This window comes from Sciurus vulgaris, assembly GCF_902686455.1.
Source record: "Sciurus vulgaris genome assembly, chromosome: 7".
NCBI lineage: Eukaryota > Metazoa > Chordata > Mammalia > Rodentia > Sciuridae > Sciurus > Sciurus vulgaris.
Genome location: NC_136467.1, coordinates 105,815,338 through 106,385,387, shown reverse-complemented (window position 1 = coordinate 106,385,387; position 570,050 = coordinate 105,815,338). Strand labels below are relative to the sequence as shown.

At 37.7% G+C, this 570,050-nt stretch overlaps 1 protein-coding gene, 2 long non-coding RNA genes and 1 pseudogene across 13 annotated transcripts; 1 reads left to right on the top strand and 3 right to left on the bottom strand.

The window, feature by feature from the left end:
- The first annotated feature begins 51,681 nt into the window (after positions 1-51,681).
- On the top strand, positions 51,682-58,090 carry LOC306665752 (small ribosomal subunit protein uS2B-like; annotated as a pseudogene). Its single transcript has 3 exons — positions 51,682-52,524; positions 56,761-56,992; positions 57,813-58,090. The product of its transcript is annotated as a small ribosomal subunit protein uS2B-like (transcript).
- A 9,704-nt stretch (positions 58,091-67,794) lies between these two features.
- On the bottom strand, positions 67,795-77,224 carry LOC306666166. Its single transcript, XR_013765222.1, has 3 exons — positions 77,110-77,224; positions 70,193-70,264; positions 67,795-68,058 (listed from the first exon to the last, which is right to left on the bottom strand). It is a non-coding gene; the product is annotated as an uncharacterized lncRNA (long non-coding RNA).
- A 12,150-nt stretch (positions 77,225-89,374) lies between these two features.
- Positions 89,375-537,966, bottom strand: PKHD1 (PKHD1 ciliary IPT domain containing fibrocystin/polyductin). 10 transcript variants are annotated; one of them, XM_079147498.1, is made up of 67 exons: positions 537,787-537,966; positions 535,895-536,022; positions 534,137-534,214; positions 533,355-533,499; positions 530,866-530,974; positions 527,313-527,370; positions 523,559-523,637; positions 522,244-522,318; positions 521,208-521,272; positions 520,667-520,706; positions 519,709-519,779; positions 512,759-512,860; positions 511,866-511,961; positions 509,381-509,522; positions 507,220-507,334; positions 505,356-505,634; positions 504,241-504,330; positions 504,050-504,140; positions 503,226-503,368; positions 501,766-501,896; positions 500,649-500,824; positions 497,755-497,893; positions 495,391-495,509; positions 492,915-493,099; positions 491,895-492,017; positions 491,206-491,311; positions 490,077-490,352; positions 482,110-482,240; positions 479,973-480,108; positions 475,220-475,415; positions 474,676-474,743; positions 471,419-473,026; positions 469,395-469,538; positions 463,839-464,058; positions 457,400-457,550; positions 412,747-412,903; positions 397,040-397,252; positions 368,490-368,700; positions 367,928-368,085; positions 365,197-365,388; positions 356,823-356,948; positions 354,411-354,467; positions 353,990-354,120; positions 343,975-344,087; positions 340,273-340,378; positions 334,150-334,284; positions 326,983-327,118; positions 324,548-324,794; positions 311,091-311,268; positions 309,472-309,667; positions 298,677-298,742; positions 285,851-285,979; positions 248,111-248,248; positions 234,177-234,290; positions 231,081-231,168; positions 214,760-214,914; positions 212,897-213,049; positions 205,489-206,364; positions 204,586-204,754; positions 202,406-202,563; positions 130,413-131,433; positions 121,726-121,861; positions 120,216-120,303; positions 112,524-112,631; positions 109,123-109,281; positions 104,987-105,109; positions 89,376-91,563 (listed from the first exon to the last, which is right to left on the bottom strand). In XM_079147498.1, exons 2-67 carry the CDS (start codon positions 535,947-535,949, stop codon positions 91,076-91,078), a joined length of 12,267 nt encoding a protein of 4,088 aa, XP_079003624.1. In that variant the 5' UTR covers positions 535,950-536,022; positions 537,787-537,966; the 3' UTR covers positions 89,376-91,075. The 10 variants fall into 10 exon arrangements, with proteins under 10 accessions (XP_079003626.1, XP_079003627.1, XP_079003624.1 ...); XM_079147500.1 differs by lacking the exon at positions 285,851-285,979 and having other exon boundaries at positions 89,375-91,563; XM_079147502.1 differs by lacking the exon at positions 205,489-206,364.
- Positions 430,402-448,205, bottom strand: LOC306665870. The gene is made up of 3 exons (XR_013765128.1): positions 432,081-448,205; positions 430,614-431,587; positions 430,402-430,533 (listed from the first exon to the last, which is right to left on the bottom strand). It is a non-coding gene; the product is annotated as an uncharacterized lncRNA (long non-coding RNA).
- Positions 537,967-570,050: the final 32,084 nt, after the last annotated feature.

The following is a 570,050-nucleotide window of genomic DNA, read 5'->3' as shown; positions in this document are numbered from 1 at the left end:
GAGTTTGCACCCTCTCAAGGCTGCTCTGTACAACTGTGCAGACTGTATAGTGGACTCCTCCAGGGCTCCTCAGCACTACTGTGTGAATGCTGCCACCAGAAGTATGCAGTTAGGCAATCTGAAGATGCTAGTCCCCGCGATGTCCCTTGTGTCATTAGGACCTACCTCATCTCTCTGTTATGTTTTCTTTTTCTTTTTTTTTTTTTTTTTTTTTTTTTTTTTTTTGCGGCAGTGCTGGGGATTGAACCCAGTGCCTTGTGCTTGCGAGGCAAGCACTCTACCAACTGAGCTATCTCCCCAGCCCTCATCTCTCTGTTATGTGGCAATCCTTCAAATACTTGGAGATAGTGATCATATTATCCCAAGTCTTCTCTTTTCCCAATTAAACATGAAAATTTTCATCAATCCAACTTCATATGGCATGTTTCCAAATTCTAAATTTGTTCATCCAATAAACATTTGTCGAGTTCCTACACTGTGCCAGCTGTTATGTCACGTTTTGTTGTACCCAGATTATTAAAGCACAGAATCTGACATCAAAGATCATCTATTCCACATCCCAATTTGTTGATATAACCTGTATATTCTGCCCAGAACAAAAAATCTGGTTAAAGAAGTCTACCTTGTGTCTAGTTTTCTTGACCGTGACAGTACACTGCCAACTTTGCTGAATACCAAAACTCTCATAACCCATGCTAAGACACATCTCCCTGCAGAGGCTTTTGCAATTTGGTTTGTAAAACTTTATGTTCCTGTTGAAGATTTTCTTGTAAGATTTAGTCTCTCACTCCCCAGTTATCAGCATTTTAATAATATTCAATGTATTCACTTTCATTCCAAATAATATGGCACTTAAATCATCAATTAAAGATGTTGGACAGAGCAGAGTCTAAGATGGAGGCCAACCACTGGGACCAATTCCTGTCCAGTAACCAGTACCCCTGGCTTCTGCTCTTTGCATCCTGATAAGTTACTCATACACACTTAGTGGTCCTCAAATTTGTCCATGAGTTTCACATGAGGTATTTTTCAAAGGTTTTGCTGAAACCCGATTTCTGTGTTAATTACATCTCCCCAATATTTGACCTGAGGAGCCCATCAGAAGAAGCGAAGAAGGCAGACTACTTGTTCTTGGTGTCCCACATTGGTTTTTAATGGTTGCTACTACATTCTCCAGGGATTATAAAGTCAGCCCTTTCATAAACAATCCTGATTATTTTTGAAGAGAGGAGTACTAGAATTAATGGCCTTCATAAGTTGTTTGCAAAATTGTTCCTTTATTCTCTCTTAAAAGTAAGCCTGGTAACTTCAGGTTTTCCATTCTTCTGGCACCTGTGTTGCTTTCTTGAGGTTTCCGAAAGATCAGGAATATAGATCAGTCATCTCTACTGTAAATCCTCTTTGCCAAGGTAGAGGCCAGAGTAGCACTCTCCCAAGCTGGCAGGAAACTTCTCTTGTCTCAGACAGGATGATCCTAATTAATAATAATCACAATAATATTGTGCTTTGCATTTTATCCAGGGACACCTGAACAGCAGACTGTTTCATGAACATTATTTAATTAAGTCTTATGACAATCCCAGGAGGGGAACTGGGAAGCTGAGAGATTGACTTAATCTCTGTGTAGGGAAGGAGACCTGTCAGGAGGAGCAAGGCAGAAGTGCAGGAGGAGACAAGCTGGGAGGTAAAGTAGAGGAGGCAGTGGATGGCAGGTGTGCGTTCAACCCTCTCCACCAACCACACATCTGGAAGAAATCCCTACACCTGAGTCCTTTTGAAATGCTCCTATGGAGTTCTGTTTGTTGCTCCAAAATAATAGCAGCATTCTATGTAATTTGATGTTCTCACTGTGATTTTAAATTTGTTGAAGAAAGTGCTCATTAAATATTTGTACTTCATCTTTTGCTCTCCCCATTTTCTCTCCTTGATCATCTCTGGAACTCAAATTTGTCATTCACAAGACTGCTGAACAAGAAAAGTCAATGATCGTATTCATCATCAGCGCTAAGCCCAGGACCCTAATCTGTCCCATGCCTCTGGTCTGAAGCCTCAAATTCTGGTCCAGGGAAAGCTACTCCAGAGCCATTGAGAGTTGTTCCACTGTTTCAAAGAAGAGCACATGCCACCAGGTGTACTTGTGGGTTACTGGCTGGTGCCTGTTCTATCCTGGAAAGCTGGACCTCAAAGACCCTCTAATCACCCCAGACCAAGAGAAAGTAACAGTCTAACCCCTTCTTTGTGATGTGAAACTCCATAACAAACAGCATCTGAGTGATACTTGATAATGACAATAACAAAAAATTGCAACTTAACTATACTTGAGTTAAATATAATTTGTAGAAACTGTTTTTGTTTATTGTGGGAACTTTTGCAGTAAAATTTTACCTCACGAGAAGAATTTGGAAATCTAAGTCATCTTCACTTAACATACTGCAGCACAATTGAGTTGTGATGAATTGAATGAAAATATATTTAATGGAATGCTTTTCCCCCTCAGAGCATACCCTCTCTCTCACACCTCACCTCCACCTAGTGCTCACTCTCTTTCCTGAGGAACCTCTTCACATGTATCGTCAGCTCTGGTTTTCTCTGTGGAGTCTACATCTCATACTTCCATCCCTCTGGACCAAATGATGCACAAGAAAAAAGCAGAAAAGGGATATCTGGTTCTAAGTATAACCAGGTTGAACAACTGATAATTCAGACTACTACGTGATATTGGTTGAATATAAATTTGGAATACCATTGCCTGCAATTTGTGGAAAACTGCCAAATTTTTCATTTTCCCCTTTCCAACAGAGAAAAAAGCGAATATAGTGGCCTTCGGTAGGTTCAGTGTATCTAGCACTACCTGCACCAAGTTCTGTGCTGTGAACGCCTCATACACATTTTCAAACACAAGGAGACAAGATGTGCATGCACAAGGGCATATTTAGATATGTACTCTCATTCCACACGTTTGCCATCAACACTAGCGGCTTTAGAAATGAGGAGATGAAATGCTATTTTTAGAGGAAAGACTGTTCTTTCATATGCATTTTTCAGAAAAAGTCCCAGCCTGCCACCCATTCAGGCCTCTAGGCATCCCAGTGCTGCTCTGCTCCAAAGCTTACTTCTATTCAAAGTCCACACTCTAAGATTAAGTGTGCCTCCCTGAGCCCCAGGAAAAAGATCCACCTGCATGGCTACTGAGTCATTCTCTGTGTCTTCCCTCCATGAGAGAAAGAATGAACCTAGGCTTTTCCAAACAGGCAGCCTAATTATATTTTTTAAAAGATGTTTTGCTGACATCTAGAGGCATTTGGGTAATAACACTTATTAATAATGATTCTTCTCACTTATAGGGCGTCTCACGTTGCATGATCCCTCAGCTCTTTACACACATTAATTAATTACGCATCACAGCACCCCTGTGAGGTAGAGTAGGTAAGCATTATTATGTGCAAAGGATTTATTGATTTTTCAAGGCAATATATAGCTGAGGCACAGAGGGAAAAACCATAGGAGCATGAATTAAAGTAGAAAAAAAAAAACAGATACAGTGAATGCAAAAGAAAACAAATAAAAGTAAGAATTACCCCCACTGTGCTCTTTAGAAAGGAATGATTACTTCACAAGATCGAGGGTCTGAACATTAACTAATATAGTTGTTAGCAACTTATGCAAAGGCAGAGGGAAGGAGTTTTCAAAGAAGTCCAAATCTTCATTTTGAAGCCCATTCACAGTGCTTCCCTGGGTGTCCCTGCAGCCTGGGCTTTCTGTTTTTGCACATTTTATTACATGGGTGGGGATGAAGGATGGTGTGGGCTCATAGGAAGCAGGGATGGAGAAACTAGAGCCAAGTTTCTATGCAAAAATATGCTTGGAGGCTGTGGAATTTAAACTATGCCACTGAGTACAGCTATATAAATTGACTGTCTTGGAATTCATCTAGTCTTGTTTTATGGTAGTGGTTCAGCTACAATTTTTTTAGGCAGTAACTATTCTAGGTTCTTATTTTAGGCATGGTTCTTATTTATTTTCATGGAGCTAAAACTTCTGGGGATTACTATTCCATTCTCAACTGAAAGGTAATATTCTACTTAAAAAGAAAGTATCATAAAATCACTAGCTTGCAGACACCAAGACATGATAAAAGACTGGAGAGATGCTTTATAGTCTTTCCTTAAGTTATTGTAATGCTTTCTTTTATGAGGATAACAATAAGTTGCTTTATAACAACTTATTTTGCTCAAAATTCTGATACCCATTGGGTTGGAAGAATTTAACAAGAAAGTAAAGTGAATATAAATGATCACAAAAGACACTTGGAGATGTGGAGGTGGCTTATCATCTGGAGGCAACATTGAAAAATAAAAGGTACAATATTGCCCCCCCCCATTCCCAAGCACTCCCATTCATCTCCACATTCCCAGACCTGTGAAAACCTAATTCTATCACCAGGAACGCTGCCACTGCCACACTGGGGCATCTTTGTTGAAAACTCTCAACCCATATGGAAAATTAGAGAAAGAATGCTGAGAAAGTTCTTTGAAGGACTTGAGAATTAAATCGGAGAATTGATCTCTGGGGGACCCTTCCTGATGATGTCCTTTCTTCTAATGTTGGTTGTTTGTTTATTTCTTTTCACTGGACCAAATTGACAGAAATTTATTACATTGGGAGTGATTTGCATAAAATATAATACTTTCTAAAGAGTCTGTCTATGACTGTTCGTCTGCTCATCAGAATAAAATAATTTGTTCAATTTTCCTTCCAACTGGTAGCTTGGCCCAGATGTGCAGGACACTGGGGAGTTTTGTTGAGGGTAGAGAGGAAGTGAGTCATTCTGAATTGTGGATCACTTTGGGAAGAGATGGGTTGGAAGGTCACATGATGTTGGGCATGAGTCTCCTGGGACTTGGAAGGAAGACCACAGGTTAGATGGAAAGAGATGTGCACCACAAGAGATGGGAAGGTACCACACACTACCATTGTTTTCAAAATGTTGGCTCAATGACTCAGAAGGAGAGAAGAAACTCTCCTCTTTCTTCTACTGCTCCTCTTTTCTGCCCTTTGTTTGACCCACTCTCCCGAGATACCACATCTTTGCTATAATTCAACCCTGCGCTGGGTTAAAGAAGTTTTAGGAGTTCACATAGGAACTCAAACACCATCAATCTTCTTGTTTTTCAGGAAAAATGTCTTTTTAGTTCCTAATCAAGGGATAAAAAGAGAATTTAGAAAACTACCCCTTTCCAAAATTGGTGACTGCTTCATCTTCAAACAAGTAGTGCTAAGAGAACCAAGCAATCACATATCAATCTATATGTCACTGGGTTTCTTTTCTTTGAACTTGGCTGAGTTTGTGGGCACTGCAATCTATACATTCCTTGATAGAAGAGAAGAATTTACTTTCAAGTTCTCTGTGTACTCTCTTCTCCTACAGATATGCAGCCACCTGTCTAAGATAGCAACAATTTATAACAGGTGAATATTAACAAATATGTATTTTATTCTTTTTATGGTTATGTGCCTCCTGGGTGAAGAGCAACCTGGATAGTTAAAACGCTTTCATGCGCTAGTAATATGTTCCCATTTGCAAAGAAGCTACTGATGGGAAGACACACACGTGTGGGGCCTAAAAATCAAGGGATTTACCAAAAGACTTTTATTCTTAGGACTTGTAGCCTTGGGGGGTCATTTGCAGTTCTGTGTTCTTTTATAAAAGTTTATTTCAATAAAATGTTTGGATTTAGTGGAATCTGAATGGTGGTTTAAAAGGACTTTTTGCTGTTTGACTTTATCTGCAGTTGTGGGATTATGCAGGGGACAAGTGGGCACGTGTCAGTGCTGAATGAAGAGATCAGCAAGGTTCCGCCCTCAACCCTGCTGTACCTTATCATATTTAGGGCCCCCAATTTGTTTTTATGAACATAACTTCACTCACCTAGCCCTGAGCAAGGACTAGTCTTAGTTCAAAAGATTGAGACATTCTTAGTGCATGTGTCTCTCTGTCTAAAGCCTTTAACTTCTTTTATCCCACATGAGTAAAAGCCATAGTTCTCACCAAGGCCACTGCGGTCCTACCTGGTCTTTTCCTCTCCACTCATTCACTCCACTCAAGCCTCCTTTTTATAACCCTTAACCACTCGAGAAATATTTGAGTCTGCTTCTACTGCGACTAAAAGATCTGACAACAACTTTAGAGGAGGAAAAGTTTATTAGGTATTCATGGTTTCAGAAGTCTCAGACCATAGAAAGCTGGCTCCACTTCTCTGGGCCCAAGATGAGGCCAAACATCATGGCAAAAGAGTGTGATGAAGGAAAGTAGCTCAGGACACGGTAATTGATCAGGAAGCAGAGAGAGCTCTGCTTGCCAAGAACAAAATATATATACCCCAAAAGTATGCCTCCACCAATGTCCTTCCTCCTCCAGTCACACCTTTCCTGCCTACAGTTACCACACATTTATTCTCTACCAGTCGACTAATGCACTAATTCGGTTAAGACTCTCATGACCCAATCATTTCACCTCTAAACTTTCATTCATTTGCCTCACACATGAGCTTTAGGGGGACACCTCACATCTAAACCATAACAAGATGCAGTCTTGCCTCTGGGCCTTTGCATTTGCTGTTTATTCTCGCATCCATTTCACTGGATATCTAAATGGCTCCCTCCTTCACTTCATTTCTTGATGTAAGTGTCACCTGAGGGAGCACTTCCCTGACTTTCATCTAATTTTTCAACACTACCTCCCCTTTTCAAAGACTGCATGCTTTCTATTTCACAGCCCTGATTTATTTTTCTTCTTGCATTCTTAAAAGCCTGATACCATCTATACTTTCTTCTTTATCATGGTTATCATTGGTATCCTCCAAGTAGAAAAAAAAAATTTATATATTCAGGAATTGTTGCTTTATTCACTGCTCTATCCTCAGGACCTAGAATAGTATCTGCCACTTGATAGTATTCAATAAAAATGTGTTGAACAAGTCTGGGAAAAAGGTTTATGTATCAAAGGTAGAAAAAAATTTTTAACAGAGATCCGAAGTGTTAATGTGGGAACTCTAGGCAGAAATTTTAAGCATAGGGAGAAGTTAACTTCCTTTAATGTGGCCAGTTGAACAAATTGAAATCACAGACCAAATTATACAATCAAGCCTTTAATGAAACTACCACAAATTCATTCAAGGCCACCCAGACGATTTCAAAAGCAATGTGGTAGAGTGTCTCTATTTCAGAGTGATAAATGCATGTTCAACTGCTAATGTTTCTTTCAGAAATCTTGTGTAGCTTCAGTGAAGCTAATTTATAAACGTTAACTACTATAGCTAATTTAACTCTCTAATTTTAGACATTTTGTTGAATTAAAATCTGCATTTTATTGGGTATCATTTTGTCTACTGCTAACATTAATATGCATTTTGTAATGTGGAACTACAAATGTTTTAAATACATATTTGTGCTTTCAGAAGCATTTGTGCTAACTAGATTTTTTTTTTTTTTGCTTTTGTATGTTTTAAAGGTTGTTCTGTCTGATCATACATATACCAGGCATAGTTTTACATACTTAAGGACTAAGTGGAAAAATTCAGGAAGGATATTAGATTTGAGGACCAGTAGGAATTCGATAAACTATTCCTATCATTCCTCTCTTCTTTTAGGAGTAGCCAAAGAATATGGTTTGGGGAAAGAGGCAGAGAATATGGTCAATCGACATCTACACATGACTTCTCAGACTAATGAGATTTGCATTGAGGAGGTCATATTGCCCCAAAATGCATCACTGGCAGATGGATTCAAGCTGATATAGCACAGCTATGTTTTCTAATCCTTTCCATAACCCATTTAAATTTCACTACTGCCCTATAACCCTGACTGTATTGATAATATGCTATGAATTTTCTCCCTTGTAAACTTCTCAAATTCAGGTCAGAACTTTTTTTTTATAATTCTCACCTTCTACTTCTCCTCAGGTACATCTTCTCTTTCTACTTTGAATAAAATGGTACAAAGTTTGTAAAAATAATTCTAATAAACAGACAAAATGTTCTTAATGTGAATATATGTGTGTACTTGCACATCTACTCCTAGGTGTGCAAGATATACTCACATCCTCCAAGATCAGCATGTCCTCAGATCAGAACTATTTCTGCAATTATTAAACTACCAACTTGTTCAGAAAGAGCTATACTTTGCACGACTTATTTCTCCAGTTGTGAGATTTCATGCATGTGTTTGATGCTTATTAGCAGAAAAGTCTTGTATTGTACCATTCATAGACACAAAATGTTGCATAAGTGTGGTTCTGTTATGTGCAGGAAAGCATAGTTCCTCATTTTGAAAATGCAATAGAATCAAAGAGAAACATCCCTCCTCCAATTTCTCTTAAGAATACTTGACATTTCCTTTGAGTTAATATCTACGAAGTAACTTTAAGTGATTAGCTCAAGTTTTAATAAAACTAAAGACTGTGTAAAAAAATTAACAAATAAAAGATATGTTGCTCGATACACTACTGGAAAACATCAGGGGTCATGGAGGGAGCGTAGGTTTTGGTCAGACCAGCATGTGTTTAAATATTAGTTCTACTACTTACAAGCTATGCATTATTGCTTATAAGTTAGCATTGAAACCACCCCTGGAAGTGAGTACTGCCATACCCATTTTATTGCAGAGAAAATAAAGGCTCAGAGTTTACAAAAGAAAATTATGTAAGTCAAGTTCATAACATGTGGCGAAAGTTTGACAAATTTCACTTCCTAAAAATTGCATTAGATACACTTTACCCTGACAGAGACTTTGCAATGTTCTCAGTGCTGTCAGGAAGCTTTATCTGCTTTCTTATTTAATTGCTACAACAATCCTATGATTTAAATATTATCTTCTTTTTGCATGTCGGGAAATGAAGGCTTAGGAGACACACACTCAGTCCTAACTGCCATGCTTGGGAAAGATTTTGGGAAAGACCATAGCATCAGAGCATTTGCCAACAAATATGTCACAGCACCAACACTGGGATTTAGTTTTTCTGATTTATTAATCCCAGACAAACCCAAACCATTAAGTACCCTTTACACTAGCAGGGGTAACAACATGTTGAGACTTCTTTTTAGATATTTAAAATAAAGCCCACATTTTCCTGAGCTACAATATTAAACGAGTCTCATTTTCTTTAGGAGAATTTGAGCAACTGGCATTTGTCTACATTTGGAAATTCATGATATGTAGTCAAGGATATTTTCCTCAATTTTGTCTTTCTTTAACTGGCAAAGAAATGAGATGTTTAGCCAAATAGAAATGACACATTTAGGCATCTTCGTTTGTTAAAATCAAACTATCTAGAAGATACCTCTGTTTGCTCAGGAACCATTGTCCATATCCCTGTTCAGATATGATCCTGGCCTAAAGCTCTGAAGCAATTCAGATATTCTTATACAACCAAATCAAAATGTTTGAAAAAGGATTGGAACAAATGATCATTGCTGCAGGAGGAATCATGGTCTCTTTTTGGTCAGGACTAGGGTATTGAAAATTAGACCTGAAAAGATCATGCAGACTAAAGAATTAGAAGCCATGCAATTCTGTGAGCATAATAGTAGCCCCATAGTTCTCAGAGTTCAGCACCAAGTTAAGGTACTTCCTTGTATGTGCACCATCAGGGCACAGAAGAGAATAAATTACTAAGGTAGAAATAAGTGACTAAGGGACTTTGATAAATGTAGACATGGGAAAGGAGTGATTTCTATCTCAGTTACCTACAAAACAGTTTGTTTCTGAAAGACATCACTGGGAATCAACACGTCTCTTATTGAAGTCGAAGGTAGATAGCTATAATGGTTTTATGATTTCTATAGTAGTTAACAGTTGCTAATGCTTTATTGCTAGCACAGTATTTTTCAAATTAACTATTGTTTTTGTGTCCCACAAGAGACCTGCAAGATATCAGGGGTTGTCTGCCCATTTCAAAGTTGAGGCCCCCCAAACTCAAAGTTAAATGAACCTGTGGGAAGGTTAAAGCAGCCACAGACATGATACGAGCATCACCTCCAATCTTTACAACAGCTCTTGAGAGGTCAGATTTATTGTTTCCATTTTACTGAGGAGGAAACAGAGAACTTAAGGGAACTGATGAAAAGCAAAACTGATGAGTAGTTCTGTCTGGTGCCACAACCGTGTCTTAACATGTTGTGTTCCCCAGGCCTGTCCTTTGCAGCTTCATCAGACACCAAACCCAACAGAACGTGGTCAGGTTCACAAGTGGGAATAGGTAATTTAAGGTACTTAGATGAGTATACAGTTGGGTTCCTAGAAGGGTGAAAAATGAGCAGAGACAAAGAATTAGCAGCTGCTCCCAATGAGCAATTTCTCATGGAGAACAATAAAGTGGAATCTCTCTGAAACACATGATAAATGTCCATAAAATTCGAAGGCATGAAGTAAAAAGATATACATCCCTTATAAAGCATGTCAGCAAGACCAAGAAGGCACATATGTCAGGGCAGCTTTGGACTCAGTCTCAGATGGCCAGTACATTATTTTGTGCTTCATGATTTCCTTTTACCAATATGTATAATTCAGGCCTTTTGTCAAATTTAAACAACAGGTGTTTATTGGGAGTTGACTGTGTGTAAAGCTTATAGGAATTAAAATTTAACCATTAAGAAAGCCTACCATGTTTTCCCCTTTCATCTCATCGATGATCTCCAATCACTTGAAAGCATATTTTGTCTCATTTTCCTGAAGTTTCCTTACATTTTAATGTAGAAACCATATGAAAACAGCACAAGCTTGTCAGAACACTTCTCCCACAAAACAGAATTGACTCTACATCCTCTCTACTTCCCCAGATACCTACCTATGTACCTTGTGTATTATATCATATTCTATCTATCTGTATTTCATGCTTGTGTATACACACGTGCCCATATGTGTGTATGTAAGATTGAGACTCATTAAAGATGATAATTGCCCCACAAAAAGTTTCACTTGGCAGATGATCCTTATGAGCCAAGAGGTTTAATTTTGTTGTACTAGTAAAGGAAGAGGCTGCACATGCATAAAGCATCCTGCACTATCTGGTTTCATGCCAGGTGGGCACTGCCTCCCACCACTCTCTTTCTTTCTCTTGTTCTTCCTCCTGTCCCAAGTCTCCTCCCTCTCCCTCTTTTTGCCTTTATTAGGGAATCTTTGTCCTGGAGCCAGAAGCAAGCCTCCAGGCAGTACCCTGTGTTCTAATAAAGCAGCCCCTTTGTCAACGGCGGCAATGATGACCTCTTTTGCAGCTGCCCCTGGTGTTGCATTTTGTAGCATTATTTAGCCTCTTTGGGCTCTGGTTAGTCCTATTTAACTTACTGCAGGGGTTCCCTGTTTGATCTCTAATTGATATAATTGACTGGGAATAATCGAGAAGGCTTTATAGATGTTTATTGATAGCTAATTTTCCTTCATCCATTGTTTAATTCGATAAGAGCATAACCTAATTTATTGTCACTCCAATAGGGATCCATTACCCTTTTGATAAATGCTTCTGGGGCCAACTTGTCAGTAACTGATTTCAAAGAGCTGTTAAGCCCACAGAGTCCATCATTAGTTAATGGCAGTTTAGAAAGCTAATGATGTTATAAATTACAATCAATAAGAACATGGAAATTACAGTGTTGAGCAAGATAATACTATGTTATTAAACCAACACTAAACCATACCTTTATTTACTATCGTGTGAAAGACTTCTAAATACACTTAGTGATATTCACGATTAACTGAGAAAGCTATGAATTAGGAAGAAAGTTGTGGGAATGAAGCAACTCGTACTTAGAAGCGTATTTCAGAAGAATAGAGGATTTATACTACATTCTTTGATAATAGAGGGAATTTGGGGGACGAAAATGCATGGAACTCTCATCTTACGCCTTTAATTTGATTCTGCTGAAGAAAACCAAAATACGCCATCCTAAAATACACCACAACTTGCAGGTATGTCATACTTTGTCTTTATTTCTCAAAAATCTGTGGAATTCTGGGAAATTGGTGCATAGGTTACTGCCACTGCTAAAATTTCTGCCCTTTGAATCCTTAAAACTGATTAAGTGATAAAGAAAGCATGTGCTAAATACAAGAAATAGATTCTGTTTCTTTGTGTGAGCTGTTTCTAAGTTTACATGAATTGTCCTTTTTCAATATGTAGTAATTTCTCTCTGAGGAAATATACAGTTTTCAATTAAATCACATTATTTGTGATTGATATGCTATTGATTTGAATCTAAGTAAAGGATTAAACACTCATTTCAAACAGTGCCAATATTGTAATAATTTAAAGCAATATTTTCTGGGGGAAGGGTAGGGTGTTATGGGTTCAGTTTGGAATAATGAAAAAGCTCTGGAGATGGATAGTGGGATGGTTGCACACCAATATGAATATACTTAATGCCAATGAATATTAAAAATGGATAAGATGGCAAATTTTATGAACATTTTTATCATAATAAAAACGTAATATTTTCTAAAACAATGTTAGACTTTTACATTAATACAATGGTTTGAATTTATTAAAAATAGTGAGAAACTAATTGTAGAAAATAAGTTTAGAGATTCTAATAAGTTTAGAAATAAGAAAACTTATTTTCTAAACTCTCTGTTTGCAGGGGTCTTAAAATGCAGGTTATCATATCTGTGTCCATTCACCTTTTCTCTTCATCTTGGATACTTCAGAGAACTTAGTAAGTACAGTACTGATTCTTCCTTTCACATTTTATTTTGAATCAGAGAAAATGAAGATCAAGCACTGTGGTCCTTGATGTAGTAGTAAATAGAATAATATCAATTCAATTGACAGTTTCCACTGAAAATCTTCGGAATTCATTCATTCATATTTATTCATTTGATAGACATGCATTGAGTGCTTATCATAAGTACAGTACTATAGCAGCCACTGTAGATAATGCAAAAATATTTTCCCAGGAGAGATGAAGTTCTGATTGGGGAAATAAAACATGAAGTTTAAGGAACTCTAGGAAAAATCAATGATATAAATGGTAAAACAGGATTATCCTGAGCAGAATATGATTATTTTCTGGAAAAAACTATCACCCTAGAGCTGTGCAAAGTTATTTGGTGCTTGGGTCTCGATTCCTTGATGAAGAGGGTGATACATAAAGAAGACATTAACGTGAGAGAATTCAGAGAGGGGAAGGAATGGAGCAAGGAGAAAGACCCACAAAGGTGAGGAGAGGGGAAAGGTTGCGGCATGTCCAGCAGATGGAAGGGCAGCAGGGATCCCAGTGGGTTCCACTGTCAGACCTGGTAACATCCACATCTCGGATGGTGAGTCCACAAAAGCAAGGGTGTTAGCTAGATAGAAAGGAAGGAACTTTCAAAGCCAGTCAGTGTGGAAGAATCAAAGTGGGACAAAGTATGGCATAGGGTAAAGGAAGAAAGTGTGTGATGCTACAGTGACTGTTAAGAGCCTTGGTTAACTGCAGAATATATACATAGATGTGTATACATATATACATACATGTATGATAAACATATACATGCTATATCTCATATATATCACATATATCACACATAAGGAAATATATGTCACATATAAGCCAGTGTCTCATACAAGCATATATCATATATATAAGCAATTATATACATACAAATACACACACATATATATGATATAACATATATATATATATTTTATATATAGTACTGCACTAAGAAAGTTAAAATGGACAAAAGTCAAACAAAATTATTGGTCCTAAACAATAAGATCAACATCTGAAGAAGGGTGTATGTAAAAACAACAAATATCATTCATGATTTGAAACATACTCCCTCTTTTACCCACTCGGTCACAAACCTAAGCTCAGGAGGGAAGTATTCTGTCTATCTTGTTTAGTGCGAGGTCCTCAGACCTTACATGTAATACACACTCTTAACTATGTTCGTTGAAAAATTTGTCTTGGAACAATACCAATTCAAAATGACTTCCACCCTATTTCTGTTTCTACAGGACTATATGATTCAATCGTCCATTCATTCATTCAATATGTACTCCACACTTCATGTGCACTAAATGAAAATGGTGAGAATGGTGAGAAAACCTGAGTCCGAGCCAGTCAGCTTTTCTTTAACAAATACTCGAGATAACCAAGGAAAAGTTTATTGGGCTCATGTTTCTAGAGGTGTCAATCCATGGTTAAGTGGCCCCTGTGTTGTTGGGCCTGTGGCAAGGCAGCACATTCTGGTAGGGAATGCATGCACCACGTCCAGCACTTCATGATCACCTCATGGATGTAAAAAAAGGATGAAAGAGGAAGAGACCAGAGTCTCATAGTACCCTTTAAAGTCATGCCCCCAATTACCTAAAACCTTCCACTTGGCTTCACCTCTTTAAGTTTCCAGCACTTTCCAATAGAACAAAGCTGAATTTTAAGCCCTTACCCCACGGGCTTTTAGGGAACAATCCAGATCTGAGCTATTTCAAAGTCCCTGCTGTAATGAAGAAGATATTCAAACTGGGAAGACAGATATTAGGGAAACAATAAAACAAAACATAATGACAAACTGTGTGGTAAGAATTATGAGAAAAGTACAAGAGTCTATGGGTGCACAATGAGATGTGAGTAACCTCAGGAACTGAGAAAAAGAAAAAAAAAAAAACCTGAATTTACTGTAAATCCTGAAAAGCAAGAGTATTTGCTTCTGTCTTTTGATAGCATTTAGTTTTGGGTTCTGTACCAATAGTTGGTCAATAGATATGTATGCAATGGAGTTGCTTCAAATGGATATGCTATGTATTTTACTCATTAATGAATGGAATTAAGGAGTATGGAATAAAGGAGTATGGAAGTTAGTTATTTCTTTTTTTATATTGGTTTATTTCCTTAATATCTCCATTTATAGGGATGAGGGAACTTTATCCAATGACCATGTGTGAACTGAGTCTACTTCATAGTGTATAATGCCTATCATCTCCATGCCTTTGATTTTCACTGCACCAGTGCATCAAAGAAACTTTTTCAACACGAGCATGAACATACTATTGTGCATATTTTGTGTCCCCTTCAGGGCTTACCATTGGGCCACCTCTCCTAGAGTCTTCATTCTATAGACAGATGGAGGAGTGTTGGGACCAGGAGAGCTTTCTCCCAATGATAGGTCTCTCCGCCCTCCCCAGGTCTCATCTCATCCCTACTCATTCATTGGTGGATTTGTGTTCATAGAAAGTATTTGTAATCTTGTAAAAATGGATTGCAAGGTTAGGGTGGGGATAAACAGCAGGGCAGATGAAAACTTTAAAAAATAAATGAACTATTCTATGTGCAGGCATGGGCCATTAACAGTAAGCAAGAGAAGCACCGTGCAAGTCCCAGGGAGGGAGGCATCTGAATAGAGGGTGCATCTGTCATCTGTGAGCCATCGCCTGCTCCTCTACTGTGCAGTCTTTGCTACTTTGAAGACACAGCAGAGGGGCTTGCAAGTCGAGGGAGTTGCTTGCAGATTGATTTCCTTGCTTCAATAGCTACTTGACATAGCAAAGTTTGGCTTCATTCCGTTTTCAAATTGAAAATTTATACAGAAATGAGAAAAACCACCACACCCAGCAATGAATTAATAATAGCTGCCAACTAGCTGGGAGAACCATTATATTCATAATGCTTCCCGATGCCGTTCTCATCGCCTGCGAAAGAGAATTTGTCCTTAAGCTGCTTATTTTCAAACTACATGTGAAGACAACAAATTGTATGGCATGTTTATCCAATAAGGCATAGCAAGGAAACTGAAGAATCAGATGGGAGGGAGTGAAAAGAAATAGAAATTTAACAGCTAGCCAGCCTGAAATAAAGCAGGCAAGATTAGGAGACACATGTACAATTCTCCACGGTCCCTAAAGTCTCTAGCGAAAAGGTAGAAATGAACTAATTTATTAGTAAAATCACATCAGAGGCAGTAATTTCATGTTAGTGAATTTACATGTAATAACATTAGGCTCCCAACCTCCATTTCACCAGTGTGGCCCTCTCCGATGATGAATGAGGTGCCTAAAGAAAGATGATAGTTTGATTGTTTTCACAGCAAACAGATCAGCATTTTAATTTCTTGCCTCTGTGTTTATTGCTTATTTGGCCCCTTGCTCGGCTTGTAAAAACTTGGCTAAATGGAAATGAATAAATGTAATTACTGCGGGTGACAGTGGTAATCTGTGTGGGTTTTTCATATTGGCTTTGCCAGCGTTAATCTAATCACTGGAGAATATGTGTCACCGCACAAATGCAGTGACAGAAAGCAGAGTTCTCAGTCAGTGCCAAATAGATACAGACTGGGAAGCCAGACAGACGGTTGTTCCCCTCTGCTGTAAGAGCAGAAGCTCCCAGAGTATGGTGAAAGGTGGGCATGTGCACAAAAGGATTTGCAGTTTAAGGGAACTCAAAGAAAGGTTTCCAGATGACCCTGAAGCCAATACAAATGGTGACCAGTGTTTTTCCCAGTGCAGCGATGAGGTGTCCCAGGGCACTGGGTAAATAAACACTGGAACTTTCCATTTCCCAGTACTGAATGGCTGGGAGGATTAGCTAATGAGTGCCTTTACCTTTCAAGGTTTTGTTTTCCATTTATAAAACAGGGATGGGACAAGTCCCATTGCTGGATTGTTTGTGTTGCAGGAGAAGCAGCAGGGGGTGAACCAAGCAATCAGTGTGGGGTGGGAAGGATGAAATGAGATAATGTATGTTAAAATGTCTTGCAAACTACAAAGCAAAGCTAAATGGAGCAGAAGAGAGTCCTCCAAACACTTTATTATATGTAAGACTTTTTTTTATCAAAGCAGCAGGGAAGCAAAGGATTATTCAGTAAATGGAAGTTGAATGACTGGCTAGCATTTTGGAAAGAAAAATAAATCAAGACCTGTAATTCTGAATATTGGTCAAATGGAATTCAAGATAGATAAAATAATAAAATATGACAATAAAATGTTAGAAATATCAGATGAGAAATTTAATATTCACTAGATTTGAGGGATTTGAGATAGGACCCTCTACACTAAAAAAATAGCAAAAGAGATCATGAAGGAAAAATAAACAAATTTAAAGTTTCAAACTTCTGCAGTCAAAATAAGGTAGCCCAAATAGGAAAGAAAATAGTTTCAGCAAATAAGGCAAATACTAATAACTATGCAATATGAAAAGCTTCCAAATATTTATTTTAAAAAGTAAAATAAAAAACCATAAGTAATTGACAGAAAGAAAATAGATAAAAAATGTCCAAAGAGAAATATTACTATAAATGTGTGAGGGGAAAAAAAGTGTTCTAGCTAGCTAAAAATCAAAGAAAAGCCATATCAGACAAATTAGCAAAAACAGGTAATGCCTGATGCTTTTGAGGGTGTGGCCAGACTGACATTTTCTAATGTCAGTGGAAGTCAATATAAACTATTTGGAAACCTTAGACAGAAGTTATCAAGTTTCAACCTAATGATTTTACCTCTGGGTACAGGTTAAAGGATATTTTTAAAGAAGGGACTATACTGCTGAAAACATAGAGTTGTGAAATATTAGCAATAAGCTGTGTAGCTATTACTTCACATATAAGCAATAAGCAAATTAGATACTTTTCCTGAACAAATTTTGTGGATAAAAATTATGAAGACTTTAAGAATGTTAGATTTCTAAGGGAGAAAAAAAATGTTCTGCAAAATTTTGCAATGCCCAAAGCACCTACTGGACTTACAAAATCTTGAAGGCCAATACTGGGTCACATGCATTTCCAAAGCAATCATTGGCAAAAAAATGAGGTGACTATGATGGAATAGGAACTATCATTTTGGCAAATGGATATTGGCAATAAAGGAATGTGACCATCAGATGGTATTCTTAGGAAAGGAACAGGTCTTAGGCATGTGGGCAAAGGAGAAGAGGGATGTGTTATATATGAATATGGATAGAAATTACATGTATTCAGAAAATCGAAGAATTATGGGGATGACCCTGATATCTTAAAAGAAATATCAAAAATGATCTTTTGTTCCAAATCTCACAAAAAGGCGGGGGTGGGGGGCGGTGAGAGGAGAAGGAAGAGAAGAAAACGAGATGGAGAAAGAAAAGAGTAACATTTTTAAAAGGAGAAAAAAAAATCTCTTGTACAGACCATCAATCTTGGAAAAAGAAACCCCTGGAATCTAACCCCTTCAATATGAAACAAAGACTTTTATCATCATACTTTCAACCTACAGATGGTATCAGGGATATAAGGCCTCAGGCAATCTGCTAGGAAGGTGGCTGAAAGGCTTAGAACTTTCTTGTGAAGACAAAAAAGCAAGGAAAAAAAACAAAGTGGAGCACTCTCGGAGGAAGGCAATACAAGGTCCAATCTGACCCAAAGTACAGTAGGTGGACCTGAACTCTTTTAAGGTGCAATGTGTGAATTGAACCATGATAAGAAACAAGGAGTCTGGAGATTTCATCCAGAAATCTCAACAAAAGAGCGTCTCTGCCCAAGAGAGTTAAACATTAAAAAAGCTCAAGGAATTCAAAGCCGTTAACTTCTGGAGAGGGAACATAAGAGACTTGGGCAGACATGTTGTTTGTAAAATGCCTCTTGTTTGCAGTTCATTTCCATTAGCCCACATCTCTTGAGGGCATCCTGATGAGCTTTAGGTAGGAAAGCAGTCTACATGTGGCAATTGCTGGAAGAAACAGGTCCAGGAATAGCATAAAGGGCTCCTATTTGCAGAGGTTAAGAAGCCATATTTCCTGAAAGAGAATTTACAGATATTTTTATAGAGTATCTACAAAAATTCCTTCCAGACCAAGGATATATATGCATTGAACTTCTGGAAATTGGATTTTCTGGTTCCTTAAGTCAGTGGTTTGGATTCTCATCTTCTCTGGGCATCACAAAGATGGTTTTCCTCCACTGATACCCAGGAAGCTGGAACCAGTGGTCCTAGGGGCAGAAATTTCAGAGCTCTCAGTTCACCACCCCCCACAGCCACCCAACTTCACTTCCAGTAAGAAGAAATAAAGTGGTTTCACTGCTTCTAGTTTTGAATGCAGAATTAAAGTACAAACCCAGTCCTCTCACTTGACAAAAAATAAAGAAGGGGAAAAGTTTCTTTTATGTTTCAGGAAATTATTACATTTTGGTGAAGTGCTTAGAGGTATAATATGAGCTGGATAATTTTCACAGCATTTGATGTAGCGAATGTTGTGGGGTTTTTCCATGACACATAATCAGTATTAAGCCAACATTTATAAAATAAAAAATGAAACCAAGTTTCTCACCAGGAAAATTGGTTTCCGTTCAACAAGATGTCCTACGGCATCCTTATAATTTTTAGGTTTCGATTCTCAGTATTCACTTTTACCACCATGGATGACAGAAAATAAAGAATTCTACGTGTCCCCTAAATGAAAGTGTACCAAAATATTAGGAGAATACCTGGCCCCAAGTCAATCAATATTTAATGATAAGCATTGATTTGAACCTTCTTCTATCCCTCTTTCAATGATTAAAAGAAAAAAAAAAGAACAGCTGTCATATTTCATTTTTCTTGTCCGAATAACTTTGTCAGCCACCTTTCTTCCTAATATTGTACTTAGCACAATAAAATTGATTTTGATGTGTTTGAGGAAAAATACATAAATTAATGCATTAATATTCTTTAAAATTAAGGCACTATGTGAAGTGAATGGTGAGAAATATAATTCCTGTTCTTCAATACCATGGAATTAAATAGGGAAACGAAAACACACATCCTTAATTAACAGACAAATATACAGAACATAACATTGATATTAACAAATTCATGAGACTGGGGCCTAGGAAGTGCACTTTATAAGCGCTGCACCAGCATTTGCATTTTCTTGCATTATAGCAATGTGCTATAAAGTTCTAAGGACTAGAAGTTCTCTAACAATAGAAGGGACAGATTACATTTAGTTAAAGGGATCAGGAAAGAGGAATTTGATTCTGAATAACAAACAGTAATTGGCAAAGGCAAGAAGAATATAGTATGAAAAACACTGAATGAAAAAGAAAGCCAACAAGCCAATGTGGTTTGGTAACATTAAGAACTTTTGTCAAAGAAGTTGGAAAGACCACTTAATAAAGGGCTCTTGAATACTTTGCCAAGATTCCTAGAGTCTCTCCAATTAAAATTTTTAAAAAGGTTAGGTAAATAGTCATAAATATACCAGTAAAGTATTGCTTAGTTTTAAGAAAACGTATTTCTGAGTTGTGAGAGGTGTGTGTGTGTGTGTGTGTGTGTGTGTGTGTGTGTGTAGTGATGATATTTTTTCACGATTTTTTCCCTAAATACTGTGCCAGCTTCAAAGAAAGCAAGTGTTAGAGTTAGAAATGATTTCTCCTGTGAAAGGGACCAATTAACACTTTACTTCCTATTTATCTTTCAAAGAAGCTAATGTATGTTTGAGGACACCTTGTTAGTCAAATGCATCTTTTCTCTTTCATGAAAGAGGAAAGGAGGCTGTTCTGACCTCGATCCCACTACTTCCATCCACTGGTTATTGAGAAAGGGGGAAATATCCAAAGTTTCAAATCCCACATAAACATATTCCCTTCCTGCTCTGCATGCGTATTACGAGGACAATTCTTGCCACTGCCTTTACCTGGGAAGGGGAAGCCTGTCATCAGCTGTTTCTCCATTCCTCCAGGTGCCTGCGGGTGGCAGCAGGAGAGTTAGAGCACATGCAGGTCTTTCAGTTACTCCTGGGCAGAGGGAAGGCGCCGTGGGATCCAGGTAACAGCACGAAATGCTGTCTGAAAGCTCTGGACCCTGGCTGGGAGTGCCTCCCTAATTCTGTGAAGGTTTTCTCCTCCAGGGGAAAAGTAGATCTAAGTATATAAAAGAGGAAAAGAGAAAGATCAAGAATGCAAGACACTGAACTGACAGAATGCAATGTTGAAGCCTAAAGAATACTTTAGGTTCTAAATTAATAGAATAATTTAAAATAGATCTTGCCTAGTGAAGTTCTAATAAGATGTATGGTCCAACAACAACAACAATAGCAAAATACATTTTGGAGAGTGAGGCTTATACCTCTGAGAATATTCCTGTGCAACTTTTGTCTCATATCAGCAAGAAGCACAAGAACACAAAATAACTCAAAGGATTTGGTATGGAAATAGATCTCCAAAACTGAAGTTTAAAAAAGAGGAAGTAAAGAATAAGGATGCTCAGGAACTGAAAGGAACCAGAGAAGACAGCGTTTGAAAGATGACAATAAGGTGGAAAAGAGGTGGTAGAGTCAGGTCATTTTTATTAATTAGTAAAACACACTTGAAGAATATCCAAAAATATAAGTAAAGAAACAGCTTCTTGGATTCTATTCTCTCTCCTCTGACTTTTATGCCATTTTTCCTGCCCTGGAACAAGTGGGCACTGCCATCTCCAAGTTCTCTCCTTCTACACTACCACTTTCTAAATTTCCTCATGGGATCCACCTCCACCTACTTGCAAACCTTCTGAACACAATTCTCACCCACAGTACCAGAAACATTGGGAGCAATTACTTCTCAGGAAAAGTTCTGCATGATTGTTTTTCAGAAATACTTTCTTCAAAGAAGGTTCACTATTAAACTTTTTAATTGAAACATGTTACCCCAAATATAAAATCTTGTATGTGATGAGAATGATCCTGTCCTTAGATTTTATCCTGCACTTCTTTCTGTACCTTTGCTCACTCACCTACATATTTTGAGTGAACTTGATTTTTCCTTTTCTCTTGAGGAAGACTGTCTTCCTTGACATAGTAGGGGTTTTTTTGTTTGTTTTTAAAAAAAAAGGTAATAGTGATTCATTGTATCATGCATCTTAAAATACTGTATCATTATTATATTATGCATATTTTTATGCAAATCAAATGAAATGATTAGAAAAATTACAGCTAATTGTGTTTAAATCTTACTGTAAGCCAGGCGAGGTCATAGTACTTTTCATCAAAATAAAGTTAGAGTGATAATTATTCTCACTTACAAATGTGGAAATTGAATCATAAGGAAGTCATATGGTTTGCACAAGATTATGCAACTAGAAAGTGGTGGAACAATAATTTTAATCCCTGAGTTCATAGTCCTGAATCCTAACAATTATTTTTTTTTTTTTTTTGGTGGGGGAGGCTTTTAAAACTTATAGTTGGGATATATGTGTTTAACACCCTAAGTATACAAATACCCCAAGCAATAAACACATGAAGCTTTGATTTAGGCACACTGAGCACTTTTTGTGCAGCCAACCAAAAGAGTTGTATAAAACAAACTTGCCCCATATCATCATAGAATATTTCATAATAGTCTAGAAGGACTAAGTGCTAATGGAGTAACTACAGAACTTGTAACATTTCTAAAGAAAAGAGGGACAATAAAACACTGTGTCCCTGATGGCTCCTTTCCTGTTCCTCAAAATCTAGACAAATTAAGGGAACAATGAGAGCAAGCCTGGGCCAGAAAGTCCAGACACATATACTTTGAAGGATACTGGCCTTGCCCTGTGCACTCTGGGAGCAAGGGCAAAGCAGTATTAACTGTAGAAAGGGATTTTCTTGCCTGTAGGCTGAGAGAGTTGCTCCTTGGGATGCTGTGTACACAAGCAAACTAGTGCTCATGTTGTTGCTTCTGAAACGACATGAGCATGAAACATAAAACCCCTCTGACTGAGGGACAGGTGCAGAATTGAGGGTACAGTGGAAAGAACAGGTCTAGTTGGCAGCCACTCGACCAAACACCGTGAGGGAGAGGAAGCACCTGGAGGGACGGAGGTGTGATTTGTTCAGCCTGTCACTGCTGAACTCTTCCCAGAGCAGTCACTGACCAGGTTTCCCCAGTAAACCGTATGCTCATACACCGTCTCCAGCCACTTTCATTGTCCTTTCTGCAACCTACCCCACTCCCCTGGCACAACTGACTTTCATATGGTACAACTAAAATAACTGAAGCTTTTTGAAGACCACATTATTTTTAGCAGCTTTGTTCTGGATGAATGACCTGGGTGTTTGTCGGATAGTTAAACACTGGAAAGAACACATTCCAAAAATCCCATGAATCTACAAGAAGGAAGCTCACTTGATACAGGGTGTGTCTGTGAGTTGATAGGGGTTCTCCTGCATGAAATGCCTCAGATAGGTTCACTGAGACAGGCTGGCTGTGGAGTTTCTTGGAATTAGAGCTGAGATTGGGTTGCTTTTGCAGTTTTCTGTTGTTTTGGACTGATCATTTCCTGCCCATCCCCACTGTCCAGCTATTGGTTTCTTTGCTTCATTGGAGGGGGTATGCAACAAATGACCCTGGGAATACATTCATATGTGTATTCCATGTCCACTGGCAATTGTGTCAAGCCTTCCTCCCTAAGGTTTCAATTACGGAAGTGAGTGTTAACTTTTCAAAGGCTTCAATTTAACATCTGCTCCTGCCAGGTTTATTTCATCTGGCCTGGGAGAAATAACATAAGTAACACTTCTCTGCTCTCCTGCTTTGCCTGTTGAGATGGGATATTAAACACAGAATGGTGGAAAAGAAGGAAACATACTAGAGTTCCTCAACTTTTACTGGATTAGGTCTTCAGAGATCAAAGAGTATTAACAGAGATTCATGCAGGTGATAGACAAGGGAACACCTGATGTCTCTTTTTCCCTTCTGATGGGTTAAGAATGTGGGTTATATTTCACTATGTAACTATCATTAGCCCCCTAGTTAAGGACTGTGCTATAAAGTCTACATGAATGAGGCTTGAGGCCAGAAATGAAACAATAACTAGGAATAATAAATACAAATATGGTGTGAAAAAGCAGAAGATATATGATCTTTCATGAATCCTTTTTCCCAGTTCTAGTAAATTCTGTAGGAAGTTTTAATATGCATCCATTAGAATACATGGCAGCAGCACTATGGATGTAAGACAGGCACAGAGAAGGGACACTTGCTGATTCTGCTGTCTAGACAAGGGCTTACATTGATTAGTTTTTATAAAAATAATGAAAGAAGAACTGGCCAATAAAAGCAGAATTAGTTAAAGAAGGGCTTCTGGATCCAAATGCAAGTTAAATGCCTGCAGGTCTAGAAAGAGAATGTGTTACTTGTTATTTGATTTTTTTGTTGTCATCCTTGTTCCTGCCCATAAGTAGTAGAGGAGAGTTGGATACATCCTTGGACTTGAGCTATCACGGTTTCCCACAAACACTGCTTCTCAAACTGTACTTTCCAGGACAACAGGAAGCTTCTAGGCCATCTCTTTCCCTTTGCTGGTGTATACCTGGAAGAGAAGTAGAAGTGGTAAATTAAGACAGGACAGCTGGCATTTTCTAGGAAATATACTAATTGAATCTTTTAAAAATTCTTCTTGTAAGAAAGAGTAAAATTTTTAGGTTAAGAAGAGATTTATGTTTTAAAGAAATGACCTTGTTCCTCTAGGTCTGGACTCATTCCCTGCAATAAAATGCCAAACCAAAAAAGTCAGAACTTATTGTGAAATTCATAATTCTCCATAAGGAGAGGCTCAATAATTGTTATTAGATGAGACGTGGTTTAAACAAATTGTTATAGTGGTTATAGTGAAAGTGTAAGCATAACCACAATGAGTTGACTCACAGTAGCTGTTTGAATGTATTGGTACTAGGTCCTCTGTCACCATATAAGACATCCATAAAAGAATTTGGTTCTAAGTAGGGATGCCATCTCCATAAATTAAAAAGCAACACTGTGGGAAGTTGCATTGTAAAATATGATGGATGAAATCAAAGTAATGACAACCATTGCTAGCAGCAATAATCTACCTAATAAATATCACTTATATAATGGGAGAGAACTTAATAAACTCAATGATGTTTTTTAAGGTTGATAACAAATATATAAAATTATAGTAAGTCAGGCATAGTGACACATATCTGTAATTCCAGCACTTAGGAGGGCTGAGGCAGAAGGATTATAAATCAAGGTCAACCTCAGGAACTGAGTGAGAACTTGTCTCAAAATAAAAAGTTTAACGAGCTAAGGACATAGCCCAGTGGTTCAATTCCCAGTACCTGGGGAGGAGAAAAAGGCAAATTCTCCTGATATTGAGTAAAATAACAAACGCATGAGGGGTACATGCCATTCAACAAAATGAGAGATAACTTATTCCAAGGTTAAAACATTTTCAAGATAATCTGGAAAATACTTTTAAGAACCAGAATGGAAAGGGAGTTCTTAAAGAACTTTAAGAAAATCCATATATTCTCTCAAAAATTTTAAGATTTACTTTCTAACAAAAGATACCTAAATTGAAAAGGCAATAAAATCCTTACACATAAAGAAAGGGTTAGTGTTCAGATCACATAAAGAATTCTTTCAAATAAGTTAAAATGGATAACAGCCAGTAATAGGCATTTCATTAAAACACAATTGAATGTAAGCATAGAAAAAGATATTCAATCTCATTAGTTAAAAGAGAGGTACAGGTTTAAAGCAATGCATGTAGGCTGGCATGAATGATGTGACTCTGCATCATGTACAATCAGAGAAATGAAAAGAAGTTGCACTCCATTTGTATACAATGAGCACACACACATCTACTGGCTGGAGATGGTTTATTTCTTAAGATGAGTGCTGGGTCTATGGTAGATATTATTTCTCATCCTATACATGAAAGCAATTGATAATTTATGTATGTGTGTTTTCTTATTGTTCTTATGTAGTGGAGTTTCAAATTTTATCTACGACATTGCTAGGACTGTGGTAAATTTGGTAAATATGGTAAACTGATTTGTAGGGGTTTCTGAGGAGCTTGTTAGAAGATAATGCAGCCTAAAACCAAGGGTCCAGGTATGTTATCATTATTACTGGGAATGATTAGAAAATGCAGATTAGTTTTCCAGAGGTCTGGATCTTCTGTTAGAGTAGGGAGTTAGGAGGAACCTTCTGGATATCCACATTCATCTCATCTAAACCTATAAGTGTTCTTGAAGGTGGGTATATTTTCTGCAGCTGGCCAAGTGGGCACCATTTGGGAAACGGTCTCATCCATTCCACTGGAGCTGGACTCAGTGGTGTAAATTTTCCTATGATTGGGAGACCTAAATTCTAATCCACAGTTTCAATATTCAGCTCATATTCTGTCCCTTTCCCTGGAATTTCTAAGTTTCTGCACTGCTAACAATTTGGGGTTAGATATTTGTTGTGGACACCTTCCTGTGCATTGCAGGATGTTTAGCTGACTCTGGCCTCTCTCTACAAGATGCTATTAGCACAACATTCCCCTGTCCATAAGTTGCAAAATCCAAATACCTCTCCAGACTTTGCCCAATGTCCCTCAGGTGGCAATGTTCCCTCTGTGTTAGTAACAATTCACCTACCAGACTGATTTTACTTATGTGTTATTGCATTATTAAACATGTTTATGGTAGTAAATTTCTGCAAACTTGTTTTATTCACTCTCTGACTCTAGAATCCACACTAAAATTGCCTGTACCCAGTGCTCATTAATGTCAACGGTCCAAGCAAATGTTCACAGCACACATCTAAATAAGGATAAGATATGGAAAGAAAGGAAATACCACCTCACATAATTTTTAGATGAGAGTTCTTTTCCTTTCTTTCTTTTAATTTTGATCTTGAAATCTTCAGGTCAAATAAATCCAATCAGTTGAAATTCCAAACAATATGAAGACAAAACTAAAGAAATAGAAATGGTAGCTGATCATAAAGAAGAATAAAATTAGGACATTTTCACATAAATGGATGGAGTTGGAGAATATCATGCTAAGTGAAATAAGTCAATCCCAAAAAACCAAAGGTCAAATGTTTTTCTGATAAGTGGATAATGATACATAACGGGGTGCGGTCAAGGGAAGAATGGAGGAACTTTGGATTGTTTAGAGGGTAATGAGGGCAGGGGAGGGAGCAGAGGAGAGGGGGAAGGAAAGATAGTGGACAACCAGAGAAATGAAAAGTTGTACTCCATTTGTGTACGATGAATCCAAATGCATTCTGCTGTCATGTATAACTATATAGCACAAACAGTTAAAAAAAAGAAATGGTGGCTGATACACATTAATTTAATAAACTGATATCTTTGTAGTTTCTTGATTATGACATACCAATTCCTGCATGTCATGGCATGAACTGACCCAAGATGTTTTTCAGTTTTTTAATTGCAAATTGGAAAATGTAACTCCATGATGCTAGAGGGGAATTTATCTGAAAGTTGAGAATTATCTGGAAATGCAGATATTAAATAATTAAATCTTCCATCTATAACAAAATGAGTGCCTACATAATACCTAGAACTATGATAGGTGTAGGTAGAAATGTATTAAAAAATAAGAATAATTTCAATATTGATTATGAAATAGCATTTAATCTATGGGTAGGAAAAATAGTGATGTGGCTGATTGTGTTATAGAGGAAAAACTGCCTTCTGGGGAATTTCAAGTATTTTGAAGCTTAGAGGAAAAGAGACTTTGAAATATCTTCATGATCTTACACACTGCATTTAATTAAGACTTGAGTATTGTCATGAAAAACAGAGGAAATACTACTCTTTTATCTAACCAACATGCCAACAGACCAACTTTTGTTCTACCAAAAGAATAATCCTAAGAAAGATATAAAGCATAGCAACAATAGTTTCATAGCAGTGGTTTCATCTGACATATCTTCAATATGTTTCATCTGTTTCTACTTTTTTAGTGTAAATGTGCACAGGCACACACACAATTTTCTACAGGAATGCAAAAGATAAACTAAGTTCCCTCCTTGAGGTTTTAAAAATAATACTAGTTATGTTTATATCAGGCATAAATGTGAACCAATGTAGTCACCCTGTTCATGAACATTTGACTGTGTGATACTTATTAAGACAAAGGTCTATCTACTTGACAAATCAGTAATTTTTTTATATAAACTTATTACTACCCCATGACCTAAGAAACAACCTTGAAAATTATGGTACTGTATATGAAGTAACAGTTTGAATAAATTGACATTCTATTTATCACAACATCTACAACATTTGAAAGATAATAACTATATTTGAGTCATATTATTTAGCACATATTATTTAGCCCAGAAAATGTTTGACAAGCAAAAGGAGTTCTCAAACATGCTGCCATTTCATAGGTATCAATAAGCGCAATATGGGAAACACTGAAAGGGAAGATCTGAAAGGAATTCCCCCCCAGAATGTTAGGAACAGCAAAGCCAACCAAAAATAACACAACTAGCAGCATCCTTAGAGATCTTCAGACATCAGTTTCCTTGTGTCCAATGTGGGGACAGAAATTATCTTTAGAAGGCAGATGTGAAAGCATGTGTCTGTAATCCCAGAGACTTAGGAGGCTAAGGCAGGAGAATCTCACATCCAAGGCTAGCCTGGGCAACATAGTGGACCCCGACTCAAACAAAATCGTTTTTAGAAAAGACAAAGCAGACATTAAGTAATCATTATTTTACAGAGGAAGTCTTATTCCTCTGGATTGTTTTAACCTATGCTACTCATTTGCTACTAAGATAGAAATCTATGTAAAATGCATTTTTTAAAGGAGTATGTGACTTTTCTTTCCCAATTAGATTAAAAATTTCTGGAAGACTTGTTTGTATCCCCAAATATCATTTTTATTGATCATGCTTCTGGCACATTCTAGTTATAATCTAGATAAAAACTGGATATCTTATGCTTTGAAATCTAAGTGAATTTGTCCCAAACACGAATCCTTTGCCCTATGGAAATCAAAACACTTCAGGAAGAGTTCTGTGATTTATTTGTGTGTTTCATTGTAACTCTCAAAGTCTTATGGCTTTTAAAATTTGGGGATTGTTTTGCTTGTGTATGTATGTGTACACAAGCACATGTGCTCACACATATACATAACATTCTGCACTATAACCATTTATTTTATATTTCAATATAATACAGTTTTTGTTTCTCTGTAATTGACTTATTTCATTTGACATGATGGCCTTCAAGTTGATTAATGTTGTTGCTTTTTCGAGATTGTATAGTATTCCTTTGTGTATATATACTTTATTTTCTTCCTATGTTAATCTATTGATGGACACTTTGATTCTTTATCTGTGATCATTTTGAATAACGAACAAGGGAGTGCAGGTGCCTTTTTAAAATTTGTTCTAATTGGTTATACATGGAAGAATACATTTTGACATACTGTACACAAATGGAGGATAACTTCTCATTCCTTAGGGTGTGCATGGTGCTGAGTCACTCCAGTAGTGTAATCATACATGTATATAGGGTAATAATGTCTGTCTCATTCTATCATCCTTCCTATCCCCAGCACCTCACCCTTCCCCTGAATCCCCACTGCATAATCCAAAGTTCCTTCACTCTTCCCTACCCAGCCCCCATTATGAATCAGCATCCACTTATCATAGGAAACATTCAACCTTTGATTTTTCAGGATTAGCTAATTTCACTTACCATGATATTCTCTAGTTCCATTTATCCACTGAAAATATCATAATTTCATTCCTCTTTAAGGCTGAGTAATATTCCATTGTGTATTTGTACCACATTCTCTTTATCCATTCATCTGTTGAAGGTCATCTAGGTTGGTTCCATAGTTTAGCTATTGTGAATTGAGCTGCTATAAACATTGATGTGGCTGCATCACTATAGTATGCTGATTTTAAGTCCTTTGGGTATAAACCGAGGAGTGGAAGGCTGGGTCAAATGGAGGTTCCATTCCAAGTGTTCTGAGGAATTTCCACACTTCTCTTCAGAGTGATCATAACAATTTGCAGTCCCACCGGCAATATATGAATGTAACTTTCCCCCCAGATCCTAGACAACACTTCTTATTGCTTGTATTCTTGATAATTGCCATTCTGACTGGAGTGAGTTGAAATCTCAGTGTAGTTTTGATTTGCATTTCTCTAATTGCAGGGATGATGAACATTTTTTCATATATTTGTTGACTGATTGTATTTCTTCTTCTGTGAAGTGTCTGTTCAGTTCCTTAGTCTATCTATTGATTGGGTTATTTGGTTTTTTGGTGTTTTTTTGAGTTCTTTATATATCCTGAAGATTAATGCTATATCTGAGGTGCATGTTGTAAGATTTTCTCCCATTCTATAGGCTCTCTCTTTATGTTCCTGATTGTTTCCTTTGTTGTCAAGAAACCTTTTAGTTTGAATCCACCCCATTTATTGATTCCTGATTTTTCTTCTTGTGCTTTAGGAGTCTTGTTAAAGAAGTGAGACCCTAAGCCAACATGATGAAGATCTGTGTCTTCTTTTTATTCTATTAGGTGCAGGGTCTCTGTTCTAGTGTCTGTGTCTTTGATCTACTTTGAGTTGATGTTTGTGCAGGTGTGAGATAGAGGTTTAATTTCTTTTTATTACATACAAATTTCCAGTTTTCCCAGCCCCATTTGTTAAATAGGCTATCTTTTCTCCAATGTTGTTGGCACCTTTGTCTGCTATGAGATAACCATATTTATGTAGGTTTGTCTGTGTCTTCTGTTTTGTGCCATTGGTCTACATGTCTATTTTGGTGCCAATACCATGCTGTTTTTTTACTATTAGGAAAACTACCCCATTCACAATAGCCTCAAAAAAATAAAATAACGTACTTGGGAATCAATCCAACAAAAGAGGTGAAAGAACTTTACAATGAAAACTACAGAACACTAAGAAGTTTAAGAAGATCTTAGAAGATAGAAAGATCTCCCATACTCTTGGATAGACAGAAAATAATATTGTCAATGTGTCCATGTTACCAAAAGTGTTATCCAGATTTAATGCAGGGTCCCAATGACGTTCTTCATAGAACTAAAAAGGGCAATCATGAAATTCGTTTGGAAAAATAAGAGACCCAGGGTAGCCAAAGCAATCCTTAGCAAGAAGAGTGAAGCAAAGGCATCCCAATACCAGACCTTAAGCTATACTACAGGTGTCTTTCTGACCTTCTGATTTCATTTCTTTGGATACATACCCAGAAGTAAGATTACTGAATCATTTGGTAACTTTATTTTTAATTCATTAGGAACCTCAAGGTTGTTTTCCAAAATGACTCTACTAATTACCATCCCCACCAGCAGTTTATCTGGGTTCCTTCTCTACACTTCACCAATATTTGTTATATTTTGTATTACTTATATGTGAAATCTGAAAACAGTCAAGCTCTTACAAGGAGACAGTAGAATGGTGCCTAGCAGGGAGGAGACTCAGAGGGGATGGGGGGCATGGGGAATGTGGAGATGTCTGTCAAAAGGGTCAAAAAGTCAGCTGGACAGGAGGAATAAGTTTTAGTGAGCACTTGCACACAACATACCAATCAGTTAAGAGAAAGGTATTCCATATTTTAAGATTGTATAATAATTTTATTTTGAAGGTTCTGAGATGATATTCTACTTGGCTTGATTTAAACCTTCTACAATGTCCGTAAAAAGATCACATTGCATCATGTAAACACACAATTATTAAGTGTAAATTAAAATCACAAAAAATTAAAATAAAAATCAAAATAACTTATTTCCACAAAATCCTCATGAAGATAATAGTTTTTTTGCAAGAGATGTGAGAGAAGAAATAGACAGAGGTCACAATTTGACCATGAATAACTCTAAGTGGAAAATCAGACATTGTTCTTATAATATCTTTTTGGCATCCTACACCTTAGGGATTTTATCTGGCCTGTCACCCTCACCTTCCCAGCTTTTATTCATTTGCAAACAAACTTGCTTTTTCCTCCTCCTTTCTCTTTTTCTGTAGAGGACCTGATTGGTTGCCTATTCAATGTGCATTCCCCTTTTACCCCTACCAACAGAGCCCCATGTTGGTTAGGTGTCTCCCCCTCCTCGGCATACCTGGACTTTAAGGAAAGCAGACCACATCCAGCACAGAGGTTGTCCTGAGCAGGGCTGTGTGTCCAGCATGAGTCTTGTGACCTAGGATAATCCCACCACTCCGAAAGGAAAGAATCTTGAAGGAGAGATGCTTCCTCCCTTGCTTCTAAGAAACAAGCTCCATGCTCCTGGACAGCTGTCTTGCCACCATGAAGAAACTTCAGCCATGAGCAGCTGGGCAAAACAAACAAGAAACCAGAAAGAGCCTGGGTCCTTCGAGACAGGACAGAGCCAATGCCTTCAGTAACCCAGCATCTGCACCAGCTGTTTCTGGGAATATAAGGTACTGCCTTTTAAGTCTATCTGAACCAGGTTCTCATCACTAAGTGGAAGTATCCTAATCAATTATAGTTCTCTTTTCAATTCCCCTTCCTCTCATTAATGAAAAGTTGTCTCTCTGTTTTACTTCATTTAACAGACCTTAGTGCCCATTCCTTGTCATTCAGTCCTGTGTGAATTTCTGTAAGCTTGGAGTTTCACCTGCTACCCCAAGTGGTTGATCAAGACATTTTTCTAAACAAAGATAGGTCCCAGGCTAAGAAAAATTCTGGAAACAGCTGTAAAGCACATGACATTTCCTCAGTATACGAATGTTAAATGTTATTTTTCCTAATCTCTGCCTGAGAGCTGATCGAGTTCTCAGCTTCCACATCAGGTGAAATTGATACCATCCCATAGCCTGCCACAGTATCCTGCTATCAGAGAGAAGAGGCCCTACACTTGCTGCCAGCTGTGTAGGAGGAAATCTAATGGAATCTCCTCATTCTCCCCTCTGCTGTCTTGCTCCATGAAGTGCAGACAGCCCGGATGCCAAGAAACTCTACTGAATACAGCCAGAGTGGGCTACCTGCTGCTGCACACACTCTGTTGGCTACTCAGGTCTCCTTCTGGATTGAAGGACCTGTTGCCCACCTAGAGGATTTCTGTTCACATTCAGTACATTCTTTCTGCCCTCCCCAAGTTCTGTCCTTCACTAAAGTGTGTGGCAGCATGAATTCATTGATGGGATGATTCAGAAAACAACGAACCAGTCCTTCATTTGAATTTGGCCAACTCTGCATGGACATCTGAGCTTCAGAACTCCCTGGAAATTAGCTGGGGCCACTGTGATGACTGTGCCTGACCCAGAGTAGGATTTTTCTTCTGTTGACCCTACTTCCTTCCCAACTTCCATTAGTGTTCATCTCATGGACACTCCCTAATAAATCATCTGTACAGAAACCTCCACTGCAGAGTCTGATTTCCCTCCTAGGGGAATCTGACTGGTACTTGGATCAGGGGTCTGAGAAAGCAGATGTTTGCATGGGCTTCTGAACCTGACTCACTTGCCAGCCAGTGGGCATTGAGTTTCCCATCACTGGTGGCATGGGGCAGTGGCACAATTGCTAAAGCTTTCTCCTGGGGAGAACTGTGTTGACTTCTGGTGGAAGGAAATGTTCTCGTGGGTGTAATGTGTCAGGTGCTTGAGGAATGCTGAGAAGACAGCAGTAATTAGAAGAACCATGGAATTGAACAGATTTTGCTAGGGATATTTGACTCTTTGGAAAACAAAGGAAAGGATTAATTAGAAATGAAAAGGTAAACATAAAGGATAAAAGACCTCCTTAGCAACATACAAACAGATGTCCATCTCTTACAGTTGAGAGACAGTTGCAAGAGCAAGGTGAGGAGCAGCTCAGAGTTTAGTCATAAGAATAGCAGAACTCCAAAACCCCCATAAGATATGCTATGTCACAGAGCTGATTAGGAAGTAGTGGGACTCCAAGGTTAATTATAGTGACATCCATCATGGATGTCAAATCAAAGCCACCTAAACTCCTCTAAACCAGTATTTAACTACTACACATTTAGCACCTGGGCCTGGATCATTCTCTGTCGTGGGAAGCTGTCCTGTGCATTATAGGATGTTTACCAGCATCCCTAGCATCTACCTACCAGATGCTAGTACCCAATAGCCTGTTCCTTAATTTATGACAATCAAAAATGTCTGCAGGCATTGTCAAATGCCTCTGGGGGAATACTAGGTTTGAAACCAATGGTATTAAACCCTTTGTACCAGAAGCATTGGCCTAATCCTGCTGCTAGAAATTAGTATTTCACCCTTGCATGAAGACAGCACAGGGATCCCTACTACTCAAAAAAAGAAATATCCCAATCAGGATGTACCCTCACATGCCTTCATGGTTTCCAAAACAGTGATTAAGTTTAAATCACAGTCTAAGCTGGGGAAATGCTGAACCTGCTAAGGGGAGTAAAGAATCACACTGAGAAGACACTATAGGACCTAGCTCTCAAGTACTGGCAGGACCTTGGAGAGTTCATATGATACTGGATCATAAGAATGCTGGATTAAAGCTGGAGGAACAGGAAGTGGAATAGCAGGAGTTTATTAGTAAGGGAACACTCTTTTAATACATAGGATTCCATATTTTGGCAAGGACCTCAGTCAGCAGTGCCAACATGCTGCTGCAATGGCTTATAAAAGCTTGAGAAAGTTACAGCTTTCAAACCATACATATAGAATGCAGTATAAATGCCATAATTTCCATAGCTGATGGTAGAAGAATGAATCAAAAGACTCCTAGAATTAAACTCCCTATAGTGGATATACTACATAATGCTTAATAACTCATTAGATGATCATGATCCCACAGGATAGTTCAAGGAATACTTCCTTTACTGAAATACTAAAAAATATGGTGCTGAGAGGGGCAATAATGTCAATAGAGATTTTGCAGTAAGAAAAGGAATATGCTACTTTAGAAGAGGGTTCGGTGATAGTAACAGGGATGACTAGCTACAGAATAAAGGCTATCAGCTGATGACACATCGCTATCAGACTTGGATTCCTTGACATGGTACAGAACATGGCCCCCGTTCACCTCATTAATGATGCCATGCTAATTAGACTGCACAAGAAATAGCACAAGCAGTGGTACACATGTACTGTGGGTGCAGAACATAAAGCCTGAGTATTACAAAATCCGTTTCAGCAAAAAGTTTGTGGATGCAGGGGTTTAAACTTGTAGGAACTTCTCATGTAAAGTTAAGTACAAAGTATTCTATTTCACAGTTGTCACTGTGGAAAATTAAAATGCCTGGCAGGCCTCTTTCAGTTTTGAGGCAATATGCTCTGTACCTGGAATACTTCTCAGCCTATACACTGGTGGCATGTTTTGAATGGGGCACTGAACAAGAATGACTGCTGACCCAGCAGGCCCTTTAATGTTGGAGTTTTATATGGTGAGAAAGATACATTGAGAACTTTAAAGGAACCCTACTGGAATCATAATATAGCTTCCTGAGGTTCTGAAACAAGGTCTACATTGAAAAGTCTAAACTGAGAATTATACATTTAAAAGTCAGCTCCTGGTATGTTACTGGATCCTAGTTAAGGAGGAACACATAGCCATAGAATACAAAGTGATCATGCATCCAGAATTGTCCAGGATGACCTGGGGTCTCTTAGAACCATTAGTTAATATAGCCATCCAGGCTAGCTGTAATCTATATTAATGTGATCGATACATCTAGGATCACACATAAGCAGAACCAAAGGGCCCAAGAGAGCTACCTGAGCATCAACCCTGACTCATGTGATCTCCCACATCAGACCTGCCCCTCAGCTTGCACTGTAGATGAATGGTTTATGTTCCCTATGACTAGCAGTCAGGAGGAAAAAAGAAAACAAAACGAGGTTCATTTGTGATAGGTTGGCTTGGTATATGGGCACCAGGTAACAGTGGGCATCCCCATACTACAACTACTCCCAGGAGTGGCCTTAATTGTCAATGTTGAGGGGAAATCCTCCTAAGGGATGGCACACCTCACCAACCACTTGGTGTGTGTTCCCAGGGAGCAGAGGCCTTGTCTGCCTCCTTCAATTCTGTACTGATCCTCAGTATCTAAAAGAAATACTGGCAAAGAAATACTTGATAAATATTTGTGAACTGAGTTTTTGGGGCACATACTCTTAACCAGGAACACAACAAATATTTGATGGCTAAGACTTTTATTGGTGTCATACCTGAATCAACATTTTGTGTAGACAGAACCTTGGAGATGTGCAGTCAGTAAAAAGGGGGGAAAAGCAATGGGTAGATCTTAAGTGTTTACCTGAAGAAATAGGTCATGAATGAATAGCCAAAATTGGGGAGTAAGCATAACTATGATATCCAGAGACAGAAACATGGGAAACAGGTATGTTACATGACACTATTTTCCATTCACATCTCCTTAATTTTAAAGGCTGGAATGTATTTTATTTTGAGCTAAGTGCATAAAATGTCCTTATACTTCTTTGAAGGAAAATTATTATTCCTAGTCATTATCCTAATACATTTTCTTGTTTGATTCAAGCATTTGTAGATGTCTGCTGGAATTAATTGATTCAACTTAATGAATGTGTATAAAAAGCAAGGTAATGTGTAATTTAAATCAGGTAGTAGACTGTGTACTGGTAAATTGGTTTACTTATGGTAATTGTGTGCAAAAGTTCATATGCCACCCACAGATTATGAAATAGATAATGAGAAACACATGGATGTAACCCTGGCCCTTGTAGAAATTCCATATGTGGACATGAGACTTAGATCAGCAATCACATTCCTTTCTATTTACTCATATTAAAAACTGATGGCCACATGGAAACCTGAACAAGGAAGTCTATGACAGCTTTGTTTATGATTGCCAGAACCTAGAAGCCATCAAGGTGCCCATCATTAGGTGAGTGCACACATAAACTGTGGTCCATCCAGACAATAATGAAGTGTTATTTAACCCTGAAAAGAAATAAGCTGTCAAGAAATGAAAAGACATGAATGAAACCTAAATGAATATTACTAGCTGAAAGAGACCCATCTTTAAAGACTATATACTGTATGACTCCAACTTTATGACATTCTGGAAAAGTCAAACTGATGAAGATAGTAAAATGATTAGTTGTTGCTAGAGATCAAGGGAGATGGGGGGATGAATATGTATAGAACAGAGAATTTTGAACAGTGAGAATACTCATTATGATACTTTAATAGGGGATACATATCATTATATATTTCTCCAAAACTATGCAATGTACAACACTAAAAGTGAATTCTAATGTCACTATGGGTTTGTGTGATTTTGATGTGTCTCTACGTTATCACTTGTAACATGTTCAACCATAGGCTATGTATGTGTTGGTGCAGAGGGTATGTGGTAATTTTCTGTATTTTCACTCAGTTTTGCTGTAAACCTAAAACTGCTCTAAGTATTAAGATGCATTTACAGAAGGAGGAGAAGGAGGGGGCAGAGACTTAAATAGTAGATTAATCTTTCTTATCTACTTACAGGACCATGTTCTTAATAAGTATATTTATTTACTTCTTTCTGTATTTATTTATTTATTTACTTACAAAGAGCATAAAGCAACTTGGTCTAGAGATGCAAGAACAAAAGTATTTTGTGCTAGGGACCCTCAGGGCTTATGAGCAGTATAACCAGCTCTGATTAGGACCTGGAACAGAAAGCAGAAAAATTGACTAAAATGCATGCAGTCATGCTCTTATTCTCTCTCTCTTAGACTACCCAAGTCCTAGTCTGTGGTTTTTAGTTTTTTTCTTCTCTTTTTCTTTCTTTCTTCCTTCTGTCCTTTTTTCCTCCCTCCCTCTCTCCCTCCCTCCCTCCCTCCCTTCCTTCCTTCTCTCTCTCTCTCTCTCTTTTTTTCTTTCTTTCTTTCTTTCTTCCCTTATTTCTACTTTCTTTCTTTCTCTCTCTTTCTTAACTAATATTCGAGGCCTACACTTGTGGTTGATTTTTCCATGTCTATTTTCATATGTTACCCTTTTCTTTGTTACTAATAGAGCAACTGTTTTGTTCAGTTACAATATTTTTAGTATTCAATTATAGTTTCCTAGAACCCTTTGCAACTATATGTTGACACAGTGAGATCATCATTCAGGTGAAAAAATATATGTAGAGATAGAAGTCATAGGTGGAAACATTAGAGAGCTCTTAATGGGCAAACTTCAGTGGTTTGGAACTTTTCTCTTTCTCTCCAGAATAGATACTATTCTTGGAGATGGAATAATTATTTGGTAGTCAAGAAGATAAAAGCCACACACTAAGGAGAGTGGAGCAGAACACAAAAAAAGATATGGGTACTTTGTCAGCCCAGGACTACCTACTTTGCACCTTTCATAATGTGAAAAATGTTTAAAACTTAACCCACAGTAGTTGGGTTTCTGTCATATATAGCCAACATAATCCTTAACTGGCACAACATTTACTTGATCTTTTATTATTGTCAAGTGAAACTTCTCTGTTTCTCTAGTTGCTGGAGAAAAGCAGACGCCCACATTATTTGCAGTTAATATCACCTCGATTTATGCTAACAGTACAGACTGAGTTAGAATTTCTCACATTCAAGATGAACTTTATTAAAGAAACAAATTTTGCTGGGTGGTTCAATTGACAATTTTTGAGATCAGATTAATTTATACACGTGTGACTGACAGGGCTCCATATCTGAAGGACTTCAAAGAAAAAGACATCATAAACAAAGAAGAACCAAGTAAACTACTATCACTTTATTTAGACACGATGAATTCTACCCCAGAATCTGACTCTTCTAATCACTTCTATTCTATTCATACAGATATGACTGACCCTGGTAACTTATGATCTCCTAATCAGAGAATACTCCTGCATAGGAAGAACCTTTTTGGAAAATGAGTTAAGATCAAATATGTGTATGAAAGGATCCTTGGATTACCATCTATATATTGGTTCTCTGTGTGTATGCGTGCAAGCCGATGTACATGAAATTAGTAGCTGAACTCAGGATATTGTCTATTCAGTATACCCTTCAGATGTATACTACACATATGCAAGGATTTGAAAATATAAGTGACATGAGGCACAGTATCTGCCCATTTATACTGACCTAGGAAGGCAAGCTATAGACAAGTAAGTAATTAATAGTGCTCAAGTACAGTTTTCTGTCTCAACCATATTATTTAGCTTGGAGTTCTTATGAGATCAGAGGAAAAGATGGTCCCTTGTTATTTTAAATTGTTTGAAATATGGTAGATTGACTTCTTCCCCAAATGTTAAGCAAATATTATAATTAGGCAAAGGAGAGTCAAATGTGACTTTTGTCCATTTGACTGCAGAGTGTGTGATATGACACATCTAGACATTTAAAGATAAACAAATGAATACCTCACCAAAATCTGTACAACACAGAGTGAAATGACATCTGATATTTTGCATCTATTTAGTGCCACCATGTTATGGGAGCATACACCTGACAATGTAAACTTGTTAACTCTCTATGAATGTGTAAAATAAAAAACTGTCATGTGTCAATTGCACTTTATAATATTGGAATCTTTTATAATTATTCTGTGAGATATATTTTCTATTAGACATGTTTAGGGAAACAGGGGCATTTATGCCTCATTTTACATATTTTAAAGGTGCATTTCTTTCAAGAATCTAAAGACAATGAACCTATGGTCATCATCTTTTTTATTAATCAAAACTTTTATAAAGATAATACCAGAATCAATGTCTTAAATGTATAATATTCCTCATAGTATTATATCTTTGTGCCATTCAGTCATATTTTACACATTCAGTAAATATTTATTAAGTACCTATTAAATACCAGGACAGTGCTGAGCACTAAGAATATGGTAGTGAGTATTACCCAAGCAAGAGTCCCTGAATTTATTGAACTTGCAGATTAACTGGGGAGACTGACATTAACTAAATAATTCCAAATGTGAAAAGTTATGAAACAAAATGTATTCAGACTATGCTAGAGGGACCAAAAGCTAGTCTTGTGACAGGGCAATGTCATTAAACATTTACACCTTCTCCCCACATATAAATCTGAAGTGCTGGGTTAGCAACCTTTGGACATTGTATCTGACCAGGATAAAACCAAAAAATGCTAAGTTTCAGGACCATTTCCATTTTAGGGAATGGTAACTTGGACCTGTGCCAATATCACACCAAAAATAAATAAGTAAGCAGTGGGACCTATCTATATGCAGCTGTATTGAAAACTATATTCCATATGTGACAACATATTATTAAAACAGCAAAATCATAGCTTCCATCTGCCTGTTGGGATGCACAGCGTCACTCTCTTCCCTGTAATGTTAGACTTTATTGCATTTGTCGGCAGCATATTCCATTTTAATATTTGATAAATAGATATGGGAGGAATTGTTTCAAGCTACAATCCTGTACTGCTTCAGCTGTTCACCTCCTTTCTGCAGCAAGCTCTCTATCCTCAAACTAATATCTCCCTAAAAAGAAAAATCAATTTAAAATGACTGTGAAAATGTGTTTATTTTTCTACCCTCAGGATTAAAAAGCTGAGAAATGATTAATAATAATTTGTCTGGAAAGATAATGTAGGCATTTTAGGGGGGTGGTGATTTTGCATCTTTAATTTTCATCAGTTCTAACATTTTATCATTAAAACTGCATGAATATATATAGAGAAAGATAAAAGAAAACGAGAGAGGTGGTAATACCTCATATCTCTTAGGCGGTATTTCCTATGTTTCAGATTTCTACATTGTCTGACCCCATTTCAGTCAATTTTCCATAGCCTGCCTGTCTCATATCCGCTGAGGGAACACACTAGTGCTGTGTTTATGCTAATTTTATGCTCTCTGAGTTGTGTCTGTTATTCAAAGCAGTTGAAGCAGTTATTGCCAGTAATCTTATTTCTGTGGGAGCCCCAGGGCAGACGAGGCCTCAAAATCAGGCCTGCAGACCGAGGCAAAGCCATCACAGCCTGCTGGTAAATGGCAGTTCTTTCCCTCCGAATCTGATATCAGTTACTTCGCAAACACAGTAATAAAATGAAACAAATCAGATTTTCAAGTAAATAAACCAGACTTCAGTGGGAAGCAACAATGGTCAGGGCAACAGGAGTTTAATAAGTGATACATAGGGGGAAACACAAAAGCGCCATGGCCTGCTCTTCTACTCTCTTTATTTTAAAGCAACCCCCAAAACTCAATACTGATGAAAGGTGTTTTAACCCAACAGCAAGAAACGGGGGGCGGGGGGGCTGCAGTTAAGTAAAACAAGCATCAAAATAAACGTGAACTTTCTCTTCCTGAAATCAGGCAACGATACTAAATATAGTATCATCCACTCCTAAAAAGTGTGCAGGGAGGCAGTATACACAAAGGATTCACAGAGAGAAATGGACTTGGTCATTTTTTTTTTTTAACCCAGAAAAGCTAACAGCCTTTCAGAAATCTTAGCAAAATGGAAACAAAGCTATCCAGTGTAATTTCTTGATGAAGCCACCTGTGTCCTACAGTAACATGAGGGAACATGGGGTTTGATGCTGCAAGACATGAACCCAGGTCTTCGTCACATTATTCTGTCGTGAGCTCATGAGCTCATTCATTTATGGCCACTTCTCCCTATTTACCAATAGGTTCTTGGTTCCATTGACTCTAAGGTATTTGCCCACTCTACTCTCTTCCACCGTATCACTCACTAATTTTAAACAATTAAAATGGCTGACCAATAATCCATAGTACAATGAGAAGTGTTCAAATCTAAGTGAGCAGTAGGACAGTTTTTCTAGAAATGAAACATATCTTTTATGAATTCAGAACCAGTGTGATATTGATAAACATATTTTTTCTTTAATCTGTAGTATCGTAAACCAGTCCTGTCCAACAGCTAACGGATTCATGGATTCACTCTTTTGACAAATATTTAAGTCTTCTTCATGCCGGGCACTCTGATCACAGCTGAGCTACTCCAGGGGAGAGATTGCACAATATTGGCACTGCTTATTTGCCTAACTGCTATGAGTAAGGGATGCAGAAGACACTGTAGGAACACATTGATGTACTGATGGGTGCAGATGGAATTCTTGAGAAGGTGATTTCCTGAGTTGAATTTTGTTAAGAAAAATAGAAACTTACAGTCAGGAAGAAAGATGAAAGCATTTTCTGGTAGATAAATCATTTGGAGACTATTAAGGAACTCAGTCTGACTGGGACAGGGTTCAAGGAAGGGGTGAGGAAAAGTCCAGGGAATCGGAAGTAAGCCAGACCTGGTGCATAACATTATGAAGTTCTCAATGCTTGTGCACTATAGGGTTTTACAGAGTACTGACAGAATGAGCACTTGGTTTTATAAAGATCTTGTTTCCAAGTAGTGTCAAAGATTGAAGGGGAAACAAGGGCATTAGATGAAAATAGAGAAAATAGTGGTAAACAGAAGAAGGATATTGAGTGGGGCTTGATGGCAGTGTGCCTGTAATTCCAGATACCCCAGAGAACAAGGAAGGAGGATCAGGAGTTTGAGGCCAAACTGGGTAACAAATAGCAAGACTCTCTCCAGAAAAGGTGGCGGGAGAGGGGATATGACTTGCAATGGAATCAGAGAATAGAGGTAATTGAAAGAACCGGTTGATGAAATATTTGTGACAAAGATGTCTAGTTTACCATGGCATATTGACTACATCATTTTATCTTTGCTTATTCCAGTAAGAACATTAAGATGACAGAAAAGGGAAGACAATATTTAAGCTCCCACCCAAAGAAAGACAACAGAAAAGAAGAAAATAACAGGAAAAATGTCTACAAAACGTTTCAGTGGAAAGTAGATGTATATGTATATAATCAAATTAGCAGAGAAAAGAAGCCAACTTCTTTAGGATACCAGCTAAATGACTTCCTGCTACAGAGCCCTAGAAAGGCATCAGTATCCCTGAAATGTATCAGGTATGCTTGCTTAAAAACGGCAACAGGTTGAGATATTTTAAGGAGCAGTTAGACTTTTAAATTCTTTCCCAATTCCAAGAAAAGAGAGAAAGCTCAGTCTCCACAGAGACTGAGTCAAAAAGTTGAGATTTAGGCTACAGGTCGTTGAAATAAAAAACTACATCCCAGATGCTGAGAATTTCTTAGCACTCTTTCCCTGTATGGCTCCAAGAAAAGTAGTAGCTATGAAATCACAGGTAGAACAGTAGCAATTTTTTTTTTAAAGGAAACTGACGTCATTCACTAGAAAAAGCTTACAGAGTATAATATGTTGGTATCTCTAATATAACAGTAAAATCCCAGACTGATCAACTACAGTGAGCCCTACCGAGTTCATTCAGGCACGTAAAGCTTTCAGTTACTTTTTTTTTTTTTTTGCCTCATTTTAAATATAAATATAAAACCACAGATAGATGGAATTTGAAGACAGATCTCTAGCATACCAAAAAAATTAGAAAATAAATAAACACCGCTTGAAGGAAAGCAAGGTGAAGAAAAATGTGTGTATATGTTTCTACATATGGATCTAGAAATTGATATTCTAGGAAAGTTAAAGGGAGGAGTTATGCCTTCCTGAAATAAGAACGGGTATTATGAGGAAGAACATTCTAAGAATAAAAAAGGGTCCTAGAAATTAAAAATACATAAGCAGAATGTGTACAATAAACAGAAAAATAGAAAGGTTAAATAGTAGAATAGAGGAATCAAAAGCAAAAAAAAAAAGGCATGATTTTTTTTTCTTTTATTTTTTTTAATTGTAAACAAATGGGATACATGTTGTTTCTCTGTTTCTACAAGGCATAAAGGCATACCATTTGTGTAATCATAAATTTACATAGAGTAATGTTGTTTGATTCATTCTGTTATTTTTTCCCTTACCCCCACCCCTCCCACCCCTCTTTACCCTCTATACAGTACTTCCTTCCTCCATACTTGCCCCCCTCCCTAACCCTCACTCTAACCCTAACACTAACCCTTCCCTCTCCCCCATTATGTGTCATCCTCCACTTATTAACGATATCATTCGTCCTTTGGCTTTTTGAGATTGGCTTATCTCACTTAGCATGATATTCTCCAATTTCATCCATTTGCCTGCAAATGCCATAATTTTATCATTCTTTATGGCTGAGTAATATTCCATTGTGTATATATATATATATATATATATATATATATATATACACAGTTTCTTTATCCATTCATCAATTGAAGGGCATCTAGGTTGGTTCCACAGTCTGGCTATTGTGAATTGAGCAGCTATGAACATTGATGTGGCTGTGTCTCTGTAGTATGCTGATTTTAAGTCCTTTGGGTATAGGCCAAGGAGTGGGATAGCTGGGTCAAATGGAGGGTCCATTCCAAGTTTTCTAAGGAATCTCCACACTGCTTTCCAGAGTGGCTGCACTAATTTGCAGCCCCACCAGCAATGTATGAGTGTACCTTTCTCCCCACATCCTCGCCAACACCTGTTGTTGCTTGTATTCTTGATAATGGCCATTCTAATTGGGGTGAGATGGAATCTTAGGGTGGTTTTGATTTGCATTTCTCTTATTACTAGAGATGTTGAACATTTTTCCATATGTTTGTTGATTGCTTGTAGATCTTCTTCTGTGAAGTGTCTATTCATTTCCTTAGCCCATTTGTCAACTGGATTATTTGAATTCTTGGAGTAGAGTTTTTTGAGTTCTTTATAGATTCTGGAGATTAGTGCTCTATCTGAAGTATGATTGGCAAAGATATTCTCCCACTCTGTAGGCTCTTTCTTCGCATTGCTGATAGTTTCCTTTGCTGAGAGAAAGCTTTTTAGTTTGAATCTATCCCAGTGGTTGATTCTAGCTTTTATTTCTTGTGCTATGGGAGTCCTGTTAAGGAAGTCTGATCCTAGACCAACAAGGTGAAGATTTGGACCTACTTTTTCTTCTATAATCTGCAGGGTCTCTGGTCTGATTCCGAGGTCCTTAATCCATTTTGAGTTTAGTTTCATGCATGGTGAGAGATATGGGTTTAGTTTCATTCTGTTGCATATGGATTTCCAATTCTCCCAGCACCATTTGTTGAAGAGGCTATCTTTTCTCCATTGCATATTTTTGGCACCTTTGTCTAGTATGAGAAAATTGTATTTATTTGGGTTTGTGTCCGTGTCCTCTATTCTGTACCATTGATCTACCTTTCTATTTTGGTACCAATAACATGCCGTTTTTGTTACTATTGCTTTGTAGTAGAGTTGAAGATCTGGTATTGCAATACCCCCTGTTTCACTCTTCCTGCTAAGGATTGCTTTAGCTATTCTGGGTTTCTTATTCTTCCAGATGAATTTCATAATTGCTTGCTCTATTTCTGTAAGGTACACAATTGGGATTTTAATTGGAATTGCATTGAATTTGTATAGCACTTTAGGTAGTATGGCCATTTTGACAATAGTAATTCTTCCTATCCAAGAACATGGAAGATCTTTCCATCTTCTAAGGTGTTCTTTAATTTCTTTCTTTAGTGTTGTATAGTTCTCATTGTAGAGGTCTTTCACCTCTTTTGTGAGATTGATTCCCAAGTATTTTATTTTTTTCGAGGCTATTGTGAATGGGGTAGTTTTGCTAATTTCTCTTTCTGAAGATTCATCACTTATGTATAAAAATGCGTTGGATTTATGTGCATTGATCTTGTAACCTGCTACTTTACTGAATTCACTTATGAGTTCTAAGAGTTTTCTGGTGGAATTTCCAGGTTCCTCTAAATATATAATCATGTCATCAGGGAACAGGGATAGTTTGAGTTCTTCTTTTCCAATTCGTATCCCTTTAATTTCTTTGGTTTGTCTAATTGCTCTGGCCAGAGTCTCAAGAACGATGTTGAACAGAAGTGGTGAAAGAGGGCATCCCTGCCTTGTTCCAGTTTTTAGGGGAAATGCTTTCAGTTTTTCACCATTTAGAATGATATTAGCCATGGGCTTAGCATAAATGGCCTTTACAATGTTAAGGAATGTTCCCACTATCCCTAGGAATTTCTTTTAGATGCTATTTAGCAAATGGAAGTACCAAAAACAAATAATGGCAAAATAAAGGAAAAAATCATGTTTTAGTCATTTTTTCATGAGTGTTACCAAAATATCTGATAAGAACAACTTAGAAGAGGAAAAGCTCATTTTGAGCTCATGGTTTCAGAGGTTTCAGTCCATGTTCCACTGACTCCTTTGCTCTGTGCCTGAGGGGAGACAATATCATGGCAGAAGAGCAAAGCGCAAGAAAGCAGCTCATCTCATGACAGCTGGGAAGCAGGGAGGGAGTAAGGGGCCAGGGACAAGATATAATCTCTAAGGCCACACCCCCAGTGACCTACTTCCTCTAGCCGTGCCTACTTACCTTCAGTTGCCACCCATTAGACAATGCAAATTAATGACCCACCAAATGAATTAATCCAGCAAATGGACCCTACTGCATTGACTAAGCTTTTCAGTGCCCACCTTATATCCAAATCATAACATCATCAAAGAACTAATTCAAGAAAATTAATCAGACCTGACATTCATGTTTCCACATTGTGTCTAGCAAAATTAGTGGAGAAAAAAGATATATAATAATAAATTTGTGTAACATTGATGAACAAATTATTATTATTATTTTTGTTACTGAGGATAGAATGCAGGACAGCTTTACCACTAAGCTACATTCCCACTCCTTTTTATCTTTTATTTTTATTTTGAGTCAGGGTCTCACTAAGTTATTGAGGGTCTCACTAACATACTGAGGCTGGCTTCAAACTTGTGATCCTCTTTGCCTTCAGCCTCTAGAGTTGCTAGAATTATTAGCATGTACCACCATGCCTAGCCATCAAAGAAATTATTTTTAAAAGCTCCTAAAGAGAAAAAAAAAATTAGAATTCAAATAGTATCAACTTCTATATGCTAACAATAAAAGTTAGACGGCAGTAGTTCATCTACTTTAAAATCCTGTGAAAAAGTGATTTCTGATCTATTTTTTACTGAAATTATACATTGTGAGTACAGAATAAACAGATTTTCAGATATCCGAGATTTCAGAAACTGACTTTGCAGCATGCTCTTGTAAACCGATTGGAGAGTGTACTCCCCACCAGGACTGAACCAAGAAAGTAAAAGAGATGGAATCTAAGGAACAGGCTAACCAAAGGAGAGAGGAGAAAAGTATCATTGTTCCAGGTTAACAGCGTAGATGTGTCCTAAGGATCAGGGGTGTGTAGATTCAGACAGTAACTAATTCAAATTAGATGAAGGGGCAAAGAACTTCAGAAAGTGTGGTTCCAAAGAAATATGGAAATAGAAAATATCTGATATTCGACTATAATGAAGGTACTTTCTGGTTTTATTGGAAAGTTTACATCTGAATTAGTGACGGGAGCATAGAAAATGAAGCAAATAAAAAAGGCGATTATTAACTTTTATATAAATAATAATAGTACAACAAATGTTTATTATAAGCTAGAAAAATAATAGTGTCACTGTTGGTTTGAATAAAGGAAGTAGTATAACTATAGCTAATTATTAAGCTCCATTATAATGTTTATTATGTACCAAGCACTCCGCTGTTCATTCGTCCTCACAGTAATTCTATGAAGTAGTACATCTGCTGGCCTCCTTTCATAGCAGAAAACAACTGGGTGAAATGCCTTACCCAAAATCACAATGCCAGTAAAGGAAAAGAGTTGAGACTTAGGCCAACAATGTGCAGAGTGAAAGACTGTGCTCCCAATCACCTAATGGCTGTACTTCTTGTCCTGTTTTTCTGTCTCCTTACTTCTCCAAATCTGATGAGACCACAGACTCTGTTTCTAAATATCTTCATCACAGTATGGATAACATACCTGAGCTAAGTGTTTAGTCACCTGGTGACTCCTGTCTCCATGTCCCCCACCTCTCACTCGGATCTCTTGAATATTGAATTTATGTCTGAACTGGGCTCTGGTGTATCAGGCTGACCTTAAACTGCATAGTTAGCATGGTTTATGTTTCTCCTTACATCTGTGAAGGAAGGCAGACGAGTGTATTCAATGTTTGATTTCTGCATTTTCTCTCATTCTCTCACATAAGTTTAAAGAAGATAATTTTTTCTACATAACTTAATATGAATATACAATCAAATAATAGGGTCAATTATAATTTTCTCCAGGAACTGTATATAGCAATGGATGACAAAATTATCTATGATTTGGGAATTAGAATTTGAACAAACATAGGGAAGTATTTAAGAGACCAGTCACTGGCCCAGTTTGGTTAATGACAGTGAAAAATCTTTTCATGTGCTTATTTACCATCCCTTTTTCCTTTTTTTATTGAAATGCTTAATGACATTCTTTACATAAATTAGAGGATTTTTTTGTTTATTGTGGCACTTTTAGAAATATCTATTATTCTTTGAATATGAATTCTTTGCTGGATATGTGACTTGCAAATTCCTTTATCAGTCTGTAGTTTGTCTTTTAATTTTGTTAGTAGAGTCATGCACCAGGCATTTATTTACAGATCTGATGAAGTTCAGTTTATCAATGTTATTGTGTGGGTTGTGATTTTGGTGTCAATGTCTGAACAGTTTTCCTCTAACCTAAGTCAAGAAGATTTTCTCCTAAGTTGGTTCCAAATGTATTATTTCAATCTTTTACATTTATAACTATGATCAATTTATAGTTAAATTTTTTTGTCTTGGGTGAGCTCTATGTCAAAGTGGCCATACTGTGTCAACATAATTTGTTGATTCTTTTAAAAAATTTATTTATTTTTATTATATGTGTATATATAGTATACAGTATGATGTTTTAATACACACACACACACACACACATAATTAAAGAAAACTATAGCCAAGCAAATTAATATATAAATGTCCTCACATATTTAACTTTGTGAGGATGGGGAGAAGCACCTGGAATCTAATCTCTTGGCAAATTTTCAGTATACGACACCATATTATTAACTACTGTCATCGGGCTGTACATTTGATCTGTATACTTGTTTATCTCACATAACTGTAAAATTGTACCCTTTGACCAGCATCTGTCCCTCCTATCCAGCTCCCCTGGTAACTGCCACACTATTGTTCCTGTGTATTCAAGCTATTACAGATTCCACATATAAGAGCAGCATTATTCTTTCTGTGTCTCACTTATAACACATGGCATAAGGTCTTCCTTTTCATTCATTTTCTTCTCACAAAACACATTATCTCCTTAATTTTTTAAGGCTGAATATATTCCATTGTAAATGTGAACCTTAATTTTTTTATATCTTCATCCATTGATGAATACATCAGTTGTTTCTAAAATTTGATTATCATGAAATATAGTGCAATGAATACAGGAGTACAGATATCTCTATGAAGGTCTAGTTTCATTTCCTTTAGATGCATACCTCTAAGAGGGTATATACAAGAGGGATGGTTCATTCTTCATAGAAACAGAAAAAGCAATCATGAAATTCACTTAGAAAAATAAGAGGTCAAGAATAGTCAAAGCAATTCTTAACAAGAAAAGTGAAGCTGGGGTCATCACAATACTAGACCTCAAATTATACTGCAGAGCCATAGTAACAAAAATGGCATGGTATTGACACTAAAATGGACAAGAAGACCAATGGAACAGAAGAGAGGACACAGAGAAAAACCCACATAAATACAGTTATCTCATACTATACAAAGGCCAACATAAACATACTTTGGAGAAAAGATAGCCTCTTCAACAAATAGAGATGGGAAAACTATAAATCCATATGTAGCAGGATACCCTTTAACCTCTATCTCACCCTGCGCCAAACTCAAAGACCTAGGCATTAGACCAGAAACCCTACACCTATTAGAAGAAAATGTAGGCCCAACATTCCAGTATGTCGACTCTGGAACTGACTTCCTCAACAAGACTCCTAAAGCACAAGAAGTAAAATCAAGTATCAATAAATGAGATGGTACCAAACAGAAAAGCTTCTTCACAGCAAAGGAAACAATCAAGAATGAGAAGAGAGAGCCTACAGAATGTAAGAAAATCTTTGACCCTGCACCTCAGAAAGAGCACTAATCTCCAGGATATATAAAGAACTCAAAAACTTCATACCGCCCCCACAAACAAATAACCCAATAGACAAAGAAACTGAACAGACATTTCACAAAAGAAGAAATCTGAATGGCCAACAAGTATATGAAAAGATGTTCAACATCTCTAGCAATTAAAGAAATGCAAATTAAAACTACAATGAGTTTCATCTCACTCCAGTCAGAATGGGTGTAGAGAAAAGGGTACACTCATAAATTGCTGGTAGGATGGAAAATTGGTGCAACAACTCTGGAAAGCAGTATGGAGACTTCTAAGAGAAGTTGGAAGGTAACCACCATTTGATCAACTCCTCAGTATATCACCAAAGGACTTTAAATCGGCATACTAGAGTGACACAGTCACATCAATGTAACAGCAGCCCAATTCACAATAGCTAAGTTATGAAACCAATCTAAGTACCCTTCAACAGATAAATAGATAAAGAAAATATCTATATACACAGTGGAATATTACTCAACTATAAAAATGGCTTTATGACTTTTGCAGGTAAATGGATGGATGTGGAGATTATTATTCTAAGCAAAATAAGCCAATCCCTCCCAAACCAAAGGTTGAATGTTCTCTCTGATATGTGGATGCTAACACACAACAAGGCAGTTGGATAGAAGTTCAATAGATTAAACAAAGGGTTAGGAAGGTAAGGGAGTGGGGACAGGAATAAGAAAGACAGGAGAATGAATCTGACTTAATCTGCCTCTGTACATATATGAATAAAACACAGTGAATCTCCACATCATGTGTAACCACAAGACTGGGATTCTAATTGGAATAACATGTACTCCATATTTTTATAAATATCTCAAAATATATTCAACTGTCATGTATATAAATAAATAAATAAATTTCAGAAAATAAAACTCAGGAATTTCTGGATCATGTAGTAATTCTAGTTTTAATATTTTGATGAATCTCCATAATGGCCTACCAATGGTACATAAAGGTTTCCTTTCTCTACATTCTTGCAAACTTATTATCTTTTGTATCCTCAGTAATAGTAATCCTCCTAGATGTTAGGTGATATCTCATTGGAGTTTTGATTTATATTTTCCTGGTGTTGAGTACCTTTTCATATATGTCCACACACTTTTTCATAAACCTCATATCTGTTTTTTGTCTTTGGAAGGATATTTATTCAGGACCTTTGTCTATTTTTCTGTTTGTTTTTGTGTTTGTCTTTAGTTGTTGCTACTTACCTGTGTGAGTTTTTTATGTATATTTGATACTAACCCTTATCAAATAAATAGATTGCAGATATTTTCTTCCAATATGCAGACTACCATTTTATTTTGTTGATTACTTCCTTTTCTTGGTAGAAGTTTTTAGTTGGGCATAGTCCCACTTGTTTATTTTTTATTTTGTTACCTGGGTTTTGATGTGAAAAACAAAACCAAAACCAAAACAAAATTTATTGACCAAGTCTAATCTTCAGGGTTCTTTTTCCTGTTTTCTTCCAGGATTTTTATGTTTTCAGGTTTTATGCAACAAATGCTTTGTTTTCTTTCAAATTGATTTTGTACATTTTATAAGATAAAGGTCTAATTTTTTTTTTTGCATGTGGATATTCACTTTCTCCAATACCATTTATTAAAGAGTTCATTCTTTCCCTGTTGCATATTTTCAGTGCCCTTCTTGAAAATCAGTCAACCATATATACCTTGGTTTATATCTGGGTTCTTTATTGTGTCCCATAGGTCTATGATTCTGTGTTTGGACCAGTACCATACTGTTTTGATTATTATTGTTTTATAATACAATTTGATATCAGGAACTTTGATACCTCCAACTTTGTTCTTCTTTCTCAAAATTTCTTTAGGCTATTTGGATTACATATGATTCCATGTAAATTTTAGAATTGTAGGAACAATTCTCAAACATAAGCTGAGAAATTATACAGTTAAAACCTTTCCAGGCCTGTTGGCACTACCCTGGGAGGGGTCCATACAACATTGCTCTTCATTCCTGTTGTAACTTAAAGGGAAACTGTCACAATGTCTGGAACCCTTGATGTCCTGCAAATGAAGAAGGAGGATGTCCTCAAATTCCTTGAAGCAGGAATCCACTTAGGTGACACAGACCTTGATTTCCAGATGGAACAATATATCTGCAAAAGGAAAAGTGATAGCATATACCTCATAAATCTGAAGAGGACCTGGGAGAAGCTTCTGCCGGCAGCTCTTGCCATTGTTGCCATTGAAAACCCTACTGATGTCAGTGTCCTATCCTCTAGGAATACTGGTCAGCAGGCTGTGCTGAAGTTTGCTGCTGCCACCGAAACCACTCCTATTGCTGGACGCTTCACTCCTTCACTAACCAGATCCAGGCAGCCTTCTGGGAGCCACATCTTCTGGAGGTGAACCCAGGGCTGACCACCAACTTACAGAAGCATCTTATGTCAACTGCCTACCATTGCTCTGTGTAACACAGACTCTCCTCTGTGCTATGTGGACATTGCCATTCCATACAACAATAAGGGAGCTCATTCTGTGGGTCTGATATGGTGGATTCTGGTCAGAGAAGTTCTGCGCATGTGTGGCACCATTTCCCATGAACACCCATGGGAGGTCATGCCTGATCTCTACTTCTACAGAGATCCTGAAGAGATTGAAAAGGAAGAGCAGGCTGCTGCTGAAAAAGCTGTGACCAAGGAGGAATTTCAGGGTGAATGGACTGCTCCAGATCCTGAGTTCACTGCCACTCACCTGAGGTTGCAGACCGGTCTGAAGGTGTGCAGTGCCCTCTGTGCCTATCCAGCAGTTCCCTACTGAAGACGGAGTGCCCAGTCAGCCACTGAAGACTGGTCTGCAGCTCTCACTGCTCAGGCAACTGAGAGGGTAGGAATAACCACCAAGTGGCCTTGAGCTGTTCTGCAGACAGTTATTAGGCAAAATGGAAATAAGGTACGGAAAATAAACACCAGTTTCTTGGGGAAAAAAAAAACCTTTCCAGGGAAAACAGAGACCTTGATATTTTTACCTGTTTAGTTAGTTTGCTTAACTCAAAAGAGAAGCACCAGAAAGTTCTTACACATCTATTTAAAATTGTTTCTTTGTTCTTTGGCTACAGAAGACTGGAAAATGTAGAGCTCCATCCAGTCTCAGAGCTACACAATTTATGAACCAGTCCCTCCAGTGGGAGCTTTATGTCGGGGTCTGTATGTACAGCCCAAACCCTTCATTCCTCATGCAGAAGCTGGAAGCTCAAGGTTCCATCCCAATTGTAGGGGATTGTGACTAATGTAGGCTTTATGTAGTGTGTCTCAACTTCTCCTACTGAATGGAAGGTAGCTATCCATTCAGTGCATCTGCTTGAGGAAGGAAAGGCAGGAGGTTCTTTTTCTGCCATCTTGTTGACCTCAAGGACTCTATTCTTTGTTGATTGATTTTCATTTGTATTTCTGTAGAAGCAGAAGAATTGTTCAATTAGTCTGTGTTTTTGCTAGAGTAATTAGTTCACTCATTCTATGTGTATTGAACTATTTATAATTTGTTCTTTTCCCCTTTATAACATGATATGAGACAATAAATAAAAAACCATACAATAAATACAATCTATAATGATATCCTTTTACACTTGATATTGCTATTTTGTGTCTTTTCTATTTTTTATTTGTTCTTTTTACTTCTATGTGACACTAAAATATGTTTTAATGTATTATACATACTTGGATTGAAACTTCCTATTCTTCTGGTTGTGCATGATGTGGAATTACATTCATCATTTATTCATATATGAACATAGGAAAATACTGTCTGATTCATTCTACCATCTTTCCTACTCCCATTTCCCCTCCCTTCCCTCCATTCCCCTCTATCTATCTCAAAGTACTTCTATTCTTCCCTTCCCTCCCCTTATAGTGAGTTAGTACCTGCATATCAGAGAGAAAATTTGGCCTTTGTTTTTTGAGATTGGCTTACTTCACTTAGCATGATAGACTCAGTTCCATCCATTTACCAACAAATACCATAATTTAATTTCTCTTCATGGCTGAGTAATATTCCAGTATGTATATATACCACAGTTTCTTTATTCATTCAGTGGTCAAAGGGCACCCAGGCTGGTTCCATAGTTTACCTATTGTGAATTGAGCTGCTACAAATATTGATGTGGCAGAATAATTACAGTATGCTGAATTTAAGTCCTTGAGGTATATACTGATGAGTAGGATAACTGGGTCAAATGGTGGTTCCATTCCAAGTTTTCTAAGGAATCTCCAAACTGCTTTCCAGAGTGGTTGCACCAATTTGCAGTCCTACCTGTAATATATTAGTGTATCTTTTTCCCCAAATCCTCACCAACATTTATTGTTATTTGTATTCTTGGTAATTGCCATTCCGACAGGAGTAAATGAAATTTTAGTGTAGTTTTGATTTGCATTTCTCTAATTGCTAGAGCTGTTTGTTAGAAGTTTATCAGTTATATTGATCTTTTAAAGAAATCAGTTTTTGCTTTCATGGATTTTATCTATTTTTAATATTTTCCATTTTATTTCCCTTTGTTCTTCTTCTTATTTCTTTCTTTATATTTGATTCGGGCTTATTTTCTTATTTTTCTGCATTCTTAAGATGAAAGTCTAGATTACTTTTCCTTATCTAATACATACATTTAGTTCTATGAATTTCTCTATAAGCTCTGTATTATGTATATGTCAGAAATTTCAATAAGCTTTATTTTTCAGGTTTATTCAATTCAAAATATTGTATGATTTTCTTTGAGACTCCCCTTTTTAGGCCTATGGATTATTTAGAAGTATGTTATTTAATGCCCACATGTTTGGAGTTTTTCTTTTTATTCCAAAAGTGTATGTCTACATATTCCAGGGTTTATATCAGTGATCACATTTTAAATTACTTCAATACTTCTAAAATTGTTAAAATGTGTTTTTTGCTCCCTCTAGGTGATTCTCACATATGCACTAGAAAAAGAATGAGTGTTATGCAGTCTGTTGAGCCATGTTCTATAACTGTCAGACACAATCAGCTGATGGAAATGCTAAGGTCTATATCTTTGCCAGTTTTCTCTTGATAAGTTATGTTACTGAGAGAAGAGTTCTATTTTCAAATGTAGTGGTGTCTCTATTTCTTCTTTCACTTTTGTCAGTTTTTCTTTGTACATTTAAAATTATTTTTTGTAAGGTGCATACCCATTTAGAACTGTTACTTTTTCCTGAAGAATGAACCCTTTTATCAATATGTAATATCCCCTTTGGATAATTTTCTCTGCTTTGAAATATAGAGTATTGGATATTAAGATAGTCATTCTGGCTTTATTTTACTTTACTATTTTTTTTTTCAGTGCTGAGAACTGAATTCAAGGAATCACATAGGTTAGGCAAATGTTCTACCATTGGGTTATATCCCCAACTCCAGTTTTCATTTGATTAAAGTTTGCATTGTATATCTTTTCACATTTTTTTTTTATTAACTGAATTTATATTTAAGTTTGTTTGCTCTAGAGAGACATAGCCTGATCAAGATCTACTCGTTTTTTAATGTTTTCCTCTTTATTTGAAGATTATGTCAGTTCTATTGACCTATCTTCAACTTTGGCTGGCAAATTTGCCATCTCCATTCTGCTACTGAGACCATCAAGTAAATTTTTATTTTACTTATTTATTTTTTCAAAAATTTTAGTTTGGTTCTTCCTTTTAATCTGTATTATTTGCTGATAATTCTAATGTTAGTATTTAATTCACATGTTTACCATTATTCATTTGAATATTTTATAAGTTCCTTTAGTCTATGAAGTAATTAAAATACTGTGTCATCCTGCCTTGGTATCTCTTGATTGTTTTCTCATGCAAGTTATAATTTTTTTCTGAAAAATGAATAATTTTTATTGTAACCTGAACATTTTTAATTTTACAATACCAGTTTTGAGAGTTGTATAAATCTGATGCAGTGTGTTGATATTTCTATTTTAGTAGCACTTGAATGGATTAGATTCAGAATAATCTATCTTCTGTGAGACGCGCTACCTATGCCAATTCTGTTACCAATGTTTTACATTGCTATTTAGAATAGTATCATACATATACCAGTCTTAGATCTGGGAAGTTTTACTTCCTATCTCAGTTCTCAAAATCTTTGTTATGCTAGTTAGAATCAGATCCAGCACATGCAGGTTGGAGTTGTTGAACAACTTTATAACTCTGCTTCTCTAAGCTCTCTTCTATTTCCATCTCCCTGTATTTTCTAGTTCCATAGGTCTCCTTTTTTGTCTTTGATCCTCACAGACACTATTCACTTTTCATGATTGTATCATTCCTGCTGCCAATCTACAGGAGGCAACACAGGGAAAAAACCACACAATCATTCATTGAATGGTTATAATAAATAATTATATAGAACCTGTTAAATGAAGTTATTTTGTCTCAATTTCTTCTAAGAAATTAATCTGATAGACGTAAGATACTAAATTAAGTATGAAGCACTTATTCACATGCAAGCCTTCTAAATGAAATGTGCCATATTCAATTTTATAATCCTTGAACTCTTTTAACAGGAATACCATGCAAAACTTCATGAAAAAGTCAAAGAATAAGTGGAGATGTATGAGAAGTTTTCTTTATAAAAATTTAAATTCGTAAGAGCACATTTAGAGAAAGATGGGGCAGCTGACAATGAAAGTAACTTCTCTGTGACCCCTCAAAGAACTTGAACTATATATCCTTTAGGATAACCTGGAGGATAAGTACCTACTTCATTCCTGGAAGAACTAAAGTGGTGTGTGTCAACATTAGGATCGTTTGACATTGCAAAGTTTAACAAATCAAGATACACATTTACACTGAAAAGGGAGCTAAACCACGGCCATGACAGGCTGCATTTAGGGCATGAAAGATTTCAGGCCTAGATAGCTGATTCCAGGAAGGCTACTAGATTAGGACTGGTCTTTGGCAAACAACCAATCGGGAGCTAACAAGCCAATGTCTAACATTCCGAACCATATATGTCAATATGTTAAGACCTGGGTACCCTAAGCCAATGGAAACATGCCAAACCTCACATGTTGGACTATCAGCCAACTGTGTACTTTGCTTTGTTCAAATTTCCTGCTCTACTGTGGAGCTCATAAAAATCCCACTGAATGGAGACTCGGGACTCTCAGACAGTACCGGCTGTGTCAGTGAACGCTGTGAGTCCGAGCTCGAGCTTGCAGTAAAGACCCTTTTCCTTTTGCATCGGAGACGGCTCCCTGGGGGTCTTTGGGGATTCGCGATCTGGGCACAACAGTTGGGGGCTTGTCCGGGATCCCCCAAGACCCCTGGGACTCCCGAACTGGAGGGTCTATCACCAGCTGGTAAGTGTGTCTGTGTCTTTGTGTGTGTGGTGCCTTTTTCCCTGAAGAACTTGAAACTGGTCAGGTCCCTGTAGAGGCCTTTTGTATTAGAGTTGGCAGAGGACCTAGGTGGACGCGCTGGAGGGCCGCCAACGGAGGGTCTTGGAAGACGTTCCAGGCCCTCCTAAAGGGAATGTAAGTCACCCTGAAGAACTTGAAATTGGTCAAGTTCCTGTAGGATTTGAAACGGGTCGTGGGTCACTCCCGCGTTACCACGTGAGGCCGTCAGTTTACTTTTGGTTCTGTTTTAGGTCGACCTCTGGCATTTTTCTGTCCTTCTTTTGTCTTTTTGTTTTCTTAAGTCTTTTGTTTGTGACTATTTTTTGACTGACGACATGGGACAAACTCAGATGACTCCCTTGACTCTGGTGACTGATCATTTTAAGGATGCTGGCGCTCGTAACCTCAGTGTGGACATAAAGAAAGGAAAACGAAGGATTCTTTGCAGATCCGAATGGCCCACTTTTGGAGTAGGTTGGCTGCCTGAGGGAACCTTTGATGTTTGGAAGATCAGAAGTGTAAAAGCAAGGGTCTTTCTCAGAGGACCCAAAGGGCACCCAGAACAAATCCCCTACATTTTGGTCTAGGAGGATCTTGTCGAAAATCCACCTCCCTGGTTAAAACCATTTATTCCAGCAGGAAAGATTCTGGCACTAAAGACACAATCTGTGGAGGAAGATGGCCCCAAACGTAAACCCTCTGCTCCTGCGCATTCTTCGTGTTCTATTTTTCAGGGAGGCATGGAGGTAGAAGTCATCTTTCCTCCCCTATATCAACTTAGGGTTCCAGCACCCCCTGAAAACCAGCCCCACTCGGATGGCTCAGCTGCGGCCACCCAACAGGTCGCAGGACCAGCAGCCGGTACCTGAGCAAGGAGCCACGGGGCAGGCTCCCCTGCTGCTCAAGGACCAGCAGATTCAACGGTCCTTCGTCTCAGGGCCATGGGGCCCCCTGATGAGGAGGGAAAACAGCAGTACCATTATTGGCCCTTTGCCACCAGTGATCTCTATAATTGGAGGTCCCAAAATGCCCGATTTTCTGACAGTCCTAAAGATTTAATTAGTCTTTTAGATACCGTCTTGTTCACCCATCAGCCGACCTGGGACGACTGTCAGCAACTCCTCCAGGTCTTTTTCACAACAGAGGAAAGGGAGCGTATCCAGACGGAAGCCTGGAAATTGGTTCCAGGAGACAATGGGCAACCGACCACCAACCTAGACACCATCAATGCTGTTTTTCCTCTGTCTCGTCCCACCTGGGACTTCAATACAACCGAAGGTAAGGAGAGGCTCCGGGTCTACCGCCAGACTCTAATGGCGGGTCTCAAGGAGGCTTCATGAAAGCCCACCAATTTGGCCAAGGTAGGTGATGTGCAGCAAGGTAGAGAAGAGAGTCCAGCTGCCTTTTTAGAAAGACTTATGGAGGCTTTTAGGCAATACACTCCTATGAACCCAGAAGCCCCTGAAACGAGGGCTGCGGTGATCATGGCATTCATTAACCAGGCAGCCCCAGATATCAAAAGGAAACTGCAGAAGATTGACAGACTAGGAGAAAAGAGTATACAGGACTTGATGGCGGCGGTGGAGAGGGCTTACAATAACCGGAAGACACCGGAAGAAAGACAGACTCAGATGATAGCAGAAGAAAGAAATGTTAGGGCAACTGAAAATGCCAGGCAGGCCCGCAACATGGCTAAAAACTTACTTGCGGCTATTGCAGAATCTCCTGGAGAAAAGAGGAAACAACTAAGGCAGTTAGCAGCTGGGCAAGACAAGGACCAATTCAGGCCTAGAGTGCAGAAAGACCAATGTGCCTACTGCAAGAAGATAGGACACTGGGCACGGGAATGTCCCAGTAAGGCAGGGAGAAAAACCCAAGATCTTGAAGGTAAACGCAAGGTGCTGGTGACGGAATCTGGGGACATCAGCGACTGGGGGGACAGGGTTCGATTCCCCTCCCTGAACCCAGGGTCACCCTTAAAGTGGAGGGGACTCCATCAACTTTCTGGTGGACACAGAGGCCCAAAACTCAGTATTATTACAACCTCAAGGCAAATTGTCCACCAGGACTTCTTGGGTACAAAGGGCCACTGGGATGAACAAATACTCATGGACTACCCGAAGAACAGTGGACTTAGGCATGGGCTGGGTATCCCACTCGTTCATGGTGATCCCAGAATGCCCATCCCCACTCCTGGGGCGAGACCTGCTCACCAAGATGGGGGCCCAAATTAGTTTTGGGCCTAAGGGAACATCAGTCTTAGATTCATCTGGACAACCCATTCGGGTACTTACGATTAGTTTAGAGGATGAGTACTGGTTGCATCAGGTCCCTGAGCCACCCAGTGATAACATGGACTATTGGCTCAGAGCCATTCCTCAATCTTGGGCAGAAACAGGGGGAACAGATCTGGCAGATCATCGCCCACCCCTCTATATTGAATTGAAACCGGGAGCTGAACCTGCCGGAGTCCGCCAATATCCAATGACAAGGGAAGCCAAACTGGGAATCACACCTCACATCAGGTGCCTGCTGGAGGCAGGAATCCTGAGACCATGTCAGTCAGCCTGGAACTCCTCCCTGTTGCCCGTCGGCAAGCCCTATTCAAATGATTACAGACCAGTACAGGACCTGAGAGAAGTTAACAAGAGAATAATGGATGTGTACCTGACGGTCCCCAACCCGTACACCCTCCTCAACTCCCTCCCTCCTAACTAACCAACAATGGTATACAGTGCTAGATCTTAAAGATGCCTTTTTCAGCCTACCATTGGCTCCCAAAAGCCAAGACATCTTTGCCTTTGAATGGAGTGACCCTGACAAGGGAATCAGTGGACAATTGACCTGGACCAGACTGCCACAAGGCTTCAAAAACTCTCCCACCATCTTTGACGAGGCACTCCATGAGGATCTTGGTGAGTTTCACACCAACCACCCTCAGATCATTCTTCTGCAGTATGTGGATGACCTCCTCATAGCTGCAGAGGACTGCAAGACTTGCATGCAGGGCACACGAGATCTACTCCAGACGTTGGGGTGTCTTGGTTACCGAGCATCAGCTAAAAAGGCACAAATCTGCAGACAGGAGGTGAGTTACTTAGGCTATATGTTAAGGGATGATCAGAGATGGCTGACAAACGCCAGAAAGGAGACAGTTCTCAAGATCCCCAGACCACAAACTGTCCGACAGGTTCGTGAATTCCTGGGGTCTGCTGGGGTCTGTAGGCTGTGGATCCCCGGGTTTGCGGAGCTAGCCAAACCCCTCTATGAGGCCACTAGAAATCAGGATCTCTCTTGGTCAGAAGAGATGGAGGCTGCCTTCACAAAAATTAAGGATGCCCTCCTTTCGAATCCAGCCCTTGGGCTCCCGGATGTGACCAAACCCTTCCATTTGTATGTGGATGAGTGGAAAGGAATAGCTAAAGGAGTTTTGACCCAATACTTGGGGACTTGGCGAAGACCAGTGGCATATCTATCAAAGAAACTAGATTGCGTGGCGGCCAGTTGGCCACCTTGCCTACGCATGATAGCGGCCGCTGCATAGTCAAAGATGCCGATAAATTATCGAAGGGACAGGAACTTTCTGTGACCACCCCCCACGCCATCAACGGGGTACTCAGACAGCTGCCTGATCGGTGGATCAGCAATGCCCACCTGACTCATTATCAGAGCTTATTGTTGAACCCTTCTAGGATTAAGTTCCAGATACCCTCGGCACTGAACCCCGCTACCCTGCTGCCAGACCCTGACCTTGACACCCCCCCTTCATGAATGCATGGAGATCTTGGCCCAAGTCCATGGGTCTCGCGTGGACTTGAAGGACCAGCCACTGGCAGACGCTGAGGACATCTGGTACACCCATGGGAGCAGCTTCGTACAGAATGGACAGAGGTATGCGGGGGCAGCAGTGGTGTCCGAGACAGAGGTGATTTGGGCTGAGCCCTTGCCAGCAGGGACTTCCGCCCAGTGTGCTGAACTAATCACCTTGACTAAAGCCCTGACTATGACAAAAGGGCGAAAGTTAACAGTCTACACAGAGCCACTATGCGTTTGCTACGGCACAAGTCCACGGGGCCATATACAAAGAGAGAGGACTACTAACAGCTGAAGGAAAAGCAATTAAAAACAAAAAGAAATCCTTGCTCTACTGGCTGCCCTATGGCTGCTTAAAAAGCTGGCCATAGCACACTGCCCTGGTCACCAAAGAGACACCACCCCGGTAGCCAGGGGCAATAATCTGGCAGACCGGATGGCTAGGCTGGTGGCTCTGCCAACAAGTCAAGCCCTCAGTGTTGCCCTAGTGGATCCTGGGCCAGCCAGCCTACCGAAAACTCCCCGATATACCAAGGAGGACTTAGAGTGGATCAGACAGCAGCCCACTACTCAATGCGTACACAGGTGGTAGAAGGCCGCGGACTGCAGCGTAATCCTCCCTGAGGACATGGGGAACAAAGTTTTAACCAGGATGCATCGGACCACACACATGGGCACCAGAAAAACGCAAGACCTGATTAGGCATGCAAAGATCTGAATCAAGGATGCCAATGCCAAAATTGAGAACTTCGCGGTGGACTGTAAGGCCTGTCAACTGACAAATGCGTCCAACACCTCTGCAAACCCAGGATCCCAATTATAAGGGAGCAAACGAGGAGTGTACTGGGAGGTAGACTTTACTGAGGTAAAGCTGGGCCGCTACGAGTGTAAGTACCTATTAGTTTTTATAGACACCTTTTCAGGATGGGCCGAAGCGTTCCCTACCAAGCACGAAACAGCTCAGATAGTGGCAACAAAAAAAAAAAAAAAAAAAAAAAAAAAACTGTTGGAGGAGATTATGCCAAGGTACGGCTTTCCCACTATGATTGGATCTGACAATGGGCCTGCCTTTGTATCCAAGGTAATACAGGGTTTAGCATCAGTTTTTGGGGATAATTGGAAATTACATTGTGCATACAGACCCCAGAGTTCAGGACAGGTAGAGAGAATGAATAGAACTCTAAAAGAGACCCTAACTAAATTGACCATGGAGACTGGCGGGGACTGGGTGGCTCTCCTTCCTTATGCCCTTTATAGGGTCCGTAACTCCCCTTATAAGCTGGGCCTGGCCCCCTTTGAAATCATGTTTGGAATACCCCGTCCCATTGTACCACAACTCCAGGCAGAATTAATAACTGAAATTAATGATCATGAACTTTTGTCTTCCCTCCTTGGTCTCCAGCAGGCCCACCAAGAAGTTTGGCCAAAGTTGAGGGCCTTATATGAGACGGGGCCCCCACCTGAACCCCATTGCTATCAACCAGGCGACTGGGTCTATGTACGGCGCCACCGGCAGGGGACTCTCAAACCTCACTGGAAGGGACCGTACGTGACCATCTTAACCACGCCAACTGCCCTCAAGGTAGATGGGCTCGCCACCTGGGTCCATTATACACACGTGAGACCAGCAGACCCATTCGCTGCCAAGGACGACTTCCTGTGAACATGGAAAGTAACCCGCCACAAGGACAACCCTCTCAAACTAAAGTTGCAACGAGCAGGAGGTCAATGATTTTTCTCCTAATCCTACTCCAAGCTCACAAAAAACGAGGGAACAGCGAGAGGGATGGTTTGAGTCATGTTTAACTCATCTCCTTGGCTAACTACCCTAGTTTCAACGCTTCTGGGCCCTTTGATTATTTTACTAATGTTGCTTACCTTCGGTCCCCATATCCTTAATAGATTGGTCAATTTCATGAAGGACCGCTTAAATACAATTCAACATATGGTGCTTAGAACTCAATATGGGCCAATACAGGAGACAGAAACTGAACTTTCAACCCAGGATCCATGATTGGCTCTCCTAAGTACAAGAGAAAGGGGGAAATGAAAAGGGGGCTAAACCGCGGCCATGACAGGCTGCATTTAGGGCATGAAAGATTTCAGGCCTAGGTAGCCGATTCTAGGAAGGCTACTAGATTAGGACTGGCCTTTGGCAAACAACCAATCGGGAGCTAACAAGCCAATGCCTAACATTCCAAACCATATATGTCAATATGTTAAGACCTGGGTACCCTAAGCCAATGGAAACATGCCAAACCTCACATGTTGGAATATCAGCCAACTGTGTACTTTGCTTTGTTCAAATTTCCTGCTCTACTGTGGAGCTCATAAAAATTCCACTGAATCGAGAGTCGGGACTCTCAGCCAGTACCTGCTGCGTCAGTGAACGCTGTGAGTCCGAGCTCGAGCTTGCAGTAAAGACCCTTTTCCTTTTGCATCGGAGACGGCTCCCTGGGGGTCTTTGGGGATTCGCGATCTGGGCACAACAATACTTCCTGTGCACCAGTTGTTGGACAAATGGGAGAGAGAGCCACATTGGAATACTTAAGTTCTATTCTCCCAAGTGTTGGGGGCTATGCCACGTGGACTACGCGAAGATGGCGCCTGGCAACCAGCCAGAAGTTGTTTTGATCACATCGCTGGTGAGGAAGTCGGTTAACGTAGACACACCCAAGTGCTTTATCATTGGCCGTAATCAAATGGGTGCACGCACACAGCGCGTGCACATGTGTTCCCGAGTGCTCCTGCTCGTGCCTGTTTGACCTTTACCGTGTTTGGACAGCTAGCTCCTCGCCTGATCCTGGCTTAACTAGCGTTGGCTCTACCCTTCACCTCCTGGAGGGAATATAAGCCGGCTCTCCTCGAGCACCCGGGTTCCGGGTTCCTGAATCATCAATAAACCCCTTCAAATTCAAGAATCTCCCTGCCCATTTGTCTCCCGTGCCAAAATGACTCCGCTGGAGGGTGTCTCCCAAGGGTGCTTAGAGTTTTACAGGGATTGTAGTGTAGTATGAGCTATGGAAAATTGTTCACTAAATGTGGAGCAGGGAATCACAAGGAATATATTGTCAATGTGAAGGTAAATTTAGAAATTTTCTAAAGCAGTTGAATTCAGGGATCCTGAAAGGTTCCATTGTCAAGAATTGTGGCATCTGAATTGTCCTCTTTTGTAAGCCAATGAGTTAGCTTTCCACAATTTCATAGATGCAGGTAAGACTCCTGAATCAGAAACCCCATAATTCATGCTTATGTATATTGTATATTATACAAAAAAAATTGGCTAAGATGATATATTTAGTGTTCTCATTATAAAAAAATGATAAAAATATAAGGTAATGCTTATGTTAAATAGCTTAACTTGGTCATTTCACAATGTATAAATATATCAAAACATCATGCTGTACATCATAATATACACATTTTTTCTTGTCAATTAGAAATAAATAGTAGAAAGGGGAAAAAAGAAAGTTAAACTAAGTTACCCAAGGTTGAGGAGTTGGTAAATGGTGAAAACCGACACCCCAACACCTGACTCTAGAGCTTCCTTTTCTATCTACTAAGTTGATTTATCACACATTATATTCTAATGATTTTTTGAAAATCGCCACTAAGTGAGTGAATAAATAGAAGGCTTCTTTTTATTAGTGCATATTGATCATATAGAATAGTGTGTTTCATTGTATCATATTCATACATGTATATAACATATTTTGATCATTTCTACCCATTACCAACCATTACTTTCCTTCTTTGTGATTTGGATACATTAATCTATTTAGATTTTTTCCCCTTATATTTAATACAGGCACATTATATTGGGAAGAATTCTTAAGTTCCTTATAATTCTCTAAATCCTTATGTTGTGAATCTACGAAAGCAAATTATTACAGTTTGAATCTGATATGTCCCACAAAAGCTCGTGTGTTGAAAGCATGGTCCCCAAGCAGCAAGGTACAGAAGTGGGGAATCTTAGGAAAAAATTGGATCATGCAGACTTTAACCTCATCAGTGGAGTAATCCATTTGATGGACTAACTCATTGATAACTATGTGGAATTCAGGGAGGAGGAACCTACTTGGAGGAAGTAGGTCATGAGGGTGGTATGTCCAACCCCCTACCTCCCATCTGCCATGAACTAAGCAATTTTCTTCTGTCACAACTTTCTGCTGTATTTCTGCTTCACCTCAGGCCCAGTGTAATGGACTGAATCCTCTGAAATAATGAATCAAAATAGATCTTTCCTTCTATAAGTTGTTCTTGTCAGGTACTTTGGACGCTGTGACAAAAGTTGACTAACAGAAATCAAGACACATGTGATCTCAAAATTTTCTGGGTGAAAGGAGTGCAATACAATTACATATATACAATAAGGACAGAGAAAGTGTGCTGCTACATGGATGGAGAGTATATATGCATCATATCTTCAAATGAGGAGGTTGGTACACTTTCAAAAAAGAGTGAAATATGGTTTCATTGAGATATGATTTTGTCCCAAATGGAGATCATTTTGGAAATACATGTGGATAATAAAATCCATGACATTTTCCTCAAGAAATATATTTGGGATCATGTGGGAGTTGAGCACACAAATCAAAAGAATGAACATGAGAATTGAATAGGCCTGAGGTTCAGCAGTTTTGAGCAAGCTACAAGTACATCTGTGGTCTGACTTTCTCTCTAGAATTAAATGGATCATCTTTATGCCATTCACTTCAGGAGAGAGCATCTTAAGAATAATTTTAGTTCTCTTTAACCAAATATTTGGTGCCTTGGAAAACTGATGGTCGTAAGCCAAAAGACCCACAAATACTACTTTCCTTATTCAAATGTCCTATTATATTAGGCAAATCACCTTATACCTCTAAATATTGATAAAAGAAAAAATGCCATCAATAATGATAGCAATAAAATACCTTAAATTTTATAGCATAAGATTAATAATAGATACTGTTATCTGTTAAGTGAGTTTGATTTTCATAGTGGATTCATTTGGATACTGAGATTTATGAAGTTTTTATAAATCATTACTATAATGATTTCTCTTTCTAGAACATAAAACAATCCTGTACTTTTTAATAACATTCTCTTAAGTTGATTTATATGGCACTGTATACTTAATAAAGATTTGTGCAATCCTAAGAAAGTATAAGCCATCTTTGTAGCCCACTGAAAAGGCAGCAATGTGACTATTAGGCAACACCAGCATCAAAATTTTTTTTGTATTAGTCAACTTTTCATCATTGTGAGCAAAAGACCTGACAAGAACTACTTAAAGGAAGAAAAGTTTATTTGGGACTCATGGTTTCAGACATCTCAGTCCATTATTTACCGACTCAATCCAATGCTCTGAGCTCAAGTTACATCGTGGCAGAAGGCATAGCAGAGAAGTTTCTCATGGCAGTTGGGAAGGAGGAAGAGAGAGAGAGAAGAGAAGAGAAGAGAAGAGAAGAGAAGAGAAGAGAAGAGAAGAGAAGAGAAGAGAAGAGAAGAGAAGAGAAGAGAAGAGAAGAGAAGAGAAGAGAAGAGAAGAGGAGTGAGAAAATCCAGGGACAAAATACATAATCCCCAAGGTATGTCCTCTTTGATCCACTTGCTCCAGCCATGCCCCATCTGCCTACAGTTACCATTCAACAATCCAATACATGGATTAATCCACTAATTAATTATTATTCATCACTAATTAGGTGATGACTCTCATAGTCTAATAATTTTATCTCCTGAATTAGCATAGGAGCTTTAGGAGAACCCCTCCAAAACATAACATTTGCTCTGGTCTCAAAAGTTCATGTAACACTGCAAAATGCACTTAGTTCATTTCCAAGAGTACATGCAGTTTTAAAAATTTCAATATTGCCAAAAAGTCCAAATGAAAAGTCTCATCTGGGATTCAAGGCAAATTCTTGGCTGTGAGTTCCTGTAGAGATCAAAAGCAAGCTGTATATGTTCAATATATAATGGCACAGAATAAACATTCCCATTCCAAAAGGGAGAAATAGGGGTATAGAATGAAGGGCATTAATTGCAACTCTTAATTCCTGGGGTCTCCACTGAAGCTTTGGCATCTTCTCACAGCTCCATGCATCACCCTTCTCATGGGATGCTTTCAGGGATTCAAAAACTGTTACATTCTGTCTGACCTCCTAGACCTTCTTTTGAAATCTTGGTGGAAGCGTCCATAATCCCTGAACTCCAGTGTACTGCTTTGCTGCATTATCAGCACTTTGTGGACAATGCCAAGATTGCATCCAGCTTGAGTAGTAGCCCAGGCCTTGGTTGCAGTGACCTCTGAGTGCCTGTATTACTGAGCATGTTGAAATGAATCCTGGGGAAACAACATCCTAGGTACCCCTGTGCAAGAAGGGTGCCCCACATAGTCTCTGAAATACTTAAATAAATTTTCACTTTTATATCCTTGAGACTGTGATGGATGTGGTCTTACTAATTCCTGAGAGGCCCTGGAAGCATCTTTCCTATTTTCTGTATGCAAATTACTTACTCTTTCTTTAGTGGAAGAATCACTTCAACAATCATATCTTCTTTTACCTGAATATTTTCTGACTAAACTTCAGGGTTTTAAAATCCTTCTCTCCTTTCTGCCCCAGTAAACTTGGCTAAAAGATACCAGCAATATCCATACCATCACCTGAATCCTATGCTGCCTTGAAATTTCCTCCATAATAATAATTAGTCTTTCACATTTAAATTTGGTCTCACTGAAAGTCTCAGGACATGGACAAAATGTAAATGTGTTCTTTGCCAGCTCTATTCCAATTACAAATAGAGTTCTCATTTCTCTCTGAAATCTCATGAACATAGTCTTTACTGTCTGCATTCCTTTCAGCATTCTGGCTTTCCAAATTCCCACCAAAATTGCCCATCAAGCTTTCCTTATAGCACTCTAAGTTTTATCTATTCTGCATCTCCGATATTTTCCATATTCATCCTGCAAATCATTTCCCAAACCTTCTGAACCACATGATCATTCATCACAGCAATGACTCCATTTTCTAGTACCAATTTCTGTGTTAGACAGCTTTTCATCACTGTTGCCAAAAGACCTGACACAAACAACTTAGCATAAGAAAAGTTTATTTTCTTTCACAGTTCCAGATACCTCAATCCGTAGTTGGCCAACTCCATAATTATGGGCCCGAAGTGGGACAGGACATGATGGCAGAAGGGCATGGTGGAGGAAAGCTGTTTCATGATAGCTGGGAAGGAGAAAAAGAGAGCATGTGAGCCAGAAACAAATTATATAATTCACAAGCCATGCACCCAGCAATCCACTTCTTTCAGTCATGACCCACCTGCTTACAGTTATCACTCAGTCATTCATTCAAATGATTAACCCATCAATCCATTTCCCACACTAATAGTGAAGCTTTTGAGAACACATCATAGCCAATCCACAACATTTTGTGGCTAAGATATTTGTCTTTTAGTTAACTCTTAGCTTATTCATCTGAAAAATGGGATCAAACTATTTGTCATATTCTTCTCTTTGGAAAATATTCTTATCGTTTTAACCTATTATTGATATTTTTACAATTACCGAAATGAGGTATTTTTAAGAAAACTATATACTTGTCAATTTTCTCTTATCTTGTATATTCTGTTTTAGGAACCCAGGTTTTTCAGTATTTATATAAACATTTAGAAATAGTAACAAGAAAAAAATTTCATTGGGGCAATCTAATTATCACCAACAACTGTAACCTGTTGCACTCAATGCTGAGACAACAATATAGAGCACTTTAACCACATGTTCCAACATTTTAAAAGCTTCTTTTATCTTTTCTTCTGACTCAAAAAGAATTTAGATTAAAAGTCTTATGTAAGATACAACTGTTTTTCCTATTGCATAGAATACATCCATCTCCAGCTAGCTTCAACACATGAATTTTGAGACTCCTCACCTCTCAAAAAACAAATTTCATCTCCTAGATATAAATATGTCAGATATGTTTTACTCTGTGGCTTCTATTTCTCTCTCTACTATACATCAATTTTAAGAGGTCATCCTTGTAGGCTATCTTACTTTTTCAACTAAATTGGCATGGTATTTCCTGTAAGAATGGTTGTTTGTGCACCAAATACAATCAATGAAAAATTCAGATCTGAGCTGAAGGTTTGTTTTATTTGAAAATCACAATTTATTTGATAATTATAATTTTAAATAGCAAGTTGTCCCAGTTCAATTACATGGTCTGAATTAGACACATATATGTAATTTGCATTGTTTCTTAAAGCAATTATTTCATGAAGTAAGAGAAATTTCTAATAAAATGGAAATCAAGCTCTATTTCATTCTTCAATTGTAAGGGATTGTCTTTGCTCCTTAACTATGACCTCTTGTTGCATCTGAGAAGAAGAACATCAAAACCTCAAAGTTTCATACAAAAGTAGAAAATATCTGAAAGATCCATATTATGAATGATGCTTGATTGTCTGAGTTTTCTAAGCTGGGGACATAACTCAGAGATGTAATGTTTGCCTAGCATGTGAAAGACCCTGGGATCCTTCCCCAGCACCATAAAGAGAGAGAAATAAAGACAGGGAAAGAGAGAGAAGAGAGAGAAAAAGAGATATATGGGGACTGGATTTCTTTGTTCATATAATAAGAAGGGGAAAGTAGAAACATTAGAAAATGAAGGAACGGTCTGTCCACAGATTGCTTCTTATAAATAATGCAAATTGCATATAAAAACATAAGAAATCTTATTTTTCTTTGTTTTAGTTAAATAAATTGTGATTTCCTTTTCTGGCAGCCTATGCATGGAAGGACCTCAATGACTTGCTTTATAGAATTTAAGAATTGCTATTCCTCCTCCTTTTCTAATAACCTTTTCAAGAGTCTGATTGTGAAAGTTTTTTTATTTGGTGTGGCTTTTCCTTTACCTCCTTACTTCCTTAAAATAAAGATTTTTGCCTTTCCTAAATAAAATAAAAAGGAAAACAGGTATTATTGATTTTTTTTTTTCAAAAGGAAACCCTAAATAATGTGTGTTCAAACATTCTTCCTCTCACATTGAAGCTTGGGAAGAATTTAGTGCTAAATAAATGCTGCCTCAAACCAAGCAAGATAAAACATAAATCATTGCATTAAAACCTCTAACAAGTCTATCTGCTTTTTGAAATGACTGGGAGATGAAAGCGAGGAGTCTCATTTAAGAAGGCCCAGCGGATCAGTTCTGCATTTATATAGCTGTTATCAAAAGCAATTCATTTGGAGATCAAATAGACTGACAGATAGGACAAGCAGGGGATCACCACTGCCTTCGGGCAGCCCAAAGCCAGGACAGCTTCCCAGCACCATCACTAATATTGGGTCTAGTCAGTGCTCACGTTTATTATACTTCCATCCTCTGCAGGCTGCACACTAACTTGTACTTCTTCCATCCATTCCTGGCCAGGCAACTGTTGGGAGAGCAGGAATAAGAATAGTGTTCTCCCAAGTATAAAATTCTTTTGTCGTACTCTGATGAACAGATCATGTTCATCTTAACTTTGGACAAGGTTGACAAAGAAGAGGAAAGAAAACAGGAAATGGGGAATATTCTCAAGGGATCAGGGGCTCCATGACCTTTTAGGATTGGCATGCTCCCCAAGTCTTGTAAAGAGTGAAGACTGTGCTCAATACCCACAGCTAACTCGCCTACAGGGTAGATGGAAGGAGGGAAACACATCAGCATGAGGGAACTTGTACAGGTGAGCATTCCCAGAGTTAACATCAGGAGATATATTATTCAATGCAGAAGCTAGGGTTTCTGATCCTCACTTAAACAGAACTTACTGAATTTTTAAAAATCTCATTTAAAGGTAACATGTTACATTGCTGAAATTCAGAATAATACAAAAACAAAATGTGAAAGGTGCAAATAATACCATCTTTCTCGGGTATCTCCTGTCAACTGGTACAAATAGCAAATATAAAAGTGAATATAAATACACCATTTATAATGCAGTGTGCTTCCTCATTCTTCTGGTTTTACATGATGTAGAATCCCACCAGTTGTATAGTTATATATGTACATAGGGTAACAATGTCTGATTAATTCTACTGTCCTTCCTGCCCCTCTGCCCCTTCCCTCCCTTCCCTTCACTCACCTCTACCTAAAGTAACTCTATTTTTCCTCAGCCTCCCATTATATACCTGTATCAAAATGTATTCTACTGTCATGTATAACTAATTAAAAGAAATAAAAAAATTATTTTTTAAGAAAGTAGGAAACCAGATTGAACAAACACAAACTCCAACACATGACAAGTCAATGCAAAGGAATGAATATTGAAAGTTTAGAGTTGTATAAAATAGACATCCTGAACAAGTTCATGACAGGATAAATAAATAAGAACCAGAAAGATATAGACTGAAGTTTAGAATTTAGTATTTGGTATATAAATTTATATAATGTAAGGGGAAGAAAAGAAACAAAGTTATAATTGACTCTAAGATGATGAATTTTAAAAAAGAAAAGCCAAATAATACAATAAAGAAATAAGTAATAATTATGGTTCCTGATGTAAATAGATTAAAATTTTTGTGATATATCCAACTCATTGGTAAATGTCTCGAGATTAAAACTGAGTGAAAAAATTCAGTGAGTAATTATTTCTGCCACACACTCAGGCCATTTTACCTGTGTCTTATTACCTTCACAAATACTATCATTTTATATAGTATAATCTCCATTTTCAAGATAAAAGTACTTATTTAGAAAGGGTACAGAGATGCTTAATAGTAATAAAGGATTTAAGACCACAGGGAAAAAACTGATATAAATATGCACAAATTTAGGTGATATCATTATTGATTTTCATGCTACATGTATGACTTATTATTAAAAATAATACCACTATTATATGAAAGCATAATTTTTAATGAATACATCTTTAATTATATGAATAGACCAAATTGATTTAATCATTCCTGTCCATTGCAACTAGTTACAACTAGTAAGTAACTATGCTCTTCCAGGCACAGCTAGAAGTTCACTCAATATATTATAGACTCAAAATTTTCCCCAATCCCTATTATCTACTTTGTCCACAAATAAGCACAAGACTACCAAAAATAAAGACTAGATTTTCCAGCTCTCTTGAAGCTAGGTACACACCTGTGACTAAGTTCTACCAATGGTATATAAATTTATATGCAACATGAGCAGCTGCAAGGAATTTTCCTTAGAGAGAACTGGTGCATATGATGTTAGCCCCATGATCAAGGTCTCTCCCTCCATTTATTCTCCCAAAGCAAAGATACTGCCATTGTAAAACTTAGAATTATGCTTGTGGGATGTAGGTGTTGTGAGTAAAACATGAATATTATCTAGAATATTTATTTATTAATGTATAAGGAATTACTACATTAAAGTGACCAGCTCATCTTGATTTGTCAAGAACTTTTGGGGGTTTTCTGAGTTTAATTATGGAAATTCCGTGTGCTAGTAAACCTTCAAATCTCAGTAAATCAGGACAGGTAGCCTAAATACAAATGTGCTCCCAGAAAAAGTCAATTCAAAAATATTTTGATTCACTTAGAATGAGCAAATTAAAAATAGGTTAAGCATTGATCCTTTCTGGAAAAGATTGCAAAAGAACAGAGGAAAAAAAGCAAAAATAGACAAACATTATTATGTCTAACTAAAAATTTTCACAACAGCATTGGAGATAATCAATAGAACAAAGAGTCAGCCTATACAATTGGAGAAATCATTTGCAAACTTTTATCTGATAAGGGACTACTATCCATAATAAGGAACTCAAAAGACTCAATTGCAAAACAAATCATAATGTAATTAATAATGGGCAAATTACATAGATATTATTTTAAAGTAGATATACAAGTGGCAAAAAAATGTGAAAGTACACTCAATATCACTAATCATCAGGAATATGCAAATCGAACACAAGATATCATCTTGCCCAACTAGAATGGTTATAACCAAAGAGAAAAAATAAATGCTGGCAAGGAGATGAAGAAAGAGGAACTTTTCTACACTGTTCAACGAATGTAAATTAGTACAGTTTTTAAGAAAAACAATATGGAGATTTCCTTAAAAATCTAAAAATGTAAGTACTTATGATTCATATATCCACAGAAAATTAAGTCAGCATATCAAAGAGATAAATCCATTCATAAACTCACTCTCATGTTCATTGCAGCAGTATTCCCAATAGCCAAAACAAGGTATAGAGTCAATTCAAGATGTTCATCAACAGGTACACAATGGGATATTTTTAGTCATATTAAAAAAATAGTCATGCCATTTGTAACAACATGGATGGAACTAGAGGACATTATGTTAAGTGAAATAAGCCAGGCGTAGAAAAGAAAATACCATATATTCTCACTCATACATAGAAGCTAAAATCATTGAGTTTAGAAAACTAGAATGTAGATAGTGGTCACTATGGGCTAGGAATAGAAGGAGAAAAGAGATGTAAAGGGAAGTTTTATATTGAGTTCTAAAATAGAGGTGTGTAAGAGGAGTAAGGGCTAAGGTTCTACGGTACAGCAAGGTGACAATGGTTCACAATGAAATATTGTATATTGTATGAAGAACTAGAAAAACTATTTATGGATTCTCAACACAAAGAAGTAATAAATGTTTAAGAAGAGGGAACTACTAATTTGATCATTGCACATTGTAGACATGGATCAAATTAACACATTTTACCCATACATATGTAGAAGTATTTTGCATTAATTAAAATCAATAAATAAAAGAGGGAGATGCTTAATGCAGAAATGAAAAATAGACTTAAGGGGAATAATACGGTAAATGAAATATGCTCAGACTTTCTCACATGGATGTTGCATAATTTGAATGTTAAAATTCCTATTGATAACCTATGATGGTTTGTTTAATATTTTAATTATGCAAAAGTGCTTCCTCTTGAAAAATAACTGCTAAGAACTAGAAAAATTGTGCTAAAATTCATTTGGACAAATAAGAGACCCAGAAGAGACAAAGCAGTCCTGAGCAAGAAGAGCAATTTTGGAGGCATCACAATCTCAAATTACTCAATCTAGAGTAATACTATAGAGCTATAGTAACAAAAACATCATGCTATTAAGAAAAAAAGCACACATGAAGACCAGTGGAATAGAATAAAGGACACAGAGATAAATTCACATAGATACAGTCGTCTAATATTCAACAAAGTTGCCAAAAACATACACTGGAGAAAAGACAGACTCTAACAAATGATACTGAGAAAAGTGGATATCTATATGTGAAAGAATGAAACTTGATCCCTATCTCTCATTCTGTACAAAAGCCAACTCAAAGTGGAACAAAGATCTAGAAATTAGACCAGAAACTCAGCAACTACTAGAAGATAATATATACTCAACACCAACATACTGACACAGGTACCAACTTGCTTTCCAACAAGACCCCTATCCTAAAATGCAAGAAATAAAACCAAAAATCAATAACTTCTATTGCATCAAATTAAAATACTTCTACACAATTAAGAAAACCATTAAGAGTATAAAAATGCATCCTACAGAATGGGAAAATATCTTTACCACCTGCCTTTTGGATAAGGGAGAAGTATCCAAAATATATAAAGAACTCAAAAACTTAACACCAAAAAAAAGGTCAATTAATAAACGGGCAAAAGAACTAGAGATTCTTCTCAAAAAAAGCAATACGAATAGTAATAGAAAACATGAAAAAATATTCAACATCTCTAGCAATCTGGGAAAAGCAAATCAAAACTACATTGAGGGACTGGGGTTGTGGCTCAGTGATAGAGCACTCACCTAGGTATTGTGTCCATCGACTAAAAATATTAATACTGCATTGAGATTTCATCTCACTCCACTCAGAATGTCAATTATCAAGAATACAAACAATAATAAATGTTGATGAGGATGTGGGGGAAAATGTACACTCATACATTGTTGATAGGAGTAAAAATTATTGCAACCACTCTGGAAAGCAGTATGGAGATTTCTCAAAAAACTAGGAATGGAACCACCATATGACCCAGCTATCCGACTCCTGAGTGTATATCTCAAAGATGTAAAATCAGGATACTATAGGGTATATGGATGCAGTCACATCAAGTCACAAAAAACAAGCTATGGAACTAGCCTAAGGTGCCTGTCAATGATAAATGGATAAAGAAAATGTACTTTATGTACAAATTCAACCATAAAGAAGAATGAAATTATGGCATTTGCTGGTGAATGATGGAACAAAAGAACATCATGCTAAATGAAATAAGCCAGACTCAGAAAATCAAGGGTCAAATGTTTTCTCTCATATGACAAAGCTAGACAAAAGTAAGGGGAAGAAAAAGACAAAAGAAAATGGGGAGGGGGTAGGAATTCCATGAAATAGAAGAGAGATCAGTGCAGTAAAGGAAGTGTAATGAGGGGAAAGAAGGAAGCATGGGAAAAGGGAAAAACTTTGGAATGCATCTAATTGAAGTTTCCTATGAACATATATGAATAAACCAACTAAATTTCACCTTTATGTATATACATAGTGCACTAATTAAAAACATACAAATAAATAGAAGAAAGATCGCTAGAGGAAATGGAACAGGACCAGGGGTGAGGGGAAGAAAAGAGGAGGTACTGGGGACTGAATTGGAGTAAATTATATCTCATGCTTTTATAATTATTTCAAAATGAACTCCAATGTAATGCATCTCAATAACAAATAAAACACACTGCTAAATTTTAACTTAATGGAAGCGTCCATATTATCTTCATATTTCTAGCAAAATATCTTTGAAGTGACTATTTTTAATAATATTTCAAATTTTCCCAAATAAAATAGATTAAATTACTTTCTTTTCAAACAAACAGTAGTATTCATTTAGATTTTAATTTAAATTAATATAGTGAAACATGGGTAAATAGAGTGTGTGTTTTAAATTATACTGGTATTTTAAATGCTTAACTTAATTTTTGGTTAAATTTTATTTTTAAATCAATGTGCAATTAAAATGTGCTGCTTTCTTTGAAGTTAATCGTGTTTTAAAGCCCCAAATTTAGATCTTTCTCTATGCACAGACACCACCTGTCAAACCACAAACAAGTCAACAATTGTACATGTACATCTAAAATGAAGCATTTCTATTTCTAATACTATTTCGAGTCAGTGTATCAGATTTAAGATCTTTATTATTTCTGAGTCAGGACAGCATGTGGATAAATGTCCTAATGTTCCAGCTTTCAAAAACTGTTACCATTTGTTCTATGGATATGCATCCCTGCACAGCTACCAGACAAGACTGCACAAGACACAGCTAAATACAATTCCACTTCCCATTCCCTTTTCTCTCTCCTTTGCCCCCAAATCTTTCCTCTTCTCTTTTCTGCTCCCTCCTTCAAATGTTCATTTTGAAGATATACTTTTCACCAGGATTAATACAGGGTTTGCATTTAAAATTTTCATTTACTAAACAGGAAAATATTTTACTAGAAGGGAATGGTATTAAGGAGAAATGATTTTCCGTGTGCCCTGAGGCCCAGCATAGACAGGATTTGATTTGCTATGTTCGGCTGGAATCTGGATTGATACGCAGAGATGAGAGGGGGTGTTTAATAAAATTTACATTTCATTTTCTCACTTGACACCAGTCTCCTGTCACTCATGGAGCAGATGGGAATGCTGCAAATAACTTTTGTCAGAATCTAGTTGGGGAAACAGACTGAGAAATGAGAAGTCAGAGAGGAGGAAAAAGAAGAGGCAATAATTTAGCTTGTTTTTGTCTTGTGAGTTCAGCGATGGAGACAAAACCACTGAGGCTAGAGGACCTGATAGTTGGCTCTCTTCACAATGGAAGGAGCTGGTGTGCCAGTGGGAAACCTGGTGAAGCCCTGGGAAGTGATACCATCCAGCTGCTCACAGGGAGGGGAATCTGTGGATTTAATGGGGGAGTTTAAGCCTATGGGGGCCTAAAAGTGACTCATGCAGCCAAAAAAGAAATCAAGAGACAGGAGCAGAGACAGTAGGAGAGGACCAACTCCCTTCTTTCAGTGAAACCACTGTATTTATATTAGTTTTCTATGATCACAAATGGTGCCTTAAATCAACACCCATTTATTCAATCATTATTCTTTAAGTAAGAAAACTTATAAGTAAAACTGGATTTTCTCCTTAGGGTCCACAAGGTTGAAATCAAGATGAGAGCCAGGCTGGGCTTTTATCTGGAGCTTCTGGGGAAGAGTTGGCTATCACACACATTCAGGCTGTTGGCAGAACTATTTTCCTTGCATAGACAGAACTGCAGACCTTGGGTTCATAGTGATTGTCTTCTGGGTACCTCTCAACTCCCAGAGGCCATGTGTATCCTTTGCCAGGTGAACTCCTTCATCTTTAAAGCAGCAGTGATGCACAGAATCCTTTCTACTTTGGGAATAACTCTAACTTCTCCTCTACCACCCATAAGAGAATACAGTTAGAGAAATGGTGAAGTCAAAGTGAAGTCCTCTGGGACACAGCATCTTAGACAAAAATGCATATTGACTAGATCTGAAAGCACTATTGGCTGAAGTGCCATTTATCTTTGACCCAAGTTTCATTTGACCTATGTGGACAAGAAAGAATTTAGAGATTATTTACCCCATGATCTTCTGGTATATAAATTAGACTAGAAAAGGAGAATTTAACCATGCCTTAAATTTTTAAGTAGAGGGGGATGCTGAAATATTTATATTTACTGACAATTTTTCCAAACCATCAGAATTTTTTCCTAATGCGTTATCTCTTCTATTACAGGGAGTATCCTTCTACCTGTCCCAGTGTAAGTTGAAACCACTTCTACCACCTTTTAAATATGATCTCAAGTGTTTAAAATGGTTATTAATTATTCATTCAGTCTTTTACTTCCTGTATTCAAGAGCAATAATTCATTCATTGAAGCATACATGAACCAGGATGAGGAATTCTTCTAGTCATACATACAAAGTTTCCCCTACCTGAAATGGCCCCTATGTATTTAAATCCTACCCATTCTCTTACATACTTCTTAAGTTCCCCTTCACTATGAAGACTTCCTCCCTTCCCTTATTAAATATCATTACCCTTTCTTTGCAATTAGGATTTCCTAATATACAAAAGATTAAACAATACAGAGGATCTCTTAGAGAAATTGTATGTATTTGTAGAAAATTATCAAAGTGCTTAAGTTAAAATAGCAGAAAAAAATATACTAGGGATTTTCCATCATCCCTAGACAGGTAAAAAAGAAAACTCACTTTGTTTTCTGATCTCTCTTATAAGGCACTAAAGTCAGAAAATACTGTGGAATGTTTCCATAATTTTGCAAAGTAAAGATTGTAGTCAAAATATTCTATATGAAGCCAAATAGATTTTGTGCGTGGAAGCGACTTTCCATGACAAAAGAGCATCAGAAAACATACAGCCCTCATGCCTTCCTTGCAAAAATTACTAGATGTACTTCAACATATTCAGATAAAATGAAGGTAATGACTCGTACATGGATAAAAGGTCCATGAGATAAAAGTTCATCTCTGAACATAGAAGCAAATTGAGCATAAAGATACATCTAAATAGTTTTTAAGCATTTGCTTCTAACATAAAATGCAAACAATAACAACATGTTGAAAGAAGAAATATGTTAAAGATTAATTTAGCATCACTGTTAATAAAATCTGCTGTTAAAATTATTGCTCCTACTTGTCAATAAGAAATTAGATGCATAAGACAGAATTGAGGCAGGAGTATAAAAGTATATCTAAAAATTATATTAAGTTTATGTATTAGAAACAATAATAGTATGCATTCCAAGTTGGCCAATCTTTTAAACAATAGAAAGGATAGAAACTAATAGCCTGTTCCCATATAGAAAATGTGAGTGTGCATTGAAGGAGTTATTCTAGTTAATTCAGACTGCTTTAACAGAATACCACAGCCTGGGAGGTTTAACAACAAACATTTATTTCTCACAGTTTTGAAGGCTGGATCGCCCAATAACTAGGTGGCAGCAGATTCAGTTCTTGGTGAGGTCTCTTCTTCAGGCTTGTAGATGGCCAGCTTCTTATTGTGCCTTCACATGGTCAGGAGTGAAGGGAAGATAGAGAGACCTCACAAGTCTTCCTCTTTTATAAGGGAATTAATCTCATCATGAATGCCCAGCCTCCTAACCTAATCTAATCCTAATTACCTTTTAAATGTCTTACCCCCAAACACCATCATATTAAAAATTAGGATTGCAACAGGAATTTGGGGAGGGCAGAAACATGCACTCCATAGCAGGATTGAGTACTTCCACTCCTGTGTGAATATCCAAACAAAAGAATATGGATTTTGGATCATAGACCAACTGTGAACTTTCACCCTATTGCTTACTAAGAAAACATAGTCTGTGACATATGAAGAAATCAAGGAGAGGAGAAAAAGCTAAGAGGATAGCGTTGTCTGGAAAAGAGTGAGAGAAAGGCTGGGTTACAGGCTCCTGAGTAGTCATGCAAGGTGAGGAGGAGAATCGTTCTTCAGAACTGGCAGTCTGGTGATCAGCACTGAAGCAGCTTCTGCTCCATGGAGGAGCCCAGTGATGCACTAAAGTGATTGTTTAGTGAACAGAAAACAAGAAAATAATGAAATGTATGAACTAGAGTCTTTCAGAGGACTGCTGGAATGAAAATATTTTCTTTTTCTATTCATCCATTGATGGACAATTACGCTGGTTTCGTAGTTTGGCTGTTGTGAACTGTTCTATAAACATGAGTGTGCATGTATCACTATAGTGTGATGACTTATTCTTTAGGATAAATATCAAGAAGTGGTACACCTGGGTCATATGGTGGTTTCATTCCTAGTCTTTTGGGGAACTTTTATACCAATTTCCATAGTGGTTGTGCTAATTTACAGTCCTACCAACAATGTAAAAGTGTTCTTTTTCCTTCACGTTCTGTCCAGCATTCATTATTGTTTGTAGTTTTTGAAGTTGTAGATGGACATAATACCTTTATTTTATTTATTTATTTTTATGTGGTGCTAAAGATTGAACCTAGTGCCTCACATGTGCTAGAAAAGTTCTTTACCACTGAGCTACAACTCCAGGCCCAGTTGTTTGTAATTCTTGATGACTACCATTTTAATTGGTATAAGATAAAATCTCAGTGTAGTCATTATTTGCATTTCCTTAAGTGCTAATGATGCTGAACATTTTTTTCATACATTTTCTGGCCATTCGTATTTTTTTCTTTTGAAAAGGATCTGTTTAATCCATTAGCCCATTTATCAGTTGGGTTATTTGTTGTTTTGGTGTTAAACTTTTTGAGTTCTTTATATATTCTAGATATTAATTCTGTCAGAAAGTAGTCAGAAAAGATCTCCCATTCTGTAGGTTCTCTCTTCACATTCTTAATCATTTCCTTTGCTGAGCAGGGATTATTTAATTTTTTGAAAATTTAAAAAATTTTCAATCATTTCTTTTTCAAGGACACCCATTATGTACAAACTGAAGTCCACAGCCTGGTGATTTAGGTCTCTATCACAAGAGTTTTAATCACTAGAACCTCCCTAATGAGTATGTAGCAATAGTGGCTAACAAGAGTCAGCCCTTTGTTTTCAGGGTTATCCCACTTGTTTTACTTTAGAGTAAGTCTGGTGGATCTGGACTAGTAGAAGCAGGTAGTGTGGTACTGACTGAAGGAGGGATGTGTGTTATTGGGTGAGTGCTTCTCAACACCAAGGGGATCATGTTGGGTTCAGATTTGACCTAGAATGAGCATCTGCCTCCCCAGTGTTTCTTCCATGTGAGAAATAGGAAGATTCTTCTTTTACACCTGAATTTTTTTGAAAGACACTAAGGCCATTGTCATGTACACTTTTTTCTTATGGTCTTTCAAACAGAATCAAAGGTGGTGGTACCATATCTAACATGCCTGGGACACTGGGCTAGGAAAGTAGATTCAGCCACACTCTAACCACTATCAACCACAGCACATCCTTTTTATCTGTACACTTTCCTTACTTTTCCTTTTGTTCTTCCTTGGCCTCCTGATTCATTCATTTTTCACTACATTCTTTTCCAAATCTTCTGTATAAGACTCTCTTCTCCTTCAAGGACTAAGAGCATTTCCTGTAAGCATTTCATATCTCTATCATGACTGCCAACCTCTAGTCAATCATCACTTGAAGAAAATATTTTTAAATCATTCCTAATAGTAATATATGTATAGAAATATAGAAGTACAGAAGAATAGAAATTTCAAAGAAAAGTAAACTCATAATTCCTACTCCATTACCCAGAGATGACTCATTTTTTACAAAATCCTTCTGACTATCTCTCCATAATTTTTCTATTCATGAACAAACTATAGGTAAAAGCTTATTATATACATTATTTAGCAATTCTTTTTTTAGTATAATAGTATAACTTGAATAATTTCTACAGGGGTCCTTCTACTAAATGGATGTACTACTAAATTAGGAAAAATTTAAAAGTCAAGCAGACACGTTCCAAATAAATTTCCAATTTGCCTTGGACCATTAACAGAGTTATTATAAATATTTCTTCATCAATAAAATTGAGAGAGGAGTGAGCACTTCCCACCAGTTCTTAAAGGAAATAAACTCTCTATTCCTTTGTTACATGTACTAACTTTGAAATAAAAAATGATAGTAATAATAAATGAGATCATTTTGAGACTGAAATAAAAGATGATATAGAAATAATTCTTCAACTTTCAGCAATTTTAGAATGTGCTGCAAATGCATTAAATGAATCCATTGTCTCAAATCAGACCAGACTGATGGACAGAATCTCTTTTCTTACATTGTTCCAAGCAAAGAGATTCTCAGCTATTTTTAGTAAATTTTTAAAACCTAATGATTACAAGTGTTAAAAAATATTTACAAATACCCAAATATCTGTATTCTACCACTTAGACCTCACTTAACTTCACAAAAATGTTGTGTTGATTTTTAAAAATTGTATTCTGAAAGAGTGATTTGCTTCTTAAACATGCCTATAATTGGTAACAGTGCTCTAACATAGGTTGAAATAAACTGTTTTCCATTTAATCATGTTTAATTCCTTCTGCTTATAGTTTTTTTTTTCAAAATTGACACTTAAAGCATTAAAAATCCTAGAAGCAAAAGATGGAATAAATGCATGAATTTTAAATGATAGAATTAATTGAAATTCTTTACTGTTATTGACATGTACAATTTTATAGAAGCTTGGCTGAATAATATTTGCATGTAATTTACATTCGACTCCATACTCATTTTTGCATATAGTTTGCATGCATTTTAATGTATAGTAATTTCATACATTTGAAATCTGACTGCTAGATGGAAGATACTCATTCAACTGAATAATCTTTGAAAGGGATGGGCCCTGAGAGAGCTCAGGGTATCTTGGCTTTTGGCAAGTTCATTGGGCAATATTATGGTCAAATATGCTGCAGGACACACCTTGATCAGATTGGTTTAGTTTCTTATTCTGGGAGAGAAATTTGTCTAATACCATCCTAAATACAATCTTAAAAGTATGGGAAAACCGTCCAAACTACCCTAGCTTCTTTCATACTTCCCTCTCAGTCTTGATATTCATAAATATTTATGAACATTTTTGTATTGATTTGAGAAATAAAAATTATATATGTATTTCATGTACAACATGATGTTTTAAAATATGTATACACTGTGGAATGGCTCAAGTTGTCTCTAATTTAACACATGCATCACCACACATTTATTTTTTTGTCTTATAGCACAACTATTATTTAATTACTATGCTCACTTTTTAATCAAAATAATAATGTACTTCATCTTAAAATTCTAATAGTAAAGCAAGACATAGAGAAAACCTAGGTAATCCCCTGGACAAATTTTCCCACTTTCCATAAGCAACTGCTTTGAATACTTTCAGCTGTTTCTTTGGACATTTTTGTTCATGTTGCAAAATAACATATTTATTCTGCTTTTTGTTTAGTAATAGTTAACATTATTGGTTGCCATGGATGATTAGAATGTATTTATTTTACATACACACCTACTCCACGTATGCTTTTCCTCCTCTTCCTTTATATTTCCTAACAATTTCCTTATTCTCCTTCAACTTTTTAAAAAATTTTTACAGTTTTTTTTCTATTTGTTCTAACTAGTAATACATGACAGTAGAATGCATTTTGACATATCATATTTACCATTTTTTTTAGTAAAAACCCTTAAAATACACTGTTAAAACATTTTTAAATTCCCTTAAGTTTTCATATATTCATTCTCTTGGGAAGAAGGAATCCATCATGTGTTGAAAGTCAGAAATGGGCAGCAAAAAGAGATTCTTTAAAATAACACAGTAAGAAGTCATTTTTCAATAATTTATTTGGATAAAAGGTGTAGCTTTTCATAGTTACAAAAGTTAATGGTCTAAATCAGTTTGGGGTTGACCTACAATGGTACACTATTGACTCATCTCCAGAAATGAATAAACTAAGAGCTTACTTCTTTGCTTCCACTGATTGTTCATTTATCCCATTTTTATTGTTGTTTTTAGATAAACATGACAATAGAGTATAATATTCATATTATACACACTAAAGTACAAGCCGTTCCAAGTAGGATCCCATTCTTTTGGTTGTCCATCATGTTCTTCCAATTTTTGAAGAGAAAAATAGAGAACTATGTTAGCTAAGGGTTGGAGGACTGTTTCTACACTGTGAAATTCCATGCCATATACTATAGCTCTGAATACTACTCTGTATGCTTCTGGCTGCTGTTCATCTCAAAATAGTCAATTCCCACCTCAGGGATCCCAGACTTTGCTGTGGTAGAATTAATAGGTTAATTATAGTTCTTCTTAGAAAGAGAGATAGGATGAAACTTGCCTTCCAGAACAATTAGTCTTGTGGCACATGGGGGATTGATAGGGAGATAGTAAAGATTAGAAAAAGGGGTAGAAAAACAGATCTGGTAGCTGACTGGGAATGACCAACAAGGAGGAGTCATGGTTGACTTCCAGATTTCTGAGTGCAGCGATGTCACTCATTGAGTTAGGAAAAGCCTAAGGAGGAGCAGGTTTTAGGACTGTGTTAATATATTGGCTGTGAGATAACCTATTGGAAGTCCTCATTAGGCAGCTAACTATGTGATATAGAGAAAGATAGTTGAAATTTGAAGTAATGAAGACAGTCACTGGAGTGAAAGGCAAATGTGTGGCTGAACCTCAGTTCTCAGTAGGTAGTGCAAGGATTAAGACTGCTGCCATTTGATAATCCTTAAAAACCTTATGAAATGTTTTTTGCCCAAGAAGATTGCAGTTCTTTGAGAACCCAGTGTAGGCACTAGAGTTTACAATGGTATCCATGAACCAGGAATTTACAAAATTGAGACAGATAGTTATGGTGAGGACCAATAAAAGCTGAGAAAGGATGTTCTGCCGAAGTCAGTGACTTGAGTTTCTTATATTCATCATGTTGTTTATTCTTATTTTTTAATCCACTTAGCCAGGTTGTCTTTTAATTGAAGAGTTAAAAGCTATTATATTCACTAATTATTGAAATTCATATGCTTGTTTTGTCATTTGGTTGATTCGTTCTGTTTTTTAAAATATTCTTACTTTCATATTCATCTTAGAAGTTTGATGGTTTACTATAATTAATATGTTTGATCATTGCCTATTTTCATTTACTTGGATTTCTTCTTTTACAAGTTGTTATGATTTGGATGTGAGGTGTCCCCCAAAAGCTGACATGTGAGACAATAAAAGAAGGTTCAGAAGAGAAATGATGGATATTGAGAGTCTTAACCTAATCAGCAAATTAATTCCCTGATGGGATTAACTGAGTGGTAACTGGAGGTAGTTAGGGTGTGGCTGGCGGTGGTTGGAATTGGAGCATGGCTTTAGGATATATATAGATCATATATATATATATATTTGTATCTGGCAAGTGTTGTCTCTCTCTGCTTCCTGATCTCATATGAGCTGCTTCCCTCTTCCACATACCCTGCCATGATGTTCAGTCTCACCTCAAGTCCCAAGAAATGGAACCCCTTCTATTGGACTAAAACCTCTGAAACAGTGAGCCCTCTAATAAACCTTTTCTCCTCTACAGCTGTGCTGGTCAGGTCCTTTAGTCACAGCAGCAATAAAACTGATTAAAATACAACTACTCATGATAGTGAAATTCCCTGTGGTATGTTTATATGTGCATATAACATGATTTTTAAAGAGTTCATTCTGCCTTACCTCTCCTTTCCCAACCTTCCACTCTGCCTCCTGATCTCCCTCTTCTATACTACTGATCTTCCTTATATCTTCTGATATCTTATTCTGCCCCCTTCCTTTCCTTTATTTTACTCTTGCTTCTACAAATGAGAGAACACATTGGTACTTTGAGTTTCTGAGTCTGGCTTATTTCACTTAATATGATGTTCTCCATTTCCATCCATTTACCAGCATATGCCATAATTTAATTCTTCTTTATGACTGAGTAGAACATCATTGTGTACATATACCACAATTTCTTAGTCCATTCATCTACTGATGGGTATCTGGGTTAATTCAATAAATTAGCTATTATGAATTGTGCTACTATAAACATTGAAGTAATAGTATTACTATAAGTATTCTGATTTTTGTTCTTTGGGGAATATACCAAGAAGTGGATTTGCTGCATCATATGGTATTTCCATCCCTAGTTTTTTGAGGAATCTACCTACTGCTTTCCAGACTGGTTTTACCAGTCTGCAGTCCTACCACCAATGTACAAGTTGTACCTTTTTCCCCACATCCATGCCAGCATTTATTATTTTTTTGTACTCTTGACTATTGCTATTCTGATTGAAGTAAAATAAAATCTTAGTGTAATTTTGATTGCATTTCACTGATTGCTAGAGATGTTGAACATTTTCTTCAAGTATTTGTTGGCCATTTGTGCTTCCTCTTTTGAGAAGCTTCTGTTTAGTTCTTTTGCCATTCATTGATTTATTTTTTTTCTTTTTGGTGTTAAGTTTTTTGAGTTCTTTATATATTTTGGATATTAATCCACTGTTGGTGGAGTAGCTGGCAAAATTTTTCTCCCATTCTGTAGGCTATCTTTTCATGTTCTTGTAGAGAACCTTTTTAGTCTGATGGCATTCTACTTATTGATTCTTCATTTTATTTCTTGAGTTTTAAGGTCTGGTTTAGGAAATCAACACCACCTATATTGATAGAGTATTGTGTCTTTGTTTTCTTCTAAAAGTTGCAAGGTATCTGGCCCAATTCCTATGTCTTTGATTCATTTCAATTTGACTTTTGTGCAGGGTGCAAGATAGGAATATAGTTTCATTTTTCTACATATAGCTATTTCATTTTCCCAGCACCATTTTTTAAAAAAGCTCTTTTTTCCAGCAGATATTTTTGGCACCTTGGTCAAGTATCAGATGACTATAGGTAGGCGTATTTGCCTCTGTATCTTCTATTCAGTTCCACTGGTCTTCATGTCTTTTAACAGTATCCCAGAGATCTTTCATGGTCCCTTCATTGTTTCTTATTTTTCTTTATTACTATCAGAATGTAATATATATTAGAGTTGCCTTCAAACTCTAATATTATTTATCTAGCTAGATCTAATCTGTGTTGAAGCTTTCAACCGAGTTTTTTTTTGTTTTGTTTTTGTTTTTGTTTTTGTTTTTTTCAATTTGACTTGTTGATTTCTTTGGTTATTTTTCAAAGTTTCTCTTTACTGAATTGCTCATTCATATCCTGCATTATCTTCTTGAATTCATTCAATATTCTTTCTGTATTCTCTTGGATTTCACTGAGATATTTTAAAGCATTCCTTTGAATTCTTTGTCCAGCATTTTACCTACTTCGATATCTTTTAAATCTATTACTATGGCATTTTGAAACATAGAAGGTGATATTACCATGTTTTTACATAGGCCTAGTGTATCTATGTTAAGACATGTGCATCTGTTGGGATGAACCACTCTTAAACTTTTATGTGGTATTCTTCATGGTATATGACTTTCTTCTGCTAATGTGACTTGTGATATTAGTTCATCATGTAATGCTGAGTTTATATCCAATTGGGCTCTATGGTATAATTTCTCTGTAGCTTCTTTGTAGTGGTTCTTGGCTTTGGACATAGAGCATACTGTATTGGAATATGAAAGGTCCACTGTCTCTGCAAGTCTTGAGAGTAGGAACACTTGGTACTTCAGGAGGATATGTTGTAGGCAGCAAAATATGTGGATGTGTCCTCTCTGGTTATTCCTACTATGGGAGTGGTATCCCTTATTAGGAGTCGGGGATTTCCGAAGTCACCATTGATAGACATTCTGTTTGAACATGAATCTGATGTGTGTTTCTGATGTCTTGTTGAAAGGTCTGAACTCTTGTTTTCTGATTTGTGACTTGTGCAGATGTAGGTGATTTATGGGGAGGGAAATGGAATCATATATTCCCCTGTCTGGCCCTCCCCTTCAAGTTTTTCACCACTATGCAATCAGACCACAGGCAGCTGCAATCTATGTAGAGGTCCCACATAGATGCAGTGTTGGGAACTGAGATTTTTTTCTCCCTGTAGTTATTGTGGAGGTATCTGCCCTGGAGCTGGCCCCAACCTCCCACTAGCTATGCTCACCAAAGAGGGTTTGACAGTGGGGAGCTTATGTTCCTTTTTCTGAGAAAGACGGTCTTTAAGTGAATATTATCATTAAGTAAAATTTTAAGTGAAACTGGATTATGGCTGGAGATAGGCTTACTTCCTATCTGTGGAGTTGGGAGTATGGGAGTATAACTCAAGACTAAGCACCTGCTTTATGTGCATGAAGCCCTGGGCTCAATGCCCAGTGAGAGAGAGAGAGAGAGAGAGAGCCAGAGAAAGAGAGAAGAAGGAGGAGGAGGAGGAGGAGGAGGAGGGGAGAGGAGAAGAGAAAATTTAAAAGAATAAAGCTGCCATGAGCATTCATGTATAAGTTTTTAGGTGGATACATTTTCTCTTAGATATACTTAAGTGTGGAATTGCTGGGTCATATGGTAAATATAAATTTCACTTTCTAGGAAACTGCCAAATTGTTTCCCAAAGTGATGATAAAATTTTATACTCCCATCTGATGTTCAAGAATTCCAGTTGCTCCACATACTCAACAACATTTGGTCTTGTCAGTTTTTTAAATTTTTATTTCCTTTTATTTTTAGCTTCTCTAGTGGACATATAATGTTGCCATATTATGTTTTTTGCATTTCTCTGATGATTATGATATTGAGCATCTTTTTGCATACTTATTGGCCACTCTGATATCTTCTTTCATGCAGTATCCATTCAAATGTTTAAGTTTTTTGTAAGGTTTTGACTGCTGGTTTGAAAAAAAACTGAGTGGTTTGTGTTCTTATATTTGATATATAAGAATTCTTTATATGTTCTGATTAAAGTTCTTTGCAGATAAAATAATTGATAGAATAATTAAGAAAAAAAGGAGAACAAATGGGAAAACAAAAATATAAAAATAAGAAAGGGAAAAATCAAATAAAAAATGAAATAAAATAAAATTAAGAAAGTAAAATAAAAATATATTAAAAATTAAAAGTAAAAACAGTAATAAAAGATAAAGAATAGAGAAAAAAATGAGTCAAAAATTTCTCCTAGGCAAGGTGTTTGCAGACTCAAGCAAAGGCAACTGATAGCAGGCCATGACAATCTAATCTCTCTGGGTCTTCTAAATTTAGACTCTGCCATATATGGTGGGGATGGGGGTAGTTCCTTAAAGCTACAACTTATGGAAATTCTTCCCAGTTCTCACCAAACTACTTGGGGTAGAATGCAGGCTGTCAGGCGTTTCTTGCCCAGTAGGTTAAGGCAGAGCCTTGGCTATACCAGGGGCATATTCTCTCTGGAGGATTTCAGTCGATGCACCCAGGGAAAGGGCCAGTGCTGGGACTGTGACAGGTGAATATCTCAATGATGCCTTCAGGGTATGTTTCTGCTCTGGAGGTTTTCAGTCTGTGCCTTGAGGGTGTGGTAAATGTCAAAATTTCAGAGATTAGAAGAAGAAATTGAACCACTGAGTTCTGTGCTAGAGAAGGGGTTGTGGGAACACAGCAGTAGACCACCCTCGAGCCCCTTGTCTTCAGTTCTGGCCCCCACATGAAACCACATGTGACTGGTGTCCCAGGCAGAGGGTGGGTTCACAACACCACTGATTCCAGAGGACATTGCCCTCCACTCCTGTCCTTGTCACAGCCTGCATTCCCCACAGCATAAAATCCTCAGCAGGTTTGTGTCAGAGGCACCCTCCAAGCTGAGAATGTCTTATGTAGCCACCACCTTCTCAGTCAATGCAGCGAGGTGTTGGGCACCCTGAGATATGATTATGCCAGGTTTTCTGAACATAAGAGCAGTGAAGTCTCAGACAATAGGCCCCTTCTCAAGATGGCTCCTGGCTATAGGACTCTGAGATGCAGTGAAATGTCAGGCTAGTTTGTTGTGCAGACTCCAGGTTACTTGCTCAGTTAAGCTGTTTGTCTGCAGGTGTAACCTTCTGCATTGTGCTGTGACTCTATCTTTCACTTTCACCCCTTTGGAGGACAGAGTCAACTCTCTTTTCCCAACCAATATGCCAAGTACTAGGTACTGCGGTATTTTTGCTTCTCTTGCTTTGTTATTCTCCCTACTCTCTGATTTTCAGCTGAATACATTTTCTCTTCTGTCAGTTTCCTGTGGTCACACACAGGCACTTACCACCTCAAGCAGTTCACAATGTTCTTTATTTTTCCCACTGAGTACCAGACTAGTGCTGGGTGTCTCTATTCAGCCATCTTCCCAACTCTCAATTTTGTTATGTTCTTAAACCCTGTTGCCTTTCAAAACATATCTACAGGAAGGATATATCCTGCAGGTGAGGAGCTTATATCTACAGAGTAAATCCTACAGGCCAGCTTGCACTTCAGTATCCTTCTTTTTTTATTATGTTTTTAATTTTACAGACTGTATTTTGATTCATTGTACACAAATACGGTACATATTTTCGTTTCTATGGTTGTGCACGATGTAGATTCCTACCATTCGTGTAATCAAACATGTACATAGGGTAATGATGTCTGTCCCATTCCACCATTTTTCATACCCCACTCCCTCTTGTTTCCATAGCCCTCAGCCTCTCAGATATTGGCAAATCCTACTTTAAATTTTGTGAATATCTTAGAACAATTCCATTTGGAATTTCTCATTTCTGCTGCCTTTGCTTTGCACTCTTGGAGCGCACGCCCTTCTGGATACAGAACCAAGGACACGTTCTGATTGCTTGAAGGATCCTCCAGTTTGAGGAGAGATGGGCCCTATACAAATGTATGAATTAGGAGAAATGGCCTTTTTATCCTTACTCGATTTATCAATGCTTTTGCTTTGGTCTCCCTCAGACCCCTAGCACAGTTAGAAAGGCTGCACCTGATGTAATCTCTCCTCCCTTATGTTGGACAGTTTTATGTATTTCTTCTCCAAAATAGCAGCTCTTTGATAAAGAAGTTAGCTGAGAATCCACTTGGACACTTGGTTTTCTCTGGTCCTCCAATACATTGTCTTCCATTTGTAAATTTCACTCAGCTACTAAAGAAGAGAAAAATATAGCTATGACTCATTGACAATTTCCTTTCCCAGATTTAATATTTTCACATCTTTGCTCTTGAGTAAAATCTCAGCAAGGCACTTGAAAATACCAATTTTTGAGTGTAAATACTCATGAGATGCAAACATATGAATGTACTACTACTCTGGGTTCCCAATAATGATTGAATTTAAACTATGAAATAGCCCACTTGTGAAAACTCAGGCAGTTGCCTGTGGTTGGAAGGTAAGCTCTGATACAAGAGGAAGCAGGATGTTTTCCTGTCTTCTAATGTTCATACAGGGAAAAGGAATGTTTTTCTGTAATATTGCAAAACTAACTCTTGAAGACTAGACCTATCCATGATTCTTTCCACAAGAGGAGCCCAAAATACTGTGGATGATCATACCAGGAGAATCTTCATAACAATTCCTACTAGTATTAGTATTAATACAATTATTAAGTTGGTGAACTAGGAGCACAGATGGCTTAAGTTATATACAAGTAAAAACTTAACAAGTGTTTAAGAATCTATTATTTACCCAGCATTAGAGAATGATCAGTGATAGACGCAAAAGATATATCAAATACTGTTTCAGTCCACAGGCATTTTAAAGCTCAAAATGGGATTCGCAGTCCAATTCCTCCTACCTACTTGGGAACACGAGTCAGGCCCTACCTCTCCTGTTTATCATCCAGAAGCATTTGGAACAGTCTGCCTTTCAGCCCAAACACCCTCACCATTCTCCGACCACAGCTGTTCCTGAACAGTTTCTGGTTGTGTGGAATGAAAGCAGAATGTCTCAGTGGCACCACAGAAGGCTTTCTTCTCTTGGGAAAGCCCCAAGCTGCTACTTCTCTTGGTCAGCTGACTCTGTCCCTGACTCTGCTGACTGTCTTGTCTGAGGTCTGGGCACAGCAGCAGCAGTCGATCTTGGCCTGCCAGCTGGTATCGGAGCAACTGCTCCTGGGCTGCCTTCCAGTTCCCAGTCTCCTGCAGGTACATCTGCGGAGAAGGAGAACCTGGCCTCTGGGATGCGACACTGGTAATATTGGGAGCAGACACAGCAGCCTCTTCCTCTGGACCAGCGTGGCGGCTCACCTTCCTTCTGGATACTCCATCCAGGGAATGGTTGGGGAGTTGGTTCAGCCTGCCCAGCATGACCTTCATTCTCATATCTGTGAAAAGAGAAGTAGGGGAAGAAATCATTTTGTTTCCAATCAGCTGATAACGCATTTTGAATATTTAGGAATTCTTGACAATATATTGCCAACTAATTAAAGACTGAATTATAACTGATGATCAGTTTCCAGATACCTTTACAAATATTTATTTCCTAAAAAAAAAAGAACTGTGTCCTACACCCAAGTTGTGATGAATACTAACCATTCAATAAAAGTTTGATAATATTTCTTTCCAAGAAAGCACTTTTATGATGTTATTAAATAAACAGGAATTTTAAGTGTAAGCACAGGGCTTTAATTTGAGATAAAAAACATAGGCAGGTCTAACTATTGAACAATCCACACTTGCATCAAAAAATGTGAACTTGAAAAACCCAGTCTTAGCTAATATTTTGACTTGTAGGCCAAATTTACAATTTAAATATCTTTGATTTTATAAAAATGAATTAAACATAGGTAGAGATAATCTACATATGTAAATAAACATTTATCTATATGAGCATGTGTGTGTTTATGTAATAGTAGAAGGAGAGAAGGTGCACTGTAATTGAATCATGAAGTTAGTGAAGTTAGTGTTCCACTCAAGTTCCCCTTCTGCTGGTTGACTGTGTGACTTTTATTTTAGCACTTGGTCTTTCATGGCATCAATTATAAAATTTCACATTATTATCAGTTTTTACTTAATTTACTAAAGTTTATTTCATTTTCACAATCTAGGTTACTATTTTCTTTCATTGTCATTTCATGTGTACTTCATTTTTTCCTATTAAACATAATTAAAAATCAACTCAGAAGACTGACCACCTGATGTTCTAGGCATTTTGTTCTAATCTGACCCAATTCTTGGAAGCATGCTATTATGTTAGCATTTAATACTGTGATCATGCCACACACATGTAAGCGAGTTAACTAACTTCTCACATTACTGGAGCAGTAATGATGATGAACTGAGAGTACATAGAATTTTATCGATGCCCTAGTCAGAATGACCAGAACAGTTGTTTGTTATTAAATATATAAAACATAACTCCCAAAACCTATGTAACATAGCAGCTAGTAACATAGGCTTAGAATCAAATAAATGTGGTTACAGTTCCTGCTTGGTCCTTTACTTGCTGAATAAATCTGTAAATTGTATTTTATCACACTGTGCTTCAAATCGATCATCTTGGAAACAGAAACTGCTAGTATCTATCTTATGGAATTATTTGAAGGTTAAATCAGAGGAAGTGTGCTAAGTACTGCCCAATCAATAATGTCAAGAGAGAGCCTACAGATTGGGAGAAAATCTTTGCCACATGCACCTCAGACAGAGTACTAATCTCCAGGATAAAGAAAGAACTCAAAAAACTTAACACTAACAAAACAAATAACCCAATCAATAAAGAGCTAAGGAACTGAATAGACACTTCACAGAAGAGATATATAATTGATCAACAAATATATGAAAAATGTTCATCATCTCTAGCAATTAGAGAAATACATATCAAAACTACTCTAAGATTTCATCTCACTGCAGTCAGAATGGCAATTATCAAGAATCCAAGCAATAAGAAGTGTGGCAAGGATGTGAGGGAAAAGGTACATTCATACATTGTTGGTGGGACTGCAAATTGGTGCAATCACTCTGGGAAGCAGTACAGAGACACCTGAGAAAACTTGGAATGGAACCACAATTTGACCCAGCTATTCACTTCTCCGTTTATATATACTCAAAGGACTTAAAATCAGCATACTACAGTGACGCAGTCACATCAATATTTATAGTAGCTCAATTCACAATAGCTAAACTATGGAACCAGCCTGGGTGCCCTTCAACAGATGAATGGATAAAGAAAATGTGGTACATGTACACAATAGACTATTACTCAGCCTTAAGGAAGAGTGAAATTATGGCATTTGCAGGAAAATGGATGGAACTAGAGAATGGCATGCTAAGTGAAATAAGCCAATTCCAAAAACCAAAGGCCAAATGTTTTCTTTGATAAACGAATGCTGATCCATTGGGGGGAGGGATGGTAGGGAAGAATGAAGAAACTTTGGATTGTGCAGAGGGGAGTGAGGAGAGGGGTAGGGAGCTGGGAATGGGAAGGACAGTAGAATGAGCAGATATTATTACCCTATGTACATGTATGATTACACTACTGGTGTGACTCAGCACCATGTACAGTCAAAGGAATGAGAAGTTATGCTCCATTCATGTACAATGTGTCAAAATGCATTCTACTGTTATGTATAACCAATTAGAACAAATAAAAAATTAATTAAAACTAAAACTAAAAAAAAAGTTGCAATTTGGAACTTACAAATATGCAATATGTAAGGATTATTATATGGTTTAGATGTGAGGTGCCCCCCAAAAGCTCATGTGTGAGACAGTGCAAGAACATTCATGGTGAAATGGTTAGATTATGAAAACTTTAACCTAGCCAGTGGATTAATCCACTTGAATGAATTCATTGGTAGCATCTATAGGCAGATTGGGTGTGACTGGTGGAAGTAAATCACAGGGGAGCATGCCTTTAGTTTTTATATTTGGTCTCTGGCACCTCACTTTTGTTCTCTCTTCTTCTTGGTTGTCATGAACTGAGCAGCTTTCCTCCACACCCTTCCACCATGATGTTCTGCCTAAGCTCAGACTCAGAGCTATGGATTTGACTCACCATGGACTGAATCTCTGAAACCATGAGCCAAAACAAATATTTCCTCATCTAAGTTGTTCTTGTTAGGTATACCAATCACAGCAATTCAAAGGTGACTAAAATAACTATTAATATAAAGGCCATAATCATTATAGTAACCATCAAATTGCTAAGGTTTAAGTAATACTGCCAAGTACTGATTTCAATATTTAATATTTGCTCATTCTTTTAATTCTCATAGCCAACCCAAGAAACCAATGCTAGTATTGTCCTTGCTTTATAGAGGGATAAATGATAGTACAGCAGGACATGGTGGCACACACCTATAGTTCTAACTACTCAGGAGACTGAGGTGGGAGGATCATTCAGCTCAGGAGTTAAAGGTCAGCCTGGGAAACATATTTAGACTTATCTCACAAAAGTCAAAAGTACAGATGGTAGGGTTACTTGTCATATTTTTAAAGCTTCCAAGTATTTACATGGAATTCAGACCTAGACTCACATGGCCATGCATTAATCACTTAATTATTAAATGATTCTACAACTATCATTTTTAAGCCTGTCTACAAGTTACTTCAATAAAAAGTTCCTTAAATTAATAGTCCTATCACTATCTTTGTCTCACAGAGAGAGTAACCTAATTTCACTAATTCATATTAAAATATACCAACAAGCAACCCCAATAAGATAGTCCTTAGATGTTTAACCTTGGGCTTTTTTTGGCCTACAAAACTTACTTCAATAATTGAAAGTATCATTTATATAGTAAGTATACCAAATAACACACGTTGAGCACTACATTATGTGTATAATTTAGCCCTGAAAATAACCCTCTGCAGTGAGTCATATTATTATCTGCCATTTATTTATTTATTTATTATTTATTTATTTGTACCAGGGATTGAGCCCAGGGGTACTCAACTACTAAGCCATATCTCCAGCCCTTTTTTGTATTTTTATTTAGAGACAGGTTCTCACTAAGTTGCTGAGGCTGGCTTCAAACTCAAGATCCTCCTGTCTCAATCTTCTGAGCCACTGGGATTATAGTTGTGTGCCAGTGTGCTTGGCTATTATCTACTCTTCAGAATAAAGATAAGTAAGGGACAGAGTGACTAAGTACCTTCCCAAGATCATAGGTAAATCAGGGGCAGATCTTGTTTATAGAATTCAAGATTTTTTGTTCCAGAGTCTGGGCTGTAAGCACCATAGAATAATGTTTAAAGTCCTAAACAGCAATGGAGAATTAAGAGGAGTGTTTGGTTGAATATATGCATAGTATTATTCATGTGCCTTATGATGAATAAAAAACACTGAGATCTGTCTTAAAACCTTGGGAAGCAGGCAGTAACAAGGTCATTGACATCTACTATCTCTACTGTTCTTGCATTGCACCACTAATTTCATTAACTACATTTTTATACACAATGTAGATGCTAACTTATTAACCTGTGTCTTATACTCCTTTCAGTTTATCGAGAGCTGTCTTGGCTTGTGTCAAGGAACAGTAATGCTGTCTACATTAGAGTATAAAAAAACCCATGTTAAGAGTACCAATTTTCTAATTTAGTTTAATCTAACAGTGGATGATGGGTAGAAAATGAGGCAATGAGATGAAAATATGAGAAAGTATAGTTCTTTTTATTTTTTGATTTTTATTTTTTGCTTTGATTTGAGACCAGGTCTCACTAAATTGTGTAGGCTGGCCTCAAATTTACCATTATCATACTTCAGCCTCCCAAATAACTGGAATTACAGGTGTGTGACTTCTAAAGTGCTTTTTATTTGGAACAGTAAATGAGACAAAGTAACCAGGTTGTTCATATTGTTTCCACAATGCTTGTATTAATATCCTGATAAGTCCATATTACTCATATCTCCCCTTTCACTTTCCACAGTACTTTTGCCCTCCATTTATCTACCTCTGCTACCTGACTATGAAATGATTCTCTTGCTTAGAGTTGTGAGAACTTTCCAGTTACTCTAGTTTTCCTATGGGATCTGCATCTTCTTCCAGAACTGTTTCTTGACAGCTCAACTCCATTGATTTATGCCTCAAAACTTGTTGACTGGAATTTCTCATTTGACCTGTGCTGCTGCTTCTATTATTGGTCACCTTTCTTTGTGTGAGAGTCTCATCTTCCTCTTAGGACTTTGAGTGCCTTTAGGGAAGGAGATGCTTTGTGCTATCAACCCTGTTCCCTCATTATGTCCAGTTCTATGCCAAGCATTGGGCTTGGTATCATCTCCATAATTACTGCTCTCAACAGGAGGAAAAGGCATAGTTTATCAGGATCAGCAAATAACCAAAGAACAAGAATAATAAATTGTCAGGTAGAAGCAAACTTAAAAAAGGAAAAGAAGCTTTGAATTTTAATCCCTTGGTAAAACCAATAGCACTTTGTATAAGATGAATCAAATGCTACAAGTCATCTATTTTTGCTCCATTGAAAATATTGTTATTCTGTTTTTCAGAGACCTTCATTGGAAATATTTCCCCCCTTTCTTCAAGTCTGTATCTATTCATAAAAGACGAATGCAAGCCTAGCTTTCTCTTGCAGACCCCAAAACATTTAAAAGTCTCCCATAAATTATTTACATGGAAGCTCCAATCAGCAACATACCTGACAGACTCCCCAGCTGAAATGAAAGTTCACTGTGTAAAGGTGCCCAGGGAGGCTGGCCACCTCCCACTGTGAGGTTATAGACAGAACTAAGTCAGCACACATTACATGTCAGTGCCGACATCAGAAGGAATCAGCTCCTTTGATCTAGGACCTCCACAGGAAGCTTAGATCTCAGACAAATTAGATAAAAAATGAATTTATAGCAGATATGTGTCCTAAGGCATTCAGTTGAATGTTTGGGTTTTAGGGAAGGAAGGATAGTGAGTATCAAAACATATGAATTAACATGCCTTCTTCCCATCTCTGCCTAGTCGTTGAGTTCCCATTAGAAAGGAAAGAAGGGATTTGAAATTGCCTGTACCCATGCTTCATAGAGTCCCATTGGTGGGTATGATCAAGTTTTAGGTAGAATGGGACAAAATATGGGGTACATATATCCTTTCTCTACAAAACGAAGGCCTTACTGGTTTGGGTTGCTTTCCAGGTGTACTTAACAGTTGGCTGGAATTTTTCCAGCTCTCCTTAATGTCCTATGGCTTCTAAAACTTTCAAGAGTAGTGAATATACACTATGCGCCCAGTTTTTAAGATTTCTGTGGGTGCTACTCTTTTTTGCAATGAGAGCATTAACAATGAATGACCCCTCTTTCTCTACCTTCCACCACGGTGCTCATATTTTTCTCAGGCTAACTCCATGTGTGGTGTTCAGAATTAGAAGACTTGGAGATTCAGTAAGTGGTCTCAAAATAGTTGACAATTTTTGAGTCTAAACAGAGCAGTGGAGGAGGACATGAAAAATGGTGGAATGAGAAAGGCATCATTACCCTGTGTACATGTATGATTACATGAATGGTAGGAATCTACACTGTGCACAAGCATAGACACAAAAAGATGTACCCCATTTGTGTACAATGAATCAAAATGCAGCCTGTAAAAAATAAAAAAAGTCACATGACTAAAAAAATGTATTCTATTATTTATTGATAAAGCAAAAGTCTTGCCCACATATTAGAAAATACATATGTAGTAATTAGTAAGTAATATTACCAGTGTTCTGTCTAGACTATTTTTCCCTTAAGTGGAAAGTTATCATTTATTTTAATAAACAATGCATTGTCAACAAAAAAGTTATAAAAATTAGAGAAAATAAAGGGAAGGAAAACATACTGTTAGTCGCCCACATTGTGTCATGAGTGATCTCTGTTCCATTGATTTTTCTGTTGCTCTAGCAATGAATGTATTTTAGTAAACCTAACTCAGCTCATTTACGCTTCTGGAATTTACTTTAGTATATTCTTGGAGTGAGAATCTAGATTGATAATTACTCTAAATAGTCATTATTTAGCTCCATGTATAGACTGCTTTATTTTATTTTTTCTGTTAGCATGTATTACATTTTTATAGCTAACATACAAATATTTATTATGCATAATGTATGATTATAACATGTAGTTATACATATACATAATGCATCTATGTACATAATGTGATACAACACAATATTATGGGCACCCTAAAACACCACACACACACACACACACACACACACACAGGGGAAATTCTTATTTCCATTAGAATGCCCATGTATTCTTGTATCAGTATCACATGTTATTAATAGTAACATAAATATTACTTCTCTGTTAAAGTACACATTCCCATTGCCATAAAATCAATTTATTTTAGAAAATTTGCTTTGTACCATTTATCCATACTTTCTGATGAACTTTATATTCATCTTTTGCCATTCTACACTGTGCAAAATCATTGAAACTGCATTAAAAGCAAGTTAATTTATAATTAATTGAGACCCCTGCAATATTAGTCAATCTAAACACAAACATATCATAATTCCTTATATATTAATGCCTTCTCTTTAAAATACTCAGTAAAACACAACATATTGTTATATACCTCCAACACATCTCTCATTAATATTTTTCCCTAGATGTCATATCCCTTGGCCACTATTGTATATTTTATCACATTTTGTAACTATATACTCCTGGTTTCTTGTATTAATCCATTTATGTTACTATAATGAAAAACCTGAGGCAGAATAACTTTATAAGGAAAAGAGGTTTATTTAGCATTTATAAAATATTACTTTTTATACATTGACATTATATTATAGTCAAGTTAATTATAAACTATAGCAGTTAATGGTTGACTTTTTTGAGTTACCCTTAAACAATTATATCATCGGCAAACTATCTCCAACAATGTCCTTTTAATTTTATCTCTGCCTACATTCCTTAGCATTACAAAATGTGTCAATTATAAGAATGAATTGTGTTTTGTCCTCATCTGAGTAGCAAGTACTCTAATATTCCATTGTTAAACATAATATTTCATAGTGTTGAAACACTTATTTAGAAGACTTCTGTTTTAGTCATCTTCTTCACTGCTGCAACTAAAAGACTTGACCAGAACAATCATAGAAGGGAAAAGTTTATTTGAGGACTCATGGTTTCAGGGGTCTCAGTCCATAGAGAGCTGGTCCCATTCCTCAGGATTTGAGGTGAGGTTGAACAACATGACAGAAGAATATGGTAGAGGGAAGTGGCTAACATGATGATCAGAAAGCAGAGAGAGGAGCTAAACTCAGCTTGCCAAATATATACCCCAAAGGCTTATCCCCAGTGATCCACCTCTTCCAGGCACACCCTACCCAACCTTCAGTTACCACTCAGTTAATCCCTACCAGGGGATTAATTTGCTGATTGGGTTAAGGATATTGTAACCCAGTCATTTCACCTGTAAATTGTTCTTGCACTTCCTCACATATGAGCTTTTGGGAGACACCTCACATCCAAACCATAGCCGTTTATTTATCTTTTCTTATGGAATAAGTGCTAAATTTTTCACGGTTTTAAAATATGGATGTTTTTATCTTTTTTCTTATGTGATATAGACATGCTATTCGTTAATTAATTCCAAACATATTTCTACTTTTCTGGGAGCTTGGGAAATGTGTCAGCTGTTGTCTCTTTCATGCTTCTAAACATCTTGAGGCCATCTCTCTTCTCTTCACCCCCTGACATTCTTTTAGGTTTATACTCACAAAAGACAAGTTCATAGACAGTCCTTTTTATTTCACATTCATGAAGCATATCAAATATAGTTAATAGCCTCTAACCTGGTAGAGATAAGGAGTCCCTGAAGTTGATTTTCATAGTCACACGTGTATAAAGGCAAGCCTTTTTTACATATCAAGTTTTCAAATCCAACATTGGGTGTGTGGATTCCACAAATAAAAGTGGTGAGTGGCCAGACAAAGATCAGTGCAAGATTTGGAGAAGGATGCACTGAGATCTGCAAAGATAGAGGATTGGCAAGAAAGTTGAAAGAGGAAGCCAGAGTAGCCAGTAGAAAGCACTGCAGGAAGCACCATTGGTAACACCTCAGTGATGTGCAGTCTTTATCCTATTGTCGCTTATGGACATTATCCTATTCTTGATCTGTTATTAAAGAAAGTGAGAATAATTTCTTTTCTAGCAGTTTCTAACAACTGCTGGAATTCAAGCATCTTTGGAAAGGCGAATGGAAAGAAGGGAGAATAATTTGATCTTTGTCTTCATCACTTACTCAATAAAACTTATTAGTGGTTAATTAGTATGGTTTAGATGTGAGGAGTCCCCCAAACCCATGTTTGAAACAATGCCAGGATATTCAGAGGTGAAAAGATTGGGTTATAAGAACAATTAATGTAATCAGTGTATTAATCCTCTGATAGGGATTAACTGGGTGGTAACTGTAGGTAGATAGGCAGGTCCTTGGGGGTGTACCTTTGGGGCTTATATTTTTTCCTGGTAAAAGGGGTGCTTTCTCTTCTCTCTCTCTCTCTCCTTCCTGGTATGGTGTCCTGAGCCACTTTTCCTCTGCCACCCTCTTTCATCATGATGTTCTCTCTCACCTCAGGCCCCAAAGAATGGAATCAGCTATCTATGGACAAAGACCTCTGAAACCATGAGTCCCTAAATAACCTTTGTCTCTTCTTATTGTTCTTGTCAGAATTTTTGGTCATAATGTAAAAACCTGTCAAAAACAATAAGTCCCTATAGTAAAGAACTTCTGGGGTTAAAAAAGGTACAGAATTTGTCCCAAAGGATAGGATGAATACAAACGATCACATTACATATAAAGTGTTATGTAAAGAAGGGAGAGTTCTAGGAGTTGAGAGATGGGGACTACTCCTTCTAGATAAGAGACTTTATAAAAAAGTATTTGATCTGGACTTGGGGGAAATGGGAAACTGTGGCTATGTGGATATATGAGAGAAGAACATTTTGAAATGGTGAGACCTGAGTTGCACATGGGGAATAGAGTCCCGGAGGGAAAAGGGAAAGAGGAGGAGACACCTGCCAGCAATGTGGTTAATGTGACTGGTTGAAAGACACATCTTAAGATGTGAAGCAACAAAGGAGAAAGGGGAAAATAAGGACAATGAAGAAGTGGACATGATGGAGGCTGACAAGCAAGAAAGGGACAGGATGGGAAAGGGCAAACTAGGAATTCTAGATCTGTAACTCTGGAGTGTCTTGACTGGGAGATTTGGGTATCACTGACCCAGTTAAAGGAACCAAGGAACAGTTGAGAAAAAGTTGTGTGATATTGAACTTTGACAGGGCAAAACAGAACTCTTTCCCTGGCATTTCTGTGAACCAGTTTCTGCACAATGGACAATCACACTCTCAGTAAACAGGCTTTGAAACAGTGTGATATGATTTATGACTCAGAAATTTAAACATTCATGTCAGGAAAATAATATTCTTGCCTTTCTCACTCCCTCCCATATTTCAGTTCTTCCAATAGATATTATTGCAGTTGCTTCACATTTGTTTGTTGCATGAACTTGTTCTCCTGTTGTCCCCCAAATACTATTCCTGTGTACTGACCATATTAGAAATTCATAAAGGACAATGAACCAGGTATCATTCATTGCAACTATACAGACAAGAATTTGTTGTGTACTAGGTAAATATTATTTTATATTTATGGGGAGATGAAATCTAAAATTGTACTTATAAACATTTCGGCAGATTCTCACCTAAATGTCACAAAGATGAGTAATAGTTTTTTCCAGGGTTTTTCATCCTTGGTACTAGTGACATTCTGAGTCAGACAATTTGTGTTGGAGGAGGCACAATACATGATGTTTATAGTATCCCCCTGACCACTACTCACTATCAATAATATTCTGGTCCTCCCAGGAAATGACAAGAAGAATGTCCCCAGTCATTGCAAATGTCCTCTGGAGGTAGGGTGACCAACAGTCCCAATGTGTCCACTACTGAGGGAATTTCTCAGACACAAGGTTTAAACTTTAAAACCGAGGCAGTGCTTTTGAAGACTAGGTTGAGTTAGTCACCGTACCTGGAGGGCAGAATTGCTGTGGTTGAGATCATCTGACCTATGATAACAGAGAGTCATCTGTTAAAGATGACTTACATAAAGAGAATTTATCTTTATGTAAGATAAATTCCCAAGACCAATAGTTTTGGTCTATATATAGACATATATTTTGATTTGTTGAGCCCAATGAAGAAAATGTTTGTTAAAGTGGAAGGAATTGATTGGGAAAGCTTTTTTTTTTTTAAGTTATCTGAGCCAGTGATTCAATACTGAGGCAATTTTAACAGATGAAGGCAAGCAGTCCAACTGGAAGAAACTGTGCAAGGAAGTGAGAAGGAAGAAGGGAGAAAAGTTCCAGGATAAGTGTCAACAGGAGAAAAGAGGGTAAAACCCAAAATGAGGTCAGAAAGATAGAATGGAGACAAGACTTGAAGATTTCGAGTTTTGAATAAGAAGAAAATTCAACAATAAATAACACAGATGTTAATGTTTACAATATGCTAGGAATTGCTCTGTGCTCATTACTGATATTAACCCACTTAATATTGCAAGCAGCATTATTACAGCATTTTTATCAATGAGAAAACTGAAGGGAAAAGAGGTTGTCTCACTTGAGGACACAAAGTCAGTCAAAGGAAGTCAAATTTAAACCTAATCTGTCCAACTCTGGGTTTCATGCCCTGTCTTGTCACATTCTCCTGCTTCTGCAACTGACAGTGGGAATCCATTAAATCTATAAGTAGCAGAGCAACATGAACAGACATGAATTTTGAAAGATGGCTTTGACAACTCTTTGTATCAAAAACACTGAACAGTACAGTATGAGGAATAAATACTTTACTACCTGATTTCTCTACAGCAACTCTCTAGGACCCCTATTACATTCTTGAAATTTTGGGGAAAGGTATTATCACAATAAACTTACAATCTAAATTTAGTAGCAACAGTTCCTTCAGCTAAATAATTTCAAATGCAGTGGTAATGCTCAGTAATGGCAAAGAACCAAGTAGCACGAGAGCCAATCACTTTAAGAACAAACCTCAAAAGTTTAAAAGCCCAGAGGGAAAAGGAAAACTAAAATGTTGTAGAAATAGGGGAATGAAACCGAATTCATTTCAAGCTAGCAATAATTAGGTAGATGATAAAATGTAGGAGATGCCATATCATTTGCTTTGGAAAAAAATGGTCTTAAGATTTGGAAAAAGCTTAGGTGATAAAGCAACAAATTCACCGTGATCCCTGGTGGAGGGAGGGTTGGATAACACATCTTTTTATTTTTGTGGATTTCCTAATTACTCTCTTTGATTCTCTCATCTCTTCAATCTTAACTCTTCCCAAGAAGCCCTATGTTTGTCTCAGTCCTGATAATTTATTAATAAGCCACCACATAAATTATCCTTACTCAAGCACCCAGGTATGTGGACTGTTTAATGTGGTTAATTTAAGTGAGACAATTGAAAGTCATGTCGATGGCCACATTAGATGAGAAGAGAGAGCAGCAGTGCTCCACAGCTGCATGCCAAGGGCTAGGTTCAGATGCTGTTTCAAACACCTGCCTTATGTTTACATGCAATAATATGGACAGGAGTCTTCTCCATTAATAAGAAAGACAAGAAGACAAAATTAAAATGTTCTTCAATGGCACCTATAAAGAACCTGTTCTCTCTCTCTGTCTCCATTTTCTTCACCCCACTCATACCTCATCCCACACCTCCTACTTCCTTTTGTTGGTATGTCCAGGAGATGTCTGCTAATGTTTTATGTTTATGTTCCAATGCTAATGGAAATGTTTTTTGAACGTCTTATTTCATCCATGGGTAGACACAAAAATGCAAACTAACAAACGTGTACATGCACACACACACACACACACACATACACACACACACACACACACACACACCAGTGCACACACAAAATAGAGCTCACTCAACTATTTAGAGGCCAAACACTGGGCTGCTCTATTTTGGTTAAACATGATCTCAGTAAGATTGGTATTCCTTTTCAAGCAGAAAATATGATAATTGACTCTCACTTGGAAAAAAGAGACATACCCTTCCTTTTAGAGTATGTTCTAAAATGTTTCAGACCCATGGAAATCATATGAATATTTTTCATACACCATAGCCATACTTGGCAAAGCCACCTTGTGTCCTGGACTCCATATTCCTATTATATGCATCCATAATAGGACAAGGGCAGAGCACTGATCCGAGGTAAATGCTTATCTTTGTTTGGCACCAATTTTAATGGCAATTTAACAACATAACAAGTAAAATCGTCTGGCATAATGCAAAATGTAAGCAAATAATGCATTTTGCTAAAAAAATACAACTAAATGACAAAGAAGGGTTTAGCAAAGCTGACATATTTCTTGAGGGTTCCATATTCAATCTAATTTGCATAGTAGGTATTTGGCAACTACACTCTCTGCTTTCCTAAATTCAATAATGTTGCCAAATTGGCAGCTTTGTAATAGCTGAGGGAAAGATTATATGCCTATACCCTGGTTTCCACTTTTCTTGTGTAACAACTCAAATGTTAAACCAATAATCTTCTACTAAGAAAAAATATATCAACATCAATTCAAATAATTGGTTACTAGCTGAGAAAATCAGCTGAACTTGTACCTTCTTACACTGGGTTATACTTTCCTTGAAGAAAAAAGTAACAAAAAACTAAAGAAAGAGATTTAAATAGAATTGCTTTGGAAACTGACTTTCACAGTGAGTGAGGATGAACCCAGAGTTCGTCCATAGTGGGTCTCTCCTGTGGAGTTGCTGCCATTGTCTAAGCTCACCTTCTCCTGACAAAGTATCTTCTTTTTCTTTCTCATTTTGTGATTGATGGCACTTGGATGAGACTTGGATATGGTTCTTCTGATCATTAGTCTGGGATTTAGGTACCTCTTCAGGTTTCATTTCTGTTTTAACAAAAACATTTGTTTTTTTCAGATTAAAAGAACATTTTTATGTATAAGGCCTTTTCCTTTAAGCCTCCTCCAAGCATCCTTGTGAAATGCATGCAATAGAATGTATATAATATATACAGAACTTAAGAAATAATGGATTCCATGTACCAACCACCAGTTTTGCAATACAAAACTGTACTGAACAATTAAAATGTGACTAACTCAAATTGAGATCTGCCCTAAGTATAAAATGCACACCTGATTTTGAAAAAAGAAAGTAAAATGTCCTGTGCTGGGGTGTATTCTGATTTTTTTCCTTTCATTACACATTGAAATAATATTTTGACTATATGATGATGAATGACAACTAGAAAATTATTTTGTGTTTCACATTTATGAATCATGTCGTATTTCTATTAGACAGAGCTAGTAATTAATAGAATGCTACTAACTTTTTTAATCTTTTGATTTGAAGTAAGTATAGATTCTAAGGAAGTTGCCAATAAATGTACAGGGAGGATGAATGAATTTTCACTCAGCCTTCTCCAATGTGAAAAACCTTTTGGATATTGGTTGGGTGTCCCCAGTATATTCATGAGTAAAGGGTTGGTTCACAGAATGACACAGTTGGGAAGTAATCCCTTAGGAGATGGGGCTTAGTCAGAGGCTCTAGGTCACTAGGGATATGACCTCAAAGGAGACTCTAGGACCTAGACTCTCTCTCTTACTCTGCACCCCGAACATAAGCTAAATATTTGTTACTATAGGCACTCCCTCAAAAATGTACTTCTGTTATTTTTTGCAGAGGCCAAACCAATGGGATCACCTGATCTTGGATTTTGAACTTCCCAAAGTGTAAGCTAAATAAACTTTTTCACTTTATAAGTTAGTTGTCTCAGGGATTTCATTGTAATAATGTAAAACTGATTGACATAGTATCAACATTAGGAAATGGACATTGGTACAATCCACAGAATTCAAGCAGATGCATGCTTTTGTCTGAAAAATTTGTATCCTATGTCCATCCATGTCTGAAGACATACTTCATTTTCTATTGATTTATTTAATAAATGTAATCATCAAAAACATGATTACATTTTCATGCCAGATGCTGTTCTTGGAACTATGAAAACTATGAGGAGTGAGAAGTACCTGATACATGCTTTCATAGAGTTTTTGTTCTAGTGTGGATGGCAGAGGATAAACAAATACATTTGTAATATAATGTCAAGAAATACCATGTTGTGAAAAGGAGACTGTTATGGGGGAGAAAGTAAACGTTTAGGGATAGGTGTGATCAGGAAAGACGTACCCTGAGATGAAATCACAGTAAAACAAAACAAAAACCAGTAGCAACAAAGAAAATGGCTGCCTGTGTCTCAAAGAATATCTCTGATGAAACAATAAAAAATTTAATTCTATTAAAAATATAATAGTGATTTTCTAAAGGGAAAACAATTTTACAGGTGAACAATTGAAATAATTTTTCAAGCTGAACATGCTGATATTTTTGTGGAACACCATTTCTACTTACAGAACTAGAAAGGATGATTGAGGACAAACGTTATTTGCACTTGGGTATTTGGAAGGTTTCCTTTTTAAAAATGAAGGAATTGAGCTGGTAAGAAAGAAAGAACTTACAGCTTTTTTCATCATTGAAAAAATCAAACTTTCATGGGAAACTTAGAGCTCTTAAGAATCTACATAAATTTTCATGAATTTCATAGATTCGTAAATCTTATATATTAATATTAACAATTGTGATTTTTTTAATTGTAGAAGGAAATATTTCAACATTTAGCAGATCCGCAAAACTCAGTGAAAAAGTATCTATCAAATGACCAAGGGATAATGCTTTAAAAATCAAGGGTAAATTCTCTATTTAAAGTACAAGGTAGATTAGTAGATGGGCATGTAACAGTGAAACTGAGATATGGACCTTTAAGTAACCAATCTTGTCAAAGAATATTCACAATTATCTGTAAAACCTAATAAGTTAATTTCCCTTTTTCTACTCTATATCTGTGTTATACTGCCATTTTCTTGATACACTTCAGCATAAACCAATACATTGCAACAGACTGAATGCAGAAGCTGCTAGAAGATTCCAGCTGACTCTCATTAAGGAAGAAATTAAAGAGGTTTGTAAAACAGTCACTTTTTTGTTCATGATATCTTTTCTGAAAATACAGATTTTTGAAATAAGTGTTAATTGTTTACATACAATGCCTATATTATTGTTATTTCAAAATAAATTAACAAACCAATTTTAAGTGTTCTGTTTTAACTCATAATTTGAAAATACTAATGGATAGAAAACCCACACAGACAAAAAAGTTCTTTAGGTTCTCAATAATTGTTGATAGTATAATGAGGTCCTCAGACAAAAATGTTACAAACTCTAACATAGAACATACAGATGAATTGGAGAATTCTTTTTTATGAGGAAGTTGGAATGCAGTACATTTCTCTGATTCTAAAGTAATGAAATGCTAATTTTAGAAATAAAAGTATAGGAAATGAAGTGTAGAACATAAAAAAGGAAAGTTACTCCTATAGAGCTAACTGCTGTGAATTTTTTTTTTGTTGTTGATTTTCTATTTCTTTATACCTTTTAAAACTAGTTAGAAATGTGTCCAGTCAGAACAATGTGGAGATTTAATACAAGGAACTGAGCACACCAATACTGAAAGTTTTAAAGAACAAAAGGGACTAAGGTAACAGATACCAGTAACTGCAAGAATAAGCTGGGGTTGAAGGAACAAAGGAGAGGAGATAGGTCTGCAGAACTAAATGAGAGGTCCTCAAATGACTAGTAGGTTTGGATAGTAAATGGAGACTGATAATTAAATCACCTTCTTCATAGGATCACTTAAAGAAAAAAAATAGGGAAATTGCTTACAAAGCAGAAAGTGCCCCCCCACACACACACACATCAGGGTGGGGTAGATGATTTGATTTAAAACCTCAACAAAATAAAAAGACTGCAGTTTAACAAATCACAGACAACACAGGCAGAACCAGGCAGCTTGCCCACCCAAATCACCAGGACAGAGAGAGAGGCAGGGCCACCTGGCCCATGTGCAGTTCAGATAGTGTCTGATAAGTACGTGGCCCTTCCTGAGGGTCCCTCAGAAATTCAAGCACAGCGAACAGTGGTGGTAGGACTATACCGTTTCCTCTTTCCTTCCTTCTTTGTGCTTTATTTCTTTGCCTGTTGCCATTTTGACTTTTTTAATTCATTCTTGCTTATAACTTTGATCTTATAATAAATACCTCCTAGTATGGTTAAGTGTTGTTTGGTTCATGTGATGGTCTGGGGCATGAGGTTTGGTTAGTATGAAGAATTTACTAATGCCCTATCTGCCTCTCTTTCTTCTTCTAAGAACCAGGAAGAGAGATAGAAAGAAGCTGTTTCAGCAATGCTTTTTCCCTCAGTGACTCAGCTTAAAAAATAAAAAAGAAAAGATATTTTGCTCATGAGAAAATATTCAAGGACATATTTAATTTCTTTGTTTCTGGAGAAAAATGCCCAGCACTTATTTCCCTGTTTTGAAGGAGAAAAGGATGTGTCCCCCTGATTCTTTAGCTCACATTCTGCAGGGTCAGTTGGCAGTGGAGCATAATGTTTCAGGGAAAGGGATGTGGAGGTTGTGTAACCTTGGATAAGTTATTTGCCCTTTCTATGCCTCATTCTCCACATCTATACTATAAGCAAAATATTTATCACCTGCATAATTGAGTTGTGAGGATTAATAATTTATCTATAGTACTTAGAGCCTGGTACATAGTGAGTATTCAAAGAACATGAGCTTTTATTATTATTGCCAGTACTATTTAAGATTTGGCAATCTTTGTCCCTTTATGTTAATTGAACAATTTGATTCCATATAGTTATATCTATTGCAAAGCATATAAACATTTCTCTTTAAAGGAATAAAAAAATTTAACCTCTTATACAAGATTTTTTTCTAAATATTTTAATTCCTACCCCTTCCAAAACAAAAAAAAAAAAATTCATATACTTCTCTTTTTATTTTTCTTAAGCCAACAGCACACCAGACAGCTCAGGGCCAGCCAGGAGACCACAGAGCACAGGGAAGCAGATATCATGATGGTTGACCTCTCCTTTCCAGTCACAGGCAAAACTGCAAATGGTCTAGATCGAGCTGTGAAATTGGCTCCTGTTTAAAAAAAAAAGTTCCAGAATATATTCAAATGGCAATACAATAATGAAAACTCGTGGAAAAGATTTGCTTATGATAGTGCCTGACACTTAGTGGGTACTAAATAAATATTTATTAAATTAAAATGTATAATAACTGAATCAACAATAAATCCAAGAGTTATATTTCTGAAGAATTATACAGTACCACGAATAATTCATACACCTTCCTTTCAACACAGGCAGAACTTGTATAATTCTATTCAATTTTTCCAATTCTCTCATTTTATTCTCAGACATACCTCCCCAATGAACACAAAATTATAGATTTATTCATTCTTCTACTAATGAGGGCAAAAACATGTTCTCAGTTCCAGAATGCATAGAACTACTTTCTATGACATATATATCTACTTAAAATATGGAAGGTAACACATTAAAATAGAGGCACAGAAACTCCTAATACCAAGAGACTTTCTCAAGTTCAGAAGAATTCTATTATTTAGAAAAATGAGAGTAGAATAACGGCAGACAGAGCCAATTTGGCTATGTATGATGGGGCAAGATAAGAAAGTACATCTCTCTAAGAATGTACCTGAAGCCCTAAAACCCCTGCCCTTTTGTAGACTGAAATATTTGACTTTCATCCAATTATTATTTATGAAGCAAGGTACAAAATAATACAGAAAATAAATTGACCCATGCACACAAAAACTACGTACAAATATTTATAGTAGTTCTATGCATAATTACCTAAACCCAAAAATAACCCAAATGTCCTTCGGTAGGGGAAAAAATAAACAACAAAGGGGACCTTAGCATGGAGGTACAACCTGTAATACCAGAGACTTAGGAGGCTGAGGCAGGAGGCTCTTGAGTTTAAAGCCAGCTTCAGCAACTTAGCAGAGGCCCTAAGAAACACAGTAAGACTCTGAGTCTAATAAAATATAAAAATGGGCTGGGGATAAGCACCCCTGGGTTCAAACCCTGGTATATAAAAAAATAAAAAAATCCAAAGGGGAAAGGGATAAAAACCCCTTATCTATTGGCAGTCCCAGGAGGTTCAGAAGCCTTAAGTAAGCTGGATTCATAATGTATAAGAAAGTATTATGAATGGGGATTCTGTTTACACATTTTAATATCTATTTAATTGTTCCTCTACCTAAGAAATTTTTAAAAATGATTGCAAGTTTTCTGTTTGATTCACATATAAATGAATAACCATATGAATCAATGCTCATCAAACCTATCATTACAATATGTATAATCAAGAAAGTGAGAGATTGCACTCCATTTATGTATGATGTATCAAAATGTATAAATGCATTCTATTTTCATATATAACAAATTAGAACAAATAAAAAATTAATTTAAAAACTATTATTTTTGAAGACTATTAGAAATAAAAAGTTCATTAATTGGCCTGAATGTGTGAATGAAGTATGCTTTCCAAGCATTCTAGCACTGCAAATTGATACATTTGGAAACAAGCAATTATTCTTGGGATCTGTATCATTAATCAGCATGATGTCAATTAGAGGTCCCTGAAGTGCAGGCCATTTAATGTTTTCCCTTTTCTTTTTACCTCCATCTATTCTTTTCTAATTTAAACTTCTGTAAAATCTCTTTCTTACAGAGCCTCAATTTATACACTTGGTCTTGAAAATTGTGAAGAATAATTTAGGGAAAAAACTTTTAAGACAAACCCTTAGTTATTCTACTTTACAAGGAGGAATAAATATTAAGATTTATTGTGTACAGGAGGAAACTAAAAGTAGTAATGTATCAAACGGGAATGCCAAGGTCAGCTTGGTATCACAGGTGGTACTGATAAGTTTCTGTCTACAATACATCTTACCTTTAGTTTTATAACCTATTCCTTACAATAACCTTGATGATGCATTTGGTTAGTCTTAGATAACCACTAAGGAAATTAAAGGACAGAAGTCTTTTAAATGTCATAATAAAATAGACCAAATACCTAGCCCTGCCTGTCTGACCCTTTAAAACATCCATTAATTCATGCTCAAGATAAAATTCCTGATGTTCCATGTTCAAGTACACTGAATGTGTCTCTCCTTGCACCTGTGCTCACATTAGTACACTTCAAAAATATTAAAAAGAATAGCTGTCCTACAAAATTATGCATAATAGTATTGCATGACCTCAAAAAACAGTTAAGTTTTGTTAAGAAAAGTGATCCAAAACTTGGAATTAATGATTTTAAACCTTACTAATATCATACTGGCATTTATTTCCAAACAGGCTCATCAAAAGTTTATCAAAATCTCTAGAGCATACATTTGTGTGACCTAAAATTAATTAACTAATTTATTTATTGATTTATGTATTAAAATAGGGTCTTGTCTCATTGCCCAAACTGGTCTTGAACTCCTGGACTCAAGTGACTCTCCTGCCTCAGCCTCCTACGCAGCTGGAATTTCAGGCACATAGTAACATTTATCGTTAATTAGAGTTTTGACTTGTTGATTTATAGAATATTGATGAGCTGTGAATGAATTTTGTCCATAAAGATGCAAATGATATGTTGGCATGTAACCTCAGAGAATATGGCTTTATTACCCTGTATTCAATTTGACAAACTTATTTCAGCATTTCTCTTTTGGCTATATGATGCTATACCTCAAATGCTCTTTAAAATAGTTTTGCCATCCTCCTGGTTCCTTCATTAATGAGTTAAATAACTAGTTGACAAGCGCTCATTATATATTTTCACAAGAGATGCTTTGAATACTTCAAAAGGGAAATTTCTTCAAGTGTTTTATCAAGGAAAATTGGGTCATAAAACATTTTATTCACACCTTCTACCTGTACTTCTGCAATCCCAGGAAGTTAATAGTCTCTATCATGGTTTTCCAGATGGAAGTGTATGAGGAAAGTGGGACCCAAAGAAAAGATTTCATAATATTCAATATCTCAAGACTGTCTCTCTTATAAATTAAAATTTCTAATACTGAACTGAGTGTCATAGAAATAAGACAGGAAATAAGTAGAACACACAGAGTAAATTTTCACATCTAGAGGAAAATATACACTTGGATTCTTGCTCACCAAGGAGCCTCCCGAGGTTTAAATTTCTATGTGAGCTCTTTCTTCTCATAGTTAATGATACAGCCAAGTAAATTTTTTTCTAAACTATTATGACTTCTTACTCACGAAAGGAGTTATTCCCATTATAAGGGAGAAGGGATTACTTTTTCAAAGGAAACAGATAATAAAAGCACACTGTGCTGAAATTACCTGGAGGGGAAGTAACATTAAAAATAAAGTGCCAGTTTGACCCAGAGATCAAGACTGCCAAGTTGGAGAAGCTCACATAACCATCTTGTGTTTCTGCCTGGGTACACCCTATAAACAAACACAAAACAAAATGTAGCTATTAGTTATCTGTTCAAGAGCAATGTCTTCAAGTCTTCTCTGAGGATAAGAAATTGGACAATAAAGGAAAATGCTTAAAAAATTAGAGAAGTTACCAAACACATCAAGTTTAGAAAAGTCTTAAAACCAAATATTTCAAAATAGAATAAAAACAGATTACATATGTTGAAAGCTTAATATGCTAAACACTGCTTTATACACATCATTGTACATAAACTATTTGACAAATCTGTAAAATATGCTATTGCCAATATTCTGGAGATTAAAAAGTAGGTGCATGAAATTTACTTGATTCTGGGATTATGGCCCAAATATTCCTGATTTCAAACTTTGTATTCTTAACCATTACTATATGTTGACATTTTATTATTAGAAGTCTATCAAGGAGAAAACTCTATTATCTTTCCAGAGGGTCAATATTTTTTTTGGTATTTATGTGGTAGCAGAGTTAAGCCAATAGATCAGAATAACAGCTTTTCAGTAAATCATGACTGACATAGGTATTCTGCTCTAGCAACTTAAATTGCCTGGGCCTTGGTTTCCCTGAATTAAATATAAACAAGAAAGTTCACACTTTCTAACAATAAACCATCCATTTATAAAATTAAAAGAGGCAACTTAATTCAGGATCACATTGCCAACACCATAAATTGTTTTTGGACTCTACTACCCCTAAATTACTTTGCTAATTAACAGCTGCTACACTTCACTCTGGAAATGTCACTATGATTGTTATGGTGGACAGAGTTTGAGAGTGGTGTGGAAGTTTATAAATTGATTTGAGATCTCTAAGGCTGAAAGGTATCATAAAGATATAACATGCTTAGTGTTACATTTTTCAATTCAATTGCTCAATCCTTTTTGTGAAAACAGTGTCTTTCCTCATCAATTTTGCAGAGCTAACTAAAACTTTTTGGGGAAACATCTTTTCTTTCATCTCTTGAGAGTCCCAAAATAAATAAAATGCCCAGAAAAATGGAAATAAATAAGCCAAGACACAAATAAATGATAGGCGCCCAAGATAAATGCAGTTTATACTCTTTAAAACCTATATGCATCAAAATTATGGTCAATAAACTCTTGCAAACAATGAACTGCAGAGTACAGATGTTCAACATGAAATCATTTGCTGCAGTTTTTCCTTTGACAAACGTCCTTATTGTTCCCATCTTTGGAAGAATACAAAGCAGCATTTAATCGAAATGTGTCCGTCGAGCACAGTGAGTCTGCCTCATAGAACAGCCGCCAAACTGCCTAATGGAAAGTACTTTAGCTCCAAATGGGTTTGCTTTTGCGTTAAATACCAGCTTGCCTTAAAGATCTCCACAAAGATTCCCTTATATATCTATGATATTCTCAGATTTGAAGCATATGTGCCCAAAAGCTGAAGCAGTTGCTGCCAAGTACAGTACATTACTCCAGGGTTCATCATATCTTTGGAATAGCTATTATAAAATATACAAATGCCATTGACAGGCTCCCTGATCAAGCTGGTATAAACAAGGCACTGGCTGGATGAAGTGGGGTGCTGGGCTGGAAGCAATATTGAAATTGATTACATGGCTACCACAGAACATTACCTGAATGAGTTTTTGCAGACTATATGGGTTCTAAAATACCTTTGCAACCTAAACCATCTCCACAACTAATTCACTGTCCCCTTCTGCTATACACGCTAGCAAACTATTGTATAATTAATGTTGAAGTGTTATCTTTAGAAATACAACATACTTTTTTTCTGCCACTAGGATCTATAATAAAATGTCAAAGGATCTGGAGGATCTTTAAATAATTATCTTTGAGTATATAAATCCACTTTTTGGGGTAAAAACATCTTTTTTATTAAGGAAGATCTCCTTAGAAAAAAGAATGTGAAATTAAATTTCAGAATAAAAGATTTAGATTAGACATATAAATATGGTTTTGCAATTGCTGTTTTGTTTTTCTTCAGGAAACACTTAGAACAAGTTAGATAATCCATCCCAAATGGTTTTGGTACTATTCTTTATGAAGTTAAAGAGAAATATTTCATGATGGCTTCAAGAGAAACTTTCAATCATATGAAATAGGGTGCTTTCTGTGAGATGAGCATTCTAAAAATGAAGACATACACATGATTTCTTCCCTACTTTATGTCACACATAAAAATGTGTGCATAGAAAAAAACCCTCAGTCATTCCTCATACTCTCCCATTGGATCTTCTAAAAAGGAAAATGGGGATGCTACTGATCCAGGTGGGCCAATTGGCTTCCATGTGGTTTGGTATTAATGGAATGTAACAGCAAATAGCTTCATGTCTCTTTCCTTTTGCATGGCTCCAAAAGAATCCTAAGCTGGTCAGTAAGATAATTGAGGGAACATTATTGAAAGATGGGATGGAATAAGAGAAAATATGGAATCTGTGTAAGGAATAGTATAGGAAAAGGTGGGGTATGGGTAAGGTACTGAATATGGGCAACGTGTGGGTTATGGAAGGCATGAAGAATAAATGAGGTGTGGACTCTGATGAAGTATGAAGTGTGGGCAAAACATGAAGTATTGGTAAGGGAGTGAAGTATGAGTAAGGAATGTAATATGGGGAAGGCACAGAGCGTGAGTAAGACCTAGATATGGTTAAATTATGGAATAGAGGATAGAAGCAGGTAAATTTCAACAGTCACATTAGAATATCTGTTGTATTACTGGAACATGAAAAAAGCTGAAAATTAACATTTTGATGCTGATGTATTATGGTCAAAAAGGAACTTACTGTTATATCCTAAGCATTCTTTTTACTGTAACACCAACACAACAAAATAGCCTTGAATAGTGAGCAGAAAGATAGGATCAAAATGGACAGCTTAAAACTGTCTCATAATGTGGTTTTGAGTGTTTGATTTTTCACACTGGTCAGACTTAGATGCCTTTACTCATTACCTTGCTTTCCTGATGATGTGCCTTGTTGTTCCTGGAAATTTGCACAGAGACTATTTGGTACTCTCATTTCTCCTTCAGACTTTACTACTTGGGTTAAAAAAAAAAAAAAAAAAAAAAAGACTCAAAGCAAAAAGCAATGAGTCTGTACTATGGGTGCTATTTTTACCAACATGAACAAAAACAAGTTGTGTAATTCTGAAAAGTCTATGGGGATATTCACATCAAACACACAGCATTCCCTGAACTGTACAAAAAGAAACTGGGGAGGATTCTAAGACTTTGGAAGTTTAGAAGAAAATTATTTTTATGGGCAGACTGAAGGGATTTGGTTTCCTAATAAGTAGGTAGATAAAATAGAGAATTTACAGGCCATAATAATTGAAAGGCAACTTGAAAAGAGATGGTAGGAAAATAGTTCTAACAAGAAAACAACAAGCTTTAAACAGCAAGAGTTTTGAAGCTATGAAATGTTTAATCACAAGATGTGATTGCCTTCTCAAGAGAGTTTTCAAGAGATAGTTCTGTTCTCTGGAGTTGATGAGGTGTAGCCTTGCAGAAAACGAAATGGGGATGCTAAACAACCTGAGATCCGAGACTGAATCATGAAGCCTATGTGAAGGAGAATTCATTACCTTCAAAACTTCATCATAACAACTTCATATATTCTTTTTTAGGAGATACATAGCAAAAAATGAAAGAACAATACCCTGAAGAGAGTTAGATGTTCCACTCAAGATAATCCTAATTGTTTTAGGCCAAAAATATATGTAGCTAGTAGATGAGACAAGATTTAGCCCTTCTGTGATAGACTTACTCCTGTTCATTTTAGCATTTTATGTACTTTATGGAAGTCATGTAAAGGAACTTAGACACATAGGTCCCATAGAGCAAGAAATAAATGTAGAGTTTCAGCCAATTCTTGGAAATGAATAATTTTGTAGGTGAGTTGATGTTTAGACTGGTAGATCAGTCATTTCTATGTTTGGAAAAACAATATTCCAGGCAACACAGAAACAACAGAAATGTCCATGAATTAGGTAAGAAATCTGAGATGTCAATAATCTGAGTATACAATAATAAATTTGTATAAGATAGGGGTATTAGACCATTTATATAAATGTATATTACCTTGCATATATATGTGCCATACCAATTTAAAATTGCCATTGATTCATTGGTCTGAAACCTCCTTCCAACATATTACTGACAAATCTCAAAGGGCACATTATTACCATGACAACAGTAATGTTACATAAATAGCCAGTGCTTAAAACCATATGTCTAGAAAGAATGATTTGTAAAAGTTGACAATATTCCCTGCTTTTTCCCTATGTAAATATCGTGGTATTAATATAAGATTATACTTAAAACTTTTTTTGGTTTTCGTTGTTGTTTTAACATGACTGACAGATTACCTCTTTAACATGCATATTCTAAAAACATTTATTATTTTTAAGTAACAATGTAGCTAATATTTAGAAAGGATTTATAATCTGAAACAGCAATAGAAATGTTTAGTTCAGAGACTTGATTGGGATTGAACTGGCTCTTGGTCTAAATGTTTCAACAGCTCTGAATACAAACAGACAAGATAAATTCATTTAGATCACCCAATAAAGGTTTTTTTCCAAGGAGGACTATCTGGGATAAATGTGTGGATGAGGATGACTGCCTTTCTTTCTAGAAATATTTTCCATGACCTACCTTAAAAATTGTTTTAATCAGTTTGAATTTGTGGAATATTTTATGAATTTACTCATTGAAACTATGTAGAATAGTGAAAGGGACTTAGGGGTTCACTTTTCAGATGGTTAAAATCTCTGGTCTTCTGTTTAACTATATAAGATGGCTTTAGAAAGTTCCACTGAACCATCCTGTTCCTGATTGTATACAGTTGATCTAAAATGAATTTTTCCTCACCTAAGGGCAAAGCCTTAGAATTAAACTGTGATTGTGCATGAGTGGGATTTCCTCAAATGAGATAAAAAGCACAGAATCCTACCTGTAGCCAGATAAAATGTCAAGGCCTCTGTGCAGAGAGGAAGTTCCCCTATATGGGGAGTTTGAAACTTTCAGTCAAAACCTGTGTTGGGAGCTGAAAACTTTGCATGAAATAGAGAAGGCTCATAGTAGCAACAGTGATTAAGAATTTGGAGTAGGCCACCAAAGAATGATAAAATTATGGCATTTGCAGGCAAATGGATGAAATTGGAGAATATCATGCTAAGTGAGATAAGCCAATCTCAAAAAACCAAAGGACGAATGATCTCTCTGATAAGCGGATGATGACATATAATGGGGGGGTGGGAGGGGTTAGCGTGAGGGTTAGGGTTAGGTTTAGGGTTAGGGTTAAGGAGGGTGGCAAGAATGGAGGAAGGAAGGACTATATAGAGGGAAGAGAGGGGTGGGAGGGGTGGGGGGGAGGAAAAAGTAATAGAATGAATCAAACAACATTACCCTATGTAAATTTATGATTACATAAATGGTATGCCTTTACTCCATGTACAAACAGAGAAACCACATGTATCCCATTTGTTTATAATAAAAAAAAAAAAGAATTTGGAGTAGGTTGAAGCAAGACAGCCCTTTTCACACTTTGGAACACAAACTGTTAACAACTGTAAGCAGGAAATTCTTTTTCTTTTTGCCTTAAAATTTGAACCATTGTACAAAAACACCTTTATCTAATTTGACCCAACAAATGGGTCAGACTGACTTTTTTGGGTTTCTCCTCTAACCTTTCCCATTTCAGTAAATAACACCAATATCCAACTAATATATCTGGGTCAAAACATAGATTCATCCTTACATCTTTATTTCCTTTACTTCCATTACAGTCTTGTTGATTCTACTGATAAAGGACGCTCTGAGTCAATGTTTAGTTTGTGTTTGTTTGCTTGTTTTTATGTGTTTTTTGAAAATTTCCATTGTTTTTCTTGCCTGGTCTTTTCCAGTGAATGTCCCCCTAGATTAGTAGGTTCATACTTGTTCTCCAACCCACCTTCTAGCTTGGGAATCAAAATATAGAAGTCACAGGTTGCTGCAGGTCTGCTTAGAAGCCTTGGCGGCTTGGTATCTCACTGAGGGTACAGTCCAAACTCCCCACTGTGGTCTCCAGCACCTTGGTGGTCTGACTCCAGTCTACCACTCTATCTCCCATAGTTACTAGACTTCTTTGCCTTCTTTTTCGAATATATTTTCCTGGAAATACTTTCTTTTAAAAAATTATTTCTAACTGGTGCATATTATTACACAGAATGGTGGTTTTTCATTGTGGCATATTGCTACATGAATACAACAGTATTTGATCAGTTTCGTTCCCCAGTGTTTTCCCTGACCCTTCCTCCTCTCTCCCCTGATCCTTTTCCTCCACCTTTTGGTCTGCCTCCTGAAAATAGTTCTGTGGATAACACTTGTGCCAATTTAAAACATTAAAATGCAATAATTGAACTGTTTTGTAATTCAGGAAGGTGTTCTTTTTAAGCTCTGAAACAAAGACTAAACAAGTGGCATAGAAATAATCCTTGGAATTCTGAGTTCCTCATCTGTGACAGATTTCTAGGGCATACCTGCAAGCACATTCTTATATCTTTGGATAAGTTGTAGTGAGATATTTTTGTGTAAAATATGGTCAAGAATTCAAAATTAAGTATTATTTTTTCCCACAAAAAAAAAAATTACATATGTTTCTTTCTTGTGAACCCAGCCCTAAAATGTACATTCCTGTTCCTCTCTGGAGAATATATAATATAATTTGGGGCAGGGACAAGACTCAGGAATCTTCATTCTAAGTAAGCCCCTTTTCAATTTCATATACACACGTTTTAAGTAAAGGAGATGGAACTGGCATAGTGATAGAATTGAACAAAAGGCAAGAGCAGGCACAAGACAAAAGATAGAGGGGAGAAAATGAACTCTGAGGGTCAGATGCTTTCCCACTTATCAATGACTTATTCTTTATAACACTGAGAACCAGTGTTTCTGTTTCTCCATAGAAACTGCATTGAACCTGGTGAATTCCCTTCTATGCCAGCCCAGGATATTGTACCAAACCAGTATGTGTCATCGAGTATGTAGTTTGTAAAAGAACTGGGGTTTGAAACCAAGTCAAAGACCACACACCCTTTCCTTTACACCGTAGTGAGGATAAGTGAATGATGCCATGAAGTCCTAATGGGAGCTGCTGTGGTTTGGCTGTAGTTTGAGTGTGACAAACAAGTGTTCATGTGTTTAAACTTAATATTGCTTGTGAGAGTATAAGAGGGCGAATATTTAATCTGGCAATGGTATTTAGAGTTTGAAATCTTTGGGAGGTGATTAGCATTAGATAAATAACCAGGGTAGAGTGGCCACAAATGAATACTGGTGGCCTTATAAAATGAGACCAAACAGACATGTACCTACATACACTCCCACCTCATGCCATTTGACCCTGTGTGCTACCTTGGGCCTCTGCCAGCAAGAAAGCCATCACCAGATGCAGATTCTTGAAACTCCAGAACTTTGAGCCAAATAAACCTCTCTATAAAATTTCCAGCTTCAGGTATTTTGTGATAGTAACAAAACAGAGACTAAGATAATGCAAATGTTTTTCTGTGCAAAGTAATAATAGATATTTGAAAGTCACTGATACCAACCTTTTAGCACTGGATCTGATGTCCCTTCTAGGGAAGCTGAAATGGTCCAAGGCTCTGAGGGGAGCCCTAAGGACTCCACTCTTCTATTCTGAAAATGGAGAGTGGGTAGAAAAAGTTGGTTTAGAAGAGTATTCTGTGAAGTTATCTAAAAAATAATAGGATTCAGACTGAAACTTTTATTAAGTATATGTTCATTAGAAATAAGGGAAGAAAAATAATAAATGCTTGCTTTCTCATATTAAGAAGATATCAATAATAGTTACTGGAAGAGGAGAAAGGAGATTATTATGGGAAAATTTGAAGCAGGACAATAAAGAGGAGAAAGGACAGATACGTTTATAAAGAGGAGAGTGCCATTATGAATTTAAGATTAATAAGAAAAGAAAGGTTAAGAGAAGAGGGAAAAAGGGAGTGGGAAAGTGCTAGCCTAGATCAAAGTTGACAGATTCCAGGTATGGACTTTAACCCTGTGTGTCAAAGGATGCACTTGTAAAGAGGAGAAAACTGATCCAGTAATCATATTTCATTTTCCTCCTAAGTTTTATAAAGAGAGAGAAGATAAAATACAAGCAAAGACCATGGAGTCTGAAAATGGAATTATGTAGAGAAGCTTCTTGTTAATGATTTACTGAACCACGTGAGAGAGATAACTCAAAAAATAACATAAAACAGTAATATAAGTGTGATGTCATAAGTTTTTACTATGAGAAGACCTCTTTAGATATAGATATTCTTCTTTAAGAAGATGTTATTATTTAGATATAAGTGTCTTCACAAAGCTTATGTGTGAGACAATGCAAGAAGATTCAGATGCTAAGTGATTAGATTATGAGAGTTTCAACTTAATCAGTGGATTAATTCACTGATAGATTATCTGAGTGGTAATAGGCAGGTGGGAAGTTGCTAGGAGGAGGTGGGTCACTAGTGGAGTGTCTTTGGGGTTCATATTTTGTCCCTGGTCAATGAACATCTCTCTGCTCCTGGATGCCATGTCCTCAGCTGTTTTTCTCCTCTACACCCTTCCAACATGATGTTCTGCCTCACCTCAAGCCCAGAGCTATGGAGTTAGCCAACCATGGTCTGAACCTCTGAAACCATGAGCCAAAATGCATACTGCTCTGAGCTGCCTGTGAACTGAGACCTCTGAAACTGTGAGTACCAAATGAACTTTTCGTCCTCTAAAATTGTTCCTGTCAAGTTTTTTGGTTACAGAAATGAAAACGCTGACTAAAAAGGAAGAGTAGAGTTCAGAGAAGATATAAGCGACCTACTTCAAGAATTTTCTTGGGGAAGAAAAGTAACAGAATTTCCTTTTTATCCTTAATAAAATTCTGAACATCCATAGAAAATGGAAGAAAGGCAGGCTGTGACTTGGAAGAAAAATGACAAAAACAGTGAGAAAGTCTAAGCAGAAATTTAAAAATTCACACTTGATTACTCTGTAAATGTGTTATCAATGATGACAAGCCTAAAACATGTTATATAAAGTCCATTACCTGTGAAAAGTTACCTGTTTGTCCAGAAATACAAGCTGTGGCTGCACTGGCAGTTCTTTTCCCACTTCTCCATCTGAAGGCTGGACTAGTACTGAAAGAGCATCAGGCCGAGTGTATATCCAGCTCTCAGTTTTGAAACTGCTTGTGTTTCTAGCAGATATAAAAATAGAATGCATCCATAGGATTACAAATGTCATTTCAATAACTATTTTCCATAAGACATTATTACCAGTTAAAATATTTTATATTTTCCCTTGTTGCTAGAAAATCAAGATACTATGTAGTGTCTAAATATACATTGATATATGGATTATGTTTATTTGATAAGTTTACTTAGGCATAATAAAAAGTGAACTGGGTGGGATGGGGGAGAAGCACACATTATGCACTTCTATTCTTGTCACCATGTATTAAGTTCAGCAAAAATTAAAACCTCAGTAAAGAAAACTATTAGACTTGATTATTTAGGGGCAGGTATAAATTGAATAGCAGGTTATTTAACCAGCTCTCTGAGGAAATACCCTGATTCTGTGGGGGGAAAAATACTCTGGTATGTAGTGTGTTCCAATTTCTGTGGTGTAAACACTCTCCTGCCATAGCTGATTCCTAGATAACCAAGATAATGTCAGTGAACAGAGTTGGAAAGAGACAGCCAAAGAAAACTCCAATAGACCAGCAATTTACACATTTAATCTTCACAAACACCATTTTACGTTTATATTCTCCAAGTGTGTAGGCATTAAGAAGATCCAAGACCTATGGCATTAATGGATTAATTTGTTTAGACAGCAAGAAGCATATGAGGAGTATACTGACTCTAAGGGATATTTACTGAGCAAAAGCTGCACCAGCTATTAAAAACTTTTCATGTATAAACTCATTGCATTTTAAAAAATGACACTATGATATAGGTGTTTTTATTTATATATGTGGAATAAGAGATTCAAATAACTTATGTAACTTGTTAAAGGTCTTAGTAGCTGTTGACCAAGGTCTTGAGTGATAAAGCAGTGAGCTATATCACTTCTCAACTTGTTCAAGCATATTAATTACTGATGTGATTTAGCAAATAATAGTTAACATAATCTGTGATACCTTAAAACATCTTTACCCAGAATTGAATATGTTGAATGACCAAGCTAGCTTTATTAAAAGAACACTAAACACTTACATTCCATTAAACCTGTTGTGTTTTAAATCATAGACATGTGACAGATATTTGGCAGTTCAATGGAGATATATAGATACTACATGTCATATATAACATATGTATTCCACAAACACAGAGCCTCCTTTGTTGAGTTGTCTTAAAATTTGCCTAGACCAAGTCTAATAAGCCTTTTATTTTAAGTAGCTTACCCTTTCCCCTCATTAGATATTTGCAAATCACTTATTCTGTTGCCCAACTTCTTCCCTTTCCCTGTGTGAGGAGGAAAATATAAAGTATTTATTGTCTCGGAGGTTACATGTTAGGTAAAGGTGAAGATTAGTCTTGGAAGAGGTAATACTGGAAAAGCAAACACCATTGTGATCCATTGATCACAAGATAGGAAATAACTCCCCTCTGCCCTGGAAACCCTAGGACACACATTTGTGGTCATAAGAATTACCTTTGGTCACCTACCAGCTAAAGTTCTGGCCTCTGTGCTGGAATCACTCCCCAGTAATTCAAAGGACATTAGCCCAGTCTTCATTTATTAATTTCCTTAGCCTGAGTGGCTATCGGTTCTTTCCCTTTTTTTTTTTTTTTAAGGGAATAATTTAAACCATATTTTTAAAATCTATGCCATTAATTCTATCCTTCCATGGGTCCCAGGTTGTTGGAAAATTTTAACATTGTTACAGATCCTATTTCTCTCCTAACCTAGTCTTATAAAGGTTTCCTGATGAGGGACCGGGTGCAGGCAAGCAGTCTGGGTTAAAGAAACTGAAAGACCCATTAAAGATTCTGACATAAGTACATCGACGTCTGGAGAGGAAGTGATGGGGAACAACTGGCTGAACACTGCAGAAAGGCCCATCCCTGACACATTTCAAAGTTTATTGTGAGCAAACATCTCTTATTAAATGTAAACAGCATCTCACTGGAGGTCAGAGATTTGCTGCTGCAGCATATCCCAAGGTAATACCACTTTAAGCTCCACATAAACTCTTAAGCAGTTTCTATCCTAAAACCTGACCGTAGGTGGTACAGTTTTTTACGATATGTTATAATAGTGCAATAAATCTGTTAGCTTAAAATCGAATCTCCGTGGCCTTTTAGAGAAATCATCATTAAATGCAGGGTCCTGTTAATGATGCCATCCAAGTGAAATTGTTTAATCTGCTAAGGGGGTGAAAGGTCACCAAATGAATTTTTTATAATACATCAACTTGACACGCAATAGGGAAAACTGTAATAGATAAAAGCAAAGGAAAAGGGCACTGTCTTCTTCTGATAGGTCAATAGCAGCCAAGAGAGTCACTCATCCACTTTCCTTTCACGATGGGGCTCCTTTTGCATTTAATATGGACACCCAATTAATACCTCAGCACCACAGACAACCTCATTTTAGGTGACTTATAGCAATTTCTCCCCCTTCCCTGAAATGAAAGTGATCACAATACATCATAGCATTGTGCGAATTAACGTTAATTGATTCAAGTTACCAAGCAATGATGGGCCACTTATATAATCTAGGCGTTATTGGGTGCTAGAAGGGATGGAGGGAAGATTAGATTCCAGTGTCCGTTGCTGTGACGACGGGAGTCACCTGATGCCTTGTTAGACAGTTGTAAGGTTCTATTGCTGGCCCCAGTGGGGTCGTCAGTAAACTGGAGTGATGTCCAAACATCATTACACGCTGCTCCAATATTAAAGCAAAGGGATTAGCAACTTATTGCAAGCAACCTGGATTTGTCATTGTGCTGTCGTTATCCAATTTCCAACTGCTAATGTGACTGTAGCCTGCAGGCAGAAGGACCTACAGCCAAACTTTAAAAAATGGGGGAGGAAAGTTCCCTCCATCCCTTCCAGTTTTAACTACTATTTAATAGCTTCCAATATCCACTCAGGTATGTGAAAGAATTTTTTTTCTCTCCAATGCTTAAGTGCAGAATAAATGAAAGAGATCAAGAGAATTAAAAAAATTCCCAGTTCAGAGATCACCAGTATTCATTCTAATTTTTGCTTTTAAATCTGCTCCATCTGAAATGTTTACCCTGAGGAGGACAGGATTATTTCTATTTGCATGGCAAACCCAGCAAACAGATAAATCCTATTGGTGAAAACTAGCTCTAGTCAAGACCAAATGTGGTGGCATGAAGGTGGAGGACCAGAAGAGGAAGCCTCCCTCTTCAGCCTTCTCTTTGAAGCTACTGGTCAGGTTCCTTGAAAGAACCTATTTTAATTAAATGATTCAGGGTGTCCTGAGAATTTTTGTTCTCTTATGCTAAAATAGATTAGAGAAGGCAGAATAATCTATCTGTACCATGAGGAGACTTGGATTCTATAGGAGTTTAGATGATTCTATACCCTGGGGGTAAAAAGTAAGTCTTCTACTCAACTGTGCTTCACAAACATGTGAGTCCTCCTGTTATGTACATTGTTCAAGGCACTATGAGATATGGGAAGATAAATAAAACAGCTTAACCTCTGTCCCTCAGGGATACTCTTCTATATAGTTTGTAAGATAAGAATAACTTTCCTGGCTGTCCTTTTGAAATGACGCATACCATTTTACTTACATTTCATGAGCCTCATTCTCCGTATTATACCCAGTCAGACTTCCTTAGATGCTGTCAACTCCCAGGAGGGAAGATATATCTTATGATCTGACAGCTTCCTTTGGGCACTATGGTGAAGTGGTTTCAAGCCTGGCACATTGTAGGCACCCAATATATTTCACTATAATAATCCTGTCAGTTCAGTGCCAATCATGTTCTTCATCTATTCTTAAGTCATTGTTGCCTCTGGAAAGCCACCACCCATCCTGGTTTGGCCAATTTCAACTTCTGAGCACAGCTTAAGCAGTGTGCTTACTGCTCTGCTATAGTGTTTTTGATTAAACTCTTGTGATTCCCTTAAATTGCTTATTTAAAACTGAAATTTGAGGTACTGTTGGTGTAAACTGCACTGCGTTAGGAATATATAAAAACATAGAATAAACATGCTATATCCTCAAAAAATGTCAATTGAAACATTAAGTAAAGGAAACAGAACTGAAATATTTTAATTGGTAAGTGATCTGAAATGTTTTCTAATTAACCTAACAAATATATCATCTAGAATGGAAAATCTTACTGAATTTTTAAAGATCTTACAAAAATATTCAAAATTTCTTGTGTATGTTGGGGGACTATAGTAGTCATATTCTGGCCAGGGAAAACAGAAACCACTCAAGGTCTTTCTAAGGAAGAGATTTAATATAAGGTATTATTTACATAGGCCTATCAGAATAATAAAGATGGCAAGAAGATTATGTTTCACTATTTGTCATAAATGTCAAATGATCACTTATTGTGAATGAAAATGTATTAGGAACTCTTGGGAAAACAGCAGTAAGCTGAAACTTTGACTATTGAATAAATATAAAGATGCAAATATACTCAAGTTAGTATTATGGAAAACTATACCAGTGGTTAAGCTGGCTCATATTCAATTGCTGATTTTTTGTAAGAAAGATTGAATGAGGTTTAATATATTCTTGTGAAATAGCTGAATAAATGTTGTTTTACCTCTCTACTAAATAAAAAATATCTAGATTTTCATAGAAGTCAAATAATGGTTTGAATGTAATAGCTGTTCGAATAATGTTTGGGGAATAAGAAAACAACCAAATTGTAGGGTTTTGTGAATCTATTGCATTTACCTACAACTTTACCATGTGTGCATAAAAATCTTAACTTCTTTGATTTTTAGACAGTGTGATTCGGTTTTGGAATTAGAACTGCATGTATATGAGGGCAGGGAATTCCCGGATGCAGACATGTCAGCAACAGCAAGAGATTACAATTAACATACTGTTCACAAGGAAAATAGAGAATAAAAGATGTAAACTGCAGAACAAGAATCAGAGATTTAGTGTTCTGAGACCATTTAGTATAAGAACAATAGTCCCCAAGGGCATTATTGCAGAAACAGTGCTGTGAAATAAATGATAGTTTTAATGATAACCATGAATCATCAATAAAAGTGTGAATGTTCTGTGTTATTTCCCATTTAATAAGACTGGATGTTATGTAATCTTTTATTTTTTAAGTTTTAGACTTTTTAAAATGCAAGTAATTAAAGGAACAATTTTTAATTGTATAGAAAACCTGCTTACATAGAACATAAATCCACAAATATGATATATTATTACAAAAATTTTGCCATTCACCTAACTCAACAAAATAGTGAATTTACACTCCAGGGAAAAGAAGATATAGCATTAAAACACTCTGCTGTGATAAGGTTGTGACTTTGCAATGAGGAACAGGCAACACAAGATTATCTTCCAGGACAAAGGTTCTACCAATATTGAAATATTATCCTCTTCTGGTGCATCTTCTGCCTTGCATACTTTAAACAACTGTTTCCTAGAAAGGAGACAGGGAGTTTGCAGAAATAAAAATGTGAACTGACATCAGTTATCTGGCATCACCTGTTGACTCTCCGAGTTTTCCTCTGTTCCAAGGCAACTTATAGGGCACTCCTTATGTAGAACAGGGGAACTTAAAAAGTCACTGGTGTGATAAATACACACACACACACACACACACACACACACACACAGATGTAAACTCCCACATTGTCATGATCCCCTTCATCACAACTGTTTTCTAGATCTAGATTCATGGTAATATCACAATCAAAGAACTTTATGGTTTGCCGCACAACAGAATACCCCAAATTTAGTGACTTGGAATTACACCAGTGTATTATTCCCCAGGGAATGGGTGAGAATCTAGACAGGCTCAGTTAAGTTTGGTGCACATAAAGAGGCTCTCTCAGGAAGAATCCAGTTACAAACCCATTCTGGATAATGGGTAATATATATATATATATATATATATATTATATATATATAGATATATATTGATATTGATATATATTGATATATCCAGAATAGGTATTATTAATATATAATATAAATATATTGATATATATTGATATATCCAGAATAGGTATTATTAATATATAATATAAATATATTATATATGTTACATATGTATCAATATATATTTCAATATATTATCTATATATGTGTATGATAAAGAATATTATTTTGAGATTTTTTTCATAGTATGAAAAAGAAGAGAGGCATGAGAGAGAAAGGGAGGAAGAGAGAAGAGAAAGAAATGAAGGACATTCAAAAGAACATTCAAAAGCCAAGTTTCCACTGAAAGGAAAGTAAGCCATATAAAATGTGTCCTCACAGAATTCCTGATAAAAGAGTCTATGGAAATAAAATCCTAGGGGGGAACTCCCAGTTTAAAAATGGAAGATTGAACATGTACTTATTTCTTCCCTCTTGAAAAACTCCACTGAAATTATCTAAAGAATAAAAATGAGTAAAAACTAGTGTAAAGAAAAAGAAATAAAGAGTACACAGCTAAGGAAATAACAAATGACAGCAGAGGTCCACAAAGTTTTGGAAGTTGGAAAATAGGTGCACAGAATCTTAAAGCCAGATGTGTTTAGAGGAGGATGAAGACCAGAGGACACCTCACTATGTGCTGGTAACTTTAAAAGTAGACTGAAACTCCAATTCTCTTCCACAAAACCAAAGTTGGTAACTTCATGAAAGTACGCAGCACATTTCTGGAAATGCAGCAGTCCGATATGGCTTCATTTTTTAAAATTTACAAAGCCCCATTAGATTAACAAGAATGAATCTCTGGAGAACAGACATCGTGCTTTTCCAGGAAAGACTGGTCGCTGGACTCATTTCTACTGTCTCAAGGTCAATTCATTAGCTTGCCAATGGCTCTCCAGTGAGTTGAATGGAAGTCCCCACTGACGCTGATCAAAGCTGAAGGAAACAAAGCTGGCCTTGGGGCCTGCTAAGGGCTGGAAGGACTGTATTTGCCATCTCTGGCAACTCCTAAGAGTTGAGAAACCTTGTTAATTCTCATTCAATTGCATAGGACATGGGTTTCTCATTCTGCAAAGATTTGTTCAGATATGATTAAAAAGCACACTTTCCTTATCTTTAGAAGATTTACTTTTAGAATTATGTCTAGAAAATCTCTCTTAAAACACTAGAGAAATAGAAATGGAGGATATAACACATTCCAACAGAAAATAAATGCTACAACTATCACATTCAGTAGTTTCTTATTAAATTAAAAATATCTGTGTCCAAAGTGAAATCATGAAGACTATGATGAATGGTGGGTGAGAAGTAAAAGTGATCTTTTTGTCTGATGCTGTCTCAATTCCTCCTGATGGAATGATATGCCCCACTCTATGTGGGTATGTACCTGATAGGTGTCAGACCCAATCTCTGCAGGAATTTCTCAGATGTATCTTGATTGTTCTACTCATTGAATTTTCTCTCTTTCTCATTAAGGGTTGAATATTCACTGAGTAGTTTTATACAACATAAAAATCAGTCATTTTGGAATGATGATCCATTAGGAAAGTTCAGAACTGTAATTCTAAGTAAAATCAAACAATGGGCTAAATGAGTACACATATATATTTATAGTAACTCAGTGAGACCTAAATGAAATTATGGTAAAGGAAAGAAAAAAATTAAGCATAAGCTAAGATGCATTACCCATAAATTTTTTCAGATTCCTAATATACCATGTACAATCAAATAACATCACTAATAAGGTAAACGTTTGGTGGCTGGCAAAAATATCCAAGATTTATTAGCTTGAGCAAATATGAACTACAACTACTTAATTCTAAGCTAACAATTTCCAAAGCCCTTCAAATAGACCAGATCCAGAAAAGAAAAACTGTGGGCTTTCTTGTCACTGAAACAGAACACTGCTCTCTATCTTAAAGACAGGAAAAACACAGCACAAAAAAACTAAGAATCATTTGGAGAGGTCACTGTGCATAAAAAGGCAATTAACGTATTAGTTGAATATGCCTTGAGTGTAAAGGAGTCTTTTGGTTCTACTTTTTGTTCAATTCTAGTGAACCCCGCACACATAGAAGATGGTTGTTTACAAACAACTAATATCCACTAAATATTAATTTCTTATTAGTACTACCAAATAATGATAAAAGTAGCACAGAATATGTTTTTCATTTTAGCAACCCTCTTGCTTGAATTCATTACATGTATAAGTAAGTGAACAAATTGAAAACAAGTTGCTTTAGAAAAAAACATTGTTTTATACATTTCACTTTAAGATACCAAAATACAATGTCTTTCAATACCTAGAAAATAGAACAATCATGAAAAACGTGGGTTTAATAATGAATTTAAAAATTGATAATTTAAATCTTTAAATGACTTTTTGAGTTTCTATTCTCTTCTCAAAAAAACAGCCAGATTATGTGATTCAGTGTAAATAGGTTAAAATTTGCAATGTATGTCAATGTGAACTTGAGAAATGAGCCTTTAGGGAAGGTACTAGACAGTGAAATTGATCAAATATATTGTTATGTATGCACAAATATGCTACAATGAAATGCACTTATCTATAATTAATAAGTATCAATAAAAATGATTTAAAAATCAGTCCTAATTCTGATATTATTATAGTTAGTACTTACCCATAGCCAGTGACTGTCCCTTTTGACTGAGTCACTAGTAATGCCCCAAAAGTCATATTTAGAACATTCTCCAGTACTCCAATCTGTTGAGCAGTGATGACTTGGCGAGCCAACTTCTGTAATTTGCTGCTTGATAAGGATGGGATCAGTTCAGTGCTCCTTACTGTTGGCAGATCACCAATTTCAATGACAATCACTTTTGAGATAGTTTCCATAGTGGTTGGTGGTAAGGCTATGTATGAGTTCATTTCCATCATGAGAGGTTTACGCTGACCGACTCTTTTGTAATGACTGGCACAGGTCACAGTGGGGCAATTGCGCTTTCTTTTGGCTCTACTGTCAGCAATGGTCTTTAAGGTTCCTTCATTGCCTGGCATTTCATGAATAAATCTGATTTGGTTTTGGTCAATCTTTAGGAAATTAGTTAGTCTTTCAAGCATCACTGTTTCCCAGCCTTTTTCTAGGACTGAAAATACCATGGTGAAGGCCAAATAAATGGAAAGCCCTGTGTGTATTTCAATGGGCTCCTCTCCTTGTAGGACAACATACAAGAGGTTATCCATGATGTTGAAATAGTTGGCACCAATAGGCTCATCCAGCAATGAAGAAGCTGATTGCACTAGGCTAGGTGGAATAAAATTTTCCCCTAAGAAAATGCGGGGTCTCTGGAGCTCATGGTAGAATATAGCCAAGAGAAACTTGGAGGTACTTTTGTTCCCCAATAGGTAAAAGCGTAAAACTGGAGGAGTCTGATCTGCAAAGCAGACCTTGGTGATTTGCCTGGTGGGTAAAATGGAATAGAAAGTAGATACAGGCCTAGGGATAGAGCAGAGGTTTTCAGCATTTACCCTGCTAAATACATCAACAAAACCACTAGTAACAGATACAACTGGATATAAATTCTGAATTGCCCAAGTGACATCAACATTTTCAAGAATTAGGATTACTTGGTCAGTCTGTTTGCAGATAAAGCCTTGTATCAATGATCGGTACATACATTTCTGTTCTTCTCTATATGTACCTATAAAACAAAGAAAAATAAGTGACAAATGAGTATGATCATTCAAAGATGATTTGTCATCCATCACTCTCATCATCTGTAACTTCCTGAAATATATGTTGAACATCTAAGTGTGCTGGATGTTGAGAGTACAAAGAAAGTGAAAAAAATATGAAAAGATACATGCCTTACATAATAGTTGTTCAACGTATTTTAATTATGCTACATGATATATGCAATTAAAAGTTGGGAAGAATAATAACTAAGTGTTAAAAGAGTTGAATCAGTAAAAGACTTAAGTTAGAAATAATCACTAAATGATTTGGAGGGAAAAGCATCTTTTTCCCACTCTCACATATGTAATACAACAGAGAATATGTCATCAAAACTGCATGGATGTTTCTCCCCACACTAACCAATTCTCCATCAGATTCCAATTGGATGCCATACATCTTAAATTTAGTATGATACTGTTATTATCATCAGACCCCACAGGTTAAGGGTTCAATCTCACAAAATCACCCCCACCTCACACACCACACACTTCAGATGCTAATCACAAGTCCCAGGTGTGACTTGTGCTTCTAACCAACCAGTTGTAAATCTGGGTTCCCTTACTCTGTCCTTGGGATCAATTAATTTGTTAGAAGGGCTCAGAGCTCAGGGAAACACATTATTTATATTAACTAATTTATCATTCAAATGGACCTCTAAAAGGAAGAGATGCATAGGACAAAATTCCTGGGAAGGGGCACAAAAACCTCATGCCCTCTCCAGGAATGCTACCCAACTGGCACCTCCATGTGTTTAACCATCCAGAGGCTCCCCAAACCCTGTCCTTTTGAAATTTCATGGAGGCTTCAATATGAAGGCAGAATTGATTAAATCATTAGCCATTGGTGCTCAATTCAACCTTCAGTTCCTCTCCCTTCCTTGGTTCTAAAGAAGTGGGGCTAAAAATTCCAACCCTCTAATCACATGGTGGGATCCCCTGGCCACCAGCCACCAGCCACCAACCCGAGGCTATCAGGTGTCCAACAAAACTCACTTCTGTAGGACAAATGATGCTCCTATCACCCAGGAAATTCAAAGAATTTAAAAGCTCTGGTGTGCAGATCCTATCACACAGAAAATAAGAAAAGTCTTGGGAGTTTTGGGTTAGGAACCACAAATATTAGTACAAAATTTTTCTTATCATCCATATCCAAAGAGGTTCTAGGACCTATAACTTGGTCACAGAGACCAATATATGTAAACGATACTTATGATACCACAAAATCACATCTCCATAATGGAAAAAGTGTAAGGAAGAAACAGTCATAATAGTCAAGTAAATGGACAAAGAGGTGAATTAAGGGGATTGGAAAAGAGAATTTATGGAGTTATGTTAACATGGAAAATATAAAATGACCAGATTGTGAAAGAGTTCAGATGTCAAACTTCAGAATTTTTCTTATACTTTCTTTTCCCCCAAATATAGAGAACAAAGAAATACATTAAGAGAAAAAGAAGAAAATGGTAATTTGGGAGAATTGTTGGCATTAAATAGAGCAGAAGTTGAAGATGGTCAGGTTAATATAAAATATTTTAAGAAATATCATTATTCATTATTCCCATCATTCCTAATTCCCCTATGAACCTATAAAATTCTTACTCTGAATTCCCAAAGATATTTTGTCTTCCAAGAAAGATTTCCTTTACTTTAAAATCAATATTAACAAAATTCTTTTGCATTGTTTTCTAGATAGAGTAAATTTGCCTTAGTGTAAGTTTTTCAAAGTAATCTAAAGAATGAAAAAAAGAATCAAAATATTACTAGTATAGGAAACACTGCTTTTGAACATAAGCTAGAATTTTCCATATCTTCCTCCCATATGTATTATTACAAATCTCTATTAACGTTGTCAATGACATGACTAGATTTAATCACCAAAATGTTGCCTTGGAAATAAGGAACATGCTTTTCTTTTCCCTTGAAAATAATAGCAAAAACAATGATGGTAGAAAAAAATAACAATAGAAATTATAAAATATTTCAAATTGAATAATGAAAATTTTAACATAACAAAATAAGTTGAATGTGGTTAAAGTATTACTTCTAGGGAAAGTTATAGTGTTCAGTATTTACATAAGAAAGAACTGTTTAAGAGAAATGATCTATGGTACACTTGAAAAATTTGAAAAAATCATCTAAAATACATGTTCATAATATTATCTTGCATACTTATATATGAGCAGGATAACATACTATGAAAAGTCACACATCTTCATAACTCATTGGAGTTTTGTGTGAGTTGGATTATAAGATCTAGAAAGTGAAGTAAGGATGTGAATAGATATTCACTGGGGTTTCGTGTATATGTTTAACCAGAAAATAGGAAGATTTTGTTACCTCATAACCTCTCTCTTTGATAATAAAGACCTAGTTACCTTATTGTCACTAGTAAGCATGGTGCTGGGACTAGGGATTTAAGGCCAGGCACAGAGGGTTTTTCAAATATGTGTTAACTATTTGCTTGCTTAAGCTTAACCAGTTATTTTCCTGACTTCAAAAAGGAATGAGTGCAATGACAATTGCATGCATTGCTCCCATCCTAATTTCTCCCCCCCCCTTTTATTCTCTTAAACCTCTGTGTATGAACATCTTCTGTGAAAGGACTAAAGCATTCTGATTTCTCCAACATTCAGTTGAACATTTACCACTATGACCTTCACTAAATTGATGATTAGTGCCTGTGGCAGTCTATTTTCTATTGCTAATAACACAATACCATGGACTGGGTAAATTATTAAGAAAAGAGTTTTATTTTGGCTCATAGTTCTGGTGAAAAGTCTGGGAACCACTTCTGAGGATGGTGTCTTGCTGGCAGAGTCCAGAGAAAGGCAGTGCTGGCATCACATGGTGAAAGAGATGGAGCATGTGTGAGTCCTCTAGTATCTCTTTTTATAAAGGCACCCTAATTCAATCATCCTAATCACCACTCAAAGGCCTCAACTCTAAACAACATGGTTGTATTAAGTTTCCACCTCCGTAATACCTCACAATGAGGATTAAATTTCAACATAAACTTCTAGAAGAGACAACCCATATTCAAACCATTACTTAAGCACAAAATTTTCAACAAACATTGGTTATAAAATATTCTCCCCACGCTTTCCTCCCACAAAATCAAGGACACACCCATTTTGAGCCAATGTAAGTGTAAAGAACAATTAAATTCATTCTTGGTTTTGATATTCCTGACAAAAGAATTGTTTTGCTATCCTAGGAATAACATTATGCAAAAGTCCTGTAATGAATAACAAATTAACTATGTTTAAGGCTGTCCAGGCTTGTGAAAGACATGGTATTCCTCTAGTCCTATGTGCCTCTCAGTAGTCAGAGCTGAAGTTTCTTTGACCACAGTATGAGAATAATGATGGAAAGTGACTTCCTCAACTTCTTCATAAAGAAGATGAAACTACCCATGAGTAGTATTTACACACTGGGGAGTGAGGGGAGGTTATAGTGAACACATCACTGTAGTTAACTAGAGAAGCTTCATTTTATAAAGGAAGAAAAAACAGACAAAACCAATACATAGTCCCACCAAACAATTACACGGTCATCTGTGGTAATAGCCTACTTCTAGCAGGAACTTCTATGAGCTTTGACAATAAGGATTCAATCAAAGAAAATACTCGACATGGGTTGAAAAGTCAGTTTTTTTAATAAATAATTAAGTCTTGAATGTTATTGGGGCAAACCAGTTTGATATTCAAGATGAAATTGTGAAAAGCAGTTAATACATAACTCAGAGCTTCCTAAAAGTGTACCAGGTGAAAAAAAGATGGATGGTTGTATTTAGATGCAAGATAAAATTCTACAGATAAAGAACCCAACAAAAGAGACTGTGGTGGGAAAGTAGATGATTGACAGAGTAAGCTTCTTGACAGGCTAAAGAAGAACAGAGTCCAGAGCCCTTTCAAAAGCAAGTGGGATTGCATAGGTTGAAAGACTCCATCTCCATGGAGCAGATAGGAGAGAGAGTGAATGTATGAGGTTGAAGGCACCTTCGTCTGCAGGGAGACCTGCAACAAATCAAGGTATTAGCTGAAAGTCAAGAGTTAGAAGTGAAGCAAAGTGTTGGGGGGTTGAAAACTAGGGGCAGAAGGTTGGATGGAAAATTCATGGTTTGAGAAAATGGTATAAAATAGTCATTATGGAAGAGGCATGAACTCAGTCTATTACACGAAGGAATCAATCTATAAATGCAGAAAAAACTTGGATTTGTATAAATGTTCAGAATTGTTTAAAATGTAGGAGATTAAACTTTTTTTCTCGTATATAAGCTGTAATATTCAAATAAATTTTCAGGGGCTAGCATTTTTGGCACTGTCACTTCAACACTACATCTCCTTCACCTCTTGCTTCATTCTTGCACCTTAAGACGTATTCATATCATGTTGTGACCTAGAGTCTTGTTCCTGTGTGCCACAGCACTGGGTAAGACAACACAGATATTCAGTAGTAATTTCATATAAAAGCAATTGTGAACCATAAAAATAACACCCTATTAAACCCAGATCAAACGTGTATCTAAGTCGACTTCTCCCTTAGCCAGATTAAAAAAATGCTATGGTCAGTCCATTGTTACCTAACACTTTAGCACTTATGATGAAGGGGAATCTAGGATTGAAAGAGAGTATAAACTTAACTAACTTAAGCTAAAATATCTTAACTTTAAAGTTTTTTACAAAAACATAGATTCATGCAAACACATTGCTAGGACTCCTTTAGGATTTTTGAAAGGGATTCGTGTAAATGAAGACCCTGAAACCTAAATTGCATCATCTTCACAGCAAGTTGGTCTGTTTTGTGTGAAATGTGAGCCATTGCCTTCGACAGCCTAGTGAAGCATGGACAAGTAGGATGACAAGTTTGCTCAGGGCTGGGGTTATGCCCAGCAATTAAGAAGAAAAGATAAAGGGTCACAGTATTAAAAGTATTTATGAAAGAACTAAAAGGAAGCGTAGATCATTTTAGCTGCTTAAGAAGGGAAATGAAAGGGTGAGTGCTTACATATGTGAGAAAAACATACATCTAACTGGGTTAAAGAACAAATAAAGGACTTTTAAACAAGTAAGCTAGAAAGACATGAGTTATAGTCTGAAAGCAGGATACCTGAGTTCTTGATTTTGAAGGTCAGCAGTGATGACAATTTCAATACTATCACTGTTTCTGTGAGTTATAAATGCTGTGAAGAGAAACAGTCTCCCTGATGAAAACAAAACAAAAAAAAATGATAATCTTTATTAAAAGCCTTCTCTGTGTCAGTTATTCTTCTAGAGAGGACCAAAAGATGAGTAGAGCAATGAGAGTCAGAATATACAAACAAAATTATCATACCATATAATAGAAAGACAAATCTCAAACTCACCATCTATAGGGACCAGTTTAGTGAGCCACCCCATTAACAGCAGCAACCAGTACAAGAATGGTAAATAATAACCCCTGAATATCTAGTACTTGTTTAATAACTGCAAATTGCCCTAATTTTCCTAATAATTTACTGTTTTTTCCCCAGCTTCCAACTTAGTTAATTCTAACAAAATATGCATCCTGAACCAGTCATACCAGATGCCCTATTTAATTGGCTCACCTACAGCTTCCCAGATCAACAGCCTCCTTTCAGGGTGCACCTGAAGCCCTCTCTCTTCTCCACCATAAAGCCTTCTCTCTGTACCTTTGAGTATTTGTGAAGATAAGTGATGGTGACCAACTCCCTTGTTATAGCAAGTTCAGGATAAAATGCTTGCGTTTGTTCTCCTTTGAATGATCTTGTTTATTTCCAAAGCAGTCAAGGTTTCAGCCAAATTATCCACCTTGATATGAATCATAACAGAGTTAGAGTCAAGAAGAAAACAGTGATCCTGTCCCTATGAACAGGGAATAAAGAGGAAGTCCTACTATGTGAACATAAGTCATGGGAAGTAGAGAGTACAGGTGGCAAACCAGATGGCGGCAGCTTTGGAGATGCAGGGGTTTTACCTAACAGGTAAAGCTCACAGCTGTGAACATCAAAGGAAACTCAAGGTCTGACGCTGTGACTTAAAGAGGTTTTAAAGGGAGTGGCATCTTTATAATAAGAAAGTTAGGTTCCAGCAGAAGCAAAAGGGTGAAAAAAAAAATGCTCTTTGAAGTTAAAGAAGATTGTGCTCATTCCAGCTTCAAAATTCCATGCAGCACTGGGATCAAATTTTGGAAGAAGGAAGTAAAATGTTAGATAGGGTCCTGAACATATCAGGAAAGAGATGTGCATTCTGGAGATGGTAGGAAGAGGGTGACAGAGTGTTCAGAAAAGCACACTGCATCCTTACATTAAGGGTGGTATAGAAACGATGGAATTTCAGAGGGAATCTGAGGGCTCATGCAGTTTTTGTTCATGGGGAGCTATGAGTTACTGGTTAAGCAGTTTTATATGAAAGGATGGTGGTCACCCCAAGGTCTTTTCAGCCAATATAGAATGGTTGCTTAGCAGAAATATCTAACAGGAAGTCCATAGACTAATGGTGTGGAACCTGGAATGGGCACAGAATGGGACAGGCACAGGAGAAATCTTGATTGCATAACAAGAAGCCCACACAGCACGAGGTTAGTAGATCTTTCCTGCCTCCCTGCCTTCTTTCCTTGCTTCTTTCTTACTCTTCTTTCCTAAACCCTCTTATCTAAAACCTCTTGATAGCAAGTTTAATGATTCTTAGTTCATAGATTTTTTTAAAAATTGAGTCATAGTGATTCTGACCCAACATACTATTTAGTAGTAATAATGAGGTAGAGGAGGAAGGAAAAAAACATGTTTCTAAACTTATTTCTACATATACCTATGGCAAAATGAAATGTAATCTAAGAAATTTCCCTTTGGATTGCATTTAGACATGAGGTTCTAGTGTGATGACTGACACTGTGAGAGAGGGCTACAATCATTAGGGCTTTTCCGTACCATATATTAAGGAGCACACATGGAAAGAACTTTGGTTACTGCCAAAATCACATATTTGGCGAGAGCTCATTTTTTTTCTATATTATTATTTGGCTTTTTAAATAAATATGTAAAAGGAGTATTAAGGTATAGCCACAAATATAAGAAGGTTGACAGTACAAAAATGATCATCAAGTAATCTTTATAATTCAGTTTTGCAGCCTAACTTGGAATCCTATTCTTCATAAATTATACCAGGACTTCTATTTTTATTTATTATTGACTATTGTTTTCATTTTATTTCTCCAAGACTTACCAATGATTAGGCTATGGGGCATTTTGTTTATCAGTATCTTACCATTCATTCTCCAATGTTATCTCTAGAGTTAATCAACCTTAGTGTTTCAAATTTTGGCAGGGGGCAAAACTAATGCACATGTAAGCAGTCCATTGGTGTTGAACTTCATTCGGCAGAGAGCACACATAGTGACTACTTAGGTACTCTTAAGAGACACTGCACACAGAGCCAGGCAGCCTCACAGTTCAGTTCTCCAGCCCTAGCTGGTACGAGCTCATGGTGACAGTCTCCTGTCATTTCTAACTTGTGTTTTGTTTTTCCTTCCTGCAGATTTCTTTCCCTCCTGCTTTTCTCGGTTGGAAAAGGTTTAGTTTTGAGTAATGATTATCTTTCTCACTTGTTTTTGTCGTATCTTTTCCCACTTTGCCAAATGGCCTTATCTGCCAGTCACAATTTTTGTGGTCTGCAATTCTGATCACTTTTAAATGAAACCCATGCTGGCTTTGGTAATCATAATGTCATTTACAATTTACCACTAAACACATTTATTCAGTTAGTAGCACACTGGAGAAAGAGAACTCCATATGAACTCACCGTGAAAGGCCTAATCTGATTATTTCCTCATGAAAATCCAGGCAGGGGTGCTTGTAAGAGGGGCTGAGGGAAGAAGGAGAAAAAGCAAGGTCTGACCACAGCTGACTCTGATAATCAATGTGAACAGATAAGTGATCCAGCCTGTCAGAGCAGCCGCCCCGTCACCCCAGGGCATTCTTCTCAAAAAGGCAAGAGTGGACAGCACTTAATGAATGCTGAGTGACCAGTGAGCATTGGCTTGGCATATGCTATTGCATTCAAGATGGACAAGAGCAGTGATAAAGTCCAGAAGCTCTCCTCTAATGGGGGAAATTAGATGAAGCAGGTTGTATTTGTGTGTGCATGTGTGCACATGAGCACTCACTCTGGTACACTTCACTTTCTAAAAACATTCTGGACATGAAATATGCTCAGTCCACCTTTCCCTAGACTGGAAACCAAAGACCTAAAAAAACCAAGAAAGGAGATGAGCTAGATGTGTCTGGAGGAGGAGGAAGGAGAACAGGGGTGTGTGTGAGTGTGTTTGTACTGTACACTCAGGTTGCTTCCAGGGTTCTAGCAAATATTAACTTTGTGTCAATATTTGTCCTTCCTGTCGTGAAATGAGGATTTTCCACCTCATTTCACATTTGAAAAGAAAATATGCCAAAGGGGTCGTCTTTGCTAGGGAAAAAATTAAAAGAAAAGAAAAAAGAAAGAAACTACTTCTATTTTTTATTTAGAAAAATGGATCAGAAGGAAAGAAAAAACGTCTTTTTAAAATAAATGTTTTGACTCAAAGGCACATAGAATCCTTCCATCTTCCCATTTTCAACAAAAGAGAAAAATTTATATGTTTAAAATTGAATGAAATACATCAACATTAATGATTTTTTTTCCTCAAGGTTAACACCACCATTTCCCTCAATAATATTTCTTTTAGCTATTTGGTGATTCATTTCACAATTTGTGGTACAGTAAAATATATGAGATTTTGACAAAAGCAAAACATCTGATCATTTTCTTACTTTCGAGAAATAAAATCATTTACAATTCTTTTCTGTCAAACAACATTTACACCTCATTATTTCTAATTTAACAAATACAAATAGGCACAGAACAAATAAAATGAAGACAGGTTGAATTTATCCCATCTATAGATGTTGTGACAGATCCTCAGGCTGTGAGGAGTGACACTCTGAAATCTCAAAGCTGTGCTTCTCAGTACACCAAGTGAGTCAAAGAGATCTTCAGAAGAATTATTTTAAAAAACATGTTTTGGTCATATTAGTAATGATAGAGTAAAACAGCCTACATTTTCGAAATGAGGAAAGCTGACTAAAAATTATATTCTCAACAACTTCCAAAATAATAGGTAGAAGTTATATTTGTAAAGTAAAAGTAACTGGAAGTGATGCTCTTATGCATAATAGATTCAATGCAGATGACAGGAAGCACAACTTTGTTAAAGTCTGGAATTAGAGGTCTTCAAAGTCTATTGAGTGACCATAGTATGAAATCTGTAGTTATTACAAGTGATATTCAGGTTTACTCACATTCATAAATATAGAGTGTTAACTGCATATATATATATAGTTATTATATGTAATCTAAGTGTGATTATAATAGTAATTATTGTAAGTCATTTGCGAAATATAAGTTCAGTAGGTTGAAAAAGTACAAAATGTATTCAAATTTTTAACTCCTGGATCTTCAAAATAAATGCATTTCTAGATTGGTTTTCACAATTTGTTACACAGTGGCACTTGAGTAGTCAGTCACCTCTGGCACCATTCTCAGCAAGGACAATCACTCTAATACCTAGTGACAGTTCAGTAAAGTGTCTTTCAATGCTCTGGGGTCCTGAAACACCCACATGAGAAGACAGTTCTAACAGACTAAAGATGATGTGCAGTTAACCGGAAGTTGCTGAATGGGGGGTGCACACATCTACAGGTACGAAAGGGGCTGGTAGCCTCAGAAGCTACAGATAATAGCATCTGTCCCAACACTGTGCACAATCTTATCAAAGTTCTGTACTTAGCTCTGTTTTCCATGGGGACACATTTCCATGTGAATCTAAGAGAAATGGAAAACCACATAAAATCAGCCATTTCATCAAGTGCAAGGTGTCAGGACTCCTTCCTTCACTAAGTTCTCATGGGTGTTTCTGAATATTTGCTATCTTTTAATAAAAGTGTTAGTTTAAGAAAAATGTTGATCAGGAAATAAAAGTAAGTAATGAATGATAAGGAGGAATGAGTGGCAGATTGGGTCATATATGTAGATAACAGACTTTCTTCTGACTTATCCATTTTCAATTTGGGTTTTATGTTTCTAAATTAAAATAAGTCCTTACTTTTCTTGATGAAAGACCAGTGAAACAAATTCCAGGGAATATTTTATATATTTTTCACTATGTTGAAATGTCATCATTAATATACTATTAGAAATAAATGTCTTTGAAAGCGCTATTGTATTTTTTTTTATTTTGTTGTGATATAATTTTACCTGCAAATAACAGTGAATTTGGTCTCACTCATGATTTTTATTCTTTGACTACTACAATGAAACCAGCTGAGACAAATGCAAGTTCAGGAAATACAGCTTAGTGAGCAAAAGATCATTTTAGAGTTGGAGAGATTTGCACTGCATTCTGCCTCTGCTGCTTTCTAGTTGCAAAACCTTGGGCAAGTTATTTGTCCTCTCTCTGACTTAGTTTTCTCACTTGTCAAAGGCATTAAGAACTGTACCCAGTTCATAGGCTGATGGAGAAGGTTAAATGGGAGGATACACGCACAAAGTCCACAGCAAACCTGTCAATACCTATAAATGGACCACCTACCATAATCAGAAAAGGAGTAATTTTAAAGCAATTTCATGCTTTTTTTTTTTTTTTTTTTTTTGCCATTTTTGGTTCTTTCCTCATCTTGAGCAACCAGTATTTACCTCACGGTGTGGAACAGCATGTATATGTGTTGCAAGCATTGTCATGAATGTTGACAAAAGAGGCAAGTTACAGGTGAAAAACATAAGAATCTATGTTTTAGAAAACATAGGGAAAAGAGAAACACGTGTGTGCATATATATGTGTATGCACGCACGTGCATGTGTGTCTATAAGTGGAGCACTTATATTATTTCATTTATGAAAAAAACTTGTAAAATCCAAGACGATTTTTCCCTTTCATCTCTTCTTCACTTTTCCCTTCATTCCTTTTGCAGTACTCTCCGCCCACCCCACCCTTTCTCTCCACCTCCTATTTCTCTTTTGCTGCAAACCTTGCCTGCCAACTTTAAACAAAGCAATGTTCATGGGTTTGTTTAAAGGCAGGAGAGCCAACAGCATTCTTTACAAATAAGATCCCTGGCACACTCTTTCCCCAGAATGATAAACTTATCACCTCTCCAGCCCTCGTTTTGAAGCAGTGGCAGTAATTTCTGCTGGATGCCAAAACTGAAATGGATGTGACTGTGCCACGGCCTGCTCTGAGCTGTGGCTATAATGAGATTTGAATGGGAAGCCCCGGACACAATAAATCTGCGCCATATGTGACCATTTCCTGTGTCAGTTCCTTTCTCATAACCAGTGGAGACTTTTTTTCCCCCTCTCATGACCCCACACCATGACTCTGAAATCTTTCATGGCTGCTTATGGGCCTCAGGCTTTTTACAGCAGTTGTATAAATAAATGAATTTGACAGCAAACATCATAACAGTTAGCAGTAATGTGTGTTCGCCACAAGTGCCTATACCACTCACTGGAGAAATGGCAGAGGAAACAGCTTGTTTTGTTACCTAAACAAAAGTAGTTTCATTTGACAAGTGGTGAAAGAATTAGTCAAATTAACTTGAAATCCACTAGGACTATTTTTGCCAACTCTCCCTGCCAGGGAAATGTTCCCAGCTCCTCAGTGACCATGACTCACGGGAGATAAATTTCTTCCCTTTATTCTGAGATAAAGATCTGGGCTGGGAATACAAAGCCTCTGCCTGATATTTTATATTAATCTTCTTTGCAAGTCAAGACTGTCATGTATGGGAACTCAGGTACAGCAAACAGTTTCCAGGGAAGCTTGTGGCAGAAAAGCCAAGCCGGATATTTCAGGTAAAGAGCAAGAGAAGTGTCGGTAATGACCCAACTCCCTGATTACCTGTTGACAGCAAACTGAAGCTTTTGAGTTCTTCTTTCCTTTCACATTGACTTTATTCAAGAACAAAAATGTGTATACCAAAATTGCCTAAGTAAAAGGAATTACCAGTTGGGTGAGGTGGCACACGCCTGTATCCCCAAATGACAGGAACGCTGAGGCAGAAGGATTACAAGTTCAAGGCCAGCCTGGGCAACTGAGTAAGACCTTATCTCAAAAGAAAAAAAAATTAATAAACTTAAAAAGGAGTTGGGGATGTAGCTCAGTGGTAGAGCACCCCTGATTTCAATCCCTAGTACTTCAAAAAAAGGAGGGGTTAACATTTTCTCTTTCTTAATAGTTTGAGTAAAATGAAGTTGCCAATATTCAGTGAACTTCTGATTAATTTAAATAAGCACAAAAGGAGCCTAGATTCTGCTCAGTTGTACACATTGGTTGTTTGTAAGATCTTAAATATATGCCCTACCACTGGCATCTGAATGCCATGCCCTTTGACCCTGCTGAGAGGATGATATAGCACAGTGGTTACTCTCATGACTTTGGGTCTATGGACTGTGGGGCAAACTGTCTACATTTAAATCTTGACTTTGTTACTTACTTTCTTTGTGACTTTAGTCAAGTAAACTTAACCTCACTGTGCCTCAGTTTCCTCTTTTACAAAGAGGGAAGCTTAAAGATGTGATATTGTTTTGGTCTGTTTCTGTTGCTATAATACCCCAAACTGGGTGTTTTATAAAGAAAAGAGGTTCATTTAGCTCACAGTGATGGAGGCTGGAAGTTCAAGATTGAATGGCTACAACTGCTCTGTTGCTAATGAAGGTCCCATGATACTCCACATGTGGCAGAAAAATGGAAGGGCAGGTTTGTAAAAAGAGAGGTGGGAACAAAGACAGCCACATGCCCTATAATATAACTAACACACTCTTTCAGGAACTACATTGTTCTTTTCATAAAGCTGAAGCCCCCATGACCCAAACACCTCTTGAAAGATATCTCCTCTCTACTCAATACCGTTACATTGACAGACAAATACCAACATGAGTTTTAGAATGAACAAACCATATCCAAAACATAGCAGGTAACACACTCATAATGTAGATGTGGCAAATGTATTTTAAAAGACTCAGAATAGTTCCTGTCACAAAAAAAAAAAAAAAAACTGTTATTATACCAAACAAAGACTTGGAAAATAGTATCTCTAGCAATATTAGATCTCTTTTCTGTGACAACTTGACACTGGCAATGAAATTTAAAATTTTGGGGGGAAAAAATCATAATAGTACCTTCATTTAAACCAATGACAATTTAAAGGTGTAGTACAACACTACTTGAATCAAAGACATCATCTAGACCCCAGCATAATTTTAGATGAAGGTTATTTTCATTCTTTTTAAGGTGGTACTCTTTGCCATGACTCTAGAGTCTTCTCGGAGTCAACAGAAATATCACTGGTTAAGGGGACAAATGTCAAGATCTCCCATTAACTAATGAATTATAATTCACATATGTGTTCTGATCTCTGCTTTTGCTTTAACTTTTTTATTATGAAAACTGGCTCACAAAGTGTATTTCTTACATGAGCATATATAAAAAAGTACCTTAAAATTTTGGCAGGCATGGATTAGAATCAATATGAACGGATATTTCCACTCATAGAGATATACACAGATATTCCTACTATCATCGTTTTGACTAACAACAAATCCACTTGGATATAATTTTTCCCATAGCTAGTTAAATAATGGGTAAAATTAGAAATACTAATGAGTTGGGCTATGCAAAGATAAATGAAATATTAAAATTTGACTCAGTGCCATGCCAACAAATCTTATTCAAAAGAGTCCCAACTAAAGGTAAAGAGATATGTGAATTTAATAAAACTATGACGGACCTGGATGGGACAAAATATACAGTTAAATGAGTTGGTTGTGATTGGGAGATGGAGGCCTGCTAGAAAATTAGATGCAGAAGTGGCATCCTTGTGGCAGGACAGGTTTAAGTACAACTCTATTTACAGTAAAATCAACTGCAAGTTCCACCTTATCATTGCTCCCCGGGTATAAGCTACTCTGCAACATCTAAGAAACTTAGATATTGGTTTGTGAGAAAAGAACTTTTTCCCTGAAACAATTTCACTGTGTGGACTGTTATCTGATAAATGCCTCACTTGCTACTTCCAAAGCCTTTCCTAAGTCCTGCTTCTAGGATGTTTGACTTACCTTAAGATTTCCAAAGGTGAAGATTTATGACTCCAGATATCTACCTCAGAGAGCCACCAATGCTGAATAAACACAGGATGAACAGTGTCATCTCTGATTGGCCAGCCACTTCTGCTGCCTTTTAACTAGCAAGTTAATACTGTCGCCTTATAAAGTCTACTCTTATCAGTTAAAGGAATAGCATAAAGAAATAGAAGAATTTTATAAGACTAAGTCTTTAACCAAGCATGTGGGTCCATGAAAATAACTGCTCAACCATTTCTTCATTATTTCCCGTGTGTGTGTGTGTGTGTGTGTGTGTGTGTGTGTGTGTGTGTGAATACATATAAGCCCAATCTAACTTCAGGAAGTGACAGACTTGTACTTCCCTCTTAAGGTTGAACAGGATCATTAATCAGTCATTAACTGCTGAGCAGAGCTACGAAGTTTTCCTTTTGGGCCATATAATTTAATTGAAAGGGTTGGCAAACTACAGGCCACAAGCCAAATCCGGCCTACTGGTTATTGTTGTCTATAAAGGTTTACTGGAACACAACCATCGCCATTTGTGGGTGTATCTTCTCATGGCTGCTCTGGACTACAACAGGAAAAGCTGGAGAGCTGAGTAACTGCAACATAAACTGTTTGTCTACAAAGTTGAAAATAGGTACTACCTGATCTTTTACAGAAAGTGTTTGTGAACTTCTGTTCTACAAGTTTAAGTTGTCTCTGACGCAGAGACCAGCAAAGTAGGAAGTAGAGGCTGATCTCTTACCCTGGATCCCTGCCAACCATAGACATAGAAAAGCAAGCCAGAAATAGAAATTTGCTACTGTACTCTATTGAGGTTTGCAGGTTGTTAATTATGGCATCCTAAATCCTAACCTAGCCTACCCTAGTGGATGGAGTTTATATGCTATATTGTGATGTACCTTTTTTTCTGAGCATATGTAGTACATTCTGCATTATGAAAGGGAGCAAAGAGTCTAAGAGATTTTTTTCCTCTTTTTTCTTTTTCTTTTTTTATCATCAGGAAACCTAGCATGAAGAAAGATTGTGTTTAAGTCCTCATTCAACATTTGGACTGAAACTTTTCCCTCTCTAAACACAAATTTCCCTTACAGGATTCATCCCAATATGTGCTTCATTTAATATCTGAGAATCAAGCTTTTCTGTCGAAACTCTTTGAAAGACTATTTCTATGAATCTCTGCAAATTTGCCTTCTTTGCTGTTGTGTTTATAAAGATGAAATTTCCCACAGGGCAGTGGTGAACTCCTGTAATTCCAGCGGCTTGGGAGGCTGAGGCAGGAGGATTGCAGGTTCAAAGTCAGCCTTGGCAAGGCCCCAAGCAACTTAGCAAGACCCTGGCTAAAAGAACAAAAAAGGGCTGGGGATGTTGCTCACTGGTTAAGCACCTATGGGGTCAATCTCTGGTACTAAAGAAAAGAAAAGGAAAGGAAGGGAAGGGAAGGGAGGGGAGGGGAGGGGAGGGAAGGAAATTTTCCTTAATACAGTACATCCAAAAATTATTGAAGTAATCAGAGGGAGATATTTTCATAAGCCCAGAATTGGCATGCTAAAGTCTTTCAGAATGAGTTCTCACATTTGGGCTTCGACAGTTTAAATATGGGAGAAACATGCATACAGATGGCTGCATTTGCTCATTTTGCTATGTAAGATCTTTCCTTTTGAAGGAAAAATAAACAGATCTGTTTTCTGGCAGAACATGGTCCTTCAACCTCACAGAAGGGCCAGTTAAGTAACAGACTGCAGCTGATGCTGCTCTTTGGAAACAGAGAAATGGAGACATGAGAGCCTCATGCTTTGTGCTCCTGGTAGAAGACAAAGCCAAGGAGAATCTTGCCAAGAGAAGTGCTGTGATCTGATGAACAGAGACACGTCTACAGTGTGAATTCCAACTTAGTTTCTTCATACTCCTTGTGACCTTTGACAACTGACAGGTCATTGTCCACCTCAGTTTCCTTATCATGTACACAGAGCAATCTGTTTAGATACCTATCTAGCATGAGGAGATTGCGTAACAATTAATTGTACAGATATGTGAGAAACGTGGTGGGAGGAAAGTGGATGGAAAGAGGAGGCCATCATCACCAAGCAGTCTACTCACTAAGGGTAATAAGTAGGCATCAGGAGGGAGAATGGTTGGAAACATGGGAAAATCAACCAGAAGCTGCTTAGTCAGTTCTACAAATCAGCCATCAGGATTCTTACAAATCTCCCTGTTAGAATTCTTACCAATCGGGTGCTGGGCCAGGGGACTGCAAGCAAGTTATTCCCAAGTTATCTTTTAATTTTTATGACTCTTCCTGAAACCTGGTACATCACATCTGAGCAAGATATATGTTTTAAAGACAATTCAAAAATCAATTTTGAGCAACAAAACATAGCCAGATTACAGAGATGCACCATTGGCACTGAATATTTAGAGACAGAATAATTTATTTCTAACAAAGGATTTAGACAAATTATAAAGCAAAACAGTAATGGGAATTGTAAGAACAGTACTAAAAGATTTATCTACAGATACTAATCAAACAATAAACATAATATGCAATCTCAAAATGGAAGAGAATATTTAAGCAAAATTTTTGTTATACTCAACCACTAATAAGAGTGAAAAATAATAAGCATCTGTGTACTATGGTCATATAGGACTACTTCAAGATGCTCTCTTCAATTTTTATGAAACCTGATATAGACTCAAGAAATCAATAGTCACCATGGACATTATCTTCTAACCTTAGATATTTTATAAATTCTCGGTGACAGGGAAGGGAAAACAGAAAAGAATGTCATTTTCTAGCCTCACCACTATATAGTTTTGATATTTTAAAAACATTATTTTAACACTATTTTCGAGCATTTGCCATTATTCTGACAGTGAGCTAGATTTTGGGAATGTGGTGGTTAAAAATAAAGGAGAGACACCATACTTGCCTTCAGGAAGGAAGCTTAATTAAAGTCACATTTATAGAAAAAAATTTGCCTTTGCTTTTTGCAACATTAAGCTCAGGAACAATTTGAGGGCAGACATCAGCCTTGCTCATCTTAGCACTCAAAGATTTCCCGTACATTCACTCCAGTACCTGATGCACACAGCAAAGGGAATAAACACCAAAATTTCCTGAGTGTATGCTATGTGACAGGTACTGTGAGAGTTATCAAAACATGAGTCATATTTTACTTAATTATCACAACTTACTGAGAGGTATGTTCTTTTGTAAATTTTTTTATTTTTTTATTTTTACAGATTGAGTTTTGATTCATTGTACACAAATGGGATACATCGTTTCATTTCTAAAGTTGTACATGATGTAGATTCATACCCTAAGAGGTATGTTCTTATTGCTTCCATTTTCCAAATGAAAATGTTGGACTTCCCAGGTGCAGTGGCACATGCCTGTAAGCCCAGCAACTCTGGAGGCAGAGGCAGGAGGATCAGGAGTTCAAAAGCCAGCCTCAGCAACCTAGTGAGGCCCTAAGCAACTTAGTGAGACCCTGTCTTTAAACAAAATATAAAAAGGACTGGGTATGTGGCTCAGTATTTAACTCCCCCTGTGTTTAATCCTGATACAAAGGAAAAAAAAAAAAAAAAAAAAGCACTGGACTTCAAGGACCCCAAGATGTCAAACTTAGAAGTTAGAAGCAGCCTAGCTCCCTGAGTCACCACCAGGATGACAGCTGCCAGGAAAACCACTTCACCTTCCCCAGCCAGAGATGTTAGTGAAAGAGTTTTTCTTTCATTAAACTACGGAGATGTGGGGATTATTTGTTAGCTGGAGTTAATAACCCTAGCTCATACATTATGCCTGTTTTATGTGAATAAATGAAGTAAAATTTTTAAAGTGAATAAGTATAGAAAGACAAAGATCAAATACTGCCAAGGTGCCCTTTAGTTGAGCAGCGATGCTAAGAGGCAAAGATAGGTGTCCTGACTTTCTGACCGAGGCTACCTCTACCATTTAAGGAGGCTCCAAGAGCATCTGCAGGGCATTATCACCCTCACTCTGTGTCCTTGGAAGTTCATTATAAAGTGGCTACAGATGAGCTTTGCCCTTCTAGGCGTTCTCTACTTGGCGACCTGCTCAAAACTAATTTGAGAGCCCTTAGAGACTGCTAAGGATTCAGAGCTTCATTAAGGTCTCAAGCGCTCGAGCAGCGTATTGCACACCAAGAAACCAGCTTAGAAGCTACGAGCAGCTCATTTGAACTTAAAAAACAACTTGGTAAAAGGGCAAGAGCATATTTGTAGTTCCTAAGGGACAGTTCATGTGCTTTCCATTGGACCTGCTCTGTGTCAAAGGCCAATTTCCATCCATTATAATATACTAAGTTAGTTATATGAATATTTTGTTTAGAAAAATTCGCACACTGAGTCAAGAGCAAAATTGGACCATATCCATCACTGGGGAGTTGATCATTCCACCAACTACAAAATTCTTTTTGCTCAAATGCAAGGCTGATTTCCCCTGAAATACAGGATTTTCCAGATAAAACCAGCCACTGGTCTTTCAAGAATGGTTTTCGAGGTTAATAGGAGCTGCCTCCTGGGAAAATACTGCACCCCATAATGCATTTGGCTGAATCATTGGTGTCATTCAAATGGATAGGGGTAAGAGTGGGAGAATTCCTTCCTGTCCTCTGAGACGATCATTTTATACCCCAAAGCTTCAACCTCGTTTTTCTTAACTTAGGGCATAATTACAATGTTATTATTGGTCATAAAATTAACCAGATTTTCCTCTCTTTTCTTTTCCTCTTCATCATTTGACTCCCTGACCTTCCTCAGTAGAGAAGTCTATGGGCTGATTACACGCTAAGTGCACAAGTATTTCCTTTTATTTGTCTTAAATTTTCCCACTATTAATTTCATTGAAAGCATACTTGTTCTCATATTATAAAACAGGGTAAAGAAAAAAGAAGAAAGAATTTTTTACTGTTTTGAAACTGAAAATATATGTTTGCATCTCCCAATGCTTCTATGACTGTTCACTTTTGTTATCTCCCACCCAGGAGTCCTAACTGCATTTACACTGACCTGTGCATAGTTGGACTTTTAACTGAAGGCCCTTTCCCAATTACTTCCCTGTATTTCATTTTACTATCTTCCCAAGCAAGCTATTCTTGTTCATCAACAAGAGTTGATGTCTTCCAGTGACAGTGACCTCAGTGTTGTCCTAGGAACTATTACCAGGTCATGTTAGGACCTGGCAGGAAAAGTGTTCAAGGGGAAATCAATGGCAGGTGAAACAGTGGCTTGGAATGATGACTGTGATATGGTTTCAGATCCTGACTTGCAACTGCATAGTTGGGTGTCTATTTATTTAAGCATGATGAGACTCAATTTAGTCATCTGTAAAATGAAAAATAAAAAGAAGGTACTATCTTTTATGTTGTTGTTATTAACACAGGAATGTCATTAGCAGGAGTTAACATTATTAGTTTAGATATTAGGAGTAGAGGTGTCCCTCAGTGGTAGAACACTTACCTAGTATGTGTGAGGCCCTGGGTTTAATCCCTGGCACTGCATATGCAAACAAAAGTATACATATGTTGAAAGGTTTTGGTGGTATGGTGTGAGGGCTGGCAGATATGTCAGACGCTGAACAAAACTCACTATCAAGAGAACATGGCTGAACTTCCTATAAAGACATCCTGCCCCAATAGCACTTCTGTAAAACTTTTGATGTTGCTGCCTTACCCAGAATTCCATGGAAGTTCCATTCACCCATCCACATCCAATACTCCCTAAGCTTCTAAAAAGATTTTTCCAAAGCTCTTTCTGTGCTGATTGCTGGCTGAAAGAATTCATTCTATAATTTACTTTCAAATCAACAGTGTTGTCATAGATGGATGGCAGGTTTGGCTAACCCCATCTAAATTCGACTTGGTCTGAATGTAGAATGGCACTCCTGATTCAGGATGAAAAAATTTATGAATCATTGAGTCATGCTCCCCAGGTAAAGAAGAATGATTGCCCTTCTGATTTGTATGTTCAATGGATTATACTTTATGATCTTTAAAACCACACCAAATGCTTTGTCAGGGACCAGGGCACTTTACTTGTGACCTGCATCTTCTGCTACTTCCTTTCCCAGTCACTTTGCTCAGTCCACTCTGACCTCCTGGCTGCTTCTCAAACACTTCGGGTATGTATCCCACTGTGGGCCCCCGCCAAGGCAGATTTCTCTGTTCTTCTCCCAGATGTCCAAGTGACTCACTCCTTCTTCTACTTGACTTGAATGTCTCCTTCTTAGCAAGGTCAACTCTGATCAGTCTGTGTATGCACATATGTTATGACCTCCTATACTGCTCTACATTTTTTTCTTTTGTTCAGAGTACTTACGACTTGCTAACATTAGCTAACATATTTATTATGTGTAATACTTGGTCTTTCTCTCCTCAACAAGGGAAGCTCCATGAGGGCAGGGGTCTTCAACTAGTTTCCACAATTGGGAACCCCAATTACTGCCTAGAAAAATAGCAGGCACACAACAGATCATCAGTAAATATATATTAAATTGAATAAGCTTAACACATCCATTTCTTTCCACTAATAATGCCCATATTTTTCTGCTTTGCTCAGTCAGTCTGAAAGTTAAGATGAATCTATGATCTACTTGTTCATAGCTAACCTTCTTTTATGCATGGAAATAGATACTACTGTTTCCAGTACCCCACTCTGACAAACAGAGAAATGAATGAAACATAAGCTAAGATAATCACTAAGTTAGGCTTATCAATTTATTGAGATTACCTGAAAAAAAGAGTAACTGAAGATGAAGACTAGGGAATGATTTCAACAAGAACTGGAAGATAAAAGGAGAAAAAGAAAACTTTACATTTGCTTGGAACCTTTTAATATCTTAGACAATAATTTGAATTTCTGTTATGGTACATTAATAATAAATCTTTTTATGTTACAGACATATACATTATATATGGATATTAGCAAAACAATGAAAAATAGTACCTTTATTTCTATTTTACAAATGACTAAACTGAAGTTCTTATTGGTTAAATAAACATGGACACCCAGCTGTGGGGTTGCAAGTCAGGATGTAAAACTGTCGCAGCCACCATCATTTCATGCTCTTGGCTACCATTTCAGCAGCCATCATTTGCCTTTCACAACAACAGTGAAAAAACAGTATAAGGAGTGATAGTTACATATGCTGAAGAGAAATGCAATTTTCATACAGTTTATTTAGAACTTGACTCAAACTACAATGAATTAACCAACACTAGGGGCCTCCTGACACCTGTAACCAATGTTCTGGCTGTGATATGCTGTTCTGTGTGTTGTCGATAAAAATTCTCACACAACAAATAGGTTCATGAATGAATACACCAGTTAAGGTTTAACACTACAATCTTCAAAGTGATCTTGAAATTATTTTCATATTTTCAAACCATGTGCATTAATAATTGAAACATTTCAAATTAGAATATAGAAAGAATGACTAAACTCTCAGACTGCACTCCACAAATAGTATTGCCTTGAGGTCTATCCATTTGAATTAACCAAAAAATACCACTAATTAACTAGACTTAAGCAAGGGCTGGTGCTAGGCAATGTGACCTTTCTATGTCACATGTCACCTGGATTACACTTTCTCTCTGATGTACATGTCATTGGTCACAGTAGGTTTCTAGGATTTGACACCATGAATTTATTTGATGAAGTGTGCAGGAAGAGATCAGTTTGTTAATTTCTAAGCACAATCCTGAGCCATATTATACTATAATGATGTTGCCTTCACTGGGCATATCAAGAGTTGGTTGTTTCAAGGACAAAATGATATGGTTTATTAAACACAACCCCATATTTGGGACAAGAAGACCTGAGTTCTACCAGCAGTTTTGCTAAAATTCACTGTTTTTAAACAAGTTGCCTTAGCTCTTATAGTGTCAGACTCACCATTTGAAAAATGAGATTAAGTAAGTTATCATTGAGATTCCTTTCAACCCTCACCACCAAAAGGATTTTACCTCTACTACATCACCAAGCTAGTACACATTCTTGTGGCCAGACCCTGGTCTTTTCATTTCTCAGGATCCCTCCATCTCCAGCATCCTAAACAAAATCCGTCTCGTCAAACAAACCTCTTGGGTTTTGTGTCTCTGTGTTTATGTTCTTATTGTGTCCGTTCCTTGACTCCAATGACTTTGATCTTCATTCTCTTGGTCTCTCTCTGCTCCTTTCTTGATGGTTACTTCCTTCTTCATCCCTCCCCTGGCCTTTCCATCAGTATTCCCAGCCCCACCAACCTCTCATCCTGCCTTTGACCATGTCTTCATTAAAAGTCTCCTGCACTTGACAAAGCTGTGCATCTAATCCTTTTCCTTGGAAAGTTTAAGAATTCTGTAGACAATCACATAATTACACACACACACACACATACACACACACAAAACACAAATTGCTTTGAGGACACCAAAACTACAGATTCCCTTTGACTTATGATGGAGTTATGTCCTTATAAGCCTATTGTAACTTCAAAATATCACAAGTCGAAAATGCATTTAACATACCTCATCTACTGAACTGCACAGCTTAGCAACACAGCATGCTGTCCAGCACTGATCCTTTCCACTCCTGACTGGAAGCTGTGGCTCCCTGCAGCAACCTACCCTCACAAGAGAGTATCCTATTGCACATCACTAGCCTGGGAAAAGATCAAAATTCAAAGTGCAGATCCAATGGAATGCACACGGATTTTGCACTAAGAAAACATTGAAAAATTATAAGTGGAACCACTATAAATTGGGGATTATCTGCACTTTATTCTCATCTCAATTTCTTATTCACAAACCACACCACAAACAAACAAACAAACAACACTTGAGAACACTAGAGATTATTGACACTTTCTCCTTATGACCTTCCATGTCTAGAGTGATCACATAATTTATTGTCTAACCTACACACTTGGGGATGTGAGTGTTCTTGTTGTCATTCTGGGACAGCATGTACACCCTTGGACTGTGCTGGGTGGAGCAGATGTATAGTCACATCACTTCTGACTTATAGAAGGCAATGCACAGCCCACTGTCTCTGAAGAGATGTCCTCACTCACAGCTTTCCTACTGGCAATAATTTCTTGGCTTCTTCCAATAGCACTGACTCTGGAGGACTGGAATTCTGCTAGAAACTTTGAATAACAACAAGCTCAAAGAAAACAAGCTAGCCAAAATTTTAAACATAAAATGAAGAATAAAAGAACAAGTTTTAAGGTTCTAAGTCTATTATAACCAACGGCAAGTAGATGAAGCTGAAGAAAAATGGACTTAAAAGTATTTAGTAATATTTCTTTAAATCAGCAGGATTTAAAGAACAGAGACCTCACTTCTTAGATTCTTTTCTATAAAACCCGCAGTTTAATCTCATTGAAAACACTCATCTTGTTAAATAAACATTATCTAATGAACAAAGGATTTTCACAAAATCCTTTCATATCTTGTTATTCTGAAGTATAAATTAAAGCTTTTAACTTGTATTTATAATGCAACCTCAATCTCAACCTTTTAGCCCCTCACCATAGTATTTAATCCTGTTATTTCTGAAACATGAAGACCAAATTGCCAAAAGAAAATGGAGGAAAGTGAGAAGGGAAAGAAGAAGGGGGACAGGGAGGAAGAAAAGGAAAAACCTTAAAGTCCAGAGGTCTGTTAAGTTGGTGGTATTCAAGACCAATCAGTTCATCTAAGCTGTTTTTAAGGTGCATTTTTAGAGCTGTGCAGCTTAAAGCAATGCTGCATGCACTGAGTCTCAGAAATTGACACTCTTGCCATGCTGAGAACATTTTCTTCAAAGGTTTTGAAAATGAAAACTGATGACTATCCCCTATCATTGATTTAAAATAATAACAACATGAGTATATGCAACTATGTTTAGGAAGCATATCAATTATAAATCTCCTGGTTTTGTAAAGGCAATAAGATGGATAAAAAAATTCTTGATGCAACAATGAAATTCTAGAATGAAAATCTTAATCACTTTCCTGCCTTATTTTCTTGTATCTGTTGTACACCTGGATGTGAAGAGCAGAAGTAAGACAGCAAAAGCCCAAAGTGAAATTATGAAGTAGAAACGGTTTGCCTTTGATGGTCCTTTTGGTTCTTGAAGAAACTTTGCCCATTTGGGGGGCTGAAAAAACAACAACAACAAAACTACCCTCTCTTCCTTTGAAGAAAGAATCTTATTTGAATTTCAATGAAAACGTGTTTAATAAGCTAGCAGCCCCGGTTTGCCTTTACAAGTTTGAACTTTTAAAATGTCTCTGGTTGTGGATTTAAAAGGAATTATAAGCACCAACTTTCAAGCCATGCTGTGAATTTTAGAAAGGAGTCTTTCCTGTGTCTATAAACCCATTAACACTTAAAATGCTAGTGTGAAATCAGTTCTACTTTAAGCATTTGGCAACAATGGGTAGACACAAAGTCACTGGAAAATGGTAACTGGTCTGTGGACATTATATGCATCATTGATCCCCTGAAGAGAAGGAAATGGGGCAGAAGCTTCTAGAAGATTACTCTTTAGGACAGCAAAGCAAGATTCATGACTGCCATCATGAACACCACCCAATTAAGCAAATTCTGTCCAAACATCCAGAAAGGGATTCTCTATAGTCCTAAACCAAGATCTAAGATACTCGACCCTTTCTCCTTTGTACTGTTTCTGGAATGACCCATGTTATAATCTTCTCCTGGTCCAAAGCTCTTATCCTATTATTTCCCATCTCAATACAATGAGTTTAAAGATTCAGAATTCAGAGGGAGAGGAACAAAACAACTGGATTTAATGCTCCCAAACCTTCACATTTAGTCATACAGCAGTTAATGAAAGGATTCCTGTACTAGAAGACTGGCAGTGAAACCCAAGAGTCCTACATAGCCCTGGAGAACTGTGGGTAGGAGCAAGAGAGCCCTGCCCATGGGCATGAGCTCCAGAAATGTCATGTTTTCTATCGTGGGAGATGAGGAAAAGCTGATGAACAACCCTTAAAAATTAACTCTAACGGAGAAGAGAGGAAAACAATATTCAGTCTCAGGTTAAAAATGATACTAGTAATAGTCCTTTTAATGAGCTGCTTTGCATGTGTGCCTAATGAAACACACTGTGAAATAATTGTAACACATATCATGAGATTTGGTTTAGATTAACATTTATTTGCAATTTGCTTGATTACAATAATGAATACTTTTCCCCTATGCCCTGAGTCTGTATTGAGAAGTTGCTTGTGAAAATCTTGTCAATACAGAATCTGCACCTACTATGTTTATTAAGGATCTGTGCTCAGTACTGAAACATTCTTTCCACTCTAGAGCATCCCTACCTCAACACTTCTGACATACTCAACTGGGTCACACTTGGCTGCAGTGAGCTGCCCAGTGTATTACAAGACATTTGGCCCATTCCTGAGCTCTATCTACCACATGTCAATAAACACACCCAGCCCAGTTGTGGCAACCACAGATGCCTCCAGGCATGGCCCAATGCCCCCTTTGGAGGGCAAAAGTTATCCTAGTCACTACTGTAGAAAGATTCTTCACAAGCCCTTAAGCCTAAGGCTCATATGGCCTGTTTGCCTGCTTACCAATTTAAAACTTCAACTAGAACTCTGCTTATAAACAATAACAACTACTACAGTATTCTCATTTAGCAGGTTACCTAAATTCAGACTGTGGTCATTTGCAAAAAGGTTTGTCTCCTACCACATTTTTTTTTTTCCTGATTCTACAAAATCCTCATTAAGACTTTGAAAATCCTTAATAAATTACTGTCACCCTAAAATAATACTTATACCACATTGACCTAGGAGCAAGGAAGGCAGAAGTATCCCATCATATTAACCAATTAAACTGTCCCACTCTTAGAAATCAAAGCAATGTATGAGAAGAATATAGAAGAACTTTATAAAGATTTATCAATTATCAATTATTTAGAAACAACCTTGAGACCACTAAACAGCCCTGTAAAGCTACATTATGAATATGAAGAGGCTGATTTTCTTTTTCTTTTTAATAAAATAGAGACTTCTAGAAGTGTAAAAGCTATTAGAGTCAATGGAATTTTTATCTTGTAGCCTGGTTGTAGAGTATAAAAATCAAATCCTTGAAAATTAGACCAAGTGTATCACAATATTCCTTATCATTTGTGAGTTAATCAATTTCATCAAATGGTTAAAAACAAAAATATATTTAAAAATATAAAATAACTTAGCTGAGCTATATTATTTATCTTCTGCCCAGATTTTTCACCTACCGCTCAACAATGACAATCAACACTATGTGAAACACTGGTCAAATACTTTATAAGAAAGAGTTAAATGTCCCTCAAAAGCATCAGATAATTACCTAAGCCAGAAGCAAGATGTTAGACTAGGCAAACTAATGATCTGATCTAGGATGGTAATTCCCATGGTTCCTAAGGAGCACAAGCATCAATCATTTAATAAATATGTGGTTTCCATTGGACTCCAGAGTAGGAGAAAAAAAATCTCAGCAGTGAGAAAATTGCCCAAGTTTTCCTGGTATATCAATATGTATGTCCCTTAGAGCAAGTCTATTTCTAAGATAACACATTTCTAATCTTTCTTTCAAATGCTATTATATTAATTAATGCCAGAGTAAGTACCAGGGGGGAAAATCCAAATAACTGGACAATAAAGTGATAGAGATTTAAATAAGATCCACAACTCGGCTTTTTGAACAAGTATATGCAAGTTTCCTTTTGATCATAACTGTTTTATTTTATTTTAAAAAATTATAATATTTCTGACTTTTTTCAGTTTTCCACCTCTCAGATAACTGTGCATGGCTTCCAAAATCCATGGTCTCAGTTATGCGGTGCAAAGAAGACACATCAGCCTGAAGTCTGGCTTAGATGGTTAAACAATTACTGAATGCTCATAAACTGAGAGATTTTTTGTTTAAGTGTCATATGGTAGATTTTTTTTCTTTTAGTGTACAGTTCTATGGAGTTCAACAAATGTATAGATTCATGTAACTACACCCCAAGTCAGGACATAAAACAATTCCCTCACCTCCCAAAATCCCCTTGCATCACCCCTCGGAATACCATATTTCACTCCAAAATTGTCACAGGTTTTATGCCAAAGAATAATTTTTTTGTGCAAAAGGGTGGGGGGCAACCATTATGTGAAGCCTTTTTTCTAAAGTGCTGGTATTACTTAAAAATTCTTCATTTATTACTAAACTATATTTGGTGCAAGATTAGAATGCACAGAGTTTTCAAGAACGTACAAAGGTGATGATTACACAGTGAAATATGGTGATAGCTCCATCGTGCCATAACCTCTGGCAACCACAAATCGTTTTACTATTACTGTATCTTTACCTTTTCCAGAATGTGATGTAACTGGAATCACACCAATGTGTAGCCTTTTTATATTGTACTCTCTCACTTTGCATGTCTTTGAGAATTATCCAATTTTGCACATGTATCAAGAGCTTGTTCCTTTTCACTTTGGAATACTGGTGAACTGTGCAAACACAGTTTATCAATACTTGATGAGGGGCACACAGTTCGATTCCAGTTTTTGACTGTCATAAAATGAAACTGCTGTAGACATTCATCTACAGCCTTCTCCTTGAACATAATTTTCCATTTTTCTTCTGTAAATGATCTGGAGTATAATTTCTTGGGCATAGGTTATATACATACATATGTATATATACACATATTTATACATATATATACATATATATAATTTCATATATATACATATATATATATATATATATATATATATATAACTTCATGAGAGATTTCCAAAACCCTTTGCCAGAGTTAATGTACAGTTTTGCACTCCTATCAGTAAGGCGTAAGAGTTCTAGTTGCTCTACTCCCTCACCAGCACTTAGTACTCTAGACCAACAATTTTAACCCAAGAATGCTAGAATGACTTGATTAGAACAGATGTCTGTCAACTGCTGTAAGATAGGACACACTTATTATAAAGCAGTTACCAACCCAACTGGGAAATAGCATTATTTTATTTCACAATAAGTTGTTTTGCAAAAGATCCTTTAATATCAAAAATTTGAACGAATAAAGTGTTTATTCAGTTCTAAAAGATCCTCTAAAATTGTATTATATATTTTGTTAAAAGGAGTTGTAATGGACACGAACTATGTGGTTAATACTTTTCATATCTCTGTTAATCATAAAATTGTGCCCCATGTTTTAGAGACTTTTATCAAGGACCATAGCCATGTTCATTAAATCTGGAGAGTGATAGTATTCTGAGAATAGTAGTGAATAGGACACATTGGGTCGTTGTCCTCATGAGGCACAGTGTGTGTGTGTGTGTGTTTTCAAATGATAGTGATCAATTACATGAGAATTTATTCATTCCATGTATAGGCTTAGGGTATATTACCTGCAGCTGTTTTCAGGAGAACTTGGCATTGTCTTGATCAATTCCAAGTACTCATTCATTCAGAGCATAAATAAAAAATCATAATGGTATTTTAATTCTGATTTCATAGAAAACAATGAAATTTTCAGATGTTTCTGAGAAATTAGTACAAATTAGAAATGAAATAAAATATACAAATTTTAATAACTGAACAAAAACCCTCACTTCCAAGATTCTAGAAAAATTGTTCCAGAAGGCAGACAGAAGGAAAACTATGAAAAATACTAAAAATATCAAAAATTTTGATAAATGGAAAGAGCTCCACTCTGACTTCTTTCTCTGAAAACTCACTCTTGTTCAGATTTCTAGCTTTCTAGCTTCTCAGCTCCCTATTAAGGCTTATACCAGGGTTCCCCTGCTGTCATTCCTTGGGATAGATGCTTTACTGCCCCTAGAGCCTATCTGCAGATGCCCAGTGGAAAGCCAGAGACTGTTAAAGACTGGATCTGTCCCCATCTCAGGATCCCAATCCATTGCATCCATCCCTCATCTCTGTCACTCAGAAGGGAAATCTGATATAAATAGCTCGTTTGTGATACACTAAGGAGGGGGTAATAGGCCATCATCCTTCTATGCTTGTGCACTTAACATTGCTTCCTTTGGTAAAAGGCAGCCCATTACCTGAAAGCCCTGTGAAATTTGCAAGGAATTGAAAACCTCATGCTTATACAAAAGGCTGAGTCAGTTCCTGGGAGTTAAGCAAGTAACTCAAGAATTCAACTGCTAACAAGCTTCTTCAGAAATGAAGCTGCCTGAACATAATCAGTTCACCCTAATTGAATGCATACAGTTTTATTACATAACTGATGGTTTTAAACCTCCAGACAATTAGTTTGTCGAACAGAGGTTAAATTCTTGACTGGTTTGCTCAAGCTAAATTTAGGCAGGATTTACAACACAACTTGCCTCATCCAGGCAGCCGAATATGCACATTGTCTTTAAAAAGTGAGATTAGTTTAGACATCCCTGTAACCAAAAGGAAAAAGAAAAGTTTCATTAAGATATTAGTCTTAAATACCCAAGACTTTAACTCTGTGTTATATTTTACCCTCTGAAATTTCCTTTGTTATATAGTTAGCTGAATTTTTTATGGTTAGTATTACTGGTAAGGATGCATTTGAAATTATTAAGATAAAACTAAGCAAAAATCAGATTATTTGTCCTAGATAATAATCTAAAGGAACCCCTTAAGCTGGATTCACAGCCCGTCAGTCATTCATAGATTTCACCAACTTCTTTTTTCCTTTTGCTTTTTGTTTGTTTTTGTGGTTCTGAGGATAGAACCAGGGTCTTGCACATGCTTGGCAAGCACTCCACCAACTGAGTGATAGACACCCCAGACCATATTTCACCAACTTCTAATACTCGGCAAAGATTAAAGTCTGTCTGAAGTTTCCACCATTAATTTCTGAGCATATTTCTTATAGTCCAACAAAGTCATTTAAAATAATCTTCATTTTAAATAGTTTTGTTTACATTGCATTTTCAAGATTTCATTAATTAAAATTCTGGAGGGATAAAGCAGTCTTTTTCCTAAAACTACTCAGCTAAAGAAATAAACAAACTTGCCAGTTTTTATTAAGCATCTATTATGCATTCCATCTTATGCTAAAAAAAATTGGATATAAAAAAAAGGATTAGACAAGCCGTGCCTGAGGGTGCCACCTGCAATTCCAGGCATGTGGGGCTGAGACAGAAAGGTTGCATATTCAAGGTCAGTCTGGGCAACTTAGAGGCAGACTATCTCAAAAGGAAATAAAATGAACTGGGGATGTGTCTCAGGGGCAGAGCACTTGCCTAGCACACATGACACTGGATTCAATCCCCAATAGCAAAAAATGAAAAAAAAAAAAAAAAAAAAAAAAAAAAAAAACAGACTAGTTATAGATGTTACATAAAATTCATGATTTTAAAATCCAAGTTAGTATTAAAATATTGTATAAGGGAAATTTTTACATACTAATTAGTTCTTCAAATCAATATGAATTTATATGAGTATTTTATAGAGCAAGAATCAACAAACCTTTCCTCTAAGTGACCAGATGGTATTTTAGGTTTTGTGGATCAAGAGGCAAAATCAAGGATATTATGTACAAACATGTATAGTAAAAAAAGAAAATTTCCACCATTTTTTATTTATGGAATTTAAAACTTATATCAGATTTCTCATATCTCAGTGTAATCAGCAGATTTGTTATATATTTATCTTATAGGAACTCAAGAAAAAATAGAGAATTCAAATGTACCAAATTTTTTCTGGGACTGAAAACCCCAAAACTCCATTTTTCTTTCTCCCCCCCCCTCCCCCCCCCCATACTTGAGTTCAACTAAATGGTGTTAAATTTTCCAGGAATCTGTGCTGGGTAAAGACACAAAGACAAATAGATCCCTGCTCTCAAATTGCTAAAATCCCAAAGAAGAAAAACAAAGAACAAACATTGCATGAAATATGTACAATGATTAATGTGTATACATGGTGCTCCATAAACATTTGATAAAGTGCTAGGTTACATAGATACATGTCTTCTGTATGCACTGTTGAAGGTTTTTCTAAATACTTATAATTCTTCCCTGGTTCTTGGATTACTTAATTTAAGAATGGCTGTGTTGCTACTGCATGACTGTTCAGATACGTCTTCATTATACAGATGTATAGCACTGGGTATTCCAGGTGATTTTGACTATATCAGAAGGCACAATGAGGACATAGTAAAGACATATTTTATTTATGTTTTACTACAACAATCACAATTTATTTTCTTTTTTCTTGACAATTAAGATTCTGATAATTTGAGGGTCCCAGTTAATGGGATATTTTTCCCCTAGCATTTTCAAGAATTAAAACAGATTGACAAGTACAAATAAACAAAACCCGATATTATTCAAAGTAATCTTTTTAAATTCTTTTTTAAAATTATATGTTTATTTTTCTATTTTTTACAGGCTGCATTTTGAGTCATTGACACAAATGGGGTACATCATTTCATTTCTATGGTTGTGCACGATGTAGATTCATACCATTCATGTAATCATACATGTAACATAGGGTAATGATATCTGTCTCAGTCCATGATTTTTCGTACTCCCCTGCCCTCATATCCTTCTACATAATCTAAAGTTCCTCCATTCTTCTCTCACTCCCCACCCCACCTCCATTATATATCATCCTCCACTTATCAGGGAAAACATTCGGCCTTTGATTTTTTGGGATTGGCTTATTTCACTTAACATGATATTCTCCAACTCCAACCATTTACCTTCAAATGCCATAGTTTTATTCTTCTTTATGGCTGAATAATATTCCATTGTGTATATATATATATATATATCACAATTTCTTTATCCACTCATCAATTGAAGGACATCTAGGTTGGTTGCACAACCTAGCTATTGTGAATTGAGCTGCTATGAACATTGATGTGACTGTGTTACTGTAGTATACTAATTTTAAGTTCTCTGGGTATAAACTGAGGAGTGGAATAACTGGGTCAAAAGGTGGGTCCAATTCCAAGTTTTCTGTGGATTCTCCACACTGCTTTCCAGAGTGGCTGCACCAATTTGCAACTCCACCACAATGTAAAAGTGTGCCTTTTTCCCCACATCCATGCCAACATCTATTATTGTTTGTGTTCTTGATAATAGCCATTCTAATTAGAATAAGATAAAATCTTAAGAGTTGTTTTAATTTACATTTCTCTAATTACTAGAGATGTTGAACACTTTTTCATATATTTATTAATTGCCTACATGTCTTCTGTAAAGTGTTGTCCAGTTCCTTGGCCCATTTATTGTTTGGGTTCTGTGTATTTTTGGTGTAAATTTTTGTAAGTTCTTTATGAATTTTGGAGATAAGTGCTCTATCTGAAGTGCATGTGGAAAAGATTTTCTCCCACTCTGTATGTAGGTTCTTTTTTCACATTATTGATTGTATCCTTTGCTGAAAAAAGGCTTTTTAGTTTGAGTTCATCCCATTTATTGTTTCTTGCTTTGATTTCTTGGGTTTTGGAAGTCTTGTGAGGAAGTGTGATTCTAAGCCAACATAATGAAGATTCGGGCCTACTTTATCGTCTATTTGGTGCAGGGTCTCTAGTCTAATTCCTAAGTCCTTGATCCATTTTGAGTTTTGTGCCGGGTGAGAGATAGAGGCTTAATTTCATTTTACTGCATATGAATTTCTAGTTTTCCCAGCGCCATTTGTTGAACAGGCTATTTTATCTCCATTGCGTGTTTTTGGCTCCTTTGTCTAATATGAAGTGACTGTATTTATGTGGGTTCATCTCTGTGTCTTCTATTCTGTACCATTGGTCTGCTTGTCTATTTTGGTGCCAATACCATGCCATTTTTGTTACTATGGCTCTGTAGTATAATTGAAGGTCTGGTATTGTGATATGTCCTGCTTCATTTTTTCTGCTCAGGATTGTTTTGGCTATTCGAGGTCTCTTATTCTTCCAGACGAAGTTCATGATTGCTTTGTCCATTTCTATGAGGAATGTCATTGAGATTTTAATTGGAATTGCATTGAATCTGTATAGCACCATTGGTGGAATGACCATTTTGAAAATGTTAATTCTGCCTACCCAAGAACATGGGAGATCTTTACATCTTCTAAGGTTTTCTTCAATTTCTTTCTTTAGTGTTCTGTAGTTTTCATTGTAGAGGTCTTTCTCCTCTTTTATTAGATTGATTCCCAAGTATTTTTTTTTTGTTGTTGTTGTTGTTTTTTGTTTTTGAGGCTATTGTGAATGGAGTGGTTTTCCTAATTTCTCTTTCAAGGATTCATCCCTTATGAATAGAAATGCATTAGATTTATGAGTATTGATTTTATATCCTACTACTTTCCTGAATTCATTTATGAGTTCTAGAAGTTTTCAGGTAGAGGTTTTTGGATCCTCTAAATATAGAATCATGTCATTGGCAAATAGTGACAGCTTGAGTTCTTCTTTTCCTATTTGTATCCCTTTAATTTCTTTGGTCTGTCTATTTGCTCTGGCTAGTGTTTAAAGGATGATGTTGAACAGAAGTGGTGAAAGAGGGCATCCCTGCCTTGTTCCAGTTTTTAGAGGGAATGCTTTCAGTTTTTCTCTATTAAGAATGATGTTGGCTGTGGGCTTAGCATAGATAGCCTTTACAATATTGGGGTATATTCCTACTCTTGCAATTTTTTTCTAGTGGCTTAAGCATGAAGGGGCGCTGTATATCATCAAACACTTTCTCAGCATCTATTGAAATGATCATATGATTCTTAACTTTAAGTCTATTGATGTGATGAATTACATTTATTGATTTCTGGATGTTGAGCCAACCTTGCATCCCTGGGATAAACCTACTTGATCAAGGTGCACTATCTTTTTAATATATTTTTGTATGTGATTTACCAGTATTTTGTAAGGATCTTTACATCTATGTTCATAAGGAATATTGGTCTAAAGTTTTCTTTCCTTGATGAGTCTTTGTCTGGTTTTGGTATCAGAGTTATACTAGCCTCATAGAATGAGTTTGGAAGGGTTCCCTCCTTTTCTATATCCTGAAATATTTTGAGGAGTACTAGTAATAGTTCTTCTTTAAAGGTCTTATAGAATTCGACTGAGAATCCATCTGGTCCTGGGCTTTTCTTGGTTGGTGGGCTTTTGATGGCTTCTTCTACTTCAGTGCTTTAAAATGATCTGTTTAGATTGTTTACGTCTTCCTGATTCAGTTTGGGAGGATTATATGTTTCTAAAAATTTGTCAATGTCTTTGACGTTTTCTATTTTGTTGGAGTATAGTTTTCAAAGTAGCTTCTAATTTTGTTGTGTATTTCAGTGGTGTCTGTTGTGATTTTTCCTTTTTCATCATGAATTCTAGTAATTTGAGTTTTCTCTCTCCTTCGCTTCGTTGGTGTGGCTAAGGGTTTATCAATTTTGTTTACTTTTTCGAAGATCCAACTTTTTGTTTTGACAAGTACAACAAATAAGCAATACCCCATATTATTCAATGTAATCTTAAGCCAGAATAAAGATAGAATATAACTCTAATATTATTATTAATGTTTTTGTTTTTCTACAGAGGGCACCATGTAATAAGCAAATAAATACCAAAGCCACACTTTTTTATATGAATTTAAAAAGAAACCCCACTCTCAGTTTTCTCCCTACCAAGGAGCTCTGTGTGAACTATGACCTAAAATACAGCACCATGCCTGACTTATGGACTACAAAGAAATTTGGACCCATTTTTCTTTGGCTATGAATCAGATAATGACCACAGCATCTCCCTGTTTCATACCAAAAGGTTGCAGATGTCTACCTTTTTTTGTTTTAATTCCTGGAAAGTTCAACTGGCAATAAATACACATACAAGTAAAGATGCTGTACTATTTCTGAGGCAATGCAGGCTGTTTACATCTCTGCTTGATACCTTCTCAAAAGGTTGTTTCTACCTCACTGTCACACCAGCCATGCCAACACTGAAGGGAAGCAGTAATCAGATGAGAAAGACCACATCCGAATTAGTGACTACTAATTTGGAAGACTGGGTAAAAGGTGGACTGTTGAAGACAGGGCAATTGCAAACAGCCAGAATGGAGATGTTGGGTAAATAGGTTGTTGAATATTTAGGTCTGGGGCTGGGGTGTTAGTCAGGGTAGAGTTGAGAGTTGAGAGTCCAGCACAGATCTGTGAGTCAAAGGTCAGGGCATTAATAAGATTCAGAGAGGAAAGAGGAGAAGGAAAAGGTGGTTAATGACAAGAACTCAGAGAACACTAACATTTAAGATAAGGGTATAAGAGGATTCAAGTGGAGAACCTGAGAAAGAGGGAAAGGCTGGGCTAGTTTTGGCTCCCAAATTTCTCTTTTAAAAAAGAAATTTGATCAGGTCAAAGAAATATTTGAAGATTTGTGTGTGTGGTACTACATATAAGAATTGAGCAAACTCAATTGTCCATATCAAAGGCCAGGAGGGCTGCTGATAGACATGTCCCCAGCCTAGTCCACCTTTCAGTTACCCTAGTACTGATATAGAAGAAGAAACAGGAGATTGCAGTGCCTTAGAAATTAGAGGAGGAGGTGGAATTTTAGAAACAGGAGGTGGACTCAGTGTCAAATTCCCCAAAGATCACATAAATAAGGGCAAAATCATTTAGCTGATTTGGCAATAGTTAATATTTTACAGTGCAGTTTCAGTGGAGTAATGAGGAAGAAACCACAGAGCAGTGAGAAGAGATTGAGAAGCAAGGAAGAGTCTACAAAGGCAATTACTCTTTGAAAAATTTGCCTATGAAGAGATGACAGTTGTGACAGTAGCCCCAAGGGATGTCAGGTCAAAGAGTCACAAAAGTAGTTTGAGACCCAAGTAGAAACTCTGTCTTGGAGCTACTCCTCAGAGCCTGATGTTATACACCTGCAAAGCCAGCAGCACAAACCGAGGCTACCCTTCTCTGGGAAATGTCTCTCCCATAGGGTCCCATTTCCATCTAAAAGTCCACTATGAAAGACTCATTTAGTTGGGCCTTAAAGGCTTTTTACTGGCAGCAGTTTTCTATTAAAGTGCAAATATCCAAGTAACAACTGGAAATGAGACGAGGACTGGTGCTTGAAGTTGAAAGGGAAAGTGAGATGGCAAATACAAAAAAAAAAAAAATATATATATATATATATATTCCTTATTACCTGATTCATGGTTTTGCCTGAGCTGGCCCTAAATTCAATCATTAGTGATAATAAAAAATGATGTGTTCAGATATGGTCAGAAAAGGAGAGTTCTGATTAATTACTGATATTGACCAGTTGAAGTTACCATTTATGCTTTATACACAGAAAGGCATCATACACAGACTTTCAATTTCTAAGAATAAAAAATTCAACTTAAATTTAATACTAACATGGATTCAAATTAAATCTATTAAGGTGATACAGGAGGCAGTTACAAATGTTAAATGCCCCAGGGCTACACTTACAGGAATCAATTGTAATTTTCCCCTAGAATTTACAATAACAGAAGGATGGAAGTGGGGAAATCTTAGTCTCATAGTGATTCCTAGGTGACTTTCCTCCCTGGAAATTTCTTCAGCAATTGAAACAACTCTCTGGTGACTATGCTTGTAGTATTTGCTATGATTCCATCTCAATTCTTTTTCTTCTCCTCATAGGCCTACATATATTGCAGGCAGCTCAGTCACAATTTATGGATGCCCAATCTCTGCGTGCCTCCTTGTGCATGTGAACAACTGGAAATAATGCCTCAACCTATCAGAGACACTGCACCTTCTAGAGGGTACTTCCTTTCTACTTAAAATTGAGCATACTTTCCCATTCCTCTCAAAGACAACTTTACAGACACCATCTCTAATTTTTACCTCACTGCAGAATCAGTTCATGGTAGGAAACTGGTGTCATGACTGGTAAAGTAAGGGAGATAAAAAGGGGAAACAGGAGAAAGAGCAGGTGGAAGAAGAGCCAATGAACATGAGAAACAATTATCTACCCAATCAATCACTCATAGTCTCTGTCCCACTGCCACGCCTATCCATTCCTGCTTTTTCCTATAGTCCAATCCCAGGTAAAACTCTTATAATGAAATGTCTGGCTTTGGGGAATATACTTGCATCTGGCAAGTGGAGATCTCTCTTTGTTTCCTGTTGATTATCATGTGAGCTGCTTCCCTCCTTCACACTCTTCCACCATGATGCTCAGCCTTACCTGGAGCCCTGAGGAATGGAGCTGGCTGCATATGGACTGAGAACTCAAATCGTGAACTCTCAAATAAACTTTTCCTCCTCTAAAAAAAAAAAAGTGTGATGCTTCTCTAAAATACAAATGCTTTAGATAGCCAAGGAGGGACCATATCTTTTGTATGTGTATGTGATTTTCCTTTGTCTAAAATAACATTTGAGCTGAGACCCTGACTTGTGGATTCGAACTATGATGGAGTTGCTATACGTTGAAACTTCAAAATTATCACAAGGTACCAGAGAATTCAAGTGGCAATGAAGCATCATAAAGAATGTAAAAATAGTATTTTGACTTATAGATTCTTACCTTTTTTTCATGGTACTTACTAAAACATGTTCACTTAAAAGAATTGTTGAATCTATCGTAGCTATTGTCAACAGGCATATTTCCAATATCAGTAAACAGGAAATGATCATCACTGTGATACTCTGATTAGTTTTTTGATATCAAAAGGGGGAGGATGATTTCAAACTAAAATGTTTGAGAATCACCCTAATAAAGAATATTGAACTGAATGTAATTAAAAAAAAAAAGACCAACATTTTGCTTGATCTTTCTGCTTTTTTTTTTTTTTTATTGCCTCATTTAAGATGTTTCTATTTCTATTTAAGGTCATTATAGCTCAAAGGATGACTTTCTGTAAAAGAGAATAAGAAATCAATATGATGCAGACATGCCAGGAAACAAGTGAGCAGAGCACAGGCTGTAGAGCAACCCTGGCCAGCCTCTCCGCAAACTTGCCTGTGCTCTGAATCCACATCCTTCCAATTTTTAGGTCTACTGACTTGTCCTCATGAGTTTTAAAATATAGTCAAGATCTCCCTAATCTTAGTAAATTCTTTCCCCATTCCTACATCAACCCCAGTTACCATCTTGTTTCCCTTAATTCCAAACATTCTGTACTTGCTAGACTTCCTAAGAAAAGGCTTTACTCTCGGCATTTCTGTGTACTCCTACTCCCCAACCCATTGCTCTGACTTCCAGCCTTACCACCTTTCTGAAACTGCTTATATCGATATCACCAATGAAGTTCATTACTAGATTCAGTGATCTCTTCTCAATGCTTACTGTGTTTCCCTAGTTGTAGCATTTGACACTATCATCTAACCCACCTTGAAATATTTTCATTTCTGGAATTTAGTGACCTTACAATTGCCCTATTTTCCTCCTACACATCTATGTACTCCTATAAACAATGAATATTTTAAGATCCTCCTTGCCCAGCCACTCCTTCAGCACGGGGCAGAGATTCTTCTCAACCTATAGATAATTTTCTTCCATCCCTTGGTCTTGGTTGCCATATATTGAAGGTTTCTCAAATTTTTGGCTTCTAGTGTGAACTACGTACTTAGCTGTATATCTGACTTCTGTTGGGTGACGTTGTTTGAATGTCCAGCATATCCCTCACGTTCAGTGTAAAACTGAATTCTTCTCCAAACCTGTTCCTTCTCTAAAGTTCTACATCAGTACATGGCACCACCAACCACTCAGCTATTTAAGGAACAACATGGAAGATATCCTTGCCTCTTCTGTCTTCATGATTCCCTAAACCCAATCAGTCACTAGTCCAGCCAGTTTCACTCCAGAAACCTCATATGAATCCATGTATTTCTCCTATCATCATCCCAGACTGTGCTGCCTCATTTTCTCCTGCTTCCTTTTACTGTCTGGATTTTCTACATCCTCTCTTGTCCCCATCCAAGTTACTCTCCACTGGAAATTCAGAACATAATTTTTTAAATGTAGATATGATCATAATATTTCCTCATTTAAAATCCTCTGTGAAACCATCACTGCTCTTAAGATGAAGTCAAAATGCTTAACATGGATTATTGGATAATCTGAGAATTTATCATCCACATCCCAACATGATGTTCTGTTCTCCAGCCAGGTTGAATGTTATATATAGCTCTTCAAGCCCAAAACAGTAACCTTTAAGACCTAAAATATTTACTATCTGACACATTCCAGAAAAGTCTGCTAACCACTGCCTTAGATCATAAGCTTAGTTTCCTCCACTATGTGTCCCTTGATGTTCTCAAATTTCCCAGTTTTAACATTCTTGCTTTATATTACAATTAGCTTCTTTTTATGTCTCATTTTCACACTGGATTCTAAACTCTCTAGTTACCATGTCCATTATCATACTGTATCCCAAGTGTGTAGTATAGTAGTCTTGGCAAATATTTGTTTAATTAACCAAAATGAACATGAAAATAAATAACGTCTTCCACATTGCTGGGGTCCACACATAGGTCCTAGGAGTACTTCTGCAGATACAAGACTAGGACTATTATTTATCCCCATTTTCTCAGGACAATGATTACTTATGCATGCTTTTCCAGAAAAATTATTAAAGTTCCTTCTTTCCTTCTCCAAAGTATCCTACACTCACTGATGTAGAAATGATAGTGACCTTTGTATAAAAAGGCAGAACTTTTCTGTTGGGAGAAGAATCATTGTAACAAGTAGTGTTCAAAATCCAGAAATCTTACCAGTAAAATATTGCATTTATGGAACATCAAGAAAAAAATATACTTTGCTGACCTGGAAATGAGTTTATTATTTTTAACATGGTCATTATGTGAAAACACATGGAAAATAACCAAATTATTGGAAATCAATCTGTCTTGAGTTTGGAATAGTAAGTGTATTTATAATTAATGAAAATCTTTGTGGTAAGTTATTTATTTGTGTGCACAATGTACAATCATTAGGCATGACTGGGAAATCAACTATTCTGGATAATAATTGTTTGCAAATGACAAGTTATTTGGGGATACAGAATTTAGGAATTGAAATTGCATCTGACTCAATGCCCTTATTTTATGAATATGGATGTGGAAGATCAGGAAAATAAATGTTGCTACAGTATGTAAGATTCCTTCAGCATCAGCAACATTAAACACACAATAATCAAATATCAACATACAATGGAGAAAAGATAGCCTCTTCAACAAATGGTGCTGGGAAAACTGGAAATTCATATGCAGCAAAATGAAACAGACACTCTAACTCTCACCTTGTAAAAACTCAACTCAAAATGGATCAAGGACCTCTGAATTAGACTAGATACCCTGCACCTAACAGAAGAAAAAGTAGGTCCAAATCTTCATCATGTTGGCTTAGGACCAGACTTCCTGAACATGACTCCCAAAGCACAAGAAATCAAAGCAGGAATCAACAATTGGTATAGATTCAAACAAAAAAGCTTTTTTTCAGCAAAGGAAGCAATCAACTATGTGAAGAGAGAGCCTACAGAGTGGGAGAAAATCTTTTCCACATGCACCTCAGTTAGACCACTAATGTCCAGAATCTTAAAGAACTCAATGAACTTTACACCAAGAATACAAATAACCCAATCAATAAATGGGCTAAGGAAACAAGCAGACACTTCACAGAAGAAGATTTATAAGCAATCAAAAGATATATGAAAAAATGTTCAGTATCTCCAGTAATAAGAGAAATGCAAATCAAACTACCCTAAGATCTCATCTCACCCCAATTAGAAGGTCTATTATCAATAATACAAGCAACGATAGGTGTTGGCGAGGATGTGGGGGAAAAGGTACACTCATACATTGCTGGTGGGGTTGCAAATTGGTGCAGCCACTCTGGAAAGCAGTGTGGAGATTCCTTAGAAAACTTGGAATGGAACCACCATTTGACCCAGTTCTCCCACTCCTAGGCCTATACCCAAAGGACTTAAAACCAGCATACTACAGTGATGCAGCTACATCAGTGTTTATAGTAGCTCAGTTCACAATAGCTAGATTGTGGAATCAACCTAGATTCCCTTCAATTAATGAATGGATAAAGAAATTGTCACATATATACACAATGGAATATTATTCAGCCATAAAGAAGGATAAAATGATGGCATTGACAGGTAAATGGTTGGAGTTGGAGACTATCATGCTAAGTGAAATAAGCCAATCCCAAAAAACCAAAGGCTAAATGATTTCTCTAATAAGTGGATAATGATACAAAACTGTTGGTAGAGGCGGGGGGAGGCAAGAATGGAGGAAGGATGGATTGTATAGAGGAAAATGAGGGGTGGGAGGGCGATGGGGGAAGGAAAAATAGTAGAATGAGACAAAAACCCTATTTACATGTGTGATTATGCAAAAGATGTGACTCTACTTCGTGTATAACCAGAAAAATGATAGTTGTATGACATTTGTGTACAATGAATCAAAATTTTAAAAATTTAAATAATCAATATCATATTTATATTTTATTTCTTTTTAAAATGATTCAGAAATCACTTTGGAATTTTTATGCTTTACTTATCGTACAGAAATTTATATTCCACTTTAGACATACATGAATATAACCTATCCAATAGAAAATACAAATCCTATATATTTTAAAAATTCCTTTTCACTTCTTCTCTAAAGACCGCCTTGCCTGAGGTCTAGGTCTCCGAGGTCTGAGGTCTTGTCCAAACTCATCAAATGCACATCTGACGCTATCAATAACAATGATAGAACTGACCATGTATGATGTGCAGGCACTGAGCTTATGTAACTCTTCTACTCATCACAATCAAATGAAGGAAGTGTTGCCAATTTAGAAATTTTAAAATGAGAAAACTAGTGCCAGGAGCAAATACACTGAGCGGTAATACACAGCTGACAAATGACATAGGTGAGGTTTAAGTCAGACCTTTCCAAGTTGACTCTGAACTATAATAACCATTTCCTTTGGTGGCATTAGCCACCCCCATGTGCTACTTCAGTTCCTCTCAGTCTCATCTCTTACGCCTGTCAGTTGTGGCTCCTGGTTCCATACAGGAGAAGGTTAACTGTGACTTGCTTCTGCCCTGGGGCCTCTCTGATGCTGCTGCATGAGGTGAACCACTTAGCATTCATGCATGTGTAACCAAGATACCTCGGGTCTAGCACAGACATCAATCCATTTCTCCTCCTTTTGCTCATGAGCAGTTTTGAAATACCTTTTATAAGGGTCTTCAGAGAGCTTCACAAGACCAGTGCTTCTTGAAGGCATCCTGGGCTGCTTCCCCCACTTCGTTTCACTAAGGCTGTCCCTCATTCCTATTCCCTGGGACCACCTCCCAAATAAATAACCTATGTGCAAGGCTTTGTCTTGGACTTTGCTTTTGGTGGCATTCAGGATAAGAAGAAGCCATTTCCTCCACCATCTGAAATCATCTTGTCTCTATCCCTCAGCTTTATAGAACTAATATTCAATAGCTAACAAATTTTATCTGAAGAGGAAATCCCCTGTCTCGGATGGACCTGACTTCTTCATTTCCTGTGAATAGCAGAGCTATCTGCATCTGTAGGGTCTCAGGACCATGTTGAGAATATTTGTCTACCTCTGCTGGAAGCCCTTCTGATTAGTCAGGCTCCTTGAGTTGGAAACATAAGGATTTATAATGAAAAAGAATCACACAGTAAAAACAGAAAGAATGAAAAGAAAACAAACCAATAAAGAACCTATCCTATCATAACATTGGAGGTTCTGGTATTTGCTGGCTTTGGAGGGAGTTCAAAATAAATGAAAGAAATGTGTATTTTATTAAATGCTAATATTTAGAAGATGTGGGGGGGGGAGAAGAAAGATAAATGCTTCCAATCATATTTGCAAATATGAGGCATCTTCTGTGCCCTCCAAAACTGGTTACATGTTTTCCCCTCATTCGAGTAACCTACTCAGATTTGGGAGTAATGCCTGGGACTGATAAGAAAAATGTACTCAGAATAGGAAAGCTGCACGTGCATCTCACCAACAGAGATGGGCACCACACTGTGCTCTCAGCCTAGACCGTAATGCAATAATGAGTTCTCTCTAGCCAAGTTGCAGCTGCCCACCGACTTCCTCCACAGGAAAAGCCTATTGCTTCTGCCCCCACATAGACGAGCCTATAATAAACTCTATCCTTCCTTGCAACATCTGCTATTGTTAACATGATCTCTGCTTGCCTTGAAGTATAAATAGGCCCCAAATTTCAAGAGTTCAGAATACAGTGAACCGTAACAGCATAGCTTCTTCCTTTTCTTTTTTGGTAGGAGCCTCATTCCTCTCTTGGGTTTTGAAATTCATTTCAAGAACAACAATAAAATAAAGTGGAGAGGAAGATTTGAGAGGGTCAGGAGTACTGGAGGAGGTCAGAAACAAACAGTTCTCCTTGGTTTTGTTTTTAGTGTATTTGCTGTAATTCATGTTGACCATGAATTTGAGCCGTTTTCTGTATATGTTTCTCCACACTAATGCTAAGAACTTATCATCAGTCAAGAAAAGCTCATTTACTATTAATTATCCCTTATTTAGTACTCAATGTGCTTTACACTATTTGAACATAGTAACTTTGCTATTTTGCTTGAGCAAAACACTTCCTATTCTGAATGATTCATGTACTTCAAGAAGAGAAAACCAGGTGATAATCAGTCTTTTCCTCTCTTATAGAGTACTAGCAAAGACCAAAGTGTCAGACTGAGCCCTGCCCTCTGACAGACTGAGAGCTGCCACCAGGCAAACTGGTTTCACCTCTCTGAATCTCAGTGTACTCAACAAAATGATGAATAATATGCATACTGACTTTGCAGTACTGTTAATGAATGGAATGATGCAGGTGATGTATTTGATAGGTATGCTTAACTAGTAGTAAATGATAGTCACTTTCTAGAGGTGTGATTGAATTTTCTAGTCTGACTGACACAGACAGTTTCTGGTCCAGGTATCTGAAACTAGATAGAAGGAATAAGTTCCACATGAATATCCAGCAGAGGGGTTAAAACAGATAAAAGGCTTAGAAGAAAGCCTAGCAGGGGGTTGAAGTTTATAGCTCAGTGACAGAGCAGAGCACTTTTCTCTCATGCAAGGAGCCCTGAGTTCAATTCCCAGCACTGAAAAAAAAAAAAAATCCTAACAGTTTGTAAACACTTTATAAATGTTAGCTATTCATCACCATATTAATAATGCACAATTAATTATCCTTATTATTGCTATCAATTTAATGTATGAACCAGACTCAGCAGGTTCAAGGAGGATATTTAGTATTTCTAAATAATTGTCATTTAAACTCATGCTGTCTCATGACTTTTCTCAGATCCTGAATGAAACTCTAGGAAGATGATTTAACTTTTTCAATTACTTTCAAATATGAAAAATCTCAAACCAATCTAGTGTAAAAGGATCTTCTGAAAGATCCTTTCAAAACTTCTTACTCTCCTCTGACTAAGACAATCTCAGTGACAGGGAAAATTCTGGTTGATTTTGCACCATTTTCCTTGGTCCCTCCTCCTCCACTTACCTTGAGGACTCTGGTTCTCCAGGTTTCAGCTTGGAGTCTGGAGTTGGGAGAGGGAGCACAATACAGGATGAAAAAGATCATTCTTTACTAAGAATGTTTATAATACAGCATCGATGCCTGGAATGGACCTTCTGTTGGTTCAACAGATATTTAACCGTGGGATCTGCACTTACCCTCCTGGCATGGGACATGCCTGTTCCTATTGGCCATTTTAAGACTTCTTTATTAACCTCTTGTGTCCAATGTATATATCTCACTTAAGGTTACCTCACACTCTTGGGTGGGTCTCTGTCAACATGATCCATGACACAATTCCCTAACAGGCCCATAGTTAGTCTAGTTGGCCAGGTATCATTGCTCAGCAAGCTGAATATGGAACTTTCTTCAGCATAAGTTGCTTCAAACAGTCTCTTACCTGGGAGTCTTCTGAGTACTAGACAACAATCCCTCTCTATCTATAAATTTCTGCTTTGAAGACCAACTTATTTAGTGTGAAATATGAGGGCAGGCACTATGTTCCACCCCCTATGAGAAGAGATGGAAAATTCATAACACACTGAAATTGTCTACAACTGATCTTCACCACAGTCTTCTCACATGTCCAGTGAATTCTCACCCCCTCATATATCCTAGAGAGATAGGATGGGCCAAATAAACAGAGACCACACTAAGTCTTAGCTACTTCCTCTACAAGCCCAAAAAAGATAGATGGTCTTAGTCTGCACTGTTCAACATAGTAGCCACTCACTACGTGTGGCTATGTAAATTTAAATTTTAATTATTCAAAACAAAATGAACAAAAAAATGAAGTTTCCCAGTTTCATTAGTCACCTTTTAAGTGCTCAGTTCCTACACATGGCTATCAGTTACTGTATTAGCACATAGAAATTTTTCATCATTGCAGAAAATTATAGGGAAAGGGTAAGCACTCTGAAACCTTACTTTAGGAGGTAAATGTTTTCTCATCTGTTATTTTGTTATTAGGGCTTACAGACTCTGCTGAAGTTACAATAGAAGATGAAGAATCACATTTGCCAGTTTGTTACATAATCAGTAAGCAGATTTTTGACATCTGGATTTTGGATAAGGATATGTCAAAGCACATGAATATAAGACCATTTTTAAATACACAGAAAAAAATGGAAATGATTAATTAAAATTCTTATGATTGAACCTCAAGTCTAAAAATAAAAAAAAAAAAAACACTCCATTACAATAACCATTTCCATCCTTCCTAACTGTATGATGGAACACAGAATAGCATCCACCAAAACTGTTGATCCTCTAGGTTTTATAGTTGTATAAGCCATGTGAATTTTCATTCATTTTTCTAAAAGCAATCCTGAAGAACAGGCAGAACCATTATTAGAAAGCCTGCCCATGTTACAGAGGAGGGAATGAGCTCAGAGAGCATAAATGACCTCCCAATGACAGAGCCAGTAACTAGGAAAGTCAAGAAAGGTAAAGCTCCTTCCACCTCACTATGCTTCTTCCTGAAAGGCAGGACGAATCCAAAAAACAAATTCTTACCAAACAGAAAAATCTGGAATTCAGAATTGAACCACTCTCAAAGATCATCACAATTTTGATTTATCAATTATGTATATTCTCCCAGATGCCTAGAATGCTCAGAATTAAAATTAAAGTCTACTTTGTTAACAGGATTTTGAGAAACACCTGGTCTGATGAAGGCCATGAAAGATATACACTGAACTAAGTTTTGTTTTTGTTGAGCACAATTCCACTTTGCCTGTCTATGTCTTGTTGTTTATTCAACAATAGTAACAGAGTTAATGCCAACCCTAGGGGGGATATGGAGAGAAATGTGTCATCTAATAACAACACACAAATCAGGGTGATGCATGTTGCTGGCCCATTCTTTTTTTTTTTTTTTAACCATACTTAAAGAAAAGTAAGAAGAAATAAAGGGGAATGAGAGATGTCAAATTCAATACCTAGCTCTGGGAAGGTACAGGAAAAGGAATCCAATTAGAAGCAGAAAGTCCAATATTGACTTCAATTGTCTTTTTAAACTCTGAAAAGTTGTAGTTCTAGAGGTGGATGGTGGGTATGTGCATGTTCATTATGCTTATCTTCATAACATAAAGGTGGAATTCCTCAAAATCAAATAAATATTTGAAAATAAGAGAGCAAATTTAGCAAAGCCCCTTTCTGCCGGAATACAGATTATTTTTATAGGTCCTGTGATCTCAAGTTATTTGTTGAAAAAGAAGTGTTTTATCATATAAGGCCAACAGAAGGCTAAAACCTGATGTTCTCTGAATAAGGCTTTGCCCAGATATGCTAACAAAAGAGAGGGGTGAGATTGAAATGATTTTCTTTTCACTTAGCTTGACCACATTCTTCCTGTAAGTCACCACTATACTCCTGATCTAGATAAAGGAGCTGAGAAGCGGAAGATCAAATTATCTCTGTTTGCCAAAGACATGATCCTATATTTAGAAGACTCAAAAAACTTCTAGAACTCAAATGAATTCAGTAAAGTAGCAAGATGCAAAAACAACACCCAAAATCAATCATGTTCCTATACACCTATGATGAATCAGCTGAAAGAGAAATTAAGAAAATTATCCCATTCAGGAGAGCCTCAAAAAAAAAAAAAAATTGAGAATCAATGAAACCAAAGAGGTGAGATACCTCTACAATTGAAACTATATAACATTAAAGAAATTGATGAAGACCTTAGAAGATGGAAAGATCTACCATGTTCTTGGAAAGGCAGAATTAATTACTGTCAATATGGCCATGCTACCAAGAGCACTATAGAGATTCAATGCAATTCCCATAAAAATTCCAATGACATTCTTCATAGAAATAGAAAAAGCAGTCTTGAAATTTATTTGGAAAAAGAAGAGACCCAGAATAACCAAAGCAATCCTTAGCAGAAAAGAAAAGCAGGAGGCAGCACAATGTCAGACCTCAAATTATACTACAGAGCTATAGTAACAAAAATGGCATGTGTTGGAACCAAAGCTGGCATAGAAGACCAATAGAATAGAAGACCTCAAGACAAATCCACATAAATAGTTATCTCATACTACAAAAAGGCACCAAAAAAATACAAACATTCCAATCAATATATGGGCAAGGGAACTAAACAGACACTGCTCATAAGAAGAAATATGAATGATTAACAAATATATGAAAAAAAAGTTCAACATATCTAGCAACTAGAGAAATGCAAATTAAAACTACACTGAGATTTCATCTCACTTCAAACAGAATGACAATTATCAAGAATACAAGTAACTATAAATGTTGGCAAGGATGTGGAGAAAAGAGTACATTACATTCATACATTGCTGGTGGGATTGCAAATTGGTGCAACCACTTTGTAAAGCAGTATGGAGATTTCTCAAAAACTAGGAATGGAACCAGCATTTGACTCAAGTTATCCCACTTCTCAGTATCCAAAAAATTTAAAATCAGCATACTATAGTGAAGCAAGTGCATCAATGTTTAAAGGAGTGCAATTCACATTAGGCTATGGAGCCAACCTTTCAAAAGATGTGGTATATATACACAAAACAGTATTAGCCAGGCCTAAAGAATAATGACTTTATGGCATTTACTGGTAAACAGATGAATCTGGAGGCTATCATGCTAAGTGAAATAAGTCAGTCTCAAAAAAGTCAAATGTTGAATGTTTTCTCTGATATGTGGACACTAATCCAAAACAGGGGAATAGTTATTTAAGAAAAAAAGAATAGAAGAATGATCAGTGGAGTAGATAAAGGGGAACGAAGAGAAGGAAGAAGGGATAGGATAAGGAAAGACAGTGGAATGAATCTGATGTAACTTTCCTATGTACGTATATGACTAGACCACAGTAAATCTCACCATTGTGTACATCCACAAGAAATTAATTTAAAATATAACTATGAGCAAGAATGGAGGAAGGAGGGACTTATAGAAGGATAAGAGGGGTTGGGGGGAAGAAAAAATAATAATAACAGAATGAAGCAAAAACTATTACCCTAGGTAAATGTATGATTACACAAATGGTACGCCTGTACTTCATGTACAAACAGAGAAACAAGATGTATCCCATTTGTTTACAATAAAAATGAATTTAAAAAAGATATCAATAAAAAATATAACTATGAGTAAATGGCAGAAAAATCAATAGAGAAAAGGAAACAGGGACTTGGGGGAAATGAGGGAAAGGGAAGGTACTGGGGATTGAATTAAAACAAAATATATTCTATGATTTTATAATTATGTTAAAATAGAACCTACCATCTAAAAAGAATGAATAAAAACACCCATCACCAACTTCAGAAAGGATCATGTAAATATGTGCAAATGCACAAAAAATAATGCAACAACTTGGGTTTATTGAGAGGCAGAGGCACAAGGCAGGGGAGCCCATTCTCACCTCAGCTGAAGAAAAGCAGCACAAAGCACCTACCTGCTCAGCTGGGTCTTGAGTAGGGCTGACTGTGAAGTTATTCCTGGGCTGCCCTGCATGTCTTCTCTTCCTCCTCCTCCTGGTTATGGATCCTGACCTCTCCCACAGAGATCTATAACTGAGATCTGATCAATCATATTTCTCTATTATTTTGGATCCAGCGATTGATATGGTAGCAGCCAAATAAGAATTATCCATATTAACTCAGTTCTGATATATAGACTCTGAGAAAAAAAATTTCACCTGGGATTACTAAACTGGGGTAACTGAGTCTATTCCCCCTCTTCCTTACCACCACTGTATATAAGAAAAGCCCTTTGGCAGCAGAAGAAAATGAGGCCAAGAGTCATGAGCAGCAGAGATAAGCAGAAAAGAAAAAAGAGAGAAGCCAACAGCATTGAATATTTGGTCCCACTTCCTGGTAGTCCCCACAGACTTGGTTCTTCTAATTCTTCAATTTCGTTAGGGTTTTCGGTGTTCTTCCCAGAGGCACAAGCCAAATATTGATCTGTTGCTTAAAGTTATTATGGTCGTGACTCACTTCCTTTCCCTGATTAATAATTTGAGTAAGGGATCTCCTGATAGGCAGGGCAAGGAAGGAGATTCTGGGATGAGAGAAGAGGGACACAGCCTTGAAAGCATGCAGTACCACTGCAGAAGAAAGCAGCCTGGGTTCAGAGGACTGGTGTCTGTCAAGAAACAAGGACAGCAGTATAGGCAAAAGCCAGACTGAGACCAGGAGAGAAAAGACTTTTTATTTATTTATTTACTTATTTATTTATTTACTTATTTATTTATTTATTTTTGACTCTCACTTCAAGTACCTACCACCTGCCTCAGTGCAAAAGGTCTTACACTTAGCAAGGTAATCCAGCAGAGAAAACTTAAATAAACCTTGGCTAAATAGTTATTTTCTAATGGTTAAAATTTCTGCTTCATTTCAGAGCATTAACATTTTAATAGTGGCCTGTGGTAGACAAAAATTCTTTACTATACCCCAAGGATCCCCCTTTTACGCTGGGATTTAAGGCCTGAAGGCAAGTGGGTTGAACAGACCTTGCAGGAGGAAAAGGAATCGCTCCCAAGCTTCCTTCAAATCTTGCCATCCCAGTGAGCCACAGTGTACTTGGCCTGCTAGCAAGCCCTGCTCCCTCCCTAAACCACTCTTCCACAGTATGCACCACATTCACCTGACAGTGTGCAGCATTCTGCTTTCTCTCCAAATTATACCCACCCCTATTCTGTGATCACTACTGCAGGGAAATATCTTCTTTGTGCTTCAACTGAATCACAAAATACTGCTACTGATGTTCGTAGCCTATAAATGTGGAGCTAGTCACTGTTTCCTAAGAGTTAAATGTTTTAGAGGATACATACAAGTAAAAAATCCCTTTCAGATTATCTACAAGAAGTTTAAGCAATAAGGTTATTCCTGGTGGGATCTGACGTTGAGCACAGAGAGAAGATTATATTGCTACACTATGTCGCAATCATTAAATAACATTTATTATCTGCCATCGGATCTATAGACAAATAGAGATGGTCTCAATGAAAGTGATTTATGATATTTCCTGCTTTTTCACATAAAATGGGAACAACTATAAATGGAGACATAATCAAATAAAAAGGCATGGAAACGGCATTTAAAGTTGATAATGCAGTTCCACATGATGATAGATGCAAGCATCCTGCATCGAGACAAAAGCAAATACAAATTCAATGATCATGTGTTTGCAGTTTATTTTCTATTTATGTTGTGAGAAATTATCATTTAACAACTTATAATATGGCAGGGGGGTTCTACTGTTTGTATTTAAGCTGTTCCAAATGTTTCACTGCCTTATTTAAGTCAGTACATGGTCCTTACAGGCTTATGAAAACTCTGTGCTAACTAGAATGACCACAAGCTACTATATTGACATGACAGCTTCATAGAAATATACAAAGAACAGCCAATTAAGCTCTTACATGGATCAGACTTCAATGAATGTCAGATGTTAAAGTTTTAAAAACAGGTAACACAGGGTAATAGAAAATGTGCCACAATAGGAGTTAGACTAGGTTTTAGGCAATATTTTTTATAGCTCAAATAAGAAAATCAAATTTAGAGCAATTGTTAACATTTGGGGCTGGATAATCTTCTGTTGTTGGGGGCTATATTGCACATAGTAGGATGTTTAATAGCCTCCCTGTTCTCCACCTGTTGGGTCCCCAGAACACTCCCTTTAGTTGTGACAGACAAAACCATCTTCAAATATTGCTCAGTGTCACCTAGGGACAAAGTTAACTTTAATCACTGCCTCCCCTCCATTAAGAACCACTGACCTAGGGCTGGGGAGATAGCTCAGTCAGTAGAGTGCTTGCCTTGCAAACACAGGGCCCTGGATCCCCAGCACCGAAAAAACAAAAACAAAAACAAAAAAAGAACCAATGACCTAAAGAATTCTTATGGGAATCAAATGAAAAAACTATGTCACTGTTTTTATGTTGTAAGTTACCTTACAAATAATATTTCCTTACATAATAATAGAATATTTTTCCAATCTTTTAATTGGACAAATTATATTTTTTAAATGGCATTCTTTCCTTTAGCAAAAACTTAGTTATGTTTTTGGCCAGGTGTGGTGACTTTGGCCACATGTATCAAGAACGCGATCTTGCAGCTCTTCAAGAACAAGATCATTCTTTACTCACACTTGTATTCCCAGAGCCTAATACAGTTCCTGATATACACAGCTTGTCTCCCTGACTCTTCTGAAAGAAACAGAAAGTCTTAAAAGAGATTTTACTATGTATATTTTAAGAGTGCTTTAACTTCAATGATTCTCATGAATGACATGTATTTGGCATTTCCAACACTAGGAAAGCTCTCCCATGTGGGTGCATGGTTGAGGGGGTCATTGTTAATGGAAGATCCTTAGTCGATTCTACTATCAATTAGATTTTTATCTTATGTTAAAGATTTCAATAATTTTAAGAAAGTTAACAGATTTCCACCAGAATAATTCACAATGCCGTTATGGATCTCTGAGATCAAACTACTGACTCATTCCTCTCTTATCCACTTTCCAAACTTCTTTCTTCCCAAGTTTTAAAAAATGCCAAGTAAATTACATCAATCTCTGCTGAGAGGAGAACAGAACTCTATCATTTTAAAATGTCCCACAAGACTCCTTAGGACCTGGCTTCCCTCCAGTTGCTCATTCTCATCACAGGCTGCTCATTTGCCTTCCATTCTCGGTCACTCCCTCACCCTTCTCTCCTCCAGTGGGTAAGCTTTGATCACCTGGGGTTTCCTCAAAAATTGCTCATTGCTCAGAAGAGCACACATTTCCCTCCACACATTTCCTGGCCAGCTCCAACTCCATGCTGGTCTCAGCTTACACTTCTATGAGCACTGACCACCCTCCCACTGGCCACCCCAACCCGTGTTCTTAACTATGATGCAATTATGGCTCACCTGTTTTTTTTCTTTACAGCATTCATAATAGTTACAATCATATGTATTTGTGTGTGTGTGTGTGTGTGTGTGTGTGTGTAATTTGTGTCTTATGGTTTACTTTCCCTAATAGAATGTTAGGACAAGGATTATGTCATTTTGTACACCTACTATATAGCACACAGTAAGTGCTCAATAAATATCTGTTGAATCAATGATTTAATAAGTGAATTAATGTGTGTATTTTAACATGAATTTCCTAAAGGAAAAGCTCTAGAAGTAAAGATAGCCATTTTATACTAGAAAAGAGAAAATTTCCAGATAAGGAATGTATTTGAAGGTCAGCAAGGTCAAGAAGGACCAATCCCTCAAAGTACAGTGTATCTGCACCTCTTTCTTCCATCAGTAAGCAAGACTGGCCCAGCATCTCTTCTCTCTAAATGGCCCCCGCCCCATCTTCATTGAGGGTTATTGTTTTCCTTAAAGCAGCTCAGAACTAAGCAGGTAAGCATGCAGTGAGAACTTTGGTTCCCACAGTGGGTAGTCCTACCTTTGTGCCCTCTTCTATGACAAATAGGAAAGTTCTGTGTCACTCATCTGCTTGCAAACACCTTCAAACAAAGGCTTTCCTGACTTAAAATGTCATACATTTCCCAAAGTTCTTGATTTAATTTGTTTTCTTTCCCTTTTCTTTACCAATCTCACTTATATTGTTCCATCTCACTTATTATATTGTTCCACATACCATTTCATTCCAGATAAATTTCAGTTTTAACTCAAGCTCCAATTTATTTACCAACCTCCAGTCCCAGAAGTTCCAACCACCTGCTGAATATCTCACTGGCTCCTCTTCCATATGGTGGGCACTCCAAACTCAATCAAGGTAAAGTTTAAGCAATCCTCCACTTCTTTCTCATTTCCCCAGATCTGCTTTTATAACCTCCCTTCCCTGAAATAACCTATCTATGGACAATGAAGTCACTGTGGATTTCCACTCCACAGTTCCCAAAAGTCAGGAGTAAGCAAACCCTTTTATTTCCTCTTATTTCTTTGATCTGTTCCATCTTCTCCACCCTGATTGTCATCAATCTCCTCCAAGTCAAAGCATTTCCTCCAAATCTAAACAACTGGAACAGTGTTGTAGTAAGTCATTCCACTTGGTCCATGTTCCACCTCATTTTTCATTCTGCTTCCCAGTGCCTGACTAATCTTCCTACAGGCTATGCTCTGTAGCCTAGGTTTCTACAGGCTACTCTTCTATTCTGAAATCTTCAGGCCTTCTCCATGGTTACTGAAATAAATGCAAGTGCTTTTAGTACCTTGGTCTGACAGTGAAGTCTCTCCATCAATATGACTCCACTCTGTCTTTCTGCTCAACATGTTTGCCATACTGCATCCAAAGGAAAAACCCCATACTTTGTTGTTTATTCATGCCTAAACTCAGTATGAAAAGCCTTTCCTTCTTCTGCCAAAATCTCACCAATCTGTGCCAATAAATGCTCTTGGACTATGGTTTATATATTTATGCATAGTTACATTGATGTATATTTGAGTCAACTACTTGGACTAAACCTCCTACTAAATTGTTATCTTAAAGTTAAAACAGAATCTTAACTTATATGTAAATTCTCTACAGAGCTTATATACAGGAATGTATTAGGGTTCTCTAGAGGAACAGAATCAACAGGGAGTATGATTGTAGAAAGGGGATTTATTAGGTTGGCTTACACAACCAGAAGCTGGATAGTCCATAATGACCGTCTGCAGCTGGAGAACTAGAAGAACCAGCAGCTGCGCAGTCTAAGATGCAGAAGTCCCAGAACAAGAAAGATCAACAGTGCTACCTTAGTCTGACACCAGGGCTTCTGAAAACTACCTGGAGAATCACTGGCAGAGTCTGCTTTGGAAGAGTGAAGAAGATAGAGTCCAATATCCTCAGATGATCAAAGCAGCAATCAAGAACCTGTTCAAGAAGAGTGGAGCTTGCATCTGCATCTGCTTCCTTGTTCTTCCAACTTTTATTCCATCCTATTGAGTGCTGCTGGCCGCCCACATGTAGAAAGGGGCTCCACTTCAGTTCACTATCCCACATGCCAATAATTCCTAGACATGCCCTCATTGACACACCCAGAGGCCTCTTAATCGTCAACATCTCTTAATCCAATCAAGTTGACAATTCAAATTAACCATTACAAGGAATGATCATATGCATTAACAACTAAAGCATGAACACTAAATTCAGAAAGACCTGGATACAATTTCTGGTTTTACCACTTCATATATAATCTTTAGCAAAGTCCTAAAACTCTGCGATCCTAAGTTTCTTCATATTTAGAATGACAGTGCAATTCCAGAGTTTCCAACCACTTGCTGAATATCTCAGTGGCTCCTTTTCCATGTGGTGAAATAATACGGAAGATATTACAATAACTTTCTAAGTTATTGAAAAGATATATAAAGCACTAACAGTGTCTGGCATGTGAAAGGCACTGGGTAAGTGGGAGCTACTGTAATAGTAGTAACTATTATTAGATGGTAATAGAGAAGGAGACATATTGATTAAGTTAAAATAAAATTCACACAGTACTTTCCAGCCCTCCAGGAGGTTATAATCTGATCAGGGGAAGAAGTCACTATCATATGTTATTGTTATTAACCATTTTAAGGAAAATGTAAAGTGAATGAGTGACATCACTGGTAAATTCCAAGGTTGTATAGCATGGAGATTTCCTTCCTCCTTGGGGTGAAGAGGTGTGTCTCCTGAAGGGCAGGCAGCCTCCACAAACTCCCCTGCCACATGGAACACCCACAGGAATGGGCCTTCTCTGATGAGTAAAGGGTTACTCATTTTGTTTTTTCTTTAAAAGAAATAAAATGAAACTCATTTTAAATGAGCCATTAATCATTTATTTACTTCACTAATTACTTTACTGATTTCTTTTTTAATTACCTCTTTATTAAAGGCATGCTAAAACAGGGACTAAAAATCTGGTCTGAATCACCTTCAACCTTTCAGTCAAGATTGAGTATAAAAAGTCTGGTTGGAAAGGTTACATGATCTTCAAGGAGTCATCCTGTCCTGAGACCTTCTTAAGATTAACAGTAATGTAAGATATGTGGATATGTTCTCTACAGGAAGCACGTAGGAAAGAGTAAGGTGATGAGCCCCACTTTGAAACAATTCAGTGAGTTCATATGGTAGGTCTACATAGCTTCCTCTCCATGTCATAAACAGAAAACCCTCTGCTAGTGCTCCACCTCCTGCACCATCTATCCCCCAGCATGAACAATCCAGTTTGGAAAGTGGAATATGAGGAATCTGGTCTTTCTAATTACCAGATAGTACAATATAGATAAATCAATGTCAGATTTTATACCCATAAACCTATTGACTATTGGAGAACAATTCAGGTTATGTGGAACAATTTTGAAAGAAATGGGAAAATTAATTCCTAAGAATTTCAAAGAGTGATGACATTATTTCTAACTCTCAAACTGGAAGTTAGAATATTACTGGTTGCTTAAAAATAATCAAAGGCAAGACAGCATTTTTGATGGGTTGTATGCATGTGGGATCAAGTGATTTAGGATATTTTTTTCATCTTTCTTCTTCATCACTCTCTAGAGGCAAAATACTCTAAATCACCAAATCTCATATATATATATATATATATGATATTATATATACATACACACAGACACATATGTATACATATATACATATACATATATATATGCATAGCCATATACACACATATATACGTATATATACATACACACAGACACACACACACGCATACATATATACATATACATATATATGTGCATAGCCATACACACACATATATACGTACACACACACACACACACACACACACACACACACACACATGTATGTGTATTTTCTGTGTGTTTGATCTTGGTATCCTGGAATCACTGCGTACTCTAGTCTGAATTATGGCACTAGATATCCATTTCCTAATCACAGTACCTATGAATGTTATCTATATGGCAAAAGAGACTTTGTGGATATGTTTAAGTTAAGGATATGAAGATGGGGAAGGTATACTGGATAAATTATCCAGGTGGGTTCTAAATGTAGCCATGAGTATCCTAATGAGAAGGTGGCTAAGGAAGTTTTGACTATAGAAAAGAAGAAGGCAATGTGATCAAAGGGACAGAAATCAGAATGTTGTAATAACCATGCTAATCACAAAGGGCAAGCTGGATATAGCTAAATATTCCAATCATGAAGCGAAGAAAATGAAGATAACCCCCAGGTGTACTACTGTAGGGACAAAAAGACCAGAAAGAAGAAATACTACAGGAGCACTTTGCATGCCCCATGGCTCAGCTCTTCTTGGTTGGGCCCTTTATGGAAAAGTTAGAGTGGATCCAGAAATAAGGGGAAGTACTTCAAAACTAGCTAGGCTGCTGTAAAACAGCTGGGCTTCTTGTGACTCACATGTGCTCCTGCTGTGGAAGGGCCCCCTCCCCTGGCAGGTGAAGGGGTCAGATGACATGACTGGCTGCCCCACTAGTGGTTATTCAGCACACCAGTTTGGAGGATGTATACCCAATCATCTGAACTCGGCATCTGGATCTTTTTTAAGCAGGACTAAACAGTTGCTTCTTGTTTCAAAAAAACTTTTGTTTCTGTTGCTATTTTCAGGTCCAAGGAAAATGAAAAACCATGTGAATGCACAGCAATTGAAACCTTGCCCCTGTTTTGGAAGAGATGTAACTTAGGGTTTCCTTAAAAGGAGTTTTTAACCATGTACCCCATTATGTTCACATTTCATTGGAATAAGGAGGAAAAGAGAAAGAAAAGAGGAAATACAAAGAAGAAGGAAAAAAAAATAAAAGTATGGGGGCAAGAAAGTCCAAGAAAGAAAGAAAGAGACCATAGGGTGCTTGTGCGTGACTCTCTTTCATATGGAATTAATGGTGGTTTAATGGGGTATGAAAGGATGTTTTACTGGAAACAATGAGGAACAATTGTCTAGCTCACGTTTCATTTCACAGGTCATTATTGCATTAAGAAGTAAATCGACCAAGTCCGGTAAATAACATTCTGCGTATTGCCGAGAGCTTCAAACCAACAATTTTAGCCATCACAAACTAATATCTCTGTCATTTTAACCCTTGAAGGGTTGTGCTAGGGGGCTAAACAATTACAGCCTTCACCCAATTCTAGCAGGTGAGCATAATTCATTGCCCCTCTAGTCCCTTCTTTTGCAAAACCCAAGAGGCCATATTTTAGCATTGTTGTTTTGTTGATGAGCCAGCCTTAGCCAAATGCAGCTCTGGTGGCCTTGAAAAACAACCCCCATTTTAGTGAGTGCTGCAGGCATCTTTAAACAGACTGCTTCCTTTGCAAAATTAATTGCTGCAAAAAGCAGTGCTCCCTCATCTAAGCTTTTGCAAGCTCATACTCAGCTGTTTGGGCGGGCCATAGATGTGCCTGAGAGATCCCGGGAAAATGAGCTTTTTTCCTTTATTATAGAAGTTCACATTTGTGTCACCAAGCATCATCAGGCACTGGACATCCAGAAGTTCCTTAATGCTCAAATTCTGGTTCCATTAACTCAGGAACAATTGGAGGATGAGGTAAATGCTGGCAGTAGCATAGTAAAAAAACATCAAAGATGGTTTATAGTAAACAATCATATTTAAAATATAAGTAGTAAAATACATATTTAAAATGTATTTCAAAATAAAATATTTTCTTGCTTCAACTTGTGACAAAAAATAGACAAAATGAGGTTAATATTCATAGTGTTACATACTCATGTCAAGGTCAACCAGGTTGTACTGATAATTTCTTCCATTAAAGCTTGATATTTACCCTGCAGAATAAATACGGAGTTATACACATTTCCATAATACTTTTGAAACAAGATAAATGAAGTCTACCTTCTTTCCTGAAAGAAAAAAACTTGCAAACATAACATCAGTATTCCAATTTCTTATTTCTTACTCCACCTTGCACAACTTAAATTAAGGCCTTAGAAGAACTACAGCATGTCCCCCATAAAATGCCCTAATCCTGAATACGTGAATATGGCAAAGGGACTATGCAGCTGTGATTAAAGATCTTAATGTGGGGAGGTTTTCATACAATTGGAGCATTTGGAAGTAGAGAACTTTCTCTGGATGGTATCAGAGAGTTGTAGAAGAGAAAACAAGAGATTCATACATGCAAGTTCACTCTTGCCTGCTTCGAAGAGCAAAGGAGTCACAGACAAGGAGTACAGGCACCCTAAAAACTGAGCATAAACCACAGCCCACATGGAGCAAGGAATTGGGTCCTCAGTCTTACAACTACATGGAATTGAATCTGACCAAGAACCTGAGTGAGACTGAAAGTGAATTCATGCCCAGAAACAGAAGAAAGTTTTTCCAGACAGCTCTGGGACAACTAAAATCAGTCAAGTTCACCATACTTTTGACCTACTGAACTGTGAGACAATAGAAGGGAATTGTTTCAAGACATTAAAGTATTATTAATTTGCTATAGCAACAGTAGAAAACTAATACCAGAACCAATAAAGGTAGTGATGTTCAAACGTTCAAAGTCACCATCCCAAGCAGAGCCATGATAAAAGGTAGCAGCAAAGGCAATGGAATAGTAGTCACTAAGAGTTACTTCATGCTTATCCCATGCCAGGATGGAGCTAAGGTCTTTATATGCAATCTTTCTTTAAAGCTATCATGTTGTAGGTTCTGCCCCTTTGCCTATAAGATGGTCAAACACAAAGACAGAATAGAACTCAGATGTATAGATAGATTAGTTTCCACATGGGCAAGGCATAAGGAAAGTTGCATCCTACCAACATCACCCAAAAGGGAAGAGATTATTACCCATAACCACATTTTAAAAATTAGCTTCAAGTCCATTTCTTCATGGCAATTACTTTCAGAAAGTTACATTCAATTTTTATTAATATGTCTCCTGTGAGGGAACAAAGCAAATTGGAATTGGGTCCCACTGGGAGTCCTTAATTCCATAGCAGAAAGATTGGCTGCTAGGTCTACGAAAATTTCTTTTCTTCTGTTTCCCTTTTGCTGGCATGCTATACATAGCATCCCACTCATTTCTCAGGATTTCCATTGGTCATATAAATGAGCGTAGTATCACTATACTTATTAAAATAATAAGTAGTACATGCACATGACTTTTTAAAGAATGGCAACTTCCCAGTCTTTCCCTCTGAGAAATGGTACAAAAGATCAGGATAGCAGAGGGGTAAGAGGCAGGGGATCTTTTCATTTCCAATGTATACGTTTTACTGTTTCATTTATTCATTCAATGAAAAAATCTGTAGGATAATTTCTTAAAAGTGGAGTCACTGAGACAGAAATATAGGCCTTCAGATGGTGAATAGATGCCAAAATGCAAAAACAAGTAATATTTGAAAACAACATTTAAGAATTGTTTACCCACACTTTCCTCAGCACTGAGAATTATCACTTTTTATTTATTGGCAATCTGATTGTTAAAACAATAACGCTTTTAATTATAGTAGCAGTGGCCATTGTTGTCTTTACAGTAGTGGTAGACATTTTATTGAAGTTTTCTCTTTTAATCCTTAAAGAATCATACGAGCATGTAGTACTAATATCTCTGCTTCCTAAATGAGGAAACCGAGACTTAAAGAAGATAAGGGACTTCCCTGGAGTTGCACATGTAGTGAGTAAATCCAATTCCTGCAACTGTACCCAGTGCAACAGTTTTACTCTGCTTTGAAAGAAATTGGATTATTTGTTTGTTGACATTTGTATTTATTTTTCTCTATGAAATGCTTTTGGGAATTTTTCCATGTTTTCTCAAAAGTTTTGTTGCTTTCGCTCTTAAATTTTAGTAAAAATTCATATATATATGTATATATATATATGTATTCTTATATACATACATATGTATATTTATATAAGGAAATTATTCCCTAGTCATATTGGTTACAATCCTTTCCTAGTTTTTAGTTTCATTCTAGAAATTATTTACTTTATAGAAGTTTTTAATTTTATATAATGTTTTTCAAATCATCCTCTATTTTCTTGATTTTAATTCATAAAAGGAAATATTTTCATCATTTTTTGATTATGAAACCTCATCAATATTTGTCACAGACAAAATTCTCAATGCATTTGGATTCATTTCTTTGGTTTTGTTGTGTTGTGTTGTGCATGGGGATTGAACCCAAAGGCACTTAACCACTGAGTCACACTCCTAACCCTTTTTCTTTTATATTTTGAGACAGGGTCTCACTAAATTGCTTAGAGCCTCACTAAGTTGCTGAAGCTGATTTTGAACCTGCAATCCTCCTGCCTCAGCCTCCTGAGCCAAAAGCCACTCACCCACTTACTTCTGATTTTTAAAAATTATAGTGGGATGAGACAGACATCATTACCCTATGTACAAGCATGATTACATAAGTGGTATGAATCTACATTGCACACAACCATAGAAAGGAAAAGATGTACCCCATTTGTGTACAATGAATCAAAATGCAGTCTACAAACATAAAATAATTAAAAATTATTTTATCAACATTTCTATTTCTAGCATATTTTTAATTATTGTACTTAAAACATCACAAACTAAGACCAGTTTTCGCACCTAGTGTGAATGTAAATACAAATATAAATATATAAATAAATAAGCATATAAGTAAACACTGAAACTAGATCAAAGACTCTTTCAGCTGTAATTCTAAATACTGGGGAGGTTGAGATAGTAGGATCACAAGTTCAAGACCAGTCTGGACAATTAGTGAGATCCCTATCTCAAAATAAAAATTTTAAAAAGGTCTAGCATATACATTAGTGGTTTCACATACTGTGTATATTAAAATATTAAAGGTTCTAAACTCTAGGATTAAATTAAAAATACTTTTTAATACTGTGTTTTCTAGTATTTCTCACAGAATACTTGTTGAGTCTACATATTTCATTCCTTGCAATTAGTGAACTTCAGAATACATTTTGGGAAATATTGCTTTATATTAATTCATTAGTCTTGCAGGAAGACATGTCAGTTGGAAAGAAATTATAAGATTTTAGCATCTTTGATTTGGATGGTTCCTTGAAGTTCAATAGATTCTATTCCCCATTCAGTGCATAGGTGACCTCTACCTTTATTTTCTCAGAAAGTTCACATACTTACAAGGCTGCCTGGTGTATTTTGAATGAGTTTAATTGATAATTTTTTAAAAATTAATTGGATAAAGAATTTTCAAAATTTATTTGATCATGGACCATATTTTTCACAATCTTCTGATTTAATGGGGAATATTCTTGGAAAATGCTAATATAAATTATGCATTAATTAAGTCATGCAATGTACTTTGTGGAAGAGTTGACTGTCACACTAGAATTCTTGACTTTTCACTCATTTATTTACTCATTCAGTAAACATTTACTGAGTATGTACTATGCTCCAGAAATTGTACTAAAAATTCAAAAATGTTTGCCTTCAGAGTTGTTTTAGTCAACTTTTTCACCACTGTGACCAAAAGACCTGAAAAGAACAATTAAAGGAAGAAAAGTTAATTCTGGCTCACAATTTCAGAGGTCCCAGTCCATAAATATCCAAATCTATAACTCTGGGCCCAAGATGAGTCAAGACGTCTTGGTGGAAGGGCATGGCCGGAGAATGCTGCTCAGAACATGGTACCAGGAAGCAGAAAGAGAGCTGTGTTCACCAGAACAAAATATAAACCCCAAAAACAAATCCTCAGTGATCTATCTCCTGTAGACACTCCCTACCTGCCTACCACCTAGTTAATCCTTATCAGTGGGTTAATCCTCTGAATAGGTTACACCTCATACTTTAACCATTTCACCTCTGAAAAATTCTTGCTTTGTCTTACATATGAGTTTTGGGGGAACACCTCATATCTATACTATAATATTGGTACTTGTCTAGTGAAAAGGCAGACCTGTACAACAGTGGCAGTAGGACTTGAGAAGTACGGTAATGGAGTTAGCGACAGGCAAAGAAGGGTCATTGAGAGCAGGATATCCACACCATGGGGGAAAGGCAGTGAACATTTCACGGGAAAGGTGTTACTTGGCACCACAGAGTACAGACCTGCATCTGCTGTTTCTGAACGCAATGCCTTTACTTGCCTTTTCCACACGTGCCTTTTCAGTCTTCACCCATAGAACTCGTTGCAAATTCCACTTTCTCCCTAGTGCCTTTGTCTACACCACCAACTACATATGATTTCCACAGTGTATTTTGTGCTGATTTTGGATCAACTATATTCCTCCATTTCAAGGCCTATCATGCCTCCCACCATGTGTAAGGGCAGGAATTGTCTCTTGATGGTCCTTCTTGGATGCCCTAAAAGTGCATGGCACCTTGCTCTCACTGAGTACTCAGTAGACACTGTCTAAATTTGGCAGGGTGTGTGTGTGTGGCGGGGGGACTACCTCATTCCTTGAGGGAAAAGGGGAAGCTACGGTAAAATTGCCACAATAAAATTTTGACCTCATGACCAAAGTTACTTCTCTGTAACTACTTCATTGTCATCAAACAACCTCCAGTGGTTAGAGCTGTCAAAATTTGCTTTGTCTTAGATGCAACATAGTCCTTTAATTTTGTACATAAAGAAATGATCATCTGTAAATATAAACTTGTATTGAATATAAATAACAAACTGAATGAGACATTTTGTGATTATTACACTGCCTTTCAAAAAATGCTAAAGGAATTGATAGTTACATTTTAATATTTGCTATCAAATACAGTAGAAATATGTGAATTATTTAGTTAAACATATCTCTGAACAGAGTTGCACCAGATGATTTAGACCACATGGTAATTATCTAGAAGTGGTTATGAGCCCAAGTTTGGAGTCAAATACAGTTTTAAATTTTGTTCTGCACATTCTAGCTGTATAACCATGAAAAATTAGCTAATATCTCTGAAACCTTATTTCCTCAAATGCTTAAAGGGAAAAATAATCCTTATATGTTAAGGTTGTTGTAAGGATAAATGAGAATGTTTATGAACTACTGAGCATAATGACTGGCACATGGAGTATACTGGATAAATGGTAATGATCATTATTACTAGTTTGGGTGGATGATTGCTGGAATAATTACTCAGTCCCAGTAAGCTTTGTACTTGTTGACGGAGCTTCATGAAAACACTGATAGATTTAAGACAGCTAACAAAGAATATAGAGAAAGAAGGAAGGAAACTTGGATGGTAGACATTGGATAGAATATAGCACAGTCTTAAGAACACACTTCAGTCCTGAGTCATTTGTTAATTAGTCATTTGGATAAAGTACCTATGGTCTCCATATCAGTTTCCACATCTAAAAAATGGAGGCAGTAAGAGAGTCTCTCATAGGATAGATCCTGTTAATGACATTAAGTGAGATAATTTATGTAAAGGTCTCAGCAGTGAACCAAGAATACAGTCAATTTTTAAGTGTTAATTATTGTTAATGGCAGATTTGAAGAGTAAGACAATCACAGTAATAAAATGTCCAGACTGAGGAAAGGTAAAGGAAATTGTCCCCATGGATCACATGGCTTTTCATGTCATCCTTTAAAAATTGCATGTGAAAATCATGCTACCACTCAGCATGGACTACTCCAAAAAGCCATCAGTTATTGCTACGCCACTCACTGCCTGGAGACCAGGCAAGTCCTGGGAGAGTGAGAAAATGAGGGGAAGGAAAGTTGCTCTTCGGGTCTTACAAAGTATCACTAGAAGCCTTATCCTCTGCTTGGGATAAAAATCCCTTGCAGCCACATATCCCAAAGAGTCTAATATTTTCTGAGACTTCACTGTGCCTTTATATTTTAATACCCTGACATCTGGAATCCTAAAAGTCTAATGTTTAACCATAAATATCTGCTGAGATTAAAGAGCTATATACCAAGTTTCAATCTTTGGGGCCTATAATTGCTTGGGAAAAGAGAATGGTATTTCCCCCTCTAGCTAGAAGAAAAAGACCTCTGCAAGCACAGATATTGGCAGACAAATTTTCTAACAACCGTTTCCTCTCTCCATTCTGTCCTCTCATTTTCTCCCGCCCTCTCCATTCTCTCATTTTATAATAGTGTCTTGCTGTCACTCTCAGGACAAATGGGAAGAAATAGAAGCCTAGGAAGCTTAAAGAAAAGACACATTTCAAGATCTAGCAACAGAGAGTTGAGGAACTGCTCTCCACCCTGCCTGTTAAGCACTGAGCGACGTCTCTGGTTCCTACAGTCCTCCCTTTATTCAGTTAGAAGTCACTTCATCATGATGTGGGCTGACAGTCAAAGGCCAACTTTATTTTCTTTTTTATCAGCCTAATCTTTTATTTTTGACTTGAGACACAAGTCACTCTTAAGCTCTCACCATGGTTTATAACTTTCTTGAGAAGTGTCCAAGAAGTAACACAATTTGATAGATGTTTTCACCCTCTGGGTAAAGAATGGGAAACTCACACCTGCCCTGAAGGTGGATTTGGTCAAGAAAGTGCTGCTCGAATAACCCTAATTTGATGGGAATAACGTCAAAGAGACTGTGGGAAAAGCTTATCATGAATTTAGTTTTTTAAAAATAATGATTCAACATGGACTTTAAAAATAAACAATATCAAACACATTTTTATTCGGTGATTTGTGATGAAAGTGACATTTTGAGGGCATTTGGCTCACCTCAGTACTAGAAGATATCTGTGAAAAAGTACAGGTTTAACACATTATTTTTATTCCAAGACGTAATCTAGATTGCAAACATTCCTGTGTCTTTTAAATTTTTTTCCCTTTCACAAATCTATCCAGTGTGTATATATGTAAATGTTTATGTCTGTTAGTATTTGATATGGAGAACTAATTCTTGATTACTCATGAGATATTGAAACTGCTCCTCTTTTTAAATTAGAAAATATTGTCTTCTTAATACACTGTCTATGTCCTTCAAAGGGAATATGTAAGTCTATGGCAGCAATTTTAAATATAACACAGCAGAATCACTTGCAGAGACATAGGATGGGGGGGTAAACACAAAGGGCTGGAATTCACACAACCCTACTGAGTCAAAATTCTCACACACACAAATGAACACTCAATGCCCAGATGAATCTGATGATAAGCCAGCCTTGGGAACCCCTGTCCTGATCAGATCACGAAGAAATATTGGGGGTTTTAGTTTTGTTTTACATTTTCTATTGAAGACAGAAATTAATGTAAATTCATACATGTAAGCTATCATACAAACTAGACATGTGAAATGTAAGCCCCACGTTTTGCATTTTGTTTATTAGATGGAACAGACTCTATCAAATGCTATGTTTCCACCTTTTGATGCATAATCCCTTTCTACCTCATTGTGGGAAAGTACTGTTTTTTTCTTTTCCTTTTTCTTTTTTCTTTTTTTTTTTTTTTTGTTTTTTGTTTTCAGTACTGGGGAATGAACCCATGGCCTCACACATGCTGGGCAAGAACTCTACATTGAGCTACATCCTCAGCTCAAATTGCTATGCTTCTCAATGATAACTTTCTACAATTATGTTTTTGTTAAGCAATCACCAAGAGCCTGTGGGCCAGTACAGATTGGTGGGGCACTCGTACGGGACAGCACCACTAGAAGACCCTCTTGTCTCAGCCTACACCACTCCCTGAGTGCATTGCCTGCTTGGAGCTTGTTCCCATCCACTGGGCAGTCACTCCACAGCAGCCAGTAGGACTTTGCAGAGAATTGATAGAACCCTATCACTTCCTTCCTGAACTTTCAACACAATCCACAGAAATAGAGAATAAAACAGTGGTTACCAGGGAAAAGGGGTAGAAGGGAAAGGACATGAGCAGATGTAGAACAGTGAACAAACTTGCAGATATGTAAGGAGAATAAGTCTAGAGAATGTACCATATGAGTGCTACCATTTAATAATATTGTATTATAATCAAGATTTTTATTAAGAGTCAATTTTAGGTGCTCTTGCCACCAAAAAAATGTGAATATCTGAGATGATGAATATGCTAATTTGCTTGACTACAGCAAACTTTTCTCTGTGCATATCAAAACATCATAGTGTACAACTTACACATACATAATAAAATTAAATAATTACATTTTAACAAATTGCATACCTGTTAATCTGGCCTATAAAGGAGCTTGATCCTGTCTACCTGCAACTATTTCTCTCATTAACTACATGCCACTCACACTGATCTCCTTTCCAGCCACCCCTCAGACATGCTAAGACCATTTTTGTCTCAGAATCCCTGCTCTGGCTGGTCCTCTTCCCTGGGAATCTCCTCCCTCTGCTCAGAGTAGTGACTTCTCACTCCTCCTTCCATTTTTAATTGAAATGTACCTCTCTTTCAAATATCTACTTCCACACCCGCCCCAGACACAATTTTACTTCTCTAGTCTAAGACACTATTTAGTTTTCTTCATCCCTCTTATCTCTACTATTTTTCATGTATAAGTTCTATAAAAATAGGGATACCATCCTGGTCATTATATGGTTTCCATATAGAAAGATGCCTGTAGATAGTAGTTAGACAAAAACACATTTGTGAAATGAAGGAGAATGTCAAACTCAGCACCTAGCACACAAAAGTTGCTCAAGTAACACTAGATTCTATTTAACCTCCCTCCTACCTTCTTCAGCGTGTCTGAGAAATTGGTGAATGCTATCAAAACTAAAGCTATGACTTCTTTCAGTCCCCTTGCACCAGCAGGAGTCCTCCCCATGTATGAACCAATCTGTGAGGTGATGCCATCCACTTTCGGAGGGGATAGACAAGAGATGAGTAAGAAGTCAGAATGCAAAGCCCTGATATAAATATTCATCTAAGTGAGATATTAATTTCAAGGCTTTGTTTTCTCCAAGTGATTCTGGATTTACAGATCATCAGATGTTTCCATAATCAAAAGAAATTCTTTACAGAATAAAATGCAAGTAGTTTGCAAAGGATTACCTGTTTGGGATTAGCTGTCTTGCACTCTATTACCATGCGTATTTTAAAGTTGGCTGCAAATGCAAAGTTACAGATAAGTATAAAGCAAAATTAACAGTTCACTTTTTCCCCTGGCTACACACTCTGCACTCCACAGATAGCAAAACACTGGCACAGTGTTCCTACTAGCTGATCTACATGGATGGTTTTTGCTCCTGATGCCTGACAATATGCTTGGGACTGAGTTAGTACAACTTAAATGGGCAAATAAAATCTGTTGTTTCAAAAAAAAAAAAAATCTGTTGTTTCTAAATTCAAAGTAAACCTCAAAGAACAATGGATTCCAAATGGATTTGAGATATTTGTTAATAAAAGAGATAAAAGACATAAGGATATGACAAGCCCAATGGCATTAGGAGTAAACTGAGCCTCAGTTCTAGTGGTTTCCACTTCCACCGGAGTCACATTTCTTTCTCTGATTGACAGAAGACCCGGAACTGCTGTCTTAAAAATACAAAATAGAATTCCCTTAAAATTAAATTTTTGCTTTTCCCATCTAATAGACTGTGGACAGGAACTAGAAAGTATCTAAGAAAGAATAGTTTAAAAATATAAATATCTTGCCTTAGTGAAGAAAGGAGTTACTCATATTTTGGAAATCAAAGGAAAATACTACAAATCTATTAGTACCTAGAAGGCACCATTGACTCAATGTTGTCTCCTTTGTTGAAAGAGGACATGGATTATTTTCCTAGTACAGCAAACAGCAGATTCCACCTTGGGAGTCCTTCAGTTGGCACCTATAGCAACCTCATTTTGCAGCTTTATATATACACTCAGCCAGTCACATATATGCACATACGAGTCCACACCATGATAGTAAATGTCAGGTTATATTATATCACCTTCCAGAGTTCTATTATTGATTCATGTTTCATAGCCACAGCAGAGAGCTGAGAAAAATCTAACGCACCAGCCTTGCAAACAACAACAACAGCATATTTGTGCCTAAACAACGCATTTCATATCATGGTAAGCAACCCCCTAAAGTTCATAAAAATGTTCTTATGATTTAAACATGGAGCACTGGATTTATATTTGAGTCCTATTTATAACAGATGTTTTCAATGCCACACCCATGTTTTTGGCACTCACCTTTGCACACCAAAGAGTGCTACTGCAAAAACCTATGACTTCCTTCTAAGAAAAAAAAAATTATTTTCTGGCTGCAGGAAAGAGTACACGTGGCCTGTGGTAAGAGAAAGCCCAGTGGCTGGAGAGTCCATATGCCCCGAAGCATCTCTCATTCTGTGGCAAGAAGGGATGTAACTTGTAAGTGCATCATTAGCTTCCTCACAGTTTGGTTGGGACCATGTGGGGCCCTGGAGTTCCCAGCAGAGTTGGGCTTCAGCTTACACAGTGTTAGCTAGTTTGATAATGCATCCTTTATTGGCTTTATTTCCCAGTCTCACTTCCCACTTCCCTACTGAAGTTTTCTGGGATTAGCCCCATAAACCACTTGATTCTAAGTTTTACATATGAAATAAGGCAATATCTTCTGTCCTTTTTCTTTTCTCTTAGGATGAAATTTAATTTTCATTAAATATTACACAACCCATATCCCTTGTTATTAATTACACAGAAATGTGTCCCTTACCAAATAACAAGTCCAGAAAAGTCCCACAATCCATGGGCTTACTTTAAAGCACAGGGATGGTATAAACACTGATGAAAATGGAATGATTCTTGAAATGAATAGAAAATCTTACTAGAGAAAGATTTGAGTAGATCTAGCAGTAAATGGAAGAGTAGCTGCCTATTATCTTTTTCTTTTCAACTCTCCACATATTTTTTCTTTCTCTCTTTCCCGCTCTCTTCTCTCTCTGTCTCTCTCATATATATACATATATATGTAATATACACATGTGTATATGTATATATATATATATATATATATCTGAATTTCATTCTTCTGTGCAAAAAAATGTATTTGCTGGTTATATTCACCAATATAACCAATATATTGAAATGAATATTTACTTAACCTTTCCACATGCTCAACATGACTTTAAAACCTATAGTCTGCACAGCATGTCACTCTATTGAAAAGATAAGTCTTTAATATACAGAAAGATGCAAAATGAATATAAAAAAGTATAACTGTTCAAACATAGAATTTTATGGAAAGAAGTATATACCAATATACTAAAAGTCAAATTTTATACCATCACAGTAGTTTAGATGGAAGAAAGATGCAGTCAAGTAAAAAGATACCTAAAATGGTCTGCATTATGAGCGTCCTATTAGAGATAAATTTATAAGCCAATGACCTGAAGGCCTTAATTTCTTCTGGATGCTCTTGAATGGTTTGAAACAAATACTACTAACATTCTTCCTGGTTATCCATATCCAACCATTTGATGAGCCAGTCAACCAATATTTGTTGGGTATCCTCCCAAATACACATCAGTAAGCCAGACAAAATCCTAACCCTCATCAAGTGTGTGTTTTAAAGGGGCAAATCAACAAGTAATCTATTATATTTGCAATATACTGTCAGGAAATGATACTCTGACAAAATCAATATAGCTATAATAGAGCTGGATAATAATAAACAAAAACTTTGTCTAGATGAGTGGTTGTGGGTGGCTTCTCTGAAGTGTCATTATTTGAAAAAAGGGAGGGAATCAGTTCTCAAAGAAGTGATAAGGAGATATTCCATGCAGAAGAAATAGCCAGTACAAATGCCCTGAGCTAGGGATAAGTGTTTCATATCAAAGGTAAAATTAAGAAGACCATGATAGGTAAGCAAAGAGGGAGCCATGGGGGATGAGAGAAAGAGCAGACTGGAGCCAAATACCCCAACTCTCCTCGCAATGTAATTTGGATTTAATTCTGATTTCATTTTGTGTGGATGAAAAGCCACTGGAAAGTGAAAAAAGATCACTCTGGCTATTGTGTGAAGATTAGACTATGGACTAGTGATATTAACTGAAAGTTATCACCATTGAATGAATGATATTTCCATCTGGGTCCTGTGGAGAAAAATTAGGGAAAAGTAGGAAAAAGTTCTGAGAATATAGTCCCAGGACAGGCATATATTCAGAACTTAAAAAGGAGATGAGAGACCAGAAAAGAAACCTTTAAAAAAATTAACAGAGAAAGCAGGAAAAATTCTTTAGATTTGCCTGCATTAGGTTCCAGATGAATTCAAATGGGAATTCAGAGTGGAATTGTAGTGGAAATAAAAACACAGCGGTCTTTCCAGGGACCCAAGTATAAAAAATGATATGCAAAGCAACTCTGGTTGTATTAGAAAGAAGAAGGAGTTCTGAGCACAGTGCAGTTTAAGGGACACTTGCAGAAAAGGGAGACAAACCTCATGGTGTCTATTGTACCAGCTGTCCAGAGTGAGAAACTTTAAGTCCTGGTAGAAGAGAAAGGTGGGCTCAAAATCTGAAAATCCTGTGCAGTAGATTCTGTTTCCACTAGACCACACAGCCAAACTAGCTCCTTCACACACATGCTAGCTCTACCACTGTCATGCTGTGCAGACACAACTGACCTGCGTTGTAGAAGGATCCAGTCCATTCTGCCTCCGTTTTAGGAAATACAGAAACTGGTGGAGGCAGACCTAGGGCTCCCCCATCCATATCCTTGAAGAGATATTTTCTTGGACTGTTACAATCTGATTCAGGGCAGATCACTCTTTCCAAATCTTTCCTATGAAGAAAGATAAAAAAGCAGCTCTCATTTCATGATAGGCAGCAAGAAGAAAACATTGGGTAGTGCTAAACTTGGGTAAAATAAATTCAACAGAATTGTATTATTAATAATATGTTAAGTAGGTATGGAATAAAACTCCATAGAAAATAAGTTATTTTCCAGTTACCTAGTCAAGAAGAAAGAGAATTTTATTAAACAAATATTCCGAATATCTGGTTATCTAATCTCTATATAAATTACTGAATTTCTAAGAAGCAAGGTACAATATATGTTTCTAACTCTAATATCTACTGAACACTATAATAATTTCTTCATAGAACTTTGGAGTTTGAAGTATGTTAGGATTAGCTCTGTAAATACAATTATATTTAAACTACATACAAACAGTAAAAATAGATATTCTCATTCAAGGATCTATTGGAAACTACTGCTGACAGGTTGGAGAAAGCAATAGTGATATAGATAGATACAATCCCTACACTTTTAGGATTCATTTATGTAGGGTATAAAAATAAATAATAGGTCTACTTATAACACTGAATTACAAATCATCTATTTTACTTATCTAGTATATTTAGGTGCCAATAGTAAAAACGTTAAATATTTATTGTATGTCAGCAATGTGTTGGTATTAGCACAAAGAATGAAGTGTCATGTAGTGTTGTGGTTTGAATGATACTGCTTCTCCAAAATTCATGTTGAAACTTAATCCCTGTGCAACTGTATTGAGAGGTATGGCCTTTGGAGTATGATTAAGTCATGAGGATAGAGTTCTCATGAATGGGATTAGCACCCTAATGAAAGGGCTCAATGTTAAAGAGAGTGCTCTTTGCCCTTTTGTCCACTCTGCCACGGGAGGATATCACATTCCTCCCCTCAGAAGGATGAAGCAGACAGCATCCTTCACATGACACCAATTATGTTGGTGCCTTGATCTTATACTCTCCAAATCCAAGAACTGTAAGAAATTAATTTCTTATCTTTACAAATCATCTAGTCTATGATGTTTTGTTAAAGACACACAAACTGACTAAGACATGCAGCATTACAATTACTGCAATCCATATCATGAGAAATGAACAGAAGAAAAATTGAATAATAGAAGGAAAAATGATTATATATCATATAATAGAAGAATATATAATAGAAGGAAAAATGATTATGTATCAGTTAGGTACCTAACTGCTTAGGTACCTAAAATGATTAAAAAATGAGCATTGAAAAAAATAGACTAGTATTAAGCCAAATGCATAAACTTTCTAATTAGTGTGGTTTCTTTGGATTATTTTCTTACAATTAAAGGACTTTCCCCAGTGTTGTGGGAAAGCATAAGTAAGCCATACTCCCAATTCCTAATTTTTTCATTCTTTCTTAAGACAAAAGGTTTCCCTAATTTTCATATTCTTGCAAAAACTTTCAGATCCTTTGTCCATGAACAGTAGTACCACCGAGTTGGAATGTGAGTATTTGACTATGTCTCGTCATTCAGCTCAAGGATTTTGGGGAGTAGACAGAATCTCCTTCTAAATGCTTGTGTCTGCACAATAGCTCTCAAGATCTCTGCCACCTCATAACCAGGGTCTCTTTCTGAAGACCACTAACACTTCATGAAAGAGTGAAGAATAGAGCCAATTTGTTTCTAGTGATTTTGAAAATATTTCAAAAACATCTCTCTAATTAAGACAAAACTATAAAATCATATCAATAAATAGTTCACTCCTTCACTTCTACCTCTTTTGTCAGTCAAAGGAAGTGCCATGGCTTAACCCAGACTCTGGGTTAAGTGGAAGAAAACAGTCTCTGCCTAGTTGTGAGTGATTTTTCAAAAATCATGCAGGAAATGACAAGAATACAGGAGGAGTAAAGAATTGAGGCCATTAAATCAGTGTACCATTCCATTCCAGGGAGAGTTATTTCTAGATCTTTGCTGATTTCATTCTTTCTTAAAAATATCTGGGGATTTGAAGAATTGCCAAATACTTCAAAAACATAACGTATTCTCAATAATAAAAGTGGTACCTGTGGTGTAAAAGAGGAAAGTAAAACTTGTTCTTGTCTTTCATCCTTAGCATTCTGGTCCTTTCTGCAATTATTGGGTGCATGATTCCAGGGTTCTCTGCATTTGGCAGAATACAGATGTCCAGGTCATCACTAGAGCAACTCTTTACAAAATTAGAGAAGGTGACACCTGAAAAAAATTTTTAAATATACCAAAATATTATATCACGTAAGCCATCAATCACAAATATAGATTACACAATGGCATATTCCCATAATAATGGATATCCCAGAGTCAATTTAAGCTACGAAGGATAGGTTCAGGAGTTTCCATAAATTCTGATATAAAATATCTATAATTTTCAACACATGGAAATTGTATAAAGAACAAAAGAGTAGCCTAACACATTAAAGTCTTGAGAATAATACCTTTTATCAAAGACTTGATCAAAATCCATTCATCTTACAATAAAACTAACTGCCAGGTAAACTAAGTGAATGGGGGGTGAGCACATTAATCCAAAAATTATCTGATAGAAGAGGAACTGCACAAATTGTAGTACAAATATGATTTTATCCTTAGCTGCTCAACCTTCTACTAGTAACATTACATGAGACATAATTCCTGCATCCCAGTTTGCTCACTTATAAAACAGGATAAATTGCACCTAGTAAAAGAGTTGTCAAATAATCAAGTTAGGTAATTGCAATGAAATATCTCCAACATGTATAAACCAATTAACTGGAATAACTCACTGTCACTGTAAACCACATTGTGGCTATAAAAACAGCAGCCTATCAATTGGACATAAGCACTAGACTACACTGTACCGTTCTGTTGATACAATTTCAGAATGCTATTTAAAAGTCTCTGCACTCATGTATGAAACCCTCAGATTACCTGGATAAGTCTAAACATCCTACCTTCAAGTTTCATGACTCCTGAAACTGAATGGCCATTCCTCACTTTGTGCCATGGCTCCAAAGGCCACTGGTTCGGTTCTGAGGTGAACACAGGCCACAGAATACCAACTCGGCCTCCTCTAGGGTTGGGAGGTGCTCGATCTGTTGGTGTCACATTGGCAGAGTAAGGCTTCATTCTGTCCTGAATGCAGTCAAAAGAGGAGCTGGTGGCCACAATGGCTGAATTCCTAAGCACAATCTGCACATTTTTGATGGAGCTCTGTGGAACCGGGATCACAAACACTGCTGCCAGAAGACCAACAGTATTGTCTACCAGAGTGATATTCTCTATCTCCACGCTATTCTCTACGTGTACCATCACACCATAGTCAAAGTTCTTGAAAGACAGGAAGCCAGAGATACAGGTACGGTTGTCTGGTCCACTTTCCTTATACAGATGAAGGCCATGAAGGCTTGAGTGGGCCACGTTGCCAGACCAAAGCACTTCAGAGGAGCACCTGTGTCCTTGTATGTGAAAGCCAAGTCTCTCTGATCCTGCCACAACGTTGCCATGGAGGTTGATATCCTTCGCCCGGTTCACTTTGATTCCTGCCACCCAAACGGAAGACCACACTGACTGTGTCATCAGAACTACAAGGTTATTAGTGAGAGAATAGGCTTGACCCTCCAAATCAATGCCATGGCCAGCTGCGCCAAACACTATATTGTCATTTAAAATTAGTCCATGACTCCCAGATGCATGAATGCCCCCACCACAGCTCTGGTGTATAGTAGAAGATATTATCCAGGATCCTGCTGATACACTAGTGAACTCGATGGACGAATACGATGGTGAACCAAAATTCTGAATTTCCACATTTAGAAGTTGAAGGACACCTACAAACAAAACACAGGTCATCAGGCCTCTTTCCCATAAAAATGCAGAAGAAAGGTGCACTACAGAGCATCAGGACATGCGATTTTTAAAATTAGCAGTTGTAAAGCACTACACCAGCACTACATTTCACACCATTGATTCTCACTAACAAAATACATATCACTGGGAATATCGAATTAATTCCTGAAAAGATTCCATGTGCAGTTTGAAGAGTCTGGTGTAGGATGAGGAGAGATGAGAGGAAATATAGGGAAAAGGGAGAGGTTTTGGATATAGGGATAACTGGTTTAAAGATTCTGTGCATTTGTGGAGGGCTCGGTCAAGGTCCTGGATAAGAATGAAGGGAATGTGTCTTCCTGGTCTCTCACCTGAGTCAAGTCTCCCTGTCTTGTGAGCCCAGGTAAAAAAGACCATAGCCATCTCCACAAAAACACTGTGTATATGAATATAAAGAAAAACTCTATAAAACACTCCAAACATTTCTTAAGAGAAGTACAAGTGCAAACTTTACTTGTGCCCAATTGATATCCAGAAATCTATAAACATACTACTTGATGGAAATATGACAGAAGCCATAACACACTTTCAAAATCATTTAAAAGACCCTGTGGAATCTTTTCTGTTTGCTTATCCTAGTCACACTTTATTTCCTGTTTCACCTTCATAATAATAAGATTTTCTACAGCTTTTTTATCAGGAGAAGATAGTAAATTATTTAGTCTCATTGAGGATTTTATTTGTACTGTTTGAAGGAGATATTGTTACCATGGAAAAATATTCAGCCAGCACATTGATTTTAAAATATAATGAACATTAATAAGTCAGTGTATATATTCCTGGTAAAATAGGTAATAACATGATGACAGGTGAATTAATATAAATTCATAATAAAATGAATTAATAACTATAATACCTAACACTAATGTAAAGTTCATTATGTGCTAGGCCCTATTCTGATTCATGTATATATCAAATCTTAATTTCCAAAAATATCCTATGAAGTAGGTATAGTCATTATACCCATTTTGCTGATAAGGAAACAGAAGGAAACAAGCTAGGAGTGGGAATTGGGCATTTTCTGCTCACATGAAGCTGTACTGCTAACCTATGCAGCACCCTAACCAGAGTGGGAGTTGTGAGGTACCAAGGAACCAAATCTGAAGTGGATTCAGGTAACAGGCTATAGCTATATGCCAAAAATGCATCACACATTCCTTGCTAGTTAGGGCACACCTTGGGCACTCATTCCTTTCTTTGGTTTTTGATTTTTTGAGGTACCGACAAAGGTAAAGTAGAAAGTTATTTCTTCCATTAAAAATGAGGACACCATGCATTTAAAGTTTCAATTTCACTGTTTTAGTAATTGTATTTAAAGCTCAAATGTAGTCCACTTCTTCACTTCTCCACTGCCTTTTTCACAGATGAAAAGTTAGAACCCTTGAAAATCAGCTTCTGTGAAGAAGTAAGCCCTGTGGGAAGGGCACAAAGTGACAGACGTGCAGGTCTCCTTGTGACCAGACAACAGGATTCCAGCATTTCTCAACTGATACTGCTTGAAGAGGAACCAGTAGACTTTATGGAAACGTTCACAATGATAAAACATCCGAAAGACACTTATTGGGTGTTGCCTTGGCACAACGGGCATCAAATGCAAGAGTGAGTCGATGCACAAATAGCTTGCTTTCTATTACAGATGGTAGCTCTAGTGTCTCAGTCAAGACTTCATATCAGTATTATTTTAATTATTTTATGTCTTTTACTTGCATGATTATAATTCACAGTTTTAAATGGTTCAAGACCTTTTTACCTGCATGCAGAGTAACCAATGACTAAAAATTAATCAGTACTTAAAATATCTTGAGCAATTATTAATTAATACTTTAAATATCTTGAGCAATTTTATGAACAATTAAGCAACAATGTATTCCTAAGTACTTTCCAACTTTTCCTTTGAAAATCACAAAAACTTTCTAGTTAAATGTTATTGGTCAAAAGGAGGAGAGTGATGTAGCACTCTGATATTAAGGTAGGAATTGTCCTGGTCTGCTTTTCAGCCCTATAACCATTCAACACCTATAGGTGACATCCCTGCTGATCCCACCTGATGCAGGCTCTGGTGTATTTAGGGGTAGACTGGGGTGGGGGTAATAAAAGAAAAAAAGAAAAGGAAATGAGAGCTATTTTTCCCCATTTTTTAATATTAGAACATGATACATAAGAGTTGGCTTCATTCTGACAAATTCATACATGCAAGGACTTTTTATGTTTATTTTTATTTTTTAAATTGAGATTCATTGTACACAAAAGGGGTACAACTTTCATTTCTCTAGTTGTACACAAAGTAGAGTCACACCATTTGTGCAATCATACTTGTACAAAGGGTAATGATGTTTGTCTCATTCTATTATCTTTCCTTCCCCACCCCTCATTTTCCTCCATATACAATCAATCCTTCCTCCATTCTTGCCTCTCCTCACTCCTACCAACAGTTTTGTATCATCATCCACTTATCAGAGAAATCATTCAGGCTTTGGTTTTTTGTGATTGGCTTATTTCACTTAGCATGATATTCTCCAACTCTAACCATTTACCTGCAAATGCCATAGTTTTATTTTCTTTATGGCTGAATAATATTCCATTGTATATGTATACCACAGTTTCTTTATCCATTCATCAATTGAAGGGCGTCTAGGTTGGTTGGTTCCACAATCTACCTATTATGAATTGAGCTGCTATAAACATTGATGTAGCTGCATCACTGTAGCATGCTGATTTTAAGTCCTTTGGGTATAGACCAAGGAGTGGGATAACTGGGTCAAATGGTGGTTCCATTCCAAGTTTTCTAAGGAATCTCAATGCTGCTTTCCAGAGTGCACCAATTTGTAACCCCACCAGCAATTTATGAGTGTACTGTTTTCCCCACACCCTCACCAACACCGATTGTTGCTTGTATTCTTGATAATAGACATTCTAATTGGGGTGAGATGAAATCTTAGAGTAGTTTGATTTGCATTTCTCTTATTACTGGAGATGCTGAACATTTTTTCATATATCTTTTGATTGCTTGTAGATCTTCTTCAGTGAAGTGTCTGCTCATTTCCTTAGCTCATTTATTGATTGGGTTATTTGTATTCTTGGTGTAAAGTTTTTTGAGTTCTTTACAGATTCTGGAGACTAGTGCTCTATCTGAAGTGTGTGTGGCAAAGATTTTCTCCCACTCTGTAGGCTCTTTCTTCACATTGTTGATTGTTTTCTTTGCCAAGAAAAAGATTTTTAGTTTGAGTGTATCCCAATTATTGATTCCTGCTTTGATTTTTTGTGCTTTGGGAGTCATGTTAAGGAAGTCTTGTCCTAAGCCAACATGATGAAGATTTGGACCTACTTTTTATTCTATTAGGTGAGGGTTCTCATCTAATTTTGAGGTCTCTGATCCATTTTGAGTTGAGTTTTGTATAAGGCAAGAGTTAGGGGTTCTGTTTCATTTTGCTGCATATGAATTTCCAGTTTTCCCAGCACCATTTGTTGAAGAGGCTGTCTTTTCTCCATTGTATATTTTTGGCACCTTTGTCTAGTATGAGGTAACTGTTTTTATGTGGGTTTGTTTCTGTGTCCTCCATTGGTCTGCCTATTTTGGTGCCAATACCATGCTGTTTTTTTTTTTGTTTGTTTGTTTTTTTTTTTTTTTTTTTTTTTACTATTGCTCTGTAGTATAGTTGAAGGCCTAGTATTGTGACACCACCTCATGCAAGGAATTTGATTTCAATCTCCCACAACCCCTTTTCTTCCCTCCCCCATTCTCCTCCCTCTACTCTACTGATCTTCTTTTTGCTTCTTTCTTTCTTTATTTTTAATTGGTACTTTCTACATATGCATAAAGGTAACATTTCCTTTGGCACATTTATACATGTATATAGCATGATTTTGTTAGATCCGTTCCACATTTCCTCCCCTCTCCCATCCTTCCTCCCTTCCTCTTGTTCTCTACTTTCTACTTCACTGATTTTCCTCAGTATATATTTATACTTTATCCCTAGTACCACTTGCCTTCTTTCCTTTTTTTCTCTTTTTCTGCTTTAGCTTCCACATATGAGAGATAACATTTGAACCTCGATTTTCCAAGTCTGGCTTATTTCACCTAGCATGATGTTCTCTATTTCCCTCTTTTAAATTTTTTAGCTTGAGACAAGATCTCACTAAGTTGCTTAGTGCCTTGCTAAGTTGCTGAGGCTGGATTTGAACTTGCAATGCTCCTACTTCAACCTCCAAGTGCCTGGGATAATAGGTGTGTGCCACCATGCCTGGCCATATGCCAAGTGTTCTTGATCCACTCATCCACTAATAGGCATCTTGGCTGATTCCATAATTTGGTTACTGTGATTTGTGATGCTATAAACATTTAAGTGACTATATCACTACAGTATACTGATTTTGGTTCTTTGGGATCAATGCCAAGGAATGGGATAGCTGAATCATAAAGTGGTTCCATTCCTAGTTTTTTAAGGAATCTCTCTATATTGCTTTCCAGACTGGTTGTAAGAATTTTCAGTCTCCCAACAATGTATGTGTGTACCTTTTCCCCCACATCCTCACCGGCATTTATTATTATTATTTGTGTTCTTGATAACTGCCATTCTGATTAAACTGAGGTGAAATTTCAATGCAGTTTGATTTTTATTTCCCTGATCAGCAAGGGTTGCATTGTAATCTGGAACAGAAATGGCCAGTGGTGAAAAAGCTGGTGAAATATAAAAAAATCTCTTGAGTTTGATTAATATTAATGTGCCAAAGTTGATTTCTTAGTTTTCACAAAGGTACCAGTGTTGTATCAGATATTAACTGTAGAGAAAACTAGGTGAAAGACATATAGGGATTCTTCATATTATCTTCATAACTTTGTTAAATCCAAAATTATTACAGAATTAAGTTCTTATTTAATGAGGACTTCAGAGCAAGGTTTGACTCTGCCATTTACTAATTAAATGATTTTTCTTACTTATTCTTCATTAATTTTATCCATTCATATATAATAAGTACCTAATACATTGCAGTCACCATATTAGGATAGCAGAAATGAAAGGCCCAAACTTACCCTCAAGGAGTTCCCAAACTCATGAAGGAGTTATACAGATAAATAGGAAATTAAATTACAGACTGTTTTCTACTATAGAAAGATAACATCTTTCTCTCACAAAAATATTAGGATTAAATCAGACAAAATTTCCTCTGTGTGAAAACCAGCAAGCTTCCTAGTAGCATTTAACATAGTTTCTTTTTCTCTACCCTTGAGGATAATTTAGAAAACCCTAGATGAGTGAAGTCAGAGGTTTAGATCTGTCTTGATGCTGATGCTGGTTTGGCTCTTGCTTTATCATGCTCAGCTAAGAATCGGTCTTCTCTCCTGTCACAGGACCATGCTCCAGCTTGAACTATAGTCTCAGTTAACTGAGAGCCTATCTTGATGTCCATGTCCTGACTCTCCATATTCATCAACAGCAAAACAGTCTCATTTTCACATGACCAGAACCCAGCTTTCTTCTCAGTCTTCTAGAGCAGGATTTCTCATCCTCAACATTACTGATATTTGACCCAGATATTGCTTTCTTGTAGGTCTGTGCATTGGAGGATATTGTAGGATATACCTACTTGATGCTGGAGGTGCCCAAGTTGTGACAAATAAAACTGATCCCAGATACTGCCAATTGTCTTCTAGGGAATAAAAATGACATCTGGCAAGAGCTTATGGAGCTAGAACTTGTGGAGAGAGAACTTGTTCTATGGACCAGAAATCTTGAACCTGTAATTTAGGGTTCAAACATTGCCTTTTGCCAAATCGGTGACCAACAGAAGGTCCTATGATGAATATATTTGGAAAGTGGTTAGATCCTTTATTCCAGACCTTCTCTGAGCCTTTATCATATTCCTGTACACAGTGACTTTCCAAGATAGAACCATAGAAATAGACTTTCCCAAACTATTTGATCAGGAAGCAACTTTGAAATAATGTTTAAGGAGCACGAGTTTAAGAAATGAGGTCCTAATCAAACAATTTTGCAGCATATCAAAGGGACTAAAGCTTGAATAAAAAAAGATTGAATTAATCCTTAAAGCAGTGGAGAATATGGAAATCATTTTTATTTAAATTTAAGCCATTAATTTATAGCATGAGCTGATGTCTGCCATCAGATATAGCATGCTACTGGGAACAAGTAATAGAAATTCAGGAAAGAGATAAAATTCAAATGGTCATTAAATCATCTATAATTTCAAAGCAGAGGAAATTTCACATCTGCCGAAGATTTTTTTTGAGGTAAAAGTGTGCATATGTGCTGATCTCTGGTATATTATTTTAACATCATACTGAAAATCAAGCACAGATTAGGACAGGAAAGTCATAGCTTTTTGGAGGACAAAGGAACCATCTAATTTGAACATTCTGTATTATAAGTGAAAATTCTCACAGTTGGAATTTCTAACTATCTCAGATAAATAGGCCACAAGTGGTAATGTTTAGCAAATTGAAATTTCATTTACCTGAAAATTCTTCCCTGCTAGACTTCCTGAAGGACCCCACAAGTAGTCTCCCCTTACACGATGTGTCAGCCTGAATTCGTATATTTCGGGTCAATAGTCCAACCTCAGCAGCCAAATGAATGTGTCGGCCATCTTCCATGACATGGACACTTCCTGGGGCAAAAGGAGTTGGGGGAAAAAACCTTTAAAAACCTATTTTGGAAATGGCTAGCTGGGGACCCAGTGCATCTCACAAATGAAAATACTTCTTTTCCCTCAGAAAGCCTACCAACATTAAGGTCTACTTTTCCTCAGGCATTCTTCACAAATGTCAGCTGAGAAATGAAAAATCTGTTCACTTGTCTCTCTTTGGGATCAGAGTGAATGTTTGAGCAAGAATTCATCTCTTCTCAATAACTGTGGGGACCAGGACAGGCCACTGGTACAGAGAAATCAGAGCAGACCTGTCCAATTAGTCAGGTTCCCAACTTCCTTCCTTAAATGGCCACTGTGAGATGGCAGCATTTGGCTGTACATCATCCGCAGACTTCTTTCAGGAGAATAAGGAATCCCAGATCAGCCCAAGCAGTGGCAGAGCACAAGCTGCAATGTATCAGAGTAAAGTAAAAAGGGAAGCAGCACCAAGCAGCACCCTCTCACGGTGGGTCTCCAGTTTTCCATTGCCTGAATAGGCTCCCAGAGCGTGTGATGGAGGGATGGAAGTGACCTACTGGCCTGTCTCATGGCCTCCATTGCCATTTCACTTTGGCTCATAGGAGCAAAGATTACTGATGATTCTTTTCACTCTGCTACAGGAAGGAAGGAAGGAAGGAAGGAAGGAAGGAAGGAAGGAAGGAAGGAAGGAGGGAGGGAGGGAGGGAGGGAGGGAGGGAGGGAGGGAGGGAGGGAGGGAGGGAAGGAAGGAAGGAAGGAAGGAAGGAGGAAGGAAGGAAGGAAGGAAGGAGGGAAGGAAGGAGGGAAGGAAGGAAGGGAAGGAAGGAAGGGAAGGAATCCCAGCTGCTTGGGAGGCTGAGGCTCAAGACCAACCTGCCAACCTGGGCACCGGAGTGAGACCTTCATCTCACCCAAAACAAACAAACAAGTACACAGACAGAGAGAGACAGAGAGACAGAGAGAGAGAATTCATCCTTGAATTTGTGATTTAGAAGTAGTTTTAAACAGTGCTGGTAGAAACATGTACTTCCCTCTTAGGTATCCAATACAAAAAAAATATTCTCTAACCTCTTTATTTGCATGTTTTGACACTAATTAGCTGTATCTCCTGAGCTGGATTTATTTAATGAAACAGGAAGATTATGCTCATTTATTATTTATGTACAGTGTATTTGTATCATGTATAGCATATAAAAATATTCAGTATTTTTACAAAAAAAATTGGAGTTTTTCTCCTTTTTCCAGTCGTAGTTGTAGTAGCAGTCAATACAAAATATGCGTGGTGTCAGGAAGGAGACAATCCTTAGCATGGAAAAGGAAATCATTGTTTACAATAATTAGTGTATTATAAGATATTATGTGCCAGGAAATTAACTGGAAACAGTGTCTGTGACTTTTACTCTGGCTTAGCCACAAAACTGCTCAGTGACCTTCAACAAGATTCTCAATGCTTCTACTCTCAGACTCGTCATTATGAATTAAAGAAAAAAAAAAAAAAACAAACAACTCCCTGACATCTAAGTATTCATTAATAATTAGGCAATATAGTTAATGAAGAAATAAAGACAAAGTCTTTTGGGATAATTCCAGAACAGCAATAAAGGCATATCCTCCCTCTGAATGGCAAACAGATGCAATATCCATAGGTAAGTGTCTGAACGTTTTTTCCTGGCACATGTACTTCCTTCAACCAACGAATTAGTACCTTACCAATGTGGCGGTATTTGAGGCGTTCATGGATCCTAACATGATGACCCTTGACTTCTTTCACAGTGAGGAGCTCTGCTTCGTGAGGCTCATAAGAAGAGGAGCTAAGGACCAATTTGTCATGGGGTTGCCAGTCCACTGCATCTTCCACTATAATTCTGTAACAGCATAAAGATGTTGTCAATTATATCAATATTGCAACACAGACCAGCTAATTTCAGAGAGAGCAAAGAAAATCCTGCAAATGACAAATCCCTCAGAGAAGCTGAAAAGGAAACAAGAAGACAAGACAAGGAAAAGGGCATTTGTGAAAATTACAATTCTCATGGAGTCCAAATTCTGACTTGTTAATATATACATTACAGGAATGCAAACATATTCCATAATCATGAAGTTCAAGGCAAAGGGATAAGAAATAGTATGCATTCCAGAGCACAGTGTGTGCATCTTTCCATGGTCTTTTATAATAATAATCTTCCTTATTGATTGGGAAACAGATTGAATGACAAAGGTATTTCTCAACTTTTCTGAAGAACTGTATTGCATTTTTGGACAATCTATCATCATGCATTAAGCCTTGAATCTCCATGACCAGACAGATACAAGTGTGAGTCTTAAAGGTATCAGTTACTAGCTCTGTGACCATGATCAGTCTGTCACACTGCCAAACTTCCTGGTGAATACGACTACTTTATTCTCTTACAGTTTTTACCAATTCTAACACTAAATTTGTTTTAATGTACTGCCTCTTTAGCTAATGACCAAATCTTAGCAAGCTTTAGACCTAGATGCTTTCCTATCAATGAATGCTCATTCAGGCACAGTGTACCCATGCAAGCCATTTAATCATGCAAAATATACACTGACAGAACCACTTCTCTGTACCAGACACTATAGAGATCCTACAGACACAAGAGTAAAGAAAATATATGTCACGTGTATTTAAAATAATAACTTAGAGATTTTTTTCAGTAGACATTCTACTGTAGGGATGGAGGATTAGCTAACCATTTATGTGCCAATAGTATCAGTCTCTTATGAACCAAAGATTGCAATTCATTCAAATCTGAGCACCTTAAGTTAGATAAAAAGGTAAAATGATAGTACTGCAAGTTCATGCTGTTGTAATGAACAAAGGGCCTTGCTTCTGTTCCTGATTTTCTATGATTTCTAAGGAAACTCAGTTACAGAATACTAAAAAGAATACTAGCTTTTAAAGGCAATGAAAACATGATTCAAGATATAGCAAAACTGAAATTAGGTAACTGAATGGAGTCACAGATTGAGTTGGTACAAAGGAAAACTCCTGATCAAGTCCAAAGTTATTTAAACTTCATAACATCTGATTCTTAGTTCTTCACCTGTTAAATTGTAAGGGAAACCCATAGTACTCTCACATTTCATAATGATATCATGGTAATCCATGAAATAATTAAAAAAAATCTTTGGTAAATACAGTGGATACTATGTAGTCATTTTAAAAGTACATTACTATAGGGGTTTACAGAATCACAAAGAAATTTGCTCATGCTACATTGATTTTAAAAGGCAGGATATAAAATAACATGTCCCATTTTTAAAAATAAACATGAGGCACGCATACCAAATAGAAAAGAGGAAAAATAGTGTTAAAATATTAGCCCACCTATGGACGGTGAATTTATTAATGATTTTTACTAAAATCTAAATTTTATAACTTAGCAGGTAGAACATTATAGCAAGAAAAAATACTTAAAATCACACACACCAAAGTCAACTAATGGTATAACAAAAATCAGTCTTTTCTCTCATGATCTGTAATAAGTAATCTTTTTATTATTATTTATGCTGTTGAATAAAGCTCTTCAGATAACAGATCACCATAGTAGTGTAAAAACATCCTTATAATTGAGATTAAATTCCCACGTGGAACAGAGAGAGTTTTTAGAGCAGCATATAAGGGAGGATACATGTCCTTATACATATGTCAAAATTCATAGAATATACAATTCCAAGTGAACCCCTATGTAAACTTGAAAAAAAAATAGTCACTAACTCCTTTACATAAGTCCTCTATACCAGTCAGAGAAGTGATTTGCTCTCCCTTTTAGTTCACTCATTCTTAAAAACCTACTTTGTTTCAAGAAGTCTTCCCTGAGAGTCTGAATGCCCAGCTTTTCCTGTACCACCAAAAAGTTGACATAATACTAGTACCTTGTAAATGATCTTGTTCTTATTTCTTGTGTGACACAATTCAACTTTAGTATTGTTAATGTTCATGAAAAGATGACCATCTAGTTGTGCATACCCCATAGTATCTAATAATGCACTGGGAAAATAGTAAATGGAATTATTAAAATTATTAGTACAAACTTTAAATTAAAAACATGAATGAACTTAATCTGTTCCATGAAGGTATCAAAACCTTATAAGTTCATGGAAATTTATTTCTCCTCTATATACCTGGAGCTTTGGAATTCTGTGGCTATAAGAACAATACACAGGTGTTAAAGGAGCATAGCCCCTCCCATTTCTATGTATCCATATAGTAACAGTGGTATTTCAGAGAAAACTCTGGTCCCAGTATCAATAGCCTAGGTAGTAAAACTAGCTAAATCAGTTTTCCTTTAATTTCAATAGTCACTATTACTAGTCCCAGTCTTCTGCCTTTTTGGTTACACTTCAGTCATTTCAAGAAATGATAACTTGAAAAACCAGTTGTACTTTATGCTTCTGATTAATTCTAGTGAGAGTCCTATAGCTATAGAGAAGAGGAAAAACTTGCCTGTTCTGAGCAAAACATACTTAAAACAATAAACAAACAAAAATTAAAAGATTCATTTGAAAAATAATTGGACCTAAATGGGAACCATATGAAAAGAGAGAGGAAACTATGAATAATCACTTAGGAAGTCTCCTGAAAGATAACTTTTTAGAAATATCAACAAAATATCAGCAGTTTCCTTTATTTTGGCATTAATATTTGACCTAGTTCTGGGAAAATATAATGCTTATTAGTCAAAAATATAATATGTATTTAGTTACAGAGAACAAAAAGTATATGCAAATTTGATTTAAGAGTTCTTACAACCATGTATAAAACATTCATAAATAAACACCTGCAGTTTAAAATTTAAACTAAACTCTGGGAGATCTAAATGATAATAGCTACGTTTGACCCCAGGTTCAGGGTATAGCAATCCAAAAATACTTTCCCCCAAGAAGTAACAATGTCCACAGACTTCTGAAATCTATTAACACTGAATCTTTTTATTTTCTAATGCTAGCTTAATTTTTTTTTTGTCAGTAATATTGCAAAGTGCATTAGACTATGCTGAGTATTAAAGAAATTGAATCCTACAATGATGTTAAAATGATCTCAACAACAATAACAGATATAGTGGATATCAATTACATGTCTACCTGACCTCCTTCCTCCCTCATTACAGGAAGTCCATCACACCTCTTCTGAGAACTGCTCCTTTCAGCCACTGAATTACTTAAGTGGTTCTAGAGAGAGCTGTAGATTAAAGTCACATAAAGCTCTCACCAGGGCTAGAAATGTTTACTAAAATCTCTCCTCTGAACTCTTGAATGAAACCAAGGAGAGAGTAACATCTTCTCTGGTAGTAAAGCTGAAAAAATGCCTACAGCTCTGAGTTTGCTTACAGCCTCCAAGAGTGGGGAACACTTCTGTTCAGTAAAAGAACTGAGGCTGAAATAGAAAAGCACAGAAGTGAAGAAGGGGGGAGTGAAGGTAGTAGAATCCCCACATGGATTAAGAAGAGTTCATTTCACTTTCACCTCCAACTAAAATAATCCTGATTTCTGCAGTAGCTACCCAGTCTTGGGGCTTACTTTGTGCCAGAAACTGGGCTAAGAATTTCATATACGCTAATTCCCTTAATCCTTACAATTATAATATTAGGTAGGTATTCTTGCTATCATAGAAAAAGAAAACTGGCCAGAGAGAATAAATGTCTACAGTTAGACATTTAGTTCATTGCACAATTATTTTACTTTGCCTGACCGCAAAGTTCAAACTCTTTGTTAATGTCAAATACTATTTCCAACCTACTTTCCAATGCCCAGCATGGAGAGAGTAGGTCATTTGAAGTAAAGACGGAGTAGGCTGTTGGACCAGAGGTAAACATCTTTTTTTGAAGGTTGCACACGTGGTCCTGATTTTCCAATAAGTGAATAAAGCTACTAACTCTGATTTATTTTTATGTTGTTTTCTTTTTGAGAGGAAGAATCCCACTAAGTTAGTCAGGCTGGCCTCAAACTTGGGATCCTTCTGCCCCTCAGTCTTTTGAGTAACTGGGATTTATAGACAAACACCATTGCACCAGCCCTGACTCTATATTCTAATACTTGAATTGGCTTGTTATAATAAAGTTTTGAGTCATAAGCAAAATAAGTTGTGATCACTTTTTAAATCCAATTCAAGAAAAGACATTTTTATTTATTGGATAATATGCTGCTGAGCCAGGAGCTTCAATAAGTTTTGATTTCTAGAAAAGACACACAATTTCAATGTAACAGGCATTTGTTGGATACCTTCAGTATGTTCTGCTCTGTACCAGATGCTAAGTGGTATACCAAATCAATAAAAATATATTTTCCTTTCCTATAGAAGTTACTTGGAGGAACAGGACATATATACCTTAAGCAGATTACTGTCCAAGTTTAGAAAGCATATTATGATTAAAATTAGTAATCATAAAGTCAAAACCACATTATAGTGGTTTTAATGGAAGGAAATATGTGCCCAAGAGGAGACTGATAACTTTATGATGAATGTGATGGAATTTTTAAGGACAAGCAAGACTTGTACAGATAAACAAGAGACAGGAGGGTACTGCATCTGATACCTTTATTTTATTTATTAAGTATTTGGAGAGCCAATACTAAAGTTGTTATAGAAAGTCAAGTGTGCAGTACTTAAGTGATAAATGTAATTCACAGAATGTATCACTAATTTGATACAGGAGCTAATGGAAGCGATATTATTGATATGATGCTCAATAAAGGGAAAGATCCAGGGGAAGGGGTGAGGTATCAAACGACTTAATTTGCTCTTCAGTTCAGAGTAATTTCCAGACTAAATTCATAAATCACTTGAGGCACCTCACACCTGTTAGAATGGTTATTATAGAAAAGATGGAAGATAACAAGTAGTGGTGAGGACCCAGAGAAAAGGGAAATTTGTACACTGTGGGAATGTGAATTAGTACAGTCATTGTGGAAAACAGTATGGCGGCTCCTTAACAAACTCAGAGTAGAACTGCCACATGATCCAGCAGACTACTTCTGAGTATGTATCCAAAGGAAATGAAATCAGTATGCACAAGAGACATCTGCACTCTCACAGTTAGAGCAGCTTATCCAAAACAGTCAAGAAATGCAAACAGCCTAAGTGCTCAACAATTGATGAGTGAATAAAGAAAATGTGGTGCACATACACAAAGGAGGGCTAGTCAGTCTTAAAAAAGAAGGGAACTCCATCATTTTCAACAACAAGGATTAATCCAGATGACATTATAGAAGTGAAATAAGTAAAGTACAGAATGACAAATACCTCCTGATCCCACTTGTATGTGGAATCTTGGTATTCGAACTCATGGATGCAGGGAATAGAAAGGTTATTACCAAGGGCTGGTGGTTGGAGAACTGGGGTGATGCTTATCAAAGAAGACATTTCAGTTAGAGGGGAAAAATAAGTTCAAAAGATTTGTTGTATATCACATTCTTGAAAATTGCTAAGAAAATATACTTTAACTGTTCACATAAAAAAAGTAAGTATATGAAATACTGTACGTGTTAATTAGCTCAATTTAGCTATTCTGCAATGTACACATATTTCAAAACATGATTTCATACATGATAAATACATGTAATTTTAAACTTGTAGGTTAAAATAAATTTAAATAAAATAAATAAGCATATCACTTGAGAGACAAAGCATTACAGGACAAAGATACTAGTTAATGCCTTATATACTTCCTTTCTTTAATGGTAAATATGATAGGGGAAACATTTCAACAACCAGGCAAAGGCAATAACTTACCAAATAGGACTTCTATAGTTCAGGAAATAATAGCAAGAATCAACTAATAGGATAGCATAAATTTAAAAACTTCTGTACTGCAAAGCAAATTACAATGTGAAAAGACAGCCTACAGAAAAGGAGACAATCCTTGCCAGCTACTCTTGCGACAGAGGATTAAGATTCAAAATTCAATAAATGTTAACACACACACACACACACACACACACACACACAGAGAAAAAAAAATTCAACAATTTGGCAAATGAACCAAAAATTCTCAAGAGAAGTTCAAACAGCCAACAATTATATGAAAAAAATTTTTTTCAACATCTTTTGTGTCAGGGAAATGCAAATTAAAACTATAGTGTGATTCTATCTCACTCTAATCAGAATGGCAGCCATCAAGAATACAAATAATAAAGGTTGGTAAGGATATGGGGGAAAGGAACTCTTATACACTATTGGTTGGAATGTAGATTAGTACAGCCTCGATGGAAATCAATACAGAGATTCCATAAAAAATGAAAAATAGAACTACCATATGATCCAGCTATACCACTCTTTGATATTTATACAAAAGAATAAAAGTCAGCATACTTTAGAGATACACGCATACCCTTATTTGTCAAAGTAAATTCATAATAGCCAAGTTTTAGAATCAGCCTAGATGTCCATCAACAAAAGAAAGGGTAAAGAAAATGTGTTGTTATATACACAATGGAGCTTTATTCAGCCATAAAGAATAAAATCATGTCACTTGCAGAATGAAAATAGAGGGCAGCATATTATGCAAAATAAACCAGACTCAAAAAGAAAAGACCCTTGTTTTCTCTTATTTGTGGAAGCTCGAGGGAGAAAAAGGGCAGGGGAGCGACAACATCATAAAAATAAAAGGGAGACTAACAGGGTAATAGAAAGGGACCAGGTGAAAGGAAGAGGGGAAAACAGAGTAAAATTCATCAAATTATGTTATATGCATGTACCAATATGCCACAATGAAACTCACCATTCTGCATAATTAATATGCACCAAAAAACGATATTACCACAAAAAGCTACAGGTAATAAGGGGAAAAAGAGAAATTTAGCAGAAGGTTCTCCATAAACCTGTTCTTCTCCCTGTTTTCCTGAAGGTGACACTGCTCCTCACCCAGTTACTCAGGTAAAAAAGGTTTACCGTATGTTTTGACATTTTCTCCAAAATTCAATCATCAGCAAACCATGTGCCTGTCTCCAACATATTTAATCACTTCTTTCCTCCTCCATCACTACCCCCCTATCTAGGCCTCTATCTGCTCTCACCTGAAAAACTGCTGTTATTTCAATGTCGTAGCAGTCAACTTTTGCATAGCTTAAATCAGATTCAAGCACAAGTCTGTTTGTTTAAAAATCTTCCAAATGTCAGAATAAAATCTAAATATTTTCATAAGATTAATTGACAAAGTCACCATTTAATCTCAAAGAACACATGGTTACCCAAATATGCACCAATGAAACAAGTACATAACTAGAACAACAGATAAAAAGCAAGTTTTTATTTCTATATAATTGGTCTTGATTTATTTACTGTACATGAAAAAATCAACAATTTTGCTCATTTGTCTCCCCAAAAATCAACCTCAACAAGCTGTAATAAGAGTAATTTAGAGATAAATTTGTAAATAACAGGACAAAAGAAGACAATTTTTCTTTAAAATATTTTGCTAAGTTTACTTTGTTGGTGCTGCAAAAAAAAAAAATGAATAAGTTTATAACTAACATGAAATTTTTATTCTGAAGTTTCCACACAAATATTATTTATAAAATAAATTATATGGAAATAAATTCAGATATATAATTCTGTTGGCAGAAATTTATAAAGGAGTTCAAATAAAATGTGATCTAACTCAATATATTAGGCTTATTAAACTGACAGCATAAAGAAGATTGTAGGATAATACTTAAAGAAATGACTTGAAGAGGGTCTTTATTTCAGTCAATACTGTGCCAATATTATCTTGCCAGATCTGCTAATGTTATGTGACTATGTAAAATGTTGTTATCAAGGAATACTGAGAAAAGGGTATATAGAGAAATTACTATTTTTACAACTTCCTGTGTCTTAAATTTAAAAAAAAAAATTAAAGAAAAAATATGCATAAACCAGTATGCTATGATAATTATATATCATTTATATAATCTCATAAAAGTAGTCCTCCAGATGCCTGATATTAAGAAATTTCACTTTTAATATTTATAATATGGAGAACACAAGCAATGGAATCAGACAAACTCGGATAAAAATTCATCCATAGGAACTTCTAGCTTTATGAACCTGGAAAATTTATTTAATTTCTCTATCCCAGTTTTCATATCCATAAAATGCAGATAATATCTTACTTATAGCACTCAGATATTTGAATGAGATAATGTTTGTAAAATGCTTAGCAGAGACCTGACATAAAGCAAACCTACATGATAAGAACTCAATAAATGGTAGCTAGTTAATAACTATGGATAGTTTTAATTAATAAAATTGAATTTCTTTCAAAATAGCCTGTAGCTCAGACTCTGAATGAGGTTTTTAACACATTCTATGAGAAAAATCCATTCACATGGCTCCTGCCAAATTCCAACTTGCTAACCTTTTAATTATAATTAAAGTTTCTTATTGATCCCCATTAGAAATGCCTACTTCATAGATTCTTCCAGGGTTCAGAAAGGCACATCACTCTCAGCATGACCATGTCTGAATTCATAATTTTCCCCCCAATACTCAGTCCTCTTCTGGTGAATGATACCAGCACCCATCCACACAGAGATACAGGAAAACCCCTCACATCTGATGTGTCAGTGACAGTCAATTCCAGTTGTCAGCTTGACTGGATTAAGGGCTACCTAGAAAGCTGGTACAGCATTATTTCTGATTGTGTGTGTAAAGTTGTTTCTAGAGGAGACTGCTGAGTGAGTCAATGGACTGATAGGAAAAGACCTGCCTTCAGTGTGAGTGGGTACCATTCAATTGGTAGGAGATAGGATAAAATCAAAAGGAAGAAAAAGATGGATTTTTTTCTTTCTCTTGAGGTTAGAATATTCTTGTCCTACCCTTGACATCAGAACTCTAGGTTATTTAGTCTTTGAACTCTAACATTTATACCAGTAGCCCTACAGGTTATCAAAACTGTAGTGTTGGACTGAGACATACACAAGTATTCCAGATTCTGAGGCTTTCTGATGACCCAACTTACCAGCCTTCTTGGTTCTCCAGTTTGCAGATGACATCTGTGGAACTTCTTGGTCTTCATGATTGTGTGAGCCAATTCTTCTAATAAACCCCCATTCATATATATATATATATATATATATATATATATATATATATACACACACACTCTATATACTCTATACTCTATTGTGTCTGCCTCTCTGGAGAGCCCTGACTAATACAGTATCTTATATATTTTATATTCTATAAATCTTCCAACTTCTCTCCATGGCCCACAGTTTCCAGCCATCACTTACTTGCTCTTACTTTGGACTCCTAATTGGCATCTCAGGATTACCTTAGACCTCTCCTATGATCCACTTGTACCTACAAATATAATTATAGGGAATACTTCCCACCCACACTGCCTCCTTAAATTATGACAGCTTCACAGTGCTCTTAGGTTAAAAACTAAACCTCTTGATATTACCAACCAATATGACCCTGACCCCCAATGACCATTTGAAACCCTATCATGCTCAGTCAGCCCTCCACATCAAACATGCTGGCACTCTCTCCACTCTCCCTTCTTACCACAGAATCATTTCTCAGACCTCTGCTTCTCCACATCTCCTTTGCTGATTCCTCTACTCAACTTCCAAAAAGTCAGGGTGACCCCAATCTTATTCTTAAGCTCCAAATTCCTCCTCTATCTCTATCTTCTTGATTACTGGTATAACCTACTTCCAGGAGGACTTCCTTCTATTTTTCCTAACTTCAAAGTTAAGAATCTAATTGCTTTTTTGACATTTCTGCCTGCTGTCTCCAACTTAGCATGTACCTGCCACCTTCCACTGGGACAAACCTGTCCCTCCCATCCAGTCTTCTCATCTCCATGCATGTTTCTGTCATCCACCAGGTTGCACAGTCAAAATACCCGTAGCACACTTCCCTCACCTCAACATTCAGTCATTAGTATATCTATCTCTTCCTCCTATATTCACTGCCTCCTCCACTTTCCTAGCCACCATGATTTCTGTCCTCAATTGGTCTCATGACACTGAATCCAAGCCTTTGTTCTGGAACAGCAGGAAAATGGAAGTGAGGGCGGACCCAGATGGAGATCCCAGGAAAGAAAGTTCAGATTCAAGGGCTAACCAATAGTGTTGGTACTCTTCCAAGACCTGATGAGCATAAATTTGGACCAACAGTGTTAGCCCAAGAGCGATATAAGCCCCTAGACTTGTAGACTACAGCTGCAACCTGCTATCAGTTTCCCTCTCACCCTGCTAGAGTTCTGTCTCTTGTCTTCTCATGTGAATAAGTCCTACTCTTTTCACTCTTGCCTTCTATTATTGTCTGTGAATTTTATTCTTTGAGTTTACAAGACAAAAACCCAGAAGGAAATTGGCAGTGAGCTGCTGGGGTCTGCTACAACACTGGAGGGCACAGCCTCCCACTAAAAGATGCAGTGCACCACCGGATGGAAGTGGAGGAGAATTCGGCTTTGCTGGCTGTGACCCTGGAGCTGATAATGGCAGGCATCCCCTGCTGTAATGAGCTGCTAACACTAAAACAGGTATTCTCAGCTGTAAAGAGATGTAGCTTACTCAGACCCCAACCACCAGCAGAAGGGGAGAATGAAGTTTCATCTCAAACACAATTTCAACACCCCAAATTGACTCTTTTCACCTCAACCTATCCTCTATAAAACCAGAGCTGTTTCTTAACTACAAATTAGATTCCACTATTCCACTGCATAAAAGCATGCAGAAATTTTCCCTTTGACATCTCATACCCAAACAAAATCCCATGTAACTGGGCACTTACCATATCATACAACTCTACCCTCTGCTCACTCTGTTCTGATAATGACCTCTTTCCTGAACCCTCCACCACACACAGGCCACTGTGGGAGAATACTGTATGTCTCTCTTCATGGTGCATTCTCTCTCTCTCTCTCTTTTTTTTTTTTTTTTTTCTTCTTTTTTTTAAGACAGACATCACGGTGCATTCTTCTCACATTACACAGTTGGTTTTTCTATTGTCTATCAGGACTTAGCTCCAATTTCCCTTCCCCAGAGAAACATTCCCTGCCCATTCAAACCAAAACGTTACCCCGTCACATTCCCCACCCCAGCCATCTTCAATCATACCACCCCACTGATTTCCTTATTAGCACATTTTATTATTTGCAACTATGTCTGCTTTCCTATGTTTGCTTGTTTGTTCTTTCTTTCCCCACTGAGATGTCAACTCCTGGAAGACAGCAATCCCTACACTTTGCCTTCCTATCTCTAGTGCTGAAACCAGACCTGGCATATAGCAAGTGTTTCTCAGATATTGGCTGAGTGTTGACAGCTGCTGCTATCCAGAGCCCTTCTTCTACACACACCCCACCTTGCCTAAAGCCCCTGGGTCTTTCAATTTCCATCTCTGAAATCACTTTTCAGGAAAGCCTTCTGTGAATGCCCTCCCTTCCTTGAGTTTTTCTATGCACATATTCTTGGGATCCTATCAACCTCTCCTTTCACATAATTGCACATTTATTTGATTAATGTCCAAGGATGGAGTTCTTGTCAGTCTTTACTTGCTATTATAACTCCAGACCATAGCTTAATGTTTGACACTGGATTATGCATCCATGAAAACCATGTTGAGCAAATAAAAAGTTTGAAAAAACAACAGAAGCAATACCTATTCTATGAAAAAAAAAATTGCATAGAGAAAACCACATCAAAGCAATCACTACCTATCATCTCACCACGAGGGAGCCTTTCTGTACTGCATGTCCTTCTAGATATTTCCCTATCCAAATACATGCATACAAAGATATTTTATTTACAAAATTAGGCTAACAAGTAGCATTAGTTCTGACTGAATCCCTTTATTTTCTCCACTTTGTCAACTCAAAATCTACTCTTTATCATCTCTGCCAATTTAAAACTTTAAAATTGTATTTCATTACTATTCTAATTAACATTTATTTCATTTCTAGTAGAGAAGAATTTTTTTCTGTGTGGATTAGTCAGATATATGGATTCTTTTATGGCTCACATATTCAAACCTTGAGAGATTATGTTTCTGGTGCGCACTTTTTAAATTATTTTCTGGGGTTCTAAATATATTAGAAAGCATTATTCTTCCATCTGTATTGTTGTGTGTTACAAATGTTTTCTAGTTTATAATTTGCTCTTACATTTTATAATTGACATGCAGAAATACTAATTTATGTTGTCAAATCTATTATTTATTATTGTTATGGTAGTTCCTTTACTTGCTATGTTTGAAAAGTCCTCCCTAGTTTAAGTTACATAATATTTACTTAACTTCATGGTTTTAAAAAATTTTTACTTTTTTAAATCCATCTCTAGTTTATTTTAGAGTAAGGCATAAAGTGAAAATCTAATTTTATATTTTCCCTAGCATTTATCAAATATTCCAGCATGTTTTCAACTAAATTGCTAATTTATTCAATTTATAAGTAATACAGTAATATGTGCCTGAGTATATTTCTAGACATTCTTTTTTGTTTGGGTGCTAAGAACACATTACTTTCCTCACACTGAAAGCATATATTAAAAAACAAACTGCTAATGTTTGGCAATTTTCAAATGTTTATTATCTCAAATAACTGAGAATTTAGTGAGTAGATTCTAATGCATATATTTGGTTTTTGATTAAAGTTGCATCAGATTTGCAACTTTTTCAAAATTTTTAAAATTTTGAATCTTTCAGTTTCTATTGTGCCTCACAATTTCTTTATCTCATTATATGCCTCTTAATAGTGTCAGAGTTTCCCTTTTATTGGTCCTGTAAGTTTTCTTAAGTTTCCTTCTAGATATTTTAAATTGAATTTAAAATTCAATTTAAAATTTAAAATTTTATTGTTCATATATTAAAAGGCTATTGGTATGTGCTTTCTAAATGCACTTAATATGTTTTCAGATGGTTCTTTAGTTTTCTAGGACAATATATATTATAATTCATACAAAAAGTAGTTTGGATTCTTGTCAGTAGTTAAATCTAATCCATTTTCTTGTCTAAATACAGTGGCTAAAACCTTAATAAGTTTGCCACTGCCTTCACCTTGCATTGATTGATTTCATTATACTAATTAGTGGTTTTGTTTCTGGTTTCTCACATTGACAGCTCCGCTTCTTTATTTTTTGTTTTCTCATTCAATCATGAAGCATCTAACGCGCTGTCAAGTTCGATCACATCTCACATGTAGTACTCTTATTATTGGTTATTTCCCAAGTATTCTGCTAGTGAAGGTTTGATGTCCTCTTTGATAAAAATGTTATTTACCTTTATTTTTATTTTGCACGAAATTCAGGTTGTTTGTTTGTATGTTGGTTTAGTCTCCATGTTCTTTATATATTGTGATCATACCCTGTTAGCATTAAAATTTATCAAGGTTTTGGGCTGGGGAGATAGCTCAGTTGGTAGAGTGCTTGCCCTGGGTTCAATCCCCAGCACCACAAAAAAAAAAAAAATTATCAAAGTTTTAAATATAAATTTATAATGTAGTTTAAAAATTTTTATATTTAAATGAGATTGGCTTTATGCTAGTCATATTATTCACATTTCAAAATAAATGTGAAAGGGGTAAATGACTTAGATGACTATTTTTGTTTGTTTGTTTTTGTTGTTGTTGTTGGTAGCAGGGATTGAACCCAGGAGAGTTTAACCACTGAGCCCTTTTTTTTTAAATTTTTTATTTGATACAGAGTCTCCATAAGTTGCTTAGGGCCTCACTAAATTGCTAATGCTATTTTTGAATTTGTGATCCTCCTCCCTCAGCCTCCTGAGTCTCTGGGATTACAGATGTGGGCTTATGTGACCAGCTCTATTTTGGTTTCTGTCAATTTCCTTTTATATTTCTTAGAGACTTCATTGACATATATTTATATCATATAATCTTGTATAAAGCTTTCCTGTTAATATCTCACTATAAATTGAAGTCTGCTAATGTAAAGTGTACTTATTTGAACAATGTTGACTTTTTTTTTGATGTTTTACCTTTTGTTGATAATTTTGAGAACTTACTGTTTTAAAAATTAAATGATTTGTTTTTATCCAATATTTAAATGTTTTATGCTTGGTTTTAAATTTTCCTCTGGTTAAAAAAAATATAACATTTTGACTGTTTAGCTCACATTTTTCCTATATTGGGTAATTTTAACAAATATGTTATTTCTACAATAGGAAGATTTATTCTTACTTTCTTCTGTTTTATAGATCTTTCAGTTGTTTTGTTTCTTACCATTTCAATTTCTTCTCTTCCTACTTATTTATGTTTTCTCTTTATCTCCTGATCCCTTTGGTGATTCAGAAGGTATTTGTTTTAGTCAGCTTGTTCATTGCCACAATGAACCAAGAGACCAATTTGGTCAATTGGTCTAATCCACAAGAACAGTTAGGGAGAAAAAGTTTATTTGGAGTTGTAGCGGTCTCAATTCATAGACAGTTGGCTCCATTCCTGGGGGTAGGAGGTGACCGAGAATATCCTGCCAGAAGTGTGTGGTGGTAAAGCATTTCAGAACATGGAACCAGAAAGCAGAGTGAGAGAGAGCTCTGCTCAGTGAGGACAAAAAATATACCCCAAAGGCACGCCCTCAGGGACTCACCTCCTCCAGCCACATCCTATTTCTCTACACTTACCACCCATTTAAGCCCTATGGGGGATTAATGCAATGATTAGGTTAAGGCTCACATAATCCAATCATTTTACCTCTAAGCTTTCTTGCATTGTCTCAAACATGAGCTTTTGGAGGATACCTCACTTCTAAACCATAACAGGATATATTTATTTTGAATTCTGCTAGAACTAGTTAACTTGTTTTTAACTTCCTATAGCACTCTTATCTGCCATCTCTACCCTCCTTCCCAAGGCTATCATCCCAGATTTTATCTGAGAATTTTGAAATGTAATAGCCAATTTATGGTTCATCATTGTTAGCCTATATTACACCATCAAGCACTTATCTAGGTGTGATTGTAAACATATTTTGTAGACGTAGTTAACACAGTCAGTTATCTCCAGTAATGTCAGTGATCCTTACCAGTCAGTCAGAAGACCTTACAAATATAAAAAACTGACATTTCCCTGAAGAAGAAGAAATGCTGCCTCAGCCTCAACACAGCCACATTGGTTCTTGCTTAGAACTTTGCAAATTGCCAACCTCAGGTGTCAAATTTATCAGTGTGTGTACATGCACAGTGGTTCCATGTCTTATATAAACAGAATCTCGACTTCTTGGCTGACACATTAACTGTTTCTTTCATAAGAACAATTATTAGAATGTGTCTTGTTTTGAGGGTTACAGTGCATCATATTTACACTATTATATTTAAATTATTTCAGTATTTATCATATTTCATAGTATTCTTGAATTTTATTCCCATCTCTGAATTTTATTTTATTTTAATAAGTTTAAGTTATTGATGGGCCTTTATTTTATTTATTTATGTTCCATGCTGGGAATCAAACCCAGAGCCTCACACATGCTAGACAAGGGCTTCACCACTGAGCCACAACCTCAAGTCCCTGAACTTTAAATGCAGGTTAATCTCTTGTCTTAGTGCTTTTCTGATCTCTATCCATTACCTTTTCTTTTTGTCATTTTGAGCTCCTGATTTGCCTTCTGACTCTTAGTAGATCTGCCTCAGTGTGTTCCTCACATCACCAGTTTAAGGCAGTGGTGATTGCTCTTTATATTGCATCATGAAATTTCATACTATTCTTTACTCTTATTTATTCTCACTCATCTCTGTCTATATCTTAAACTGCTAACTTTTCAACTCTATTGTATTCTCAACTCAAACTTCATCCCATGGATCACATTTTCAAAAAAATTTTGTTGACAATAGCAATTGTGCATTATCTGGAATTCATTATCCATGAATATGCTCCTCCTCCATTTTTTGCAAGATCCATTCTCCTAATTATAATAGAGCTTTTTTCAAGAGGCTTCTAACCCTTTATTTTGCCATTTAATTCAACTACAACACTGAATCTAAAATTCAATTCAATATGGTAACAAAACCTCCAGCAGACAAAAACTAAAGCAAAAAATAAAAATCTCTAATTTAATCACTCTTTACCTTTCATTTCCTGAGGCAATATCTGCTCCAAGATGTGTCCATGATTTCTTAGGATAAACACTGTGAAGCTGAACTTTCCCATAAACCCCTGAAAAGTGAAAGAAACAACACATGGATGAGAAAACCCTTCAGAGTCATTAAGGTCAGGTAAGTAAAACTCATTTTAGAAGCTATTGTGCAAAATATGTGATACAGAATCTATATTTAAAGGTGCCCATCTGATCAGAAAATAGAATATTTTAGTTCTCTGTTTTACAGTATGTCAAATATACCTCACATGTCTGTGATATGTATCTTTCAAAACTAATAAAAGAAGTGAATGTTATAGCACTTCATAATGATCTAGAGTCTTGAACACAGACTGCTGAAATGGCTAACTAGTTAAATTTGGAGAGATACTCCTTTCCACCATTAAAGAACTTAAAACCATTTGCAATTCTGTTGGAAGTTAACTGGTTTTGATGTTTTAAGTTATACGCTAGATCCTCCAAGTGGCAAGGCTAATTTTATTTCCTGAGGATAGGGTTTTGGTACTATTAGCTTTGTTTTCAGTGGTTAGACTTGATATTTTGTCTTATAACAGACATCGAGGGAGAGATCTCTAGGCTCCTTAGTTTCAAACTATAATTTATTTCAATCTCACAAATTAAAGTCTTAAAGGCACGTGCTTGATGTACCCTCATTTTATTCAGGTCTTTCCTCTTACATGTTTCATTGCTACTTTCAGTCATATTGAGCATAGTTACTAATATTCTAATGACCTAAAAACGTTGTGACCATGAACTCCAGAAGTTAAAAGAAAAAAATTATAACCATGTACTCCCAACACATGTATGCTTACTTAGAAAAACTTAGATAACATTTATTATTTAAATAAACATACATATATATAAACATATTCATAAGCATATTTGACTAGAAGCTTTCATATTTTGTTTCTGCACCCAAATGGATTGTCTGCACACAATGTACCCCATTTTGTTGTAAGCCACTAATATAAAATTTAATTTTAGATTTTTAAATAAGTTTAAATTCTTAAAAATCTAAAAATTTTACAATATTCAGCAGAAACACGCATGAATAAAGGCAAATACCAATAAGATATACTTTGGCTTGTCATCCATTTTAGTCCAAAAAATAAAATCTCCATTTTAGACCCTAATCAACTGTTATTATCAACATTTGTAATTTTTTCCATATTCTAACTCAGAAAAAAATTAGGAGACAAAATTTAAATAAAAGTTAATGATCCAGACACAGTGGTACACACCTGAATCCCAGTGTTTCAAGAAGCTAAGGTAGGAGGATACCAAATTTGAGATCAGTCTCAATTACTTAATGAGGCCCTAAACAACTTAGTGAGACCCTATATCAAAAATATATATTAAAAAAGAACTGGGGATGTGGGTAAGTGGTTATGTGACCCTGTCAATACCCAGTACCAGAAAAAAAAAAAAAAAAAGAATTAATAGATATAAAAATAATCCCACATTCAGGATATATTCTTGAACCAACCTTTCATAATATAATTTCATGAGTATATTTCTCATAATATCATGTAATTAAAAAAAATCTTTCTTCTAACTTAGATCAAGTAAACTAGGCACAGAAAAATTCTGAAGTAATGTACAGAGATTTCCAACAACAACATTTATAACAAAAAGCAGTTCTTGTCCTTAAATTTGAATTATCCAGAAAATTCAATTGACCAGAAAAGCAGATTTCTTGGTCATTTCCAATCATCAAAGGTTTACTGTAAAATGACATCATTTCATAGTTGTTTCAAGGAGATTATAAAGGATTTCAAAGGATTAAAATCTTTCATTTACTTAGGACACCATAAAAATTTAAGCATGCAGTGAAACAAATATTTCATTCTTTATTTCAATTTAGTATCACAGAAAACTAAAAAACACTGATTTGACTATATGGCTGTAAAAGGGATCAGGACACACATGCATGTGTACTCCTAACCAAAAGTTTGATACAATGGGATCACTCCACAGAACAGAGATCAAACGTTCTCATTAGGATCCTTCTAGCTTGTCAACTGGGAGAAGCCCAAATATTATTCAACTTCAAGCTATTGAAAAAATAAAATAAATAGATAATATGCATGAAAATCCTTGATAACTATAAAACACTATAAAGTATTATAAAGCAATGGTTAGATGTTTGGGAACTAAGTTAACAAGTGCCATGCTATCCTAATATTTATGTCTCATAGTGTTCAGAATCTTCACATAGAATTGTCTTTTCTCTTTTGCCCCAAGATTAGCAGACTCCATTGAAAACATCCAACACAACACTGCTGTAGAAGAAGAGCCAATGAAATCAGTATCCGGGCCGATGACAGAAACACATTTAAACTGTGTGACACCATAATACAAACATAATGAAAGAATATAAACTGAATTCAACTGTTCAATAAGTGGAGGGATAGGAAATAATTAAAAGGAATACAGTGTTGGAAAGTATGGGAGACACATAGTTATCCTTACTTACTTATAAAATTAGTAATGCCTACAGAGAAAATGAAAAATATTTGAAATTTGATGAATATTCTCCTATCCCTTAAGAATGAGTTGTTTTGAAGTTCTTACCTGGTGGTTATGCAAGGCCAGACCCAGTTTCTATGCTCTATACAGAACAATTTTAAAATAGGACATGGTACTATGGCAATGTCAAATGAAGAAACTGTGGATAATAAATGTCTCTTAGTGACCTGTGTATCTATAAGTTTTTAAATATACCAACAATCACAAAGTACTTATTGTTGATAACATACATTAGTCCATACTTTGATGTTTGACCAATGTGTACATAATTCTAAATTCTGACACTATAAAGTTGTGGCTGTGTGGTCTTCTGCAGATTGTTCACAACAGTCTTAGTTTTGACATCTGTAAATTAAGTGCTATTCACAGAACTGGTAAGTGAAATAATATATATGAATCATCTAGAAGAGTATATGGAATTTAGTAGATGTTCTTTGAATGTCACTTCTCTGTCAGACACACACACACACACACACATACACACACTCACATACACACAAATAATTCACTTTTAATAAAAACTATTTTATACTCTTACCAATTGTTCCTGGATCAATGCGAATTCCACTGTAACGATCACAAAAGATTCCTTCTGAGGCTCTAAGGTGAATCAGTAGCTTTTGTTCTTTTTCTAATGGATTTTCTAAGGTGCCTGTTTAACAAAGAAAAGTATATTGTTCAAAGTAATTTGAAATTGAGACAGGATGCAAAGTTGCTGCTGCAAAGTTTAGAGAGAAGAACCAACAGTCACAGGTGGAATAAGAACAAGGAAAGAAAAGAGTACAAGTGAACTCCTCTGGATTATTGTTCAGCAAATATTCACCATTCTTCTCCCTTAGTTCAGAGTACACTTTCCTGATCTACTAATAGTTAGCCCCATCCTATGGCTAATGAAATTTGGGTAGAATTGATAGTGGATCAGTTCTTAGTTGATGTTTATAGAGACTTGACTGTCAGGTTTTCATCAGAACTCTTGCAATGAATGTCCTTTTCTGCCAGGAAAGGAGAATTCCTTCAATAGCCTCTCATATACAGAACCATATACAGAATAAATCTGAATAGAACATGCAAGCTGGCGCCAAGGACAACCAAGTCGTACATAAATATTTTTCTTTTACAAACCACTGAGATTTGGAGGTTACTTATTATACACCATTATTGTAGCAAAATCAGGCTGACCCATTGTCTATGGCTGTGTCATTTGCAAATCCCTGGATATGCAATTTAGTATTTAATCCTCACAATAAACCTGACAAGGATGATTCTTGCCCAATTTTAAATTTTCATACATAAGTAGGCTCATCGGTTGAGGGACTAGGTTAAATGTAGGCAACTACATTTGAACAAAGATCTGTTTGCCTTGTGTTTTGTTAAATAAGTGTTATTTTTATGAATTCTTTCAGTAGCATAACAACACGCAAAGGCATGAGACTATAATACTCAGACAACAGATGAGAGTTTCTTCTGACCCAAGTCTACTGATGCAAACAGTGGTGTTTGGTCACTTTTATAGTATGAAGTTGTTCAGGGAATTTGCTGAAGTGGTACTAGCAAATAAGGACCTATATAGTATAAACTATTTTGAAAATATATCTTAGAGTACAGAAAATATCAAAAAGAGTTGGTTACTTAAGACATAACTGGTAGAAAGGTAGTCCCCAAACTCTACAGTGAATCAAACAAGTTCCAAAACTATCTGCTATCCAACAAGACTATCCAGTTTAGAAGTTTCCAGAAAACATAATCAAAATTGAGGTTGCCAGATACCATATGAATAATTGTTAAACTTAAAATTATCTAGTTTTCCTTTGATTAGTGTTTTTTCAGACAACATAAAATCATTGTCCCCACTGGCATTTCATCTATAACTGGTTAGACAAAAGATTCAAGGTGAGGTTAAAACCTGCTAAATGCCCATCTGTACACTGCAGGCTTCTCAGTCTCTACTCTGAAAGGAACTTTTGATAGCAAGGATCAGGAGGGCAAGTGAATGAACTTCAAGTCAGTTTACTAGAAAGCAAGGATTAGAGCCCACCACCTGCATATTTCCAATAGGACACTAAGGTACACTGCTGCTCTGTGTAGGTAATGCCAATCCCCATTTGAAAAACAAGTGTATCTTCTCAGCTCAAACAAAGATGTGCTAGAGCAGGAAGAAGGGGCACAGGGGAGGAGGAGAATGCTAAGGAAATGTGTATGGCACAGCTCTTATCTTGCGGTTATAAGTCTGTCCAGTAAGCTGTTTTCCAACTGTGATTTCATTTATTTCACGGAGGGTAGTTTAAAGTCTCAGGGAAAAAAAAAAAAAATGGCCTAGCACTAAACAGATACCAGAGAGAAAAAGTAGGACAGTTTTTGCCCTAGAGAAATATATGCAGAGTCCCACAAAAAGAGTTCAGCGTTTCTCTAAAATCAGAGATTAAATCAATTATGCAACCCAAAACTGCAGCACATGTGGAGTTTCGCAGAAAGCCTGGGCAAAATTAGTCAGCCTGCCATGATCCTTTGGTATCCGAAGTGACCAGAGTTTGGATTTTTTGTTGTTCATGTGGGGGAAGGGAGGGGCAGAGGATAGAGACTAGGCAGAATTGAGGCAAGGCTAAGAGAAAACAATATAAGCTATTCTAACATCAAAACACACTGCTTCTTGAATTTGTAAAAGCTTGGCAAATGGAAAACTTTAAAGGCTGAGATCCTCGTTGTATTTTCACATCTAGCAAAGAAAGATAAGGGACTTTCTTCATCATAGACTTTGCCTCTAAATAAGAGTAGCCACCTCTAAGAGAAGATGCTCCAGATAAGACAGTCTGTCCTTAGTTTACCTATGTAAAGCTCCTCCCTGCTACCACAAACTATAGCAAGAAACATGTAAAATCTGGAGGAATTTATATACGCATAATGGAAGGGAAAAGAATTGTCACTGCCTGCAAAGCCATTCCAGATGTTTTCACAAGCATGATTTCATTTCATTCTCGCAGGCTTTTGATGAATATGGTAGAGGTTCTCATGAGGAAACTGAGGCAAAGAGAGGTTAAGTAACTTGTCAGAAATTACATAGCTATTAGGTGGTGAAGTTCTAGGACGTATGAATTTAGAGGAATAAAAGAGAAATAAAGTAAAGTTGCTATTACTTAGCATGATGGTGGGCAACGGAGAGGAAACAGAATAGGTTCCAGATGCTAAAATCACCTGGGGAGGTGGAAGAAAATAAGTTCTGGTATATGAAAGATAACCATTAAAATGATTTGGGGAATATGGTACAAATGGATTCTATGAACTTCAAAAGGTAAGAGAAAGGGGAAAGGACCTTTTATTATTTTATTAACTAAACCTCTTTGATGGAATCAAGTAAAATCCAAGTTTACACATAAGTCCACTCTATCAACACGACTTCCCACACCTTGTACTTGGCCAGCCCATACTGGATTACTTACCAATCTCTCAGCTTTCTCTGTGCACATGAGAGCCTTCAGTCTTTTTTTTTTTTTTCACCCTCATTCTTCCTAACACTCAATCTCCCTTCAACACTTGGGTACCCTCTAATTGATTTCTAAAAGTTTTCTATGGACTTGACTTGGATGCCTCCTTTTGTGCATGAAAATGTCTGTGTTCCCTTGGTGCAGTAATTCTACTTCAAGAAATTTGTCCTAAAGAGCTAGTATGGACAAAATTTAATGCCCAAATTCTTTGCTGCAATGTTATTTTTATAAATAAACACAAATATTTTAAAATGCTTTGAAATAGCAAACAACTAGAAATGTCTCAGATCATGTGGAACCCCTTTCTGTATCCCCTGGCTTCCTCACAAGCTCAATAGCTGACTCCCAAGCCCTAATGTTCCACCTGCTCCCTTGCCTCTGCCCTCTGTGCCTGGAACACCACCACTCCCCTTTGAAGCGTGGCTCCTATTTATTGTCAAACACAATTCAGATAGCACCTCTCTTTGGACATTTCTTTGTCAACTAAGTCTGGGTTAAGTGGCCCTATCCAGCTGTCCCAGTATGCCATGTTTTACCTCAAGAGTTCAAAAACTGCCTTTTACCTGTCTCCTTTACTTGGTGAGCTAAGAAAATGAACAGTGTGTTGTCTGCAGAATTCGTTTGTAAATATTTTATACAGAAATTGTGAGCTAGTTAATTTTTACCATTTCTCCACCAGGAAACAATTAGAAATAAACACAAAACCCCTGTAGAAGTGAAAAAAAAAAAACCTCATTTCACAATTTTAACTTGTCTATACTTAATATCGTAGCTTCAAAATGCACAAACTAAGCAAAATTTGAGAGAACTGCAAGGAAGATAGATTTATCTATAACAACAGTGGAAAAGTCAACACACCTGACTCAAAGAATAAATAAAATAAGGTTACAGCACTTTTGAAAAATATAGTGCTTGAATAATAAGCAGAGATGAAAAAAATAAACCAACAAAGAATGTACATTCTTTTCAAGCATTCAGACATTTGTAAGAACTGATTACATGATGACATTAAGCAAGTTTAACAGACTTTAAAGGATCAGAATTATATAACTTATGCTTTCTGACTGTAGTTCAATCAAAATGTACAATTCATAATGAAAAGTAAGAGTCATATGAAAGGAAAGATTTTCCAGTTATCTGAAGATACCATGAGGACAATGGAAAAGCAAGACAAAGAGTGAGAACATTCATTTTCAATATGTATAGTCGAAAAAAGTTCAATCTGAAAATTATAAATGACTTCAATAGGTTAATAAAAAATAGATTGTCCTTAAAAAGAGTAATTATTTCATAAGATCTTCCAAAATGGAAAATGAATTTATAAAAATTATTTGATTACATTAAATGAACAAGAATTTATTAAGTGATTATTATGTTCCAAGGACACTCATCAGGAAGTTTCATTGATTAAAAAAAAAAAAAGATTGATCTCCAGCACCTCAAAAAAAAAAAAAAAAAAAAAAACTCATCCAAATTATAAATCTATCTTCTGAATACGTTTTCAAGTGCTATTCACTGAATTGAAAATAGCAGGGCTGGGGATATAGCTCAATTGGTAGAGTGCTTGCCCTGCAAGCACAAGACCCTGGGTTCAATCCCCAGCACTACAAAAAAAAAAAAAGAAAGAGCAAATTATGTTTTAAAATAATTTGTATTTGTATCTGAATTAATCTTGAAATTCCATAAATATAATGATGGAACATGAACTATAGATTAGGAAACCAACACTCAAATCATGAGTATTTTTCTCATGTGCTGCTCTATTTTCCTCCACAGTAGACTCCAGGATGGTCCTACTATCAGATCCTAGACAAGGATCTGAACCAATTAATTTATGATGCATATTATTTTCTGAACTAACTTTTAATTCCCAGTGTATATTTGCCCCAGTTATTACTGACACACTCTTTTCCAGAAAATAAATGGATGGTGGAAGGAGCTTGCAGCCCATGAAGTAAGAAATGACAAATGTTTGAAAAGAGAGACATGTTTATCCTGGTTTGAATATCACACAATGTATATATGTATCAAAACATCACAGAGTACCCCATAAATATGTATAATTTTATATATTTTAAGAGAATTTTAAACATTTAAAAATAACTGGTTAAAAGAACCAATAGTCACTATCATATAATTAAGTCTAACCCCTCACAGAGTGACTTTGTTCAGGGTGACAAATTTTTTTATCATCCATGATGCCTCTGAATTTATCAACAATTGATAAAATATTAAAATAAATATGCAAATGTATTATTCATTCACTACTTGCAAAATACATAAATCTTCATACATGAGGTTTATCAGATTAATTCATTTCTATATGCCTGAGAATTCCAATGATAAAGCAGGAACAATAATATCATCCATTTCTTATACAGTTTAAATGATTTAGTGCATCTCAACAGTGCAAGGCACAGTGTCTAAATACAAAACATGCCTTTAAAAATGTTGACTCATAGTAATAATAGTAAAAACAGTAGAGGTAAAAATAAAAATATGACATTTATTTCAAAGTTACATTTAAATTTGGAAATTAAGAAAAATAAAGCAAGCTCTTCTTAGCAATTAATGTCTACCTTGTAAAGTGCAAGACACTGAACATTTCAGAGGCACAAATACTAAGTGATCATTCATTTGACCAACCTAAGGAACTGTAAGGAACACAAAGAATATTCCTCTCAAATTCATTAAATCTTACAAGAGTTTTCTAATCTCCCCCCCCAAAAAACACATCATTCACTTATTCAACTGTTTTTTTTTATTTTGTTTTCACAAATTAATTAAATAATATTTAGTGATTCATTTTGTGATTGTTTTTATAATTAAATAAAAATTTATAATTTCTAGGAAAGTTTACGTTACTATTATTTAATGACTTACTATGTGATTTTTAAAATAATTAAAATAGAAATGGATAGATCTTTAAGAAAGTTTATGTTACTATTATAGAGGTTTATGAGTTAGAAGTACAGTTTAGGAAATACTGATATTGACAACATTAAAATCCTAAACATGATTACTGAAAACGTATGTGGTAGATCAGAAGACTCTGTTTGTATTAATGTTTTGCTTAACAATACATACAAAAAATTCAAGGGTAATGTGATCTTTATGAAAGAATAATATCCATCAAAAAATAGAGATCTTTCTGTTTCACCTCATTTTGAAATACACATTATGTGTTAGATGTCAGTTTCATTAAATGTGTTCTGAGAACAGAAATGGTATTTTATTTCTGTACTTGTAAAAGACAAAGAATTAAGTATAATATTTAAAAGTCACATCCTTTTGATGTTACATTTTTGGTTTATTGGCCTATTATTAGTTTGATTAGAAAACTGTCAATGTAAATAAACTGATTCGTTGACTGATAATCCTCATTAATTTACAAACCATCTGTTACATCTATGTAAAAATTATATTTATAGCTTAAGTGTATATTTGTATTGTTTTCTAGTAAGATCTAAACTTGAAAGAGGACATTTATTAATATTTCTTTAACCTAATATATTGTTTTTTAACAAACATCACGCACAAGGTTCTCTGACTGCTCAATGGTATTGTGGCTTTAGGCTGGAGGATACGTTTTAATCTAAACTTTTCTCAGGTTTGTCTTCTTCTTATTACTTAATCATCCAATGAGCCTTACAGAACTGTCAGTTTGGAAGGCAATAAACTGTGTATGGATTTTTCTTCTTTAGGATTGAGAAACCCCAATCATGGAAGCAATGAATGAAACTTCCAAGGACCTTGTACTTCATTTCCTGACAATCAAAGTCATGTGCTAATGATGACCTTAGGCTCCTGGCTACGAATGTGAGACAGAGCTGACAAATAACCATCACTGGCTCTGAAAAACAAAATGTGACAAGTTTTAGAAGCCCAAGTTCCTCGTATAATTACTGGACAATGAGGCAGTTCATCACATGACCTGGCTGTGACGGGCCAAAGAAACAATGAACTGCTGTGTCCCAGTTACACTGATGTGTAGAGTATGCCTTGCTGACCTAGCGATCACTGAGGATCTGCTAAGTTTTAAATATCACCAGAATAGTCATTACACAAATTTATTTGTATAAAACAAATACATCATACAAATAAATTATACAAAATTATACAAATATGATTATACAAATTTATGATTTACTATCTACCCAGTGCTACTATATAATACATTTATTTAATATTACTATTTTAATAATAAATTATACAATAATAAATTATATTATGCAATAATAATTATTATACAGGCTGGGCACAGTGATCCACACCTGTAATCCCAGTGACTGGGGAGGTTGAAGCAGGAGAATCGCGAGTTCAAAGCCAGCCTCAGCAAAAGCGAGGCACTTAGCAAGTCAGTGAGACCGTCTCTAAATAAAATACAAAATAGTTCAATTCCCAGTACCCCCCAAAGTAGTACAATTATACAAATTTATTATTGATGGTTATCCTCTCTGAAATCTTTCTATAAACTATTGTGAGATTATTTTTCATATGCAATTCTGAAAGTACAAGACAGCAACAGTCTTCCATGAGCTGAACATTTAGGTGAAAAATATGCTAACATCACTGATACCTTTGATAACAAGAAAGATGTGTGAAGGCATAGGAACAGCATTTTAACTAGGAAGAAGCATGACTGAGAGAGATGGGTTCAGATGGCTCTTTGTGAAAAATAAATGCAAACACTTAAAACACTCAACACATAAAGAACTCAAAAAACTCTACACGAAGAATACAAATAACCCAATCAACAAATGGGCTAAGGATATGAACAGACACTTCACAGAAGAAGATCTACAAGCAATCAACAAACATATGAAAAAATGTTCAACATCTCTAGTAATAAGAGAAATGCAAATCAAAACTATACTAAGATTCCATCTCACCCCAGTTAGAATGGCGATTTTCAAGAATACAAGCAACAATAGGTGTTGGTGAGGATGTGGGGAAAAAGATACACTCATACATTGCTGGTGGGGCTGTAAATTAGTGCAGCCACTCTGGAAAGCAGTGTGGAGATTCCTTAGAAAACTTGGAATGGACCCACCATTTGACCCAGCTATCCCACTCCTTGGCCTATACCCAAAGGACTTAAAATCAGCATACTACAGAGATTCAACCACATCGATGTTCATAGCTGCTCAATTCACAATAGCCAGACTGTGGAACCAACCTAGAAGTCCTTCAATTGATGAATGGATAAAGAAACCGAATGTGTATATATATATATATATATATATATATATATATATATATATACAATGGAATATTACTCAGCCATAAAGAATGATAAAATTATGGCATTTGCAGGCAAATGGATGAAATTGGAGAATATCATGCTAAGTGAGATAAGCCAATCTCAAAAATCCAAAAGGCGAATGATCTCACTGATAAGCGGATGATGACACAAAATGGGGGGTGGGAAGGGGCAAGAATGGAGGAAGGAGGGACTGTATAGAGGAAAAAGAGAGGGGGGAGGGGTGGGGGAAGGAAAAAATAACAGAATGAATCAAACATCATTACCCTATGTAAATATATGACTATGCAAATGATATGCTGTTACTCCATGTACAAACAGAAATAACATGTATCCCATTTGTTTACAATAAAAATAAATTAAAATTAAAAAAAAAACACTCAACACACTAATTTTATTGATCTGATTTCGAGTCAGGCATTTTTCATCTGTCCTAAACAGACTGTAAAAATTGAATTTGGATTTGTATGAAATCACCAAACTTTTTGATGTGATTTTACACTTGCTTTGTTCCTTTCATATAGGAAATAAATTATTACAGTCATGTAAACATTAACACTATAATTCCTTCTTCACAGATGCAGACATTTAAGTATGATGTGTTGCAAGAAAAAAGTACTGAGCTGAAAATAGAACCAGATATCTCCATGCATTTCTGTGTGTGCTAATTAGTCATACATACATTATCAGAAGCCTATTAAGCAGAAGGGACTAGGATTTTCTAAAATCCTAGATTTCTGAAGACGTCTATCATTTAAGGGAAAGGACATTTATGAATACATACCACTTTACAGCCATAAAATGACAACATGAATAAGTAGAATGGACCCGAAAAAAGGGCATACTGAAATTTAATGAATGGTGACAGGAAAAGCTTCATAGTAAAGGTAGTTCTTGTGGGGAGCTTGAAGGCTGAGCAATAAAGGGAGCTAAAGCAGTCTGTCTTGGTCTTGTTCTTTACACCAAATATAAGACTATGAAACAAATAAGCAGCCCTTCAGAATCTCAGTTTATATATATATATAGTTTGTATATATACGTATGTATGTATATTAAGAAATAGCAATTATCAGCACAAATTGGATCACTTTTTCTATTATGCTTTAGAAAACAGCACTGTATACTTTGAAATCCAGCCTACATCCTGAAGTTCATGATACTCAGATATCCATTACTGTGCATCACCATCTACAGCAAGAGTGGCCCGTCACAGCCTCACCAACATTGAAAGCACATTCCTGCCTCAGGAATTTTGCACTAACTTTTCCTCCTGTCTGAAGCTCTTTGTCCAAATGTTTTTCAGGTCTAGTCCCTTCCTGTCTTTGGGGTCTGAGGTCAGCTCCACGCTTCGGAAAGGCCTTTTACTAAGTAACCTGTGGTGGACAACGTCCAACCTAGACCTCTGTTGAAATTATCCCCCTACTTAGTTTTCCTCTGAAGCATGTATAGCTATTTTTCCCATTTATTTATTTTTCCCCAACAAAAGAATGCCAACAGGAATCTCATCTGTCTTGATCAATGGTGAACATTCCAGTCCCAGGAACACTTCTGTCACTGAGCTGGCATTCAATGAGAGAGAAAGAAAGGTTGAAGGAGAGGAGAAAGGAACAGACACTTATAAATGAAAGTGAAAAGTCACTACATCAGAGGAGTTATCTCCCTAATATCCCACTTATTTTCTCCTATTTCTTCTTATAAAAATGTAAGTTAGTTATTTATGAAAGAAACTCTGTATAGGTTTGATGAGTGAGGTTTGTCACTCAATATGGACAACGGTTCATTTTCAATGATGATATGTAGATGTCAGTTACACGAAAAAATAAGCGAAAAATGAAGTTGTTAAAGAATAGAGAAATTATATTGCACTTATTAAGAGTTACTACCTCTTAAGAAATATGTTGTTATTTGCTTCCCATGAAAAGTAACATTTGTGTCAAGATTATATTTAATCAGTCGTTATAAAAAACAAAAAGCCAGAACAAGATGGACAATTTTTTTCTCCTACTTTGTCCCCTTTGCTGAATCTCATTCTATTGAGCAGTCCTTCATTCCTATGAATTTCCTCATTTGTTTCAAGATGAGATTCCATTGTCACTTCATTTCCTTTCCACCAATATAGCATAAGCGTTGCATTGTGTGTGTGTTTGTGTGTGTGTGTGTATGTGTGTTTTCCTTTCTCCTTCTTGAGCTCAGATCAGATTCCCTTACCATCCTTAAAAGTCTGGCACTCTTTAGGTCATTTTCCTTCTCTATCCCCAAATTCTGTTTGATTTATTTATTCTTATCTTTGATTTTGAAATCAGGCTCATGATTCTACATGTATTTATACACCTTCAGCACAGACTTCTCTCTTAGGTTCCTTTTTCGTAAATCTGTTTTCTCTTTAGAGGTTGCACCTTGCCTATTCCATTGAAATCTAAGCTTGAGATGTATGAGTTTATTTATTTAACCTACCACTGCACAGGGCTTACTATGTGCCAATGGTGTTCAAGCACTTGAATAAATATTAGCTCATTTAATTTTCATAAAAATCTTTGAAATAAGATTACTATTTTTCCATTTTAGAGATAAGGAAACTGATACAACTAGTTCTTGATAATTGTCCAGGGTCACTAAACTAACAAGTGGTGAAAAGGGGATTCATTCCTTGCAAATTCACTGACAAGAATCTCCCGGTCCAGAGCCTAGGATGTATCTTAAACAGCACATCAAAATGGTCACTAGATTCTAGTGATTTTTTTTTTCTCAAATTTTCCTAATTTGTTCCTTCCTACTTAACTCCAGTACCTTAGATACAATCAGACAGTTTTATAATTTGTTTTTTGTTTTTCACTGTTTCTTCCAAAATAACTCCACACTGCTAAGACCAAAACCGAGTCACACCATTTCCCTGTGTAGTAATCCAGTGATTACCCATGGCATGGTTTAAATGGCCAAGAGCCTTCATCTACTACCATCATTCCACATAAAGCTTACATGCAGGCACATGCCTCCTCTACCAGTATAATGATAGTTCATAAATATATGTCTTCAGCAATCTTCCTGAATCTTTAAACCCTCTCCAGTTCAACAGATTGTTGATTGTTGAACTTGTCCACGATTGCTTTGACTTGTTTTTCTCCATTGTTTTATTTAGACACCTTTTGAAAGCAAGGGTTCATGATTTCTATTTCTATATACTCAACATCTCCCGTGGTCTTGGCACAAGGTAGGTTCTGAATAGGAATGATAAATGAAAGAATGGACACAGGAGTGAAGTGCTTTAAGCTTATCTAAAGTGCTCTATCAGACTAATGAGACACGCACTGAACAGAAAGAACTAAATTGAGCCTGGCATTTGTGATACAGCTGTAGCCCTCTGAGCAAAGCTTTGATCTTGAATTTCCTTCTAACTCCAGAATTCTATGATTTTACTCTACTAAAAGTCAATTGGCACCTTTTGCCAGCTCCACTTGCCTTAAAAGCAGGACCACCAAGAAATAGGATTCCATACTGTGGGGACTTGGATCAAATGGCATCAGATAGCAGATACATTCTGGCAGCACTCTGTGCCAATGTCCACATCTATTAAGTTTGTTTACTAACTAGTCACATTATCTATTTCATGTTGGGATTTCTTTAGGGTGTGGTAAAATTGGACAGATGGGTTGAAAGTCTTCCTTCAGGCATAACACACATAGGATTGGGCAGATGGGTTCCAATAATCAACCTTTAGGCCTGGAACACATGGATGATGTGCAGAGAAAAAGAATACACCATTATTTAGTGATGGGTAAAAATAAAGTTGAACATGAAGAAACTTAAAAATAAGATTTGGAATTTATAAGGCAAAACTGGAAATTGACATAGTATAACTTCTCTTCAAAGGTGCAGATATTCAGCACATAAGTTATACACTGTGGTAATTCCAGAAACACTAAAAATAACTTTCAAAAGACTAACTTTAGCGATAGAAAATACCAACCTGAAAGAAGTTCTCTAGTAACAAAAGCAGGGCCCAGTTTTATGAAATATTTCTCTCAGTGAATTAGATGAGGGTTTGGTAAGAATACTAAACAGATGGGCAAATACTACTAATTTGGGAGGAAAAGTTCAGAATCCGAAAGTATTTCCTCCCTGTGGAAAGATGAACTGAAATAATCAAGGTAAGTGGCAAGTAAAAAGTCTTAGATTCTCTGAAACCAAGGGAAAATAATTCCTACAAGAGAGTCACCATGTGGAGATATGTATTTTGACCTCACACAGAAAAAAAGAGTGGGAATTAGGGTTGACAACCCAGCTGGCAGGTCTGAGGGCCTGGCTTGGCTGAAGCAAGTCGGGTTAATCATTGGCTGTCATAAGAGAACTGTGTCTGTCATGGTAGCTGGAAGGGGACTGTGCTGGAATGCGTCTGTCTTCATCTCCCTTTCCACACTCTGTCCTTCCCTGCCCGGCTCGGGGTCCCAGGATGCTGCTGGTCTCTATCAACTGCATCAGTGAATTCTCTCCTGCTCAAGAAGAGACATCCTCCTCATTTTTTCAGGAATGTTCTTACAGTGATTTAAGTTATGTACAGATAGTTAGGCCAAGAATGCTCTCCCACCAGAAAATCTAAAATGTAGGTGATACTAAACAATGACATCTAAAGATTTCCTTCCCATCAAAGATTTCTTTCTTTGGGATAGGTTTTTTTTTTTTTTTTTTTTTTTTCCTGAGAACTTTCTTTTAATCTTCTTTTAGAGGTAAAAATAGAATGTCTTTATATATTCAAGGGTAGTTCCTTTGGGGTCAGCATATAACTATTCAGCATTTGTACTTACGATTACAGTAGTTCCAAGTATATAATCTCTTGATAGCAACTCATGGTTTGTTTGTTTATTATTTTTTAAACTAAGTAGCCAATCTATTGAATATACCACTCCTCATTCAATTTTCCCTGGCTGAGACATCAGCAACAGGCCTCAATTCCTAACTGGAGGACCTTAATCTCCTAGCATCTCCTGAGTTATCTGGCCCCCTCCACTAGATTTCCAGGTAGACACAGAATTAAAAAAAAAAAAAAAAAAAAAAGAGATGTTAATCACTGAGGGTGATCATATACATTTCTGGCTTTCTCCTCATCACCTGCCTAATATTGACCCAAGTCTTCTTTCAAAGCATCCTATACAACCAAGCAAACAGCAATGCTTCCTTGAGAGGGGTGAGAGGTCACCTTGCATTTGATCGATTTTCCTTCTTTTCTCTCTCACTTTTCTTTTCCCTTCATTCTCACACTTCTGGGATTATCTGCCCCCAATCAAGTCTTAGCACATAAGGTTGGTTTTCTGAAGTTCAGTTTTCTGAAGGAATTATGTTGAAAGGATGATTGAAATTTTATTGTACAGTAGTTCATTAGAGGCTCTCAATTCCATCAATGATATTTTCTGAAAGAGTGAGCCACATAAATTGTAATACAAATAACTAACAGAGGAACTGATCTGTAACCTGGAGGAGGCAAAAAGCACTCCAAATGAGCAGCAGCATAGAGACTCTAGGTCAGACCCATGGACTGATTATAGAGGGTGGATATAAGAAAATGACCGACAGAAGTCACCTCTGTCCATGTCCACAGTTCTATTAGCAAACTCACCCCTTGCCTTAGCCCTTCGCAGCTTTGGTTAAGCCACTGCTTGGTGCCACCATCCATTTCCAAGAGCCTTTCTCACCAAGCCTAATTCCCAGGCTGCTGCCCATCCCTGTGCTTTTACTCACCGACTTTCAACTCCCCTCCTAGGATGACCAGGCATGCCACGCTCAGCACATTGCTTCTGTCCACAGGGAACTCTAAAGTACCCAGCACATAGAGGCCTCTGAGGAAGGGAAGATCGATATCCACAAGAACAGTCCGGTCTGCAAAAGAAAAAGAAATTAGACACAGACCTAAGGCAAGCATCACCTTCTTTCTTCCAGTGATTTTTTTGTGAGGTTCCCCTGGCAATTCAGGAGCTGTTTACATTGCGACTTATGCCAGGACAGGTGCAGCATCTGAAAGAACAGAGTTTGCCAGAGGCCAGGCCTTATTGAAAGGATAGGCAGGGAGCCATGAATAGTAAATGCTGCCATTGCCTAACACAACAAGTGTTGTGGCTGAAAGGCATTGTTCATGTCCCAAACAGCTGCCCAAGCCTTCACTTCAGTTGTGAACACACAGATCAAGTGAGTTCCCTGCCCTTCATGCCTGTCCCTTTACTTTGGTCTCTAGTTTCAGGGAGACATAGATCAGTAGATATGTCCTGGACCTCATAAGGCAAAAGAATGGGATGTAAATCCTAGCTCAACTACTTACTAAAGTGTAGACCAATAACTTTGTCCCTTTATACCTCAGTTATCTTGTCTGTGAAATGGGCATAATAATACAAAATCTTCATTCCTAGAAATTTTGTGAGGATCAAATGAGTTAATGGATCTAAAGTACTTAGATACTCCTAGCAAGTCATTTGCAATTCTCTAATTACCACTGTGTAAGGTAATATATGCAGTGCATGCTTAGCAAGTACTTGATGAAATCATTATTTGTTCTGTTGTCCATTTGCTTGGTATGCTTATAGAGCTCACGGACAACTTAAAACCATTTTTCTTCATCTCCCCTTTCATAAAATCTTTTCCCATAAAACTTCAGAAGAAATCACCATGGATTTTGTCTGAAATGAACAATAAAGTAATATATGAATAAAACATTCTCATTTAAAGTAGTAAATATTTCATGTATGCCAAAGTATTAAGCGTTACTTTCTAAAGCTTACTAGTAATTCAGCAAGAATTAAAGATATCAAAATAAATGTTTCTGCTTAAATTTCAAGTACCATAATCACTGACACATGTAAAGATTTTTAAAGAGTTCTTTTGTTAACATAATCTCATTTCTCAGTCCAGGAAACAATGCACCCTGCTGTTCTTAAGGACCTGTCCAAGCAAATTAACTTGCTATGCATTGTCTTTCTTAGCCCTTGCCTGCTTTTCAAGTTATACACTCGTGTGGCAGAGACTATAGGGCCATAAACCAATCATTCCTGTTTCTTCTTGGTTCACAGTTAGACTCCAGTCTAATAGACTCTCTAGTCTCTAACTAGCCTAACTAGTTTCCAGCCTCTTTTGAAGTTAGATGAAGCTATGCAACCCAGTTGTATTCATTGAATGAAGGCAGAGTTGGTATGACATCTCCAGGCCTAGTCCATGGGTCCTGTATGTTCTCTCTTCCTCCTTTGTTCCTCAGTTGGACAAGAAGTCCAGCATCATCTGCATGGTTCACTCATCCTGCAGGAAACAATGCAAGTTTTTTCTCTGATAATTAGACATTGCCAGTCTCCTTGATCGCTCCAGCACTCCCTCTGGGGAAACAACCTCTCTCTCACACTCCAGTAACCTGACACACTCCACATACTTATATCACGGCATTAGAATGCATTATTCAAATTACTCACATACATTATTGTGTATAAGGTGGTATACATTTCAATTCCTTTATGTTTTAGAGGAAAAGACTTTTAAAAAAATCCCTCATGCTTATTGTAATGTGGAAATTAAAAATAGTAAATAATTGTTGCCTCAATTCTCTGAGTTTAGGTCCCTCAATTCTTTGAGTTTAGTTCCCTACATACCTTAAATTCAAGAGTTCATTACTGACTGGTAAAAAATGAATGATTAGGCTAAACAAATAAAAATAAATATATATCTCAGTCCCATCTCTGGTACATTTCAAAACATTCTAATTGAAAGTAAAATATCAAGAAAATGTTCTAAGTTTAGCATGTATTTTATGGGTTCATAAATTTAAGATAAAGATTATTCCAAGCAAATAACTTTTAGAACCAGAGTTCTATACAAATGGCCTTTATTCTGAAATCTAGCCCATTTTACCAATGTTTGGCTATTGAACTTAAAGAAAAAAAATAATAAAAGTAATTCCGTAAGTTCTTTCTCTCACCCACAAAGTTCTCTCTCTCTCTCTCTCTCTCTCTCTCTCTCTCTCTCTCTCTCTCTCTCTCTCTCACACACACACACACACACACACACACACACACACATGATGGTGGGAACTTTGAACATAATTTCCTTCTAAAATATAAGTTTAATTTTCCCTTTGAACTCTATCACATATCCCTCTTAGAAGAAAATTTTCCTTTTAATTGTTCTACCCACTCCAAATTTACCAAGAAATTTCCCAAGAGTCTGCACAGATTAACTGCACAAGAACAGGAACCATAGCTGTCATTTTCACATTTATTTTCTCAGTATCCAGAACAATATCTAGCATACAGTTGGTTCTCAAAAATAAAACACAACAACAACAACATACACACACACATACACTCATGAAAATCCAATAGCTACCAGAGGAAAAGGACAGCATAAAGACAGGAGCAGAAACTTTGTTCTAATTTCTTTGATGACACACTTCAGGCTAAAATTTCCTAGATTCATCTCTCTAACTTTTCTTTGTTTTTCTTTTCCTTCCTCATGGTATGTCAAGTCTTGTCAAGCACTGGGAATTCAAATAGGTATTTCCCAGCATCAGATAAAGATGATATATAAACAAAATAAATCTAACATGTGTTAGACTAGAAATGAAACTACACCCTTAAATTATATGGAGGTTGATCCTACCTTCATTCCCAGCTACTTCAAATTGGAAAGTCTATCAATGCGCCTATGTTAACACAATTCTGCTAAAACAAAATAAATATATGTTAATATATAAAAAGATTTTTATAAGGGGGTTTTCCTTGCATCATCATTAGCAGAGATCACAGTGGTACAAGCAGAAGAATTCACACCAAAACAGCCTCCTCCAGGGCAGACCAGCTGCAGGCCAATTAACCACTTCTGAGCTGCAGTAAAAGCTCATGGAGGCTTTTTCTTTCTGTTCTAGATGTGAGTTGGTGTCAACAAACCACTTTCTCCAGAAGTAACATTCTTTTGGTGAAATTACTCAAGACTTTCCAGAGCACTCAACCTGAAATAGTTATTTATACAAGCCACCAAGTAAACATGAATGACTGACCACCTCTAATTTAACTGTTGCCCAGTACTTTCTACCTTCTCCTGCCTTGGCCTCGTCTATTCCATCCTGCTCTGTCAGTGACCAATCTATCCTACTTGAGAGAATGAGCACTGGCATATGGAGGGAACCATCTGGAATTTCTGTTGCTCAATGGGAGGCTGATGGGGGAGCTGATCTGGAAAGAGGTTCCAAAAAGAATTAATGAGTTCCAGATGTAATTAAAGACTGTTTTCCCCCCAAAGGGGCTCAGGACCAGCCATGGGGTGGTGCCTCTTGGTTCCGAATTACACCCTCCTACCACTTGTTCATCCATCAAGCACTAAACACCCACCATCTTTATCCTAGTATCTATCACCAGGCAATGTTTTATTGTATTTCTGAAAGTATTCTACTTTGACAATTAAAAATAAAGCTTTAGAAACAATATCTGGAAACTTAACACTAAGGAGAGTCCCCACGTCTCCCTATGTACCAAATGAAACAGCAAGAGAAAGAACAACAAAGATCCAGTCTTTTATAAATACATTAGCCACTGTCAAAACCAGAAAACCTGAGCCAATCATAAGACAGATGTCTCTGACAGAAGTTCTTGGGCTCCTTTTGTATCAAGAATTATTTAACTACAACTATGATAGTTACAAAGCATTCCATATAATTTCAATGCTAGATTTAAACTCATTTTTTTTTCCCCCAGCAAAGTTCAAAATCAAGGTCATTCATGGGTAGCATTCCAAGGTTCTGACACTTGTCTAAAACTGACAGAAATGAGATAAAGGGCAAAGGGCATAGATCCTCGGAATAATGATGGGGTCACATGAACAAGCATAATTTAGGGGAGGCAGGCCCACTGTATAGTATTCACTGTAGAAGGCCCATAACTTAGGTGGTTCCCAGTACAACTCTGCCATTGTCAGGAACGCAGCCTGCACCAACTCTGCATGTCCTCGAGAGTTCTAAGGGAGAGCAATGGCATGCAAAATCAGAGCAGGCCACACAAGGGCCATTTGTAGGCTGTTGTTTTCCTGCACCTTCCATAATTAGCAGGTTTGCTTCTGCATTCAGTTTTAGCTACAAAATAGTTTCCTCTAAATATGCGAACCAAGGGAAAAGTAAATTTTAATACCATTTGCATCAGTATTCAGTGCTTTAGCCTTCCTTCTGAAAAGGCTAAGAAAACAGGGTTTATAGTTCAAAAATGGTTACTCGAAATACTTTATACCTACACAGTGATTGGTGGTGTTTCCTTTCCTTTGTGGTATTGTTAACTCTGCGGCAATCTAATCGTTTATTCAAATAGTCTATCATAATTTATGAAGATGACTGATACACCCAAGAAAAGTACTCCTAAAAGAGTGGAAGCTCTCAGACATAAATAATTTCACAAGGATGAAAGGTTAATATGATTGAAAATTAGTGTCAAGTAGACTAATTTACTGAAACGATGGTATTTGGTTCTCAATAGTTCCTTGTAGAAAAAGCTGAACAAAAACATGCTAGAAGATAAAGACATGTTCCTTCTATAACTAAACTCTTCAAGGAGCTGCAAACTTTAGTTTGACTTCTTCATCAAATCCATGCAGGTGGTTTCTTTATTCTACTCTGCCTATCTTTTCTTTTCTTTTCTTTTTTTTAAACTGGTCTTAAAAATAAGCAGAAGAGGCAGCTTTCAAAGTGCCCAAAGGCACATGATTCAAGTCTGAGAGCCAATTTCCTAACAACTTCATGAAAAACCATCTGCTCACCTGGGGTGTGTGTGTGTGTGTGTGTGTGTGTGTGTGTGTGTGTGTGTGAGAGAGAGAGAGAGAGAGAGAGAGAGAGAGACAGACAGACAGACAGAGAGCAAGAGAAGAAGAAGAAAAGGAGAACTGGAGGAGGAGAAAACAGCCCTTATTCCTCCCACATGGGAAGAGACCCATTTAAATTTCATATAATAAATCTTCATCCCACTCCCCACATTTACTCTCTGTATCTCAGTCACATAGAGACATGCATAATTCCCACAGTAGAATCAACACTTTAAATTATGATATTTTAATTGATCAATAAAATGCTTAACATACAATGTTTATTTCTTTCTCTAGCCTACACCATCTGTTCTTCAAAAATATTTTGAATCTATTTAATAGGAAGGTTTTTTTTTAAATAAAATTACCCACTGTATCAGATCAATCCTCCAGATCCCAAATTCTGAAAGGAAAAGTGCTAGAAAGTGCTTCTGCTTTCATAAAGGTAGAAAGGAATCTACGTTCTCTCCTCCTACCTTGCTCTGTTTTTTCTCAGGAGATGTGGTCATGCTGCAGAACTCTCCATAGGGCCTGGAAAATTCCGAGGGGCTTGATTTGGCTTTGGCATTTGAAGTAGGGTGCGCAGTGCTCTGCTTGCTCAAATAATCTAGTTTCACAAAAATCCCTAGACCCTACAATCCTTGAAAGACCTAAAAATGAAGAGCATTCACTTCAATAAATTTGAGGTCAGATGTTAAACTACAGTTTGGCTTTGTTCACATAATCCTATTACCCCTGTTCTTTGTTAATGAATCCAGGTTGACCTAAGGTTTGAGGTTACGATTCCTCTTCAGCCCTAATAGTGAATATTAATATGTTCACATACTTGGGAAGGCAGACCGTAGCAGTGCTCAGGTGAGCAAATTGTAAGTTTTTTGCAAGTTGCAGTTTGTGTTCAAGCTAAAGCAGACATCACACTTACTTCCTATGTGGGTTTTTATTTAGATTTGTCTCCTTAGGAAATACATTGAGACCAACTTCAAATAAATTAAAGGATTTTCACACTTTAAACCTGAAGAAAAAAATATGAAGCTCTACAAAATAAGTGATTTACTCTTGAAAAAATCTCTACAGAAATTTTCTATGTAGCAAACAATGTATTCAAGGAGTTTACTCCCCCCACCAGCTCCTTTTTGAAAGTAAATCCTCTTCTTTTTTCTCTACTTAACACTAGAGTGGGCAAAACATCCAGAAAACTCTTGAGGTTCTTTACTTTTCTTTTCTTCAATGTTATTATTTTTCTCAAGTTTTTAACTATTTCTTCTAAGTAAATTTTATTAAATTCCTGATACGAACATTCCATTTGTTTCTTAAGATTATATATATTATTTATAAATGAATAGCTGATACTTGAGAGAGATTAGACTATAATACCTGATGAATAAATACTAACTGAATACATTTTAATATCATCTCAAAATTTATAATTTCTGAGCAAGCCAGTCTATATATTATGCTAAGTTAATAATGTGCTTATATTCTACATACACACAAAATAATTTCTAAACAAGCTTTTATTATTTTCAATTTTTCCATACTTTCCATATTTTTGGAATGCCCATTACCTTTAAGAGGTTTTATTGAGTGTGTCTGTGATTATGTAAATTCTCTATATTCAATGCAAAGAGTTCTTGCTTGGGACTTTCAAAATTAATTCTTTTCCCCTTGACTTAAAATACTATCCCAGTGATCCTGAAGGTTCCTAGAATTCTTATGCATATTTCTAAGTATTCCAATAATAATATCCAGAATCTACAACTTCTGCCAAAAGTCCCAGTACTCTAAAATATCTTCATACTGTCTGGCAAAGATACTGAAATCCCTGTCATTAGAGTAAATCCTTCTTTTTAAGCCAAGGTCATTAGAAGTTCCCCAGAGGAGAACAATATATAAAGAATAGCTTTATTAATGACCAACAAATTTGTTCATTCATCCATTTATTCATCTAGCAAATATTATCAAGTGCTTTGTCAGATACTATAATATACACACAAAAAAATCCATAAACAAAATAAGACTTCCATTTCACATAGAGAAGTAACTAGTTTTACAAAACTGATCAGGTAAGTTTTGGTGGAAGGAAGAAATAGAAGTATTTGCTTCTGATGTAATAATCAAAATAATCACAGTGCCAAAATAACCATTGCAAAGTCCAGGAAATGTTTCAAAGCAAGAAGGACTATATCTGTTCCTCCTTTCCTTCTAGTGCTCATCCACCTCTGAGATATCTGGTTTGCTCGTAATGCCCTACTGTACGGAATCCCACTGGCGGTCTTTCTACCCACACCCCATACATATCCAGAGTCTGAGTAGTTTCATATTCCAATGGTTGTGTCTGCATTCCCTCAGGCTCTACTCATTGATACATGCCTATGGTAGAGAAATAATCTGTGAGCTCAACAGTAAAGATTAGGTGAAATAACACACACAAATTATTCCAGTGCCTGACATGTAAGAGGCATTCAGTCACTAGCTATCCCCTTTCATGTCAAGTATACATGTTTGAGTGCTCACTCTGAACCTATCACTAACCCATTGTGTGAACCAAAGAAACCAGATATTAGCTCTCATGAAACCTAATATTTTGTGAAGGAAAGTGACATTAAAACACAATCACAAAGATAATTACATTGGCACAAACAGTGCAAATTGCTAAGAAGGGAAATGCATAATGCTATGAGAATAATAGTGAGAATTCAAGAATAAAAGAACCAAGAGCTAGAGGGGTTGAGTCACACCCAAGCAAGTAGAGAGGACACAGTATATAGAAGTGAGGAGCGGGAAGGAGCTCCATGCATTCGAAAGGACAGGCAGCTAGAGTGACTAGACAGCAGAATCTGGAGAGCAGTGAGAGCAAAGGCTGGACAGGCACATGAAAGAGCAGACTGGCAGAACTCTGCAGCTGTATAAGCATTATAAACTATCCTGAGAATAATGGCAAACCACCAACAGGTTTCAAGCAAGGAAATCACATAGCCAATTTGTATTTTTCAAAGATGTCTCTGCCCACAAAGTAGGGAATGGAGTAAATGAGAGTAAGTATAGCAAGAGAGTAATTAAGAGGCATTCTCGTGGTTCTCCCAGAGGTGATAACACATAGGTTAGGGTGGATAGAGAAGAGATTGCAAAACTGCATATTGAGTACTGTTCAGAAATCAAAATAGCCAAGGTGGGTTGAAGTGTCAAGAAAACTGAGCAATCAGTAATGGCAAGAGATGTCGTGTGCTGATGCGAGAAAGCTGGAGGAAGGAGAAGGTGCGAGTGGAACTGGGGAGGCAGACTTGGGTCGGGAGAGGATTGCAGTAGGTTACTTTAGCTTCTGAACCTTGAAGTCATCCCAGCAGAGATTTCAAGCTGATAGTCGGGCATATGGGTCTGATGCTTGAAAAAAGAACGTGTCCATAGTTTCAAATACTGTCAGTAACTTCACAACTATCAGATATATGTCCTTCGAAATCACCAAAGGAGCAAAATCAAAATGAGGAGAGAAGAATTAGGGTCCAGAAATAGATGAGGATTCCAGGGAATTTGTTCAGTCATATGGAATATTTTATGCAAGCAAATGTGGGTACACTGTTAGGAAGTCTCCTGTAGAAAGGTTAAGACTGCAGATGAGGGAGAGAAGGAGACAACCACAGGACTGAAGGACATGGAAAAGAACAACAGTTCCGTAAGATGCAGAGAGCACCAGGTGAGACTCTGAGAGCAGGTGGACAGCTCTCTCTACTACAACAGGAGGAAAGAAGGAGAAACCAGGGAACATGTAATCCATGCATACTTAACTCCTTTCACGAGGACCCTTGGAACTGGTACAAGGAGTAAACATGAAAATATCTGCAATGACCTGAGAAATTGGAAAAGTTTCAGTTCACTTCTAAGGCATATAATCTAAACATTAGACTCTACCTGCCCAACCCCAATTAGAGTAAATTCATATATCTGGGTATTTTGACCAAATGCAATTAATGAGAACTAAGACATAAGTGGAGTGATGGCTATACAAACACATAAAGTAGGGCTGGTGTTGTAGTTCAGTGGTACAGTGTTTGCCTAGCATGTGTGAGGCACTAGGTTAGATACTCAGCACCACATAAAAATAAAAAATAAGATAAAGAATTGTGTCCAACTACAACTAAAAAAAACTTTAAAATAAAAAATAAACACATGAAATAGCATAATTAGTAAATATGTCTATATACCTACATATCACACTATACACATACTTTATGTATGGGATCTTTTTAGCTATTCATCCATTCACAAATAGAAATTGACCACATGCTACAACCATATGCAAAGTGAAGGAAGGGATTGTATGATTCCATTTATATAAAATGTTTAGAATAAACAAAAGAGAAAATATATGTAGGAGTGGTTGCCTGGGGCTGGGAGAGATGAGGGAATTAGAGTGTTACAGCTAAGGGGTGCAGAGTATCTTTTGAGAATAATGAAAGGTTTTAAAATGGATTGTGGTGATGGGTGCACAACTCTGTAAATAAGCTGAAAGCCATGACCTGTGTGCTTTAAATAGATGAAATGAATGGTACGTGAATTATCCCTCAGTTTAAAAATGAAGAGCTACTTTATGTACTAATATAAAAGAGTCTTCAAATAGTGTACCTTTCAAAGCAAAATGCACAAGTCCATTGTGTTAGTTATGTAAAGGAAGGTGATAAAAAAAATGTATAATTTTCTTTTGAATTTTTTGTAAGTTTAGCATAGAATACCTCTGGAGGGAATCCCAAGGAATAAGTAACATTGCTATTTCTAGGAAATAAAGCAGGGTGACAGGAAGACAAAACTGAAGAAAAATATTCAAGAAGTATTCTTTCATGCCTTTGAATTTTGAGCAAGGAATATACATTGTCTTTTTTAAAAGAATCAGAAACAAAGTGAAATTAAAAGTTGAAACTAGTTAGATTTGTATTTACTACCAGTAAAATTTTAGACCTGCATATGTATTACAGTATGCCTTTATATGTGTATGATTCTTTACTTGAATTCTCTTCTATCCTTGCAATTTTCTCCCACTGCCAGCAATACCTTCTTTTTTAAAATTTTGATTCATTGCACACAAATGGGGTACAACTTTTATTTCTCTAGTTTTACACAAATAGAGTCACACCATTTGTGCAATCATACATCTACATAGGATAACAGTATTTGTCTTATTCTATTATTCTTCCTTTCCCCCATACCCACTCCACCCCTCATTTTCCTCTATACAATCCATCCTTCCTCCATTCTTGCCTACCCCCAACCCAACCAACAGTTATGTATTATCATTCACTTATCAGAGAAATCATTCAGCCTTCAGTTTTTTGGGATTGGTTTATTTCACTTAGCATGATATTCTCCAACTCCAACCATTTACCTTCAAATGCCATAATTTTATTCTTCTTTATGGCTGAATAATATTCCATTATATATATATACCACAATTTCTTTATCCACTCATCAATTGAAGGGCATCTAGGTTGGTTGCACAACCTAGCTATTGTGAATTGAGCTGCTATAAACATTGATGTAGCTGTATCACTGTAGTATGCTGGTTTTAATTCCTTTGGGTATAGGCCAAGGTGTGGGATACCTGGGTCAAATGGTGGTTCCATTCTAAGTTTTCTAAGGAATCTCCATACTGCTTTCCAGAGTGGCTGCACCAATTTGCAACCCCACCAGCAATGTATGAGTGTACCTGTTCCCCCACATCCTTGCCAACATCTATTGTTGCTTGTATCCTTGATAATAGACATTCTAATTTGGGTAAGATGAAATCTAGGGTAGTTTGATTTGCATTTCTCTTATTACTAGAGATAATGAACATTTTTTCATGTATCTGTTGATTGCTTGTAAATCTTCTGTGAAGGTGTCTATTCATTTCCTTAGCTCACTTATTGATCGGGTTATTTGTATTCTTGTTATAAAGTTTATTGAGTTCTTTACAGATTCTGGACATTACTGCTCTAACTGAGGTGCATGTGGAAAAGATTTTCTCCCACTCTCTAGGCTCTCTCTTCACATTGTTGATTGTTTCCTTTGCTGAGAAAAAGCTTTTTAGTTTGAATCTATACCAATTATTGATTCTTGCTTTTATATCTTGTGCTTTGGGAGTCATGTTAAGGAAGTCTGGTCCTAAGCCGGTATGATGAAGATTTGGACCTACTTTTTCTTCTATTAGGTGCAGGGTCTCTGGTCTAATTACAAGGTCCTGCATCCCTTCTGAGTTGAGTTTTGTGCAGGGTGAGAGATAGAAGTTTTGTTTCATTTTGCTGCATATGGATTTCTAGTTTTCCCAGCACCATTTTTGAAGAGGCTATTTTTCTCCATTGTATGTTTTTGGCACCTTTGTCTAGTATGAAGTAATTGTATTTATGTGGGTGAGTCTCTGTGTCCTCTGTTCTGTACCATTGGTCTACCTATTTTGGTGCCAATACCATGCTGTTTTCATTATGATTGCTCTGTAGTATGGTTGAAGGTCTGTTATTGTGATACACCTGCTTCCCTCTTCCTGCTAAGGATTGCTTTAGCTATTTTGGGTCTCTTATTCTGCAAATGAATTTCATGGTTGTATTCTCTATTTCTATGAGATATGTCATTAGGATTTTAATTAGAACTGCATTGAATTTGTATAGTGCTTTTGGTATTATGGCCATTTTGACAATATTGATTCTGCCTATCTAAGGACTTGGGAGATCTTTCCATTATCTAAGGTTTTCTTTAATTTCTTTCTTTTGTGTTCTGTTGTTCTCATTGTAGAGGTCTTTCACCTCTTTTGTTAGTTTGATTCCCAAGTATTTTGTTTTTTCTGAGGCTGTTGTGAATGGAGTAGTTTTTCTAATTTCTCTTTCAGAGGATTCATCACTTATGAATAAAAATGTATTAGAGCGCTCTCTCCTCCTCACTCTCCCTTGCTTCTCCTCTCTCTCTCTCTCTCTCTCTCTTTCTCTCTCTTTCTCACCCTGCAGGCAGATACTCTGCCTGTTCGATTAATAAATACTCGTGTGAAAAAAAATGCATTAGATTTATGAGTGTTGATTTTATATTTTGCTAATTTACTGAATTAATTTATGAGTTCTAGAAGTTTTCTGGTGGATTTTTTTTTTTTTTTGGCTCTTCTAAATATAGAATCATGTTATTGGCAAATAGTGATAGTTTGAGTTCTTCTTTTCCTATTTGTATCCCTTTGATTTCTATCTAATTGCTCTGCCTAGAGTTTCAAGGAGGATGTTGAATAGAAGTGGTAAAAGAGGGCATCCCTGCCTTGTTCCTGTTTTTAGGGGGAATGCTTTCAATTTTTTCTCATTGAGAATGATGTTGCCTTGGGCTTAGCACAGATAGCCTTTACAATGTTGAGGTGTGTTCCTACTATCTCTATTTTTCCTACTGTTTTGACCATGAAGTTGTGCTATATTTTATCAAATGCTTTTTCTGCATCTATTGAAATAATCACGATTCTTAACTTTAAGTCTGTTGATTTGGTTAATTACATTTATTGATTTCTGAATGTTAAATCAACCTTGCATCCCTGGGATGAAACCCACTTGATCATGGTTCATTATCTTTTAAGTATGGTTTTGTATGCAATTTGCTAAAATTTTGTTAAGAATTTTTGCATCTATGTTCATTAGAGATATTGGTCTGAAATTTTCTTTCCTCAATGTGTCTTTGTCAGGTTTTGGTATTAGGTTGATATTATTCTCATAGAATGAGTTTGGAAGGGTTCCCTTGTTTTCTATTTCATGGAATACTTTGAGGAGTATTGGAATGAGTTCTTCTTTGAAGGTCTTGTAGAACTCAGCAGAGAATCCATCTGGTCCTGGACTTTTCTTGGTTGGTAAGCTTTTGATGACTTCTATTTCATTGCTTGAAATTGACCTATTTAAATTGTGTATGTTGTCCAGATTCAGTTTGAGTGGATCATATGTCTCTAGAAACCTGTTGATGTCTTTGATATTTTGTTTTGTTGGCATATAGATTTGCAAAATAGCTTCTAATTATGCTTTGTATTTCAATAGTGTCTGTGGTGATATTTCCTTTTTCATCACGAATTTTAGCAATTTGCGTTTTCTCTCTCTCTTTGTTAGTGTGGTTAAAGGTTTATCAATTTTGTTTATTTTTTTCAAAGAACCAACTTTTTGTTTTGTCAATTTTTTGAATTGTTTCTTTTGTTTCAATTTCATTGATTTCAGCTCTGATTTTAATTATTTTCTGTCTTCTACTACTTTTGATGTTAGGATCTGTTCTTTTTCTAGGGCCGTAATGTTTGGTCTTCTATTTGTTGACTTTTTCTTCTTTTATTGAATGTACTACATGCAATGGATTTTTCTCTTAGTATTGCTTTCATAATGTCCCAGAGATTTTGATATATTGTATCGTTCGTTGTTCTCCTTTACCTCCAAGAATTCTTTTTTATCTCTCTCCTCTCCCCTGGTGTCTTCTGTTATCCACGCATCATTCAATAGTGTATTATTTAGTCTCCAGGTGTTGGAGTAGTTTCTGGTTTTTTTTTTTTTAATTTTATCATTGATTTCTAATTTTATTCCATTATGATCTGATAGAATGCAAGGTAGTATCTCTATTTTTTTTGTATTTGCTAAGAGTAGCTTTTTAGCATAACATGTGGTCTATTTTAGTGAAGGATCCATGTTCTGCTGAGAAGAAAGTGTATTTGCTCATTGATGGATGGAATATTCCATATATGTTTATTAAGTCTAAATTATTAATTGTTATTGAGTTCTATGGTTTCTCATTCAATTTTGTTTAGAAGATTTGTCCAATGCACAGAGGTGTGCTAACGTCACCTAGTATTATTGTATTGTGGTCTATTTGGTTCCTGGAACTAAGAAGGATTTTTTAATGTACATGATGTGCCATTGTTGGGGCATAAATATTTATGATTGTTGTCTTGCTGATTTACACCTTCCTTAAACAGTATGAAATGTCCTTCTTATCCCTTCTGACTAACTTTGGATTGAAGTCCACTTTATCTGATATGAGAATGGAAACCCCTGCTTTTTAACTGAGTCTGTGTGCATGGTATTTTTTTTTTTCCGCTCCTTACCTTTAGTCTGTGGGTATCTTTTTCTATGAGATGAGTCTCTTGAAGGCAGTTATCATTGGGTCTTTCTTTTTAAATCCACTCTCTCAGTCTATGTCTTTTGATTGATGAGTTTAGGCCATTAACATTCAGGGTTATTACTGAGATACGACTTGTATTCCTGGTCATGTTGGCTTATTTTTTTTTTTTTTTTTAACTTCACTGGTTTCTCCTTTATCTGGCTATTCCTTTACAGTAGTTCCTCCCTGGATGACTTACATTGTTGTGTTCATTTCTTCCATATGGAATATTTTGCTGAGAATGTTTCTGTAGTGCAGGCTTTATATTTGTGAATTCTTTTAGCTTTTATTTATCATGGAAGGATTGTATTTCATCATCAAATCTGAAGGTAAGTTTTGCTGGGTATAAGATTCTTGGTTGGCATCCATTTTTTTTCAGAACTTGAAATATGTTGTTCGAGGCCCTTTTAGCTTTTAGGGCCTGGGCTGAGAAATTTGCTGATATTTTTTATTGGTTTCCCCCTATAGGTAATTTGATGCTTTTCTCTTGCAGCCTTTTTTTTAAAGTTCATCCTTATTCTGTATATTACGTATTTTCATTATAATGTGCCTTTATGTGGATCTGTTGTAATTTTGTACATTTGGTGTTCTGTAAGCCTCTTGTATTTGATTTTACATTTCATTCTTCAGATTTGGGAAATTTTCTGAAATTATTTCATTGAATAAATTATTCATTCCTTTGGTTTGTATCTCTGTGCCTTCCTCAATACTAATGATTCTTAAATTTGGTCTTTTCATGATATCCCATAATTCTTGGATGATCCATTCATGATTTCTTACCATCTCTGTTTGATCAGCTTTGTTTTCAAGATTAAATATTTTGTCTTCATTGTCTGAGGTTTTGTCTTCCAAGTGATCCAGCCTGTTGGTTATGCTTACTAATGAGTTTTTAATTTGGTTTAATGTCTCCTTCATTTCAAGGATTTCTGTTTGGTTTTATTTCAGAATCTCTATCTCTTTGTTGAAATTATCTTTTGCTTCTTGCATTTGCATTTGCTCTTTTAAATGTTTGTTGGTGCTATCATTAATCGCCTGCATTTGCTGTCTTATCTCTTGCTTCTCAGCTCATTTTAATTACATACATTTTGACTCTCTTTCTGACATTTCTTCTGCCATGCTGTCATTGGATTCTATTTATATAACATCTAGGTTTGTTTGGGTCACTTTCTTCCCTTGTTTTCTTACGTTGCTTGTGTGTCTTCCCCTCTAGCAGTGGGAATCTGAGGCATTGCAGTTTCCCCCCTATAAACTTATAGTGTCCTGCAGTTTTCCAATACCTCACCTTGAAGTGAGAAATCAATATTAGCAGAACACAATACAAGCAATATGCATCCTTAATCCAAATAGTCCCTATTAAGATATTAACCATATTGTCTTAGTAAACAGAGATGATGAGTTCCATTATTATCTACAGTATAACCAATAGGTTTGGCAAATAAGGACCACAATTTCTAATGGTGACAAAGAGGATGGGGAGGGGTGCAGGATGTAATGTCAATGAGATAAGAAGTGAGACTATAGAGGTATTATTTTGTGGGACTAGTGAAAACAGAATTAAAAGAAATTGATTGTTAGCATGAGAAAAGGGAGAAAGAGTCTCCAAGGAAACAGATGGATAGGATAAAAATAGAGAAAGTGAGAAAAATATTAATAAAAGAAAGTAAAAGTAGGAATAATAGTTGGTATAGTAGGAATAATCTTAATAATACTACTAATTTTAAAAACTCTACAATAAAACTATACTGTACTATTCAAACCTCCAGGTCTTCAGTAGCCTGATGCTTGAGAGGAACTTGATAATGCAGTGTCCCAAGAAGGGTGCTGCCCCACTAGGGATGGTGACCTCCAGGTTGGGAATAATCCATGCTAGGGGGGCAGAGACGACCCCATGTGTTCATATATGGTCAGCCACAGCATGGGCATTAGACCACAGGCTGGAGCATGGGCGCTGGAGACAGCAGGTACTGGGCCAGGTCTCAGGGTGTGGAAGATTTGTGCAGGCACTGGGACAGGTGACTGGACTGGGTCTTGGTGCCATCAATACCTTCTTACTGAACACAACTTTATTTTATGTTGCATTTCTAACTTTTCTTAGTGTACATTTTATTTCCACCTTTGCCATTTTTACATTTGGATATGTGTGAATGCTTCACACTGTTGAGCATCTGTGAAACCAGGAAAAGTTTGGCCTCTCCCCCTGGAATTGGGGTCCAGTACAAAATTTAATTCATTCTGACTTCAGCTATTACTTGCTACATCAATATTAGGACAAGAGCAGACTACTACCTTGCATGCATTATACTGCTTTCTGAAAAGTTTTCCTTATCTCAGCTTGCTCACCCATAATCACTGGAGACAATTTCCTGAAATAAGGATTCATGGGAAGACAGACAAGTCATTTTAAAACACAGAACCAGAGAACTCTGAGAGAGATTCTGAACAGTCAATAATCAATCCAACTATTCCAAGAAACAATACCTGAAATAAAGCAAATGCATAAAAATAGAACAAAAGGGGAAATTTAGCTGTAGCACATTCTCAGGCATAATTTGGAAACATGAATATGAAGAGAATACAAAATATGATCTCCTATAATTCCTTTCAATTTCTTTAAGTTTAATATAGGACTTTTAGTTCATCTTGCATGGTATAGCTTGATATTATAACACAAATTTTAACATGTGGGTAGACAACTATTCCAATAAGATTGATTGAAATTAGTATTTCCCACTGTTTTTTGAATGCCATCTTACTTACCAAGTAAATTCTCATATATCCACAGGTCTGCTTCTGAACTTGCTTTGTTTATTTACTTCCATCTCTGTCTCCTCTTATAAGAATTTGGTTGTTAACCATTACCTAGAGCGAGCCCCCCCAAAGCAATCTCTTCAAAAACTCTTGCCAGTTGGAGTATCTTCACTTTCATCTGAAATATTAGAATCAATGTCTTACTTCTTTTTTTTAAATTAAGTTTCATTGTTAAAGAGGCCTCTGCAGATCTCAGATATAGGAGGCTATAGGTGATGTATTGGGAATCAACTGGCATAGAAATTTTACCTACTAATACAATAGGCATTAACATTTTTATTGTGTATATTGCTTGTGAAAGTAAAAAAACTGGAGAAAAAACAAGTTTTTATTACAAGATAGTAGTAGTTCAATGAATTACATTTTCATTCTAGGATACTATGCCATCATTTAAAAGACTGTGGTAGATTTTTCCTTACTATTAAGATAGTATTTCAATTGTTCAATATTTTTAGAAGTCATGTATGAATAGCATATTTTTTTTTCCATTGATGACTACTCAGCACAGCATATAAGAGCTCTGGATCCAGAGGACTGTGTTTAAATTTTATTTCTCTACCATTTAGCTAGGAGCTTCATATTTCAGCTTCTAATATCTGATAAAGAGTGGTAAGTGCCTCATAAGGTGGCTAAGAGAATTCCAACATTAATTAATCTAAGATGCTTAGGATATAATTGGCATAGAAAAGTAATATTTTAAAAGCAATACATTATATAAATAAATACACACATTAAAGGAACATCACAGACCCAGTTAATAACAGCAGTTATTCAAGAGATGGCAAGAAGAAAAGGTTAAAATATTCTTGGATATTTTGCTTTGTATATCTTATTATTGATTACTTTGTTCAGAAAACAATTGATGCACTATTTTATATTTTTTTAAGTAATAAAATCACCAAAGTTCAAGGATGCATAAGGATGCTTCCAAGTAGGGAAGTGTAAGGATGTCCAATAGTTATACTGAGTTTGATATCTGAAAGCAACAAAAGAAATATCGAGCCTTCCCTCTGGTACATAACAACAGAAATGGCCATGCGGATAGGGCAGCAGGAATGAAACATGCCCACTTTCTGACTGTCGGACCCCAGGACTGCTACTAAGCATCTAAGCCAGGCTTTTTCAGAAGTGTGGTCCAGGGATGCCCTGCTTCAGTACCACTTGCAGAATTGATTCAAAATGTACATCACTAATATTTTTAAACCATCTCAGTTGATTCTGATGCATGCTAAAGTTGAAGAGCTTCTGCTTCGAATCTTGCTTTCCATGTTGATAAAATATGTGCTAATGTCTCACCATCTTATAAAGCTTCAGGGAGATTAAAAATATTTAATGCAGTGCATGACACATTAAAAAACCAAGCTCATATTATGATCTCTTTGTAATAATGGATCTATTATTAATTGTGGTACCTCTTGTATCAGAATACTCTACTAAATACTATTACTAAAGGAAGGGTCTTAGTCCCTTTTTGGCTAAAAAAAATGATATTTGAATACCACTACAATTCCTGCATCATTTCTTACTGATAATATTTTATGGTCTTCTGATTTTAACCTATTCCTTCAACAGCTATTATTCAAGTAACCTACGTTCCTGAAGAAAGTAAATGCAGCTCTTGGCTCTGACATCCTGGTGTGATCCTTATTAGTGCAGGTGACTGTGTTTGCCTGCAATGGGAGATGGTGAATCAGGATGTGAAAAGAGAAGATACTGGGATAGGAGAGCTTATAAAAATTGTGGTCAAAGTTTTCCTTTCTAGTCAAGGCTTAGACAAAGTATGGTATAGCAACAACAACGCTATCAATAAAATCTTGTTTCTAGGAACCAACCAGCCTCTCCCTACTCTTTGTTACCTGAAAATCATGGGCAGAGAGCTACATGAGTCTTTCGTTCCAGTCTCCTTTTCCTTTTTTGGGGGAAAAAGCCCACATTTCTCACACAGCTTAAGGGAAGAGACTCATAACCATACTTAATGTATAAAAGCTGTGATTTCCATACAAACTGCCGCTTTCCCAGAAAAATGTAAAAGCCCTCTTTAGCAGTTTAAAATCCTTTAACTATTTCCTTCCTTCTCCACTTGAACTATTTCAGCCAGTTTGCTCTGCCTAAAGCCTTCCCTCAAGTGGTACTTACTGATGAATAAGATAATTTAAGAAGTAAATGAAGTTTTTTTGATTCATTCAGATTGTCAAGATAGCCTTAAATACAGACCAAGTACACATGCCAGGAGCCTAAAACAGTTACTCCCCTCTGAAATTTTCTTAGTCACAGATAATTTCCTCACCAGGACTAAGATTTAGGCCTCAGCTATTTTCCAAAAAGCAAAACTTGGGCCCCTTGGCAGTAGCCAGTGTCATAACTCTAAACCACATCATTTTCTCATTTATACTCTTATAGTTTCACCAAAGAAGAAAGCAAACAGAAACAGGTGCATCCACACTATGCAAATGAAAAAAGGTAACCTCTGAAACTATTGCGCAGCAAACAGAAGATCCACAAGCTGCTCACTAGCTAAAACCACAGGAGGTGTGTCAACTGCCTAGATGCTAAGCCACAGGAGGCCTGCAGGCTGGGATGGCAGTAAATCCCCAGAGAGCTCTAAACTCCTGATTGGCAAGCCACACTAGGCCCATCAGTTCCTCAGGTGCTGAGCCACAGGAGGCCCATCAACTGCTCAGGTGGAAGATGTGAGGAGGAGGGAGGATGCAAGCTGTGTTCAGGAGCTTGAATGAAAGGCCACCAACTCACCAGGGGTGAAAGGAAATGAGAGTCTCCTACTGGGAATACTAGAGTCTCAGAGAACTCCATTAAGAAAAGGAATGAACCCACTTTCTCTAGCACAGAGCATCCTCCAACCTCCAAGGGAAATACACTTCTCACCAAAAGCAAGTGTCTGGCCCAGAGATTCTAAATACATTCCCTGTTGATTATGTTCAGACCAGGTTCTACAAAGGACCACCAGGTCTCCCAGACAAGATCAGCACCCCTTCTCACTCGCTAAGGTCTGTAGGGACTGACCTTCTCTACCCATTCCTTGTTTGCCAAAATTCTAAATGTAACAGTGACAAGTCTCCTTGCATTTCCAAAACCCCTAGAAATACTTTGGCTGGGACTGATTAGTCAGTATTTGCATCTTGCTCTTTTAAGTACTCACTCTAGCATTTATTCAGTTCATGGCACATGCCAAATCCTGTAGTATGCATTGGAGATAAAAAAAAAAAAAAAAAAAATCTAATAAGGATGTCTCTGTTCTCAAGGTGACATAAAAGTAAATAATAATTATAGCAAAAGAGACGGGCATGGTGGTACACGCCTGTAATCCCAGTGGCTTGGGAAGCTAAGCCAGGAGGATGGAGAGTTCAAAGCCATCTTCAGCACCTTAGTGAGGATCTAAGCAACTTAGTGAAACCTTGTCTCTAAATAAAACATAAAAAGGGCTTGAAATGTAGTTCATTGGTTAAGTGACTGTGGCTTCAATCCCTGGTACTCGATAATAATAATAATAAGAAGAAGGATTACAGAACAAGGATCTATGACAGGTCCAAGGTGGTATAGGAATGCAGGAAAGAAAATTAAGCAAAATGGAAAATCAAGGACACTTTCTAGAAGAGATGCTAAGTTGAGTATAAAAATAAAAAAAAAAAAGGAGTAAGGCAGAAGATGGTCAGGGCTGGGAGAGGTGAAGAAGAAAAAGAGAGGCAGAGAGAAGAGCAAGTATAAATAAGTGGGCAGGAGACACAGTCTGCTCTATTCAAGAGCAGAGCAGAAAGTAGGTGATCATGACTGACTGTGTGTGTCCCCTGTGTGACACACACAGGGAAGTGGTGGTCAATGAAACAAGAGTGCCAAAAAACTGTGGCCGAAATGAGCAAGTTTGAAATTCATCCTAAAAGTTTTAGGATAGTCCCCCAAATACTGCACGGTATTGATAAACAAGACTGAAGCTCAGTATGCTTTTGACAATTAGGTTTTTCAGATTTTTATAAGGGTTAACCTGTTTTCAACTAAAAAAAAAAAAAAGGAGAAAAAAAAAAATTTTTTTTTTAATTCATACTCTGACCTAAGCTCAGGTTCCTAAGGTCAATTTGCTAAATTTATATTTTCTTTGCATTTTAAAATCTGATATACAACCACAAGGATGTACCATATATAGTACATATTCGCTACCACATATTTTTAAGGGGAATTCTTACTGTAGTAAACACTGATATGGTTTTAAAACTCAAATAAATACTAAATATTCCTTCTCTGGAAGAGCAAAAATTTTTTGAGGTTTAATATATTTTATTGTCATACTTTGATTTACTTGTTTCTTATTAAGTCAGACAAAATAAAAAATTGTCAAATATTCCATTCCTATATGCCAAATAATGCCATCTTTACTGCCCTACAAAACATTTTAAGACAAACTTTAATACATTGACAAAAGGGACTTAAAAACTGATCATAAAAATTGGGTGGATTTTCCACAAGTTATGAGCATCCCAAATCAAAAGATAGTGCTGAGTTCTCCTGAGTACAGAAACGTTTTAACACAACATATGTTAAAATTTTAAAATATATACAGTCCCTGAGCTCAAGAACCTGTGCATTATTTCTCTCTGGAAGAGTAAAAAAATAACCATATGTTCTCAGCATTATTTATAAATGTACTGATAAATCAATAATTACACACATACCATAATATCCATGTAGTAAATAGTATCTATATGATAAAACATATATGAAGAGAAGCTTTTCAAAGGACAGGATGAAAATAAAAGTTATAATATTTTCTATCTGCTCTTCAGCAAGTTCTCTTTCAAACCATCTTGTATATACTTGGCATTACACAGTTAACACAGGCCGGGCCTACCTCCCCTACATTTTGTATATTTGCATGTTGACATCAGCATGCTATTCAATAATCCAAATCAGTCAAATGAAGAAAAAAAGACTTGGAAAGTAATCAAGAACACTGATGAAGTAACGTGCCTAAGCCCATGTGGTAGTCTATGCCGTCCGTAAAAGTTGAGGCAGGGCTGTAGATTTAGCTCAGTGATAGACTGTGTGCCTTGCATGCAGGAGGCCCTGAGGTTGAGCCCCAGCACCGTGCATGCACAAAAAATAAAAAGCAGGTTGAGGCAATAGATCTCGACTGGAAGGAAAATCACTCCTGCTCCTCAGCTCACTGGTGTCAACATGAGGGACAAGGACAATGCAAATTAAAAAATAAGTTGTTCTTCATCCCCTTTCTAGTGCAAGAAAAGCAACTGAGTCAGGAGGTCAGAGGCAGGAAATTTCCATTGAGGGGCCAGGGCAGTCATGGGGCTTCCAGGGTAACCTCTGTTCTGGAAGTTCTTCCCATGTTACCAAAATGCTAGGATCTCAGAAATTTGTTTTTCCGGGGGAAATTTTTTCAGTCCATGTCTACTTTACCCCAGAGGGGTCAGAAATCTGTGAACCACTCTATATCAGAGTACTGTGTCTCTATTCCCTTGACAAAGGGGATCTTGCTAAACTTAAATCCTATTTATAAAACTTATACCTTCTTAGGATCATGTCCATTTCCCTCTCTCATGGGGTTTAGTAAGAAAAATTGCCAGTGCAGTGAGGATGGGAATTACCAATGCTAGAACCAGTGGAAGGAAATTCTGCTCTCGACACACTCTCCTCTGCATCTTTCAAGAAGAAAGGGGTTTCACACACCTGTCCTGGAGCTGTGCTGACCACAGAAGCACGAAGATGTCTAAAGTGTGCTGGAAGACAGCAGAGAGATGGGCTGTTTGCACTGCCCAGTTCAGCCAGGCCAGGCAGACCACAGAACGCGCATCAACACCGCCTCACAGATTCTCCCACATTGGCTTTGTGGACACCACCTCTCCTCACTTACCACTATCTGAGAAATGTAATCAGATGGGTTAGTAGTGTACTGACGCTGAACCAGGCAAAACAGATGGCTTCAGACCATATCTGAAGAATGAAGCTAAACATGAAGATGAACGCCCCACTCATCTTGTTAATCAAGTACCACAAATATCCAAATCTGGGCGCATGCTTCCAAGAAGCATTTATTCTACCTCTTTTACAATCTACTCTAATGCTGGCTTTCTTTTTGTAAATTCTTTTAGCTTTTGTTTATCATGGAAGGATTGTATTTCATCATCAAATTTGAAGGTAAGTTTTGCTGGGTATAAGATTCTTGGTTGGCATCCATTTTCTTTCAGGGCTTGAAAAATGTTGTTCCAGGCCCTTCTAGCTTTTAGGGTCTGGATTGAAAAATCTGCTGATATCTGTATTGGTTTCCCCCTGAATGTAATTTGGTTCTTTTCTCTCACAGCCTTTAAAATTCTGTCTTTATTTTGTATGTTAGGTATTTTCATTATAATGTGCCTTGGTGTGGGTCTGTTGTACTTTTGTGTATTTGGAGTCCTATAAGCCTCTTGAACTTGATTTTCCACTTCATTCTTCAGATTTGGGAAATTTTCTGATATTATTTCATTGAATAGATTGTTCATTCCTTTGGTTTGTTTCTCTAAGCCTCTCTCAATCCCAATAATTCTTAAATTTGGCCTTTTCCTGATATCCCATAGTTCTTGGAGATTCTGTTCATGATTTCTTACCATCTTCTCTGTTTGGTCAACTTTGTTTTCAAGGTTAAATATTTTGTCTTCAATATCTGAGGTTCTGTCTTCCAGGTGTTCTATCCTATTGGTTGTGCTTTCTATGGAGTTCTTAATTTGGTTTATTGTTTCCTTCATTTCAAGGATTTCTGTTTTTTTTTTTTTCAATATCTCTAACTCTTTATTGAAATGATCTTTTGCTTCCTGTATTTGCTCTTTTAACTCTCGATTGGTGTGATCATTCAATGCCTGCATTTGCTCTTTCATCTCATCGTTTGCTTCCCTGATCATTTTAATTATGTACATTCTGAACTCCCTTTCTGTCATTTCTTCTGCCATGCTGTCATTGGGTTTTATTGATGTAACATCTAGATTTGTTTGGGGTATTTTCTTCCCTTGTTTTCTCATATTGTTCAGGTATCAATGGACCGCTGAGATATTGCAGATTTCCTCTATTGTCTTATAATGTCCCTGAAGATTTCTAGTATATCCCCTCTTAGCCTTCAGTAGGCTGAAGTCTTGGAGGAAGTTGATAATGCAGTGCTCCACAAGGAAGCTGCCTCTCTAGGGGTGGTGGCCTTCAGGTGGGGTATATTCCCTGCTAGTGGGCAGAGATGCCTCCATTTGTTGACCAATGGTCATCCAAAGGGGAACTAGGCCACAGGCTGAGACAAGGCCTGTTTGGGCCTGTGTCTCTGGTTTTACCGTCCTTGTGGGAAAACTTCATCTGGTGGGGAAGAATCACCTGGTGGGGAGGTCTCGCTGGTCAGTTTCTGTCCTAGAGGTTCCCCTCAATCCACAACTACCACCTGGTCTGGGCTGCCTTCCTCTGCAACATTCCCAGGGGCCTGGACCTACCTCTTGGGCCTGGGAGTCTCACCCTTCGCAGAAGAGTCTCCTTAGACTGCCTCTCCTCAGAGAATCTGCCCGCAGTCCTGGAAACTTCGCTCCGCCCCTCAGCTTGTCTCTGTGCGCCTCTTCCACGAAGAAGCTGCCTAGGTCCTGGGACCCTGCTCTGCACCTAATTGCCTGGCTATGCGGCCCCTCCTCTTAGCTGCCACCTGGAGCCCCGTACAGTCACTCCGAGTCCCAGCGACCTGCCGCACTCCTCTTCCTCCGGGCAGCCACCCAGTGTTCCGGTGCGGTCGCTAGGAGTCCAAGCAACTCACTGCACACCTCCTCCTCCCAACAACCACCCGTAGCCCTGGTGCAGTCACTCCAAGTCCAAGTGACCCGCCGTGCTCCTCCTCCTCCGGGCAGCCCCCCGGGTGTTCAGGAGTGGTCGCTCTGAGTCCAAACAACTCGCCACACAGCTCCTCCTCTGGGCAGCCACCCATAGTCCTGATGCGGCCTCTCCAAGTCCAAGTGACCCACCACGCTCCTCCTCCTCCTCTGGGCAGCCCCCCCGGTGTTCAGGAGCGGTTGCTCTGAGTCCAAACAAGTCACTGCACAGCTCCTCCTCTGGGCAGCCACCTGGAGCCCCGGTGGTTTGCTCCGAGTCCCAGCGTCATTCTGAGCGGCCTCCTCTACAATGCTCCCCATTGTTCGAGTTCACTGCTCCAGCGGGAGGAGGGGTGTCTTGTTGGGCAACTCTACTTCACAAAGTTACCTGCATTCCAGGACTACCACCCCATCTGGGACCTCCCCAATGGGAGAGACTCACCCGGTGGCTTTGAGTTGGTCCCAAGTCTCTCAATATCTCCTCTTCTTGAATCCTGAGTCCTAGAGCAACATGAAATGCAGCCACCCTCTAGTCCGCCATCTTGAAAAACACAATATACTCTAAAGTGGTATTATCTATACACACACCTGGACCCTTTAAGTCATAGCCTTTGAAAAGCTGTGTTCATTTCTCCTTCATGTTATATAGGAGCAGGGTAGTGAACTCAAGAGACTCAAGGAATCCTGAGGTCAAGACTTGGCTCTGTACTATTTTTATGATTTCTGAGCTCTTTCTTGAGCATGCTGCTTTGAACCCATTTTCTTCAGCTCTGAAATGAAAGAAAACTGGCAGAGGGAACTCGTTCCTTCTCGGTATTTATTCTTTCCTTCCTTAGTGATGAAAATTGCAATTTTTAGCTGAATACACCATCACCTAGATGAAAGATTTTATTTCCCAATTCTCTTTTCCAAGGGCATATAGGCATCTGGCTAAATTTAGGCCAAAAAGATGTAAACAGAAGAGTCATGTGAAATTTAGAGGAAGAATCCATTCTTCAGTTATGTGGAAAGGGGTTGGAATGGCTGGAGCTCCAGCAGGCATATTGGAATGCAGGGTAACTTTGGGAATGGGAGCAACAAATGGTAGGGTGAGAAGATAAAGAGTTCAATACTCTGACAACAAAAAAGAGATTATTTTTAGGTAAGGGAGGTAAGATTATGTGTGAGAGTACATTGTACTCTGTTCCCTGAAACCCTGGCATGACAATCTGCTTTGTGATGAGGGTTACAAAGTCAAAAGTATTTGAGAAACAGCACGTACTATTTCTCCTTCTGGAAGTTACATAACCCATGTGATCATATAAAAAGCTTTGATCTGGGTGTGGTGGTATATGCCGGTAGTCCCAGCAGCTTGGGAGACTGAGGCAGGAGAATAGCAAGTTCAAAGTCAGCCTCAGCAATTTAGTGAGGCCCTAAGTAACTCAGCAAGACCCTGTCTCTAAATAAAATATTTAAAAAGGCTAGGGATGTGGTTAAGTACCTCTAGATTCAATTTCCCAATAACCCCCCCAAAAAAAGACTTTGAAAAAAACTAGATACAAAGAAATTTATCTCTGTGCACTTTCCCAAATTCATTTGTCTTATTTGTTTTTTCCCATGTGATGCTGATAAGGAACTAGTTTTATGGGAAACACTTTGAGAAATGCTGGGTAAATTTATTATTAAAGCTAATTAACACTAAATGGCTGGTTTTAGCCTTACAATGTGGATCGTAGTGGAGTCATTTCTATTCCAATCCAGATCCCCATGGTGTATGGTTTCATCGCTCTGAAAGTTTCCTATACCAATGTGTTAGTTTTATTGTTTACATTTATATGTGTGATTACATTTCTGTCAGTACCACCAGGAAGAGAGACTCAGGTAGGTCCTGCAACTCTTTTGCTTACTATTTTATTCCGAAAATGAGGAAAAGTCTCTGGCACATAATAAGGGATATGCTCACTCAATGGGGCTTCAAAAAGCACATGATTTCCTGAATGAGGCTTTAATACCATACACATTATGCAAATGCTTGTGATGAAACAAGTGTGAATCAATTTTAAAGAAGAACAATGCTCATTTCAAAGAGATTTTAATCTGCTGTTTCCTTTGGATAGCATGTGGGCCAACAATACTACCAGTGCCCATGTGTAATCCTATTGAACCAAATATTAGATTCCCCTTCTAAGGAAACAGTAACACACATAAATTCTGTGGAACATTGACCTATGAATAAAATTGGGAACTTATAATGTGTTTGCAGATGAAAGGAAGAAAACTTCAGAATTGTCAGTATGACCCACTTTGGGCCTCCACTGACCTGGGTATCTAAGCAGATCACTTAGATGACTAAGAATTACCATAGCCTACTGGTTGGGGCTCACTGGACTTGTCAACCAGTGTGGGAAACATGGGCTTTCCAAATGATTTTGGATTCCCATAGCCTAAACACGAACATCCCAATAACAAGTGAGACACCCAGAGAGAAAAGGTCTACTAAGGCAAGAGTCTTTGTGACCTAGACTTTGAGCTCCCAGAACTTCACTCCTACATTCTGTAAAGCAAGTCACAAAAGTCAGTCCAGATATAGAAAAAGAAGAATGAGCTTCCACTTCTCCACAAGAGCCACAACATGTATTTAAACAAAGGGACATTTATAGCACTCCTTTTTGAAGAATATCTGCAATGATGACATTGAAGTTATGACAGTTATTAGAACCAGTCCTAGATATTGCTATTCAGTCTTCATAAAGAAACATACTATTAATGGGCTGGGGAGATAGCTCAGTTGGTAAAAAAAAAAAAAAAAAAAAGAAAAAGAAACATTATTATATCACAAATTTTATTTTTAATATTTTGATAGCTGTATCAATATAACAGGTTTCTTTTGTAATCCTAACTGGTTCATTTTAGGGATCATAAACATTATTCTGAGACTAGATCTAGCTTTGCCGGACTCCTAAAGGGAACTAGGACACAAAAACATTAAGATACCCTGGGTAGTGTAATACTGCATGAACCCAAGGGTTGACAGAGAGCCACCTATGTGATTTCTGCCCTTTCTGGCCCATCTGTACCTGAAATGCTTAGTTGCTTGACCAAATTCTTATCTTTAAACTTCTGCATATGAGGAAACTCTAAAAGCCCCCTCAAGGGAGAATAATCAACTCAAGAAATGGCAACTATACCTAAACCAATAATAGGGAAATCATGAATTATTTAATTCTACATTCCAAAAATATCTGCATGGAAAACAGACCATAAAGTAAAGAGAAAAAGAAATAATTCAATTAGAGCAAGTGAATAAAGCCCTGCTCTACATTAAAAACCTCCATGGGCAGTGTTTCTTGCTTGGCTCACACTTCCCCAACCCTAACCAGGAGGGTAAAATACATATGCAATCACTCAGGTCTACTTCTCTTGTTAGAAAGGCCTGTGTCTCAAGGAATATTAATTCCATGAGGCAAAGTTCTGTAGGAATAAAACTGGATAAAATATAACTTATGTATTTAAGCCAAGGAAAATTTTCACTAGCCCTTAGCAAACCTGTTGCAATGCAAATCATAGAAAATGGCATTGGTATGACTTTAAAGGTGTTTTCTTCCAAGGGAGACCTACAAATCACAGTTGATCTCCAAATTTCCAGGTTTTAACACTAAGAGTTCTGTGTTCTAGGAAATCCCTCAGTCCTGGGGGAAGCAGGGCCAACAACTTATTAATGATTTTAGAGACTAACATCACAAAATGAATATCAAAATCTGTGGATGCTATGCTCAGGATTCTAGAATTGAAAGAAATTAACCAACGTGCTTTTATAGACTAATGCTGTCTGTTTTGAATAATAAGAATTTAATCTTTACCTCCAGAATTGAACCATTATAAGCATTACACATGATCCCTAAATCATCCTAAAAATATTTCTCATGCTATTTTATATTTTTGTACCACTATACCCCTTTAAAAAATCCCAATAGTATCTTATAAAACATAGCATATTCTATTTTCCCACTTGAATGGGCTATGCAAATTAACCAGTTTGACCTGAACCTATCACATTAGCCTATGAATTTTTAACACTTTGGCAGCATTCTAACCAGAGAGTGACCAAAGACCAAGGACAACCTGGATGCCACCCTGGAAGTCTCCTGTCCCATCATGGAATGATTGCTTTAATTTTAGTGAAGACATGGTTGATCCTTGAAGACATCAACCCAAACCAAATGTGTGCAACTATCAAGACAAGCAAGAGAAGTTGCTTTAAATTTTGCATTTGATTTGTAGAAGCCACCAGACAGTATGTAATTTATTCTTAGTTGATTCCCTAATAACCATCCTCCTAGCCTTCCTTATGTCCATCATCTTGGTATGCTCATTTCTTGCCCTCTGCTGTCCTGGTTCTCCTTCTAACTCTATTATTGCTCCTTCTCTAATAAATTTTCCTATCATTTAAGTTAGAATTTCCTCCAAGATCTTATCCTCTACCACCGTCTTATATTTCTCTGCAATGGTCCTCATGTTGGTTCTAATCCTTGTTCAATCCCTAAGGGTTCTTTGTCAACGTTTCTGAGGGTTACCAAATCTCAACCCAGATTCCCCATTGGCTTTCCTCCCAAATTCCTGGTCCACATTTCCTGTTACTATCTAAGCATCTGCACATGAAATTTAGCATTCATCTATAATGAACGTTATTATTCACCCTACTACACCTATTCCTTTCCTACATCCTCTATTTATTTTGATGGCACACTTAGCTAGTTACCTGCATGTAAAAGTTCTGATCGTACTTAGATGCATCTTCCTTTACACTGCACAGTTGATAAATTGCCAATTCTGTTTTCCTATCAAATTTATGCTGCATAATATTTTTACATGGTAACCACCACTGCATTTACCATTACCATGAAGTTTGTCATTTGTATTGAAAAGTCCAAATATACTTCAAAATTCTGAGGAGGCTAATACATGGTCCCATGAAGAATTAGTTGCAAAATGCAGATGGAATTCTGTAGAGGTTATACAGGAGAAAGAAGTTACTATAACAGCAAAAAAAAAAAAAAAAAAAAAAAAAAAATCATGCCTATTGTAAGTGAATAAATGCATCATGGTTGTTTAACAGGCATAGCTGTTAGGTTACACTCAGACAGGGACACAGGTGCTCAGTAGGCCCAGACCTCTGGCAGACTGAAGCAGGAGAATGTGAAATTGTACAAGCAATGAATCTCTAAATAAGACTAGGTACAAAAATAAATCTGGGCCTCTTAAATACCTCATACATACCAAAATTTATATCTCTACACCCACCTAAATTAGTATCTATGTGTCCTGGGGAAGTATGTCCCCTCCTAAAATAACTATAATTTATGATACTAAGACTAACAGACTTTGATAATGAGTATGTTTCTCAGATGAGTGAGAACAGGAAAGGTTTTGGAAAAAAAAGATCACTCAATTAGAGTAAAACTCTAATTAGTTCCAGCAAGTTAGCAAGTCATAAAAAGTGTCAGGGGCTACATGACTTTGGATCCCAAGAGAAGATTCTAAGTGGGTTCTAATTAGCCCAGAAACAAACACTGTGATTGAGTCAAGCATAGATTGACAATTCAAGATTAGAGAAAAAGTGCTAACCTATCTCAACATATTTACATTTTTATGTTCCTTTGTCACTTATAGGAAATAAAGATAGCTGCTACTGCTTTAATTGAAATTTCCTTTTTATGAGGAAAGTACATATACCCACAATTTTTTTAAAATTCCATCTTTTGGATGTCCTCCCTAGAAAGGGCACCATGTCACATGCCTTAGTCAGGAAGTTAGAGGCTAGTGCTCTTACTTAGAGAAGCCATGGAATCATGTTCATTGCATTCTAGAAGCAACTCCCAGTCTCAGTGCTGTGTTTCACAAACGCAGTCTTATATGACAGACACAAATCTAAAACAGACAAATATCTGTATTCCCCCTCCTAAATTTTAGGAGGTAGATTGCAGTACCAGGTTAGAAACAAGTAGACTGAAATACTAAGTCTTAGTACAAAGCATCATATAATTTGGAGAATAATATTAACATATTATTCACTATTTATAAAACACTTGCATTATTTTAGCTTTAACTTGGATCAGACAGATACTAAATTTTCTACCAGATCAATAATTTTGTTATCTACATTTAACATATATATTGATATTTACCTAATACAAGTAAATCCACCACAAAATACAAATAAGTTGCTAATCATTATGTTCATTGAAGTGTTGTTCTTACATTACTTTTAAATAGTGATTTTCTGTAGTATATTTCTTAATGATTGGATATATGAAAAGTCAACTTACATTTATTCAAAAAAAAGAAAAAGAAAAAGAAAATCTGCCTAGAGATGTCTATGGAAACATCTGTTTGATGAAGGTTAAAATCCTCACTTTTCCTTCCTATTCTTAGGAACAGAGGACGTGGTCTCAGCATCCTTTGTCATGTAGCAAGATTCACTAAATCTCTGTTCTCTTCTAAGAAACTGACAAAAATAAAGGAGGACTATACAATTACTAAAGATCCTTTCATCTTCAGTTTCAGATTTTCTTTTTGTTTATTTTATTTGATAATAATGCTGATTAAAGCTTCTGTGTCAAAAGTACCTCTTTAAAAATCATGTGTTTATTATTTTCCCTATAAAATCTCAAAGAATAGCTTTCTAGTTCATGTTCTATAATAAGGTCAAAGAAAAGTTTGAGTGTTTTCTTTTTTAATCTTTAACTTCTGCGCTGAAATAAAGTGCTCAAAATGCTTTCCTCTATCCGCCACCCTTTGTGCTACCACACCTCTCTCTTCTGAGAAGAGGTTCCTGGTCTTGAATGCTAAAATTTGACCACAAGTCACAGCCCACACACTGATTCCCTTCTAAAGTGAGCAATCCTAAATCAAGGGTCAAATTATATTTGGAAGGTTGAAGAATAGCACTTACAGAGAAGAAACCATGCAGCAACACTAGGCACTATAAGTGATAAAAATTAGGAAACTGAAATCCTTTGACCAATCTGTCTCCTGGTATTCTGTAACTTCTAATTCTCACAAGCCAACAGAATCTAAATAAGTTCTGCCTAGATGTGTCAAACAGCACACATTTAGCAGACTCTAAAATACCTTTTATATTAAGTAAGATACATCTGCTCTTAATTACATGCATGCACATATACTCACACATATAAACACATACACAGTGGTAGATTAAGGACAGCTGTAAAGTCTTTGCCATTCCTCTCAGTTAGAAATGGAGACTAATCTTCCTTGCCTGATCCCAGGCTGATCTTGGTGCCTTGCTTGACCAACAGAATGTGAGGACCATGATATTCTGAGGCCACTAAGGCTGGCTCCAGAAGGCATACAGTTTCTACCTAGTTCTCTTGGGGTACTCCCTCTTAAGCTACTCTTTCTTGGAACTAGCTTCCATGTTGTAAGGAAGCACAAGTAGCTCCACAGGGAAACCGATAAGGACAGGAACTGAGGATGTTGAGTTGATTTCCCTGGATAAATTCCCAGCCAAGAACCAGCCTCAATAGCTGGCCACATGATTGAGACATCTTTGATCATGCAGCCAAGTTTAACCTTTAGTAATCCTCAGTCCAGCATGGTCTAACTGCAATGATTGGAAGAAACCAAATAAGAACACTCAACCCTGACCCTCCCTCCAAATTATGAGCAAAATAAAATGGGTGTTTTAAGCATTCCGGCTTCTTGGCAGCTTGCCAGGTAATGATAGCATTCCAGAACATCCACATTCCAATTGTCACCATTCAGATACCATGCATCATAGAAAGGATGCCAATAATTCAAGCATAAATTTCTTCCCCTCCCATTTGCTAATAATTCAGAATAAGTGGATGGTGAGTTATAGTTTCCTGTCCCATACAAATAGCACAAAGCCAATATTACAAGAATAATTCCAGCTAAAGAAACAACACCAATGTTTATAATGTTTAGATTCTAATTGGTGTTGCAGACCCAAATCTCTATGTATGTGCAATTCATCTTAAATTAAATATAGTCACAGATAATTAGAAGGCAAACCAAGACAATAATTCTTTAATTGCAGTATTTTATAGAAATTCCTCCCCTCAAATATTGTCTCCTAGTTTATGATCATCTTGCCTCAAATCACCAAGCTCTTATAATTCCTTGCAATTAAACAAGGAAATGCATTAAATATTGCCATCTTTGATGATCAAATAACTTTGATGAGCCTCTCTTGCCATTTAAAGTACCCAAGTATTGAAAATCAGAACAAACAAAAGGACCATTATAAAAGAAAAACAGCACTCTCTCATTCATCTTTGCAAATAAGAACAGTTCAAAGTAATACAGAGAATAAAACAGTAAATTTGACCACAATACACGCATCAAAAAAAAAAAAAAAAAAAAAAAAAAAACCCCACCAGATGCTGGAGGCTACATGATATCATCTCTGTACCCTTCAAAACAGAATCCTATCATTTGGAATCATAACACATTTTCCTTCCTCCGTTAAGCCTGCCCTGCGCAAAAGGTGTCATCCTTCCAAGGCTGAGACTCCTTCACAGGAAACCCCAGAAACATCTTACATAAATCCTCTCAGGTAAGTTCAAGAAAAAGCATGGAGAAAAGCAGCTGGAGAGATCATTTTACCAACTGACTCTGTATGTTAAAACGCTTTCCTACCACTTGAGAATTCTAGAGTGCATTGGTCCAACCACCAACTATTTAGAAGGCAAAGACAGCCAGATGTACTTATTTATATGAGGCAAAGTTATCATAAACTAAACTTCAAGAGCTATTTGTTCATGATAAGTTCAGCTTACTCCATATAATATCACAGAGAAAAATGAATAGCCCTTTCAAAATCCAATGTCTATAAAGACAGAACACCTTGAAGGAAAATGGTACCATACTTAAAGAATTGATATCTTTTATTAGTACAGTAAAGTCCTATTTTTATGGAATAGTGGGTCTGAGGTCATTCCATAAAATTGATTTCCCAGAAAATGAAAATAGGCAATTTACCCTGAGAATTTTATTGAAAAATTATGCTATTCCATTTGAATAATGATGGGAATGTTCTACACGTTTCCTTTATTAATGAATTAAAATACACAAAACACCATAAAATTATATTAGAGGTTCAAAAGTATCACTTAAATCTTCTTTACCAGTCACTTTCATTTTGTAAAATCAGCAGTTCCATTAAAATCGTATTATGTAAAAATGGGTTTTTACTGTAATAATAGTTATTACCTATTTAGCTTCCAAGGATGTTGTGAAAATTAAATAATAAGCCATTGGAAAGCAAATACAAAGTGTCGCTAATACCAGAGGCCAAGAGGGGCAGCCAAATGGAAAAACCAAGGAAAAGAGCACCTGATACGTTACAAATCACAGCTCTCATCTATAATTCCATTACCACCATACACTACACAGTGATCATGAACACCAATGCCATCTCACTTAATCTTCTTAACATAATGACATATGAATTATAGCCCTCATGTTATACATGAGGGTCAGAAAGGTTTCCACTAATATTACACAGTTGGTAAACATCAGAACCAAATGTGAACCCAGGTTTATCCTGACAGCTGAATCCTCAATATCCCCACGTGCCTCATAACTGCATCTCACGTCCTTAACCCATCTTTCAAAATGTTTCAAATGCTTCTTCCTCCATAAAACCTCACCCAAGACAGTTTGATTCTAAACCAGTTCTGTGTTTATCATAGCTATGTTGTATTATTGTGCGTTATGTGCTTTGCTGACCCTGTTAAGTCACCAGCTATCTGAGGTCATGGCTATACCTTACTGTCTTTGGGACCGAGATCCTGAGAACTTGGTGCTGCACCTCCAACACTGGGAATATTCAGTACGTATTTGTTAAACTAAATAGGAAAGGACTGTTAATTTGAATTACATTTGCTGAGATGCAAAGCAAGTGCTTTTTCCAATGTTTGTTTGCATTGGATACATATTTGAAAGTTTCTCTAGATTTTTCAAGAGTGTATGATAAAATTAAATTCCTTAAATACAGCATCTGACATACAATGGACAATAGAAAACAGCTAGATAGAAGGGGTATGGGGGTAGGAGGTATTGCAGAGTGAAACAGAAATTATTACCTCATGTACATATATGACTGCATGATTGATATTATCCTACAATATGTGTAATCAGAAAAATGAGAAATTATACTCCACTTATGTATGATTTATCAAAATGCATAAATGCATTCTACTGTCATGGAGAAGTAGTTAGAACAAATTTTAAAAATTTTAAATGATAAATCATAGTATTGCGTTTTTGTTTTTGTTTTCAGTACTAGTTAAGGGAAGAATGCGACTAGCAAACAGAGAAATATAAATTCAGGATAATATGTAGACTGATTTGAAATCAGTGCAGGTAAAGGGAGTAATTTTTTAAAAAAAAAGTACAATCAAGAGATAGAGCTCTGAATCAAACTCTCTGATTTCCTCCTCCAGCTTCTTTACTTGCTGACTAGGTAAAAGTTGAGCAGGTTACTTAACCTGTGTTCCAAATTCTTTATCTGCAAAACTGTGGAAAATGAGAACTTCTTATAAAGTAGGTATGAGGACTGCATGAGAAAATCAAGGTAGAACACTGAGCACGCCGAGCATTCAAATCACACTTGCCACCGTCGTTGTCATAAACATCACTTCATAATTTTTAGAAATCTGATCAAAGGATAAGACATTATTTCCCACAGATTCATAAAGTGTAATCATTGTATTGTCAAATCCTGAGATTCATTTTGTGATTGCATGAGGGCCAGTATCCTTGAACTCAGGCACATCACCCAAGCTCCGCTTTGAATGGATCAGACTCAGGTGAATAAACGTGATTTATACAGGGTGGGAATGAAGGAAACAAGCACAGCCAGGAAAAGGTGAAGGGTTGAGAGAGAGGCAGGAGGAGGACCTAGGCCCAATCCAGAGCAGATCAAAGTATCAGGAGGCATTTGCCAAAAGTCAAAAGGGAAAAAAATCCACAGCAACTGCTGCACAAGGCTCAAAACCCAGCAGCAGCATGATAGATTCAAATGCTGCCCAGAAGCAGGTCATTTGCTGGCTTTAGAAGAGAGATTCTGTGGGAAGAGGAGAGAGCAACGGGCAAAAGGGTCTCATTCTACGTCCCGGGTCTCTTGTCACTCACCTGTCTTTCCACTTGAAAGCTACGAATAATGAACATACCGTGTGCATTTAAGAGACACTGCCTCTCTTGCTCTCCCAGTAGCGCTGAAGGGCTGCGAAGGTAGCTCACAATTCCAGTGCCCACCCGTCCCCTCCCTTTTTCCTTCAGCATAGATTTGTGCTCTTTAAGAGCAGCTTCATGGAGACAGAATTCAGACCCATTTTCTGAGTTAACCATGAACAAAGGGACAGAGGACAAAAGAGAACACCAGGGGCTCCTGGGAGCCAGGGCACAGTGGGCACATCAAGTGTAGTGCCAGGCAGGATGGCCGAGATGGCTCATGGCTCAGCATAAAGGCCCCAGAGGACACTAAGAGCTTGGCAACCTTCAAAAGCTTCTCTTGCTTCCTGCATGGGGAGGGAGAAACAGCTTGCTTAGTGGGGAAAACCATAGCCCAGGGCGAATCTGCTGGCTAGATTCATCAAAGCGATGGCTGAGACAGAACAGATTTTCCTTTTCGATATAGGATGACTCACAAGCTTGTTTATTCAAAAAGTTACATCCTCCATTGAAGAGAGGTGGATGATAGGGAAGCTGAATGACAATAATTCAAGTTTGTATTGGACAGTCTACTCCCTCCTGTTCCACATCCCCAATGCCCAGAAAGTGACCAGTGTATTTTGTTTTATTCTGCCTTCATTCTACCATTGCAAATAAACAACATAACTATTTCGTTTTATTTTACCTTCAGTCCTTTTAGAAAGACAAAGTACTTTATTGCTTCAGAATAAAGACTTGGAATCAGACTGCTTGAGTTCAAATCCCTCACTCTGCTGCATCACAAGCTGTGTGACCTTGAATAGGTTACTTAACTGCCCTGGGCCTCTGTATCTCTGTTTGAAGAAATGCAAATTGTAATATTATCTCCCTTACAAGATCTTGGTAAGGGTTAATTCAGTACACAGAGAACGGTTTCTGGTACATTATTAGTGCTCAGGGTTTGACATTATTATTACTTCACAGATGGCCAAATGTTCTTCCATTACTTATCTTCTTTTAATTCCTATTACCTTAAGAGGTTCAAATTAAACCATAAATGAAATTAGGTCTTTTGGAGGAAATATAATTATTCTATGAAAAACATTTCCTTCTCAGGCTCAGAGATTTTCTGGAACTATCCTGAGCTTTCTTTTAAGGAAAAAGAATGTTCTAAATCAGGGTGTGTGTTTCTGTTTGTCTTAGGAATTGTCTTTCTCCCGTACCTGTGTATGTGGGAGACAGGAACAATAGAGGCAATGGAGGAACACATGAATGTATGGATAGATGAACAGATAGTTTTCTATTTTATTCATCTATTTATTCCCGAATAATTCTGAGAAGTCATGAGTCCTGTATGTAAAAATTCACAAAGGCAAAAAATGAGGAGGCATATATAAGTTCTTCTCTTCCATTCCTCCTTGTGCCTTCAGACTTACGACTATTGGAAGCTGTAAATTTGTCCTCTGACATATTAGTGAGTGATCCAACTAGCAAATTAGCCTCTTCTTTTGCATGATGATCATTTGTTCTACTTTTAATACACATAATCCAGGCTATCCGTTCTCGATTTCACTGGACAGTGGGACTCGTCTCATATCAACTCAAAGAGGACTGTAAACAGTGGTTATTCATTCCTACTTTCTTTGCTGTGTTGTAAACCATAAGTAAAACATAAACCCCTATCAGGTTGACTTGGCTCAGTCTGTCTGTAATTAATCTCATGGGCCATCTCACTCACTGGGTAAAATGAGAACGTCATCCCCAGGGCCTGGTGTGGCATGGTTGTATCCTCCCCAGTCCTCTTCAATGTCTTGCCATGTTTCAGGAACTGACCATTTTAAAGCTGATTCCGGTGCAGAGGTGGAAGCTAGAAAATGAAGGAAAAAAACACAGGTAACTATGAAAATCCGATTCACTACAAAACTTCCAAATTCTATCCTTATTTTAGGAATCCGGGGGTATTTTCACTTCCCAAAGTAGCTGCTCTATAAAACTTTATAAGATTCTTTTAATTTGTTCTTTTTAGTTATACATGACAGTACAGTATATTTTGATATATGTATGTGAACATTGAGTACATCTTATTTCAATTAGGGTCCCATTCTTTTGGTTGTTGTGATGTGTCAACTCACTATGTTTTATTCATATATGAACATAAAAAAGTTATTCATTGTTCTCTCTCTTTTCTGTTCCAATTTCCCCACTTCCCATCATTCCCTTTTGTCTAATCCACTAAACTTCTACCCCTCCCCCAACATTGTGTGTTACCATCCACATATCAGAGAGAACATTCAAGCTTTGTTTTTTGGGGGAATAGTTTATTTCACTTAGGACAAGAGATCCATCCATTTTCTGGCTAATGTCATAATTTCATTTTTTATGGCTGAGTAATATTCCATTGTGTATACATATCCCACATTTTCTTTATCTGTTCATCTGTTGAAGGTCATCTAGGCTGGTTCCATAGCTTAACTATTGTGACCTGAGCTGCTATAAAGATTGTTGTGTCTACATCCCTGTAGCATGCTCATTTTAAGTCCTTTGGGTACATACCAAGGAATGGGATAACTGGGTTAATCCATTCCAAGTTTTCTGAAGAATCTCCATACTGCTTTCCAAAGTGGTTGCACCAATTAGCATTCCCACCACCAATGTATGAGTGTACTCTTTTCCCCACATCCTCACCAACATTCAGTGTTATTGTATTTTCTTGACAGTTGCCATTTTGATTGGAGTGAGATGAAATCTCAATGTAGTTTTAATTTGAATTTCCCTAATTGCTAGAGATGTTGAACATTTTTTCATATATTTATTGATCAGTTTTATTTCCTCCTCTGTGAAGAAATGTGAAGTGTCTGTTCAGTTCCTTTGCCCACTTATTGATTAGGTTATTTGGGGGTTTTTTTGGTGTTAAGTTTTTGGAGTGCTTTATGTATCCTGCAGATTAATGCTCTGAGGTGCATGTGGCAAAGATTTTCTCCCACTCTGTAGGCTCTCTCCTCACATTCTTGGTTTTTTTCCTTTGCTTTGAAGAAGTTTTTGAATTTGATACCACTCCATTTATTGATTCTTCATTTTACTTCTTGCACTTTAGGAGTCTCGTTGAGGAATTTGGCTCCTAAGCTGACATGATGGGGTTTGGGGCCTCCTTTTTCTTCTAGTTGATGTAGCGTTTCTGGTCTAATGCCTAGGTCTTTGATTCACTTTGAGTTGAGTTTTGTTCATGGTAAGAGGTAGGGGTTCACATTCTGCTGCAGTTTTCCCAGCACCATTTGTTGAAGACACTCTTTTCTCCAATGTATGTTTATGGCACCTTTGTCTAGTATGAGATATTTGTATTTATTTGGGCTTATCTCTGTGTCTTCTATTCTGTTCCCTGGGTCTTCTTACCTGCTTTGGTGCCAATACCATGCTGTTTTTATTACTATAGCTCTGTAGTATAGTTTGAGGTCTGGTATTGTGATGTCTCCTGTGTCACTTTTCTCATTAAGGATTACTTTGGCTATTCTGGCTGGGTCTCTTTTTTTACCAAAAGAATTTCATGACTGGGTCTCTTTTGTTCCCAAAAGAATTTCATGACTGCTTTTTCTATTTCTATGAAGAACATCATTGGAATTTTTAATAGGAATTGTATTAAATCTGTATAGCACTTTTGGTAGTATGGTCATTTGCAATATTAATTCTGCCTATCCAAGAACATGGGAGATCTTTCCATCTTCTAAGGTCTTCTTTAATTTCTTTCTTTAGTGTTCCATAGTTTTTCATTGTAGAGGTCTTTCATGTCTTTTTTTAGATTGAGTCCTGGGGTTTTGTTGTTGTTGTTATTTTGATGCTATTGTGAATGGGATAGTTTTCCTAATTTCTCTTTCAGCTAATTCATCATTGGAATATAGAAACACCATGGATTTATGGGTGTTAATTTTATATCCGGCTACTTTGTTAAATTTATGAGTTCCAGAAATTTTCTGGTGGAGATTTTCAGGTCTCCTAAGTACAGGATCATGTCGTGGATAAATAGGGATACTTTGAGCTCTACTTTTCCTATTTGTGTCCCTTTAATTTCCTTTTTTTTTTTTTTTTTTTTTTGCTTAAGTTCTCTGGCCAGAGTTTCAAGGACTATGTTGAACAGAATCACTAAAAGGGAGCATCCATGTCTTGTTCCATTTTTTAGAGGGAATGCTGCTTTCGGTTTTTCTACATTTAGAGTGATGGTGGCCTTGGGTTCAGCATATATGGCTTTTACATTAATGAGGTATTTTTCTACTATCCCTGGTTTTTCTAGTGTTTTGAACATGAATCGATGCTGTATTTCATCATATGCTTTTTCTGGATCTCTTGAGATGATCATTTGATTCTTGCCCATATGTCTATTGATGTCATGAATTACATTCACTGATTTCTGTACGTTGAAGCAACCATGGGCACAATATCTTTATTTTATTTATTTTTTATGTGGTGCTGAGAATCAAACCCTGTGCCTCACACACACTGGGCAAGTGCTCTACGACTGAGCCCCCAATTTTTAGTGTGTTTTTCTTTGCAATTTGCCAGAGTTTTATTAAAAATTTTTGCATTCCTGTTCATCAGGGATATTGATACTTTATAAAATTCTATAAAAACATTTGTCACCTTAGAAAGTAATTACTCAATCCTTTGCCTCCATTTCTGGGAAAAATATATTCCAATCTTTTTAAACATTTTTATTTTGCTTTATTATAAATATTACATGTGCTTATCACAGATTATTTGGAAAATGCCAATAATGAAAAGATAATAATTACCTATAATGTCACCTCATAGTGATGACTGCCAGAGTTTCTAGTATAGATATATAGTTGAATGACAGCATATCAATTTTTGTTTAGCCATTTTTCCTTTGCATTTTCTAATGTCTTTAAAACTCCTTGTGAACATAGTTTTAGTAGTTACATAATATCCTATCATATAAAAATCCGTAATGTGCCAGGTGCAGTGGTGCACACCTGTAATCCCAGCATCTTGAGACTGAGACAGAAGGATCACAAGTTTGAAGCCAGCCTCAGCAACTTAGTGAGACCCTATCTCAAAATTTAAAAACAATTAAAAGGACTGGGGATGTAGCTCAGTGGCAGAGCACTCCTGGGTTTAAACCCCAATGCAAAAAGAAAAAAAAATCCATAATTCACTTAATCACTGTTGTCTGACAATTAGGCTCTTTCCACTTTCCTTTTAATTGTAATTAATGTGGTATAATTTATCTCTCTGTGAATCTGCCGACAATCCTGATAATCTTCATGGAAAAATTCCTTAGTACATGCCTGAGCCAGTATGTTCTCCTCATGGCTTTTAATATATGTCAGTGGCAGGATAGAGATCCAGGCACTTCTCAGGCAGTAATTTACACACAGATCATATGTCCTGGCTGTTTCTCATTGATTCTGCCTCTGATGACAAAATGACATTTCAACCATTCCGTTGGCATCCCTATCAAAGAATCCAAATGTGAATGTAAAAATTTCCAACAGAGACTTCCAATATCACACCATGTACAACAACACACTGAACTGTATCCACTTGTTCTTTTCTGGGATGTGATCATTAGGACAGAGTACAAGGGACAGAAAGACTGTTTGCAAAAGGAAAGATGAAAAGGCCTCCTCTTTTGATGGGTGGAGGGAATCCCACCTGTTATGGCCTAAATTTGCAAGTATACATAACGAGCACCCTTTTTATTAGAACTGCCCAAAAAGGGTAAGGATACAAAAAGGAATAAAATACCCCCTTTGCTGCTGAGAAGCTAATAATGTCTTATCATTAAATATTGGGAGAATCAACACATGCATACACACTGAGGTGTTCTCTTTAATAGTGCCTCACAAAGGAAGGAAGCAAGACTTGACCAGAAGAATCTTCCTGAAGGAGCTATTAGTAACTGAGCAATATTTCAAAGGACTTAGAAGCTGTACAGGTAGCCAGGCATGGTGGCACACACCTGTAATTCCAGCTACTCAGGAGGCTGAGGCAGGAAGTTCAAGGCCAATCTGTGCAATTTAGCAAGACTATGTCTCAAAAAAAACCAAAGGGATATAGCTCAGGAGCAGAACATTTGCCTAGCATGTGCGAAGCCCTGTTCAATCCCCAGAACTGCAGGAAATAAAGAAAAAAGAAGTTGTACGGGTAAAAAAGAGGTCGTGGTAAAGGTATGGGAAAGGGGTTGCACCATAGTTGGAGGGGTGCACATAAGCAAAGACAAGAAATGAGAGATCAAGTCAGGCAACTATAGAGGCCCAGTGTTGCTAAACCACAGAACTAGCAGGAGGTAAATGCTGAAGCTGAAGAAAAGATCAGAGGTCAGAGTGCAAAGGGTAATGAAGTCCAGGAGACCAAGAATTTCCAGACCATTAAAATAGAAGTTGATGAACTGTATCAACTTCGATATGAATTGTCCATATAGTGTCTGGAATATGTATGAGGTCTCCGGGGAGAAAAATATAGCAAGCAGTGTATAAACCGGAATCAGAAAGATGGGAGAGAGCTTTGAGTTAGGAAGAGAGAGATTTTTGGCATCATCTACCCAGACCGGTGTGTTTTATCTCTGAGCATGATTATGGTTGCTCCAGAGGATTGCAAAGCAAAAGGAGAAAAATGCCTATTGTCAGAAACATAAGGAACATTCAGTTATTATTTTCTGCCAGCACCCAATTCTCCAGTAGCCATAGTCTAATTAGAACATCAGGATAAGTTAAAAATATGGAGACTGTGGCCAAGCAGAAATCATAGGCAATATAATTACCACAAAGTACACCATGAACCATGGTAAAATGTCTTGGCCTCACTCTGAAAGAGGTTTTTGGGGTTTTTTTGGTTTTGTTTTGTTTTGTTTTAATTTCATTTTTGTTCTGTGTTCTGCATTTCCTAATCTCCAGATGTTAAAAAAATTGAACAAAATTCTAAACATGGGAACAGTATTTACATATACAATACAAACATTTTAATTTTTATTTGTTTTTGGGTTTTAGCATCAGAACCATTCTCAGTCTAGAATGATTTAACAAGATTTCCATCTTATTTCTGTACTCCAAAACAGTTTAATTGACATTAACTGACCTAAATGTTAATATTTCAAATATTCCATAAATATTTGGAAGAGAACTCATTTATAAAACTAGTTAAGACTAATAAACTTTGTATTGTAAGTCTTTATGTTAGATTTTTCATTATTATTAGACTTTTAAGGTATTCTTTGTATTTTGCATCAATTTTCATAATATATATCTTCCTAGAATATTTTCCATTTATTAAAATAATTAACTCATTATGCTTTTTAAGGGTTTTTAAATTGTCTATCTGTGACTAAAAAGGAATAAAGAAAGTAATAACTCTTTTCTCAGACCCTGACTTGTGTATTTGTCTTTTGCTTTCAATTCATTTTTCATTATTACTATTTTATTTGGTTTATTGATATTTACTATTATTCTTATATTTTCTCTCTTAATTGAATCATGTATACATGTGTTTATTTTTAAGCTTTCTTTTTTATTAATTTTTTTGTTCTAATTAGTTATGCATGACAGCACAATGCATTTATACATTTTGATAAATCATACATAAGTAGAGTGTAATTTTTAATTTTTCTGATTGTACATTTTGTAGGATCACATCAGTCATGCATTCACATAAGTACATGAGTTAATGTCTGTTTCACTCTACTATTCTTCCTACCCCCATACCCCTCTCTCCCTTCATTCCCCTGTACCTAATATAAAGTAACTCTATTCTTCCCTAGCGCCACCCCCTTTATTGTGAATTAGCATCTGCATATCAGAGGAAACATTTGGCCTTTGTTTTCTGGGGATTGGTTTATTTCACTTAGCATGATATTCTCCAACTCCATCCATTTACCAGCAAATGCCATAATTTCATTCTTCTTTAAAGCCGAGTAATATTCCAGTGTGTGGTGTGTGTGTGTGTGTGTGTGTGTGTGTGTGTGTGTGTGTGTGTATGTATGTATGTGTGTGTATATATATAATATATATATATATATATATATCACATTTTCTTTATCTATTCATCTGTTGAAGGACACCTAGGTTGATTCCGTAGTTTAGCTATCATGAGGTGAGCTGGTATAAACATTAATGTGACTAAGTCACTGCAGTATACCAATTTTAGGTCCTTTGGCTATAAACCGAGGAGTGGGATAATTGGGTCAAATGGTGGTTTCATTCCAAGTTTTCTGAGGAATCTCCATACTGCTTTCCAGAGTGGCTGCACCAATTTACAACTCCACCAGCATTGTATGAGTGTACCTTTTTCCCCATGTCCTCGCCAACCTTTATTGTTTGTATTCTTGATAATTGCCATTCAGATTGCAGTGAGATGAAATCTTAAAGTAGTTTTGATTTGCATTTATCTAATTGCTACAAATGTTGAACATTTTTTTCATATATTTGTTGATCAATTGTATTTCTTATTCTGTGAAATGTCTGTGCAAATCCTCAGACCATTTATTGATTGAGTTATTTGGTTTTTTGGTGTTTTTTGAGTTCTTTATATATCCTAGAGTTTAATGCTTTATCTGAGGTGCACGTGGTAAAGCTCTTCTCCCATTATGTAGGCTTTCTCTTCACATTATTGATTCTTTCTTTTGCTGAGAAGAAGCATTTTAGTTTGAATTCATCCCATTTATTAATTCTTGATTTTACTTCTTGTGCTTCAGGGGTCTTGTTAATGAAGTCAGATCCTAGGCCAACATGGTGAAGATTTGGGCCTATTTTTTCTTCTAGTAGGTACAGGATCTCTGTTCTAGTGCCTAAGTCTTTGATCCACTTTGAATAGAGTTTCATACAGGGTGAGAGACAAAGGTCGAATTTCATTTTGCTACATGTGGCTTTCCATTTTTCCCAGCACCATTCGTTGAACAGGCTATCCTATCCTTTCTCCAGTGAATGTTTTTGGCACCTTTGTCTAGTATGAGTTAACTGTATTTATGAGGGTTTGTCTCTGTGTCCTCTATTTTGTGCCATTGGTCTACGTGTCTGTTTTGGTGCCAATACCATGCTGTGTTTGTTACTATAGCTCTGTAGTAGTTTGAGATCTGTTATTGTGATGCCTCCTGCTGCACTTTTCTTGCTAAGAATTTCTTTGACTATTTTGGGTCTCTTATTTTTCCAAATGAATTTCATGACTGCTTTTCTCTAGTTCTATGAAGAATGTCATTGGGATTTTAATAGAAATTGCATTAAATTTGTGTAATGCTTTTGGTAGTATGGCCATTTTGACAATATTAATTCTACCTATCCAGGAGAATGAGAGGTCTTTCCATCTTCTAAGATTTTCTTCAATTTCTTTCTTTAGTGTTCTGTAGTTCTCATTGTAGAGGTTTTTCACCTCTTTTGTTAGATTGATTCCCAAGATTTTTTTTTTTTTTTTTTTGAGGATACTGTGAATGGAATTTTCTTAAGATCTCTTGCAGTGGATTCATCGCTTGTGTAGAGAAATGTATTTGATTTTATGGATATTGATTTCATACCCTACTACTTTGCTGAATTTGTTTAGAAGTGCCAGAAATTTTATGGTGGAGATTTTTGGGTCTTCTAAATATAGGATCATGTTATGGGCAAATTGAGATACTTTGAGTTCTTCTTTTTCTATTTCTTTCTTTCTTTTTTTTTTTTTTCCTTTTTTTTTTTTTTTTTTTTTGTCAAATTGCTCTGGTTAGAATTTCAAGGACAATGTTGAATAAAAGTGGTGAAAGAGGGCATCCTTGTCTTGTCCAAGTTGTGGAGGGAATGCTTCCAATTTTTCTACCTTTAGAATGACGTTGGCCTTGGGTTTAGCATATATGGCTTTATGATATTGAGCTGTGTTCCTACTATCCCTAGTTTTTCTAGTGTTTTGAACATGAAGGGGTGCTGTATTTTGTCAAATGCTTTCTCTGCATCTATTGAGATCATATGATTCTTGATTTTACATCTGTTGATATGATGAATTATGTTTATTGATTTCCATATGTTGAGCCAACCCTGCATCCCTGAGATTAACCCCAATTGATCATGGTGTACTATTGTTTTAATATGTTTTTGCATGTGATTTGTCAGAATTTTGGTGAGAATTTTTGTTCTATGTTCATCAGGGATACTGGTCTGAAGTTCTCTTTCCTTGATGTATCTTCATCTGGCTTTGGACATGAGCCTCATAAAATGAGTTTGGAAGGGTTCCCTCCTTTTCTGTTTCATGAAATAATATGAGAAGGATTAATGTTAATTCTTCTTGGACAGTCTGATAGAACTCTGCTGAGAATCCATCTGGTCCTGGACTTTTCTTATTTGGTAGGCTTTTGATGGCATTTTCTATTTCATTACTTGAAATTGTGGTATTTAAATCATATATGACCTCCTGATTCAGTTTAGGTAGGTCATATGTCTCTATAAATTTGTTGATGTCTTCAATATTTTCTATTTTATTGGAATATAAATTTTCAAAATAGTTTCTAATTATCTTCTGCACTTAGTTGTGTCCATTGTGATATTTCCTTTTACATCATGTATTTTAGTAATTTGGGTTTTCTGTCTTTTTCTCTTCATTATTGTGGCTAGGGGTTTATCATTTCTGTTGATTTTTTCCAAAGAAACAACTTTTTGTTTAGTCAATTGTTTCTTTGTTTCAGTTTAATTGATTTCAGCTCTGATTTAAATTATTTCCTGTCTTCTACTATTTCTGGTGTTGATAGAAAGAGGTTTTTAAATGTTTTATGAACATCTACCCTCTAATGCCTTCCTAAATCTTCTCCAAGTTTTCCCTTTTTCTCAGTGTTACAACTGAATATCCAAGTGGGAATCTGATAAGAGAAACTCCTGGGGTGGCCACTAACTAGCACCACAAGGGTCAGACAGGATGGTTCTGATGCATTTTTAGTGATATTTTAAAGAAGCAATGGCTAGGTTCTTTGAAATTCCATGCCAAGTCTCAAATATCCTTTGTTACTTCAGTTTTATATCCCAGATGGTGGAACAAACCCTCCTCACTTTTGCTATTTTTACTCAAGTTTATAGGAAGGATGAAACTATTTTTAATTGAACAAACCTGTTCTTCAGGTAGCTATTTTAACCAGAGAATGTTAAGTACAAATTTGACCATGTTACATACCATTCTGCCTCAAGATTAAAACATCCTTGTTGGATAACTAGGTTTCTAAAAAGTCAATACCATGCTTCAACCTCATATGACTATTTTTGATATTGAATGCTAGAGAGAGAAAAAGAAGCCAATAAGAGCTAAAGAAGCATTAATCAGAGATACAGTGCTTATCTTTCCTTAGATGCCTAAGAAAGAGCAAGTCCAGAGGGCAGAAGTGATCTTGTTAACAGAAAAGTTCTGGTTAGAGAGGGGATTAGAAATGACCATTAAATTTAGCATCAGGGCTTGGGTGATTAAGACAAGAGTGGTCCCATGGAATGGGGGAGGAGGAAACCATATTGCAGGGAACTGTGGAATGCACTGGAGGTAAGGAAGGAATGATATTAGGTCAGATCATCCCACAAGCTCACTGAAGATTTTAGACTCTCAGTCTCCAGTTAGAGTTTTCAATCTCTGATCAATTAGACTTATTTTGAAACTGAAGTCTACAAACTTTGGTCGGGACCAACATTTATAATGAAGTCTCACTCTCCTTCCCCATAAAAGTTTGTCACTCAAAAGCAGCCAAATTGGAGATGGTCTCAAGCTTGGCATGGGAGTCAAATATTGCCAACCATGCCTTCACTTGCCCCACTTTTTGTGGCTCTGCATCAAAGGGATGCTAGCCTTTTGAGAAGCTTGCAGAAGAGATATCAACTAAGGAGGATTTATTTTCCACAATTATTTTGGCAAAGGGTGTTTGTATTTTAATTGGGAGGCATTGAACAGAAGGAACTAGCAAACAAAAAACAACCAGATAGGACAGAGTCGTTAACTGATGGGTAAAGTTCAGAAGATTCTGGAAAGGATAGATTGACTATAAACAAGAAAGGGGCTGCCTGATTCTCAGAGACCAGAGGAAAGAAAACAAACTTAGGTCTATGGGAAAGGGTTGGCAAACTTTAGGAAGAGACTTATGATGTTTTCATGTGCTTGTGGACATTATTTGTAATTAGCCTTCCCTGACATGACAATGTGGTGGAGGTACAGGCTCTTCAGAAATATCTTCCATCATCCCCCAAAGTGAAGAGGGAATTGCTTCACTCATCCTCTTTTCTCCTGTCTTTTATGTAGTACTGGGAACACTGAGAGGAAACCAGTAAAGCTATCATGTTAGAGAAGCACCAAAGACCTACATTAGGCTCTTTGAAAACATGGATATCATCTTAAGTCAAATTACCATCTGTTCTCATCCCAAACCCACTAAGCTTTCATACAGCAGCTTACACCACCACCACCATCTTCTCTGCCTCTTCCTGACATTGGCCAATATGTACCCTAGTTTCTGCTGCCCCTGAATTTTCTTGTCCTCAATGTCCTCACAATGACAGCAAATTTTGTACACAGAAGATGTCCTCAATTGATTGAGTGAACTGAAAGGCTTTCTCTGCAAAATATTTCTCCCAAATATTTCATTTGTATTATATACCTACATTAAATAATTTAAAGGGTTGACATATAGAACTGCATTATTTATTCCATTTTTGTTTGTGGCAAAGGGTTGTTGATAGTGCAATAATTTTATTGTTTCGCATAGAACCCTTCCTTCACTAAACAAAATTTATTACCATATTTAAATTTTGGCAATAGCACATATAATTCCCACACCATATGAATTCCTACACCATGTGAATAGCACATATATTCCTACACCATAGGAATCAGGCAGTGTCTTGGAACCACATAATTTGAATTTTTTTCCTTATGAATGATAATATGCTAGTTCTAATTAAACTAGAACTTAAGTTTAATTCATAAATTAGTATGTGTCCAAAAAAAATAATTCAAACACATCAGAGACTACATGGTATAGCAAAAAGAACACTGGACTGAGGTGGGCCATGTGAGTTCTTACTAGACTCAACCACTGACTAAGATGTGACTAGGGAAACTGTTTAATTTCCAAACTTCCATATTCCCTGTATAGTAAAACATACTGAATGGAAATGCCTATAGGGTCCCTTTCCTTGTTAAAATTCTACTACTTGGGCTAGGGGGATAATTCCATGGGAGACAGCTTGCCTGGCATGCATGAGACCCTGGGTTTAATCCCCAGTACCTTAAAAAAATAAAAACCTACTCTATGAAGCATCAGCTTCATATTTACCCAGTGTGTTGCCTTTGACAAAGCGAAACATCTCCCAGTTAAACTTATCCCTTTCTGAAAAGCCTCAGATGCTGTCCACCCAAGCTGTCCTTCCCCAGAGTCCTTAATACAGAAGTCGTCATAGGAGGTACTACATGACATGCCACCCTGACTACAGCTGGCTAAACCAGAAAAAGTCACCCATAGGGAGTCTGGTGTTCTCATGAGCACTGTCCAACATATGGCCTCTTCAAAGTAGGGGCTCAGCCAATCCATTAAATCTCTTAGGAAATTTGAATACAGAACTTCCAGAGAGATAAGAGTTATAGGGTACTTTCCCCCTGGTAACAGTTATCTTAAGGAAATTAGTCACTTGTTTTATATCCATCTGCAAGTGACAATAAGACCCCATAAGTCAAAGACAATTCCATCTTTTCCATCTTTGAATCCCCCATACCTCATACAGAGGCATTCAACAAACAGGACATTTTGAGTCAGCTAAAGGAAAAGAGAGATTAAAAACAGAGGGCATAGAGAATAAAGTACAATAGAGGCTCAGAAAATGTTATGAAAACAATCTTGATTTATACCCTTCACAGTCCAAAAACATGGACTAGAAACCATTAGTTCTTTTAGTTCATAGTTTTAGTCCAGAATCTATGCCTTATTAATTTAAATAAAGGAATTAGATCATTTTCTGAATAACATATGGGCTCTGTTCTGACATAGCACAAAATGACACTGAAAATCAAAGGAAAACTCCACCTTTGAAAAGATTTATCCCTCCTGCAAATGAAGTGTTAAACTGACTCAGGGTAGACAAAAACAAACCATGAAATACATTAGACGGTAGTTATAAGACATCCAAATTGTGAGAATTTGGCTTTTTTGAGTTAGAAAGATTTCACAGAACCATCTGACTTTGGGCGGGGGGAGTTGTTTACCCTTATTTCCTGAAATTACCAGGAACAATTAAAGTTTAGAGATATCCTGAATTTTTCTTTCCATTTGGAGGGGGCCTAATGGCCCATCTGCAGATCTGGAGTCCTGTGTGCACATATGGTCCATAATTTATGAAATGTGCTTATTTACATGTTTTAATTCTTACTTTCCATTGTTTTGACAAATAAATGCACTCTTATATCTTTCTTTGACATGCAGACACATATTTTAGTTATAGGGTAATACAATAGAGAGTTGTCAGGCACAAACACACTAGGGCTGATACTTCTTGATTATAAATACACTGAGGAGGAATTTGTGGAACTACCGGGGACATGCTTCTGTATCAGGCCCTTCCATTCAGTGAGTTGATACTCACCTGAGATAGTTGGGGGCACATTTTCTTTCACCAGGAGAATCACTTGAACTTGACCTTCACCAGCAACTGAATATAAAAAGCCATAACATGGATGTCACACAAGGATCATCTTAATATCAAAAAAATTCATTTGTGAAAACGATAGCTTTATATATGCTTCCCAGTCTAACTAAATTTTCAAAATAAAAAAAAAAATGAAGTCCTCGTTAGTTAACCTAACAATTGATTTCTAACATTTGATTTTGATTGCTTTAATTTGATTTAGCTTAATTACAATGAGTTTCTCCAAGAGAACTGGCATATAAATAGTCAAGGGATGGGGGGACCTTTAGCCATATGCTCCTAGGAGCCAATGGTGTTCAGCAGGTCTTTTCCCCATATCCTATTTTCTTTCCATCACTTTGTAGGCTCACTTTTCAGAATTCATGTGTTTTTTGCCAATATAATTCAGATCACCCATGAAATGTATTTGCTTTACCTTTATCCAAACAAATTGCCCTTTTAATGAAGGTTTTTCCCCCACCCCCTTTCTCCGCCCATCTTCCAAACCAACTGAGCACATTTAAAAGACCTGGGGTTCATTAATTTTAAGTGTTCAATAAATTAGTGGAAATAATCAAAAGGCCTGATTCTTTCTGATAATGACAATTTGATGTCAGTATAAACCAGTAGATTAAGCTGGGAACATATGCTCCTTTGCCAAGAGAGGCTGCTATAATTAAATAGTGAATGCATCTACAAGGTGCTCTCACGCCTGATTAATTAGTAATCAGGTGCACGAACTCCATTTTTCTGGTAACACCTTGTCTCTTATTGGTTAATTACCTTTCTGCCTTATCAGATGTCAGGTTAGCCAGCAACGCCCACCAATGGAGGACCCAATGCTGAGCCAGGCTGCAGCCTCAGGGTCTTGGTCAAACCCCTGCTCTCCATTTTTATTTCCCTGGGACCCTAAACCCTTTCTTCCATCACAGATGGGATAGACCAGAAATCATTCTTTTTAACAACAAAGCATGAGCTTCAGAACATTATAAGGAACATAATCTCTAAAGAGATTAATGATGAGAACTCTCCAATTCTTGTATTCTTATTTTGATCATTTTCTAATTTAATTTTTTTTCAATTATAAAATGCATGAGTCTTGACTTCTCTTTATACTGTCACATCTTAGGACCAGGCACAATGACAACATGCTCTTGATGTGTTCCATTTTTATCACCACTTCCAAGACTTTGCTTATATTGTTCCTTTATCTTCTTGCATATTTTACTCAACTTGGTAACATTAAAAAAATAATAATAAAGCCACCAGTCAACCATCTCATCTCTTTTTATCTGTAAGTTCTGACACATCCACTTCTGTGTACACTGATCTATAGGTTCTCTAAAGTTGAAAAGCACTTCTAATTCCATACTATGACATTTATCCCAAATTTTTCTCAACTCAATTGCTAGTTATTGATTAACAATTATTAATTTAGTATTGCATCAATAATTAGCTTTGTCTCCACAGTTTGTTTCATTTTGCGGTGCTGGAAAACAAACCCAGTGTCTTGCACATGCTTGGCAGGTATTCCCTCTGAGTTAAACCCACTGCCTCCAACTATTTGAGAGAGGGATTTTTCTTATCCATGTTATGACCATAGAGAGTGCTGGTAAAGCAGAGACTTCATTTTCATGGGCCAATTTAGAAATTTCAAGTTTACAAGGCTCTATTGTGAGTACCCAGTACTTAAGGGACAATTTAAACACATTGTGCTTACTCCCCTAGAGGCAAAAGGCAAAAGAAAAAAAAAACAATTAGGATTCACTGAAAGAAAAGACAATAATAGACAAGATGGCATCGGAACACGTGCAAAGACAGTAACAATGGAATGCCTTTCTTCAAGATGAAGGGATTAAATATTGCCATAGAATCAAACTCTTAAGGAAGGCAAATTAAAAAGAAGTCCAGGAAAACATTCGGAAAGAGAAATCAGTTCATTTAAAGATGTTATAAAAACCACTCTTGTTTAATGGTTTCTACGCAACGTAGATTTCAGTATGTCTGCACCCTCTTCTTTACAACAGTGCCAGAGGTAAGGGAAGTAATAACAGTTTTTACAATGATTTATTCAACCTAAAATAAGTAAAATTATACCTATAAGAGAACGTTTGGGGGAAGGAAAGATTCACGACATTGTTTTCTCCCACCAGATACATGAAAAAATTAAAACAGAGGGAAAAGAACCAATGTATCCAAAATCCCTTGAGTGAGAAGGAATCCAGCAAGCATCCATACATTGTAGTTCTCATTATGCTGACGACGCCTGGGACCGAGGGAGCACATCCTCCACACATCTAATGTCCACCAGAGACTGTTCCATCTGTCTTCTGGTTCCATTATTCCCTACCCAGGTGCGTTCTTGGCAAACTGAGGCTTCCTGGTGCAAGACCTGACAGGTGTGTAGCTGTCGCTGCACCCTGTGAATGGCTTCTGCACTGAGCAGCCACTGATTTTCTAGTCTCTACATGTGCATAAACGGCCTCCACCTCCAGGAGGACCCCTTCCTCAAAGAGACATTGGAAAACTAAAAATCATATTGGAAATCTACTGTTCACGCATTAAAGTTAAGTGTCTGAATGCCATGAAGCACTTTCAGTATCAGAGAAGACAGAGAAGTTATCAAAAGTAGGAAAAATTGGCAGAGTCTCACATCCCATAGCACTGCTCTCCGTGTGCCTCTGGGGCTGGTTCTGAGCAGGTGAATGCAGGTCACAAGAGGAAATCTTCCCAAAGACCATTTCCAGATGTGAGTAACAATGGAGCGTGGCAAGGAAAATGTGGAAGGGTCCCTATGTTGGGGATGATAGCCTAGATTTGAATACTGGCCCTTCCTCTTCGTGGATAGGGACAACTGAGAGGTTAGTTACACAATTCATTAGGAAATGGGAAAATCATACAAGTTTCCTTCTAGAGTTGTTGATTAAAAAAAAGAGTGACATATTCCATGGAACATGCTTGGTACAGGGCCTGGCACATAGTGAACAATAAACATTAGCTATTATCGACACTACCATTATGGTATGCACGTTATGCTAGGCGCCAGTTAACAAGGCTCAAGAAATATGCTTTTACATTTTTCGCTCTTTTTACAGCTGCACCTAATCATGATGAGCTGCACCATTACGGAGTTGTAAGCAACATAACGAGATCTGCTAGTGTGCTAAGTGTTTTGACTCTAAAAGACTGTAAATGTGAAGTGTCATTTCCAATTTGAATAAATACAAAGAGGAATGAAAATCATTTAAGAATAAAGGTACTGACTTGGGAAAAGTTGTAAAGCTTTCCACAAGCCATGCCATTGTACGCGTGCTTTCTGGATGTTTCGGATTTCTGACTTTGTATTCATAATATGAGAATGGTTAATCTTTCCCGTTTGTAAATGAAGCCCCGTTGTAGTTGATCCTTCCCAGATTGTAAGAACTGGTCCTCCAAAAGAAGAAAAGCATTCGGCTCAATAATTGCCAGAGTCTTCTGATGAATGCTATGTGATCTAAGCTTGCTATAAACACAGCCGTGTATGAGGAAGAGAAAAATGTGCCAAGAAATGGCCCCTGTTGAGAGGAAGGGGAATTACCCAAGTAGATGCAATTACCCAAGTAGTTGAAGTGCATTCAAGTGCCTACAGGGTGAGGTGCTGTTGCTGGTAAATTGTGTCTCCTCTAGGTCAGGTCTAATACTCTTGAAATTTTGGAGGGAGAAATGAGTACCTGATTTAAAAAGAAAATGCACTGCACGTGGCACCTTAGTAAGCCACACACTCCTTCCCTATTTTACTCTTCCATTCATATCCCCAGTCTCACTTTGACATTTCAGTTTATTCACCTTTTAGAACTCCTCATTCATTCCACATTAATCCAATATAGATCAGTCACAGACTACACAACGAAAACACAGAATAGCAACTGCAGCTGATGTCTGCAAATTGTACCCAATCCCACCCTGGTTCATGGCTTCTCTTTCTGCTTCTGCCTGCAGTTGACCCTGACACCAGCTTTGACTTCCTGACATGGCTGTTAGATCTGATCCCCTCTCATCTTAGCTTGCTATGTCTACTACCTCCACCTCTTCTCCTCAAAACTGCAGCACACACCTTCATACTCCTGCTGTTTGTCTTGTCCTGCTGAGTGAACTTGACCTCATTCCCCAGAAGTTTACCGTTTTTATTTAGCTGCAGAAAAGGCTTGCTTGTCAATTGGTCCCTGGGCAGCTTGAGTCACAGGACCAACACTTCTGTTATGAATTCAGCCTGATAGAGACGACCATGGAAATCACTGTGGCCCCCACAACACATGATCTTTTAAAGACCTTCATGGCAATACTATATGAAAATCCTGTGATCACCTTAGAGTCTTCTATTAATCCTAATAGCATTCATTCATGAAAGAGTGTAATTTTTTAAGTGTAAAAGAATTTGATCGAGATGCAGACAGATATATCTGAATTAACCACAGTCCTGAGAGCTAGCTCAATTAAACCTTCTTAATTAACTCAGAGAACAATAACAATTGTGGCTCTGACTCAGAGGGATGTTTACCACACTTGTATGGGGACATTTGTGACATCCTGAGTTTCCTGCAGACTTACGGAACCACAAACTCCAGGGAGGGGCCTAGGAACAAGCATTCTGCTTGTTTGTCCTTGGGATGAATTTCAAAAACACTGATTTAAGGAATTATGCAGCTTCTCTTGTAGCACACTCTCCAATACATGGCATGTTCACAAGAGCAAGCATTCTTAACAAGTGATGAGAAAGACCCTGATAGAAGAGATGCTTGTATTAATAATAACCACCTTTTATGAATTCAACCAAACACTTACAGACCACATTATATTTCCCAAATATAAAGCATGTAGTGATCATCTTGATGGCATAAAAAGTTTTATTTTAGTGGCTATGAGTTTTAATGTACTTAGAAAACACAACTAGCCCATTAAACCCATGCTTATATGGATAATATTGAATAAGAAGTTGGGTTTTAAAAATAAGGCAGTTAGGAATTAGTTTATGAAAACTTATTAGATATATGATAGTAAAGGAGGCAGAAGAATGCCACAAAAGTATAACAACGGTGTCCAAATATCTAAAGTCTGGGAAGCAGAGTGTTACCTAGTAAGTATGGGATTTTCCTGTAAAAGGAAGAAGGTGTGGCTTTCAAGGGTGGGTACACAAGCTTAGTTTTTTTTTTTTTAAAGTAACATAATAATAAAAGCAATAGTCCCAGAGTCAAAAAATCTGAGTTTGAATACTGGTCACACCACCTATAACCTGTGTGAATTAAGGTTGTCCACTTGGTATAGCAGAGACTTAGTTCCCTAACCTGAATGATTCCCAAAAAGTCCATTGAATTCTGACTTCTAAGTTTTTCTCCCTTGTTCCCTCTCTCTCCTCTCCCTCTCTTCCTTCCTTCCTTTCTTCTTCCCTCTCTATCTTTTTCTTTTGGAGAAGTTGCCTCTAACCAAGAGGCAAACTCCCTTTTCACATCCCCACTTCCTGTTCCATTATCTATATTTTCACTGCAAAGGTTAGTACATTTCCCTCAAGTCAATCCTCTACATTACTGGTAAAGGTCCTTGGGGATCTTGGGGAATGAGTTTTCTATAAGAATGTAAATTAATTTATTAACTAGAATGCTATAGATTGCCTTAGAGGGCTTCAGCATGGGAATGGCTGCAGAGTTGCAAAAGATTATGATTCCACTCTGCCTACAAAATCCTCCCAAGAGCTCAGTAGAGCCAGTTGACTCCCGCCTCCTCCTTAGATCCTAACAGAATTCCTTCTCAAGGAATCACAGGGGGTCTTCCAGACACCCTGAAGAACAGAGGAGTCCAGGCATCAGCCAGCGCCAGCACTGCTTTGGAGAACAGGCAACCTGGACAGCAGCCACAATCATGAGCCTGGCCTCCAACTCAGGAAAGCTTCCTTAATTTCAGATCCCCAAGTTAGCAGCACATTTTCTGATTTCTCTGCTTGGATGTGACTTGAGCTCTTCAAAGCAACTTGGCACACACAATGAAATCCATCTGTCCTCCTGTCCACCGTGCTCTCACCCTGTAGAGCACAGCCCCGGCTCCTCGACACACAGCCAGCCTTTATCTTGGTGAGGGGGACATTTGGACACGTGGCTTGGCCAGCCTGCCAAGAGAGAGCTTTTTCAGTCCGATCAGAAGAAGGTAGTGCAGCGGGAGCCTCTGAGCCTCACAGGCAGACCTACTCAGCTGCTGCCTCACACAATATCCCCATTTCCGCCACATCTCTGCTGCCTGAGTGGGGGCTGTGTGAACTCAGGAGGGCAACTGTGAATGGTGCAGCATCTGATATGAATTTATCACCGGCTGCTGGTTGGGTGGGGGATAAAGCAAAGGGAAGGGGCCCTGAGTATTTAATGCACCCTGCCACAACCCAACAGTTTGCCCTAAAGAGCCTTTTACCAATATAAAAGGAGAGGGTCAAAAGTAAGTTGACCCCTGACAGAATGTACAATTATTAGAAGAGGGCTGTGTACGAGCAGCTGCTGGAACCCCACTGGCTCCACATCGGGCTTCCAAGAGTCAGAATATGAATAATCAACTCAAGATTGTTTCTCCACCCCTCGCAACCGCACCCCCAACCCTCAACCTTCACCTCCTGTTTTGGACAAGTCCTATTATATTTCTACAGGAAGAAGCACAGCCCTCCCCAGCAGCTGCAATAATTGTGCTCCTATTGTGATAAAGACCTCCTCCTGGTCACCCCCCTACAAGTGTCCATTGTGAGTGGAGAGTCAGTGATTATACGCTCCGCCTGATGCTTTGGGGGACCCAGCTGCCTAAGTGCTGACACACGAGTGTGGGGAAGGCCGGGGAGGGGGCCGGTGGAGGTGGAAGCAAGAGGTGGGGGGAATTCACGTCTGTGAGATGGGACTCTGACATACCAGACCTTTTGCATAAGTCAAGCCCAGAACAAATGAGGCTTTATCAGGCCCTAGTGATGAGGGGGTCTCATCTCCCTTTGAAGTGGAGCTGAGCATGGGGCCTAGCAGCTTTTCCTCCTTTGGACCAAGCAAACATCCTTCTTTTGATATGCTACATGCTCATTATCTCTGCCCCATTTAATGATTTTTGATTGAAGGGTGGCGGCTGAGATGCCGAGAGGATCGTTAGAGAGGCTCCATGCAGCCAAGTCCATAAGAAAGGCTTTCCTTGTGTCTGGGCCTAAATTTGGAATTTCTTAACAGTGTGCGCTTGTTCTTAGAGGCAGATAAGGGCTGAGCGTGAAATTCTTAATTAAGCAATAAATAGAGAGTGGGGTGTCAGCAGATGTAGCCAGTAGCCATGGCAACAGGAATCACATGAGCAAGAGAGCTGAGACTAGAGGGAGGCCTCGGGCCTGGGCCTGACTGACAGCTGAAGAATCCTACAAAGCTTGTAAACCAGATTAATTAGCTGACTAATTATTTCATAGCGTTAATGTAACTAAAAAATAAAAATAGTTCACCATGAACTGAAACATCCCTGGAAAAAGCAGCAGGGAAAGAGGCAGTAAGAACTGGTTCTGTGAGGCAGAGGCATGAGCTGCCAGTAAGTGAAACTGCGAGGAGGAAAACAGGCTTGCTGGATTTGACTCCCAACTTTGTCAGTGAGGAAGAACACTTTTCTACAGTCACACCCGTTCTCAACCATGGCAGAGACGTAGTAGTGGGGACCAGCTCTTCTTAATAGTTTATCATATCAAATATTGCTGGGTCCTAACACAACCATAGCCCAGAGGCTCTTCAACTTGTGGCTTCTTGTAAGCAGCTCCTCAGGCAAAAATGTTAGTAGCTTTGGGAAGACAATCCGAACCAAACTCCTTAAAAGATATTTTTCAAAAGAATAAAGTTATCTTATTCTTCAGATAACAATTGCTTAAATGGTATTCAAGTCCGATCGTGGAAACAATATACTGTGCATGTCATATGATCATGGACCTCAACTGCCTAAAAAAATCTAGTTAAAAAAAGAAAAAAGAACTTATCACATGGGGAAAAAGAAAAAAAAAATAATAGTCTACTGAGAAAAATATTAGTAAAGTAACATGGCATGCTTATCATACTCTAATATATTTGAGCATTTAATACTATATTTTTAAGACAAGTAAGTACTCTTGACGTCATGGTATAAATAAAGCTAGTAAGGCATGGAACAATTGTAATGCTATGCCCTAAGTGAAACAGTCAGTCAGTCACTGATTAAAACTATAAGTTTCAAGCACTGACCATGAGCTTTTCGAAAACCCAGCAATCCATAAGGATGTCTGTTGAACAAAGACAAAACTTAAAACATACATGCAGCACTTTTTTCTTTGTCACTGGGGATCAATGAAAAGTTTTCTTCCACAACCCCGCCTAGCACCAACCTCCCCATCCCCTTTGGTTAGTGATCAATGATTATTTAGTGGGCAGCACACTCTAGTGGAGGGATCCATAGCCAGGAGCTAGAATGCCTGGGTTCTGATCTTTGCCATTCTCTGCTGGGTCTAAGATTAATCAGGTAGCTTCAATCACATGTGAAGCAGCCCAATGGGGGGAAATGTAGATAATTGTGACTTTGTAAAAACTTCCTATCCTGAGGCATGTATAGTGAGGTTGCAAGCAAACAAAAGAGTGTTCACTTAGAAAATGTTTGAAATGCAGCCATCGGTGAAGCAGCTCTAGGCATGAAACACCATCCAAAGAAGGAGCAGTGCCACCACCCCCAGAAACCTGACCTGGAACCAAGGCGCCTGAAAGAGGTTGAGGAGTTCCCCACAATGAAATGACACTTCTGTCAGTACAATTCGTCCCGTGTGTTTGCATCCTAGCACATGCCCATGTAGATGGCGATGTCTTGGCCTAAGGTCTCTTCTTTGATTAAGTAGATTTTATGCAAATTATCCCAGTCCAAATCTTAGAGTTACAAAGCTCGAAAAAAAAAAAAAAAAATTAGGCGAAAGTAGCACTCCAATCAACATATCAAATGTGTGGACCAGAACTGGGAATCTATTTCCTGGGGGTTTGTTGGGATACTGGCTATAGTAACTATCTCTCTGGCACATGGCACTGGGGAATGCTGACAGGTCTGCAGAAAGCAAGTGCCCTAACACCACCCCGCTACAGATGCTATAAATTTACACAGAGAATATCCAAAGTTACAGCCAAATCCACACAACCCACTGTAGCTGCAGGGGCACCACCATGGAGAAGCAGTGCACGTCTCAGATCCTCCTGAGTCCTCGATCCTCACTGGGCCAGCCCAGAGATAGAGAAGTGGCTCTATCACTCATCTGTGCCACACACTCAGAGGATGAAGGAAGCAACACTCACCATGAGAGCTACTACTGGAAATCCTCTTCAAGGAGCAAGTATTACCAGGTTTAAGACACTCTCAACCAACCTTCTGTGACTCCCATAAGGGTAGATACTTTAGGATGTTTTTATACAAATATTTTTTGAATGAAGACTACCTAGTGAACTATATTAACAGTTATCTATGTCATATGTACACACATACACAGATGTACACCTGCACATCAGTGTATATGTACACAGGCACAGACACTTAACACAGATGTGCATGTATACCAAAGAGGTGAACATAAAGTATAACAGCACAACTTGCCATTAATTCAATTGCTAATGCTATCAAAGGGGAAGATAATCTGTGGCTGCATCATTTGTTTTTCTTTGTGTCATAAATATTTGGCTTATGTGAGCATTCAAATTAGCTTGCAGTTCATGAACAAAACCTGACCAAGCAGGTTTTAGAAGTGTGCTAAGTACCAGAAAGAGAGCAATTAAAATTGATTTTTTTCCAAGAATCCATATCAAGTGAATAGTTATAAAGTTAATGGCAACTATTTGCTCTTACTTAATGACTATATTCAGCTCCTGTGGTAAAACAGTGTCTGCAATCTCTGTCCATCCTGAGTTTTTATAGTGTTAGGTTACATTAATAGATGGATTAAATTAGATATAAAATGTGAAAGGTACAATTCAGTGTAAAGAAAACATGTGACAGTCCAATTGGAAAAAAAAAAAAAAAACTTAAAACAGGGAAAGCACAAGACTCTCCTCTCTGTTGCAATTAAAAGGGAACAGTCTATGTCAGACCCTTTTATGACATGGGCAGGCACAGGTGGGAGAGACAAGGGGTTCTGGACAACTGCCAAGCTCTCTAAGCGCTTAGGAAAAGTCTGGCTTGTGGCAGAGTCTGAGACTTGCCATACTGATAAGGTCCCCTGAATTTGACCAGGATTTATTAAGAGCAATTTATAACAAAATCATCATTCTAGAGATATGCTTTTTCAGATTTTCTTTCTTACAGAACACTTTAAGAAGTGGTCTCACAGTGAACTGATTAGGTTGGTACAAGTGGACACCATGGTTCTCAGAGTAACCAGTGCTGACACTGGAATGGAAAAAGAATGAGAGATAAACTCCAGGAAGTCAAAAGGAGGGGACAATCCTGATGTTAACACTGGGATTCTGTGTAACATGAATAATAAGAAAGGAAGTTCTTTGAGAGAGATCAGAACTTAGAGAGAAAAAGAACCTGTTCTGTGTCCCCTGTCTATTAAGTCATGGAATTGGAATTTAAACCCAGGCAATCTGACTTGAGAGCCCACTCATTCGATTATAAATTTTTAGCTGTTCCCTTCAGTATTTCACTTCACAGCACATATGTTTGAAATTCAAAAATAAATGATGGTTTCTGACTCAATGACCTCAAAATTCAACCCCAGTTGAACACTTACCCAGATATGTGAGTTGCCTTGATTGTCTGTTGAAGAACCAGTCACAGCCTTGGTCCTGCCCAGGTGATGGTAGAGATGGAAGAGATTGACCCACCCGACTCCCACATCTTACAAGAATGTCAAGCTGAAGTGGCATGTCTGTGTGCACCAGCAGTAGGTAATTCCCAGGAGCAAAGTTGTCAAATGTTGCTTCATACTTGAAGTGAGAAAAATATCAAAATGGCAATCATTTAGTAAGAACTCTCTCACCCCACCTCCCAAAAAACAATCAAGAGCTAAGAACACATATGAAGTAGTTTAGAAATAGGAGAGTTTAGAAACAGCTTTTCTTGTGGGAGCTGAGCCTACTTAATTCTATTCCATAAGAAGTTCAAAACTACGATAAAAAGTTCATACCTCCAAATCATAGGACAGGAAGACTGAAAGAAGCCATAAGTTTCTTCTTTTTTAACAACCTCAGTTAACAAAGGAGAAAACCCTGGCTCAGACCAGTGAATTGGCTTGTCTCAGGTCAAACATCTAGAAGAGACAGGGACCCATCTAGAATCCCCTCCCAGTCTTTCTCACAACTTGAAGAGGCAGGCAATGACAGAAGTGGCACACATTCAAAACCACAATAGCTAGCTAGCACTGTTGGAGCGGTCTCCACACCCTCAGTCAGCAGTCATTAGAGTCATCCAATTCTCAAAAGACCCCTCTGTGACTGTTACTCTTATGCTCTCATTTTCTAGTGGAGGAAACTGAGGCCAGAAGAGGTTCAGTAACTTGCTTTGTTTCACAAAACAGGAGAGAACTGAGTTGGGGTATACACCCAGGATGCCTACCTCCAGAGTCACACATCCTGCCACCTTCACTTTATGAAAAATCCCCAGAATGTTCTCATGGGAACCCAAAAGAAGGAAAGAGAGGTGCATATCCTTGCTGAGGACAGTGGTGAGAGGATCAGGAGATTCTGTTCAGAATTCCCCACAACCGTAGTACATCTATAACAGCTTCTGTCTCCCTGAGTTCACCTCCCATGACTGGGGAGATGTATATGAGACAGAAAGAACTGTGTTAAAGAAAGAAAATAAACTTGAAGAATTCACTGGATTACTTGTTTTCCAAAATATGCCCACTTTCCAAGTTGCTATCCCTCTTTGCTCCCCTAGACCTTTGACTCCTTTCGCTCAACCCAGCAAGCGGACTGAGACCTCCACTTGTAAAGTTAACCTTTGACCACAAGGTGGCAGTATGAAATGTACAAATGCCTTCTTAAGACATTTTCTCTGGCTACCAACAACTGGGGTATAAATACTGCTTGGTTTTTAACTTGAAATTTTTAAAAATGCAATTCTAGAGAATAATTTAAGGTTGTTTTCATTGATTTAGTAAATCATATCTTTCAAGCAGAGCCATTCTGCATTTAAGATGGGATTTAAGCAGATTCTGAAATGTTCAAGTTAACAAACCAACCAAACCTCATATTCAAGTTATATTCACCTAGCAAAACTGTAGCTTCAGTTTCTTCTCCAGCATCAGATGACACTAATATTTGCAACTCATTTACTGCACAGCAGGATTTATAAGAATCACATATTGGAGATGGGATATACCAGTGAATGGGTCCCTGGGGTTACCTGAAAAGATCTGTTGATCCAAGGATTCTCAAATTGCAATGAGTAGGTCTCTTGATCCAGAAGCAGAGCCATCCAGCCATAATGGTTAGACAATGTGTCATATACATAATTGACAGTGGTTGTCTTATTTCTGCTGTCCGTCAGGTTTAAATCATAAGAAATATCGGGAGAATTAACCCTAGGGTAATTTGAAAAAAGAAAAAAAAAATGAACTCCAAGATTATTTGTCCATTCTGGATCTAATTTATTTCCTGTCCATCAATTATAATCATATTTTATTCTCTCCTGTGTATCTTAGGCCCATCATTTGAGGGTCTGTACAGGTTTTAGTAGTTATCGTGTAGATCAAAACAGTCCAGTGGAAATTGGCATTGGATCACTTCCAAATTACCCTGGCCTGGCAGACAATTGGTAACACTCAGATCTGAGGCCACTAATAAATGTCATGTCACCATAGTGAGTTCACATGGGCCAGAATTATATACTTTTATCAAAGAAATGTCTACAGTTGGAATTTTCCCATATATCAAGTTTATTAACAGCAGAAAACACATTATTTTGGGTAATTAAGTATTTCTATGGGGTGCAATGATAGAAACCCAGGACTTGATGTGCCTAGACTCTTAGATGCCCTCTCCAACTGGCCAGCAAGTAGCCTTCAGTAGCCTTCCCTAGAAGGAAGAGGTAATCTGGTGCCTGTTACGTGGGCTGGCCTAACGTTCAGTGCTCACTGCTGGGACACCACTTCTATGTTCTTGAGTTTGCTTTTTCAAAATATAGATTACACAATCCTTAAGGTAAAGAGGTTTCTTCTGCCTTTTGTACCTGCTGTGCAGCCTTGGGTCCCACAGAACCTGACATCCAAATCATGAATGAAGAACACATGACAAGATCTTCTAAAAGCAAACAGTGCCATTCTAATTTATGTAAAGGGTTTCAAGAACTGTATTTTAGTAAATGGGGGAACTGATGCAGAGTATTGCAGAAATATGTAAATGGCATAAGACAGAACTAGAAATTTATGATCCAACATCCCCCATGTTGTTCTACTCAGTCCATTTCAGAAAGTGATTTTTAAGACTTTATTAGAACATAAATAGATTTAGTCACATGCTAAGTCTCTAAAAGTGAGTCAAAGTGGACCTAAAAAATAAAACAAAAGTAAAAACAAAAAAAAATCAATACATGTTATGACTCTTTTCCCCTTTGGCTTAGTTTTCAGTGAATCTTTGTGGCATTTTGCTACAGGCAGATAATAAATTCTCAAAGTAGAGGAAAATGAGAAGGAAGATGTTGGGTTTTCACAGAGAAGTGGGACATGTGGAGGTATAAAGCCAATTTATAATACAGTGACATATTATGAAAAGGGAACTTTGTTTTGGAAGGAGGGATCTTGCTTTGGTCCAAGTTGCCCTTGAATTCTTAGGCAAGCACTTCTGCCTAAGCCTCCTGGGTAGGGGTGTTCTACCACATCCAGCTAAAAAGGGGAATTTATTAATGTTAAACGCTTTAGCAAGTTGGAGTCCTATAGATATGTTAGAAAGGTAGTTTTACACAAAGAAGTGTATATGAACTTGGGCAAATGACTAACTCTGTTTAAGTTTTGGTTTCCTTTCTTTTCAAATGGAGACAAGGATAGTGCACATAAACTTCATATAAGTACAGTGAAACTTTAAAAGAACACCTACATAAAGCACTCATCCATCCCCATGGCCAACAACACCTACCTGCAACTCACTTGAAGGTTTGCCATTCTTTTTTATTGGTGGGGGTGGTACTGGAGGTTGAACTCAGGGGCACTTGGCCATTGAGCCAAATCCCCAGCCCTATTTTGTATTTTATTTAGAGACAGGGTCCCACTGAGTTGCTTAGTGCCTTGCTTTTGCTAAGATTGGCTTTGAACTTGCAATCCTCCTGCCTCAGCCTCCTGAGCTGCTGGGATTAGAGGTGTGCTCCTCAGAGCTCGGCTATGATTTGCCATTCTTCACAATTTACTTGTATGTCTAGAAGTCTGTCCATGATATTTGGTCATTTAGAACATTCCCCAAAACTTTCATGTTACACAGTACTGGCCCTGGCAATGTAGCACTTGATGGCAACTGAGATACACACACACACACACATTTACAGCTGGTGAGAGTAAATGTGTTTGTTTCATTGGTTAATAAAATAAAAAAAACTACTGGTGGGAACAATTTGGAAATAAAAAATTTTCTATGCAGCACTAAGGGTACCTTTAGAAATCTTGCGGGAGGGCATAATTTCTTCTTCTCTTTGGGTGAGAACTCATATCCTCCTTTTTCATTAGCATTTAAAGTGGAACAACTGAACAATCCTTAGCTCATAGTCTTAGCCCAGGATGGACACGTAGGGCATCTGGTCTAACTTCCAGCTCATTGCATGCCTTGCCTCCATGGCACTTTACACTGTCCCTGCTTCCAGTTCTGGGATGTTCACATCCTCCAACAGAAAGCCATCCCATTTATAGAACTTATTTCTAAATTGTAAAGTTTAGAAAACATTTAGAATACTAAATTGTGTTTCTTGTATTTTCTAGCTATTTGTCCTCAATCACCCTGGCTATCTCTTCTCCTGAAATGAAACCTTCAGTCCCAGGATTTACCCAGTGAATATATTTATTAAATAAAAATAGAATTTTTGAAAATAAATACAAACAAATGTTATAGGAAGAGATAGTAAGAACAAAGAAATCAAAGAGGTAGACAAGTTGGCGGCACTAGGTACCAAGGTCAATACTTAGGATGGGATGGGATTCCCCATCATCCTGAGAATGAGTCCAAGTGTTTCAGGTTATGAAAGTGTATCCTTTTGGCTTCCACAGAGATGTATGGACTCCCAATAAAGAATTATAAGACCTAAATTCAGGAGAAACTAATCAATAAGTCAGAATTTCCAATTAATTTCAGTAATAAATAAAACCATCTTTCACATGGAAGTTCAATAAGTATTTGTTAAATGAAGAAATAAGTGTGAAGTGTACCTGGACATTCAATTGGCTACTAAGTGACATTTCTCCCCAATAGAGAAGTCCAGCCAGCCAACTGCATGGGTGTCAGAAAATTCCTAGTGAACTTATTCATCAAAGGAGATAAGCAATTAATCTTAATTTATATATAGTCAACCCCATATCTACAGAATTTTGTCATGAGGACTTAAACATTATATTTAGTGGTCAGAAAACCTCTTTGGGTCATGGACAAATCATATGATACGCACTAGTTTAGTTAGTCCTGGTTTAGGAAAATGCTATGATTTCCTTAATAACTCATATTTATTCTATCCTAATCAAATGCTCACAATTAAACCACTTTGGAAAATAATTTCATATGTCCAATGACCTCTGAGCTTTTATTGCTCTGCTGCTACCCAAAGGGAACCCTGCTTCTATTGCCTCAATGCCTGAGTACTTTGGTGTCACAGTCTCATAGACCATTTTGTCATGTGCAATCCTGTGAAGTGCTATCTTTTGGATGGTTTTCAAGGAGTTGTTTCAACCAGGTATCATTGAGATGGAAGTCCTCCCTGTATCCCAGAAAGTGATGGTAGGTGGCAATCTTGGCCTCCAGCTTGACCTTGATGTTCAGTAGGGCCTTGTACCCCTAGACTTTGTCCGATCGCACTTCAGATGTAGCAGGACCTGTTAAGTTACTCCCTCTGCATAGTGTAACTGGCTTCCACATCCCTCAGGCTATTTTCCAAGCTGAATTTTGGATATCACACTGAGTTACGGTTAATCTCCAAGGACTGGGCTATGCTTCTCAGTTCTGTGAACTTCATCCCAGGAACTCTGATCTCTAGGGATTACCACTCTCCTCATTCTGCTGGAACCAGTATTTGTTTCACTCTTCTCAGTTCTTCTGAGCCAGCAAATCATGGGGGTTCAGATGTCCACCACAATCTTGCTTAGGTCCTGAGATTTGGGGATATTCACCTCCTCTGTCAACCCATACTAGACTTGTAGATCTTTCACTTCTTCCTTGTTCTTCTTCATAATCGGCAGCTCCTTCTCAAGAACATCAACTTTTATCTCCAGTGGCAGTTAAGTGATATTGATGTTGTCAGTGAACTTGGGAAACCCAAGGGTGTCACTCTTCACAGACAGGCATATAATTTGCTCCAATTCACTCTTGGTCATAAAGCCATCATCAGCAAGATAAGCATTGTCAATCGGCACAACAATTTGGGCATTGTCCAGTGAGCCTGCAGAGATCTGAATCCTCGTCTCCTTCATGGTCTTGAAGTAATGTCCCCAGTTTCTGATCTAAGGCCCCCTCCTTTCAGGTATTCCTGAATTCTGAATTCGGGTTTTTAGCTCCAATTATTAGTCTTCAGGCTCCTAATGGAGGACAGTTGGTCATTCGGTCTTATATGATCTTCACACTCTGGATTCTGCCCATTCCCATGCAATTCCCAGCCAATCCCACAACCATGTTCCTGGGCCCCAGAAACACTGAAAGCTGGTGGAATGGGAAACCGAGAACTGGGAACCTGAGCTTCCAGAGCCTGCACTGCTGCCAACTGTGCTGCTGGTCAGTCAGACTAGGTGGTTGCATGACTAATCATAGCCTGCAAAGATGGTTGGTACAGAAGGTGCTGGGGCAGGTGGTAAAGCCCCATGGACATGACGGTCACAGCCCAGTACTCAGGTTTGGGACACTAAAAAATAGTTCTATTTTAACTATCTACAAAAGAAGTTCAAATATAGCCATCTGTTGCCATTCAATTCCTCCTACCTCGATAGGCTACATTTTACCATTCTGTGCTTAGCAATCCCCCACACCTCCTTGATAGTTAGGAAACTGTTACTTCAATATATATCAATACCATCAATTAAGTAGATACTTTCAGAAATGCCTGTATTGTGGCCCCAAGAATCTCCCTACCTGGTCACCTTAGCTGGACATAATTATTTCTCAAATTTTTACCAGCACCATTCTCACTAATCAATTTTTTAGGTATTACTTCTTCTGATTCATTTTTTATAAATTGGTATTTCAGTTTTTGAAAGAAGCATTTCAAGACTCCGGTTTCTAAAGGCCCTTATGAACGTGTCCTCCTCTTTTAATATTGTCAAACCATTCAATGATAGCATTTAGTTAATTACTATCAAACAATTAAATCACAGCATTTAAGTTCTACTTGTCTTTGGGCCTTTATACATTCCTTTTGAGGTTCTGCTCCTTCCAATCAGCACCAATAACATGATGCTGGCCCCTTGGTCAACCAGAGAGGCACCACAGCACACTGTGATCCTAAGTTACACTTTCCTCTTCCCTCCTCACACCAGACACATTCTCTCAAAGTCCTGATCTTATCAAACCACCACCATCTATCTTCAACCAAGGTTTATTCAGGAGACAAATTCACAGGCAATCGAGCAGCACCAGTTTTGATCAGAGATTAGCAAACATCCCTCCATCACAGCTGGTGATATGATCATATGGCACACTCCAAAGAGTAGATCAAAATGTAAAATACCCATCTCCTGGTAAACAAGATGCCTCACATTGACCGTTACCAGGGGCCAACTATTAAAAGTCACATCAGCTCTTATCCTTCTAGGCCAAATGCCAGCAATGACAGTAGTGGGCTCTTCTGAAGAGCACCAAAAGAACATCAAGAGTCAAAGAACACCATGAAGAGAATTTACCAACCATAATTACTACAATTTTCACTTGCCCTAAATAGCCACCAATTTCCCTGTGCCCTAAATAGCCACCAATCTCCCTCTCTTTACTGTTAATGAAGCAAAGGAGCACAAAAGTATTTCTAATTTGGAGGAGCCAAGGGAGTCTGCATGGGCCATTAGCAGCAGAGAGCTTCATTACTAGGCAAAGAAGTCTCTCCCTGAACTTCTCATGGCTTTATGTGCAAGAAATCAGGAGGCAACCAGTCCATTTTAAATGTTAACCCTTACTTCTGCATAAGCATCAGCTCCTGTATACAATTGAAAAGACAAAAGGACTGTAAGCCTAACATGCTTTTCTTTTCCATGGGGTTCTTTAATTTTTTTAAAGAAAAAAATCTCCTTTTAATTAAGGGATAAATGTTCTGTTAGAAATATGACTCTATCTCTTGATAAAACTTCCCAAAGTACCAATTTACCATACGAGTTACTTAAACAGTTACATAATTTAGTGCCCATGTGCTGTGCAGAACTGTTGAATGTATACTGCCCACAAAGGATTTGTTAAGCAATCAACAATACCAATGAGAAGTAATATTAACTCCCTGGTTTGTGTTTACCATTAGCTTACTTTTCCTGAGGGTCCATAGCTCTGTGTATTACAAAAACACTGCATTGAGCTCTAAATGTTCTTGATTCAGAACAATTGTGAAATAAACTCTTTATAATTACACATCTCCTAAGCTATACACATCATAATAGCTAGCCTCAAATGGTGCTGCAAGCAACTTCTGGATATTTGTGTTTACTGCTGTTTCTCTTGTCTTTACTATACAAAAAGGACAAAAATTGAAAATATGAGCATAGTCAACAAGTTTTTATTGATGGGCTTTGTATGAGCAGCCTTTAAAAATACACTAAGCTTAGTCCCTGTTATTATCTTATCTGCTGTCTTACCACTATTCAGTAATGTTTCATGCCTATCAGTAAGGATTTTTCTCCACATAAACTGACTGACTCAGAAACATCTAAGTATCCTTCCTTCTGAGTAAGGTAACAAACCTAAAGAAAAGAAAAGAAAAGAAAAGAAAAGAAAAGAAAAGAAAAGAAAAGAAAAAAACACAACATTAGGTCCTTTTCCCAAAATTTTAAAAAATTCTTAAGTTATCAGAAAAAATAGAACTAGTATCCAGAAAGTCAAGTCATATGACTTAATAATTCTTGTGCTGCTGGTGGGTACACCCACCCATTCATCTTCCATGACTTTTTAAATGTATTCTTCTATTTTTGTTGAGAGTTGGCTACAGCAATAATTGATTGTAGAGGACCCCAAGAACCAACCTGGCACAACTCTAAGGTAGTATCTATTTACAACTGAATTATCTGCCATCATATTTGTACACTACTTATTGTTCATACTATGTTAAACCATGAAGAAAAGCAAAGAGAATCCCATCATCCTACTTTAGATGATCCTTCATACAGGATGGCATCTCTTGTCTTGTCTGCTGTGTCTAGCTGGAAAGACTTCCTCAGTGCAGAATACCATGACCACAGCTATGTGACCAGAAGGTAGACAAGTCCTTCTCAGGGATACTGGAAAACAACTATATGCAACAGGTAGGAAGTTATACTAATACACCTGTCTTCCATTCTTCCATTCCTCATATATCTATCTATCTATCTATATGCATATATTATATGTATATAAAATACATGCATATATATATATATATATATATATAATATACACACACCTGATGCTGGGGTAGAACTGGTTGCCATCAGCTCATGAGAATCTATTCTTAGCTTCTCTTCCCAACCCCATTTGTCAGTGTAATGTTGCAGCTCCAAATAAAGTAAATGAGAATATATTCAGTGTAGAATTATGTAAATACTACAAACCAGGTCTTTTTTTTTTCTGGAGAGCCAGTTGTTAAACATTTGCTAGCATACACTGTATTCTTTTATTATTCATGAAACTTATTAATCTACTTTATTGGTATAGCACAGTTTGGGTTTTTTACAATTTTTAGATTACTTTCTATTTTACTTCTGTAACCTCCACTGGAGGATAATACATCTTGAAATTTCCCTATCTTACAGGATTTTTTCCTTTTTTGTTTTTGTTTTTCAAGGACCAAAAAGATACCATTAGTGATGCTATGCCTATTTATCCCTAGGAAGGAGAGTTAGGTGATTATTAGACGAAAAGCTAGGCCAAAATTTCCATTTGAACTCTTCTTTACTTTTGCATTCACAGAGGCAGGGGGTGCCTCATACTTTGAACACTGACACATTAAGTGCAGTTGCATAGGTAAAAACTGAACGCAAGCACTACAGGAGAGGATATTAAGCAAGATCTAAGAATCAAGGTGATCAACAAGAACATTAACCTTTTCTTTTCCAGAAATAGGAAGAAAGAAACAGAAGGCACTAGGGTGCAAAGAATTAAAGACTAAGTACTACATGACGCTGGATTTTATGAATACCTGAGAGGTTTTGCTCAACTGGCATAATGCCATGTGATTATTGGAAATGATTTGCTTATTTGCAAGAACTGGATTAAGTTACATTTGAGCAAATTTAATTTCCTTGCCAGGCATTTGTTTCTCAGAAACATAAATATCTACAGTATTTTATTCAAGTAGTAATTTACCTATGTGTTCCTCTATATGTAACAAATGTGAAATAGAGATTTTTTTAGAGGTCACTTTTATTGAGCACCTACTATCTAACAGACAATGACCCTTGTGAGATACATGCTATTATGCCCATTTTACTGATATGAGATTAGAAGCAGAAACAGGTGAAGGCACTTGTCCAAAGAAATACACATAGAAATAAGTGGAGCTGTGATTTATACCTGCAGATAATTCCTAATTACATCTCCATTCCTTAGCTTTTGAAGAATAATTTCAAATAAATGCCTATGTCCTGACCATATTTAATTCTCAGTCCACAAAAACTCAGAAGGATTGGTTGGTCAACTTTTTTGCAAACTTCTGATTTCCATTACACTCAATCCAGTCAAAAACTGGAAGACAGAATCAAGGTCTGATTTATTGATTTCTGAATAAGTCTATGAAAACTGAAAAAGCTAAAGAGGTCTCTAGAACTCTAGATGATAATTGTGAGTGTTGAGTTCTCATTCTCCCCTGTTACAATTCCCTGTACTGATACTACCAGTGCAAGAAAACAATTACAAATGTAGGCAAACTGCTTATTAAGAGGCAGTGGGTGAAGTTCCCCTACAGAAGGAGTTGGCTAAAATAAATCCTCTCCTCAACTGATAACTTAGGAAAGCAAAAGTCTAGAGAACATTAGGAAAGGGCACTAAGTGTTAGATGCGTCTAGGAATTTTAGAAATAAAGACCAAGAATAGCACTTTAATCCCTGGGTCTTCTGAAGCAAAGTTAAATGTCAGGGACACCTTGTGAACATGTTCTAAGAGACAACTGAGCAATAATGACACCAGAGGAAGATTCTGAGGAGTTTCCAATTTTTTATTAATATTAATTTATGTAAAATTAATTTCAAACCACTGTGTGTTCAACATGGTATTGGCATCATAAGACAAATAAATAAACATTCTTTACCATCTACAAGGAAAGACAGCCAACTTGCAAATATATGTAGGGGCTATGAGTATTGATCAGAGAAAATCTCAAGAGCTAACACACAGCAGGGAGACCAAAATCTACACAGGATGCTCAAGGAAACTTTCCAGAGAAAACACCGTCCATGCTGAATTCACAGAAGATGAACCTTATAAATTGAAAGGGGCAAAGAAGTTGAAAGCAGCTGAAGAATGAAGGGAACATAAACAGAGTCTTGAGAGATGATACTGGAACCATAGCAGGAAGCAGGTCATAAAAGGCCCAGGAGACACTGAAAATGGTGACTTTCCTTGGGAGGTACTAGAGTTTCAAGCAAGGGAATGAACAGGTGAGAAGTAATGGTAGCCTGGACTAAAGAGCCAATTTGTAAAGGAGAGAAGCAGAAATACTCAGGAGGGATTTTATTTTTTAAATAAAATGGACCTGATAGATGATTAATGTGAGAAATTAGGTAAGAAGATGAGTTGAGGGTGATTCCATGTTTCTGGTTTAAATAAGTATTTATCTCAGTGGGATTCTAAACACCCAAGGAGAGACAACAGATCTATGGTATAAGATCATAAATTCCAAGTTGGAAACTGAGTTTGAAATGACTATTAAGTATACTAGTGCAAATACTCAAAGTATGGCTATTCAGTGGGGATTCAAGAAACCCATAAAAGCAATAATGAACAAGTCAGAGGTACTAGCTGCATTTACAAAGTAAAAAGAAGCAGTGAAATTACTTTTAGTAACATATTAACCTAATATATCCAAAATATCATTTCAGTATAACCAATATGAGCAAATTACTGAAATATTTTATTTTTTTTTCATACTAAGGTTCAAGAATTTGATGTTTAACTTCCCTTACAGCACACCTCAATTCAGACTAGCCATATATCAGATGCTCAGCAGCTGTACATTTCTAGTGGCAATAATACTGGACAGTGCAGACTCTAAGGGTAGCAGAAAAATGGGTCCAGAGTGTACTCTAATTGGATTGGAGGAAATAATTGGTAATTATCAGTGGATCTTAACTGAGGTTGTGAAAATAACCAAGACTGGCTGGGATGGGTATACGGCTGAGAGAAAACAAAAGCTCACAGGACCCTAAAGAAAACCAGCATTTAACAGAGACAGGAACTTACAAAGGACATCTAGAAACAGCACATAAAAAGCTATCAATAATATTATCCTCATTCTGTGCAACTATTTTTATGCAGAATAAATCATTTATCTAAATTTTGGGATTGATGAACCCAAGAACTATGTAAGGCATGTCACCCTAGGGGAGCTCTGGACAAAAATGTTCACTGACATCCTTTTTTGAAATAAGGTCCTGGCAGTTGCCTCTTCAGGAAGAATGAAGTTCACAGAGGGAGACTGGTAGGAACAGAAGCCAGAGAAGGAACATGACCCAGAATACTGAAAACAAAAACATGTTCTTAGAACAGGTAGAGAGAGACCAACCTAAGTGGCAAGCATGCAGATCAAGCATGTTGTCACTTTAACAAAACATAAACTTGTCTCTGCCTTGTACAGGGGAGCAGTTTATTCTTCACCCAAATATTAAATATTATGGCCAACTTCAAATATTTATATGCTTCTGTTAACTCAGCTGCTTAGTGTTGAGTCATGGGAATCTATAAAATGGAAAATATCACAAAGGTGGGCACTCATCAGATTAAAACAAGGCAGTGAGGGACAGGAAAACAGAAGGTCACTAAAGTCAAAGAAGTTATAGTAAAACAGACCAGAGAGGAGATGGAACAAGGAAGAAATCACACTCCAAGCACTTAGGGGAGGCAGCACCTTGTTTATGCAGCCATGTAAGGCCTCGCTTTTGCCCTCTGGCTGAGGGAGGGGGTTAAGAGTTAAAAGTGAAGACAGCAGGGCACTTGTGCCATATCAGATCTCCATCAACATGCAACCCCAAAAGATCATGACTGTGAGAGCTTTGTAAATCAACTCTTAGGGTGCTTGCCCCAGGGCAAATAGCACAACAAATTAATCCTTTCTCCATGAAATGCAGCAAAGTTTGTATCTACACTGAATTCAAATTGCTCATTAGCTCTGACATGTTCCTAATGAGGTTATAATGCTCTGGGACAAAGATCAAGCCACTGAGCACAAATAGCTAGGGATAGAATCATAGAAGGATAAAATTAGAAGGACCTTAGAGCAGTGCTACCCAAACTTGTGGTATAAATCACCTGGGCACTCTGATTCAGAATGTACAAAGTCTAGTCTGAGATTCTGAATTTCTGAGGGGCACCCTGGAGATGGTGATGCTGGTGAGCCTCTGGAATACAATTTAAGCAAGGCCTGCAAGCTCATCCAATCCAGGTGCCTTTCCCTAGAGGTGAGGACACAAGGGCCGAGATTGACAATCAAGCACACCGAGACTGCCCTACGGCTAATTTGAGATTGTTGGGTATTTGTCCATAGACCTGTGGGTCAACCTGAAATTTTTAAATAGAAGCATTGTGCATAGAGGGTGACCAGTCATCCTGGTTTTCATGGTACTAAAGAGGCTCCCAGGACATGGAATTTTTCTATTTTAAAACAGGAAATTCCAAGAAAACCAGGATGAATTTTTCACCTGATTCCTGACCTGGTTGATCCTTGAGTGGTGACAGTGTGACCTGTTGCCAAGACAAGGACCTAGGTTTCCTGCCCTGAAAATCTCAATTAGCAGATTCTCAGACAAGGTTAGGGGTCTGCAGAACCTTAGCATATTGACAAGTGCTACTTCAAGAGAGAACCTAAGAAGTTCCCAAAGTAAAGCATAAAGGGGATTGTCGTGAATACGTAGAAATAAATATCATGCTAGCATAAAATGTTCCTCTTGACTACCAAAATCTATTTTATTTTCCTCATTAAAAAAAAATACAGGAAATTAATCACTAACTTTCATAAATTTCAGACACGCATTAAAGTCATCTTTGGTAAAAACTCTAATAACAATAAAAATTAACCTAGCCCTAAGGGGGGGAAAAAAAAGTCATGCTCTACACAATCAAGAGCAGAAATAAAAATATATCCTTTCGAAAAACAAAACGTGAAAAAGAAAGAGTTCTCATGAAAGTAGAGAGGAAACCTTCAGAGTAGAGGAAGGGGAGCGGGTGGGGGAGGTACTGTTATGTGCATGTATGACTATAACACAAAAACCCACTATTCTGTATAATTAATATGCACCAATAAATAAATTATTTTAAAAACTATATCCCCCCATTACTGTCATATAATTCACTGGAAATGAGCCTATTGATGTTAGGTAGAATAATGAAGAGTATGGAAAGCAAAAGTGACTTTCCAATGTTATCAGTATATTACTGAGACTTCCAAAACAGAATGACAAGATACTGATTCCATATGTATTCAAAATGCAGAGTTAGTGCAATCCTGACCACAATTATTCTCACTCTCTGGAGCTTACCTATTCAAATAAGATGCCAATGTGGTCTGACTGAATTACTTGACTTAATATTCATGGAGTCAGGACACTTAAAATAAAGGAAGGAAATAAGTGTGGCTAAATATATACAATGCATTTGAAATAGGTAAAAGAGAGAACCCTAGACACTCAGCAATCATTACCTGGAAATTAAAGAGGGCAGAAGCAATCCTATTATGCATTATAAACAGCCCAGCTGCTGACTTAATGGTACTTTGAGTAGTATAACCAAGGAGTCCTTGCTTCAATATTAATAGGAAAGGTATTGTACGAATCCAATAGTTCATGAAATTAACAAGGAAAATGAACTGGAAGCAACTTTGCAAGTAATAGGAGGCATCAGCCATGCTTCCCTGGAGCACAGTGAATACTTAAAGAGAGCTTGGAGAGAGTGCATGTATATAAATGAGAATGGACATTATTGGAATATTCTTAATAATACTTTTAATTTGAATATATTTCAGATTCTCCGTCAGTTGCAGATCTTTTAAAGAAGAAGTTATTATCTCAAAATGTTGACAAGAAGTCATGGGTATGAGATCTTGCCCAAAGATATTGATGGTTGCCATTTAAATCAGGCTAAAACTGCCAGAAACTCATGGGCGAAGGTATCACAGTTATTCCTATTTCACTTTTATAGAACTAAATGCTTCAAATAGTCAGAAAACCATTTCCTTATACGAACCTCAAAAACCCAAATGACATACACATGCTCACTGGAAAGCTAAAATGTATATTTAATTCTACTTACAAACCAATGGACATGCGGTGAAACAGAACACCTTCCCCACAGACACTGCCAGGGACAATCTGACTGAACCTTGCACTGACCAAACAAGAAGTGGAAAGAGTTTCCATAGAAGCAAGAATGTGACTTCTATTTCTCCCTGACAGAGAACCATCCATGTCTTCCAAAACTGCTGCATGAGGAAATGGAAATGCTACTAAGTTTGAAGAGTTTGTAAACTTCAACTGGTTGGTCCTCACAGTAAATCCACCTGCAAATTAAAAGACAGAAATACTGTTACATAATGGCATGAGACAATTATCACAAATGACAACTAAATTCACCAGGTTTCATCTCAATGTTTTAAGCTGAATACTTATACAGTTTTATAATTCACCACTTGTTCATTCAAGAAAAAAAATACCATGAGTGTTCACTGAATGACAGGCTATGTGTGCTTGAGATACTGGGGGAACAAGAACAGCACTGACCCAGCTATCATGCTGCCTGTACTTTAGGGCAATGGTTCACTACCAGGGTGGTTTTTCTCACCAGGGCACAGTTGGCACCATTTGGAACTGTTTTTGACCATCACAACTGGAGGGTTGGCAGTGCTACTAGCAATTAGTGAGTAGAACCCAGGAATACTTGCAAAACTTCCTGTAATGTACAAGATTCTCCAAAGGAAAAAAAACCTATCTGTCCCAAAATACCAATAATACCAAGAGTGCGAAACTCTGGTATAATGGGAAATAGAGACAGAGAACATTAGTTTATCAAATACTAAATACTAAAGATGCAATACTCCAGTCTTTTAATCTTTCAGCTTCTGTTCCTCTCCGGTGACTCTGACACTATCAGCAATACTTTTAACTGTGAAGTTTGTACTTTAAACATTTACCATCAAAAGCAACATTCAATTAGTCATTTGGGTAAATAGTAACACACTTTCAAAGTATCAGCTGCAGGGCTACACTTTTTAGTGCTTTCCCTAATATCACCACCATGTGATTCTTTGGTACTGCCAGCCCAGTTGCCCAGGAAGAAGCAGCGATCGTTTCATTCACACATCCCTATCACCTAAAAAGAAAAATTGAGTATTTGAGTATACACTTTCCAGTACATATGGTGCTGTACTATAACATACACATTATAAGATATTTTAAAAAGGAAATAAAAATAAGATACAAATAGAGACTAATATTTCCATTCTGCATATGAGTAGAGTACATGCAGTGAATTCAGCTATGCCGGAAAGACTCCACAATTCTACCTCTTGAATCTCTGTAGTTCACCTAGTACCACAACCACATGACACTTTAGTCATGTTGGAGTTTTTTGATTCCCCAAGCACACACTTGTCTTGAGAATCTCTATTTTTGCATATGCTAATTTTAATACCTAGGCATTTCCTCCTGCCTACTTCCCCTTGCAAACTTTTATTTACCTTTCAAAACCCTACTCAAAAGTCACTTCCAAGTGACTCAAAAGTCACTTTCAAAACCCTACTCAAAAGTCACTACCTTACCTCTCCCTGGGCTCCTTCGCTGACTGTGTTGTTTCTCTAATATTGTATTTATCACTCTCTGTACAATGATGGAAAATGTTATTTGTTTCAGTATCTTATGAATGATATGAAACACTAAAGTTACTAAAGAACTGTAGAATTATGATTTAAAGTATTTGCCATAAGGCATTTTTTATTTATACAATTTATTTTTATAATTTTAAACTCAGATGCCTCTCAAATAAGAACAATTTTTGGTTCTGCCTATGTAGGAAAAAAAAAAAAAGTCAAGTAGAGACTTGCTGATTATTCATTTAATTAAAAAAAAAACAAACAATTATCTAAATTGGTGATTTAAACCACAAGAGCATATTTACTCGAATTACTTCATTTGGCTATTTATAATGATCAGATAAACTAGATTGCTCTCTACCTCCTTCCACTCATGAGTCCTCCAAGGTATTTCTTACCACCTCTGAGATGTGGATAGCAAGTAAGCAAGAATGCCTATGGCTCTCTTTGTGTATACATCAAGCACTTGAACTGGCTCCTTCAGGAGTGGTTGTATGCAGGTAGTTTATGCCCATGTGTTCATTCATTCATGTTATCAATGAACTATACACTATGCACGAGGTACCAGGCTATCCACTATGTACTAGTAATAAAATATTAAGCAAGTGAATCTTTATGAAGCTTAGCATTCAGTTGAGATACAGCAACAAACTGATAGAATCTGGTGCACATCATAACAGGAAGAGGTTGGGGAACGACAGAAACCACATGGGAATACTGGGCTTCCTTCAGGAGTTCTTTTAAGAAACTTGAGCAACAGTTTCTACTGATGTAATCTTGGAACTGAAAGAAATATGACCTACAAAGGCTTTGCCACTATTTATCATATTTACTTGAATGCTGGCCATATTTATCATGTGTCCTGTCTTTTCAAACTTACCCTGTCCTTGGGAACAGCCTGAACAGGTTCTGATGGCCACACAGTTGATGAGATCAAAATTAACAAAGGATGTGTTGGAAACCAGCAATTCCCATCTTTTGGGAGTTTTAATCCCAGCTGACATACAAAGACTTCCCTGTGGTTTTTTTTTTTTTTTTTTTTTTTAAGAAAAGAAAAAAAACAAAAGCAAAGAAAGAAAAAGTCACATGAATTATGAATTATAGTAATAATGTGTAAATAAAAATAACTAAAAGAATAAAAGGCAAACTACATTCTGGGAAAAAATACTTGTAAATCACACATAAGACAGAGGACTTGGATCCAGATGATAAAAAGAACCTGCATAATTCAATAGTAAGAAAATGGAAAACTTATTAAAAACCAATTAATTAATCAATTAATCAATCAACTAATCAATTAATTTAAAAGACACTTTCCTAAATAAAGTGGCAATATAAGCACATGAAAAAAAGTTTTCCATAATATTCATTATGGAAATGCAAATTAAGATCAAAATAAAATACACTACACACTCATTAGAATGACCGACTAAAAATGGGTGCCAATGACCAGGAACAACTAAAATGCATCCATTACTGGCCGAATGTAAAATGGGACAGCTTCTGTGGAAAAACAGTTTGGCAGTTTCTTATAAAGTTACACACATTCTTATAAGACCCAACAATTTCACTCCTAGGTGTTTACCTTAGAGAAATGAAAACTAGCATTGATATAAAATCCTTACATAAATGGATGATTCTACTTGTAACCACCCAAACTGAAGAACAACTCAAATGCCAGTGTGGAAGCAGAGCCCTAGAGCTCAGGGTCAAGTTTTCTTCCTTCTGGGTCCATGTCTCTGTCTTTTGAACTCAACAATGAAATTCCTAGACAAGGATGACTGAGTGTAGGCATGGGATTTTTTGATGAACAGAAACAGGAACATAACTCCTACATTGCAAGAAGGAATCTGGTATCAAGTTTTCTGTCTCTGAGGGTGCAAGTTTAGGGGTTATGTAGTACTTGGATAACTGCTATTGGTCCAAACTTATGCTTTTTAGGGCTTGAAAGAAGTACCAATGCTATTTGTTCAAATCTATGCAAATTAGCGTTTGGAACCATTGGTCAACTCTCCTATCTGGACTTCCTTTCAGGTCTGCCCACTTTCATTTTCTCCAGGTAGCAGGGGGTTGAAGTCATGGGACAGTCTGCCCTTGCAGGTTCTGGGCTACATTACTACATGGACCAGGCTTCTGCAGCAGGCGGTCACATAGTGCCCAGGTTTGATCGCAGAAGAGTGACAGGCCAGTGAGCCTTGGCTCACAGCGTCTCAGGACCACCTCGAGGGCACGGCAGGCTACAGGCAGGCATACATCATGCTTGCCACTTGAGTTCCAACCTGCCTAGGCTGCTATTCCTCCACTCTGCTGCCACTTCTCAGCAGAAACCAGTGACTTGGCAGAGAGTCATGTCAATTCATACAGTTTTTGAAAAGGCAAAGTCAGTCACAGGAAGTAGATTAGTGATTGCCAGGAGTTAGATGTGAGAAAAGGATGTGGCTACAAAGACAGTGCTCCACAAAGTTCAGATTGATGTAACTGACTTGCTACATCTTGACTGTGGTGGTCATGGTCACCTATATCTATAGGTGTTTAAAATTCTGAGACTCGTACATCAAAAACGTTAGGTTTGTCACAGTCGATATAGAAAAATACTTTCACAAAATGTCAGATTCAGTATATGCTCAACTACCCTTGAAGAAATGCATGACTTTCAAATATAAATTCTAGATTTGTTTTTCAAGTCTATCGTTGCTTAAATAAAAGTTTAAAATGAAAAAGAAAATGTTTGAAGTGAAAAAAAAAAAAAAAAAAAAAAACTGCTTCTAAGTTTTCCCATGAAAAAACTTCAACAAACCCCATTCAGTTAAGTTGTTAGGTACTTGCGTGCTGTTCCATCCACTGTTAAAAAGAGTTACAGGTTTGAGAATCACTACAGTTTTTATAAAAGCTTCCGACGTGAAAAACACTGACAAAAATAAACATTGAGGAAAAACAAACACCAAATGGAGACAAAACTACTATAGAGAGCAGAGGAAAATTTAAACACCATTGTTAATAACTTAAGAAAAAGACGTATAACCGTGAAACAAACAAAAATTCCCAAAAGGAATTCTTTAAAAAAAAAAAAAATGAAAGTAGGAGAGCAGAAGTGAGAAATTGAATAGAAAAAATAAGGAAATATCCTAAAAAGCAGGACAAAGAGACAAAAAGATGGAAAATCAGGATAAGATTAGGAAGGCAATCTATATATCCAAGTATCCAAATAATAATATTTTAAGTTAAAAAAAAACATACAGGAGATAATTATCAAGAAAAAAATTGAACAAAACTTCCTAAAAAGGAAGGGTAAAAATTTCCAGTCTGAAAAGTTCCACTCAGTACTTAACATAGAACAAAGAGCCACACCAAGGCACATGGTATTGATGTAAAACACTGGAACAAGGATAAGGTTTCAAAAACTCCCAAGGAGAAAAAACATAAGTGGTTACATATAAAATACCCAGAATCTGAGTGTTATGGTTTGGATGTGAGGTGTCCCTCCAAAGCTCACATGTGAGACAATGCAAGAATATTCAGAGGATAAATGATTGGCTTGTGAGAGTAATCTAATCAGTGAATTAATCCCCTGATAGGGATTAACTGAGGGGTAACTGAAGGTGGGTAGGGTGTGGCTGGAGGAGGTGAGTCCCTGGGGGCATGGCTTTGGGTTATATATTTTGTATCTGGCCAGGGGAGTCTCTCTCTTTGCTCTCTCATCCTTATGTGAGCAGCTTCCCTCCGCCACACTGTTCCACCAAGATGTGCTGCCTCACCTGGAGTCCCAATAAATGCAACCAGCTGTCCATGGACTGAGACCTCTGAAACCACGAGACATCTAAAAAACCTTTCCTCCTGTACAATTGCTCTGGTTGGGTCTTTAAGTCACAGCAGTGGAAAAGCTGACTAAAACACTGAGCATCTTAAAATTATCATCCTCAAGGCTAGAAACTAGAAGAAACAGTGTTTGCCCTCAAAAATTTTAGGCAAAGTTAACTCTAATCTAATATTCTATAGCAACAAAATACCAATAAGGGGTTTTCTATAGATGGCTCAAAACTTTCACCTTCCAAACTTCCCTTTCCTCTGGAAAGTTACTACAGGCCATGCTCTAATGAAATGAGGAATTAAACTAGAAAGAAGTAAGGAAGAGGTGGAACCAAAGTTCCAACACTATAGAAACATGGAGGAAATCCCCAGAGCATGGTAAGGAGAGATTCCAAAGACATGAGGAAACCTTCTCGGGTTCTGTTGGTGCAAGTGCAAACCATCAGGATGGCTATCTGGCACTATCCAGATAGATGAAGGGGAAATCTACAACTGACACTTTTACAACTTTACTTATTTTCCACAGAAATGTATGCACATGAGCACCAAAAGACATGTAGAAGTATGTTGTAATAAGATAGCAAAATTTAAAAAAAATCAAATATCCATCAATAGTAACATATCTTTAAAAACTTGTGGTTTAGTCATAAAATGAAATAGTATGTAATGATTGGAATAATAAATTATTGCAACACACAAAGACATAGTTAAATCTCACAGACATATTATTGTGCCAAAGAGGCCAGGTGGAATAGAGTTACATGCTCTATGATTCCATTGACACAAAATTTAAAAGAAGGAAAAGTTAATCTATATCAATGTGAGTCTGAATAACACTTCCCTTGGACTGTAGAGTTATGAGTAGGGTTTGGAGGGGGACAGGAGGGTCCTCAGAGGAACCCAGAATGACTATTTCTTCATCTGGGTGGTATTTACATGGTTGGTTTGCTTTATAAAAATTCACTGATTTCTTCCCTGTGGTTTATGCAATTTTCTCCACAAATATTACATGTTCACAAAACATGTATTTTTAAAAAAGTAGAATAGGTACCAGGGAAAAGTAACAAAGAGGATGAAAGGCTAAAGAACAAAGCTGAGCAGTTGAAGGTCCTTGAAATGCACAGGTAACATTCATGCATGCTATTTTAATTTAGGCGTCATTAAGACAAGCAAGCATGTTAAAAAGTTAAGGCCAAGAGCAAAGATAATCAAAACAGAACAAATAATTTTCAAATGAGAAACTATTAAAGAGATACAATACAATGCAAGACAAATCAAGTTAGAAAAGTAGGAAAGAGAAAGAAAACTGATTGCAAACTGGAAGCACAGAATAAGATGGTAGGAAAAAAAAATGCAAATATATGAGAGACATCAGCATGAGGATGGTAATTGAAACCACAAGAGAAAATGAGATTTCTCCCAGGGAGAGCAAGCAAGAAGGGGCCCTACAACAGACTTTAGAGAAACAAAAAGATGAAAGGTCTAAATTGAGGAAGACAGATCCACAACTGAAAATGCAAAGTAACCTCCAGGGAAGAAGGAGGAAGAAAGAAGCAGTCCCATCAGCATCTGCCTGATAAGATATTTTTAAAAGTACCATCTTCTGCTCATATTAATTATAATAGCAACAGAAAGACAATCACCCTGAAGATAACTTCAAAAGGAGGGTGACCATTGCTTAAATCCAAATCAGGGTATTTCTGAGGCTGAAAGGGGATGCTAATTAGAATGCCAGGGCAGAGGGTATCAACAAACTGCCCAACCAGCTGAGCTGTGTAGCAATGCCACAGTGCATCTCTTTCATGTCTATTAAAATGATTCTATCCACCTCTATATAGATTGGGTGTAAGAGTACCAAATAAATCCCTTCCAATGATAAAATAATAAAATGTTCTTCTAGAAACTAATAAGTATTTGAGGACATGAATCCCTGATAATTACATGCTAAAACTTAAATGTGGGTGAGAGGTCTACAAGTGGAAGGGCCAAATCCTCTGAAAATCTTAATTCCCAAAGGCATGTCAGGCATGAGAGATAGAGGCTGAAATCATAGTTCTACAACCAGAGAGAGGTCAGGTGCTTTCTCTCTCTCTCTTCAAATGGCTGATACCTGGTAATAAAGGAATTCCCAAAATAAATTTGAGAAATGTGTTAATTAATGATTAATGGATTTTTTTATTTGTTTTAATCCAAGAATTTCTCAGAGTCTGTATTTCTTTTTCTTTTTTTAAATGAAGTTTATTATGTGTCTTTAAGGTTTACCACATAATGTTATAGGATATATGCAGATTATAAAATGGTTATTATAATGAAGCAAATACTACATTATCTCATATAGTTATTATTTTTTATAAGATCAACTAATATCAATTTATTATTAAAAATTGCCAATTCAATTTTATTAACTAGAGTCCTTATATTGTACATTAGGTTTTATTTGAGATTTTGGGGAACAGACAATATGGAAAGCAGCATAGTATAGACATAATTAACCTTTAAAGAATCTCCTTTCCCAGACACACTCTTGGGGCTAGCCTCTCCTAGAAAATGCTTCAGAGAATATTGGTGTAGGCACTAATATGTGTTCATGGCAAAGCCATTTTCCATATGTAATCAAGAGAATTGGATCAGAGATTGGGAAGATATCAAAGTGGTCCTGGATCTGAAATACTAGGCATGGATCTTGAGTTGTATTTTGACTTCCCAAAGCCCCATTTCTTTACCTATAAATTGAGAAGTTCTACCTAGATGTTTTAGTAACACTGAGCCCTGAAATTGCATAGCTTTAAAAATTGGATGACTATCCAGTACCTAGATTTCTTTAGGACAAAACAGTTTAACACTGTATCAGAAGACTCTTGTCCTGCACTTGTTAAAAGAGTCTAAAAAACCCTCAGCTGCACTACTTGCCTAGTGAGTTGTTCCCCAGGCATGTGATTATTTGTGATTATCTCATGATAAGCCCTCTTTTATCATAATTTATATCTTAATTTATGTCACTCTCCCTTTAATTATGATGTCTATTTAACATCAATTAAGATACTCAGCAGCATTAATTTACCAGGACAGTTATCCAATTTGATGGGTGTTTTGTTTTTAGCATCTACTCTAAGGTTATTCTGGGAAGTTCAAGGGCCTTTGATCTACCAGCAATAGAAAATGTAAATCTGAGAGTCATTCTCTCTTGGAAACTACAGTCTGAAAAGACTCATCCCTTGAGGTGGTGATTCTGTGGGAGGAAAGGAAGAAACATTAGGTACCTGCCTCCAGAAAGGATGGTTCAAAGGAGATCAAACTAAGGAAAACTGTGAACTGAATATAGAAAAATGTAACTCAGTAAGAAAATGGTGTTTTAAATCACACTGTTTCTATGTAGAGCTATGAAATAATTTCCAGTGGAAGCATAGATCAGTAATTGTCATTTAAATTTCAAACAAACAACATATTCAACAACAAACTGAAGATAAAGTTCTTTCCATGGTTCCCAAGAATGCTGGAGTCCTCTTCCATCTATGATTTTTCTGACAATGTGATTGCTAGTATGCAGCTTTCTCTTTTAGAAGCAAGAATATAGGAGATCCACTAAAGGACTAAAGCCAAAGAGATGACTGGTAATCTGCATTTCTTTAAGGAGAACTTGGGACTCCTCTCTTGGGAAGTATACTTTGTCTCATATACATTCTGACTCCCTGACCACTCAATGAAGGAGAAGTCATCTATAGTCTAATTTTTATGTAGAACCCACTCTTAAGCAAGAGCTAAGGAACACATACAGAATCTTGTACTATAACAAACTGTAAATTTATATTATTTGATTCGGTATCTTTTGGGTGGGCATCTTAAATGGAGTAAGGACGCTATTAATAAAATGTTAAACCACAGAACAGGGAGACAACATGGAATTATGTTATTCCATAATCCTTGTGAGATGAGACAAAATTAAATTATTAGGTTCAATATTGAAATCAATAGTAAACCTGAATTGTAATCAAAGAAGAATCCTTCAAGCTATTGTGTTACAATTTATATGGAGTCAACACTCAAACCCTGAGTTTCAGTGTATAATTTAATCTTATCAATATCATCACTATTACAAGTGAAAAGTTTCTCTAGTTTTTACCAGTCAAATATAAGATCCACTAAAGAACACTATTAAAATTACACATCTTGGATCAGAGAGCCCCATACATATGATTCATTTTTATGGACAACCTATAAACAACCACACTAAGGCACTTACCTTGTGGCTAAAATGACCAAGTAATAAGCTATCAGTAACTGAAGTGTTTGCATCACTTTCCAAGATGTCAATTCCAAAGTCTCTGCATGAATAAACTTGGAAGTTTTTCAGGTGAAGATTGCTGCTTCTAAAAATCTATAAAATAAGAGCAAATATTATGTCAAAGTTCTGAGGCATGGTTTTTCTTACAGTATTCCTGAAACTTCTTTAATTATTGAATAATATAAATAAGCATTCTATGCCATATTTAAGCAACTTTTATTCATGCATAGTCATATAGACATTGCCACAAGGTCAACACTAACTAGTCCCCTTTGTTAATACCAGCTCTGTACTTTCCATTTCTCTTCAAATAACTAACATGTTAAAAGGTCAGTGTGAACTTTCCACCTATTTAAAATAGTTCTACAGTGGTCAAAACACACATAATTAATGCAGAAAAACATAGCATCTGAAAACTCCAGTGCTTAGCACTTTCTTCAATACAATATGTATTAACTCATACAGTCAGCAGATTGCAAATATAAAATAAGCAACTAGGCATGGCTACAGATTCATTGTGTGTGGAGTCAACATATTGTACGTACATATACATTTATGACAACTGGGCTGAGTGTGCTCAAGTAGTAACAAAATGAGTTTGATAATGTTGAAAGAATCCCATTGGTCTTATATTAACTAAATGGTCGTAGGTAAGATATTTAACTTTTCCTGGGCCTTGGTTCAACCATCTTTAAAATCAGGGTGGAGGCCAGAACTAGCACTAAAACTAAGAGTCATCCCTTTATTCATTAACATAATCAAGAAAACAAATTTATTAATTATAATAATAAAATATAAATTATGCACTAAACAGTATCAAACTTAACTGGAAGTGTCTTATTAATTAAGGTCAAGGTATCCTTGATTTGATTTATCATACTATCATTCTTCTACACGTCAGTCTTTGTACTTGTATTTTCCATTATGCATTACATATAAATTTTCTATAAAATCATAGTTCTTTGACGGCACAGGTTTACTTGAACTAAGGAGGTATGGTATGAGCTGAAAACTGCCAACAGTTATTACCTAACTACAGACATCTACAAACATGCCCTTTTGCAAATGCATTCATTTGTGTTCAAAACCAGCTAAAACCTAGCATTTGCTAGGAAATGTGATTTAAAAAGGAAATCACTATACTACAGCAAAATGCATCTATTTTTGGAGACAATTTAACTTTCACAGTGTGCTCTCAACTTACCCTCTTCTAAAAGAATTACTCTACATTTATGAAACATGATGAAAAAAAAAAAGGTATTTTTCTCAACTTTTATTTGACATAGAAATAGAAATGTCAAATCACTTGCTTGAAATTTAACAATTCTTAACTTTGAGACTTTGGCAAGTATTTTACCACTTAGATAACTTTATATACAAAAGAAATAAAATAACCTCAAAGTTAAGAAGATTAAAAGAGAAAATGTTTAAAAACCTTTAACAATATCATCAAATAGATACAACCTCATGTTTACACACAATAGAAAATATCTGTTCAACTTCACCCCTCATCAGGGAAATGCAACTTAAAACCACAATGAAATATCACTTCAAACCTTTCAGAATGACTATCACCAAGAAGGGGAAAGATAATGGTTGGTGAGGAAGTGGAGAAAAGGGATCCCTTACACCCCGATGGAGGGAATATAAATTAGTTCACCATTGTGGAAAACAGTGAGAAATTTCCTCAAAAAAGTAAAAACAAGAACCATCATATGACCCAGCAATCCCACCACTAGATATATATCCAAAGGACGAAAGACCAATATATTGAAGACACACCTGCGTCCACCTGATTATGCAACACCATTCATAATAAAGATGTGGAAGCAACCTAAGTGTCTACCAGCTTAATGAATGGAAAAAGAAAATGTGATGCTACTCAGATTTAAACAAGAAGGAAATCCTGCCGTTTTTGTGATAACATGAATAAACCAAGAGAATTTAATGGCAAGTGAAAAAATGTCAGGCACAGAAAGACAAATGCTACATACTCTCACTTATATATGGGTTCTAAAAAAGTCAAACTCACAGACAAAATAGAATGGGGTTTGGAGGAGAGGAGTGGCCAGTAGGAATATGTTAATCAATAGGTACAAAATTTTCAGTTAGGAAGGAGGAGTATTTTTAAGAGAAAGATTATATAACATGGTGACTATGGTTAATAACAATATATTATATTCTAGGAAATCAATAAGGGAGTAGATCTAAAGTGTACTCATCACTAAAAATAAGTATGTGAGGTAATGCTCATGTTATTTAGCTCAATTTAGCCATTCTTTAGTGTATACATGTTTCAAAACATGTTGATGTACATGATATATATGTACCATTTTTGTCAATTAAAATTAATTAGTAAAAATAAAATGCAATTAATCCAATGGGGAAAAATAGAAATTTTAACAATGGAATACTCTCTGTTCAAGTATCTATATACATAACACGTCTAAATGACATAAATAATGAAAGTTTATGAAATGTATATACAAACGTATTTTTGATGATAAAAAGGCACTTCTTTTTTTTTTTTTTTTTTTTTTTTTTTTGCGGTACTGGGGATCAAACTCAGGGCCTTGTGCTTTCGAGGCAAGCACTCTACCAGCTGAGCTATCTCCCCAACCCAAAAAAGGCACTTCTTATTATGATTTTCATAGACATCATTATAAACATCAGTATATTACTTTCTAATCCTGTTTAGTGACAATGACAAGGATAATAGCTAGGGTTCACAAGCATTTCAGAAGATCTTCTAGGCACTTTATATTCAGGGACTTATTGTTATCATCATCACCACCATCATCATCATCATTGTTTTAACTGAGGCATAAAATTGTGCATATTTATAGTATGTCATGTGATATATGTATAGTATGTATAGTATGTCATGTTCGAGTTAGGATAAGCATATCTATCTCAGACACTTATCATCATTCATGCATGTGTACAGAAAACATTCAATATCCTTCTAATTTTTTGAAATATATAGTACATTATGATTATTAGTTACTCTACTGTGCCCCCAGAACTTGTTTTTCCTATGGCACTGCAACTTAGTACTTAGGGATTCATTTAACACTCAAAAGAAATATTCTTTATCTATTATTACTGTCCCCATCTTATCAACGAAGCAGAAGTTAGGGAGGATTTTCTCAAAGTTACTAAGTGAAATGAGAACATTTGAGAGTTTATAGGGCCAGGTACATAGGATATTACCTTTTTGTAAATGGTTCTATTACAATATAATTCATAGACCATACAATTCACCTAATTTAGTTTACAATTCAGTGGCACAACAATATTTACAGATATGGGCAAACATACCACAGTCAACTTTAGAACCTTGTTTTCAGTTCAAGAAGAAAGCTCATGCTCTTTTAGCTATCAGTCCTTATTCCATTTCCACTAAGTATTTACCACCCTCTACCCCTAAGTAAGTATTAATCTCCCCATCTTTGTATATCTTACTATTTTTTACTTTTAATTGGGGAAAATAATATAGGACTCCTTTTTCCTGTGATTGACTTTTATTATTTAGCATGATGTTTTCAAGGTCCACTCATGTTACAGCATGTATAAGTACTTCACTTATTTTCCTGGGTGAATAATTTTCCATCGCATGGATATTTCACACTTTATCCATCTGTCCATTGATGAATATTTGGGTTGTTTCTGTCTTTTGGCTAATAGGAATAATGATGATACTGCTATAAACATTTGGTTACAAGATTCTGTCTGTACATATTTTTTAAAAATTTTTCTTAGGTATATTCCTAGGACTGTAATTGATGGGTTATAGGGTAACTTTATATTTAATCATTTGAGAATCTCTAGAATGTTTCCTGAAAGGGCTAGATCATTCTAAATTCCCACTCTAAGGGTTTAAGATCATTTCTCCACATCCTCACCACCCTTGTCATTATGAGGTGGTATCTCATTTAGCTTTTGATTTGCCTTTCCCTAATGACTAGTGATGTCAAACATCTCTTCCTGCAGGGCTGGGGACAAGAGGACAGTGGTAGAATGTTTGCCTAGCATGCATGAGGCTCTGGGTTCAATACCCAGCATCACACACACACACACACACAAAAATCTTCATGTGATTATTAAACAGCTTGTTTGGAAATTTATCTATTCAGATTATTACTTTTATTTTTTAATTGGGTCATTTGTCTTTTTGTTGTTGAGTTGTAGCAATTAACTGTAATCTTTATTTGATCTGCAAGTCTCATATTAGATATAAATTTGCAAACATAATCTACTATTCTATAGGTTGTATTTTTACTTTATTGATGGTGGCACTAACTTTTCTTAAATTTGATAAAATCCAATTTTTCTGGTTTTTTTTTTTTTTTTTTTTTTTTTTTTTTTCTGTTGTTGTTGTTGTTGTTCTGTGCTTTTGGTGTTGTCTCTAAAAATTCCTTGCCAAATCCATAGTCAAAAAGATTTACCCTATATTTTCTTCCAAGTGTTACATTTTGGCTCTTACATTTAGGTCCTTGATTCATTTTTGAGCTAATTGTAAACAGTACAAAGAAGGAGTCTACTTCATTCTATTGCATGAGGCTCACTAGCTGTCCAAACATCATTTGTTGAAAAGACTCTTAACTGTCCTCATTGAGTGGTCTTGACATCCTTCATCAAAACTCGTTTGATCACAAATCTATGGGCTTATTTCTAGACAATCAACTCTGTTCCATTGCTCAGTTTATCTACCCTTGGTGCCCTTGTCTGTCTTGATTATCATTGCTTTGTAGTAAGTTATGAAATGGGGAAGAATGAATCTTCTTTATTCTTCTCTCAGGATTATTTCGGAGATGGTTACTTTCTAAATCCCCTACCATCACACTTTTTATTTGGTTTCCTTTATTCTTCCTCATAAGAGTGAAGTTCCAAAGATCTCCTCATTATTTGAACTTTTTGACTTCGACTTGAGTGCACAAGAGCTCAATCTGTATGGGTCTATGTTTTTTTCTTTCACAGGATTAGAATTCCTGACTGCAGAACCTAAAACATTAAATAAAATTGGCTTCGTAAACATCTTTGAATGGTCTCGTTTCATTGGAAATGTCCTCAAGACAAGGCTATTCTAGCTGCAGCACAGACTGTAAGCCTGTGCATCTTGTGGACTTGTCATCCTTTATGGGAGACAAAAGTGTTTTAGAAAATTAAATGAAAACAAACTACAAAGCAAGTAGTCATCTTCCTGTTATTCATACTAATCATTTATTTTTGAGCTTTCCTTATTTACAAGTGTATTCTTCTTTTGGATATATAAATGTTTGACTTTTAATTGTGACATGATTATATGATTTTATTCTATTTCATGAACACTCCATAAACATTGTTTTGCATTTATGTATCTTAAGCTTCAGATTTCTAAGTCACAGAGACCAAATGTATGTAATTCATACAGCATTAATGTGACCCTAGATAAGTTTATTTGTTGCTATACACACAGAGTGTCCTCTTAAGAAAATCATTGTGATCATTAAACATAAATGATTAAACATGAATTTTTTTTTTCCTTTTGAAGAAAAATAGAAGAAAATTTAGCTTATTAATTAAAGTAGGGATGAATGCTTGAGCTGGAATTGTGTTCCCATGAAGAGCCATGCTTCTTCCTAAGATTGGAGTATGAATTATTCAGGATATTAGAGTTTCCAGTGTGGTAACGCTGTATTTGGACTGTGCCCCTGGTTGTACTACTATGCAAGTATGTGGTATTTGACAAGTTCCTTTACATTCTGTACCTTGATTTATTATCTGTAAGTAGGTATGGGAAAGGAAGAATGGATGGACCTCTGCAATCCCTGATCCATCCTGATTATTAAGTCCCCATAATCCTGTTCTCTGCTGGGGCTACTGAAAAGTCCCATAGAGGAAATGACCTGACCCTAGATCACTGACAAGGACTTTGTTCATTCAACTATTCCACACACACCTCTGATGCTCTTTCAAAGCTGTCCTTATATGTCAATGCCACCCTCATCCACAAATCATCCCCTTATTAGAATTATATAATAAACTGTCAGGATAAGACAAGCAACAGCCTTAATTTTACAAAAAGCTAATGAAACTTACCTGGACACCACCCCCACTTCCCCAAACCATGAAGTTTTGTAGCACAGTGGGGCCAGAATCATTGTCCCAAGGTGGTTGAAATTTAGGATATACAAAGAGACCATACCTATAAAGTGAAACAAAGAATAAAACTAAGCCAATTGCTATTTTCTAACTTCCCATCTTTTCACATTAGGATTACAAAAGTTTTTAAGTATTTGGTTTTTTAAATTGAAACATAATAATTGTTTGGTTTTTCTTTGTTCATTTTTTGTTGTTGTTTTTGTTTGTTTGTTTTGGTACCAGGAATTGAACCTAGGAGCACTCAATCACTAACCATTTCCCCAGCCCTTTTTCTTTGTTATTTTGAGACAGGGTCTTGCTAAATTGCTTAGGGTATTGTTAAGTTGCTGAGGCTGGCCTTGAACTTGAGATCCTCCTGCCTCATCCTCCTAAGTCTCTGGGATTATTGAAACATAATAATTGTACATATCTACAGAGTACCATGTGATTCTTCTATTTGTGTACACATTATGTAATGTTTATTTAGGGTAAGTATACCTATCCCCTCAAATATAATTTCTTTGTGGTGAGAATATGCAAAATCTTTTCTTCAAAAGTTTTTGAAATATATATTAACATTATCATTATCTCTTCCAGAACAAAAGGAAGGTGACATGGCACAGTCAGTACCTATGTGATAACTCCATCACAATTCTGTTGCAACTCTACAGCAAAGAATACCCAATCAGAATGTATGTTACCATATAGGGGAGGCCATGAGGCTAACATGTAGGGGGAGACTAACACAGGGTGTATATGGCAATGCCCCACTGAGCTTGGGGCTCAGACTTTAGATACAAATCCACTGGGCCAGGGCAGCATCAATAAACACCACTTTCTGCTAAAAGCCCTGGTGTCCTGCCTCTCTGTGCAAGAATCCCCCAACACAGTCAGTCTACCGTGTTACAGAACACCAGAATTTATTTCTCCTCACTGTAACGTGGTACTTCATCCTACACCCTCCTACTTTCCTTGGACTCTGCTAACCTCTTTTCCACTCTCAATTTAAATGAGATAAACTTTTTAGATTCCACATATAAGTAAGATCATGAGATTCTTGTCTTTCAGAGCCTGACTTATTTCACTAAACATCTTCCAGTTTCATTCATGTTGTCACAAATGACAGGATTTGACATTAGGGCTTAAAATATTCCTCTGTGTAAGTGTACCACATTTTCCTTATTCATCACTTGATAGAGACATAGGTTGATTCCATTTCCTTGTTGTTATAAATCATGCTAAAATGAACATGACAGTGCAGAGTTTCTTCAACAGACTGATTTCATTTTTTTTAAATTCATACCCAGTAGTGAAATTGCTACATCACATGGTTGTTCCATTTTTAATTTTTTGAGGGATCTTCAGACTGTTATCCACACTACATTATATTACCACTGATACTGTACAAGTTTTTCTTTTCTCCACATCCTCTCTGATACTTATCTTTTGTCTTTCTGAGTATATCTCTTCTAACAGTTATGAAGGGATATCATAGTGTGATTTTGATTTGCCTTTCCCTGATGATTAGTGACTTCAAGAATTTTTCTCATATATTTGTTGATCTTCTTTTGAAAAAAATGTCTTTTTAGTCCTATTCCTCCTTTTTTTTTTTTTTTTTTTTTTTTTTTTTTTTTTTTTTTTGCCAGTGAGGGATTTGCCTTATATATTCTGGTTATATATTCTGGACATTAACTCTTCATCAGACATAAAAGTGATGGAGGTCCCTAAGCCTGTGACTCTCCTCTCTGTCACTGCTCATTCCTCACTCTTTCTAATCTGTAGCCCTCCGGGACTTGCATCTTAACAGAACACAGATTGCAGGTTCCTTACTGTTCTATCAACATCTCTGAAGTCAGCCTTCATAGGTGAGTGGACACCGTCCCTTATAAGCCTTTCGCCTTTTGTTCTTTCTGGAAGGCCTGACCACCACTGTACCCTGGTTTGGAAACTTTCTTTTCTCACATTTCAGAAATGCTGAGAACTGCTGGATAAAATCATCAAGGTCATAATAATTTCATCAGCATGAATTACTCCCAGCCTCAACTGACACCTCCACACTGCTTAGCAATTGTTCGTAATCCATACTCTTCTTATCATCTTTTCCATCATAGTTACATTACTAAAATTATTTTCATAATTATTATAGGTATCAAGTATTGAGTTGCTATTACATTCCATGTGCTCTCCTCAATGTATCATATAAACCATTTCTAATTTTCACATCAAACTTTCAATGTAGATTTGTAGTTATTTTACAAATAAGGTATCTGTCTCAAAAAATAAAAATAGTGTTAGGGGATTTCAATCAGTATCTGATTCTCAAGTCAGCATTTTTCATGTTTCTCAAATTCTCCCCCCACCTGTTTCCCAAGCGCTTGCTCTTAGCAGAAGCCCTTTACTTCTACATAACTAAGACTTTGAAGGAAGAAGAGCAAGTCACTGATAGAGCCTTTTCTCCAAGACTTTTCTCTCCACTGGGATCCTGAGTCAGACTCACAAGCTTCCCAAGATCTTTGCACTGCCAGATGCTTCAATTTCTTGGAAGTTTGATTGCTCTCTCTGTAGAATTCTCTCTAGGTACAACAGGTGCAGTCTGTCCTGCTGCCTTCTCAAGTGACTTTCTTTCCCTTTACCACCACATTCTCATGATCTAAAATGCTTACAACACAATTACAGTAGCCAAGACAAGCAAGTGTCCATCAACAGATGAACGAACAGATAAAATGTGGTATATGCTCATGGTAGAATATTATTCGGCTTTTAAAAAGAAAAGAATTCCTCTATTTGTGGCAATGTAGATAAACCTAGAGGATTCTATGCTTGATAAGATCATACAGAACTGTTAGAGGTAATGAATATGCTTATAGCATAGATTTGACATTGGTTTCATGGATGTTTACTTATCTCCAAATTTATCAAGTTGTATGCACTGAATGTACACAGCTTTTGTATAGCAATCACCCTTCAATAATGTGGTTTAAAAAAATTAATTGGTAACATTAAATAAGAAAAGATAATGGTCAGGCAATCAGGGTAGTGGACCCCATCAAGGTCTTCTTCATAAGTAAAGACCAGGAGGCTTACCTGTGGGAACATTTCAGCCAAACCCTTTGTCCCAAAGGGAAAATGGAAGGTAGGGATGAACCCAGAGAGGAGTTACTAGATAGCCTTAAAACTCAAAGGCTAAAGGACCAAGCCAAAAGCCTTAACACGTTTTCAATATATGTTTAACATAGATTTTGACCAATGGCTTTGGTGCTTTCTTAATTCCTGTTTAACATAAATTTTGGTCAATGAACATAACCAAAAATCATACAGGCCCTCTGGCTAGCACACCAATAGGGGTTTTCTGTTATCAACACCTATAGCTTCTCACCTAAATAAATCCTACTCCATTTACTCTTCCCTTCTATTATTGTACATGGATTTTATTCTTCAAATTTGTGAGACAAGAACCCAGACAGAAGTTGGTGAGGCCTACAGACTACACAAACCCCATCCGTCAACAGAAACAGGGAATATAGTCTCAACTCTTTTGAAACTCCAGTTTCAGCATCACCAAATATCACACAAAAATGTCAAGTTTTTTCCTCATTATGAATGTTCCAAAGAAAAATGCTAAATCCCAAGCCTTACACAACTGAATTTTCCCAAAGTTACCTTGTACAAGAATGTGCTATGTTCCCAGTGAATGAGAGGAGTGGAGCGTTCCACATTTGGCTGGTCACAAGATGAAAAAAGTAGCCAGAGCCAGCAGCACACACTCTGTTCCCCTAGAGAAATTATGAATAATTTTAAAAAAATGAAAGATATTCCATGTATGCTGAGGTTGCTGAAAAAGAAACAATCTTGTTTGCAATTATTCTGCTTTTTAAACACTTTGTTTCAGTATCCTGAAACGCTCATGTATTTACTTTTCCCTTCCAGGATCAAAATCCCTCTCATTCTCTTTCCTCCAGGCAGCTCACCTAGACTGTAATTTGCCCACCTCAATAACTACCATCTCCTGTTTTTCCTCCTTTGAAGCTTGTACAGTGAGAAGGTTACACATGGCACCTAACCTGAGCCTCTGCTCTATGGTATATGCAAGGATACACAGACAATGATTTGGTTCTGGGCGGAAGACCACATGACTGAGCTAGCCATCCTTGAGTTCTGCGACATAGTGGCTGAGTTCAAGGGCAAGCCAAATCTCCTCAATGCTCTCTTGTGCTGCTTAAATTATTAAACCATTTTAATATTTCTTTATAGGATTTACTATGGAAATAATATCTTTTATATTTTCATATAAAATCTAAATTCTCTATTGGACTATATGAGTTTGGAAATCTTAATTCAGCTCAAACTAAACACAATGAGATACTTTTTACAAATTCTAATGTTTCTCTAATATGTTTGTAGCTATGTAACACACTGTAAGACAGCTAAGAAAATTAACTTTCTAAAGGGTCTGATAGTGTAAACAGATGTATTTTACTTGGCTTACCCAATGTTTCCAAAATTTTTTATTTTGTTTCCAACATTTTAAAATCAAGAGACAATATAAAAATTCAGACTTTTAGCCTTTCTGAGTCCAAATTCCTGTCGGGTGGCCCAGGACCAGCTGGAGATAAGAAGGACCTCCCTTCTTGGGCCATGGATTATCTTTCTGTACTCCACATCCTTCTGGCTTTATATATTTAGGACACCTGCTTAGACCCTGTAGGCTTTTGAATTTGCAACCTCTAAACTCCAGGCAGTAAAATAACTGGCATGTTGGCTGCTCCATGGAAGTTTCTATTTATCCTTTCCTGTATTGCATCTGAGTCAACTGCCCCCCGACAAGTGGCACATGTTCACATCTCAGAAGAGCCCATCCCTTCCTTCCTCTTCCCACCAACAGGGAGACAGAACTCTGATTAAAAACCAGAACCTCATCAGACTGCTGCACTAAGGCAGCACTGTGGCTGGGAAGAATGAAGCTGATGAACAGCTGCTGGACTGCTTCCTATGTCGCTATGTGCATCTGCTCTCCAGTCTGAGAGCCTGTCCTAGGCCTAGATGTCCATACCTACAGAGGGAATCCAATCAGTCTGCTACAGGCTTCAATTGTTCTACCCTAATAAACTGGGTCTCAAAGACTCCCATATGGTTCATCCTGACCTTTTCAGAGTTTGACATGGCTGGGGTGGTGTGGGACAAAGAGCACCCAGGGTATCCTCCCCGTAGTAACCCAGTCTCAGAGAAGCAAACACTGCACAACTTGTAGCACTCATCTTGAACATGGATCTGGGCACAGAAAAGAAAATGGGAAGAAGGGAAAATTGTAACACTAAGCTACCCAGCAAGGCATGAAACACCTTCCTGTGTACAATACTTATTCAATTTTGGCCTCTGTGCTGGACTCAGCCAGGTCTACACTGTACACTATGCACATCATCCTAAAGCCACATTTTTTTTTTTTTTTTTTTTTTTTTTTTTTTTTTTGGTACTGGGGATTGAACCCAAGGGTGCTTAATCACTAAAACACATCCCCAGCCCTTTTTCATATTTTACTTAGAGACAGGGTCTCACAGAGTTGCTTAGGGCCTCTCTTTGTTAAATTGCTGAGACTGGCTTTGAACTAGCCATCTTCCTGCCTCAGTCTCCCAAGCTGCTAGGATTATAGGTATGCACCATCATACCTGTCTAGAACCACTTCTTAAACTTTAGTGTCTAACAGGGTTGAATTGTCAGATTTAGCAAACAAACCACAGAATGCCCAGAGAAATTTGAATTCCAGATTAAATTTTTTTTTAATATAAATACAGTACAGAACATACATATATTAAAAACTTGTTTGCTGCATATCTAGAATTTAAGTTTGGTCAGATATGTTGTATGTTCTCTGGGAACCCTAACCTGAGGATACATAAGGGACAGATTTCTAAGCCCTATCACCAGATATTCCAGCTTAGCAGGTGGTAGCATGATGAAGAAACAGAGACACAGGTGCACTCTTGAGCACAAGATGTTCTGATGGTTATGATGCATGTGATCTTTGACCCCATTTTGAGAACAACTTTCCTAGTGGTGACTAAGAGAATAACAACATACTGTGTAGTTACCCATCCTATAATATGTTCAAAGAGGAGAGAGACCCTGGAAAGACCACTTCTTGGTGAATTTGCCATGAGTTGTTTCAGAAACCCACAACAAATAGAAATCACTGCTGAAAACTGAAGGAGGAAAAAGACCTAGAAAATCAGGGTGGGAATCAGTTACTAGACCCCAAGCAAAAGGAATGTACAACTCAGTGCAAGTTACATTTAGGTACAATTCAATTCTATTGCTCAGATGTATTTTATATTTTCTAAAAGAAAGTTATTATAAAGTATAATAATAATGATTACCATAAAGATTATAGAGAAGCTGTTTCAGTGCAGGTGCCAGATTCAAGTGTCTCATTGATTTTCACAATTCTGTGAGTTATATATTATGATTACAAGTGTCACAACAAAGAAACTGACACCTAGGAATGCTGGGTAACTTCCCCAAAGTCAGGGAGTAAATAATTACCAAACCAACTCCCTCCAAGTCAAGTCGGGAAATAATGGAAATAGTGGTCAAGGGTAGAGGATTGAAGACAGGATCTGGAAACAGGATGCCAAACAGTAGGATGAAAGCAAAAAATAATACACACAGCAGAGCAGAAAGCAGAGTCCCATGACCAGCTTGGGAAGAAGGGGCATTTGTTGTGGCCTCCCAATCATGAGCAGAGCATATGGAATATGTTCTTTGCAGAAATTGGTGTATTGTGGGCATTTAAGGAAGAAAAATGAATGGTACAAGTAAGCCAATTCTTTGAAGTATATCTATTCTCACTGTAAAGATAGTAAGTAAGCCCTTCAGGCACAGGTGACCTGGTGAACAGGACGAGGGTAAGTAATATTGCTATATAAGTGCAGATTTCTCCAAAATCAGAGAACATTTTTCAGGTCAAATTTAGCTAAGTAGTTTCTCTTTTCACACCAAAAATCCAGGTAAGATAAAATCCCTTCCATGTTCATCACATGGAAAAGAAACATGCTTAGCTCAGAATGCAGAAAGAGAAAGATGGACAAGGATGTAAGACATTTCCCAGTGGTAGGCAAGGAAAGGTGTGACATTTTGATGCATATAATACTGGGATTCCAGAACTCACTTTCTCCATATGTCCTCATTCCCTTTTACTTATAGCTGTCCTCTATTTATTTTCCTTAGGCGGAGTAGGTTCATTTCATCAGTTTCAGTCTTTGTAAAGTAATATTTTACTGACTTTAACACATAAATGAAAGGACAACTTTAGGTCTTATTAAAGGTGCCGCCTTTGACCTTGAATGACCCACTGGCAGTCACCATACAGCAGCACCTTGACAGAAGGGGAGCTTAAAGACCCTACTTCTCTCTGGATGTGGCACACATTCCACTAGGAACACATACACACACACATGCACACACACACACACACACACACACACACATACACACACAAGTACACATAGCCAAGTCTAAGTCCTCATGGGAAAAAACCTTAAATAGTTTTATTATGTTTATTTTTTCCATTTTGGGCAGGATTCTGGGGACTAAAGCCCAGGCCTCCAACATGCAAGGCAAACACTCTATCCCTGAGCTGCATTGCCAGTCCTATTTATTTATTTACTTATTTATTTAGGTCTCACTAAGCTTAATACGCAGGCCTCAAATCTGTGATCTTCTTTACTTAGCCTCTCGAGCAGCTGGGATTATAGGTATGCACCACCAAACTCTCATGAAACACACTATTTTTAAACCGGCCATCCTCAGCTCCCTGAATCCTATGAGAGAGGGACTAACACCCCAATTCCAGGAGGCCTTCAAGCTCTGGGGGAGTATGAGGCAGGGCCACAGCTCATCCTGAGGCTGGAAGCCAGAAGAGCAGGTGGCCATGTCAGGGGAGCCAGTTCATGTCAACACAAACATCATGCTGCTACTGAACCTCAGCTTGTTCATTGTGGGCCCCGAGGCTCTCCTCTCCTGGGTATTTGTAAAATGGGAGCCATTCTTCATGCTTTTTACTCAGATGCAGAATGGTTTTTCCTTTGTGGACTAGTTGGCCCCTTCGCTACTGCACTTCTTTATTTTGGACTCTGAGCACTTCTCCATTTTCCCGAGGTCATTCACAGTGCTCATTGCATGTCTCACCACGTGGTACTCAGCAAAAGCGGCCTTGGGGATTCAAGAATATCAAGTTGAATTATTATTCAAGATGCTAACATGACTTCAGGGATTCAGGGTCATCTCTAAGCCTTCAATGATCTTAGTTTATTGCAGGACTTGCCAACCAAAGATAATTTCACTCCCCAGAGAACATTTAGAACTCTCTGGAGACATTTTTGACTGTCACAACTCAGGGGGTAGAGAAAAATGCTATTGGCAGTGAGTAGAGACCAAGGATACTGCAGCACAGAGGACAGCACCCACCACAAAGGATTAGCTGGCCCTAATGTCAACACGGTCAGTACTGAGAAACCGTAGTCTTCAGTCTACACTGGAGTCATGAAAATAACCCATACCTACTTTCCGGTAGCCCATCTCTAAATTTTGATGGAATTCCATATTTCCAACTTAGGCATGAAGATATTATCAATTATAAAAATAATGCTTTAAAAAGTCTTAATGAGGAGGGCATTTATATCTGGCATTACACATTTCAAAAAATCTGGCAATACGCATTTCAAAAGTACATGAAATCAGTTTTCTTAGTTCTTCTCTGTGCACAAAACAGGTATGCACTAATGATTCTCAGCCCCAGGAAGAATCTCTGTCTCTGAATGGGCAAATATAAATGCCCAGTATATTTCTTCCACCTGTCAGATACACAAGAAATGCCATAGCCATTGTTTCTAATCATGATTAACAACTAAAATCTTTCCCTTCAGAGTACATGCAAAGCCCCAACCTTCCAGATAACCTGTGCAGAGTGTCCATGTTCCTATCACACAAGTGATGGTACCAACACTCACACCAGTGATCCTCATGCCAGAGAGGGAGAATTCTTAAACCCACCTTTTCTGAAAGTATACAATGAGAACTGTGCCCTGAAGGCTAAAGTTGATTATCTCACTTGGACATACACTTCTATTTCATTCCCAATGAAATGACGGTTCATTACCAAGACTTAATGAGAAGGGGAAAGTTTCAACATTTCAAAAATATAGTCCATGGCTTAGAACTTTATTCATAACCATTTCCAGCACCAGTGTTCAGAAAGCATGTATTTTTAGTGAATGGCTGGATTTGTTGAATCATCTGCCCTAATGCCATTAGCACTTATGGAACATCTGAGTGATTACATCCAAGGCCATTGCTAGTTGGACAGGAGGTTGCTACTGTGGTCCTCTATCAGCCCATAAGTCTCACTTTTTTCATAAAAGAAGCACATTGACAGTCAGATCACATTTCTTCCCAGCCCTTTTACTTTCAATTCCAATTGGGTATGCTACAAACGATTCATGAGGAAACTACATATTTATGCAGACAGCCAACGGCTTGCGGGGAAGGGTTTAAGGCAAGCAGGGAATTTTGTGTGGAAATCAATTCTTTGCGGAAGTCAATGTATTATGGACATTCAAGCAAGAGAAATTCCAGAGAGAAATTAACTGCCCAAGTAAGCCAGCTCCTTGAGGTGTGCATCTATAGTCACAAGAAAAAAGTGAGTTAACCCTTCAGGCAGCTCTTAAATATGCATTACCTATTGAGTGGGGAGAGCTAGAGAACTGAAGTTGGGCCTTTAAACACAGAATTCCTTACAAAATTGATTTACAAACCAGAACAAATTCCCCTCAAATTAAATGGATGTCTCCAAAGGGCTCTTCTTCAGGGTTTTTCCACAGACTCTCCTAAACAGGAGTGTGCTCAGAGGAAATTTCCAACACCTATATAAACATGGAAGACTCTGACATTCTGGACGTGAACTGTCCCTTATATCTGAGAGCAAAGACCTTCCAGCCTGAGGGGATGGGAACGGGTTCCCTTAGGTTACGTCTTCTGGCAAGCTGAAGCCTCTGGAAGATACAAGGAATGCTTGTGACAGGAGCCACAGACTCCAATGCTGAGGGAAGGCAGGCTGGGCATGAAGTTTGTTAAGAAGCCATGGCAACGTGTGGAGGAATTGCCTCCGTTTTCTGGAAAGCACAGAAACAGCCTATGAAGAAGTGTACAAAGTAATCCCTGGGAGAGGGAGACTCCAACAGGATATTGCATGTGAGTTCAAACTGGTAAGAAGGCACAGGGCTCAGAATCTGCCTCTCAGAGAAACTGCAGCTGGAGAAGCTGCAGCCTGCACAGGGACACAGCGGATCACCTGTGGATGTGTAAACTAAAACGAAATACCGCACTTGAAATTCCTTTGTACCATGCAGCGTAGAAGGTGAGTGAACTGTGAAGGTGAGTGACTGGAAGCCAGGGTAAATTCCTCAGGCTGTGACTGAGAGAAAGGTCCTAGGCTCTGGTCAGGACAATTGAGGAATAATATAAACCACAAACTATTGCATAGACTTAAGATCTCTGCTCCTGCCTGTCAGGTCAGGGATTTGAAGGGCAGACTTATGCACATGGAGAGAGAAAGTTTAGGCTTGCAGGGATGGTTGCTGAGACACAAAGACTAGGCCACCTTCTTCACATCTAAATAAAGGCTTTTGTTTCGTTCACAGTATCACACCGGTGTAATGTGCTGATTTTGATATTGTTCCATGACCAGGTGGTAGTTATGCTATCACTAGTGGGAGCTGGGTGATGGGCATACAGAAACTTTGTTATATTTTTGCAACTTTTCTTGAGTCTGAAGTTCTTTCAAAAATTAAAAGTTTAAAATAACAAAGATAATTTGAATTAAACACACTAATCCATTGACACACAGGCCCCAGCACATTTCCTCAAGGGGCAATCCAGCCCTGACCCAGTCACACGTCTGGACAAAAACTATCACCCATGAAACAGCTCCTCTTTCTGTTCCACACACTACACATATATACACACAAACACACATATATGTATTACTATTGATGTTGCCTCATTATCCCTTTGCAATACAGCTACAGTTCTAGCATATATTCTTCAAGTTACTCTCTGTATCATGCAGACAGGAAACCCTCAAAAAACACTAACTTATCACTTGCTCAATGATTGAAATGACCTTCATTGATCCTCAGCGTTCAACGAAGCTCATAATTCTTATGTTTTTACATCTATGCCCAGTTATCACCCATGTCTTCAGTAATGGCACAGTCCAGACAATAGAACACAGAAGATACAGCATAACAGAAAGCCAGTGTCATGGCTGAATAACTGGGCTGGACTTGGCCAGATTTAATATTGACAGATGAGTCCAACAGGATCTAAATGCTGCAACTGGTTAAACTTCTCATTTCTGAATCATCAGAATGATTTTTGAATCTTAGACTTGATTCTTTACTTTCCTCTTTCCCCATTCTTTGGTTTGGAATTATACCTACATTCATTAATTCATTATAATCAATACATTTTTATTGGACAACTCCTTTCTTTAGACACAAAGCAGTGTCCTAGAAGAGCAAGTCCCTGACCCCTTGTATAGACAGTGGAGGGATAAAGTCACCAGGAAGGAGGAAACTGAATGGCCTCCCACTATTCTGGGGTCTAAAGTTAATAAACTAATAACAAGAGAAGGACAGAAGTGTTTGGAGGAAATAACAGGAAATGTTCTCATTTAGTCAATAAGCAACTGTTTAAAACTGGACTACTCTTTGTAAGAGATTACTGAAGAATGACAAATTTTAAGGTCATCAAAGATGAATATGTCAGGAACATATGTAATGAATCTGCATTACCAGCTTATCCTAAAACCACAATATCAAAACACATGCACTGTGTTTTCTTATTATGAATGTACATATAAAAGGAAGAAAGTAAATGAATACAAATGGAAGTCATCTGAGTAATAAATAGCTTATTGTGAACTGGATTTTTCTTTTAATTTTTTTAATTGGTGCATTATAATTCTACATAATAGTGGGATTCATTATGCCGTATTCATACATACGCATAACATAATTTGACCAATCTCATTCCCTAGTACCTTCCTTTTCCCTCCCCTCCAGTTTTTCATTGCTGACAGGGATCATTCTGGTCAGTCTACAAAGGCTCAGGAGACCTACCAGCTGTTCAGATGGTTCTCTGGGTCTCTGCACCTACAGATAGCTTGACTCTTTGTCCTATCAGCAGTGACCAGGAGACCCATCTGGGAGACAATGTACTTCCTACACAGTTAGGCAAGGGCATACAGCCTCACTCAGCAAGATGAGCTGGGCAACCTCGAGGGTTTCCTTCCTCAAGGCATTTCAATGTAGTTAAGATTATGCTACCCAAGAAAGTACACTAATACATGGTTCTTTAGATCCCAAGCTTGCTGTGCAACAAGCCCTGTAGTGACCAACAGCTTAAATGCAATTTGTCTAGAGTTTGGTTTCTTATGATGCATGCAGTTCTGCCTCCTTTATTCATTGGCTTATTAGCCACCCCTATTAGGCACCTAAAATGGTGTGTAAGTGCTATGCTTGGAACAAGCACAATTAAGAGTCCAACGTGTATCCCATTTGTTTGCAATAAAAAAAGTACCTAACTCAAAAAAGTTACTAATTAGATAAACATAGCATATATTAAATACTTGATAAAAAGCTAGTCTTATAGCTAAGACTATTTTTAAGTAAAGCATGGAATATAGTTCTGGTACTAGTCAGAACCTAATAAATGGTAGTTATTATTGCTAAAAAAAAAAGAAAAAGAAAAAGAAAAAGAAAAAAAAAGAGTCTAAGGAGGACTGAACACTGAACAGGTAACCACAACTTTTATCAGGGTTATTCAGCTGAAGGTAATTAAAACCAGATGCTTGGTGAGAAAGATGCTCATCCTCTGAGTTCCTCTGGTAGAATCGTAATGGCACAGAGCAGTGTCCTAGAAGAGCAAGGCCCTGACCCCTTGTATAGACAGTGGAGGGGATAAAGTCACTGGGCAGGAGGAAACTGAATGCCTTCCACTTTTCTGAGGCAATCCCTCAATCACCTTTCTATGGTTAAACTGTGCACAGAAAGACTAATGTTATAAAATTGTTAAAAAGTTACCAAGAGAAATAAATGTTAAGTTGCACTAAATAATGGGATTTAAAAAAAAAAAAAAAAAGATATATACTTCATCCTCCTGAAATCTGACATGATCTCATATACCTCATTATTCAATTTGAAATACTCTTAAATCGCAATGATATGGTCACATTAACGTAGCAAAATAGTAAAAGTGTTCTTGGTGTTGGAAGCAATTGTTATTAGAATCAAGAGAGATAAAAATCAGCATTCACAGTGGATAATCCAGAGAGATCTTTTGTTTTGCATTATTCTGAATGACTAGAAAATGATCAATATCTCCTTTCTTGTGTTCCATATAAATATTGCTTTAAAGAGTTCTTTACAGGATTCCTGAGAAAATGATTTAATTTACCCTAAAGTGCTTGTTTAACAAATAAAATCATAAATTAATTTATTGATATTAATGTACAGCAAGAAAATGTTTCAAACCACTTCAGTGATCCTGCTACTCCAATGAGCTTTTGGAGTAAATTTTATGCCCTCAGCTCTGACCCTCCCGAGGGACCTGAAGCTCTTACCTCTATAACATTGGTGGGACTGCGGATATAGATGCCAGATGGTGTCAACATTTCAGGACTGGAGAGGCCTTCAGCACCAGAAACACTGATGATCACATTGTTTCTTATTATACTTCCCTGTTCTGACCAGTCTAATTTCAGAAAAGATAAATCAAACCCAGCAACTCACAAACATAATCAAAATTTACACAGCTCAACATTTGATTCTACTAATAATATCAGAGTCCACAAAATGTAGTATATCTATATGTAGACATATATCTATTTGTAGATACAGATATACATACATCTTTAGAAAATATATGCCAAATAAATAGGAGACATCTAACATTTTGCCATCAGGTCTGTCTATAAAATATATAACAATTTAAAAGTGACTATAATAGATTACAATAGATTTAAAATCAATTTATATATTTACCAATTTTTCTTCCAGGAATAGCCTCCCAGGAGATAGAGCTCATCTCCATGTCTGTCCCTGAGAACAAAAGACCCTATCAATTCAGCACAATTTGATGCCACTCAGGAAAACAGGGGACACTGCAACCTATTTTTTTCTTTGCGTATCAGTTGTTTTGATTGAGGTTTGTGTTTTTATCTGTGAACCACATAAAGAGGTATAAACCTTTATATAAGATATAGACCTTTCAGTTCTAGAGTATCATGGATTAGAAGTTTACTTTAAATAAGAAGAGCAGAGTAATACATCTTCTATTTTAATACTTTGGAGACTGACTGTCTCTATTCTCAAATGCAACACAACCTGTGTCAGTCCAGTCTCAGTCCTAGGTATTCAAATTGACCACCAAACCACAGGACCTCTTCCCTGCAGGATCTGGATGTCCTGGAGGAGCAAGCTGGGCAGTACCAGGGACCATCATACCCAGTGAGATGGAGAGGATGAGGACAGAAGAATATGTCTTGTCCATGACACACAGAGAAAGATTCACCACTTAAGCCATATCAACAGGGAACAGCTCCACCGAATCCTGCTTTACTACATCTTTATGTATCCGAGCTTCCCATGTCATCTCATAGGTCTGGGTTTGCAAACTTGTTATGAGATAGAGTATTTATATATAATGCATTAATAAACAAATATTTTAATCCCCTCATTTGTAATACATGAGATGTCAAAAGCCTACAATTCATAATACCCAGGCAGAATTCCTCCTGTGAGTTTTCTTTCTTGCCTGATTAATGTCCATTCCATGTCATTGTTTTTCTGCTCAAATCATACTGTTTGGATCTCTTCCTGAATTTATGCTGGAGGTTTTGCCCTTCCTCTTAACAGACAAAACTAGGAATAAACAAAGTCAACCCTATGGCTCTTTTTCTAACCAAAATTTTTTTCTGCACCTGAGCATCTCCAATGTTCTTTTCTCTGTGACTTTCAGAGCTGAAGTTTGTTTTAAAGCAAGTTTATAAGATCCATATTTTCTCATTAAACAATTTCTCTCTCAGGATTAGAAGCTTTGCAGCTTTTATCTCAACAGTTGTTCTTAAATAAACATACATTTTCCCACTGATTATATCATAGAGTTAATTTAAATACAAAACACTACTTAACAAATACAGTTTAATATAACTTTGAGTGAAAATCTCTGATTTGCTTTTTTTATTCTGATACAACTTGATTCTTTTGCTCATTAATTCTTACATTTCTTTCAGCTGATGGACTTACAATGCACTAGTGATTATTCTAAGTGCTAAGAAGACAATGTCCTAAGGTATCTAGTAGTAAAATGACATTAATCAGATGATCACAAATGTGACATGTAATTTTAAATCAATGACTGTTGATTGGTGTTTAAAGAGCTTAAACAGAAACACTGGACTTGGGGCTGTAGAGGAGAGGATCTTGCAGGAGATAAAAGTGTGGCATGAGCAAAGGGAAAAGCTTGTGCAAAGGCCCTGAGGCAGAAGGAAGTGCGGTCTTTTGAAAAAAATAAAATATATCAGCCTCACTAGTGTGCAGAAGGAGAAAAAAAAGAGCACGAGAAGTTTACAGAGATTAACAGAGGCAAAAATCACCAAAAGAGTCTTTTAAACCAGATTATAACTTTGCTATTATATTCTAACAACAAGAAACTCTTAAAGGATTTTAAGGAAAGGGATGATATAATGTAATTTGAGATTTAAAAAAAAAATTTGCAGGTGCATTATAATTATATTTAACAGTGGGATTCATTGTTACATATTTGTACATGTAGACAATATAACAATTTAATTTGGTTAGTTTTGTTTCCCAGTACCTCCCTTTTTCCTACCCTTCTTTATCCAATTTGAGATTTTTAAGGATAATTCTAGGTTTTGCAATGAACTTTAGGAGACAACAATGGAAACAGGTGACCGTGGACTTCTCCAGCAAGTCACAGGAGCAGTTAAAAACAGAATTCGGGACTGGGGAGATAGCTCAGTCGGTAGAGTGCTTGCCTTGCAAGCACAAGGCCCTGGGATCAATCCCCAGCACCATAAAAAAAAAAAAAAAAAAAAAAAAAAAAAGAATTCAATTTTTAAATCTTTGGCAAATATCCAAGTTTTACAATCTCTGAAATTATACATGGACACATTCATATGACTTAGAATTTGAAGATTTCTGGCAGTAAATTTAAAAACCTCCCACATTATATAATTGACAATTTGATCAGAACCTTTAAAAGATAAGTTTCCCATTTAAAGTTTAGGAAGCCAGTCAGTGATAACTAAATTTAATCACTTTAATCACAAAGCTATTTTTTAGAAATTAGGAATTTGAAATTTTAGAATTCCTTGTGAAAAACTGTGAGTCCTACTCAAGAATGCAGAAATGAAACAAGTTTGTTTTACTTACCCACCAGAAGTGCATGACCTGAAATCTTGTAGAACACATTATTGTCCACCTTCAGGCCCAAGGTCCTGCATAGACTGAGGCCTCTGCTAAAGGAGCTCCACACGGTGCAGCCCTGGACATAGGAATCTGAGCAGGAAGAGTAAGTGTCAAGCACAACGGAATCTCAAAGACTCCTTAGATTCTGTTGGCCATATCCAGAGCAAGCTAAAACATGGCTAAAAACATTTTCCCACACAATAATGGAACTCAGTAGAGGAATCAGAAGCAGCAATAGAATCAAGAAAATGGGCAACTCAGGGTAATGGCCCCTCAAAGATAAAAAGGCTGAAATCCAAGAATCAAGTATTAGAAAAGAATCACCAGAGAGAAGAAAGGATGGTCAAAGCACAAAAGAACACATGATGTTAAGATTTCTACCTGACTTCCATTTTTGACATAAACTCTTACCACAGTATGGTAGATCAGAGATGAAGGACTGTAGAGAGTACTGCTCATGAAAATTGCATCTTGCCTAAGGGAATATGGTCATTATTTCTTGATCTTTAAATTAGTATTTATGAATTGCCAAGTAACAATATTTTTTGACCCAAGATAGTCTGAGATTCCTATTCCAAAGTGTTAGCATGGCCAAAAGCTGACCTGAGGATCATGACCCTCACATTTGAATATGGTAGGTTTATGAAGCTAACAGGGAAGTATCCTCTATTATGCTACAATGAATTGACATTTAGGAAGACTGTTAGCCTGACTCTGTATCTGCTTTCTGTATATATGACCCCCCAAATCAAATTATATGGCCTGGATCAGTCAATGAATAAATATTTACTGACTATCAGCCACAGTCATGCACCACCTAATGACTAATGATGTTTCTGTCAATGATGGACTGCATTTAAGATGGTGCTTCCATAAAATTATAATGGAGAGAAAAACTCCTATCTGCCGGTGATGTGATAGCTATCATAATGTTGGAGCACAAGACATTATTCACAGGCTTGTGTTGATGCTGGTGTAAAGTAACCTTCTGCAGGGCCATTTCTATCAAAGCACAACCCAAATAATTATGTATAGTATATAATACTTAATAAAGACAGTAGATGACTATGTTACTGGTTTTTGTATTTACTATACTACACTTTTAAATTACTTTACAGTATAAGCCCTCTGCTTGCAAAATAAAGTTTGTTGTAAAACAATATATCAGTAGCAGCCTCATGTATTTTGTGTTTAACCTCCTCCCTTGATTGCCTCAAGAAATCATGTAGGATGATGGACCTAAACCATTTATGTTTGTGTAAATATACCCTGTGATATTCATACAAGGACAAAATTACCTAAAAATGCATTTCTCAAAACATGCCCCAATTATTAATTGATGCATGACAGTATATATTTTAGTAATTATGCATTGTGCTAGAGATATAAAGATGAAGAAAACAAAGTAGACTCTGAATTTGTGTATCTTCAGTCTGCTGGAGGAAATTGACATTAAAAGACTAAAAAGTTAGTATGTAAATAGTTAAATTATAAATTCTGAAAAAGAAGTTTGGTATTGTTACCAGGTACTAGGAAAGAGAAGGGGATGACAAATATTTGTAATATTGGAAATGTTACCTTAGTTTACGGAATAATTTGACTTTTAAAATTGAACTACCCAGAAAATTCTCAATAGTAACATCTCAGAGATATTACCTACTCATGTCCCTCAATCTCAGCACCCTAATATCAGGGACCCTCATATTCCTTATCAAGAATGCACCACAATAAATTACCCCTCTTATCTCCACTTCTTTCAGAAACAATGACTGCTACAGATTTTTTGGGAAACTGACTTTCCACCATGTCACCCCATCAGAACACGTCTGTCCATCTAAATAACCAATAAGAAATCATGTGTCTGAATAGTTACTGTTGGGGGAGCTCAGGTGACTGGTAAAAGGCTTAAAGTACTGTGCAAAGATTTCACCATTGTGGTGGTGCACACCTGTAATCCCAGGGACCTGGGGGCTGAGGCATTGTGAGTTCAATGCCAGTCTCAGCAACTTAGTGAGGCCCCATCTTACAATAAAAAATAAGAAAAAGTGGCTGGGGATGTGGCTCAGTGGTAAATTGCCCCTGGGTTAGATCCCCAAAACCAAAAAGAAAAAAAAAAAAAAGAATTCAAATTGGTCAATGCTTTTTAATGATACTGGCTAGTGACAATTTGCCACGCAGAGCATCAGAGCCTTCATGAAGGCCTAATAAAAGGTTTTTTGGTGAGCATGCCAGAAGTATCTAACCTCTGGGCTACTGTGTTACCTGCCCCATTATGCAAAGAAACTTATCAGCATTTTAACAGGAACTATCAAAGGATAATATCTTAACACAGTGTTTTTTAAACTTCCATCTTTACATGTTGAACTTTTTTTCAAGCAAAATCTAATATATAAAAATAGGTAAAAGTCCAGCTACTCTGTAACATAGGTTGGGACAGACAGTGTGTGGGCTGACAGATCTGACTCCATGAGAATGTTATAGGCCAGACTCTAAGGGAAATGACTAAACAGACTCCATTTTGCTCTGAGACTTCATGTTATGTAGGAAATAAGCTTCTCCCATGGGAACACTCCCCTCTGTGCCCATCATCAGTTACTTAGTGTGACATGTTTAACAATATAAAATGACAATTCCTATGTAAAGAAAAATTGCTCTCTTTTGATTCCTACTGCTCCTAAACTATGTACCATGTGAGCAGTGATTGTGTGGATGTTAGTAACCATTCTTTAGTTTGTACCTAGGTAAGGGTCATTTTGACCCACTTCTCCCTCTGTTGATGATCTCATGATGTTAGTTTGTAATTTCGAATCATAGCAACAAACACTTATGATTGATGTGATTTTTGGTATAAGAACCCTTACAATCCTATGCTCGGGGCTGTTCTCCCAATAGCCATTTTTGGGGGGCATTGTGTGAGAGAGTTGGCTGACCAGCTTAATAAAGACTCTCAAATTTAGACTTCTCAGTGGTGATTGGTCTGTTCTTAAGTTGCAACCCACAACAGTAGAGTAAGCGAATTTGAATAAAGGAGGGTTCTCGTGTTCTGTTGATAACTCACATGTAGCTACTTCTCTTTTACTAGGGCTGGCCTCTGCGTCAAATATTCTTCATCACTACAAGCAAGCAGCAGGTGACCAAAGAACCAGAGAAAAGGGCATGAAAGTAATAATTGACCCAACGTACTAGAAAAGGAATCATATTAGATACCATCAAATAAATATCTAGAAAAGTAGGATAAACAGACATCCTTGGCTTGCAGAGGATCTGAAGTGAGAAAAGTGTTGCAGATGGCCAGCAGGGGATTTTTTCATTAATGGTGTCAAGGATGGCTCTGTCATTACCTATTGAAACCCTAGCGTATGTCAAGGTCCCCTCAGCACAAAGGTGCTGATGTCCTTCATCAGACAGCAACCTCTGAAACCTGGGGAGCACTATGCCTTTAAAGGAAGGCAAAGCTTGAATGTGTGGGTGTTGGAGGTGCCAAGGACTGGGATAGCTGTTCTCATGACTTAGCATCCTCACCTGTCACTCTCAGCACATCAGCTTTGGCATTGGGTGTTTGCCCAATGCTCTTACTGAAATAGGACAGAAGGGGCTGGACACCCAAGGAATTTTTCAGGAAGCAGGCTTATTGACTGCAGGGTGGAGAGGTAGCTCTTGCTTAAGAATTCTTCCTTTGAAAAAGATTTTGGAAATTCTTTGAACATTATACTGGGAGGGAGGGTGTTTGGATGTTCACATGGCAAGTGTTTTTTGTTCCATCCTCTATACCAGACACAGGTTTCACACATTTTTACCAAGAAAACAGATAGTACAACAAGCTTGCAGACTAACTCTGTCATACCTTTTGTGTGCAAGCCTAGCATTTACAAGAGGAACTAGAAACCACGATAACCTCTGCAGACACCCTGCTGATCTGACAAGAGGAGAAGCTTAATTATGGCAAGGGTCTTTTGTGTGTTCCCCTGTGCAACAGTCTGATGAAGGCAGGACTAGAGTCTCAAGGATGGCTACGTGGCCATCAGAAAATCTCCACCATCCACCTGGGAGATATCTTCCCTTTTCAGTCTTATTCCCTTTCATGTTGGGGATATTTTGGTTCCCATTCTCTTAGAGGGCCAGGCAGAAGGACAGCAGTTAAGCCTGGGACTGGATTTCCTGTGTTTTTGCAGGTGGCTAACCTTACTTCTCTGTCTGCTCTTTGGTTTCCCAGAGCAACCACGATGTTTCCCCTTTTGCATGACCACAACTTTCCTCAGTGCCCATACTGCATCTAGAAGATTAAGAATGTTTTTTGGTCCATATTTTACGCCTTTTTCTTCGTGAGTTAAGTAGCCCCTTTTCTCATATGAGTTCTCATGAACATGAACAGTGGTGAAGGTATCTTTTTGAATCTGTGTAAACAATGACACAGATTTCAGTTGCCCATTGGAGTGCCTGAGTCAGAGCAATAAGTTTGTCTTTTGTGCGGGAGTTTCCTGAGGCAGAGGTTTTGCCTCAACAGTGAAGTCTAGAGTGACCACTGTATACCCAGCAAGACATATTCTGTCATCTATGAAACTGTTTTTATTGGTGAAGGATTCCACATTAGGGTCCTTGAGGGATTGGTCTGTCAGTTCTGGTCTACTGGAGAACCCTATGACCTCAATGCATTGTGATCAGGTTGTCCAGCAGAGTTGCTGGGTGTAGAGTTCAGACGACTTCAACATGGATTCATGGATTTTCACATAGCATGCCCTGGTATCTGGCTATCTTCACATCAGTCAGCCAATATTGTCCTTTTTACTCCAACAGTGCCAGTACAGAGTGTCCAGTACCTGTCCCATAGTCAGCTTGTCAGACTTTACCACCAGAAGGGCCGTGGAGGCAAGGGCCTGTAGATAAGGTGGCCAGTTTTGAATCACAGAGTCCAGCTATTTAGAAAAATAGGACACTGGATGGTGCCATTTTCCCAGCACCTGAGTTAGGACTCCAACAGCTATTTTAGACCATGCATGTACAGACAGAAGGAAAGACTTTGTGAGGTCGTGGAGTCCTATTCCAGGTGCACAGGTGAGTGCTCATTTAATGTTCTCAAAGGCCTTTTGTTGTATTGGCCCCCACATCAGTGGATCCTGTTCTCCCCACTTTGTGGCTTCATAAAGGGTTTTTTCCATAACTGAAACGTTAGGGATCCATATCTGGCAGAATTCAGCAGCACATAGGAACTCTCAGACCTGACAGCAGGTAGAAGGGGCCAGGATTTGCCTGTTTCCTCTTGGGGCCAAGCTGTCATTGTCTCTGAATCAGATAGAAACCAAAGTACTTGACTTTCTCTTGACAGATTTGGGCTTTTTTCTTTTGAGACTTTGTAACCAGTTTCACATAGGAGAGTGAGAAGCAGTTGTATCCCTTTCACACCATCTTCTCAGGTTGCTCCCACCAGTAACAGATCATCGATATATTGGAGCAAAGGGTGTTCACATGAGAGGCCAGCATCCACATTGTTTTGTAGGAAAAGCTTTCAAATCCATAGCCAGGGCCATTAAGAAGATGGTTGGTGAGTTCTTGAAGCCTTGTGGTAGCCTGGTTCAGGTCAGTTGGCCTTCATTTGGGGGCATTCCTTCTTTTAGTGGCCTTCTAGATGGCAGTAGGCACATGGGCTTAGCCTCAGCTTAGTCCCCAGGAGAAATTGTCTCTCCACTCAGACCTTCCTTTGGCCCTTCATCTGGCCCCTGATTTGATATTTGTTTTGGCTTTGTCCTGGTGGTATCCCCACTTTGGGTGACCTCTGGGTTTGCAGTGAGGGCAGCTGCAAGGAGACCTATCTTCTTTTTCATCTTTTGGTCTGCCTCTAGTTGAGTTTCTTGGTCTCAGTTGATAAAAACTGTGGTGGCCACTTCGATCAGCTCACTTGCATTCTGTATAGCAAAGTCCTCTAGTTTTTATAGCTTTTGGAGAATGTCTTTCTGGGTCTGTTCTCCCTGCTGGTTATCTGGTGCTTCAGGATCAAAGGGAGGGAAGGGTCACAAGGTCTAGTCATTCATAGAACTGTCTGGGGCTTTCATCAGGTTTTTGGAGTACTTCTGTTATCTTGTTCATGTTTAGGGCTCTCCTTTCCCCTTCTTTTAGGCTGCCTGCAAGGGCCTCTTGATATCTCTATCTTTAGATCTTTCCTCTTTATTGGGGTCCCACTCTGGGTCTATGTCGGGGCATTGGGCCTGGGCAAAGGCTTGGATATTGCCCTGTGTGTCCAGGGCATGTTCCTCTAGCCACTTTAAAGCTGTTCAGGTCACCTGTCTGCATTCTGCTGTCAACCCGGGTGGGCTGGTGGGTTTGGATAATGCACCACATCAGATCAATTATGGCCCAGGGTTTCTCTGTGTAGGAGGGAGTATGATTTTTCCAGTTCAACAGATCAGTGGTGGTGAAAGACTGGCACCCAAAACTGCATTGTCCCCCTCAGATGTTTCCCTCCTGATTAACAGAAGCAGGTCCTCTAGTCTCTCACAGGAACATCTGGAGAAGTCTCGTCTGGGTTGTGGCTCTGGTCTTGGGACAAGTCTCCCACCTTGGTCTCCAGGGGTGGAGGAGTCTTTGACTCTGGGGAAGCCTCTGGCACTGAGTACAACAAGGAGGAAGAAATAGCCAGTGTTGAGGGTCCACCATCTATTGCCTCTGGGGGATGAGGGGGCTGGGGCACAGCCTGCTGTCTCAGTGGTCTTGGCAAAGTCGGGTACAGTGGCATGTAGGGGAGTAGTGGGTTCTCTTATGGTTCACAGGGAAAACTGGTTTCCTTTCTGTCTTGTCAGGGTTTTCTCTATTTAATTCCCTTTACTTGGGTCTTAGAGGCTACTATCATCTGAGCTATCATCAACTTGGACTGTACTTCCAGACAGGCTCCCAACCAAGTGAGCTGCTTCTGCACTGTCTCTTGCCAGCAATCAATATACGGGACTTATTCTGGGTGTTCAGAGGTTCTGACAACTACTAAAAGGACCGCACCAATGACACTTTTGTCCAAAGATCCTTCTGGTGGCCATCCTACCTCAAAGGCTAGCCATTCTAATTCACAAAGTATTTAACCCTTGTGGAGTGAGTTTCACCCCATAGTTACCATTAAGCATTTCTTAAAGCTTTCTAACATACATTTCAAAGGACTCAGTTTACTTTGTGGGCCTCCCATGTTCCACCCTGCGTCAGTGTCACCACTTAGGACAAGACTCACTTCATCTGTCTCCCGCTGTTCCCCTCATGGGGACTTAGGGTCCTCATAGTCTTGCAGGTCTATGTCAACCCCTGACCTGAAGCTTCCACCTAGACGTTGGTTGGTGGAAACCCACCACAACCTGTATGAGGCACCATGGAACTGTGGATCAGGACTCCGTGCTAGCTTCCACTCTAGGGTGGAGTTGGAACCCTTCCCTTGTTGATCTCATCCACACACTTTCATACAGACATGGTCAGAGCAAAATTTCTACACTGCCCCAACCCCAAAATTCCACAAATTCCAAAACCACAGAAGGAGTCATGGTTTCCCTTCTGCTCAAACAGAACCTGAACAGAGGCTACTCAGGCAACTCTGGATCCTTTTTGGCTCTACTTCCTTTGGACATTATTTCACTACAACTCTCTGACCCTGGTTTCAGAATTTTTACCCTTACTTCTGGTTACATACTTTTTTTTTTCTGATTTTGATCTCATGTTGCATCTAGTGGTTTTCATGTGGATTTTATGCTTCCTGTGTCCTTTCTATATCTTCAACCCTGTCTAAGATGGGCACCCCTGTCTGTTCTATGTTCCCAGGAAAAGTACCTGGTCTCAGTGATCTTTTGCCATTTTCCAGGTAGAAGATCTTTCTGAGTTAGGACAACTTTCCATAGAAATGCCTTAAGCTACGTGTACACGCCCACAGCTTTTATTATTTCTACTATTCAATGGTAACTTGCCTATATTCACAAAGCTAGTGAATAGCAGAAGCAGGATACAAAGCATAGGATTCTGTGGTTCACTCTGCTGTATTTTCTTGTGATGTTTCTCCAAGTTTACTTCTTAGACTAGTTTTTCCAGAATAATAAGGTTCTAGGTTTAAAATGTAGATCCCTATGCCCACCTTCGACTACATTGGTCAGGGAAAAGGTCTAGAACTCTGAATTTCAATAAGCCCCACAAGTTCCTTGTTTAGGTACACTAAAGTTTAAAAAACAGTGATCAAGAATATAAACAATTATCCATCTGTGAATCCCTCAAGTCCCACATGTCACTTATCATAACCCCAGAGTGGATATGAGAGAAGAAAGGAAAGTGCCTTAAACAGGAGAGAAGAAGGGAACATGAGAAGCTGTTAAGTTTGGTTCACCTTTCATAGTGCCCACCAGAGTGAGCGAACTCAGGTGCTTATGGAAGGCTTGCCCCAAGTCTCGGAACTCCACGCCCTCCAGCTGGACCTGGCTGGGCTCCTCTGAGGAGGACCAAATGATGACTCTGGCCCCAAGATCCCTGGATCCCAGTATCTTCTCACTCCTGGAGTACAAACAAAGCTGCCGGTTACCTGAAACACAGGATAAGGTCCTGAAGCAAGTAGAACATCCTTCTAGAAAACTCATTTGAAAGGCACTGTTGGCACCAAGGACAAACCATTACAGTTTATTTCATTTAATAGTCTTCACTTTTAACTTGATTCCTTTCTTGGATGAGTAATTAAAAGATTCAATAACTACGACATGATGTTATCTTCATTGTTTCCAGAAAACCCCCAAATATTCAGCTAAATATCATCACTAAGTAGCAGACAGCAACCCACAAACAACCTAAATAGATGCTGATTTCAATCCAAAAGTTCCTCTGGAGGGAATGCACAGTAAAAATGACCTTCTCATGGTTCATAATTGTAGGGAAGAGATGTGAATACTGAATGTTGTCACAGTGCTTTTTAAACAATCCAGTGGGTTTTCCCCTTTGCTGCACTATTTTACAATTTAGAGACTTAGCAATAATGCCACCACAGAATGACAAAGTGGTACTGCCCCTGCACATCTCCTTCTCCCCGAAATGTGTCACTAGTGAGGAAAGCAAGCTACCTGAACTCAAAACACACAACTCCCATGGCTACAGTGTTGCCACCTCAGGATCCAAAATGCTCTCTGTTGACATATGACACATGACTTGTGGGGATATGAACTAACCATAGGATGGAGAAGACACCATATCCTGAATTGATTCTTTATTATCCATGTTAATGAAACAAGAAGTAGCAATGACACAAAATAATGTGTCATTTCATAGTAAATTCAGAGTGGTTATCTGCTGAGGCCCAGAGAATGAGAACATAAGAGGAAAATAATGAGATATTTTGTATTTGCACGCTTTATCACAACTACCGGTGCTTGTGATAAAGTTTTCAAATGGCCAGGTCTCCTATGATAGGCTTCAGCTACCTTGTGCCTAATACTTCAGCCCCACCCAAAGACTGAGTGACTTATTCTGAGGATATTGTAATTACATTTAAGATTTATGATGAAATGGGATGGTGCTTTCCATTAAGAGTTAATGGATCTATAATGGCTCAGACCTAGAAGAAATGTCACATTGGCAGCATGACCAAATACAATATTTTGTAAAATGTGATCTGAAAAAAAAAAAACAAAAACCCATGTGAGAATTATCAAGAGAATTTGAATAGTACACAGATCACAATTTTGCAGAATAGTTAAATTTGGCAGTCAACTGATTCTATCCTACTGTTATCCAAGCATTGTTTTAAAGAATGACATACTTGTGAGTGGATGACTTGGGTGGAGGGGATGAGACCAGGATCTTCTCCATATAGTATCAACTCCCCACCCAGTCACATCACACCGCCATTCTTACACGCTCCTATTCACAGATACCACTCAGATCTTTGGCTCTCACCTTGGCATTTCTTCCAACTTCCTGACATTACCCAACATCTCTGCACAGTTTCTGGCCTGCCATTTCAGTTTCGACATGTACAAAATTAAACCCATGATCACCACCCTCCCACCCCAAAACCTGCTCCTCTTCCCATCTCAGCAAATAGCCTCATCATCCATCCAGAGCTCATGCCTGGAAGTCATCCTTGACACCCACACCATCCTGGACCAAAGTTGACAAATGATGTCTTCACAACATGTGAAAGCCTCATAATCTACAGCCTGGGAAACCAAAACATAACCTACTAAACTAACCATCCCTGAAATAGATGTTTAATAGGCACATCAGTGTGATTCAGTGCCTGCTATTCTACTAGAAGATAAATGGACTTCTCCTACCACTTACCTAAAGTATATGGAAGTTCACTCAGGAAACAAACCCCAACAGGAGCAGAAGCACAGGCCTAATCAGTAGGAATGTGCTGCCGGAGCCTAGGGTTCTGGGTTTCCTTGAGAATCTTACAAGAAGCTTGGAATCAACGCTAAGACTTTATTATGACATCTAACCCAGAAATGTAACTCAACTCTCAGGTTTAATTCTTCAACAGGAATTTTTTTCTACCCCAGAGAAATAATTAATTTACTATTTGTTTTGACTTTTGTCTCTCTCTTTCTTAAGGTCCTTGGCAAGTGTGGGGGTATGAAATGATAATTTGTTAAGAGCATTCTGAAAAGTACAGAATATTTTGGACATACAAAGGTTAAGGGCATATTTTGTTTTGTTTTTTAATTTTTGTATTTGTTCTAATTTGTTGTATATGACCATAGAATGCAATTATACATTTCAATAGATTGTACATAAATGGAACGTAATCTCCCATTCTTCTGATTATACATATTGTAGGATCACATGGGTCATGCAGTCATATATGTACATGAAGTAATGATGATTGTTTGACTCTACCATCATTCCTTCCCCCATACCCCTTCTCCTCCCTTCACTCCCCTCTACCTAATATAAAGTGACTCTATTCTTCCCTATCCCTCACCTGCTTATTGTCATGAAGTAATGATATCTGTTTCACTTCTGCTATCATACCCCTTTTAGAAGGAGGTCAACCATACCATTGTCACATATCATTTGATATTGAGAATACTTTTTTATTCATTGGACTTTCCAAAGAAATGCTTCTTTACCTTCTGCCACGTTGGCCTCCTGACAGGAAGCCAGGAATGTCCTCCTCTCAGTAGTGAGATTTCCTTGTATGGTAATACCCCTGCTGAGCAGAGCCACTGTGACCTTTAAAATGTGGTGCTCTCCAGCCACCCAAATCTCTGAAAAGTTGTGAGAATATCTGAAAAGAGAAAAAGAGGGAGATACATCTGAAGGTGTCATTCCTAATCTTATTAGGAATGGTGATAGTAAGCCACCAGATGAGTGGGATTCTTCCTTTGGGGATCTATTTTGCAGAAATTCAAATATAAAAGAGTGAACTGCAGCACAAATACATAAGAATTAGAAACTGTCCTGATTATTGCACTATCCATTTGACATAAGACCAAAGTTTGAGAGTCTTACAAGAGAAACTTATTTAAGAAGTATTAGTCTTGAAAACATTTCAAACTTTGCAATTTTCTTGTCAGCATATCCAGCATTATTTAATGTTAGAATATGTCACTGAAAGAGCGGTGTCCACACCCCAACACAGTTAAGACCTCCTCCTCTTCCATGTGAACTTAGCCAAGCTGTCACCAGTACCTCAAGGGTGACCTCAGGTGGAGGTCTGCATTGTGCACAGCCTCCACAGTGACAGTTTCTTCCACTGGTCTGGCACCTCCAACACCTGTCCCACTGACGATGACCACTTCGTCCCCAGTGTGCCAGTCCACAGCATCTTCCAAAGCCAACACTCTGTCCTGGGCGTGGGCAGCTGCTCGAAGATGGGTGATGACTACCTCTGGCAGTGAACCTAAAGCAACCCAGAGAAACACTGTTCAGATATCTAATAGAGAATGTGATGTTATTTGGCCAAAGAATTCTGTGAAAAAGAGTTTTTGTTTTAGTTGGGAGTAAGTTTGGAGGGGTCTTATTGTCTCATCTATAAAGGGTGATAATAAAAGCAATCCGGGATAGAATAATCGGGTACAAAGAACATGGGAAAGGTCATCAGACTGAACTTAAATTTGAATCACATCTTGTCATAGTATAACCAGGTTCCTTTCAATGGAGAGGCTTCAGTTAAAACAGGAATAGCATGGTCTTCCACGTGGGGTTTTAGGAGAATTAATGAGATAATATATATATATGAAACATCTAAGTTGGATCCTACTACATTATAGACTCTCAATAAATGTTCCTCTGTTTCTTTCCTGCATCACATTGTGCTTTGAGAATGAGATTTTACCACTTCTTTCTTATTCCAAAAAGAAGAAATGGTCTTTAGACTATAATGTAGAAGCCAATAACTAATTTCCCACATGAAGACTTCAACTCACTTTACAAATAAGGTAAGCAGAAGGGAAAATCAAAATTACTCAGCAATGGTTGTCTTGGTATATTAAATGAGCCCTTCGAACACTAAAACTGAGTGTATCCAGGATAGGCTGGTTATGAAAATTTCAAGAAGGGAAAATTCCTCAGTCTGGGTATCTTAGTTTGCACTACACTCTGGTATTTCCATCTGACTCTCCCCATACCAAACATGTTAGTCCTTAACTATCAAAGATTTAAGAAGATCATCTATCTCTCAGTTTACTCTAGACTTTTCCAGCAAGGGTCAAGGCAAATTTTTTAAGGCATTATCTGAAGCAATATTTTAAAAAGCACATGGCTTACTCCCAACCCCTTCCTTTTCCCCAGTACACTTCCGTCCTCCTTTGCAATAGATCATAATTTACCTTTAGCCCACAGCCAGTTACTGTCCTCCCTTGTTGCACTAAAGTAAAGTAATAATACTTGAATCTCTAACTACAGAGGTGGCTAACAATAAATCATTTTCAAATTATTTCAAACTTCCCTCTTTTTTTATTTGTCTGTGTGTGTGCAGGCACTTGTACCAATAACATGGTTCTAGTCTTAGGAAGGTCTCGGGTTAATGAGGTAATTTCTAAAGTTTACTCAGGCAATAATTTTATCTTCAAAATATTTACAGAGTTCAAAATTTCTAATTATAGGGCAGGTGAAAATTAAGACATAAATCATCCCCAAAAGAAAATAATTTTAATTTTATTCCTTGTTTGTATAGCTTAACCTTTGGGAACAATAAAATGAAATAAAGTTTATTTATATGTATATGCATATGTGTGGATTTCTCAGACCTCTTCTTGATTGCCCATGTAGAAAAATTTATGCCAAACATAGAAAAATGTTTATCAAATACAAGGCAAAACACTCTCAAACTTAATGACCAATTGCTCACAACACTCAGTCAATAAGCAAGGAACATCAATTACGCATGTGCTGACATGCAAGCTATATGTGGCAGAACCGAGAGTACAAACCAACAATGATGTTTCTCAACTAATTGTTCTTAAGAGTGGTCAAGTCAAAATGAATGGGAAAGGATTACAGAGAATCATTAAAGTGTATTTTTAATTATTAAAATACACTTAAGTCCTTTCAAACGTTGACAGAATCTCCAGAAAGCAGTAAGATTGTCTCATAACCTTTTCATTCATGTTACAGAAATGACATCTCTGTATGACCACATCAAGCCTGAATGTGTTAGGAGTACCAGCCAGTGACATAGATTTCAATACAGAATTGCTCTGTAATTATCACAGTATGCATGATTTATCTTTCTACCTGAAGAACGGATCATGAATGCATGACCACTGTTTTGTGTTTTCTTTATATATGTCACAATTCCTAACACAGCACTGAACTCATGGTTGGCATTCAACTCAAGAGTGGTTTAAATTAATTATTTTAATTTGTTTTCTGGACAATCACTTATAATCCCCCCATCAGGTTATACCTAACTGAGCATACAATATCCAATATTTTAAAAACAGAAAAAAAACAACAAACACTATTGAAATTTTTGAATAAACACAACCTAGTTTTTCTCTGATGTAAGAACTCTTTGTTGTTTGTTTGTTTTTATCTTACAAATTGCATAAGGAGAAACTAAAATTCTCCAAAATCAATTCATCAGTACCTAGTTCTGAAAGTAGGTCTTCTGAATCCAGGGCCTGAGAACTAGATAAGTAATTAAATTTCTAGCCTCTATAAATTAACTACTCCCAATTATCTTTGATTCTCAAAAATCATATGCATTACTCTGTAAAGGTTATTTAAGCGCCACACAAGAGGGACTGGCAGACCCTCTGCTGAAGAGAACAGGGCACACATGTGAGTTATTCTCTTCATAGAACTCCTGAAACTCAGCTGGGGCAACTCCCTTCCTTTCTGTACCACAAATCAAAAAGCATATAAAAGCAGTTTTAAAAGCTCAGTAATTTATAAATATATTTAAATGACAAAAGGAGTATGGTCTTAACTTGTAATTTAATCCAGTGTTTAACCACATTTGGTTTTCAACATTGACCTGCTAACCAACAAACTCTTCATTTACTCCCACTATGACTTCTGCTCATAATTGTATTTCCTACAAATTATTGTTCAAGCATTTCAGTGTCATTCATCTATAATTAGTGAGTCTCAGAGAACCATTCTTACTAAATGGGCATGGAGAGAAAGAAAATAATCTTTGGGGGCTGACACACTTTTAAATTTCCAATTGTCTTCTATTTATTTTGTAGGAATTAAATCTTTATTCCAAGTGAATAACTGCCAAGATTTTTCCAAACCAGTTAGAAGGAATGAAAGGAAGGAAGAAAGAAAGGAGGAAGGGAGGGAGAGAGAAAGGAACTACTTCATTAAAATAACATTGACATCAGAATAGAAATATAAAAGAACTCACCAAAAGAGCTAAAAATTTTATCTGGAATATATACACACAGTATTCCCCCCTTATTTCTGGACATAGCTTCCCCATTACCCATAGCAAAACAGAGAATGCTCTCCTTTCCTACATGTACAGGTAAATATTTCTCAAGCATTGGGAAGACAAAACGAAGAAAACGGAGTCCCCTTTATCTAATACTCACTACTAGTACAAGAAATACACAGACAGGAATCACGAATGCTCCATGCTAAGAGATGAGATAGAGGGAGAGCCAGGGTCCACTGGTGCACAGACAGGGAGCACCTCACTCACAGCAAGGGAGTGGTTGTTTCTGGGATGCTTCCCAGAAGAGTGATAACTGTGCTGGATTTTTGAAGGATAAGCCATTTGCTCAGATGACAAAATGGGAAGAGATGAAATAGAAACATTTTTCATGTGCCATTTCCCTCTGCCCTTGAGAACAACTTGCTGCAATATCTCCCTTGGATAAAGACAAAATCTGGAAAGCACCCTGCGTGAGCTCTGCTGTGTGTGTGCACTGTGAGCCTTCTGCATCATTACAGGTTCATCTCCAGTGGTCCTGACTGAGCAGGGAGCTCCCTCCCTGCAGGAGGGTGAATCACAGTGATCCTCTGAAAAAGCGCAGCTCAGCCAGCTGCATCCACAGCTGAAGTGAGTTTTTCTGCATTGTGGTGAAAGGGAACTGGGACGAGGTCTATTCCAAGACTAAGAAGGACTCCACTGTTCTTCTGGCACAAGGGTTTAGACTAAAGCTAACCATGCTTATTTAATGACACAATGAGCAATATTTCTCTAGAGCTATCAGAGAAAAGCTAGCTTTTGTTTCTATGCAATTAAAGCTTTATGTTTTTGCAGCTTAGACTCAAAACAAGTGACTGAGAAGAATCGGGACATTGTAAGATAAGTGGAAACATCTGGACCCTTTTCCTAGCTCCTGTAAGGATTTCAAGTCTTCAATATGGCCATGCTTAGGCCATACAGAACTCAAAGTGACTGTCCTTCAGTTAGTGGTACAAAACTCTCTTAGAGCTAAAGGTTTCTATGGAATATCTTTAGTACCCACTTATTATTGCCCTCAAAATATACTTTTTTATTATTTTTTTTTCTCTTGAAATCTTTTCATCTCTCAGTATTGCCACACTGGGTACCAAGCTTCTAGCACATGAACTTTTGGGGAAAAACTGGTATCTAAACCCCACAGACACCATCCCTTCCCAAAGACTGTTATAAATACAATTGTATTAAAGAAGACAAATAAGTTCCAGCATTTCACAGCATAATAGGGTAACTATATTTTACAACAACCTATTATATATTTATGAGCAAGTAGAAGAGAGGAGCTTGAAGACTCTAAATATGAAGAAATGATAAGGAAATGGAAACACTAATCACATTGATTTAATAAGTATAAACTGTATGCACATATTAAAATATCACATAAGCACCCTGTAAGTATGTAATATTATTGTGTTAATTAAAAAATAAAATTAAAAGGGTAAAAGCAACTTTGGCTTTTAAACAAGCTATGCAAGCTTCACAAATGCAACCACAAAATAAAATTTTCAGAATGTTGAGGGGATACCATAATTTAAATCAGCTATACCTTTGATCAAATAGATAATCATTTTGATCATCATTACTAGGTTTTATGTCTTCCATCAGAGGTAATGGGGACATGAAAAAAGGTTAATTTTTATAACTATTTTTAGAAAAACCATGAACATATAACATTTAAATATGAAAAAGAAAGTGCTTTCAATTTTAACAGATTAATATAAGTCTTTCTTATCATTCCTTTTTTGTGTATATGTCGATAAACTTTCAGATTTGTAAAAAATGTCATAATTCTATGCAAATCTTTTCTTTTTTGATATATTGGAATACATTTAGTTAACATTTGTTGAATACATGAAGAGTTGAAATTGGAAGGGTAATTGGGATGATTTTTAAATTTTTTTTATTTTTACACACTGCATTTTGATTCATTGTACACAAATGGGGTACATCTTTTCATTTCCATGGCTGTGCACAATGTAGATTCATACCATTCGTGTAATCATACACGTATGTAGGGTAATGATGTCTGTCTCATTCCACCATTTTTATACCCCGCTCCCATTTCCCTTCTCTCACCCCTACCCCCGCTCCATCCCATTATATATCATCATCCACTTATCAGGGAAAACATTCGACCTTTGGGTTTTTGGGATTGGCTTATTTAACTTAACATGATATTCTCCAATCCCATCCATTTATCTGTAAATGCCATATTATTCTTCTTTATGGCTGAATAATATTCCATTGTGTGTATACACCACAGTTTCATTATCCATTCATCTGTTGAAGGGCATCTAGGTTGGTTCCACAATCTAGCTATTGTGAATTGAGCTGCTATAAACATTGATGTGGCTGCATTTCTTTACTCACGCTAGAAAATAATTAATTACAACACAGCATCAGTGTTAGACTCCTCTGTGCAGAACATTCCCTATTATCCTACTAGGGGACTCTCCTTCCCCCTTGCCTTGGAGACCACTTCTATTTAAATATTGTATCTCCTAGGTCAGGGAATCTGCTCCCTCTTTCGGAGTCTCCTTTTTCCTTTTCTAACTCTTTACATTCCTCAGTGAGGGTCTCCTGCTCCACTTCTTCCTCTGCTGCTGCCTGACAAACACCATCTTGTTTGACCAACACTCTGTAGCTTTTAGCTTCTCATCTGGTTCCTCACTCATCCATCTTCTCTCTAGGAGGACCATAGGGTTTGGGATATGCAGAGCCACAGCAGATACTTAGGGATGGAAGATAGAAGACTCCTATTTGGAGAAGCCCCCAAAATAGAGGAGTGGTAATAAGTAGATCCCAGGTTAGGACACAGAGCTCATACGTATGCCACTGTTGTTATCTGAGGGGATATCTTTTTCTCCTTTATATACTGTTAAGTTTACACATGATCACAAGCAATAGTCTGCTCTCCTATCTCTATAGAGATGCCCTCTTCACTGCCCAGCTCTAAACCTAAAGGAGTGGAGTGGATGACCCTGGAGAAGGGTGAGGAGGCTACAAGAAAGTGAAGGGGGAAAAGGGTGAGTTTTCTGGGAGATGGTCAATGGGTCACTGCCTGGTTTAAGGAGGCAACAAGATCATGCATGTCATCCAACATGGCCAAAAGCTCATCTGGCATGGTCTCCAAGGTATTTATATCCAACAGGATATCAAAGTCAAACTCCTTCTGGCGCACTTTCTCCAAAACACAATCTGTCCCAGGGAAGGAAGCCAGTGCACAGTTTCTAAGACATGATCAATTCATTCACAGCCAGCCACTCAGATGTGGAGCCTGCCTTCACCTTATCATTAGAGAACCCATGAGGTCTGAAGTGCTAGGACACCTCCAGGTAGTCATCTAAAGACCAAGGCTTCCTTCAGCCCCCCCCCCCCCACCTGACAAGAGACATCAAGTTCCCCATTAATAACTCACTTAGGAAGCTAATCTTGGTGACATTATGCAGCTCTCCTGAAATTGAGTAATGTGCTTACTGCTAAGGTGTCTTTGTGGGTCATGGCAATGCCACTGCCAGATGCTGTGAAAAGTGCTGCGGCTTCAGTTCCCGGGATGGCCTCTGTAGGCACTGCTGTCATTGCTACAAAAGCCAACAAAGACGACAATGACAGGCACTGCTGCCTCTAATATGCCATAGTGTCCAAGAACCCTGCAAGACAGGGGGAGGGAAAACACAGGCATGCAGACATCTCTCCCTCTAGGACAGGTGGGGCAGAATACACATCCCATTTTTTCCCCTATAAATTCCTTTACTTAATACAGTTGGAACACTTAATACAGTTGCAGTTCTGGAGTTCAGAATTCTGAAATTATTTTCGCTGGATAAAGTCAAGGTGTTGTCAAGTCTGCCTTCTTCCAGAAGCTCTGGAAGGATCATCCATTTTCTTGCTTTTTCAGTTTTCAGCCTCCGTGCACAGTTTTTGCCATGTAGCTCCTTCCTCCATCTTTGAAGCACATCGCTCCTATCTCTGCTCCCAGCATCATATTCCTGCCTCAGGCTGATTCCTCCTGCATCCTTTTGGTAAGGACCAATGTGATTACATGGGACCCACATGTATTCAGGATAATATCTTCATTTCAAGATCTATAATTAATCACATGTGCAAAGTTCCTTTTTTTTTTAATTAAAGATGCAAAGTTCCTTTACCAAATATGTTAATATTCATGGGTCCTGTGGATCAGGACAGAAACATGTTTCAGGGTCATTTTTCAGCCTTCTACAATTGTATTTTGGAATAAATAGTGTTCAGAAATCAACAAACCACTTGGGGAAAAATTGGATAGATGACTTATAAGGAATATTAGTGTTAATTCTAGATTGATTGAAGTGGAGGTCAGAAACCTTTTTCTCAAGGAGCCATTCTCTGTCCTAAATTCTCAATTCTGTTACTGAAAGGCAAAGCAGCTATTTCTGGGTTTCAATAAAATTTTGTTGACAAAAGCAAGCAATGGATCAGATTTGGTCCATGGACCATAGTTTGCTGACCCTGGTTAATAGATTTGAAAAAGCAAGATAAATAAAAGTACTAAGAACCAAACCGGTAAATGTTTAATCTTTTGTGTAAGCAAGAGTTTCTTGACACAGAATTAAAGGGAGAACTCATAAAGGAAGATATTTGTAGATTTGCTATTGCAGAGGTCATATAGTTCCATAAAAATATTGAAAGAAAACAACAAAACAGGAAATAAGCAGGTTTTTTGTGCCTCTATCAAGAATATTACAAAAGGAATCATAAGGAATAATGCCTCACTTGCAATCCCAAAATAACCTGAAATAAAAATAAATTTGTGAAGACTTTCAGAAACTCAAGAGTATCTTCTGTGTGTTGCCATAGGGAAATACCAGTGATGTGTACATAAAACAGAAGTACCCCGTGTGCATCTGAACCCATGAAGAGGGTGAAATAAACTTTAGTTACCAAGTCATAGTTTCATCATCTCTCAAATAAAATAATCCCAGCCTTTGCTACTTCACAGGGATGCTGTGAGAGTTAGGTGAGAGGAGAGAATTGGAATCAGCTTTGAAAATTATATAGTGCCAGGGTCTAGGTGAAATCCAATTTTAACAAATACTGAATATAATGCCCAATTCAATGGTACCCTTTCTCCATGACCAGGCTATTAATAGCTTTGCTTTGATGACACATGTGGAAGAATGCTCTTTGAAGGGAAAATCACAAGATTCTGCATATATAGCTTTCCATTTACTTAACAAAGATGAGTTTCTTTTGATACTTGAAATGTAAAAAATATAAAAGCTGGACTATATTAACCAGTTAATCAACTAAAAGAAGGTTACTACTGGAGAATAGGAATTCATAAGGCAGAAGTTCTAGGTAGGATCCAAGTCAGCTAGTGCATTAGTGTCATGGTAGAAATTTTGGACGTTATTTTAGGAAAAATGGGAAGCCACTGATTTTGAGCAATAGCAGGTTATAAGCAGAATTGTGTTTTAAAAAGATCACCTTGACTCCAGGACAAAAATAAACTGGAAATGGAAAAAAGCAGCAACAAAATGATGAATTAGAATGCTTACCCAAGACTCCAGGCACAAGTCGAAGGTATCACAAATAGAGGCAACAATAAGGGAGATGGAGAGAAGCATGTGGGTTAATGAGTTACCCCAAAATTAAGCAGAACTTGGTGATAAACAAATATATGGGAATGAGAGAAAAGGAGATATCAAGAATGACAGCCAGGTTCCTGACTGACAGATTACTAGAAAACAAGAAACACCATCTCATCCTTCTTAGAATAATAAGGAGACAAGTTCACCAAATCAAAACTGGAGGCACAAGGTCAATACAAGCTTTTATTGAGTGCTTGCATGCTGCCTGCCACTGTGCTTAGTACTTTATATATTTTATTTCACTTAAACCATGTAACAACAACATGAGAAAATTTTAGCATTATCTCAAGATGTGACAGATAAAACACTGAGAAGTTGACTTTTTCAAAGTCTTCCAGCTGGCTCCTTCTAGAGATGGAATTTGGACCCAAGCAGTCTACTTCCAAAAACTTAAACTACAGGAAAAGGGGTTAGTGACTACACCATGACTGAGCAAACTCAAGCTCATCTAGAGAAGATGCCTTCAGCCATATTGTAGAGAGAAAAAGAAACAGGAAATCTTGAGCAGAAGAGATTGATCATGGAGCTATTTTTTCTTGAAAAACTTTGTGTCAACAAAATTATGTGTCCAAGATATGATACATCAATTATAGAAAATGGGGTCCACTTTTTGTGACTGCAATCGTTGATTTTATACATCAACTTGACTGGACAAAAGGGTGTCCAGACATTTGACCAAACATAACTCTGGGTTTGTCTGTGAGGGCTTTTCTGGATGACATTAACCATTAACATTTAAATCAGTAAACTGAGTAAAGCAGACTTCTCTCCCTAATGTGTGTGGCCCTTGTACAATCAATTAAAGATCTGAATAAGCAGGTTAGACAAGGGAACTTCTTCCTGGCCATGAGAACTGAGATTTTGGTCTTTTCTGCCCTTCAGACTCAGACTGAAACTTCAGCTCTTCTTGGATCTCTGGTCTGCCATTTTTTAGACAATAACATACTGTCCACTCTCCTGATTCTTAGGACTAGACTTAGACTGGGGACTAACTTTGGCTCTCCTTGATTTCCATCTTGCCAACTGCAAATCCTAGAACTTCTCAGCCTCTGTGATCACATGACTCAATCCCAGTCAAAAGAAAGTAGGGGAGTAAGTTAACAACCATAAGAACAAAGGTACCATTTTTACTACTTTATAACAGTTGGGATTTTATAAGGAACTAGTATACAGATTTTTGGTATTTTTTAAAAATTTTTATTGGTGCACTGCAGTTGTATATGGTGGTGGGGTTTGTTGTTATATATCTGTTCATGTGCACAATGTAATTTGGCCAATATCATTCCCCAGTATTTTCTCTTTCCCTCCCCTCTTCCCTCTCCCTGGTCCCTTTCTTCTACCCTGCTGATTTCCATTTTTCTCTAGCTTCCACATATGAAAGAAAACATATTACTCTTGACTTTCTGAATTTGGCTTATTTCACTACACATAATGTTCTCACATTCCATCCATTTTCTTTCAAGTACCATAATGTCATTCTTCTTTATGACTTAATGAAACTCTATTGTTTATAAATAACATATTTTCTTTATCCATTAGTTCATGTGCTTTTGTTAGTTCATTTTGTGGTACTGAGGATTGACCCAAGGACACTCTACCACTGAACTACATCCCCAATGTTTTTAGTTTTTAATTTTGAGACAGGGTCTTGCTACATAGCCCAGGCTGGTCTTGAATATGAAATTGTCCTGCCTTAGCCTCCCAGGTCACTAAAATATACTATCATACCCAGCTGTTCACAGTTTTTTTTAAAACAATGTATTGTTCTAATTTGAAATATACCTTCCCAATTTGCCTTTTATGTGGTCTAACTATTCTTCTATAATACTAACATTTATAACGAGATTTTCTATTTTGTTGGAATATAGATTTTCAAAATAACTTCTAATTATGTTTTGTATTTCAGTGGTGTCTGTCATGATATTTCCTTTTTCATCATGAATTTTAGTTATTTGAGTTTTCTCTCTCCTCTTCATTAGTGTGGCTAAGGGTTTGTCAATTTTGTTTATTTTTTCAGAGAACCAACTTTTTGTTTTGTTAATTTTTTCAATTGTTTCTTTTGTTTCAATTTCATTGATTTCAGCTCTGATTTTATTTCCTGTCTTCTACTACATTTGATGTTGATATATTCTTCCTTTTCTAGGACTATGAGAAAATTGCTCTGCCTTTGACATAAAAAAGGATTTTTTTCTTACATTTAGCTAATAGATACAGCTGTCCTCACCTGTCCTTTCCCATCAATTTCACAAACAAAAAGAGTGTTGCCCTTGATTGGTCATTTCTAAAAAATATGTAGCATAATCCCAGGGAATGGATAATCCATTAGGCCAAAGAGGAGATCTCCATTTTTATTCTCTCTCCCACTACAAGCATAGAGAAAGGGTCGTGGAGGTAGCTCCCTATAATCTGCCCTCTAATCTAGAAAGACTAAAATAGGTGAACCAGCTGAGTGCTGTTGCACACACCATAATCCCAGTGACCAGAAAGGCTAAGGCAGGAGGATCATAAGTTCAAGGATAGCCTCAGATACTTAGGAAAAACGAAAAGGATTGGGGATGTAGCTCAATGATAAAGACCCCATGGGTTCAATCCTTAGTACCAAATTAATAAATAAATAAGATAAAATTGTTGACCCAGACCAACTAGCTCTTACACTAGGGCAACTTTGCGTCTTCACTTCCCCATTGTGTCAGTCTTACATGCCTTGGATTAGGAAGTACCCAGTGTTGTGTGTGTTCTTAAAAGTAAAGAAGGAAAAATAAGCAAAAGGAAAAGTTGTCCATTCCCTTCATAACTTATACAAGAATAATTAGTGGCATGACACATCACTGCTCACGAGCAATTATCCTTTGACTTGGAACCAAATCCTATACCCAGTAATGATGGCTTTGCAAGTCATTGCCCTGTACATAAAATATTTATACCACAGAGTGTCCAGTTAAAATCAAGACTCTAATGGTTCTGGATCCTCTGATTAAAATATTTTAAAATCTTCTTCATCTTTTTACTAATACTACCAATGTATAATCAAATCTAGAAAATATCATGTTGTATAATTTTTAGTCCTATATTTTCTATTAATTGTGTTAAGAGCTTTGAGTTTTCCTAGTGAAGTAGTCAATTGGATTTTTTTCTTAACCAAATTAACTTTGAAATATATTTGTGTAGGCAGTCCCATTAAATCTTATTTTGCAATTCTAAGTTAGTAAAAAAGAGTAAAAATATTTCAAGATGGAAAAACTATTTTTAGATGCCATTCTTCTTTCATTCTGGTTAGAGAACATGACTCTTGGTTTAAGAAAACATCCTCCTTTGCTCTGAAATTATGTATGCCTAGATCATTGTCCATACCCTTACTCCAGTAAGGGCTTTCTGGCTAATTCTGGCAATGAGAGTACTACTCCCTCGTCACAGTAGCTATTTCAGGAATCCAAACAACTTATGACTCAAATGGGGCCAAGGTCAATCCTTCGCCACTTGCTCAAGTGTTTCATTCAGTTATTCATGAAACAAATATTTCTCCAAAGCCTACTATGAGTCTAGACACTATCCTAAGGCATGGAGAATTTGTTATAAACAGAAAATGAAATGGGAAGATTTGTGCCCCCATGATGTATATCTATTTTACTAGGAGAGGCAGTGGAATAAATATAATAAATAAAATAAATGTAATAAATAATGTTAAAAGATAAGGCTTAAAAAAGAAGGGTGTGTTAGCTACTTATCACTGTGACAAAAATAACTGTCTAGAATAACTCAGAGGAGGAAAGATTTGTTTTGGCTCCCAGTTTCAGAGGTCTGAGTCCATGGCTCCATGGACTCTCGGGCGTGTAGTGAGGCAGAACATCATAATGGAAGAGCATGGCAGAGGAAAGCTGCTCAGTTCATGCTCTGGGAAGTAGAGAGAGAGGTAGGGGGGCTGGGAGAAGAGCAAATCCTTCCAGGGCAGGCACCCAGTGACCTGTTTCCTCCAGCAGTGTTCTACTTGCCTATTGTTTTTACCACCTCCCAGGAATTACATTCCAATTATTAATCCATTAAATGCATTAACCCACTGATGAGATCAAAGCTCTCATATCCGATCATTGCCTAAAATCCCCTCCTCTTAACCTTGCTTCACTGGGGACCATGCTTTCCCCAATGAGCTTTTTGAGGGTTATTCTGGATCCAAGCCATAACGAAGAGGAGAGTACCAAAGTTTGCCCAGAAGTCAAGTGGCTCTGGATAGGTAATCTTTTTATCGGGAGAAATAGGGCCCCCTTTCTGCTTCCTGAGGGAAGAATTTGCCTGACAGTGAAGTCAACTCAGGGAAAAGCAGAACCAAGAGATGCAGAGAAACAAAGTCTTAATGCTTTCATTGGAGCACCTGGACTCAGCTGTGCCTCAAGGTTTTTCAGTTATATGAGGCAATAAATGTCCTTATTTTTGTTTGAATTGGGCTTTCTGTCACTTGCAACCAAAAAAGACCTGACTAATGTCAACGTTTTCAAGTATATATAGAAACCTGAAGTACCTTACAATGTGTTTCTAAGTGGGGTTCCTGCTGTACTTGGATTATTGAATAGCTAGAACTCATTTCTAATTAGCAATATACATTTATATGTAAACACTTAAAATTAAAAGACCTTAGAAACAGCTTGCTCACTTAGACGTGTTTTTAAAAGTTTCTTAAAGTGTGGGTTCTACTATTAATTTAAGGAGCCCTTTCTTATAGATGGTTCCAACATCACTCTTGTTCAAATTAATGAGATTTTAGAAGGAAGTTTCTATCACCATACACAGAACAGTTGTATGTTTTACCTTTTTGAAGCATTATTGAATGAAACAGAGAAAATGTTTTGCTTTATTTTTGTTAGTGATGCTGGATATGTCTTGGATGATATAGAGCCAAGAACCAAAATTCATGCACTCTAGGGAGAACTAGTCATTCCATCCTGGATGTCTTCCCATGCTGAGCTACACTAAATTTACATTCACTAGTGTTAACCATCTAATCATGATCTGCTACAACATGCCAGCTGACCAAAACTCCAATGATGTATTGAATTTTGTTAAATTTTAACATTCAGAAAGTTTTAAATTTTCCTCATACTCCATTCCTTCATTCGTTAAATCTTCCTTCCTTCCCAGCCCTAAATGACAAGAAAATAGCATATAAACAAACAAAATAACAATGGCGGAGGATTCAAGATGGCGGACTAGAGGGTGGCTGCATTTCGTGTTGCTCCAGGACTCAGGACTCAAGAAGAGGAGATATAGAGAGGCTTGGGACCAACTCAAAGCAGCCGGGCGAGAGTCTCCCACTGGGCAGGCGTCCCGGAAGGGGCAGGAGTCCTGGACGGGGCGGTAGCCCCAAAAACAGGGATCTTTGCAAAGTAGAACGGCCGGCGAGGCGCCCCTCCTCCCGCCGGAGCAGTGATCGCAGACAGCTGGGAGCATTGAAGAGGGGGCTGCCCAGAGGAGAAGGAGAAATACGGGCTCGGCACGTCGCTTGGAATTGGATCAGCTGCGCCAGGGCTCTGGGCGGCTATCCGGAGGAGCAGCGTGGACTCAGGACTCAAGAAAAGGAGATATTGAGAGACTTGGGACCAACTCAAAGCAGCCGGGTAAGTGTTTCCCACTGGGCGGGCATCCCGGACGGGGCGGTAGCCCCCGGACAGGGCGGTAGCCCCGAAAGCAGGGATCTTTGCAAAGTAGAACGGCCGGCGAGGCGCCCCCTCCTCCCGCCGGAGCAGTGATCGCAGACAGCTGGGAGCATTGGAGAGGTGGCTGTTCACCACAGCGCTTGGACTCGGCGCAACCCACCCGCGCTCTGGGAGGCTGCCCAAAGGAGAAGGTGCTTGGTGAGCTGTTTGGACTGAACGTGACCACCCCTGAACACAGGGGGCTGCCCAGAGGAGAAGGAGAAATACGGGCTCGGCACGTCGCTTGGAATTGGAGCAGCTGCGCCAGGGCTCTGGGCGGCTATCCGGTGGAACAGCGTGGTGAGTGGTTTGGTCCCAGAGCATCCGCTCCTGAACATAGGGGGGTTGTCTGGAGAAGGAGGAGGAGCGCGGCGGGGTGCTTGGGCTCGAAGTGACTGCACCAGGGCTACGGGAGGCAGTCGGGACAAGAAGGTACACAGTGAGTTCTTGGGACTCGTGACGCACCAGATCTCTGGGTGACTGCCTGGTGGAGAAAGTAGTGCGTGGTGGGTCACTTGGTCTTAGAGCGACCGCACGGAACAACAGGTGGCTGCCGGAGGAAAAGGCGTGTGGCGGGTCACTGGGACTCGGAGCGATTGTAAGGGGCTCCAGGTGGCTACTCAGAGGAGGGGCCGCATTGCCAGGTGAAAAGTGCAGAGCAGGGTCCTAGACGGCTTCTTGGTGGAAGGGCCCCACAGACAAACAGGGGTGGAGCGAAGGCTCCAGGTCTGCAGGCAGTTTCTCTGAGGAGAGGCAGCCTAAGGAGATTCATCTGCGAAGGGCGAGGCTTCCAGGCCCAGGAGGTAGGTCCGGGTCCCTGGGAACATTGCAGAAGAAGGCTGCCCAGCCCAGGAGGTAGTTGTGAATTGATCGGAACCTCTGGGAGGGAAACAGACCAGCGAGACCTCCCCACTGGGTGAGTCCTCCCTGTCGGGTGAGGTTCTCCCAAAAGGACTGTAAAATCAGAGACACAGACCCAAACTGGCCTTGCATCAGCCCACATCCTACTTCCCCTTTGGATGACCATTCATCAGCAAGTGAAGGTACCTCTGCCCACTAGCAGGGAATATACCCCACCGGAAGGCCACCTCCCCTAGGGAGTCAGCTTCCTTGTGGAGCCCCGCATTATCAACTTCCTCCAAGACTTCAGGCTACTGAAGGCTAAGAGGGGATATACTAGAAAGCTTCAGGGATATTATAAGACAATAGAGGAAATCTGCAATATCACAGCAGTCAACTGATACCTGAACAATATGAGAAAACAAGGAAAGAAAATGCTGCAGACAAATCTAGATAGTACATCAATGAAACCCAACGACAGCATGGCAGAAGAAATGACAGAAAGGGAGTTCAGAATGTACATAATTAAAATGCTCAGGGAAGCAAATGACGAGATGCAAGAGCGAATGCAGGCACTGAATGATCGCATCAATCGACAGTTAAAAGAGCAAATACAGGAAGCAAAAGATCATTTCAATAAAGAGTTAGAGATATTGAAAAAAAACCAAACAGAAATCCTTGAAATGAAGGAAACAATAAACCAAATTAAGAACTCCATAGAAAGCATAACCAATAGAATAGAACACCTGGAAGACAGAACATCAGACATTGAAGATAAAATATTTAACCTTGAAAACAAAGTTGAACAAACAGAGAAGATGGTAAGAAATCATGAACAGAATCTCCAAGAACTATGGGATATCATGAAGAGGCCAAATTTGAGAATTATTGGAATTGAGGAAGGCTTAGAGAAACAGACCAAAGGAATGAACAATCTATTCAATGAAATACTATCAGAAAATTTCCCAAATCTGAAGAATGAAATGGAAGATCAAGTACAAGAGGCTTATAGGACTCCAAATATACAAAATTACAACAGACCCACACCAAGGCACATTATAATGAAAATGCCCAACATACAAAATAAAGACAGAATTTTAAAGGCCGCAAGAGAGAGGAATCAAATTACATTCAGGGGGAAACCAATACGGATATCAGCAGATTTTTCAATCCAGACCCTAAAAGCTAGAAGGGCCTGGAACAACATTTTTCAAGCCCTGAAAGAAAATGGATGCCAACCAAGAATCTTATACCCAGCAAAACTTACCTTTAAATTTGATGGTGAAATAAAATCCTTCCATGATAAACAAAAGCTAAAAGAATTTACAAAAAGAAAGCCAGCATTACAGAACATTCTCAGCAAAATATTCCATGAGGAAGAGATGAAAAACAAAGAAACAAATCAGCAATGGGAGGAACCATCCTAAAGGAATTGTCAAATAAAGGAAGAACCAAGTCGTCTCAAAATAAATAAATAAATAAATAAATAAATAAATAAATAAATAAAATGAACCAAATGACCGGGAATACTAATCATATCTCAATAATAACCCTGAATATTAATGGCCTGAACTCATCAATCAAAAGACATAGACTGGCAGATTGGATCAAAAAGAAAGATCCAACAATATGTTGCCTGCAAGAGACTCACCTCGTAGAAAGAGATACACATAGACTAAAGGTGAAAGGATGGGGGAAAACATATCATGCACATGGACTCAGCAAAAAAGCTGGGGTATCCATCCTCATTTCAGATAAGGTGGACTTCAAGTCAAAACTAGTCAAAAGGGATAAAGAAGGACATTACATACTGCTTAAGGGAACCATAAATCAGCAAGACATAACAATCATAAACATCTATGCCCCAAACAGTGGCTCATCCATGTATGTCAAACAAATCCTTCTCAATTTCAGAAACCAAATAGACCATAACACAATAATACTAGGTGATTTTAACATGCCTCTCTCATCACTGGACAGATCTTCCAACCAAAAATTGAACAAAGAAACCATAGATCTCAATAACACAATCAATAATTTAGACTTAACGGACATTTATAGAATATACCATCCAACCAAGAGCGAATACACTTTCTTCTCAGCAGCACATGGATCCTTCTCTAAAATAGACCATATATTATGCCACAAAGCTAATGTAAGCAAATACAAGAAGATAGAGACACTACCTTGTATTCTATCAGATCATAATGGTTTGAAGTTAGAAATAAATGAAAGAGTAAAAAACAGAAGCTACTCCAACACCTGGAGATTAAACAATATGCTATTACATGATGAATGGATAACAGAAGATATTAGGAAGGAAATTAAAAAATTCCTAGAGGTAAATGAGAACAAAGAAACATCATATCAAAATCTTTGGGACACTATGAAAGCAGTACTTAGAGGAAAATTTATTTCATGGAGCGCATTCAATAAAAGAAGTAAAAATCAACAAATAAACAACCTAACACTTCAGCTCAAAGCCCTAGAAAAAGAAGAACAGACCAACACCAAAAGTAGTAGAAGACAGGAAATAGTTAAACTCAGAGCTGAAATCAACGAAATTGAAACAAAAGAAACTATACAAAAAATTGACAAAATAAATAGTTGGTTCTTTGAAAAAATAAACAAAATTGATAAACCCTTAGCCACTCTAACAAAGAGAAGACGAGAGAAAACCCAAATCACCAAAATTCGGAATGAACAAGGAAATATCACAACAGACACGATTGAAATACAAAACATAATTAGAAGCTATTTTGAAAATCTATATTTTAACCAAATAGAAAATTTCGAAGACATCAACAGGTTTCTAGAGACATATGAATTGCCTAAATTGAACGAGGAGGACATACAAAATTTAAATAGATCAATTTCAAGTAATGAAGTAGAAGAGGTCATCAAAAGCCTATCAACAAAGAAAAGTCCAGGACCAGATGGGTTCTCAGTCGAGTTCTACAAAATCTTTAAAGAAGAGCTCATTCCAATACTTCTCAAAATATTCCATGAAATAGAAGAGGAGGGTACCCTCCCAAACTCATTCTATGAAACCAATATTACCCTGATACCCAAGCCAGACAGAGATAAATCGAGGAAAGAAAATTTCAGACCGATATCATTAATGAACATTGACGCAAAAATTCTCAATAAAATTTTAGCAAATCGCATACAAAAATATATTAAAAAGATAGTGCACCACGATCAAGTGGGTTTTATCCCAGGGATGCAAGGTTGGTTCAACATCCGGAAATCAATAAATGTAATTCACCATATCAATAGACTTAAAGTCAAGAACCACATGATTATTTCAATAGATGCAGAAAAAGCATTTGATAAAATACAACACCCCTTCATGCTCAAAACACTAGAAAAAATAGGGATAGTGGGAACATTCCTTAACATTGTAAAGGCCATCTATGCTAAGCCCATGGCTAATATCATTCTAAACGGTGAAAAACTGAAAGCATTCCCCCTAAAAACTGGAACAAGACAGGGATGCCCTCTTTCACCACTCCTATTCAATATCGTTCTTGAGACTCTAGCCAGAGCAATTAGACAGACCAAGGAAATTAAAGGAATACGAATAGGAAAAGAAGAACTCAAACTATCCCTATTTGCGGATGATATGATTATATACTTAGAGGAACCAGGAAATTCCACCAGAAAACTGTTAGAACTCATAAGTGAATTCAGTAAAGTGGCAGGTTACAAGATCAATGCTCATAAATCCAATGCATTTTTATACATAAGTGAGGAATCCTCAGAAAGAGAAATTATGAAAACTACCCCATTCACCATAGCATCGAAAAAAATAAAATACTTGGGAATCAATCTCACAAAAGAGGTAAAAGATCTCTACAATGAGAACTACAGAACACTAAAGAAAGAAATCGAAGAAAACCTTAGAAGATGGAAAGATCTCCCATGTTCTTGGATAGGCCGAATTAATATTGTCAAAATGGCCATACTACCAAAAGTGCTATACAGATTCAATGCAATCCCAATTAAAATCCCAATGACGTACCTTACAGAAATAGAGCAAGCAATCATGAAATTCATCTGGAAGAATAAGAAACCCAGAATAGCTAAAGCAATCCTTCGCAGGAAAAATGAAGCAGGGGGTATCGCAATACTCGAACTTCAACTTTATTACAAAGCAATAGTAACAAAGACGGCATGGTACTGGTACCAAAATAGACAGGTAGATCAATGGTACAGTATAGAGGACACGGACACAAACCCAAATAAATACAACTTTCTAATACTAGACAAAGGCGCCAAAAATATGCAATGGAGAAAAGATAGCCTCTTCAACAAATGGTGCTGGGAGAATTGGAAATCCATATGCAACAGAATGAAACTAAACCCATATCTCTCACCCTGCACAAAACTCAACTCAAAATGGATTAAGGACCTTGGAATCAGACCAGAGACTCTGCAGATTATAGAAGAAAAAGTAGGTCCCGATCTTCAACATGTCGGCCTAGGACCAGACTTCCTCAACAGGACTCCCACAGCACAATAAATAAAAGCAAGAATCAATAACTGGGATAGATTCAAACTAAAAAGCTTTCTCTCAGCAAAGGAAACTATCAGTAATGTGAAGAAAGAACCTACAGAGTGGGAGAATATCTTTGCCAATCATACTTCAGATAGAGCACTAATCTCCAGAATCTATAAAGAACTCAAAAAACTCTACACCAAGAACACAAATAATCCAATCGACAAATGGGCTAAGGAAATGAACAGACACTTCACAGAAGAAGATGTACAAGCAATCAATAAACATATGGAAAAATGTTCAACATCTCTAGTAATAAGAGAAATGCAAATCAAAACCACCCTAAGATTCCATCTCACCCCAATTAGAATGGCGATTATCAAAAATACAAGCAACAGGTGTTGGCGAGGATGTGGGAAGAAAGGTACACTCATACATTGCTGGTGGGGCTGCAAATTAGTGCAGCCACTCTGGAAAGCAGTGTGGAGATTCCTTAGAAAACTTGGAATGGACCCTCCATTTGACCCAGCTATCCCACTCCTTGGCCTATACCCAAAGGATCTAAAATCAGCATGCTACAGAGATACAGCCACATCAATGTTCATAGCTGCTCAATTCACAATAGCCAGACTATGGAACCAACCTAGATGCCCTTCAATTGACGAGTGGATAAAGAAACTGTGGTATATATACACAATGGAATATTACTCAGCCATTAAGAATGACAAAATTATGGCATTTGCAGGCAAATGGATGAAATTGGAGAATATCATGCTAAGTGAGATAAGCCAATCTCAAAAAGACAAGGGACGAATGATATCGCTAATAAGTGGAGGATGACACATAATGGGGGGGAGGGAAGGGTTAGTGTTAGGGTTAGAGTTAGGGTTAGGGAGGGGGGCAAGTATGGAGGAAGAAAGTACTGTATAGAGGGTAAAGAGGGGTGGGAAGGGTGGGGGGAAGGGGAAAAAATAACAGAATGAATCAAACAACATTACTGTATGTGGATTTATGATTACACAAATGGTATGCCTTTGCGCCATGTACAGAGAGGCAACATGTATCCCATTTGTTTACAATAAAATAAAAAAAAAAAAACAATGGCTCTACTGTTCGAACCTGTGTCCCTGTACACATATATCACAGGTAGTTGAGCAGAACCCACCAGGATGAACCAAGCATTTGACAAAGAGATAACAAGCGTCTCACCTTGGAGACCTTAAAAATATAAGAAGTAGACATCTACTTGGACTTAGTAAAAGTAGGCTAAAAGTAGGCTAAATCTGCCATCTCAGCCATTCCTGGAACAGAGCCAACCCTAAGCTATGAGTGATAAAGAGAGGAGAGTCAAAGGCCTCCTCAGAGATAGGAATGAGCCATAAGCCTGAGTGAGCTGGCCACAGCCATTATCTCTCCTTCCTACAGAGAAGGTGTAAGGCTACCTTTTTCCACATAAGCAGAGAAAGAGGGTTTTGTAAGTATCATCATGGAGCTTCCTATAAGCAGAGGAGATTGGTTTTTTTACCAGATTAAATGCCTGCATATGAAGCATATTTGCTAGGTTGTTCATACCTCTGAGCAGGGGAAAGAATTAGCATATGTACCGGACAGTGAAACAGATGATGAGTAGAACATCTGTGGTGGAGAAGGATTTGTAAGAACTTCCTGTGATCAAGTGGATTCTAGGGAAGGTAGGCTAACCAGAACCAACTTTCTGGTACCGCACCTAAGACCAACCCCAAGGTGGATGCTAAGGGGATTGCAACCCCTGGTGGGTTTTCCACATTGGGAAAGATCTATCAGGCTCCAATGATCTCATGCAGACATCTTAAGACACAGAATCAACAGTCAGCCAGTGTTATCCAGAAAGGTAGCAATGCCCAAAAGAGGACACACTGCACAGTTAAGTGAAAAGCTTGTTAAATTTCTTGCCTCTCCAACCTGTCAACAGCAAGAGGATGTACAACGAGAAGGCTGGGAGAAAGACTGGAACAGCAGACTGTACCCCTACCACTCCAAGCACCTCCAGGTAGCCCCTTGGGGGAAGAAAGGAATGTAAAATGAATAGGAAACTGAAGGTTTAAATTGGATTAGTTAGGAATGACCTTTTTAATATGGGAAAGCAAATGAAAAGGTGCCTGCCCAAGGTGTTATTAAAGGATGAGAAATAACATTCATTATCAACAAATATATGGAAAAAAGGACAACATCTCCAGCAATTAGAGAAATGCAAAAACTACACAGAGATTCCATCTCACTCTAGTCATAATGACAATCATCAAGAATACAAGCCACAGTAAATGTTGGTGAGGATACGGGGGAAAAGGTGCACTCATACACTTCTGGTGGGGCTGCAAATTGGTGGAACCACTCTGGAAAGCAGTAATGAGATTTCTCAGAAAACTTGCAATAGAACCACTATTTGACCCAGTCGTCCCACTCCTAGGTTTATACCTAGAGGACTTAACATTAGCATACTAAAGTGACAGCCACATCAATGTTTATAACAGCTCAATTTATAATAGTTAAACACTATGGAATCAACCTAGGTGCCCTTCAGTAGATGAATGGATAAAGAAACTGTGACACACACACACACACACAATGAAATATTACTCAGCCTCAAAGAAGAATGAAATTATGGCATTTGCACCCAAGTGGATGGAACTAGAGAATATTATGCTAAGCAAAATAAGCCAATCCTAAAGAACCAAAGGTCGAATTTTTTCTCTGATATGCAGGTACTAACTCACAATCGGCAGGGGTGAGGGTCGGGAGAATAGGGGTACTTTAGACTAAAGTGGGGAGTGAAGGGAAGGGAAGGGACATGGGGATAGGAATGATAGTAGAATGAATCAGACATTGTATCCTATGAGCATATATGATTACATAACCTGTGTAACTCTATATCATGTACAACCAGACAAATGAGAAGTTATACTCCATTTATGCATGAGTGCTAAACTGCATTCTACTGTCATGTACAACCAATTAGAACAAATAAAAGCAAAGTGAAAAACAAAAGAATATCAATGAAGCTGGGCACAGTGGTGCACTTTTATCTCAGCAGCTCAGGAAGCTGAGGCAGGAGGCTCAAGGCTAGTCCTGGCAAGTAAATGATGAGATGCTATCTCAAAATTCAAAATTAATTAATTAATTAAAAGCCTGGGGATGTACCTCAGTGTTAGACTGCTTGCCAAGAATGTGCAATGCCCTGGGTTCAATTCCTAGTACTGCAAAAACTAAACAGATTAATTAAATTTGTAAGAGAAAGGGCTAGGGATGTTGCTCAGTGGTAGAACAACTCTGGGTTCAACATCCTGCAACATGCAAAAAGAAATGAAGAAGGAGGAGGAGGAGAAAAAGAAGAAGGAGGAGGAGGAAGAGGAGGAGGAGGAGGAGAAAAAGAAGAAGGAGGAGGAGGAAGAGGAGGAGGAGGAGGAGGAGGAAGAAGAAGAGGAGGAGGAGGAGGAGGAGGAGGAAGAAGAAGAAGAAGAAGAAGAAAGGAGGAGGAGGAAGAAGAAGAGGAGGAGGAGGAGGAGGAGGAGAAAAAGAAGAAGAAGAAGGAGAAGGAGGAGGAGGAGGAGGAGGAGGAAGAAGAAGAAGAAGAAGAAAGGAGGAGGAGGAGGAGGAGGAAGAAGAGGAGGAGGAGGAGGAGGAGGAGGAAGAAGAAGAAGAAGAGGAGGAGGAGGAGGAGGAGAAGGAGGAGGAGGAGGATGAAGATAGTGACCAAAGAAAAACAGTCTGTTCTGTCTGGAATGCCTGCATTTCCCAAACATCCCTAAACATGTACCACTTCCATTTGTGTAGCCTTGCATTTGCTTAACACATCCTACCATGTTTCCCAAGAAATCCCAAGTAATATTTTGTGGTGATAAAAGGTAGGGGAAGGCATAAAACCTTTTCAATACCAAACTGAGGAAATCCGCAATCCCTAGAGAGGAAGGAGGAAAGCTATAATACATACTGGAAAATTTGATTGCATATAGCCTCTGGATAAAGAGAGATTTAAAACTTCTGGGAGACATCAAAATTTTAAATTTGGGGTCCAATTAGAGCAAACATTTTCAGCAATCTTTAAATCTCTGCTGATATTTGATAAGACTTTTCTATGTTCCAATCTCTGTACCAGGAACTTAACGGGCATTTTCATTTGCCTTATCCCACATATGTTTTATTCAGCCTAAATGACAAATGATTTCAACTTTATACTCCAGTCTATATAACAGTAAATATCGTACCATATAGAACCATTTCTGCCTATGAGCTTCAGTCAACTTGAAATTTCAGAGCTTGAATCGTAAATCAAAAGCTTAAGATTTTATTTGAAGTAACTTAGAGGGTACCTGTGGGTTTTGTCTGCCCAGTAACACCTTTCTTCTGGAACAATCTTTCTTTCTATGAGGTGATTCCCAGAACATACCCTCACACGAGCACACAAACACACATGGGCATGCACACACAGGTGCATACACCCCACACCTCCTGGTCCTTGCAAGATAGAGTCACATCTTCTCACATGGCCCTGCTTTTCTGGGCCTTGAAGGGTGGTAAAGGAGTGAGAAGGTGACTTGAACAAAGAGCCAGGTATAGTCCTAAGTCTTCAAGGCAATCAAGCAAGACTTTGTGAGACTTTCCATGGTTACTTTTTTTTAAAGAAGAAAATAGAAGTTCATGTGAAACCAGGAGACACCACTGGCCCCAGAGAAGAAGTGAGGAGTGGGAGAGAGCACGGCCAATGCATGCAGAGGCACCCAGAGGTGAGAGTGAGTCCTAGTCGCATTAGGAGCCCTGGAGGCACTCATGTCAAGGCTGATTGCCTCCCTGCCCATCCTGCGGTTCACTTATACAAGTGTGGATTTTATCTATTTATTTATTATTTTAGTCTAAGGTTGTTTGCACTGTTCCTTAAAACAAAAACAAAAACAAAAAATTTACAAGTAATAAAGCTACATATAAAAAGTGCCACTTTGAAGCTATGGTTTACATTTTGTTCCAAGGGAATAACAGACAGAAAAGAGAAGCAATGGACAAGAAGAAATAGGTAAGGAGCTGGGGTGAGGGGAGACAATGTGGATGGAAAAGAGACAGGACTGGAAATGATGGATAAAATGACAAAGAAGCAGAGATCTCAAAATGGATTGTTGATAAAGATAACTCTTATGAAATGAAAGCTGGACCCAGAAAGTTTCACCCTATATCAAAGATGATATGTTATAGAAAACATTCTGGGCTTATTTAAAGGTCTTGGAAATGAAGAATCATGCAAAGAGAAGCCCTGGCTCTTCAAAAGAATCTACACAGCATGGTTCAAAGGTTGTCCTTGGAGAGTTTTTCTTAAACATAATTCTTGACAGTAGAATTTTTTTTTTTTTCTGTTTTGTTTTGCTTTTTTGTTTTGGGACTGGGGCTTGATTCCAGGAGCACTCTACCAGCAAGCTGCGTTCCCTGCCTTTGTAATTTTTAAAATTTTGAGACAGGGTCTTTACTAAGTTGCTCAAGCCGGTCTTAAACTTGTGATCCTCCTTCCTCAGCACCCTGAATAGCTGGGATTAAAGATGTGAACCACTGTACCCCACTTCAGAACTCTTTTTTCCTAATGAAATATTACTTAGAACACAAAAACAATGGAAATAAAAGCAGTGAACAGATTACTTGAGCATTTTAAGCCTTGATTGCTTGACCCCCAAACACCTCAGCTGTGGAACCATGAAAGGCCCCCCAGGAAGCATTTGGGTTCCAAGGAGCACAATTTGAAAATCACTAACCAGGAACACACTTCTACACACAGCCTACTCCACGTCCACTGTAGTAGGCTTCATCACAGCCTTGTTTTCCTCACCAACCACAAAAATAGAATATAGCACAGTGTTCCCCAAAACTGTGGAATTGACATGCAGATACCTGGTACTTACAGAAAGAAAACAACCCATGTCTAAACTCGCTTCTTTAGATGGTTTTATTTTTTCTTATTTATTCCTACTAAATTCTTATGATCATAACAATTGCACTAGTGTTTTCCTCAATCATTCCCCACATACTAGCTTTTCTCAGAAATTCCCATCTATATTTAATGTCTATATCTTATAATTTCTTGAAAAGGACAAAGACAGAAGTCCAGTCAAGGCCGTAAGACTGCTTTTCTCCTAAGAAACTGTCAGCCAAATTTCTCAGGAAGGAACTGGAAATGAAATGAGAGACATTGATAAATTTCCCTGCTGAACAATCAATAAAAGTCCCACCATCCTGCTCAGACTCCCACTGTGGAAGCAAGAGCCATAATTACATTGTCAAAAATTCAAGTTACCCAGGCTGACAGCAACCCCTTTGAAAAGTGACAAGTGATTGGCACTCCATTCGGGGCCATGAAGCTGGATTGGCAGATGGGGCAACCAAGGCAAAAGGCAAGGGTGAAATTTCCTTATTGACTACAACCACCCAAACCTCAGACCTTTACTCTGGAGGAATCCTGCAACCCTTTCATCATATAACATATCAAAGTGAGCAGGTGACAAAGCTTACTAAATAATCTGAACTCCACCCAAGATTCAGAACATTCCCTCTCCTTATCTGCTCCTAAACAAACAGGAAAAAAAAGAAAGAAAGACAGCAGTGTATGGGGGAGGAGGGTATGTGTGGTGCAGGTCTCCTATACACAAATGTGTGAACGTTTCATGCATTATAGAAAGACATGAAGTGTGATTTCAACTCCAGCTTTCTTTGTGACAACTGAACGGCGAAGCCTATTTGCTTAGCAGTTTAATCTATGATAAATATCAGCGAGAGCAGAAGGGTTACAAAGGGCAACAATGAAGAACACAAAGGGAGGGAGAGGGTGGGGACAGTATTACCAAAGGAATAGTTAAATTAGAATCCCTCAGTGGCCTTACTGCTAGATATTATGAATCAAGGTTGCAAAGGGCCTGATTTACTGGGCAGTGCCCTACTTCTGAGTATGTGAGGGCCCAGGCAAGTAGTTTCCAAGAACTTGGTTGTAACCATGCCCAGGGATGGTGGTTGTCTGTGCTGAAAAGCAGCTGCACCCAGAGAGATTAAAATCTAAAGGTGTTCGCTGGGTGGTGGGAACAGAACAGAAGGTGCCTGGGAATGTTGTTGACTCACGATCTCCAAGGCTAAATCCTCTCCCAGTCTGATGAGGAGATAGGCACAAAAATTAATAAGGACAAAAATTGGTAGGCAGGAGAGGCCCTATGCCAAATTTTGAAAGAAAAGCCTCTGCCCCCTCAATATTTCCTTACCCCTAAAAGAAAATATGATATATTTGGCACTGGGTATTCTATGCTTTTAGAGAAAGGAAAAGGAAAAGAATATAATCAAAATTGTAATAACTAACAATGCTTGTAAGTTATTGTGTGCCAGACATTCGACAACACTTCACGAGCAGTAAGCAAAATGTGGGGACTGTGATTTCTGGATTCATAGAGATTAATTTGTCCTAGGTCATAACCTGATAAGCAATGAAACTAAACCAATTTCCAATTCCACAACTGTCAACTACTAAAATCAGTGCATTTCCAAGTGCAGTTAAAGGGCCATCTTCATCAAACCACATGTACGTTCTATTGAAATGCACATTCCTGGGCTCCACCCCAGGCCCACTAAAAACAGACTCTGGGGATGACACCTGGAAATCTAGATTTATACACTCTCCCCAGAAGAGTCTTTTATGCACCTAATTATGGTGAATTATACTATTCTAGGAAGTAGGGTGGATGTTGGGTCATTAGGGACTTTCTGGGTACAAAGCAGTGAATCAAGTTGCTCACTCTTTTGCATATTTGACAGCAAAAGAAAATTAGTTTTTCTCTAGAGCCTCAGTGTCATCAGACCCACCTTTGGCCCTGGAAAAAATCCAGGGACATTATGCAAAGATTTTAACCATGATATACCACCAAGCTGGAGGGTGAATCTGTTTGAGACCTCAGGTGGTAAGGGTGAGGTGGCAGGAGAGAATTGATGAGTGGCAGAGGTGTCTGGGATTCTCTGATGGATACATCAGTATACACCTCATATTAATGGCCAAGCTCTTTTCTACATAATATTTTCTTCAAATGAATGAGGTGGGACAGCATCACACAGAGAGGAAGTAACTTGATTTCACTTGTGTTCAATGTGCAAGTTCCATGTTTCACGTGAGATCCTGGACACCCCTTGAGGGAAAGGCTTTGGGGAAGTAGTTGAACCATTGCTGATGGCAGCTTAATCTGAAAACACAAGTGGAGAGGAAAGGTGGGGGGAGGGGGTGGGAAGAAGAGGAAAAGGAGGAAGAAGGGGAATAAAGAAGAGGAAATAGGACAAGAGGAGGAAGAGGATAGAGAAGATGAAAATGAGAGAAGCAGAGGGAAAGGAGGTCTCACTCTCCATACCCAGTAGCATCACACAGCTGGAGATGTAACATGTTTCTTTAACTTTCAAAATTCTCAAAACATATTAGACTCATCTACTTTGCTTGAGTTTCATCATATTGACTGTAAGCATTGGCACAGGGGATTTCCTTAAATTGACATTTTCTTAAGCACAAAGACTTGTAAGCACATAAAGGTAGATTTATGTAAATTTCCCATTTCTGTACATCAATTTCTATAGCCAGAACATCTACTGGACAGAGCCCTATTTCATTTCCTCTGGTCAACTACCTCACTCACCATGCAGGGCAAGAGTTCCATTCCTCACAGCCAGGAACTTGACTCCATAGGGAAAGAAGGGTGTAGAGTGGGAACTCCCATAGAGTTTGATCTCAGCTTTGCCTTGGAAGGGCTTGTCCTTGGACCCAATGCGGAGTTCTCCACCATCAGAAACAAGGATGGAGTGGGCCCTGAGCTCTATAGGTCCTGGATCCATAAAAATCAGCTTGCCCCCTAGTGGACAAAGAGAAAATGGTCAGTCCTGGGAGGGTATGTCTCACCCATTTTTGACAGTTCCAATGTCTGATGAAATCCCCTTCATTTATATACTTCTTCTGGAACTTAGACTTATTTTATTTTGCAATCTCTTCTAGAAGTATATTAGGATATATCAGATACCGAAGGATAGAAACACTATATTATTAAGCCAGTTCAGGTTAGACATTACTAATCTCTAAAGCTTCACTTGTAATATTTTTCAAGACAATAATCTAAACATACAAATATTTTGGACTGGTTAAAAAAGGATTAGAAGACCACTAACTTTACCATTTAGCAAAGATAAAAGCAGCTTATAAAATTAACCTTATAAAAATTGAGAAACAAGTGTAAAAGAAAAAAAGGAGAGCAGAAATGTGCCAAAATCAGAAAAATTTCAATAAAAGGAAGTATGATTAGGGAAAACACCATGCCATTTGTGGTATTTTTAACTGGTTGGCCTCCATTATACTTTGTTTTGATGATAGACACTAATTTCCTTGAGGGTTCTGCTTCCATTGAGTAGATTTGAGGGATACTGCCAATCAAGACTTCTTGTCCTACCATAGCTTGTAGGAATGTGAAGCAAAGGGGAAGACAGGAAATGCTTAGATCTTAATTTCAGTGGTGGTATTCTAAGGAGCCTTGGAAGAGCTCCTGCTTCTGAGAGCCCCCATCCATCACTTCCCCATCCCAATGCCCTGATTCCTGTTCATTTCTATATCTACTTTCCAGACTGATTTCCATGGATTCAGTAGACTACCCAAAACCTTCCCAATACATTTCCTTTTTAAAACGAGAACTCAATTTCTGTTATCTACAACCAATAACTTAACTGATTCAGATACCATTTTGCTTTAATGCTCCAGTTATCTGTAACATAGGAATATAATTTTAAGATAGAACTCTTAGATTGTGAGAGTAAATAATTAAATATCAAAAAGATACTTTCATCTCTATAATATCTTTCTTCAGAAGGACTTACAATATTTACATTTCACACACAATTTTCTCAATAATTTTGAAATAATTAAATCCTCACATGTAAACACTTTAACATGAATGAGCTATTAAATCTGTCTTCCTGCTAAAAGTGGTTTGCAAAAAGGACTGAACTATATACTACTCTGTAGTGAAGTGGTCAAAGTTGTGACTATGTCAGAAACACCAGAGGTCCTCTTTTCCAAACCCTATAATAGCTTCCCATCTTATTCAGAATAATTCAAAGTCCTTCACTGAGCTTCGAAAGGCCCCTCTGGATTTGCCACCCGACTCTGATATCTCTCCAACATCATCTTTTTGAAATGTACCCTTTCTCTCATCTGCTCTGCTATGGTTTTAGTATAGTTCCCCCCGCTCAACCCCTGCAATTCATGCTGGGATTTATACCCCAGAGTTTTATATTAATGGTATTAAGAGACTGGAAACTTGACCATACTATGTTTAGAAGTGGGGCCATTGGGAAATGATTAGATTGGATTAGATTAGGTCATTTGGATGAAGCCCTGGTGATTGAATCCTGGTTGCATATAAGAAGAAGGAGAGAGACCACACAGAGATATGTTCCTGTCACATACGGTTTGTAATTCCAGCCAGTAAAATTGTGAGTCAAAATAAGTCTCTTTTCTTTATAAAGTAACCTGCATCCAGTATTTCATTATAGTCATAAAAATCTCACTACTACATATTCCAAATATATTGGCCTGCCTGTTGGTTTTCAAACAGACCTCAAATCCTATGCCTAGGATCTTCCTTTATTTAGTATGTTCTCTCATTAAATTGGCATGTGTCTCATTCCCTCTTCTTTCTGTTCAAAAATTGACTCACTGAAGCCTTCCGTCCCAATCTATATAAAATAGAATGCCCTCGCCCCTTATGAAATGTACTTTTCTTCATACTCTATGGCATCACAACATATATTTACATGTTTATTTTCTTCCCTCTCTACTAGAATGCATGCTTCATCAGGACATTTGTTTATTTTGTTCACTTCTAAGTTCCTAATCCAGAACAGCAACTGGTAGGTAATTGACACTCATTACATAATTGCTGGGTGAGTCAATATACAGTTGTATTTTCTTAGAATCTGATGTAAATACTTGAATTTCTTTACATATAAACACATGCATATACTCTCACTCCTACTTTCTCAGAGAAGATGTTGTTATTGCATTTAATCTATAAGGTGATTCATTGTCTCAATGAGTTAAAGGTAGGCAAAGGATGTGCAGAGAGCAAGGAATTAGAAATGGCTCAAAGGTCAGTCTCCACTGTTACAGGGAAGATCTTAGTAAGCAGCTATAGACAACAAAGACCTTAACCTACTAAATTTAGTCCTAAACCCAGAGTGCCAAATTATTGAGTTGAATCATTGCTGCTGTCCAGAAATAACAACTGGAAGTAATTAATCACACACTGAAGGAATGAGAGGGAGAAAAGGAAAGGGCTAAGATGCCTTCGTTATTATTTTTAACCTCCATCTTAGTGCAGAGATAATGATTAATAAATGTTTGACCAATAGTCAAATGCAGAGGCCACTTCTTCCCTGACCTTCTGTTCTAAAACTTTTCTTGAGTTTTTCTTGCCTTTCTTCATCAAGACTTTCAGCCTTTCCTCCCAGAGCCCAAGCCACACACCATCAGCAACAGGCACAAGATATTTATTTGGACTAGACCCCTTGTGACTCTTCCTGTTCAGCCACAATTTAAAATGACAGATCCCATACAATTTCTCCATCTGTAAGATGTTCATGGGAAGAAGTTCTCCTTCAAATAATTATGGTGAAAATTATTAAATAATACTTGTAGTCCTTGATCTAGGGTCTGATAGTTACTGGAATGAAATGGTGTCTGCTGCCACCACACTCATCATCTCCACTACCTGGGCAATTGCTACGGCCTGTTCATGTTCTACAGTTGCTGCGTAACTTTAACACTGGTAGATCAGCAATTTCAAACATCTCACTGCTGCTAGTCCTGACTTTCCTTTTGGACTATATTATGTAAATCACACTATAAGGTAGGTAATTGAGAAATAAGGGACCCTCTCTGTCAGTCTATAGACTCATGCTGGAGTAATTGTACTCTGATTACCAGATATCCATTGGAACCACTAGCAATTTTGACTTTAATTTTCCCTTTCATTATCATTGCACCTAGAAATGCAGTAATAAACTGAATTCCACTGAGAACAAGGAAAAAGAAACATGACTTGTGCTATGGTTCACATAGTTATGTTAACTAGAACTTTTCCTACATAGTCACATTACATTAACATTATAACTAATTATGTTCAAGGACTAGACCATGGATTTGCATGGCTGGACTCTCCATGTGAAACAGTCAGGAAATTCAAAATGACCTTGATGAGTAAATGACAAAGGCTGGGTACAGACTCCGAGTTCTGGTCCTGACTCTGAGCGACACTCAATAAATCTCTGGGATTACCCAGGGGCAGTCCGTTTTCTCATTGGCATTCACTGAAGTCATGCATCCACTGAAGCTCCTCCCAACTCTACTTAACACCAAATGAAACTTGTGCTCTCCAGGCACCAACTGTGCTCCAGTGAACTCGGAATTTCACTTGAGAAAGATTTATGTATGGTCAACAATTCAAATAATACTACAGGTAAACAAGGTCACTAACTCTGATCAGGCATCCACCAATGTACCAAAACTCTTTAGATATTTTGTCTGCAATGACCTTCCAAACAAGCCTGCAAGATCAACCTCCCGTTGTGTATTCTGCAAAGCAGGACGTGGGCTTGGAGAAAAACAGCTCACACCTCATCCAGCCCAGAAGAGGCATAGCCAAGCATTAGAACCCAAGGCCACCTAAGAGAAAAGCTCATATTTTACCCATTTCCACAAACTCTCCCTGGTAGTTTTTAATTAATTAGGTTAAAAAAAAACATGTATTAACCTAAGAAAGTTTGCCTATGGCTTGTTTGTATATATAATTTTTTTAATTTTGTTAATGGAGATATACCTCACCTCATTCCAAAAAGGATTTGAAGCAGATTATAAGGATTAGTGGGCAAATGAATAAGCCTGGACTTTGTCCCTTGTACCAGTAAGCAAAATATTAAATACATTGAAACAAATTATAGAAATTTTGAAACATGGGCTCAACCCAAAGGAAAGGAATGGTTTGTGCTGTTTGAGAGTGTTATAAGCTGGACTAATTAATACAAACATTACTGATCCTGCCAAAAAGCATCTCTTCACCACTTAATCAGTGGCAAATACAAATGTGTTTAGGTATGTTAAGAGGAGAGACTGATGAGGAATTCAGCCTTTTTTTTTTTTTTTTTTTTTTCCTAAAATAATGATAAATGAAAACCAGAGCGAAATCTTCTCTATGTAAAAATAAAGTTTATATTTACTCCAGATCTTCACCAAGACCTCAAGATTTCTATCCTCATGCTTTATTACCTTACAATAAATACAGAGTGGTCTGCTTCACAGGACAGTAACTTGAGAATGGGAGTACAGTGGGAGGACTTTATCTCTCTACTTTATAGAGCTCGACCCCATTTCTGAAAGTTAAAATAAAGAGCAGGGCTGAGACCAGCCTTTGACTGTGACCCTTAAATTGTTTGCTATGACTTTCATGAAAGCTGACTACATCCCACAAGTGACTTTGAGTAATTTTATAAAAATCAATCAACCATCATTATTGTTACTTCCCCTCTAAAACAAGAAAATGAACATAACTTTTTACATGTAATCACTTCTTTCCATTAAACATCTCATTTATTTCTTTTAAAGGGAAGTAAAAGAGACTTTTAACAGCTAGCTAATGTTTGCAAGGCACATCAAAACCTATTTTTGTCTAGCCCTACAATTAACCATCCTCTGTAATGACCACAAAATAATTTGTTGTGTGTTTTTTTTTTTAAGAAAACAAATATATAGTTCTATTTTCCCTTCACAGAGAAAAATTAGAGCATTAGTATTTTACCATATAATAATACTCTTCAAAAGAGCTGGCTATCCCTGCTGTCTTCAATTCTTTTCCTTCATTCTCTTCTGAACCCTCCCCACCCAGGTCTTTGCCAGACCTCTCTACTAAAACTGTTCCTGTCAAGGTCACAAATGGCAACCATGCTGAGAAATCCAGCCCTCACCTCTCCCGAGTGGCCAGCAGCCTGTGAGACACTGGGTACTTCTTCTTTCCTAGAACTCCTTCCTCTCACGTGCCCAGTACACATCCTTCTGGTTTTCCTCCCAACTCTCAGGCATCTCCTCAGTCCCTTCCATCTGATTTCTCTGATCATCCCAACCACCAACACTTGATATATCCCAAGACAATCTGGATTCTTATCAGACTGTGCACACCACCTTGGTTGTCCCATCCTGCCTCAAAATTTTAAACATCATCATGTGCTACTTGCTGATGTCTCCTAAATTTATATCTTCAAGCCAGACTGCTACCCTTACCTCAAGATTTGGTTACCCAGCATCTCTACTTGAAGGTCTTACAAGCTTCTTTGCTTGGCACATCCAAAACCAGCTCCCCATCTGGCCTCGCAGAGCATGCCATAGTCTTAACATCTCCGTGAATGGCTTACTCCAATCTGTTGCTCATTCTGAAAACTGTAGAGTCAACTTTCACTCCTGCCCCACAACCAAACCTCAGGAAATCTGATGCATTCCACCTTCAAATACTCCCATGATCTTTTTACCATCACCATACATCCTCCTGAGGTCTAAGATACTTTCATCTCATCCCTGGATTATTGTATTAACCTCTTAACTTTAGCCCTTACCTTGCCTCAAGGTCAGCTGTCAAAACAGCACCCAGTGTGGCTGGTTTTCTTTTTAATGGAAACCATATTGCCTATCTCTGCTCAAAATCCTCCAATGGCTCAGAGTCAAAGCCATCAGTGTTGTCCCTCTTTGGCCCAGTCTCCTTCTACTCTACCCTATGCTCACAGTACCCCTGTGCACACTGACCTTGCTCCCCTGCCTCACAGCAATGACCCTTGCCGTGTGCAAATTCTCCTACCCACCCCAATGTGTATTCTCTACTTACTGCATTTTGCCCTGTGGTACTAAGCAAATTCAACAAAAATATAATTCACTTGTATTACTTCATTACAGAAGAACTTTCCATAAGAGGAAGATTTAGATCTCTTTTGTTCATAGCCATAGCCCCTGTACCTAGAAATGTGCCTGGCATGTGGGGAATGTGGTTCATCATATTTTTCAAATGAATATTTTTATTTTATAAATATTTTTTCAAATAAATGTGAGTCAAGACTATATAAATGAATAAGGTTTCCTGGATAGGGCATGTGGAATGAGAACAGAGTTAAGAGGGAGAAACTATCAAAGACCCACATTTAGAGATTAGATTGAGAAGAAATAGCCGTGATTCTTGACAGTGGGTCAAAGAATTAGATAAATTAGAAGAAAACTTGAAAGTCTGCAGAGACACAAGTTCTAGGAAAAGTTTCAAGGGATGTGAAGGTGGTAATGAGTGTCAAATCCTTAAGAAGGATCGAGGTAGAGCCAGAGACAGCAGGCTGGGTGAGGAGATAGTGTCAGGTAGTAAGATGAACCCAGGGAGAGCGTCCCCATCAATTCTATTGCAAGCGGCGGGAAGGTGGGAGGTGAGTGGAGGGAAGACCAGGCAGAGAACCCCAACTCATTAAGTGATCTGTATCAGAAGACTAGATATTTCATTTACTCAAAGTTGGAACTACCTGAATTTTGAGAGAGAAACTCTACGATTTATTTACCTACATTGACTAACGACCATTTAGATTTTCTTCTTAAAAATTTTAGCAGCCTATATTTCATTACTGTTCAATTTTTAAATCATCACATGATGATGAGAGAAGCCTGGGAAATTCCCTTCCCCTGGAGAATTAGAGATGATCTCCATCCTGGACGGACAGATATAGCCCTGCCTTCATAATGAGTCTGGCTGAGTGATCTGGACAGAGCTGGGGTTCATCACTGTACCCTACTGCTGTGTGCTGTAGTGGTGGGAGCCAGGAGGAGACAAGGAAAAGCAGGAGAGCAACACTGAGGAAGGCAGCCACATCCAAAAGCCTGCATTGTGATGGGGATGCACAGTTTCCTTTGTTGGCAAGATCCGGATTAGACTTGTGCCTGATGCACTGGAGCAGAGCCTGGCAAGCCTTCGAGGTGGGCTTGTCCCCAGCCAGAGAGGCGGAAAATCAATTTGGCTGGCAAACGAGAGCCCCCAAGAGCTCAGTCCACGCTCCATAATCCTATCCACTAGCAGCTCAGGAAATAGATGCCTGAGCTCTCACATATTCATGGGGGATGTGAGGCATAAATCAGGCTTTAAGGATTGGGGGCAAAGGGAATGGACGCTCTGACTGGGTACTAATTAATCAAGCACAGAACACCTAAACCAAGCAACCTGGGATGAATCCACACACATGGGCAGGCAAAGGCTGCTGCTGCTGTGTTTCCCATTTGCTTTTCATTTCAATTAAAGTAGATATCGGACGAATGTTTCCCCTTTAGCTGATGCTGCTTATGCATCCCCCTGTTCTTCCTTTAATTAAAAAACATGCTTATTGCAATACTTGCCAGAATCACTTTAACGGTATTTTAATTGTAATGTCTCTGCCTGATTAAAAAAAGAAAATATGAACTAGAAAGTGTTTGCAAAAATGTTCTCAGGATACAGGAAAAGAATTATACACCTCCCAGAATGAATGCCACATACTACTTCCTTAATCAGTCTGGTACTGAAGTCAAATGGGCAATGTACAGGTAAAAAATATATCTGAAATAAATATATCTGACTTAGAGCCACAAACAACAGCAGTTGGGAGAAATAGTTATCATCAGTTCAGAATTCCCCAGCAGGACAGAGAACCACATTCAACTAAAAATGCTATGCCCAGGATAAGCCCATTCAATGGGGCCAGCTTAGTTGCCACTGTTCTTTGCAAAGGGTCACATAGCCCTTAGGAAAAAAGTAAGTAGGGGAGGTTAATTGCCTTCCAGTTCTGACAATTCTACAAGCTTCCTTTTATTGTTTCAGGCTAGAAGTTCCCAAACTGGAGCATTTCTCAGAATCACCTAGTAATCTTAAAATGCAGATTGGGTAGCATCACCCCCAGAGCAGGTTTGCTGTGGGGCCCAATAATTTGCATTTCACACAAGTTCCTAGGTGATGCTGATGCTGTGGATTGGGGACAACGCACTGAGAACTAAAAGTACTCATATGCTGCTATAGGCAAATTAAGTGAATGCTGTACGGACTGGGTACCCATAGTCTCATGATGTTTACTGTCATCTAAAACAGCCTGAGAAGTACAGTATGGAATTACAGATTAATGCTCAATCATTTAACCAACATTTACTGTTCATTTCCAGTCCCTCTGTCAGCTGTAGAAGTGAACATGTGAAAACACCAATCTCCACTTCCAGAAGCTCATAGTGAAGTTGAACTGCCCCAGTACATGAAAACACCCAAATTTTAGTAAACTGGCCTATTTTATGGATAGCAGAAAAGATGAAAGTTACAATTCAGATTTTACTTTTTCTTCAAAATATAAAACACATTATTAACCTTATAAGTGAATTAAATCTACACCAGTTATAAGATATGAATATTTTTGTAGAAGAAAAACTATACAGAAATATTTAAAGGAACTCAAACATTGAGATACAAATAAACCCATTTGTCATTATACCTACTGTTATCAACTACTACTAAACTAAACTTTGATTTCTACTTACAGAAACTCATTACATTCTTTTATCAACAAAGCTTCTTGTATTTAAGTGCTCAAGGCCCTCAGCTATTCCATGGGCTTCTAAAAAGTCACTTAAGACTTCAGAGAGAAAACTACTTCTAAAGAGAAACAAGACAAAAAACAAAGCAAACAAACAAAAAAACTGTCTTTCCCCCAAAGTCTGTACCAAACAGATAAAAATCTCCCTAGTTACCAAATTCATTCAAATAATCTTCTTCCTTCTCTTTATGGAAGTTCCCTTAGCATTGATCCAATCACATTTCTGACCAGCCTACTATTTGATACATTTCTCTGAGCAATCTGTTTTTTAATAGGTTCCAAATATAATTATCCTCTGAATATTGTACATATGATTTGGCTATGCCATAAATGTATTCTAAATGAAAGATGAGTTATTTCTTCTAATAATATAAAAATTGAGAATATCTCCTACCTTTATCTGGCCTCAGGAATATTATACAGTGCATGAGAAACAATAGTAATGAAAGCTCAGTCTTCAATATATTTTCATCTGCACAAGAATCCCAGATACAAAAGTATCCCAGATTTCTAGTTCCATTCCAAGTCTGGATAAATAGATCTAGGGGCCATTAATCAATAAATGAGGTGGAGAGGTAAGGAGAAACCAAGTCATGAAAGACTCTGTGAGCCATATTATGGTTAGACTTGAACTTACAGGCTAATGGAAAGCCAATGAAGGGTTTTAAGTAAGGAAGTTTGAAACGTTTATCTTTCATTACTGAAAATATTATAGCTGTTGTGCTAGGAAGGGACTGGTCTCTTTTGGTAGCATTTTTCATATTACAATATCCACATTGTCAAGATATAAAACTGTAAATTGTTAAATATCTATCTATCTGTCTGTCTGCCTATGTACTGAAAGCATGTCCTTTCTCACAGCAATGGCTTATCTTTCATTTAAGGCTAATCAAGTGTGTCTGGGACTGTTCTCTGGAGGTAAATAATGTAAGTCATTGTCTGATTGGGAAAAATAAGGGGTTTCAGAGCCAAGTGTCCCCCACATTAAAAAGCCTTTGTCTCTGATCTCCTGATATACAAATAGTAAATGAAATTGGTCGCTGTCTGGACTGATCCACTAATATTTGAGGATACCAGGAAGGACTCTGATTATAGAGAAATTCACAACTAACATTAATCAGTCTCTTCAGGTCAGAAACTCATTCATTAGTTCATCATTCAATAATTATTTGAGTACCTATTACATGCATGGGGACATAATGGTGCAGGTGACATAAAGGTAAACAAAAACAGATCTGGCTCCTGCTTTCCTAAGCTGTTTTAGTCAACTTTTCATCACTGTGATCAAAATACCTGACAAGAACAACTTGAAGGAGGGACAGTTTATTTTGGCTCATGGTTTCAGAGGTTCAGTCCATAGTCAGCCAACTCCATCACTCTGGGCCCAAAGTGAGCAGCACTTCATGGCAGAAAGTTGTATCAGAGGAGTGCTGATCTGTGAGTGATGGCAAGAACCAAGAGCCCTGTGTGCGGGGAGGGCACAGAGAAGATGCCCCCTTCCAGTGCAGGTCCCCAGTGACCCACCTCCTCCAGCCACCCCACCCACTTACAGTTACCACCCAGTCAATCCATTCAAACTAAGATGGACTGATTAGGTTACAGCTCTCCCAATCTAATCATTTCATTTTTGAATATTCTTGCATTAATGCAGGAGCTTTGTGGGGTACCTCATATCCAAAATACAACATAAGCTTATAACCTAGATCTCTATAAACTTCCCCAAAGATAGGAGGAAGACAAAAAAAACTTCAATATTATATTTGTGAAAAATCAAATATAACAGTAAATCAATTTCTTATCCAAGTGAAAATTCTATCAATGGTCCATTTAACTATGCAGACAGAGTCCCCCATAAAATAAGTAATGCCAACCAAAAAAAGTCTGACACACAAACACAAATGAGGTAGAGTCAGTTGAGGGACAGACTTCAAAACCACTCAGATGAGCTCTTCCTGATGCTGACTTCACTAAGCTTCCCCTTTGGGGAAGACACAACGTCTCTGAAGCACATGTTTGCAAACAGAGGACATGAGTTAACTATTTCCCCTGCTTGCTACTCTTCCTCCACAGAGCTGCTCAAACAATATTAACATCCAGTAGAGGTTTCTAAAAGCACTTTCCTCTTATGAAGGGAAGGGAATCACCATCATTTCCCTTTCGTGCATTAATTCAAGGATGAGAGGGCTTCTGTAATTCAGTAGGAGAGTGAGTGACTTCCTCAAACTCAGGTCCCAATTTGCTAACCAAACTGTGATGAGTCATCCTTGTATTATCTGCCATAATCATTCCATTCCCTGCCTCAAAGGGCAGCTGTTTCAACTGAGAAAGGAAACAATTCAGACAATTTTTTAAAGCTAACTTGCAGATAAATTATTTTTAATCTACCACTTGCAACAAATTTTACCAGCCTACAAAACCTCTCATGTTCACCAAGGCATTCTATAGTTACAGGCAGAAACATCACTGCATAATTGTTACCAAACTCCAGCCTGCCTTCAGATGGGCTTCCTTGAAATCCAATGTGGTGTCTGTAAAGTTGTGAATCTGTAGGCATAGGGTAATATCACAAGGGAATCACACCAGCTTGATGGACAGAAAGCAAAACCACAAGTAACATCTCGGGCAGCCCTATTTCAAGGCATTCCTAGATCACTGCATTGTAAGGGGTTACCTGAAGCATGCCTGTACTGAACCCAAGGATAGTGCCATGCTAAATAGGAACAACAAAGAATACATTCCCTGGGATAAAAGACCGCAGGGTACAGCACTTGATTCCTCACTCTGAAATTCTCAAACCTTTACCAAGGATGAAGAAACTTGACAGAGTGAACCATTTAGTGGGTTAAGAAAAGATACTTCATCTCAAAAAATCAAGACCAGAAATTTTTATACTATACAAACCTCAGATAAAATAAACTCAGGCAGATCTGAGAGTCTTGGAAGTATGGACTAAAATAATTTATTTAAAGTTTAGAGAAAATGAGATCACTTCTCAAGCTGCCAAAGAAAAACATGCTTCCATTTCCATAAAGTCCAAGGAACAAGGAGAATGGAGGCAACACAGTTTCTAGTCATTCAACCTCTGTATCCCTCCCTCTATCAAGTAGAAAGAAAAAAACACTTCAATATGCATTCTGAAGGTAATAAGGCGAAAGCAACGTGAGGTCTTTATTACCTCACTAATTCTTCCAAGAATCTAGTTTGGTTTTACATAAGTAAAATTATAACTTAGGCCTGATATTCAGTCATCACCATTAGTTCCAAAGAAACAACTAATGTTAATTGAGTTCTTATGCTGGGCCAGACTCTGCACTAAGGGCTTTACAAATATCCCCTCATTTAATACTCAAAACATTGACACGAGGAGGGCAATACATGGAAATATATTGCCACACAATAAACAACAAATGCTAGTTATCATTGTCACTGTTGCTGTTGTTATAATCAGGCATTGCCTTAGTAAAAAACCTGAGGCTTACAGAAGGTCCCCAAGGTCACAGAGATGGTCAGTCGTGAAGGCTACATTGAAATTTAATTCTTTCTGGCTTGAAAGACTTACAAGCATTTACCTACCTCAGTATACACCAGCAGACCGAAAAATAGAGAGTCACATTAAAAGGAGCCAATGCATCATTAGCAGCAATAGAGACTTGAAACAAGTTTCTGTTCAAGCACTTTAAAACAATGGCATTTTGAGTAGCAAGAAATGACAGAACATCTTCATTGTTGTATACCTCAAGGTGTAAAACATGATGTTTATAGATATTACTACAGTCTAGCAAATTAACATCTTCATCAATCAAAATTACCATACTGTGTTTGAGTGTGAACAAGAGAAGTTAAATTCTAAAAGCTTAACACTGTGGGGAAGTTCATGCTCCCCTAACTGAGTCTGTATTGGTGATCATCTCTATTCTACTGAACATCAAGGTGCTTGACCACTAGGTCAGAAAGAGATTGATTTCTTCTTTGAGGAAATATGAATGCTTCCATGATGACAAACTGAAGCCCCAATCCTTGCCTAGGATGCATAAGGCTTTGACAAGAAGGTAACATTGAGTCTTTGTTATTATGGCTCATCATAATTATTTGAAATAAAAGTAATAAATTTTAATTCAGCAATGCCTATGGCCAATGGGCATGTTATAATAAAAAACAAAAATATAATCAATGAAATCAAAGCAATATATATATTTCTATTCTAGCTCATTAGTATCAATTGATTAATTCTCTTTTTTGTTTAACAGTGCCCCTGAAGTAACATTTTTTAAAAAGAAGAGGGAGAGAGTGGAGGAGGGAAGAAGTAGAATGGAAGTAGATGAAAGCTCTGGATCTTTTACTAACTCTCTTATCCATGGTCACAAAAAAAATCTGGCATTTTTCAATAAAGTCAAGAATCAGTGCATAGAGCTTCATAAATAATGGCATAAAACTTTTTGGTGCCATTTCCCAAGTGCCACTAAGAAGTTTATAACCCTACCTTCTACTCTATAAAGTTATATGTATAAGAAAAAAGTAACAAGTCTATTTTAAGGTAAAAATATGAGTAAAGCACAGAGTTCAGACTCCCAAGGACCCACAAGTAGAAGTTTGGGTTTCTGGATATAAGAGCCTCATCCTCTGTACATTAAGATTCTGTTTTCCATGAATGGAAATATAATGCAGCAGATGCATCTCTTCATGAAGTAGTCCCTGGTGTACTTAAGTGGTCCAGTTTCCCTTTCATTTACCACTAATCTTTTCAAAGAGTATATACTTCCTATAGAATGTATTCTTTGTACCATAGAAATGGTTGAGAAAGAATTTCTACCATAGTCCTTTGGATTTTTTTGTCTAAAGGGTTTTGAAATAATTATTTTAAGACTTGAAAATCTCATGCTTTTTCTCAGTCTGTAGATTGAATCACAAAAATAAAAATTTCACTCAGCTATTTTTCCAACATCATGAATAGACATGAAAAAGACAGGCAGTAACAGATATGCAGGGTGAATTGCTGTAGGTGGTGATGATAATAATGATTCAGTAACATGGTCAAATAGATCTTTATTATACTTTAAGTGCTTTTGCACATATTATAGATTGTAGAAGATATTAGAGGTTTAGAATTATACTCTATCAACCACATATTGAAGAGTTTAGGTTCTCTACCAGTAGAGCTGTTCTTCAAATGCCTTTTAAACACAGAAAAATAATTTGCCAATGGATTTTGTGTTCCTAATAACTCATAATGATTTGCATGCACACATAGGTGTGTGTGTTTGAATACATTGTATATGCATATATGTGAATAAATGTATTTATGTATGCATATACACATGTGTAGGTAGGCATGCTTGTGTATCACTGAGAACAACTAACGACACTCAAAGTAAATTAGTTGAGAAAATATTTAAGAGAGCAAGGATTTTAAAATATATACTTATTAAATTTCTCACTGAAGAAAATAGTAAGTAAATTAGTGAAGTCCTTTGCATTATTTTGGCTTATTCAAATAGAGGAGACAGACTGTAAACAAACAAGTAAATTTATAATATGTCATACAGTAATAAGAACTATTAAGAAAAGTAAAGCAAGTCAAAAGGTTAGAGAATAATGGAGAGTGGTAGTAATTGGGAAAAGATGACCAGCCAGTCCTCTTAGGTAAGTTGACATTTTCTCAAAGGGCAAATGGAACAAGTCAGTCATGTGGATCTGGAAGACAAATATTCCAAGAAAAGGACCTGTAGTGGTCCTTGCTACTAGAGGGGAAAAAAAGTCTTCCAGAATATAGAATGACAAAAATGCCTAGTCAGAAAAACCTGATTCCCTCTGTAAAAGACAGGCATCCAAATGGCATTAGTTTATCCCCTTTGAAATACTTTACATGTAGCCATGTTCTTACCTTAACAAGAACAAATATTTGTATTACATGTATTTGTAGTAAAGAATAATATTTTAATGTAGAGTTTTATAGACATCCATAACTAATCACATCTCCCAAGCAATTTTCATTTGCCAATAAGTCACAATCACTCTGACAACCATTCCTTACTATCAGCCCCTGAAGTTGACAACCCTGCAGTAGACAACAATTTTGATCCTTGTTTAACAGATAAGAAAACAAATACACAAAGATGTAAAATAACTGGCTTAGCCATTTGGCAAAGTGGGGGAGGAATTGAAATTTAAATTCTCATCTCTTCCCACTTCCTAGACCCTAGAGTGCTATGACTGGTTTTGCATTGAGGAATCCTATTTATATGATGTTTCACAGGACCACAAGTCAAAACCACAACAGGATAAAAACAGGGAACCAAGAAAATTCCCTTGCTTTCTTGGCAGGGAATTTCAAAGGCAGTAGTATTACCAATTTTAGGGCATTTTGCTATCTTGCGGGGGCTGCCCCAGATGAGCAGGACTACAAAGGGTTTCAGCAAAGTAGCATGTTCTTTGAGAACACAGTTAACTTTCTTGTTTCTGAAAAATAAACTAATCAAGCTCTTTGCTTATAAATGCCACAAGGATGGTCTTTCACTTTGAACCCCCGGCCACTTCTTCCTTTTCATAGTAAAATCTCAATTTGGCCTGATACTAAATTGTCAACTCAATGCTGGAACTTATCCAAAATGTTCTCTTCCCCACTACTGACTACAAGTGACGGAACTGCATAGAATATTGCCACTGAACTTCACACTGCACAGACCTTTGATGTGCAGTAAGTTGAGGATGCTGGTATTGGTGTCCAGCAGCAGCACTTCACCATTCTCCACTGTGACGCTGTCGCCATCTTGTGGCACTCTTTCAGGAAACCAGCTGTGAGCCTTGGACCACCTCCGGCAGAACTGAAAGGAAGAGTTGCCCTGGGAAACAGAATTTTTTTTAATTTTTAAATCAAGATTATACAGGTAATCGATCAAAATAGAAATTTTTCAAATAAAGTAAAATTAATTTAAATATTTTAAACGTCTCAATAAAATAAGTCACCCCTCTCCTCCTCATATAACTAATTCAAATAGGAGAAAAATATGGAAGAGACAAAGTTATATTTGAAGTGCCTCGGTGCTCAGCCCCTGGAATTTACTTTTTTTTTTTCCAGCACAGGCTCCCTTCTACCTAACAGATGGAGTTGATTCCATTTTTTATTTTTACAGACATGTATTGAGTCTTGGACAAAAAGTCATAAATAGCCTGGAATAGGGAGAATTAAAATGTTCTGCTTGATGGGTGGCATTTTGCTTTATGTAATTGGTATCATTTTTCACTGGCTCTACTGCCAAGTGTCCCTGTTTTATAGGAACATTCCTCTTTCCAAGTGCTCAGATGTATCCTCCCACTCAGCCTTTTTTTTTTTTTTTTTTTTTTTTTTATTATTGTTGCCGTTCCTCTGTGCTTGGTGCATGGGTGCTGAACAAAGCTTGTGCATGCATAGGTGAAATGCAGATCAACTTCAGATGACAAGTGAGTAGCCTGAAATCTTCGAGTGAGGGGCAGAGAACAGCATTTGGAGAAGGAACCAGAGAAGCAAGCAATCCCTCATCATCCCGGCCTCAGTTCTCCTCTCAGAACTTTTGTCTCTTCTGTTAGCCTAGGGCCACTCTAAAGTCATATGTTTTCAAAACAAGGACATAAAAATCACAGAGAGCAGTATTCAACCATGTGAGAGGCTGAGGACATGTCTGAATGTCTCGTGAAGCAGTGAAGCTATTATGATGATAAATAGAATAAAACCAGAACAGAGGTGGCCATTCCCTCAAGGTAACACACACTGCATGCGTGCGCCTCTCCATACACAGTCTTCTTCCTATCCAGATTCCAACCAAATGTAAAGCCTGAGTTCCTACAAAACGAAGTGCCTAGAAGGTCCTCTCATGACGTGGAAGAGGCAGATGGGAGGAGATCATTAAGAAGGAAAGGCATATTTATAATGCCGACAACTACACCTACATAAAGAATTGTGCCCTGCAGTATTTCTGAGAGAGAAAATAGAGAATTGTGCTGTTAGAAGAGCCAGTATATTTTCCAGAAGACGGTACTGGCTCCTTGGCCAATAGTTTTGAGTAGCAGAACCAACCCAAACACTTATGAGGCTTTGGGATAGGAGAAGGCATGGATCTTTTCATTCTCTACATTCCTAAAGAAGAAAATAAATTCTATGACTTTTCCCAGTTTAAGAGATAAAAAGGCATTGGAGAGAGTCCCACCAACACAGATAGAAAGAATGGATTTCCCCATGAGCATCATTTTCAGACATGTAAATGGTGTCTGCGTGATGACCGTCCACAGACCAGAAAAGTAGGGAAAAGTTTAACTCTCCAGTTAATGTCCCTATGAGGTAGCTGTCAAGTAGAAAATTGAAAATAATTTCTTATAGGGATATATTCTATATATTATTATAATCCTTCAATTCACTCCTATAAATACAGAGGAAAGGGAGGCACATAGGAGGAAACTGCAGGGAAATTAAGTGGTGAGACAGTGGGAAAAACTCACACAGTAACTTCAACTGCAAAGCAGGGTGAACAAGGTTACCTGTACTGTCAGCCCAGTCCCCAGTAAAATACCATTTGCAAAAGCTTGAATTTCCAGGTCAGAGAGAGAAAGGATCTCTAATAATCCTGTCCCTTTATTCTAAAGGCAATGTTTCAGACATCCTAATAAAGCTCACAAATCAAAATTCAGGAGGCAATACCCAGGGATCTGTAATTTTAAGTGGACCCCTTCAGATGACAATTCTGCTTCAAAGTTTGAAGGCAGGGGGTAAAGAAGAGAGACAGATACCCCCCAAAAGGAAACTAAGAAGTTTCCTGAAAAGATCCTGCAAGCTCAGGCTCTTTAGTCAGGATCCCCTCATATCCAGCAGACTGGGTAGGGTGGTGTGTGGAAAGACTATTAGAATTATGAAGAATTCATCAGCATAACTCTTTCTGATATTAACAAGGTGGTTCAATCCATAGCCACAGAACTACAAAGAAAATCAGACCTCATGACACGCACGGCAAAAAAGATCTGAAACAATTAGTCATCAATTAAGTACTTAAAGGGGTCAAAAGAAAATTATTCAATGGTCTTTCATTAATTTGAGAATGTTTTAAAATTGTAATAATTAGTATCTGTATGTGTTATCTAGCTCTGAGTGAGCTTGAAAAACTAGCTCTGTATGAACCAAGGTGAAGTTTTTGGTCAAGGAGATGCTTTGTCACAAACCTAATTCATAGGTCAATGCAGCTTTCATTTCCACCTAACATAAGCCCTATCCCTTTTAGTTCCCAAGGTGCTCAGTAACTAGCTTTGGTTTTATTCTTTGATACAAAAAGTAGTCCTATCTATTCTGCAGATTAAGCAAACAATTTCCTTATAAGCACAGTGAGCAGGTGGGGAAAATAGATGCAAAAGGATTGTCTAGAATGTGCCTTCATCTTTAGTTCAATATATACAGCCCCAAGAAAAGAAGGAAGGAAGGAAAGAAGGCGGGGGGAGAGAGAGAGAGAGAGAGAGAGAGAGAGAGAGAGAGAGAGAGAGAGAGAGAGAGAGGGAGGGAGGGAGGGAGGGAGGGAGGGAGGGAGGGAGGGAGGAAGGAAGGAAGGAAGGAAGGAAGGAAGGAAGGAAGGAAGGAAGGAAGGAAGGAAGAAGGAAGGAAGAAGGAAAAAGGAAGGAAGAAAGAAAGCTAACTTTCCTGCTTCAGCTTGGAAGATTATGCAATTTGTTTCCTTCTTACAAAATGTCAGCACTTCTCTGAACTTCAGGGAATGTGCAGTGTCTGCAAATCTTACTTGTCACCTTAAATGTACTTGCAACACCACCAGAGTCATCTTGAAAGAAGTCATTGATCAGCAAGTTGAAACATCAGGCAAAGCAAAGAACTATTTGTGAGCGTATGCACTGAGCCGGGGTGGCAGAGGTGGGTTATGGGAATCTCTCTAGTCAGTGTCTCCTGCCTGAAAAGACAAGGAAGAACTGTTTTGACACCTCACCATAATGCTTTCTTGCTCAGTATGCAAGTCTTGGAAATAAGAAAAGACAAGTCACTGTGTCCAACATTTTCTCCACTCCCTTACCCTCCTTTATTTTCTGCAAAGTACTTATCACCACCTAATATACTGTGGCTTTGTTTGTCATCAGTCAACCCCTAATAAATTGTGAAGAAGCTTCACAAGAGCTTCTTGGCTTTCTGTTGTATCCCCAGTACCCACAACAATACCTGACATAGAGTGGGTACCCCAAAATATGTTTGAAAGAATGGTCAACTCTTTTTTGAGTTTTTAATCACTATGCCATAATTTAAAATATATTAATAACTATAAATTTGATGTAAACCTAAAATTATTTTTACTTTTACCCAATAGTCTACATAGAAGTTATGGTAGTGTGTTTTTTATGGTTCTAGAGATTGAACCCAGGGGCAATTTACCACTGAGTTACATCCATAGCCCTTTTTACTTTTTGAGTGTCTTGCTAAATTACTCAGTGAGTTAGTCAGCTTTTCATTGCTGTGACCAAAAGACTTCTAAGAACATCTTAGAGGAAGAAAAAGGTTATTTTGGCTCGTGGTTTTAGAGGTTCAGTCAATGGTTGGCCAACTCCATATCTCTAGACCAGAAGTGAAGTAGAACATCATGGCAGAAGGGTGTCATGGAGGGAAGCTGCTCAGTTCATGACAGCCAAGAAGCAGAACGTTAAGGTGCAAGGAGCCAGGGATAATATAATTCCCAAGGGCATGCCCCCAGTGATGTGCATCCTCCAGTCACACCCTACCTGCATATAGTTACCACCCATTGATCCATTCAAATTATTAATCAGTCAGATGGCTTAATCTCTGACAAGGTTATAGCTCTCCTAATCCAACTTTTTCACCTCTGAACACTTCTACATTGTCAGACATGAGATTTGCAGGGCATCTCACATCTAAACCATAATACCCAGGCTAGTCTTGAACTTGCTGTCCTCCTGCCTCAGCTTCCTGAATAGCAGGAATTACAGGTGTGTGTCAACAAATTAGGAAAAATTAATTTAATTTTTATAAAATTAAATTTATTAACCTTTTATTTTGTGAGATCCTTCATTATTTTGTGCAGATGGTACACTTCTTTAACTCTGACATGAATATCACTTATACATTCTTGATTTGTAGTATTTATGTTTTCATCTTACTTCTCAGCTAACTTGGAATTTCTATTAGTAAGAAGTTTTCCATTTTTTCTTGTTTTTATTCTTGGTTTTCTCCCCATGAATAGTTAAATGATTTTCTTTACACTATTCATTAAATATTTGATCTCCTGACTAATAGTATTGGCTATTTTAATAGGGCATTATAATGTTGAGTGATATTAAACCTGTTAGCCAATTAAAATTCCAAACCTTTTGTGTATGAGCTAATGTGAAGGCATCTCTTCCAGAGAAATGTGACCACCCCTTCATGTTCTTAAGGTGCTTCCATTATCATTTAGAAAAGACAAACAGCCAGATAATTAAAGTGTGATTAGTTTAATAATTGAAAACATAACCAATGTGCTTTGGGAGTTCAGAATATTGGATGGCTGACCCTTGTCGAGACTGCCTTCCAGGTGAAATCCAGTGCATGAAATCACTTTCTCTATTTTTAATCTGGACACTACAGATAAATTAGCACAGGCTGAGATTATTTCAGCTGATTGTGAAACAAAAGATACTCATTGTAGAAAAGCCAACCATCTACAAATCCAAGATTACTAATAGAGCCCTTAAACTATTAACTCAATAACTCTTTAGGGAACAAAAAGGAAATTAAATTAGTTTGGCCTAATATATTCTTACTAAATTCAGGCTGGCCTTAAGTGATCACGTCCTTTCCTCAATGCTTATAAACCCTTTGTGATGAGAAGATAACAGGAGAAAGTCCTTCCAAACTGACCAGATCATTGAACACTCAAAGAAATGTCAACAATACCTTTCTCCATCTACACAAGCCCAGTTCCAATTTATTCTTTGTCCCCCTTAGAAAGTGAAGCAATCCACTGGATTATCTGTTAGTTTGACACGCTTCCTATCCTCTGTGATTTCTCAAAGATTTCTGATACGATCTCATGTTTCATATAGGTAAGTCACTTCAGAGCTCCAGAGGACTATCACAGCCTACAAACAGAATATATTTACAGTCTAGCGTCTCCTCCATTGGGGTCTGTAAATTGTCTCTAACATCATTTCTTCTGAATTTTAAATCCAAGGATCATTCTGCTTGCTGGAGAAAATAATAGTGATAATTATTAGTGATTATTAATAGTGATAATTAATAGTGATGCCTCTAACAAATGTCCCAGGCATGTTGCCATATGTTTTACTTACAGAGTCACTGTTCCTCACAACTTTAAAACATAGATGTTTCTCTCTCCATATAAAGTGTAAGGTTAGAAAATTAATAATGATGACTAATATTTACTGAGTGCATCTAACAGGTATGTTCTCATTTAATAATCACAGACTCTTTTCAGACTCCTTGCCTGAACTACAGAGTAGATGGGTCCATGCATTCAAGAAATATTTTCTTCTTTTTATTAGTGCATTGTATACATAAAATGGCATTTTGTGACATATTTGTTCATCTACTCATGCAACAAAATAATTTGGTCAATTTCATTCTCCAGTACCTTGCCCCTCTCCCTCCTTGCCCTTCCTGTCCCCCTTCGACACATATTTATTAAGCTTACACTACACCTCAGTCACTGGTCTAAGCACAAAATAAATCAAATCCCTAATCTTATGAAGCTTATATTTCAGTAGGATAATAGATGCATATAAAAAAATTATCATGCTTTGAAAGAAAGAAAAAAAAAACAGGATGAAGTTGATCAGCTGTGCTAGGGTGGGAGGAACTATATGATATTGAGTGATCCAGTCTGTGACCCTGATAAGGGATTGGAGTAGAAAAGCAGAGTGTGAGCCAGAAGCTCTCTGAGGATGACCCTGAGGAAGGAGCACACTTAAAGTCTTGTGTGGGCAGTAAGGGCAGGGGCAGCACTGGACCTGAAGGAAGGGAAGCTGCTGTCCTGAGGTCTTCCTGCTGATCCAGTGTATTGCATGAAACCTAGGGGACATCAAGTTCTCTACATGCCACAGAAAAGAGAATTAAGGGAAATATTCAGCACCATGTAACAGTCCACACATTACAGTCTACAGCCCAAATCTGGCCCACACAGTATTTTGATGTTGGTGCACAGCCTGAGCATTTCACTTACATATTGTTTTCATTGCTTTCTGTTCATGACAAAGACAACATGACCTAAAATACTCACTATCTAACTCTTTATAGAAAAAGCTGGGGGTGCCTGGTATATTCTGATTCATACTATCAGTGTAGTACTATAATATGCTCAGCATAATATATCTACACTCTACCCATATTGAAATATGTTCAAAATGGAACTTTCTAAAATTAAAAATAAGTAATTATAATACAATCACCTAAAGAGTTCTAGGACTGGAAAGCAAAAACATCTTAGTAAAGGATATATGCTAAAGTACTGAAAATTAATTCTTCTCATTTACTAGTAAATAATAAACCAGGTCACAAGAGGTCACATAAAGGCAACTGCAAGTGTGGGCAGGTGTGTGGGAATGTGGGTGTATGCATGCCACCCACATGTGCAAGTGTGCCCATGCATGCACACACACAGAGAGTCAAATCAGAAGATTGACAGATACATGCTAGCCTTTTTCACAGAGCTGACACACTGCCATTTAACCAGCGAGCATGCAGCACGTGTTTCTGCTCCTAGTCACCACTAAGAGACAAGGTTAACATTTTAAGTGATGGACTACAACATGTTATTTCCCCATGCAATGGACCCGTGACTGCACCGCTTTCGAAAACACTTAATTTCAGTGATTGAATACACAGGAGCGCACTTTCCCTGCTATGAACCTTTGACAGCTTCTCAGTCTCATACACCAGGGGAACTTTTTTTTTTCCTCCTCCTTTTCTTTTTTTCTTCTCTTTTATACCTGAAGGGAAGCAAAATGAATATATCATGGCAGGGGAAAAAAAAAAAAAAAAAGAAAGAAAGAAGCCCAAATAATGGAAACCAGTTTATAAGCATCAGTGTATTTTACCATAAAAGTATTCACTGCCATCTGCTCTAATTACTTCTAATGTTTGGGCTACCATCTTCATACAATAGAAATAATGATCTCCTCAAGGGTAAAAGAAAAAATTTTTTCTCATAGAAACAAACAAAAGTTGATTATATTTAGCTCCCAGGCTAAAGCAGTGTCAAGCTACTTTGTAGTGAACAATCAATTAGGAGAATGGGTAGGTCTCTGATTAACGCAAACAAATTGGGTCCCCTTGGTGGTTCCTCCCTTTTCTTCTTTTCCCGCCATTTTGGAGGAATGGTGTCCACAGCTCACAGAGGACAAGAAGTTGACTAGACACATTTCTGGGTCTCAGATTACTCCATGACAGTTCCTTACATTTGGATCAAAACCTAACAAGACCAAATCTTCTCCCAGTCTTCTGATTGACATCAGACATCCTGTAACGTTGAGAAAACTGAATACAGGACTGAGTATCCTTTTAAGATTTTTGCTTACCTCATGGAATGAACCCCTTATGGGGAACCCCAGACCTCAGCTTCTTAAAGGAAGAAAGGAGCCAACTTAGCCCCAATAAAATCTTCAAAGAGAGAATTGATCTAGATCAGTCCATTCCTTGAACCTAAATGAAATACGTGGTATCCAGGAAGACATGGAGCAGATCCCTGCAAAGCTAGCGGAAGTCTGACTTTCACAGAGACTGAGTGACCTTCTCAAATCCTCTAACATGTTACCTACGTTAAGCAGAATTCTAAGATGCTCCCCACAGGATTTTCACCCCCAGTACGCATACCTTACAACAACCTCTTCTTTAGTAGGAGAAGAGCCTCTGAATACAAGGGGATATCATACCCACAATTAGCTTGTGTTGTATGGCAGTACTAAAAGGGTCTTGCAAATGTAATTCATTACAGACATCAATTGATTGAGTTATTCAAAAGGGAGATGAACTTCACCTAGGCAGGTATTTAAAAGAGATTCTCCCATTCCTCTTAAAAAGGCAAATTTCCACATGACTGGAGGGGAACCATGTGGCTAGGGTCCAAGTGCATGCTTTAGAAGCTAAAAGTAGTCCTTAGCCAACAACCAGTCAGAAAATGGGGACCTAATTCTTAGACTCAAGGAACTGAGTTCTGCACACAACCTGAATGAGTGTGGAGGAAGACTTTGAGCCTCAGATGAGAATGTAGTTGGCTGACACTTTGATTTAAGCTTTGTGAGACCCTGAGCAGAGAAATCAGCTACTCTGTACCCAAACTTCTGACTACAGAGTGGTGACATAATAAATAGGCATAATTTTAAGTTGCCAGAGTGTGATCATTTATTAAGCAGCAATAGAAAGCTAATTCACCACCATAATGCCTTCTTTGGAGAGCAATTTTCACAAAGAACACATTTTCTCTTTCCTCCTGCACTGAAAGTAGCTTCTCTAAAGGGAAGACAACAAGATCATGTTGGGAGGCATTACAAGAGAGGAGACAGGTTCTCTCATTGCAGAAAAAACTCCTCACACACAGGACCTGCAACATAAAATTCTTTAAGATGCCAATAATTGTAAATTAAGACCTGATGCAGACCTTCCATTTACTCAGGAAGAGTTATAACTACTAAAGATAGAGCTAATGCCACAAAGGACTTCTTTGTCACTAGAATCTCTCTTTATCTAGGCTGAAAAGTTGCAAAATCTCCTGATCCTGAACACAGCCATGATATGTGTTCTTTGGAAGAAATTGAGAATTTTTGAAAAGTCCATATTCTGATTCTACTTTTGAGAATGGTATTTGAGTCTAATTGGTATTAATAGCACTACTTTCTCCATAAACATGGATTCCTGTGGAGAGGAGATGTCATTTTTATTCCCCTCCTTGGACGGAAGAAAGGAGGAAGAGTAAAGAAAAGAAGAGTGGGTGGGAGGGAGGAGGAAGGATAATTCACTGCAAGGGAAAACCAAGTTTAGAAATCAGAGGAATTCATCCACACCTGGCATCTTCACTGGCCTTAACTAAATAGTTTATCCCTACAATATCCTTATGCTTCAGAATAGAGATTTATATATTTTTTAGGAAGGGCAAATAAAATGTTAATTTTTTATATCCTGAAAGTAGCATTGTGTATTATTAAATATTCACATGTGTATTTTCCTGGTTTTGATAATGCATAATATTATTCTGTTAATGCTAATACCACAAAATTATTAGTCTGATTTGAGCAATGAGAAAACCAAGAAACCTGTGTTTCAGAGCTAGGATGAAATCTCAGGAATCTAGAATTGAAGGAGCTTGCCTGTTCATTGCAGGGCAGATGACTTTCTCCAGTTACAGGTTGGTTAAAATCACCTCCATCACCATCACCATCACCTCTGTGAACTTTCACTGGATACTCACTATGAACCAGACAGTGTGGTCCCTATCCTTATATTTATGAATGTGTAGTTGCATTTCTAAGTTCTTAGGTACTAGTTTCAAATCCATTGTTCCCTTTAATCCAAATGCATCTGCCACACATTGTCCCTTTTCTGCCAAACCTTGTTTATTAGTTCCAGATGCAATGAATCACTTACTGACTTGAGCAGCATTAGAGGTAAACACCAAGGTTAAAATGTAGAGATAATTGAATAACACCAACTACCACTAACAGCAGTCCAGGCAAAAAAGGAAATAGACCCAGATATTTCAGATAGAGCAGTCTGATGGAAACCCTCCACTCTCAGGATCAAAACCACATGGCATTTTGACATGAGTTTGAAAATAACTGCATTTTATTTTTTTCAAATTTCCATATGCCAGTTATCAATATGAGAAAAAGCAGCAAGGAGGTGGTGACATAATTTATTTCAGAGAAAACTCATAAAGCAAATATTTTTCAAAGTCCTTCTAAAAATTCATAAAGCACAATATAATTTCCAGACAGCAAAACACACTTTTATCATTTGCTTTAGAGTCGCCTGGAATTCATTGTATACTCCTCACACAATGTATAAACACAGGCATATAACATACACATGTAAGTTTATACAAACACTTGAAAAACTTTTCCTATTATGTGTCTTTTAAGGCCGAAACTCAGAACTCTTGGCAAATACTAAACAATCTACAGGCCTAGTTATCACCAAAAAGTCCCTCATAGTTTTCAATTTCAAAAGCCACAGAGACCCCTGTGAAATGAGCCTTAATGTAATCAACCCAAGGACTGAAGACCAAGCTAATTCAATGAGCCATATTAGAAGGTATCAGAGACCATAACACCTCTCAGAAATGAGTGCACAGTGTCTTTTCACAGAATTTTCCCAACATTGGGGAACTTCCCCTTTGCTGAAAATCAACTGCCCAACTTTCTGAGGATTTATTATTCCTGTGGATCTACTTTGCCTTACGAAAATAGAAACTGCTATCTCTATTTTCCCAATGGGAGGAAGTATGGCTTCCATTATGCCCCCATGTTACTTCAGGATTAATGAAAGTTTAGATATCTGAATCAATACTTTGTATCATAAATGTGAAACTAAGTGACTGCTACAAGATTATTTAATGAATTGTGTAAGGGTAGAGACAGGACAAAAGTCAAATCAAATGATTATTGCCCTTTTAGAGTATTTCTTGATGAAGCAGTCTCTATACATTCCAAATACAACCCACATCAACAGAACCCAAGAAAAGCCTGGCAAGCATGTAGCACAACTTTTTCTCATTCCCTAATTCCAAATAATTGACCATTTTCTAATACCCAAGATCTGGGATATACCCAAGTAGTTTTTGTTTTGTTTTAGAAAATCAATAGGTGAGCTTGGCCTGTGGAATACTCCTATGATCCCAGCAGCTGGGGACACTGAGGCAAGAGGATGACAAGTTCAAAACCAGCCTCAGCCTCAGCTTTAGCAAGGACCTAAGAACTTAGAGAGACCCTATCTCAAAATAAAAAAGGGCTGGGGATATGGCTCAGTGGATGGGCGCCCTTGAGTTCAATCCCTGGTACAAAAAAAAAAAAAAAAAAATCAGTAGGAGGTGGTGGGGAGAATTCCACATTATTTCTTTGTCAATCAGAAAGAATTAACTTTCCTTCTTACTCTCTCCTCCTTCTCATTATAGGCAACCAATCTACAAGTCTTTAAGCTTTTCACATGAACAGACCAAAGTGAACTTAAGCCTTGTTTAGTTTAAAACTTTATTCTAAACATTCTGAACAATTTAAGATCATATGAAGACAATCTAATAGTGATAGACAATCAATTGAAATCTTGCCTGATTCTCTAAGCAATGAAGATGATGAAACAAATGTGCCCAGAGTATGTTTCTCATATATAAGATGAGAGTGAAAAAAAAATAAAGTTTAATTACATTGTGTAGATTAACCATATTTGAACTTTAAAGATAGAACTTAGGCTAACTTATCGCTTTTTTTTGTTTGATTGCTTTTATGTAAGTAAAGTGTTCATGACATTGTATTTTGAGATGATTTCTTGGATATGACACCAAAAATAAAACAACAAAACAAGAAATAAATAAGTTGAACTTCATCAAAATTAAAAACTTTTATGTATCAAAGGAAACTAAAGAGTGAAAAGGCAACTCATGGAATAGGAGAAAATATTTGCAAATCATGTATCTCATGCAGGATTAGTACCCAGAATATCTAAAGAACTAATACAACAACAAAATAACTCAATGTTAAAAATGAGAAAGGGCCTCAAGCAAACTTACTTTAAAAAAATACACATGGCAAATAAACATATGAAGATGTTTAAAATCACCAATCATCAGGAAAATCAAAAATCAAAATCACAATGAGATACCATGGCACGTACATTAGGATAGCTAATATCAAAATAAAAACAAAAGTAGAAAATAAAAAGTTTGGGAAGAATGTAGAAAAAGTGTAACTCCTTACTTTGCATATGTACAGGTAAAACACATGCATGTGAAGAATAGTAAGGTAGTTCCTGAAAATATTAAACACAGAATTATCCTATGGTCAAGAAATTCTAGACATATACCCAAAAAAATTGAAAGCAGGACCACAAAGAGATTTGTACACCTATGTATTATTCACAGTATTGAAAAGGTAGAAAAAAACCCAAGTGTTCATCAACAGATGAATGGACTGAGTTCAGTAAGTACAGTGAAATATCAATCAGCCTTAACAAGAAAGGGAATTCTGATACATGCTATGTACAATATGGATGAACTTTGAGGAAACTATGGTAAGAGAAAACACAATTTTTATAGTGCATAATTCCACTTCACTGAGGTTCTTAGAGTAGCCATATTTATGGAGAAAGAAAGAATGGTGGTTGTCAGGTTTTGGTGAGAGGGGAATGAGGACTTAAGATTTAATGGGTATGAATTTCAAGCTGCATGCAACTTCTAGAGGATTCCACCAAAGGTGACAGGTCTGGTGTGACTGAAAGGGAGCTTTCCCAAGAGGCAGATCAGGTTGTCTAGAAAGCAGCCTAACTCCCACTCTGAAAACTATGAGCTCACCCGTCATAGAAAGTCACAAACAAAATACCCCAGCAGGGATATGTGATGAACCCACACAAAGGTCCATGGAAGGGCTAACAACTGCACATCTCACTCAGATAGTTCTCCTTCCACACAGCATGTCTCCTTTTGCCATGATGCTCCCCACTGACCAACTTCTAAGAACTGAGGAAAGAGGTGGAAAGAAGAAATAGCCATGTCCCACCACTTCACACACAGGCTTCCAAGCCATCTGGGGGTGAAAAGGGTTTTAAAATTTTAATACATTTTGAGGTTTGAAAATTACATTGTATAACACTGGAATTAGGAGATTACTGGAGCCCACCAAGAGTCACACATTCAAATCAGGTTGTACTGTGAGGACTTCCAACCAATCTCTGCTTAGTCAGAGGTCAAAGGAGACCTTGGGCAGGCATTTTCAGTACGGAGGAGCTGTTGAAGCCCAGAAGCCTGTGAGGAGGATGGACTAGAAGTCAGGACCCTGGAAAACAGTCAATGTCTCTACCTTTTCAGCAAACACAGCTATGAGGGAAGAAGAAACCCAACCTCTTTGTAAATGGGGTCAGATAAAGGTCAGGGGAAGTTTGGGGTTCTTTAAGATTAAATAGTTAGCATACTGAGGAAGATGAGCTAAATGAATGATTCAGTCAGAAAATTAAAAAAAAAAGTTGGGGCTATTATGATCTCCAGTGCTGCTGAGAAAGCAGGGGAGGCCATCTAGAACACAGGTAGGACTGGCCCTTTTCTTCACTACTCCCACAAACACAGGGCAGCCCCAATTCTCACACCTGTATCTCAAACCCTGAGCAGAAGGAGCGAGTACCCGAACTCTCTCCTAAACTCTAAATGGCTGGATATCTCCACTGATACGTTATGTTGAGCATTCAGCAATGGCATGTGTAAAACTGAATTATAGTTCTCCTCCACAAACTTACTCAGTCATTGATACCAACCACGTTACAGAGTTCCCCAACTCCAAAACCACCGTCACCTGACAACCCCTCCTGCCCTCACCTATGACACCCAGCCAGCCCTCAGTCATCAGACAGTGGTTGTCACTCACAGGGGCCTCTTACATCATTCTTTTCTTCATGTGGAGTGCTAACTACCTTTGTGTAAGGAGTTCTCATTTCTTATCTGGATTTTCTTGACTTCAGGCTGCATAAGGGCAAAGAATATTTCTTTTTAAGCATTCAAAGCTTAGCACAGCACTGGGCAGATAGTAGGTTAAAAAACAACCTCATTAAATGAATGAATAAGTGACCATCTAATGCAATAGCCACTCTAGTCTCTCTGCATCAAGTCTCTTCACACCCTTCCATTCTCTTCCCTGCTGCTAATATTTTCTTTCTAGAAACATTAACCTGATTCATGCGTATAACTAAAAGAACAAATAAAATTTAATAAAAAAGAAAAATTAACCTGATTCATTCATTCTCTCCCTCCCTCTCCCTCCTTTTTTAACTCTCTCTACAAACACATACACACACACACAGTCACATACCTAGCCTGCTTCCCTGACACATACACACACACACGTGCCTGCGCACACTTAGGATACACAAGTGCAGAGCTTAGATGAGAGCTGATTTCCATGCCTAGAGAAAAAAGTCCAAATTAAAATAGGCAGATAAGCCTCCATCCCATATTGTCCTTCCAGCCTCATCTCCAGCTTCTCCCCTAGGCCTCCTCCCTAAGTCTCTACAAGATCAAGCACCATCCTCAAGCTGTCCTGGAAGTCACTTTGTCTCCTAACACACCATGGCCATGCTGGTACATACACTCCTCTTGAGAGAATCTTTCAAATGGCCCCATTTCAAACCTCCCCCAGGTGACATTCTCAGGCCCTTGCCTGCACTCTGTTCCTACAGCCTTTGTGCTCCATAGTTATTTCAATGCTTTACCTTGCTAGTTTCTGAGTTTTCCAAGGTCAGAGATGACATGTAATCAACTGGGCATTGCCAATCACTGGCACAATACTTGGCACATAGCAGGAACTTACCCAATAATTAGATCAAATTAACATAGTCGGCCAGTCTTATGACTACGTGGAACAGGAGCAACAGTGAGTTTCAGTAACTCCTAAAAGGCTTTCTCTTCCTTGGGATACTATAATTTCTTTGTCCTCTGTTAAAATTATTTAATGTTTTTTAAAGGACTATAAAAGAAAATCCATTCAGGCGTAGCAAACTGCTGTCACTGGGTCTGCCAGCAGAACGCCTCCAGATCTGCTTCAATAAATTGATAGCACTTATTTGTAATTTGCAGCCCCTATTTGCATGCAGCTAATTAATGTGTTAGAGTCCATAAAATTGATTTTTCTCTTAAGTTAAATATTTCAACCATAATGTTGTTAGTGTATCAATTAATGAAATTTTACTAAATTCAACCAATAAACATTTATTGGGCCAGGTACTATGCCAGACCCCAAGGACAAAATGATAAATGACACAATTCCCTGTTCTCAGGAAGCTCACTGTTGAGAAGAGACCAACAGGCAAACCAATCACCGCAAACAGGTTTGTTTCTTTTCTTCGAAGGACAAAATCTAGATGTTTATAGAAGAAAGTAGAGAAGAATAAAAACTAAAAGGTAGTATTTTTAAGAATGCCTCCAAGATCCTACTCACAAAAATACCTAAAATATATTTAAAGCTTTCCAAAGAAACACACAAACTTTTAATATTCTCAACAGTACAGTCTGCTCAATATGATCCCAAAATTAATAAAAGATTTATCTTTGAGTCAAATATCATTGAAATCTATGAAAAATATCTGAATGTAGTTCATTTAAACAAAGTAACCAGATTCCTTTTGATATCAAGGTAATGGACTGTTCACAATTAATGGCTTTTAGTAGTACAGCAGCGTTTATCCAAATCAGTCAGCTTCTTGAAATCTAAACAAATTGTTGGGCTAGGATAAAATTCCCTCCTCTTAGTTAAAAAAATGGAAAAAGAAGTCACAGTTTCATAACCTCCATTTGAGACCAATGCTTGCCCCCTAGAGGAAAGTGTTATAAGCCTCAGAAGGAATCTCTGCTACAACAGGATTCCTGATACCCTACATACTGTTCCCAGTACATTCTCCCTCTACCCTGATTAGAATCACACAAAAATCTTGATTCAACCCAACCTTAAATTCCTCAAAAGCACTGTAGCTACAGAGAGGCTCCAAACCATCTACTCAGGAAACAATCACCTCTAAGGTATTTGCCCTGATTCCTTGAACCACCCATACCACATGCCAAAGTCCAGATGTTGCAGAGTGCCTTTCAGACAGAGAGCACAGTAAAGTTTGCTGTTTAGAAAATTCCATCTAAAAAGGGATGCCATGTTGATGTCAAATTTGAAATTGGTAGCTCAATCATTAATTAGTTAATCACGGTATTTAACACAGCAGTGGGGTTCAGTCATAGTGACAACTGCAAAAGTAAATTTAGACCAGGTTCAAAGAAACTTTTTTTTTTCATTTAATTTTCCAGGTAACCACAGTGGTGAGAAGTGACCATGTTACAAATAATGGAGATAGTTTTCAGACTAGTATTTTAGTTTGAAACATCATTAGTGTGTGTAAACGGAATCTCCTTTTACATTTGTATTCAGACAGGGCTGGCAAATGGCATCTGAGCACATAATCATATCACAGTGTGTTTCTCTCAAAAGCTGAACCTTCTGCCTTAACACTTTCACAGACTCCTCCAGGCCTGCTTCAAACACACAACACATTCCTCCTAAAACTCAAAGAAAAGTCGCAACACCTTTGTAATAGGCCTATTTCCCAAGGGAGGGGGGTGGATAAAAGGACAAGGCAAATTAAGGGAAATGTGGAATATAAACTTGAAACCTACTGTCAATAAAACCAAAAATAAACTTGAAGCGGAGGTGAAGAAAGTAGGGACATGAGGAGGGAGGGAGGAAAAGCAATGTTAAATGGTCATCTTTCTTCTCATTTTATTTGAGGAAGTTAAGTTTGCACAGCTCCTTACAAGCTGTCTTTGGCTAAAATCACTATTAATGAGCTTTGACATTTGAAATTTAACCGAGCATGAGCTAACAGCTTCTAGCAGTGCACCACCCATGAAGTCAACTGGAAATATTTTGCTAGGGCCTAACAGTGTGTTTATTGAAAAGACACAGCTTTCAAGAGAAAGTGTTTATAGCAACCACTTTACCTGCTATCCCTGTTCTGTGATGTCTGTGTGGTTCCAGGGTTTGGGGGGTCCTCTTAACTCTTTCTAGTCACTGTTCTAATTGTTTTCAAGCCTAGGAAGAAAACATTAATGAAGTTCTTTGCTCTACAGCAACCTGGATTATATGGGAAGGTCTAAAACTCTAAGTTATGACAAAAAGACTAACCACAAGGCAAAATGAAGCAAGATCACAGAGACTTCAGCCCCAGCTGTTGCTCAAGATGAAAATACTTATGCTTTATTGGTAATGCCATTGAAATTATCCAGAAGAAAACAGTGATTAGATCAAGGAAGCTGGGGAAATGGCATGGATTCTTGCTAGCTAAAATTCCAGTTCTTTGAATGAAAGCGAATCCATTATTAACTAAGTGGTTTCCCCAAGAGGCAGGCCTAGAGGGGAGCTCTATGCTTTACTCCTTAACAAAGAAGGCTTGAGGCATTCTGACTTATTTGAGAAAGAAAGAAAACAGAGGGAATGAGCTTCAAATACAAGGATACTTACAAGAGCCTGCTCTGACACACATTTACATGTTGTCAGTTTTCACCCGTATGATGTCATGAGACAAGGGGAGCCATCGTTCTGAACTTCATGGCACAGTCCTATAAGCACCGTTCCATGTGCAGTGATCCTGTGTACAGTGTCTTGACCTTGAACACTCCTGGATGCCAATATCAGTATGAAATTCAGAGCCACTATCCTTTCCCTGAAGCCAGTATTCTGTTGGAGAAGGTAGGAGTATCCGTTGCCAGAGGCATTTCTGGACCAAGTAAAAGTAAAAGCAGAAATTATAGCCTAATCTGGGATGCCTCCAAGGAACGGAAAGGAAATCTCACTTACAAAGAAAAGGAAGTTCAGGATCTGTGAACTGGAAATAACACAGAATCTCCAGGTTTTCATTCACCAAACCAAGATTGAGCCACCTTTCCAACACAAAGGAGAAAAGGCCCCCAGGGGTTGCCAAATCAACAAAAATGACTCAGAGTCATACATAGAGGAGAAAAAAGGGGAAAGCAGGAAGTTGGACTCCCTCCAAAGATATTTTTGTTATTACTGGATATTCTTCCCATACAAATAACAAGAACCATTGGCTTATAACTTCTTTTAAGATACCAAATAAAATATTTAAATGGTCCTTTATTGTCACATGCCATATGACCTCCAAATTATCTCCAAAAGCTATACGAGTAGTATCCTTTCAAAAATAGCTTACAGTAACCATTCATGAATCAGAGCAGGGCTGAGGCTGGGGCTGGGGCTGGGCCTGGGACTCAGGGGTAGAATGACTGCCTGGCATGCGTGAGGCCCTGGGTTTGATCCTCAGAACCATATTTAAATAAATAAATAAATAAGATAAAGATATTGTGTCCATCTACAACTTTAAAATTTTTTTAAAAATGAATCAGAGTGTATTTTAGTTTCTAATTAACAAATAGCACAGATCACATCAACTATTTTTAATCAGCATATTTCTGACTATAAAAGTGAGATAGTGAAATAAAATTTAATGAAATAAATACAAAGAATTTTACTTGGGAAACATGTATACCTATAACTACCTTTTAAGTTAGAAATAAAAAACAAAAATGTAAGTAATTGCATTTAGTTCCGGTATTATGGAAATATCATATTGGGTCATTCATCCAGGGCCTTGCACATGCTAAGCAAGTGCTCTACTACTGAGCTACACTACACTCCCAGCTATATTAGGCCTTGCTGGTGGAGAGCAACAAAGCCAATCTTTTAGTCAGTCATGAGGATGACTAGTGAGCAATGCGGGGAGGGGAATACGTCACAGCATTCATACAGGAAACCTTATTTAGGATCAGTTTTTTTCTTGTTGATAATTATATCACTAATTTGTTTTATTTAATTATTTTAAAATTTTTCATTTTTTAAAAATGTATTTTACCATATACTTCAGGTTTATCCTTTGATTCCTCTCACTTATGTTGATCACTTTCTCTAATTTTTTCTAATGCATTGTCTGTACATATTTATCTAAATATTATGTAAATGTATCATAAATTTCTAAAATTATTCAGTTTCAGATAAAATATTTTAAATATGTAGTCTGATTTCTTTCTCAGCTGATAATTGGTTTTCACATTTCTTATTTATGTTCTGAAAAAAGTGTATATAAGATATTAAGTTTGGAATTTATTGAACTACCTTTGTTTTTAAGCCCAAATAAAATTCCATATTGTTCTATATTCTAAATTTTTTTATAATTTTATGAAAATAATGTTAACACTTTATGAAAGGATATAAACTCTGTACCTCCTTATTAAAAAAAAAAAAGGAAACCTTATGCATGCCTTCAGAAAGTGTCTTTCAAGGCAGCACTCAGTCTTTTTACTCTTATTCTGCATATATATTTTTTAAATGTTCTTATTTTGTCAGCTTGTGAAGGACCAATTAGAAGGAAGTAGGGGCTGTTGACAGTACCCAGACATGAGGCTTGCCGTCCAATAGCACAGAAAGGAATGAAGTCTGTCAATACAGTCCTAGATCATTTAGTGAGGAACCCTTTCTGGCACTTTCAGTGCTACGACTTAGGGTAAAAGTATTATTTTCACCTTTTTTTTCCTGTGATGCTAAGGATAGAACCTAGGTCCTTGTCCATGCCAGCAGGTGCTCTACCACTGAACTTCATCCCCAGCCCCAAGTATTACTTTTAAAAGGCAAATTAACTGAGGTTGATACTGATCATCCAGAAGCATGAATTTTTGATACCACTACCTCTAATCAGTTAACAGGGCAGAAAAAAACTTCACTATGTTTTCGGAGATAATATCCAAAATAAACGAGGTTTAATATTTTAAGGGAAATTTTTCAGTTACCTAGAAAATTCACTCCTGAAGCATTTCTGGTTCCCCAAAGAAAACAGGAAATTGAGATATTATAAAACATTAAAACTGGCAAAATGCTTGACATCATCAGGAGTTTTGTCCAGAAATGAAATTTGGAAATGCCACTCATACAACAAATAGAGGTGCAGTACCCTTTAATAACCAGGCACAGTACTGGGTGCCTGGAGTGCCCCTGAGACACATATATAATTTAGCAGAAAAAAAGTAAAGAACAGGAACTAAGCATGGTAGTAGGCACAGATGACACGAGGGCATCAGGATAGGGCACCAGCCAGCAAGGCTGAGGATTCCTTGGAGACCTGGGGACAAGACGTGTGCATGGCAGGTCTCAGAATCTGACTGCTTTGTCACCCACTCAGATCCTACTATTTTGGTAGTACATTAAATAGATGTATGTAGATTTGAAAAATATCAATATGAAAACCAGAACAACGATAGCACTCAGGTATGAAGGCAGGCTGCCAAAATGAAAACAGCAACAATAATGATAAGCACTGATTGGACACTAGTAGAAGCCAGGCACCACATTAAACCTTTCACTTCTATAACCTGCTACACCCCACAACTCTATAAGGATCCAACTGGCTTTATTTGCAAATGAGAAAAGTGAGACTTGTAGGAACAGAGTAACACACCCGAAGACAAAACCCTGGAAAGAGGTGAAGCCAGGGCTCTGCTTTCAGACACGTGTAGCCATGTCCTTAAGCAATATCAAAACTAGCATCAATAATAGGAAAGTTTTCACAAATCTGAAATGATGAGAAAATGCACCCTCAGAAAAAGAAAGATGATCAAATTAGACTAAATCTCCAATAAGAAGGTGTATACAGTTTGCTCCTGTCACGGGAGATAAGTTCTTTTTCTTTAGATTTTTTGTTCTGAAGATGTGGACTTTCAGTATTTCTCTGATCCCACAGAAGACTTTCAAGTTCCCAAATCTTTGCATTTGTTTTATTTTGCCAATTGAAGAAAACAGGCCCTGAAGACAGCAACACAAACTCAAACCCTAACTTCACCCTATACTCACTGTGTGGCCACTGGTGGTCACCTGGATTCCTCTAAGCTCAACCCTTTATTCATAAAATGCAGATTTTTCCAAGGGTTCTTGTACTGAGTTAATTAATGTCTGTGAAAACTAACTCAGAGCCTCACACATAACAAGTGCTTAATATCATTGCTCACTCCTTCCCTTAAACAACAACAAAAAGAAAATAATAAATTTCTTAAGATTTATTAGCTTTGGCATCACCATTTATGCAAAATAAAATGAAATCAGCAATGAAAGCAAAATCAGCTTCCTTGGGGAATGAAAATGTCCTGCCTTGACTATAATAGGAATGGACTTCCTGGTATAAACAAATGTTCATGAATGGTACGCTGAAGATCTATGTATTTGTTATATCTGATTTACATATTGATAAAAGAGACAGATTCTTTTTTGTTTATTTTTTATTTTAAACTTTACAAAATAAACTTTAATTTTAAATTTTGTGTCTTAAACCTTTTCATGATATAAAAGTACACAGCATATATTGTTTTACATTGCCAACTAGAAACTAGTAGAAGTGCAAAAACTACATGCTATATATTCATCATTTATCCTTACAATTTCATTCTCCTATCTTGCTCCCACTTTAAATAATCCTAAGGAAACTTCTAAGAATTACTGTTTAATTTTTGTACTATGCAAACCCTACATCACACTGTTCTAGGCAGGCATTTTGGCCATGTGACAGTTAACCCAATATAACTACCATATACCACTGTAGTCCACACTGATGTAAGCATTTTGGCTTGAGTAGTGCTTTAGTACTTTCAGATGGTTTTCACACCTGAAGACCTATTTAAACTTTAAAATCACTGCAGGAAGCTATTGTTAAGCACTGTTGTCACCACATACATGAGGAGAAATTTATGGTTCTGAGAAATTAATTCCAGGATCCAATACTTAGGAAGTATTGGCAGGGACTAAAATTCACATCTTCCAGCCTCAAGCCTCGTGCTCTTTCTGCTACTATGAAGCCTTTCAAGGGGAAGGGATGCTGAAGGTGACTTTGCACAGCACTGACCAGTGAGAACAATGTCACAGGGCCAGGGAGTCACATTGCTAAAATCCTATGGCTTCAGAAAAGGAATCTGCTGAAAAAAATTTTATTTATTTATTTTTTTTACTCTTCACAGAGTTGCTTTTGAAGACCAATGCTTTCTTCTTTTCCCCCACATTTTTTGTTGGTGCATTATAGTTGTGCATAATGCTGGGATTTGTTACCTATTCATACATGTACGATAACGATATAAATTGGCCAATATTACTCTCCAGCACTTACCTCCTCCCACACCACCTCCCATCACTGGGTTCCTTTCCTCTACTGATTTCCCATTGATTTTCATGAAATCCTCCCCCCCTCTCTTTTTTTTTTCTTTATCCTCTCTAGTTTCCACATATGAGAAAAAAAATATGACCTTTGGAATTTGACTTATTTCACTTAACATAATGGGAGGACCAATTCATAACAGTAGAATTCTTCTCAAAAGAGACTATGCATACTATGGATCCACTTCAGCCTATAGCCCAACATTTTACCTTCTACAAAAACTCTGTGAGTCAGGGTAGGGGACACCTAAATTTTCCTAGATCAAATAAATGGAAAATTCAACTAATTAAAGCTGTACTCTTTTAGATAAAAATACTACTTCAGCTCTCCCTATTTCCTTTTTACTCTGTAAAACTTGTTTCAAAACTAAAAGGAGCCAATTAAAGTTCCTATTACAATGAAATAGAAATTCTGTTGGTTCAGCAATACCCAGCAAAAAGGAATTTTATTCCTGCCCTTTCGGAAGTATATATAGGTGCATATGAAAAACACCGTGCACTTGGGCACACCTGTGGGGTGTGTGTGTGGGGTGTGTGTGTGTGTGTGTGTGTGTGTGTGTGTGTGTATGCATGCGGGGAGGAAGACAGGAATTGTTGAAGAACTGAGTTTGCATATTCACCACAAATAAATTATTGATGGCATACTAGAAAGACATATTTTCCATTACCTGGAGGAATTTTAGTTTTGCTTCCCCCCCCCCCTTCATTCTTGAATCACTATTATCTTACAGGAAGAGAGGGGGCTCACTAAGGCCTTTCGTTTCATCTCTTCTAGAGATTTACAGAAAAGACTTAACAATCCCAATCAGATCATTACAAAAGTTCAAGAGGAAAATAATCTATAACTATGTCTGCTAACACACCCAACCCCTGCTGAAAGAGAACTTGCTTTTTAAAATAAGAAGGAAGGAAGGGAGGATAGGAGAGAGGGAGGGAAGAAGGAGAGAAGAAAGAAGGGAAGAGAGAGGGAGGGGAAAAGGAGGAAGGAAGACAGAGGAAAAAGTGAGAGAGGAACAGCAATTTCCCTTATCCCACCCATGCACCTAGCAGCCGCTTTTATTGTTATTTATTTATTCCCTCCCTTTTTGAGCCAGATCCTTTTTTCTCATTTAGTCCGACAGAGATTGTCCTCCTGGAGTGACCTTTTATTCTTTCCTTTTCCTTCACCCCTCCAGGCTATTGCCCTCGTGCCAGTAACTAGATAACACACTCTATCAAAGATTTTTTTAAAAAATCATTGGGAAGGCACTAGGGCTGATAGTGGCATCAATCCTAGCCTGACACGGGCTGGGGTCAACCATTTATCTCCTCCATAGCCTGTGGTTACTGCAGCGGCCATCTTGACTAGCTACATCTTAACAACCTTGTGCAGATGTTGCCTCTCCCAGCACTGATAATATCTGCTCCCGAGTCCTTTTGCTTTTCTTGTTTGGCATATTTCTTTGTTTCCTTCCTGTAGACATCTTTTCATACTAACTCAGGATAGGAATGAGTGAAGCCCCTCCCCTCTTTCAGAGGCTTCCCATATTTCAGGGTCAGAGAAACAGTTAAGGGCTATAAAAAGAATCTTTTTATGTAAAAACTGACAAAATAAAATAGAAACTCTATTGTTACTTAGTAAATACAAGGATGTCCTTGCAGTTAAAGTGAACCCACACAGCGTTGCTCTTATTTCACTAGATGTGATATTTTATCTAAATATTCCTTTTGATTTAACTCAAATTTATTTTCTATTCTACCCCACCTTTCCCACCTCATCTTCTCCCTACCCATGACATGCCATTCATTCACTATCGTTTTTAGTTACTTATTCATTAGGCCGCATTATGGCTAAGAGAAGGTGTAATGTTAGGCAGACTGTATTTCAAATTCCCAGCTCCAACACAAGAGGCTATTGAGGCTTTGGACGTGTGTTTAGTTTTTGAAGCATTCATTTCCCTATCTGCCAAATGGAGCTACCAATATCTAATCCACAGTGCTGTGAAAATAATGTAGAAAAAATACTTATACGCCATACGCTTGTTACATACAATTGTTTAATGTATTATAACTACTATCTTTTGCCTTAAAGTTAATGAAAATCTGCTTTGGCAATAGAATTCAGTGGGCTACCATGTATAAACTATCCCTGATACAAAAATGATCTGCAAAGTTACGGCTAAAACTTTACTTATTTGGATCTCTAAGAAATCTGTTTTAAAACTCAAATATAGCACAGAGGTTCTAAATCTTATTAATTTAAATCTTTAAAAGGAGCAGAATGGAAGAGAGAAACATAAAAGTAAGAGAAAATGAAAGGGGATTATAGTAAAACTTCATTTATAGATGTATTTTGCTCTGATTTTTCATCTAAATTGTGGATGCATCGTCTTCTATAAATTCAAATAAATACTTTACTATGAGATCCCCAGATCAAAATTTGTCATTATCCTTAAGATTCTCCTTAGCAGAGTCCCCTTTACGAAGAACAACAAACTCTATAAAATAGTTCATATTTAAACATCCTTTTAAAAAGGTAAAGAAATCAGCTGCTGAAGATGGGTGATAGGTGTGTGGAGTTCATTATACTATTCTACTTTTTATATTTCAAACTGTCCATTTAAAATGTTAAATAATGGGCTGGGGATGTAGCTCAGTGGTACAGTACTTGCCTAGCATGCACAGGGACCTGGATTTGATCCTTAGCACCACAAACATGAATGAATGAATAAATAAGAAAAAATAATCCCCAATAAGTGTATTGCCTTAAATAGGCCAATTGTGATGTACCTGCACTTGCTTCACTTGAGATAGCTCTGTAAAGAAAAGGGTCAATTTCTCAGGATGCTGTAAATAAAGGTTTCTTAAGAAAGAACAAAATATCTTTAGAATAGTCTTGCTGGATTTTATGGATAGTTACATAGTCATAGACATAGAAATAAATATATCACCCCCATCATTGCTAGCATTAAACTTAGAATTCTTCCAAATTTCAATGTACAGAGAATGTCTTTTAATTATTTCACCAAATTATATTTCTTCATCTGATGCCTGTAGACACTGAAATCAAGAACTGCCATCTCCACAGTCTCTAGCTTATGGGTTGCAGGATAAAGATGCCAGGGAAGTCTAACAACTTGAGATACTGCCAACCAACATATTCTTAGCCAGGGACAAAGCAACTGGATGCTGAAATTATGGAGGAGAATTTTTCTTTTCTTTTTTCTTTTTCTCTTTCAATGATCTCTTGTTAAATCTTCTACTCTAAGCATGTGCCTTTTTAATAACATGGCAAGTGGTTTTTAAATTTTTTCTTGCATTAAACCAATGAAATAACATTGTGAAGAAGGCAAAGTGTTAGGAAGAGGGAAGTTGGAATTATGGGGCAATATATTGACAATCATCTAAACATCAGGAAACATCTGTATCTTCCATACCAGTACCTCTCATCCCTTTTTTACAAGAAGCATTGTCTCATTCCCCTCAAAATTAAAACATGCAAACTTAAACCAAGCATCCTGGAACTACAGATCTGGTCACCCATTCCATTACCATGAGGGTACTTACAAGGCTTTCTCTATACTGCAAAATAAGAATTTCTACTAAATATTACTCACTTTATCAAGACTTATTAAAATAGTTCAGGAATATACCCTGAAAATCACCAGTGTAAAGCTTATCTGCATCTTTGCAACCTGCAGAAAGCTCCAGAGAGCAAATGGCAAAACTATTCTGGTTTTGGACACCACAATGTCTTCATTTGAAGTAGAAAAGATTTCAAAGTAAAACCATCCTGGGAATAATTTGTTTATTTGATCAGAGTATGATCCTTTTTTTTTTTTTTTTTTTTCCCTCAATGTCTACAGTTTCAGTAAGTTTCATGGTAAAACTGATTTCAATGTAGACAACATATTTTTTTAAGATGGGGTCCTGCTATGTCACCCAGGCTGGTCTCAAATTCATGGGATCAAGTATTCCTCCAGCTTCAGTCTCAAACAGATGGAACCATATAGGCGCACATGAGGACAAATTTTAATTATGTTTGTTCAGGTATTCATTCAACAAAACTTTGTCTGCTGTTACAGTAGTTCCAGAGAAGATGTAAATATGAGGCCCCAACAACACTCTCTCTCTTTCACTCACACACACACACACACACACACACACACCACAACACACACACACGCTCCACTTAACAATTGTTAGAGCATAAGGGTAGAGGAGGCAGAAATTCTAACTGGAAGAGTCCAGAAAACAAGTGGGAGGACAATGCCCACAAACAGGCAGAAGCAGGCAGGAACTCTGGTGAATGAGTGCCCAGAACTAGATCCACGCTCACAGTTATGACTGGTGTTCAGAAGGTAAGTTTTAATATATTCACAGTTTCCCACTACCCAGTGATCTACTTCCACAAATTTTGTATCATATTTTATTTATTTATCTTGCATAATGTTACAAAGAGAACAGGTTTTCTTCCTCCTTTTTTGAAATTTTTTCAAAATAAAATTAGCAGTAGTGGTATAGGTTCTAAAATTATTCTATCTCCACTTGACGTTTAGCAGTTGTGTGTCTTGAAACAAGATGCAAACCATCTCTGATCATGTAAAGAAGAGTAATCATTTCACAGCTTTCTTTTGATTATTAAATGTGTAGTTCAGATAAAGTGCTTCACACAATTCTGACAAGGGGTCAGCATGCAATTAATGCTACCTCTTTCTATTACTCTTAATACTAGCAGAACATTTTTACAATAAAATACAGAATCTATTTCTGTCATGGACATCACACCTGGTATTGAATATTCTATTGTGTTTTTCCTTCTATTTTCCTCAATCTTCCCCAAGCAGCAATTATATATTTGGTTGTTTCATTTTAATGTTTGAACACTAGTCATTTATCCAAGTAAAGTTATGAATTCTGTGTGCAGGAGAGATGCAGCAAAAGAATGCAGAATCATCTTCTAAACCTAGAGATCCCTGGATTAGGTGGACATGGTATGAAGATGACTTTGAATGCTGGACAGTTCTCTCTATTGCCTCACAATTTCCTTGTCAAGAAACCACCAGAATAGGAAAGTTTGAGGCAATTTTACCAAGACTCTTGTGTTCTCAAGACTCCCCTTGGGTGGGGCACTGAAAACCTCACTGAGCGGCAGGGAGACTCTAACTGTGGCCCAAATTTCATGCCCCAGGATTTGTGGCAGAGTGAGGCTTTCTTCCAGGAGCAGTGCATTATTAGCGTATCAGAAATATTAATAAATTCCTATCTCAAATGTGCAGAAACCTCACACAAAGAGAGAAGCAAGCTCATCTTCTGGCTGCCTGTTACAGCTCTGGTTTAAGAAGGTACAACCTTCAGTACAGCTGGTTCAAGGGTCCTGGTTCAAACCTTCAGTTCCTGTCCCCATTAAAATGTAAAACCAGAGTCAACCCATCACAGAGTGGCACCAGAGGATTGCAATTTCATCCAGCATGATTTTTATTAGCCTTGCAATTTCTTAATGGGCTCCCCTGAGGGCTGGCTGGTAGAATCCTCCACTACCAGTTTGGATTTGCTACAGGCAGTGTAATAAACATGGCATCTGCCCCGTGACAATTGTCATCACATCTGACCAGGGTGCAGAAGGCAGAGCTAAAGGTTAACAAAACCACTGCTCAAGTGGCAGGGAGGTGAGTGGGGTGAAGTTTGGAAATTGTAATCAGAAGGCAAAGGCTGCTCACCGTGGTTCTTCCAGCCTAGCCAGAGCTCTCAGGAGCTAAGCAAGCAGCTCACCGCTTCCTGCAATCAGCATCTTTTATACATCTCATCAGTGTCACTGTTCCTGACATCTCATTATGCACTAGAGGTAGAAGTGGACAGGTATGGAACATTCGAACTTTTACTTTTCTTATTATTTCCATGGAGCACCATGAAGCTCGGAGTTAATTAAGTCCTGTGGGACAGACAATCAGTGTCTTTTTTGCTAGGTTAAATTATATTATATACAGATGCAAAAAAAAAAAAACCCTCAGCTCTTTCCTGGTTAATAGAGTAAGTTAGAAAAGTGATGATTCCAAACTGGAAGATGAAGTTGATCGCTCCTTAGCATACAAGGTGTCTAATGAAGTCATATGACAAATCCCCAGGGACTGCTTTCCTCAGAGGATCTCTAAGCTCTTTTAAAAACACTTTTAAAGAACTCCTTGTCTCCACTGTGAGAAAAAGCCAATCCTCTACTATAGAGAGAAAAATTCACTCAAAAAGGCTGGAGTATAAACCTGTTTCAGATTTATAAAATCCAAGACAGGAGGAAACACCTTCAGAGGCAACACAGAAGCAGACCATGAAAGTGGAAAGGTACCTATGAAGGAACTAGTCCAACATTTCCCAAAGTGTTTCACAGAAAGTCAGTAGGCATAGCACAGAAGAAAAATAAATAAGATTCTTATGATCAAATAAGTTTGGGAAATACTGGGTTAAGAGAGTAAAACTACCTTTCTGTAGAACTCTCCAAGTTTTTAATGTGTTATTGGACAGGGTGACTTGCAGAGTGAAATTCATTCTGCAGGCTCTCAGTCTCACTTAACCACAGAAGGCTTATCTTCTACAGGACATCCTACATTACTAATTGACTAATTGCCTAAGCATTTGCATCAGCAAATGTGGACTCGTCCAATTCCTCTCTACAGATGCGGGGACTGAGATTTTCCCTGAAGCCTTGCCTACAAACCACACAGACGAAGGAATCCAAGGCTGGGAGGGAGGACTCAGATCACCTGCTCTCAGAGCTCTCTACCCGGCTGTCTCTCTGGGTATCTCAGCAGGAATCTCAAGCACCCTTGTGCTCTATGCTGTCCCTCATTCAGAGGGTCACTGGGTTCTCCACATTGCCTCCAAGACATTCGTCCTCCTCCCTCTCTTGCCCATAGCTTGAAGAGCCTGTCTCCTGATGTCCTCGCCACTGCTGGCAGCAGAGCCTTTCACGTACCTACACCTGAGCACACGAGGCCAGCTCCACCTGTGTGAGGACTAGCCTGGCCTCAGGCTGTTGTTCAGCAAGACTAGCATTCTGACTCTAACATGGTTTCGAAGGGACATTCTATGACCAAAGTGTTGGCTACAAAACTTATAAAGCCTCTGTGTGGCCTGCAATTCCTTCTGGATTAAATCTACACTGATGACCACTCATGTTTTCCTGCATTTGTTTCCAGTTACTCCCATCCTGAAGGTATTCTTTCAAAACTTGTTCTCCAGGTGATTATGATTACTTCTCTGTGAAGTACTTTTCCCACCTCTGGGACTCTGTAACTAGTTACCAGTATACCTTTGTTCCTCATTTCCTCTCATCTGAATCCTAATAATGCTTTTAGGTCCAGGTTTCAATGCTACACTTAAGAAAGTTAATTTTTTCAGTCAGAGGATTTCTTTGTCTTTGCTGATTTTCCACACTGAAATACAAATGTTATCACATTGTCACCTTTTGCTTACAGTATAGTTATCAAGTTTTTATGAATCTCCTACTGAAAATTACATTCAACAAGGTAAGGTAGGGGTTTATCTTATTCCTCTGTAGAGTTGCTACAACCCTCCAGTGTCCAAAAGATTGGACTAGTTCTAGATTTTGAGTACATCATTTTATCCAAGCCCCTTATAATTTCATAGTCTTTGTCTGTTTAAAAAATTTTTGAAAATCCCATAGAATGGCTAATACAGTGACTAGAACACTCTGAGGCACCTGTAAATAATATGTGAAGATCTTAAATGATTATTTCACTTTCCTGCCACAGGAGAACCACACCCTTCTGCTGGTCATATTGTTCCATTTCTTCCATGTCTTAGTAAATTCATCAGACAGTGTCCTTTAAACTTATGCAAATGGGTGCCAGGCAGAAAACAGAAACAAAATACATTTGCTTCTGCTTGACTGTGCATGTTCTCCCCTCTGGGAAGGGAGAGAAGCTAAATGGCAATGTTTTCAGGTAGCTAGTACTACAGCCATGAGCCCCAATAGCCAAGGCCCTTGTCTTTAAGATTAATCCATGAAAGGGCCTTGATCAGTTGAATTTGTCTACTGCAATCTGTATAAACAGGTATTCATTACACAGGGAGGCTGGGAGACTTAATTAATATTTGTGACGTATTTGGAAGGAACCATTATGGGAGGCAAACACTAGAACAGGTCCATTTCTTTCCTTAGATTGCTCTTTTCTTCATTATTAGAGAATGAGTTTATCTTGCATAGAATAGAAGGATGAACCATCCCCATTGGAAGCTGATACATCATAAAAATAACTATTGTCATTTTGAATAAGGAAAATGGATCACAAAAGAAACACAAAATTGTTTTTGAGGTCCTGCAGGTTTCTGAAAAAAAGTGTTTTATATGCTCATTATGCTTTCTCAGTTGCTTGTTTGTGTTTTAGTCAGTTTATTCATTCCTGTGACTGAAAGACTTAACAAGAACAATGGAGAGGATATATTTTGGCTCACAGTTTCAGAGGTTCTGACCATAGTTGACTGATTCCATATTTCTGGGCCCAAGGTGAGGCAGAACAGAACATCATGGCGGAAGGAAGGATGTGGCAGAGGAACTCAGTTCAAGACGTATCACCAGAAAGCAGAGAAAGTACTCTGCTCACCAGTGACAAAATATACACCCCAAAGGCACACACAAACCCATATACATACCTTCTCTAACCACACCTTACCAGCCAACAGTTATTACCACCCAATTCATATTCATATCAGTGAGTTAAGTTACTGATTAGGTTATAATTCTCACAATCTAATCATACCACCTCTGAATGTTCTTGCATTATCTCACACATGAGCTTTTGGGGGATACCACATATCTAAACCATAATAGTTTGTCAAAAGCAAACACTCCCACTGAGTTCTAAGGAAGGTTTACCAAACTCTCCTTTTCTGACTCCTTTATACAGAACAGGGACATTGTTTCAATCTCTGTCAAAATTCCATTCAATGACCTGCCTGCAGTTCTCAAAAAGAAGCCATGAGGACCAAAGAAAGAGACTTTCTTGTAAATCTGTAGAGACAAAAGCTAGGTCACTCTGCCAAGCATTATCCCACTTCCCAATTGCCTCTCTCCAGCTTTGCGCTTATCAATAGCCTCAAGATTTTCTCAGGCATCACAGTTCCCATTATCTTACCCAAATGTTTGGGGTGAGATTAAGTCCATTCTAAGGTCCATTCATTAGCCAATCCAATCAATAAAGCCCTTGCCCTGAGCACAGGGCTGTGTGGTCAAGCAACTTGATTTGAACCAATGTCTCACTAGGAGACATTTGTTAGGGTCCAGGAAAGAAACTTCCTCCTTCTGAGACTGTGCCTATGAAAGACCCTTTGGTTCCTATATGATGTGAATAGGAAAGCAAACTGCCCTGGGGACTACTGGTAAACCACCTTGTGGCCACATAGAAGCATGCTCAGGTTGAGTCTGACATTATGAAAGGCAGGTCAGAGACATGATCTGCTGCACCACACCATTCCTAGGACTTTTCTATCCTGTGAGCTGGTTCAATCTCACCATTTAAGCTGATTTGAGTCATTTCTCCCTGTCATGGAAGTCTCCATAATAATATTTTTATCATAATTATTAATGCATATTAATTATACAGATTAGTAGGATTCACTGTGACATTTTTATATTCTTCTTTTCTCCTTTGTTCTCCCCCCATCATAATAAGATTTTTGAAAAGAAAAATTTAAAGAGAGAAATGAGAGAGCATGAGTAATGGAAACATATATATAGATTATAAAGCACTATGGATGTGGATGTGGGCCATAGATATAGACACAAGCTTCCTTTGAACAAATTTTATTGATGCATAATATTCTGAAGTATTTCTTAGAAAGAAATAAACAGAAACTTAGCACAGGCAGAAATGCCAGGAAGAGTCATGTCTCCCCGTAAACTCCCACTTGCAACAACATTGCAAAAAAGTGATTAATTTCTCAGCACTGTAAAAGTCCACAGAGAATCTTCAGGGCATAGGGACCAAAGTACCAATGAAAGGGGAGGAGAGGGAGAATCCAAAGGAGGAAAGAAGCTGAACATCATCAAACACACATCCATTTTTCCTACACTAAATCCACGTAAGTCCATAATTCCTGCCTAATGGTTCCATTTCATAGTCTATTTGTCATATTTGCCAGCAAGATTGTAAATCAGGTTATGATTCCACGTAGACTCGTAAAAAAACATTTAAAGACACCATGTGGAACACAGTGAGTCCGCCTCAGCACCTCAGAGCCACATGTGAGAGATGGCATGTCTGGTCAACACTGGCTAGATTGTGCGTAGTAACAAAAAGTTCCATATCTTCAATGGCACATGTAAAAAGATTTTATTTTTTGTTCATACAATGTCCACAAGTTTGTTCTGTCCACTACATATGGGTGCAACTCTCTGGCACAGAACATATATGTTGACATGTATTCAGTCCACAGTCAGAACTAGTCAACCTGGCAAATCAAAAAAGCTGATCCTCAGAAATGCAATGCTTCTTTCCACATTCTTAGCAAGTCACATGGCACCACCAAGTTTCAAAAGCTTGAGCAAGTGCAGTGCTTCCTCATTCTCAAAATAGAGGAAACCATATACTGGAGATGACTATCAGAGAGTGAAAAACTGAAAGTTGCTATGCATTCTCTTAGGTGAAAGGGAGGAGTATGGAAAATTAGTTAAATATGCATTGATTTGAGGAAGTTGCCAGCACTTATCTGGAAGCAAGGAAACATCAAAGTGATTCCTTCTGTTTTCTTCTGCATCTCCCTTGTTTAGTGATCATCATACCTTAGAAAGGCCAGATGTTCTTTTGGAAAACCTATAGGATCCAGACATACCTTTCTTGTTTTATGTTGTTATTCCTATTTTTTCAAACATGTATGAACTCTTTAAGAGCAATTTATTTCCTTATTAAACTGCTACTTCTATACCTTCTTTTCTTCCTATTTTAGCAAGGACACATTTCCTTCTTTCTAATGGAACTGAAAACATCTTTTATGGTATATTTTATGGAAAAGATTCCCTCATCCACACATCCTTCCTCTGATTTGCATTTGTGTTTGCTCCATAGAGAAAGGAAACCAGAGAGTCACTTGTACCTTGGGGAAAACCCAAGTTCTCCAAATTCATTGAATTGTTGGGGTCACACATTCCTCAACATGTCTGCACAAGCCAACCATCAGCCCACTTTAGCTGAGGTCAACAAAGAATCCAGAGGAGGTCCTGACTGATCCTCCTGCCAGTGACTAAAACAATCTATGAATACATCAGAAGGACTGTAGCTAAATAGCCTTCAGAGAAATAAGGCACATGCCCCTTTGACTGATATTAGTGCAATTACCTCACAGCTGCAATGCACCAGAAGGAAAGAACAGAAAGTCCAAAAATCATATAGAAAAGCCTGGAACAACAATTTTATAGTGTCAATGACAAGTTAACATCTACTTAAAGAAATGATAATACCATTTAAATAATCTCTATCTCTGAGTAAAGCTTTTGCCAGAAATCAGCTCAATAGTTTTTAATTCCACTCAATACCCCTGCTTCTCTTCCTCTGATTCTCCTTCTCTTCTCCTTTAAAGTAATCTCCTGAGAGACAAGAGTTCTTTTTCTCTGAGCTGATTTTTAATTTGATGGAGTCAGTTTCCATAACTCTCTCAATATTTGAGTAGCCAAATTCTCCTTCATCCAAAATGAAATGTCCTTCCTTTTACTCTTTCTAAAATTTCTTCACTGTCCAGGCTCCAACAGCTCTGCAGCTATCTGGTCAAACCTTCCTATTGTTTTCCATAAAAATATACATTTTAGAAGCAGTCACCATGGCTATTTAAAGAAAGGGCAGACTTCAGCCCAGTGATACTAACAGCAAGGTCCTTAGAGGGGAAAATCTGTGATTGATCCAACAAGATTTAAGGGAAAACCACTAAGAAGACACCCATTTTCTCCAGATTTACTAACTGCCTTTTATATCTCTAGACTAATGATTATTTCCTCTTGTGAATAGACATGCTATAGGCATTGGATGCAAAATTAATATATCACTACTTTTGACAAATAAGAGTTTAAAACGTCTACTAAGGAGCCACATATCCAAACACTAACAAAACTCACGTCATTCCTTCAACACAAATACACATGCACATGCACCAACACCATCATCATCGCCACATCACACAACAAGCAGAAAGATACATACTTTCTGAAACCTACTCAACTGCTATCTGAGAGCCTTTGTACCTGGGAAGGGTCCTACTCATAGCTGAGTACTTTAAACTTTCTATCAGACTTCAGAAGATATGATTTACTACAATGTCCTTAAACAATATACCTGTGAAAAAGTTTTTTCCCTCACGTGAAAAGTTAAGTGTGCTGATAATATAACACATTCACATATCACAGTTTGCACAAGCTGTTATGAAGTCTTTACACATAATTCTTCTATGACACAGACCTGGAAACTAAGATGTCAGATTTCAAAAATTAGTTACCCAATCATTCTATGAGTTAACCAATAAACTAATTTGGATACTTCTAGTTCTTCATTCCTCAAGCCTTATCTCCTCTGTAGGATCCAAAGAACCCTCACAGGGACCATTCTAATACCCAAAGCAGTTTCATTGCATTCATTCCTATCTGCAAGTTAGCTAAAGTTTCATATTTTGAAAGGCTCATTATATTCCCACAGTTAATCCCATAAATGAACTCATGTATTCCTGCATGGTATCAGGTTTCACTGAGAACATTCCACCCAGTTTTTATTTAGACCAAGATGACTTCAATTTATGAATCTGTACTTTGGAAAGAAATTGTCATGTCATGTCCCACCTGGGGCTGCCCTCTTCCCGTCATTACTAAGGTCATTTTCACAGAGCTCATAAAACTCTGTTTTCCACTAAGGTCAGAACTGTGACTTTAGGGTAAATATTAAGCATAATTTACCTGAGATGACTCAAACTCCTGTACAGTGATGTAATTATCACTCAGTGACATTATAGTAACCAGAAATGATAAGGACTTCTTTGGCCAAAATATGATGAGTGACAACTGAAGCCACAGCCTCATTCACTGTGAACACACCTTGATATGATAGGAATAGGCTGATGTCATAAATTCGTTTAATACAAAGAGGGACATAGTTAACTTGTTCAGTTGAATTAAAGACAGTATTCAGATTAAATATTACCTGAATTTCCTCTTTCTTTTTTAAAAAAGAGCAAAGTCTTAGATTCAAGCAAGTGGCAAAACCTCTTTCACAGAGTAAGCTCTGGTTACGACAACATCATGATAAATTAAGACTTATTTTTAATTATTATTTATATTTTCAATTAAAAATGTACAAAATAAAGTTACATTGCTGGTCTTGTAAGAGCTATACAATTTTCCTAAATGCATACCTATAACTGTGGCAGTTCGCCTATTTAAAAATTTAAAATTCTGTTCATTTGTTACCTTTAAGACCACCTCAGATTTAAAGGTTACCTTATTGCACATTTAAAGTGTATCATAACATAACAGTGTGGCAGTTAATAAAACTCTATATTTTTTCTTCTGAAAAAAAAAGACAAACTATAACACTGTAACCTCGTATAGCAATGTGCAAAGCACTCACAAATTTATGATCTCTCTCATTTGTAGAACTGCATTAAGGATTTAACAAACAACTATATCTGACACATTCTGGCACATTACCTATGGATGAGGCACTATGCTAAGTCTCTCCATATATTACTTAATTGCTATTATACTATGAGGTAGAATTAGCAGATTCAGGGAAATTAAGGAATAGTTATATAACTATTTCTTAAACTCCCAAAGTTATATAACAAACAGAAGAATGAGCATCAAATAAATCTAGGCTTACCCTAGAGTCCACATTCATAACTACTATATCATAATAACTCTGTTGGACTTAGATTCCTCTGGCTACTATAGGTTGATCTGACCTGTCTTTCTCCTTCAAAAGGTGGTCATCAGGTAGTACCAATCAATCCAAAAATGAAGTGAGTTGCCACAGTCATAGACAGAGACAGTGCTAGAATCAGAAACCAGGCCCCAGCAGTCCCATTTACTGTGTGTCTAATTTGTCTCTGCTGCCTGCTTAATCATCCTAAGAAGGTAAGTAGGGCCCTTTCAGATGTGAAATGTCAGCCTTCTCGACCCTTCTCCCCTTATGGTAGATAACTGTCATACCTTAGGACCCCCATTTCACAAAGGAAATACAAGCAAAAGGAACTCAGATTCCTTGGAGTCAGCTGGAGAACTGTCAAGTCCCTATAGCTTGTGCCCCTGATCTAACAGCTAGCCCTGCTTTCCACAGCACCTCTGTGCACAAAACCCCAAAGCTGCCTACTAAATGAAGGAGAGAAGGAGAGAAGAGAGGGAAAAGAAAACAGAAAAGAAAAAAAGGATAAAAGAAAGAAGAGAAGAAAAGCCAAGAGGAAACCACAGGGAAAAAAAGAAAAGGAAATAAAATTTAAGAGGGGAAATTTGTTTCTGGATTTCATTAATAGGAGAAGTGAAATTGATTAGGGAATGGAAAGCATTTTCAAGTTAATTTCTAAATAGGTGTATACATTATAAAGAAAAGGTGATATTTGTTACTTCACTGGATTGCATGAATTTTTTAGAAGACTCCCCTTAAACAAAAATTAGGGATTAAATTAAGCAATATGGCTTTCTTTTTTTTTAATCAGTATCAAGTACAAATATATGTCTTCATCCAGTCATTCACCAAAGAGAGATCAAAGAGGAATCCTACATGAATTCCACCCTCAGATTAGTGTCTAGTTGGGAGTTAAGATAGTTAAATGAATAAATGTAATTTAAATGTATAAAAAGACAAATTCCACAAGATGAATATGATAAGGTACTATGGAATTTCCCAAGAGAAAAATTCTTCAATTGTAAAGAAATAAAAGTCTTCCTGGGGGAAGCATTAAAGAATATAAATGAATTTTGAAACATAAATACTTTGAAAAAAATGATGGTGATTTAACCAACCAAACATTAGAGCTATCTAAACAGCTATTCTGTAATCACCAGAAGAATGGACAGGATGAGAGACCCACAGAGACTTGATCTTGTCCAATCAATAACACACTTAAAAACCACAACTTTATTCAAAGTATTTTCAACTTAAGAAAACTATCTAAATGATAACAAGCTTGGGCATGAGGAAGGTGCTGCCCGACCACAATACCTAGATAGGCATCCTTCCTTCCCTGTCCTACTTGTGATCTAGCTCAGTTCTCTGTAAGTCCTTGCCACCCACTTACTCCTTGACCCCAGAAGGCCTAGTTTTCCTCCCCACCACTACTGTACCACAGTCCCATAGGTCACAAAGAACAGGACCTCATCAAAATGCCTTCTGAGGCCTCTCAACACGTGTACAGGAAGCTCTCCCCTTGCTTGGGTTCTGATGCCACCTCAGATGTACCCCATTTGTGTATGATAAATCAAAATGCAGTCTGTAAAGAATTAAAAACCAAATAAATAATTAAATTAAAAAGATATTATATATATATATATAGAGAGAGAGAGAGAAAGAGAGTGAGAGATACTGTTTTGTATGACAAAGAATTGGGAGTAAGATAAAGTAGATCACTTATTAGTGTGGGAGGAAAAATTTGGATTTAATAATGAATCTTATATGTTTAATTTGATCATTAACTAAGAATTCAAGGATTTTTTACAATTATTATTAGTTCATTATATAGACGAACAGATACATACTTACAAACGTATATACATACATAATATTGGGATTCATTTTGACATAATTATATAAGCATGGAATACAATTAAACAATGGGCTTTTTGGAACAACAACAGTACTGCAGTTATTTTTCAATAATCAGATCATTCAAATCCAAGAATTTCTAAAAGTAGTAAAAGGTAGATATTGATTTTCAAGGACAATTTGAAATATATTCATGGAAAAAATCTAAAATAGCTTGAATATGGTTTAAAAGTATTAAAACATAAAAGAAGTGAGATCACTAGGAATTTATAAGAGTTCACTAAGAAAACTATGCAAATTAATATAATTTGCCATTTCATTATAATAAATTTGAATATTTAAAAGGAGAAAATAATAAAATCAATTCCATTCAAAAAAAAAAAGAGCTTTCAAACACTTTCATCAGGAGAACCCTTCTTTCATATGAGATCTTGCCTAGAAAATCAATTACTAAAGCTATCACTATAGCTGTATAAGAAGACTTGAAATCAGGCAGTGTAAGTCCTCCTGTTTTGATCTTCCTTTGCAAGGTGGTTTTGGTTATTCTGGATTATTGTATTTCCAAATTTTTCAAAATTCGGCCTCTATTCTTAAAAAGGGGTTTTATTGGAATTTCTTTCACTCTAAATATTAATTTGGGAGAACTGACACCTTAACATTATTAAGAATACCAGTAATGATTCTCTTTATGTTTCTTCTCATTTGAATTGAGCTCCTTTCATCTGTGAGTTTGTAGACTCCACCAAATTTAGAAAATTGTTGCCATTATTTCCTTAAATAGTTTTCAATCCCTCCTTCCTCCCCTTTCCTTCTAAAGTCCCAGCTACACAAATATTAAACTGCTTAACATTGTCCAAAGATAACTGTCCATTTTTCCCTCGTAGGTCTTTCTGTTCTTCAATTTGAATAGCTTTAATGTGCCATCTTCAATGTCACTGATCTTTCCTTCTGCAAGGTCCACTTTAAAATTAAGCCTATCTGCTGAATTTTTCATTACAGATATAAATTCAGTTCTATAATTTTCACTAATTCTTTAACATAGTTTCAATTTCCTTGGTAAGATACCTTATAACTTCACCTATTATATCTTTCTTTTTAAAACATTCAATATGTTTATCATAACTGTTTTACAGTTTTTATCCAGAAAATTCCAACATTCTGTTATCCATATGCATAGGTATGTTTTAGTTGCTTTATTTTTACTTATGTATGTGGGACTTCAAGGATGCTTTGTTCCTCAAAGTGTGGATTTTGTTGTCTTAATTTAGATTGTTGGGCTTTGCTAGTAGACAATTTACTGGAAGAAGAGTTTAATTCTGTCAATCCCAGCTTTCAGGGCCCATTTGGGTGAGTTTACAGTAACTTTAAGGCTAGTTTACCCCTGTTCTGAAAATATGGCCTTTCTGTGGTTTCAACTCAATGCTGTAATATTGAATGAGGTCTCTCTACTCTAACTGATCATCACTTGAAATTCTCCAAGAACAATGTTATTCTAGTACTTTGGAATTTGGGTTCACTTCAAGCATCTCAGTATCTATTCCCTGCTAAACGTCACAGAGTTGCATTCACTATGTCATTGCTTAACTATTTGACCAAAGACTCAAGGGACTCCCATGCAGATTTCTAGAGCTCCTTCTCTGCATACCTCCCTCCTTTCTATCAACTTGCCCTGCAAATCCCACCAACTTGAGCCAGCCTGAACTTCATGTGCCAGTGAAACTGTTTCTCTCTCTCTGGATCCCATTTCCCTGTGCTGGGCTTTGAACAATGCTCACAGACAGAAAAATCACTCTCCTTGTATGCTCCCATTCTCCCAAGAATCTCAGCCTTATGCTGCCTGTTAAGCAACATCTGAAATACACTTTGACTAGTTTTGTAGTTGTGCACAGCATGTGGGTAAGCCTGAAAACCATTACTTTTCCTGGCCCAAACCAAAAGTCTGTCCATTCAAATGTCAAGCAACACAATGAAAATCTAAGTAGGCAATCAAGGTAAGTAGGACTTCAGGAAGTTTTCAAATGCCAGAATCTATGAGTAGTATTCTGGTTTAATCTCTCCAGAGAAGTAGCATCCAATTCCCTTCTTGGGAAGAGTAGAATTTGATTTGCCAGAATTCTGGAGTTGGGTGGAGGATGGAATTTAGGGGGATGGGCAGGTCAATTTCTCATTAAAGGGAAAGCAGATCTTTTGTTCATCTTCGGATTTCAGTTACACTTCCCATCACCACTCTCCCTGTGATTAGTATCAAGAACCTAGTTAATATCTCACTAATTTAATTTATCCAGAAATTGTGCATCTGCTTCCTGGAGGATGAGGTAGGATTAGATGTCTAACTTAGTCAACTAGGAATAGTATACTCTACAGACATTGGACAATCCATTCATCTTAGTGTCTTGCCTCCTGCCCAATTTGGGGTACCTAAATTTCTCTAAATTCAAAACATTTCTAGGGTTCTGTGTAACAAATTTTCTTTTTTTCTACCTTTTTATTCACATTTTCCTTTGAAAACACTTAATATTGACTTTCTTCCACTGTTAAATCTTTGCCATTCTTGAATTTATTTTTTATTTTCACATAATGTGGTTTGTCTCTTCATTTTATCAAAGAAAGTGTTTATGCCTTTGTTTCTTTTCTCCTCTTATTAAACCTACTTGAAACAGAAAAGTCCCTGCTTCTGTATGCTAAGGAATCCATTCTTAACAATGACATTAAGCTTCACAACCATACTATCAACAACTTTTACTCAGCTTTTGCTGCCTTTTTTCGTTTTTCTTCGAAAACTCTAACTGTGCTGGGTTTACCAATCAAATCGCCCCAAGCCCAAACACCAGATTAATGTGAATGAAGTATGCCTCTGAAAAAAGAAAAAATAAAAAAAAAGTATGCCTCTGATCATGCAATGGCTCCTGGAGGATTATTTGTCCTCTGCTGAACTAAAGGACCAAATACCTAACCTTAGATCACCACAATTTGTCCCAGCCACCTTTCCAAAGCTGCAACCCATGAGTGCTCTATACAGGCACCATGCACCCAGCACTGTCCTAGGAGTTTCTGGCTGAGTACCTTCTTCTCTGGTTCCTCTACCACACATACCACTCTTCTGCTTCCCAGAAACTTACCTGCATTTCATGTCATAATATAATACTTCAGTAGCACTCACTGATCTGACCCATCTGAAGATGATGGGGCAGAGCCCTCACTCCAATAGGGGAAAAGCATGGCAGAGGCATCTACCAAAGCTAAGGCAGTGGGAGAGGTAAGAGCCCCCAAGGAATTCTGAGGTTAGATGTCCATAGGCAGGTAAGTCTGGCTGATATTTTACATCACAGCTCTCTATAGAAATTCTCATTATATATCCACATGTTGAAAGCTCTCAAAAGTCCTTTGGTGAGAAAATAAACACACACACACTCACCAGATAGATAAATAGATAGATAGATAGATAGATAGATAGATAGATAGATAGATAGATAGATAGATAGATAAATAGAGATATGTAATATTTTAGACCCAGATTTCCAAAGGTATTTGTCTTTGGAATGCTTTTATTGCTTAAGTATCTATTCTATAGCATTAATGTACCAAGATTCTCACATAGGAAATTCTTGAACTTGGAATTAGGGACCTGGGTTCTAGCCCTCATTAATCATCTGCCAGTGCTGGTCTTCCCAGGTTTACCAAAATCAGGTAACTAAGCATTCTAGCAAAGGTGGTGTATTGTTTCCAAGCCAAAGCAGGAAAATCAGACCATCAGAGATGGGTTAACCACATATGACATATGGGTGATGAGTTATTCTCAAGCCCCTGGAGGGTTTCCACATGCCCCAACAAGAGTGCCATATTATTCCCAACATAATTATCAATTGTGGTCATTGAACTCTCAGAAGCATGCTGGTTTGGCTGATAAGTCAATTTTATGTTCAGTTAGTTATAAACCCTCTACTTATAGGTCTCATTATATCCCATTCCTGAAGCAAATGAAACATTCTACCAGAGAGCAGAATCTAGAATTATTTCTCCATTGCCTTTTGTTTTTCTGTCCCTGGACAATTGTGTGCACACTTAGTTGTTCCCCAACTTCTCCATGTGGATCCAATTAGTATGATAGGAATTATGCCTGAGAACTTCATTACATTCTTTAAGACCCCACTGGTGCTAAAATAGATCTTAAACTCTGATGATTTTGCTGTAAATCCCTGTTGTTGCTCCCCATGTACTACTTGATAGGACCCTGCTGCCAATAGACTGCTTAAAAGTGTGACATTGTCGTCAACACTTGAGTGCAATGCTTACCACATCTTGAAGCTACAGCGGTGGCACCTATCTTCTCTTCACCCCTCTGGACTGAAGTTTCCCATACAGGCTCTAGTCTGGTAGGTTTTGACAGATATGCTCCTCCCCACCTCCAGTTCTGAAGATTAAATGGCTCACTTTTCCACAGTGACTTACAGCTGCATGGGTTGGGTCCTGATGCCAAATAATGAGCTCTGTGACCTTCACCAAGGTCTTTTGAATCTTAATTCATCTCTGAAATTAGATGACTGGTCTGGATGATGCCCCATGCGCCCTCCCACTGTGGTAAACTGACTTCAGGTACTGCCCTTCAAACCTCACCTACTTCCATGTTTGCCCTCACTTCCCTATAGGCGCATCTTTCTGTCATATTTTCTTACCTGCTTCAGAGCATGGCAGAGGACCTTGAACATGGTAAAGCTCAATATACAGAACCGAGGTTATGGCTCATTTGTAGCACGCTTGCCTACCACATGTGAGGAGTTAGGTTCGATTCTCAGCACTCCATAAAAAAATAAAAAGTTATTGTGTCCATCTGCAACTAAAAATACTTTCAAAATCTCAATACATATGTGTTGCATAAATATTTTAAAACAAGTGAGGCATTTAAACCTTTGAGAAGTCTCCAAATTCAACTTTGAGATAATGAAAAGTTAAATAAGATCTAAGAAGTGAAATGGTTGGTCCAGGTAGCAAGCATTACAGAGAAGTAATCATTTTCTGGCATGACTACTAGTGAACCAGTATTGCCAATTATGGCTAACAGTGGACATTCACTATGTGTGAGACTCAGTTCTCAGTGGTTCAGAGAGCCTCAGAACAACCCTATTAGGTGACTGCTGTTGCTATCCCCTATTTTACAGGTGAGAAACTGAGGCACAGAGGTGTTAAGTAACTTGCCTCAAGTCTGCCAGGTAGAAAGTGGTATATTCAAACCTGGATGGTCTGGTTCTGAAGCTCACAGATTTAACTACTGTGGTAACCTGCCTCTCCTTTCCTTTTACCAGCATTTACTGACATGAGCATCCCAACAACACTAAGTTATCATCCACCCAACAGAAACTGAAGCCCAGAGGAGGTTAACAATTGCTCATGTCCCACAGCAGTTCCACCTCAATATAACAAACTTTTGAAATGTCGCTGAGAGTTGACTGCTGAGAAAGAGGCACAGGGTGAAGGACAGGCTGCAATGGGGAGACAGTGGTTCTGGAAATGAGGAATTCCCATCAACAGTGAATTGAAAAGAAGGGGCATTTGAGGGGGACACAAGGAAGCAGGAAGTGACAGCCTTGGACAGTCACTTAAAGGAGGGTAAAGGGAGGGAGAAGGTTGGGAAGGTAATGGAAGGAACAGAGAAACCCCAGAGGGGTGGAAAGGATGACAGGGAGCAGTTTAGGAAGGACAGGAAGAAAAATATCTGCAATTACATACCTTGTCAGCACCTGTGCAGAAGTTAAAAATATATACTATGAACCCAGGAAGTATAGTTTTGGATTTGGATTGTTTGGCTCAAACTGCACTCTAGAGTGAATCTGGAATAATGTGTGGCACATAATAGGCACTTAATAAACGTTTGTTCCAAATAAGAGAGACAGAGAAAGAAATCTAAAAACTGCTTTCATAAAGAGAAAGGCACCTGGGGGAGTAGGTGCTCAATAAATATTATTTTTTGTCTGTGTACAGTGAGAAGCCTGGGGAGTTGTAAAAGATTATCTGATCCATTTCCAAAGAGCTCTTACCTCTGATTTTAATTCTCACACATCCCTTGGGGAGACTGTGGAATCTTTCACTGGGGACTTAAAGACACATTCTTAGAAGAGCCACATGAAGGGAGCGGTGTGGATGGTTTCAAAACAGATGCACTGAGGTAAAGAGGCTGGGCCAGTGGCCCTGCAGTCCTTTTCGTTTGTAATTTCCACACAGTCCCCACCCAGGCAGCTGTTTGCACTCTGCTCCCCACAGAACAGAGAGGGACGGGATGGTCAGGGACTTGCTGTCCCACCACACTGGGGAGGGTTGAGTGACTTGGAAGTCTTCCAGAAGGGCCTGGTTAAAGGGTAGGCCATTTATTTTATGAAGAAATATGCATACAGAAATCAGGACAAAATGCTAGGAGACTATCTGTTCAGAATTTGCTTTAAAAGAGCCCAGGCAGCACTCATTTATTTTTGAGAAAATATATGATTAACCATAGTTAACTATGAATTCAGATGTTGTGCATTAGACCAGCTCCTCAAAGTTTGAGAGCATTTAATATTATATATCGCTGCCATTTGGACTAAATTGTTTTTTTAATGTACACAATATTACAAATTTAATTTGAGCTGTTTGAATCAGTCGGTAAAAAAGATTTGATTATACCTGAGTGTTCTGGCCCCAGCTTTTCCGTATCTCAGTAATCTTGGCGGTAATTGGCTGATTAGGCGTCTCACACTCCATCTCTGCCTCAGTTTCCATGGTAATGTTACAGGAGCTATTATAGATGAGAACTTCATCTCTTTCCACTTTAGGGCTGAAACGAGAGGGGAGGTTAAATGGGGTGTCATCAATCTTAATGAAATGCAATTATTTTTACTCTTATTAATCATTGCAAGCCATTAGCTTGTGGCAACTACAGGCCACCATTTGTCAAATTTTGCAAATTTCTGTAATTTTGTTTCCATTCTTTTATTGTTTATTTGTTTTTCCTCTATCTGCTCACCCTGCAATGAAAATGCACATTGTAAATATCTTTCACTGAGGCCTTTCTTCTTTTCCAATCCTTTCAGGAACCTTAGTAAAAACCTCTCCAAACCCAACTTAACAAAAAATGCAGACAATACTTCCAGTTCCAAAAATGGAAACTAATGTTGGACAGAGGGTGTTTTGTTGTTGTTGTTGTTGTTGTTGTTGTTGTTTTTCCCTTTTCCCCTTCCCTCTTCCTGATCTTACTCACACTTAGTATTGGGGGAGTGAATTGCCTGAATCCCCCCAGGGCAGATGGAGAAATTGGAAAACCCACACAACTGGCTAACTGGTCCCTAATTCCAACTGTGAAAAAATGAGCTCATTTAGGCTTTCAATTCCCTCTCCCCAGCTGATGGCAATGAGGCTCTGTTGCTAGCAGTGGAACATTAACTTAGTAAATTAATTAAACTTACTTAACAGCCCAGACTAAGGAGATGCGATATATGTGCCAGTTATACTACCAGCCACTCACTTTAAAAGTCCCCTTGCTTTAAGGGGAGAAGTCAGACTAGATTTAAAATGAAAAACAGCAGTGTAGCATTACAGAAAATACGCAGTCTAGAGGAGGTGAGAGCATGGATTTTGCAGGCTATCAGCCACAACAGGTGTGATATGTATTCAAAAATAATCCTGGCTTTAGGCATTGTTGCAACTAACTCAAAGATTATTAGTAATAATAATGCATGATGTTTTATGCTTTTCAGTAATTTCATATGTATGATCTCATTTCAGCCTGTAAATTAGGTGCAGGTATAAAAAATGTAACCCAAAGACATAAGGGATTTATAAAGTCAAACACAAAATTATGCCACCCCAAATTCAGAATCCAGGTGTCCTGCTTCCTGCAGCAGCACTCTCGAGTTTTCACATGCTGATTGAACATCAGCAGTGAAGATGGCAGAATCCAGGAAGGGTGGGGGAAAGGGCAAAAGGTCACTGACTGAGAAACTATAAATCATGTTGAACTACAGCGTCTTTTTTCAAATCAATACTGAAATGGTTTCTCTCACAATTTGATAGAAATAATGAGCAGGATAACTATCACATCTCACCATTTAATCTTCTTCATACTAAAATATGGTCAGCCCTGTACCACCCAAGACAAGACTTCCATACCCACTGTCCTCTAGACCTGTTAGCAGTTGTATTGATGTTTTAATACCATACCACCCAGAACTGAATGCAGAGTTTAGGCTGGCCACTGGGTCTTCCTTCATTTGAGCTCTCCCACCTATGACACCTACAGTAATTTATTTTGTGTCCCATTATGCTTGCTTGAAGATAGTGATTTAACTCAAAGTTCCATGGCTGCAAATGCCAGAGAATTTTCCCATGCTGCATTTGTTGAGCTGATTCTCTGAGAAGCATCAGCATGCAAAGGTTGGTCTTAGAAACAGAACAGCTGCATTTGAATCCCATCTATATGACCTTGAAGACATTACTACTCCATGAGCTTTGTGTTCCACATTTATAAAACGAAGTTACTAATTACTGAGTACCTATGTTGTAGATGTATTAAGGAGTAAATAAGATGAAAAACACAAAATGATTAGCACAGAATGTGGTACACCATAAGTGTCCAACTAAGGCAGCTCTTGTTACAATTTTTGGTGGTAGTGGTGTTGATGATATTGTTGAAATACCAATATGGAAATATGCGTTCATTATTGCTTTATTTCATCTCACTGACTTAAACGCATCGCTCCAATTCTTTTTAAATCAGGAGACTAAAATCAACAGAAAAATCCACTTAGTTGCACGCTCATTCAAGGGGTAGATGAAGCCATGGGATAAATACAGCATTTGCTCCTGGAGAGTCAATCAAACCACAAGATTTAGAAAGGAAAAGCAAAGTAACATAACTTCTAAATTAAAATGCAATTGTAATGTAATATTTAGATATATTTGGAAATACAGTGAAACAGAATACAAAACCAGTATAAACTTTTAAAACACCTGACTTCAAAGAAATTTGAGGCTAGTGTCAGGCCACTTTGGACTTTGCAGAACTCTTTTTTTTTGCTGATGATTTTTTGCTGATGATTTGCTTGATTTTGCTGATGGTGATGGAGAGGTTGTTAGAAGAATTTGGAAAATTCTCCCTCCATATTACATCATCAGTCACACATACACCTATCCAAAAGGAAATGGACATTGGTTTTTGACAACCAACACACTCTTTGTGAATTGGTTCCCAGACAACTACATTTGCTTCTGAAAGGTTCACAAACCAACAGAGTAAAACGCTCCTCCTAAAATTGTGTCAGGGGCTAATGTCAAACTTTGTTGTCTGAATTTCCAGAGTTCTCCCATTTTTCCTTTCTAGTTAGGGAGACTATTTGCCCATCACCTCTCCCATTACTGGGCTCCACATGGCAGAGTGAGTAAGGAAAGCCAAGCCATGCTGCCCTGTGTGTACCTGTCAGCAACACACAGTCTTCCCTGATCACATTCCTCCTGCTCTGGTGAGAGTTCAGTCCTCCTTTTCAGTTAAGACTTTTTTACTCATACCTGATTACCTAGCTAGAAATTTTTTTCTTTTCATTAAAAAGCCATCACCCAAATTAGTTGAGACACCAGGAATCAAAAATAGATGAGCATTTACAAAATTTCAAATTTTCTTAATAGCTCTGTTTCCCTTCCCAATAATGTCACAAATTGAACAGATTTAAACAGAAAAAGAAATGCATATAGGTGCCAGTTATATATAGAGATAGAGACATGGATATAGATTTAGATAAAGACACACCATGCATGTACACATGCATATACACAAATGTGTGGTCTAAGAGAATATGATAAATATTTTGGGTTCAAAGATTGACAAAGATGATTCTAGAATCTAAGTTTCCAGGCTCTCAAATCTATCACTCTTTTGATTGGTCTCATCAGATCTTAAAGTTAGCAGGCAATCTTCTTGCACACACTCTTTGGAATAGGTAGCAAAATCACATGCGGGAATTCCATCTTCCCCACTTAGCCTGAAATTGCTCTCCTGGTTCTGGAATTTCAGTGGCTCCACATGTTTCAGGTGAAGTTATCATTACAGACACTGAGAGGCCAGCATGGCACTAAGGACCCTGAGATTCAGAATCCTCGGTTTCCAATGCCATAGCTGCCATGGCTTGATTGTGGACTTCGGAAAGTGACTTTATCTTCACTTAGGAGAGAACCCTAACTTTCTTTGGACTTTAGGACCTTATATACCTCCCTAGGGCCACTTTCCTTCCTGCTCAACTGGCCTATTACAGTTCAATGATACCCTGAAATTTCCTTTGATTTGCTGCCCCACTGCCCAGCTTTACTAAGGGATCCCTCCTCTTCCTACTGCAGTGTTTTAGTCAGTTTTTTCACTGTTATGACTAAAAGACCCAAGTAGCACATTTGTAGAGGAGGAAAAGTTTATTTTAGGGGCTCACAGTTTTAGAAGTCTCAGTCTATAGACAGCTGGCTCGATTCCTCAGGGCTTGAGGTGAGGCAGAACATCATGGTGGAGGAGTGGCAGAGGGAAGCAGCTCATATGGTGGTCAGGAAGCAGAGAGAGAGATCTCCACTTTTGAAATATAAAATATGTCCCAAAGCCATGCCCCCAAAGCCCCACCTCCTCCAGCCACACCCCACCTGCCTTCAATTACCACTTGATTAATCCCTTGAGATGATTAATTCACTGATTGGGATAAGGCTATCATAACCCAAGCATCTTTCCTCTAAACCTTGCATTATCTCACACATGAGCTTTTGGGGGACACCTCACATCCATTCCATAACACTCAGCATAAAAGATACTTCTTCAGAAGCATTCCTCTGAGCATGCCATTCAGGGCAGACCCATTTTTCTACCACATTAGAGCATTTAGCACAACATGCGATCATACTGTTTGTTGTCTTTCTCCTCCATTCTTAAGAGCAGGGACTCTCCTGCCTCATCACCAGTGAGTCAACAGCACATGACAGCACACCTAGAACATAGTAGGTTCAATGAACAGATGGACCAGGCACATTTTTTGCCACCATTATATGTCTGCCTTTGCCAAAGGAATAAAACCATAAGGTAGTGCTGACTGTGAGATAAAACAGTTAATGGAAGTGAATTCCCTGAGAAGGCCCTGGAAAATAGTCCTCTGGGTTCACAAGCATAAACCTAACAGAAATCTAGTAAGTGGTTTGAAACATGCTTTTCTTAATGCCCCTTGTTTAAACATATGTTGTTTTCCAGTTACTAAATCAGCACATATTCACTAGAGAAATACTTAAAAACTCAGTGAAAAAAATAAATATGATCAGTACTTCAGCTGCCTACAGGTGGACACTATCATTTTAGAATACATCCCTCCAGTCTTTCCTGATAATCACTCAAGTGTGCACATATACATATACATGTATGTGTGTATATATATATATATATATATACACATTATATGTAACAGTAGGATTAAATTAATACATAATTTTGTGACCTGTGATTTTTGCTTCTCAATGTATTGCAAGCAATTCGTATTTGGTTAACTACTCTATGTTATGATCTTTATAGTTTCTTAATGTTTTATCATTTAGATACATTCTTTATTATTTAAACTTTTTCAAATATTTTATTGTACCTGTAACGTCAAAGAATGTGGCTGTTTGTGAATATTACACACTTCTATTTGCTTTTTTAGAACAAAATTCTAGACATGAAATTGTTGGGCCATAGAATATGAAGAACACCAAGGTGTTATTAGTGCTTTGCCAAATTATCTTCTAATGATCATACTTAGTGACTTCCCACTGGTCACAAAGTACAGCATGGGGCCCCCACCCTTATCACCATTAAGTAACCATATTGTTTAAATCATAGGACACTTAATTCTCACTCAAGAAAACACTCAGTTTTGTCTGCTACAATGGCCAGCACTTTTGAAATCATATTGAATAATACGTGTCTAACTTTAATAGAATCTGAGACTCAGTTACCTCAGGCTCATCCTTGAGGAAGGGCACAGAGAATTCAAGGGAATTATTTGGGACATTCAGATAGAGTCCCTGGATTCAGTGGAGCAGGTACTGCTGGCTGGTACTTCTTGGTGTCCAGTATTTGTGAGCTCTGATATTCAGCCTCACTAGAGCACAGCTAGAGATACCCCATCTCCTGTCACCGGTACCATCTAAGCAAAGTTCTTCACACCCTCTGGGAAGCAGTCAAGGAGTTTCCTCTTTTCCTGTAGCTAAACACCAAACTCTGGTGGCAAGTCTCTACTGAAACAGACTGTCTCAAGACATCAAAATATCCAACTACCATGGAACGAGCTGGTTATATCCTCCACTATGTGCCATTGGTTTTGTTTAGCTATATTTTTTTATTGAGAAAATTGATCTTCATTAAATTATCAGATGTAACTACTCTATCTAGATAAGAAATAAAGATGTAGGACGTTGTTCATCCCTGAGATAGCACCCTGCATATAGGAAAAAAACTGCTGACTGTAATTAAGGCCATTCAGAGTTCCTAACACAGGCACACTTCTTAAAATTTTGTTTAGAAAAGGGGTTTAACCTGGAAAGTTGTGGTATTCATTTGTTGAATTTTTTTCTTTTTTAGGTTCAAAAAATCCTTATGAGCTTAGGGCTTTTAAGCCCTAGATCTACAGTAATTCTCTGTGTAACCCCCCTTCTTTTGAATAAACATTGTGCAATCTGCTGGATTTCTCTATGACTTTTTTTCATACTTGTGAATCTGTTTGGAAAGAAAAGAAAAAGGGAAAAGGGGGAAAGCCTTCTGTTTTTCATAATGTCTAATCTTTTTCCCCATTGGCATTCACCAGATGTTGCTTTGGATCGGAAGATAAATATTAAAATCTAAGCAAGAACAAAGTGAGTTGTTTACTGGGCAGATTTTTCAGATGTTCTCTTGAACACTTGAAAAAGACAGGAGATGCTTTGATATGCAAGCTGGCTAGCATCCACCATGGAATGGCCCCTCCAAGAGAGCAGCAGGCCCCCAGGCCACGTCCACCCAGCCTGGGCTTTCTGATGGCTCTGTGGGTCCATTGGCTATGGGTGGGGAAGGTCAGAAAGGAAAAGAGAAGGTAGCTACCTGATGAAAAGGCCAGAGAATGATGGAAAGGCTGACTGTTTCCAATGATCTGGTTCAAAGAGACACTGGGAACTTTCTTCACAAACATAGAGGTAAGGCCACGATTCCAGCAGTCTCTTCATCCCCATGGTGACAGTCAAATCACACTGCACATAGGTGTGGCTGGTGACTTCACAGCTATCCTCCTGGTGCTTCAGGTCACACAGGAATGCCAAGGACTCTGCAAGGAACAGTCACTATGAGGTTAGGCAAATCTACAGAAAGAGCTGAAGGTCTCACATTGTTTTATGAACCAAGTTCATGTGTCCTCCCTCCACCAACAGGAAAATGAAGCATCAGTTTACTTTCTAAATGTGTTGTGTGTATTTTATGCAAATAGAAGAAGTAACAATTTTGTAGAATATAAATTATCATCATTAAAAAAAAAAAAAACTCGGATGTTTATACCAGCCAACATGAGATTAAAAACAGTTCTAATACTTCTAAATCTGTCTGTTCCCTCCCGCGTCCATTCCCTTCTTCCTCATTCTCAGAAATAACCCCTTTGCATTTTTTAGATAACTTTATCAAACAGGTTTGCATTCCTAAACAAGAGGTTATTGAGCTTTGTTTTCGACCTTTATAAAATATAATGTATGACCAAATACTCTCGGTCTTGCTTTTTTATTCAGTGTGAACTTTCCAAGATTTCTCCATGTTACTGCATGACTATTATGGATACAGGCTCGCTATTGACAAAGACTGCACTGCATCAAAGTGCTAAGTTGTATTTATCTATTCTTTTTCCAATGGAATTTTGGGTATTTCCAGATAGTGGCTACTACAAACATGTACAAAGTTTCATCTTGGGTGAATGCCTAGAAAGAAAATAGCTTATTTAAATGGTAGGTGCAAGCACAGCTTTGCAAGACAGTGCCACACTGTTTTCCAGAGGGCAAACCATTGTCATTCCTACCAGTCACGAGTTCCTATTACTCCACACAATTGTCGGCACTTGAAATAATCAGATTCCTAATTTTTGTCAAGTGTGTATAAAATGGTATATTATTGTGGTCCTAATTTCATTTTCATCATTATTTTTTATACTTGGTAATAACTCGTGTTTCTTCTATGAAATTCCTTTTCCTGACACTGGTCCATTTTTCTATTCGGCTGTTTGTCTTTTTCCTATTCATTTGTATATTCTGGGTACTAAATTTCTTGAGGTTATATGGTTACTATTACCTATCCTAAATTTGTGGCTAAACTTTTCTTTCTTTACAGAGTTTCCTGATTAACAGAAGTTCTTGACTGTCATATAAGTAGGACCATTAATATTTTGCTAAGAAGAAAAGCAAGTGTTTCAGTTTTTTAACCCTCAGGCCATTCCTTTCTGGGTCATGAGACACATGTAAAAAGCATCAATAAGTCAGAATGACAATAATTTTAAACTGGGCAATGAACAAATCTCTACACGAATGGTTTAGGAGCAACTCTGTCTGAAAAATCCTAAAAAAGGAGAAGAGGAAAAATCTCTGTAGTCTGCTACTCTGCAGCTAACCTGTCCCTGCAGGTACCACAGCAGCCATCAAGCCTCTGCCGGCCTGTCTCATTATAGTGCCACAGCAAGGGCTAAAGGAGAGGGTTTGTAGCACTGTGATCACACCCAGATGTTATCATAGTTGCCATTACATTCCAAAGCACCTGACACCTAGGAAGTTCTCTGTGAATGTGCTTTGAATGAATAATAGCAATAAAAATGACTGACAGAAGGATTCTCTTGCGGATAGACAAAACATGAGAACTCCTCAGTTAGTAAGCCCTAAGGCAAATAAAAACATGCTCAACACCTATAAAATAATGAATTCATTATAGGTGATTAAGTGGATGCAAATTGACAAGGTGGATTATGAAAAGCACCCAGGGCTGGGGATCAAAATCCATGGGTTTTACTCAAAGTTCTGCCACTAAATAGCTCTGTGACCTTAATCGCTTTAGCTTTTCATGCCTCATGGAAAAGTTAAAGTTTCCATGAAAAAGTCATTTGGTATAATTCAAGGTATAAATGCAAGAAACATGAAGATCAAAGATCTTGCTCATTTTAAACAAATGCAAAGTATTAGTTTCACCTAACAGGATGTTTTAGCAACCCATCATATGAAAAAGTAAAATTCTTTTTTCAGTAAGAAGTGTAATTTGGGGGAAAGGTAAAGATAGAGGACCACAAAACTAGCAAAATAACTTTATTTTTAGGTCCATCCTTAAATCTCCCGTCCCACTCATGAAAAGGAAGCACATTAGGATCATGGCATAGGAACAAGCAAAATAATAATTAAGAAAGTTTGGGTTTTGAGACATCATCCATAACCTGGAATGTAAAACATCACTCTATCATGCAAAGTCAAACTAAAGAATAAAATTCAAAGCAAGCGTCAGAATTCAAAGTGATCTTGGTAAATTAGAGATGTTAACAAAAACAAACAAAGGGCCCAATGAAAACAGTAAAGCAATAAATTACAGAAGGGAAAAAGAAATCATATAAATATGAGGAAAAGCCAGCTGTGAACAGCCATGTTAGAAGCACACATACCACATACACGCACTGGGATAATCATAGGTAACAAAAAAATTATAAACCAGTGTAATTTCAAAAAAACAAATCTGAGACCAGATGATAATGCAGGCATTTCATAATGTTACCCATTTTGGCTGGAACTTGCTTACTCCAAGGAGTTACCTTGTTTGGGGATTCAATTAGGCAAGCATGTGAAATTTCAGAGGCAACACAGAAAAGAAATACTAAAATGTTTATTTGGAAAGTTTCTGCCTTGATGAATCCCAAGAATTCACATTTCTAAGATGCTCCCCCCCCCACACACACACACAAACACACACCACATTGCTGCTGTGCTGGCCTCAGGGAACACACTTTAAGAACTGCTGCCTTTGTGGCCTGAGAGATTCAGCTTTCCAAGGGCTCTCAGCTGATTGAGGTTGAAAAGAAGTTGAGTGGGGAAGCATTAGTTAGGTGGAATGATGGATTTCTCCATGAAACAAGTGTGAAACAGGTGTGAGGATAGCTGGTGGGAAGCCACTTCTAAAAACCCCTTTGAAATAAAACATAGTCCTAAAGAGTCAGTTATATGTAATCCTATCTGAAAACAAGAAAATTTGTAGTAGCTTCCAAAGATTTCTCTCTTTCTCTCTCTCTCTCTCTCTCTCTCTCTCTCTCTCTCTCTCTCTCGCTCTCTCTCTCTCTTTCGCGTGCGCGCGCGCACACACACACACACACACACACACTTTTTACTATTTGATGTCCATTATAGACCTACTTACTAGAAAATCAAATCAACTATGATCATAGACTCTAAAGGTTTCATCTAGTTCCAGAGGAATGACATAATCCCCAAATCTCATCCTGGATTTTAAGTAAGGAAATTTTGGAACTGGCTCTCCATCTTTGGACAATGTGGTTAAGAGTATTTTAAAACGCTCTTTTTTTTTTTTTTTTTTTTTAAACGAAAGAGGAAAATAGTCCAGATTCTTTTCGCCAAACATGATCGTTGCAAAATTGATGAATCTTTAGTGACACCTAGTGTCAATGCTAAGAGTTACAGCTTCAAACTTGCTTTTTTAAATATCAAGGAATTTCAAGGTGTTCTTTTCTAAAATTTCATTGACTCTTTTACAATATAATAATTTTATTATTTTTCTTCTGGGAGTCAGCAATACCACAATTTACCTGCTCCTGAAATCTTGTTGATTTTTATTTTGTGTTTCTAGTTGAGATTTAAGCATTTTGATATAATACCAAAGTAGTTTTAAAATTCATTAGTTTAAGCAAAGCATATGAGATGGATTTTTTAAAGTCATTTTAATTAAAGATTAGAACATAGATGTGTAGTGTCTCAATTTCATTTCCACTGTTTCCCAATACTTTCATCAAGAACTCATTTTGCACATACTCTGGGCTGACACTGGTATAGGAGACAGCTTAGTTTAAAAAAAAAAATGACATCTCAAAGTTGCTATTGCATCTTAGGTTTCTTACTGTGCAATGATTTCCCTTCCATCATATCGTGCTTATGTACCTTATAGAAGGAAACTCAGATTCTAGTATTTTAAGGGTTTCTTCCTTCTCATCCTCCTGCTTAACTCTCCTTCCCCCTCCTCCTCCACTACCATCTCTTCTCCTCTCTCTCTCTTCTTTCTCTTCCTCATCATCTAGGAGGACACCGTGTAAGCTGCCATTGCAACAGTATTGTCCATTGTGGAATTATTATCCAAGCTCAGATGAAGTGATCTTATTACTTTGTAAATTCTCAGCTCACATTCAAAAAATCAGGAACATAACTCAAAACACTACACACAAAGAATACATAGAAATAGTTCTTAAGTGTACAGGTACAAGATCTATGATTATGCAAATAAATAACCAACTTGCTGGATTTGAGTTCTCTAAAATGCAATAAGGAGCTATAGTGAAAATGGTAGTTTCTTGCCTCTGATTTCCACTCCAAAGCTCATTGACTAATTACCATGTGTTGTGAAGCCCTAAGCTTTGCACCTTCCTCTATAATCTCTTCCCATAAACACAGTGCTTCCCATACCACAATTTACATGATGGGTATGCAGCTTAAAATACAGAACAATTATGGTCTTCTACTGAGTAAGAGATCAGGTAATTACTTGGACATTGCAGAACAAGAGAACACTGTAAATGTTGGCTCTTTTGAGTATCATAAGAATTCAGGAACTGATCATGTAAAGCTGATATTCAAGAGATGTCCAGCTTGATACTTTTTTAATTATTATTTTATTTATATATTTTTGATTTGTTCTAATTAGCTATAGATGATAGTAGAATGCATTTTGATACATCATACATAAAGGGAGTACAACTTCTCACTCATGTGGTTGTACACAATGCAGAATCACACTGGTCATGTAGTCTTATATGCACATAGGATAATGATGTCTGATTCATTCTACTACTCTTCCTACCCTCATGTCCCCTCCCTTCACTCACCTTTGTCTAACCCCAAGTACATCTATTCTTCCCTAGCCCCCACCCCTTATTGTGAATTAGCATCCACATATCAGAGAGAACATTTAGTCTTTGATTTTTGGGGCTTGGCTTATTTTGCTTAGCATGATATTCTCCCAGCTTGATAATCTTCACCCTCTTCTGGTACCTCCAGAAAGTAGATGTCTTCAGCAACCTTACCTCAAAACAAGACCAGGAGCTTGCTTCCTTCCTGATGCCTAAGGCTGTGATGGGTACAGAACCCAGAATTACTCCCTTCCTCATCACATGACTGCATAGGACACAGGCAATAAGTTTTTCAATGTCCCTTTGACATTGACCCATTCCCATGACAAAAGGTATTATGAGCCATTTTAATAGGTGACCCCAGAGTGTAACAACCATTTTGATAGAGGATAGAAAAATATTTTCAGAAACACATGGAAAAATTAATGGTTAGTAGAGCAGTAATGACAAATATTTTAAAATGCCAAAGAACATCATTTTCAATGTACATACTTTAAAAATACATATGTGGGGTTTTTACTCACCATCCAAGGGCAGAACCAAGCAGCTGAATGCAGACACTGTAGCATTAGCCAGGACTTGGCAAGGAGCACCACACACAGCAGCTGAGATATTCCCTGGAGAAAACCCTGATCCAAACACATGTACAAGCCTTCCACCCAGGCAGCCTTTAAAGACAAACCACAAGTTCATGATCTTAGAAGCAAGACTGTCTTAACTCAAAACTCAAACCACTGCTTTCCTTCTGCATATCCTTCTTATGCCCTGCAGAATTCACATAGCTGGCTGCAAGGCTTTGACATCTTGGCTTCTTCACCCACCTTCTGAACTCCAGGGTTCCATCAGATCCCAACCATATTCAACAACCTACTATGTTAAAGGGTTTTGTAACGACAGCGTTTTATGTAGAAAAGTAATGATTATGTATAGTTTTTAAACTTTTTATATAAGAGCATAAAATGAAAGTGAAACTAAAAGTTCCCCAATCACCTGTCTCACCCCTGGAGGTTTCCACATATGCAGTTTTTTGTGACTCCTTACAGAATTTTCAAACATAAATTTTTGATACAAAGGGATCACTCTATACATATTCTGCATCTGGTTTCTTAACTCAAAACTACAGCATAGATATGTTTCTAAACCTACATCATTATAGCTCATTTTAATAGTGACTTAGAATTTCATTACATGATTAAGGCACAATTTATTTAACAAATTTTCTATTGCTTAATACCTTCATTATTTCTCTTTTTGCTTTTGCTAAGCGTACTGTAATAATTACATATTTTAGGGACACTCATGTGAGTAAAGCTAGTACACACCTCTAGCTCATTCTCAGGTAGAGTTCAGTCTCCAGCCTTCATCCCACAAGGGGGTTGGAGCTACTTGCAGTCACCTGACAAACTTAAAAATAATGTTTTCTGCTTAAGGTGTATTTCATGATGCTCTTTATTCATGAAATTTAGGGAGTAGATAGGAAAATTTTGTAAGTATCCAACCCAAATACAATTATTGACTAAGGAAGCTGATTCAGATATGGGAGCACACACCTGAAATCCCAGCAATTTGGGAGTCTAAGGCAGGAGGACTGGGAGTTTAAGCCCAGCCTCAGCAATTCAGCAAAACCCTGTCTTGGAACAAAAACTTTAAGAAAGGTCTGGGGATATGTTCAGGACTAGAACGCCCCTTGATTTAATCCCCAGTACTGCAAAATTAAAAATAAAAATGGAAGGTGAGGCATGGAAAAGTCAAGTCTAAGTTAGCTACATTGGTGACAGCTACCAGTCCTAAATTCTAATCTCCAAAGTGTTCCACTCAATTGAGGCCAAATTTGTTCTAAAAAATGGCTTGATTATTATCTCATCAATCTAAGCTCCTGCTTCCATAATTTCCTGCAAAACCACCATCAAATCTGAGTGATCTTTCAGTGAACAGAGACCTAGATCTTCATGGGAAGAAAAGGCATGGCAAATCTTGGTACATGTAAAACAGAGGATCTGGTGGTGTAGCTCAGAGATAAAGCATTTGTCTCACACGCATGAGACCGAGCTTCATTCCCCAGCACTGCAACAAAACGAGACAATAAAAGTAGAGAAAAGCTCAACCAATGCAATTGTACTATGTTATTGGCTTACTATTGGTGGTGTATGAATCCATCTGTGAAATATTATAAAATGATCAAAATTAATCACAGTTAATAAATTTTAAACAATGCAAATTGGCATATAGGTCTAAAAGTAGGTGAAAGCATTTATATTCTTAAATGATGAAATTATGAGCTCTTACAAGATATTAATTTTAAACAAATTAAAAATGGTTAATGCATTAAATTAAAATACAATAAAATACTTAGAGAATAGGCATAGTTTCCTTGATGAAAAATAAATTCACAAATGGAGCATGACAAAGATGAGTCACAGGAAGACCTGAGACTCTACGAAGTCACCTGGGTATCTCTTCCCTTCTATTATACAAAGTGACATTGACTTCCCAGTTCTTGGAAGTAAGAGAAGTTACTAAGTCATTAAGTATTACCTGTTTGACTTACCGAAGTTCTCGGTCACTGCTGTAATAGTTACATTCAACATGAACACAAGAGCAGAGGAGGCCCACCCTCTAATGCAGTCATAACCTCTGATGTGGTACTTCCCCGCAGGAAGAAAAGGAACTGTGCACTGGAGAACCGTGTAGTTACCAGACACACCCACACAGGGTGTCCTCCCAATAAATATGTCAATATTGGTAGGTCCTGAGATCCGGGCCACTGCAAAGGTTAAAATGCCATCACTCTGAGAAACAGAGAGCAATTCTGGGGTGAAGGCATCACTGTAACCAACAACTCCAATGTTGAACCAGATTCCATCTACCTCCATTTCCAGAGCAACAGAGTGGTTCCCTGCAGGAACAATGCACTGGATGAGCTCAGAACTGATGTTCACTGTCCGACAGGCCTGTTGGCCAACAAATATTAATGTGGTGTTCTGTCCTCTCAGGATTGTGCCCTCTATAGCCAAGAGGCTTCCACCATGTATGCTGAAATTCTTAGGGAAATAATGAAAGACTTGAGGTATAATGGAGAAATGCCTAGAAATGTTACCAAAACAAGCATACCCATTGCTTGTCTGAACAACTGATAGGTAGTGGAGTCCTGGTGTCAAGCCACTTATTTGGCATGCCACCTGGCTTGCATTAAAGAAAGTTACATTGCAAAGAAGTTGATCATCTATAAATACCATTGGCTTATCAGCTCTGGTGCCCAGTCTCTGACCACTTATCAGCACAGTGGTCAGAGATCCACTGATGTCTGTGGTCAAGGCATCCACTACAGGACTTTTCTCCTCTTGCATGAAGAGAGTGCAATTCCCTTCACACTCGCTGGGCAGCCCATTGACCACAACTGTGATGTTCAGAATAAAGGAAGCTCCAGGCAAGTGGTCATCCATCAGGTTGATCTGGCAGAGAACTGTACTGTCTTCCAAATGCAAAATCATACAAGTAAAAGGACCTGAAAGGTTGACCTGAACTGACCTCCTTCTAGAGTTGAGAGCCAAGCCCCTGACAGTGAGCAAAGTCCCACCACACACAGAACCATGTGTTGGGAAGATGGTCATTATCCGAGGTGTCACCACAAATTGCTGGGGCACTGAGGACATGTTGGCAAATCCCATCTGCTTCTGACGCACTTGGACAGGATAGACACCTGCCTCCAGACTGTGCAGGGGAAAGGAGCACCCAGACAGGCTCAGGTTGCCCCCAAGAGACTGGGTCTCCACCTCACACTTTAAACTCCCCAGAAGAATGACAGAGTCAGAGAGGTTACTTCCTTCCACATACAACTTCAGGCTGCTATTTGTGACTTCTCCCGACAAGGCGGTGACCACTGGTGTTGCTGCCACTTCATACATGAAGGTGAGGCCCTTGCCCACCAAGCTTGCTGAAGGTCCATGGATGAGGGTCGTGTTGCCAGCCCAAACCTCCACAAGGGCCGGGATGGTGAGAGCATCTGTGTTGTGCAGCAGGGGGGCGGGTGAGGTCTCACACCAGATGCTCTCCTCTGTCAAGTTCAACTTGTCACAGGGCTGATTGCCCACGAGTACCCAAACCAAAGCTGGGTCCCTGCCAAACCCTCTTCCTGAGATGCTGATGATGGTTCCACCTGAAGTGCAGATATGGAAAACAAAAGTTAAAGCTGATTTTCCCTCGGAACTCACAGCCCCTGTGTGAGCGCTGAGGCAATCCAGTGCAAAGTGGGGTAACCTCGGTGATTTCACCTCACCCTCAGCAATGCTGAATTTGTGATCGTTCCTACAGGATTCAAATTCACATAACAGTAAAATAATATAAATTGTTACATATGAAGGAGGCTTGTAATATTCAGAAAAACTCTTTGAGTACTTTTGTAGATCCTGTAAATCACCACTTACATGCTTCCATGATAATGAAAAATCAAATTTAGTCTTCTTTGTCATCTGTTGTATTATCTGACATATTAGTCTACATTTTATATATGTACTCACCTTGCATACTAGAGAAATCAAGTTCACTGGAGTCTATTTATCTTCTATATTATTCTATAGATTATTCCAATAATTCATATATGGTATTATATATTCTTTATAATCTGTATTATATACATATGAGATATCAAAAGCCAGTGAAACTTACTAATGAATTTGCTATTATGTTCCCAGACATTATTAAGGGTTAGATATGAGGTGCTCCCCAAAAAGTTCATATTAGGCAATGCAGCAATGTTCAGAGATAAAGTGATTAGATTATGAGAGTTGTAACCTCATCAGTGGATTAATCCATTTGCTGAATTAATAATTTGAAAAGACTATTGTACTGGGAGGTAACTGTTGACAGGTGGGGAACGACAACAGGAAGTAGCTCACTGGAGGAGTGCCGTTGGGGTTTATATTTTGTTCTTGGTGCCTCAATCTCTCTTTGCTTCCTGGATGCCATCAGCTGAACAGTTTTCCTCCACTACATTCTTCCACCATGAAGTTCTGCCTCACATCAGGCCCCAAGCAATGGAGTCAGCTGACCATGGACTGAGACCTCTGAAACCATGAGCCAAAATAAACTTCTCTAAGTTTTTCTTATTAGGTTTTTTAGTCACAGTGAGGAAAACCTAACACAGACACTGTCTTACTCTTCGGTTGAGAGATGATCAAAGACCAAACTCCATCTTCAGAACAGAGGGTAGAGCCTCAAAACCCATATCATAACCAAATCTGTGGCATAGCTAACCAGATTTTAAAAGGATTTTCCTGTGCTCAGAAGGATTAAGGTGCTATTTCATGCAAGATCAAAACCATTATTCACAAGTGCATATATAACTCTTTAGTTTTTTTCTGACAATGCATAGTTTTAGAAATTGCTCTGTTTCTTGTCCTTACACTTCCCATTCTGGTATTTGTGGTTCTATTTCTGTTCCTCCATCTGTAATCCTGGAAGAAAGTACAGATACCAAAGACTCATTCCTTGGGTCCTTGCACATGCAGGGTCTAAGGCAGGAATATCTTCCCTTGTTTTCCTAATACCATTAGCTATTTCAGCCTTTCCTCTAGGAAAAAAAGAAAGCCAGGGATATCTCCTTTTCATAAAGAATCTTTAATTTCATTAGCTCCCTGAGCCAAAGCATTACCAAGTTTTCCCACCCTTAAATTATACTAGACCGTTGGCAAAGTCTCTTCCTGCTGTCCCATCTCTGGCCTCACCAGCTAATACAGGAATAAAATCTGCATATCCAGTAAATAGATTCAGTGATTAGATGACACTAGTGATATCAGAACTACTCACCAAAAAGGGACCCACAGCAAGGCTCCATGCTGAAGACTTCCGTGAGGTACTGGATATACAGATCAACCCTACAGAAGACAGGAAGATCATCAGGAAATATCCAACAGGGCTAGACAGAGAGAAAAGAAGGATGGAAGACAGAAGAGCTGTTTATATTTGGAGGGGGAGAAAGAAAAATAAATGGAGCAGTGATGTAGAGCAAGAGTGAATGATAATCAGAACAGAGAATAAAGGAAATGGTGAGGGAAAGATGCTGTGTAGGGCACTGTCCTGGGTCAGGGTCAGGTGGTGACATTGGTCCCATACACTCTAGCTACTTTTCAGAATTGGGAGAGGGAATTTCTAAAGAAATACCAGGCAGAGTAACTTCAGGGCAAAGAGGGAGCTGAGGGTGAGGAAGGACATAGCGGTGCCCTTAGTATAGACCATTTATCCAAAGCCCAAGATTAAATCTTACTAAAGATCCACAGCACAGACTTCCCTTCTTTGGGTACAGATGCCCACTGCCTCTACCCCAACCAAGTTCTGTAAAGTTCCACCTTACCCTTGTGAGGGAATGATGACCCCATTGATGGAAACTGAAATTCTGTGGAGGCCAGCTGGCAGTGGGGGCAGCACCACCTCCAGGCCCTGTGCCGTCTGTGCGTGTATCTGAGCCAAAGTGTCCTGGATGTGGGTTTCCACATCCAGATCTGAATAGTTCAGCATCTGGGCCATTCCAATGAAGAGGGTCTCGCCTCCTGGGTTGAGAAGAATCTGCTTACCTCTCTGATGAGGGTTTGTAGCCTCAACCTCTTATACTACACCAAAACACTTTTAGGATTAAATACATGGTCAGCCCTGAATATAATACACTAATTAAGACTTTTAACCTAACTTTTTTCATGAAATTTCTAATAAATCTTTTAATAGAGCTACCACCTAAAACCTCAAGGGTGTGAAGAGCAAAACTGTCAGGGCAATTATACTCAAGAAGCACTAACTTAATCCATGTAAAGGCAACTCAAGAATAAGTTTGACCACCAGAAAATCCTTGTTGTCCTTTCTCCAAATTTCCTTTTCTATCAATAGAAATCTAAAGCTCTATCTCCTGTGTGCAATGAACCTTAACATAATACTGTATGTGAGTGTAATAGCTCATAGTTTACAGTGCTTTCATGCACATGATCCCATCTGAGCACCTCTGTCCTGATGACACATATGAAACAGTTAGTATGACTGACATTTTGCATTTGAGGAAAGAGGTTCCACAACAAAAGCCTCATAACTAATGAATGGAAAAGTCAAGGCCTGGGCCCAGACTTTATTTTGAATTTCCATAGTTTTTTGGCGTAATTAGCAACTCTACTAAAATTCTGGATATTAAAGACAGTAGAATGAATCATATATTATTTTCCTATGTTCATATATGAATACAAAACCAGTGAAACTCCAAATCATGTACAAGAGTGGGATCCTAATTAGAATAAGTTATACTCCATGTATGTATGATATATCAAAATACACTCTACTGTCATGTACATCTAAAAAGAACAAATAAAATAAATTGATTAATTTAATTAAAGAAAATGCTATGAACACTTTAATTCAATTCCTTGTAACTCAAATACACACTGAGTCCTATAAAAAGATGCCACAAGGGGCACAAAAATAGTTAAATACAGACACACCCTCAAAGAAGATTTCAAAAAATAATGAAATAGGGGGCAAAATCACACCAATAGAAGATATGCTACAATAGAGGTCATAATTAAGAGTAAGATTATTCAAATCAGAACAGCATTCTGAATGTCAGGAAAGGTCTTATGTTAGGACAAAATGGCACTTGAAGTTTAATTCAAAAGATAAATCCCAAGAGACAATGATAAGTAATAGGGGGCTTAAAATTCAATTTTTCTTATTTAATTTTATCTAGTCTTGCATTGTACTTTCTCATTTAGTCACCTAGTGGTTTGGGCAAAAACAAAGAGAATTGGGTGACTTTTTGGGAGCGAGACACATGTAGATACCAGTAGGGACTCTATGAGGTTAAGTCAAGTTCATAGACTTCTGTGGATGAACACTAGAAAAGCTAATGCTGAGGAGTATCTACTGAATTTAATGTATTGTGACATTACATTAGAAATCTCCAAAGATTTCTAACTAAGGGAAGAATATATTGAAGCTATTCTTCCAGTCTATAGGATAAAAATAAACAATAGGGAAGGAGAAATGCAGTCTTCAGGTACTAGTCTTCAGGAAGTCCAGAATCAAGCATGCAACCACAGGTGTGGAAATAAGTATATCTGCCTTTCCTATGTCTCAGTGTGCACATAGCTTGGGTAGATCACCTCTGCAGTTCCTTTAGCCTTTAACATTGCAGAACCACTGCACAGATGACAGCTATAGGCTCCATGTCAACTAGATGAAGAGGAGAAAGAGGTTTCTTGGAAAAGTCAAAAAAGAGGGATGTGATTTAGTGGAGAGACTGTAACTCTGCATTCAAATCCTTGATCTGCCATTTATTACCTCTTTGATTTTGGAGAACTCACTCTGGGCCCTCAACACCTTGGATTTTTCATCAACAAGATGGTAATAAAGTTCATGTCAAGTTGTTTGTTGTAAGAATTAACTTAGATATCCTGGAGAAGCAAATAAGGTATAGAACACACACCCAAAAAATGTCAAGTGACTTCATATTTTTCCTCACTTCCACATCCTCTTTCCTTCTTCATGTCTTCCCAACCTCTTCTTCAAAGTCTGAGGTTGCATATTAAATCAAACTAAATTTGACCTGAGGCTTCCTGCATGCTTTGAGTCCCTGTGCAATAAACTACCATCTTGGGGCTGCAAATTAGTGCAGCCACTCTGGAAAGCAGTGTGGAGATTCCTTAGAAAACTTGGAATGGACCCTCCATTTGACCCAGCTATCCCACTCCTTGGCCTATACCCAAAGGATCTAAAATCAGCATACTACAGAGATACAGCCACATCAATGTTCATAGCTGCTCAATTCACAATAGCCAGACTATGGAACCAACCTAGATGCCCTTCAATTGACGAGTGGATAAAGAAACTGTGGTATATATACACAATGGAATATTACTCAGCCATTAAGAATGACAAAATTATGGCATTTGCAGGCAAATGGATGAAATTGGAGAATATCATGCTAAGTGAGATAAGCCAATCTCAAAAGGACAAGGGACGAATGATATCGCTAATAAGTGGAGGATGACACATAATGGGGGGGAGGGAAGGGTTAGTGTAGGGTTAGAGTTGGGTTAGGGAGGGGGGCAAGTATGGAGGAGAAAGAAAGTACTGTATAGAGGGTAAAGAGGGGTGGGAGGGGTGGGGGAGGGAAGGGGAAAAAAATAACAGAATGAATCAAACAACATTACTGTATGTGGATTTATGATTACACAAATGGTATGCCTTTGCGCCATGTACAAACAGAGAGGCAACATGTATCCCATTTGTTTACAATAAAATAAAAAAAAAAAAAGAATCAGCAAAAAAAATAAAAAATAAAAAAAAATAAACTACCATCTAACTAACTACAAACCTACTAACTACAAATTAAGCAGTAAACAAACTGAAATCCTAATGTATAAGTATATCCTTTATAATAACTAGCTGAGTCTCAGTCAATCATAGCAGATGAGTTTCAGCCAATCATAGGCTGTCAAGTGATTAGTCCATACTCAAACACGGTGAAGAGGGAGCTATAGCCGGTCAAGCTGCTTTTTGTCTCACTTCCATTTTCTGTCTATGCGTGCTGCCTGCCCACACTACAGAGAGGAGTGCTGCTATGAACCTCTTCTGGTTTTGAAGACTGCCAAATTTGTAAATCATTCTTTACTCAAACTGTTAAATTTCATTTGTCAAAAGTATTTCTTTAATAAGTGGTTGAGCTGGTGTTCACTCAGATGAAATTCTTTCTGACTATAATAACCACATTAATCATCCTGCACATCAAATGCATCCTCCTCGCGCTCTCTCCCCCCTCTCTTTCTTCCGTGTCATCTTGGCATCATTGTTACCATCAGCATCATTTCCTGGATGGAGATGTGCAGCACCCTAAATGAAAAGAGACTTTCCCAATAGGCTACACTTGGTGGATTTTATAACATGTTCTTTATTATGCCTGTAGAAAGGCTTAAATACAAGAATAAATTCTGAAAAGAATGCACTGCATCACATATGTCAATAACATGGACTTCCTGGGCACTTGGTAGATTGTCAAGCTAATCCTGAATATCTTTCAGGCACTAATACAATGCATTTACTCTTTTCATTATGGGTAGGAAAGTTTATCCGGAGCCTAAGTCACTGAAATCTGAATATAACATGGAGCCCTCTTCCTGGTTTTCTACCTTGTTGGGAAGAATCTATACCACTAGGGAATTTTACACACTTTGGTTGTCTCAGGCAGCAAATTTTTCTTCTGCACTATCTGAGCTGAATAATATTAAGAAGTTAAAGGACACTTCTCTTTAGTTATATATTCTTGAGCTATGGAAAATGAAAATAGTACCAGAAAAAATTGAGTGCAAACTTTTTCTTTGGGAAATAAGATGGTCTTTTTATAATAAACCCTTAGACATGGCTGCCATAAACTCCCTGTTACCTGGCATTCAAGTAACCAGAAAGGCATGTTATCTGCTTCTTTTCTGAATCTATATTGGTATGTCAGGATGAGAAATTCTTATAATTCCAACCCATCATGTCATTTGAATTATCAAAGGTTAAAATATTTCATGCAGTTGATACTACATACCCATTCTTTTTATACATATTAAGTCTGAAAGAATTCTTAATCTGGACACCTTATTCTCTAATTGTATTAAATTACTACCACAATAGGAATTGTTTCCAAAAATGGGGTTCAAATCTCAGCTTTGTTCCTTACTGAAGGAATAGACAAGTTACTTATTCTCTCTAGACAAGTAACTTATTCTCTTAGACAAGTTACTTATTCTCTCTAAGCTATAAATCCTAAAAATTAGTGGTAAGGACTAAATTAAGGTCTAATACATGTCTATGCTATTATTAGCATACACTGGGTACTCAATAAATATTTATTGAATTATTACCTTCAAAATATCACATAATTTTCAGAATGAACATATTCTCAATTTTAAAGAGGAAAAACGATGCAAAAAGAGAAATAACAGGAAGAAAATAGTTTACTGGTATTCAGGGAAAAAAGAGCTTTCATCTAAAATACAACAAAATTTATAGACTTTTGCTTTACTTTTTTATAGGCTAGATAGATGCTCAAAAATATAAAAATCTTGTAACATCATGTATTTTACCTGCTATGCTGCTTCTGTTTCTGCTTAGAGACAAAATCACTGGATTTAAAGAGGAGACATATGTAAATGCTCTGGGAAGAACTGTGGAATGACCCCCTCTGATAACAGTCACATTCACAATGTATCCATCTTTCCCCTGAAAAATGGGTTTTAAAATCCAATATCAGTTTGATTTGAGAAGAGAAGAAATCCATATGGAATTGTTTTAAAATGTTAATGAAATTGTCAATAAAAGGCATATTTATGACTTTTAACTGTCACACACACTCAAAGTAAGTATATAGATTAGGGAATTGCTATGTTGAACAGATGCAGAAGGATCTACTCTAAAAGGTAAACAGAAATGACTGGCAATTAACACACCAAATGTTTTGGAAAAAGGAATTTTAAAGAAATATTTATACCTAGCTAAACTATCAATCAAGTATCCAAGGGTTTTCAGACAGTCATTACTCAGAAAATTTCTTCCTGTATGTCTTTTGTAGCATATTTCTTAAAGTTATGATCTCACAGATAAATATAACCAAAAAAAGAAGATATAAATCCAAGAAACAGTGAATCTAATGAGAAAAGTAATCAAGTGAAGTACTGGGGTAAACTCTGTAGAATAACCCAGAAAATAACCAACCTGGATTGACACAGGAAAACAAGAAAGCATCAAAGAAAAGGAGTAACTGGCATGATGACTTTTTTTTTTAAAGATGTTGGATTTCTATAGTAAGGAAGACATAATAAGAAAAAAGGAACTCTAGGAAAAAACAGAAATACAAAAAAAGTATTTTCTATGTTTCTGTCAGCATCATTTAAATAATTATAATATATACATGCTATATTGATTTAACAAATAAAGTTACTAGAATTCAAAATAATTTATTATTTCAAAAATGGGACTAGAAGGAAGAAAAGCAGGTAAGAGAACATGATGGCTTATTTTCCTTTGAAACTTTGTATATATGACTTTGATCAAAATCAGAAGTTTACATTTTAATGTTTATCTACTCTTATAAAGGAAACCCAAACAGTACAAATTTACCCATTCAAAAGGTAAACATATATTAAAAATATATATTAAAGACATAATTCCCAGGGTTGGCCAAAGTGCCCAAAATCAGACATTTGCACAGTGATGGCAGGAATAGAAATTGAAAAGGAATTTCAAACAACTGAATACTAGATATCAAAAAAAAAAAAAGGTTTATAATTTAGATTGCTTTATCCTGGGGCAAAAACATGTGCTAAAAAATTATAGTTTCTAAGATGATCAAAATTTCAGTTTATAATAGAGAAAATCTAGAAATTATCTACATGCCAAACAACTGGAAAGAGTTAAACAAATTAAAATACAATATACTGGAATTTCATGTAGTTTACTTATAAAAGCCAATTTTTCATAATATTTAAGGAACTAGATAAGATGAAATTTCAGAACCAGTGGTCGAAGGATATTCTTAATCCTACCTTCCTATAGATCTTTGTTCACTAAACAGACACCTTTGGGGATCATGTGTGTGCTACGTATGTTGACCCCAATCAACCCTGAACAGAAATCCAACTGCTGCTATGAGTGGCTCACCACCTACACCAGGAAAGAGCCCCAGCTTCCCTTAATGGGCCATGACAGAGAACTAACAAAAAGAAAATGAGACCTCAGGGACTTGCTTTTAAAGGAATAGAAAGCAGTGAGAAACTACTAGAAAGACACTTCAAAGGAATCAGGTATTCTATAAGACTCAAGTTCCACCATTCACATCCATGCCAAAACACAAAATTGTTGGTGAAAACTAAGCTATTTGTCATTTGCTTAAGAAAGAAGAGGAATTATAAGATATTTAAACTACCACCATAATGTGTACTAGATAAAAATGCATTTATTCTGTGGCACTAATATTCACTGAACATGTAGACTAGAACTGTCTGGATTGTCTTATTATTAAAAGAATTAACAGATGTTGAATACAAACACCATCAGTAGGAACAATTTCCCCCTTCATAGAAAAATAGATAATAATATAAGCATACTCTCATGATCAGAAGTTTATGTCAGTTAATTTAATTTTAAGAAGTTCTTAGTTGAAGACCTTCTGTAAATAACGGTTGCCCATTCAGAGAACAGGAGATGCCAAAGGATTCCACTTACCCTGGGTGGAATTTTGCACTGAATTGTTTGAGAATTGCTTGTGGTGATGTTAATGTCACAAGACTTAGATCCAAATAACACCAGACTAACACCTTTCAAACTAGAGCCTCGGATGGTGGCCCAGAGCCCTCCTGTGACAAAAAAAAAAAAAAAAAAAAAAAAAAATTCATATGGGATTCACAGGCATATAGGCAGACAAAAATTAATTACCCATACAGGAGAGAAAATGAAATTAAAATATGAATTTCCTTAGTCAAAACACAAAGCCACGCTAAAACTACAGAAAAAGACTGAGTCAAAATATACAAATTACCATAGATAGAGAAATATTGGCCAGAGGGCAGAAAGAAGTAGTGACGCATCCTGAAGACCTTTAAGAATAAAACTACGGATGACTCTGCCACAAGTCACAGAAGCACACAGACTCTGAAAAGTCTTTCTGTCCTAGATTCTAAAAATCATCAAAATATCTTTCTGCAATCCTATAAATCTTATCCTTTTCCTGAAAAACCAAGAGAGCATCATGATCAAAAGAGCAGTGTGCTCAGAATCAAGATCACAGAACACTCTGCTACTTGAAGCAGGTCATTTGTAGCATTGTCCCTCCACTCACCGGCTCTCACTTTCCTCATCTTAAATGAGGGCATTAGCCCTTCCAATTTTGATTTGATACCACACATACTAGGTTCTAGTCGCCAGGATGGTTTAGAAATGACTGGCACTACCACCCACTGCGATCAGGATTTCTCTGCCAGCCCCTGAAAAGCAACCAGCTCCTCACTACAGACATTGATCAGAAGAGAGATAATGCCAGTACTGCTGGTACCGTGGTATAGGGTCTTATTTGGAGAAGCCCTTGGTCTAGCTGATGAACAGAAAACTCACTTATTATTAGAATAGAAATGATTCAGGTCTGCCTTTCTCCCAAGAAGGTGATTCATGAGAGTATTGAAGGCCACCAAATAGACACTTTACCCCTTCAGAGTAGGGAGGGGGTGGGGGCCAGAGGCATGTCAGGAAGAGAAGGGAAACTCACACAATCTAAAGAAAAGCCTTGGAAACAAAGTGACTGGGTGGAGTAATTTCCTGAAGTTAAATACGTAGCTTGTCCTGAAGATTCAGAGCAAGGACATAACACACTTTTAACAGAGATACAGCCACATCAATGTTCATAGCTGCTCAATTCACTGTAGCCAGATTGTGGAACCAACTTAGATGCCCTTCAGTTGATGAATGGATAAAGAAACTGTGGCATATATATACAATGGAATATTACTTCGCCATGAAGAATGATAAAATCATGGCATTTGCAGGCAAATGGATGAAATTGGAGGATATCATGCTAAGTGAGATAAGCCAATCTCAAAAGACTAAAGGACAAATGATCTCGCTGATAAGCGGATGAGGACATATAAGGGGAGGTATGAGGGGTTAGTGTTAGGGTGAGGGTTAGGTTTAGGGTTAGGGATAAGGAGGGTGGTAAGAATGGAGGAAGGAAGGATGTATAGAGGGAAAAGAGGGGTGGGAGGGGTGGGGGGAAGGGAAAAAATAACAGAATGAATCAAACAATATTGCCCTATGTAAATTTATGATTTTCAATTAAAATAAAAAAAGAAAGAAAAAAATAAATGAAAGAATAAAATAGAAGGAAAAGGCAACATAAGAGCAACATAAGAGCTAATATGTGGAAACAAACAATGTGAAAAACAAAAGAAGATCAAAAATATGAAGAAACTTTATAATGCTGCTGAAAAAATTAATGGATAGATTAAAATTTAGGTAAGAATATTAAAATAAAAGGATGGAGTGAATATTGCAATCTCTCTAAATTAAACAAAAGTACCAATGGAATTCCATAACTAGATTGGACAATCTAGTTAAAAAATTCAATGAAAAATAAACAAAAATAAGTTAAGAGCAAAAATTTCAAAGGTAAGAATAAAGAGATCTTCTTCTAGGCATTAAAATATCTTGAAAAAAATATAATCAAAATGTTATAACGGAGCCTGCTTGGACAGCTCAATGGAAGAGAATAGGGAGTCCAGGAAGAACTTCAGATAAATATGTAGCTATAGGATATGATAAATATGACATTTCACATAAGTGAAAAACATATGGACTATTCAGTAAATTTTTAAAAGTGTATAACACTGAAAAAAATCTGAATTTGTACCTCACAACTTTCACAGAAATATATTCCAAATTCATCAAATATTTTAGACGATCAAAGAAAGCACAAAAAAATCTAGGAGGAAATGGAAGAATTTTAATTTTATATAACTTCAGAGACTGAAAGTTCATTCTAAGTATTTTATAAACCCCAAAGCCACAAAAGGAACATATAACTTATTACATAAAAATTAAGTTATTTAGCCAGGTGTGGTGGCACATGACTGTAATCCCAGCTACTAAGAGGCTGAGGCAGGAGGATCCCAAGATAAAGACTAACCTGAGCAATGTACCAAGATCCTGTCTCAAAATAAAAGCTTTTAATTCTTAAAAAGACTGGCGATGTAGATCAAGTGTAGAAAGCCTGCACGTATGAGCCCTGGGCTCAATCCTCAGTACCATTAAAAAAATATATATGATATGTTTAACACATTTATGAATTGCAAAAAATAGAAAATGAAGAGACAAATAAAATCGCTAAGAAAGAACAACAATCCAAGTAGAAAAATATGAGCTAAAGAAATGAACAGACAGTTCATTTAAAAAAAGATATTATGCCTCTTAAACACACTAAAAAATATTCAATTTCTGTTGCTTTTTTCCTAAAAGACTGATTTAAAAAACCAAAAAGACTGGAAACATGCTGTTTTATTAAGTTGTGGTCACTAGTTTTCATATTCAATACCCACATAGAGAATAAATCATATAATCTATAAAGAGAATACACTTATCAAAATTTTAAATACATATAACCTTCTGATCCAGGAATTCTACTTCTAATTAGAAAGTTCTACTAATACATTTACACATATGCAAGATGTGATAACTGCATATCCACACACAAAAGAATAAAGTTGGACCCTGTTTGAGGTTGAATTGTGTCTCCTCAAATGTATATGTTGATGTCCTTGTACCCAGTACTACACAATGTGACCTTATTTGGGACTGGGATTTTTGTAGATGTAATTAGTTAAGATAAAACAGGGCTAAATTGGGATAAAGGGGGCCCATAATCCAATATAATTGGTGTCCTTATAAAAAGGGAAATTTGGACACAGACAAGACACAGGAAGAATGCCACATGAAGACAAAGGTTGAGATCAGGATGATATTCTATCAGCTATGGCATACCGAAGGTTGCCAGTCAACCACAGAAGCCAGGGAAGAGCATGCAGCAGATTCTTCCTCAAAGGTTGATGCATGAAGAAACCAACCCTGCTAACACCTTGATCTCAGACAATACCTTACTGCTGTTTAAGGCACCCAATTCATGGTACCTGATTACAGCATCCCTAGCAAACCAATTCAAACTGCTACCTCCTATTGTATAAAAAAAAAATTAACTCAAGTCTACGAACTAAAATAGTCTAAGATCTAAACTAAGTGTAAGAATTGAAAAACTATAAGAACACAGGCATAAATCTTTTTAACACTAGATTAGGCAATGATTTCATAGATATAGTGCCAAAACCAAAACTAACAACAACAAATATGAACTGGACTTCACCAAAATTAAAAACTTTTGTAGGGTTGGGGATGTGGCTCAATAGTAGAGCACTTGCTTGGCATGCATAAGATCCTGGGTTCGATCCAGCCCCATGGAAAGAAAAAAAAAAAAAAAAAACACTTTGTGCCTCAAATAACAGTTTAAAATTAACAAAACGACCCACAGGATAGAATACAATATTTTTAAATTATACATCTGATAAAAAGTATTTGGAATATATTTTTTAAAATAACCTTTAACTCAACAATAAAATGAAAATAACCCAACTTTCAGTATCGGCAAAGGATTTGAGCAATCACTTCTCCAAAGAAGTTAAACAAGTGGCCATAAGTACATGAAAAGATGCTAAATATCATAAATTAGTAGGAAAATGCAAATCAAAACCACAACGAGTTACCACTTTACAACCATTAAGTCGGCTACTATAAAAAGCAAACAGAAGCAAAAACAGCAATGATGAGTGCTGGTGAGGATGTGGTGATGCTGTAACCCTCTTCTACTAGCAGTGGGAATGTAAATTCATGTAGCCATTCTGGACCAGTTTGGTAGGTCCCCAAGAAGTGAAAGACAGTCACGATATGGCTCAGCAATCCTGTTCCCAGATATATGCTCAAAGGAACTGAAAATATGTGTCCCCCTAAATCCTTGTCAGAGGCACTATTATACTTAACAGTCAAAAAGAACAAACAACCTAAATGCACATCATAAGGCAAATGGATGAACAAAATGTGGTATATCCATACAATGGAATATTATTTAACCATAAAATGGTATGGCATACTGATACATGCTATAATAGAGACAAACCTTAAAAACATAATGCTAGTAGAGAAGCTAGACAAAAAAAAAAAAAAAAAAATTGACATGTTGAATGTTTTATTTTATATCAAATGTCCAGAATAGGCAAATTCTTTGAAATAGAAAATAATTAGTGCTTGCCAGGGACTGGGAGGAGGGAGGAATAGTGAGTGACTACTAATGAATACAAGGTTTCTTTTAGAGATACAGAAAATGTTCTTGAATTAGATAGTAACGAGGGGCGAAACTTTGTGACTATACCAAAAACCATTGAATTTTACATATTTAAAACATTAATTTTGGAGTCATATTGGTTAAAATATATTGTTATATTGTATGCTGTATAAATATGTAACAACAATTCCCACCATTATATACAAGTATAATGTACCAATAAAAATGTGGAAAACAAAAACCAAAAAAAAGATGAATTTTGTGGTGTGGGAATTATGTCTCAATTTTTTAAGTTCAAAGAAAGATCATTTGGAGTAAAAAAAAAAAATAGAACTCTACTGGTACATGGCCCTAGTGCAAGCCAACATCACATCACCTCTTTTCTTGGATGATAGTAATAGGGTTCCAGGCTCATCTTTGCCTTCCTGCAGAATGTTCTCATACAACAGCCCAAGTCAGATCATGTCACCTCACTTAAAAGTCTCCACTGGCCCTTATCTCATGCAGAATAAAAACTAACCACCATTCATCATCTGCTCCTGGTCATCTACCACACTTTCTCACTCTATCTAGTCCATATATGGCAACCTCCTTGTTCCTGGAATCAGCCAAGCTCATTCTAATTCAAGGCACCTTTGATGTTTCTTTTGCCTCAAGTTCTCTGCCCCAGGATTTCCCCAGGACTCATTCCCGCACTTCATCCATGTCTGTGCTCTCTGGGCCATCCATGCCATGCCTCCAATGCCAACGACCATCCTAGCACACAAACTCCTCCATTATACTTCGTTCCCTTCCCTTCTTGATTTTTCTCCTATATATTTACCACCACTTCCCTGAAAAAAGGAACTTTGCTTTTATTTGCTGTTTTCCCAGCATCAATATTGCCTGGCACATAAGAGCTAAGTCAATTTTCATCATTCTGATCATCATTGAAGGCAGTCATTGAGAAGGTGACACTTTCCATTCCTCATTGACAGCTGAGGTCCCTCTCAAGGGCACTCACATAAGCAGAAGGTTAGTCTAGCTAGCACGAGAGGGGACCAAAGTAGTATGAGAGGCACAGCCAAGATTGTCCTCAAAAAGCTTTTCAAGGGCACTTCAGCATATGGGTAAGTACTGATTTTTAATATTACAGATCATATTATATATATTCATTGCATACTCAGCTCTTCTTTTATTCTTTTCTGATAGTCCTCAGCCTGTTGTTCTTTAAAGCCCTTCTAGCACAGTTCTCAAACTGTATTATTCAGAGATTTTCTGAGGAGTCTTTTAAAATACAGATCAGTTCAGGAGTCTGGGACGGGCCTGAGGCTCTACGCTTCTAACAAGCTCCCAGGTGATCCAGACTCGGCTGGTCCAGGACCATACTTTACGTACCAATGTCTTCAGCATCTGGCAAAGGACTCTGCAGGGTGGCACAGTTAGTGTTCATGTGAGTGACTAAGGTTGGCTGATGCTACGTAGGTGACAGGGGGAGAGCAGGGTGACAGAGAAAGTTTAAATGCAGGAACAAGGAAGCAGCAGCCGGAGCCTCTCTCTCTCTTTCCCTCCATTACCTGTAGTCTTAATAGAAGTAAATTTGCATCCAACTGGCATTTATCCCTTCTCAGAGTTTTCCTCCATTTGATAAAATATAAAGGGGTGATGTATGAGCTCCTCAGACCTTTAAATTCCTTCACATGGTTGGTACAGCATACAGTGACCAACTGATTTCCCTAGGACCAATATTTAACACTCAAGGTTCTGCATCCCAGTTTTAAAACTCAAAATCTTGCATCCTGGGAACATACTCCATCCCAGGAGAATCGAGACAGTTAGCCATTGCCCCTATGCAAGGCATTCTGTGTAGGGGACTGAGCTACCCATTTGTCCATACGGTGTCTAAAATCTAGTGGGGAGAGATGAAGAAGGTTACTGTGGCCTGAACTGCAAAGTTAACTCTGTAAGAAGATCACAAATCTTACAAATCTCATGAGAAGACTATTATATGCCCAAAACTCAAACTAGTAATTATTTGGGTTAACATGAAATATGAATTTTCACTCTCAGCACTACTTGTCATATGGATCCTTCCTAAAACCACTAAGAAATAAGAGCTTTCTCTGTTTTATGAGCAGAGAAGAGGTGGAGTAGCCCTTGTGATTTACTCTTCCAGGCCAAGTAGAGTCAGAAACAGATTGTTCCTTTGAACAATGAGTTTGCAGCCAAAATACACTGCTTTAAAATGTGTTCTAAGCTACAGGCTTCTGGTCACCAGAACAAACAATGACAAAAATCCAGAGCATTAAGGAAAGAGTTTTATGCTCCAAAATTTTTACATTAGCAAACATAAGCATGAGTATTCCTGAGATTCTTACAATCCAACTGGGTTGTTTTTTAACTGGTAGTGTCCCCTAGAAAGTAGCAAGTCATGAAGAAATCTCTAGTTTTCCATGGAACTAAGACCCAGTCCACGGAGCTGATATTATCAAGGCCCACTGCCCTCTGGATCCTCACTACTTAAACAAGAGTTGTCTTTGCACACTAATCAAGTATCCAAGTATACATCAGTTAATGCACACTTGTAAAATATCAACAACGCACAAAGTTCCTAGTGGGCAAGGTCTGTATTTCACATTTGTTGAGTGATTTTACTTTTAAAGAGGCTTTCACAACTGTTGAGTCATTTCCTCTTACACAAGCCAGGTAGCCTATAGGCAAAGCATCATTTGCAGTTGTATTGGCAAGACCATGACAGCATGGTGCATCTTTGCAGCAAGGAAACTTGACATCAGAGAACTGGTTTATTCGCTGACTCTGCCTTTTCCATGTGAAGCCTTGGTCAAGTCACTTCCCTCTAAGAACCAACATTATCTCATCTGAAAAATGTGGACAATCATCCTATCTGTGGGGCAGGTGTGAGCATTTAGGACGTGTGGCTACTCAGAAGAGGTATTGTTGCTGTCATTATCATTATTAGGAAACTAAGTCCCCTGGAAGCAACTACAACTTCTAAGTTCACACATTTGACTTGAGATAGCACAAAATCCCAAGAATGTTCTGACTCCCAGTCCAGCATTGTTCCCACTAGGCAAATGGACTCAGTGACTGGGTGACTTAAACCATATGCCTGACACCACAGCCAACCTGCAGTATGTTACAAGGGAGTTCACTTAAGGGCTCAAGGGTCTGTTGCTTATTAGAAGAAATGTTTAGAAAACAGAAAGCTGTGAATTATAGCATATATGGAATTTATTACACTGTAGGATGACATTTAGCATTCTGGCAAGAGAGTTAGCTTCAGAGAATGAGATGCATTGCAAGGCCCTGCCCATATTACCAATCTCTGCAGCTCTGGAAGGCTCCACAGTGTCCAGCCTGGGTCTCACATACAGGAAGAGGCCTTCTCCACTGGTATTGACAGCAAGACCAAAGGGTCTCACCAACACTGAGACTGGATACACTCCAACTGGCAGCAGGCCTGTCTGACACACTACATTTGTTTGGTTTGAGAAAATAACTTTGCAACTTATTTTGTTCACTGAAACCTGTAAAGACTGGGAATCACCAGAGAAACCAGTTCCAGTAATATAAACCAGTAGATTGATGTCACCATCTGGAAAGAAGAAAGAAATTTAAAAACAAAAACAAAAACAAAAAAAATCATATGATATCACTCTTTCACATCAAAGAATGAAATTATGGTTTTTGCAGATAAATGGGTAGAGTTGGAGAATATAATGCTAAGAAAATAAGCCAATCCCAGAAAACCAAAGGCCAAATGTTTCTCTGATTTGCAGATGCTAACTCACAATAAGGGCAGAGAGGGTTGGGGAAGAATAGTTACCTTAGATTAGGTAGAGGGGAGTGAAATGGGGGATATGGGGTAGGAAGGATAGTAGAATAAATCAGACATTATTATTGTATGTACATATATGACAGAATGGTGGGATTCTACATCATGTACAACCAGAAAAATGAGAAATTAAACTCCATCTATATATGATGTGTCATGGTGCATTCTACATGTCATTAAAACAATTTTTTTAAAAAAGTTATTGAAAATAAAAAAAATTATTCTATTTCATTCTTCCCTCCTAAAACTCAGAGAGTCAAATGCTGACTCAACTATTGGACAACTGCTTTTTCTATTGTAGCACACAGACTCCAACTCAATTTTCTCAAACTAGTAATGAGAGGTCATTGCTCAATTTAAAATAAATCAAAATGAATATTTCAAAATAAGGGGCAAAGAGAAAAAAATTTTTAAGTTATCAAAAAAAATCACTTGTTTCCCTTTCAAATAATAAATATATCCCCTAGTAGAATCCCAAGATGTATCTTCTACTGCATTATTCAACTTCCACTTAATGAACTAACACACCTTATACCCCTCAGCAACATAACATCTATTAAAATCATTGAGTCTAAGATTCACGACCATCTCAGTGCCAAGTCACTAATCATACCAGAGGAACACCACACAGAAAGGACACTGGGAGTTGACTGTTGGAGGTATTGGAAAGCACAGGAACCCAGGCAATGAGCGGGTATATCATTCACTCTTACAACCACCTGAAACAAAGTAAAAGAAGTAAAATCAAACATAGATACTTCATATGCACTAGGACAGCCATAAAGTACTTGTGAAGATTTCCCAAATTAAAGTATGCTAATGACTCTCTTATTCCCATGTCTTTCTTCTATTTTCTCAGTAATAAGCCTAAAGCCTAAAATTGTAATGAATGGCACAAAACAGGTTAAGTGTTCTTAAAATTGTGGTAGAAAGACTGAAATTCATGTTTACAGTTACATATGCTATCTTTTTTATTTTAAGATGGGATCTCACTGTTGATTCCCAAGCTGGTCATCACAAACTCAGGAGATCTGCTTCAGTTTCCTGAGAGTTGGGACTATGGGTGCATGCCACCACCCACAACTGAATATTCTAAATCTTTAGTAAATTTCTTCTGCAAATAGAAGTTAATTTCATAAATGTAAGCTACACAGACTGTTGATCAATCTATTTTCAACTGGGTACTGCCCACTCATGTGAAAAACCCTTTCTTTGAGGCTAAAGGCCAAAGAAATAGGCACCTTCCTTCCACCTTCACTTCATGAACTGCTGCCTGCACCTCAGAGACCCAAATGCTTTTACCTGAGTGTGCTGGTTGGCAGTAGCCAACATGTCTCCAAACACAGGTCCAAGAAAAACTCCACCATCAAATACCACATGGGTGGTTACAGCAGGATTCATTCCAGTCAGACTTTGATCAGACACCTGAGACAGTTAAATTTCTGATAAGTTCTGTCATGGAATAGAAATCTATTCTTGATTAAAACAAATGATAAGAGGTTTTTTTTCATATTCTGTTTGAGATATTCAGATAGAGAGTGTAGTTGAAGTGACAAAGAATTAAAATTTAGAAACCTACAGTAGTAATAGCTAATGAAAGCCCAGCAGATGAGAGGAATATTGATCGGAAAATGAGACATCCAAAAAGAGACATAAAAAATCAATCTTCTTAGTCCTGTGATATTTTTCTTCTATATTTTTTCTGTATTTCATATGATTGCAATCCAAAATACTAAAATGAAATGTAAGAAAACAGTGCTTTGAGATAAGAGCACTTTCTCCATCTCCACCCCATGGTTTTGTTTGAAAACCAGATGACCCGTAATACCATATAACTGGAATAAAATTTCATCATGGACTTTATTTTATAATAACCAAATGCTAGATGTTCATTAGATTATTTTTTTAATCCTAAATATGCAAGAGCATCTGGTTTTGTCATTATCCAAAGACAGCAAATCCTTCTCTAAACTTCCTTCTGTTCTGCCATCTGCCTCCATGAAAATCTAAGTCAATCACATCTGCTTAAATTATCCAATAACAGATGTGGAATTATTGAACAACGGACACTGACCAACAACTTCTCTATTTCAGAGAGTTAGCAAAAGAGACATTGAGTTTAAATTGCTCAATGGGAACACAAAGTGCAAAATACATGTTGAAAACTTCTAGAAAGAAAACACAGAATCCCTTTACTTGAATATTCCAACAAAATAATAATTCCTGAGAGTTTTAATTCATATAACTCTGATTTTCTTTGTATTTTTACAAAATTTCCCTAAGGCACCCAATTCATAGCACCCAAAGTGGTACCATACATACTCTGATAAAATTGGGCAAATCCCCAATCTGGGTGGACCAGGAAAGGGTCCAAACATGTTCATAGCAAGAGTTTAGATCCTCCTTCACAGTGAAATCACTGACATTGAGGTATCTGGAGGTGAAGTCATCAGCATTGTCCTGTAAGAGTTTGTGAAGGTTCCCAGCAGAAATGTGCACAGGGACATCTGTAAGGGAAGGTTTTGGTATAGAAAACACAGGACTGATTAATCCATCTTGCAGGGTCTCATCATCAAGGATGACAGAGAATAAACACCAGGATGCCTGCTAACTTTGCAGGAGACCCTCAAATTCAAAATATAACTTCAAGAGAACTTTCAGCCCTAGCTAAAACATTTTTCCCAATGCAAACACAAGTAGATGCCCACTTTTTATGTTGTAATATCTTCCATCAGAATCATATCAAATAGCAGGCAGAGAACACAGTTGATCAGACAAAACAGTCTCAACTGTCAAAGTAGAAGCATAAGCTCCAGACCTATAGAAAAGGCTGAAAGTCTAATTAAACATTGAGTTTTCCCTGGAAAATGTTAGCTGGTCCTGTGAACAGAGAAAAGTTGGCCACTTTTCACAGGGAGTGGGGGAGGCATACGGCAGCTGACACCCATAAAAACTTAGCCAACCCAGCTGAGGAATGTTGGCATTTAACTTCGGTTTCTCTATTAGAATTTCCTTTAAGCCCAACCACCTGCTTCCCCATTCCACATCCCCACAGAGAAATAACAAAGCTCTGTGTTTGAACCCTGCTTCATGCTTTACCAAAAGTTTCCATTTCATTAGCTGCTCCCAACAGCCCGGTGAGGTGGGTCACTTGGGTACTGATGCCTACTTCAGAGAGGAGGAAAATGAAACCTAACAATATTCACAAGCTTGCCAACCTGGTGAGAGAGGTTTAGATTAAAACCCGGGGTGCCTTCTACTGACGCAAGAGCCCTCCTCTTGAATTCCATGCTGCCTTAAGGGTTAATAAAATGCCACTTTGTTTCAAAAAATGCAAACAAAAGTCTCTCATCATTGAAAAAATCATTTTTCTACATTCATACATAATTTCAGGTCCATCACCATTTCAAAATGCCAAGTGAAAGCTGACTTTCCCTAATTGTTTTGCAGGCAGCGATGTAAGGAATATCAGCAACAGAACAAGACCGCAAAAAGAACTCTCTCAAATAAGCTCTCTTGTTTGTGAGATAGGAAGGTCAGTAAGGGACTTCAAGGCAGCAGAGCACTGCAGGCATTTATTCATGCATTGGATAATGACCAAGGGGCCCTTGACTGTTCCTAAATTGCCCAATTACAGGAAAAATACCCCCATGTTCCTCCCACCCAAGAAGATCCTGTGCAAGCTGTCTTTCTGCTCTGGCAGGAGATTTTTGAGCCATCTACCAACTTTTATCCAGTCTCTCTTGATTTTCCTTGAGCCTCTCTTTTGGTTTTCCATGTTTCCATCAAATAAGTAACATACTATTATCCCTTTTAATCCTTGTCCTTTGTGGAAAACATGCATTCTTAAAGACTTAAAAGCACTACACTAATCGCATCTGCAATTTCTTTCTCCGTTTGTTATGACCACTAAAATTCTCAAGAACCCATGGTGTTACCATTAGGTTAACTCTGAAGGACAATGCTACCATGGACCTTGGTAGTCTAGGAAACTCTAGAGAGAAGAACACTGACCTGAGACTTGAATACCCAGGTTCACATCCAGACCCTGCCATCAACTACTTACTTGCATGATCTTGGGGTGTGCCTCAGTGTGGCTGGCTGACAGTGTCCTCCAAGAGATAAGCTAATTCCCTAATCCCCAGAACATATTAATGTTACCTTACAAGGGGAAGGAATGTATACTATCTTACATGGTGAAAGATTTGGTTAAATTAAGAGTCTTAAGTGGAGGAGTTTATCCTGGATTATCCAGGTGGGTTCCAAATGTAGACCTACGTCTCCTTATAAGACAGAGCAGAGGAAGTTTTGAGACCAGAGAGGAAGAGGCAGTGGCAGTGTGACCACAAAGTTGGAGTGATACATCCACAGCCTAGGAACCCCAGGGTCCACCAGGAGATGAAAGAGGCAGGAAAGGAGCCCTCGCCTACAGCCTGCTGGGGGGAGTGTAATCCTGCAATAACTTGATCCTGAGCATTTGGACTCCAAAACTAGAAGAAATTTCTGTAGTGTTAAGTCCCTAAGTTTGTGGTAATTTATTATGACAGTTTCAGAGAGCAAATCTACTCAATTTCCATATCTACAAAATTAAAAAGTTAGGGTTGTTACAATAAACAATAAGTATAAACAATATGTCCCTTTCCAGATGTTTAATTTTAAGGAGGTCATTTTCAGACATTGGACAAACAAAATAGCTTTGAGACTGTCAGACTATCTCACAGTTCACAGGACATGTTTGCCTGGGAATGCCCTTAGAAATGGGAATGGGAGGTCTTGCACCCCAAAATTGCCCCTTTACCAGGAATCACTGCGTTAGGAAGTAGGATGCGAAAGTATCCTCCTAAAGGTGGACTTGTCCTCTGTAGCCTCTGTGTTGTCACCTGGACCAGTCCTTCTGTTCCTTCAGTGGGCACAGAGCTGCAACATGTCAGAAGCAAAGCATTAACCACCATAGCCTTCAAGACATCCCAATTCACACACACACACACAGCTTCATCTAAAAGACCAGTTCATCACCCGTAGTTCCAGCCCAAGGAACTTAAGCTCCAGTTGTTGGGCATCCCTCCTCCATCACAGCAGGGAAAGTGCAAGATAAACATTAGGATTCTTTAAGAGTATTCCACCCTTCACCCAATACTAATCCTAGGAGCAAAGAGCAGTGACTTCGATCACCAGAGTTGAAAGAGAACTTGGTTTTCTCTAGTCCCATTTACATAGTCAAACAAAAAGTCAGTGTGCTCTGGCCCACAGGTGCTTCCCCACCCAGTAACCCCAGCTGAAGCACATTCAGTCACTCCAGCTAGCCCAGTTCTTTATAACTCTTGTCTACAAACACACTGCCTGCCCAAAACTGCTTTGAATATGACACATTGGTCCAATAAATTGTGACACATCATGAAATGGAGTACTATTTAGTTAATGCTGTGGTGTGAACATTTGTGTCCCCACAATTCACATGTTGAAATCCTAATCCCCAAGGTGATGCTATTGGGAAGTGGAACTTTTAGGGAAGGGATTAGGTCATAAGGCAGAGCTCTCATGTATAGGAATAGTGACCTTACAGAATAGGGTCCCAGAGAGATGTTCCTTCCTTCCAAGTAAGGACATGATGAGAAAGTGTTATCTACAAACCAGGAAACAAACCCTCACCAGACACTGAACCTGCTGGAGCAATGATCTCGGATTTTCCTGCCTCTAGAACTGTGAGAAATAAATTTCTGTCCTATATAAGATATCCAAGCTGTGTTATTTTGTCCTAGAAGCCAAACAGACCAAGTCAGTCAATAGAAATCATTGCCAAAGGGTGTTTAAAGAATTGGGGAAATATTCCACCTATAATATTAGGTGAAGAGGGCAAGTTATACATAGAGGATATAATGTATGATCCCAATTTGAGGTTTAAAATGTCAAAATATACATGGATATATGTATGCAAAAACTGCTTAGAAAAAAATGCAGAACATAGACCCAATGTGTTAATAGAAGTTATCTCTCAGCAACGGGGCTGCAAATGAATTTTAGCTTCTATGTGTTTTTCTGTATATTCCACAATTTCAATAACAGACATATACAATTTCTAAGTATATGTCTTAGTACTATATATTTAAGTACTATATATTTTTATTTAAGTACTATATATTTTTATGAATACAAGCCAACATAGAGAAATGACAGAGTGGCACTGCCTGAGTGGGGTATGTATCCTGGAGAACCCAGTCTGAAGGTTGTTCTGTCTTTCTTAGGCCAGAAGCTTCCAGAGGAGCCAAGAGACTTGAGGAATACTCAGCAAGGAAGGTTGTGAAGACTACTCTCAATGTGAAACTGCTCAGTGACTTAAAATAACCGCTATTGCTTCAGAGTTAATAACTTTGGCATTTAAAGCCAGCCAATATGGAAGCTTCCTCTTCACCACCCTTCATTCTGGCTGCGGTTTTAACCCCTTTCCTGCCCAGAGGATCATGGGACAAACAATATATTAAGGAAAATAAAGCACAAGTTCAAGCTTTCTTTCCCTCCTTTTCAATTCTTCTCATCCTACTGGAGTGTAAATGAAAAGTTAAAAGAGCAAACTGAAGCATGCATGTGTTCCACAGACTTCTAGAAGCCTGACCCTTAGTTGCTGCTTTGTGAAACCATGTCTAGAAATAGTTGATGCATTAAGAAGCAAGGCTTGTGGCATTCTAGTGCCATCTGGTGGTGAGTTCTCAGAAATGCCTGTTTGTGTTCCTTAAGACTGTTTCATTTAACTTCAAAGGACTTCAACAAGATTAATATGGGAAATGGAATGGTAGAATACACAGAAAACAGTGCTGATTTGAATCTTGAACAGCACAAAAATTCAACTATTTTAGAACAAATCTAATAGAAAATAGTTCTCAAATCGTAGTCCCCAGAACAGCAGAATCAGCTTCACCAGAGAACTCATTAAAAATGCAAACTCTTGGGCCTTGCCCCAAACCTACTTCATTAGAGGCTTTGAAAGTGGGGCCCAGCAATCTGTTTTAGCAAGACAGCCTGGTGAGTCTGATGCTGGATACTCAAGATGAGACCATTCTTTTAAGCAATAGAACAGGTCCTTGTCCAGATAAAAGTCCCACTTCTGTATCCCCTCTGGTCAACCAGCAATCCTAAGGAGGGACAGGGGTACAAAATCACTCCCTACCATGCAGTGATGAGCGGGAGCTCCATGCCACAGCCCGCCAACCAGAAGGCTACACTGTAGACCGGAGGGGATCCCACCACAGAGATGAATTCCACCAGGTTCCCACCTGGACGAGCTGTTCCAGAGTCAGCTTGAGAAACTGAAAATCAATGATCCTGTTATTATCAAGTAACTCAAGGTGGGAGAGCTGTTGTGTGAGGAATCCCACGTGGAGGTGTTAGGTTACTCGGCTCACAGTGAACCCTTAAAGCACAGTCTCCTAGTCACCTGGTACCACAGAAAGCGAAGAGAGAGGAGGCAGAAGGACCCACCATCCAGTTTTAATACCAAAAGGAAATGCAAAGTCATGGTTTCAGTAGATGATTGATTCAATAGCAAAGTCCCATAAGCTCCCAGTCAAAGGTCACTGTGCTCTTGGAGGCAGACCACACAGGTACTCTATCACAGTGTTAATTCACAGGGGGCTGAAAGAGTGAACTTTCCCCACTTCTACAGGGTCCCCACTAAGCCTGTCCACAGGAACTCCCTGTGGCTCTGTTTTCCCATTTGTAAGGTGGGGATCATGACATCATAACGGACAACAACCTCATGACAGGGAATTTAGTGAGACCCGCACCATATATTTTAATATTCTTTTACTCTCCTATTAGGCACTGGGTAAAAGACAACTTCAAAAACAGTCGAATGAATCTGACATAATTTTCCCATATACATATATGAAAACAACGTGGTGAATCCCACCATCTCTAAGAATGGGATCCTAACTAGAATAAGGTATATTCCATGGCTATATAATTATATCAAAATGTCAAGTATAACTAAAAGGAGCCAATAAATTTTTTAAAAATTCAGATGGTAAAGAGTTCAAGGGCAACAGCCTTGGTTTATCCATCTTTGTATGCCCAATGTTTAGAACAACACTGGACACAGAGTAGGTGTTCAGTAAATGATTATTTGGTCAGCCGCATCCCTGAAGGTTCTGCTCGAGTGTCAGTGATGCCTAGATTCTGATCTCCCCCACATCCCAGCTGTGTGCTCTGAGAAGAGAAAGGGGAAAGTTAAGGGCTAAGAGAAACCCCTTTAGCCTTGGTTTCCTCAAGCATAGCATGAAAGTAATAGGATCATCTCATGGACTTCTGAGAACTAAATGGAAAATAAATAGAAGCTACCACTAGATAAAAATAATTTTTATAGAGGACATTATATAGGTGAATATAATTAAATATTAAATGGATCAAATAAATGAAATATAATTAACTTTGAAATCTGAGCCCAATTGAGTAGTGTTTATGTTGCCATTAACTAATCCTGAAAGTCATTGCTGGTACAGTAACTTGACAAAGTTGGAAGCAAACCATTTCACCCAAGCCAACCCTAGGCTTCTTTCCTTGTTCCTGCTCTCTCCATACTCACTCCTAGATGATTCCAGACCCACAGAGTGTTTGCTGGCAAAAAAGATGGCGGAAGCTTCCAGGGTATGGAGGGCCAGGATGGCATTTAAAGGAGAAAGAGGAGAAAGTGAAACAGCACCTGTTACCTAGTTCAGAGTTTTCCAACTAGTGGGTTCAAGTGTATGAAATATGGATCCTTTCAGCCCTCTGGAAATCCAGACAGCACTTGAGGACACCCAAGTCCCCCAGCCAGTTGTTTCAGGAGCCAACAAATTCAGGAGATATCCTTGCATGCCTTTGGGATACTGTCATTTTCTAAGTGTGCCAGAACACGAACAGTTTGAAATATATACAATGGCCCAGTCTGACCCAGATGCTCAAAAAGCACTTAACTCACTGAAACAGATAGGAGATGAAATTTTGAAGACTATCAGAGATGATGTAATTTCAGAGCTGACAAAGAGTCTTCTTGTCACCTGCCCCTAATCACCCTTTTACTTAGATCTGCAATTTTTAAACAAAAAACTGAAAAGTTAGACACTTTGTAAATCAAAGTACAAGTGACTGTATCATCTTTTCTCCTTGGAGAGAGAAAAGCTTTCTAAAAAAAAACCCAGGAAAACTGAGCCCCAAAGTCATAAAATATTTAACAGAAAAGAAAAACGAGCAAAACTGAGAAGTCTGGAGGTCCTAAGAGCAAACTACAGTATTGGGTCTTCACCATGGTGCACATTAAACACAGCCAGACTCACTGGGCCCCTGGTAGCGCTGTGTCTCTATGACTAGTAGGACAGCCCAGCCAGGCGAGAACACTGCACCCAAGATAGGCCAAGGGAAACTTTGTGGGAGAGGGGACCAGGTCTGAGATCTGAAGAATGAGTGGTCCGAGGAGTCTGGATGGACAGAAAGAAGGACAGAGGTATTCTCTCAGGAACACATGGCTCCCCTCTCCACTCTTCCTGTCTTCCTTCAAGTTCATATATCAGACCTTGAGCCTATGTATGAGACCAAATATCACTGCAATACTTCCAGCACTCTGTATGACAGAAAAATACAATTGAGAGGTGGAAAAATTCTGCCGACCTAATAACAATAATATTAATTGCTTACATTTGTAAAACACACTATGGTCAGGGCCTGTAATGAGTGGTTTATATTAACTTTGGTTAATCTTCACAGTAATTCACTAAGGTAGTTTCCTTCTTATACCCATTTTGCAGATGAGGAAACCAAAGCTTCCCAGTCAGAAAGTGATAAAGTTAGGGTAAGAACACAAGCACCAGAAACAAAGGTAAATAATGAGATAAACAGGGAGAAAAAGAATCAGTGAGAGAGAAGTAGACCAAGAGCACTCCGCTTCAACCAGTCTGCTTTCAGAACCATAGCACGTAAGGGGGAAAATCAGTCATTCCTCCTATTAAAAGAACAGCAACCTCTAGCAGGAAAGTGTGAGATAGGCATTTGACAGGCAGGCTCATGGAGGACAGTGGATTTGATGATCACCTGTTACATTTGTGTCTGCAATGATAATTTCATCCACATAGAGCTGACCAGTCTCCTGAGGTGAAGGAAGGAGGACAATCTGATGAACCAACACAGGGACATTTGACAGAGGGGGCTGGAGGTCCCTGGAGCCATGCAAGCATGTGTCCCAGAGGTCAGTGCATGTGAACTGCCAGCTGTAAATGGCACAGGGAGGAAAAAGTCTCTGAGTAACATCCACAGTCCTGTCCAAGGACTCTGCAGCCAGGAAAGAGGCTTCATAAGCCCTGTGCCAAAGCAGCTTATGTGTCTTGGGTACAAATATCCACCTGAGATAGGCTCAGCTTTGGCTATAACACTAGAAAGTCACTCTGTGAGTCCATCATTAACTCATGACACTCAGCATCAGCAGCGTTTTTAAATTACAATTCAATTGAGCATCTTAAGCAGATTATATGTTGGGCTCTAACCATAGGGAAGACTGATGCTTCTGTACATTACTGACTTATTTAGGTTTGAATTCACTGAAAAGACCCAGGAGAAAAATGTGAAAAGAGCCCTGAATCAAGGATTAGGATGCCTTCATCTTTCCAGAGACACTAACTAAATACATTTTGGTGAATCATAAATTCTCAATTTTCCTCCTCTATTATGTCAAAGTATGTTCTCTGAATTCTTTCCCAAATAGTAGGTTCTATGATTCTGTTCCTTTAAGAATGTCAAACTCCTTCTAGAAACTATTCTATTCTATTTTTTTTTTTTTTAATACCCGGGATTGAATCCATGGGTACTTAACCACTGAGGCATATCCCCAGCCCTTTTTTATATTTTATTTAGAGACAGGGTCTCACTGAGTTGATGAGGGCCTTGCTAAGTTGCTGAGACTGGCTTTGAACCCGCAATCCTCCTGCCTCAGGCTCCCAAGTCACGGGGATCGCAGGCATGAACCACCACGCCTGGCACTATTCTTATAAACTAACTGCTCTTAAGTCAAACTGGTTTGTCAAATAAAGCAAGTTCAAAGCCTCATGTTATAACTGAGTCCCAAATATAAGACTCTCAGTATCTCAAGTGGGCCACTGTCCCCAATTCTCCCAGCTGGAAGAATCCGCCCGTTGCCTTCCCACCAAACTCCTACCTCTCAGGGCTGGTCCCAGGCAAACTCCAGTAACAGGTGCTGTTCTTCTTTTTGATGGTTTGCAAGCCAATTGTGAAAGACACAGTCATCTTCAGGATCTTATTCATGTGACCTTTGTATGCAAGACACAGCTATAGACACAAAATAAGTCCTTCAGTTCCATTAGTGCAAGAAGCAGTGATTTAAACAATATGTAACAAGGGGACCACATGTCTAGAACCCTGCCACCATATATGAGAGAGCCCAGTTCCTGCCTTCCTGCAGCTTACCAGTCCAGTTGAGATGTGAATAATTTACAGTAAGTTGTTATTTACATACTTCAATAAAGTTAGGGGTAAATAAGTTCTTTTTTGAGATCAAAAAATACTGGCATTCAAAAGAACTTTCAAATGCCTAAGAATTTAAAGTATCCTATCTTAATTGCTTTAACCCAATTATCTGTGCAAACTTAAATGAATCACTCCCCTCTCTGAGCCTTTCTTTAACTCTAATTCCCCAGCATCCTTGGTTTCTAACTCAAATAAATGCAAGGATTTCTGGCATAAGAAATTTTCAACCTTAGCACTATTGATACCAGGGGAGCTGGGTAACTCATTGTTGTGGGGACTTTTCTGCATGTTGTAGTATGCTTAGCCACATCCCTGGTCTCTACCTACTACTACCAATAGCACTTCCCCAGTGTGACAACCAAAAAATATCTCCATGCATTTCCAACTCTCCCCTAAAGGGCAATCAACCCCCATTGGGAGCCTGCAATAGAGGAGAGGTTGAGGTAGGCAGGGCCCCTGACCAGAGCCATTTAGCCCCACTCCCATCAAACGCTACTATGAAAAGACTAAATTGCCACCATGAGCTCCACCTGTCCAGATTTCACTCTGGTTCCCAAAGCACAAATGAGCTGCATCTCTTTTATGAAGGATGGCAGAGCTATTGAAGCAAAGGATGTAAGAGATGTTCCAAAAAATTGTCAATCAATCAATCAGTAATAACAATAACCATAATAACAATAACTAGCCTCCTGAGTCCGGACCTCTGTGCAAGCACTTTAATAGATCATCTTGTTTAACTTTTACCACATTCCTGAGAGTTAGACCACATTATTACCCAATTTTCAGATGAGTAAACTGAGAGATATTATACTTAACTAAGATATTGAGGGCATGTAGGGTGTAGTTAGGATTCAAAACCAGAGTCTGACAGTCTGACTGCAGGGTCTGCAAAGAAAACCTTCTGAAGGCTTATAGCTAATAAAAGTATTTCCAGGTGACAACATACGAGTGGGGGCCAGGTGTGTCTGTTCACACGGAGCAGCAGTTAAGACACCAAGGATCCCCGCCTAAGATGCATTGGGGAAATCACAGCAATCACTTCTTTTTCAGGAGATTTTCAGTCTGAAACCCAGAGAACACTATCAACTCCTCATGACCCAGTGAACCTGGAAGCTTGAGGCTGCTACTCACATGTGGGTACTCATCTAGTCGATAGCTCATTTGGGTAGCTGAGGGTGTCAGGACAAGGTACCGAGGCTGATGGAGGCTGAATCTACCACAGAAGGGCTCTGTCCCACTGGTGAGGTCCCCATCGGAGCTGGAACCTTCCAGGCCTGGATGCAGTTCAGGTAAAACAGGAAAGCAGGCAAAGATGTTAAACCAGATAGAGCTTCCCAATATGTGGGCAGGGAATGGTTATGTGTGCTCTCTGATTTTGGCCCCTCAGCCCTCAGGAAAGCTGGGCATGGCATTCATGCACATTTCTTAAAGGGCAGCTTTAAGAAACCCTTTCCATCTGCCTGGACATGCACACCCATTACCACTTTCTCTGTGGACCAAGACATGAAAAAGAACCGAGAAGCCAAGAGACAGAGATAGTCAACTGGAATTCAGCTCACCTTAGTGTAATTTTAAGAAGACGCCCTCACATATTAAGAATTTCTTAAGGCCACTTTTTTATGTAATAATTCTTTTGGATGCATTTTGAACTAAACAGGATTGTACAGTTGTTGCTGTGTCTGCCTGAACCTCCACCTCCTCCCGCTGCATGGCCCACAATCCCTCACCCTACCTAGCAGCTCGGAGGATTGCCTTGCCTTTCTCCTGACCCCCACGTCAAACTTCTCCCTCCTAAGCATGTAGCTGCTCCTTTGGCCACTCAGTGTCCAAATCTAGTGTTCCTGTTTTTCTTTGATTCTGTTAGCACCTTGGAAAGGAAAGGAGATCATTCCTCTTACAGAAAAGTAGAAGATGGTGGGAAAGAGGATCAGAATTTGTCAAGCCAGAAACACCACCTTGTTCAAATCCAAGCTGGAGGAGAATGTTGGCCGAAAGGGGTTCCAGTGTGCATTTTACTGCAAGTAACTCCTCAATGGTGGTTTGAATCTATTAAAAGGAAAAAGATTACCAGGATTCCATACAATGAGCATCAAGACCACCCCTAGTTCTCCCACCCTACTCCTCCTTATTTGAAGAAGGATCCCACCTGATGGGCTGTGGCATTTGCAGGGATTGGCTGGCTAGAGACATTGTCCCACATAAGAAAAAGGTTTCCTCTGCCTGATACATTCAGCATCTAAATAGAGTCAAGAGAGACAGGACTAATTGATGAAGCCAGAGTCAGTCTGGAAACACAGAACATGTCTCCTCCCATTGCTATTTCCATTTCATAATAATTTCAGTTTTCTAAACGCACTATGATCTAGAAGGCTCTGAAGACACAGCATCATCACCTAATGAAAACTTTTTTCTTGGAGTAATATATGTATCTGCCTCCCTATTTATCTGTGTCGCTTTTCCAAGAGCATGAGACTTAGAAGTCGCCACTGAATGTCCTATTTCCAGCCTTTCTCCCCAACCATTTTCTCCATGGTGGGCCAGGAGACAAAGCAACCATATGACTTGTCACACTCTCCCAGAGGCTTATTCAGTCTCTGCTTTGCTTTCAACACATTCTCTGTTGTACATATTATGCTTTTGTTCTGGAATAAGATCTATATAGATTTTATTCTCTTAAATCACCTGTTATTTTCTACTTTGTTCTATGGTTATCTATGTACATGTTACTGTTAGACTAGAAGCTTTAGAAGGCAGAATCCATATTGATTTGTCTTTGTAGATCAAAAAGTGAATGACAAAAAGTATATCGAAGTTTCTCAACAAAAAATATGGGGTAAAACTCAAAGATTCAAAGGACAACCTTTATGAGTAGACTTAGAAAGTATAGCACATCAGGAAATAGAACCTGAATTAGTCAAAAAACGATGGTGTTTCATGTGTACTCACATGAGTGTGTATATGTGTATGTGTGTGTTTGTGTGTGTTAGAGTGTGTTTGAAGGATCTTAACTGTACTCTGGGGAACAAGTTTAAAAAAAAAAAAAGACTTACCTGGAACTTAAATTCCTAAAACTAAGTCAATGAGTAAGCTAATCCCAATAATAAAACTGCAGTAAAAAAAAAAAAAATTCACAAGCCTATTTAGTAGATATCCTGTCCTTGACAATAGAATTATAATCACAACTCTGGTCCCCTCTCCCAGACAATAGTTTTTCTACTAAACAAGACTTTCAGCTCCATGAGACTGAAAAGTTATGCAGACCTGTATTTCTGGATGTTTCTGGGCTTGAACTCGGATCTGGTGCTTCTCTCGGAGGTAAGTGGTGACCACATCAGGATTCAGCCAGGTGTTGTGGATCTGAACCCCAATTCTCATTCCCCTGCTGGGGATTGTCCCATAATGCTCTGCTTCCAGGTAGTACTTGGCTCCCTGCAACAGCTCCAGCTTAGGAGTCTTCTGTTGCCAGCGTCCTTCATTCCCATTCTGCTCCCAGGAGTCAAACCAGTCAGCAGTGCCAACCCTGATGGAGGCCACTTCCACCTGTGCCCGAATAAGCATGTCAGGACAAACATTATGACGTTTCCAGGCATTTGCTTCTCAAATGGTTGGGTGTCTGGAAGCTACCAATGTGAGTTTTTTGAACTCAATGGCCCTGTCCAGCAAGTTGGCCCAGTCAGTCACCTTGGCCCCGTGGTGGCTCATGCTCATGCTTTTCCACCTCCTCTCTCTCCCTCTCTCCATGTCCTCTCTCTCTCCCTCTCTCCAGTGCTCGCTCTCTCTCTCTCTCTCTCTCTCTCTCTCTCTCTCTCTCTCTCTCTCTCTCTCTCTCAGTAGAATTCAAATAAGGCCAGACAGACCATTTAAAGCAGGAGCAGCCAACCTAACAACACAGGTCTACATGATGTTGTGAGAAAAGTAGTATGAAGCTCTGGAGAGACCTGGAAGGACATCAAAATTTATGACCTTTCTCTAACCAACTAGCAAATCAATTCCAAATTCAAAGTTTGGCAGCTTTCTGTCAATGACACAATGACTCTTGGCTGCTTTTTTCATGTTTATTTTTCCATATTTTTATTGGTACATTATAGTTGTACATAATAATGGGTTTATTGTTACATATTTGTACATGCACATAATATAACAATATAGTTTGGTCAATATCACTCCCCAATATTTCCTTTCCCTCCTCCCTCTCCTGATCTCTTTCCTCTACTCTCCTGATCTCCCTTTAATTTTCATGAGATCCTTCCCACATTTCTTTTCCTTTTTACTCTCTAACTTCCACATATGAGAAAAAAAAATATGACCCTTGACCTTCTAAGCTTGGCTTATTTTGCTTAACATAATGTTTTCAAATTCCATTTTCCTGCATATTACATAATTTAATTCTTCTTTATGGCTGAATAAAATGCCATTTTGTATATATACCAAATTTTCTTTATTCCCCTGAAGGAGAGCTAGGCTGGTTTCACACTTTAGCTATTGTGAATTGTGCTGCTTCTATAAACATGGGTATGCATGTATTACTATAGTATGTTGATTTAATTCTTTAGGATAAATACCTAGGAGTAGTATAGCTGGGTTATATTATATGGTGGTTCCATTTGGCTGTTTTTAAAAGGCATCTTTTCTTTTTCTCCAAAGTTTATGGGGAAATTTCTAAATGAGGCTGGTTATATCTCTACCCAAAATTAGTAGACAAGGTATATGTTTTGAAACCAGACAAATATGATTATGCATCTATATATGCCTCTTATTATCCATGCTGTCTGGGTTTGGCTATACAATCCTTTTTAGCCTTAATTTCCTTATCTGGAAAATGGAGATAAATATACATATCTCACAGATATGCAGTGAAGATTAGGAGTGAGATATGTAAAAACAGTAGCAGAATGCCTGGCTTACAGTAAATGCTCAATAAATAGTAGATTCTGTTATATTCAGCCACATTCTTTTTCAACAATTAAAGTGCCTGATCATCTCATGGAATATTACAATCACCTATAGAAATGAGAGCTTTAAAAAAAGAAAGAAAGAAAGAAATGAGGGCTTTACTTCTATTCATCTTTTTTCAAGGGTATAGGACTGGGGACAAAGAAAAGGAAAAAGAGAGGAAGGTGAATACCTTAGCCTTTGGTTCCTCTGACCGACTGAAATGCAAGGAAGCTGGGCTGTCTGCCTGGATCCAGAAGGTATAATTATTTGTCTCTGGAGCCACAAAGAACCCACTGAGCCGCGCTCTATAAAGCAGAAGAACACAGAGTCAAGTGAGACTAACCAAGGTCTGAATTGCTGAGCCAACATATGGTTGTTCTTGTTCTTTGCTTTTCTTTATGGTAATAATGATGAAAAACCTGACTCTTACACCACATGATTGTCCAGGATGTTCTAGGAAGAGCCATAAATCCTGGTCATCTCAGTACCTCAGTCTTCACAAGGCCACAAATCCCTCTGTGGTTGTGGCATCACTGGGAACATCGCAGCAACAGTGTAGGACCCTATGGAGCCTACCTAAGAAGTAGGCCTGCCACAGCCAGCACAGGCCATCAACCATGGTGGTAACTCCACCAATGTAATGTCATTCACAGGATCAGAAGTAAACAGTGACCACCCATCAGAATTTGCTCTGAGCTTCCCAGACAACCTCAACACCTGCAGAATAATCTCCAAATTAGAAATAATTATGACTCATAGAGAAAAATCGATTGAAGGGTCAAGAATTTCAAATTAAAAGTCAAAAAATTAACTGAAAAAGATCATAGGCAGTCTCATGAAACATGTTAAAAATAAGATGATTTTAAAAAAATGTTTCAAGATAAATTCTAGTGATCTTAGAGATAGATGCAGTTTAAAAACTGATCAAACGACTTAAATATATACCAAGAGTATTTTCTTCCTATGTTATTTTCTAAAAATCATCAGGTCATCACTATGAAGAAGTTTTAAATTTTTCCTTTAATGTATATATAGTATTTTTGTCTTTAGAGGGAATTTTATATTTGAAAGTGGTTTCCAAAATAACAATTTTAAAGGATCACCAATATAACAACATTAACTTATGAATCAATACATAAATATACCAATATTTAATTTAAAATTTTAGATTTTAAAAAATGAAGAGGAGAGAGAAAGGAAAATGAATTACTACCTGGTTTGTGATTCCTCAAAATGACAGTGAAAGGGACATAACCTACAAGTCCTATCATATGATTCAAAACCTTTTTTGTTTTTGCTTTTGCCCTTTTGAAATGGTTGGGGCTCACTGATTGACACATTGAATTTGGCTGAAAAGTTTTTCTCTAAACATTATTAACAGTCCTCAAAAACTATGATAAAGATGCATACTAGGTACTACAATGGACCACAGGTGACTATACCAACTTTAAACCGTAAACTGTTGTTTCAATTCTTAGTTAATGAGACTCTAGGTATCAATAGTGTACCTTTCCTCTTTGACCTCATCCTTGCCTGGAATTCCTTAGACAAGGAAGAGTGCCTGTCATTTCACAACTGAGCTGAAATCTAAAATGGTAAAATCCCTGGAAGAGGTCTCAGACTGACAAGTTCACATCCAGCAGCCACCACTGTCCTCTGAGAAGGGTTTTGAAGGGAGAAGACTCCATTGCACAGTAATGGATCGGCTTCTCCATCTACCCTGAGAGTGCACTAAGGAAGTGGTGTCTAAACAATTCTTGAACTTTCTGTATTTCTAAGATTACTCTAGAATTCTACAAATCTTGGCACTAAAGAAAGTAAAGACTCAAAACACTAAACAAGAAACTCGATCACCAGCAGTAACTATGGTGGAAAACCATGCCTCTCAGAGCCATGAGAGTGAGCACTGTTGTATACTGGCCATGGGGTCGACTTTCAGCAGTGGATGGCTGTTCCAGCAGAACCACCACTGCCCAGCCTTTGTTCCTTCACAGGCCCGAAGAGAAAGTTCTTGTGTCTTTGGTGTCAACCAGGTGTTCACTTCATCTCCACCACATCTACAGGAGGTTCTTCTCTGCTGTCCACCAAAACTTCTTAGCTTGATAGTCCAATAATCATCTCCAAAGCAGATTGTAAGCAGAGTTGAAGAAAATATGAATTTTACATATTAATCAACATTTGGCTCTAAATCTTCAAAGGGTCTGCTGGTCACTAACAGTTGAGAACACTGTCAAGCTCTGTTGTTAAATCGGCTGGTGTGATGAGTTCTCTTCTGGAAATCTCTCTGCCTTTCTTATCTGTATCAGCCTCATCTAAGCTAGTAAAGTACTCCCAGTTTTCCTACAACATACCTGAAAGGTTGTCCTTCCATTGACCAAAATCCAAACGGAGAACTAGCATTAGGCACAATCTGCCACCTGTACCCAGGGGTGGCTTCAGTCAGTTCCAAGCCATCAGCAGCAACTCCAACTTCAAAAAGAAGCCCCCGATTGCCTGCAAGACATATACAACTCATAACCACCAGAGAGCAGCCTTCCCCAAATTGGGGAACTACTATATTTCAAATTACAGAGTAAAAAATGACCCAGGTACTCTCTGTAAAGATGAGTCACCTGAGAAGATGGGGTAATCACATGAGAGGCTCTACAGATACTACCAATGTTCTGGAAAGCAGAAAATATTCCTTAGGTAGAGTGCCACCTCTTGAAAAGAGAAACTTGATGGAAACAGTAAAGGGAGATGCTCTCAGAGGACCAGAGGAGAGCCCCTTTTAACAGGAGATCTGGAGAAGAGAACTGAGTCCTAGGGAACAAACAGAACAGACAAATGCTTTGCATGAGTGAAGGAGAACAGAGTGGTTGTGTTTGTAGCATGGCTGTCTTTGTGCCTCCCAAAACCTCAAGTGAACTTCAGTATCTCTTAAGGTCCAGTTCAGTCTGGAAATTCAATTCCATAAAATCCACTTTTCCCAGAAAACTGGCAATCCTTAAATTTTTCAAGTGCTGCAACTTCAACGTGTGGAACTACATTCAGAGTCAATTATGTGCCACGCTGCTATTAGGTGACATTTTAAATGATCTGCTTATTACTTGTGTTTAAATTAAGTGAATCCTGAGGACAAAGCAAATGTGTGATCAATAGTGGATACTGACTCAGGTTGAGGGTGAAAACTCTGGACTCCTAACTGTGGATTCACATCCCAGCTCTTCCACTTACTAGACATGTAGCTTTGAACAAATTGCTTAATTCCCCTCCCCCTGTGTCTTCATTTTGTCCTGCATCAAAATGGAGCCAATAGAGATGAGACCCCAGGACTAAAGAAGCTGGAAATACATTCAACACACAGAGTCTGAAATGTAGTAAGTGTCCAACAGAGATGGCTAGGGTCATTATTATTATTTTATACTACAGTTGGCCCTCCATAAGACGAAGAGGTAGGTAAGGGATAAACAGAAAATTAAGAGCATATTTTAAGAATATTTCTTTAACCCAGGGTTTCTCAACCTCAGCATTGTTGATATTTAGGTCTGGGTAACTCTGATGGTCTGTCCTGTGCACCACAGAATGCTGATCAGCAGCCCTGGCCTCTACCAACCAGATGCCAGTATCACTACCACCATCCCAAAGTATAGCAGCTAAAATTCTTTCAGAACCTGCCAAACGTCCCCTTAGAGGCAGAAACCACCCTGCTCCGTGGTAGAAAAACACTTCTTTGCATAGTAGTTTGCCCTACTTCCATGACAGAAACTTCAAAAGCTTTTCATAAAGGACACTACCTTCAGAAATAGCTGCTTTCAGGAAATTATCAGACCACATCACTGCCCAGGCAGCTAAGGCGGGAAACGCTCAACAAGGGAGCAAGCTATGTATTTCCTGACACAGGAAACACACATTCTCTCAATTACTTGTTTTAGTAGTTTTGTTTCCTTGGATGGGAGCTTTCCTTAAGTAAAAACTGTGGATCTGGGAGCTGAAAAAATCTCAAGCCAAAGCTTTGCATGCATTTTCACACCTGAATGGCCTTTCTTTAGAAAGTTTTCCTCCCCTGTGGGGCAACTCTTCTTGCAAGCTTTGAGCCTCTGGAGTTGTCTCTCACTGCATCTAGTTTAACCATTAGGTCAGGCCCTGTGCACAGATGTGCAGCCTGTGTTTCTGAGCTGGGTAACATGCCAACCACCTTTAATACCCAACTACACTTCAGCCTCCAATTCTAATGCTTAGCAGAAAAGTGCTTGCAGCTATGAGGTGGAAGCTTTAAACAGAGAGGGACAGGTGGCACCTGCTACTTGGCTTCCTCCATTCCTACCCACTGCGGATCTATGCTAGCGGCAATGTTACAATACAACCCTATTTTTGAAAGCAACAGACAGATGCCCACAGGGGAGAAAAACAACATTTAAATGCACCCCTTTGTGCCCCACTCTCCTGCCTTATCTAATAGTACTCTTATAAGCAAAGAAGAGCACGCTCCACTGCTCCTATCTTCTTAGATAAAGAACAAGCAACTGACCCCTCAGATGCAGGGAGGCAGTTTGGAGATTTCTTTCAGCAGCTAGTGTCTGCATGGTGGTTATGCTTTCTGAATCATGGTCTCTGTTGAACTCCCCCGGCTACACATTGACTGGGGCTAGGAGTGCAGTGTCACTAAGCAGCTGAATAAAGCTCAGAACCTCCCTGATATGAAGGCTTTGAAATGGTATCATGGACCCAGAGCCTACTGAGCTAGCCAGTCAAGCAGCTGAGACAGAATTCGAATGTGTTTGTTTCTATTCCCCAGGCCCTGGTGAATAAGCATATAACTGGAGAGTTCATTGAATAGTCTGGTGACTTTCTTACCTGCCTGAGGAGCAGTGAGCCTTGTACCCTTTCCTGGAGCCTGGGTGGTGCACTCAATCTTCCTGGGAGACACGTGTCTAATATCACATGGAATGCCTAAGGAGAATTTTTTAAAATTTCATAGATGTAAATACAGTGTAGATCTATAGATAGAGAAATATGTCAATATGATGGCAGGACCAGACTGAAGTGAACAGGGTCCTACCCTAAGCCAAAGGGCTAGATGTGGATAGAATCCCAACAATTGTCATTCAAATAAAGGAGGCCAGGCAATGAAGAGGAACGAGCAGTAGTGCCTAGGGCAGCTCCTGGTAACCAGAAAGAAAATCACACCATGCAATGCCATTCACTGGGAATGTGCTGCTGAACCACCCAGCTGAGCAGGGAGAGTAAGTGTGATATGAGTGTGTGGGGACACTGTCCTGCATTCTGGGTGTCACTGACCAAAGAAGCAGACCACCTGGCAGAACAATTGGTTCTAGACAGGTACCACAAAAGAGTTTTCCAAGGGATATTCCAGAGGAGTCTGCAAAGCCAGTGCCCACCTACTCCAGTTTAGGAGGGCAGATGAGGAGAGGGCTTATTTTTTAATAGAAGTAGACCTCCGTGAATAGGCAACTGTACCTTTTTCTTCTCATCACCCCTAAGATGGGGACACCTGAGGAAATTGCCCATGCATTTTAAGTGTGTCTGTAGGACATCCTGTTCCTAACACATTTGCAAAGGAACAGGACAGAAAAACCAGCAGATCACAAACAGGTAAAAGACCTTAGTGATGTGATACTATGGAAAAGGCAGACTGCTTCCCTCTCACAGCCCCAGGCCACAGGGATATGTTAGCTCCTACAGCATTTGAAACCGAGAACTATTTTCACCTATCCCAACATAGGTACCTGCAATGGTAACTTGGGCAGAATCATCAAAAAAGTCTCCCGTAATTGTGATATCTGTCCTTCCCCCTTGGCTCCCAGTTTCTGGAAACACAGATAGGATCTCTGAAAGAAATTAAAAAAGGAAAAAAGTGAGCTTCCAAATATAGATCAGGATATGACCCAGATAATCAGATAATAATAGAAGCTATCATAATTTATTTCTACTATAACTTTCTAAGTCCAGCAATACTTGAAATTTTTTCTGCTAATAATCATTTTAAAAATACACATAACAAGAAAAGACTATAAATATATATTATATCAATCAATATTTGACATGGAGGGGACATGCAGAGTCACTCATCATGTCAGGAAAATTTCTGTATACCATGATGCTTTCTTGGGAAATCTGTCTGTCAACCTCAAGGACTTTATTTACAAGTGAGGAGCAGCAGTTTACACCATCTGGAGGAGCCAACTTTGGATACACGAGGCAAGGCTTAGAGTCACCCACGTGAATCTGTGATGTGCTCTAAGCAGAAGAACGAATTACTCAGCTGCAGGCTCCCCACAGTGTGCTCACCACCTTGATCTTCTGGTTTGGCTCCCAGACGCCAGGGTGCCACTTATGCCCACTTCACCTCATCCATTCCTCTTCTGTGATAAAACTTTGTTCAAAGTTTCACTCCCTCTAGGGGGAAGAGGAGCCGTGTTCTCTGACAAACTGAAGGAGGGAGTTAATCATGAATAGCTGCCACTTCAAAATATGAATTTGATGAAGATATTTCAAAGTGCTTTTGCCCATGAGAAAAAGCAGAGAAGGTATATAGGGGCAAAACCTGATCTCCAACACTCAAATATAAAAATGTATCACTAATAATAACCTCCTCCTTTTAATCTACGTTTTACCATATTTTATACTGATATTGAAATTTTCCCAATTAGCTACATGAAAAGATTAATGCATTCTTTCTTCTTAATCTTTTTTCTTTTCTTTTCATGCTTTTATTTTGTTTTGTTTTGTTTTTTAACAGGATCTTAAGTTGCCCAGACTGTTTGTTGGTTTGTGATTCTTCTGCCTCAGCCTCTCAAGTAGCTGAAATTACAGGTGCACACCACCATGCCCTGCTAACACATTCTTTTGATATGCATTCAAACTTACACAGACCACAGACGAAATTAACTTAGGAAGTTCTTGAACTTTTAACGAAGTTGTAGATATTTTGTAAATTTTTCAACATTCATAGACCACCTAATTTATGGTACTAGGGATATAAAGATGAAAACATGGTTTCTGTCTTCGAGGAGGTCACTATGTTAAGACAGACCAGGTTATAATAGTTTGGTTTAGTGAAATTAGAGAAAGTATATGAAGTGTAGAGGAGAAGTTTGGGGATATAGTGAGGGTAGAGAAGAATGGAAGAAAATTTCTAGAGATGACATCTGAACTGAAGCTTTTTTTTTTTTTTTTTTTTTTTTTTTTTTGATACTGGGGATTGAACCCAGGGGCACTTAACCACTGAGCCACATCCCAACCATTTTAAAAAATATTTTACTTAGAGACAGGGTCTTGCTAAATGACTTAGGACCTCACTCTAAACTTGCCATCCTCCTACCTCAACCTCCTGAGCTGCTGGGATTATAAGCATGTGACACCATGCCCAGCTTGAACCAAATCTTAAAGGATGAATCAGCACTGAACAAGTGAAGGTGAGAAAGGACACTGAAATCAAGTGATAGCCTGAAAATGGAGAAGAAATGCACAGTGTCTCCAAGTGTCACTGGAACATACATGGAGAGATGGAGCTGGAGAAGCAGAGCAGGTGGAGATAGAAGCCTGGACCTTTTCTTGTAGGGGATGAGAACCCTTACAGAATGGCATGCAGGGAAGAAGCATCAGACATGTGCCTGGTGTAGAGTGAGGGTGGCTATGTAGAGCATGGATCAGCAAGGGACAAAGGACAGAGCAAGGGCCTCTTAGAAACCATTGCAGCAGGAGCTGAAGAAATAGCTCCTTGTGCAGAGTGGTGGCCTAGCATGAGCAAGGGCTGCGGTTCAAATCCCCAGACCCTAAGATGGGGGTGGGGGGGTTGTAGGAAAAAAAAAAAAAAAAAAAACTCTTCAAAGCCGAAGAAACCATTGCAGCATAGTATGTAACAAGAGATGATGGGGCCCAGAATTAGAGAGTGATTGTGGAAATAAAGTAGATATATCATATTCAAGAAAAAATATGGGAAGTGAAACAGAGAGAAATTAGTCATTGAATGGACATGGAAATGAGACAGGGAGGGAAATCTTAGATGTTGTCCAAAATTCTTGCTCATCAACTTCTTTAGACAATTTTTGGAGTTAGAAGAACAAACACTACATTGTTCCTTTTTTTAGGTTGTTTAATTGAGGCTCAGAAAGCTTTGGATTACTCAAGCTGGACTAGTGATTGAATGCCAACCCTCAATGTACTCATCCCAGAGCTCTTTGGGGTTGTCCATCTCTGCTCTCCCCCAACCCTCCTTGGCTATGAAAAAGTTCTGGCCTGAGAGTTCTTATTCCAAGAGACTTTGGCCCTGGAAATACAAAATAGCTGTGTGATCAGGCATTCTTCTGGTCTACCCAGCATGCCGGAGTTCACAGTGATTGCAGATCACAGAGGAGCTTGGGCGGGATGTCAAGAATAGCATTCTTCATAGAGCATGTTGGTTATGCACATAAGATTTGGAATTGTCAGCCTTAAAGAAAATAAAATATTTGGGAGTCAATCTAACAGAAGAGGTGAAAGATCTCTACAATGAAAATTACGGAACACCAAAGAAAGAAATTGAAGAAGACCTTAGAAATGGAAAGTTCTCCCATGTTCTTGGATAGGCAGAATTAATATTGTTGAAATAGCCATACTACCAAAAGCACTACACAGATTTAATGCAATTTCTATTAAGGTTTGATGATGTTCTTCATAGAAATAGAAAAGGCAGTCATGAAATTCATTTGGAAAAATAAGAGGCCTAGAATAGCCAAAGCCAATCCTCAGCAAGAAAACTGAAGCAGGCGGCATCACAATACTAGAGGAGTAGGATTACTGGGTCAAATTGCGGTTCCATTCTTTTTCTTAGGAATCTCCATACTGCTTTCCAGAGTGGTTGCACCAATTTGCAGTCCCACCAATGCATGAGTGTACCTTTTCTCCACATCCTCGCCAAAATTTATTGTTATTTGTATTCTTGATAATTGCCATTCTGACTGAAGTGAGATGGAATCTCAGTGTAGTTTTAATTTGCATTTCTCTAATTGCTAGTGATGTTGAACATTTTTTCATATATTTGTTGACCATTCATATTTCTTCTGTGAAGTGTCCATTCAGTTTATTTACCCACTTCTTGATTGGGTTATTCATTTTTTTGGAGTTAAGTTTTTTGAGTTCTTTATATGTCCTGGAATTTAATGTTCTATCTGAGGTACAGGTGGCAAAAATCTTCTCCCATTCTGTAGGCTCTCTCTTCATATTCTTGAATGTTTCCTTTGCTGTGAAGAAGTTTTTTAGTTTGATAAGATCCCATTTGTTGATTCTTGATTTTACCTCTTGTGCTCTAGGAGTCTTGTTGAGGAATTCAGTTCCTAAGCTGACATGATGGAGATTTGGGCCTACTTTTTCTTCTAATAGGTGCAGGGTCTCTGGTCTAATGCATAGGTCCTTGATCCACTTTGTACAGGGTGAGAGATAGGTGTATAATTTCATTTTGCTATATATGAATTTCCAGTTTTCCCAGCTGTTGAAGAAGCTATCTTTTCTCCAATGTATATTTATGTTGTCTTTGTTTAGTATGAGATAACTGTATTTATGTGGGCTTGTTTCTGTACCATTGGTCTTCATGTCTGCTTTGGTGCCAATACCATGCTGTTTTTGTTATTATAGCTCTATAATATAATTTAAGGTCTGGTATTGTGATGCCACCTGCTTCAGTTTTCTTGCTGAGGATTGGCTTTGGCTATTCTGGGCCTCTTATTTTTCCAAATGAATTTCATGACTGCCTTTTCTATTTCTATGAAGAACATCATCAAACCTTAATAGAAATTGCATTAAATCTGTGCAGTGCTTTTGGTAGTATGGCTATTTCAACAATATTAATTCTGCCTATCCAAGAACATGGGAGAACTTTCCATTTCTAAGGTCTTCTTCAATTTCTTTCTTTGGTGTTCCGTAATTTTCATTGTAGAGATCTTTCACCTCTTCTGTTAGATTGACTCCCAAATATTTTATTTTCTTTAAGGCTGACAATTCCAAATCTTATGTGCATAACCAACATGCTCTATGAAGAATGCTATTCTTGACATCCCGCCCAAGCTCCTCTGTGATCTGCAATCACTGTGAACTCCGGCATGCTGGGTAGACCAGAAGAATGCCTGATCACACAGCTATTTTGTATTTCCAGGGCCAAAGTCTCTTGGAATAAGAACTCTCAGGCCAGAACTTTTTCATAGCCAAGGAGGGTTGGGGGAGAGCAGAGATGGACAACCCCAAAGAGCTCTGGGATGAGTACATTGAGGGTTGGCATTCAATCACTAGTCCAGCTTGAGTAATCCAATAAGCTTTCTGAGCCTCAATTAAACACCTAAAATCAACATACTATAGTGATATGGCCACATCAATGTTTGTAGCAGCTCAATTCACAACAGCTAAGCAATGGAACCAACTGAGGTGCTCTTCAAACTTTGAATGGATAAAAAAAATGTGGCCTACGCACACAATGAAATATTATTACTCAGCCCATAAAGAAGAATAAAATAATGGTATTTGCCAGTAAATGGATGGAACTGGAGACTATCATGCTACATGAAATAAGTCAATCTCAAAAAACCCAAAGGCTAAATGTTCATTCTGATATATGGATGCTGAATCACAAAAAGCAGTAGTGGGGGAGGAGTGAAGGTTCACCAAATTGGATAGGTGATAATGGGGGGAAGGGAGGGGGATGGTAACAGGAAAGATAGTAGAATGAATTGGACATAACTTTCCTGTGTTCATATATGAATACACAACCAGTGTAACTCCACATCACTTATAACCACAGAATGGGAAGTTATACTCCATGTATGTATGGTATGTCAAAATACATTCTACTATATGAATAACTGAAAAGAACAAATTACAGAAAGACTTGGAATTGTCTGCATTGTTTTAGCACCTGAACTTACTGATAAATTACTTTGACTTTTCCCATCTGTATTCTCATCTGATAAATGAAGTTAATGTTACCTATCTCATAGTTAATGAATTTTAGTTAATAAAATAGATACTGAGATTGTATATAAAACCCTCAACAAAGACCTGACATTTTTGTTTATGCTGTCTGTATAAACATCACCTTGGGTGCTTCTTCAAATTTACCCTCAAACATGCTAGTGGTGTTGTTTAAAGAAAAGAAAAGAAAAGACAAGGTTAAAGTTCAGCAAGTAGAGGAGAGACCATGAGGATAGAGGAAAGATATCAGGGCAAAGGGGAGAGGAGGGCAAGAAGAGGAGTGAAATTGATTCAATTATTTCATATGCATGTACAAAGATGCTGCAATAAAACCCACTATTCTCTATAGTTAGTGTGCAACCATTTTAAAAATTAAAACACACAACCCATGATGAATAGGCTATTTAGAGAGCAAATGGCATCTATCCCATGGCCTGTGAAATATCTCACACTTCTGGCAAATGTATATTTTGGGTTTTGTATTGTTGTTGAGACGGGGTCTCACTACATTGCTCAGGCTAGTCTCAAACTCCTGGACTCCAAGGATTCTCCTGGCTAAGTCTACCAAGTGGTAGGACTACAGGCACGGGCCAGGAAGCTTGGATTGCAAAAGTAGATATTGGTTACTTCTGGAATCTGAGCTCACTTAGACATACCTGCAGTGGCTTTGTGATTATATTGAATCCTAGAATCTAGGTATTCTTCTTTAGCAGCCAACTTTCTACTACTTAACTGAGTTCATAATTTTATCCAAATTTCCAGTTGTCAGCATTCATTTTCTAGTATGAGGGTTCACTCATTGGAAGGAATGCAATTGCTTAACAGCAGTACCAGCAAGTCATAAGTTATTCAGTGAACACTCAGAGATGGGCTATTAGTGACTAGAAGGATGTGCTCTTAGATTTTTATTTGCTGCCTTTTTCTGTAATTTTTCAGAACTTAGAACAAGTCATGACTTCACTTCCTTTCATTCAATCTGTACCTGTAGATTTTATATAGAAGTTTATGATCCAGCCTATTTTAATATGCATCATGAGTTCCATAACAATATATTGATCAACAATAGATCACATCTATGAAAGTGACCCCATAAGGTTATAATGGAGCTGACAAGTTCCTATCATTTAGTGATGTGGCAGCTCTTGTAAGGATACAGCACAATGCGTGGCTCATGTTTGCACTGATACTGATGTAAATGAACCTACTGTACTGCCAGACGTATAAAAGTATGGCACATACAATTATGTGCCATACTTGACAATAATAATCATAAATGATAATAATAAATAATTTATGATAATAATAATCAAAGATGATTTTACTAGTTGGTGTGTTTACTATGTCATACTTTTCATTGTTATTTTAGAATATACTTCTACTTACAAAACAAAAAGTTTATGTGAAACAGTATGCTTGGATACACTGGCAGCAACCTCCTACAACTCACATTCAACTCTTCTCTTGATTATATCAAGAAGCCACTCTGAGGGATTGATCTTTCACTGTGGTGCATTCTGTGATATTTATACAATGATGAATTGCCTATTTGAGGTACTTCTATAGCAATGCATGACTGTAGGAACTAAAGCTGATACTGATAGAAACACATCTCAACCAAAACCAAAACACCATCCATGATGACAGAGACAACTACAGGTATTAAAGGTCACAGAGAGATTGCCAGATAAAAGAGGCATGATGGAAGGGAAGAGGTGTACAGGATGCAGGGCCATGGTACCTGAATGCGTCTGGTACAGGAAGAGGTCCTGTTTAGCACTGATCAGCCAGGCACTTTTGTGCACCATTGACCTGCAAACAAACGAAATTCTGTTTTATAATAAAACATCATCTGAGATTGCATTATTTCAACTGGCTACCTAAAAGGAAGATGGACAAACTCCAGTGACCTGAAGAACAATTTGGATATCAACTCCCTTCAAACACCAGAGAACCATACCAATGGGTCAAAAAAATTTTTTCCCTCTAATCTATAAAATTAGTGGATGAGAATAAGGCCTACTTCACAAAATGGCACAAGCATTAAATGGAATGATGAAGGTGAAGGGGCCCAGTGCTGTGCTGGCCTACAGTAGATATCAGAGAGACACAAGTTGTGTTCTTGGGACAAAGTGAGAAAGAAAGAAGAAGAAAATTTTGTATTTTGAGCTATGTAACTATAGGTAACATTTCACTATCACCACAATGAACTTAATATCAGCTAGGTAATATCCTTTTAAGGATATCATAAGGCATAATCATAAGGCATCAGATCAGAACATGAAGTAAAGACCAACAAAAATCTGGAATCATAATTTATCTCTCCAAAGCTGGATGATACTTGAACTCTTTCTGTCATGAAGAAGTCATTCCTAGAATGGCACAGTGCATTTCGTGAAACTGTATCCACATAAGGTATGTGGGGAAGTGTTAGATTTACAAAACTTTGAGATTACCTAAGAGGTAATTTCCAAAACTCTATAGCACCATCCCATTAAAACAGGTACAATGCCTCTAGATCAGGCATAGGATGCAATTATGTTCATCAAAGTAGAAGAAATCATTATGCTATTTCATTATACTATTTAGTATATGGTTGAAACTTTCCATTATAAAAGGTTTTAAGAAAGAAAGTAAGGAAGATGAGAGAAACAGGTGATGTAAAATGACGATGAACTTGTCCACCCCAGGTTACTTACTTTCCTTTGTTAAATACTGAGAAACTGACATTCTGGGAGCCTAAAACACAAAGGAACAGACATTAATACGAGGATCTGCATGAATCTCCTGGGCTGGGTTGTTGCTACCATAAACCCAAAGCTTCCAAAGTCATCAAATTACCACCCAACCCTGTAATTTATTTGATGGTGCACAAAATAAATACCTCAGGCGTAGCTCCATCAACAATGTGAATTTCCAACAACAAAAGGACAAATAGAGTATGGCATAGCAGCTAAGAGCCTAGGCTTGGATTTAGACTGAGTGTGACTTCAGTCCTGATCCTCTGGTTACCAGCTTTAATTTTCTCACCTATAAAGTGGAAATAATTCCACCAACTTCACAGGCTCATTGTGAGGATTAAGTTAGTTTATACATAAGCTGCTTTGCGTGGTGTTTTTTAGGGGGTCCTCAATAAATGGTAGTTATTATTTTCATGAGAACCACTTGTTGAAATGTCTTTTCTAAACACAGGGAATGAAATGGGTAATACTTTGAAATTATGCCACTTCTCTAACAGACCAATGTAATTGCCTTCCACACGGCACTGCAGAGTCCCAAGACCATGGTCTTCCTGAGAAGGATAGCTAAAAAAAAGACAAACAGGTGAGAATTCCAGACAAGCCAGCTCAGAATTTCTGACTCTTCAACCAGCCAAGTAATAAATTAAAAAAAGGTGAATTAGCCAGAGAAAATTGATGGATACTGAAGTTATCACAAGCTCATTGAGCAAATTCTTACAAACTAGTTATCAGTAAAAATGCTATCAAACATGGCATGAAAGACAAAATTTAACTTACTCCTACCTTCCATTTGTTCCTTTATAAAATCTATAGCAAAACCATTATTTAAAAAAAAAAGTATGAACTCCAAAAAGGACAATCCTGGGCAAGTGAATTAAAGACTCTAGGAAGAAACTACACTATAAAACATTATAAAATTTGATCCACTAAACACTAGTCCCAAAAAGCTAAGCCATGGAATGTAATTCTTGACAGCGCCTCAAAGGAAGTTAACCCAACCAGTTCAGGTTGAAGTAAAAATCCAGCAAGATGGTTATATGAACTAAAGCATGTAGACACTCATTAAAACAAACACACACAAAAAGTTGTTTTCATCTTTGGGTTAGTCATGATAATACAGAGGCTAAGAACATGAATCCTGGAGGTTGGTTAGTCAGACAGGTCTCTCTGGTCATAGCTCTGCCACTGACTCTGAAAGACTCTGAGCAACCTCTCTGTACCTCAACATTCTCATCCTTAAAGACGGACCAATAGCATTCATATTTACAAGATCATCAAGTGATTTAGACATAAAAGCAGGAGAGCAAGCCTGGACCTAGAGTAAGTCCTTAATAAATATTAGTTTTTTGTTTTCAAGAAAAGTTTTACAAAGTTTTAGAATCCATTTCAATTTACATTTTGAACCAGTTCCTTTCAAATAAATCTAAATAAAAAGTTAACAGTTATGAGTGATTTCTATTTTTAAAAGGTGTATGTGTGCTATATTCATGAGGAAGAACCTAAATACACATTGGCACAAAAAGAAAGACACTCACTGGCTTCCAGTCTGTCTGTTAATAAGAGAGCAAGGAGTGACCCATCTGTCTCCTTGAGCTTCCAAGATCAATGGGCTGGATAAGAAAAGGAAACAAGAGTCAAGAGACAGTAGGGCAATGTCCCCAACAAGCATAACTGCCAAAACTCAGAGGACACGTGGGTATGGACATTTTCCTTTGGATGTGTAGCACAATTGCTGGGGCATGAGGGCTGTGTCCTTAAGGGATGTTGAGTCAAATTTTTGGCCAGAAACTAGTGCTGTCCTCATGGCCCAAGGCTTCGCACTGCAGAGGGAGCATTTGCCCTTTCCCCAAAAACATACCTTCATTATCTCCACACTGGCCATACTAGGTCTACAGAGCTTTCCAGACCTTAAAGACTGGATCCTAGAACCAAGACTGAGATGGACCCAAGTAGCAAACATGGCATACTAACAAGGATGTCCTTGGAATTTCTATCCTTTACAGGAAGAGTAATACCCTTATAAGACAAGCTGACCATTATTCAACGCCATGAATGCCGGACAGAATCGAAGAGATGGAGAACAGAGGAGAATGCCTCCAATACATCCAGGACAAAGGAATAATTAGACCCAGGCTGTGTGCAGGTGGGAAAGCAGTGGGAGTATATGGTTTGTCTTCCTTGTAAATCCTCGCCAGGATTGCTTCATTTGCTGAATGACGACAGTTGCTTAGCGCTTCCCACAAGCTCCCCAGTTTCAACACTTTCTGTCTTGTTTGGATCTTTCCCTAGCCTGAATGACTTAATAGTAATGTTTCCACTTAATGTTTCTTCAGTGAAAAAGTGGTATGGACAACCTAATCACTTCCAGAGAACATTACAAGCTCCATGACTTTTAAAACCTGCGTCCATGTTTTCTTCTGATTCTACTAACAGCATTTCTAAATGCACAAATGGAAAAACTAAACCATAAAATTTTAATGGACTTTTGGGTCCATTTAATGGGTATGTATTGTTTTGTAAAGAATTTACTTTATCCTGAGAGATAAGGGGAGATAAGGAAAGAGTAAAAAAAGAAAGAAAAAAAATCCATGGATGTAACTACGGTGTAACCCACACTGAGCCTAAAGTGATAGTTGTCAGTAAATAAATGGACCAACTTAATCGACCAGTCACAATTACATTAACAAAGTCAAAGCCAAAGCCCAGATCACCAGGGACCATAAACTGCAAAGAGAAAAATAGCAATTCTGTGCCAATTGCTTGAAATTTATTGCTATTGGGAAATCCAGCCCCAGGAAGTCATTCAGCATTTATGTAACTGGTTGAACACAGAAACAAAAACATGCATACCTATCAATGTACTCGGCATCAAAATCAAAGGTCTCCAACTTTCCAGTGATAATCCAACCATATACCTGTATTAGTTTTCCTGTTTTAAGAGGAATTTTAAAGATTTAAGGTAGTTAGCTCAAACTATTAATGCATAACATACAGCCTATATAGAATACATATACCAAATATGGCAAACTGATCATAATGCATTCAATTTAACACTTTTAAAGTAAACTATAAAATAGTAAAGTCAATTGTATGATCCAGAGATCAATTTTATACACTAGAAAGGCTAAAATAACCAATTATTTCAAAAACAGACTTAGTTATCTATGCATGGAGTATAGAAGGGATAATGATTCTTCTCCATGGTCTCATGAAGTGGGAAGTTTTCAGGAGAAGCCAGTTTTTGCACACTTCCCTGATCCATTTTTCTTGACTTCGTGTAGACCATTTCCCAAAGTGGGATCTAAGAACAATGTGCAATGGGGTGCCCCATCTTCATAAGACTTTCCCTGGGACACTTGCTAAAATAAACATGTGATACCACATGATCTCATTCATATGTAAAATCTTAAAAAAGTTGATTTCATAAAAGTTGAGAGTAGAATAGTAGTTATCAGAGGCTGGGAAGAGTCAGGAAGGGAGGGTAGAGGAAAGGTTGGTCAGCTGGAGACCAGTTATAGTTAGAAAGGAAAAATAAGTTCTGTTGTTTTATTGCAGTTACACTACTGCATGTGACTACATGTAATGATAATGTACTGCATTTTTTAAGCTAAAAGAAAGGATTTAAATGTCTTCACCACAAATAAATGATAAAGTTTGAGGAGCTAAATATGCGTACCCCAATTTGAACATAACAATGTGTATGTATACTCCATAAACATGTACGAGTTTTATGTCAATTAAAATAATAAAATAAACATGCAATATGAAGGACTTTATATCACACAGTAGTATATCCAGCTACTTGGGAGACTGAAGTAGGAGGATCATTTGGGCCCAAGATCAGTCTGGGACACATAGTGAGACCCTATCTCAAAAAAACAGATAAGGCAAATTGGAGCTATGCAAACAGTTTGTATCTGCCTAACACCAATCTATGAATGATGACTTCTATCCTTGGGACTCCTCTTTGCCCTTTGCAAGGATTTCCACTGGGTAGCAGGTTTCTGCTTACTCTGCTCCTTTTTGAATTTGTAGAAATGCAGGTGCCGCATCAGCAATCCTTCTCAGCAAGGAGCACTCAGTGCCACTCCTGCACCAGGAGTCTCATAGGACTTGGGAAAGAAATCTAATGCAGGCCCTTTTCAGAGTTTGGGAGTCCCTGCCAGATACTGCATGATCTGATTTATTTCCTATTAAGGAAGAAAAACTAAACTTGGACCTTTGGAACTGCTCAAGATAAAGTTTAATGTAAATACACCCTAGCAAGGTGATATAGTTAAAATTTACCACACATTTTCACAATTATTTGGATGCATGTGCCTTCCAAATAATTAGAGAATCTTAATCATCTATTCTGTGAACTTCTAGCATCACAGAAAATGTTTAGAGATGAGAGAGGTGTTGATTGGTGAGGTGAAACTTTATAAAGTAGAAAGGAAAAGGGTGCCTACAAGGTTCATCAGGTCCCCGAATCCAGAGGACTCTGAGTGTCTTCATGGACACTTAAAACCAACAAGAACATCACCAACATTCTCCCTAGATTCTGACCTTGTGTGTTATATAAGAAGTGACTCTTGTTTGCAATCATTGGATGACTTGCACTAAAATGATGGGAACATTTATGGTGGTCCTAAAGCCATCCCACAGATGGATGGGTAAAAAGAGCAGGAACACAGATTTAGACAAAGATCACTCAGTTCCCAGGGGTGTGTAATCTCGAGTCTCAAGTCTCTTACACTGCTAAAAACTGGCAGAATAATTCTCTTCAACTTTAATATAGCTGAACTAGTGATTTCCTAGCTTTAATGAGCGTGACTTCTAGCTTTGATAGGCACAATTTTAAAAAAAGAAATAACAGGTTGTAGAAATTAGGAAATCCTGTGAGCTTTTGTTTTGTTTTTAAACAAAGAAGCCAAACTGAAGTTGATGAATGGCTAAACCAGAACATGATGCCAGGAGATTCCGTCACAGTGAAGGACTGTTAACCACCACATATCAAAATCCAACTGCTCATAAAGCATCGTCTCTCCTGTCCCTACCTCCCTCCCATTTCCCTAACTGCTACTCTGGGCAGGTTTCCCAAATGAAATGAGACTAATCGTCTGGAAAGTGATTGCAAAGCTGCAGCCATGTGCATGCTGCCTGGAGGGACCACTCCAGCGGGCCAGCCACCAATTGTTTCCCTAGAAGGTGGAGGGCACAGTGTGCAGAACTCCACCTCTGTGGGAGAAACGGGCTTGACAGATCTGGGTGCCAACTGACATCCCATTTCACACCTCTAAGGGCTGACTCCTTCCTCATCCTTCACCTTAACAAGACTTCTGCCATCTAAACAGGGCCTTTCTAACACTGGAGCAACAGGGACCCAAAAGTCTGCATGTGATTTTCACAGATCTCATCTCTTTTTAATAAAACATTACATCTTGGTTGCTCAGACTAATGGAAGGGAACAGATCTGTGAAAAACCCAGGAGTAAGATAATGCTGAATTCACGTTCTTTGAATAGAATTTAAATACACATATACATAATCTGTGTCTATACACACATGCATACACACACACACATACACAAACACACAAAATGTACAAATACTTTTCCATAACTTAAATATTCATTCTGACATTCTTGGCCAGTCAAGCCAATCAAAACAATTAGATCTGTTTTTGCATTTAGACACAACCATATATAAAAATAAAGCCACTTATATTCTCACACTTATATCATTCTGGAAACACTGAAAAATGGAAATCCTGGAATATGGGTGGAAATTTGTCAAGAATATGACAGCAAACTATATATAACCTATCCATGTTTACTACTTAGTTTTAAGGCAGACTTAGCAATTCCCGAATCCATTTCTCAGTTGTAATACCATCTCCTTTTATGTAAATCCCACAGCTTTACCCAATCTTCTTCTCTTCTATCCTCTTAATCTTTATGTGTCTCCTTTATGTATTCTCTAACTTAAAACTTATAAACGAATACCTAGAGAAAGACCAGGATTCAGGGCCTTCCAAGTGGTATCTAGCACAAAGAAACATAAGGCAAAATGGTAGATCCATGGGCCTCTCCAGGTTCAAATCTCAGCTGCGTCATTTATTATCTATATGACTTTGGTCAATTTACTTAATCTCCTGTTACCTCATTTCCTCATCCAAAATGAAAGTAATAATAGCTCCTATCTCATCAGGTTTTGGTGAAAGTCTAGTAAGATAATAGAGGATATGAAGAGATTACAACAGAATTTAGAGCACAGTAGAGGTTCAGTTAGAGTTTGTTCTTACTTGGAGGATAAAGTTATGAGCAATGGTTATTTCTTTTTCCTCCATTCTCCAGCATCAACTGGTATGATTTTGCTGGCCTCTTTTTCTTATCCCCTTTGACTTTCCTTTGTTATCAGTGAAATAATAGAACAAAAGTGCAAAGAGGTGAAACCAAACCAGGTTGAAAATGAACCCGAGGTTGACGCTTATTTTCAAAACAATAACAGAGAAGAAGTTATTTTTTTTCCTTGCAGAGACCACCCACATAGGCAGAAAAGTTTCCAACAAGCTTCGGTAAAGGGATTCACAATTATTCCCATATTAATAAAAGATTTCTTACCTGGAACTCCACTTGGTGGATTAACTTGGTAAACAATGGGTGTCTGTGCCTCAGAAAACTGTTTAGAAAATATCATCACAAGTGAGCATTTCATATCAATATCCATGTTCAATATCCATGAACACCAGAGACACAAGTCATTTCTCATAAAGCATTAGTCTAACACAGGAAATAGGTATGTTTCCTCAAATCACCTTCACACCTACTTCTTTTTATCCTCATTTCCATAAAGCAGAGATGACAGATATTGTTACATTCCTTCTACAGATGAGGTAAAAGGAATTTGATCATGTCCTTCAGCTCTCTATCCTGCCCCATATTGTCCAAATCTTGATAAGCCTGTTTCTGCCTGCCCACCTGCCATACCGAAGCACACGTTTCACCAGGAGGAAAGGTAGGCAAGCCACCATGCAGAAATGTCAATCTTTAAAATCCATTATTGTAATCTGATGTCTTTGGGTCTTGAAGACGTTTGTTTTTCCATAAAATAATTTGTTTGTTAAATTGTAAGTGTTCTGAAAAATTACTATCAGTCAGCATCTTGGGAGGGATCAGCATGAGTGAGGAGTTCATTAGAAAAATGGAAGATGTCTGTTGGGAGGAAAATGATTCAAAGACTCAAGGAAGAGAAAGCAGCATCGTTTTTCAATAAGGAGGAAATCAGCATTGATGAGAGAGAAGGGAGCCTGCCCAAGCCTGGTCATGGCACTCCAAACCAACTTGCAATGCCCCCTCCTCTTGCACATCATCTGTTGATCACAAGCGCCATATTTAAGGGACAACGCCTGACTCAGTTACTATTACATCCCCATGCATAGCCTGGTATGTAGAAGATATTCAAATTTTTTTGAATGAATGAAGTAGTCAAATCTGGGATGACTGATATACTGCTGGAAAAGAAAGCTGGGGGATGGGAGAATTTCCGGAATTTCATCTCACCTATGATTATCTGGATTCAACTAAGATACGTGCATTACTCCTTCAGGAAATCATGCCAGAGCCAGGGTGAAAAAATGGAGACGCACAAAAGATGGACTGACGAGGCCAAGGTTTGATCCATAAGCCAATGCCTCACCCAGGAAGAGACTTAGTCACCCCCACCTTCCCTAACCTCCTAGACTGCCTCCATTTCCACTCAATCTACAAGGTTTCCTGTTTGCAAAACAAACTACAGCAAATGGTTTTGTTTGGTCTGCTTCCAGCACCCCAGAAGTTTGCTTCCCAGGAAGAATACCACCAAAGAATAACTCAGTCGTTAATCAACAGCCCTCAACAGACATTGAGAATCAACAGATATTTCAACAAAACTGATGGTGCCCGTCAAGTGTGGCTTTGAAGTATTGATCTTCATGGCTGTAAAATCTTCCATCCAGGTTATTTTCCTCATTCTCTAAAGACAAAGGTTAGAAAAGAGTTCACAGAAAATATGTATAGTCAGGAGGTCAAAATAAGAATGCCGTGACTTCACAGATTAGGAGCTGGCTCTGATTATACCAAAAGATAAAAATTAATGCAGCTCTTCACACACCTGCCAAACATTCAACCCCTATCCCAGGCTCCCAGCCAAGCACTGTAGCCAGGCCTTCATCTGCAGCCAGGATGGCCTTTCACCAAAGTTATTTCAATTGGAACTTTATCATAGGAGCCTCATGAATGAAGCACAGCAGTGGTTACTGTCCCATCTTGCACACGTTAGAAATGGAGATGGGGGAACCACTGAGTTCAAACCAAATAAGGACGCATGCCTGTCGGTTTCCAATTGGAAATATAAGACCCACCACTCGATCTGTAATCCTTCAACCACAGTCTGTGGGGAATGTAGTGACTCCTTTATTGTTCCCTCCTAACTCCTCAGAGAGTGATGGAGAGTGCTCAGGGTTAAACCAAAAAAGAAAAAAAGCTTCACTTTTGATTCTCTCTGAACTGGCACAACATAAAATGGTACATTTCTAAGAGAATAGGCCCCTGGTCACCCACCAGGCTAGAGACATGACAGTGAAAAATTAATGAGCCTCCAAATCAAGCTTCCCACATGCTGATTCTTGAGCCCAAGTGAGGTCAGCAATGGCAAGACTGGGGTAGTGGTGTGTTGGGGGGGCGGGAGGGTGGCACAGATTAGAATGATAAAGCCACAGCCACCAGCTGCTTAATAAACCTTTTGTGAGTTGTTCGAACTTGTCAGTGCCTGCAGCAGGCTCTTTGGAGTGGACTGGCAAGATGGAATTAATTTTTAATATGCATGGTTCCCCTAGTCCTAGTCCCAAAGCAAAGAGACACACTGAATTTTACTGAACTTGGAATGCCTCTCATTAACTGCATCCCCTGGTGATTTTTCATCAGCTCACCATGCTAGTTGAACCACTGACGAACTTGTTTTCTTTAATGTGCAATTTTAGGAAGTGTTTTCTTCCCGCCTTCCCCCCACCCCCGCTGTCCTCTCTCCTTGATGCTCTTTTAATAAGTAGGAAAAGTACTATATGGGATGAAGAGCAGCGCGGAGAATAAGCAGCATCTTGGCCATCTCTCTTCTGTTGAATTTCCGGAGATAGTGTAGGGATGGTAATGCTGCTCTTAATAAGAAAGAATGGTGTAAACATTTTTTTCTGTCCGCTACACACATGCACAAGCCAAATTGCAGAAAACAAGATTCTCTTGGTCTGAGGAACAAATTGATGAGTGTGAATGGACAGCAAGTTCCAAATTTCAAATCCAATTGCCTAGATATCATGTGGATCATATTAGAGATGAATTCAGAGGGTAAAATTCTAAAAGAGCACAGGTGAACCACTGAATTGTCTTCTTTAGAATACTGAGGCACCCTTTGCCATTGGCAGCATTCCCAAAGCTCTGCTTTTTATTAGAAGACTAGGGCCTCACCTTAGAGATCATGTTAGTGTAAAACTCATCAGAAATGAGCCTTAGACTGAACCAAACAAAGAATTAAGGCCCCACATAGATCTTTTGGATCTATCTGAACATGACAGAGAATCCCACCAGTAAATGCCCTTTCTAGTGTTAGAAAGAGTCACAGAAATGTACCATGAAGCAGAGAGAATGAGAGGTAGAAATTAGGTCCCTGCACCAGGGAACTTGGATTTCTGATCCCCTCTTCATCCTAACAATCAGCACAAGTTCCTCTATAAAATAAAACTCTGACCCACAAAGGTATTCCACTCTTGTATGAACTTCAAGTGAGATGCAGATTTAGTCAGATGCAGGTTCAAATTCTGCTTCTGCCACTTACTACCTGGATAACACAGGACAAGTATTTTATCTCCCTGAGCTTCAGGTTGCTCATCTATAAAAACAGAATAATAAATGGCCACCTCAGAAAAATTGTTATGAGCATTACACTGTGTACATCAAACACATAACTGGATGCTGACATACAGGTGTTCAATACTAACCTTTCATTAGAAACCCCATAAATACCATCTGCCCTTCTTCTTACTCTGTCAAAGCAGGCTCTCTGGCTAATCTATAACTTGCTTGTTGATAACACATGCACACCTTCAGACTAGGCAGACACATATCCTCTACCCTTAGAACCTACCTTGAAAGTACAGCTGTCTTGTGGTCTTAAACCTGGGCTGTCTACCATCTGTTCCCCAGAGCGCACTTCCAGGGAATATAGACCCTCATGCACTTTGGATGGCAGAGATCTGAGGGCAGAAAATGGAAATCCTTATGAATCAGAAACTAAGAATTTCCAAAATGAGCAGTTCTCATCCATCCCCACACCTGAGAAACAGCTAAGCAAACGTTACATTTCATGTTTCACCACCAGTCCACTCAGAATCACCACACCTTAAATATTGGATCCTTTAGCAAAAGGAGTTAAAACTTTTTGTTCTTATTGAAAGTTAGTGAACTCAGAAGTGTCCTGTTTCTTAGAATTATGGGTTCATAGGATTTTAAGAGTTGGAAGGGATTTCGATAATCTTTTTTCAGTTTCCATTAAAAACAAACAAACCTGCCAGTCCTAGTCCCATATGGATTGAGACATGTGTATGAACATCAAAGGTTCAGGCAAAGTGGGGCTTGAGTTCCAGATAAACTGGTAAAAGGCATTGATCTTACTTTTACTCAAAAAAAAAAAAAAAAAAAAAAAAAAAAATCTTGACTTCATAATCATTGCAGCAGCCCATTTACATCTCATGAACCCGACAGAGAGTCCTGGACCTCTTCTGCAGGATTACCACAGAGGCCTCTTTGCTCCTTTCAGGCAGTCATCTATGTGGATTTTTGAAAGAGTGGGAATATGGTAAACAAGAAGGAAGTTACAGTCAAGAAATGCCTCCTCACCAAACCTCCTCCAAAATTTTTAGCAAGACCTTAAATGTTTAAATCCAATTGTTCCTTATGTTTATCCCTAGCCTTGGGTGCCTACTGAGCATCTGAAATGTGCTTTGTCTCAATTAAGATACACCATGAGTGTGAAATACACATGAAAGGTGACTTAGGATACATAAAGTATAGAAAGGATCTCAATAACATGTAGATCACAGATTGAAATAATATTCTGGATATATTGGGACAAGTAAAATATTAAAATTAATTTTGCTTGTTTCTTTTAACATTAATGATGCTACTAGAAACTTTTAAATTATATTTGTGCTCACATTATAGTTAATTGGCCAGGGCTGATTTCAATGCTGCAATGATTCTTCAGAGAAAGCAGGTATATCGTTTTATGATAATGAATAAAATAGCATGTCAGTAATGACAAACTACATTTTTCACACTTGAATGTTAATTGAATTTCACATTCATTTTCCAATCAATGAGTAGAAGGAAGAGGGTATATTTGTTCTATGAAAAGGTGACATAAAATCAATGGTATATCTTAAAATTATTGGTATATGGGGAATGAGGAGATCAGATATGTGAATCTAAACCTTTGGCTTTTTCATGGCAAATACTTGCAGGAAGGCTATGCCCAAATACTCCATAAAAATCTAAGGAAAAAATATTTCAATTTGCTAATCATTAATAGTGCTCTAAGGAAGTTTGTTCAACAAACATCTAATGAGCATTTTCTATTTGTAAAATATTGTTCAAGGTACCCAAAGATGACGATGGTGAGATTAAACACATCCCTTGGACTTGAAGTTTGGGTTTATGCACAATCATTAATTACCACGTTAATTCTATGATGATAAACCTGACAAGTGGGCAACTGACTTAAGTGTCATGAGAAGCACAGGGCAGACGAAATGGGGTCACAAGGCTACAGATGCTGTGCCTTTGTGCTCAGGATTCTGAGTTGCACAAAAGAGTGTGTGTGTGCACATGCATCCTGAGGGTGGATTACTAAAAGGGAATCCTTCTGCCCCTGTCAAGGAAGGGAAAGATGACACTGAGCTGGATGTTCAGGGAAGAGGTGGCATTTGTACTCTGGTTGGTGGATTTCAACAGGGGAAAATGGAAGGCAGGGGTCTTCCTGAAAGAAGGAACTGAAGACAAGAAGAAATGACAATGTTCTTTCCTTTAGCCAATGGTCCATCTCATGAAGCACCTCTAAGATACACAAAAGAATGAATGAACTATAACTTCGTAGGCCAACAAAAATTGAGCAGAACAATAGATTACCTGGAATTCTATACAAATATTTCCTAAATAGAAATAATATCAAACTAAGCAAACAAACTGAACCCAAAGCAAAATTTCCTTTCTAACTGGTTTTGGTTTTAAGCACAATCATTACAATTATGTCTGTTCCTAATCATGAGTACTTTAGATTCCAAAGTGGCCCTATTTTAGATTCCAAAGTGACCCTATTTGTTGAAATCTTAGCCATAGAACTCCTTGTTAACAAAACAAATAAAAGGATGATCCAGTCCCTCTTATAAATATCTCTAAATTCTTCCCCATTCTCTCATCTTCCCTTAAGCCCTAGAGCCCTGACAGGAACATGTAAAAACCATGTTCACACAGAACTTTTCCCAAAGATATAGATGATAACTGTGGTCACAGCAGAATGGTTGTAAAATGTCTTCAAAAGCTGTTCATCCTGTCTGATCTTATTCCAGATAGATATACCTGGTCTGGCATGTCACCACAGGCAAATCCAAGAAAACAGGAGAGACGTCACAGGGGATGCTGGGCAATGCAGGCATGGCCACATTCACCAGGTGTATCTCCAGTTGAGAGCCGTTGGTGGGGTAAAGGACAGATGAATCCAAACCTAAACTCAAGATAAAGGAGAAATTTAGGTGGAACAGTGGCAATCCACATAGGGCAATGAAAAAAGTGACCACTTGGGGGCAATCTAAGACACCCAGTTTGCCTAAGGAGCAAATCACTACTCATCTCCAAAGGCATTTGTACCTGCTATAAAAAGGTATTTTCTTATTTATGAGCTGATTTAAAAAAAAAAAAAAAAAAAAAAAAAAAAAAAAAAAAAAAGCTTTCTCTCTTCAGGTCTGCCTAAATCTGAAAAGAATTTTCAACCTTCAAAGTTACTCTGTACTTTGCTAGAAATAGTCATGCTAAGTACATGGTTTAGAAGTGCTCAATGATAGAATTGCCTGTGAGGAAGATAGCCTAGATTCTCAGGGGCACACTGCCAAGGCCTATGCTATGCATTTTCATATAGTCTGGTTAAGTGTTCCTAAGTCCTATTCCACAGACAGGAAATTGGCCTTCTATGTGTAAGTAGTGATATGTGCTCCCCTGGACATTAGCCAGCGAGCATCTGCGAAGACAGAACTGGATCAACCTGTCCATTTCCTTCACTCTCTCCTTTACCTGCCTTTAGACAAGGAAGCAAGAACTCGGATTTCTTAGGACTGTTAGTCAATAAATAGAAAACCCAAACCTACCATCAAAGCTGACTGTGATCCATGTTCCCCCCGCAAGGCTACCTTCTTCAGGTTCAATACATAAATCCAGGCAAGGTTCTATAAATAAGTGAAAAAAACTGGTGTTGAAGGTCAGATTCCCCAATAATTTAAAGCAAAACTTAGGATGCATTGAATCATCACAAGGGCCTGATAGTGCATAGATCATTGGGCCCCATCCCAGAGTTTCTGGTTCAGAATTCATATTTCTTCTTTTTGTATTGATGCATTATAATTATATATAATAATTGGATTCATTGTTACATATTCATATAAGAATTACATTTCTAACCAGGCCTGAGGAATACTCCTTCTGACACCCATTTTATGGATAACTGATCCCACTCATTTTAGATATTCGAAATCCCAGTGCTTAACAGGATGATCCTAAATTTGTACTTCCTTTGGAAACATTTAGTTCCTAATTGAACCAATACTACCTCCCATCTCTTTCTTACTCTTTAATCAGTGTAAAGATCACCACTTATTTCTCATATTTCCACTTCCTAGGGAGGGAAAAAACTTCTGGAAGCTGTTCAAACTTCAATTTTCCTGCTTAGTTCCCTGTCCTCTAGTTTCTGCTTTTGAATATGTGTTCAGAATGACTTCTAAATGGATACAAATTTCCCTACATCTTTGTTTTTGCTTTGATGGTTCAGAAAGGGACTGAAGTATCACTCATCGCTAGAATTTCCTTTTCAAAAATCAGTATGGACTTCACATGCTAGGCTAAATTGGTTTTCCCATACAGACCATCAGCTGAGCCTGATCCTAATAAATCCCTCCATCTTTGATGATGATCCTGTACATGCCTTGCCACAGGTAAAAGCATTTCATTTCAAGGAAACCAGCACAAATCAGTCAGCTTCTCAGTGAGGTAATCAGAAAGGAAACTGTTATCTGTAGAAAGTTTTCATTTCCATGTCAGAAATATTAAAGGATAATCCAAGTCATGCTACCTGTGACTATCCCAGGCCTTCCATGTACATTCAGTCATGCAAGTGACACACTGAACACCTGAGAGTAGTGGGGAGCCATTATGTCAGCACAACCATCATGGCGGCCCCAACCAGATCAGAGTGGGGATGACCAAATTCACAGAGAAAATTGGAGATATGATTTAGAAGAGATTTTAATATAAGCAGTCATTAATCACAAAGATAAGAAAAGTTAACTCCCTTAGGGAAGGTAGAGCAGTAAAATCTAAAAAGAATCACATCATGTAACTCTAAAAGGAATTACAAAAGAAAGGTTATAATTTATTATTGAATATGACAGTAACCTCCTCTGGCCACTAAAAGTTGATGTATCTATTCATAACAATTTAGTATATAACCTCATATATAAATCAGAAAAAAAATTATTAAACAAATTTTTTTATTTTATTATTGTAAACAAATGGGATACATGTTGTTTCTCTATTTGTACATAGAGTCAAGGCATAACATTTGTGTAATCATAAATTTACATAGGGCAATGTTGTTTGATTCATTCTGTTATTTTTTCCCTTCCCCCCCACCCCTCCCACCCCTCTTTTCCCTCTTTAAACAAAAATTTAAACTCAGAAGCAGATCCTTCAACACCTCTTTCCAAAATAATACTTTTAATTTGTTTTCCATTGGCAAGTAAAAATCATATATATTTATGACATACAATCAAAATAATCTTTTAATTATTAATAGTTTCCAAGGTCACCTAATGAATTCTAATCTGTAATCCATTCAAATATGTTCTACTCACCTGCCAAAAGTAGTACTTCAATACTCATCACAGAGAGCAGCCAGCCAGCCATCATGTCCAGTTAAGTCAATCATCGTAGGATTGCCCATGCATTAAAAGCATTTTCAGTGTTGATTGGTGCAGCACAGCTTTATAAAAAAGTTTTAAAAAATGACTATCATTTTTGCTTATATACTATCACTTTGCTGTATTGAAGTGATATTTTTTAAGAGATGAGATAAATATGGTCCTAGAGCCTTCACAGGAACCCACCATCTTTCCAAGCTCAGAAGAAAGGGATCATCTAAGAATCTTACAGAAAATTATCATCACCCAACCTCCCTTGTATCACCAGCTTATTTTATGTATGTTTAAACTAGGTGAACAATAATATCTTTAATTAACTCATTATTAATCAAAAGCCAAATTTTAAAAATAAATTCTGAGTATCAGTACTAGTTTATGGAGGGGTTCGTTTTGTTTTGCCTCGTCCAAACTTCCTTGCTCTGTCTTACATGACTCTCCAACTTGAACCCTGCACTGTGGCTATGCTGATCTCATACCACTCAGATGAGACTTCCATACATCAGTCTCTACCTTGGTTCCTACTGGTCCCTTCCTGGATTCCCAATTCTTCTCCATGAACTTATAAGATCCTGGCCCTCCTTCTGGCCAAGTTTAGGGTCCACCTCATCCACTGAACCCTTCCACAGCCACTCCAGGTTTCCTTGACCTTCTGCTCAAACCTCTAGCACATGTCCTATGAGCCTGAACCCGACAGTGTTATGCCCCACACAGGCCCTGTTTTCTAGACAGTGATGATATCTTCCTCAGAGAGACCAGGATCAGTCTTCCATTTCCACAAACCTGTTATTGTAAGATACCACACAGAGCCAAGTAAATTCTAATTGATGAACGCATTTTCAAATACCCTAAATCTGGTTTTACCTACTCTGAGAGAAATGGCTTTCACATCCATGTGGGATGGGAAGAATCCACAGAAGCCTGGCTGAACCCCCTCATGCCTTAGGGAACACCCAGAGCCTGACCAAAATATAAAAGCACTTATATTTAACTCAATACTGTAAAGGTTTACTGTGCGCCCACTAGAGGGTGGGCGCTCTACTAGGAGCTAAGAAAGCATAAAATCTGTGTTACTGCCCTCATCATTCGCGACTGGGGCATAGATAGGGCTACCTACACTCATGAAAGGAGTTCTTAAATTTCCAAGTGAATTCTTCAAGTGTTCCTTTAGGACAAAAACTTACTTACATTTTCAGATATATTTCGACTCTAATTCAATTTACAAACATTGAATTTGCAGAAATACATCTACTGCAAGGAGAGTGGTACTCAGAAATATCTTCTGCTTAGTCCCAAGCACAGGCTCTGACTTGCTTGTTACACCCAATACAGTAACTCCCTACTGAAGAGTCTACTTTCAATCTGGCTGCATTATTTTAATATTTCATTTTAGTGTCTACTCCCAGGCTTAGAACAATGGAGATAACGTTTTACACACTGGATTTTTTTAAAACTCTATGTTCAGAAATATTTATTTTCCTCTAAAATAGAGTAATAATATCAATGATAAATGTAACGAATTCTTCCTAAGAATAAACTTAATCTCCCTTTATATCTTTTAACTAGAAAGTTTTCATCCACAGAGGAGAGCAGTGTGCTTTTAGCCAAGTCCTCTCTTGTTGTTTCTCTTTTCTCCTCTGCCTCTCCCCTCCTCCTCCTTTCTTCCTCCCTCCTCTCTGTTTCCTTTCCTCTAGGACCTTGAAAGACAAAGCCACCAGGCTCTTACTTTAGACCCCCAAGTCCCACTCATTTACTTTTGTTCTCCACATTAGCAACAGACCCAATACCTAGAAAACAGACAACAGGGTCTTTTCTAAAGCAAACAGTACCTTTTCTGTTTCTGTCATAACTCAAGGGAGAACTTTTCTTTCTTTTCCAAATGATCTTGTTTCTTTCTGCCAAAATCCAAAAACTGCGGGATCCGGTGAGAGCCCAGCCTGCAGCTACCATTCAGGTAACTCACTCCTGTTGGACTGTAAGCCACCTAACTCCCTTGTGTACTGGCCAAACGTGTGCCAGAGTGGAAATTCAGAACTGACCATAGGGCATGTTTAATGATTAACACGAGTTACTTAAGGTTGTTATTTTTTCCCCTTGGGTCCTTTTATTAATGACCAAAGAAGGAGAGTTTTACATTTTTCTACACTTACTGCATGTGCCCCAGACAAGAATGTTAAATAAAAGTCCACCAGTGATTGAAAGAATTTGCCAGAAGGTTAGTGACAAAGCAGAAGACTCAGGAGAAAGGTCCTTATAGGGCTAATCTTCATTCATGAATGGTCTCTGGCTCTTCAAAAGAGTGACTCAGACATGCTAAGCCATGGGGTGAGAGTGTACATTCACTATAGAGGTATAGACCTAAAGAAGCAGAGAGAGGAAGTGGCTTGTTCAAAGTCCTTCTGCAAAAGGGTCAAGTGGTCTCTTTGCTTTTTTCACTTTTCACCTTCCCTCCTTACTTTGCTTTCTTTACCAAGAAGAAGTCTTGACTTGTACCAGCACTTCCCAGTAGGACCCAGACCACAAGTCCCAGTCTTTGGTTTGACTGAATCATAATAAAGACCAGAGAACCAGTGGACTTAGGAGGGTCCACCTAATACTACCTTTTAACTTAATACCACCTTTTAACTCAGTCCACATCTGACTTCTCTGTCCTTGTCCCACCGTCCATCCCAATTTAAACCTGATAAGAAAATATTCTCATCTTCTTTCCCCACCCTCTCCTTTTGGTAGAGGAATCATTTTGGTAGAATTTGATAGTCTTGTCTCTACCTTCAAGGAACATCAATAGACCTGAAGAACAACACCAGCAAGATCAGATTTAATTCACGAAAGCACAGAACAACTCTGAGAGCAGTGAAACTGTCCTGGGGAAGGTGGAAGTTTACACCAACTCTGCTGTCTAGCACAGCTCAGCAACCAACCATAAGCCAAAGGATTCCTGTAGAACTGCAGCCAGTAATGCAGAGAGAGGGTGCTTGACCAAGTTAGGGTAGTAGGGAAGAAATCTCCCTGATAATAGCTCACCTGAATCATTTCTGTCCTGGTCAAATGTGCACCAAAGTAAAATTTCAAAGCCTGCCTGCCTGCTGAAACCTATTTCCACTCCTGATCCCTACAATGCAGGTCAAACAGCATCATTTGAACCACATTTGTGTGACCCCCATATTTGTGTCTTCCCCCATGGGAAGAAGGGAACAGACCAGGTTTACTGGAGCTACTCAAAGATTTCAATCTACTATTTTTTTATTTTTGTGAAAGAAATTATACTCATGAATCACTTAGATGCATTAAAAAATTGTTTTTAAATAATGTGACACAATTTCTATTTCACGGTGTTTGCTGTCTGGCAAGGAAAACAGAAAAATAACCAAATAATTTCACTATATTATTGTAGAGTCTCCTGCTTGGTCTCCTAAGATTTAACTCATGTTTTCTTTCTTGCTACTTCAGCAAAATATTTCCATAAATTAGGGTTGGGGAAGTAGTTCAGAGATAAAGCACTTGCTTAGCATGCATGAGACCCTGGGTTCAATTTCTAGCACCACAACAAAATAAATTCCACAAATTAATTCCATCTATCCTTGGATAAATACCCTATAGTAGATATTTATAATTATTTTTGGCAGCCTAGCTATTAAGATCTCATTATTTTAAATTTGTTTTTATTAGTACATATTAATTATATAAAATAGTGAGATTCATTGTACATATTTGTAACGTGCTATATACATCTACCTTTCCATCCCCCCTTCCCCATTCTTCAAGGTCCCATCTTAAAAGGACCCCAAATTTCTTATGTGGAGACGTATCCCTCTACTGTTGACTAAAAGAATTCTAAGGATATCCAAGACTTTGGTTTCTAGTTTCGCTTATGAACTTCTAGGTGAACAATTGAGCTCTATTATTCAAGAAATGAGGCACAAGGACCCATTTTGTACCCAAAGACCTAAAAGGAGAAGTTGTAGCACTCTATAGTCAGTGGTTATACCACATGATGGAGCTCACAGAGGAGCTTCCTTATCCACCCCAAGACCCCGAATGTACACACACCTAAGCCTCCCGCCAAGCCCTACCTTTCCAACTAATCACCCCAAGTCCTCTCTCATATAGAAATCTAAGTAAAGTCATGTACTCCAGTCTCTGACCCAATGGAGAGGAAAAATGCTCCCCAGAAGGCATCCTGAGTATGGTTCCAGCCACTCCAAGGAGAGCAAATAGGCACATTTCAGACACTGACAAGATTCCACAGGAAGCTTTTTCTGTTTGTGAAATTCTCAGTGAAAACATTGTTGCTTAGGCCCATGAAGCAAACTCAGGCAGTCAGAGGGAGAAGGTCATTCTCTGACCCTATTTCTCTTGTATTCCAACACTATTCTGAATTCCTGTGGATCCACCCAGGCGCCATAAGAATGCACCCTGCAGATATCCAGCGACAGAAAGCATAATTGATCAAGGGCCTGCTGCTGCACCCTAAAATTCATTACCATCTTTGACTAAGGACACACTTCTATAGTCTTCTCCCAGTCAAGAATCGACTAAGGCAGGGGTAGTCAGGACTATCCATTCAAGGAGACATAGGACTTCTCTGATAGTAACATTGACTTATTAAAGACTCCCTGACAGTCTTTATGAGCCTTTCTTAGAGCACATGGCAGACGGCAACGCTCTCCTTCACTTAGGGGCAACAGCTCCCCCAGCATCCTCCAGCTCCATTTTCTCTCACTAGTACTTCCTGTCTTAGTATCTGCTTCTGGGAGGACCTAGACTCACACAGGTACAATGAAAGTGTGCACCATTGGCAAGGACTTCAACCCCAGGAGCAGTGTCAATGGTGAAGATCCTCTAGATAGCGTTGGAGGACATGGATATGAAACAAAAGAAGCCAGGAGGGAAGAGAATGGACAAAATGGACATCACTAAGAAATTCTCTGAAATCAGGGTGCTTGATATCATCCATTTGATCCTCTACATCTACTCACTACCCTTTCCTTCTTCACCATACTCTGTGGATTGCACCAGTGGGCTTCCTTGGTGTCTTGGTAGTTTCACAAATCAGGGAACAACCAAATTTAGAGGGACATGCAAAGGAACAAGAGGGCTCTTTTCCATAGAGTGACCTCTCCCATACTCTTACTTTCTTGCTATTTCTCTCTCCCCAGATTCTGATGCCCTTCACCTCTTTCCTTGTTCAGACCAAAGATAGTAACAGTTCCACTGTTGCTAGTTCCCATTACTGTACCATAAGAAATTACTCTTTCTGTACCTTAACTAAATGTCTTAGAAATAATCCTAATATTAATTTTTTAGCCCAAATGCACCATCTCTTTTCTAGTGGGATCCTAACTGATACATAAACTCTAACAGTAGTTAAGTTTTCATGTGAGCAAATACAAAATTCAAAGTCATCAAAACTTGGGTGCTACTGTAAATGTGACCTCATACACATGCACAGGCTGATAGTGCTACTGGCAGCATTTGAATTATATGTGTCATTCCCAAACTAGATGGCAAATTACGTTTTTTCCCCATATTTTTTATTGGTGTGTTATAATTGTACATAATGGTGGGGTTCATTGTTGCATACACATATGTGCAAATGATATAACAATGTAATTTGATTAATATAATTCCCCATTATTTCCCTTTTCCCTTCCCTCCTCTCTCCCCAGTCCCTTTCCTTGATTTTCATGAAATCCCATACATACACACCTTTCTTTTCCACTTTCCCCTTCTAGTTTCCACATATAAGAGAAAACATATGACCCTTGGCTTTCTGAGTTTGACTTATTTCACTTAACATAATGTTCTCAAGTTCAGATGTACATTTCTTTTTTTTTTTCTTTTTTACAGACTGCATTTTAATTCATTGTACACAAATGGGGTACATAATTTTGTTTCTATGCTTGTGCATGATGTAGATTCATACTATTCATGTAATCATGCATGTACATAGGGTAATGATGACTGCCTCATTCCACCATTTTTCACACTCCCTCCCTCTCATTTCCCTCCATGGAATCTAAAGTTCCTCCATTCTTCTCTCATCCCCCATGTCCCACCCCCATTATATATCATCATCCACTTATCAGGGAAAACATTCAGGCTTTGGTTTTTTTGGGACTGGCTTATTTCACTTAGCATGATATTCTCCAATTCCATCCATTTATCTGCAAATGCCATAATATTATTCTTATGGCTGAATAATATTCCATTGAGCGTATATACCAGTTTCTTTATCCATTCATCTGTGAAGGGCATCTAGGTTGATTTCAGCATCTAACTATTGTGAATTGAGCTGCTACAAACATTGATGTGGCTGTGTTACTGTAGTATGCTAATTTTAAGTCCTGTGGGTATAAACCGAGGACTGGGATAAATGGGTCAAAAGGTGGGTCCATTCCAATTTTTCTGAGGATTCTCCACACTGCTTTCCAGAGTAACTGCATCAATTTGCAACTCCACCAGCAATGTAAAAGTGTACCTTTTTCCCCACATCCACGCCAACATCTATTATTATTTGTGTTCTTGATAATAGTCATTCTAATTGGAGTAAGATGAAATTTTAGAGTTGTTTTAATTTGCATTTCTCTAATTACTAGAGATGTTGAACACTTTTTCATATATTTAGTAATCACCTGTATATCTTCTTCTGTAAAAAAGTATCTAGTAGGAACATACTTCAACATTGTAAAGGCTATCTATGCTAAACCCACAGTCAACATCATTGTAAACAGAGAAAAACTGAAAGCATTCCCTCTAAAAACTGGAACAAGACAGGGATGTCCCCCTTCACCACTTCTATTCAACATCATCCTTGAAACACTAGCCAGAGCAATTAGACAGATCAAAGATATTAAAGGTATACATATAGGAAAAGAAGAACTCAAGCTGTCGCTCTTTGCTGATGACATAATTCTACATTTAGAGAATCTAAAAACCTCCCCTATAAAACTTCTATGAATTCGGCAAGGTAGCAGGATATAAAATCAACACACATAATCTATTCATAAGTGATGAATCATCTGAAAGAGAAATTAGGAAAACCACTCCATTCACAATAGCCTCAAAAAACTAAAATAAAATACTTGAGAATTAACCTAACAAAAGAGGTGAAAGACCTATACGATGAAAACTACACTAAAGAAAGAAAGTGAAGAAAACGTTAGAAGATGGAAAGCTCTCCCATGTTCTTGGATAGGCAGAATTAATATCGTCAGAATAGCCATGCTACCAAAGGCGCTATACAGACTCAATGCAATTCTAATTAAAATCCCAATGACCTTCCTCATAGAAATAGAGAAAGCAAACATGAACTTCATCTGGAAGAATAAAAGACCTCGAATAGCCAAAACAATCCTTCACAGGAAAAGTGAAGCAGGAGGTATCACAATACCAGGCCTTAAACTATACTAAAGAGCAATAACAACAAAAATGGCATGGTATTGGCACTAAAATAGACAGGCAGACCAATGGTACAGAATACCACAGAGATGAACCCACAGATGTACATTTCTTAAGGAAGAGAATTATCTTTATGCCTCTGTAACCCTAAAACATTGCTCTGTACTTTACATCGAATAGAGACACAATTACATGGAATCATGGAGTCACATGAGGAAAAGCACTCTCGAGTAGACAGGGGCAGCAAAAGTCAAAGGGAGTTTAAAATGAAAACCAAGAATGCTTAGTACACTTTTTTGCTTTCTCCTGCTTTCTCATCTTTTTATTTTACATCCCCTTCAAGTTATTGACACAGTTTTGTAGAAGGCAGGGAGTTCATCAAGAAAGCAGGACACAAGGGGCTGGGGAGATAGCTCAGTTGGTAGAGTGCTTGCCTTGCAAGCACAAGGCCCTGGGTTCGATCCCCAGCACCAAAAAAATAAAAAAATAAAAAAGAGCAGGACACTAACATGACCCTTCCAAGTAGGGATTTCACTGGGCAAGAGGACTCTGGAGAAAGCTCTTTCTTATTCTCCAGGTACATTTCTTGTGAGACATGTAGATAAATTCTCCCATTTTCTACGTCATCAGAATCCTCCTCAGGAGACTCCTCTTTCGCCTCTCTAGAACTGACCTAGCTTGTGCCTCTTTCTTTTTCTCAAGTCTCCTTAGTCTTGCTCTTCATGGAGGATCCAAACTAATTACCTTCCATTCTGGGGTAATATATTCCTCACTAAACTGAAATCCTAAGAATAAAAATACATAGACTCAAATTTGGATGAAAAATGAATCTTTTCTACCAGAGGGTCTAAGCTATGGGTGAAATATTTCCTTCATAGTTTCTTTGACAAATTTTCTTTCCCACTAAGTAAAATTACACTAAAGTAAATTGTCACTATTGCCTTTGTCCAAAATCCTTTTGCTCATTAACTTATTTTGATAACAATGACCTCACTTATCTAGAAGGCAAACTGCAGTGACCTCCATATTCCTGAAGAGAGTCCTGAAGTCCAACAAGAACACTGGGTAGCATAGAGGAAAAGGTTACAATACCCATGCATATAGGGAGTATCATCTCTCAGACAAGCATAGCTGCCTGGTACTAGCATCAGGTAGTCAGGGACAATATGGTACCATATACCTCAGTCATTCTGAGGGCATCATTGGGTTACAATACTCAACGCAGCAAGTCCATACTAGTGGCATAGGGTCATCAGAAAGCCATGTAATCAAGTTGACATCTATTCATAAGGTGACCAACTGTTCCAATTTGCTTAAGCCTGGGAGATTTCCCAGGACTTGGGACATTTAATGCTGAAACAGGGAAAGACCCAAGCTAGGCAGGATTGTTGATTACTCTACATCTAAAAAAAAAAAAAAATGAGTGTGATATATTTAAACTGATCTTATGTCAAAAAGGAAGATAAGAATTTGCTAAAACACTTGGCATATAGATTGGTAGACCTCAGTTGTTCAAAAAATTCATTTATGTGTAGTAACTCAATAACTGCCACATCAGATAAAATGGATGTTGCAATAGCCAATGTTTCCCAAACCACAGAATTCTTCTTTTCTTTGAATTTGGAGCATCTGTGACAAATGTGAGCAAAATAACATATGTCAGTTTCTGAATTACAGTATAGGTCCTTGTCTCTGAGTTCAGAAGAATTTAAAATAAATCATACCAGCAGGGAGCAACAACATGAAAGCAATTAATTTTTTTCTAGTTTAATGCCATGTTACTGTCTGAGGTCCGAAAGCCCAACTGAGATTTCAGAAGTATATCTCACAGTTTTAAAATTATGAGTGACATTGAAGTCATATATTTCTGTAACCCAGCAAATTCTATTGCTTTAGAAACAGAATGTTATGGTACTGTCAAGTTTTATATCTTAAAAGAAATTATTTTAAAATGGAAGAAATGTGATATGGTTTGGATGTGAGGTGTCCCCCAAAAGCTCATGTGTGAGACAATGCAAGAAGGTTTAGAGGAGAAATGGTTGGGTTATGAGAGCCTTAACTCAATTAATGAATTAATCCCCTGCTGGGGATTAACTGAGTAGTAACTGAAGGTGGGTAGGGTGTGGCTGGAGGAGGTGGGCATTGGGGGTGAGACTTTGGCATAGATATTTTGTATCTGGCAAGTAGAGTCTTTCTCTCTGCTTCCTGATCATCATGTGAGCTGCTTCCCTCTACCACAATCTCCGACCATGATGTTCTGTCTCACCCAGAACCCTTAGGAATGGTGCCAGCTCTCTATGGACCAAGACCTCTGAAACTGTGAGCCCCCAAATAAATTCTTCTCCTCTAAAATTGTTCTGATCCAGTCTTTTAGTCACAGCAGCAAAAGAGCCAACTAAAACAAAATGTTTGCCCTTTTCTGGCAAATGTTGCTTGGTTGATAAAACAACACAGAATCCAATAACTGATGTATGGAACATGTAAGCAACAAAAGTGAGGGAACGCTAACACTCTAGAAGCAAGACTGCCTTCACACTTGAATAATGAAAACATCATTATTAGTTGCAGATCAAAATTTCCCATAAGATTTAAAATTTCCTGTAAGACTAATTCAACAAAGCAGACCGTTCAGACAACTTGTTTGTAATCCTGAGTGGTGTGATAGTTTTTAAAAACTGGCTACAAATTCTCTGTCCATTATTTCATTAAAAGACAGGGTCTACCCATCCATTCTAATGAATCTGGATGGACTTAGGACTCACTTAAAATCAGAAAAAGGCAGCTACCCCTTGTTTGGCTGCTGTTACTGAAGGCTAAGGACAAAAATCTGTCAGATACTCAACATCTTGAAGACCTCCCCAATGCTACCACTACCAAATCAGATCATCCATTTCCCAGGGTTACTTAAATAAAGATGAATAGGCTTCATCAGCACAGGAATAGCATCCATATTGCTCACAGGAACCAGCACGTTGTAAATACTTGGTAAACATCTGTTGGATGAATAAGTGAATAAATGTGACCAAGTATACCTATATCAGATATTCAATGCAAATAGTTAATCATTACTAGACTTTACTGACCTCTCTGTTAAATTTTCATTTATTTTTTTCACAACTACCTTACCAGGTAGGCTCTATCAGTATCTATTTTACACATGGATGAAAGACCACCCAGCTAGTGAGAGGTAGCCTTGGGCTTTGAGAACCAGATCAGTCTCATTCCAACCTTTTGTGTAAAAGGTTGCACTTGGTCCATACGCTGGATGCCCTTAGATATTCAAATCAAATAATCAGCTGCCACTTCTGATTCTTACTACTAAGCAATACCTGACTACAGTCTGGCTCTCAGATGCAGCTGTAAAAGGAAAGCTGTTCTAGCCAGACTCTTCCAGATCACCCAGATCACAAACTAAATGAGCAGTGGAAGAAAAAAGTGTTGTTCAGAAATTGGTGATCACCAGAGAAAACTCATAGATCTCCCTTGTTATTCTGCTGAAGGAAAACTTGAGCAGTTGACTCAGGAGATTTCAGCATTAGGAAGGCCCTATGTGAGGGCCAAACCAGCTTTTAATTTTGTTATATCCTATATGATGCAGTATAGGTGCACATCAAAATAAGTAATGAATAGACAGATGGGTGGATAAATAGATAAATTAGAAAAGCTGTAAGTTGTAAAATTATGGCAAACCAGCTGTCGTGTTGATTACGTATGAAACACTGTGCTCCAATATCAGTATCCTATTATTACGCAGTTGGGATTTTTGGTTTGGTGGGGTGTTTTGCTTTCTCTTAAGTTTTTCCTTTATTTTTTTCTTTTTTTAGAGATTAACTCATGTGATCCTTACTGCAGCCCTGTGAGTCGTTGTACCACTTTACAGATGGAAAAGAAGTGGCACCAAGAAATATCAGGAAGCTCTTCTAAAGTTACAGTGATTAGCCTTGTATGTCTAGCAACCAAGTCTCTGGATTATTGACCTAAATATGTTATTGCAGCCATAACTGATGTATGCATCTGCTGTATGGGCTGAGTGGGCACCAGTGCCATTGGGAGCTTTAGATGTAATGTAGAGAAGTCAGATGCAATTAGAAATCTCTCTTCCTCAGCTCTCATGGAGATTCCAGCACAGATGGGCTTAGCAGTGGTCCTAAAGAATCAATCCTATCATCAGTACATGCTACCATGGTTCTAAAGAACTGACCCCACAACTAATGCATGCCATCATTCATTGAATTCATTAATTTATCACTTAAAGGAGAAACAGAACACAGAAATGAGAACATTTAATTTTTTTTTTTACCTTCACACAAAAGTCATCTTTGAATTAGGATTTACAAATTTATTTATTCTTTCCTGTGGAAGGAAAAAAAGAAACAAATAAAAACAAGGAATGAGTGAAAACTTGAAGAGGAAGGTCTGACAAGACTTAGGAAAATTAGCAAAGGTATTGTCTGTCAGCCTACGAGTTCACAGAAAGCAAGAATGAGGAGTGCTCTTCAAGTCCCTCCAGGGGGAGGCCTGGATTTAACCAGCAGCCCTATAAACCCAGCACCCTATGGCAGCCAGGCACAGGAGCACCCCGACAGTGACACAAGGGGTCCATGTCCTCAGGGCACACCACATGCACAGTTAGCCAGTCTTCCCAGAGGGCTCTCTTCACCATGGGGCTTCCAGCATTTAAAAGAGCCTTTTTCCATTTAAGAAAGATGCAGAGTCAAGAAAGAAAGTACAAGAGGAAAAAAGTTTCCTGCTGCTGTGAAAATCTTTCCATCACAAAGAGGGAAGGTGAGTCCTGCACAGTGGGAATGTGCGGGTCAGCCTGCACAGGCCCTACTTGGGCTCCTTGATCACACCTTTGCTAAGTTCTGTCCTTTGGGCTTATTTTATTTTGGTCCAGCTCATTCTGAGCCCAAAGTAGCAGTTTCGGTAATTTTGCCAGCTTTGGTGCTGACTCATGATTTTCATCATCTGGAACAGCTTGGTTAACTTCACTCTAAACCTTTAAATGAAAGTAAAGGTACTGGTTTGTGTCCAAGAGCTTCAGATGGAGGCTGTTGATGGATGTGATGGCCTCCTGAATCTGACCCTCCAGAATCATCTCCAGATTTGCTCATTAAGAGTTTCCAGGTCCACAGTGGATGCAATTCCAGATTCCAATTGAAGCTTCTCTGCTGCTTCCTTAAAGCCACCAGGTAGCTCACTGAATATGTAGGTTGTTGAGTTTTTCCAGTCTTCTTTCGTGATTTCACCAGGCTTTTCCGCATAACTCATTTTGGTTTATTTCTTGCAAATCTCACCTTCCACCAGGCAATCTGGTTGGCGGAGGCTCTGTGGATGCTTCCAGGGCCCCTGGAAATGGGGGGGGGGGGGGGGGGGTGAGGGCAGAGAATATTTGATTTTAATGTAATCCAATTAAACATAAAAGCAAACATTGGTCAAGCATCTCAGATGCTACACTAGCTGCTAAGAAAGTCACTATGTAACCTCTGCTCTCAAGAAACTTCCAGTCTAGTTGAAAAACAGTTACAAACAAACCCACAGAGGACAGGACAGGGGAAGAGCTACAGAAGGGAAACAAATGATACAATCAGAGGAAGATGTGGTCACTTTGCTTGGAGGTTATCAGGGAGGTCTTTGCAGGAGCTGGCATTTGAAGGAGACATGGAAAGATGAAGAGAAGAGAGGGAGTACTTTTTCTTGACAGGAATGGAAACAACAAAATTGTGACTGAAGCTGCATATTGAAAACCTGCAAAACAAAGGTGCAGAACTGGGTAGGATCAGTTGGCCTTGGGAGACACTGTAACACAAGGTTGAAGACCATAGACATCAGGGTTTATTGATGCTGTCCTGAGGTCCAAACCGCAGCCCTATGCTGTATGGGAGATTTCTGGGGTTAAATTCAGTAGGTGAACTGCCATGAGACTTACAGTCACCCATAAAATGAATAGAAACAAAGGATCTGTATTTATGGGAAAAAAAAAACTTATACAACATTTCTAAATAAGAGGTTGATACATATGGGGAAAACGTAGATCGTTTAAAGAAAAAAAAGGGGGGCGCAATTTGATCTACTCCAGCTTTGAGAGTGATCCAGCTCCCTCTCAACCCAAGTTGAAGGTTGAAGGCCTGTCAGAGTTTCAGACTCTGCCCTCCTTGATCCTCAAAACCTGCTTTCTTTGTTCATCAAAGAAAGAGAATATTTGATTTTATTATTCAGTCTCTGGTTGTAGACTCACTGAGACCTGAAGTGGGCCCTTCCCAGCCACTCCTGAATAATGCTGCATGTGGATGGCCCCCTGGCCCTGGACCCACACTTACCTTTGGGCTGCATCTTATTGTTCCTTTTTTTGAGCTCCATTTCCTGGATCCCTCAACCAGCCCTACCAACTCTTGACCAGCACCACAGGAAGATAATAATAACTGACTAATTATCTTGTTATCATCTGTAAAGATCAGTCATATCACCTTATGAAGTAATCCATTCCTCCATGTCTTTTCAATGTAGATATTGAATACTGACTTGGGCTCACAAAATAAGTCAAATTAAATGGGCTCAGTGTGGGGTTGGGAGCACAGCCTAGGTAGATTCAGAAGCAGCAAGATTTTGATCATTAGAGAATAATTTTCGACCTCCTAGTATTTAAAAAATAAACAAACTAACCTTAATCAGGTAAGACAGTCACAAGATTATTATAAGTTAAAGCAAGTGGAACATAAGAGAAAATAGATTTCATGCCACAGTAACAAGGTTCACACCTGGAATAAACAGAGCACCCTGTGTCAATGTGCTAGTCCATCAGAAATACACAATTTTTCCATATCAACCCCAAAATGTAAACCTGTATACAAAATCACCACTCTTCAATCATCAATTAATCCAACAAAAACTTAGCAGGTGCTTGAGAAAGTATAAACACCTCAGGTGGCTGTGCAGCAGCACCAGGAGAACGAGAAGTACTGACAGACAGGTGGGAAGAATAGCCCACAAAGAGTAATTTTGGCCATGCCATGGAAATAGGATTTTATCCTTTGGAATGCTGTTCATGTTTGTAGGTCATACAATGATAGAAGCAAACACAAAGGGATTTCCTGGAGCCTGTGTGGACTGATGGATGGAAAAATGGATGCAGAAGAGAAACAAGGAGTTTTGTGGAATGGTTCAGGGAAAAAGACAAATAAAATAATGTGAAGGTATTTATACTAATATAATAATAATAATAACAACAACAACAATAATAAAACCCCAGCAACATCCAGAGGCATCAAAGAGATAGAACAAGTGTGAAAGGAATTTCTAGTACAGATCAAGAGAACGTGACCAATGACATAGTGTAACACAAAGGGACATCAAAGATGAATGAGGCTCTTAGTTTGAGCAACTGGGTAAATGGCAGTGTGGTGACTGAGATCATGGGGAGACATTGACGCCCAGCTCAGATCCCCTTTACCAGGATGCTACACCCATTTCCCAGTTGCTATGAGTGAGGCTTCCTTGGTAGCTACATTCTGCTCTGGAGACTCCTCCTCAACTCTGGGAGCCACCTTCCCTCAGAAGTGGAAGATCACACCCTTCCCTCCAAGAAGCCCCAAACACTGATATTGTGGAGTACAAAAGTCCAGACTACTCACTTCAAAGAGAGACAACTATGGTGACACCACTCTCCAGAGCTCCCTAAGGGATCATGCTGAGGTTAGACTAACTTCAGCTAAACCACATCTTTGCTTGGCTTCCTTTCCTGCCTCGTCTTCTTACACATTATCTCCTGAGGCCCCTTCCTCAATTAACACCTTGCCCAAGACTGTCTGTCTCAGACTATTTCTAGGGAAAACAACCTAAGAGAGACCACAAGATAACTGGGAAGAGGATATGCTTCAGAAGTGAAATGATGATTTCAATTTGAGATGCTACCAGAGAGACTAGTGTTGAAAGAAAGAAAGAGAGAGAGAGAGAGAGAGAGAGAGAGGGAGGGAGGGGGGAGGGAAGGAGAGGGAGAGAGGGAGGGAGGGAGAGAGAGAGAAAAAGAAAGAAAGAAAGCAAGAAAGAAAGAAAGAAAGAAAGCAAGAAAGCAGGAGAGAAAGAAAGAAAGAAAGAACGAAAGCAAGCAACAAAGAACGAAAGAAAGCAAGAAATGAAAGAAAGAAAGGAAAAAGAAATATGGACTCAAGTAGCAGACAAACTGACTTCAGATCTACAGTTTACTAGTCTCTTAATTTTGGACAAGTTACTTAACCATGACTTGGGTCACAGGTATACAGAAGTCTTTCCATTTTCAGTACCTCTTATAGATGGCACGTGGGGCAGCTGCAGACCAAGATCATTTATCCCCACCTTGAGCAGCTCCATCAGTACACCTCAGGGTGAAGTTCAAATATTATAATTTCTATGTGTGCCTAAAAGGAAGGCTTTGGGGAAAGCAATGATTCACCTCTCTGTAGCCCTGGTTTCCCATCTGCAAAATAGAAATTCTGATACTCCAACTCCAGTGTGCAATAAATAGGATGAAATGAGATAAACTAGCACAGTAGAGGCAAGGATAAGAAGGCAAGTGTAAGCCTAGCGATCAGGGTTATCATTAGTGCTCCCTCCCAGGGAGATGACCAGTAGGTACTGCTGTTCCAGAAGTCTGAACTGATGAGGGCTACTGGGCTCTAATCCAAATGCTAGTTTCTTTTTCTTCTTCCTTGTTAAAGAGAAGCCAGAAAGAGTCTGCCAAGTGTGACAGAGCTTTGATTATTCTCTCTGGAGCCTTCATGTATTTTTTACACCAAGTTGAAGGTGGGAGGATTGAGGACAGGTTGAGGAAGAAGGATGAAACCAGGATCGCTCCCTAACATTGTCCTGCACTTTCAATATTCTCATAAATGAGCCATGCCCTTCATCTCCGCGCTTTGATGGCCCTGGGCATGCCTTATTTATAGACAACAACTGCTACAGAACTTCAAAGGGGGCACACAGCCAAGGCAGGGATGTGGAGGGAACACTCTGAAGTGCTAAATTCTCAAATTCAGAAAGGAAAGGACAGTACACCACAGCCCTTGGGACCTAACTCTGAACCATGCCAAGAATGCCCACTTGTCCCCTCAGCACAGTAGATGTCCAAAGTCCTTTATATCAGTCCCAGAGAGCAGCTGTCAGCCAAGGCAGGTGACACAAGTGGACTATAGTTGACATTCTGCAACCATCAAACTCTCATATTCACCAGATTAATCATAGTCCTTAGAGACTGTGACTTCCAGAAAATGAACACCCAATTTTCACCTTTAAATCTTTAAAAATAAACAAAACATCAATGTAGATGGCTGGAAAATGGCCCTCTGGAAGAGGTCCATGCCCTAATCCCTAGAACCTCTGACTATTTCACCTTACATAGTTAAAGGGTCTCTGTTTTTATGACCACATTAGGGTTCTCAGAATGGGAGGGTTATTCTGTATTACTAGCTGGGCCCAATGTAATCTCAAGGGTCCCCAAAGATCAAGTCAGTGTAGGAAATGTTATGATGGAAGGAGAATCTTTTATGGCACAAGAAAAGAATCATAATCTAGGCAATGCAGGTGCCTGTGGAAACTGGAAAAGGCAAGGAAACACATTCTCCCTCCAAGCTGCCCAGAGGATCCAACCCAATCAGCACCTTATCTAAATCCCAACGATGCTGATTTCAGTCCTCCAGAATGGTGCTATAGTAGATGAATTATTTTAATCTGCTAAGTTTGCACTACATTATTATGGCAGCTCTAGGAAAGTGTCATAGCCAGGAAAGACTTTTTTGGTCCCAATGGAGGTGTATGTGTTCTTGTTGGAAGATATGGTACATTTATCCATAGCACAATGGATTACTCAACTCCCGAGTTGCCCCTTCAATATTACACCCTTTCTCTACTCCTACTCGCTTCAAAAGGACCAAAAGTTTTCAAGAAACAGATTCTTCACTGGGGTTGGGATGTACCCCCACAAAAAGCCAATACAACTTTTTCTTTAGTTCAGGAGGTGGAAGGGTATGTTGTATGTATACAAGTACACAAAAGACTGAAAGGGTAAATCAGTCAAAGTGGTAATAGATAATTGCTGAGCAGTACGATTATAGATTGTTCTTATTTTCTTCATTTTTCTTACCTTTATTTTCTTATTTTAAAACAAGTATTATAATCTGTGCCAATGGGTTTTAAGTAATAGCATGTACAATAGCACTATTGTCTTTCCTGTGACTTAAAAAAATTCTTTTGAAGGAACTGCCAAAGTCACTTCCCAAATATAGGACAATTGCATAGAAAATTCGGTATCTGACTGACACCCTACTTTAAAAGTATATTCTGTGTGACTCAATAATTCGGGAAAATAACCCATGAAAAAATAAATTCTATGGTCAAATAACTTTAGGATAAACCTAACATTATACCCTCTCTTAAAGACTGACAAAGTATAACTGCTTACTAAATCCCCTGAGAAGTCCAGAAGAAAGAAAGGAATCCTACTTATTTCATCACGGATCCATCTTTTCTCTTGGAACTAGTGGTTCCAACATTCTTTGGGAAACTCTGACTTACACACTTGGATATAAAACACCCACAAAATCTGAGAGAAGTAATATATTCCACAAACACCAGTTGGGATTTCAAAAGTTGGTTTTCTGTAGTTTGGCAGAATTCAGTCATTTCTAGAAAAACAAGCTACCTGGTCCAAATCGCTTATTCTTTTGAATACTAATGCATTTTTTATTCACCCAAGAACATATGAGATGAACTGGAGCACTGAGATTGGATCACAAACATTTTGGTATGCAGGGTCAATGAAAAAGCTTACAGACCCCCGGAGGTAAGGACAGCAGCACCATTGTTTCTGCAAAAAGGACTCTTCCCATGAGGTGCTGAGCTGAGGGGACCCAACATGTTTAAGCCCTCTTTAACAGAGGAATCAAATAAGAGCGTGCAGCTCTGCTGTGTCTTCTCAGAGGGTTCTTCTCAATCATGTGGGGCAGAATGATGTGGTTGAGCAGAGTCATCATTGCTAGGTAACCCCTCAGCATGCATCCATTTCCAGAAGATAAGAGGCATCAACATGAAGGGGGTTAGATCAAGGAGAACAGTGGGGAAAATCTACAACAGTGAGGGAAGCGGGTAGAACCCTGGAAGGGGTGGCAAAGCCATACATTCCCAGGGTTTCAAAAGCCAAGAAGTAATATCCCTCAGCTCTGTGTCCTTGCAGATCTTCTGAGCTGAGAAGCCCTGCCTTTTGCATCAGAAGATATTAGAATTACCCACTTATCAATTATCATTATCATTATTGTCGATATCAATCAGCTAGTCTCATGCACTCATTTTAACAATGAGGAAACAGAGGCCTACAGACAGAAGATAACTTGTCTGAGATCCACAGCTGACTGAGGGCAAAGTGAGGCCCAGTGCTTGGATCACCTTCCCTATCAGAGGCCTTTGAAAAATGGAACTCTGAGGCTCAACGTGGGAGATTTTTCTTGCAGCTTTGTCATTGACTCAAACCTGAGTCTGACTTACCCCATGCTTTAAAAATGAGCTATTTTTCCCAATTCTCCATTTCAGGAGAATTCTAATAATTTAGAATTTAGAGAGTTAATTCTAATGATGTAAGTATCAGGGTAGGGAATGAATGTACCACCTCGTACCCAGTCAATCTTAGAGGAGGGAGTCCGGGTAAGGTCAGGTCCTTTTAAGTGAGTATGAGGCTCAGATAAAACATTCTTTCAGTTTCACTCTCATTGCCCAAAGTCCCCCAACAACATGGGTATACAGGTGAATATTGGAAAAATGAGTTCAGAATATTGACTTAAATAACTCAAGACCTATAACACAGTACTCAAGAGGAAGTGGTGGGAGTGAAGTGGAGAAGAGCCATCTCACCTAGCTGGTTTGCCTTGATGACGTTGGACAGGGCCACAGGCACAGAGAGGAAATGTTGTGGGCATGGAATATGTGTATCATTCCCCAAGGCTTGATGTTTGTACATTACTAGGCTCTAACTGGCTGCCCTCTTAAATCTCTGTCCACCTCTTTGCTCACCAAAAGCACCATCACTCTACCTGCTCCCTCACTCTTAGCCCTCAGATATGAGATCTAAGAAAGGATCCTGATATAAACTAGGTGACTTTAACAAAGGGTTTGGGCCAGGGTCAGGAGCCACATAGCCTCCCAGGCAGTGATTTAAGGTCATCAAGCTAAATTAGGAAGTAGATGGGATTTGCCTCTTGACCTACCACCTGTAAGCAGCCTCTCTCATCTTCTCCCTTCATCTCTATTGCCCCATATTGCTCTGGAAAAGCCTGCCCACAGGGGCTGTTTCCCAGGGTCTTTAAAAGATGTGCAGATTCACAGCAAAAGCCAAGGACACCTTCTAGTAAGTGTCCTCCTTTTGCTTCATCCTATTGTGGATGGGACCCTGGGGGATTCACTCTTCTCCCACGTATGTGAGAAGTTGCTGTGTAGAGGAGGGAAGATCCTAGTTTGACTTCCATACTCTCTTGGTCTCTGTCTTTCAGATTCTTCCTCTGTCTGACAAGTAGCAATGGATCTGTTTCTTTAGGAGAGTAGTAGAGAAGATAAATATGAACACACTTTGTAAATAATGTGCTTTCAAATGCAAGGGTTTGATGTTATTTGGAAATTTTACTAAGAAGATGTACTCATGCATAACAGCATGTGTGATTTAAAAATAGAGATGGACAGTGCTGGGAGTGAAGGTAATAATATGTTCCAGAGCTAAATGAGAATAATATAAAAGAGTATATTATTATGTGTTCAACTAATTTTAGTAATTTTAAATTAGATTTCATAATACTATGTTTCAAGCTGGATTAAAAACTGAAATGAAATGAATGAACTGTAAAGAAAAAATAAAACTAAATGAAGCAAATATTTTTTTTAAATTGTGAGTTATTATGATTTGGTTAATTTACTTTTATGAAAAGTAGAAGTGAATGCAGGAAATATCTGACCCCCCTCCACTGGCCACCCCTCCAGAAGGCTGCTTTCCACTCCAGTGCCTCCTGACTCATCACCTCTCTTGGGAGCCTTCTAATCCCCTGCACACACTTGACAGCCATCAGTGTGGCTTCTTAAGGGCAATAGGAGATTCCTGAAACATGATTCCAGCCCCCTGTATCAGGGACAGTTGTTCACAGTGGAAAAAATCTCCCCGTGGTATTCAGCCTGATTGGCAGTCTCTGCTGAGGAAGGGGGGAAATTTGAAAGGGATTTGGTGACACAGCACCCTCTTGCCCCACCTGCTCCCTCTCTTCCTGAAGGGAGGCAGCTGCCTGTCCTCAGAGTACGCCATCTCCTACCCAAGAATTAAAAGATATGACTGGACTTCCAGGTGCTTTGGAGTCAAAAGCTACTTCGAGAAGCCACATAGAAGACCCCAGAATAAGCGAGGTATTCATCCATGGCCAACAGCTGTTCCTGAGAAATCTGAATGGGACCAGAGCAAGTCTTGCCAAGTCTTACTGAGTCCAACCAAGTTTGAAGTTAAAATAAAATTTAAAAGGATAACCAATTGAACCAGTTTTAAAAGAAATGAAAAAAAAGCAGGGAGGAAGAAAAAAGATTGTGTTTTACATGTACACCCTCAACACTAAGCGCAGATACATACAGAATCCCCAAGGGGAAAAAAGTCTTTCATCTGCAGCAGAGATTGGTGACTGTCACCATCCCCTCATCTTTTTTTCTCAGTCAGTGGTTGATGGACCAGACTCTGGGGTAATGAAAAGGGAAGGCCTGAAAACAGAACTGAATCTAAACACAGGATTATTATTACAGTCATCACTCAGTATCCTTGGGAGGTAGGTCCCAGGACCCTCTGAGAATACCAAAATCCAGGGATGCTCAGGTATCTTATACAAAATGATGTTGTATTTGCATATAAACCATGAATATCCTCTCCTATACTTTAAATTGTCTCTAAATTATTTAAAATACATACTACAACATAAATGCTATGTAAACAGTTATTCATTTAGGGGAAGAAAAACAACAAAACAAAATCTACACACATTTAGCACAGATGCTGCTTTTTTTTTTTTTTCCCCCCAAGAATTTTCTGTCCACAGTTGGGTGAATACATATTTGAGGAACCTGTGGACAGGGAGGGCTGATTGTATGTCCAGAGTAACCCTGTTGAGAGAGTCATAGGTAGGGCTCAACAGGAAGAAGAAACTGGCTTCAAGGTCCCTGTTGGAGACTTTGGAGACTCAGTACCATGACATTCAGTATAGCAAATGAATCTTCCAGAGAGAAATAGCCATGTTGGAACTGAAAAAATATTTGGTGAGTTTTGGTCTCACATGTGTGACCTGATACTGGTTTATGTTTATCATCCACTTCCATAGCTTCATGTGCTATCTATGTGCTATGACTCAAATCATCTGAGCTCCTAACCCGAATCTCCAACTGCCAACACAGAATTTCCACTTGGCTATCTCTTAGACATCCAAAACAGGCAAGTACAAAGACTTTGAGCCCTTGATCTTCTGTCTGAAATCTCTTCCTCCTCTAGTGTTTTCTGTCTCCAGGAATAGAACAACCATTCACACAGTTACTCACAGTAGAAACCTTAGATTTGTTCTTGATATAGCTTAGCTTCCCACTTCTAATCAATCTCCAAGTCTTATAGATTCAGCCTCTTCACTGTTACAAATCCACCCCCTTCAAAATCCCACTACCACACCCCTCGGTATGCAATTACCATCTCTCTCCCCAAATTCTTGCAAGATTCCCCCTAATAAAGTCACATAAAGTCCACATTTACTCTCCCAATCCATTTGTCCCAATCTCTAAGTGGATCTTTTTTCAACAGAAAACTATTTGACATGTTTCTTCTTAGAATCACTTGATGACTTTCTAATTAAGTACAGAATTTGTAATGGGATCTACCAGAACTTCCCTAATTTTTCATTCATTCAATAAATGTTTACTGAGGATAGCTGTGTGCCAGGAACTGCTCATGCACTAAAATCCAGCAGTAAGCTAAACAGACAATAATCCCTGACCTCAGAGAACTTGCAGCCTAGTGATAAAGACATAAAATGCACAAGAAAAGTAAGCAAAATATGTAGCAGTTTAGACCACATTGTGTCAAGGACAAAAATAAAACATAGAAGAAAGAAATTATTAGGATAGAAAATAAAATCTGTGATAGGGAAACTCTTAGATAAAGACACAAAAGAGTGAAGGAGCAAGTCCATGAATATCTCAGTGGAGAAATTTCCCAGCAGACAGGGAGAAAGGGCAAAGACCCCATGACAGGAGCCTGGCTTGGTGTGCTCATCATTCGGAGAGCAGGCCAGCGTGACTGGAGTGAGAAGGAAAGATGAACTCAGAGAGGGTGACTGGAGGTAAAGAAGAGGTTGCAGATCATATAGGACCTTTAGATCATCAAGAGTTCAAGACCTTTACTCAGCATAGGGACAGGAAGGAGAGGTCACAAGTGTAGGGGGTGACTTATGAACAACCACTGTGTGCTCTGGGTTTGGTCACAGGCTTTGGGTATCGAGTGTTAGATAAGATAGTCAAGGTCTGTGTTCCCACCAAGGGGCATCCCTCTTGAGAAGACAGGCAACACACAGTAAGTAATAAGTGAACAAGACAATCTCAGATAATGAGAAACAGAATATTAAAAGTAAGATGTGATGGTGCGGTGCGGGTAACAAGGCTGCCTAGAATCTTCAGATATTCAGGGAAGGCTATCCTGAAGCAGCAGTGTGTCTAGAGGCTGGAATGTCAAGCAGGAGATGGCCATGGAAAATCTGGAGGCAGAAGGATAAGCACAGAGGGATCAAAGTGGGCAGGAGCTGTAGTACCTACAGGTGGAAGGGAGGTCAGTGTGGCTGGAGCAAAGTATGTAAGCAGAAGTGTAGGTGTTCACATGAAAGAAGTTGCAGGGCCTATACAGTTTATAGAGGAGGTCAGGATAAAACTGTTAGATTTTATTTTAAATAAAATGGAACTTGCCAGGTATGGTAGCACACATCTGTAATCCCAGCAGCTCAGGAGGCTGAGATGGGAGGATCTTGAGTTCAAAACCAGCCTCAGCAAGAGGAGGCCCTAAGCAACTCAGGGAGACCCTGTCTCTAAATAAAATACAAAATAGGGCTGAGGATGTGACTCAGTGGTCGAGTGCCCTTGAGTTTAATCCCCAGTACCAAAAATAAACTAATTAATTAATTAAAATAAAATGGAACTCTATTAAAAGATTTTAAATCATAATGTAAAATCATCTGATATGTGATTTTTTTTAAATTTTAAATGAACATGATACCTTTATTTTATTTATTTATTTTTATATGGTGCTGAGGAGGGAACCCAGTGCCTCAAACTTGTGAGATGAGCACTCTACTACTGAGCCACAACCCCAGCCTTGATATGGGATTTTAAAACTAGTATGGCTAATTAGGTACAAGTTGATTGAAGGGAAGCAGAAGTGGTTATAAATCAGACAAGAAACGATGGTTTGGAATAAGGGTTACTGGACTGGAGGAGATAGATATGTAAGACACTTAGAAGGAGTTGCTGAAAGACTGGATGTAGAGTATGAAGAAAATGAGAAATCAAAGATAATAGCAACTGGATTTGGGGCCTAAACTACTGAGTTTCATTTTCTAAAATAAGGAAGAATGGAAGAATGGAGAAAGAACATAAAGTAGAGGTGAGAATAAAGTTAGTATTGGCTATGCTAACTTTGAGGTTCTTCTTAGACTTTCAGAGTGGTCAAGATGGAAGTTGAATAATGAAGAGGAAGACTGGGGAGAAGTAAATCTGAAATTATCCACATACAGATACTACATAAAGCTTTGGAACAATGTAAACTCATAACAGAGCAGAGTTTGAGGTTACCTGGGCACTCTAGTACGTACAGGCTAAGCAAAAGAGAAATAATCAAGAAAAATAACTAGAAAGTGCAATGAGTGACTTGAATACTGCTGAGATGAGAAAATAGTTCTAGAAAAATATAGTTGAATTTGGCAATATGAAAAGCTCTGGCGACCTTGCGAGAGCAATATCACTGCAGAGAGAACAGAAGACCAACTGTCAAGGAGAGGAGAGAAAAGTGTTGAAAACACAGAGAGAGACCACAGATAATTTTTTAAGAAGTTTTGCTCTGGCAGGTCTGTAAATAGTGGTGGGTTTTTTTGTTTTCATTTTTGGTTTTTTGTTTGTTTTTTCATGGTAATCTTGGACCAATCTTATATGACAATGGAGAAGATCCAAGAAAGAGAAATGAATTCTCAGTAAGCGGCATAATCCTAGTGCATTGCTCAGAGTTTGCACTCATTAATTCCAAGTTCTCAAAGCTGCATTCTGGTTGACTTTGCTACCTTCCAGAGTCATAGGTTGTGCCTCCAGCTGGGGCCAGTCACTAGGGGAAAAAAAGATGGTCCTTAGTCACCAGGGCACTGGATTATAGTATGGATGGATCAACTCAAATCCAACAGCACAGCTGGGAAAGAACTCCAAATTCAGGCCACAAAGAGGGTGGGTCTGCTATGGCACCAAGGTAATATGCCACTGGTTGTTGTTGACTGATGTACAATGCAAGCCTGCTATTGACTGTGGGGGAAGCTCTCAATATACAATAAGGATAGACAGTACAACCAATAACTCATTCATTTCAAATCCTACAGCACCTAGTATAATAGTAGGCATATAGGAACTATTCAATAAAGGATATTGGAGGGAGGGAGGAAGAAAAAGGGGGAAGGGAGAGAATTATATAAGATTACTGCCCTTATTATAGTTCTAGTGAGCAGTCTGAATTTCAAGATGCCTCTTTTATTTAAACTCTTCAGGAACACCAAGTAAACTAAAGCCCTTGTTAAAAATTTGAATTTGTTACAATCTACCCCTTCTCAACACATACATACACTACCCACACAAAAGCACACATTTTATGCACAGAATATGGGAGAGGAACCCACTTGACTTGCAGAAGCAAGTTCACAGGATTGCTTTTTATCATCTGCAAAAAGACGTTTACAAGGCCATAAAGATCAACATAATAATTCAAGGAAGGTCTTGTGAGAAAGAGGCTCCTCAATGCCTTCTTGGGAATGGGAGCTAGCCCAATGGTCAAGTCACCCACCCTGACTAAGAAAAGTTGCTCCACTCTAAGGAAATCCAAAGGACATACAACCAGGGATGTTTGTCCCCAAGAAAGAACCTTGAATCCTGTAGCTCTGAGCTAGATGAAGAAGCCAAAGGAAAATGTACGGACTGAGGCTGCTCCCGTTTCACTCCCTCCCCATTGCCAGTCGCTGGTCTGGTTGGCAAGCAATTTATGGCTCCTGCAGCTGCTCTGACAACAGGTTTGGGGCTTCTTTGGTTTCAGCCACCAGCTCAGCCCCGTGCACCCTCCTATATCTGCCAGGGTTTAGGAGGTGATCTTCCAGCTACTCCCATTATGGGGGAGCAGATGTTCTCGGGGAGAGACCCTCGCCATCCAAACAGCACAGAGTATTAATGCTGGTTTTCTGTATATAGCATTAAAAATAAAATAGAAACATGACTTATACCAGTAGCATGGTATGGTGCTCCTCACACTTCTGTTTATTCCAGGATATGCATTTATGGGCATGGAAGAGAAGACCAGTCAGTTCCCTTGCCTGACAATAAAACAAAGATGTCACCGAAGTTCAACTCTTTATCTTAATCAAGTACATCCTCATAACTCAAGCCATTTACCAAGTATCTTGCCAGATATCATTATGACATGCTCCATCATCTATCTTCACAACATCTCTAAACTAAGCCCTCCCCTCAAACCTGCCAATAATAGCCGAAACTATGAAGTTCTCTTCCTGTCAAACCCAGGCACCGCTCAGCTCCTCTACAGTCATTATCCCTGCTCAAGCTCCAGTGCCTTTTTCCTGAATCACCATCACTGTCTCTGAACTGGCCTCACTTCCTAAAGCCTTGGAAACCAGGCCTGGAGGTGACCCAATACACCATGCACTTGTGTAACGCCCTCCCCTTGAGTGCTTGCGGAGCCTGGGACTTGGTTTTGGCCTATAAACTATGGCCAAGGTGATGGGGTGCCACTCTCTTGATTGCAGTCCATTATATAAGAATCCACCTTTAAAGATAGAAGTGAGACCCTCCTGCTGACCTTGAAGAAACGGCTGCATTGTGAGCTGCCTGTGGTGACTGCAGGGCCACATGGAACCCTGGGTTGGCCTGTAGGAAAGGAGGGAAGCCCCTAGCTAACAGCAAGTAAGGAGCCAGGATTCTCAGTCGTACAATTGCAAGCAAATGAATTCTCCCAAAAATCTGCATGAACTTGGAAGTAGACTGTCCCCTAATCAAGTCCCTAGATGAGAATGCAGCCACAGTAGGGGCCCAGTTACACTCTGCTTGATCAGTGAACCAAGGAACCCAACCATGAGATAATATATGTTATTGTTTTAAGCCTGTAAGATTGTGGTAAATTCTTACTCAGCCATAGAAACCAATAAAACCACTAATCAGCATTTAATCAGCATAATAAAAAGGGGTTTGATCATTTACTTCTTCAAGCCCCTTATTCCCTTGACTCCTCCTTGCCCGCCCTCTTTCTTTCTAAGTCATTGAGTGATCTTCCTCCAGAATGTGACCCCTGAGACCCCCACACACCCCAGGACTCCATTTCTCCCCATGAGTTTTTCATATTCTCCTTAGTGTCATCTGCTTTCTAGCTCTATGGTGGTGACTCCCAAATTCTGACATTTCTCCAAAACTGCTTATCAGGCAGAGCCAACTAGATGACACAGATCCATCAAATTCCACCTGTCCAAAGTAAGCTCTTGTCTTTTCTAAGTCTGTTCTCATTCCTTTTCTCCCTTTCCCATATTATGGTCAGAACCTACAGTAATGCTAGACCCTTTGTCCCCACCACATTCTGTGCCCTTAGTCACCAGGATCCACTTATCTTCTTCCTGTTTCTCTAACATCCAATGCAACCCATCTCTCCATGCCTATCACCCTTGTCCTGCTTCAGGTCTTCCTGTCCTCTCATGTTACATATCACAGTGACCTCCTAATAGGCACTATACTTCCAGTCTTGCCACACTCAAATTCAGCCTCTACAGAACTGCCAAAAGGGTTGTACAGAACCTGATCTGACAACTATGCAAATTTTTCAGTACAGCACTGCATAGAAGATAACGGTATATGAGACCTTGCACAACCTGGCCTTCACCTACCTCTCCAATTTTAGCTTCTATCATTTTTCTATGCCAGATTTTATTAATTTTCTTGAAGTGTAATTGACATATAACAAATAATCCTTTTTAAAATACACTGATAAGTCTTAGCATGTGTATATCTTAGAAACTATCATCAACATCACTAACATATTAGAGAAAATATCTATCACTTTCAAAAATATACTCATATACCTCTGTAATCCCTCCCTCCCAGACCTTTCCAACCACATCATCCCAAGAAAACAGTTATCTGCTGTCACTATAGATTTAATTTGCCTTTTATAGAACTTTAAAATAAAAGATTTATCTAATATTTATTAATTTTCTCTAAATTCTTTCACTCAGCATAATTATTTTTATATGTATTCATATTGCATTTATTAGTAGTTAATTCCTTTTATATATTCTGCATAGTAGTTCTTTATAAGATGAAATTCTACAAATATCTTTTCCACGTCCTCTTGTTTTTTATTCTCTCAACAGGGAGATTTGAAAAAACAGATGTTTTTAATTTTGATAAACCCAAGGTCATAGAAGGTCATAGATATTTATATTTTGTAGACGTTTTGTAGTCTCAGGTATTACATCCAAGTTTATGATCCATTTTTAGTTAATTTTATGTGGTTAGGCTACATATCAAATTCCTGCCTTCTTAGTATGTGCATATCCAAAATATCCAATTGTTTCAGTACCACCTATTCAAAGACTAGCTTCTCCACCAAATCTCCTTTCCTTCCACCTTTGTTAAAAAAAAAAAAAAATCAATTGTCTATATGTGGGCTATTCTGTGCTTTATTCTGTTCCATTTTCTATCTTAATACCAATACCCAAGTTGATTACTGTGATTTATAGTAAGTCTTGAAATGAAGTAATATTAGAACTTCAAATTTACTCTTCTTTTTTAAAGTTGTTATGAATCAATCCTTGTGAATTTTGGAATCAGCTTGTTATTTCCTACTGAGATCCTTATCTGCAAGAATTTTGTTTGGGATTACATTAAATCTCTAGATCAATTTGGGGATAATTGATATTTTAACAATACTGAGTCTTTCAACCTATGAATGGGGTGTAACTCTCCATTGTTCGATCTCCTTCGCTTTCTCTCAAAAATGATTTGTAATTTGCAGTGAAATTTTCCCCCCTTAGTCTCCCAGGACTTGGCTGTCTGCTCCACTCAGGGAGTCTGCTAGATTCTACATGGGTTTCCCATCCCTGCACCTATGCCTAGATGTCTCAAAGTAATAATTAAGTAGTAATCTTAGATCTCCTCACTTGTCTTTGTCTCTCAAAGACCACTGTAAATTTACTAATGTTCAGTTTCTTTCTTTATTTTTTATTTTTTTGGTACCAGGGATTAAACTCACTCAGGGTCACTCAACCACTGAGCCACATCCCCAGCCCTATTTTGTATTTTATTTAGCGACAGGATCTCACCGAATTCTTAGCACCTGACCGTTTCTGAGGCTGGCTTTGAAATCGTGATCCTCCTGTCTGAGCCTCCCGAGCCACTGGAATTACAGGTATGCACCACTGTGCCCTATTTCCAGTTTCTTTAAAAACTATGTTTTGTACCTTCTGTCTGAGCTTCTGAGTTGTTTCAGGCCATAAGGGTGCTACCCACCCTTACAGAAATGGCAATCTCCACCAGACTGGTTTTGTCCCCCCACCAAACCAATCTGCCTCCTGTTTTCAGACTTTGCCCACACTACTGCTTCCATGGAGTGCCTTTTCCCCCTTATCACCTGGGTAACTCCTGTGTCCCTCCCCAAATTCAGATGTTAGCTTCTGTAAGACTATCCCCCTGCATCCCAAGGCTGGCTGATGAACCCTCTCCTCTTTGCCCCCATATTGTTCTGTGATTGTGGCCTATTTCCCCTTTTTTACCACTTTATATTGTTTCTCTGTTTATATAATCACCTCATCACATTAAATCTCTCAAAGAGAGGGTCCAGGGCTCATTTTCTTTCTGTCCTCAGGGCCTGATGAACACATGGCGCATAGTGGGTACTGCATACGTATTAGTTGACCTACATCTTTGGGACACACCTATGAATGATAGGCAAGAAAAGTCTGCCTCCTTCCCTTATGAATGTCAACTTCCAGGAGGGCAGGTTGTTTCAGAAGAAAACAATAGTCAATTCCAGGAATTCAACTCTATTTTTGCTCAGTGGCATAAGTTGCTTCTAGATGCTGGCCTCCCAGGTCAAAGAGTATTTTCAAAAATGGAAAGTTAATGGCAAATTGTTCTCTGGACCAATAACATAAGAGCACTTCCACTTCCATTTCTCCACAGTGCTAAGTGGTTCACTAACTTTATCAGTTTTGCTAGTCTAATGTGAGGAAATAGTATTTTGTTTCTAAAATTAGATTTTATTACTTATTAGTGAGGTTGAGGAGTTTTAAATAAAACAAGTGTTTATTAGATACTTATTTTAAATCTGTTATAATTCCTCTTTGCAATTCCAGTTGTGTTCCTATTTATAACTGTCTTTGCTCATCTCTGCCCTGCTCTGGACTGTTCAGGCAGACTTGTAAGGGCCAACCACTCAGGCTCAGATTCAGAAGGGAACTCCCCTCATCCAGAACACCAGTTCTCCCTAGGCTCTGGTAAACCAGTCCTTCTCCTTATACCCCAAGACCTAGGGATAATAATAACTTCTTGCTGTTTTTTTTTTTTTTTTTAATTCTCCCTATCCTAGGTACAACTCTGTAAATAAACTTTCACTAAACTCTTCTTCACTGAAATCCTTTGAGAAAGTCATTGTTTCCTGCTAGAACCTGACTGATACAATAACATATGCCTGTTTTATATTGTAATCTCACTTCTTACAAGTTTGTAGGAACTCTTTATATATAATGTATTATGCATACAATATACATTACTCACTGCTAATCTATATGTTGCAAATACTTTCTTCCAATTTGCAGTTTGTCTTATGGTAGTCTTTGTATTTTTCCTAGATTTAATTTAATGTCTGCAGTACTAAACCTGAGGTAAAAAAAAAAAAAAAAAAAAAAAAAAAAAAAAACTTTCTGACTTACTCTCGTATTTGATTAGAAAACTTCTTTATAGACTATTCATATTTCTTTTCCTGAGATCAGGTTTAGTGTCTCCAGGAGTTAACACAATCTTGGTTATATCAGGCTAAATTAGCAGCCAGGTGCCCCAGTCTTCCACTGACAGATTTGTTTGGAATAATTCACAGGTTGCCATAGGGATTCTGGCTAATGTGACTCCTCTGGCTATTGTGGCATAGGTAGGATATATCTAAGTTCTCAGGCAAACTGTGAGCTCCAAAAAGACAGGGCACTTGTCTTTGTGTTACCAGTACATTCCCAGCTTCCAGCAACTGTTCCTGGCACAGAGTCATTGTGCAATAAATGCATTTTAAATGAATGAGTGACAGAGTAGAGAAATGATTCTTCCTTCCTACTCCTGCTCCCCAATTCTGTGCTATTATGTGATCTACCTATGACACATCAACCTAGCTAATGTTGGACCAATTTCTATTTCTTATGGAATGAACTTTTTCATGTCTTCTATCCCATAAAATGCCCATAAATAGCACTCATACTTCCTAAGACCATCTAGAAACTCAATGGAGCCCAGAGGTGCGCAGACCCACTTCACATGCAGATAATTTGTTTGCCCCATAACGAAACTTCTGTCAGAGGACAAAGTTGCATTTCTCCTTTTCTTCATCTTAAAATGCAAAGGCAGTTCCCCTTTGGTGAGGTAGATGTAAGGATCAGAACAGGTAATATAAGACAGGAAGAAGGAATGCCGTCATTTGTAAAAGAGTTATAACCAATATTTAGTTGATTTTTACCATGGAAAGTCTATGATGAGAGATAAGAAAGAAAGACTAATGGAAGAGGTGGGGATAGGACACTGAAATTGGACTGGAGTTTGGATAGCTGGGCCACATCCTTGAGTCATGATAAAGTTGAACTATAACTCAGAAGATGCAGAAGTAATATATTGGTAAACAACCACTATGTATAACACCCAGGTGTCCATAAGCAGGGCCTGTCCATCGTGTGAGTCATTCACTCAACAAGCACTGTTCTAATCACATAGGACACATCGGTGAGCAAAATTTTGATTTAAATTTTAGCCATCATCCTTTCTGTGCACTGAAACTTACCCATTCACTCTATAGAAATGAAGTATAAGGGATCATGATGTTATAAGCTAAAGTCCTCTAATAACCATTCTTCTACCCTGTGGGGTCAATCCTCCATATACCTGAGATAGTTATAAACCCTAAAGAGACCCCTCTAGATCCCTAGCAGAGTAAGAAAGGGAGAATGCCCATGAGGTCTGCTTGGATACTCCAAATTGGGGAAGAAGGGATGTGGACCCCTTGGGACAAGTTCCTTTATTCTTATCAAACAATTCAAAATAAAATTTTTTTATTAATTTTTTTTTTTTTATTTTTACCGACTGCATTTCTCCTTTTCTTCATGGTTTCAGTAAAGTCTTCCATTTGTTTCTCTCTTCCAGAGCACAGGCTAAATCTCAAACATTTACCTAGTTTTTTCCTCTTGTTGTTCACTGACCACATTTAATCAAAATTCCAAAACATTCTTCCAGTGTGGTTAGGACAGGTTAATGATTGCCTTCTTACAAAATGACTGATAGGACGGCCCTTCTCAGAAGCCACTTGGACCAAACCCTCTACTGAAAGTCCAGCTGTCTTGTGGACCCCCTGGAAAGTGAACCTGGTGTATGTTCAAAGGGCCCAAGACCCACATTGGTGTCTGGGGTCCACTAATCTCTCAGTGCCCTCCACTGGTCCTAAGTTCTAGACTTTTCTTAGGGTTTTTTTTTGTTTTGTTTTGTTTTATGTCTTGACACAAATGCTAGTAACATTTTTCCTTGGGAAGTTGAACTGCCATCTCACCAGGAGAAGTAGGATATTTGAGATAATACATCTACAGTTCTCTGCCTCAGAGGAACTCAGGAGGGGGCTTCAGCATGAGAGCCTTTTGTGCTTTGGGGGAATTTCCTTCTGTTCAACAGGTTTTTGTTTTAAACATTAACCAGGTGGCTTGCCAGTCTTGTTCTTGGAGAGCAAGGGGAAACAGGTGGGAGGGAGTGTGGCTTTCTGTCCTCGCAGGGAGGCCAGACCATTTGTACTCACCATTCTCCTGACACCCTTGTGAGGACCACCCTCCCTCTGCTCCTTCACATGATTCCCAGGAGGATTGGGGGGGTCTGTCTCCAATCTTGCTTTGGGGAAAAAAAAAAATCAAGAAGAAAAAGGTTTTCTTTGCCTAGAATCATTGCAAAAATGGTAGCTCCCAGTCCAAACCTTTGGAAGCAGGGGGAGTAGCGGGGGTTGGGAGTGGTAACTCAAGAGGCAACTGAAAGAAAGAGGGACAGGGTTTCACCAGTTGTTGCTCACAAAGAACTAAGGTTTTTATATGTAACCTGAGTTTCCACAGGGCCCCCACATACACTGGAATGTGGCAGCAAATGTGTCATTAACCCAAGTGTCACTAGCACTTGCTCTTATCTACATGCTCAGCAGAACCTTAGCTTCCTATGGTGCCTCCTAAGTACATTAAAATTTCTGAGACTCCTCAGGAAGGTTTTTATATAGTTAGAGATAAATGCACCAGCTGCCAATGGCCTCTGCTATGTCCTACTGACCATTCCTTGGGTCCAGTTGCAAGAATAATGGGTACTATACTACTCTCTGTACAGTATAATGAACACCCCCATGACCACATCAGTCTATTACATTGAATCCATTTTACCTACATTCAATATTAATAAGATATATACATAGAAATGTGGTCTAATTATTCTTATATGGTAAGACTTTTAGATGTAGTGATATATTTCACCATTTTATGTATAAGTACATTTAAATCTACAGACTCTGTGATTCTCAAATGTCATAGACTCAAAACATGACAAAATGTGTAGCGCAGTGAAATAATGATTAAGTCTTTAATTTGAAGGAAGTCAACTGGGAGTCTCAGGAAAAGGGTCACTGGAGTCCTTAAGCTTCTCTGTGGCCACCCAACTCCAAGCAAACATTTTTCAGTTGATTCAGTTAGGAGCCTTAAAACTGGAGTACACAGGGGACTTCTGCCTGCTATGAGGACATAAAAAGTTCTAAAAGAACCACTCTCTCCCAGATCCTTGGTGCCCATGAACACTCACTGATGGAACTCATGCCTCACTATCTCAATCTAGTTCCTTTTCTGTTTCTGCCATGCCTCTACTTCACTTTATAAGAAGAAATTTATGCCTTTATTTCCTCCTGATTCTTCCTATGGTGCATTTTCCTGAGGTTAAAAAATTTTTAAAAAAGAAAAAAACACCTCTGAGTTGCCAAACAAAGAAAAAATTTGAAAAGTCTGCAAAATCTGCTTCATTCAAGACTGCATGAAAGTATACTAGAGTTGGCTGTCTTTCTCTTTCTATATATATGTGTGCACTGAGTCTAGCATTAGACATGAAATTTGGGCGA

Coding starts and splice junctions, on each gene's coding strand:
- PKHD1 (XM_079147498.1), bottom strand. CDS start 535,949: ATGATGGCTGGCTGGCTGCTCTCTGTGATGAGTATTGAAGTACTACTT. Junction 469,539..471,418: donor AGCAGTGACCGAGAACTTCG/GTAAGTCAAACA, acceptor TTGTCTTTAAAG/GCTGCCTGGGTGGAAGGCTT. Junction 464,059..469,394: donor CTTGGTTCTGCCCTTGGATG/GTGAGTAAAAAC, acceptor TGTTCCTTGCAG/AGTCCTTGGCATTCCTGTGT.